Raw genomic sequence first — 494,871 nt, 5'->3', positions numbered from 1 at the left:
CAGTTTAAGTGTACGCTATATTTAGAATATTTTCGCTGCTGTACCTTAATGTCAGACAGTGATTTCCATTAGGGAAATGAAGCCGTCATAATGCTCTCTTCAAACCAGACTCCACTGAGAAAAACAGTGATTTAACATTGCTGCGTGCTTGCTCACGGGAGCTGCTGGTTTACCGCTGCCTCGATCAGTTAGTTTGTTGTACTTATTGTGTGACTTTGGCTTTGAAATGGTTAGTTTAGATACACTAAAGTTACACAATAACACAAACTGACTAACTGATCGAAGCAGCGGTGGACCAGCAGCTCCCGTGTTTTAGTGAGCTAAAATGACTGTTTTTCTCTATGGGGTCTGGTGGCTTTGACGAGAGCATAGATGGAGTACTGAGGCCGTTAATGGCTTCCCCATCAGAAGGGGTTGTCTGACAGAAAGGTAAAGTGGTTAAAACACTCAGTGTATCTTACACTTAAACGGATACTGATTTTTTTAAGGTGGCTATGATACGTTTTGTTTCTAACCCCTGTGTCGACTCCAGCCTTCTTCTCCAAACTGCTAGTGTGCCGACTGACATCTTCTGTATGTAATCCACTGAGTATGGATAAGTACTTGAAAAAATCCCAACTATCCTTTTAATTGCTTGGTATTTAATTTTAGTAGCTGCTGCCGTGTTAGCTCATGCCCACCAGGTAGACGTTGAAAAGAGGAGAGCAGCTCTGGTGATGGCAGCAACAGAAAGTTTGCGGATCCGGAGTGGAGTTGGAACAGTCTGGGATCGGACTCTAATGCAGGTATCGTTTGACTGAAAACGTTTCGATACCACTTGGTACTGGCTTATTTTGGTCGATACCTTAAAGGTATTGAGCACTTATACCCAGCCCTAATTCTAATAGAGCATTACAGACATTCACTTTCACTTTTGTACCATTAAATGACTCTGCTAGCTACCAGTTTACACCAGCTGTAAATGAAAACTGCTCCAGCGACGATCAGCAGTTGGGAGAGAAGATGCACTAAGAAAAACTCCTGCTCCAGTCTCTCTGTTTTACAAACACGTGGGTTTTGTAGATAGAATAGAGCAGAATCTTTTCTAAAAAAAAAAGCAAAATGTGTACTTAAAAAAACGTTGATGACGATCAGGTCTTCGCAAGCAGATCTCTTAAATCATTAATATCTAATCAAGAGATTAATATCAACAGGATAAAGATATGTGATCCTGCATCAAATGTGAATAATGAGTGTTAATCCAAGTTGCATTAGGGCTGATGTTTATTGCATGTGACACGAGAGGCTTTCCACTCCGTTTTCTGTGACTGATATATGATATCGTGCGCGTCCGCCTATCCGTTACAAGTCATGAAGTGCATTCGTTCATGCTGTGATGTTTTTTTTTTTTAACTTTAATTTTTCATGTTTGTGTTTGAGAGCAAACCAAGTATGAACAGTTAGGGGCCTTTTATTTACACTGCAGCCTTATTAGTCTGAATGTGAATACTGTAGGTATTGGAGGGTGTGTATGCTTTGTGTACATTGGGTTCAATCCACCAGCACAGATAGAAACTTCTGGTACACTTTGATAAGTGCTAAATATTCAAAGTTAGATTAAGTTTTAATGATCAGGCATTTAAAATCCGAGATCTTTTTAAAAGCCTGCGAGTCTGTTTATACATCCGAACTATTTGTACTTTTGAACTTGGATCAGAGGTAAATGTTTTCTACAAGACAATTACAAGTGACTGTGATTTATAATTTATAATCAAATTAAGACTTGGTAATGTTGCAAGGCACTTTTTGTGCTTTAGTAATTGCTTATTTTTTTGTTTTGTACCAGTTCTTTTTTAACGCTCTACACCACATTTTTATCTGCATGTTGTCTAACTACTGAGCCTTCTCTTGTTCGGAGCACTTTTATGAACTTTTGCTGATGTGGCCTTGTTCAGACACATTAAAATGAATCCTAACTTTGCTTTGAAAATACAGATGAGTGCTTATTGCCAGCTGTGTGGCAGAGAGGCCGCAAGGCTGTGATGATAGAGACTCCAGGTCCAGTAGGAGTAATAAGCACAAGATAATCAGTAGAAAAAGTAAGGATTCATTATAAAATTTCTGAACAATGCTGTTGTCATTTTCACGTTGTGCTCTTTCTGATTGGTGCTTTAAAGTCTCTGTCTAACGAAATTGTTGAAATATTGATGTCTGCTCAGGATGTATTGATACTATTATACGCTGTGGTACAATGTGAGTGTAATTTATAAAAGATTAAACTACACACGCTTTGATGACTTGTGTCTGTGTTGATTTTGTTACCTGCCAGATTTACAGTGATTCGGTTTCCTGTTTGATGATGATTATATCCGTTTATTGACTGTAGAATCTGTGAATCTATCAGTCCTTTGTTTCCTCCACACTGAGGGAAAGCCTTTCGATGAACTACAGCACATGTCCTGCCAGAGTTATTATAGTTTTGTTGTTTGTAGTTTCCTTGTGTTTGTATGCCTCCGCAAACCAGTCAAGTTGCAGTTACAGTTTACATGGATGTTTCGCACACACGTTTCCACCTGGCAGCACAGGATATATACAATCAGCACACTTTCAAGGTGGACACCCACGATTAGAGTCACCAATTAAGTATTTGAGCAAATGTGTCCCCTTCTGTTCCTGAGATATGATGTTAAATTAATGGTCAGACAAGTGTTTTTGCAGAATATTATGACATCACAGTGAAGCTGAACTTTGACCTTTCGGGTATAAAATGTCATCACTTCATCATTTTATCATATTAAACATTTGTATGAAATTTTGTCACAATTGGTGCATTGATTCTTGAGTTATAGCCACGAGGATACAGTGACCTTTGACCTTCGACCACCACATTGTAGTCATTTATTTTTGAGTCCAAATGGAGGTTTGTGTCAGATTTGAAGAAATTCCCTCAAGGTGTTCTTCAGATATTGCGTTCACGAGAATGAGACGGATGCAAGGTCACATAGACCTTAGTCTCTATATACTGACTCTACATTCAGTGAATGTAGAGTCTGCAAACCCCGGAGATCTTGCCTCCGGAAGAAGAGCGGAAGAGCCCTGGTTTCCGGTTGTAGGCTGTTTGTAGTCCGCATGATATTGACCAATCACGTTTGAGCCGGCTGCAGCTGTTGCCAGGTTAAAGGGTCCGTGTGGTGAACTAATGAGGCGGAACATAATTGGCGTCACTGCAAACTCTGAATCCATCGCAATGGTTCAGCATATTTACTTATATATAAACGGAAGTCGGAAACGGAAATCTGCCTCCTCTGCCCAAATCAAACTGGAATGCCAAAAAATCAGGGATCTGCCCCCAGAGGCTGTATCGCCGTCTGCCGGAAGTCAGACGCCGAATACAGCCGATGGGTTCCGAGAATGCATAGACCTTGACCTTTGACAATTAATCCTCCATTTATAGCCATAAACATGTTTTGTGAGGTCACAGAGACCTTGACCTTTGACTTTTGACCACCAAATTCTAATCAGTTCATTATTGGGTTCCAGTGGATATTTGTGCCAAATATGAAGAACTTCCCTCCAGATGTTCGTGAGATATCACAGTCACGAGAATGGGATGTAAGGATGTACAACCGGAAAACAAAATGGCTCCGGACCCAACTATATCTGGCATGGAGGCTTTTCTGTATAGCTCTCCCCGCCACATGGGGGCGCTGCTATGGCAAGCCGTTTTAACATTTAATCGCTAAGTTTGACTATCAGGAATTACCATTATAGATATCAACAACACCATTTTGATTAGTCGTTGAATGTCATTGTGACTAGTATGAATTTTAATTTAAGATATCTGTAACATAATTCTGACTAGTCTAAACTACAGTTACAGATATCTTTAATTAGATTTTGACTAGTCAAAACTCTAATTTAAGATATCTGGAATTCAGTTTTGACTAGTAAGATTCAAACTACTTTTGCCATTCATGTGTATGGGGTTTCTCCTATAGATATCTCCAATGTAGTTGCGGATGTCTGTAATTCTTATTGCGGATATCTGCAACTGAATTGGAGACCTCTCTAATTCCAGTTTGAGATTATCTACAATTTAATTTTGACAAAGTCAAGATATCTACAACTTCATTCTGACTATCTGAAGATATCTTGAAAGGACCATGTAGATATCTTCAATTGAATTAAAGATATCTTGAACTTGAATTATGACTAGTCAAAATTAAATTGTAGATATCTCAAACTGGAATTAGAGATATCTCCAATTCAGTTGCAGATATCCGCAACTGCATTGGAGATATCTATAATGAGAAACCCCATACACATGAATGGCAAAAGTAGTTTGAATCTTACTAGTCAAAACTGAATTACAGATATCTTAAATGTGAGTTTTGACTATTCAAAATCTAATTACAGATATCCTGAACAGGCAAAATTATGTTGCAGATATCAGTAATGAATATCCAGTCTAGCTATTAAATGTTAAAACGGCTTTCGCTGCTGCACTGAACAAACGCGACGTCATTGGACGTGACCGACGTGACGAACACTGCGCTCGTTCCGGTTGAACTGTGATTGCGCGTGCTCGCTAAAACTAAGTTATCCTCAGATAACGGGCTGAAAACGGTCTAATTTTGGGAGACGATACTGGATGTCAGCGGAGAAAACAACAACTACAGCAACACTACTGAGGAGGAAATATTTTGAGGACTACTCGGAGGAACGAAACAGCGACACAGCGGGAGAAATTAGCATCACAGTGACCGATATTCTGTGGTTCGTATTGATGCTAGCTAAGCTAATGCTGCTAAAGTGACAGCTGCCGTTGGAGAAGCAATCAGCGGACCTGTGTGCACCTGTGAGCCCCACCCCTCCATGTTGTGGCCCAAAGACAGAGCCAAGACTTTATTAAAGGTAAGACAGCTTGTTCTGTTACCACCTTGTAATGTTTGTTGTTGTTGTTTTTGCTTATTTAATTGAAAGCAACTGCAGCCGGAAGGACTTACAGGTGACGTTACTAGTTACTGTAAGTAATTGTAAAAACAAACAAACAAACAAACAGTAATTTATTGTGGATAGACAGTTGGCAATAATACAAAATTACAAATGCTAGTCCCCCTTTTTTGTAAACAGAGGAGGCGCAATGAATATTGTCTCTGCATTAAAAGATAAATAAATTATGTAAATATTGCTAATTAATTCAGGTATTTTTTCCAAAATTTTACCGAAATTTTTATCATGGGTGCTCAAAAAGAAAAAGTCATGGAAAAGTTTTGAAATTTTGTCTATGAAAATGTGTGGGAACCCTGCACATAGATCAAGTTTTGGGATTTTACTGTTATCAGTTATATCACTTATTAGCCTAATGCTACAGTTGTTTATAAAGTTTGCGGTTGTGAAGTTAGCTTGTATACTGTGCAGCTGTCTAATTTTTTTGTGTTTTATGTGTGACGTGTTTGCACCAGAATTTCTTCGTAAGTGATTTTTGTTGTCAAATGCATGAATTCTTTATGTGCTGCAAGTAGTGGTGCTATGTGTTGGCTTACAAACCTCTGTGATGTTAATCTGTGCTTGCTGGCAACCTCATATTCTCATCCCAAAACCTGGATATTGCAGAAATGAAGGGGATATAATATGTTGAGTGTTTCTGTGCACTGAGTTCGGTCTTTGCAAATCTGTAGTTATTTGTGAAAGCAGGTTAAGTAGACCTAACTGTTGAGATATTATTTTATTGTTATAAATCCAAAGGAGCTGTGACTACTGGTGTGTTCTCTGAAAGATTATGGATTCCTTTATCACTTTCTGTAGGGTTACATGTAGGGGTGTGCCATATCATCTTGTTCATAATACCAGTATAATTTTTGCTATCATATGAAAAATTCATATGGTGATACTTGCGATATTTTGACATATTGACGTCATAGTGTCACCCACGCCAACAGCAAGCATGGCTGAAAGCGAAATTATCACAGACTCCGTGGTGGATCCAAAAAGAGGAGCAGCTTCAGTAGTGTGGAATAAACTGTGGCGTCCTGAATGTTTTATTAACAGCCCTGGACTTCTCAGACTCTTTTAGTGACTTACCACACAGAGGGAACTCATTCAGCGGCTCCTCTGGCAGCAGCACAACATCTCTCCCTCTCCTCTCTCACTGTGCGCACAAGGGAGTTGGTGTTGTCAAGTGATTTTGTCACAAACCTTTGGTAATGTAAACCTATGTGATGCTCTCGGCTCAACAAAAAACTCCATATATGTGAATGTGTGATAGTTGTAGTATCATAACAGCCTGTCACAGGTTACAGCGTGATGATTAGAGGAGAGATGGCAAAGCATAAATGTCCAGGTGGAAAAAACCCCAACTCAGTCATTTAGGATTTTACTAAAAGAAGGAAATCACCTGTTGATTTATATATATATAGATCCTGGATATATAGAACTGTACAAAAGCAAAGAGAAGAACAATAAGCAAACAGTATAAAAACATAAGGCAATATAATAAGGACGCATCAAAGAGAAGCAGAATATAATAAAGAGACAGACTGAATGACTAATTTGACATCATTGAAATATTGGCTTTTAGCAAAACTGTGCAATTTTCCCTGTTAGATATCTTTATTCACCTAATCTCCTGATCTCTGAGTGACTGATTAAATACATGTGAGTGCAGTACACAGATTGTGATTTCTCCAAATAACTAGAGGCAGTCAAAAGATCCTGGAGCCGCCGCCGGTGATGACATTGAAAGTGTTGCTGAGTATTTAACTTCCCTCTCGACATTAGACACAACAGGTGCAGCTTTGATGTATCTTACATATTGCCATCACACTTCTGATTTATGCACAGGCTGAAGGACGGTCTGCACTGAGCTCCGTAATGACACGAGATGTTCACATTTACTGAGGCAATGTAGCTGATGTATGTTTTAAACACCTCCCTGTCATCACATCCATCAGTTGACTTTGAGTAAACTTGTATCGCTGGGTGAAGGTTGGGATCCCATCCTGAGCTGAGTTATGTGCGATAGCTGTGATTGATAAAGCTCCAGTGTGATTCATCAGTGCTTAATTAATTAGATCTCTATGTGATGACAGATGTGTGTGCAGGGCTAACATGAAGGTGAGCGTGACCGTCAGTAGTTCTCGCACACTGGAGGAGGAAATAGTAGTAGTAGTATCAAGTCTTGCTGCAGAAGTGTTGATTATGATTCAGGTTACTTAATTTACAGAAGAGGTAAGTTTCCTGGAAAGAACATGTTCATGTTGTTTACACCAAATTCTGACCTTACCATCTGAATGTGGCAGCAGAAATCCAGACTCATCAGACCAGGCAATGTTTTTCCAATCTTCTATTGTCCAGTTTTGGTGAGTCTGGGTGAACTGTAGCCTCATTTTTCTGTTGTTAGCTGACAGGAGTGGCACCTCGTGTGGTCTTCTGCTGCTGTAGCCCATCTGCTTCAAGGTTGGACGTGTTGTTGGTTCAGAGATGGTCTTCTGCAGACCTTGGTTGTAACCAGTGGTTATTTGAGTTGCTGTTGCCTTTCTGTCATCTTGAACCAGTCTAGCCATTCTCCTCTGACCTCTGGCACCTCGAGAACTGCTGCTCACTGGATATTTTCTCTTTTTGGGACCATCCTCTGTAAACCCTAGAGATGGTTGTGTGTGAAAATCCCAGCAGATCAGCAGTTTCTGAAATACTCAGACCAGCTTGTCTGGCACCAACAACCATGCCACGTTCAAAGTCCCTTAAAATCACCTTTCTTCCCCATTCTGATGCTCGGTTTGAGCTTCACCATGTCTACATGTCTAAGTGCATTGAGTTGCTGCCACCTGATTGGCTGATTAGCAATTTGCGTTAATGAGCAGTTGAACAGGTGTACCTAATAAAGTGAAGCTTAACCTTCAGTGCAATGGGTCTAAAATTTGCTTTCACTCACACACAGCTGCCCCTCTCACCCATCAACCTGATCAGGTCTGATCAAATCAACTGTTTAATTATCCACCCCACAACTCAAAACACCTCAAACGGGTGCTGACGGAAAGAGTTCAGCCTAAGATGCGTACATGGACCTGCAAAAATCTCTGAATTTAGAGATGTGACACAGACTAATACACAAGGACGCACAGGCCAAAAACAAAAAGTGAAGTCAGCAACTTTACCCCTAGTCAGCCACAGCCAAACAGAGATTCTAATTCTGTGTTAAACACTGTTATATAAGCTTATAATTGTTTTTAATTTGCATACATATGCAGATATCTGTTTATAGAAATTAACAAAAATTACTGGTGCATGGTAGAGAGTGTCTTGGCTCAGTTATCCTCTGGCTACACCTGGTCAGCCCAAAATATTGGTATTTAATAGCAGATGGGTTCTGAGATTATATGGGGATTGACTCACTTTTGGGGCCAGCCTCAAGTGGCCATTTTAGGAACGGCAGTTTTTGGCACTTCTGTGTTGGCTTCATTTTTCAGCCCTGGAGGTTGTCGCTTGCCACAAACTGCATACATCCTCCAAAATGATCTAAAACATCTTAAACAAAATCTGAACATCATCACTTTTTGTGACTTGACATCATAGTGGTCACAAATGTCAGCCTCTAGAAATGAGATAAATCAAACCCACCCTTTACTGGAAACAAGTCAGAAAGCAGCAGTTCAGTCTGAAAGCAGGCCACCTCAACTAAAAAAAACCTTGTAACTTTGTACCATGATCTTTTCCTGGGTAAAATATGGCTGTCATGAGCTCACCACCTGTTTTTCATCTTGGGGACCAGCTCTGAATACTTGGTGGTAAATCTGTCCTTTTTTTAGATTTAGAATAACGAGGAGCTGCGGCGCACAACAAGAGGCCTTGTTATCTGGCCAAAACAGGACGACATTACCTACTTATCCTCTGACAGTAAACTTGAAACCATTTGTCTCGGGGTCTTTAGACATTCTGGGCGCTGCAGAGCATCATGGCTGCCAGTCAGATTTGGGAGCTAGTCCAATCACGGTGCAAGACTTGGAGCAGCCATATGACATGCTAATGCAATGTTGCCAGCTGTCAGTTAGACTTCAGTCCTTTCTATTTATATACTGCCATTTAGTGGGTGATGTAAAGGCGCCCTGATTTCCTGCTGCAGAAGCCTATGTATCGGGTAGTATATTTTCACTGACGTCTGTGCTGGATATTTCCAGGATTTTAAAGTGGTTTTAAAAGAGGAAAGAAAACATTGGGCCATATTTAGGTGGTGCCTTTTATAGGTGGATGAATGCTGCGTGAAACAAATGATTTAGAGGAGGTTTTAGTCATGTTCCAGTTACAGTGACTCACATTTGCATAACAGCAGAGAAAGCTGAGCTGTCTGGTTTTAGCATGCAGTTAGCCACGGGCTTGTGTGAGAAAGGAGTAAGCATCTTGCTGATGTCATCTTTTTCACAATTAAACCTGTGCAGAGTGCTTTGCCAAGTTCAGATAATCAGCTGCAGTAACTTTGCCTTCATGTGTAAATTAAACATATCTAATACTTTCAGGCCTTGAAGGGGTAGATGAGTTTCAGGTATCTGGTTTGAAACAGAAAATGTATCTGCAGGAAATTCTGGGTTGTTATTGATGTTTAAGATAACAGTTTGGCTGATAGCAGATATTGATACTGATGTTTTTCTGTTGTGTATTTTGTTTTTGTTGTTTTTTATTACCCCTTTTGTGCCAGATAAAAAAAGAATAATTGCATTGTTTCAATGTCGTTCAGTCCTATATTATTCTATCTTTGAATGAGCATGAATACAAATGTATAAAACAACCTTTAAAATAACCTATTTTTACATGAGAAACATCTTAAGTTTTCCAATTAATTTACCTTCCCCAATGCTCATTTTTTTTAATAGAGCCTGAGCACATCATAATATAACTCAATGCAACCTCTGTTAGCTGTTAGTTTCGGCCACTGGCTGATAACAGCTAACAGCTCATGTTAATTAGCTCTGCTGTTGTCGATTTGAACAGGGATTTGTTGCCTCACCTGGTAGAGTGTGCGCCCCATATGAGTCCTTTGCAGCTGTCCAGGTTCAGTTTAGACCCTGCGTGTCATCCCCCCTCTATTTACCACTGTTCCTGTCAGTCTTCAGCTGTCCTATCAATAAAGGCAAGAAAACACCTAAAAATTATCTTTACAAAACAAAACAAAAAATTACATTACCAGGGACAAAATAGGGTGTGTCCTGAAGGTGTCCAGGGGAAGATTTATGTTCATCCGAAACACATTTTCCACTCTCCCTGGGACACTGTTAGGCTCAAACCCTGCTTTTTAGTAGTAGTTGAGTTGATTTCCACTTTTGCTGGTCCAGTCCGGTGGGCAAGCTTAAACCGGTTTAAATTAATGCAAACTGCTTGAACCAGCATATGTGGGTATGACATGTAATGTCAAATTTAAAAGTAGTCTAAATCAGCAACCTGTGCTGACGGTTTCACAGCGCTAATCCAGCTAATATAGCATTACTAATTAGCAAAATGACAATGAGATTAACATAACATTATGTTTATAGATAGACTAATGGCGCCACTAGCATCTAACACACCATGTGCAATTTACTGATTAGCCCAGCACCAGCGACAAACTGCTATGCTATGTTTTTACTTGAATTGTTTTTGTTTTTTGGGGTGATGAGGGGAGATAGTTTCTCAAGAAAACTAAAACAGCACTAATATGACAACATTTTGGATTTTAAGCTTACAAAGAGGAGTCCTCACTGGCTGCAAGCTAGGGATGCACCGAATATTCAGTAATTGAATATATTCGGCCGAATATTGCAAAAAAACACACATTCGGTATTCGGTGGAATAAGTGAAAAGCAAGGCCGAATAATAGCGGCGTGTTTTGATAACGCAATCAAACAGCGTGCGGTGACGGACAGAGTAAATGTCGGCAGTGTGGCGATATTTTACTCTGTCCGTCACCGCACTCGCATTTGCGACTAAAAATAGTTTTGTGCGGGCAAAATAAATCATTCAGCACGCTGTGTGAGTACAGATTTCAACCAGCAGCAGAAACGAAACGGCGAATCCTGCTGGTTGTGGGTTGAACGGGGGTCACAGACACAGACAGTAATGTATTCCTGTCAAATACGGCGGCGCATGATAACGGCTTACCGGCGACGGAGAAGTCTGGCTCCAGGTGAATAACTTGTTGTCATGACTGCCCAAAAGTACCTGAACAGCCGAGCCGTGGCGGCACACAGTGTGGCGTATCAGAGGAGAAACGAGCCGTTCACATTTCTCTCTTTTAGTCTTTCAGTGGCAGATAACGGTCCACAAACCTCGCCGCGCTTTAGGGACTGTTCTTTAGGGACTTGTCAGGGGAGGAGGGTGGCTGGTTGATTTTTATTTCATTTATTTATTTTATTTTGATCCCCCCATGTTCATCACTTATTGATGCTGTTTTTGAAGTATGAATAAGTCAATAAGCAATTTATTCCATTGAAATATCATTGATGTATTATAGAAAAGTGATTTATCTTTTTATAAATGACAAAAGGCACATCTGCCTCATTTTTGCTGTGGTATCGTGATACTACTCAGAACCGTGATACTTTCACTGGTATTGTACTGTGAGTCCCAATTTTGGTACCGTGACAACACTAATCTGGAGGGGGTCCATCTGCAAAAAGGAATGAAAAACTAAAAAACGGCACTTGGTATTCGGTACTCGGTATTTGGCCAAGTGTTTAATATTAGTCGGCTTTGGCTTCAGCCACAAATTTTCATTCCGGTGCATCCCTACTGCAAGCTATGATTTGAGCTTAACTTTAGTTGGACACTGTGTTTGTGTTTCACTATGAAAACCTAAATACAATGGCAGGTGACTGGAGTAAGATTGCCAGGGGAGCTAAAAGTTTTTGGTAAATAACCATCGCTATTAAAAAGCTATGTTACTTGTAATTTTCGGTAAATTTAACAATATAAAGCATGTGTTTTCTCTTTGAAAAAGTAACGTTACAAACGTAGGAAGGTAGCAAGTAAGCTACTCATCCATCTTTTAAATGGTAACATATCCAGTTTGATCTCGAGCACAAAGCTGATGGCTACATGGTTTGTTTACATTACATAACAGAAGTGCATATAATGGATTCAATGTGGACAGAGAGCTATGATGTCATGTAATACTATGTGATAGTCAGACTCATTTTCTGTTGGGACACAGCGTCATTATGTTTCACCCAGGAATGGTGGCTGGGTCAAGGGTGACACTTGGTAAAATTCGATATACTGGTCCGGTTTTGGTGTTTGGCTTAATATCAGACTGGTTTGAAATTTCAAATCAACCCACCCCTACTTTTTAGCCTGCGCAGAATTGATATGAAACATTGTTTGCCAACACTGATGAATGTCATCTTATTCACTGATAGGCTGATGGCAGTCAAGAAGGCATATATCAGTCTGTCCCATGTTTGGCCAGTGAATCGCTTCATTCCTATTTATCTGGCTTTGATGCTTAAAACAGTCTTACTCTTCGTCTGAGTACATGTTTGTCTAACAACATCTCTCTGGCTTTTTCAAAATGGAAAACAACTGAATTCCACGGCTTGTTTCTTGCCTCTTTGTGTGCGCCTCTGTCGCCACGTGCATTTACACACCCTGCAGTCTCCACGGGAATAGTGTGAACTTTTTAAAGTCTGGTTGAGGTGTGCGCTAACCTCATTAATTCTGCTCTCTCCTGCTTAATTAATCTTTGTCTGCTGCTGAAGTAATTACAGCTATCTGGCTGTCTGTGTGTCTACACACCACTGACACCACCTTCCCCTCTCGGTTGCAGCTGGGCCAGGGTTTCCCTCCCACAGTCTCTGGTGCCTGTCATACTGTAAGCACTAATTCACCGTGACATGACCGGGAGTAAAGGGAGGTGAGGCTTTGTCCTCTGAACTCCTGAACACTGTCGGCCCTCATTAAAGAAATATGAAAGAAATATTCTGCTGCTTCTCTTGTGAGTGGCAGCAAAATGCTTACAGTCCCCAAAAAGTACTTCACTGTGTCATCTTGGTTTCAGAGTTATTGAGATTTAATGAATTTTGTCCTCAGAGTGAAGGCAGAGGAAGGACGCTGTTTATTTAATAATGTGTAATTGTTTTAATGATGAAAGCACAGAAAGCAAAGTCATGGTAAAAGATGATACCAGGACATTGTTTTGGATATTCAGATGGCACCCTGGATAGCAGCATCTGCTCTAAAAAGCCATTTAAAATGCAAAGTTCAGAGGCCTACTTGCCTAATTAGCCTGATTTAACAGCAGTATCGGTTTAGGCGTGTAGGCTAATGCGAGGCTGATATTTAAACCTTTCTAGTTTCCCAGTGAGAGGTCTGCAGTCGCACGTGGACTCCCAGGAGATTTTAAAAAGGTTCTGTTTCAAAAGAACTAAGCTCCCCTCCGGCTTTCCGTCTGCTGTCTAAGACTTTCATTTTGTTTTCATTTTCTCTGCTCTCCCTCTCTCCTCTCATTAATTTTTCACTGCTTGCTATTTCTCAAGCTCGTGGCTCTGCGATGTGCAATTGTGCATGCAGATTTTCCAGCCAAACACACTGACACACACATGCAAAAAAACAAAAAACAAAAACGAGTAACAGTAAGCTCAAATGCAGTCACACGTCTGCTGTCAGAGGAGAGAGAGGTGTGAGCTGTCAGTTTGTGCTTGGTGGGTAGGAGTTATGTGCGACTCTGTGCGTGCGGTAGCCATTAAATCAATGTTTGTGGTGTAATATGGCTACAAATAACAATTATTTTAGAAACTGATTGATGTGTTGGTTATTTCCTCAATTAATTATGAGGCTGTGTTTACTTTCTGTTTTCTCATTGTCAAAAAATCCCAGGAAAAGACCAAAACAAACAATTTGTTGGTCTTCAAACACTGTACAGTTTTCCTGCCCACTCTGTGGTGCTCAAGCTCATTGGTTATTTTTAGGGTAAAGGTTTTCTGGATGATATGAAGTAGTAAAGAAGTACCAAAAAAATATTATTAGTGAAAGTAGAATTGCAACAAAATAAATGATATAGTTTTATAGTTTGCTTCAAATATTCAGTAAAAACTAAACAAAAATGATCTCTCATTTCGTTAGTTTGTGAACAACAACAGTAACTCTTTTCTGTATACAGTATTAATAGTTCAACAAAATTAAATCTACCACAAATTACACATTTAAACAGGTGCCAAATACAAAATGTCCCCTGGGATATACATATATATAAATCAGCAGGTGATTTCCTTCTTTTAGTAAAATCCTAAATGATTCAGTTGTTTTTTCCACCTGGACCTTTATGCTCTGACATTTCTCCTCTAATCATCACGCTGTAACCTGTGACAGGCTGTTATGATACCACAACTATCACACATTCACATATATGCAGTTTTTTGTTGAGCTGCAAGCGTCATGTAGGTTTACATTACCAAAGGTTTGTGACAAAATCCCTTGCCGACACCGACTCCCGTGTGTGCACAGCGAGAGAGGAGAGGGAGAGACGCTGTGCTGTTGCTGGAGGAGCCGCTGAATGTGTTCCATCTGAGCGCTAAGCCACTAAAAGAGTATGAGAAGTCCAGGTCTGTTCATAAAACATTCAGGACGCCACATTTTATACCACACGACTGAAGCTGCTCCTCTTTTTAAAACCACCAAGCAGTCGGTAATAATTTCGCGTTACTAAAATCAAAATGATAAACAAAAAAAATCGACTAATCATCGCAGTTCTGATAATAATATATAGGATTATTCATTTTTGGGCATGAACATTTTTTCTTAAATTCCTTCAATTTCATTGTGACCAGGATTTGTACTTACATAGCGGGAAATTTTACAGTTTAAAAATTTAAATATTATCAGTTGCCTGGTGGAAAACAAACATAATAAATTACATAAAATACTACATACATGTCTTAGGCATTTCTGTATTGCATTTTTTTAAAAAACTTATTGGCATGCAGACAAATCTAGGATAGGCTAATATGCGGCAATATATCTGCCCCGTTATATTTATAAAATGGCGTCTACAACCAACCTTTTCAGCCCTAACAGGTATATATCTTTATACATTTTGCCCACATAAGAATAAGAAGCACAATATATGAGCAAGTTTGGCTTGAGAGCAAGCTGAACGAACCAGGCACACTGCGAAAGGCCTTATCTCTCATGTGTATTAGTGTTTATGTGTGAGTGTGGTCTCTACCTGGTACCAGGCCTGGTGGTGCCGCCTGCCAACAATAGCAGCTACACTGATTACAGGGCTCTCTGTTGCCAGCACTCACACACAACTCAACAGACACACACACACACACACACACACACACACACACACACGTGTTGTCCGTCTGCTCTCTGACACCCCTCGAGTATTGGGTCGCCACATTATTATTCCCCTGTGTCTTTTGACCCTGTTTTGCTGTTACATCCTCACCCCATGTGGATGTATGTATGTGTGAGTATGTGTGTGTCTGTGTTTGTTCTCCTGACCTTGGCCAAACATTGGTTCCTTTTCCTGTCAGCTGTTGGCTCAGCTGCGCACCACCTTTATTGCTTTCCCTTGTGGAGCCAGAGGGCTGAGAGCCAGAAGTCGTTCCATGTTGGGCCGCTTCCCATTTCTCCTTAGCCACCTCACCTTCCCTCACCCGTCTGCCCAGATGGTTCGGGCTGATTGAGAACGCCATGGCTATGTCATACAGAGCAGGATGGAGAAATGTCAACAAACGTAGACTCTAGTTGTTGCTATGTAAACTAGTCAGGATGCGAGATGGAGGATTAAGGTGGAAATTGAAATGGAATGGGGCCCAGGGAGAGCAGATGCTGCGGTCACCTGTGTCTCACCTCGTCCAGTAGCTCGCCCAGTCAGACCAGCAGCACCCTCACTGAAACACCACAGGAAGAAGGGGGTAAATGAGGAGGGGGAGATGGCTTACCTCCTCTCGACCTGTCCAGCTGGAAGGCAGGAGTGAGAGATAGAGTTCACAGCAAACACAAAAGGCAGGCCAAATGTCCACTGTGGAAAAAAGGCTTGTTGACCCCTAGAATTACTAATTTTTGCTGTTGTGGAAGGAGGCAATTTATGTAAACTATAATTTAATTTGACCTTTTTAGGAATTTTATTGAGAATAATTATCTCAAAGTGAGGCAGAGTGGCAATTAAGGCAAGGCAAGGCAAGGCAAGGCAAGGCAAGGCAAGGCAAGGCAAGTTTATTTGTATAGCACAATTCAACACAAGGTAATTCAAAGTACTTTACAGAGACATTAAAAGCAACAAGACACAATTTAAAACAATAAAAACAGTCAATTAAAAAGGGAAGTAGAAATTGAGAATGATAGTGATAATAAAAAACAGTAACATAAAATAAATAAATAAATGGGAATGATAATGATAATAAAATACAGTAACATAAAATAAAAACAGGCTCAATACATTGCATCTAAGAGCAATAAGAAGTAGAATAATAAAAGGCATAAATCAGCAGTGTGTAGTTAAAAAGTACGGGCAGTAGAATACAGCAGGTAAGTATTTAATCTAAGAGTATGCTTCAGTAAACAATAGTGTTTTTAGCCCTGATTTAAAGGAGCTGACAGTTTGAGCAGACCTCAGATCTACAGGAAGTTTGTTCCACAGGTGAGGAGCATAATAACTGAATGCTGCCTCACCTTGCTTGGTTCTTGTTCTTGGAACACACAACAAACCAGTTCCAGATGACCTAAGGGGTCTGGATGCTTCGTAGGGAACCAGTAGATCAAGCATGTATTTTGGTCCGAGACCATTCAGGGCTTTGTGGGCCAGCAGTAAGATTTTAAAATCTATTCTTTGACTCACAGGAAGCCAGTGTAGCGATTTAATGACCGGTGTAATATGGTCCAGTTTCCTGGTGTTTGTAAGGACTCTGGCGGCAGCGTTCTGAATCAGCTGCAGCTGTCTGATTGATTTTTTGTTAAGGCCTGTAAATATGCCATTGCAATAATCCGACCTACTAAAAATGAATGCATGAATAAGTTTTTCCATGTCTTGTTTAGACAGAAAACCCTTAATTCTAGCTATGTTTTTCAGGTGGTAATATGCAGATGTAGTAATAAACTTTAAATGGCTGTTGAAGTTCAGGTCTGAGTCAATAATAACACCAAGATTTCTGGCTTGATTTGTAGCTGTCAATGACATAGAGCCAAGGTGAACGCTGATCTTTGCCCTTTCATTTTTAGGGCCAAAAATTAACACCTCTGTCTTTTCTGGATTTAGCTGGAGAAAATTCTGGCACATCCAGTCATTGATTTGATGAATACAGTTATTCAATGAGAGTAAGGGACTGTAGTCATGTGATGACACTGAGATATAGAGGTGTGTGTCATCGGCATACATATGATAGATGTTGTGATGTTCCATAATCTGGGCTAGGGGTAGCATATAGATGTTGAATAGAAGTGGTCCAAGAATGGACCCTTGAGGAACCCCACATGTGACTGTAGTTCGCTCAGATTCATGGTTACCAATTAATGCCAAAGGTCTAGATTTTTTCATTTCACATATAAAGATAATATAAAACAATAAGAAAAAGCTGGATTTTACAGGACTGAGAAGGCATGCATGTGATTATTTGTCCTGTCCTACTTTCATGCAGCACAAGCACGCTTTGTTTCTTTGGCTGTGTGCAAATCTGATGTTTTTACGAGCGTGTTAGATGCCAGTACGGGCTCTAAATTGTGAGTCTTGCAGGTGAAATATGACAATATTTTGATATTTAGCTGTTAAGATTTTGCAAGCAGAAATTGCTGCTGTTCTTTGACTAAACCATTAAAGGAACAGTGCACCCCCAAATCAAGATTTCATAATTTGTCTTACCTGTAGTGCTTTTTATCAAGCTAGATTGTTTTGGTGTAAGTTGCCAAGTGTTGGAGATCTCTGTCGTCTCTCGAAAATAATTAATCTAGATGGGAATTGGCTTGTGGTGCTCATAGTGCCAAAAAATACATTTGAAAAACTCAACATCAATGTCCCTTTCCAGAAATCATGACCTGGTTACTGAGCAGTTTCATGTAGAAACTGTTTTCTTTCTTTCAAAGTACATCCACCAACTGTATCACCTCGCAGAAGGAAGTGTGCATCTACTCATGGACAAGAGGCTCCTGACAGCACCAGATGTAAACATCAAAAGCGTCCTCCTTGGCGGAGCTGAAACGTTAGGTAGCTCAGTGGTGCTAGGTGAACTAGCAGTAGATGCACACGTCCTTCTGCGCAGTGATACAATTGGTGGATGTAGTTTGGTAGAAAGAAAATAATGCCTACATGAAAGAGAAGACAGAAGGATATGTGCATCTACTGCTAGCTCACCTGACAAAGCTGAGCTAGCTTATATTACAGCCTAGCTGGGGATGACGCCATAAATATTAGCTTTTTTCAACTGTAAATTATATCCCCAAAGGAAATATGTATTATCAAATAAGTTAAGTTTTCAGTCTATTCATCTAACTCCAGCAATTTTTTTACAGCAAAATGTATCTAGTGGACTCAAGGACGATTGATTATATTATTCTAGTAGGTTACCTAAAGTTTAATTGTATTTGTAATATTAATAATTTATGTAATAAAAACATGTGAGGACTAATATTGCCACACTATTGTTTTTTTCCCTACCCCTGCCGTTGGGTACTGGTATTGGTTCAAATATGAATACTACACCAATTACATTACATGCAACTACATTGCATTTTGTACTGGGCATGAGCAAGTGCCTCTTGTCCATGAGTAGATGCACACTTTCCTTCTGCGTGGTGACACGGTTAATGGGTGTAGTTCTGTAGAAAGAAAATAGTTCCCATATGAAACTGCTCACAACAAGGTCTGTTTAGTTTTTCATATGTATTTTTTTCAATTCATTTTGAGCACCACAAGCTGAGTGCCATGTAGTTCCATTATATTGGAGAGAAGGTAGACATCTCTATGGCTGATATCAACACTCAGCAACTCTCACCAAAACAATCTAGATTGATAAACAGCACTACAGGGGTCCGTTTCACAAAGCAGGTTCAATAAACACTGAGTCTAATCCTGAACTCTGAGTTGATCTACTCTGAGATAGGAAACTCTGAGTTTCCGGTTCCAGAACAGCTGATTTGAATCAGTTTAATCAACTTGGAGTAGTTTCACCTGGAGTTAAGCGTGTGCACCACGACTATAAAAAGCCAGCATCAATGGAGCCCCGATTCGACAAGTCACCATGGCAACGGGGACGAGGAGGGCTGCGTTTTTCACCCCACTAGAATTATAAATCTTAATGCGCTCATACGGCGAGTTTGCACACGTTTTCAAAAAGAAGTGCAACACCACTGCAGCTGCAAAAGAGAGGGCGACGGAGTGGGAGAATGCATAAGTTTAAATGTAGTCCTTTGCAATCACAATAATATTACAGAGGAAAACTGCTTGAATGGTAGCCTATTAATTTATTTCATTTAGGTGCAATCCCGCGGGGGAGAAGCGCACTTGGCAGCAGTTTAGGATGAAATATAAAAACATTGTTCAAACAGGTAACACCTCGGCATAATCTCATGGGGGTACCTCATTTTGATCATGTTTTACATTGTAAAGTAAATATTAAGTGGCTGTTTGACTGTGTAGTTGTTTTACCCCCAACATAATGCTGTTTTCACACACATAAATATCTTCTAATCTATATTATGTTCTGTTAAATAATTAAGCCTATTTAAACTAACACAGACTTCTACTCAGCCAACAGAAAGAAGGCAGATGCCCGTAAAACGAGCACACTTTTCTGACTGCCCTGCAAGTGCTCAGCATCTCCAACACTGTACAAAAAACTTCCATTTGCAAAGAAACGCAGCACAACACACAATATCTGCTGGGATGTGAGAGCATTGGTAATGTTGCAAATGTAAGGACGGATTAGGTTGTGTATGTAGATGATGGACTGTGACGTGAAACAGTACAGCTCAAAAAGATAATTGTGTGGAAATGCTTAAACATCTATGCGCGGTCTGATAACCATCTCCCGACAAATATTTAATTCTCTGCGCAGTAATGCTGAATCCACGGGATCGTTATCAAAAGGACACGCCACGTTAGTGAAAAAAGTCGCCACCTACTGTGCCTAATGGACTTCTAATGTACTGACTCTGATTTTTGTAATGATTTTTTTTTTTTTTTAAATGACAGACGGCAGAACTAGGCTACGCCAAAACTCGCCTGCTGACTGAATGAATGAGGAAATCAAGTGAGTGTGTGGCTCTGAACGAGGGCGGAGACAGAGAGAAACTCGAGGTTCATTGAGAAAAACCTGGTCCCGACCAGGTTAGGTTCATAGAGTCTGTTACTACGGTAACTGACCGAGAGCTTAAGTTACCTCGCTCTCTGAAACAGGCTAGAGTTACCCCTCTTTCTCTGGTTTGAGTTACCTCCCTTTTTGAAACGGAAAGCTCAGAGTTTTCCTCATTTCAGGGTTAACAGACTCTGAGTTTTCACTAAACCTGCTTTGTGAAACGGACCCCAGGTAAGAGGAAAAATATGTTCTTTTGATTTTGGGGTGAACTGTCTCTTAAATCAGTAATGAAAATAATTGTTGGCTGCAACCCTACCTGGGCAGATGGCATGAATATTATCTCTCGTAATTGTAGCTTGGTAAGTGTTTGTGAGGTTGTGTGTGTTAAAATACAGGAATAAAGGATGTATGCACATACATATTGCAAACAAGGGCAAATTCGCAAGAGCTGCACCATGTGTGTCTTATATTTTGCTGTTTAGTTTTGTGTTTTTAGTCCCATTAAAGCCTGCAGATTGCTGTGAGTGCTGAATGCAGTGTTATGAAAGCAGCAGTAAGTAGATGTTTATCCAGAGGAAAAGGTCCATTGTCTTGCTCAAGGGCACTTCAGCCAGCCTGTTGATGATGTGTTTGCATATACTGGCTATTTGCAGGGAAACGCTCATGCTTACAAAACAGTTTCTCGAAACCACTTGGCCACCCTGCAATTACACATTATACAACATGCTTTTGTGGCAGACAATCAAAGTGTCTTGCTTGACAACTCATTTGTCCCCTTTGTATCTCCGCTGCCTCTTCAATCACTTAGTCTCTGTCACTTATCCATGTATTCTGAGTGCAGATGTGCTCAAGAATTATGAGGCAGGAATCATCCAAACCTTCATAGCAGCAATTTTTAGGATGAAGCAAGGTGCAGCTCCTGACAGATACACACACACAAACACACACAAATGACTCCAGATGGAGCATTATGCTTTAATCTGGTTTTGTACCCGTGAACAAGATTCGTGACGGGAGGGAAAGTGCAGGCCACCTAAAGTTCAGCTGCAGTTTTAAAAGCCTCTTAAGGCTGAGTGGAGTGACGGTGAATTTTATCTTACCAGCATTATGACTGAAATATGCATATTGTGTACTGATCAGATTATAAGGTCCCAAGATGCAACCCCAGATGTTTGACAGCATGTGTGTCTTCTTAGGAGAGCTGGGCAAAACTGCACTTAAATATCAAATATGAGCTCTTTAACTTCTCCATCATATAGTTATTATGTAAAGAGCTTCTGTGGGATTGATGAAAACATTGAACAACTAAGAGCAGATGATTTATAAGTCTCCAAAAGCCACAGTTATTATCAGACGACTATCAAGTTTGAGGTCACACTGAAATACACAACAAATATGAGCAGCATCACTCCAGAATGTTAATGCATAAAAAAATGTTTTGTCAGAAATGAAACTGATTTAAAAGTGTCAGAATCTTAGGGCTGAAATTAATGGTTTTTATAACTGATTATTAGGCAAATTATTTCTCTATTGATTGTTTGGTTTATAAAAAATCTGAAAAAAAATCCAACAGTTTCACAAAGCCTGAGGTGATGTCTTCAAATTTCTTATTTTGTCCAACTGAACAGTCCAAAACTTAAAGATATTCAGACAGTTGAAAAATATATACAATAGAAAAAAACTGCAAACCCTCATAATTTTGACGCTGGAATTAGGGTTGTGTCTGAACTTTGTACCTTTAAGGGCACTAACTTAATTACGTGGGTACTACTGAGCATCAATTAATGTTATGTTCAATTGGTGCCAAATTTTGGTACCTGAGAGCACATCTGGGAGTAGGGCTGCAACGATTAGTCGACTAATTGATGACTAATGACTATTAAAATAATCGGTGACTATTTTAGTAGTTGACAAATTGGTTTGAGTCTTTTTTCATAGAAAAGTACCATAAAAGTACCCCAAAATACTCTTATTGCAGCTTCTTACGTTCAGATATTGGCAGCTTTACACACCATCCCATGACGGTGAACTAAAACCCTCTGGTGTGAGTACGAAACAAGACATTAGATGACATAGCTTTTGGTTTTGGGAGAGACAGGCCGACATTTTTCAACATTTTAACACATTTTTTTGATAAAATGATTAGTCGACTAATCGAAGAAATAATCGACAGATTAGTTGACAATGAAAATAATTGTTAGTTGCAGCCCTATCTGGGAGAGGGAGTTACTTTGAGTATAGAGAGAAAGAAAGAGCAAGACTTTGTCATCCCTGCAGCTTGTTCAGTTTACAGTGAGTCAGGGCAGTGGCAAGCCAAAAGCAGTCGCAGGTGTGGTTACACTTTTTAAAACTTGATGCAGACAATGCTTGCTGCAGTATTTGCGATTCAGAATGCAAAACTTTAGGTCAGGCATTTGTAACTTTATTGAGTACTTCATAAAGTTTTGAGAAAAGGTACCATTGGGTACTGGTATCGTTTAAAATGTGAATGGTACCCAACTAGGGATGTCAGTTTCAGGTAATAGTGCTTATGACTGGCCGACACCCATACGGTATATCAGTAACTTTAACAGTTTTGTGATATGTTTTGCCTTTAATATACTTTCTCTTGGCTCTGCTGATGGAAACGCAGTACCCACTGCCGACTCTCAGGTCTCCACTGGTTAGCTAACGATAGCCTTGGCCGCTCTGCAATGCCAACCGCCTTGGTCGGGTTGAAGCTAGCTAGCGGCGCTGCTCTTTTGGTGGTTACTGTTTGTAATGCTGTCCCTAATAAACATTGTACCCACCCTCTGGTCTCCCCCAAGGTTTCCACTTACTTTCCATTTTAAGTCACAGACCGCCTTTAGCATTGTTGTTAGCTCTGTTAGTGCAGTTAGCAGCGCCAGCACAGCTAGTGGTGCTAACATAGTTAAAAAAGTTTGCCTCCCTGTGGCAGGACAGCGTTGCTGCTGAAACATGTTGGCCACTCTTTGGTCTCCCTCCATTTAATCTTGGTGAGTGCGAAGCCTCCCTTTGAGTTGTGAAACCCCTTTAGCATTCTTAACTATTTTAGCATCACTAGCCTTGCGGTAACCTATAGACTGACTGGTCAAAAGTGGTTAACCGTTGACATCCCTACACTACTGTTTTGCATTTTTGCTAGAAGACTAATGATTAATTGATTATCAGGATACTTGCTTCATTTACTGATCGTTTTTATCTTTTACCTCTCCAAAATGTATTCATGTTGTTCAGCAGAACCTTGTTTATTTTATATTTCATATAAATAAACATCTTGTCCTGTGTCACACAGAGGCGTCTGTGACTGACTGGCACTTAACACAAATGAGTCAGTGCTGTAATCACAAGTAACAATCACTGTCTTGTGATGTCCTCTGAGTTTTCATTGTCACACCCCTGCCCCTGGATTGCTTCTTGTCAATCACATTGATGACTTGACACCAAAATATAACCTTCATTGACAAGTACTGCTCTGCGCCTATGCTCCATCATGTCAGCAAGACAATGGGAACAAACTTCTTTATTTGTGTGTCAGCATTAATTTGCAGTATGAGTGACAATAAATAAAGGACAAACAGATAGACATTACCTGCTGTAACCCTGAAACCTTAAAAACCAAACTTAAGCCCTATTCACACTGGACCAGTGTTAGCCGGGGACCTCGTGATTTAGAAACTACGCCTTCACGTCTGTTGATAATGCAGCACATTCGCACAGGATAAGCAAAGCATTTTATTCAACATTATACCCCGAATGTGATACGCACATCATTTGTAACTCCACTCTACACATCACAGAAGGACTACACAACATCACTGAACTTCTTTCTTCTTTTAAATCTAGGTTAAACAAACAGATTCAGCCACACGTTGTCACGTTATCCATCTCATCACCTCTCAGGATTTTGCTTCTGATGGATTTGAGCTTGCCTTTGTCTGTGAACAGGTCTCTATGCTGCATAGCGAGATGAGCCTGCTGTCAAATCCTTCATTTATATTGCCAAAACAGCCTTTATAATTTCCTACTGGGAAAAAGATGCAGAGAAAACAAAAAATGTAAATACGACCCCAATCTCTGAGATGCTGACTTCCACAGGTCTGATATTATTGAATGATCTCTGTGTTTTGCAAACGTGGTAGGTAATTTATTGTAGATTAAGATCACAGACGACCTTCGCAACCACTACAGATTACGAAAGGTTCCCAGGTAATACTAACCTAATGCAAATACGGCTTTAAGCCCTACGATTTTTGAGGAAAACCATCTGAAAAACAATAATTTTCAGCAATTTGACGACAGAATTGTTTATCATAATAAACTGTACTTATTAGGGTGTAATATGGTCCTGGATCTGTGATGTGCCTTTGAGGGTTAAAGAAGATGCAATTATCTGTCTGTAGAATCTCGTGTTGACACGGAGTTGGCCTGTAAATGATGGACTTTTCCTTTTGGAATAAAACCTCATGTCATGGGACATTTAATTCTAATTATTTTGAAAGCTAGGATCAGTGGAGCCAAGCTTCTGTCCATGGTGCCCTAAGAGACTCTTATTGGAGTGACTCCACTGACTGTAGGCACACTGGCAGCATTTGTAATGGTTTCTTATGGATGGAGAGAAACACGTTCTGGTTTCAACTCAAGTAAACTCTCAGCTTAGATGTTGAAGGTGAAACATTAAAGTCCATTAAAGCAAACTTTTCAAATGTTTTAATGGAGCTTGTTTTGTCTCTTGGTGGTGTTGTAGATCAGACTCTTGTTTGTTTGGTTTATAGCTTTGAGGGAGTTGCTGTTTGAGGTTGTTTTGTAGTGGGGCAGATGCACTCTCGTCTGTAATTTTATCACATATTGTGTGTCTCTCAGCTCCTCACAACACTGCACACCGTCTTGTTTTTATGTGTCAAGTGCTGGTGCTGCTTTTGTCTCCGTGTAAAGACGGCTATATTTATTGAGTGACCTTTCACGGGATTTATTGTGTTACATTTGAGTCAACATCAGTGAGTGGAAGTTATTTTTGAATCAAACTTTTGTGTACAATTACTCACACTGAAGGTTTATACTAGTGCTGATATGATACTTGAGTTTAAGTTTTTTTTTAAATGTCCTATTTTGAGACATTTAAACATTTGTTTTTCATACAAAACCCACTTGAACTTAATGAAAGAAGCCAAAGTTCCTCAATATTTTTTTTGTCTACACTACAGTTGCAACTACGCTCGATATCAGTACTCAAAAATGTTTAAACTGGTACAAGAGTTGAACTGAATTTTACTAACTCAAATCAAATCAAACCACATTCATTTCGATAACACTTAGTTTACCAAAGTGCTGTAAAGATTAAAGTGAATGGCACTCAAACAATAGTTAAGATTTAAATAGGCACAATAACAACAATAAATGGTAGTAGAAATGAAAAGCAGTATTATATGTACACAAATATAAAATAGAATAAAACTGTAAGGATCATTTACAAACTTTTATAACCACTAAAAGCAACCAACGGCAACTGAAAACATTTATGACTTCAGATTTCTCTTGAACGTGTCATTGGAGGGAGAACATTTGATTGAAAGCAGAAGGTTATTCAAAGCTTTGGAGCAGCTACCACAAAGGCACAATCTCCCTGATAGTTAGAGCAGTTAAAATACACAGTTCTGAGGATCTACCAGGTGTTGCACTTGACTCAGCAGCAGTTACAGAGTAGAACATAATGACACCGTGTCCTAACAGCAAGCAGGTGTCCGACCATCACGTTGCGTTCTGTAACACTGGAGCTCTCTGTCCACACTGAATACATTAAATATGGACTTCTAATGTGTCATGTAAACAAACGCGGTAGGCTGCCTTTCAGCCGTGCGCTCAGTCTGGCGACTTTTTTTTAAAAAAAAAAGGGTGAGTAGGCTACTTGCTATCCTCTTAAGTTTGTACTTTTTAAAGAGAAAACACACATTTTGTATTGTGATATTTACTGGAAATTACATATGATAAAGCCAACAGCAAGTAGCCTAGCTTGCTGTTAGCAGCAGTCATTTAGCTTACGAGAAACTTTGAGCTCCCTGGTGTTCTCCTTCCAGCTAGTGGTCACCTTATTTTGTTATTTGTAGTTATGTAAAGAGGTTTCGTGTCGATAGTTCCTCATTACAACTTCATCAATTTGCTGTACATTGTTCCTCACCGTGATTGCGAAGTAGTGTAGATTAAAACAGAGTATCTGGTAAAAGTTCAGCTCAAAACGGTGCAACGGCTGTATCTTTCATCAGTTGATAATCCAAAATGTTACCACAGTGGTGTAGTTTTATTTTTTGAGAGACTAACTCGGCCATGTCTCTTCTTGTGACCCTAAAAAAACACATAAACCTTTTAGTAAAATCTGATTTGATACACAGCCTGACAGTACTCCCACAGAATAGAACAAATTCACAACAACATTAAGTAAAAACATAGATCAAAAAAGGGAGAGACATCCATCAGAATGTATATTAGTCTGTCACAAATCCCTAATATATCCCTTTATATAATAAAATCAGTCTGCTGGTGCTTGAAGTTGTCTCTGTGACCTTTAAGTTTGCCCAAGCAGCAAACTGAGTCATTTTTAACATGGCTTTATAAGGAAGCCATTATTGTATTTACTTGTGCCAGCTCTCTTGCACCATTTAGCATTATACATTGGTTGTCCCAAACAATTAGTGCTGCCGCTGCTGAGCTGAAATGAAGGCAGACAGAACTGGAGCCGAGTGACTGGAGCAAACTGATGAGCTGTGTGGGCTTGTAGTCTGTTTAGCCTCTGGAAGCTTCTGTGTCTGTGGGTTCGTGCAGTTTATCTGCTTATCTTTCATGCGCTTCCTTTGAAAACATTTGCTCACTCATTTGTGGCGCTGCTAAAATCAGCAACACGCACACAGCAACTAGACTCCATGCTGGTTTTGACTTCGAGGATATAGATGGGATGGAAGTCAGCGAGGGTTTTTCAGTCTTGTTATGAGATGTAACCATTCATGACGACAGATGGCTTAATTTGGCTTAATGGCTCTGTTCTGAGGAGGTCCTCTCTGCCCATTCAAGCAAAGTTGCCTAAGAAGGAAGCTCATTAAATAGAGCGCCTTAATGTGTCAATGGGTTTGAATATACAGTAGGCACTGCTGTGGACAGCCTACTGTGTGGCCTGTCTGAGCTGTTGTACTGGTAAGTGGTGTAATCAGGGGCTCATTACCTTCTGCTAAACCTACAATCAAGCAAATCAGTGAATGCAAGCTTTGTATTTTTGGAGATAATAAGGGTATGATTTCATGCCATGTCTGGCTTTGAATTTATCTTGAAGAAACAGTGAAGCATTTTTGGGAAATAAGCTTATTTGTGTGATTGACGAGATGATCATTACCACTCTCTACCAGTTAACATATTTTATTTTGTTTGCTTTACCAAAACAGAAATGTAGAAATAACAGTTTGTGGTTTTTAAAGCAAGTCATGTATATTAACTATTTCTCAGTCTGACAGAAAACTGTTGCTATAAACCTCCCAATTGCCAGCTATTTAGGGCAGCATTCAACCCCCCTTTTACGCTATCTGCATGTTATCATTTTAAAAATCCCCTTTGTTATGGGAAACAACAGCAACCTCTGAGTTAACAACTTACAGGCTGCAAATGGCAAGTTTTGACAAAGATTTGGATCATGTAGTAAAGTATGCCTGCTTCGTTCTTCCAGTGAACGAACAAAACAACTTGTGAATGTACCTCAAAAAAGCCCAGACTCTGTCTCACAGGACTATCATGCCTGATGTTGATCTGTTTTCTGACAGTCGGAGATGATTTGCCACATCTTTTTACCTTAGCAACAGCATGCACCAGCGACATTGACTTGCCAGTGTCCTGATCTGTTCCACTTCTCACGATCTTCTGTGATATCGTCGTAATAATGTTCTGTAAGAACCACATGCAGCTATCAAATCGTCTGTGGCTTTAAATGGTCCAGTGAGCTCCACCAGAGATAAAATAAAGTCAGGCTTCACCTTGAGGGCACCAATTATAAAATTATGTTTGTCTTTTTTATCAGTAGAATTTGAATCACACAGTCGACAAACATCTGTTACTGTTTAATATGGCCTTTTCTTTTGCGAAGATTTAGCCATTTTAATGACAGTGCTCACTTCCCCATGTGCAACTTTTTCACCAAAACAAGTCCCTTACTGACTATTTTGTAAGGGCACCATCACTGCATAGTGGGCTTAAGCCTAGTTCACATTACATGATTTTCACCGCGACTTTAACGTCGCAGAGGATCTAGAGAGCCAACGTGGGTCGGAGGTTAGTCAGCAGATAGTCTGCCGTGACGAGTCCTCATGTGTGAACAAGCCTACGAGCAAGTCGCCCCCTCGTCTGCGACTGGGACTGGATATCTAGCATGCTAGAAAATTGAAGAAGTCTGACACGACTGACAAAGAGCATCAGCAAATGAGAGGCGGGATACGTCCCACGTCAGCACGCAGGAGGACGGAAGAAATGTGCGGACAAGCTGGCAGGGTTGCCAGGTCCTCTTATTAGCCGCGACTTTGGGCTTGTTTTTTGTAAAGTTGCTTACAAATATTGGTAAATATTGGTTTAAACTTTAAACAGGATCACGGGGAGCGCGTTGTGTTTGGACCCAGGCCCTGGAGGCAGATCTGATTCAACACTGGGAAGAATATCCATGCCTTTACGATGTGTCTCCAAGTTAAGAAACGTAGTACGGTGATGTCACCACGTTATCTGGGGCTCTTTCAGCAAGGGCTCGGTGGAGAAATCTTGTTGTGTGCACACAGGTATGAACACTCAAAAGATTACGATGGTCTCCGCTACGCATTTTACGGGGTGAAAATCGTGTAATGTGAACTAGCCTTTAGTGGCACCCAAGACGACTGTGATTGGTTTAAAGAAATACAAACAACCCAGGGCAATTTTTTCACCTAGCACAGACTGCCAGACTGTTCCTTGACTACCTGTCCACCCAGCAGTACTGTGAAACGACTCAAAACCACAGCTGGCTTTTGAAAACGTATCTGTTTGTGTACAAATTTAACAACTATATTAAGTCGTAAGCTTTAGAGTTGCTAGGTATGGTTTTGAACTTAGGAGGCAGCTTTTCTTCTCGTTTTCAGTCTTTATGCTAAGCTAAGCTAAGCTAAGCTAAGCTAATTTCCTCCAGGGTTAAGCTTTGTACTTAAAATGCTGACATGTTCTAAGTCTCGGCTGAAAAGTACACTTCAAAACTATTCCCTATTCAGGAAATTATTTGTGAAGTGGTGGTGACAGTGAAACTTGATTGGAGATGTTGTCATGGTACAGATTCTAACCTGGATAGTTGTTGCTGAATTAAAGTACTTAACCATTTATCATTTTGTTTTGATTTACTGACACCCTCAAGGTCGCTTCATGGTCTGACAGCACATTATGCTAATGTTTACCAACCTGGATGGTCTGTAATGCTCTATAGCAAGGGGCTGACAGAGACAGTTTATATTTTAGTAATCAGTTTGACATTTCTGTATTTTTCACTTTGTTTTTTCCAACACAGAACATTAATTTCAACTTTAGAATTACAACAATATTTAGCAAGTAGAACAAGACGTGCTTTCCAGCCACCAGATGGCGCTATTTTCGCCATCTTAATTGCTGCTGAGGCTGTCAGACCATAGACTTTATTTATTATCTTATCCACTTCACTTCAACCGATCACCACCAAAATGTTATCATCTGTTCCTTGTCCCATTATCCACCTTTCCTGAAAATTTCAGGAGGCTAGCTGCTTTTCTGTTGCAGCGCCACCTTGTGATTTTGGGTAAAAAAGATGAGTGGTTTCTTTATATAAACATCTTCCTTAGTGCAGCTTGATTTTCCCCTCGTCTTCCTCATCTTATGTTTTCTTAATTCATCATTGTGTGAAAGATGAGTTTGTGATCTCTGCTTTGCTGATTCTAGTGTGCTGGAAAGGTGACATAAGCAGCTTTATGTGACTGCTTGCCTTCACCGCTGTCATGTTGGTTTCACTGCTGGGAGACGGCTCTCTATGAGCCCGCAGCGTCGTCTCAGCTTTAGGTGTTCTGGGAGCAGACGTTAAACTCAGTTCAGATATGCCGGCCAGGACGTTAGCGAGAGCCCATCAGCTCTTATCGCAGTCATGCCAGTTGTAGTTTTTGTGTTCACCAGGGTAGATCAACACAGAGCTCTCCCACATGCTTTAACGTCACCCACCTTACATGAAACGCTTCTGCATTCAGCTGCTCAAAATGTAGCAAATTGTCGTTATGTAAAACACTTCCTCTGAGCCTTTTGCTGTGCTGTCAAATCTCATTTTGTTGTAGCACTTAACCTACATGCTTATCCTCTGCCCATTTGGCACTCTCAGCAGGCCCAAGCTAACAAACACAGATTTAAATTCTGTTTGATGCTGGCTTTCTATACAAATGTGCAAATTAAGTGAACACAAACTTGACGCACATCTGACGTGATGTTCTGTCTCCACCAACAACCTTGGTTCCAAATCTATTTTGACAAAATCTTCTTGGTTTGAATGCAGGCCAGGAGCGCCAGTTGTTGTTATGTAAACCCTTGAGTCATGTGGCATAATTTAATAGACTTCATTTTCATATAAGTCTATCAAAGTACACATAGTGGCCAGTTTATCATTTTAGGTACACCTGTACAATAGATCACAATTCAGTACTGTTCCGTCATAATTTTGCAACACGGTTTGTAATGTTCACTTTTTGTTCAACTGTATGTTTATTCCCGAGGTCACTGGTAAAGGTGATGGAACACCTCTCAGTTTGATGTGGTCCAGTACAACTCCATCACTGACTATGACCTCAATGCTGAAATACATCATTTAATTAACACCTATATAATAAAGTGACCACTGAGTGTATATCACTGTATAAATCAGTAATTATCAACCTTTTTTGGTCCCTTACCAGCCCATATGAGTTCAAATGTCTTCCCTGAATATTAATGTTAATTATTATTCTGTGTTATATTGTTAATATAATAATACAAACAGTGTATTTGCTGCATTCTGGTGATTTTTTTATGCACCAATTTATGATGGAAATGTATTCATGTAAAGGAAAACACAAAATTCAGGCAGCAGTTCACAATTCAAGATATAATGGAATAAAATTCAGTGAGGCCCTCAGACATTCTGTGCTGCTTTCAAATATTTATTCTCCTGTAGATCAGCTTTTCTCATTTAAAGCGACACTTACCTTTCTGGAAATTTTACGCTTTTCTTTGTTTAGGTTAAAATGCTATTAATAAGCTGATGGCACACTAAAATGTAAGTGAATTCCACCAGAGATAAAAACTCATAATTATACCATTCTCATATTGTTCTAAGAAAACGCCGACCAATCATTGCATTAGGACCGAATGCAATGATTGGCCTAGCGTCTTGTCTGTCTTCCCCACGTGGAGGCCTCCGACTGACTTAACCGCTCGCGTAACATACCCCCACCCCCCGACCAGGAAGAGTGAGTCTGTGAGACAACAAATGGGCTAGCAATAGGGACGCTTGTGGATATAAACTAGCAACAAGGATGTTTGTAGATATAAACTAGTAACAAGGACGCTTGTGGATATAAACTTTTCTCCATAACAATGGCAGACAAATGCAGACCACCACTTCCACCTCCAGCCGCTCCAACAGGGAAATCAGTTGGCAAAAGAAAGAATATAGCAGAAAAAACTAACACTAAGAGAGAACTCGATGCTGCAAGAGCCAAAACTCGGGTCAACATCGGCTCTGCTTTCGAGCGATGACTGATGCAGCTTCATCCTGAGCTAAATAGGGACGAAATGGTCGCAGACTTTCTGCTGGACAGATATTTTTAGTTTGCCTCTAATGTAACAAAGGCTATAACATTATATATGACAACACAGCATCCAGTTGCTAATGGCTAACGTTAGCCTACTGTAGCGTAGCCTCTGAAACATTAACATTATCTTCCTTGTGCGTTTCCACTTACTAGTTACGTTAATGCTACTATCTAACATTAGCACTGTAACCTTATTCTAAAACTCATCAGTCATCACTGACCCCGGTTGAGTTTTAAAACTCCGGGGTTGTGTTTGTAACGTTACACTCACTCTCCTCTTCCATGTATCTAACGTTACCATGCCAACGCCTATGTCTATCATAGACGGAATGGAGAGGGGGGGGGGGGTGGTAGGCCTTTGGAGGGAGGTGGAGTTGCAGGAGGAGGGGGATGGGACCTTGGAGGGAGGCGGGAATTGTGGATGTTCAGATTTTTTTATGCTGTGTCAAATGCAAGAAAGGTAAGAGTAGCTTTAATGTAATCTCTGCCGAGTCAACACACATGTAGGCATCATTAACTCTTCAGTCCTCATTTGTGTCTTTGTTTGGGGGAGGTAACCTCTTAAAATGTGCATGTGGCACCTGTTCGTGTCAATGACACATTAATATATTACAATTGATTCATAAACCTGGTCTTTAATAGCTCATATGTATTTCAGCAAGGTTTCTACTCATGGTTGAAACTTTCTTTAGATTCAAACATACCCCACATATCTGCGTTCTCTGAGACGGCAAGACTGAAGTCATAATATTTTGAGAAAAAACAGTCCTGTCCTGTAGTCTGCTGTGCATTACATTATTGCTTTGTACTTTAGTATACCCTTCAGACCATCTGACAGGCAGAGCCCTGTTTGGGGTTCTCTTTGGATGAGATGAAATTTAGGGAAGCTGTGCACTGCTCTTCATCAGAGGTGGAAAACCAAAACTAGATCTGACAAAGAGCAGGGAGAGTTGGATGTAGCCGCAATCTCTCAGCCGAGTCTGTCCCTCTCTCTGGCTCTGGCTATAAAGCAGTGTTTCCTGCAGTTTTAAATGCATACCGCTCAAAATCAGGATAGCTTTTCACTTTGATGCGCATTAAAAGAATTGACGCGCTGAAGCATGCCGTTCCTTAGTGAACAGTAAATACCTTTGTGCAAGAAATACAAAATAAAAAAAGCCCTGTTCAAAATAAGCTTCAGATGGTGGTGATAAAAATAAGTCTAATGATAAAACTGAAACTATGTATGTAGGACTAACACCTCAAAATATTCCTTTCAGCGCTCCCAGATGCTCTCTGGACACCCCCAGGGGGACGGTACTGCCCCGATGAGAAACACTAATAAACGAGAATATTTTGGAAAGTGCATTGTCTGCTCTCAAATGACTGTTACAAACGGTTTTATTTCTGTGATGTGTTTGGTTATTAGTACAGTATGTCGTCAAGCAATCAACAGTCTTCATGTTCTCTTCTTACCTGAGTTCAGTTCATCTCCTTGGAGCAAAATATATATTAAAGTGTTCATTGGACACACATCTTTGGACAAATGGAACATAATTTCATTGATTATTGATGCTGGACAAGGACGAGGATTCATTAAGGTATTTTCTTCTTGGTCTTCATGCGTTCATCGTACTGCAGTTTGTGGTGTTTTTTCTGGTGGTTAAACAAGTCAGTTGTTGTGTTGCCTGATGAGGTTGGCCAGAACATCCTCCAAGTCAGTGGGAGGGACATCACACTGTGCAGACACAAGTCTCATCGAACCTACATCCAAAGTACTTCCAAACAATGGATGATGATTTGTAAAGAGAGACTAGCATTTTACCCTGTGGTCCAGACATTTGATTTTTGTTTGGCCCCCCTGCTCTCTGTTGTATATTACTCTTCTACTCTACTCTGGACTGCAGGATGCTGCTGCTGCCCTTTGGAAGCTCTTGTTTTGATATGCAGTGGCGATTTCTATGAGCTTAGCACATATTTTAAATGTCAGTATCGCAGTCGATCATCTTACTATATAATGACGAAAACTCTGTCTGTGGGTGTGTCTATGTGTGTCTCTGTTCCACGTTTTTCTCCTTACTGACTTGGTCAATCCATGTGAAATTTGGCAAAGTGGTAGAGGGTCATGGGAGGATGCGAATGAAGCAATATTACATCAGTTTTGCCAAATGGGGTGCTATAGCAACCGATTGAAATTGCAATCTTTGAATGGGCATATCTCATGTCCCGTATGTCGTAGAGACATGAAACTTTGCACAGAGATGCCTCTCCTCATGAGGAAGAAATTTGTCTCAAGAACCCATAACTTCTGGTGATATAGATTTTCTGCCATTTTGAATTTTTTGAAAAACACTTAAAATCGATCTCTTCCTAGGAAGTTTGACCGATCTGCATGAAACTGGGTGAACATAATCTAGGGACCAATATCTAAAGTTCCCTCTTGGCAAAAGTTGGAAAACTTATTAAAACTGAGCTTCTATAAGGCAATGAATATTGCGGAGGGTGTGGCTCATCACATAAAGGTGTATAACATCTCAAGGGTTTCACCCATCACCACGCAACTTTGTAGACATATGAGCACACATAATCTGAGGGGACCTCTCCATTATTGACCCCATCAAACAAAATGGGGGCGCTACAGAGCTAATTTCTTATCTAGGCCAAACTGTCATATCGATTTTCACTAAACGTGGCAGATATGTAAAACAGAACGCCTCAAGGTGACTGGAGAAATTTAACTCTAATTGGCAACTGGGTGGCGCTATAACAACAGAAAAATGCTTAAAAATGGCTAAAATGCGACCGATCGCTGTGGCTCCCCCTGTGGCCCAGTGTTTTTTTCTTCTAATTTTTGGTATGACATCAGTCATGGTATGGTATGCTGTACATAATCACGGGAACTGTCAGTGTGTCATTCTGTCTGTCTCACGTTTTTCTACTCACTGACGTGGTCAATCTATGTGAAACTGCACACAGGCATTGAGGACTGGCATAGGTAGAAGGTGACAAAGCTACCAGTGGGTATGGACTAGTGTTTATTTAATTTTAGGAAGCCAAAATTTCGATCAAGATTAATATTCAAGTATTTTTGCAGCCCTAGCAGGAAACATGTTTCCCAGACTGATCCAGCCTCTCCTTCACTTCCCATTAAAGCACAAACAGCAACACTTTGAGGCTGTGTTTGTGATTGCTACTTTTGGAGAACAGTGCAGGTACAGGTTTGTTTTGTCCAAGTTGCTTCTTTGTACCTCGCAGAGATAAAGTCTGCCAGAGTCTTCTGTGAATGTGTGTTCTCCGGTGTATAAGAGAGAGAGAGTTTTATTATTTGGCCAACTCTTCTCACTGTGTCCAGCTTTATCAGGTTGCACATCGTGAGCCAAGCCCAGTTGGGTCTGTATCTGTGTGTGTGTGTGTGTGTGTGTGTGTGTGTGTATGTGTGTGTGTGCTCACCTTTTATAAAAGTCTTTTGCAGAGGCAGTTTATTCCTCTATCACCCACTTTCCAGCAAGTCAGTTCCATATTGGACAATTTCAGTGCGTTATGATAATGTGAGTACCGTGCTAGGATCTGCTGGGTGCAAAAAAAAGTGTTTTATGTTCTGCCATTCATTTACCAACTTCTGCAAATTGACTTCATGTAAAATAGCGTCTCAGTGTAGGTCCTTGCTCCATTTCTTGTCCTTGTTTGTGTGTTTGAGGCAAAAGTGCGGATTTGAGTGTGTGTGCAGGATAAACGGAGATGATCTGAATCTGAATGTGATCACAGACCTGCACTTTTGCCCCCAGTGGGTTCATTAGTTCTCTGGTTGAAGCTGTCCCTATTGAATGAGCGCCAGATAATATTGTGATTGTTACATGAGCAGTTTTTACACAGTCGTCTCATTTAGCTGGTAGCCGTGGGCAGCACACGCCATCTGGAACTTTGGCCCTCTCCCACAGTCTGACACAGACAGCGAAACAAAGCATGTACTCTTCCTGTCTTACACTTCACTGCAGACAGTAGAAATCTAAGAAATTAGTATCTGTTAACAAACCATCATCTGGCCAATTATTATTTGTCTTTTAACGGTGCATAAACTCTGCAGTGCTTCTCGTGTGTTCCCGTCAGCTATCATTATTCTCCCCTCATTGTCTGTCTTTGTGCTAATTTAAGTCCTTTGCCTCCACCTCTGCCAGCAGAAGAAATAAAATCAGGCTGTTGGAGCTTTGTGAAGCCTAAACACAGCGGCCACTGCACCACTCTCCACTGCTGGTCTAATCTTCCACAAATAATGTCTTGAATTACTCCCACTCTCATCCTGCAGTGGTCCGCTCTTCACAAACAATAAAATGTTTTGTCAGTTTTCAACAGAATGCACCACATTGCAGATTGGCAGTAAATCACCAGCAAAGCAATGTGCCGCAGCGGCGGCCCTTTTTTTCCTCCAGTCTCAGAAAACGGCCCAGCGGTCGCTTCTATTGGCTGCAGATTGTAGCTGTAGAATGTGGCCCTTTTCATTCAGTGGTTTATAGCTCATGACAAATGCTTGTTCAGCCTTTCAGAGGCTCACTGTAAATGTCAGTCCACTGTAGTTTAATAGACACTCAGCCATAGGCACCCATCCTTTCATCCACACATATTTGATCTTTTTTTTTTCTTTTTTTTTTTTTTTTTACAAGGCTTGGTAAAACATGGTGATGGTGTGTAAAAGAACAACCAGTGGTGTAAATCTTGCAGTAAACCAGGGTTATAGTGAAGGGTAAACTCTTTAACACTTAATATTTGTGGAACATACTGTAGTTTACTTATACTGTATTTCTGAGCCAGCATGAACATTAAGCATTTTTTCAAATAAAGTATTTAGTTTACTTATTGAAACTGAATCCCTCCAAATCCATTATCATAACTATTTAGGTTTGGCTTTTACATGTTGTCTGCAGGTCCTTAAAAAGTCTTAAAATGTCTTCAATTTAATTAAATATTGAGCCGCAAAAGTCATTAAATAGTCTTAAATTTAAATTTGTTAGGTCGCAATTGACAAACATTTTACCTAATTTCATTTATCCAGGTTTTAATTTCTTTTTGTCAAAATGAGTCAAGCTCCTCTGCATAGTGTCCACATTTCTGATGTTACAAATTACATAAAACCTACCACTAACCCTAATGCTGCCTTTTTACTTTATGCTTAATACACACTTACCTGCAATGCTTGAAATGGAAAAAAAAATCATTTGTCAAAAGATTAGTCTCAAATTTCTAAAAGAAATTGTTAAATGATCTTGAATAGGCCTTGAAAAGCATGAAATTTAAGTGTCTGATACCTGAATACAGCTTGTTTTAACACACTCTAAGATCTCAATGATATAGGCAAAAACACTTTAGATTTAACCTAATTTATATTCATGACCAAGTTGCACAGTACACCAGATTCAATTGCAGGGTATACCATTGTATGAAAATTGAAGGTTATCTTACCGTGTGTATTTGCTTATCTACAGTATTTCTTAAAAATGCAACCAGACAGAGAATCCTACCTGCATAACTTCTTTCTGCCTTGATTGCATGTTGGACCTTTTACACATACTTCTATTTTAAAAAATGGTTTAAAATTTCAGTTCCAATAAAGCGTTTGTTTAGCTACTACTTCTACAATCTACTGCCAGTGATGTTTCTCATTTTAACTAAGTTTAAATCAAAAGTAACTGATTTTAAATCAAAAAATGCATTTTTATAACAGTTATAACAGTCTAACAGTCCAAACCTCAAATATATGTTTGATATTCAATTAAAAGTGATGTAAAATTGAGAAAAGCAGTGAAGAGTCACAATTGAGAGGCAGGAACCAGCAAATGTTTGGTATTTGTGCTTGATAAATTACTTTAACAGTTACTTAAACATTAAAATGGGTATGCATTCTTTTTTGACTGATTGATTTATCAAATCAATCAAATCATTTTAAGCTCTAACTGAATGTTTTGCACATTGCTGTTGTGTCAAAAGAACAAGGAGGCATTAAAAGGATCAATAAGATATTTATTAGCATCAGTGCTTAGTAAATCTGGATATTTTGCCAACTGGGAACCCAGTCCTGCCTTTATGGCAAAGATCAGTGTATATCATATTATACATCATCATCAAACTGATGTAGGTTGCAGTAATATGCAGTTTAAGAGAAAGGTGATTGTATAAACATGCTGGTGCAGCTGGATTATTCAACCACCCTTGTTGACTTGAGATACACTTACCTTTGCCACTGGCTGCTGTAAATACTTTGAAAAAATTGTAGCAGTGTTGGGCTAATTTTTGCAAGCAGGCAAAACCCTGCCAGTCTCTTTGTGCCTGTTAAGTTGAATCCCTAAGCTTTACAGAAAATGTTCTCAAAGTATAGTATATCATTAAATGTTGAAGTAGATTATGCCACTAAATTCTTTTACAAAATGTCATACTATACTATGCCAATATTGTTTTTATAGAAAACATCATAGTACAGTATGCACAAAAATTAATTGAAAAATGTCATCGTACAGTATGCCAAAAAGTCCTTAAAAATGTATTAGTATAGTATGCCATGAAAATATCGTGTATAATATGCCATAGAAATCGTGCAATAGAAAAATGTCAAAAATGTCATAGCATAGCCTCTCATAAAAATGTTATAGTATAGTGTGCAATAACAAGATCATACAGTTAAGGTCAAAATTATTAGCCCCCCTTATGAAATCAAATAAAACCCTTATCCTTCCAATGACATGGGCCATAACCTTAAGTGTTTATAGTTTGTGTGTGTCCGCAAGAACAAAGACAACATCTGCATAAGGTCAAATGAACATTTTTATTGGTTTGCTGAACTGAAACAAGAAAAAAGCAAAAAATGCAATGGTCAAAATTATTAGCCCTCTGACAACTAATAGTCAATAGTGTAGCCTTTCTGATCTAAAACTGACAACAACCTCTTCTGGTAGTTTCTAACTAAGTTGGCACATGTCTCCTGAGGGATTTTAGCCCGTTCTTCCTTGGCAAATTGTTCAAGATCATGCAAATTGCTTGGTCTCCGAGCATGGACCCGAACCTTGAGCTCCCTCCACAGATTCTCGATAGGATTGAGATCAGGGCTCTGAGAGGGCCACTCCAGAACCTTGATTTTGGTGTCTTTCAAAAAGTTTTTGACTAACTTTGATGTATGCTTCGGGTCATTGTCTTGTTGGAAGACCCAGCGACGACCTAACCTTAGACTGGCTGCAGATGTCTTGATGTTAGCCTTCAAAATACCCAAATACTCCTCTTTTTTCATGGTCCCATGCACCCGAACAAGGTTTCCTGTCCCTGAAGCAGCAAAACAGCCCCACAGCATTATGTTGCCACCACCGTGCTTCACTGTGGGGACAGTATTTTTAGGGTTGAAGGCCTCGCCCTTCCTTCGCCAAACAAAAGCAGCATCCATATGCCCAAACAGCTCAAGTTTGGTTTCATCAGACCAAAGGACAGACTTCCAAAACTCACCCTTATGTTTCAGATTGTCTTGGGCAAAATTCAGTCTGGCTTTAATGTGCCGCTGTGAGAGCAATGGGGTTTTTCTTGCACGATGACCACGAAGTCCACCACGATGAAGAATCCTCACAACAGTCTTGCGTGAAACATCAAGTCCAGAGGAAGCCAGTTCAGCAACAATCATCTTTGCAGAGGTCTGGGGATTCTTGTTGACATCTCTGATTATTTTTCGCTGCAAAGTTTTGGAAATCTTGCGTTTTCTACCACGGCCAGGTTTATTTTTAACAGACTTTGTTTCTTTGTGCTTTGCAATGATGCAACGCACAGCTGTTCTAGAAACCATGAAACGCTTGGAAATGGCAGTATATCCTTCCCCCTGAAGATGAAGATCCACTATCTTCTGTCTGAGGTCCAGACTGATATCTTTGCTTTTTGGCATGATGATATTGCTTCTTACGAAGATTATAGAGCAACCCTGGAGTATCCCTTTCATTCAAGTGGTCAAGTGATACTAACTCTGCTTCTTGAAGTCACTTAAATAAGGTTCAGTGCTAATTGATTGCTCAGGTGTGTTTTCAAACCTAACTGACTGCTCAGGTGTGGTTTCAAACCCAGTTAATTTGTTTTGAAAGCACAAAATCACATGGGGGCTAATAATTTTGACCATTGCATTTTTTGCTTTTTTCTTGTTTCAGTTCAGCAAATCAATAAAAATGTTCATTTGACCTTATGCAGATGTTGTCTTTGTTCTTGCGGACACACACAAACTATAAACACTTAAGGTTATGGCCCATGTCATTGGAAGGATAAGGGTTTTATTTGATTTCATAAGGGGGGCTTATAATTTTGACCTTAACTGTCGTATACTATGTTAAAAAGCTCATAGTATGCAATAAAAATATGGTCTGTCATGAAAAAGTCATAGTGAAGTATGTCAAAAAAACATCATAGCCATAGCCCATAGCCCATAGCCATAAAAGATGGCATAGTAGGGGACTCGGTGGCCTAATACATAGAGTAGGGACCCCATGTACAAAGACTCAGTCCTTGCTGCCTCCAGCATGTGGGCCCTGGCTGCATGCTGGAGGCACTGATAAAAATGATTAATAATTAAAAGATCATAGTATATGTATGTTGAAAAGAAGTCATAGTATAGTATGTTGAAAGAAACTGATAAAAATGTCATACTTTGGTAAAAATAAAAACGACATTAGCCTACATATATATATATATATATATATATATATATATATATGTATATGTGTGTATTTTTTTATGTGTGTGTGTGTGTGTGTGTGTGCGTACATGTGTTTATGTTTGTATATATATATATATATATATATACACATATATATGTGTATGTATATATATATTCAACATACTATTGTACTATGACAATTTTAAGTTTTTATGACATACGATACTATGACATTTTTGTCAGTTATTTCGAAATACTATACTATGTCATTTTAATAGTTGTTTTGACATACTATACTATGACTTTTTTTGACATGCTATACCATGATGTTTTTATCAGTTTTTCAGATTTAATATACTCTGACTTTTTTTGACCTACTATACTATGACGTTTCTCAAGTTTTTCTACACAATATACTACGATGTTTTTATCAGTTTTTCTGACATTCTGTGACTTTTTTCGGCATACTGTACTATGACTTTTTTTTATTACTTTTTTAGACATACTATGACGTTTTTAAGAGTTTTTCGACATTCTATACTATGCCTTTTTCCAAATACTATACTATAACTTTTTTTCCAGTTTTTTGGACATGCTATTATACTTTGACGTTTTTATCACTTTTTTCAACATACCATACTATGACGATTTTAACAGTTTTTTGGAAACACTATGCTATGACGTTTTTATCAGTTTTTTCCACATACTACACTATGAAGTTTTTATCACTTTTTTCGACATACTATACTATGCCGTTTTTAGGCATACTATACTATGACGTTTTTAGGCATACTATACTATGCCGTTTTTAGGCATACTATACTATGACGTTTTTAACAGTTTTTCGACATTCTATACTATGCCTTTTTTCGACATACTATACTATGCCTTTTTTGTCATACTATACTATGTTTTTATCACTTTTTTCCACATACTATACTATGACGTTTTTATCGTTTTTTTTTGACATTCTATACTATGCCTTTTTCAACATACTATACTATGCCTTTTTTGACATACTATACTATGTTTTTATCACTTTTTTCCACATACTATACTGTGACTTTTTATCACTTTTTTCCACATACTATACCATGATGTTTTTATCACTTTTTTCGACATACTATACTATGCCGTTTTTAGGCATACTATACTATGACGTTTTTAGGCATACTATACTATGCCGTTTTTAGGCATACTATACTATGACGTTTTTAACAGTTTTTCGACATTCTATACTATGCCTTTTTTCGACATACTATACTATGCCTTTTTTGTCATACTATACTATGTTTTTATCACTTTTTTCCACATACTATACTATGACGTTTTTATCGTTTTTTTTTGACATTCTATACTATGCCTTTTTCAACATACTATACTATGCCTTTTTTGACATACTATACTATGTTTTTATCACTTTTTTCCACATACTATACTGTGACTTTTTATCACTTTTTTCCACATACTATACCATGATGTTTTTATCAGTTTTTTGACATACTATACTGTTACTTTTTTATCAGTTTTTTCCACATACTATACTATGACGATTTTCTCACTTTTTCGACATACTATACTATGACTTTTTTCGACATCCTAAACTATGATGTTTTTATCACTTTTTTTCGACATACTGTACTGACTTTTTCGACATACTATACTATGACATTTTTATCACTGTTTTTGACATACTATACTATGATTTTTTATCACTTTTTTAGACATGCTATACTATGACTTTTCGACATACTCTACTATGACATTTTTATCACTTTTTTCCACATCCTATACCATGCCTTTTTCGGCATACTATACTGTTTTTATCACTTTTTTCGACCTACTATACCATGTTTTTATCAGTTTTTTGGACATACTATACTATGATGATTTTAACAATTTTTTTTGACATTCTATACCATGCCTTTTTTCGACATACTATACCACGATGTTTTCATCAGTTTTTTTGACATACTATACTATAACTTTTTTCTTCAGTTTTTTCGACATACTATGCCATGATGTTTTTATCACTTTTTTTAGACAAACTGTACTGTAACATTTTCAACAGTTTTTTCGACATTCTATACTATGCCTTTTTTCGACATACTATGTCATGATGTTTTTATCACTTTTTTTTAGACATACTATACTATGACGTTTTTAACAGTTTTTCGACATTCTATACTATGCCTTTTTTCGACATACTATACTATGCCTTTTTTGTCATACTATACTATGTTTTTATCACTTTTTTCCACATACTATACTATGACGTTTTTATCGTTTTTTTTTGACATTCTATACTATGCCTTTTTCAACATACTATACTATGCCTTTTTTGACATACTATACTATGTTTTTATCACTTTTTTCCACATACTATACTGTGACTTTTTATCACTTTTTTCCACATACTATACCATGATGTTTTTATCACTTTTTTCGACATACTATACTATGCCGTTTTTAGGCATACTATACTATGACGTTTTTAGGCATACTATACTATGCCGTTTTTAGGCATACTATACTATGACGTTTTTAACAGTTTTTCGACATTCTATACTATGCCTTTTTTCGACATACTATACTATGCCTTTTTTGTCATACTATACTATGTTTTTATCACTTTTTTCCACATACTATACTATGACGTTTTTATCGTTTTTTTTTGACATTCTATACTATGCCTTTTTCAACATACTATACTATGCCTTTTTTGACATACTATACTATGTTTTTATCACTTTTTTCCACATACTATACTGTGACTTTTTATCACTTTTTTCCACATACTATACCATGATGTTTTTATCAGTTTTTTGACATACTATACTGTTACTTTTTTATCAGTTTTTTCCACATACTATACTATGACGATTTTCTCACTTTTTCGACATACTATACTATGACTTTTTTCGACATCCTAAACTATGATGTTTTTATCACTTTTTTTCGACATACTGTACTGACTTTTTCGACATACTATACTATGACATTTTTATCACTGTTTTTGACATACTATACTATGATTTTTTATCACTTTTTTAGACATGCTATACTATGACTTTTCGACATACTCTACTATGACATTTTTATCACTTTTTTCCACATCCTATACCATGCCTTTTTCGGCATACTATACTGTTTTTATCACTTTTTTCGACCTACTATACCATGTTTTTATCAGTTTTTTCGACATACTATACTATAACTTTTTTTTCCAGTTTTTTTGACATACTATACTATGACTTTTTTCGATATACTATACTATGACGTTTTTATCACTTTTTTCGACATACTATACTATGACGATTTTTACAGTTTTTTTTTGAGACACTATGCTATGATGTTTTTATCATTTTTTTCCCACATACTATACTATGATGTTTCTATTACTTTTTTCCACATACTATACTATGACGTTTTTATCACTTCTTTCGACATACTATACTGTGACTTTTTTCGACATATTATACTATGACGTTTTTAATCACTTTTTTCGACATACTATACTATGCCTTTTTTGACATACTACTGTATACTATGATGTTTTATTACTTTTTTTGACATACTATAGTATAACTTTTTTTTTCTTTTTTTCAACATTATACTATCACTTTTTTTGACATACTATACTATACTATGATGTTTTTATCACTTTTTTCGACATACTGTATTGTGACTTTTTTCGACATACTATATACTATGACGTTTTTATCACTTTTTTGGACATACTATACTATGATGATTTTAACAATTTTTTTTGACATTCTATACCATGCCTTTTTTCGACATACTATACCACGATGTTTTCATCAGTTTTTTTGACATACTATACTATAACTTTTTTCTTCAGTTTTTTCGACATACTATGCCATGATGTTTTTATCACTTTTTTTAGACAAACTGTACTGTAACATTTTCAACAGTTTTTTCGACATTCTATACTATGCCTTTTTTCGACATACTATGTCATGATGTTTTTATCACTTTTTTTTAGACATACTATACTATGACGTTTTTAACAGTTTTTTCGACATACTATACATATTTTTTATCAGTTTTTTCGACATACTATACTAAGATGTTTTTATCACTTTTTTCAACATACCATACTATGATGTTTTTATCACTTTTTTCGACATACTATACCATGATGTTTTTATCACTTTTTTCGACATACTATAACTTATTTTTTTTCCAGTTTTTTCGACATACTATACTATGATGTTTTTATCACTTTTTTTTGACATACTATACTATGATGTTTTTATCACTTTTTTCAACATACTATACTATGACGTTTTTATCACTTTTTTCAACAAACTATACTATGACGTTTTTATCACTTTTTTTGACATACTATACTATGATGTTTTTATCAGTTTTTTGGACATACTGTACTGTGACTTTTTTCGACATACTACACTATGACGATTTTAACATTTTTTTTTTTTTGACACATTATGCTATGATGTTTTTATCAGTTTTTTCCACATACTATACTGTGACGTTTTTATCATGTTGTTCGACATACTGTACCATGATGTTTTTATCAATTTTTTCAACATACTATACTATAACTTTTTTTTTCAATTTTTTCAACATACTATACTATTATGTTTTCATCATTCTTTTTCAACATACTGTACTATGACGATTTTAACAGTTTTTTTTTGACACACTATGCTATGACGTTTTTATCACTTTTTTCGACATACTATACTATGCCTTTTTCAACATACTATACTATGTTTTTATCACTTTTTTCGACATACTGTACTGTGACTTTTTAAAGTTTTTTCAACATTCTATGCTATGCCTTTTGTCGACATACTATACCATGTTGTTTTCATCAGTTTTTTTGACATTTTATAACTTTTTTCCCCATTTTTTTCAACATACTATTTTGATGTTTTTATCACTCTTTCTCGTCATACTACTGTACACTACGACTTTTTTCGACATACTATACTGTGACGTTTTTATCACTTTTTTCGACATACTATACATTTTTCGACATACTATACGATGATGTTTTTATCACTTTTTTCGACATACTATACTATGACGTTTTTGTCAGGTTTTTCGACATGCTATACTATGACGTTTTTATCACTTTTTTTGACATACTATACTATAACTTTTTTCTTCAGTTTTTTCGACATACTGTACTGTGATGTTTTTATCACTTTTTTTGACATACTGTACTATGACGTTTTTAACAGTTTTTTCGACATTCTATACTATGCTTTTTTTCGACATACTATGCCATGATGTTTTTATGAGTTTTTTTTAGACATACTATACTATGACGTTTTTAACAGTTTTTCGACATTATATACTATGCCTTTTTTCGACATACTATAGATGATGGTTTTTATCAGTTTTTTCGACATATTATACTATGGTGTTTTTTCACTTTTTTCAACATACCATACTATGACGATTTTAACGGGTTTTTTTTGACACACTATGCTATGACGTTTTTATCAGTTTTTTCCACACACTATCCTATGATATTTTTATCAGTTTTTTCGACATACTATACTATGACGTTTTTATCACTTTTTTCGACATACTATACTATGACTTTTTCGACATACTATACTATGACATATTATAGTATAAAAATAACAGTGTAGTATGTCGAAAAAACTTAAAAACGTCATAATATAGTTTTTCGAAAAAACTTAAAAACATCATAGTCTACTATGTCGGAAAAAACTGATTAAAAACGTCATAGTATACAACAATTACAGTGAAATGTAATGTTAATTCAGTTCGTCTAGTTTGTGCATTACAAAAATAGTGCAATCATAATTGTATGTGTATGATTAGGGGGCCTGTTTCCATGCTGAGGATCCCCGTCACGATGCTGTCAGTGGTGTAAGACTAGATATTCCTCAGTATTGGAGGGGATATCTGGATATCTCTGGAGTTACTTCAAGCACCTGAGGTGGAACAGTATGCAACACGCAAGTCAGGCCACCAGTGACATGGACACCATGGTACTTTAAGCTATCCACCTGCTACACTGTTGACATTAAGGTCCCTGCTTCTTCCCAGCTATCAGCTCCTGACTTGGCAATAAAATATGTTTTTTTTATGTCTCTTTTTCTTTTGTTTACGTGTTAATATCATCCCAACCAGATTACTGATGAAGGTAAACTTTTTTCTAGATGAGAGTGATAACAGGATGTGTAGCAGAAAGGTAACTCAGTTTGTCTGTCATAAAACAGTCATGGTAGAGTATGTCATAAAAATGTGATGAAAACAGTTATGTATAGTATGTCATAAAATGTGATAAAAACAGTCATAGTATAGTATGTCATAAAAATGTGATGAAAAAAGTTATGTACAGTACAGGCCAAAAGTTTGGACACACCTCATTCAATGCCTTTTCTTTATTTTCATGACTATTTACATTTTAGATTCTCACTGAAGGCATCAAAACTATGAATGAACACATGTGGAGTTATGTACTTAACAAAAAAAGGTGAAATAACTGAAAACATGTTTTATATTCTAGTTTCTTCAAAATAGCCACCCTTTGCTCTGATTACTGCTTTGCACACTCTTGGCATTCTCTCGATGAGCTTCAAGAGGTAGTCACCTGAAATGGTTTCCACTTCACAGGTGTGCCTTATCAGGGTTAATTAGTGGAATTTCTTGCTTTATCAATGGGGTTGGGACCATCAGTTGTGTTGTGCAGAAGTCAGGTTAATACACAGCCGACAGCCCTATTGGACAACTGTTAAAATTCATATTATGGCAAGAACCAATCAGCTAACTAAAGAAAAAAGAGTGGCCATCATTACAGGTCAGTCAGTCCGGAAAATTGCAAAAACTTTAAATGTGTCCCCAAGTGGAGTCGCAAAAACCATCAAGCGCTACAACGAAACTGGCACACATGAGGACCGACCCAGAAAAGGAAGACCAAGAGTCAACTCTGCTTCTGAGGATAAGTTCATCCGAGTCACCAGCCTCAGAAATGGCAAGTTAACAGCAGCTCAGATCAGAGACCAGATGAATGCCACACAGAGTTCTAGCAGCAGACCCATCTCTAGAACAACTGTTAAGAGGAGACTGCGTGAATCAGGGCTTCATGGTCAAATAGCTGCTAGGAAACCACTGCTAAGGAGAGGCAACAAGCAGAAGAGATTTGTTTGGGCCAAGAAACACAAGGAATGGACATTAGACCAGTGGAAATCTGTGCTTTGGTCTGATGAGTCCAAATTTGAGATCTTTGGTTCCAACCGCCGTGTCTTTGTGAGACGCAGAAAAGGTGAACGGATGGATTCCACATGCCTGGTTCCCACTGTGAAGCATGGAGGAGGAGGTGTGATGGTGTGGGGGTGTTTTGCTGGTGACACTGTTGGGGATTTATTCAAAATTGAAGGCACACTGAACCAGCATGGCTACCACAGCATCCTGCAGCGACATGCCATCCCATCCGGTTTGCGTTTAGTTGGACGATCATTTATTTTTCAACAGGACAATGACCCCAAACACACCTCCAGGCTGTGTAAGGGCTATTTGACCAAGAAGGAGAGTGATGGAGTGCTGCGGCAGATGACCTGGCCTCCACAGTCACCGGACCTGAACCCAATCGAGATGGTTTGGGGTGAGCTGGACCGCAGAGTGAAGGCAAAGGGGCCAACAAGTGCTAAACACCTCTGGGAACTCCTTCAAGACTGTTGGAAAACCATTTCAGGTGACTACCTCTTGAAGCTCATGGAGAGAATGCCAAGAGTGTGCAAAGCAGTAATCAGAGCAAAGGGTGGCTATTTTGAAGAAACTAAAATATAAAACATGTTTTCAGTTATTAGGGACCGAGCCTACAGGCAGAGGACTGCTCACAGAGCAGTCCTCGCCAAAGGCGAGGACCCTATTGTTTTTGCTCCGTTTATTATTATTCTTTCTCCCGCCGCCTCTTTGAACTGGAATTTGACCCCCTAAACATGCTCAAAAACTCACCAAAATTGGCACGCACATCAGAACCGGTGAAAAATTTTAGAAAATCATGAAATTAACCCCTAAAGTGCCAAAATGGGCTCTCTAGCGCCACCTAGGCACACAAAAATGGCCGCTACGGCCTGTAGGAACGTCGTAGAAACATGAAACCAAAAGTGGCGTGTTCGTCTCATGAAGACCTAAAAATCACGTGCTGACACCCCTGACCTAAATCCAACAGGAAGTGAGCTATTTGCCCTTTCAAAGTAAGATTTTGCCTTAAAACTGCCTTTCCTAAAAAATCTTTTTCTCATACACCGCTTATCCAATCGGCTTCAAACTTGCACACATGACAGATCAACTCGTTCTAATCAAAAGTTATTCATAACTTTTTCATTACTCGCTTAGTTTGGATTTTATGGGCTCCATAAGGTGAGATGTCAGAAAAACGTCCTGACGATCTTCGAAAGCTGTCCCATAGGAAATGAATGGCAGCAGGGGGGAGAAAGAGACCAATCTTAGGGCTTTTTCTAGCATTTACAGCGTCTCCATACTTTGTGCTACAGACTCCATTCCAACTCTCAAATGTTGCCACAGGTCTCATCTATTCACTCATGTTTTCATCTTTTTCATATCTTTTACCGTTTTTCATCTGTGCCTCTCAAAGTACCATGAGCAAAAGTGGAGAAATTCTCAGTTTACAATGGGTGTGTATTGCACGGAATGCTGTGAGCTAGAGTGGAGAGGGCTCTAAAAATCGTCTAAAACTTTTGTCTTTAACTCGCTGCCATGGCCACAATTTTCACTGTACAGACACAATTTATACCACAAAACGTAGAAAAATTTGTCCTGCTCACAGATATATTGACATGGAATCTCTCACACGTACACATTTTTGCTGAGTGGCTCCAAAGTGAAGGGAGCGCTGATTTTTTTCTCATTCACTCCCATGTAAACTCAGAGGAGAAATTTCTGGAAACAGCTGGGGTGCAACACATTTTAAACTCGCTCCCCTGACCACATTTTTGACTCGAGAAATATAAAACGCGACACGTGCGTTCACGAGACGTGGCTGTCTCTCAAAATCACTTTATTTTCTTGCTTGGACCAACGGTTTGGGTATGCGAAGCATTTGTTCGAGGAGTTAAATGCCTTTATAAACAGCCTTTGGTGATCTGCTCTCCTGACGTGTCTGTGTCTGCCACAGGTGCAGGCAAGTCATTAATTGCCATGACAACGGCTGCACACACAGACACAGCCACAGGGCTCTCTGGTCTGTGTGTCTCACAATCTTTAAAGGACAGATTACAGCAGCAGAAACTTCATTTCAAACAGCAAATACACATTATTAACCCCTAAAGTGCCAAAATGGGCTCTCTAGCGCCACATAGGTGCACTAAACTGGCCACTGCAGCCCGTCTGAATGTCGTATCAAGATCAAACCAAAACTGGTGTGTTTGACTTACAAATCACGCGTTGACACCCATGACCTAATTCCAACAGGAAGTGAGCTACTTGACCTTTCAAAGTAAGATTTCACCTCAAACGTGCTCTCAAAAAAACACATCTCCTCCTACATTGTTTATCGTATCGCCTTCAAACAGGGACACGTGCCAGCTCAACTGCTGCTAAACAGATCTTCTTTATAACTTTATCTCTCTCACCATTACTTTTTTTGATGATTGGACCAACGGTTTGGGAATGGGAAGAATTTGTTCGAGTAGTTAAATCTCCACTAAAACAGGTCTCCTGTGTGTTCTGTCTGTCTCTCTCTGCTCTTCTGCTAGGTGCACTTACTTAATTACCATGGCAACCGCTGTCACACACAAATTCACAGAAACGTGATGTCTGTGCGTGTCTACATCTTACATGCAGACATGACAGGGGCAGCATTTCCATTTTAACCCTTTAGGTGCCAGAGTTTATTGAGGAAAATATTCCATTTTCATTTCAACATTTCAAAAGGCTGTGGCTTGAAAGTGGTGAGAGATAAAGGCATACTGTAAATGAGAAAAATATTCATCATGACCCAAAGTTTGTCACTGGAGTAAATTCACTCATCTAATTTGTATATTGTGGTGTCATTAGGCGGCGACCATATTGGATTTCATAAAGCTCAGTAAAACAACATTTTGAACATATTTACATAGTAGATTTCTTTTGTTTTGTGCTGTTTTTGTCATCTCATCCTCAAAATAAAGGAAGAGGAATCTGATGGGAAGAAATTTGCTCATCTAATTTGCATATTGTGACATCACTTCTCCATACCTACAGCTACAGAAAGCATTCAAACATCAAAACGTTCAGCTCTGTAAGGATTTTCTGATGTTTGTGGCAATATGTTTGATATTTCTAAATAATTCACAGTGACAACATAAGCTGGGGGCCGAAACGGGCGCGAGTGCGAGGTCCCGCCAAACGCTGCTTGCAGCTTTAATTTCACCTTTTTTTGTTAAGTACATAACTCCACATGTGTTCATTCATAGTTTTGATGCCTTCAGTGAGAATCTACAATGTAAATAGTCATGAAAATAAAGAAAACGCATTGAATGAGAAGGTGTGTCCAAACTTTTGGCCTGTACTGTATAGTATGTTATAAAATGTGATAAAAACAGTATTACTATAGTATGTCATAAAAATGTGATAAAAACAGTATTAGTATAGTATGTCATAAAATGTGATAAAAACAGTCATAGTATGTCATAAAAATGTGAGAATTTTAAGTTAGTCATACATTGGACTTCCTTTATTTTTTTAATGCTTTGTCTAAAGGAGAACGAGAAAATCTTCAAGGAGGCACATTTGAGTGTCTCCAGTTTATTAGCTCAGTAGGATAAAAGACTGGTTTGAAGGTTAGAGGATCTGGGTTCAATTCTCAGGTGAACAGTCATTCTGTTTTGCAAGCTGATGTCTGAAGGAGAAAGTTAAAAGTTGTTAGGAACCCAGACAAAGAGTCTCTGGCCTGGTAGCTCAGGCTGTTAGAGGACTGGTTGGAGGTTGTGAGGTTGAATCTTTGATTCTAGTCCAGGGCAGGTGAATTTTAAAGTCCACTGTCCAGAGGAGAGAATGAAAGGCTCTGTGAAACACAGCAGAAGTATAAGATGGAATAGCTCAGGCTGTTAAAGAGCTGCTTGGGAATCAAGATTTCACAGGTTTGATCCTCATCCAGGGCAGGTGAATTTTAAAGTCCAACGCCCAAATGAAAAGGTTAAATGCGCCTGGAGGAAAGGTTGTATGTGTGGCATGATAGCTCAGTGGTTAAGGCTACTCGCATTAGTGTGGGAGATTGGGGTTCACATCCAGACTGGGTAACAGGAAAGGGAAATAGGAAGGGGAGAATAGGAAAGGTAGGGTAGGCAGGAATGTGGCAGAAAGGAAGTCCGTGTATAACTGATTTAAAATTATCACATTTTTATGACGAACAACACTGACTGATTTCACCACATTTTTGTGACTTACTATGACTTTTTTCATTACATTTTTATGACATACTATGAGTGTCTTTTATCACATTTTATGACATACTATGACTTTTTATGACATTTTATGACATAATATATTGTGACTGTTTTTATCACATTTTATGACATACTATAGTATGACTGTTTTAATCACATTTTTATGACATACTATGACTGTTTTTATCACATTTTATGACGTACTATACTGTGACTGTTTTTATTACATTTTTATGACATTTTAATGTTAAAAAAAGTCATAGTATAGTATGTCAGAAAAACTGATAAAAATGCCACAGTATAGTAAGTCGAAAAACGGATAAAAACTTCATTGTATACTATGTCGATAAAAGTGATAAAAATGTCATAGTATATAGTATGTCGAAAAAAGTCATAGTATAGTATGTCAGAAAAACTGATAAAAACGTCACAGTATAGTATGTCGAAAAAAGTCATAGCATAGTATGTTGAAAAAGTGAAAAAAACCACCATGGTATATTATGTGGAAAAAGATCATAGTATAGTATGTCGAACAAACCTGATAAAAACGTCATACTATAACATGTCGGAAAAACTGATAAAAAAACCCGTCACAGTATATTATGTCGAAAAACGTCATAGCATAGTATGTCAAAAAACCTAACAAAAATGTCAATGTACTATGTCAAAAAAAGTCATAAAAACGTCATGGTATAGTATGTTGAAAAAGATCATAGTATTGTATGTCGGAAAAAGTGAAAAAAACCCCCAAAAACATCATAGCAGAGTATGTCGAAAAAAGTGATAAAAATGTCATAGTATAGTATGTCGAAAAACCTGATAAAAACGTCATAGTATAGTATGTCGAAAAAAGTCATAGTAGAGTATGCCGAAAAAAGTCATAGTATAGTATGTCGAAAAAAGTGATAATAACATCATAGTATAGTATGTAGAAAAACCTGATAAAAATGTCATAGTATAGTATGCCGACAAAAGTGATAAAAACATCATAGTATATTATGTCGAAAGAAGTGATAAAAATATAGTATTGTATGTTGAAAAACCTGATAAAAATGTCATAGTATAGTATGTAGAAAAAAGTGATAAAAACGTCATAGTATAGTACGTCGAAAAAGTCATAGTATAGTATGTCGCAAAAAGTGATAAAAACATCATAGTTTTGTCTGTCAAAAAAGGTGATAAAAATGTCATAGTATAGTATGTAGAAAAAAGTGATAAAAACACCATAGTATAGTGTGTCGGAAAAAGTGATAAAAACATCATAGCATAGTATGTCGAAAAAACTGATAAAAATATCATAGCATATGTCGATAAAGGTCATAGTATAGTATTTGGAAAAAGTGATAAAAACGTCATAGTATATTATGTCTAAAAAAGTGATAAAAACATCATAGTATTGTACGTCGAAAAAAGTGATAAAAATGGCATATTATGGCATGTCGAAAAAAGTGATTAAAACGTCAGAATATGTCGAAAAAAGTCACAGTATAGTATGTCGAAAGAAGTGATAAAAACGTCATAGTATAGAATGTCAAAAAAAGTGATAAAAACATCATGGTAAAGTGTGTTGTAAAAGATCATAGTACACTATGTCGAAAAACCTGAAAAAACGTCATAGTATAGTATGTCGAAACAAGTGATAAAATTATCCTAGCATAGTATGTCAAAAAAAGTCATAGTATAGTATGTCGAGTAACCTGATAAAAATGTCATAGTATAGTATGTCGGAAAAACTGATAAAAACATCATAGTATATTATGTCGAAAAAATGTGATCAAAACGTCATAGTATAGTATGTTGAAAAAGATCATTGTATAGTATGTCGAAAAACCTGAAAAAACGTCATAGTATAGTATGTCGAAAAATGTAATAAAAATGTCATAATATAGTATGTAAAAAAAACTGATAAAAACGTCAGTATAGTATGTCGGAAAAACTGATTAAAACGTCAGAATATAGTATGTCGAAAAAAGTCATAGTATAGTATGTCGAAAAATGTAATAAAAATGTCATAGTATGTCAAAAAAACTGATAAAAACGTCAGTATAGTATGTCGGAAAAACTGATTAAAACGTCAGAATATAGTATGTCAAAAAAAGTCATAGTATAGTATGTCGACAAACTTGATTAAAATGTCATAGTATAGTATGTCAGAAAACCTGATAAAAACGTCATAGTATAGTATAGTATGTCGAAAAAGCTGATAAAAACGTCATAGTATAGTATGTCGAAAAAGGTGATAAAAATGTCCTAGCATAGTTTGTCGAAAAAAGTCATAGTATAGTATGTCAAAAAACTTGATTAAAACGTCATAGTATAGTATGTTGAAAAAAGTGATAAAACATCATAGTATGGTATGTCGAAAAAAGTGATCAAAATGTCATAGTATAGCATGTTGAAAAAGATCATCGTATCGTATGTCGGAAAACCTGAAAAAACGTCATAGGTTAGTATGTTGAAAAATGTGACAAAAATGTCATACTGTAGTATGTCGAAAAAACTGATTAAAACGTCATAGTGTAGTATGCCGAAAAAAGTCATAGTATAGTATGTCGAAAAAGCTGATTAAAACGTCATAGTGTAGTATGTCGAAAAAAGTCATAGTATAGTATGTCGACAAACCTGAAAAAACGTCATAGTATAGTATGTCGAATAATGTGATAAAAATGTCATATTATAGTATGTCGGAAAAAGTGGTTACAACGTCAGAATATAGTATGTCGAAAAAAGTCAGTATATAGTATGTCGAAAAAGCTGCTAAAAACGTCATGGTATAGTATGTCAAAAAAAGTCATAGTATAGTATGTCGACAAACTTGATTAAAATGTCATAGTATAGCATGTCGGAAAACCTGATAAAACGTCAAAGTATAGTATGTCGAAAAAAGTGATAAAAACGTCATAGTATAGTATGTCGGAAAAACTGATTAAAACGTCAGAATATAGTATGTCGAAAAAGTCATAGTATAGTATATCGAAAAAGCTGATAAAAACGTCATAGTATAGCATGTCAGAAAACCTAATAAAAACGTCATAGTATAGTATGTCGAAAAAAGTGATAAAAACGTCAAAGTATAGTATGTCGAAAAAAGTGATAAAAACGTCATAGTATAGTATGTCGAAAAAGGTGATAAAAACGTCATGGTATAGTATGTCAAAAAAAAGTGATAAAAACGTCTTAGTATAGTATGTCGAAAAAAGTAATAAAAACGTCATAGTATAGTATGTCGAAAAAAGTGATCAAGATGTTATAGTATGGTATGTCGGAAAAACTGATAAAAAGTCATAGTATGGAAGGAAATGTAGTATTATGTGTCATAAAAAATATCACGGTATTGTATGTGAAAAAAAGTCATAGTATAGTTGGTTTAAAAAAATGTAGTATGTCAAAAAATATCACGGTATAATATGTCATAAAAAATATCACAGTATAATATGTAATAACGCAGAACGTCATAGTATAATATGCCAAAAAAGTCAGAATAATTGTCACATTATATTTTGCCAAAAGAAAAGCCACTAAAAATGTTACTGTATAGTGTGTCATAAAATAAAATAATGAAATGCCATCATTTCATCATATCAAAATAAATTCATGGCATGTTTTCAAAAAATGTCATTGAATAGTATGTCATATAAAAACATCATAGTATAGAATGCTGCAGTAGCACAAGTCCATTCAGTCAATCAATTGCCGCTGTGATTGGTCACTGGCTGATTTTAAATTGTCATTGTATGGATGTGCTTTTCCAACATTACATCGGGAGAAAGTGTGAGGGGATCTGGTCACCATGGAAACTTAGCAACACTACAGTCTGGCTTGTCATTACCACGTGTATCAGTGTGTCAGTCGGGTTGTCTGGAGTCCAGTGGAGGTAGTTGATTGAGTTGTTGACCTGGCGCAGACCTCTCTATCAGAGTCGATGCACTCCTGAGCTGTGTAAATTGTGATTCCTGGCAGTGGTAAGTCAAAAACTGGACTCACCTTGTAGTGTTGAAGAGATTTACCATTCATCTGGTCATCACCGTAAATCCTTTCTTAGCAGCTCTTTGGCAGTCCTAATCACCTTTATTGATTTTAGACAAAGCAGCTACGAGTTCCAAGTGATCACCAGGTGACAGGGAGAAGCTACTTGAATATTAATTGTGGTTTCAGTTGTGGCTTAAGTATCAGAGACTCAGCTTTAGTGTCTAGAGGCCTGATACCATGAGCATTTTCACGGCAATATTACGCATCAGAATTAATTAATAACAGTGGCATGGTTTAAATGTGTACATTGTGAGGAGACAACATAGGTGTTTTTGAAGAGATGTAAGTAGTAAGCTTTAATACCTGAGCTGTTTGGTCCATTTGAATCAAACACTTAGGCATTTCATTGGATACTCCACTTAGCGTAGGCTGGTGTGAAAACTGTCAATCAACTGCCTGAAAAGATTAGTCTCAGTCCGCTTCCAGTCAGACTCTGGTGCGGTTTGTTTGCAGTGTAAAAAGTAAACCAATCACATGATTTTATGATTTGAAAACCTAGACTATTAATAAATCCATCTGCTGATCGTGAAGTCTATCTGTAATCTTCTAATTGATTTTTAGCCCTATATTTATTACAATGGTAACATACAGGGCACATTTTCCCTGATAAATAGGTCAGAAACTTTTGTATTTGACTTTATAAGGTCATTGAGTCCACTGAAAAGTGTGACACAGCAGTTCCAAAATAATAAGCCCCAAATCATTACAGTACAGGATGCCTCTCATCATGTCTCTACCCCTAACATCCAGTCAGTTTGCAGTCTAATAATACCAATATTTTCAGTGACACCAAAGAACATAAATATTATCATCGGAAGCATGAAAGTGCCTAAACTTTTGTCTGTCATCAGAATTTGATTTCCCCATGTGGGTTCAGATAAAGCGGGGATGACAGTCGTCAAAACTGTCCAAATAATGACTTACCTGTCTTACCTGTAACTTCATGTTGCACCAGGAACACAGAATCATTTTTACCCAACGTCCAGACCAAATGAACCAAACTTCAGGTGATAGCACGCTCAGGGTGCTTTCAGACCTAGAGTTGTCTTGCTTTGGTCTGAATCAGGTTATTAAGTTGTATAATTGCCTAGAGTTGGTTTGTGTTCTCTTGGCAGCATTTACAAGCTGACCAGATCAAATACCTTGTGTGAGAAAGCTGCTCTTGACTGGTCAGAATTTCCATGTGGGAAAAATCCAACTAGAAAATAGTGTTTTGATGCATTCGATGTGCTGAATGTGCATATTAAAGCAGTACCGGTGGAGGTGCACATTAATAACCCTCCAGGACTGTAACATGCTCATGTTTCCGACGTCAGCCAGGATATGTGCATGTGTTGACGTATTGCGGTAAGCGAGTTGTGTCATTTCCGGTGTTTCTGTGACAGTGTCTCTGACGTGTGTGGTTGTGCTGCTGCCGTGGTCCTGCCAGATGCCTCCTGCTGCTGCTGCCATCATTAGTCATTAGTCATACTTCTACTGTTATTATACACATATGACTATTGTCACACAAGTATACTGTCAGATATTAATACATACTTTCAACATATTGTACCACAGTAGCCAGAACTATAACTATAATATTATTACTTTCATTAATGTTGTAAGCTACTGTCATTACCTGCATCTCTCTCTCTCTCTCTCTCTCTCTCTGTCTCATTGTGTCATATGGATTACTGTTAATTTATTATGCTGATCTGTACGACATCTATTGCACGTCTGTCCGTCCTGGAAGAGGGATCCCTCCTCAGTTGCTCTTCCTGAGGTTTCTACCGTTTTTTTTTTCCCCGTTAAAGGGGTTTTTTTTGGGGAGTTTTTCCTTATCCGCTGTGAGGGTCTTAAGGACAGAGGGATGTCGTATGCTGTAAAGCCCTGTGAGGCAAATTGTGATTTGTGATATTGGGCTTTATAAATAAAATTGAATTGAATTGAATTGAATTGAAGTTTAACCCAAACAATGTGTCATGTGACTGTAGCTGGTTCAGATCGAGGTCTGAACATGTTCTCACCACAAACGAACCGCACCAGAGTTCGTTTGTAACTGGACCAGTCTGCTTGTTTTGGGGCACACCTGAGGGTGATTGGTGTGTTCATACCTGCCCAAACGAACTGCACTTAGAGGGCAAACAGACTTGAGTACGATTGAACCGAATCAAACAGGTCAGGTGTGAAAGCACCCCAAGTTTCACTAAGATTTTATGCTGAATAAAAGATGAGAACATTTTGGCTTGTTGACAGCCTGTATGATTGTTTAAGTTTTCTTGCCCCATTTGTACCGAAGTCGTCGTGTTCCCAGATTTCTGCAATTACAATTTCATCATAACCAAACCTACAAAAACAAGTAGTAATAAACTGTAAGATGGCAGTCATATTGTAGTGTAAAAGACATTTTATGTAGTGGTTGAGGACAAGATAAATAACTTATGACAACATGATCCAATAATGGTTTTACAAGTCATATTTTATTCCATGTGCTTTACAAGGATATAAATAATGGCCAAAATTACAAAAATCAGTGTGCTGGAAGCCCAAGCCTATGTACATAAGTTGGTCAGCAGTGATGTCACCAAATAACCCATTTCAGTTTTCACTCGAAATACAATCTTGACAATCTACCACTTCTTTTCATTTCCAACCTTTATTTTGGTACCTTGTTTCCAGTGCCACGTACTGTGAGTCCTTTATTCTTTTCTCTTTTACATTACATGTATGAACAATGAGTTGGCAAAATATCTATGTACATTTTATAATTGGATAATGTCTCATCCAAATAATACAGTAATACTGCGTTTAAAATAGTACATCTGCTAGATAAGAGTAGAGCCCCATGAGAAATGACGGAGGGTTGACCTGACAAGAGTTAGCTAGCCACCTGCAACATTCACTCTGTGTACAAGTATGATCATATAGTTTCAGATTTTTTAAAGGATGGCCATCATTCTCAAGCCCAAGGTTTTCATCTCATCATATCATAGAAAAATAATGTAACATTAAGACAACAGTAGACAAGAATTGCACAAGAATAATTATAATCATCATGGTAATATAATACTCTCATAATAAACATTAAAATGTCGGGCAATACGAATAGAATACTTTTTTTTTTTTTTTTAAACGCCAGATGCTGTTTTGTTCACATAGGTACATCGTCCGTTGTGGGACACACCTGTTGCATCTCCAGCTTTGCAGTTAGTCCAATCACATTTACACGCTTGTGCATATATCTCTGTATTATTTTCTGACTTAAAAGAAAATAAAAAGACCGAAAGAGCCAGCCAGACGTCCTCAAACCCATGCCCATTCCAACACTGACACATGCCCAATGGTGCCTTTAGCGAGCTCATTGTCTGTTACCAACAGATGCCCTGTAACCATACTCACAGTCTCTATGGAGATGCTGTGACTGCCCAAAAAGTTCACGTCACGCCTCCCAGTTGGGCGCATAAAAACCGATGCTGCTGTAGTTGCAGAAAGTTGAGGCTGCTTTCAAATAAGTGTACATTCAGAGCAGACCGTCGTCTGTCAAGATGCAGTCCTGTTAGTGTGTATAAGTGTCTGTCGTATGTTTACTGTGTCAAGCATCATGTGGATGAATGGTGTCAAAATTTGGTAGTCAACCTTAAACACTGTGGAGTAGCATCCATGTTTGTAGTCCTTTTGTAGTCCATTTTGCATTGTATGTGTGACAAGGTCCGTGTTTAGGGCTGGCTACATTCTTTGCATTCCACAGTAATAGACATGAGCGTCCGGCATTGCCCTGCAAATGAGATGACATCACTTATCGAGAGAGCCCTCACACCCCGCCTCTCCACCGGCCCCCCTGCTCAGCAAATCCAAAATGGCCACCATGCGTCTCACAAGCCACATGCTAAACCTTTTACATACAAGATTTGTTTTCCCCCAAATAAAATAAGGTTTATGGCCAAGGAAAAAAATCCATTTGGTTAAAATAATTCTGAACATATACACACACAAGTGCTGAAAAAAGGTGCTAGAAAAGCAAAAAAGAAAAACAAAAATCTACTTCTTCCTGTGTCACAGGTCAAGTTTCTAAAGAAATTCACAAGTTTGTTAATACTTTCAAAAAATAATCTGATATAAAGAATCAAAAAGTTGAAATACATTCTAGTAGCCTGCTGGATGAACCAGTTTGAGTCAAAGTTAGACTGTGCTACATCACCTCTCCTGTAAATCAGCGCTCCTCTTTGATTAAAAAATGTCTAAAAAGTCTGAACTCTCCTCCGGTTGTCATGTTTCGACAACAGCCCTCGTCATTGTCAGCTCCCACACTGAGCTCAACAGACAGCTAAAACACTGTCACAGCTCTTAGCAGTATTATGGTTACAAATCTCATTCAAGTTGTCAGGGGCAGTTGGACAGAGGGGCTGAAATGTAGAGAAAAGCGAGGGAAGGAGGCGGTCAGAGGAGGAAAAAAGGAGGAGAGAGACGAAGCCAAACGGTTGCACCTATCAACAGGAAGGAGAAAAAAAAAACAAGAAGCTGGAAGCAGAACAACCGACAGGTTGACCGCTGACTGACCGACAAACAGGAAGTGGAAAAACGGAGCTGACCATTCCCCCTACAGGTGGAGACAGAGAAGTGCACCACAGCCCTGGGTTCAAAGGTCATGCGCCAGCCCTGCAGGCAGGAGGATGGGGCAGAGACAAAAGAGAGAAGAAGAGACAAGGGAGAAAGAAGAGAGAGACAGCGCAGCGCCAAACGTCATCATGCAGTGGACAGGCTCGGCTAACGGGGGTGGGGCGGGATGTTTTGTTTTTTATTTTTCAGCCGGTGAGGTGACGCGGCGGCGTGCGTCGCTCGTGCCCAACTCCGGGGCGGGGCCCCAGTACAGGGCAACCTCTGAAAGGCACACACACACAGGAGTGGACAAGGCGGGTGTATGTTAGAAAATAGTGGTCTCGTACTTGGTGTTGACTCCTCTCTTGGCCTCCTGACCCGGCTCCACAATCCATGGCACGTTGGCGTGGCCCTTCTGGTCCATGGACGGCTGCTCCATCTGACACAGACAGAGACGGAAAAGGAAAGGAAGCAGAGAGAAGACAACAGAAGAGCCAGATTAGTTCTGATGCTCTGCGTATTCTCAGTTTTGACAATGCTACACATGATTGCACTGATGTTGTACTTCTTTAGGATGTAAACAATTCCTCATGACACAGTTTGAATGTAAACGGCTGCTTCTGTTGTAAATCGACATTTTGCACACCGTAGGGTAACTCTCTGATACAGTTTCATGCTAATGAAGTCAGTGAAAACAGAGTGAGACGGTAGGAGTGTGATGGATGTGCCGCTCACGGAGTAATGTAATGAAAAATAATAACTCAAATGTGAGAGGGAGATGAGACACAGATTACAGATGAGGAGGCAGAACGGAGATCATGGACAGAAACTCACTTTGGCATTTAAAAAGCACACAATATCTCTTAAATTTTCTGAATACAAGATCCTGAACGATTGCGATCACTGTGTGCTGTATTTGCAGCAGTGCACATCCTGTACATCCTCGTGGTGTTGCTTATCAAAGAGCTGTGGACTCTGTTGCTGCCACTGTGAAGCTATTGTGGCTTCAGTGCTGAGAAACAAACCAAACAATCTACATTGCTTTCAAAAATAACCCCGCGGCAACCAATCAAGCGGCTGGCTTCTGTTGCTGAGGGTGTTTTTCCTCCAATCTATTGGTTTATTTTCAGGTGATTTGGGGGGGAGGGGAGGCTCGACTGGGAGAGCTGCAGTTCTGACAGTACAAGACTAAATTTGTCCTTGCACACTGTCCAATTGCAATTACGGATGTGAACAAATTTATTGAATATATCTAAATATAATATTAATATTCTATAAATGTGCTTTAAACATCTACGTCTGGAGGATAATCTCAGAGTTCTGCGGTCCATTAACAGAGCCATGCCTCTCTTATCTTGTCTCAACACACTGCTACAGCAACAATACGCAAACTAACTATAATATTAATCCAGTTCTCTACCCTCTCCCTCACACACATACACACACACACACTCGGACAACCACAGCAAGGCCTTATAATCTTGTTAAGGGGTTACAGGATTAAGGAACAAACACACTTTCGATCTCACAGCAGCACCATCATGCTCAGTGAAGAACTCGTTCCGAGCATCACCAGGATTAGTCTCAAATTCATCAGCCACACATGAGGCCCCTGAATGGACTGTGCCTGCCTTCAAAATAACTTTTATATCAGCACCCTTTCTCTGGTCGGAACATGAGGAACTTGAAGTAATGCTGCAGGGACATCATCACAGTGTGTGTGATTCTGCTCTGCAAACCTTCAAAGGATAGCAACCTCCGAGCCGATGCAAAACACGGCGTATTGCAATGGGAGTCGATTGCACTTAGCACATTTCTTGGCACACTGTGTACGCTCTGCTACTGCAGTCTTCTTTTGATGACCCTTTAAAAATTCAAGTGTCCTGTGTGCGAGATGAAGATGTGGATGAGCGAGGAATCAGAGGGAAGAACACTCCAAGTGTAAAAGCTCATTGCAGGCATTCAATGGAGGTTTTAATGGAGTGAGTGTTTTAATAAACATTTAGCTAATTTTAAAGTGGTGCTTATTGCTTTAAATACTTCTTATTTACACATTTAGCATCTCGAACGTGCATGTTTAAGGAGGCAGTGTATCCCCATACAGGGGTTGAATTGATGCAGCGGGGCACATAAAAACTGACTGAGGCATTAAAGTGGATGTCTGCGTTCAGCTCTATATTAGCTGTAAAGAAATGAGATTGGTTGGTTTTGCAAGACTGGCTGAAGTGTCACATCTGTTTTTTATTTTAATGCTACTAACTGTTGATATGGAGATAGAGGTAGTAACTGAGGAATGAGACACACAAACACTCGCTGCAAACAGACCACACAAGGATGCAGAGTGAGTTGAATAAAAGCGACAGAATAAAATGGAAGCACTTACAGACGGCGCTTTCTCCTTGACTAAAAGAAAATCATGTGGAAATAAAGGATAAGAGAAGGAAAAGCGTGGAGGACCTGTGACTGAGCTTTGTGAGGAAGATGGAAGAGTCGAGGGGGAGGAAGAGGAGGGTGGAGAGGAGGCCGGTGAGGGGTGTAAATGTGGCCCAGTGACCAGCGGCTGACGGGGGGCATGATGACCTACAGGGGCAGAGGTCATACACAGGTCAAAGTCGGCCCGCTCTGCGACACCAATACCGAAAACAGCAAAGCAGCGAGGCAAAAACCACAGAGCAGCTGCATGGCAACAGGGAGAGGCAACAACACTCCAAAACCAAAGCAAAACCATGGCAACAACATGGCAGCAAAGTCATCACCCTGGCAACAGCGTGGGACAGCAGCATTACTGCAATACAACAAAACTAAAGCAAGAGTAGACCATGTTACGCCACATTTATATAGCAACTCCTGCTAGAGGACACTCCCAGCAAGACGAATATGACACGGCAACTGTACAAACATCACTCTGCAAAAACATCTTTATGTATGTTTCATGAAAAATTCTCCCAATGAGGTGACATAGCTTGTGTTGCTTTGCAGCTGCTGTTGAGTTTCTTTAAAAGAAGTGTAAATTCAAGACCAAGAAAATGAACCAGCCGCTTGAAAACAAGCCATTTTCACTTCACTGGGAGGCTTTTTCACTCCTTCACAGAAACATAGATTGTAAGACTCAATCATACAAGGTTAGAGTCATGTATTTCAATCCCGTTTTGAGGCTACACTCAGATTACAGCAACATGCCGACGCTGATCAAAGACAATAGTCATATCGGACATGGTCACACTCATAAGGGCGACTTAAGTGGATGCTGAGGGAGATTTAGGAACAGATATGCTCACGTAACACACACAAAAATGAAAATGGGAGGGTGTGGAGAAACAGATACTTGTGGGCAGAACAACAAAGCAACAGTATTTTAGAGCACAGGGGCTTGAGAGGTGCTGCAGGATGGAGATTATGGCTGGCAGGTGGCAGGAATATTAAGTGAATCCTGCAGTATCTTTGCCCTGCTGCACACCACAAGCCATTAACTACAACACACACACGGACACAGAGAGGAAAAAGGCAATTAATGGTTAATCTAACGGCTTACAGAGTCAGCAGATCGTGTGTACACATGCCATCGTCCATCATCTCTGTAGGCACAGGACCACCACACACACAGGAGTGCAAACACACAAATACTGCATCTTTTCTCCTTCTCTGTCTTCCCTCATCGTCTCCCATCTCGCCCTAACTTTAGACAGAACATTCCTCTGAAGCCACCGACTGCCCTCCATCACCATCTCCTCCATCCATGTCTAACAGTATGTAAATGGACTTAATTTTGGTGTATTAGCTCACTGATATAGCAGCCGCTGTAACTCTGCACCGAGCCCTTCAGACACATGTGCTGCTGTGCCAGCTGATCCATGTCGGTAGATGAGGAAAGTGTGTTAGCGTGACTATTTTAAAGCTCTGTCTGGGGTTAATGGGAGGTTGACAGGTTTACAGATAGACTTTGTGACGCTGTGGTTGGAGGAGGCATGAAGAAAGGCTACACACATTTGCACTTACACACACACACAGAAATTCATGACAGAATGTGAGACACAAGTATCTAATATCACAAAGCTAGGGCGGGTATCAAACTACTGTTAAAGGGAGCCTGGTAATGTGATAGAGCAGTGTTTTAGTGGGAAGGTCTTCGTTTTGTTTGTATTGTGGGCCAGGAGAAATGTTGATTTCATACTATTCAATCGATTGCAGTAAAATGCAAGGGAGTTTACCATTTTGCCACAAAGACAGTAGTTGGGTTTTCTTCCAAGTGTAGCACAAATTTTAACCTAATTTTCAGAGAAACTGCAAAAGAAAATGCGAATGTTTGACTGTATGGCTTTGTCCGAAATCACTCCCTACTCACTATATAGTAAGTTCGCCATTTTGTAGTGCTGTCTGAATGTAGAGTGGGAGTTATTATACCCTATATAGTGGCTCAAAGAATCCAACTATGCACTGTGAAAAGTAGCGTAAAACTGATGGTCACTCACCAAGCAATATATCCCATCATGCACTGCACCAGTGTAAAGGACAGACTATATGCGAACGATACCAAAACGGATGAGAGAGGAGAGAGCAACTTGTTGAACTTATAATGACACGTTGAAGTTTACCAGTTTTTCTTTGCCGTGTAATAAACTGTCAGTTTAATTTGTAGTCGTTAGTCCCCGAGACGATAAAAGTAAATCAGCAGTTGATCTTCTTCAGTGTTCAGCAGTTACTGTACTGAGTAGGGTTAATAATGCTAGCTAATGTTAGCAACCTGGGTCGCTACTAGTTCTGATTTGTGCCATGATTACGTAATGCATAACGTTACACATTAAATTCACAAGTTATTACATGACTGACTGGTAAAACAAACTTCAGCACAACAAGGTAAAGATGTACCAATACCACTTTTTCCTTCTCGATACTGATTCCGATCCCTGAACCTTAGGTATCTGCCGATACCGAGTACTGATCTGATACCAGCGTGTAAAATAAAAATGGATGGGATATGAATTGTAGTATGTCTCAACTCTGGTGTGAACTAGCAGCACCATTTATTTGGTGATTACCGCTATGCTCACCCTCCAGTATCCCCCCTGGTCACCCCAGTGAGTAAGTGGCATTTTTAATTATGTTGTTGCAGTTAGCAGTGTTAGCATGGCTAATGATGCTAACATGGTTACCCATGCTCAAAATGAACCTGCTTACTCACTGGGGTTACCCAGGGGAAACTGGAGAGTGGCCATCTTGTTCCTTTGGCAATGTCATCTCACCACCATGACAATGTTACAGGTGGTAATCTCTGAGTGAGCGGTACCGCTAGCTAGCTCCCACCCGACCAGGATGGTGCCTAGTGCAGAGTGGCTGGATAGTGCTTTAAAATGCAAGCTGAAGCTCACCAAGACAATGCAGTGGCAAACTAAAATGAAAGGCCTCTTGTATTTTCACGTCATTTTGTGTTTGTTTCCTGAGTGAGTTAGTTAGTTAGCTACCTACCAGTTAATGTGTGTCGGGCTATCAAAAGCAAAATCAACCGAAACTTAGAAATGCCCAATTTAAAAATGTTTGAGGAAAGAAATGTATTGAACATGTTTATTAGAGCTCAAAAATACACTATGGTGAGGAACATACTCAAGAGGAAACTCTAAAGTATTGAATACTGCCATCAAATCTTTGGTGAGACTCATAATCTCATTTATATATATATATATATATATATGTATATATACATGGAATATATTGGATATTACCATTCGTCTCCTTGAGGACAAAAACTTCAGCATTCAGGGAAGGCGGCAGATGCCTGTGAAATCATGAAAATTTCACTTAAGATGTGAGATTTTTCTTTTAAGGTTTGCTTAAGGAAGGCTGTGTATATGAATTATGGAGCACCATATGAAGTGCCAGGCCTTAAAAAGGGCTTGGGATGTGCCATTATCAAATTTTAAAGCTTACTGTGGCCTGATATATCACTGGGATTGGGTTTATTTTTGATAATCTTCCCTAAAATGCTATTAATGCTAACATGTATTTTAATGACTTCACACTCTAATCACCCTGGATTTAATGAAACAATCTGAACAGTGATGTGTGCACGTCAGCTTTACAGGACCATCAAACACACTGAAACACTAAAGCAGGTTGGATTTTAGATTCTCTGCGCCCACTGCAGTCTGAGTGTTGCTCAGACACGTACTCCATCAGAGACCCCTGCACTCTACAGCATTTCTGATGAGGATCTGATGGACTAAAATGTCAATAAATTCATTCTCCATGCAAGGCTGCAGTATGGCGGAGTCTCCACACGAGGATTCTTTATCTTTGTGCACACACACACTCACACACACAGAGTAAGAAGAGCCAAGCAAGCAAGCCTCCCCAGAGCCCTATGCAAACAGGCCTCATCAATCAGCCCAGTGTGTAAGAGACTGCAGGGACAGGAAGACTGAACGGACGCTTAACAGATCAAATATCCACCTACACCTCTGCCACAGTGTCCGCTGGGCCAAGATTATCACACACACACACACACACACACACAAAACACATCCCAGGATAATCCCAGTAAACCATACTGAGAGTTGAAAACAACATATTTGAGCGAGGATGAGAGACCGGAACGAATCAGAGCAGAGGGATGGACGTTATGGACAGATTCCAGTGTAAATGGGACAGATTTGATGAGATGCTGGTTAGAGTTGTTAAGAAGCAGAGTTGAAAGGTGTTATCAGAAGTGAAAATCCATCTTAAACACAAGTTCTTTATAAACAATCCAGCACTGTAGAGTAATTTTGGAAAGAGCATCTAGAACTTTACGTTTATTATCAAACAGCTATAAGATGTAGAGGATCATAAAGATGATAAAAATGCAAGGGTCAGCTCTTTGCTTTAAAATCTTCCGAATCTACATCATCAAAATGTTGCTGATGTGAATTTATGTTTAGGATGGATTTTTAAACAGAAGTGCGGCTGTGTGGCAGCGCTGCTTACCGTTTTACGGATGTTGACTCGAGGTTTGGGGACAGGTTTGCTGGGCTTGCTGTCAAAGCTCTCAGGCAGTGTGGACGATCCGTGGCCGCTCTTCCTGGCCTGCAGGGCCAGCTGGTAGGCCACCTCGAAGGCCTGGCCGAGTGTCAGAATGATCTCGTACGCCAGGTTCTGACAGGAGCATAAAGGAAAGGCGTCAGGATACAGAGTGATGTTACAGGCACTATAATTATTATGTGATATTGGGTTTTAAACACACAGACACTATGTCAGTACTGACCACATCAAAAGCAGTGAAGACGTGGCAGTAGTGGTGACTGGACTTGAGGTCTTTGGTGATGTAGGCAAATGTAGACAGATCCTCTGGATCCTGAGCCGCACACGAGATGTTACGAATCTCATGTTCTGCTATGATGTTCTGCAGAGCGAGAAAAGGGAGAGAAACATAAGATAAAGATAAAGCAGAGAGATAAAGAGGTGCAGAGAGAGACTGTTGATTATCTCCAGTGAGCCACTTCATGGAAAAACAAATCTGATTTATTATTCATCTCATTTCACACATCCAAAAACCATAATCACTGCAGCACAATTTGGGTTTGCGAGTTTTCTGGAGTCACTGGGTTGGAATTTGTCCTCTGGTAATGTCACTGGAGAACAGTCTTGTCTTTGTGTTGTGTTAATTTAAGTCCCAGTGCTGTGAATTATGGAACATCAAGGCACCAAAAGAAATGGTTTAGAGAGGGATAACACTGGTAAACCTTCTTCTAGTTATACTGAATGGTTGATCCTATAAAAAGATATCAATCTATTGACTGATTCTGTACGGCAAGGGAGAACCACACAAGTTTCTGCAGATAAGATAAGGACAGAGAGAGAACAGGAAAGATTTACTACTTTCACAAAATATCCCAGAGAGTTGAATCCAGGCAACGCCAATGATTTTCCTTTTTAGAGTGCCTTATCCCTTTAATTTATTTATTACCTTCATCAATATTTCTTCATCTGTGTCATTCTCTATTCGACCCAGTTACTAGTTACAGTAGGATCTGAGGACTTTGCAAACTGGTCAGCTGCTAAATATCAGGAACATTGTGAGGCAATGTCTTTGAGCAGGCTAAGTGACAATGCAAAGTGAGTTATGATTGCCTGATGGTTATGTCAGAGGCAATACCAGCACGTTTAATCTCATATCTGGATTCCGCACGCAACACAGCACCGAAACTGTCCTCCTCAAAGTCACAAACGACCTCCTCCTTTCCTCAGACTCCGGCCTACTCTCCATCCTCACCTGGCTACATTCCTATCTCACTGACAGAAAACAATTCATCTTCATCAACAACTGCTCCTCCTCAACTGCCCCCCGTCCCAAGGCGTCCCCCAGGGTTCGGTGCTTGGTCCTCTCCTCTTCATCCTCTACCTCCTCCCCCTTGGTCAAATCATCCGTCGTCATGGTCTCTCTAAAATTAAATCTTGGATGCAAGCAAACTTTCTTAAACTCAACTGTGATAAATCAGACATGATCCTAATTGGTCCAAATTCCCTCACCCAAACAGCCAAAGACTTCCACCTCACCATCGACAACTCCACTCTGTCCCCCTCCCCTCACTGCTGCAACCTTGGTATCATCTCTGACTAACTGAACTAATTAATCAAAGGAATAGTTTGGATTATTTGAAGTGGGGTCGTATGAGGTACTTATCCATAGTCAGCGTATTACCTAGAGTAGATGGCGGTTGGCATGTCCCCAGTTTGGAGAAGCAGGCAGGAGTACCGCTACAGAAGCTAATGAATGTACTGCTGTTAACGGTGGCAGCAGCAGAAGTATTTTAGCCACAATAGAGTATACGCTGTATTTAGAATATTTTCACCATTTTACCCTGCCGTCAGACAGCCCTTCCTGTCGAACTGAAGTTGTTATATCCATGTATGCTCCCTTCACTGCCACCAGACTCCACTGCTGGACTACTGCTGTTTCGATTAATCAGTTTCTTTGTTATTGTGTGACTTCATTGGATCCAAATGAACCCTTCAAAAACACTGAAGTCGCACAATAACACAAACAAACTAACCAAATGAAGTAGGTGTAGACCAGCAGTTCCCATGTTCTGCTAGCTAGAATTACTGTTTGTTTGTTTTTGTCAAAGGAGTCAGGTGGCTTTGAGGAGAGCGATATAACAGCTTCAGTGTCCTCTCTGAAAGGGCTGTCTGACAGCAGTGAAAATATTCTAAATATAGTGCCCATTGAAACTGGTATTGCTTCGACACTGATTGTGCATAAGGACCTCTTAATACCCCACTTCCAAAAATCTGACCTTTCCCTTCAAAGTGTTTTGGCAAAGACAGACACAGCACATACTTTAATTAAAAACAGAATAAATAACCCCTCTGATACGTGTCACCAGCAGCCACAGTGTCATCATTGTTGGCTGACTCTAATTCCTACATCTGTCTGTGTATATTTTTTATGTATTGTGGCCGATTTACTCGACTCTGTGCTGAGCAGTGCTGCTCATATCGACTGTCTGCAAATTACGCTCATCTTCTGCTGTGTGTGTACTTTTGTGCATAACAGAGGCTTAAATAAATACCTTTTTGCAAGCTTATAATTATCTTCAAATTGTTTCTCACTGTGCCACCTTTATTACCCACCTGAGGTGGATTAGATCCTATTGTCTTATATGCACGCACAGGAATCAGGACCTGATAGGAATAATTGACTCCTTAGTGTGAAATTATTAGCCGGGTCTGAAATGCTCTCAACTGCTTTGGCATAATATTAGCACAGAGGAAGAAACCCAGACTTATTACATGATAGGTTTCTCACAAGGTGCTTGAATACCTTGAAAAGCCCCCCCTTTTTTAACTAAATGCTTAAAAAGTCCCTGAAATTCAAATTAAAGTAGTGCAGTGCCAGCTGGTACTTAAGTTTCTCTTGCAGTTATCAGCAGAGCTATTACACTGGCACATCTCTGAAGAGAGGAAAAATAATCATGGCAAAAAGGCGGCTCTATAGTAAAGTCACGCCAACATAGGCTTATTGGTTTTGCCAGATTTCTAAGAGTGAGGTGAAGTGAAAACAAACTACGGTGTCAGTTGGGACATTGCCCGTTGCGTATGTCAGCTCATCATCATGCTCTCCAGATTGAATACAGCTCGGCCTAAACAGAGTATGGCAGTACTCCTTCACTGAAAACAAACACTGCTTGCATCATTTATTTATTCTCAATAAAAAATTGTTTGAAAATTAATTGCTATGAACAAGGTCCTTGAAAATGAAAAAAAAACAAAAAAACGTAGCAGGCATTTGGAATGCGCTTGAAAATCCTTGAATTTTCTTTTGTAATGTCTGTATGAACCCTGACATATACAGAACTCCTTTTTTTCTGTCTTTCTTAAGCTCTATTCACACATGACTCATATTACCTGAGGATCTCATGTGATTTAAAAACGACCTCCCCACATCTGTGTTCAGTGTGGCACATTGGCACACAATAAGCGAAGTCTGTGTTTAACTCGATGTACATTTAAAAATGTGGGTTAAACAAACGAAGCTAATTCTGCCACATATTGTCACGTTATCTATCTCATCAAATTTTGAGATTTAGCTCCTTTTTGTGTGCTTGCTTCTGAGAAAGGGTCTCCATGCTATGTCACACAATTAGCCTCCTGCACCTAAAATGCAGTCAAAACTTTCATGTGTAATTGCCAACACAGCCTCTGTTATTCTCGACTGGAAAGGAGGCAGAAATGAAGCGCAGAGAAAACGAAAAAACTAAATACGACCCCCAAACCACAGAGGCCGATTTGCCAAATTGCACGGGACTAATCATACGACCTCATTGTCTGGAGAAATATGGTAGGTAACTTGGGGTGGAATTTCTCCTTGAATAAATTACAAACATGGGAGATTTGCACAGGATAAAGATCACAGACGACCTCCACAATTGCTATAAAATACCAGAGATCCCCAGGAAAAACTAGTCCCATGAAAAAGGGGTTTAGTTAGACATGTTAACCCAATCTCCACTCAAATATCAGTCTGGATGTAAAGGAGGTGATGATGAACTGTGTGAAATTACTTTTTCATAACATTAAAACCTCAAAGGCTTTAAAAAAAAAAAAAAAGTTTTCAGGATTTAATTAACTAAGTAGTTAGTAATTGATTTTTCTATTCCGTACTGATTATTGCCTGTGTTTGTTTTGCCCTCGTTTACACCTTATTGATTTTTACACCATATAGTTGTAAATCAGTCGGGCTGCAGCAGAAGCAGACATCAGCTCTGCGGTGCTGCCCGTGACACCTCTGTGTCATTAATGCTTGCGTTCACAAGCCTGACCTTTCATGTGTTATTTAGGCGTCACAGGAAGTGAGCCTGGGAGGGTTACCTTATTTGTGGCGTCGATGAACTTGACTCCTTTGTAGGACACGGAGAGCACGATAGTCGGCACCTTCTTCATCTGTTCTGTCGACTTCTTGGAGTGTACAAAAAAAACAAAAGGGAGGGACAGAAAAAGTGGAGAGGTGACATTTGAGGCACTACATATGTAATAACCAACAAAGTGAGCAGGAATTAGTTGCAGTATTGAACTTGTAACACTCCACACACAGTCAAAAATTATAATTAGTTCCAGATTAATGAATTTTGGTTGGCAGAGATCTCCACTGAATCTAATAACCTTTTAGTTTTATGCAAGACTTAATCCCTGTCCTCAGGCCGACAAGCATGGGAGAAAAACAATGAAAATTTAAACAGAACTTGAATAAATTAAGAAAGCATGAGGTAGATGAGCCAATCAATCTATGATGACTTCGTCCTTTATTACCAAGGTTAATTCACATCCTCTCCAAAGGTCAAAGGTTGTCAGGCGCCTCATAAAAACACAACTGCTTCTGAATTACATTTCTAAACCCAATCGACGATAACGCTGCAAATCCAATAAGTCTAATAGCTTTGACGCCTCTCCTCCTTCTTTTTAATTACATATCGGCACTTTCAGATGTCTCAATTACCTATATTTAAACTCATTATGCAGTGAGGTGTGTGGAGCATCGTGTGATTTACAGCGATGTCTGCATCACCCTCCAAGCTGTCATTCTACCTGCCAAAACATTTTATAAATTCAAAGAAATCGACATGAGACGTGTCCCTTTGCTGCTTTCTCAGTATCACTGCTCGTCTTTAATCACTTGTCATCTTCTCCTCTCAGTATCCATATTTCTATCACACTACGTCCTTTATTTCTCCCCCTCGCCGCATCTCCTCGCTGCTATCCTTTCCGTATCTGTGCCTTTTCTTTGTTCCGTTCCTTTCCTCCCTGCTCGCAGCGTGTTGCTGCTGCGGTTCGGCCTTGTCAGGATCAGGTAGTGCTGAAAAGCTGACAAAGGCAGCGCTGCCTGGCATATCGCTGGCAGATACCCAGCTAGAGGCTGTGAAGTTGGTATTTCAACATCCACATCTACCTCCGCAGTGGAAAGATGGAGGGACAGATGAAAGGGGGGGATGATGGGAACACGGGCGAGTGGGTAAAGAAGGAAGGTACGGTAATAAAAGCCAGAACGATATGATGCGCGTCTCATTACACTTGATTACAACCTTGGTTTGCAGCGCAGGTGTGTCACACTGAGGAAGTAGAAGGAGGAAAGATGGCCTGTGATGTGGCAACACAAATATAGAGACAGAGGGAAAGAGGGAGGAGAGGAGAGGAACAGAAAGCTTTGCTCATGAATATTAAAATTTATCTTCACACTGCAGCAGCTCGGGATGAGATGGAGATATGAACTGAAGGCCGGAGGAGAGAGGGAGTCAGTGTTACAGTGAAATACAGACAGTGAGGGAGCAGGGAGAAAAGACATGGGTAACAGGAGGGAGAGATACAGGAGAGGAAGACAGAGAGAGGAACAGATATGGTGATTGGAGGTGAAAGGAGGGTCACGGGTGATCAAGCCACCCAGGCGAGGATATTAAAAATAAATCCCTCAATACACTTAATCCACTGTCATGATATTTTAAGTTTAAGTTCTAGAGTGAGTGCGAGGGCACTCAGACAATGAGACTGTTCCAGATTTAAAGGTCCAGGAAGGGTTTTTTTTTTTTTTTTTTTTTTTTTTTTGAGAAAACATTTACATAATAAAGCCACGTGCATTCATGCTTAAGTTTATGTAACTTGGGTCTTATTTTTCAAGCTCCTTTCAGACTAGCAGTGAAGCTATGTTCCTCGATCAACAGCAACATGTGTGGATAATGTTCAGTTTTAACACAGTATGGAAAAGTATGGAATAAAGACGAACAAAGACAAGACAGTATGGATAAATATTTGCTTTTAGACCACTGTTCTTATACTTAAGTGTGTTAGGCTGTGCTTTACCCTCATTTTGGCACAAGCGTCTTGTGTGGACTCCGTCCCTCTGAGCTCCTTCACCAGCATGGAGCCCAGGTACTGTGGAAAAGATACAGACATATGCTTAGTTAATACACACAGGGAGGACAGAAGTATGTCAGGGTCTGGTTACAGCTGCATGGAAAACTCTATAACCATATTAACCTCCTCATCTCTGTAAGACTCTCCGCTGCGTCTGTCTGTACGAACTCATGCTCATGTGCAGCTTGAACTTTATTTTGTAGTTTGTCTAATTCTAGTGCACATCCCAAAGTTTGTTAACAGCAGCAAAGTCTTGCATTTCAGAAGCTTGAACAGGACATTGTTTGGGTGTTTTTGTTTGCTGCAGTTTACTGATTCAGCTGTGATTTGTTTGTTAGTGGACTGAGATCAAACTGAAGCCGGGCCTACGCTCCCCTCACAGATGAAGATATAGCCCATCTACATTTAGCCCCTGCTTCATTCCTCGATTATGGTGAAATGGTCAGAGTCATGCTGGCAAATGATCAGCAAACAAAGCTGCAGCTTAATGCTTAATTAATTCAGTCAATCAGTCATTTTTATCATATGTGTGCAAGGCAGAGATTAAAATGCAACATCATTAACATTGTAGACAAGAACATAAACATTTATGTAGCACAACACCGTCCCTGAGCCTGCATACCTGGGATGTATGAGTGCAGGTTAAAATAGTGCAGTTTAAAATAGTAAAAACAATATTAATATTGTTGCTAAGGAGGACGCTATTGCCTCAACCAACATGGCTCACAGCAAAGTTACTTCTGTCAAATAGAAAACTAGAAGGTAACTGATTTTGAAACAGTTTTTTTGACAAAGCTAAATTGTTCTTATTGTCTTAATGAAATACATTGACACAAATTAACTATATTTATTATTATATTATGTAATTATGAGTTTTTAATATATTGTGTGTAGTGTTTGTGTCCTGTATTTTAAGGCTGTCTACAATTTTTATGTCATTTTGTTTTACTTGTTTTAATTTACAATACTTCTGTGACAAATAAACGCCACCATTATATTTTGATTAATTTATTTAGGCCATGTTTACATTCAGCTCTACTAAGGTGTGTGTTTATATAATTCATAGTACTTCTCTCTGACAAATTAACTTCATATTTCTTATAATTTGATTAGTTTATAGACGCTATGGAGTTGTACTAAAACAGAGTTGGATTAAATGAGAGACACAGTAGTGACTACATCCACCTTGAGAGGCTCCCAGAGGGACATTAACATCAGAGTCTGTCTGGACGCGACTCTGTGGTCAGACATTCTGCACACGTAGCATCTGATTTAATAAAGAAGCTACTAATGGTGACAGTGTTTTACAGGGACAATGTTTATGTCGACATTAGAGCACTTAATGGGTGTGACATCCACCACCTCGCGGTGCCCTTCCTGCTTCTGGAAGAGGCCTTATTCCTTAAAGTGGGACCCGAACAAGGCTTTTAGTGGATTAGAGGAGAAATATTTACAGCCTCACCTGTTTGACTCTGCACTTAATGACTCCAAAATCAAGGAGCAGCGTATTGAATATCCACCTCACAAGGTTTTTCTCAGTGATAAATTTCATTATGGAGGCAAAACAACCTTTTGGACAAATTGCTTTGTGTGATGAGTTACTTTTATTGTCGCACAGACTGTGACTCAGTCATATTTTCAGTTGGGGAGTCAGTCTGGTCCTTGGCGGATCAGAAGGAGGTCATCTGGGCATGTTTGTAATTTGTCTCGACTCAAGCTAACAATCTTAAATCGCTGTTATGGCAGGGGCGCTGGCAGTTATCCTAGAAAATGTATTATGGCTGCACACGGGACCAGCTGCTGTCCTGTCTACCATGTCTCCGTGGCAGTAATCGTTGGTGTACACAAACATGCAAGATTCATTAGTTACAAATTAAAATCAAAGATGTCTGTAACAACAAGACTAAGAGTCTGTAGCAATGCAAGAAGCTCTGTGAGGGTGTACACCATGCTGACATCAACACACTAAAGTATGAACAGTGACAATGCTATTATGCTCGTAGTGTAATGTTGATCACGTTCATCCAATGTATGAAATTAAGTTTTTGACTCACCGGCCAAGGGAGATGATGAATAAATCTGCACCCAAGCATATTTTTTTTCCAAAGACAAAATAATAAATTGCTTTTTTTGTGTCACGTTTCAGCACAGCGATGCAGTGTGTGTGTGTGTGTGTGTGTGTGTGTGTGTGTCTCTGGCTTTTATTGTGAAAGGTGAGAACAGAACTGAAGCTGTAATGCGCTGCTGTTGATGGTGTGGGAGGCTTTTAAGAGTTTGCCGTCTTTGTTCACACTGATCCTGTGTCATTATTTTATTACCTACATAATTATGGGTGTAACTCATAACCCTCGGCTATATATTACAGCTGATGACCCGTATGGTAAACAGTGCTGCAAAACTAGGAGTAATCAAAACGCTCAGTTTTGTGGCACGGCACAAGTAAAAACACATCTGTAGCTTGTATGCGTGTGAGGCTCTTTACAGCAATGGAGAGGCAGAGCAGCACGCCTGTAAATGACAACAAAATGCTGTAGAAACTTGGCAGTTTTTTTGGTACAAACATTTATCTGCAAGTGTGGTGGATAGTCTTCCTAGATTTACTTCCCAGATAGTGGAAAATCTACCCGCATTTAGCGCTAGTTACTGTTACTTTCGGACTGTTTTCATCATCTTAGTTTAGCATGTTAGCATGCTGATAATATGCTTACGACCACTAAATGCAAAGTGCAACCAAGACGGAGGGCAAAGTCATTCACTCTGACTCATCATTTTTTTGAGAAGCTGGCAACCAAATCTTGGCCTTTGATTGCCATAGTTGCAACCATTTTTTAACATATAAAAAAATAAGAGCAGCAAACAGCACAAACAAATGTGTACATTGATTTAACTGTTAAACAAAAACACATGAACTTGATATAGATAAGTAAGATATATAATAATGACTACAAAGAATTTTGTTTGGTTACTGTAATAAAGCTTTGAAACATTCTTTTATGTCACATTTTCATAATTAAACTGAGGTTTAACTTAACAGTGTCTTAATTACTCAAACTGTGAGGTGACTAAAATGGCGAACATATTTCCAGTTTTGGCAGCACTTCTAAGATTTAGCGTTGAACCCTAATAAATGAAGCTGCAATTCAAAACCATGAAACCCTCCCTGATATTTTGTATATTTGATGCATGTACAGAAGCTTTCAGATGAATATAAAGGGGCACACTGAGTCAATGCTGAGACAACATTGGCTGTTAATGATGTAGAGTGAGGTAATGATGTTAGATGTCTGCAGGGTTTTACTGGAAATGGATCTGTAATAACTTCAGATAATATTCTCAAGCTCTGGTTGTAAAGCTGACATAATAAAGTTTGGGTGCCGTCTGAGATGGTGCTCAAAGTGTTTATTTAGAGCCCGAGATGAAAATGTGAACTGTGCTGATGCATCCTTTATTCCATTCTTTTGGCTTTTTATCACCGTTCTTTCTCTATTAACACAAACACAATACACTCGTCTATTTCCTCTCTCCCTCTCATTACTGTCTTCTCCATCTAATTTATTCTTATTCACTCTCCGTCTCCCTCCAGCTTGCCAATATTCACACTGAGCGCTCTGCCTCCCCCTCTGTTGTAGCTCCCGCTCATTTATCTCACTTTCTGAGCTTTCTAGAGCCCGTTGTCCTGGGACGACGAGCGTTAGAGAAGTTGTCATAAACGGCTCCATGAAAGCACCTCCATATTTTCCCTCGGCGGCCCGCCCGTTGAGCGTTCCCCATCATCCGCCCAAAACACATTGCCTGTGTCGCTGTACGTCTTGTCAGAAGCCTAATGGTCCACGCTGTTTCTATCAATCTTCTGAGGTGAGAAAATGAAAAAGGGGCTGATTTCTGACTGAGGGAAGACGCGCTCTTGGGATACTTATCTCTTATTCACTGCCTCTATCGCATCTTCTCTTGCTTTCATTCATATTTGATTTCAGCATCTTATTTGATTTCTCATCTCCCCGTCCTATTTGTTCAAACTTGAATTTTCGATCTCTCTCCAACTATCTTTTTCCTCTCCTTTTCCCATCCAGTCATCCGGCTCACATCTCCTCCATGTCTTCAGCGCAGAGCCTCTGAACCTATCACAACCTGTATTTCCGAGATAACCAATTACATTCCTTCTCAATGTCCCAGAGAGCCAGTGACAACTCAAATTGCATTTCTGCACTGCTCCAAGTAAGTAATCATTCCAGTCTGGGTGCCGAGCATATAACCAATCAGAGGTGCAAGGCTGTATCCGTGGTAACCTGGATATATAACAACCTTTATGTAACTGGCAAAGGTCTAAATTTACCGAAGTACTGAGAATAACTGAGTGCAGTATTGACTGAAAGGTGAAGTAAGGGTCACTGATCTTTAATATTATTACTTTACTGTAGGTGTGTATTGATAGTGTGCAAGTAGAGCTGAAACAAGAGTCACTTAATCGATATGTCAATAAACAGAAAATCATGGCAACCATTTTAATAATTAACTTTTTTTCAACCATAGATGCCAAAAATTCACTGGTTCCTGCTTTTCAAATGTGAACGTTTGCTGGTTTTCTAACTCCACTATCAAGGTAAATTTAATCTCTTTTGGTTTCAGACTGTTAACTAAACAGAACATGTAATCCGAACACGTTAACTTGGGCTTTGGATTTGGGATGTCACCATTAATTGGTTAACCACAGAGAATATTTGACTGGTTCTGCATGTCAGTTTTCTTCAGTTTTTTGCACTGCCGCGTTAGCTAGCAGCACCGCTAATTCAGCGATTATTGCTTCTAGCACCACCCCGACCCACCAACAGTGTTGCTGTGGAAACACTGTGCCCACTCTCCTGGTTTACCCCAGGTTGCTTCAGTGAGTAAGCAACTTAATCTTAGGCCACTAACCCCCTTTAGCATTGAATACTGTTAGCTCTGTTAGTGCTGTTGGCAGTGTCAACGCGGCTGGTGGTGCTAACATAGTTAATGGTGTTAAAGGGGTTTGCAGCTCAAAATAAAGCTGCTCATTCACCGTGGCTACCTAGGAAAAGACTGGGGGGCTGCCACCATGTACTGCAGCAATGCCCTGCCGAATAAGCGACACCACTAGCTAACTCCCACCTGACCAAGTTGTGCACAGTGCAGACCGGACAAGGCCCACTTTAGCTAACCAGTGGAGTCCTGAGCGCTGTGTTTCCACATGTTAACGCAGTTGGCCAGCTGTCTGTCAGCAAAGCAAACAGAAAATAAAAGGCGAGACGTTTACAACACAAGGAATTAAAATTTCACTTTTCAAAATGGCTGGTGCCTTAAAATGTCGTACACGAGCTCACTGAGTCGTCATAGTTGACATAATCTTGTGTTTTTTGTTTTGTCTTAAAAAATGAACTGCTTAGTTGCCCGTTAATGAGTATCAGGCTATCGACAGCAAACTCAACTGAAACTAACATCCCTACTTTGGACTTTTTTCCATTGACTATTTTCTGATATTCTATAGACTAAACATTTTGTAATTAAAGATGACAGAAACTAGTAAATTCAAAATTTCCTAAATTCTTTTTATCTTGTACTGCTGTAACAGTGTGTAATGAAATTAAATATCATATTGTCAATGATTTATCTGATGCTAACAATATCCAAATAAAGTGTTGCATGCACAAACAAATGTGGTTGTTTTTGAATTCAGCACATGTTCAGTTACTGTGAAGATTTAGCTTACAGCATTTTGGAGCTATCTATATATATATATACTGCCCGCTTGTGGCTTTCCAAAAGGGAATATTATGATGGCATGAGACTGGTTCTTCAACTTCTATGATAGTGTAGAGCCGGCCAAATGTTCGTAAATGTCAGTGACATCTTAGGCACCAACATAGGTGTGGGCTTTCTCTTTCTGTAAATTATATTATTCAGGCTTTCGCCGACCCTGAGCTGAGCTCTGTCAGGTTTTCATTAAGACTTTGGGTACTTCGTTTTTTTGTGGGTGCAGATTCTTAATTTCTGTCTTTTTTATATGAAGTTGCATTATGTATTATTCTGTATTTCCTGTTATTTACTATATTTATTGTATTTTTGTACATAGCCTTTAGTCTGTTTTTATTGAGTGTGCTATGGACCTTACCCTACCTATTTGTCCTTCATAAAATTATTGTTATTATTATAGTTAACCAAATAATCCAGAAAAACTTCAGCAGATTAATCAGGAATTAAAATAATCATCTGCTAACTGTGAATACAAACAGACACAGGAATGGAGTGAAGGGGCAGGACTCACGTAGGCTTCGTAGTCACAGGACTGAAAGATGAGTTTCTCGGGGTGATGCTGCCAGTACTGCACTGGAGTGGACGAGGTGGCCTCGTTGGGCGGACGCAACGTGATCGGCTCGCACCACTCGCCTGCCTGAAACAACAACCAATAACATGTTAGGACACAAACTGGATCACACAAGATTACAAGATGGGGCAAGAAATGGAGGCTTGTGCAGTGTGTTCCATGTTGACATAACTCTGGCCTGATAAATGCGTGTAAGTTCATAATGGAACATCTTTCCTGACTGAACATGAACATGCCTTCAAAGGGACACGCTTCAGAGAGGAACATCCAAGAGGAAATTAAACTTGGATGAATTATGCTCTGCGTCTAAATGTTCTTTAGCTCAGTTTAAGACTCTCTGCTGCTGCTCGCCACTTTTTCACCCAGTGAGCTTTCACCTTTAAACAAAGGAAATACCTAAATCCTATCTGCATACTTCTCAAATGTCTGCGGATAACAATTAAGTTTATGGACTTTCATTCTTTGGTAAATGAAACCAGATGGTTTTCTTGTGTGAGGACATATGTACACATCCTGCGCCAAAGATTGTATGTTTATGTGTCTATCCATGTCTGATTGCTTGTGTGTGTAATCCCCGTCAGAATGGTGGTGGGGCCGTGTGGAGGTGAGATCTTGTAATCAGATGCAAAGATATTGGATAAACAGCCCGGGGATAAGCCTTTAGAAACAGGAATTTGCCAAATCTACAATAAACTCCACCAGCTTAACCATATTACATGTTTTTTCCCCACACTTTGGCCCAGCTAACAGATTCAGCTGGGAACATTTAGTCAGTAAAAGTTTCTAATGTGCGACCATGAGGACCACAAAATGTGTTGCACTTTTCCTTAGGTTTTGCTTTTTGAACACAAGGTGAGAGAAGAGCCAGAAACATCTGTGAGGTAACCAATCATAGAAATGTGGAGTCTGTCAGATAAAATAAATAATATGACAGAGTAGAGAGGTGAGGTCCCTTTCCTTCCAGTGGACCAAGATAGGACCTTATATCTGAAGAGAATAAAAAAGTACGGTAGTCAACAGCAAGAGAATACTTTTTTCATCCTGTTTGTATTGTGCCACAAATTACAAATGATGTCAATTTAAAAAAATATTTTTCTTGATGTGCAAAATAATTTTTTAAATTACAAATGATGTCAATTTAAAAAATTGTTTTGCACGTCAAGAAAGTTGCAGTTTGTATTTAAACTATTTAAGTATAATTGTGAAATGACATAATTAGAAAGTGCAATTAAGTTGCATAAATACCTTAATTAATTGTTGAAGCTATGATACCTGTGTATTTTGTACCAGGATCAACGATTAGTCAATTAATAGTTCCAAAGAAAATTAATCGCTAACTGTCAGGGTTCCCACACAATTATATGGACAAAATTACAAAAAATTTCCATGACTTTACAAGGACCTTTTTTTCCATGCGTTTTTCTAACATCAGATTCAAACCCAACTTCAGCTGGCATACATGAAGAGAGAGACATAACGCGAGGAGAAAATAAAGAAAGGTATGAGATGGTAAACAAAACATAGATGCTCATTACATTATGTTAACGACTACAGAAATTAAATATAAATATGATACATTCGGTGGAAGGTTATCCATGGAAGATTACTACAGCAATTTCATATACACAACATACGTCCATGATTTTTCCACAACTTTAAAATAATTTTTACAAGTTCCATGACTTTTCCAGGCCTAGAAAACATGATTGTGAAATTCCAGGTTTCCGTGACAGTGGAAATTGAATTCTTTTGATAATCGATTATTTGTCATTTTCAAGCAAAAATAACAAACATTTGCTCACCCTGCCTTTTAAAATGTGACCTTTTTTTTTGCCATTTATTTTTGATAGAAAATGAGAAGTCTTTGGGTTTTGGACTGTTGGTGTGAAGACGTCACTTTTGGCTCTGGTAAATTGTTATGACCATTTTTAACTATTTTTGGACATTTTATAGACTAAAGGATTAATAGATCAATCATGAAAATAATAGGCAGATTAATGGATAATGAAAATAATTGTTAGTTGCAGCTCTACACCTCTTACTCTCTTACTTGTTCTTTTGCTTGCCAGCTGATAAAAAGACCAGAAGTCACTCGATAAAACACATCAGTTAAGGTTAAGTTGCATTAGCGTGTGAAACAAAGTTAGCTTGTGTTGGTGACATATATTGTGTGAGTTCACTGAGTGGTTTCACACAAAACTAAGAGGTACTACAACAAACCTACAATAAATTGTGACTTTACTGACTTCAAAATGATGCTTTAAATTAACAAACATGTTAATCATAGAGTTGTTTCAATGCCAGTATTAGTATTGGAGGTGCCTCTGAAACTGCACCAGATGCTGGATCTGGTATTGGCAGGTATGCAAGTCTATATACCAACCTTAATAACCTTTAAAGTGGTTTCACACCCAGATAAAACTGCAGTTTTTCTGAAGTCTATTCTTCTTTGCTGCTCTAAAAGACAGATTAGATTTTGCTAAATAGTTACTTTAGCCATTAGCAAAATGTCAGCACCACTTTAGGGTTTAAATCATGAGCCAGACCATACAACGATAGTCATCATTTGGCACCATGCAGGGCTAGTAGCATACAGCTATTTATTTACTTATGTCTTACGTAATGGTATCTTATCTGTACTCGGTATCTCCTTATTAGAAATTATTATTATTAAATTATTAAAATTATAAAGTATTGGAATCATTATTGGGAAGGGGGAAAAAAATATGGGAACATTTTTAGTTAAGTCATGGCACAATTCAAACGGGATAATGAAAAAAAAATAACCTATTGATTTCTGGATGTTGACTTCCTCAAGGTCCCACGGGGGCACTGTAAAGGGAGGGAAGTCGCCTCTCTATAAAGACATTTCCTCTTCTCTAATAGTTATCCTTCTATCTGACAACGCTGACTCATCGGTGCCACCTCAGAGGGTTGTTTCTGGAAAGGGGGAAACACTGTGATGCACACACACTTGAGAGCTTCAGCAGGGTAACCATAACTGTGTCTGCATTGATATGCTCTGTGATTCACACGGAGACACAAAAAGACCCTAATCACACTGAATCAAAACACAGCTGCTGCCTCTGGTGTGTGCACACGTGTAAGTGTGTGTGTCACTGTGCTGCTGCTGATTGGAATTCATACAGTTGTAATTTTGCGTTTGGATGGGAATAAAAGTTGGCGTGTTTCTTCTAAAAAAAAAAAAAAAAGTATTTTGTTTATACAGGACTATTACATCTTTTTTGAGATAAACACTGATTTCGTAAAGCGGTAGATTACGCCTGATTGCATTTGTAAGCATGCCAAAATAACTGTTGCACCCCGCCCACTGGTTTGTGGTTTGCATATTTTATCATTTTACAGCACAAAGTTTCAGGCATAAATTTCATGTTTCCTTAATTGTACAATTTATATGAGCTCTAAACTGCAGAGACGGCAGCTGGTGTCAGATGGTCTGCCTGCTGCACATTATTAATGGTGTCTTTTCAACAAGCAAACAGGCAGATAAAACACTTTCGGCTCGCATCTTGTTGCTATTAGGGACCAGCATTTAATTACTGAGATACTTCACTTCTGATTAAGGTACATACAGCCATCCTGATTAGAAATGTGATGCTGCCTGAAAGCTATTAGCTTATTATTGCTTTGAATTTGTGAAATTACAGGATACAACTTTAAAATATCACTGACATCAGGTTTTAATGTATATATTTGTTATTATTTGTTCACAGCAAGAAGAAGACTCACAAGAACAGTATTAAATGACTCTCTAAATCTTTAAAATGCCTCAGTAATTTCCTAAAAGAGATGGTCACTGTAGTTTTAAGCAAATAATTCTAAATTGGTGGAAACAGTGCAATTCCTTGGGGACTATTTTCAGCTGCGGAGTGATACACATTTGGTGCTCCAGTGCAACAGTGTGGCTAATAGATGAGGGTCTTTTTGATGTGGTCAGTAAGAAAAATATAGAACATCACCAAACCCATTCTTTAAGCATTTAGGCGGCCAACATTGTCTCTGACTATGACCATTCATAATACTCTCCTCCCTCTCTCCCCCTCCCTGCCTCCATTCATCCCTTCATCCTGTCCTCCCTTCCTCACCATGCTGACTTGGGCCATCTGTCGCTCCAGCTTGGATCGCGGCACGTCGTCGAAGTAGTTGTCATTGCTGCGCTGCCTGCGCCGGGCGTCCGCCTGCATGATGAGGTGCTGCACGTCTAGAGATCCGCCCGGGACCCCCGCCGTGTACGCTGCCTGGCCGACCGACGGGCTGAGCTGGGGAGGAGTGTGGTTCCCGCCGGGCTCCTGGGACAGAATGGGTGGTGGTGGTGGTGGTGGTGGAATTGGAAGAGCGGAGAGAAGCAAGAGAAGGTTCATTCATCATTTCATAATGTGCTGTGTCACTGCTGCAAGTACAATAAGTAGGGCAATTGCATTCACTGTGCGCTGTCACATTTTATTTTTCAGTTACAGTGTTGCCATGCTGCTGAGTGTGAGTATCTAAAAGCGCTTTGTAAAATCAGGGACGGAGACACTCTCCTGCCACTGGAAGGTCTCAGCTGGACTATCGGAGTGGCCTTAAAGGGACAGTTCAGCTCAAAATCAAAAACATATTTTTCCTTTTACCTGTAGTGCTGTATATTTATCTAGATTGTTTTGGTGTGAGTTGCTGAGTGTTGGAGATATCAGCCATAGAGACGTCTGCCTTGACATTCACAGTCAGAGCCCCAAAAACATGCGTTTGAAAAACTAAACAACAATGTGTCTTACGAGAAATCACGACCCGGTTGCTCAAGATAATCCACAGACCTTGTTGTGAGCAGTTTCATGTAGGGACTATTTTTTTTTTCACCAAACTACACCTGCCAACTGAGTCACCGTGCAGAAGTGCATCTAGCTAACATTACAGCTCAGCCAAGGAGGACGCCATTAAAGTTTACGTCAGGAGGACATCCAGGAGTAGCTTCCTTCTGCAAGGTGATACTGTTGTCCGGTTTAGTTCAGTAGAAAGAAAATAGTTCCTACATGAAACTACTCACAACAAGGTCTTTAGATTATCTTGAGTAACCAGGTCATGATATCTGGAAAGAGACATTGCTGTTGAGTTTTTTAAATGTATATTTTAGCATTTTGATTACTTCAAGTGGAGTGAAATCTAGTTCCATTATACTGGAGAGAAGGCAGACATCTCTACAACTGTCCCTTTAAGCACTGAAGCCCTGCCTGGTCACTGTCTCTTTAAGTGGCTCGATTAAAAGTGGAAAATGATGTTCATGTTCGAGGCTTTCAGCACCGAGCAGAAACTAAAATTCCCAAAAGAATTCTAAACTTTTCTACACTTTACGGTGTAATGGTGTTACACAGTAGAAGGTCAGCCATTTCTCCTGAGAGGTTATTCACTCTCAGTTGATTACATATGAGAAGAGCCTCAATGGACGAGGCCTTTTTCTGGTGATTATACTAATGCTTTTTTTCCAAGCTGTGGAAGCTGAAGTGTGATTACTTTTCCTCTGAGTTTTCATCCTGAGCCGTGTTTTGTTCATTCACCCCATTTGTCCTAATGCAGCCAGCTGACAGCCAGTGTTCGTACTGTGTTACTGAGTAAACACAGCTCTCTGCTCACACACTGGAACATTTTATCCTGTATTGAGCCATAAACAGTGTAAACTTGATTTATTTTATTTTTTTCAATTACAAGCCAGTAGCACCTCTTTTCTTGAATAGAGGTAAATCGGGGCTGAAACCACTCGTCAATTAATCGCTCAAGAGAATTTAGAATAAATCAGAGATGCCAAACTTTTGCTTTTTCTTGCTTCTCAAATGTGGCTTTTGTCTTCTGTCTTTTTCTTGTAGTATTTTCTGACATTTTATTGACTGCTTTCATTTTTTTTTACCCCACTGACTTTTTGTTTTCACATTTTTCTGAGGCTCCGTAAATAACTGCAGTCCTCAGATGGACACGCTGCGACACAGTGGACAGTTTGGGCTGTGTAAAGGTACAGAGAGGAGCTGAATTGACCAGGCCGACACATTCAGCCTCCTCTCAAAGGGCCTCCCTTGGCTCAACAGCACAAAGAGCAAGAGACTATTATAAAGACATTAGAGCGTAGCCCCGATGGGAGAGGAAAAGCCAGTTCCTTGTGATTAGTATCCAGGACAAGCCGGCAGGGAGGAAACTGCAGCGGGTCGGCCATTTTGTGCCTGCCTGAGAGATTTGGGTAATCAGTTGGGTGGTAACAGCCGCAGTGGGGAGGCTGTAGCTTTCTCTGAGAAACACAATGCCATCTGGGAAGGGACTAGTGCTTTCTCTTCTCAGAAGTCTAGTGAATTCATAAAAATGTGAGTCCACATAGGTTTGGATACTGTTGAAGGTTTTTATGGTTCATATAACGTACTGTGTGCTCGCTGAGACTCACTCACCCTTAGGGAGATGGCCCGCGGAGGTTTCTGTGGGGTGTCTTCGTGTAGCCGGTCCCCCAATGAGGCGAGGATCCGTTTTCTGTGTCCGATAAGACTGATCTTCAATACCTGAATGAACACACAGATATTTTGACATAAGGTTATATGACGGCCCACATTAAATTAATCATTTATCACACGAAAATGCAGAACATTTACTTGTTTCAATTTCAGAAACAGTTTTGGCAAATCTTGAAACTGTAATGGACATCTCACTTCTTCTGACGTTTTTAGACATTGATTATTGATAAATCAAATCCTCAGTTGCGGCTCTACGCTTCGGCACAGACGGAGTTAAGGTTTCTAGATTTTGTGTTCTTTGCAAACACACAAGCAATGCTGGGTCAAAAGTCACTGCGCTGGCAAAAAAATGACGACTCTCCCTGATATTTGCATAATTTAAAACAGCTTTTAAACGGAGTGAGAGTTCAAAGACGTTCAGACTGGATAATAACAAGATTATATCAGCATCTGTGGGAAAAAAACCTGCTTAAGAGGTAACAGATTATCATCATCACGAGCCTCAAATGGAGGATAATACTGCTATTCAGAGAACAGTTTCACAGAAAGAAACACCAGCACTCAGGGAAGTGCTAATGAGTGCATAATGACACAAAATGCCCCTGAGCATGAGCATACATCATGTCATTATTATTATTACATAACCAAAATAGCTCGGACGGCTGTGTTCAAGCTGTTGGTTGTGCTGTTACATGAACAAGATCATACAGTGTATACCATGCCTACTAACCAACAGCAAGTATGAAGTATCCTGCAGGGTTTGACATGAACTGCAGCCTGTAACCACAAAGAGTTACTCTGCTATCGCCTTTAGGTGGCTACCTGGGGCCACTAAGTTTTATCAGGTCTCTCTAAGTTTGGAATAAGTCTGCTTGCATGCCGCATCTTGTGGTTCAACATTCTACCTAAACAGCAGACAGCACTTGTTGCCAGGTAGATGGGTAGACGATAGAAGGAAGTGGGTATGCTCTCTGTATATTTTAATGGCTGACTGATAGGTAAGTATACTGTAAATGACTACAAAAAGAGGTGCGTATATCCTCCACTACACCGCTGGGGCTACTGAAGTATGGGTTTACTAAGCCTACTCAAACTGCTTAAACCATCCTTACAAAAGAACCAGAAACACAAAGAGGAGGACTATGAAAAAAGAAACAGCAGACAACATTTAGGAGTGCATGAAAGTAGGTCTTTAAGCAGACAGAATATGACACATCTAAGGATGTAATGTATGTGGTGCCAGTTTCATTAACTTGCAAGCCTGTTTTTCATTGGAAATGATGCCTCTGGGAAAACTACATCACAATTCATGGGAAAATGCTGGGAGGGATTCTGTTAATGTCTTTTTTTTTTTTTTTTGAGGTGTCATAGTTAAGGAAGGCTTTTTTCCTGTAAGGTTTTTACATAAGGTTATATATGGGCCACCAAATGATGTTGTTGTTGCTTCACCAACAGATTTTGGTGCTTGGTGGCCTCTGTGACCAGTGCCCTAATATTAGTGTCTGTCATTGTCCTTTATGAGACTCATACACAGAGAAAAATGGAAAGACTGTTTAAATTAATTGGTTCTCCAGTAGTTTAATTCACTGCAGTTTTCTTTTCTTTCAGTGAAATTACTTAGAAATAACATCTAAAGCAGGAAAGTATCAGCATCAATTTGAAATGTAGACTTGGGACTTGGAGTTAGTCACAAAAATAAGGACTTGATGCCTGTCATTACTTGAGACTTCAAAGCAAAAACAAAAAGCAGTACTGAAGTTTTTGACCTGGTAAAATCCTGTAACATTTAAAATGACTAAGACAGTGCCAGTCAAACCACTTTAGTATTTAATTATTAGGCTTAAGGATTAAGAGGACTTGGTCTCAGCTGTCTTAAAAAAAAACCTTTTAACATAATTTCAAAAACAAAATGTCGTTCTTTTAATTATAAGAATATAAACCTGAATGGATTTATGGCCTGGGCACACCAGAACAGTGTGGTGACACAACTTTTAGTCTGTTTTAGTGTGCACTTTCTCATCTTAATCAATATCCCAACATAATCAGGACAGCAAAATACAGCTCCTACTGTACGTCTGTGTTTACACATCTCACATGATCTCTTTCCAGACAATCATGCTCAGTGTAGACTGTGGTGAAAGTGACTCACAAGCACGGCCGTTGTTTAAACGTTCTCCTGAAGAGATTTGCTGTGTTCCATTCAAGTTGTTTTTAATGCACCAGTAAGCGCAGTTATTTATTGTCTTAGTTTATGGCCATAACTGCTTTCATTCAGATTATGAACAGGCTTGTAGTTGTGCTGTCTTGTAATTTAATTTTGTCATAGAAGGCTATCACAAAAATTGTCAGACTGCTGGACTTAGGGACTCAGTCGCGCCTATTTGCTCTCGTGGTTATGACTCGCATAGCAGCATTGAATCAGAAAGTCAGACTGGACTTGGACTTGCCCAAAGTAAAGTTCTGGCAGAAGTTTGGCATTTTGCTTACTTGCTTCTTGCCTAATGTTAGATGTGGGATTGATACCACTCTGACGCCAGGCTTACCTTAGCGTAGCTTAGCATGAACACTTTCCAAAAGTTTGAAAATACACTACACACCACCTTTAAAACTCTAACTATTAACATGTTGTATCTCCTTTTTTTTTTTTTGGTATCTGTACGCAAACATACTTGTAAGAAACACAAGTTGAACTTCAGGGAGTGTCGGGCTAGCTGTGTCCCACTGCCACCACTCTTAATTTCACACAGGCATGACAGTGATATTCATCTGCTCATCTGAATCTCGTCAAAAATGCTAACAAGTGTCTCTGTCAAAATCTCAAACTATTACTTTAAAAGAGCTCTGGGATTAATGCACTACAAATAAAAGACCCCCAAATCCCCACACAGACCAAATCAGATTTTCAGGTTCTTTGTGAGGGCACCATCTGATAAAACATTGTTACTGATAACTGAGTTTTTGCACTGACAGCCATGAAATGTAAATTCCACATTATCAGATTGTGGCAAATTTGGAATAGTCTATTGATTTTCCCCAGGCGCTCATTACACAGACACAAACTGAGACAAAACACACATACACACACACTTGGACTCCAATGAAAGCCTTCATTCTTTCTCTGGTGACCAGGCGTCCACTGACTGTGCCAGTTACTGGGTTTTCTAAAGAGACGAGCTGGAACATGGCTGCTTTCTGCAGAGATGTTGTTTGCACTGTTTACACCTTGTGGCACCCGTACATACTTCAGTGTACAACAAACTGCTGCCTGGTTTTATGGGGCTGCCTCTGGAGGCCTTCCAATGGAGGTATGTGCGAGTGTTAGAGAATGTGTGCGTTCCTGAGTGTGTGTGCGTCTTCAGGGCAAAAGGTGGTAATTAGCCTCAATGTGAGGCCTTGCTGCGGGTCTAATGATTCTCCCAACAGTCTTGCTTTGAGTCAGCGCATCTCACACACACATGGATACACTCATACTTCATCATCTCCTGCACCAATTACTGCTCTACATCTGCCGGAGAAACATAAAAATAACAACGAGAACATCGGTGTAGGATGCACTTTGCCTCTTGCCTGCTTGTGTGCATCGACCCTAAACACACAAACACATCATAAATAAACCAATCCAACCATAATGAATAAGCAAATATGCAAACTGCATGCAAACAACTGATATATAATGTATCAAGCAAGCCCAAAAGTGCTAAACAGGTCCTCTTGCTGGTTTCTTTGCTTAGTAGGTTTAGTAAATTTCACTTTATGTCATACAGTAAATAAGGAAATAGGACAGTTTGAGTCGTGGGATGTTAAAAAAACACAGCAGCAGCCAAGGGGTTAAACTACATCCTACGCTGTTCTTTCCTGCATGGAAACAATGTATTTTAATTGTTAAAATTAGACGGATCAAAGGGAAACAGAAAGCAGAGCTGGGACTAGTGGGTAGTGGAACTAATTGGCATATTATGGCCGCCCCGTGCTCCCTCCACCAATTTTTATTCACTCATATTTCCCCTCCTATCCTCCCTCTCCTCTCTGGGTTTCACAGCTCGCTATCTCTCTCACATGCCGTCCTTTACAGACACACAATGTCAGTCAGACTACAGCGTCTCTGTCTCTTTGTACTGAAGATGATATTGACTTGCTGAATTTGGCGCATTAGGATCAGATGATGCTCACTAGGGTCATTATTGTGAACATGAGAACATGTTGTATTGGTCCAACAGTAAAAAGAAAAATGCACTTGATATGAGAGCATTCTTGAAAATAATGACACTAGAATGCAAACAGGTGGTGTTACTGCACATGTGCCTCATTCTCAGGCTTTTAGCGTTTAAACTGCTTTTTTTCCAGCACAGTTTTATTGATTTAATCGCTGTTTTAGCCACAAATATCAAAAACATGGCATGATATTAAGAGCTGAAATCATACGTCAGTCAATAAATTAGTCAATAGACAGAAAATGTATCTGCTTTTTGATATATAATCTATTAATTTTATTTCAAAATGCCAAATTTTTTGCAGTTTCAGCTTCTCAACTGTGATTATTTCCTGCTTTTCGGGGTCTTTTATGACAGTAAACTTTTTTTTTGTTTTTTTTACTATGGGTCAAAATAAGATATTTGATGACATTACCTTGGGCTTTATGAAGTTGTGACTATTTTCTTACACTTCATAAACCACATGATAAATGATTTGCTGAGAAAATAATCTACAGATGGATCTGTAATGAAATTCAGTTGCAGCAGTAATAAATATATGATGATACTGCTCCACTTGTTAAAAATAATGATTAAAAAATAATTAAAACTATATTGCAGACAGGTGACATTAGTCATTCTCAGGATTTTAGCTTTTAAATTTGTTGTTTCCAAGGCAGTATTATTTGTTTCAAGAGTTTGTAAAGCCACAGGTGTCAATATAAAATGAAATTTACAACTGAAATAATCTATTAGTTGCTAGGAAATTATTTTCCTATTGCCTACTCATGTTCAGAGGGACACATTTTCATAAAGTTAAGGGCCACGGGGCAGGACGTTTTCATGGGCTTTTACTGTCATTATGAATGTACACTTGACACAAACTGCCACAACATTTTCATCATTTAAGTGATTAAGCAAAGTACACAGGAGTGCTTTACTGGTTTGAAAGATTTATTGTGACAAAATGTCTGTTATTTGCCAACTTTTTTGTTTTTCGTTTGGTTTTAAATTTATTTGTGAACAGAAGTGATTGGGGGGCCAGTATTGGCTGCCATTTGACTAGGCCGGGTTTAAGCAATATTTAAGAAAAAATACTGCTTTTTTTTAACTGACTATCTTTTGGTTTTTGACTGTAGGTCTGACAAGATATTTCATAACATTGCCTTGGGCAAAGACAAAAGACGAATACATTTGCTGAGAAAATAATCTGCAGATGAATCAATAATGATGATAAGTTGCAGCTGTCAAAATGGGTAAAGGTAAATGATAGAACAGCTAGAACAGTCTGCTAAGTTCAGAGAGTTACATAACTTTACTGTAACACAGCCTTTAAAACTAGGAAAAAACAACGCCTACAATATCCAAAATCTAAGGCGATATCTAGTCTCATATCACGATATCATTTTAATATTGATTTATTACCCAGCCCTACTTTTGATTAAACTGTGAAGTATAAAATGACCTGGGCAATGGATTTTTTGCCTGATGTAGTAAAGGTTATGAAATATTCATAATCTTGCTCCTGTGTCTCTCCCCGTCTGTCTCCTGAGGGGCTATAGCGTGACACCTGTCCTCACGCTGCTGTTTCATCACATACGTATAAATACACACATGAACTCCAGTGTGTGTGTGTGTGTGTGTGTGTGTATCTGTGTGTTACACTCTGTCTTACGCAACAGCATCTACTTCAACTACAGTAGAAGCCTCAACCTCAGCCTGGAGTTCAACTGTCACCATGGCAACACAGAGCCACAGCAGCAGCAGTCACCCACACACACTCATCCAACAGAAAAATATATATATATATCTTCACATGCACGTGGATGTGTACTCACACACACACACACACACACACACAAACAGCTCCAACAGCTGTTTCAGAGCCCGGGGAAGAAGATTATATTGTTATCCCTGAATGGATGAGAATTTGAATGCAACCCGGCCATTATTGTTAAAACACAGACTCGCGCTCTCACTCTCTCTGTGATGCTTGACTGCAGTATCGCCCCATTTGCATTTAAATTATATTCATAGCAGCTGCATATACTGACAGGAGAAGTGTTGAGCTACCACAGCAGACACCTCTCTGCACCCCTGTCCTCTCCCTCCATCCATCACTATAACCACTCATTCATTTAAGCTCTATTCAGATCAACTCAGAGAGCTCCTACAGTTGACATGATCTCATGTTTCTCTCTCTTTACATTACAACAGTGGCTTCACTGAGTGGCTCCATGAGGGTTACTTAGCCTCTGCTCTTGATGTTATTATTGTGGTATGAAGTGATCTGGGGAGCTGTTTGCCTCCAGTGTCTGACTGGGCTGCTATGTTTGTGTCTTATGTGTGCGTCTGTGTGTGCTCATCAATGCACTAATCCTGTTAACAGTCCCGTTAGCCCACACTGAACGGGCTTGATTAACGGATTAGCCGCCACACATATGGGTAACGGAGCTGTGCTTTCTCACAGCCATCTCCTCTGCAGCCGGCTGTCACTTTACTACAAGAATTAAAATTAGAGATGCACCAACTGCAGTGTTCTTGTCTACTTTCCGTTTGCTACTTTAAGTCTGACCTGCGGATTCTGATTTTTGGTGATTCCGATTTTCTTTCTAAGAACTATAATGGACAGCATACTCTACTGGAAATACCACCATGCGGTTGTATGCCTCCGCGCACCAGTCAAGTTGCAGTTACAGTTTACATCCATGTCTGTGAAAACATGGATGCTTCACACATATCTTCCTCCCAGCAGCACACAAGGTCTATACAATCATCAATCACCAATTCAATTGTCACCAATTCAGTAATTGACCAAATGTCCTCCCTTCTGTTCCTGAGATATGACTTTAAGTAATGGTCAGACAATGGTTTTTGCAGAACATTATGTCACTGTGAAACTGACCTTTGACCTTTTGGACATAAAATATCATCACGCCATCATCTTATCCTGTAAGACATTTGTGTGAAATTTTGTCATACTTAGTGAATGAATTCTTAAGTTATGGCCAACATATTTTGTGAGATCATAGTGACCTTTAAAGTTTGACCACCAAATTCTAATAAGGTTAAGTTGAAGTGTGTGTTTGTGCCAAATTTGAAGATATTCCCTCAAGGTGTTGGTGAGATATCACGTTCATGAGAATGGGTTGGACGGACAGATAGACGGACAACCCAAAGATATAATGCCTCCGGTCACGGATATCGCTGGCAGGAAGGCATAAAAATATTTGGAACTTTTCTTTACAGCCACTGAAAAAATAAAAATGTGTATACGATATTAACATTGAATTGTTGTATTAAGCATCGAAAAATGTGGGTGAGAGGATTGTGGAAGCGTAATTAGATCAGGCTTGACTAACAGCTCCCTTTTGGCTGAAGTAATGTTATCACTTCATTCCTTTACGTCACTAGCATTTAAACGTTTTGCTGCCATGGACCAAACTACCAAATCTATCAAATAGACCCTACTTGATAAAAAAAAAAAAGCTGACTAGACTAACTAGCTAGCAAGTTATGGTAGGTTACCCAACTCTGTGTTTTTACGTAGCTGTACCTCTCAGAATGTGGCACTAATCATTTTGGCATTTTCCATTCACTCTACATGAAAAAAATTAGCATTAGCTTTTCTCTGTTAAACTTTTGATCTTACTATCAACTACCACGGGAGTTTGTTAATTTCCTTCACTTACTGCCTAACTAGCAGACCACATTGGACCACCTATATTTGTGTTTTTATTAAGATACCTCCCAGACTGAGAAGCTATATGTTTTAGCATCTTCCATCCACTTACATTAAAAGGGTTATATTTGCTAAGCTACACTTTTGAGCTACTTATCAACTCCGTGATTAAAATAAATTTGGGTAGTATACGCCAGTCTGCTAGTAAGCTTAACACATTGGCTTTGCAGCCATTTGCAGAAAGCATGGAAGTGAAATGCAACATTTGAGAATGAGTTTCAATTTCATTCATTCATTCATTTTCCATAACAGCTTATCTTGTTAGGGGTCCCAGGGGTGCTGAAGTGTTCACCGTGGACAGGCCGCCAGATTATCACAGGACTGACTCACAGAGACAGACAACCATTCACGCTCACATTCATACCTACGGACAATTAGGCATTAGTTGTGAACGTCGACCCAACTTTTGAAGTACAGCAAATTAACCTGCCCAATTAACTCTTTGGATTGTGGGAGGAAGCTGGAGTTCCCGGAGAAAACCCACAGGAAGAACATGCCAACTCCGCACAGAAGGGCCCCCCCACCCCAGGTTTGAACCAGGAACCCTCTTGCTTTGAGGCGACAATGCTAACCACTGCACCATAGTGCTGCACTGGGTTGCAGTGTCTCTGACAGTAGTTACTGTCTGTGCTGCTGTTTGTGACATGAGCCATCATTGGACTCATGGATGTAAATTTGATCCGCGCAGGATCAGCTATATCTGAGATTGACAGATCACTGGGCATGGCCAAACAAACTTAGAAACGTCTGATTCTTGAAGTGAAATTATAGTTTAATTCCTTGTAATTTAAATATTTGTGTATGCATGTAAACTGTTCCACCCTAAGTTATTTTAGCAACAAGTCATAAAAAGCAAAACATCTCCCAGTAGATCTGAGATTATTTCACTAATCCAGTCAGATTTCTTTTCTTTTTTTATTTTGTTGAATCATCCTCTTTTAAGGATACTAAATTTGTATAAACTTCCAAGAAAATCTTGAGAACGCCCTGACCTCTTTAAACATAGGAGGGACCACAGAACAACAACAACAGCTGTGACAAAAGGACATATTTTGCAAAGAAACCGGTGCAACAATAAGGGTTAAGTGGTGATTGGGGACATTAACAACGACCTCTCTCATTCAGGACACCAGAGACAAAAAGCCTTTTCTCTGTTTCCTACTGGAGGGGAGGCTGGAAGCTGGTCGGCTCACTGGAGCATGAAACCCAGCGAGGGAACCAACAGTCCAGTCACTGTCTGTGCTCAAGCTAGCACATAGTTTTAATGATGGAGAGGGAAGGGACTGAAAATGCTTTCATCAGTCTCTCTGCTCTTGTTTAATCTACATCGACTTGCCTAAATATCCCTTTCATTGCCCCGGTATCCCTTTTCACTCTCTGTCCATATTCTGATTCCCCTGACCTCAAATTACCTCTCATCATCTGCTCTCGTCTCTCCCACTTTCCCCTCTCGCTATATCCACATGACAGAAGGAGAGGCTAAAAGAGAAAAGACAGTCAGAGGGAATAAATATAGTGTGAGCGTGTCAGTGATTCGGCCTAATAACAGAAGAGGCTCTGCAGTCACACATTAAAGAGCCTCTTCTCTTCAGCCTTGGCAACTGCGTGTGATTGGTCCATCTTTGTTAGCTTTCGCTGTGTATATCTACCTTCTCCAGGCTCATGTCAATATTACCGATCACCTCTCCCCTGCAGACTAAGAGGGTGTGACCTCTGTGATATCAGTAGACCCCTGAAGCCCCTTAGGCGTCGTCTGCTAATGGAGCGGTTGGGGTTCGACCCTTTGAAAAATCCTCCATCGATTTTTCCAGATCAAAGAATTACTGGTGTAAGGTTACTTAAATTGGCGAGGTCAGAATACATTACAGGTCAATTGAATGGTAATATTGATCAGAAAATTGCCCATGTCTGCCTCAGTGCCATCACAGAGGTTGAATACAGGGTTGTGATGTCTACCATTGAGGACATCAAGGTTACGTCCTCTAGAGTATTTATGAGGATCTGGGTCTTAAAGGCTCATTCTGACATTTTTAGACTTCATTTTTCAAGAATGGACCATTTGTTGGCCAAAAATTACAATAAACTTCAACAACAAACGTTCATGGTTAGGTTTAGGAAAAAAGAACTGGGTTTGGCTTTATAATATTACGGGACATGAACACCACTCTCTCGGGTAAAAGTCGGTGTTTGTTGGATGCATCCACCACCCCTATGCCCGACCCAGTTGGACCTTCACCGCCTTAACTTCTTTCCTTGCCCCGCCGCTTTTCCTCTTGACGCCCCGTAAAAACCATAACAGCGACTGTGTATCATGCCAACGTTAAAGGACGCCTTTTTTCATTGGTTTCTGATAGGGGTGTAACGGTACACAAAAATCTCGGTTCGGTACGTACCTCGGTACACAAGTCACGGTTCGGTTTTTTTTGGTACAGTAATCAAAAAAATAGACAACTATTAAATATCTTTTACTTATTGGTAACCTTATTAAAACATACCACCACAGCAGTTAACTCTTTATACACAATTTTTGAATGAAACAAATATATATAAAATCCTGCTTTTTCACGCTGTTTTAATGAAAATAGAAATATAAAAGTGAAAAATAAAATCCTGCTGTTTTTTTTAACACATTTTTTGAATGAAAAATATAAATATACATTTCTGCTTTAACAGTTTTACTCAATTAAAATAGAAAGTATAGTGCAGCTGGTCAGCTTTAAAGCCTGCTCAGATTCAGTTTTACTAGGAACTTACTTCGCTTTCCCACTTTGTTAAAGTGCAGTAAACAAAACATGCTTATATCTAAAGTGCAGCTTAAACAATTTTACTCAACTCCAATGGCGTTGGTTATTTCTTTAGTGCGATGGTCAGGGAAACGCTCTTTCTTTTTAAACGACGATGATATCGTAGTTTGCACCAGATTGCTTTTTCTAGTCGTGCCGGTTAAAGTTCAAACTCGGGTGGTGTCGCTTTAGATGCGTTAGCATGTTAGACGTGTTTCCAAGTACATACCCGGCCGTTGTTCTGCAGTGTCGGCACACTGCTTTTGTCTTGTCAACTTGTTTATTTCCATCTTCGTATTTAACCCTGAAACCAAAGTGTTCCCGAACGGAGGACTTAAGGTTTGCGGGTGTGTCTTCAGGTTCGTCAGGCTCACTTACCATGTTGTCAAAATGCGAGAATGCGCTGCACAAAGTGAAAGCGGAGATTTACGGTCGGACTCGGTCCGTCACTCAATTATGTCTGTCGGGGAACTAGATATTTTAAATGGTTTGGCTCGCAAAAACGGAATTAAAATAAAACAAAATAAAATCCTGCGCCCAATAATTCGGTACAGGGTCGTGCCGAACCGAAAGTCGCGTACCGAACGGTTCAACACAAATACATGTACCGTTATGGCCCTAGTTTCTGAAACTGCAAGTCCCTGCCCAAGCGCTGGATTTCGGCAAATTCGGAGTGAGACGAGGCTCAAAGAATCCACAAATCAACATGTCAGTGCAACAGATTTTTGGGAAATACACTTATTAAATGAGAAGATTGATATCACCCTCATATCTGTACGGTAAATATCAGAGCTGACCCAAATGCTTCGAAGCCTTTGTCGTTGCCATGGTAACTGATATCCAAAGCAGTATCTGAATGCTTCATTTTTTGTTTTGTTTTTTTCACCAGTAAACCGGTGGAGAAAACTGAAAGGAGGTGGCAAGTGTCAGACACGGATGAGGTCAGTGTCCTCAGCAAAGTCATTGTGCCCTGGTCCAAGCAATTAAATTGGCTGTCTGACGAGGAGAAGGTATAATGAATTGCAGACAGTTATCCACAACTGGCAGCTGTAGTGAAGCGCTTGCTTTGCATCCAGTGATGAGGCTGTACCTGTCACGTCCCGAGTTATTAATAACCTTACTAAAAGCACTACGTCCTACCTAAGTCACGTCCCATTGAAGTTTTGAATAATCACAGGTAATTATCACTGAAGCTTCAAAGCTCAAAAAATGGTATTCGGGACAGCCCAAGTAAAAATGCAGCTGGACCCAGCGGCTGGTTAGCTTAGCTTAGCATAAACACTAAAACGGGGGAAACAGATTGCCTGGCTCTGTCGAAGGCAACGAAATCTGCCCACCACCTCTACAGCTCAATAATTAACACGTTGTGTCTTGTCTGTTCAATCCGAACAACAAGTGTAAAGATGACAATACATAGTTTTACAGGGTTTGTGTGCCAGACTGTTCCTTGGCTGGAAGCAGTTGCCAGGCAACCGGTGTAGACTCCAGGAAGTTGCTGCTCCGGAACTACTCCTTTAAATACTCAGAAAATTGTACTGAATTTGTCTGGTGGCTCGTCAAACGTCTTCAGTGGGTGGGTAAGTGCCAAGGGACTTTGGACTCAAACAGCCCTGTTGAGTCGTATAATTACTACAGTCATATGAAGTGGCTTTGTGGCTTTTTAAAATCAACATTAGCTGTGGTACTAAATCTATTAGCTGAGATGGGGTATAAAAGAAACAAGCCTACATACTGAAATAAATGGGGTTTGTTGTAGAAAAGCATTGATGTGATGTGGATAATGTGCACAACACACGCTGAGTGAGTGTGAAAGCAAAGATGTTTACAGCAACAATGCTCAGCTCATTTTTCACCCCCATTATTGACGTTTTTCTCACCCTGAATACTCCATCACAGCCAGCCACCTTCCTCCCGTTCCTCCTTCATCACTCCATCCAGCACTTAATGTGTGTGTTGTTTGGAGGTGGAGCTTTTTGGCTGGAATGATGAGTATCGATTTGCCTGGACTCTCAATAGACTACACACACGCAAACGCACACACAAGCTCACACACGATATATAATTCTCAGAAAGCAAGCAGCTGTGAGCAGTGTTGGGCTCATGACCGGTTTCAGCTTCATCTGTTTGCTCTGTTTAGAAGCACAGACGCTCCTACATACAGCCATACTGTGTATATATATATATATATATATATATATATATATATATATACACACACAGACGCAACATTGCGGGGGGGGGGGGGCATCGGAGGAAAACCAGAGACCACTGGTTGCCTAGCAACCAGAGAGTGGAGGGGAGTTGCAACTATGACTGTGATGTGTTGGAAATGATGTCCAACAGGGACCAATAGGAAAGCTTGATTCAGTGCTGACAGAGCAGGCAGCCAATGAGAACGGGCCCTTAATAAGCCCGCCTACACAGAGACAGATACATCTCCATTAATAGCAGGAGAACTGTAACTATGACTGGAAGCACAGGCTGCGTGTGTGTGTGTGTGTGTGTGTGCAAGTGTGTGTGTGTGCAAACATTGCCAAGTGCTGCAGGATCAAGGTTGAAACAAGATCTCTCAAAGCTTTTCTTCTGCACACACACACACACACACACACACACACACACGCACACACACTCTGCCACACACAGAGGAGCTTGTGAATTGAAGTGCCAGTGTGATGAAAGAGGAAATGGTGTATGATATTTTTCTAGGTTAATAAATACTTCAAAGCCCCAAGATGGAACCGATTTTCACACTGCAGAGGAGCACAAGCTCTCCTAAGGCACCGGGCTGTGTGTGAACATCCATGCATGTGTGTGTGTGTGTTTATGAGTACAATACTATCTGGGTGTGGGTGCTTCAAAGAGTTTATCCACCCTTGGTCTTTTCAAACTGTGAAGATGCAAGTGTGAGAATGCTAAAAAGGCAGAGAGTGGTGTCATGACATAGAAACAATGGTTAAAATTAAAATTAAGAAAATAAGAATTAAGGTTGCAATTCCTTGATTACAGAGGCTACATATCAGATTTTCTACTCCATGTATTGATGCTTAAATTAGGTTTATAGTCTTTTGTCGATCAAGTGTATACAGCTCTGTATGTGTGCCCCGTGCAGCTTATATGATGAGCAGGTCCACATGACATAACTCAGTTATGGTTGACATAGCAACAGAGCGAGAGCCCAGTGGAATGATGTTTATGTTGTTGTTTGGTAACATGCACTTCAGAGGTAAAACAGGGTTCACATGAAACAGCTGCTGGCGGTCAGAATCAGTGAGGTGTGTGGAACATACGATTTATGCACTATTTGGCGGAGGGTAAAAAAAATGCTGCACTAGATCAGGTTAATAGGATCCTTGGAGCAGCCATATGTGCATCTGTGAACTCTCTGCTGAGAGACAGCTCAGGACGGTACCATGCTGTGTAATGCACTTATGAGTCCTTGTGAGTGATGGGAAAACTTTAAGATGAGAAGAGAAATGGTGACATATTTGTGACGGTGCTGTTCCTGTTTGTTTCCAGCAGCCAATGCAAGTTAGGACTATACACACCAGGGGCGTAACGAATAAACAACATGACCAGAGCAGCGTTTCGCAGCCTGTCTGGGGTGAGTTGTATCGCCTGAGCTACTTGAAGCAAAATGCTATCTGCGAATTTGAGTTCCCTGTGGTTAACATTTATGCAGTGTATATGTCCAGGGCTTTTATTTTGAAAGGTAGAAACAAAATGAGTGGATCTAATATGCACTGCCTTTGTCAAGGTTGAAAGGAGTAATAAAGATTGCCATCTTGGATTGGACATTTTTTGTTTTATGATCCTCATTAGTATAGGATTGGTTAAAGGGGAACTAACGTTTTTTTCAACCTGGGCCCTATTTTCCGATCTACTTTTGTCTAAATGAGTGATAGGACTGTTCAATATGTGACATTTCTCCAGTACGAAGCTAGGGCTGACCTGCCTGCAGCTCGAGAGCGCACACTATATTAAATAATAGGGCACTCAGACAGCGTCAAACAATGTCAAAATACGTCCACTAAAAGTGCATTTTTTTTCACACAGATAGGCTCAGATTGTTAGTACAATTATCCGACAGCACAACGGAAAGGAGAAATGAACGTCTGTCTTTACCTTTAGCTGGAATCGGACATATTTGTTGTGGCAAGTCAAAACACTTCCTCTTCCCGCTCCATCTCTCGTCGTCCCTCTTCAATGAGTTCTGCGTCCGTGTACGTCTGTGTACTCCGTGTTCAAATAAATACAGGGTAAAAATTAAGCCATGACTACTCCAAATAAACGCATTTGTAAGCTCACTTCGGTGGTAACTTCCTGTAACAACTCAAGTCTCGCGAGACCAACTGCCATAACACACCATAGAGCGTATAGTAAAACACCAAAGAAGAAGAAGAAGAATCTCACGAGACGTGAGATTTCAGAGCCAGACTTTCACTCTCTGAGTGAGTGTTTTGACTTGCCACAACAAACGTCCAAATTTTTACCCGATTTTGACCAACTGGATCTGGATGAGCCATTTGAATTTGATGACCGCCCATATTTATTTGAACACGGAGTACACGGACGTACATGGACGTAGAACTCATTCAAACTGGAGAGCGGATGAGGAGAGAGAGAGAGAGAGCAGCAACAGGCAGAGGAACATGTCCAAATCCAGCTAAAGATAAACACAGATGTTTATTTCTCCTTTCCGTTATGTTGTCGGATAAGTATACTAACAATCCGAGCCTATCTGTGTGAAAAAAATGCACTTTTAGTGGACGTATTTTGACGTTGTTTGACGCTGTCTGAGTGTCCTATTATTTAATATAGCGCGTGCTCACGGGCTGCAGGCAGGTCAGCCCTAGCTTGGTACTGGAGAACTGTCAAATATTGAACATCCTATCACTCATTTAGACAAAAGTAGATTGGAAAATAGGGCCCAGGTTGGAAAAAACGTTAGTGCCCTTTAATGTCTCTATTCCCGCTGGAAAATCTCATTAATAATAAAATCGCATTTTGTGTCCAAGTGATTTGGAAATTAATTGGGGAACGATTTTCTCCAGATATTTACATTGGATATTGGTGACATATGTACACTTTTGACAGAAAGTACAGAATTGTGTTGCACCAGAGATTCGTAAATTCATAATAAATGTGTTTGTAAAGTCCGTCCTGAAGTTGTAGTGGCAACTGGCACTTGCACAACTGAAACTGAAGTGATGTATAAATTTGTTCTTATGAATCATCTGTAGTGCTGTCAAATCAAAAGCATCAACATAGTAAACAGACAGTCATCATAGTATCACAAGCTGTGGCAAAATTAGGAGGAGAAAAATATATTAAACTTAAAGGCAAATCCTTTGTAAATGTAGGTTTTGTATGGTTTAATATGTATTAGCATGAATTAAGAAATGTGTGTTTGTGAGTTAGTGGGGTTCATACAGTTTAGAGTGAGTTAAAATTGTCTGATGATGCAATTTAAGCTTAACATTATAAGCAAAACATGATGTGATTTCAGGTATAATGTGTGTATTGTGTGACACTTAAAATGAGAGTTGACATTGGTATTTAACAGCAAATTCATCAAATGTTTGTCCAACTATATTTCATAGTACCTCTCTTATATGCTTTAACCTGAACTGGTCATATATTATCTAGTTAATGTTAGTTTTGTCAGTTAGCCTCCAGAATGAGTCTAAATTACACCTGGCAACTGTTGGGTGTGAATATTTGGTATTGATTAATCACTACGTAAGAACCATTTTGAGTGGTGCAACCTACTCTAATTTAGGGATGCATAAATCTGCACTCAGTAAACATTAACATTATAATGAGTTTCAAGTTAGGAGCTCCTGGGCTGTACCAGATATGTCAAAAAATCTGAATCAAGCCACATCAGAGCAGCAGCGTAAATGTAGCCAAGTATGACAAGAAGCCAATACTGAGGTCAAAGCTGCTATAGATAGACCAAACCAAAAGCAACATGCCATGTCCTTCTTACTTTGAGGTTACACATAGACAATGCACACATACACACAGTTAGTTCAGCACTGGAAGCCTCGGCCACCTGATTTAACCTGCCACTGAGGACAAAAGCTTCAGGTAAAAAAGCCACCAGCTGATTTACGGCCTGTGTTCCTGTTTTGTGACCCGGTTCAGTCCCAAAATAAGATGTCAACGCTTTGAAAATAAACTCTTAAAAATGACTGAAGGGTGTGAAATAAAAGGGCTAACACTATGAATGACTCTGGACATAATAGACCACCTGTGTTTCTGAAAATACTGGCAGCATAACCAAATTGATATTTAGGATTTAAACCCTTAGCATCAACACGCTGGTTACTATATGTTAAAAGCCTTTGTCTGTGAAATGTCTGCCTGAGCCTCATCCATCATGCTGTGGTTTCTTTAGGCAGCCTACTGACTAATGCCGGTCACAGAAGGGGAATCTATTGCTGTGACTCTCCGCGGTGACGACTCGATGAACAGGAGGCAGGACTGTGATTGATCGACCAGCGTCTGAGGTAAAAAGCATCTGGCAGTTTTTCCAACTCAATCTTTCTGTCTGTCCGGGATTGTTCTTCAACAGCTGGGAGAAGACAAATACTTTTCTCTCTGTTGTCTTGCTGGGACCTGTCTCATTCTCTCCCTCTGTTTACCTCCCGCAAGGTGCTCGCTTACTTTCCTATAAAGTCTTGCACTGTTACCGTTCCCTCTTTTCCCGTCGTCATTATTGGAACACAAGTCCAAACAGGACAGAAATCACTGACTAATCATTTTCTCTGTTTGACTTTTGGTTTCCAGTAGATTATGGGCAACTTAAAAGGAAGGTTCGCCCAAAAATACATGTTCTCCTCTTACCTGTAGTGCTGTTTATCAATAAAGATCATCTTGGTGTGAGCTGCAGAGTATTGGAGGTGTCGGCTGTAGAGCTGTCTGCCTTCTCTCCAGTATAATAGAACTAGATGACACTGGGCTTGTAGTGCTCAAAGCACTTCTGTCTAACAAACTATCACCACGCAGAGGGAAGCGTGCATCTACTGCTGCCTCACATAGCACCATCAAGCTAGCAAATGTTTCAGTGGAGCCAAGAAAGACGGCATTGATGTTTATATCTCACGCTGTCACAAGCACGAGCCGCTTCCTTCCGCATGGTAACGCAGTTGGATGGTGTAGTTCATAAGAAAGAAATAGTTCCTACATATAACTGCTTACAACAAGGTCTATGGATTATCTTGAGTAAAGCTGGATGATTTGAGGCTATTTATGACCAGATTTTTGAGCTGCATGACTCATTTTAGAGTCGGAATAAATTTCAGCTTTGTCTGGCATCGTTTGCAGTGCATAGTATAGGGTGGAGCCAGGCTCAATCATGGCTCGATTGACTTCTCCCAATGGGCCTTTGGATATTCGGATGAATTTCTGACATGTAAGAAATTTTGGTTGTCCACTGTCAGGCTCTGGCGTAATTGAAGCACAGCCCTGAGTCGATTCCCCAAGGTCAATGCCCTTCTTCTCACTCAATCGTACAGTGTAACCAATACCCAGGCAGTATGTTGGTGCTGCTAACTTGTGTGAATGTGTGCGTGAGTAACAGAGAGAAAAAGACAAAGAAATAGAGGTAGACCATGAGAGCCAAAAGAAATGAAAACATTTTGAAGAAATTGACTTTCAAGCTCTTTGGGACAAACATCTACTTGCCCGTAAGCCTGAAGCTTTCAAACAAATCTTGATGGACAAACTGTTTTGTCGTGTATTTTACATGTACAGTGTGAGCACTCAGGTCGTGGCTTGAAAATTGGGACGCAGAGTTTGAGATCATAAATCGTGAGCTTTGGCTTTACATCGCAGATGATTTACTTGTACAGTGAGAGTCCGAATTAAACGACAACACCTAGTCAGGATTTCTGGAAAGAGGCATTTGTTTTTCAGATGTTTTTTTTTTTTTTAGCGCTTTTTTTAGAGCACCACAAGCAGAGTGCCATCTAGTTCAAGAGAAAACATCGCTATGGCTGGTATCTCCAACACTCAGTTACTCACATCAAAACAATCTAGACTGACACACAGCATTACAGGTGAGAGAAAGAATTTGTTTTTTGATTTGGGGGTGAACTGTCCCTTTATGACAAATTCAGGAGGCCTTTAATTGGAGTGGATTTAGAATAATTTGGTAATCACAGCTGCTTCTTTGAGTGATTTTAAAATGCAACATCACCTTAAACTGAAAGTAGCTCTACACAAAGAAATGTAGAGTAAAAATCTGAAAAAAGCCATCATGTGACAGCGGATAAACCTTCCTTACACTAATAAATGTTTACAGTTTCCCTGGCACATTGTGATTATCACTTAAATATGTACACAGTCAGCCTTTACGCCTGCACACACTCCTACAAACCAACAACATCCCTCTCTTGAACAACTATATCATTTCTTGGTGTCGTCCCAGATTCCACTTCTCTCGCCATCTTCTAAGAGTACGTTAGTGCATGCAAATGAGGATGGGACGCAAATTAGGGCAGCAATTGGATTTGAGTGGGTTTAACTGTAGTAGTAGTAATAGCTTTTTGCTCTTATTCTCTGCTCCACTTGACTCAATCTGGAACTACAGATAAGAAATGACATGTCCTGAGCTGACACCTGATTTGGGATTTTGCTCACCTGTAAGTAAGTCTTGTGATACGTACAAATACGACAGCTTGGTCCAATTTCTGGCAGGGACTGAGATAATGTTCAAGAAAACCAGAAATGCACCCAGTGCACAATATCAAGGGAAGTAATTACCATCTGAGTAACTCTCGTGCAACTCAGAAATTCTGTCAAAGATTTACAAGCGTAAAATCACAGAGAAGAGACATCACTTGCTGTCGTGTCATGATACTTGTGGAATAACAAGTTTTATTACAGCACAACGCTTCAGTGCTTCAACACTGAGCTCGTTCTCTCAGGTGACTCGAGGTCACACTCCTACACACTGGATGCACAGAAACATTTATCTCTAACTCCTGCACAGTCACACAGCCAGTAAATTAGCCTAGTCAGCAGTGTTGATTGAGCGCCATGGAAGTGCTTCGTATGTTGTAATCACCTCAGCCTCGTCGAGCATAGAGATGAGAGACGTATAAATAAAACAGCAAGCAAAGAACAAAAGGATCACCGGCCAGCTCATCATCCCTTCTTTCTCTTTTCTTTTTCGCCACAGATATCCCTCTGTTTCTTCATCACGTCTATCAGCAGGGGTACCTACCTCCCCACAAGACTGGACTTATTCCAAATGAAAGGTTGAGGAGTCGTCTTCAGTTTGCGCTCCTCTCTCCTCCTGTGTTTTCTTTTCCCACACTCTTCTCTTCTCTTGCTCTGTGCTGTTGCTTTCTCGCTGTCAAAGACAAGTGCGTCTTCCTTCTCTTCTTCTTTTTCCTCGTCTGTCTTCAGCTACGCTTTCCTGGCTTTACTCCTCGCCTCCTCACCACCAGCTTTTGTCTCCCGTTCTCTCACTCTCACTCTCTGCAGATTTCCAGCGCTCACCAACTCCTCCTCTTTCTTCAGCTTGCGGCAGCCAGACTACATCTCCTACATGTCTCTGCCTGAGCACTCGCTCTCTCTCTCTACACACAGTCCCTCTCCCTGCACTCGCTCTCTTTCTACCCAGTTCACATTCCCCCCTCCTCCTCCTCCTCCTCCTCCACCACCACCACCTCCACCTCCTCCTCCTCTCCATCTCGTCACTATGGAGACGCTGGGCCCGTACAGAGACAAGCTCGTGCTGGTTCACAAGTAGTGTGAATGTGTTTGTGTGCAGCATGAGTTGAGACAGTTCAACAACAACACTATGATCACAATATTACTTCAATGTAAAATTCCACTGACATAAACTGTTAGCTGAAGTATTTTTTCCCACCACACACTCATATTTCAACATTTAGAAAGAATACAACAGAGCAAGGTGAGCTGTTTCCCCATTTCCAGTCTTTGTGTTCAGCTAAGCTAACTAGCTGCTGTAGCTTTACATTTCCTTTATAGACATGTCAGTGGTATCAGACAAAAAAGTGAATAAGCATATTTCCAAAAATGTATACCAGTAACTACTCTTTTAAAGTCATCATTAATGATCCTTATTTTATTATGAAGTATGAGTCAGTTAGGTACAATACCCATCGACGTCAGCCACTGTTGCTATGGAGAAGAAGCCAGCCAGAAGCGCAAATCACATCAAAATACCTCAGTATAGTTGTTGAATTCATCCTAGATTAAACCAAAATCCAAAAGTGAACCAATTTCAACTGCTGAATGTTTCAAAAGGTCTCTACAAAATAAGACTGTAAGATTAAAGGGGACTTATTAATTTCTTATTTTCAGGTTCATACTTGTATTAAATGTTTCCACCAGAACACTAAACATGTATATTTACCTCATAGTGTCTGTGCTATTACACCTGTATTCACCCTCTGTCTGAAACACTGCCTTCAGCACCTGTGTCTCTCCAAAAACAGCCTAGCCTGCTCTGATTGGTCAGCGTTTTCAGGTCTCCCACATCTCAGCATCTCTTTAGCCGGGGAATGACTGTAACAGCACCTTCTACTGTGAAAAGTCACCAGTAAAAATCTCTAAACCAAAAGCGCACATGTTCCAGCAGGAATATAATCCAAAATTTGTCTCAAAAGTAGAAAACATTATTGAAAACAAAGTATTCAGAATGGTGTAAGCCTGGGGTTTTTGCTTTAATGTATGCTTACCGGGTCATTTTAAACTCTGACCACATCTAATATGAACATTCAACATTGTAACTATATATATTACAGAAACTAAGGAAATGGATAATAGGTCTTATTTGAGCTTGCTACATCCTCGCTGGGAATTGTCGTTTGACTTCTCTCCTCATATTTCTACGTACACAAGCTTGTGCCTTTGATATTTTATCAAAGAACCAGATACTGTCTCACACAGTTGCTCCACTTTTACATTATTAATTAAACCATGAGAGTTTTTTGTTATTGTAATCTTTTTGAGCATTGTGGTGTTTGATGCACATCCAAGTCACGGACGTGCTCTACCTGAAAGTCACCTAATATTGTGTTTGTAGAGAATGATCAGGACTTTTACTTCCACAACCCTTTCAGATGCCTAAAATAAGGGCTTCCTCTTTGCAACTCTGTGTTATTAGTCGAATGTGCAGGGTATCAGATTTTACTGTTGAACAACAGATGCAGACAAGTTTAGACATTTAGCAGGAAATGGCTCAGGGCAGAGAAACTCCCATTTATCTGATCCTGACTACTCTTTTCTTCCTTTAGGCCTCATGTTCTTCAGAACGACTTCATCACTGAGCAGGCTTGCGTAATACATGAATACGTGCAGGATGCTTTTGCCCTAACAACCAAATATCCATATCTGAGTAAGAAATTAAACCTGACTCACTTATGTGTGCTCTTGAAAAATCATCCGACTTTAGAGAACAACTGGGACTACAGCACTGCTTGTGTGTGCATAGTTGGTGCATTATATTAAACATGTGTTTATGTATGAGAGTATATAATCCCATGCGTGTCACTGCAAGTGTCACATAAATGAAATCCAACCCACAAAGCTCGACGTCATTCTGGCTATTTCTGTCTTTTACAAGAGTCTACTTATGTGATCCTGCAGGAGAAATACTAAAGATAGAGTATGACTCAGCCTCCTCTCTGAGGAACACTATTAAACAGTAATGCTACAGATTTCAATTAAGTAACTATGCCTTCAAGTGTAACTGTAAGAGGATTTAGAGATGCACTCAAATCTCTACTTCATCATCTCAATGTCCAGTTTGATCATGTCACAAGATCTTCATCATGGGTTTGCCCAGTTAGTTGAGCTGCAAACTTTATTGCTGTCCCTGGAAACAGCAGATGAAGATGATGCTGTGTGAGTGATGGCTCAAACACAAACACTAAATGGACTTGAGAGATGCTTGCTAATGAAATCCAGCAGAATTTATAAGGTGAGGGGGGAAACTGAGCTGGTGAAAGTCTGTGGAAGCATCTCAAACCCAACAGAATTCAGGGTTTTCCACACATTCATTTATTTAATGTTGGCCTGCCATGATATCACCATTTGCCACCACATATTGACTCATTTTTTTGAGTTGAACCATCCATTCTGAGCACAGCTGAAATACAATGACCATTTAGTTATTCACAGCACCACACTTTTGCAGTGAACAGCGTACTCTGGGCACAGACAGAGCAGCAGAACGACAGGCGCTTTAAAAGTGAAACTTAACTGTTCATTAATTCATAGAGAAATATGACGCTTCCTTTCTTAGAACAACAGCACTCTCATTTTAGTGTTCACTGTTTCCCAACGTAATTTGGATGAAATCGGATGCATTCCCATGGAAACTGCGCACCCCTTGGTCCAGGGCTGGGGCTAAAACTTTGCTTTCACTCGCCTCTGTAACAGCTGCTCCTTAAATCCATCGATCTGATCTAATCAGCTCTGATTGATTCGAACACAAACTGATGACAGATCAGTCCTCAACTTCACAACTCAATCTCAAGGTTCTTGGACCTGCACAATCCTCCAAATTTAGCTGAAATAAAGATGGACGCTGAGATTTGATTGATCATTCATCATTTTTGGATGAAATTTTAAGAAAGCTCATCTTTCATCCATCACTTTCACTTACTATAACATTACAGAGAAATGAAGGGGAATCAGTAACTCTCTTTAATTCAAACTTTATACTGTACTATTGAATTAAAACACAAAACATAATCAATCCATCCCCATCAGTAAATATGGATACTGAACAATTGTCTGAGGAGGGATTAATCCTCCACAGTTAACAAGCGAGGATGTTGATTGTGAAGCAGCAGACCAACGGCACTACTGAGCCACAGGTTCAGGGTGTGCTCGGGGGGTCACACACATTATCTCCCGATACCTCCCACACTATCTCCGGCGCGGTGAGCGCTACAACGGGAAGTGCAAATGCCAAATAAGGCTGCAGGAGAGCGATATTGGCAGGCAGGCAGGGACGGTGAAGTACACTGCAGTCCTGAGGCAAATCCACCCACACTAAAGCTAGTACTCACTCCTTTTTCACACATACTGCACGTGTACTGTGTCCTCGAACATTTGAACACATCTGAATGCATCAGACATGTAGGAAAACCTGCAGTGCAAGTATGTGTGACAGCTGCACACATGTACATGCCTTTTTGGTGTGAGAGCTCATGAATCTGCAATCGAGTAAACTAAGTGTGGATGCATGTGTGTGTATGTATGATATATAGGGTTTAATCCTGCAGTGTCTAACGAAGGCAGGAACCATCTGGTGATGGGATGTGAGACAATCTGTCCATTTGGAGAGGTGACAAAGAAGGTGATAAGCACAGGAACATGACACACACACACACACACACACACACACTCAAAGTATTTGGAATAGTGTCAGGAAAAGGCAATCCAGTACACACACACTCACATATTTCATTTATACCAAGAGCACATATCTCTAGTCTCTATGGTAACTAGTAGCCGTCATGGCAACGGCGTACAAGCGGTAGAAGAAAGGCTGAACTCTCATGACTGTCCTCAATTTATTTTGGGCCCCTCGTATGGTTACACACACGCACGTACGTACACACACACACACACACACACAAACACACACACAGGGTTAGTCATTTTGAGGTTTTCAGGACACATTCACAGTTTTGAGTGTGAATACCTCTTGAAATGACATGTTTGTAATAATAGTGGGGGAATGCTGGGACAAGTCAGGACCCATAGGTGAATCACACACACACATACACACACACACTCAACGTGAACACTCACTAACAGGCCTTCACATGCAAGAGACAGGTGTGAAGAAGCAAAGACGGGGTTGCGAGGTGATCGACAAGATAGAAAATACAGTGGAGTAACCAAGGACTTCACAATATTTCGGCTCTCTTACTGCTTTATACTTCCAGTTCACCACATTACAAAGAGAAGCGCTGCAGCTTTCATTCCACTACGCTTATCTGACAGCCGTAGTTATTTTAAGAATTAAAGTTTTACACATAAAACCACCTATATCAGCTTATTAAATATGATGCATCATTTTAACATAAGAGTATAAAGCAGTATTTATTTGCTCTACCTTAAGGAGTCACAAAATTAAAATGACACTCACATAATACACCATTAACAATAATATTTTAATAATTTTGTTAGTAGTACATTAGTACATTTTGTTGCTCCAACACTTTTACTGTTGAATGTAGGACTTGTACTTGTAACTGATTTGTCATATTGTTGCCTTTACTTAAAGCTGTAGTTAGTCATTTTTATAAAATAACTGTCACATTTTCTGAAACTGTCCCTCTTTACACACAGTAGTACACATTACATTTTCTCTGCTTTAAATTGCATTTGCAGGAATCATAGCTAAGGAGTCTCTTAAGCAGCAGTCAATCATGTCAGTCACGGATCTTGAGCTGTGGTCAAACTCTCGAACCAGGCAGCGCTGATCAAATATGAATCAAGATTCTGTCACTGCACTGCCTATTTATTACCTCAAATGTTTTCAGAAACACAGGATGGTTTACTGTTTACGTGTAAAATGAGAAGGTTGGTGAGGCTGATGGGCCATGCATGGTACTTCGGTCCAAACTTTCTCAAGTTTGTGACCTGGCTGCCATGTTGGAAATAGTGGACCAAAGTACCATGCATGGCCCACCAGCCTCACCAACTTTCTAATGTTACAGCTAAATAGTACACTAAAATATGTTTCTGAAAATGTTTTAGGTGAGAAATAGGCAATACAGTGACAGAATCTTTTGACCAGCGCTGACCAGTTTGACCGAACTTTACGAGTCATTATTGACATGACTGACAGCTATTTTAGAAACTCCTTGGCTCTGATTGGTTGTTTTCCTTTACATGTGGATATAATGAGTTTTAGCAAATATGACAAGTTATTTTTCATAAAAGTCACCAACTGCAGCTTTAAACAGACATAAGACAAAAAGGTTAGGCGCTACTGTCGCAGACCATTTTTTTCAAATCAATGAGTTGATCTACTTTACACTGTACTGTAGTAACTGTACTAACACTGTGCATTTATTCTTTGATTGATCACTATGATTCAAAACTTCATCTATATAATCATCACCTACTGCATAGTGTTTAAAGCTGTTTCATATATGCAAGTAACTGAAATATACACACACACATCTGGAGAAGCAGATCCCAAGATAAGGCATGGGACCCTTACATGGGGTCATAAGATTAATCTAGTGGGTTTTAAAATGATTATCCACCACGGAAATATAAACAAACCAAATTTTAATATACAAAATGATGTTTTCTTCTTGTGAAATACTGTAAATTCTCTCCTTCAGGCCTCCAAAAACTATTTAAATGAAGCAATCTGAGACGGGAAAACTCCCTCTTTGACTGAGCTTCTCACAACTTATAGACATACAAACCATCACAAAGTGCAGCAATGAAATGTTGCTTTACAATGAGGCATTAACCCAAACGTATCCACTGATACCACTGATATAGGGAGACAGATATGTGAGACACCAGAAAGACTGCACTTCCTTAAACACCTGATGTTCAATCAAATGCCTCATATCTACAGCACCATATACATGCAACCAAGGACATACAGATCTACACTAACACACAAACACACACAGACATTTGAAGGCACCTTCCTCTGTGATATCAGGGTCCACTCATCTAGAAAACATTAAGGGAATTGTTCCTTGAGGATGAGAGACTATCTGCACTCCACCGTCGTGAACGTGGATTTCCAAAACGAAATCCATTTCTAATTGCTGGGCCCTCTGAGGACTCACTTGAAACGAGAGCAATTTGCAGCCTTGACGCAGTTGTTTTGTACTTTCTTCGCCTCAAGACAAGGTGGTCTGGCTGAACTGAGAGGCAGCAGCACCACCAAGTGGATTTATACGCGATGTGTCTGCAGCTCACTGCACTGCAGGGAAATGAATATGTATATGACGGGGTCTATTCATCTTTCAGTGGATAAAAAAGCCCCCCTTAAACAAAAATTAAATACAAAACACTACAACACTTTTTGGCATTAGGAGCATTACTATCTGATTTATGTTTGTCTTTATATTAAGTGTATTTTTACCATCCTTGTTTCAAATTATTCCTTCAAGATGTATGCAGCATCTGTCTTTTGTGTTGCTTTTACACAACTTCCCCTCATGTTATTGTTTGGCTAGAGCTAAGTTACAATTTAACATTTCTGAGCTTTTACACACAAGATTCTAAACTTTAAAATACTAACTGATTAACTCAACTCCAAACTTATTTAGGACACAAGAATTCTTATAGAAATCTTGATTAAATATTTCCAAACTCCTGGTTTTCATAGACTTTTCTTCCAGTCAACAACTGATCAGATTGACCATCAGCCTGACAGTAGAGCTGGGCGATATGACCTCAAATTAATATCACGATTAATTGAACATTTTACCTCGATTACTATTAATGAACGACTATTTTGTTTTTGTTTTTTGCCCTCTTAGTTCACTGACAAGGTTTGTACTGTAAATATGCTTAGCGATTAAAGCTAGGATACATTTTTAAAGAAAGAGTGCACATCTTGTCTTTGTGATTTTGAAATAATTGAAGGAAAACACACAGATTAACTATTTTCTTTCATCTTTTTCATATTGTGTAGCCTTTGTAAATGCTTGTTAGTAAGTGCTGCTTTGTGGAGGCACTTGTTGATGGGCGCTTGTCAGTCTCTCTCCTCTTCTGAGCCATGCACTGTTAATTTTTCAGTAACGTGATTGTGCTCCAGTGTGCACAGTGCTTACATTTGATTTCTTTTTGTTTACGTTGTCTTCACGTAAGCTAAAATGTGTCCAAACGACGGACGTGACATTTCTCTTTTTTAGCTGCTCAGTAAACTCTGTGTTTGAGTTCTCCTCCACGTTGCTTCCAGGTCACAGACTGGACGAGGCGGAGTCACATGACTACACATGCAGCAATACGTTTTTAAGGGGACAGTGCATAAACACACACAGATTGGAAAGTAATAACAGAATAAAAAAATTGAAATTACAAACATTGGCAAGATTACGTCAGTGAGAGGTGCTGAATGTCAGTTCTGATTAACTCCCCAGCCCCACCTGACAGTATTCATAGTGTTCGATGTTCATATTGCACAATAAAATTTAACATCTGTACAGATCCAGCTCAGAGGCTCCCAAACACACCCCTCTCAGAGCCTGGGTTGAGGCCTGGAGCTTTATTAAGCGAAGATCATAACAGTGAAATATTCTTGAGAAAGCTGACAGATTTTCACCAGGAGACTTGCGATATTAAAAGCAGGCTGATAGAGACATAATATCACACCATTATTACATCCTCAAGTACCTGACATAGCCCTCTAAATTAGTTTGGGTTCAGGGGAAAATTAAGGGCACAGAGCAGCTTAAACAGCAGCTCCCTAAAGACAAAGATGTTAAAAAACTGCTTCCACATACAGTACTCAGTTTACAATCCTCTGACATGAAGGGATGAAAGAAAATACTTATCTGGACTCAGTAACCACCAAATATTTCATACTTTGCCTGATAAATTACTCGCTGTCAATCTTTGCTGTAAATATAGCTAGCACTATAGGTGGAAGAAAATTGGCTCTGCATATTCAGAGGACTGTGATTACTTTAATCTTAGCATAATGAAACAAAAAAAAAAAAAAAACTCCAATTATAAGCAGTGTGTGCACACTTACGGAGCTCATCAATATTTAATAGTAAATTCGGATTAATTATTAATATTAATTTAATAATTTAAAGATAGAAAGTCTAATTTAATGAGTTTTCATTTCTGGTCTTAAGACTTTTAATTCCCGCTCTAATATAAAATACAGTACATGGCTTCTTTTTTTTTTTCTTTCTTTTTTTTTTTTTTTTTACTTAAATGTCACAGTTGTATAAACTAACTGGATTCATGTGCACCTTATTCTCTTATGTGAAACTGAACAGGTGATGAGAATAACTCTGATTTATTACTGAGCTAAGTGAGATCTGGGATTATAAAAAATCTGATGGGGCAAAGAAACACATAGTAACGTAACTGATATTTGTATATCAATTACTCGCCCTGTGTTTTTCACTGAATTTGTAGAGAACATTTTGTTTTTCTTGCAGGCCTTTGGTGAACATAGAATCCAAAAGCGGAGAACATTCTCTGACTTAAGTCAGAGGGGTTGGTGTATGACAACAGCAAAACTCATGCAGAATAATCCAAGTCTCATTCATCCAGTCTTATGCTTAGCACTTCCCAAACAGACAGACCTTTCTAATGGGGAACTGAACTAAAAGTGAAACTTAACTATGCTCTCTACAAAACCAGACTCCATTAACAAAAACTGTAATTTTACCTCGCTAAACATGGGAGCTGCTGGTCTACTGCTGCCTTGATCAGTTGGTTAGCGTGTGGTATTGTGTGACTTTGGTGTTTTAAAGGGTTTGGTCAGATTCAGCAAAGTCACACAATAATGAAATAAACTACTGATGAAGGCAGCGAGGAGACCAGCAGCTCCTGTGTTCATTAATGTAAAATAACAGTTTTTGTCAATGGAGTCTGGCTTTGAAGAGAGCGTAGAAAACTTTTAACTTCAGATCCCTGTTGGAAAGGGCTTTCTGGGAAGAACTAATTATATGACTAGATAAATGAGACTTGGATTATACTGAATGAGCTGTGTGAGAGTTTCTGAATGAATGTTAAAGACCCACTATGGATTACAGTGTACAGTGTTCAGGTCAAAGAAAGTCACTCTGTGGACTGTGATGGATCTTTACAATAGAATAATTTTCATATTAATTTTCCCTTTCTGAGCAAGATTGGCTCATCTTACTTTGTTCTCAGATCTCAGCAGTGGCTTCAGTAAATAGGAGTTCGCATCTGAGTTTCTTAATTACAAGAGTTAAAATCAAACAAATAAGATGCGACTTCCTCTACCTACTGTAATTAATATCAAATATATTAACACTGTCAAAATTATATAAATAAGTGACAAATTTAAGAAAAAGAACAAAAGAACATAACAACAGTACAAAATGCAGATGCTTCTGTAAATGTGTACTGCGTGACTCTTAAGGATAGTTTCTTTTTCTCCAGGTCTATCTTGAAACAATATGTATCACATATGTACTGTATATGTGATGGAAAAAAAATACATATATATATATTGCTCTAACAGACATTTAAAAGTCCATTCTCACTGAGGATGCGAATATCTGCATGGATTATTCTCGGGGGAAAAATATAAAAGTTGATTTCATGGGTTCTTATGGAAGTTTGCACTCCGGGGCAGAACTTTTGTGCGGTGAAAAAAGTTTCTGCCCAGACTTTGACCCCTCGTGGAATTCGCTGGTCGAACTACACAGCTAGGCCAATGAAATTGTTTGTTTATAGTCGTGCAGACCCGGGAGAGTCCGAAATCTAGTCAGGCAGGACAGTATGGGAGAAAGGTTGATAAACCTCGTTTCACAGCACCCTGTCCTTTTTGATAAAAGACGGAATGATTTTATGGACAATGAATTAAAGGACAACGTCTGACAGTCCATTGTCCGGCTTGGTGGCTGTGGTGAGAGTGGTAAGTGCTAAAGAAAGTTGATGTTGACGCTTGTTAAATGTTAGCTTGCTAGCTCGCTGCTACTCTTGTCCATGTTCACCATACCACGCTTGTGTGTATGGTTTAAACGCGGAAAAGTGCTGCTGTAAATGTAATTTTAATTTTTTTTTTTTTTTTTTTTAATTGTTCTGTACGTTAGGACTCTTGTGTCTTGTTGAAAACTGGCCTCTGCTTTTACAATGTTCAGGAAGATAAAGATTAGACGTTAACCTAACTATTGAAAGTGATGGTCGAAACGAGAACTACCACCTTGCGGTTGTATGCCTCTGCACACCTTACAGTTGCATGTACACTTTACATCCATGTCTGTGAAAACGTGCAGCACAGAAGATCTATACAATCAGTACAGTTTCATGGTGGACACCCAAGATTAGAGTCACCAATTCAGCATATGCCCAAATGTCTCCCCCTCTGTTCCTGAGTTATGATGCTGAATAATGGTCAAAAGTGTTTCTGCAGAACGTTGTGATGTCACAGTGAAACTGACCTTTGACCTTTTGGATGTAAAATGTCATCACTTTGTCGTTTTGCCTTTCAGTCATTTGTGTGAAATTCTGTCATAATTAATGCACAAATTATTGAGTTATGGCCTAAAACATGTTTTGTGAGGTCACAGTGCCCTTGACCTTTAACCTTCAACCACCAAATTCTTGACAGTTCATTCTTGAGTGAATGGGGACATCTGTGCCAGATTTGAGCAAAGTCTCTCAAGGCCCTCTCAAGAATGAGACAGATGCAAGGTCACAGTGGCTTTGACCTTTGACCACCAAATTCTAATCAGCTTGTCATTAAATCCAAGTGGATGTTTGTGCCAAATTCATATAGTTTCCCTTGAGGTGTTCTTAATGGTGTCACCTTCAAGAGAATGGGAAGGACAGATGGACAACCCCCCCCCCCCCCCCCCCCCCCAAAAAAAAAAACCGCTTCCTGCCACAGCCATCGACGGGCGGAGGCATAAAAATAGTTTTGTATGTTAGGGTAATAAACGAATAAACGAAGTTGTAATAAACTGGGAGTGCTAATATCTTTTCTTCGGACCAGATGTAATAGGTCACCAAGACCAGGTGTAACTTAGATAAGCCAGTCTACTCTGATTACATAAAACCTGACACACACACATACATACAAACAAACACACACACTGCAGACAATGAGTCCTGCACCTGCTCTCTGTCTCACAGGCAAGACTAAAAGGTGTTTTTTCTAATCCCACGGCAGCAGGACTTCACATATGTGCCCAATCAAAAGGACACACACACACACACACACACACTCACACCTATAGCCACTCTTGTATCCCTCTATTACAATGGTCCAACAATGCTACATGCTCCCTCTGTCTCCCTGGACACCACAGCATCTGTAGCCCATAGCGATTATCTGGTGATTACATGAAAGCTGCGGCCAAATTCTATATATAAAAAAAAAACAAAAAAACTCATTGTCCTCTTTTCTCTCTCAATCCCCCCTCGGTTCTGTTACATCTATATGTCCTTCCCCACATCACTCTGTTTTCCACTCACACTACAGTATCTCTCTCCAAACACACATACACACACAGACCTCTCACTCAGGTACAGCGGTGACCTCTTCATCACCCCAGAGACTACTTCAGTGACAGTATACTGCTGCAGTGGCTCACAGTCAGGAGAACAGTGTGTACAGCAGACACACACATACACAAACTCTGTCACATGCAGTCTCACTTCAAATGAATCCATTACATGAACAAAAGTATGTAGACACCTGAACATCACACACATGTGGTTCACAGTCTGCGTCAGGGTTGGTAATTATCTGTCCACCTGCCTCTATGACTGATAGAATCCAAAATCTACCAGCCATTTAACAGATTAGCATTGTTTTTTTTAGACTGGTGAGTGAAGCAAATCCAACCACATGAATGTTTTACCAACATTTGGCTGGTGGCTGGTGCTAATTTCCCGTCCTGGTCTGCGCTTCAGTTCATCCCAAAGGTGTTGGATGGGGTTGAGGTAAAGGATCTGTGCAGGCCAGTCGTGGGTAACTTTATTTTATGGGTCCAATGCCTCCCTAATAATTTCGAAAGATGATTCCTGGACATGACCAGGAAATTTGTGTTGCGTTTACAAGCAATTGTTTTCCTCCTGTGATATTTTCTCTGGAATCAATGCTCCACTTAAACCAAACATAACATCAACCTGCCCAGTGGCTGCAGATACAAATGATCTTTTTGGCTAAATCTGGCACATTTGCATTGTGTTTTTATTCTGTTAAAAAAAAGAGATAAAGAGTTTCTCATGACTCCGAGCTACAATGATTTGTCAACTGATTATTTGATGGACAGAACATTAGTCAGCAACTATTCTGATATACAATTAAATGTGTAATTCATTGTTAAGGCAATAAAGCCCTGGAAATTTCACATATTTCACAAAACACCTTAAGTTAAGATTTTCCGTGAAGTCCTTGTTAAGGCTTTCTTAAAATAAAATCAGTTGCTCAAAACACGTCTTTTGCTTTAGGCTTTCTTAAACTATTTACTTAAGTATTTTAGATATTTTCCTTATCTTGGTCTTATACTTAAGGAATCCCTTAAAGTTAGTTAAACCATTGCACAAAAGACTTAAGGTATCGCAAGCTTGAGTGCAAGCAAACAAATGTTATCATGGAAACTGTAGTATGTTACAACTGTAAATGCAGTAAATGCCTTACTTAACGAGGAAACCTTCTAAGGGGTTCTGTGCAACACCCTTAAGTAAGTCCCTTAGCTTAAAAAAAATTAAGTCTGAAGTGTCATACTTGAGGAGAAAACTTGTGTGTTTTGTGCAGCTGGCTCCTGGTCCTTAAATGTGAGGATTTGCTGCTTTTCTTGGTCTTACATTTAAGTACATTTTATATTTTTGGGTTTGGAAATGTTGTTTGGACAAAACAAGACATAAAGTCCTGTCCAGGAAAATGTCCCACGAGTTTATAATTAAATGTTGGTTAATTTAATGAAACTATGAAATGTATCAGCTTTGAAATATAAGGACTTGTAAACTTGTCCACAGGGGCACAGTCATGTTGATTTGGGAACAGGCCTTCACTAAAATGTCACCACAAACTTGGATGCATCACTATGCCTAAAGGGGCCGAGCCCTTAAAACAATCTCAGTACTCAAAAGTATGTGGACATATACATTTGGCCTTATCGTGTACTTGTGCAGCCTCTAGTGGCGTCACTCTGCACTGCAGTGCAGCTTCACTTCATATAGACAGAATCCGCACATACACAATGTGTCAGTTCACATGCAAATGCAGGTCTAAACTGAGGGAATATGCAGTTTAAATATGCATCATATGCACATAATTTAGACTTCAGGGCTCTAGGTTTTACATAACACAAAGAAGATTGATGTATAGTTTGGCTGGTGTTTGATAAGTGATGTATTGAAACACAAAGGCATGTATTAACACTTTGTCCGTCTCACATATGCATCCAGAAACACATACCCATACACACACACACACACACACACACACACACACAGACATAAGCGCAGCATGTGGGCGGTATCCCCAGCGCTGTGAAACATCTTGCATCCCACATGCTTATATAACTCCCTCTCCACCTCCTCCAGCTGATCACTCATCACTTTATCACTTTATCCTCCGCTGGGAAGGAAAAACACCCCTTCTCTCTCCTCTCTTTCTCTCTCTCTCATTGAAATAAGCCAGGCGGGCGCCCTCTGCAATCGAGCATGATTTCGTTACACTCGGAGCATCAAAGGAGCACATCACTCCGATGAGATCAGGCTGCAGCAAATCCCGTCTCTACTGAAAATTTTATGTTGGTAAAAATTGAATCATAAACCTGCACTGCTTGTGACAACATAGGAGCTCAAATGTCAAACCTCATTATCATCTGCCATTACTGATATTTACAGAGGGAGAGGGTTCGATCAAGGGAAAGCAGCTGCAAACTATCTGCTCACTCTATTTTACTGCAAACGTTAAACCACACAAACTTCTACAGCAAGACAAAGAGCTGTGATGATGAAGTAAAATAGAGAATGAGCTGAAAATGCAGTAAGGTTATGATATAACAGCACCTCCTTCCTGTTTTCATTCTTAGCACGCATTGCACAGTAATGAGAAGAAATGCCTGATGGGCATTCTGCACTCTCAGTACGGCCGCTGTATCTTTCCCACAGAGGGAACTTTCACATCGACTTCAGCCTTGTTTCAGATAAAAAGCCAAAGGACACAGCCTGTGCGCCTGCTGATGTATGGGGCTCCACTCCGATTTATTGAGCAGGAGAGACAAATTTACTCTGTCACCAGGGTGAGAGATGAGGACTGAAACCAACAAGCATTCAGCTTCACAAAGCCGCAGCTGAAACTATATCCATTAGTACCCATCATTAAAGCTAAAAACGTGTTTTCCGCTGCTTAAAGGTGCCGTTAGCATTTATCTGTGAGGGAGATATTGACCTGACAAACACATTTATTAAAAAAAAACAAAAAAAAAAGAGATAATGCTGTGTGTCGAGACAAGAGGGATTACTCCATTAGTATCCAGATTGCATCATTTGATTGGAAAAAGAAGTTGCTCCATACAGCAAGCTGGTGAAAAATCTGTCATGACTGTGCAGTCTGCAGATAAACCTTGTTTTAAGAAGAGATTTATCTGTTAAAGGATAAAGCTGGTTATATTTTTCCTATTGTGAACAAATCTCATGAAAAGACCAAAACAATGTGTTATTCCATCTCTTAATACTCTTCTATTTTCCTATCCTGTCTGTGGCACGCAACCCTGAGCCTTTTGCTTCCTCATGAAGACATGAACATCTAGAGTGATTTAATGTTTTTACTTTCAGAAAGTTGGGGACTTGAGAGAGACGTATAAAAAAAAAGGGAGCAGCAGGGGCCAAGATCTCCAGCCTTTTATAGTGCCTATACGTGCTCTTTGAATGGTCCCATTTCTCGAGTTGGGAAGTTGAGTGTTGAGTGTGTTCAAAAGCTCAAAAAAATTAATGTGGAAACAACACAGATGCTGAAACGAAGAAGTGTTTTATTTTACTACTCAGAGTAAGCAACTATCTGTTACAACCTTATACCATATTACATGTGAGCAAAACATTTATATGCTATACTTGATTTATTAATAGGTTTGTTACTATTAAACCAACATTTACTTTCGTTGCTATGTTTCTGTGTAATATGTCGTTGACTTGGCAAGTCATTTACCAAAATGTTTGCTGACTTTCCGAGTTGATGTTCCGATTTGAGGGGATGTGAATTTTCCCAGATGGGAACTAATTTTTTCATTATTCTGACACCTTAGTCCCTGGTATGAGTCAAACTCAACAAAAAAGAAAAAAAAATATCCTGGTTTCCTACATTCCCCACATTGCAACCCAACAGCATATTTCATTAGAAGATCCCTGCCCTGGGGTCTCATTTATAAAACAATGCGTAGGATCCATACTAACAAATCTGTTTTTATATGTCACAACTTTTGCATGGAAGGAGTGTACGTCTCTTTCCGGCCCTGGTCCTTAAAACTCCAACCCCCTTGGGCATAACATTCAGTAATTGAGCAAGGTCCGACAGCTGATGAAGACTGTGAGATGTGGTTGAAAGCTCCAGACAAAGCTTGAATCATCATCAGGGGTGTTTTCTCAGACTTTAGGAACTGAAGTATACTGAACGTCATGTGTAAAACTTTGGTGGATTGCTCCTTTAAATACATGAAATTGTCTTATTTTGGGCTGCATGTTTGAAAGGTGCTATATAAATAAAGTTGAGTTGAGTAACAAATTAAGATAGGTTCATTTAAAATAATAAGGCTCGGTAATTTCCTCAACAGCCAGGCACTGGAGTTAGTACTTAGTAATTGTTGAGAACTATGTCCAGCTGTGGAGTGATACATATTTGGTGCACTGGTGTATTTACAGCACCAGGACAGTGTGTGTGGGATCAACTCAAAATAAACTACAGTGTTTAACAGTTTTTTGACAACTACTGAGTTTGTGAATCAGGGAAGATATTTCAGGATTTGGATACACAGACAATACTTTGGTCTTTTCATGGGACTGTATGTAGAAGTAGGAAGTGAAAATAAACTGTGTGACTTACATTGATGAGCTCGATCTCCCAGATCTTCTTGACCAGCTCCATGGAGGTGTAACCGTTGATGAGGAAAGACTTGGTGTAGTCGCCGAGCTCCAACGACTCCAGCCACTCTGCCACTGACGTGGGGTTGTTGCCATCATAACCGACGGGTCGCACCTTTGGTACAGACAGAGAAGGGATCTTTCATGTTCAGTGTTTTCAACTTTATATTACTTTTCTGCAGTTCATACAAGACTTTGAAACATGTCCTCGATTGCTGTGTGAATGTTGGATTGCCCATATGGTACACTACCTTTGACCTGGAGCTTTGTAGCACAGAACAGCTTGCACACTGTGTGCAAATGCTAATACATCACAGCCTACATACCTATTTCTTCTTATATAACCTGACAGCTGTTTGGAATTTATTTACACTGATTATTTTTCGTACTCTGTCTTGATTCTGCTGCAGCAGCCTAATTTCTGCATGAGGATCATTAAAGATTTATTCTATGTTAAAGACTTCCCCCAGTGCAGCTGCGTACAGGAGGAAGCAACAGATACTGAGATCTGAGTTTCTCAAGATAAAACATACTGGATTAAAATCGTGCACTTCTTGTATTTGCAGTGCAAACAAGTAAACACAAGTATACGTTTTGAGAAAGGGTAGAGTAGGACGCCAACAGCGGGGGGTTACTTCCTTTAGTCAGAGACTTTGTCAGTGTAGCACGTAATTCATAATTCATTCACTTTCATTTTGACAGTCAAAACAGCTTCAGAGAGTTTATGGTGCTTCAAACAAGTCCTCCACCTTAAGCTGAGCATGTGTTTGTGTATATGTGTGAGGGCAGGTGAAAGCTAAAGGTTTCTTTTTTTGGTTACAGTGTTAGGAGAAAGTTTAAGGGTAGTGAGAAGAGGAAAGTGCTGACTGGAGATCAAGGTTCTCTGGGTGTCTGTATGAAACCTGCTTATCTCTGAGCTCAGAATCGCTTTTCTTTCGGACTCCCTTTTCCTGCTCTCACTCTCTTTCCACAACTTTGATCTTACTTTCTTTTTCTCTCTCTTTCACACAGACAAAAGTATTTGACCTTGATAATATATAGCATCAAACGTTCCCTATAAGTCTGTCAGTAATTGCTGTCCTGTTTCAACAGGCATTGGTACATTTCTGAACAACTGTTGAACTTTTGCTCTGTAACAAATAAAAGATCAAAGTGTGTCTGCTTTTATCTGTCTGTGAATTTTACAGAGGCAGGATGATGTGGATTTAGTCTCAGCAAAGGGTGAGCAGTTTTCTTGCATCAATTAAAGGTCCAGTGTGTAGGATTTAGGGGGATATATTTGCAGAAATGGAATACATTATAATATGATGCCTGGACGAGAAAGCTGCTCTGGATTGGTCAAAATTTCCATGCAGGAAAAATCCAGGAAGTAAACAACACGTTGAAGAAGAGTACACTTGCAATATAAATGTGACACTTTCTAATGTCACAATGGAGGGACAACTACGCAGGTTGATTTTAGCGCTGCTCATCTTGGACTATATTGCTGTCATTGTTCATTTTAGTCAAACCATACAGTTTGAAAACGAGGCGCGGCTCCAACCAGAAAACAATGTTTTGATGCATTGGATGTGCTGAATGTGCATATTAAGGCAGTACAGGAGGAGGTGCACATTAATACTCCTCCAGGACTGTAACATGCTCATGTTTAACCCAAACAATGTGTCATGTGACTGCAGTTGGTTCAGGTTGAGGTCGGAACACGTTCGAACCGCACCAGAGTTCGTTTGTAATCGGACCAAGACCACCTCTTAAAGAAGGTCTCGGTCCAGTTGCTGCTTTCACATGTTGCAATTGCTGTGTTCACACCTGCCCAAATGAACAACACTTAGGGGGCAAACAAACTTGAATTCAATTGAACTGAACCAAACAGGGCAGGTGTGAAAGCGCCCAAAGAGACCTCTGCAGGTAATACAGCTCCTGGTAAAAACCTCCTGAACAATAAAAATTTAAAGGAAGTCTTACCAGGAGAAGTTTCAGCTGGTTGCAATCTGCAATCCTCACCACTAGATGGCACTAAATCCTTTGAATCCCACACACTGTTCCTTTAATCTGACGTAGTTTGTAAACTGTGACAGGTAACGTTATCTTGCTCACATTTGTTCACTGTGTGTTTCTACCAAAAATGTTTGCACTGGTCAGGGTGAAAAAAAAAACTAAACATTTCAAACAGGGTACATCATTGAAAAAACCTCTAGAACAGCTGGCTTAGTGCATCTTTTCCTGAACCCCCTAACTCCTTGGTGCCTTGTATTCTAAAGAACATGCATAAGGAAACCTAACCACCCACAGAGAGAGAGTTATATCACACAGAAACACAGATGGAGCAGGAGACTTGCTGAATATTATACTTAACAGACTGGCTGCAGCTACAAGTGAACATCAGCTCTTGTTTGGAAATGGAAGCTCAAAACAAGTACTTTATAATTGGATTTATTTATGTTAATTGCACATGACTGAAACACAGATTAGAAAGCTTAGGTTTAGTTAATGTCAGAGGTGCTCTTGCTGGAGTGTTTGATAAGCTGTAGTACTGACCCTGGGCAGCAGCCGTATGGCCTGCAGGAGGCGTTGTCTGTGGGCCGAGTTGAGGATCCCAATCTCCAGCAGGTCCTGATCTTCCACCACATTGCTGCCCTGCAGGGTAAAGGACAACAGCTCAGGTTAAGATCTATGCCACATGTTTCCACCCTGAGCAAACAATGTCAGAGAACACAGAAGTGTCCAGCATGGCTCCACACAGGAGGCATTTACAGACAGTTATCTGGTGAAGAAAAACACAATACAACAGCAGCACTTGGCATTAATGTCCACACTAATATAGAACACCAACAGGATCTGTTAGCGTTTGGCATTTCAAGGTTGAAGGTCTTTGCTTTTTATTTCTGTTCTGTTCTCCTGTAGTAAAGGTTTGTACTATCAGCAGCCCTTTTATTTACACCAGCTACTCTAAAAAGGACCAACGTGTTCGTAGGTTTTTTCTCCTTCACTACATTCATGACCATTTTTGAATGCAGTCTCACCAGTTAAGATGTGTGTCCTACTTTTCTCTGCGGCCATTGTTTTCCATTTATTTCCATACTGTGTGAAAATCAAGTCACAGACTCTTGAGGCTCGCTTGAGGTGTGTAATCAATCACGCTAAACATCCAGCATGCATTAAACTGATTTTTGAAGTTCAATTATCATTACATGGCAATCCTTTATATGCAAATTGATTTGGAAAGTATGCGCCGCATAACCTCCTGCAATAATGTAACTGATTAAAATGCATGATGAATTACACAAGACATGCAAATCCGAATAGTGTGGTGACAGTTTTCATTCTGTACAGATATTAATACAAACCATAGGCTGTGTGGAACACTGGGAGAACAATTATGGTTTGCAAAAGGTTATTTATGAGTGTGTTTGGTGTTGAACAAGTCACCACGGCTATTACATTTGAATTACTGTTACATCATAGTTGAGTCTTGTCTGATATTTGGATGATAGCAATAAAACTGCCCAGCTTTTACTGCAATTTGTTTTGACAGTTGGCTCCATTTGTCCTATCCAAAGGTTCTCCAGGTGAGTATTTGTTTACTGCTCGACTGCCAAAGGAGAGAATACATTCATCAAACTTGAAAAACTGTGAACAAATTATGAATAAAAAGACCCAGAGAAACCAGCACACTGCTATCTCATTCCCAACTCTTCTCAAAATTCCTTGTGGACATGAAAACCAGATGGTCGTACTCAGGTGGTCAAAGTGCCAGCATGTAGAATTAAAGAAGAAATGGGAGCTAGAAAAAGCAATATGTGAGAAAGCCTCCACTAAATCCACACAGGATTTTGTAGGAGTTTGTATAATGTAGTGCAATTACATTCACTAGTGCTTCTGAAAGTCTGGAGTTTAGCATACTGGCTGAACAGCATCGTTGACATCATATCATGGCAAAGTTGCCTGCTGGAAAGTGGTGTGCGTGGTTGCTTCTGTGTTCACACATTAACGTCACACTGGACAATCACCATCAGCTCCTCAATCGCAGATACAAAATGTGTCTCCTTTTTTCTTGTACCCAATGTAGTTTCAAGAATGTGTCTGAGTCAGAAAAAATAACTGTCTGAGCCGAGTCTGCCTCAGTTTCGTGCTGGCCCAATCACAACAGATGCGTCATTAATACACTGTGATTAATTAGACCAAGGTTCAGTCAACAGATTGCGGGCAGTGTCATTTCTCTCACTGGGCTCAATGTTTTTTGTCTATCTTGACGGTCTTGAACTTGAATGTATGCTGCTTCAAAGTTTTAAGTGAGTTCATTAAATGTTTCTTCATTATTGCCAATCGTTCCAGACCTCTGACCTTGGATAAAAATCAGTTGCGGACCTCTGAGCAATAGGTTTGAGAACGCCTGACACACTCAATACTACACTGGCATTAAGAGGATATTGGCACTATTGAAACTCTAACTACCAAACAGGCTTTAGCATAAAGTCTTGTTTGTTTATGTCAATCAATAAGGCATTAAAAACAGCAATCTGTGAGTAAAAATAACCTAAAGGACATGACTGGGGCCTTGTTCAGACTATCAGCCGAAATTTGTTTTTCTTGCATGCCCAGATTGTATCTGTATTGGTTTAATAATGTCTATAAAACGGCAAAAAAACACGTGGAATTTTGCATACTGGATCCAAACCACATTTGGAGGTGGTGCAGTTGGATTCCAGCTATGACTTCTGCTCTGAGCCCTCAAATCGGATTTCAAAGCATCTTCTGCATCACTTACAACCATAGACTATATAAAAATGATGGACGACATGACAACTCCTCAAAAATGAAGCCATACATCTCAACCGCCCCCTGACAGTTAGCTGCAGTACGGGTCATAAAACCTGCCCTCTCCATGTTAATGGATGGAACATGAGACAAACTTAAGAAGATGGTTTCTGTCATTTTGGGTAGTTCTTAAACATGACGCTGTACATTCAAGTGTTCGCTTTTCTGATTACTTTGGTTTTAAATAGTTATTTGATGCTATAAAAATGGAGATTGATGTCATGATTGACAGCTGTGTATACTAATTGGTGTGCTCCACCATCAGTGGTGCAGCTTGTGATTGGTCAGATGGATATTTGGGCGGGACCTCAATATCGTGGAGTTTGCTACTGCGCAGACTCTGGCTCCAAATGATGTCACCAGCGCAAGATGGCAGCGGACATAGTCAGGATATTTTAGCTCCATTTTTTTTTTTTAAAGTAGCGGTCATTGGAGACATGTCGTCCATTTTTATATACAGTCTATGCTTGCAATATGACGCACAATAACGACGTGAAATTCAGAGTGATCAAGGTGTTAAGCAGAATCCATGCTCCATGGATGCCAGTATCACTGTTGCTAAGTTTGTCTGGTGCAACAGCGGAGTTCTGCATCTTGATTTGACTGCTCGACTGTTTGGAGGGCAAAAAAATAGACCCCCATCTCTCATCCTTCCTTGTTTAAAAGCTATGTCACCAGAGTAGCTACGTAGTTAGTGATCCCTGCATGTTACCACAGAAAGGTTAGTGACGTCTGGACACACAGGACCAAGTTGATCACTTGCAAATAACTGGACAATCCGTCTTGAAGATCTGATTTGCGAAACAAATCTAATTTGCCTGCAGTTTGAACATAGCCTAAGAAAATACAGGAAAGCAGTGAAACATCAGTAGAAAAAGGAGTTTGATATTCTTATTTAAGACACACACAAACACACCCAGAAGCATGCATGGGTATCATACACAGTTTCACCTTTAATTAATCCAATGGGAAACACTAAGAGACCTATCAGTCAAGCCCCCTCCAGAGAGTTGGAACAAGAAGAGTCTTCATGCAGACAGATAATTGGAGGAAAGGTGCTTTGCAGGGAGGAAAGAGGCTGTGTGTGTGTGTGTGTGTGTGTGTGTGTGTGTGTGTGTGTGTGTGAAGACAGCTGCAGCATAGAGAGAGGCCAACTCAGCCGGAAATACCATCAGAAATATGGATTCTGACAGAAGTGAAAAGTAAAGCAAGGTAATCACCACAATGATGGTAAAGATATAGAGGGAGGAGAGGGACTGTGTGACCAGCCTGGAGGCAGTCTCAGGACCATCTTCACACACACACACACAGCACATACGCATTCTGGTGTGGGATTGAAGGATTACACCTGTCAGTCCCTCTGCATCTCCTTCCTGTCAAACTAATAACAGTGATAAACATCCATGAGACGAAGAATATAACGCAGGTAGATAGCAGACATCTGCTTTTTCCACCCTCTGCTTCTCTTCTGTCCAGAAGTGGACTCTGGGGACTACGGTGCCCTCGAAAAGGACATTTTGCTCCAATGCTGTGACATTTTAATTCTAGGTAGGAGTGAGATAGCTGTCGTCTCATTTTCTCTGCAGTATGTAGGAGAACATTCACCAGAAAAATCTTTGTTCAGGTGGCTTTACTTTTGAGACTCCAGACGTGCTAACCTAAGCTGCTGCATTATCATGCAATTATTTAACAGACATTTCTATTCTAATGAGAGGGCTTTGAACTGGCCCAGTCTATTAACTGGTCAAAACCTATCAAGTAACTCACATATTTAACATGAAAGACAAATGCTGGAATTAAAATTCTATTAACCAGAATTTTACAGTCTTGAATGAGTGGGTGGACGGTATGTGGCACTCAGATCTACCTGTCAAGGAGCCTTTGACCAACGTCTCTAAGCTGATCCTAAAGACTGTGGTTGTATACAAGGCTTCTCCCAGGTTTTAATGTGTGGCTCTCCACTTATTAAAAATATGTATAAAAAAGCTGGAAAACTTCACACAAAATGTAACACAAGGACAATTAGTAAAGTTTTCATGTGTAAATCTGTGCACATGGTGCTCAACCATGCAATGGTGTAGCAATATGTGCTCTTGGAATAATAAACTGAACTGTGTGAACACACAAGTTTGCCAGTTTCAGACTACTTGACTGATCGAAGCCTGGTGGCAGAAAAGAGCCAAGAAACAACAATGTGCCAAAAAAAGGCAAGAAAAAGAAGATGACTGCTCGCTCGCAAACATGGATGTAAGTTTAAAATACCGTAAAGTATCAGCTCTGCACATGATTCAGGAAGGAGTAAATAAAGTCTGTAATAATACATGCAATGCATTTTGGTAAGAAACACTAAATGTAAACTTACACAGTTTACCTTAAAGAGTAACTCCACACTAGATTTTGGAGGAATGAAAAACGGCTGCACAGGTCACTCTGGTGAAAAAGCATAGTGGGGCTGTACTGAATACCATTTTAGGGGCTTTGAAGCATCAGTGATAATTATCTGCAAACCTGTGTAGGTTTGACACAACGCAACAGGACTCATTATTCAACCACCCGCACCAGAGTCAACTTTAGTAGAACTTAACACTGCATGCGTGCATGTGTGTCAAAGAGGGTGATAGAGACAGGGAAGAGAAGGTGGAAGGTGGACTATTACAAGCAATGTTTCTGTAAGGTGTTAATAACTTGGAGCGCTGCATGTCAGGGCTCATAACTAGATGCAAAGTAAAAGCTTCACTACAATCTGAAGCCATGGATAACTGTCTGCAATTCATCTTACCTGTTCCTTTTCTTCGTCAGACTGCTAACATAATGCTTAAAGCGGGGGTTGATGACTGCACTTAGAACACTGACCTCATTTGTGTCTGACACCTGTGACGTCCTTTCAGTTTCCTCCACCATTTTAGTGGTGGAAAAAAAAAAAAAAAAGATAACAAAAATCAAAGCATTCGAATACTCATTTGGATGTCGATACCAATGGCAATGACTGAAACTTCAAAGCATTCGGTTCAGCCCTAAAATATGGACTGTATTAAAATAACGGACTGGTTTTTAGATTTCTGTTTTGAAGCCTCAAGTCTGGCTTTTTGGCCGTCACCATCTTGGATCTTTGGAGAGAGAAGTGACCATATTTAATCAGAGATCTGACTGAGAGGCCAAGGACACTATCAGCAGACAGTCTATCACTCAATGGAGCCATACTCTTAATTATGCGCAACTTTAAGCCTTAATAAAATGTAAACATTTTAACATGGGGGTCTATGGGGATTGACTCTGTTGTGGAGCCAGCCTAGTGGGCATTAGAGGAACTGCAGTTTATGGCACTGCTTCATTTTGGCCGAAAGACGTGTCTTGAACCTCTGACCACACCCAACATCACAGCTGGGAGTGGTCAGGTGTAGTCTAAAGGCTCATTTATGCTCAACGTTAAATACGGATCTGGATACGGATGGAGCCCTCAGTCCGTGCTCTGCGTTCATTTCGTCCGTATTTCTGCACGTTTCCATAAAGCTTACGGATACAGGCCAAACGGAGCAGTACCACCGGGAACCGTGGGGGCAGTGTTGCTGTCACTACCTGATACGTAGCTCTAGTGAGACACGAAGAAGAAATAACAATTCAATGTCTCCCATTGGCAGTACTAGAGAAAAGAATTCTCCATCCTCCAGTCGCGATGTATTTAATGGCCTCACCGACCACCACCTCCTACAATGCTGCCTCTGTTTTTGTCTTTTATGCAAGAGGTACATTATCAATATCTCCTCCACAGTCGCCATGTTTGTTTTTGAGTTTGTTGTTGTCATAAACTTTTGACGCTGGGCTGCCTCCTGGTGGATATATTGGTTAACATCCATGCCAAAGTAAAGGGCGCATGGAAGTATGTGGGCAGTGATGTAACATCGTTTAGAACAGACGTATACATTTTCGTACGGGAGCATAAATGGGCCTTAACTGTGACCACACCTAACTGTAATATAGCATGTTGCTATATTGTCCGGAAACATCCCAGATGGACTGGTTATGAAAAAAAGCATGTTTTCTACAGTTAACTTGGCAAGCCAGATAATTAGACTGGGTGCAGTTCTTCTTTAACAGTCTACAAATACAGTTTGTTAACCACTGCACAATACCTCTATGATTGTTAAAGCACAAATTACAACTCAAGAAATATGTGCCTCGCCTACACTTTATCCTCACATCCAACAGGACATTAGGACTTGTCATATGTGGCTAAACGACACTCAGCATTGCAACATGCTGGACACACGGCATATGGCATTGTCATCTCTGTTTTTCTGACACTGATTATTAATCAGTGATCCACGACATGGCAACATTTTTTTGTATATTCATGCTGTGATTGTGATTTTTATCGCCTGTAACTGTTATGTTTTATGTCTATGACTTTGTTTAAAGGAGACTCAAATAAAAATAAATTAATAATAAAATGAAAATTAGAGCATTTATTTAGTGGGTTGAAACATAAACTTAAAACTAACAACTTTTTTTCCTACAGATCAAAGGCCCATATTAAAAGCCTGCTTTCATTAATGCATCTTTATTCTGTTCTTCTCAATTATTTTTCACCTAAATGTATCAATCCATGTGCACACAGACTGCTAAACCAACCACATGGTCTATAAATTCATGCTGTTGAATGCCACATCACTCCCTTCTTTGTGTGTGTTTGTGTAACTTCCCCCGGCAGGTTCCCTAAACTTTACCTTGATGAATGAAAGTATAAAATGTCAACACACTTTGGACTAAGAAGGGCCCTTAAAGTGAGTAATGCTGCTGCAGGCTTATTAGTCTAACCCTGTCTCCAGGGCTCCACCGGTCCGTCCCTGCACTGAAACCTGAGGCGGCAGCACCTGATTGGGTTCATCCTGTGGCTAAACTTATTCCTTCCACATTCTCCTCACCGACCTGTACGCTGAGGCCTTGGATAGAAGAGTGCAGTTCATAGATCAGCTCCCAGGCTGATTAATAGAGCACAGAGCAAAGCCGGCATTGGAGTTACCATGCTACAACTTCACAGCAGAGTAATGACTCGCAGAGTCAGCGCAGGGAAGACTGGGGGGGGGGGACTCGAAGGCATGACTAATTGCTCCCTGTTGGGATCCTGATAGAAAGAGATAGAGTTCCTTAATGTTTGTTCTTCCTATCTCCAAACCTATCCTGCCCTGTTTCCTGTTCTGTCTTAACATTATGTTTGTCCCATATCTGTCATCTCCGTGTGCACCTGATGGATTAGGGGACGAATATCACATGGATACATCAATATTACTTGAGCAAAGATAAATGAGAGTGAAACAACAGAAACAATGACTTTCCAGGCTCAGCTTTTCCTCCTACAGCACACACTGTTTACTTTGTACTGTAAAAGTAAACACACTTATTCTGTCTTGCATATGTATGATAAATTCTGCAAATACTCTGTATGCACAGCCGGTACGAACACTATGAATCTATTTTGCTGGTGGCGAAAGGTGTTTAACATCCGCAATGTTGATAAAAATTGCCATGGCCTGTGGTTAGCTTGTTATGCTTCGACCACAGCACTTAAAAACATCGCCGCAGTGGGTCACAAACACTGTGAGCACAGGAATTAAAATTCATGCATAGCAGCAGGGGGTTGAGGCAAGACTAAAGATGGAGCAAAAATTGATATTCAGTGATGGTAGTGAAGGCCATTATCTGCACCAACAGGCTTAGAAGAGTACTACAAATCACGCTCGGCCTACTGTATCTCTTGCTCTTTGTCTGTGCTTCCTTTCATGCCAGTGATCATCCCTCGCCTCTCCTCTCTCTCATTTGTTTGCCATCCCCCCATTGCTCCGCTATCAAAGAAATTGTCCTCTTTCCTCATTATTTTGTTGCCTCTCCCTTACTTACTATTCACACCATCTTTTCTCACTTTTAGTCCATAATTCAAATTCGTTTTGGTTTCTCTACAAGCTGTTGCATTTATCTTTTTTTTTTTTTGCAGATGTGAAGCAGCAGTGACTTCAAAGGTTCCACCTTTGAACAAAATATGGATATTGTCAATATTTCTTTTCAAATATTTTGTTTCCTCCCTCTGTGGAATAGTTGGGCCAAATTAATTTCACAGCTGCTCTTATCAGCTGCTGTTTCCTTAATACACACTGCATGACATCATGCTTTATCTCTTCATTTCTGCTATCTGTCTACTACCGCGCCCCCATTCATCTTTGTACAAACCCAGCCCTACTCTACCTTTGTCTCCATCAACTGGCTTCTATCTTTCTTCTGATTCATTGTGCTGCCCGAAACCAAATAAAAAAGCATCCTGATAAAAGAGTTTTTACATTAAATTCTGTCAATATTGGTTTGTGTGCCTCCACAATCCACAAAGCATCAGTTTATGTGACTCTTACGAGAGTTTCTGTAGTATTTATCTCCCAAGTGAGCTTCAACAAACCGTGCTTAATCTTATCATTTCCACTATCGACCTCCTTCCCTCTCTTCCTTCCACTTCTATATTCTGGTCACACTTCTAAGCGTCTATGCTGGCATGCCACGTTCAATGAGGACTGCGTGTATGTTTGATGGTAATGATGTGTTATTAGGGACAGTGTGACTGCAGTCAGAGGACTAAGCAAGGTGAATGAGCTCTTTGCTACAGACTGGTCCCATAAAGATGCCTAAGATCCACCGCTAAGTGGCTCTGAACATGCATGCACTTGAGACACTGCTTTCAATCAAAAGCCAGCCTTGTTCTGATTGGATGCATTTGGATGAACATGTAATGCCAGACCTTGCAATGAAAACAGTTTAATAATCAAAATCCAGCTGAAATCACAATTAGTCACGCCTTCACTGTTTTGGTTCAGTCTCACTGCTTTCATCAGTGCTGCTTCCATTCCCATTCCCCGCAGGTCGCTGGTTCTCAGTGAAAAAGCTTTAATACCCCCACTGTATACAACCAGCATAGCATAAAACAACACATAAAAAAGAAAGAACAAAAAGTTAGGGACTACCTGGAGAAGAAAGTGGCGCACTGAGCAGCTAAAAGAACCACATATTTCACCTAAGAGTTGGTGGAGCCCAAAACAGAGCTAATATAAAGTCAACAGTGGGCTTCTAGGGAGGCACCGATCCAATACTGATATGGGATATCAGGATAGTACGGAGAGGAAAATGTTCGCATTATATTTTTCTGAAAATCATGAATACGTAACATTTGGATATTTCATACATATATCAACGTTTCTAAAGTGACGCCGTATTTAAGCTTACATTTGTTGCTGGGAGGTGAAGGGGATGGTGGATGGTGTGTCACCTAGGCAAGATGCCTTCAGAGCTGCCGACCACTGTTCAAAACACCCTTCACAGCATTTCCACATATGTTTGTGGCACTGAACCTGGGGGTTTTTCAACGAGACATCGCTGTGTTTTCCAGGAGCTTTTGTGCCACCAAACGTGGGTGTTTTAGGCCTAACGTGATCTTTTCCTAATGGTAACCAAGTGATTTTTATGCCTAAACCAAACTACACCTTCACCACAGCACTGCTGGGAAAACAAAGTTTCAATGTATTCGCTACCAACACTTATCAACTGATACCCAAAGCCCAGGTATCAGTATCAGGGCTTAAAAGCTGGATTTATGCTTTGCTGGAGCTTGACTCCAAAAGAGTGAAGATGAATTTTAATCTTTAAAGCTGCGATAATCAATAATTATATATGAGCAACGTGTCAAACTGAACTAGGGCTGAAACTAACAATTATTTTCACTGACGATAAATCTGTCTTTTCTTTTCTCAATTAATCGATTAGATGGTCTATAAAATGTCAGAAAATGTCGACAAATGTCAGTGTCAAATTTTTGCTTTTGTCCACACAACCTTAAGATATTCAATTTACTGTCACAGAGGACTAAAGAAACCAGAAAATATTCACATTTATGAAGCTGGAATCAGAGAATTTTGACTTTTTTTTCCTTGAAGAAATACTCAAACTGATAAGTCCATTATCAGCTTATCCAGGGATTAATTTAGGAATTGACAACTAATCGATTTATTGTTGCAGCTCTTGTAAAAGGCCACAATTGAGTTTTTTCATCCAACTACACTTACCCAACAAGTCCAGAGAACGTTTTAGCTCTTTAAGCTCATCGTTTTGTTTTTATGTTCCACAGTTTTACTGTTATTTCAGTCTCACCTTGTTCAAAATGGATTTCAACAATAAAGGGAAGCTGTTTTCAGCCCCCCCAAAAAAGGGGGTCTAATAAAGCCACCATACGCTATACGTCCAGCATCGAACACAAACAATGTTACTAACTAGCTGGTGAACATATTAGAGCTGTTAGCAGGTGGTGCTATGAGAGGTGATGATGAGACAGTGGAGTCTGCCCAGGCTGGAGTCATATACCACTGCCAAGATAATGCCATGATGTTGCCCCTCAACAAGCTGATGACCCAGAGGCAGAGGTGGACAGTTTTATGACAGAGCCTATTATAGTTTGGTGACGTTAGCCATGTGATGCTAACACTTAGCCCTGTCACTGAGTGTGTAAGGGGCGGGTGGACTCTAAACCTCGCTGGCATGGAGCAAGAGAGAGGGAGCAACTGTGGGGCAAGGAGGCGCTGAGCAAAACAATACACTCTCATCATGCTCAGCTGTATTCTTAATTAGCATCCCTACTTCAAATGAGTGATAATGCTGCTCTGTGTCTGCTTTATGTGTAAACAGACAAACAAGTTCGTCCTATTTCTTTAATTATTTTACTTTTAAGGAGACAGTATATGTTATTAATGTCTTCATAGCTTGCTGTGTTGTCTCAAAGAGGCCAAAAAATCTATCAGTGTAATAAAGTTAATTGTTTTTTATTGAAAGAGGTGAAAAATATGTGAAATGCTCCTTTAAGTCTCTGCTACAGCTGACTAGACCATCAGAGGTCTTGCCAGAAAACTGACATTAGCAGGCACTTTCCCCTGTTCAGCGAGCCAAAGTGCAAAGACAACAGACATTAGCAAAACAGCTAATGTGGGTTGTGGCTCTTTGTGCTGTGATGCAGATTCTGCATTTAGACTGTCGTTTCAGATGGTGCATAAGTAGACACACAATAAAATCTTTCTATTTGAGTCCACTTTCTTTGTTCCACTGCTACTGCTCCCACCCTCCCCCTCTCTCTCTCACATATACATGCATGTACAGTCATTCAGAATGGGCGTGATTTGTCTGATCCAGTGTCCTTCATATTAAATGCTGTCTCCATAACAACCATTCCACCCCTTTGCTATCTGTCCATCAATCCAGCAGCACTTGTCCTCTACTGGCTGGTTAAGGTGAACAGCCACACCCACTCTAATGACCCCCATTAGTGGTAAATGGTAATGGTAGATTGGAATGGTCCATGTTTATGTGTGTGTCGTACATTCCTGCAGTACATGATGCCTTCTCGCTGCCGTGCGCTGATACGGATCAGACTTGAGGTCAAATTCATTTGCAAACCAATAAATTCCACAGATGAACTTGAACTGGCCCTGAAATAAAACAGAAAGGTTTAATGCGCTGACTTGTTTCAGTTTGAATCTCCCGTTTAACTTGATTTCCCATATCGAGTGGCGCTGAAATGAATTTGACCCAGACCTCTCCTTGAAGAACCCACAGCCAACGATAAAACAGAGCGCTGCAAATACCAATATAATCCCTGTAGCCTGCGCTTCAACTGCATTAATATCAATTTGTGGTATCCACAGAGTTTTCCCAAGGTCAGAAAGCACTAACTGTCCTCCTGTTTAATCAGAAACTAAAAAAGAGGTGAAAATCTCCACTCAGCAACTGGGACATCAGCGCAACTTTAACACAGAGAGAAGCCCAGTCACAAAAGGGACTTTGAAGTCACCATGATGTTTGTAGGGCTGTTTCATCTCCAGCTCTTTTCAATATTAAATGTATCCAAAGGCATTTCAGAGGAGATGACTGAGCTATTGAGAAACATTTTAAGACAAGAGGGGTGAGACCAGGAGAGCAGAGAATCCCCAAGTCTCTCAGAAGCACTGCCAAAAACTGTTAGCGACTACAAAGTAGGTGCAAATGAGAGCATAATACGTTTGTGTGCTGATGTGACTGCATGTATGCGTGTGAATGTGAGAGGAAGGGGGTGTAAATGATGGGAAGGTTCACCTGGGGAATTTACTACGGAGAGATTACATTACATTTTAAAGTAAAAATAAATACTGCTTATGTTAGCAGCTGCCTGGACACTAACACAGCTGCTGCAGTGCAACTCATTCCTAAATATACAGCAAAAGAAAATAAAAAATGTACTTTTTCACGCAATATTGATAAGACAGTCATTATTTGGACAAAATTATCTCTAATACTCAATTTATATCAGATTTTTGTACAGACTGAATTCCTTCACTGACAGATGACAGTAAAAAGTACTTCTTTAAATTGTCAAGAGTTAAAAAAACAGCTTGTTTTCATTAGCAAGCAAATATCAATAGCTTTGATAAACCCTTTGCATGCTGCCTGCTCCGCACCAAAGTCGGTGACTAGCTTGTGAACAGAATGAAGCATGTTGCAACTTAAAAGGCAGCTATGTCCCATGGGCACGAGGCAGAGTGATTATTAGACTGACATTCACCAGGTGGTGAGGAACATGACTGCTAATGAGGTAGCTCCATGTCTGCTACATGTGGAAAGTGGCAGCCATTTGAGAACATGTTAGCCATAACAACTTAAAGTAATAATCTCCAAGATCTTTATTTAAATGTCTCTTAAGTCACTATCTATGACTGAATGAGGTAACACAGTGGTTACTGAGCCTCTGATGAAAGCCCTTTCACTTGCAGTACTACAAACTGGGTGTCTGTGGCGACATTCTCAGGAAAAATCACAAGACAAGCACAATTAGCGATGCATTTTGCATCACCCAGCAGAATTTGGCGGAGGTAGCTCAACTAACTGACTCATCAACTCGCTATGTGTGAAGCGGCATACTGTTTTTTTTCCAGTCTCTCCTAGCATTATGGCTGACATTACACAGGCAACATTATTGTGATCTCTTGGACATGAGATCCAAAAACGCAACTGCTTGACCCTTCATTAAGTCCCGCCCTCAAACACAGACTGGTCAATCGTAGCATAGCAGCAGCCACCTCCGACCAGGGTCCAACAACTTTGCAGCTGTGCTTTGTAGACTTCCGTACAATCATTTAAGATTTTCTTCATTTTCAGGCTGGCATTGTGGATTTCAAGTTAATCATGGCTTACCGTTGTGCCTGGGGGACATGTAATTATGATACTGGTTACCCGGAGAGGTTGGTAGGAGATACCAGTGAAGTGTAATACACCAAAAGTATGTTAGCATGTCTATGCTATGCTAGTTACTGAAGGTACACCGGCTGTATACACATGCTACTTTTGCTGTGTGTGGAAAAAAGACCTACCCTGCTTTATAGAAAGAGTGTTTCTCTCATAGTAATTTTTGCTCCTTAAAATAACTCTTCTGTGGATCACCCGGTGATGTGGTGGTTCACTTTTACGCTGCGATCTGTAGGCTGTAGCTTCTATCGTGGTCATATTCTTCAAACGCATACTGTAGACCCTTCTGTCTGCTTCTCTCTGGAAACCCTTTTTCGTTTTCCCAAAAATTAGTAAGGACAGTATGGGCTCTATTGTAACTTGTGGCCAGAAACACAGAGAAACACAGTGACCACGTGAGGGAGAAACACACGGAGAAAGAATAAGAGAGATTCAGTGATTTCCTCCTGTTGCCAGGGTAACCAAATGAAAGAGATGCAGGTCACACTGAGTGGAGGACCATAATGCACACACACACATAAAGACATATACAAATGCCTGCGTATGTTGTTAGCTGACCTCATGTCATAAAAGGACATGTAACTGATGACGTCAAAGATGTGTAACTGTAAAAAAAATAAAGAAGGAGCAGCCTTATCTTAAAGGAAACACATTCCTCTCTACTGGTTGGTAAAATATTAGTACTTTGCTTTTAAAACCCTTTAGATAAACTCTTTAAAAATTTCTCTTTGGCACTGAAAAGTTGCCATTTTCCCCAACAGCGACAATCTGCAACTCCAGATAAAGTCCTCCAGTCAGCATCCCTCTGCTACGTCTGCTTTCTCTGCCTGTGCTGCAGTTCCTCTCAAACTGACTTCATTGCTTCTCTTTACCTTCCTTCTTTGTGCTCAATACCTACTTCATCATTCAGTCACCCTCCCTCCCTTTGGCTATAACTAACACACACACACACACACACACACACACACACACACACACACACACACCTATGCCAACATCAACAGAGTTTCTGAATGTGAAATGACACGGTGAGTTTCTCCTGCTACGTCACTGTAGATGAAGGGACCATGAGATAAAACAAGAGGATCAGGTTGCATCCCGAGCCACAGGCTACAGGTGGTTGTGTTTCTTTGCACGTCCATGTAGGAGTAATGATACCATGACACAAGCACGGTCTCCGACATGCATCTTTAGTGTAGCATGTATGTCTGCAGCAGGATGCTGGCGTAGGATTTCTGCGCGTAGGAGGACCTCACATGGCATCAGTGGGGAGAGGCAGAGATGATGGGGAAGGAAGAATGAGAGAGAGGGTGATACAAAGAGGAGGAAATCCAGTAAACGAGAGGGATCAGAGTGAGGGAGAAAAAAACTAGTTACGGTAATCACTGCAAAGAAAATGATGAGTGATGATGAGCTACACCTAGGGGAGCAGAGGGAGCTTAGAGGGAGGTGGTACAAACAGAGAGAGGGGATTACATTTAAACACAAGTAGGAGCAAACACAGCCAAAGAAAAGACAAAAAATGAACAAGGAGGGAAGAGGAATGTGTGAACACATCCCATCTTAAACTCCCAGCATCAAGATCTCACCTGCTTCCCCTCCCCCCCCCCCAAAAACACTCACCATGAACTGGACGTTGTCAAATCCATTGGCCAGCAGGTGGTTCTCATACTGGACCAGGCCGATGGAGTCAAGCCACTGGCCCACAGACTGCAGCGGGCAGCGGGGACCTATGAGGGGGTGGAGGGGCAAACGCTTCAGTAAGGAGTAGCCGTCCACGCGGTAGCAGCGGCAATCTGGCTGAGACAGCTGGCACTGCCACATCATGTTATGGCGGGCAAAGTGGCTGTCGAAGGAGCCCGCCATGCTTTTGAGGAGTCTTTTGGCAAGGCAGCAGAAGGAGGAGAGCACAGGGGGAGGCAGGTAGAGGGAGGGAAAAGGTGAAGAAAGGAGGAGGAAAAGGAGGAAGGGGGAGCCTAGGCTAAAGGCATGGTGAGGATGGAGGGGGTCAGCATGCACAGGTGCAAGCGGGTAAAGGGTAGGTCCAGATGTTGCTCTCTCTGAATCCAGCCAGAGGGAGGACCAGCAGGGGGTGAAGCCTGAAGTTGTATCCAGAAAACAGCTACCGTCCTGGGGTTAAATCCTGCCAGAGATGGGTGTTGGATAAGACTGGAGGTATAGATCCTGCAAGCAAAAGCAACTGACTGTGTGTTTGTCGCGCACAGCACAGCAGCCGCTTTCTTTTTCAGCTGTTGCGCTTGCTTGGCTGCTCCCTTGAGCGTGTGTGTGTGCGTATGTGTGTGTATGTGAGTGTGTGTGTAAGAGAGAGAGAGAGGGAAAGAGCGAGAGCTGCCTGCGCTGTAGATTTCTCTTTATCAAGTACTCCCACTCTCATCTGTATGCTTCTGCAGCCTCCTCTCTCTCTCTCCTCTCTCCGAGCGCTGCTTTCCTCCCTCATTCCCTCTCTCTCTCCCTCTCTCTCCTTCCTCTGTCTACCTCCTGTCTCTATCTTCTCTCACGGCGTCGATCGTCACCCTGCTCTCTCTGCCGCTCTCCATATATCTGGCTCGCTCTGCTGATAATAGCCATCACAACAGCTCCAGCTTCTTTGTCTGCAAGAAGCTGAGCTCCCTCCCACTCACACACACACACACACACCATGCTGAGTGTATGTATGCATCCGCATCTATATGTGCGTGTTTGTCTGTGTGTGTGTGTGTGTGTGTGTGTGTGTGTGTGTGTGTGTGTGTGTGGGTGGGTGTGGGGGGGTTGCACTGTGGCTGGGTGTAGGTATGTGTGTGTTGTGGGGGGCTGGTTTGGCACAAGCAGGATTTCTCCCTGTGGTAACCATGGTTAGCAGCGGCTTTGCATTCATAGATGAAAAGAGAGAGGAAGAGAGGAGAGGGGATCAGGAGGTGGAGGATGGGGGAGTTAACACAGGGAGAGGGGGATGAACGCAGTAAATAGAGATGAGTAGCGGAGGATTCAAGGTATGCAGGTGAAAAAAACACTGGCAAAAAACAGGGATTTGAGGTGCACAGGAAAGTCCCAAATCAAAATCATCCGTGCACACACACTCATTAATTTTGTAGTTTTAACCATCATTCTTATTGGTTATAATAATAATTATAAGTAGAGCAGGGAGACAATTATCATTCATCATTTCTTTGTGGCTCCACCTCTCAGTTATTAGTCAATGACCTCAACAAGACCTGTTCGCAGGCTTCCTGACAACCAGTGAGCATAAATGATGTTCAACTACACTACCCGTTTCATCTCTTTAATGTCACTGCCATCCACATCCCACAGCCACCCATGTGTCAACTGTCCCTGGGGACAGAGGTGTTTACAAACCTATCTGGCTTGTGAACGCTTAAAATGAAGCAATTTCTATCAGCAACAATTGCATATGTCTATGGGTCAGTAACGACTTAACCAAAAAGTAAAATCAATTTTAAAATTCAGAGCTTCTTAAATGCATCCTCCTCCAACTCTCATCTCTCTGTCCATGAGACAACCACAGGCATATGCACCACTTCATACAGTCACCCAGTGTTTCCCATACACTGATTTATTTAATCTCCTTTGAGAGCTCTCTCTCTCTCTCTCTGTTCATCAGGCCAAAAATTAAACAAGATTTAGCAAGCTTAAATTAGCTACCCCACAGTCAGTCTTGCTGCTCTCCGCCACTGTGGACTGCTTCCCTGACAGGAGAGCTGGTGGCACCTCGGAGACAGACCCTGGCTGTCGTGCCTTGAATTCATTCAGCACAAACCCCTCAGCACCCAGAGTCATAGTGGGCTGGTGGGTGGCAACAGCAGCAGCAGCAGGAGCAGCAGCAGCAGCAGCAGCAGCAGCAGCAGGCTCACCTGTGTAATGGCAGCAACCGAAAGTTTGCTGATCCAGCAGGGAATCAGAGCTGTCTGGAACACCCAGAGCTGGGGTTTGAGCTGACTGGGGTCTGTCACTAGAGCTGCTGCCAGCTCTCCCTACAGGTGGTCTGTAGCGCCCGGGAGTGAGGCAGAGGACACTCTGCGATTTGAGGCTCTAGTTAATTTTGGCTACATAAATGTGAACTTGAAGCCACAGCCGTGAGCCTTTGGCCCCAGTTAGCAGAACATTTAATAAGTCGTCTTCCTTTATTGGGTTGCTTTGCAGTGTAGCCAATTGTTGCCAATGCTGGAATAGCAGCTTTATCTGCAGAATTCTCCACCATTGAATCAGGTTTTCACTGAAGGGACATGCACGCTCATCTACATTTTTTATAACAGCCAACACGAACACCATCTCTCTGAAATTACCTGTGATTGGTCACAGGCTGGATTTCCTAAAGCATAAAAACAGAGCCAAGAGGAGGTTCAGACTTCTATTTTTCTCAGGCCAGATAAAACTACAATATTGCCCAATGACGTCCAAATTAAACTGCCTACCTCAACTTTACATAAAATTTTATGTAGCGAATGCTTTTCTTCTGCAGTGTTCTACCCCAGGATTTACTGCGCGACCTCTGGGGGGGTCTCAAACTCCAGGTTGGGAACCACTGCCCTTGAGGGAACTCCAGTTTGGTGCTAACTACTCCCACTTTTGGCTATCATAATCTGATTGCTTCTGTTTCTTGCCCTGTCAGGATTCCTTGTAAAACACTGCAGTGTTTCAATATCTCAGCACTTACTTTGGTGAGCACACTGTTATCATAAGCAATAGTAATGACGGCCAAACTATTATAATAAGACCTGAGTTGTAATAAACCTGAATTTTCCACTGAGTCAGATTTACTCAAACATTCCCACAAACACGCTTGTGTGTACTTTACCTGAGGTGTCCTCCTTAATGTCCAGTCCGCTGCCTATTCCTGCCCCAATGGAGCTCATAATCTTGTCGATCTGAACAAATGGAAGAGAAAGAGATAGAACCAGAGTGAGAGAGATGTACAGCATGTTCAAGGGAAAGTCATTTCCCAGTAATAAGGCTAACCCCTATTTCTGGATTCAAGTGTCACATAACATGATCATTACGCCAGCCAGCTCGCTGAATGTCAGTCATCCCCCCTGTGAATTAAGAAAGCATGGAGGAGCAGAGGGAAGAAAGATGCGTTAGCAGGAATCTTAAAGACAGAGCACAGATGAAGAAAGAGTTAGACTGACTGGAGGGAGCTACAGTGGCTTCATTAGTGTCTGACTCCCAGCTGTCGACCGGACATCCCTGACCCTGGGCCTGCTGCTAACCACTGAACTATGCGACCCGCACATCCGTCCACCTGTCAGGATCGCTGGCTCACCACAGGTCAGAGAAAACTGGCCTTGTTGCGACTGGTCTGATACCAGTGTTTAAAGGGGCCAGACCTGACAGATGTAAACAGCGTTTACAAGCTGGCGGAGCATGACAGTGGCCTTATCTTAATAGCTGGATAAGCAGGTAGCAATTTCTGCATATGTCACTGCACACAAAGAAGTAATTCACACGTACTTAGTATATAGAATCTGGAGGCTAAACTGTCACTGAAGACAAGATGATATTTCAAAGCTGTGCTGCATCAAAAATGGATTAAATGACTATTTGTGAAGAGGTCATTTGTAGTACCAAACTCACAGAGAATAATCACTCAACTCTGCTTTATTATGGCTGCTTCAAGCAACAGCTACAGCTTATTCTAGTTGTTTTCTTCATCATTGTACAAAAAGAGTAATTCATGAGGTTTGGGAATACAGCAAACAATAACGTAAGATGATCAGAGGGCCATTTTTTTTTAACCATTTTATTTGGAGGTTAAACCAAAAGTGAACTCACTGGAAATGTTGTTAATAATCCCTCACTGCACAAGAAAAGTGTGTGCACACGTCTGGGAAGTCTGTCTGTAAATTGTAATGGTATACAGTATTCAGCCACAACATTAAAATCACTGACAGATGAAGTTGAAAACATTGATCATCTTGCTACAATGCAATGTTGTGCTGGCAAATCTTGGGTCCTGGCATTCATGTGGATGCCACTTGACACGCACCACCCACCCAAACACTGTTACAGATCATGACACCCCGTCATGGCAATGGCACTCTTCAGTGGCAGAGATTCCCCAGCAGGACAATACGCCAATGCGACATCACAAAGAACTGCTCAGGAATGCACTAAGGAACGTGGCAAAGAGCTCAAGGTCTCCAAATTCACCAAATTCCAATCCAATCGAGCATCTGTGGAATGCTCAGATGGGAGCCAAGCCCAATCCAAGGACTGGACGTGGCTCTGACCAGTTGAGGTATGTACACAGGACCTCTGTAGGGTCTCCTGTGGTGTCTGTTGCCAGGGCGTTGGCAGCAGATACTTTGAGTCCTGTGGGTTTTGAGGTGAGGTGCCGACAAGTGCCATGAACGCACCATTGGATCAAGATCTGGGGAATCTAGAGGCCAGGTTGATGCCTTGATGACTCTCTGTCACATTCCTCAGGCCCAAGGTTTCCCAACTGAACACTGCATTGTTATGAGATGATCAGTGGTATTCACTTCAACTGTCAGTGGCTTAAATATTGTGGCTGATTGGTGTATATGTAGTATGTATATACCAAACATTTATGTCAGTTTACAACAGACAGTTTAGGTAATAGTTTTAATGTGCATTTTCTCTTCCAGATAAGTTTGGCCAACCTGAAGGTTTGTTTATCAGACTGCTCATGTTCTTCAACCTTTTTCACTTTTTTTATAGCAACTTTAATAGTAAAGATTAACAACTTCAATCATAAGACCCAAGTTGTTATATACTGGAATTAGCCTGTAGCGCAGGACAGAGCAACATTTAATATCAAAAGAACCAAAAAACAAACATAAAATATCTGCCTGGGGCCGCAATACATATTTGAGCCTTGTAACAAAGGTAACATAGCCTTTTAAGTCATCATTGCTATAGGTCTAAATGAGCATTTAATACTATGTTTTATGACAAGCTGGCTACTCTGCAGTGGGCTATTTATGATTATTTGGCACTTTAACTTGGCAGCATTGGCAGGAAACCAGAACCAATCTGTCCACACACTATTATATTCTCCATTTTCCTCTGAGACTTTTCCTTTTTTGGATTTGGAATCCAATGCTAGCCTAGCTCGGGAGACTTAAGACTATCCACCACTATTAAGGCTTACAAAACAAACAAAACTCAGTTGGGACCTACAATAATAATAAATGTAAATAATTATCATTAGAGAGATCTCCGCCTTCTGATAGTCTGGGAACACTCCTTTCTAAAGTGTGTTTAACACACTGGAGAAAACGGCCGGCAACAAAGCAACGCCTCTTGCATTTTTGAAAAGGACACGCCCTCCCGGAAATGTGCACTCCCCCTTTTCTCGTCCGCAAGGACACAAACACAGAGAGCTTGAAAATGGATGCAGAGAGATTTAACTCCTTTTTATCAAATGTGTGCTCAGTCTACAAGACTGTGGAAATGGAGGACCTACAGCAACTTTGTTTAAAACTTTTAACACAGTCGGGCTATGTTTACGAGCACAAGAGTTCAGCGAGCCACCAAAGGACCGCCCTGCGGATTTACTATTGGTTCTGCAACGTAGGGAGTTTTTTTAAACTCTGAAATTGTATCCGCCCATCTAAACACAAAATCAGAGAAAGACATCAGTCTTTAGTTAAGCAAAGCGTCTAAAGACTGACTTGTGAGTCTATCAGCGGATCAACCATCGCTGTTTAAACACACTGTACCAACACTTTGCTCCAGGGTGTTAATTACCATCGAAATAACCACAAACAATCCAACATCAGCAGTTTTCAAGGTAAAGCCAGATTAAGGCACACATTTGTAACATACAGAAACGTCTTTATTTATGCCTGTAGCACTAATGAGAGCAGATATCTTCAGATCATTGACTGTAGTGGGACATCCCTCGTGACTCATCTCTTGCTAATAAAGCAACTCTGTCCTAAGCATGTGCTGCAAATGGAGCAACTTTGTTATTTTTTGCCTGTGATATCCCCATAAATCACTCCATAAATTTCCCTTAAGCCATCTTATCTCATCCTCCCTGTAGCATGCAATTAAACAGAAAAGGTCACCTTAATTGCAGAGAATTATGGGAAATTCCATATGGTAATTCATCACCATCAGCAAGTTGTGAGTTGTGTTGGGGAACTAATGAACATGTACATGCAAATGTGAACAGGCACGCACAAATGTACGTTCATTCACATGCATTAGCAAAATTTCAAAAATAGAAAGACTAATTAAGTCATTCTTATAATTAGAAAACACAGTGGCACACGATTTCTATTTTTCACGGTGTAAGCATGCAAAGACATCAGTTTACAAAAGTGTGCGTTGTCTGTGGTGTGAATGATGACCAGTGAGCAGAGGCTAATGTGTCTGTGACCCTGCGTGTTTATAAAGAGGCAAGATCCAACAGTGGCGTCTAGTCAATGTATCACATCTATGTCAGAGACCCTTTAATACCGAAGAAGCCCGAGGCACAAACACACTGAGACCAAGCACACGGCGCCCTCGACCGCTGCTCTCTATACGAGAAACTGCTTCCTCTCTTCTATCTGCTCTTCCCTGCAGCTTCAGTGCTGGCTACAGAGGAAAATCAATGTGGGAGCATGTTTAAATTAGCACCAGAGCTCGTTCTGCACTGTAGTAGCCGAGCGAGTTTCAAAGGGAGGAAAAACTGAAGAAGCTCCCTGCTGTAGGTGCAGAGGTTTCGACTGCCCCCTGCAGAGCTGCTTCAACTGGGAAAGCACCACATTTACTACAGTAAAAAGTACTGAATGATGAAAAGATGGTTGACCACTTTGCTCTCCATCTCAATCAATCCTATCTAATAAACAGCTTCACATGTCCGAAAACACTCCTCTTACCTCTTCCCACTCAGCAGTGAAGGAAGGCGTTCTCTCCAGTCTCCCCCCTGGGCTGGCACCCTCTCCTGGGCTGGGACTTCCAGGCCCCTGGCCACGAGATCCAGACCCCCACCCATGCTCCTCCTGGACAAGGCAAAAACCAACCATTTGTTTTCCAAGCATATCCCAACTACACTGAGATGCAAAGGTTGCCAAATATTTTAACCTCACAGCAAAACTATGGACAACTGATCACTAAAACTGTTGAGAGAGTAACCGAGTCCTTTCAGTGCTCATCAAAGTTTCATCTATAATGAGGCACTTTTCATCAAACAGAGTATGTATTTAGCTTATGATTTATTTACAATGAATTAAAGTAGAAGTCTCATGAAATGTGCCGCACAGCAGGGAGCGCAGTGGCCCAGATTAGTGAGTTATCTAATTGGTTGCACTGGTTTCTGCTCTGTGTCTGAAGTCACTGCATGATACAGCAAGATGCAAACTATCTTCACGGATAATTTATTCACCTGAATATTTACAATAAATACATTTGCTCTCATTGCTGACGGAGATCTTGGTGCCAACCTGAAACTTTTTTTATAACTTTTAATAAAAGAGATTTTTATGTCAGCCCTGCCCTCTTATATAAATGTCTCAGAAGAGTCAAACATCAGAAAAAAAATATTTTAGCTCGCCTTAATGATGCAACATAAATGCAGGGCTCTCTGTTATATATCATGCTCTCATTAACACTTTGATTGCATATAGAAGGTGTCATTTTACAAAACAATTCAAGTCTTACCTGTATGGGAGACACAGCTACCAGGTTGGAATCAGACTTGGACAGAGACTTGGACAGCTGCAGGTCCAACACACTACGGGGCATGGACCTCATCCTCCCCAGGGTGCAAGCCCTCTCTTCGTAGCCAGCACCTGATAAACTGCCCTTGGGCACACCTCCTGTCTGTGTCCCCCGTAACTCTGGAACTTCCCCGTTTTGACCAGATAAGCAGGACGGTGGGTGGCCCAGCGTAGACCAGCCACAAGGTGGATCCGCCTGCTCGTATATCGTGGGTCGGGCCTGGTCCTGGTTGACCCTTGTGTGGAAGATAGTCCGGTACACAACCTGTGGCTTCTTGGGGTCGTTGGCAGTCTTCTGAGGTGATGACTCGCTCCCTGTCCTGGAGAAGATTTGAGTGGGTCCTCCTCCAATCACGATGCTGAACTCCGGGGTCTGTAGCAGGCTGCTCTGGACGTCCGTAGAGGCATATTTTCGGGGTTTGGGGTTGTAAAGATGGTAAGGTGTATCGGGAGTTTCACAAGCCGGGGAAGAGCCATGAAGGAGGCCTGCAAACTCCTCTGGGACGTGGCTCTTCCTGCGCTCCTCCAACAGAGCGTTAGATGTGGAGGAAGAGCAGAGAGGAGGAGGAGGAGCTGGGTCACGCTGGTACAGTCCGTCGTCTGCATGGAGGATATACACACAAAAACATTGACTGATTAGGATTCAATCACAGAGACGACACACTAATAAATTTACCCTACGAGAAAAACAAGACAGAGGTCACACAAACATAGCACACAATAATATTCAAAAGTTTAGAGCAAAATGCTTCATACACAACAGAACGGAGGGAGAGGAAATCAATGTGGCCAAGAAATAAATAAATACTGCAAAACAACCAAAGCTGCATATAAGAAGATAAGAACGAGGTAATACATCTTCTGCTTCCCTGTTGTAAAGCTGTTTGTTCCTCCAAGGAAAAAAAGAAGAACTCCTGACTTGGATTTTACACCTCTGCTCCTTCACTGTCTGGGTGCAAAACTGTGTGTTTGGGTGTCTGAACTTGTGCATGTATGCATGAACTCATCTGGGCAGACGTTCTTACACCACTGACTGGTTTTATTTTTTTGGAGGGAATGCTTTCAGAGGCATGCTCACTGTCTGTGTGCAGTGGGGTGAAAGAGAAGCCGCTGAAAGCTTCTTTTGATTCTCTGTACGTAAGTGTTTGTGCGATTGTAGATGCACGTCTGCGTGTGTGTCCCTGTGTGTCTGCTTGATTACTCGCCTGTCAGTTTGCGTATGCTTATGTTCACATCTGCAAACTAGTTACACCTGAGGTCACACTGATTGTCCCGCATGTTTAAAAGATGTACTCCTCCTGATACAAGATGGAAAGTAAGAGGTGCATTATTTATTCTTATACGATTATTTATTACACTTTGCCAGAGCGGTGCCACCTTGCTCAAACTCATAAGGATAAATCTTCAACTTAATACAAGAGTGTAGCACAGGAATAACATTATGTTCCAGTGAGATTCAGGTTGTAACTCAGCTCCTTGGGGGAACAGCCCTGCTCTTATTTATTTACAGTTTCCATAATAAAGTTCCCAACACACTGACTGAAATTAAACGCCAAATTCATCAACTTAAAATGATTAGTAGAGGTGTAAACTAAGTATGAGAGGCAAAAAAATCAGGCCATTAAATGGTTGTTATCAGTGTGTGGAGGTGGGTGTGGTTTGTAGTCAGCTGCAGGGGAGAGGTGTGGATTTGCTGGCTTGCTCTGATTACATCTCTCTCTTTTTAATGCAGTAGTGTGCTGGCTCTCGAGAACTCTTGCCCAGAAGAAGGAGATGGTCACTGCCTGTGTTTTGGTTCATAACTGAATGGACTGAGACATGTGCTGTAGGAGCTGGGCAGCCACAGGCACATATTGAAGATGGATTTTGTTGTTGTTAACTGGGCAGTAGTTAATAAAGTACTACATATAAATGGAGTGCTGAATCTGTGAGTCTGTGCTGGGGGAACTCACAGAGGTAGCAAGACTGCTACACAGTGGTTATAAGCATCATAGATATGGGTTAGAAGGGGCCTGTCACACCTTTTATTAGGTTTAAAAGGCCAATATCAGGCCATGAAATGGCCATTTACAATTATGGTTAGGCTGTGACCTCTCATGGCCATACTTATTTCGATGGGAACAAAGGTTGAAGTTTGGTGATGTAGTATAAAGAGCAGGAAAGTCCATGTTGGGCGAGAGAGACGGGTGTTGGTGGTGGATGGATCAAACAAACACATAATTTTAACACAGGAGGGCGGGGTTCAAGTCACACAGGAGACTGGGATTTGTGTCTTGTCTGAAACCAAAGCTCACCGGGAAGAACCCTGATATCTTTTCCCAAACCTAACCATGAGGTTTTTGAGCTTGAACCTAACAAAGATGAAAGTGAAACCTAACAAAATGGTGATTGCTTCACAATGTTGAAATTGTTTATGACCATTCAATGGGCTGTTAAGTCTTAAACCTAACAGTAGGTGTGGCGCTGCCCTTTTAACCCTGGGGGAGTCAACTGCCTTAGGCTCTCCATGTAGGCGCATGGAAGGGCAGGGAGTTTTGCTTTCTCTGTATTTGGCTTTCCATGAAGGCGCATGAAAGGAGGAAAGGCAGAGAGGCCCCAGAACAGAGCCATACTGCCAAATATAACACCGCAAATGGAAATTAAGTTTTCTTCAACCTAAGTGTTCCTGACTGAACTAAAGATATTTCCCCTGTGAGCCAGTGGAGATAAAACACAGAGCTATAAGGAAAGTGGTGATAGACTGACCAAAGTGGAAACAAACACAACTTCCAATTAATGCTAATGTTGCTTCATGTGTGCTAACTGTTTGCTAACAAAGATCAATATCAGTACACTTGTTGCACTGCCCCCAAGTGGCCAAACGAAGAAGAAGAATAAAATAAATGAATGCAACTTTACCTAAAATCATGTATACTGTTCCCGGCAACCATTGTTTTCCTTTATTTCCACTGTATGTTCTCAATTGCCAGAATATTTTCTTTTTTTAATCAAAGTTAGATTATCATTGGATGGTGATGCAGTTTGTAAAAGATTGAAATGGAAAGTCTACACTACATTCATTACCTTGTACAACGTAACTTTGAGATAATTGATGTAGACTTGGTGTGACTTGAGCAACTTTCAAGAGTCCCTACTCAAGAGTTTTACACTGTTCAGAAATGAATGGAAACAAATTAACAGTGCAACAGCTAAAAAACAGATTCATACATTTTTAAAACTCAACAACACAGCACTAATTTAAAGCACAAACATAATGGTTAGCACCAATTTAAAGTGTGCTGCAGCTGTACCATTTGTGTATAATTGGCTAGAACAGGCAGAACGGCTGGTATGCTCTTTAATGTCACGAATGGTAACCCATCAGCAAATGAAAATGACATCACTCTGATCCGCATAAACACAAACACACCTCTGAAATCTGCAACAGGCTTCTCACGATCTGATTTTGTTTTCAAGTCATTTGCTGATTAACCTATAATACAAGATAATATTCTGCCTTGTCACATTGCATGCTATTAATAACTGAAAACTGTGTGTGTGTGCGTGTGTGTGTGTAGCCCAGATCTCCCTCTCTGCTCCCTGTCATTGTGTGTTAAGATTGTGTTCCAGGTCACGTAAACAATGATAAGAATCTCACACACACACACACACACACAAGACTATGCAGTCTCATAATCACATAGTCATTTGAATGAATACAAACAGTGCCTGTCCACAGTCACATAAATGGAGTCTTGTAAGCAAAGCTGTCACTTGAATAATTGTACGTACCCCACTGCTCCCCACACACACGCACACACACACACAGAATTTACAATCCTCATCTGACCACATAGTCCTGCTGCCTGCCACCTCCTCACCCCCAATCCCCCACTCCACCCCCCACCCACACACACACACACACACACACACACACACACACACACACACACACACACAGAGTCTCTGTTGTCAGCCAGTTTTAGCTAGCACTTCATGACTATCCTCGGCACATCCAGCCACATTTCCATATGAAACAATTACATAATGTGAGCTGAGACTGAAAAATGAGTCCGCGAAAAAGTCACTGGCTGCTGTTTCTGAGAAAACCACATGACAGTGACCGTCTGGAATCATTCAAGATGATTAAAACAAGTGATGCTCGAGCTCTTCTCATTGTGGGAGAATAAAAGTGGGGGAAAAGTGGAATGATATTAACATCAGTCCTCAAGTGGAGAGCAATTTTATATGATTTGGAATATGAATGTTCAATTTAACTGCACCTCCACTGTACTGGTCTCCTGTGTTATAAAGTACAAAACGCCCATTAACAGTCTTCAGGTAATGACTCATCCTCAAGCTCAGTATAGACCGAAATTGTCATTATTTCCAACACAAGCTGAAACTCTTTACTAATGACTAATCCTCCGCATTTTACAGGATAAACAGTAAGTGGCCCAAAGATCAGCATAAATGCACACTGAGTCTTCACTTTGTTTATCCTGCATTGTCTTTGTGGTGATCGGTACAGTTTGACCATCAATCAATAACACTGACCATTGACGTTATGTCATTGAATGAGTTATTACATTGACACTGGTAAGATAACGGCTGGTTGATTGTACAAATCTGAAAGACTTACTATAGACCAAATCACAATGCTTATTTACAATAAATCCCCTGTGTCTTGTATATAAAAATCAAACTGTGCTGAGTAAACGCTGCCTCAACTGTTCAGCTTTTAGCCCACTGAAAGAAGGCCAACCTACAAGAGCAATATCAGTTTAAGTATACGTTATATATAATGTATTGTCACCACTACCCAGCCGTCAGACTGCCCTTTCCAACTGGACCTTGAAGCTGTTTCCTCAAAAGCACCAGGCTGACAGAAACCGTAATTTTACTGGAAAATATTCCTACTACAGGGGAACTAATAGTAAGTAATGATGTGGGAACCAGCTGTGTAAGTTAACGTGACTTCTGTCTGACTGCTGAGCGTGACCACTTGCTTAGCGTTCGTGTCGATAGATTTTGTTTTCTCAAAAATGATAGCAAAACAACATCTAACAAAAGCACAGTAGAAATGTTGGATGGGTCAGACCACCGTGTTGAACTATTTATCATTAGACGTTACACTTACAGCAACAGAAATCTTGAAGTTTGCTGATTTCACGGGTCCATGTCATTGGTCCGACAGCCCATTGGACCGACAGCCCATTGGTCCAACGTCCCATTGTTCCGATATGATTATACTAGGCTATACTGTATTTGTGTACCATAGAAGATCAGCAAATGCGACAAAAGTAGGCTACTGGTCGAGATACAAGTGCCATAGAGAGAAGAGAGTGAAACACCATAACCTCCTGTTATTAACTCTGGGGTCGGGGTTGTGTGGGGAGCTCTCCGTGGTGCTGAATGGCTCCCGGCGGGCGTATTTCTGTCTTGACGGCGCGCCGCGGCTCTGGTTCAGCTGGGAAAGGCTTGAGGCGAAGCAGGCTCACGGCTTATGTGTTTGCAACTTTCTTTTGCATTTTAACCCATACCATAATGTTTTCCTGACCCTAACCAAGTGGTTTTTGTGCCTAAACCTGACCAGACCTTAACCACAGGGCATCGTGATGATTTCGGAACAACGGGACTTCGGAACAATGGGTTTAATATGGTCGGGACAATGGGATGTCGAACCAATGGGCTGTTGGACCAATGGGCAGTTCCCGATTTCACATATCTCCGCAATTGAAATAAATCGCCATTTGTCTACCTGGAAGTGACCGTTGTCACGACAAGACGTCACGGTGACTGGCTGCACAATCTTTAAATCTTTTTTGGGTAAGATTAATTATACAGGGAGCATTGGTAGGTGGGATTAAAACAGCCAGTTACAACATTTTCAGTGCACCATGAAGGCATCAATTAAACACAACATCATATTTTTCATTCACACCGTCTGTTCTCTATATGTGCTTCTCTTGGTCCTGCCACGCATTTCTTTTGCAATCCCTTATCGCTCTCTCTCTGTGTGCTTCTCCTCTTTTTTAAAGATGAGAACCTTTGGCAACAGGTGAGCCGGTTGATCGCTATGGCAACAGAGAGCCCCAGCACCGGCATCTCTCCTAGGTTTTTTTTTTTTTTTTTTTTGGGTGGCTGAGTGTCTTCGGCCTTCGGGAGAGCGAGGGAAGAGTGTACGGCTGATAAACACAGCAATCAAATCAGCAGGTGTGTGTGAGTGTGTTTGTCTAGACGGAAAAAATTACAGAGGCAGTGCTGATATATCTGCAAGCGCAAAAAGTAAAGGTTTGAGTAAAAGGGCAGGAGAGCTACATGCAAGATTCTTTTTTCCCGAAGAAAAAAATGTATTTCAGGTACAGATAGAGAAGAAAACCTATCAGATGAGCTGACGAGAATACTGACGAGCTGAGAATTTGTGGCTAATTACAGGAAGGGTACTACTTTGGTTCCACTCCGGCAGGAACTCTTATTTCTCTTTTCTCTTCCTGCGAACAATCAACTTCTTCTTTGTTTTGTTTTAACCAACCAGCAACCTCTGGGGCTGAAAAATAAAGCCAATGCTATGGTGCCAACAACTGCAGTTCCCATAATGGCCACTAGAGGCTTCAAAACAGGATTCAACAAACCAATGGGTGACCTCACAGAATCTACGTCTGTCTACAGTTTTAACCCTACTTACATACATTACTTATCCATTCCTGAGCCCACAGATCACTGACTGTCCTCTGTACAAGACTGTGGGTGTTTCTGCTAGAGTGTGTGAGTGTGTGTGCGTCTTACCTGGGCATCCAGAGCAGTATCTCAAACTAAGGAACACTCGTGCTGTATTTACTGTGCACATTAAAGGCAACTCATCACCCTGCTTCTGCTGAAGTGCAGCAAACATCTAAGAATCAGATGGTGAAACAGCAGCTGCATCGCTCCACACACCTGCATTTTTATTGCGAAACTGGCGCGCAAACACACACATAAATACACAAGTTGTGGCATGCAGCAGCTCAGCCCACAAACTGATTGGTATTTGGATAGCTGGTGTTCATCTCAAGACAAACAACTGCAGTAACATATATGTTTGTTTGTGCAACAACTGAAGACAAGTGTGTCTCAGTATTACTGACGTGTACAGAGGTAATTATTTAATAGTTAAGGATCAATCAGCATCTGCCTTTGTCACCACTATCACTACATGGCGCCCAATAAAGACTGATTTATAAATGTATATTATTGACTGACAGACTGATGCAATGGTGTGTGACATCATCACTTCCTCAAGTTTAAAGCTGTGAAAGGCTAAACCTTCAGCTGTGTACATCCTCCCACCACCCACCTATCAGTGGAGCACAGGCAGAGCAGAAGAGAGTGGGCGGGAGAGAAATAGATGTGAAATTGAGCTTTTATTCAATGTATTTAAACACTATATCTATTTATAGAAAAACATAATTTTAATTCATCTCTCTTGACGGGTCCAGTGGTTTAAGATGCGTACAGGTTTTGCGTCCCAATTCCAGATCTGTGATCTTTTGAGTGCTCTGTAGCTGGACACTGCAGTACTGTGACACAAAGCAGTGCTCAAAGGAAATGGATGAGCCAAACATGAAGCAGAAAAAAAAGGCTCTGAATGTAACTCTCAGAAAACCTTTGTTATTAATAACACTGTTGATCGTTATACAGATGCAGTCAGCACCCTGCTGCTTGCACTCCATAGGCACGAGTGAGCACCTGGGCATCAGCCAAAACAGTGATGTGACATGCAAGACTGAACAGAGAGAAAGGCATCATGTTGATAGAATGCTGGCAAATGAATTGAAATTGTATAGAGAGGTACATTACTATCTGCAATGAGCACCTATATTTCCTTTGGACCACTGGCACCATGATACCAACTAGCTTGCTGTTTGCAGTTTACCTTATCAAGTAATGTTACAAAGCTAACTGCAGATGTATGCACTGTAAAGTAGCTTTACAGTACAAAACCACAATATCACAATGTATTTCACATGTCAGTGTTTTCTCTGGGGTTTCTTTTCAGCAACAGGGCACTGAATTGGAATAATTTACTGTTTATGAGACCACAAACGAGACAAGAATTAGCTAGCTAATGCACCCCACAGACCCTCCACCTCAACCACCACTGCTAGGACAATACTTTGCAGGGAGGAGAGTGGATGGCAGCTTTGGAGACAGACTGGCAGGATTAGAAATGCTACCGCCCTAACTGAAGGTCCATCTCAAGCCTGCCATCGGGAGGGTGGTATGATCGGTATACATAGTGGGAACACAGCATGTGCGGACTCTGTGTTGTTGCCTAAACCTAACCAAACCTTAACCATTGCCTTGTCGCACCATAAAACACATTTATTTTTCCGCAGTGATTAGTAGCAGACAAATGATGATTAGATAAAGCTTGAATGAGCTACTATGGAATTGGGACAGAGCTCACGTAACCCTTTGTTGCAGCTCTCCTCTGTGTAGTCTAAGAAAGAAGACATCTTTTTAAAAACTTAAATTCATTACTCATTATAGTATCTAGGGCTGAGACGATTCCTAAAGTAACTCCAACAATTCAATTATGAAAAAATCAACTACAACTATACAGTGCGCTGGGTTTTGCATGGATGGGTGTTTCTGTTGCACAACGTGCTTGTTACTTTCGCTGTAGATAGCCTACACAGCTGTAACATAAAGCGCAGATTGCAAAACAATGGAGGAAGAGGGACAAGAAAAGAGCGAGAGGCACCCCAAAGAAAATGTGTGGGATCATTACGAGCAGAAAAGAAAACAGTTCAGAATTAGCATACCACAATAGCATGACCTCAATGCTACAACATCTAAGTAGAAAACGGTGTATGCATCGAGTTTGCCGAGTGGACCCGACACACAAGTTACGTTTAAACAATGTATATATATTATGGCTTTATAATGGCTGATACCAACAGAAATCAATGCAGTGGCTCATGTTACCTGGTGATGTATCGTGTATTACCCAAGTTTTGTTAGGGAATATAGCAACACACGGAAAATAAATTGCTGTAGTCAATTTGTTAAAGCCTGAGCTTCATTCATGTTATTATGTTAGTCACACACACACATTAATACATGCACACCTGGCCCTTACTCACTCATTCTCGCACTCAGTGACACATGCACACCCTCAATCACTCTCAGACACACACACACACACACACAGTAGAAAATGGAGCCTAAATGCTCAACTCAAGCACAGCAGGTATATTAATTTGGATTGAAGTCAGTAGGGTCAGCAGGTGTAAGGCACCCCTTGACCATAGTGAGTGAGTCTAAACTTTTAAAGCTAAAGTAATTTAATTAAAAACACAGTATTTCTTATGTGATTACACGATTAATCGACAGAATAATCAATAGATGACTCGATTACTAAAAGACTTGATAGCTGCAGCCCTGATAGTATCTAAACATTTTGGATACATACATTTGTGCTGTGTCCCACCTACACAATGTTCCAGCCATTATATAGTACACAGTATAGATGATAGTACACTGCAGTAAAGAAGAGGAAATCAGTGTGCTTTACCATTTTGTAACAACAGGGAGTGATGTCATAAACCTTTTTCACAGTAGATATTTTAACTTGTCATAGCGGGGAAAAACAGGTGTAACTAATAACATTAACAACATCTCTGTTCCATTTATGGACCCCAATAAGCCATGACAGTGAGGCTGCATGCACAATATCAAAGGCCTGGAATGAGTACACTTGAATGGATGCAGCATCATTAACATTAGTTACACCTGTGGTATATAAAGGTGTATACAGGCACAAACATCTATGCAACTAAGACTTTCAAATACCACTGCTCATAAAACGTCACAAAGATGTTTCCTAAGATTCCTACCTTCCTCTATGTTTGTTTTCTAAAATCTTCCTCCAGCTGTCTCGTCGTCATCTGCAGTTTGCTTTAATGCTTTGCAGCTGTGAGCAGCTCCTCCATTTCCTTTTTGCATTGTGAGACAAATAGTAGGAGTGCTTTCTCAGTGCAAATACTGACTACTCTGAGTATACTTGTCTATTTTCCACTGTGAAAACACTACCTAATTAAAAAAATGCTTATGATTAGTATGCTATATTGAGTTGCATAGATTAGGTCGTTAACCTGCTCATATCAGCCTGTGATATAACAGACTCCTTCAAAATAATTTCCCCCATTTCTCATGCAACCCATCACTTCACTTTAGCGAGATTTAATTGGTGGTGAATAAGGCATCTCAGTGATAAATGAGGCCCTTCATACAGTGTCAAAATCCCAAAAATGATGAAGTGAATGGAGGGCAAAAAAATGTGAACACAGTTTTCAGATGGTGGCTGAGGGGATGGGATCACACCAGCTGCTATGATGATCTGCAACTCAAAAGGACAGTTCACTTCAAAATCAAAACTCATTTTTTCCTCTTACCTGTAGAGCTCTTTATCAGTCTAGATTGTTTTGGTGTGAGTGTTGGAGATATCAGTCATGGAGATGTCTGCCTTCTATTGAATGTAATGGAACTAGATGGCACTCGGCTTGTGGTGCTCAAAATGCCCGAAAAATTATTTGAAAAACTCAACAGCAATGTCTCTTTGCAGAAATCATGACCCACTTACTCAAGATAATCAACAGACCTTGTTGTGAGTAGTTTCATGTATGAACTATTTTCTTCCTATCAAACTACAAACTTCGATCGTATCACGGCACGGAAGGAAGCAAGCATCTACTGAGCTAGCTGATGTTACAGCTGAGGAGGACGCCATTAATGTTGACATCTCGCGCCGTTACTAGCATAAGTCTCTAGTCCATGAATAGATCTATCCCAGCTGACATTGGGCGAGAGGCAGGGTTCACCCTGGACAGGTCACCAGACTATCATACGGCTGACACATAGAGACAGACAACCATTCATGCTCACATTGACACCTACGGACAATTTAGAGTCACCAATTAACCTGCATGTCTTTAGACTGTGGGAGGAAGCCGGAGTACCTGGAGAAAACCCACGCTGACACAGGGAGAACACGCAAACTCCGCACAGAGGAGCTTCCCGAACGAGGAACCCTCTTGCTGTGACGTGACAATGCTACCCACTGCTCCACAGTGCTGTCCACAGACATATAAACACCTGGCAAAGTGTTCATAAGCACTGTGATATTCCCCCTACAACAGGTGTATTCAGGACCACATGATGATACTCACTCACACACACACGCAAACTGAAACAATACCAGCCCTGCTGTCATGGCTGGTAAAGTTTTACTGAATATCCTTGATAAGGAAATAATTAATCCACTTTCCTCTCCCTTCCTTTCACACATGCTGCATGAACTCAAGACGTGTTTAATTGCTCGTTAATAAATGTTTGCTGCAGTGGTCAACACCACTGGTTTACTGCCTAGCGTTCAGGATGGACAGAAAGTAAACAGAGGGAGAGACACAGGGAAGAAGAGGAGGAAAAGGGAGAGGAGGCTGATCAGGTAAAAGCTGAAATACAGAGAGAGGTAGGGAGTGGGCGACAGAGCGAGGGAGAAAAAAGAGGGCCAGAGCAAATGAGTTATGAGAGGCAAACTGTAGCAATACAGCATAACTGAAAAGCTGAAGAAGGCTTGACGAATAGCAGCGAGGCTGAGGGAAAGTGAGGGGGCGGGCGGGGAGCACATAACAGTGAATGACAGGCAGCAAGAGAGAGACAGAAGCAAATGAGAGTTGGGGAAAGTGGCTGGAGAAATAAGAGAGTGGCAGAATGAGGGATTGGATGACAGAGGGGGGCAGGAGGTAGAGAAATGACAGAGTGGGGACACAGAGCCGGAGGTTATGTGTCAGGATGGGAGGTAAAAGAAACTGGGGAGATGATCTGTAGTGGTAAAGCCATTCACACAGTAACACAGCAGTTCACTACAAGAAATGTATCTAATAAGACCTTGTTCGTCATGTCATGAAATAATGCTGATTCCTATCAAAATAAACATGAAAGCCACAAAGACTTTGAAATGACATTGAATACACAAAAAACCTCTGCGAAAAAGATCTGACAAGTTGTCACACTGCATCTCTTTCCTGAGCAGATCTGGCCTTGACGTACTGATACATCATCTTTGGTTCAGTCAGGGACACCCATTGACCAGACCCAAGATGATTCACCCTGACACACAACAGCCACAGCGACACAAAGACAAAACATCATAGCGTCAATGTCAGTGTGTAGACAACCAACTCATATATCAGTCTCCTGATTCCTCCTTCCTTCACTCTCCCCTCTCCCCTGCCTCAGTCCTTCTGGGATTCACTTGTAAAATGGAGGAGCTGGTTAACTCTGGCATTACATTCACCCTACCTTGACTGCCACGCCATCTGCCTCCACCCCAACCAACCACATTCTTTGCACTGACTGCATCGATAATGAAAACTGTGAACAGCCAGCAAGGTCAGAAGTTTGTCGCATCAGCTTCCACAAACCTCCCGTCTTAGTGATATCTCTAACAAGCTATAAGCAGAGATTAAGGACCTTGATGGTATTTGAATTGAAGCCAAATGTTGAATCACCAGGATTCAAATCAACACCAAGAAAATCTGGCTAGCATCAGCTAGTGATTAATTAAACACATGATAAGATGTGCCAAAATCTCCCCCAGCTAAAGATGCCATGGTGAGTAACTTTTCCCACTGGTTAATGAACTCTCGACAACACTGCTGTTAAGAATTACACCAGACATTTTACAAAAAAGAAAATATTCGTCCACGATGCTCAATATCTGTAGAACGCTGTTCTGAGATTCTGCTGATGCAAACCAAACATTTCCTATAGCTGCAGCTTCACATTAAAAGCATTTAACTAGAAAAACACCACTTTATTATAAAATTTTCACAGGGAAAAGACTGTGTCTTTCAGTGAGATTAGCACTCTCACTATCATTCATCAGAAATGCATCTACAAAACAAGATGGTCTGTAATTGGACAAGAGGGCACAGCCATAGTGAGCTGGTTAATGGAGAACTGCAAACATAATCTTTCATAATGAGATTTTTGATCAATAATCATCAATAATGTGGATATAAAGACTAAGTTGGTTAAGACAAGCATTAAAACAAATAGAAAATCTGGCAAGTTGATAAATTTACATCACTTTACTGTAATGCAGCCTTAAAATGTGGGGGGAAAAAATGCAATTTATATCTCGATAGTGATATATCCTCATGTTGCCCAGCCCTATTGGGCAAAGGTGTAGATTTCAAGGGGGATGCAGGGGACATGTTCCCCTCAATATTTAGAAAATGTGCATTTGTCCCACTCAACTAAAACATCAAAGAAGCAGAGGACTTTTATTTTGGTAATATTTAAGACATTTATACCTTGAATTGATGCAGAAAATTGGCTCGCTTTAACACCAAATCCTTGGTAAACTCTCCTTACTCTCATAACTTGATAAGTGAAATCTGACTCCTGCTACTCTGCTGCTGAACAGAGACACTCTCAGTTTATAATTGTAGCGTCTATTGTTCCACTGAATATTGACAAAAAAGCAAAATGACAGTGGGGGTGGTGGGTAAGTAATGTCAGCGGTGTACGCCAGAACACAGTGTAACAGTGGTAACACCAACTACTGTGGCAAGCCGACCTCCAAACAAAGGTTAGGCTAAATAACTGTGTGTAATGCTGAAGAAGAACAATTAAAAGTCAGTGTTCAACTTCAGTTGCAAACTTTTAAGACCACAAACCAGGCTGGAAATCTTGGTTTAATCAGGGACCTAAATTTCAACATCCACATTATTATAATTACAACAATCACCCTTTTATCTCCTTAAGAATATATCAAGAATTAGAAGACTTATGTCTCAGCAGGATTCAGAAAAACTTTTCCATGCATGCATTATCTTCAGTAGACTTGATTACTGTAAGGCTGCATTTACAGGTCTCTCTAAAAAGTTGATCCCTCAGCTACAGCTGAATCAGAACACTGCTGCTTGGTGGATGACAGCATTTCACTTCTTAGATCTTTACACTGGCTTCCTGTGTGTCAAAAAATGTATTCTACTACTACATCTACTGATTTATAAAGCCCTGAATGGTTAACGGCCAAATAATTTCAGTTTTTATGCACCACATATCTGGAACAACTCTGTTCCAACTCTGTTTTTAAATCAAGGCTCACATCTTTTTTGTTTGCCACTGCATTTTACTGAGTTAGATTATTCATATCTCACACTGCACTGTAAATTCTAATCCAGTGATGATTTGTCTTGCTGTATTTGCTTATTTTTATCTTCTATTTTATGGTATTTTATACTTTTTAAAATCCTACTTGTGTCTTTCTGTATTGCCTGGTGTCCCTTGTATGTTTTATTAATGACCTTCTATGAAGCACTTTGAATTGCCTTGTTGCTGAAAGGTGCTTTACAGATAAACTTGCCTTGCCTTCATTGTTTCCCTCATTTTTGTGATAAATGACTGAATTGGACTCCAAGCCAGTGAATGCAGACAGACACACAAACACTATAAATACTACACACACTATCTCTCATACACTGGGATGTCTTTCTGTGTGTATGTGTGTGTGAGTGTGTGTTGGCAGGAGGGGCTGGGAGATGATCCAAACAACTGATAGCACCGTGTTCATCGCTCCGTCTCTTGTGGGGCCGCAATGACTTTTATTAAAAACTACAGAGTAATATCTGAGCTGTCAGTCATGGCAGAGATTTAACACTGAACCCTATTTCCTAAGCGCCACTGGCCTGGATAAATCATTATCAGCTCCCTGAGCCTTAGGCACTAAGCTAGCACTAGGTTAGGGCTAAGCTATGCTAACAAACCCACATCAAGATGGTACGGTAGGACTCTGATGAGCCGCTGCTTGGATTCATGATGACAGGAAATTATTTTAAGGCTGGATCGTTGATTTGAGAAAGTGTTAAGGCAACAGGAAATTCAATGAATTACATGTGAGAGCGGTAGAAGTGCTGCCTTCAAGTGCTGTTGGAAATGTCACAATCATTAGCTGAAGGCATGAAAGCACTCCTAAGTAGCCCTGGGGAAAGGGAGTTTCAAGTATACCAAAGATGTGATAGCCCTCATCAGTCCCAGAGATTATTCATAGCAAATGCTTCTGCATCTGCAAATAGCACTGAGTATTCTGGAAAAAGTGCAAGACATCTACTTAGTACCTTTAACTAATGCAAGACTTTTAGAGGCAGAGAAATGGTACTAATACAAAAACACATTTTTAGTCTGAGAGGAGGTTTAAGTGGACCTAATGGTCATATATAATGTTAGCATGTCACATGTTCATATTAAAAATAATTACATAAATGCATATAAAGCCCCGTTTCCACTGAGCAGTACGGTACAATTCAGTTTGGTGCACTCTTTTCTGTTTCCACTGTGAAAAGTTGTGGATGGTACCAATGGAACCGTTCCATACCGTCCCCATTTTTGGTCCCCCCTCTGTTGGGGTACCTAGCACACAGATCTGGTACTAAAAGGTGGAGCTGTGAACACTGCAGTCTGTTGATTGGTCAATAGAGGACGGTCACTCTGCTCAGGGCTGAGTTGTGGCTGGTTTGAGGCTCATGTAACCACTGTTTATACCGTGGAGAGTTTTATTAGTAAACTGTAACTATAAAATGAAAGGATGTTGTGCTGCCTCTCACAGCAGCTGGAGTCTGAGTAAAAAATAACTTCATTCACTGGGCTGACTGCCGGTGACTTTTAAGGTGGAACATTAACTTGTAATGTTACTCAATGTATGAGCTGATGACGTGAATCCATCAACACACCTTAAATTTCACTTCAACAACTTTGACCATCACTTCAGTTTTTATATGACATACACTTTTTGTAATGAGTGGATTCAAGCGTTTACATATATATTAATTTCGGCTGGGTTATGTGAACTGCAACAACTCCTCACTTGGAGAAAAAAACAAGGTTGCATGGCATCCAGCTACGGCAACTTTAAACCCATGAGCTTGCCTGAGAAGGACTAAATGCACCAATCCACTATTTCTAAATATCCCATGGAGAGAGACTCTCACTGCAGTCTGTTTTATTCTGTTCAGAAAATGTCTGCATGCAGCCTCGTTCTGTGGACAATAAACGAGGTGCAGACTGATAAAGGAGGAAATACAGTGAGTGCTGGACGGAGCAGAGTGACAACAACCCCGCCCACATTTAAGAGTACTGCTTGCAGTGGAAACACAAGGGTCTAGGTATCATGTCTGAAGGGTTACTTCTGGTTCCAAAGGCACCATACTGAAAGTGTTTGGTGGAAATGGGGCTTAACAGTAATCGCTACTACTAAAAGTAATCCTTCTACTTTTGAGAGAAGCTGATGTTAGCTCGGGACAAGTTCTTTGTATGGTTGTCTACTTACAATCAGACAGGACATTTTCAGAGGGGGAGACCTTTTTAGACAGAGGGTGAACACAGGTGTTCCAGCCCAGACAGTATGAGAAAAATAAATTGTTTTTTTAACATAACAGCCTGTAAAATGTTCAAGTACAAACCCAAAACACAAGTGTAAATCTGAAAAGGAGCATAGACGGTCCCTTTAGGAGCAACAAATATGAAAGTTAGGTTAACATCTGTTTAATTTAATGCTGAGTGAAAATTTTACCAGATTATCATGTTCCAAGATTAAACTGAGGAACAGATTTCCCTATCTTCATCTTCTTTTCAGCTTGTGACTGACTGTGCATGCTGAAAATTGCCATCAGGGTCTGTGACACCAGAGCTGGCGTTAGTTTAACAGATGCAAACAGGTCAGTGTTAACTCCCTTCCCCCCCCCCCCCCCCCCCCCGGAGGCGGAGAGAAAGAGAGATAGGACTCCCTGCTGAGAGCATTACTTCATGTCTGATAGCCTGCATGAATGTAAACCCAGCCTTTAGGTGAAGAGGGGCCAGTCTGTAGATATTGAATTCACTTTCATTCCTGATTTGAGTACGCAGAGAATATTGCCACGGCAACTGGCTCGTCTCCCGCAGTAACCCATTTTTCAAGTCTCCTGAAGTCGGGAGTGATGGCAGTCTCTCACTAGCTTCACTGAAATTCCATTTGTGTGTAAGAATACTGTATGTATGAGACAGAGGGGGACAGTCAGAGTTAAATGTGACATGAGGTTGCCACTGATTAACTGTGTGTGAGTGTGTGTGAGATGCATGTAGGTATGTGTTTGTAGCAGTAGTAGCAGCTCTGAATCAGCTCAAAGCAAAATGTCATGTGTGTGAGTTTCTGCATGTGTGCAAAAAAAGTGGCAACAGCACATCTAGTTCTGGTTGTGTTTACTCACAACGTATGAAATATTTATGAAATGCAACACATCAGACTTTGTCAGGGACGCTAGAGAGCTGCAATTTATCCTGTCCAATCAGGTCATATATTCCCCTCATCACTGCTGCTGAATGGGATCAACAGCAGGATGACTTTCTCTCTGCATCTGACTGTATTGTTACTTTCTGTTTTGTTGTTTTGAACTGAGTCTGTGCGTCCGTGTGAGCCTCCTTTGTGTTCAAAGCTTCCAACATGACTCACCATCACCTACAGCCATGCTCACGGCTCTGTGAGGCTGCACATAGGCACTACAGTTCTTTGAGGTAAAGGCTGCCATCAGCATGCTAACATGCTGATGTTTAAGTAATAACATGCAGGAATTTCCTAAAAAAAAAAAAAAAAACAATGTATAGACTCATACAGAAGTTATCATAACTTATAATCCACTAGAAGTGCGTGGTGATGGATTTATTTGCCTGTATTTTCTTATTTTCCTCTTATTTCGCTGTTTTCGGGATATTTATGGGCTACAACCTTTGGGTAGTGGTGTGTAGTCCCATTCCAATAACAGCATGAGGTCAGGATGTTATGACAGTCATGGGTCATGGTTTTCAAGCAGCAACTTCACACAACTTGTAATATGGCTGATAGCGAACATGAAACAGTAAAATAAATCAGATATCTAAAGTAAAAACAGGACACAGGAGAGAAACTAAATTTCAAAAACACATACATTTAGTTAGAAGCTACAAAAGTACTAAAAGCTGAACACAGAGACTTTATGAAACAGCTTTCTCTCTGGTCTCCTGCAGACAGAGGTGAGTAAGGTTGTCGGGGTTGGTGAGACGTCACCGCTACCCACTTGAGGGTGGGCGGCCTGGCTTTTGGACCTACTCCTAAGAAGGTCCATCTCCGGTGCGGCATGGCTTTACTTGGCAGAACAAAGAGTGACAATGGAGAAAGGGTATTATAGAAAGGAAGCAGCCCAGTACTGGACTATAAACAGCATGAAAATCACAGACACAGTGCCAAAAAAACCCCCACACAAATATTCATTCATATTCTGTAACCATTAATCCTGTTAGGGGTCGTAGGGGGGCTGGAGCCTATCCCAACTGACACTGGGCGAGAGATAGGGTGCACCACAGACAGGCCACCAGACTAGGGGACAGACAACCATCTACCATCATCTAACCATCCTACAGTAGTACCGTAGCTTCCAGTGTACGCCAAAGCAGAGTAGGGAGGAGGGGCAAAATTTAAATGTTGTGTTTATATGTTTTTAGCATGAAAGCATTTACTAATTAGCACCTCATATAAAGCACAGTTGAGGCTGATGAGGATGTGATTAGTTTTGCAGGTATGTGGCAATTCATCAAAGAATTAGACAAATTAATACAAACACACAGCACAGGGCAAAGCCTTGTGATCTTGACCTGTCTTGTTAGCATGACTGCCTGAGGTGGAAACTAAACAAGCGCACAGAATGAGTGATCAAAACTATCCTGCTCATTAATGAAACTGAGGTGTTAATTAGAGCTACATATCTGAGCGTGGTACAGTTCGGAAAGGATATTTTTACCATAACCCCCAATGTTCAATGGTGCATGACTATAAACCTGTTCTGTATCAGGGAAGTGTTGATGCAGCTCTGTTGTCATTCTGACATACACGAGATAGACTGAATATTAGAAACACCTGTTGAGATGATTCAACACCACTGACAATTTTTTTCCCTACTATTGAATCACTTCTCTGAGCAAAAACAGAATATTAGAGGCTTCACAAAGATTGGGTATGTTGCAAAGACAGAAACAAAACTAAACATGAACAAGAAAATTGCTAGATTTGTTTCTACCTCTCTCCCACTTCTGAAATTTAACTTAACAGCTTTCGCCCTTGATCGATCCTCTTTCACCCTCGAGTGAAAAAGTACAGAAAGAGCTATAATTTCATCACATTTGCCTTCTACCATACAACAGAGAGGGGCAAACATTGAGCACATTCAACCTGGTTAGAACAGCAGAGAAAACTCCGCTTGTTTTATGTAATGGGGGAGTAAGTCTACAGGCAGCGGCAATGCTTTTCTGCTTCATGTAAAAAACAGGTTTTAAAAAAGGAAAACTGAAAGATTCAGGCATGCTGCTTTCTGTTAAAATTGGAGTAGGCATCCTGCAGCTTTGGAGCAACATGCGGCTCTTGAGCTTCACTCCAGTGGCTTACTGTGGCTTTGACAAAAAATAATATAAAGATATTTTATAACATTTTAATTTTGATTTATTATTGCTGTGGGCCAAAGGTGATTCTTACATTTTCTAACTGTAAAAATGTGTAGCCTAGTCACCTTTAAAGCTTGAATGAAGACAAAAGTTTTAACCTTTTGTCATCTAGACTGTGGGTCACTTGTCAACAGGTTGGCACCCTTTCCTTTAAATTTTGCAAAAAGCAGTGGCCAACCTAGTTATGCATTCCAAATCCCAAAAAGAAAAAGATAATTTAATAGTGCATACACAGATTTGTTTGCATTCACTGCCAACACTGCAAAGTTAAAGTACATCAGCTGACTCAATGTAGTAATTATCGCAATGTGCACATCACAAAGCAGCAAGCTAGTTGGAAACACTTCCCTTAGTGTCTAGAAATATTCCCATCACTTTGATTTTGTCAGGAGGAAAGATGACAAGAACGCTATTTCTGAAGGCAGTCGGACTAAAACTCTTTCCACTGCAAAAACGTCCCCAAACCTCCGGTCTGAAACACCTCGGCTACTACGACCGACAGCACAACACTGTGAAGCTCCAGGAAATACACCCCACCAAAGGTGAACCCTCCTCAGCCGCAGATGCATGTTATTTTTTGTACTGGCTGAACAACCCAAACTGGATTTTAATCATGGACAGCTGCAGGCTACAAAGAAGTGATGAAGCTTGTGGCTGGATATGTGATGAATGAAATGTTGCTCCATGAGGGACTCGCCATCTTTGGGGCAGAGCCTTGGGAAAACACCGGTCACAGGCAACAGAAACCCCCAGGTAAATAGAAGCTATCTAGCTTTAGCTACACTAAATGTTGATTTTCTTGACATTCACACAGAGGCACACATCTCAATTTTCGGTATATACGCAAATATAAAGTTTGTGGGTTGTAACAGTAAGTATAATAATGAGCAGTGTAATGAATTATTGTCGGCGGGAAATAATAAGTAAAGTAATAAGATTGCTATTGAAAAGAGTAATGAGTAATTATATTTTTGGAGTAAAAGGCCCAACACTGTTTCCTTTATAATAAAGCTCAAATATGTTTTGCAGCTTTTTAATTTTGTCAAAAATGTCTCTTTTGGCATTAAAAGATTGCCAACTCCTGTCTTAAAAGGTACAGTACGCAGGAAATACTGATACTGTTTGTTAACAGCATAACCAGCGACACTACAAGCCAACCCCAGATTGGTGTTTGGCCTCACTTCCTTGTTTACGGCACTGTGTCTGCATTTTTTCTATTTTTCTCTTGCCTGCTGCTTGCAGGCTGGGACCTGGTCGTTACCTATTCACAAGGTCCCAACCTCCCTGTGTGCTGTAGCCGGGAGTGTCCTGAACACAGCAAAATCAGACGAAAATACAGGCAGAGAGCAGAGTCTTAACAGATAAATACACTGCCACTCACTTCTAGTGGGTCATAAGTGACGATTGAGAGGGATTATTTCTGTAGAGTCTATAGATTTTTTTTTTTTTTAATCTCACACAGCATACCTTTAAGCTATAATTATAATGAAATAAGTAAATGGACACTATCTGTGGCCACTAATAGGTTCATTTCATTAAGCTTTGGGCTACTGGACACATAAAGGAAACAGCTTCAAATGTGATTTTGTATAACAAAGATGAAAGGACAGACCTAAGGTGTCAACTGGATGGAAAGTCAAGAAAACCATGGGAGTGTGTGTGCATGTGCATGAGTGTCACATTAACGCTGCAAACAAAGGCACTGTTGATTTTGAGTATGACTTAATGATCAAGCGCAGCAGGCTGACAGACCCATTGTGCGCTTGTGCAGAAGAGTGTGCTTGCAGTTGTGAGTTGATGTCAAGGTACAAGTGGAGCGTGTGATATTTGAGAACAAAGGACTGAATCAAGCACAGGAGGTTTAATGAACTTAAGTCTTCCAAGTAAACACACAGCCAGTCCCACACTCACACACACACACACAGAGCGGCTGATCGCTTTGCCATTTACGGCTCATTAACTATCAGAGCTCATCGATCACTCAGCCCCTTTGTGGCCATTTGCATCATGGAGAGAGTATGAAGACATGTTTTCTTCAGGCAGCCTCTTTCACAACTGACAAAGACAATTTAATTTTCTTACGGTAATTTAAAAGCAAGAGTCTCATATGCTAGAAAATACATGGGAAATTTTATATATGTAGATCAAAAGGGTGTTTCATAAAGTGAGACTAAGAGTGTTAGTCAGAGAGAAAGAGGTTTTTCCTGCTTCAAATACTAAACGCTGCAGATAAAACTTGGCGCACCCTGCCTGATGTAGAGATTTGGAAAACATGCACTAGAATGATGTTTATCTGGGGAAGCAGCATGCAGCGGAGTCCAACATAAAATAAAGAGAGAAAATAATCTCTGGGTTTAATGTAGCGAACTTCATATTGCCCACAATTTACCTGTTGTATTTGCATTAATATGAGGTTGTGGCTTGCTTTTGATTTAGCCTGCGTGTGTCCTAGAGAAGTAGCAGCAAGCATGAGAAGAGACAATAGTTAGATAGCCTATTAAAACATCGGGCAGTGACGGAGTAAGATTCATTTGGAGTAGTGTTTCTGGTTACCTGACAAATCCAGCTCTGTAGCCCCTTTCCCACTGGACAAAAACCCACTAACACCCACTAAGGTATTTTTTTAATTCAGTGGGAAAGATTACATTCGGCATTCATTTCCAGGAGAAATGACTCTTCAGTAGTCGTGGATATGTTCAGCTACAGCTTTGATCGGCAGTGATGGAAGCATGGCACCCAGGAGAACATGCTAATTTTTGTCACTTTTCTGGCATGTCCGTCAGTAACTTCTGCAACTCTTAGTCATCTCACCCAAAAAATACTGCCCTCCTCCATCAGAATAGCGCTTGAACATTGGGCAAAATAAGTCTGCACCATGTTTTGTGAACAGATATTAAAGACTAACAAATTTTCACAGGCCTCCAAGCTGCTTTCTACTGATTACTAATCCTGTTCTCCAGCGTGTTTGTGACATTGAACATGACAAAAACAGAAAACAAAAAAGCATACTCGTCTACTGGCAGTGTGAACACAGCCTTTCCCCCATTGTTCTCCACCACCTCCTACCAGAAATATCTGGCTCTTTGGCTGCTAAATGTTCCACCATGTTCACCAGATAGTCGCAAACTTTGTCTGTCTGCCGTTCGGTGCTGAGCAAGTCATGTCCAGCTGGTTTATATGAGCTTTTTCACTGAAGCTGTTGCAGCTTCTAGAAGCAAAGGAAAAATTACAAACCAAAACATTCAAGTTTCAGTCTGTAAAACAAAAGCGAAAAGCCTCAAAGGGATGGGTTGGATCTGTTTCAGTGGGTTTTATGAGGCATTTACCCATATTTTTAAACATATTTTCGCCACCTAAAAAAGGGCCCACTGAAAAAAATGAGTATCAGTGTAAGTGTACACTATATGTAGACTATTTTCAGAGCGCTTTACATTTCCACAGCCCTTTTCGACAGGGAGGCAGTTAAAAGCTTCAGTTCCCCATCTATGCTCTCGTTTAAGCCACCAGACTTCATTAACAAAAACAGCAATTTTAACTTTCTGAACAAGGATTCAGTCTGTTAATTTGTTTATGTAATTGTGTGACTTTGGTTAATCTGAACTAATCCTTTAAAACACCAAAGTCGCACAATAACACAAAACACACTAACTAATTGAGCAGACCAGCAGCTTCTGTTTAAATTACTGTTTTTCTAAGTGGAGCCTGGCTTGGTGTCAGAACTTCACTGTCTGACAGCAATGTAAAGCTGTGGAAATATTCTAAATATAGCAAACACTTAAACTAATATTGATTTTTTTTATTTAAGTGACTAAAATATGTTTTGCTGCTGCCCCCGTTCACAGCGGTACATTGTTAGCATACATGGCGGTACTCCCACCTGCTTGTTCAAGCTGGAGGTGTGCCAACCTCCATCTACTGTAGGTAACACACTGACTATGGATACGTACCTCAAACAACCCCACAACACAACACTCATAAATATCCTTTTAAGAAGCCAAAACCTCTTCAGTATGGTGTTATCACTTTGGGTTAACACTACGAGCAAACTGCTGTCACATTACATGTAGTTAACTGACCCATTGCTTATATATTATTGCAGCTTTGAAAGCTATCATGTTCAACAGTCAGAAAACATGAGTACAAGTCCCATGTTGTATTCACCTGGTGTGTAGAAGCAGCAGTGAAGTGTTAAAGCAACTTAAAAGCCTCCATGTGAATATATACAGACCTGCAGGTTTGTGCCTGTTTGTTACTGACTTGTCGCAGGGGGCACTGCATAATTCATGGAGGACAACTGCATCTACAGTTGCACAGCTTTAGCATAACACTGCATTGCACTTGGCACTCTGCACCGAGGGCATTGAGGGAATATCTTCTCCAGCAATGTCCAACATTACGTAAACCGTAGTTCCGTAGCATCGACAGCAGCACCAGTGATGGATCAGGTTATAAATAGGCCTCCTTTTTATCCAACTGCCCACGCAGGTGGCTGACACCTGCATACTCTGCTGCAGGGCCGGAGTTTTACTGTGTAAACGTAAGGTTGGTGTTGAAGAGCAGTTCAGGATTTTTAGGAAAAAAATGCGAGGAATAAGAAAGAAAGAGATGAATGTTGAGAGGAAGGAAGGAAAGACCTTTTATGGTGTGCAGGCAAAAAAAAAGTGTTCCCTTCACTTTCTTGTCCTCATTTCTCTATCCAACCCCGTGAAATCTCACATTTCTTTTCTCCATTTTCCTGATTTTCGTTCATCATCACCCCCCCTCCTCCTCCTCCTCCCCCCCCTGCAACGTTAGACTCTCATTCTCTCTCCCTCACCCACTCTCTTTTTCACTGGCATCCTTTGAATTCTGTGACTCTTTGCCTTCTGTACCCACATACATATATACTCCCTCTTTCTCTCATTCTCTCTCTCTCTGTCTGTAAGCCACTTGTTACCATGGAAACCCCACAATGGGCCTTATAAAGCTAATAAGTAGAGAGAGCAGGAGGGATGAGCAGAGTAGCAGAAGAAGAAGGAGGAGGGGAAAAAATAGAGAGAAAAAATTAAATGGAAAAAATAAATGGGTGCCAATCTATTCCTGGTGTTGGAGCTTTAAGCGAGGAGAGCGAGGGAGAGACATAAAATAGACGTACACATATTATTACGAGTGCTTTATAATTTCTTGATGTAAATGTTTTTTTTTTTACCTGTTTTGACAGCACTGTTAGAGAAAATTATCTGACAGCAGAGACTCAAAGCGAACTCTAATCAAATCGACAGAGAGGAGGAGCGGGAGGAGAGGACAATCCTCCCTCCAGTGCTGCAAGTTGCAGTGTGTTTGCGTCAACAGTCATATGTTCCTCAAGCAAATGTTACGGGAACATTTCAAATGTTGCAAATAATATTATACAAGGAGAGTGTTTGGAGTCAATTTCAGCAAATCCAAAAAAAAAAAAAAAAAAAAAAAAAAAAAAAGAAAAAAAAAAAAAGAAAAAAGAAATGATTTTCAAGTTGTTACTGTCAGTTAATGCTAGTCACAGTTCATGCTTTCACACACGATGAAGACAAAAGTTTTGCAAAACTGATCAGACAGGAATTAAAAAACTAGTACTGAAATACAGATAAGTTTCTAGGCAGTTGGTGCTGCAGTAAATGTTAAATGTCATTGAGTTAAAGGGACAGTTCACCCCAAAGTCAAAAGTACTATTTTTCCTTTTACCTATAGTGCTATTTATCAATCTAGATTGTTTTGGTGTGAGTTGCAGAGTGTTGGAAATAGCAGCTGTAGATATGTCTGCCTTCTCTTTAATGTAAGGAAAGTAGATGGCACCAGGCTTGTGGTGCTCAAAGTGCCAGAAAAATACATTTCATAAACTTAACAGAGAGGAAGTATACATCTTCTCATAGTCAAGAGGGTCTTGCCTGTCAAGGGCTAGATGTACACATTTATGGCATCCTCTCTAGCTGAGCTGTCACGATACCTAGCTCAGTGGTACTAGAGCTAGCAGTAGAAGTGCGCTTCCTTCTGTTCAGTATGAAGAAAATAGTTCTTGAAGGCAGACATCTTTATGGCTGATATCTCCAACACTCGACAACTCACACCAAAGCAATCTAGACTGATAATAGCACAACAGATACAGAAACAAGCTAACTAACTGCAGAAAAGGAAAAGAAAAGGAAAATCCAAGTCTAAGACATATGCTGTATGTAAAGTGCTAGTGATAAAGGAACAATATAACCACAATGCAGCAACAATTGTCAGTTCAGCCTGTCTACTCCCCCTAAGATAGTCGCTCTGATGCCCTTTTTCTGTCGTTATTGTAAAATATTCTCCTTTTAATTAGAAAATTAGGGAGCATTTGCACTATTAGTCGGCTAGTCAATTGTACTTTGTTATCCTTGCTAGTTAGCACCAAAAACACAAATCAGTTAAACTTATTTTACAACATTATTATTTAATGTGACTGTGTTTACCCATAAAAAATAATCAGGTATGTTTCAAAAGGATTCATTTTCCCACAGAATATTGTTTTGATAATTGTTGACTTTATTTATTGGGCTGTTGTCATGTATTGTAGGATAATGGACAATGCACTGTGCAAAATGCCACACATTTGAGCAACATTAAAAACACTACATTAAAAATTGTGATTACCGATTTCATATGGCTCTTTTAATACAAGCAATATTTTTCAGACAGCGTTGAACTTCATAGATTCATTTGTTTGCTCAATTCTGAGTATTTTCTAAATGTTTTCTTACTTTTAGACTAGTTGACAAGGTCAGGTTTAAACTTCCGTTTAAACGTCAGGGAAATCAGCTGTTAGGAACATCCCTTAAAATTAGCGAGGAGTACCAAATGATAAGCTATACTAACCATTAACATCCCTAGTAATCACATCAGTCATGTCAAAAAAACAAATTGCTAGCATCAGTGTTGAAGCATGTTCCTGAAGTCATGAAATTCTCATGTATCCACAACATGTTGGGAGTAAAAAACAAGGGCTCTTCAGCACTGTGATCAACAACTGCTCCTTGGTCTGTGTCCTTAAATGACATTATTCAGACATCAGTGTCAGGCCCTAGGCTCATTATGTAGGTTCAAGAGGGAAATAACACACTCCTGTTACATAAATGCCAGGCTATGCTTCAGTGAGAATAGTAGATGAAGATGTCTCATTCAGTTTTACATCTATGTGTGTGAGTGTGTGAGCACGCACCTGTGGATTGATAATGAATGTGTATTTCGTTTGAGGCACTACACAGATCAAAGACTAGCTGGGTCTCTGAACTGCTCCTGGATGAAACGCACGCACGCACATGCGCACACACACACACACACACACACACACACACACACACACACAAAGCCTCCTGCCTGGTTGACTTCCCCTGCTCTGCCTCGTCTGTCGGTCAGTTTCAGTTGGACTGAAACCCAGGTGAGAGAAGGAAGTATTCACAACCACGTCAGCAGCTGACTATCGCTAAGGCCACCACTTTGCCATGACAACAAGGAATCTCGTCGCTATGGTAACTCATGAAGCAAGCAACTAGGATGTGACACAAAGGAAACGAAGGTCGGGAGTAAACCGGTGGTTCCCAAAGTGTGGTACTGGGATACCAATGGGTGCTTTAGGCACTTCTATGGTACAAAAATACACAATCAGTAGTAGTACTGGTTATGAATACTAAACATGTTTGCATTATTTATTATATATGATCCGTTTTTATTATGTAAACATAAATAAAAGTACTGAAATGTGAGTAGGAGCAGATTTAAGACGAACTGCCCTCATTGTGAGATTGAGATAAGAAAACACCTCATTCATTACATGGAATATTCCTTTTGGAGGAGAAACTTTTAAACTCAGCGGGGGATGTCATTAGTGAAAACTAACAGTGTTTCATCTGCTCTGACAGTAAAAGAGACTCCCGGTAGGGCTAATAGAGCATCTTTTGCCTATGTCTTGGAGCCTCGTTTTTAAGATATCCGGTAGAGTTCTCCCATGGAAGTGCATGTTTGCATCAAAATTTCCAAGTCAAACACACTCAAGATTGTTAGGAAAAGTTTTCACCTCAAAAAACCTTTGAAATGTCTATATCTACACTATTTTGTTCAATAGTAATAATAGCATATTTCTGCTGAAAAAAAAAGGAATTTTCAATGGAATCACTGCAACTACCTAACTGACCGTTAGCAAAGTAGCTAGCTCAAAGCACTATTGTGACTGACTGGCACTGGCATGTTCCTAGTTAACAGCTTGCAAGGAGGCACTACGTAACTTCTAGCACCATCTGTTTATATGGACTTTGCTTTACAAGCCCTCTCCTCAAATTGATACCAATCCCAACAGAGGACTTCATTCTATACCAGTAATGTGAATGAAGTGAAGTGTAATATAGTCATACTTTAAAATGTGTTGTGGCATCTTGGCACACTGAACTGCCAACTCTATCAAATACAGTGCACTTAACTTTACCACATTACAGCCTGTATGGGTTGTAGCTGTTGCTGAAGCAGTGTGAGCTCTACGCCTGGGATAAAGATTGTGCCTGGCTGCATACACAGTGATGGGGCTAACTGTTTGAATCACAGTGTGAACAAAACCTAATGGTTATTTACGGGTTTAAAAGGATAGTGCACCCAAAAATGAAAATTCAGCCATTATCTACTCACCCATATGCCAAGGGAGGCTCAGGTGAAGTTTTAGAGTCCTCACATCCCTGGAGGATGGAGCTAGCAACAAAACTCCACATAATGGAGGCTGGGCACCCCAGATTAAAATGTCCAAAAAAACACATAATTGAAACCACTTATTATCTCCATACTGCTCGTCCATAGTGATCCAAGTGTCCTAAAGTCCCGACATAAAAAGTTGTTTGGAAAAACGTCATTTGAACTCTGTTTTTAGCCTCATTGTAGCCTGTAGCTCTACCTGCCTCTGTGTTCACCGAGCTCACATGTGCACGCTGGGTGAGTAGATAATGGCTGAATTTTCATTTTTGGGTGCACTATCCCTTTAACGACAGAGTTGAGCAGTTTTGGTATCGGTGTGAGTTTGCTGGGACTGTTAAACAGCTCGGTGCTGTTGAAATGACCATTTGTTAGAGGAGAGTGGCTCTGGAGATGGCAGCAACAATTTTGCTCATTCAGTGGGGAGTCTGGACAGTTCAGGATCAGACCCTGAGCGCAAAAGGATTGAATGCAGGTACTGTTTGCCTGGAGAGGTTTCAGTACTACTTGATGCTGGATAATTTACCTTAAAGGTATCAAGTGCCAATACCCAGCAATATTAATTAACAAGGAATTCTCTTCATGGCCTGATTTTTTTCAACCAAGCAGAAACCTCAGTCGGTCTAGCATTAATAAGACATGTGTGCAGCCATACATATGGCAGACCCACAGGACTTCATCTAAAGGTCAAAACCGTGGGTTGAATTATTCTTAGTGCTTGCTAAAATACTGTAGCACTGTTGAAATCACAAAACATGTATGCTAAATTGACAAAAACCTAAAATTATTTCTGCAACTTAAGTTAAAAGATAGATTTTTGGTTAATTTCAGGATATTCTGAATCCTATCTTCAATTCCCCTTAGACAGAAATGTTCCAGCTTTCATGGTGAGCCCTCGACTCCTTCCACAGTCTGACTGAGTCCAGCGGCTCTCTCTAAGATCTGTTGTTAGCCTCTGAGGTGTTTGTCTCTTGGCTCAAGTATGACAGGAGGAGAAATATGATTTCAGTTTCCCGGGGCTCAGGGCAAGAGGGTTATGGTTTCATATGGTTTCCAGGCTGAAAGAGTTTAAACAACATGTGCACTGAGGCAACAAAGAAAGTGAATGACACAGGAGGCTTCAACACCAACAATAAAAAAATGAATAGCCTGAGCAGTGATATAACAGTCAACTAAGAAAGCTGATGAATTATTGCACCAAAAGGCCAATGGTATAGTATTATACAAACATTCAATATATTGACCTTCATAGTGAATGTGTGCACATGCCTTATTGATGCCATGGCTGAATGGGGCTGAAATAAGCCCACCAGTCACTTATTCACCATGCTAGCTATTATACATGATATATATGACATTCTACACAGCTTCCCTTTGTTGAATTGACTCATTTCCCTTCATTCCAAGTCTAACTACATTGCACTCTCTGCCCATAGACACTTCATTGAGAAAATGACCACTTTAAGCTGCACAATACGACATCATTCCAAAGATCCAGAATACACAGCATGTATCTCCTCCTCCTTTGAATGACAACGATCATGAAGTCTAAAGTTTGCTTGCTGTCTGTGCAGCAGACAAAGTCAAGAGCCCTGACATCAAGAGTTTTCATATTGTGATATTCCCCTTAAGGAGGTATTTGTGTTTCTGCTGATCCTCCTCCATGGGGAGATGAGAGGTCAGGGTAGAGTGTATTTCAGCGGAGCCGACGCTCACTCTGAGAGTGACGGCTTTTTAACAATAAACGCTCTCCCACCCTCCTGCCTGTTTTGAGAGTCCTACCTGCGAGCTGACAGTCGTCGTTGGAGCCTGCGGAGTCCTCCTGGTTGGGGCTGAGCGGCGGGCTGGCAGGGGGGCTGGTGCTGAAACTGGCGTAGCCCAGGGACGAGCTCACCTCACTGGGCTCACAGCTGTGGTTGACCGGCCTCTGGACGTCCAGGGATGAAGACAGAGAGGTGCGCTGCTTGGGCTAGAGAGAAGACAGGAAAAGACATGAAAAGTATTTGTTTTGGTTGCTTTGGAAGTGTTTCACAGGAACTGAATTCTGGCGTCCAATCTGAAATACACAAAATAAACAGTAACAATGTCTGCCAATTAAACACTTCCTGTGAGAAATGATGGTGCCATCACTTTCTACTATCAAAATGCTTCCTGCCATTCAAATTTAATATTGCTGATTTTATTCTTTTCTGATAAATGCTCATTATTCTCATGAATTCAGACTGTTTCATTCTGGCACCTGAACAAGTGTGTGATGTAATAGATGTCAACACAGTTTATATAATACAAAACTGGAATACAAGTATTAAAAAGAGAGCGAGGGACAGAAGGTAAACAGAAAGAGAGATATGGACAGACAGACAGAGGGAGTCATAATGATTGCTTTGCCTACAGCAAGTGAAAGAGTGAGACAGAGTGTGAGAGAAAGTGAGGCAGAGGACAACTGAAACTGTAGACTGGCATCTGGTAAACACATCTTACATAATGAGGCATTTGCAGCTCTCAACAACCTGCTGCTATGCTTCACAAACAGCTCAGGCAGTCAGTCAGAACCCAGCTTGTGTGTGTGTGTGTGTGTGTGTGTGTGTGTGTGTGTGTGTGTGTGTGTGCGTGTGTGTGCATGCAAGTCGGAGGATGTAGGCAAAGTGAATCAATGCAGCTGGAACCTTAAAGGCAAAATAACATCCTGAAATGTTGACAGACATGACAGGACAACCTTCATGAGACCTTCACTGTCTTGTATGTCACTCAAGGCACAAACCTGACCCTCAGAGGAGACAGAGAGCGGAGGGAGAGGTTGTGAAGGGAAATGAAAGCAGAGGAGAAGAGATCGCTCTTTTCCATGCACGGTGCACTCAAATTGGGCTTTGAAGAGTCTTCAGATCAACTGAACTAAACTGAGGTGAAAAACAAAAGCAAAACAGGAGTGGGGAAATTGGTTTAACAAGAAAATGGCACGAAAAATAGGAGAATTGGACGGGGAGAAATGAAAAACAAGAGGTTGAAAGGTGGAAAGACAATTAGTGAAAATGGATGCAGTGAAGAAGAAAGAAAAAGGAAGGAACAAAGAAGAGAAGAAATAAATGATAACAGGTAAGCCTTCTGTAAAAAAGAGATAGGGCAAGCAAGAATGAAGCTATTAAGGAAGGAATGAAGGTTGGGAGGGAGGACACAGGTTCAGAAGTGTAAAAAAATACTGAAAGACATGGTCACAATAATAAAGAAATGGAAGGTCAGAAAGGAAACAGAATTTAAGACGGAAGGAGCAATGAGGTGAGGAGGTTAGCATTACAAGGAAGAAAGGAATGATGGAAGTTATTCAGTCTGTTTTCTTACAGGATCGTACACAGCCTCACATTAAATTACTGTAAATGTGAAACCAGGATGCTGTGGAAGTAACCCAGCAGACATTAAGATATTGAATGACTGCTACTTGTACGTCCAATCAAGACATCCTGGTCATCAGCTGGATGTCCTTCCAAAGCGTCCCAGCAACATCGAAATATGACTTAAACAGCAACAAATAATAAGACACCGTTGCCTCACATGGGACACAAACTCCTGTCACCTGGGTGAAAGTCCTGTGCTTTATTAATTGATCCACCTCATATTCATCTCTATGTGGACCTTGTCACTCTTTACGTTGCCTGACTTTCTGTCAGAAAGCCCTGAAAGTAAACTTATTCCATGTGCAATAACAGACAGCTTGGATAAAGACTTTCGGCTCTAACAGACAAGACCTGCCTTGTCTGTTAGCACCTTGAGAAGTCATTTGACTTGAAAGTGTGCTATATAAATGTGATTTATTATTATTATAAGACAGGAATATAATTTACGTGTAGATATACATAATTAAACATGTTTTTATTTTTAGAAAATGGGCATTGAATAATACTAAAGTTAGTCTTTGTATGTAGTGTGGATGTTACAGTGTGGCCATCTGATCACAACCATTTTACAACCAAATTAATTGTAATAATATGATCAATATTTCCTGGCTTGTAGGAGAGGGTCTGACTGGACTATCGCTGGAAATGGAAATAACGTCACCATCTGACCATCCACCTCGTAACCGTGATGCAGTTTTTACCATATTTGGCCAGGGAAATGATGTCATCGTCCAACCAATGTTTGCTGGGAACTTTCATTGTTAAAAGATTAATGTAGCAAAGGAATAATTCATAATATTGAGAATATGCTTATTTGCTTTCTTGCTGAGAGTTACTCGACGCAACGTGCACGCAGTTGCTCCACAGTTGCTGTGTGCCTATCATAGTTCTGCATCCTGTTGGTCTATGTCGCTATGCAATTCCCCGCCAAAGCGCTTGGGGGCGCGGCGTTCTTTTATATACCTACCTAGACTCTGTGACATCTATGGTCGTTGCTTGTTCATTGTTTGTTTATCTTCCGGCTTTGCTCTAGTCACAGTGAAGATGGGGACCAAGAGAGAAAGACTGTTGCTGAAGCTCGAAATGATCCGACATTGAACAACAAATGCTCTTATTACATTATTACATCCATTTTTTAATCAAAACACAAATGATCACAATGAAGACTTTTGAAAATGGTGGTGTTGTGGTACTGCAGCAGGAAGTGAAACCTTGCGAAATGGCCGATATTATGTAGTTTGAAGGACCAATCATAGCTCTGCGTTGGGTCTGCGTTGCCTCGATGTGTGGTTACAATTTTTTGGAGGTCGCGTCTCTGCGTCCATCGCAGAGGGATGCAGAGACGTGACGTGCACCTCCAAAAAGCCCTCTGCGTCGTAAGTACGCAGAAGCATAAACCTTGCTTTAGATGGGAAGATTCAAACCACTTGCACAATAAATATGAAGCTTCATTTACCAGCCAGGTAACTTAGCTTAGCACTGAGACTGGAAGCAGGTGAAAACAGCTAACCTAGGTATATTTTGTTATAAACAACATGAAAAAAGAGTCAGCACATTGTAGCTCCCTTAAGTGCAATTAATTAGCACATCCACAGGTGATGTTTCAAGCTAATGCTCTTCTTCAGACTTGTGTGGACCTTTTTTCATGTTGTTTATTGCTATCTTTTACTGGTCCAGCAGCTGTCCTAAACGTGCACCTACTATGTTTTTTAGGCAAATTTTGTTAACCTGTGAACGCAGCAATACTAGCTATGTCTCCCTGTTTCAAGTCTCAAGCTAGGATCAGCGAACTAGGTGCTGCATATTCAGTGTACAGACACGAGAGTGTTATTAATCATCTCATCTCACTCACTGCAAGAAAGTGATTTAGGGCATTTTTTTAACATTTCCATTACAGGACAAAATGCTAACTCTATAGTTTCAGGGTATCTGTACATTTCTTTAAAGGTCACTCTGTTCAACTGTGTTTTTTCCATTGAATAAGTGGATGAACAAAGGTCACATCAGGACATTTCCACATGCAGTTTGGCATCAGTCAATCAAAGAGTGCTTCTGGGCTCACCATTTTCATTTGCCTTTAATGCAGATATCCAGTACATTAGAAGCACAGAGACTAAAAACCCAACCACAGCAGCTTCAACAGACCAGAATGCATCACAGACACATCACTGAGATTGACCTTTTTTGTTTTTCTGAGGAGAGTTAATCCGCAGGGAATCACACCATAGCAGCAGCGTCCTACAGAGACCAGGGGTGTTTAAAGGACCAATGCATCAACCAAAGAAGATCACAACAGCCCAGACAGGCATCAGGGAATAGGACGATGATGTATGAGCTCGACAGGGAGTCACCCTGACGGGGCAAGGGGGAGGGAACATAAGCCAAGCTTGCTGTCAAAAACTTGTATTTTCTTTTGAATGTCATGTTACAAAAAATACAGAGCTAGATAAATCATTATGTTTTATGACTTCTTTATAATCAAAAGAATTGATGACTTAAGGTAAAAAAACAAAGTCAAAAATACTGATGTTACCCACTTCACTCAAAGCACCCACATGGAAACAGAACCTGTGCTGTTTACTTTGCCACAGGCTTCACAACTAACAAAATCGACCCAAAAATAAATGAGATGAAACAGCAATCAACCCAGGATGATGGAAACTGCTGTAATGTGACTCTGTGGTGTATCAAAGTGGGAGGTTGAGGCTGTGCTTGTGTGTGTGTGTGTGTGTGTGTGTGTGTGTGTGTGTGTGTGTCTTCTTGTGCAAGCCGCCTAATGTTTAATGAGTTTAACGGCAACTTCAGCTTCTTCTATTCACCCTTTAAGCATCTCTTTATTTCAGCACTTATGCTGCCTCGTCTGTGTGTATGTGGCTTCTGTGTCTTTCCAACAACTAAAGGCATCTTCTCTCTGGACTCGTGCTAATTAAGAGCTCGCACATGTGCGCAAACACACCCAGGCACGCACACACTCTGACACATGCAACAAAACATATACACATACTGTAGCGCTGGCTGAGGCTTAGCGTTAACAATGCAAACGGGCAGCGGGCTAATGAACATGTCATGGCCGATTGGAAGGGGATTAATGAGCACAGACACACAGTTGCACACACGCACACACAGGCAGGTCTTCCACGCCTGACTAAACTATAGCAAAAGACATTTTCCCTGCTGTAACAGCATCCCTGGGGGAAAGTATGCTGTTTAACACCTCACTAATGTGTGTGAGTTTGAGCTTTGACGCTAATAAATGGCACACCCATTAGATAAAAAGTGCAATTCTTCACCTAAGACGAGGTGAGTTTGCTTGCACGCTTTGAAAAATACTAATTTCTGTGTGTGACTGAGGAATCATGTGCTGAACTATATATAACAGGATAATCATTTATCGTAAAATTATCATGATTAAAAAATCTGTAGGAGCAATGCTAAAAAAAAGATAACGTATGTTGATTGTACCAAAGACTGGAGGGTCATTTAGCACAAAATGTTGCCATTTCCATTAAATCTCTTTACCGGCTGAGTAATTTAGTAATTTAACATGAGCAGGGAATTGAAAGGTAATTATCGTAATGGTTTAATGTTTTCAGATGTTGCAGTAACAGAAGCTCAGATGATGCTTTGTATGGAGAGATGCACATGTCTTTTGAAGCCAGTGTTTCTACTTCTTTCCCATTCTCGCCCTTTTCTTCTCCGTCTTTACTTCAGAGAAGATGTAAACATAAACTCAGAGGGCAAAAAGCTGAGAAGAGCAGACGACACATCAACTGGCAGAGACGAGAAACAACAAGGGAATAGAAAATAAAAGAAGTAAACATCCAAACCCCTCTCTGTCTGCGCAAAAAAAACTTTTAACTGCAACTCTAAACGCTATTATTTTACTATTCAGCTCTTGATTCTGTATTCCCACTTTCCTCTGATGCATTCTGGCTTCTGTTGATCAAGCTTCTTCTTTCTTTATTATTCTCCTCAAGAAGCATTTTAGAAAGTTTCACTCAGGTGAGCCCCTCAGGTATTGACACACTTTAGACAATTTCAGTGACATTAACATATAAAGTGCCGCCCCAAAGGCTCAAACATGGTTCATTTGGCAGTGTGAGTGCCTTTCCAGACACACATGCGCTGTAGAGTTCCTCGGTGATCTCTTTACTTTCATCAGGAATGCTGCTCTTGACTAAAAAAATACTGGTTTAAAGAGCATCTTTTTGCCTTATTATTAACTGCTGGCAACATAACACTAAGTAAGTAAAAAATATATAATATTACTACAATCTTAACAGTCTCTCAGCTGGTCAGGATAATGCAGTACTTGAAGCACTCATGGGTAATATATTCAGTCAGTTTTATTGACTTGGCACAGTTTGATTTCTTTAAATAAGACTAGGTGTAAATCTAGAATATGGCTGGACCAATTTACTAAATTGCATCCAAATTGTTAGAGAGATGGTCAGTTGTGTCTACAATGTGAATTCCTGAATATTAAATGTTCATCTACAATTTTCTGTAGCGGTCCCAGTAATAGCTGTTCTGACAGTGTACTGCAGCAGCGTATCATGTAGCATGGTTAAGCTACGTTTGAGTCAAATAATTCAGGGCTGCTCTAAAGGCTCAGTGTGTTGGATTTAGGGGGATATATCTCCCCCTCCTGCGCTCACAGAGTAGACAATGAGTTGTTAGAGGCAGTGCGGATTAAATACGTATTTAGAAAGAATTTCAATTCAGGATTTGAGTTGGATTTTACGTTTTTATGAAACAATTATCACTCACTCCAAGCTCAAAATAAGGCTGCTGGATTTAATTTCAATGATAACGTGGATCAAAGGTGGACGTTACATTAAATTTGTGTGAGACATCAATAAAAATCTGACTCCACTTCTCCACCTCACCATCTGCGTCACCACTACCGCTAAAAACCTCCTGAACAATGAACCCTGAAGGAATCCTAACCAGGAGTTCACGCTTGGCACATGGGAGAAGTTCCAGCTGGTTGCAATCTGCAATCTTCACTGCTACATGCTACTAAATCTTAAACACTGCTCCTTTAATTTAATGAATTTAACAATATAATCATGCTATTTTTTAAGGCGCTGTTCTAGATTACTCATTGAAAAAAGGTAGGCAATGATTTATGTTACTTTATCAATCAGACAAGATCTCATTTTCAGCCCCATGACAGTTATGAACATGCCCACAGCCTCAAAACTGGTCTTACTGAAAACAAAGCGACACTACTTTCCTGCTTCAGCTTCCAGACCATGGTCTTTATTTAGTTTACTTGGGTTTTGGGGAGTTGCAGCATATATTCATAAACAAACTGAAACCTACACTGTTCTTTCAGTACCGCTTGACAATTTGAAGGTTAATTTCTACTTTGCTCCTGCCGCCCTGTGTTGTCGTCAAGAACACCTAAACCAAGATCAAGTCATGGCCAAGACCAGAGTGTATGGAGACTCCGTTTGCATTTAATGATATTCTCACAGTTGTGGTCTTCACTGGTCTTGAAGCAAATAAAATCCTGAGTCCTCTTTGTTTGAGACAGAGACAGGACCAAATAAAAACATGGTCAGGTCCGAGATGAGACTGAGACCTTTAAAAAGTGGGCTCGAGACCAAGACTACAACAATGCAATCACTAACACCTGCCTGCTCTGAGCACATTCAATGTCAGTCTTGCTCAACCACACACTACACACTGAGCTGCTCCTTTTAAAACCTATGGCTCAAACTGTGTCGACACCTTACAAATACAGGACTGCACAGCAACAGCAACCACAGATGTATTAACTCAGTGGATCAGACGATTGATCATGCAGGCAAAGACGTCACCAGCAAAATCACTATTCATTTTGAAAGAGTAATGGCCAGTAGGGAAAGATCAACAATCTACTGGTCACTGGCCTAACCTCATCACTCCAGCCATATTGTTTCCACACACTAGGGCTGTCAAAATTGCTCAAAAATGACGTTCGAATATTCGTTCTAAAAATAACTCATAGGTTCGAACCATTCAATTTTTTTTTTTTCCCATTATGTCCACAAGAGAGCAAACTAATACAAGGAAATATACTTCTGTATGTATTAATACAAGGAAACATAACTACTTGTAGGTATTTTTATTTCAACATGAATGTCTGTGAAAACATTTACATAACTACACATTAAAACAATTATCTATAACATTACGTGATAAACGACCGCGGACCTCTCGCTCGCCCCCCCTCTCTGACCCGTCAGGCCACACCGCCTGTGGAAGCACTGCGAATAGCCTCGAAGCGAAGCCACTTTCCTTTCGGCGCCCATGTTAACCGATTGTGTCATCCACACTGGCTGCGCCGCGCCGCGCCGCGCAGCTCTGTGGCCGCTCCCACCTCCCACTCGCAAAGAGGACAGCTGCGGATCTAGGTGTTTTTTTTTCTCCACAATCGAATATCAATTTTCACATTTGTCCATTTTTTTTTTCAAATTCGACTTTAAATTCGAATTTAGAATATTCGTTGACAGCCCTACCACACACAGAAGTAATCTTCCTACTATTGTATTTGTCTTACCTTCTATTATTCGCTCCAGTTTGGTTTATTTACTACTGTCCTTCACTTTTGTTCATCATCTAAAATTGGGAGCTCAGGAGGCTTTACTGGGGCTAGGAGTAATTCATAATTTCTATCAGTATTAAAGCAGTTTCCCCGATACATCTATAGTGGAATACAATTTTAAATGTGGTGCAGAGGGCAGTAAGAGCTGGCAGCCTTCTTGGCTCACAGCTAATGAGGTGAATGAAAGATGGTTCTTCATCAAAATGCTAGATACAAATCCTTTTAATACAGGTGGCAAATACCAGGATATAGCTCGGATGTGCAACTCCCACTGGAGAGCTTTTGGCATTAGCTTGAGTCAGTTCAATTAGCTGTGTGTGACCCACGTCTCTCCTCAGGGGCCACAGGCATCCTGCTGGCTGGGAAAGCAAACCTCTTTAACAACCCTCACACACTCTCACACACACGTAAAGGTCTCCTAGTTGTCCCAGCAACTTTCAGGTGGAGTGCTGTAAGCCACCAGCTACGATGAGAGGGATGAGCTGACCAAGGTACTTGAAAACAAATCAATCTTTTTTACCCTTCACCATACAGTCCTTCACTCTATTATCACTCTTTCTGCTACTTGCTGCTCTCCTTCCATCTCTAAACAGGTGCTATGATTGCTGCAATTGTTTATTGATTGTGTGTGCACACGTGTAGCTGTACATGTGTGGTCTTTGCAAAGGGGCTCAATGAGGAGCTGGCACTAGCGCAGTCGTTTTCACAGAACTGCACAGTGCAGACATGTTCTGTAATTACGCACAGATCCGAGCAAATTTGCCAAAAGATTAACTGACTGGAGCAACACTGTCAGTGAGGGATCACCAAGTGACTGTGTGTGTTCAGCACAAATACAACTGATTGATGAGTGTGAACAGATTAATGAGCTCTAACTGACAAAGTGATTAGTGATCTGTCTGCGTGTGCTGGTTAAATTAAAGAATTTGGATATTTTCTGTCAAGAAAGAAGGTTTAAATAACGGCTGAAATACATGGGGAACGGCGTGACACGTGTGCTGCAGCATCCATTCTAATCAACTGAAGCTGCTACACTCACCATGGAAGCCGCATTCACCCATATTTTTATGCAGCTGGTTGATTTTTTTTTTCCTTTGCACACTGCTAACCGGCCTTCAACAAGTAAAAAATACAGAGAACTATGAAAGAACGAGTTATCTGTTCAAAACCATTCAAATGAATACCTCATTGTTCCAAAGGCAATGCAAAGCAGCAGAGCAACGTTGTGTTTGTTTTTACATTTCACATTAATTAATTAGCTGTTGAAATATCCCATTCTGCCCCGCCTACATGATGCGTCACATCACCGTCTTGTGTATTTCAACTGTAAGTCGAAATCCTCAAATGGGAATATGGTGAAATGCTGATGAAATAATTGTTACCTGACAAACATCCATCACAAGTTCACAGAGCTCAACATCTTTCAACAGCCAAAAACACAAAGACATTCATTTTAAAATTATATAAAAAGTAGCTCAAATTTGAGAAGATGAAACCAGAGAATGTTCCCCTTTTTTAAATAAGTTAGTATTATGCACTTCCAGTTCCCTTGTCTTGAAGTCAACGTGCTTTATAAATGGATGTTTGTTTAGATGCTCAATTTAAGGTATGTGGTTAAAAAAAGCTTGAGAGTTTCATGTTTTGTTTTTCAAGATTAAAAAAAAGACAGTAAATACTCCACTAATGAATTTTGAAGCTTTTACGTGTCTAAATGGGACTACAGAGGGACAGTAAAAGTTGTTATGCTATACTTGGAAACAACTCTACTCACTAGTCCGCCTTTACGGCCTTGTTGTGTTGTGTCTTGTAAACAATTCTAACTAAAACTTTCTAACTTGCAGATTCGTCAAGTCACAGTATTTTCCAATTGTAGTTAAGTTGGAAGCTTATTGGTGGTGACTTTGAAGTGAAATGACCATGGTGGTTCATTTATAGCCTAACATTAGCTTTGTACTTCTGGCGACTGCATTTACACTTTAGAAATCCTGATGGTTACGTTAATTTGTGAAGACTATCTTGGTGAACAAGACAAGCAAGTGTCGTAAACTTTTGTTTGCCAGAGACCTTTCTGCAGTAAGTAAGCCACTTGGTTTTTTGTCAAGGGAACCAGGCTGGCCTACAAAAAAAATTACATACCTGCGGCACTGTATTTTGTCAGTCATCTAACGTATTAATCAACTATTTGTTTCATCATTACTTAATACGAAATACTGCAATTTCTATAGCTAAAATATTGGATAACTCCCCTGAAGTTAAGGATTCAAATCATCAATCAGAGACCCCTCAGTCAACTGAGATTTTATAGGGTAGTCAGAGTAGGGTTTTTTTTTTGTTAGTCAGTGTACATCGTGGGACGTTTCGGTCCCCAGATGGAGTTGCAAACTGGGCACTCCTCTCTGTTACAGGCAGCTGCGGACCCAAACCCATGGTGAGTTTCGGTGAGACGGAGGCAGCTTCCCGGAGGAAGAGAGGATCTGCCCAGTCAGGCTTTGAGATAACTTTGTCTTCTGCCCTCTGTTAACAAGTGTTGAATTTACAACTCATAGAAACTAAATATGATACAGTCTCTGGCTTTTGTTTGGTATTTGGCAAAAAAGTTGTTGCACATTTACAGTCCATCTTTAGCAAGCATTCACTCTGAGGGCTAACTTGGCTTGTTAGCTACATTACATTAACGTCGCTGTCACTCTGAACATCCCAAAGAAGCCTGTTCAAACTCTCAACCTCTATTTGGGAAAAAAAGGTACAAATAGTCAAATATTTGTATTGAACAGCCAAATCTGTTTCAACTGATATAACTGAGTCGGGTACAGCCCCTCTTACATGTTAGGAAACACCCCACTTGAGCGCTGAATGTAAGTTTAAGATTCATGTCTATTTTAGCCTGATTTGGTCCATCAATTCCCCAAAAATATATATAAAATGGGCATGTTTAGCTTGAAGATGTTTACCTTTTGCAATCATCTGGTTGTTTACTTGGTCACTAGCCATTTTGTGCTAGCACATAGCCTGCAGTTAGCCTGTGTGAGCTTGTAAGTTGGAAAACATGGTAATAATTAGCAGTGGGATTGGTAGTTCTAGTAATTCTATTAAATGTATGTACCACACTTTATTTAATAAGCTTTCAAAGTAGGACCAAATTTTCCATGAGCTCAGGTCTAGTTTTTCACTTTGGCTCTAATGAAGATGATAAAAACACTAGAGGGATTTTTTTTATGTTTGGTTTGCACTTGTTCCATTGATAATACACTTTGACAGTTTTGAACCTTTAACAGATTTCCAATAAGATGTGTCCCAGCAGTGCAGCTTCAAAAGTACATCTCTGAGCTGCTAGAGCCTGGCAGCCTATTTTGTGATTGTCTGGTTTGTTTACTATAATTATGCTGCCATCGCAAAATTACTCTACGCTGATGTTAAAATTACACGTATCACCTTTAAGTTCACCAGATCTTTGCTGGTCAAAACAAACTATCTCTACTTCAAGAAACAGAAAAATCAATACCTTTTTCTCCACAGAGGTGAGACTGATTGAAGACAATGCTCCTTGCTCAAGAGCACTTTGACCCCAGTCATTTAGGGAGTCGAGAGAATAAGTCATGCATTTTTCTCAAAAAGATCCTTCAATAAACTGGATGCGAGCCTGTCTCTTAAAGCTCTTACACACACTCCTACGTGACAGCTGTGTCCTATTCTCTACATTTACCGTTTAGTGCTTTGTGTGCGTGTGTCTGCATCCTCTCAACCTCTGTATGAGAGAAGTATCTACCATCTCTGTGCCACTGTAGAGCATCAGAAACCAGTTAGCCTGCCTTATCTGCGCTCCACTGGAGTATGTCTGAGTGTGTGCATGTGGCTGGAAAGCTATCTGCGTTACCAGATTGTCACTGTGTACATTCTTGTATGTGTTCATACATATGTAACAATGCGCCTCAAGCAAGGAGTCATATAAAAACACACTGCCTCTTATTTTTGTCCACATCCACAATGTGTTCTTACTTTTTTAGTGGCCACTGATTGCTGGGATTCACTAATGTTTTGGTAATTTTGCCTTTCTCTTAGGTAAAAGAACATTTTACAAAAAGTCAAGAGCAAAATACATCTTGTTTTCACAGTCCACAAACTGTCCAACACAAGGAGACAAGTTTTAAATTGAGGAGCATTTGAGGAGCGTTGTTATACGTAGGAGAAAGAATTACTATTGGTCCAGTATCCCAATTAAGACAATAAAACCCTTGATTGATATTACATGCGTTCAGTTTCTGAATGGCTCGCTTAAAGGGTTAGTGCACCCAAAAATGAAAATTCAGCCATTATCTACTCACCCTTATGCTGAGGAAGGCTCTGGTCAAGTTTTAGAGTCCTCACATCCCTTGGGGAGATCGGCGGGGGGAGAGGCTAGCACACCTAATGCAGGGGCGTCGTTTCAGCAAAAGCTAAGGTATGGCAATATGACATGACGTCACAGAGCTACTGATGATGGAGTTTCAAAAATATGAACTTATATAAAACTTCACTTTGGTCTTTGACCTGTCAGAAGTGCATACTATGCTATTGAAAACTGTTTCAAAGCTGTTGAAGCTGTTTCTCACATTCATAATACCTCATGTCCGCATGTAATGCACGACTTGGTGAGAGCAGTTAAAACATCGGACCTATTTCGGCACATATTTCAGCACCACGGACAGCGAGCGGACTTCACAGAAAATAAAGAAAATAAATTAATTACAAGCTCATTTCTAGAAGATAACCAAGGGATCCAGTGTATGAAACACAGTAAAACAAAGGCCAATTTGGTACAATACTGCATAGGCGAATTTATTGGAGTGTCTCCAGAGACCAAAAATACAAGCTTAACATGCCGACATGAAGAAAAAAACCCCACATACAATCAGACAGGCTTCAAGACATCATTTAGACAGGCTGTCTACAGCAGCAAAGCAAAATGCTTTTACAACACACAGATAATTCACATAACTCATAACTCGCTGAGGAGCGAAGTGGCGAACAATTTGATTCAATAACACTCGTATTCACTGATGAGCATATTATTGACCTATTTAAGTGCAATACAATGAAAACAACCCGCCAGTGCGCCTCGGACTATCTAACATATCACATCTGATCACTTGCAACAAATATGAAGGACACTTACAAGTAAGATGACTACAGAACCTCTCTCTTTTTTTTTCTCCCGATTCCAAGGTATGGCAGCTGCCATACCTCGCCATACCTAAATGACCCCTATGACCTAATGGCAGACGGTGCCCCAGACTAACGTCCAAGAACACAAAATTGAAACCACAAAATATCTCCAACATGCTCATCCGTAGTGATCCAAGTGTCCTGAAGGCCCGACATAAAAAGTTGTTTCGAAAAACGTCATATGAACTCTGTTTTTAGCCTCACTGTAGCCTGTAGCTCTGACTGCTTCTCTGTGCTCCGCGTTCACGTGTACGCGCTTGCGCGAGACCAGCGGAAGCATGAGCTTTGCTTACCCGTGTTTACATCACGTGACACGTGCACCGCAGGGGGAGACAACAGTAACCACAGTAGCTGAAAGATAATTTGCACTACAGTCTTTTAGCAAAGGACAGCCCAAAATGTCTGAAGACATTGAAATTGAGGAGGAACAGCATTTCTTTGTTGAGCCGTATTTGTTTGAGCCCGAGTATACGGATGCAGAACTCAGGCTACTGGACGAAGCAGCCGCCGCAGCTCATGAGCCTAACCCTCAGCCAGCCGCAGAATACCGGAGTCAAGCACTGGAAACCTGGTGGTGTAGTTGTTTCAAATGCAAAGCAATGCCAATGGATGAGGAAAGTCTTTGCTGCTCAGACTGGGAATTGGCGATGCCTGCACTTGAGAATCTGGACATCAGTACTGACGAGACTGCTACTCTTCAGAGATCACCGATCACCCTGAGCGCGCACACGTGAGCGCGGAGCACAGAGAAGCAGTCAGAGCTACAGGCTACAGTGAGGCTAAAACAGAGTTTATATGATGTTTTTTGAAACAACTTTTTATGTCGGGGCTTCAGGACACTTGGATCACTACGGATGAGCATGTTGAAGATATTTTGTGGTTTCAAATTTGTGTTCTTGGACGTTAGTCTGAGGCACCGTCTGCCATTAGGTGTGCTAGCCGCTCCCCCTGCCGATCTCCGCAAGGGATGTGAGGACTCTAAAACTTCACCAGAGCGTTCCTCAGCATGAGGGTGAGTAGATAATCGCTGAATTTTCGTTTTTGGGTGCACTATCCCTTTAATGCTCTTAGTGTGGCCATCCAGGTTTTACACAGAAAACATTTTTAGAAATCACACAGATCTATTTGACTGGCTGTGGAGACAGATGCCACCAGCAGTGCTTTTAGATTTGTGCAAGACTCTGGTGCCTCAACTTAGGCAAAACATTTTCATGTCAAACCTTTTTCTTCCTATTTCAATTACTGTGCTTTCCTCTGCTGACAGAGCATTGAAAGCACCACAAATGTTCTGCCACCGCTGGGTTTTTAATTTTCCTGTAACGCCAGTGCTGTCACTCTGGAAAATCATGTTTACTTTAAGTTTATTTGACAGTAAGTCGATGTTACTGCTGCAGAAGTGCTACCTCCTCTTACAGCCATTTTTTGGTGGCACCTCTCCAGATCTCCAGATCACCTCTCCAGGACGTGCACACAGCACAACACCTGCCCTTATGTAGTGTTTCTGGGGCATTACCAGAGGCAGGACCAAGGTGTTGTTTTACAAGTCATAACTGTCTCAAGTCTCTGGACTCAAGCAAGAAAGGCAAGTCCCAAGCCAAGACTGAGAAGTTCCCAAGTCCTTCAGGTGAAGTCAGGAGTCATTGGTGTTGAAATACAAGTCCAGTGGCAAGTCTATTTTCCTTTTATCGAGTCCTGTCATCAAATTTGTGACTTAAGTCCAAGTCATGTGACTCTAGTCCACACCTTTGGGCGTTTCCCATGCTAATAAACAACTGGCCATGCACCTCCAACTTATGATCAAGTGGGTTTCAACACCCCTGGATAAGAGCAAATTTGGATGGTGAAGACTGTTTGGTGCATCTGGAGTTGACTTCTCTTATTAATTGAAGAGAATGTTGCTGCATGAGGCCCGATGTGTCATGTGTTGCAGTCGATCTAAATGTGTGCAATGTGTATATATACACTATAGATACACATTCATATGGCGTGAAGTCACACTTGGAAAGCATTGACAAACAGAGAAGCTGTTCTATTACTGGATCTCTCTCACACACACGTGCACACACAGGACATTCACTGTAATGTATTCCTTTGCTTCTCATCCTAATGAATACATCTAGTGATACTATGATTGCTTGTAGTCAACAGTTAAACAATTTACTCCTGTTTTTTAAGGTTTGCTAAATAGTGCAGTGCAGAGCTACAACAACCCTGCAATAAATTCTAACTTTAGGGAGGATGTAGTTTATGGAGCAGATGAATCGTATTGTGTTATACTCAGATAGGTTTTTCTAATATTTATATCAGGGGGGATACATTCAATATTAGAAACACAATAAAATTCAACAGCATCATAAACTATCTCCTCCAAATGATAATAAAGTTGACTCTGCACCTCTCTAAAACTGTTTCAACAAAGACTAAACATTATAACCTTCATGAAAGTAGGATTCACTGTCGGACTGTTGTATTAGACTGCATTAGTTTTAGCTAGGTGTATTTAATTAACTGGCAGCTGAGTGATTTTGCGACCCATTTCAAAGATTTACATACAGTAAGAACAAATGAGTGCCATAGACAGACGGGAAAAGATAGAACGCATTAATAGACAACTGATTCATTATGGTTGTCTTTTCAAGGAATTTGTTGACGATAACAAAAATATTGACGATTGCCAGCCTTACCCTTTCACCATCATATGTCTTTCAATCATTCAGACCTCTGAAAGCAAGAGTTTAACCAAGGCTGAGTTCAGATGGGGAAAAACAACAACAACAAAAAAAAACACACACAAGGGGATTTTGCAATATAGAGGCCAAGTCCCTCCCCTTCCAGTGGACCATGGGACCTTATTTCAGTAAAAAATATGCACAGTACTGCGTTAGTGAAGGTAAAATGGAGTGTGAGATGGACAAGCGGCTTGAAGAGGCATCAGCAGTGACTAAAGTGTTGCATCAGGTGATGTTGGTAAAGGGGTGCTGAACGGCAAGGCAAAGCTCTCGATATATCAGTCAATCTACGTCCCAACCCTCATCTATGGCCATGAGCTTCTTCACTTGGAAAATTGTCTTTTTAAATTGACAAAAATAAAATGTGTAATTTATGGCACAATTCAAACGGAATCAAGAAATTATGTGACTCTTGCCGTTGACTATCATACATTCTTTTCTCCAAAATAATGGCCCATGGGGGACAATGGTAGGGGAGGGACTTTGGCTCTCTATGGTCTTTCTGAATTGAATACAGAGGCTGCTTCTTCTGGCACCATGCTAATGTGGATGTTAATGCAGCCTTAATCAATTCTCAAACTGTATTTAGAAGAAGAGTCGACCATCTGAGGGTAAAAGGTCTTGGCAGGTAAAGGTCTAAAATGCAAATCGGTCCTCATAATAACAGAAGTACAAGAGAGGCAATGTATAGATTTAAAGTGTGTGTCTAATGTTTTTCACTCTTTTGTCATTAACACACAGGTCCGAAAGACACACACATGCACAAACAGGACCTATACATGCACAAAGTGGAGAGATGTCAGAGTGAGGGGGCTGCCTTGGTCCGGCGCCCCGAGCAGTTAGGGGGTTCGGTGCTCAAGGGCACCTCGGCAGTGCCCAGGAGGTGAACTGGCACCTCTCCAGCTACTAATCCATGCTCCATATTTGGTCCGGACGGGGACTTGAACTCCGGTTCCCAACCCAAGTCTCTATGGACTGAGCTACTGCCGTATTATTCAATGTAGGACACTGAGGCTGCAGGTACAAAACTGATAACCCCATGATGCAGCATGCATCTCTGTCCTCTCTGCATACCCTCTTTCTGCTTCTTTTCATCCATTTGATTATTCCCTCATTCCTTCTGTGTTTCACATCCCATCTGCCCATGGGTGCGATCAAGAGCTTGCGGAGATCTAACATGTCCAGCTGACAGTCTGGACAAGAAGCAAACGATTAATAAATAAAAACAACACAAACGTTAAGCCCATGGATTTCAGTCAACATAGCCTGTGTGATCTCTTCACGCCTTTACGAAGTGATCACATGTTTTTTTATCAGCAACTGGCTTGTGGTCAATGCTGCAGCAGCATTAGCACCACGCAAGCTGAATAATTTCCTTTAAACCCGGATTTAAAGAGCAAAATTACTCAGAACACATTTTTTATTTACAGCAACAGCCTTGGGGAGCCTTGTCACAGAGGGAGGGAGGTTTACACACTGCAAAAAATGTGCAAAGTAGAAAATAACTGAGTTTGACTGAGTCTCACACCCGTCTGCAATTCTTATTTTGTTTATATTTAAAGAGAGTGACACCACATGGGCAAGTAAGTCTTGTCTATTGAAGAAAAACGTCTGGATCTGCAATACATAAGTGTAACATTACACTGTCAAATAATACATTTAAAGAAATGTAAGATTTAAGCTGCTTTCACACCGCCACATGGTAACTCCCTGCCTCCAGTCATTTCATTTCAACACAGCGGTAGGGGTTTGAAGTAGTCGCCGCCTACATGAACATGCACAGATTTTGCTCTGTTGCGCAGTTCCCTATGATCAATTTCTGGCGATAGCTGCCTGGCATTGGTTAGTGTCAATAGATGATAGAAAGGCAACAGTAACTCAAATAACCACTTCTTACAACCAAGGTCTGCAGAATACCATGTCTGAACCAACAACACGCTGAACCTTGAAGCAGCAGAAGACCACACCAGGTGCCAATCCTGTCAGCTAACAACAGGAAACTGAGGCTACAGTTCACACAGGCTCATCAAAACTGGACAATAGAAGATTGGAAAACATTGCCTGGTCTGATGAGTCTGGATTTCTGCTGCCACATTCAGATGGTAGGGTCAGAATTTGGTGTAAACAACATGAAAGCATGGATCCATCCTGCCTTGTATCAACAGTTCAGGCTGCTGGTGGTGGTGTAATGGTGTGGGGGATATTTTCTTGGCACACTTTGGGCCCCTTAGTACCAACTGAGCATGGTTTAAACCCCACAGCCTACCTGAGTATTGTTGCTGACCGTGTCCATCCCTTTATGACCACAGTGTACCCATCTTCTGATGGCTACTTCCAGCAGGATAATGCACCATGTCACAAAGCTCAAATCATCTCAAACTGGTTTCTTGAACATGACAATGAGTTCACTGTACTCCAATGGCCTCCACAGTCACCAGAGCTGTGTGATGTCATCATGTCAATATGGACCCAAATCTCTGAGGAATGTTTCCAGCACCTTGTTGAATCTATGTCACAAAGAATTAAGGCAGTTCTGAAAGCAAAAGGAGTCCAACCTGGTACTAGCAAGGTGTACCTAATAAAGCTAACTTGCACTTATGCCACTGACGTCCATTGGAGCATATGCCTGTCATCTCAGCCTTGGACCATAGCAGCAGGTATGGCTGTGTGGAAGCAGTTTCAGCCACAGTTTGATGGGAGAATTGATGAGGACTGCTTCATCTACTTACATCTACTATATAAAATAACTGGTAAAAAGAAAAGGCACACACTGTATATGTGATATAAAAATATAGAAAATTAGTTCAGTACAAAGTAGAGACACTGAGATCTATATTATACATTCTTCACTTTTACCTTTGTGATATGCAGTAGATGAAGATACGGCAACAACACTGAATAGTAATAATATAAATGACAGCATAAAACAGAGTAATTAAATCAACAATTGTGTGTGTACTGTAGTGTAGGCATTACTGTAGCTCTTGGAAATTTTAATATCAAGATCCCTAAAGAGACCTCCATCAGATGTATTATTCAGTTTTGTCCAAAGCAACCTCTTTGAGAAATTTCTATTTCTAGATATGATTTAATATAGTGTTATATAACTGTTTGTGAGATGGCAGTAAACCATCTGATCAAATCATCCTTACACTGTATCACAGCAGTGAAATTTAATTCATATATTTGCAGCAAACACCCTCTGTAAGCCCCACATTAATATTCTAAGAGTGAACACAGGGGGGACTATGCTGTGCCAGACTCTTCTATACATGCTGTAAAAGTCATGTGTGTTTCTGTGTGCCTGAGTACAGTGTGCTCTGATGAAATAGCCAGTGGGAGCACTAAAATGAAATGAAATGAATTCTACAGAATTAATTAGACACTATAAAAGTGAACTCTGGTGCTCCTTGATTATGTGTGCTTCAAGTCGAGCGGAGGCATGCTGAGCGCCGCATGTGATCCCTCTACACACATTAGTTAACATGCCAAAGATAGACCCATGATGAGGGGGGGTGACGGGAGAGAAGGTGAGGTCGGGAAACGAGGGAGGAAAAGAAGATGTTGAGGTGAGTAAAGGACGTTCAGACAGAGCGCTGTAGGCAGGGGCTGTGAGGAGCTGTCTATCTCGGCAAGCCATTTAGTCTCATTATGAGCCCATAATGCTACATTTCTGAGTAATAGCTTTAAAAGGGGAAAAATGTCTTCATCTTGAAGAAGAAGAGAACACTTGATTTGAGGAAATTCTTGAGGAAAAAAGCTATTGACTGATTGATTTACAAGATAATTATCTCACCCTACGTGCTTTATTCTCAGTAAAGCAAATATTTTATGATTCATCACTAGACTACACAGGCAGTTCAGGAGAATAATTTTGTCAGTCTTATGTCAGGCATCATCTGTAGGCCGAGAAAACAACTGACTTTAATTATCAAGGTGCAAAACGCTGGTGCTGAGCTCGTGTGTCTGATACTATCTTCCCTATGACAAGTGAAAGGACTAAATTAATCTAAGTCACTAATAAGCTTGATGTGTTGTTGCATTTGAATAACTGAGTGTTGGTTTGAAGTTATTCACTGACTGATCACTGACGCATTATCAATGTATGCAGTTGTTGCTGTAAAAGTCTGTTACTAAAGAAACAGAGCGTTACAACAAGCTTTAGAATAAAGGAAATGTTGATATAATGGTACTGATAGACATTAAAGGGGATCTATTTTGCTAATTTTCAGGTTCATACTTGTATTTAAGGCTTCTATGAGAACATGTTTATAATGTTTGAAAACTTTCTTCTCATACTGTTTGTGCTGGACCAGTCTGCTCTGATTGGTCATTGTTTTTGGGCCTTCTTTATCTTGGTACCCCTGCAACATAACTGCAGCTGGGAAATGACTGTGACAAAGAAAAGCAACACTTCCTACCATGAGAGATCACCAATAAAATCTTCTAAACCAAAATCTTAAGACACAGACATATTCCAGATGGAAACTTTTCTGAAATCAGGGAGAAATTAACACCACTGTAAACTAAGACTACATTTCCCGGCCTGAGGATTTTGCTGACAGGGATTACTTTTATATATGTTGACCTCATTAATTGAAACTTGAGCAACGTTAAATATAAACATCCGACACTGTCACACTATAAATATAAAATATTGGCAATTAAAAATTGACACACAAGCAATTTTATATTTGAAAACAGTTAATGTCTGTAGTAGTTAACGTGAACCTACTCATGGTCTCGTCCTTTCAGGAGCTGCAATTGTACTGAGACACTTCAGTGGAGACGAAGTGAGCACAAAAGGGAAAGTTATTAAAGCGGGAAAAGCTGTATTTAATGTGTCTTTGTTTGAACTGTCACAATGGCTACATGTCACCATCGTACCTTCTTCCTCATTCTTCTTAAAAATGTGTTGTCCACCTCGTTGCTGGTTTATTATCTTGTGCAAAAACAGACGTCATGTCGCAGCGTCATAGACCTGTTGATTGTTTGTATTTGTCAGCACCCTGGAATATACCAATGAAGCATATAAAACAACAACACAGAGGCTCTGTAGTCCCAACCATGCAGGCAGACATCGCTACTTTAACCTTCACAAAAGAAGCGCAAACAGATCCACTCCCTCCATTCTTACCTTTCACAATAAAAGCCCTAGAAATATACACTGCATCAGTGTTTACCCAAGGGAACCAAAATCCACTCGGAGCATTTCACTAAAAAGAAACTGAATTTAATAAGTGTGACGCCTCACAGGGTCATGTTGAATCCCTCATTTTTTCTGAAGAATGAGTGGTGCGAACCTTTTTGAACCTTTTATAGAACAAGTGTTGCGACTGTAGCAAATCTGAGTCACTGCCGGTATAGATTGTTCTGATGCGAAATATATTCTGGCATGTATTTCGCATTTTGTGTTGTTTATTCATCATCACACCCCTGGAGTGTAAAGGCCCATACACATTGATCGGGAGGTTGTTTGTGTTTACATCCACAGATAATACAGTTCCTTTCACAGTAAACCAACAAGCACAGTCAAGCTCTCAGAGCCAGGACGGGGGCTCATCTGGGTTTCTGAAACCAGGATATGTTGTTCAGGATGCTCAGATATTCTAAACTCCAATCGACTGTGAGAGTGACTAACAGACGGAGACAGATGAAATGAAACCGAGAGAAACAATCAGAGGGAGAAACAGACAGAGATGTTTACCATTGTGTGTGTGTGGGGGTGGGTGCAGGTGTTTCAGCTTCTTGTAGGTGGATACTGTGATGTTCAATAATGCATCAGGTGCCTCTGCAACACATTCATTAGTGTGTGTGTGTGTGTGTGTGTGTGTGTGTGCACTCACCTGTGGGCGGATGACTCTCTCTATGTTCTTCAGGGCCGTGTCGGGGGAGGGAGGGGAGCAGTCTGGAGTGGGGCCTGTTGAGCAGTTGCTATGGTTACCAGGCTCCCCCTCACTCACCGTTACATGGGACAAGTGACCTTGGAGAGAGGGAGGGACAGAGATTTGTTTTTTATTTTCCTCATTACAGTAATGTGTTTTGTGTTGCAATAACTGCCAGTATACACCAGACCCAGAGCATTCATGCTAATGTCAGGATCACACTGAACGCCACTTGCTTCTTTTAAGATGGTCACCATGTCCAATTTGGTGATCATAGTCCTACCATGACTTGACCAAGGGAGTAGGGCTAGGCGATATGGACATGAATTCATACCTCAGTATTTACAAGCTGACTAGTGGGGTTTCTGTGAAGTGCTGTTGGGGTTGATTCAAAACACACATTAAACACACATTAAACATGGCTTAGTAGAGACAATTTCAAACACAAGTACACAAATCGGCTTTACTATAACTCGCAGCATTCACAGACAAACACTTGTCTTTATCTGGACACATTTTCCCCACAAATACAACATGCTAATGTTTTTAGCACAAGCCTATGGCATTTTACTTTGAATATATTAGCCTAGCAGGTAGCAGACTTTTCCTCTACTCGTATACAGCCAGGGACAACAGCATCATGTCACAAAGGTAACGTTATAAAATTCGGCTTCATTACAGCTCACGAGGTTCACCGACAAAACGACTGTCATATACTAAACACATTTTCCAAACACATACAACATGCTAACGTTATTAGCACAAGCCTATGGCATTTTACATTGTACAAATTAGTCTAGCAACAAGCAGAGATTTCCTCTGCTCATATGAAGCCAGGATAAATCACACACAAGACTAAAAATGACATTTTTGTGCAGGCTTTATTGTGTCCACAATCAATTGTTTGTTATCTGTGAAATTAAAGTAAATAAAAGCTTTGTTTCCACTGAGGGAAATGGTTTCAGCTTGTGAGTGAATGAGTGGGGCGGAGTTGTGCAGAGAGTGTGAGAGAGGAGAGATGCACACTGATATACGCCATGTAATGCAACTTGACCCTATATCGATATAAATGGTGTTGTCTAAATTTATATCTTGCTTAAAAATCTATTAATATATCATACATAATTGTTTTACTGCCCACTCCCACAAGGGAGTACATAAGATGCCGGATCACTACCAGTTTCATTTCAGGTATCTCAAAACAAATGAAACAGTTGGAAATCTGTTTATGAGTTCCAAATGTACAAGAACTCGGAAGAGCTTTTGCAGCATAATCCCTGTTCTGAAGCTAGTGTGCTTTGTGCTACATCCTAATTATCTTTTTGAAACTTCTCCCAGTTGCTTCAGTTATGAAGACAGAAGATTTAGGATGACTGTAAAGCTGCGGCAGCCAACAAACTTTTATGTTATATTGGCAGAAAAATGACTCGTTAGTGCAATTTTGGGTAAAATGAGAAATGAAAAGGAGGGTTTAGTTCAACACCTAATGTGTCGCCCACCTAATGGTGCAATCAGAGAGAAGTGAGAGAGCAGGAGGAGAGAGCATTTTCTAAATTGACAAGCGTCTGCAGCAACCAGGAAAATATGACGGCTGCCCAGTGCAGTTTGATGGCTGTCTCGGTTTTGTGTGTACGGCTGAGTGCAGAACCGAGTGTCGGAACTAATTTCCCCAGCGTATGATCACTTAACAGAGGGTTGGAAAAAAAAAACAAGAAGGAGAGAAGAAGAAAGGAAGAGGAGAAGAAAGGAGAGGGAACTGCTGAAGTAGCCCGAGTTAAATTTCAGAGGGAGAAGGCATCTGTCTTAATCAACTGGAGGAGACACAAAACACAGAGCAACACACTTTTCTTAAAATACTGTTGTCAAAGTTGCTGACACATGCACACGCGTACACACACACACACACACACACACACACACACACACACACACACACACACACACACACACGCACACAGCAGTGGCTTTCTGTCAGCTGCCACCTGCCTACATGGGTCCTATCAGACAGCAGAATATCATCCAATTATGGTGAGACCCAGCCAGGACACACACACACACACACACACACACACACACACACACACACACACACAGGATGACATCACTATCAGTAACAGCGTAGTCACATATTTGCAGCTGAGAAATTGTTGCTTAAAGATGCAGTATATGAATGATTCATTATCACATTTTAAACCATAAACTGGAAATTAAAAACAGCATTTCTTGCTGTTTTAACTTTGAATGTAGTTGAAGGTGTGATTTTTCACAACTCCCACAAATCTTTGTCACCTATTCAAAAAGAACAAAGCCACACAGGAGAAAAAAAGTGGGGCTGCTGATGATGTTTTAGATGATGACACCAATAATGATCCTGTAATTAAATGAGATGGGAGCACCTTTACATCTCACTTGTCAGGATGATTAGGATGCTGAGGAGGAAGTGAATTTTAAAGGAGTTGCATATAATATTCAGATCATTAATACAGCAGCAAACACCTACTTGCAATGTAAAGATGTAGTGGAGTAATGGCATCCTCAGCAGACAATGAAATCACACCTCTATGTGTGCTGGAATTCGAGCTTCTCCATTCTTTGTGGTGGACGGTCTGGCTGCACGTTCATTTTAGTGCAGTGGTTCCCAACTGGTGGGTCACGGTCCAAAAGTGGGTCACGGGTCTATTCTGACTGGACTGCAAACTAGCTCGATGACATGGTCAAACGCAAGTTTGGCGCTGTATGTATTAAACTGTGTGAACCTTGAACAAGTGACTAAAGAGAAATCTGGATGCCGTGGCTGGACCAGTTGGGAACCACTGTGTTAGTGCATGTGAGTCCCTCTGTGTGTATCCCACTAGCTCATCATTACTGATCTGCACTGCACTCATACTTTGGTTACAGCTTATTAACAACAATGGTGGCGTCATGAAAACGTAACGCCCACCCTGTGGTCCCCCCACTTCATGCTGTTAGCTGCTAGCCACCTCCATGTTGAGAGTAGGGTTGCAGGGATATAGCAGTTTCAAGGTATACTGTGATACAACAGTTGACAGTTAGCATACTGTGTACATTTGCTTATCGATGATTTTTTTTTTAAAAATGCGACTGGACGGAGAATCTCCCATTTATTTTAATTATTTTCAAAAAGCAGACTTTTTACACAAACTTCATTTTGTCAATGTTTTTATTCATCTCATTATTTTAGTTTAAATAAATTATTTTGGTTTTCCATTTATACAGTAGCATAATTCCACTCAGTGATGGATGTGGACAAAGAGGTCGACATTTTTTCACTTTTTAAAATCACTTTTAGAAAAACAGGATAGTAGCAGGGCCATAGCTGGAGTCTTAGAAATAGAAATACTTTGGTCATCATGAAATAATCGATGCTTGTGGGAAAATAATGGGTCAAAAAATACACACATTTTCCACCGTAAACTATAAACTCACACCAGGTTACTACAACACTGTTCTCAACTGTTTATGAAATTTGTGATTATCTGCTCATTTGTTGTTGGGGGATCATTTTGTCTGATTTACTTCATGCCACTGACTTGTCAGCCAAGATTCAAATTGCTTTGCTCTCTGGACCACAGCATTTGGACACCTGTCTTTGAAGCATGTCTATGCAGTCAATGTTAGGTCTGATCTTAGCTGTTGTTATATTACATTTTAGCTTTTATTTGTTGTTTGCTTGCAGCTTTGAGGTGTGTCTTTGATAAGCATTTATTTAAGCACATGAGTATTTTAAAGGACTTCCAGGTAGCATTTTAGGTACAGTTCATTACAGACATTTTCTAGGAAATATGTTTGACCTAAGCCCTATTCAGACGGGACTACTATTACCTGGGGACCCCTAGTGATTTGTAATAATTGCAGAGATTGTCTATAATACTAATCACATGCAAATCTACCATGTCCATAATTTGTCAAGTAAAAATTCCATCACAAATCACCCACCATATTTCACCAGTCATCAAGGGCATGTGATAATTTAGTCCCCTATGAATTGACAAATCTGATTTGAGGCCGTATTTCATTTTTACAAGCTTTTTTATTTTTTCCTGCCTCTTTCCCAGTGAGGAATTATGTAGGCTGCATTGGTAATTTTGAAGTTTTGACAGCATTTTCAGTGCATATTCAGGAGGCTCATCTTGCTCACAGCATGGAGACCCATTTGGAGAAAGAACAAGTTCAAATCCATCAGAGGAGCGAAAAGTCAAAAGATGATTAAATGGATGGCAGCACGCAGTTGGGACATTTTTCACTTTCAACAGTCTAAGCAGTCACTATGTGGCAGCCTATTACTAGTATATACATTTTAATGTACTATTATTAATATATCAGTGGGGCCCTGACATCATATCTGTCGGATAATGTTAGTAAATTCGAGGAAAATACAGCCTTCACTTATTCCGTGTAAATGCTGGGCACGAAACACAAACTTTTGGGGGGTTAATTATGTGAATAAAACAAAAATAAATTGATGTAGAAAAACCCAGCAAGAAGAGTAGGTCCTCTTCGCAACAGAAAGTGGAGTGGAGTTTACTGGAGATTACTGGAATCATAACCTTGAGAAAACACTAGCAATACAAAACACTCAGATGAGAGAGAGAGAAAAGACCAAGGTTTGCCCAGTGTTATGCCTCATGATGCACATTTAAAGATGCAACAGCATAGAAGCAATCTTTAATTACCAAAAATGAGCCTCACAACTTCATTGAAACTTAATTAAATCCTCATATTTCCTTCAACAGGAGACCCTTTCTCTAACACAATAACTTCATCTGTTTAAATTCTTACAGCTCAATCATGAAGGTTGTGTAAATCACAATCAAAAGTGTCTGCTCCTTCTGCAGAATTTGCCACCATCTTCCATCATATGTTTATTTTGAATTTCGACAGTCTGGCTGCAGACGCAGAGACACACAATCACAAGCACATACACATACCAGTCCTTCAGGGAAAGTGACACAGCTTCACAGCGTGCTCTCACATCTATCAATGCGTGTCTTCATGTGTGCGTGCATGGATGTGCAGAGGTACTTGCTTAGGGTTGTGCAAGAGCACATAGCTGCAAACACACACACACAAATAGACACACATCATAAAGAGCTGCCTGGAGCTGAATCAGTGATTGGATGTGGGCGTAAATAGATAAAACAAAAACAGGAAAAATGACAGAAAGAGAGAAGAAAGGAAGGATGCAACAGAGAGATATATATAGGCAGAGATTGAGGTTTTGTCCTATTGAGTAAATAAGCCTGTCAACACTGAGGCTTTGATGATGGATGTGAAATGTGTGTGTGCGTGTTTGTGAGTGTGCTTCCTTCAGATCTGCCTTGAGCTCACTCCTGGGAAACACTCTAAGCCCTCCTTGCCAAAGGGGATGTGTGTTTGTGTATGAGTATGCATATAAAGGTGCGTATATACATGGCACATGCATGAGAACACAGATGCGATAACTGTAGGGTATTACACCCAAACAGTTTACAGCCATATGTTCAGGGTCATGTGTGTGTGTTGCGAGACATGGCCTGTGGGAAAATGTGAAACTTTGAAATGCCATAACGGGTGTCACAGGATTCAGATTTTCCCTGCGTGCCAAGCATACAGTACAGTACAGTGTGTGGTTCTGGTACAAAGTGCGATACAGAGCTTTACACAAATGTATCTCTGTGTACATTTGAGGCCAGCTCCACAGCTTGTTAATGCAGGCTTGCAGCAGTGTGTACAGTAAGAGTGTCTCTAAGTGGATGCTTGGTGCGAGCAAACGTTTGAATCGGCTGTCCTCTTCCCACCCGCCTAACAAGACAAAACTGTCAATTTCAGAAGTGTTCTTCAGGCTGTCAGTTCTGCCTCTATGCTGCTCTGACAAGTAGCATTTCATATGTATACTGAATCTAAGAGTGTGTGAGTGTGTGTGTGTGGATGTAGCTACCCTCACATGTTCCCTTCTATGTCAGAGTGAAAAATTACAGCTTAGCTCACAACACAATGCCTCAAATTTGATCCAATACTGAGCAACTGTAACAAAAAGGATACAACTATAACAGGGTTAGAGAGTTAAAGGAGCTATGTGTGATATCAAGAGCTTATCTATGATTCAGATTCTGGGGTAGGATTGTCTGCTCACTGGTCTCCATATAGAGGTGGCTAAGCTATCGGGTAACTAACCCGCTAACTTCATAAACAGTGCCAGCAATGGCAATAGTAACAGTGTTTACCTGGGGAGGAAACCAGAGGGTGGGCGTGTTACAACCTGGCTCTTAGGGCTGCAACAATGATGAGAGACAAGACGAGTGCACAAACAGTTTAAAGATTTTTTTACAAAATAATGATAAATAACCAAACAAATGTGACAGTCAAAGCCAAAAGAACAGCAACTGCCCCGTGAGGGAAGAGAGCAATTATGTAAGAGGGCGGTGAGCTTTTATATCATGAAGCATATCAGGCCCAGGTGCAGCAGCGGATACCCGACCCGAGCCCAACGGAACCCATGGGAACCTGATGGGTGTGGCCAGGCTCGAGTTTGGTTTGGGTTCGGACAACTTGACATGCTGCTGTGTTGTGCTATGGCCTGCTCAATGCTGGAATTTGTTATTTACGTGACAAAGCTTGAACGCAACACAGGCTCCACTCCAACTGAGTGTGTGTGTGCTGCCCTGCTGTGCCAGTGGCGTGTTTGACTGTGCGTAACAGCAGCCTTTTGATGGTCATTTACACACTGTCCTTGTGTGAGCATGGTAGACAGACCAGCTGTAACCATGATAACAATGACTATGTTTGGTAACATAGCGTTGGGTCGGGTTCCGACCAAAAAATCAGAAAGTCTGTCAGGTTCAGGCTGGGCTTGGTTATAACTGTTTCAGACTCGGGTCAGGTTCGGCCAAAAAATGCGTCCTGAGCCGCACACTACCCAGGTGTGGCTCATGAGGTAAACGATAACCCTCTGGCAGGAAAACAGGCACACCTAATGGTACGAACATGTATGCAGCCGGACCATGTACCACAAAAATAAACAGTGAAGCTCGGATTACAATACACACAGAGGGAGCATGACTTTACACAGCTTAGGAAGCTATTATATTACATATAGTAGTTTTCGGCTATATTAATGTCCTGAATGTCACATATGGAACCTTTAAAAATCATCAGCAGGTTAACATCTAAGTGTTCATATGTTTTAGGTGCTGGCTAGAGTTAACTGACATAAGATAAGCTTTGCTAATGTGAGTAAAAGCAGCAGAAATACAACAACTGATAATAGCTTAAACAAAAATATAATATATACATTATGAGGACCTACTAAACACAAAATGAAGCATAAAAGATCTTAATGAAATTAACTAAACGCTGCCATAACTAGAAACTATTGATAGTATCGTTGAGAGACAAAGACACAGTTCTGGTTTTGTCTTTTCATGGGATTCATAGACAGTAAGAAAAGGCAGAGAAAAGCAGCAGGCTTATCTTTTAAAAAAAACATATTTTAAACTTAAATCCTACATTAAAAAAAAAAAATCATTCCGATGTTCCAAAAATTGATTTCTCCTGGCTGTCACAGAGAAAGATGCTCTATTGCCTCTATTGCCTCTCTTTCAACAAGTCAATGGGCCTCGACCCTTTTAATGGCAAAGCCCTGGAGATACTACTCGCTGCCATTACCCACTCTAAGCCTAAGTGGGATAAATGGAGCGAGATGCAGCTACATCACAGCTTCATCCAGCAGGGAGAACTGAGGGTGGAAGTTAACATGGAAGGAAGAATGAGACACAAAAGACTTGATGCAGAAACGTTACAGGTAGCAGCATTGAGGTGTGCATACCAGTGACTGGCTAATCTGAACTCATTCATAGATGAACCACAGCTGTGATAAAGCCGAATTACTGCTGCCTTCTTCTCTAACATAATCTCGGTGGTAGCTAATGAAACAAACAGAGGGCCGAATTCACAAAAGGATTGCGTGGCTTTTGCGGCCGCTAAACCGGTAAAAATGGAGCAAACAGATACCGTCTAATTCACAAAGCACGCGCAGAGGGTGAAATGCTCCACTAACTGCGCTGCCAAGCAGATTGCGTCTCGGTGCTCCGGTGTTATTTGCACGTATTTAAATGAGGTAATATGCATATATTTGGCAGAAAAATTGCCCATTTCTATGCAAATGAGCCTCATTGATAAACAACGTCTAATTCACTAACACCAGCGCTAATAGCCACACGCAGTTTGAGTGAAGTAAATAACGTCTTTAGAAAGCTGGTGCAAACTGGGCGCTCCTCTGTGGAAGCCTCTCGCCCAGACTTTCCAGTGATCGTGGCAGCAGTGATTGTCTGTTAAATCAGTCTGTAAATAATATTTTGACATTATTATTACAATCATTATTACTTTAATGGCATCCAAAGATACTGATGCGTTGAACAGGTGACAGTCTGCGGTCGTTCTCAAAACGCACTTCTGTCACGCACTTCAAAAGCAACTTTCAATAATTTATTTTACGAAACAGGGGAAACAAACACGGTTCCATAATTCATATTAAAATCAAAAGATAACAAAAAAACAGCTACAAGTGAGAGGGAATAGTGATAAAGTGGTCAAACTGGGTCAAATCCACAGCCTCAACCCATCCGACACTGTTAGACTGACTCGCCAGCAGACATCACTCACGTTAAGACGGAGCAAACTGCGGGTGCAAATGAAGTGCAATTCAAGGTGCTATCAGCGGCCGCAGTTCATTCTTTGTGAATTCGGCCCAGAGTCTTTAAGCATTTGATATCTAATAATACCACCCTGATTCGACTGTGTGCAAGTGCTGAAGTTAGTAGACTGAATATAAAAGACAAAATAGTCCCTATTGGAGCTCTGGACAGGAAGAGACGTATGTTCAAAAAATGTACATGAAGGGGTTAAATTAAGCAGCAATATTGGCTCTGTAAAACTCCCTACAAATTTCTTCACACTGCCAAAATGTTATCAGAAAAAAAGTCTAGTAAATATCTATGAAGTAAAAAAACAGTTGCCATCCTGCTGCCATAAATTGGAAATTCAATTTCTCTACCTGTGTGTTGACCTATTTTGTCAAGAAAGTTCACTGAGATATGCGGCACAATACTTTTAAAGTACTGTGGCGAGCCCACACGTGCACGAACACACATAGACACACACAGGTTTGTAGTTTCGTGTTGTACACGTCAGCAGTGGCTTGTTTACCTCTTGCAGACAAGTGTGCGTTTATCTCGGGAGGAGTCAGTCGATAGCAGAAAAGAGGCACTTTTGCTCTAACCGCTTGGCAATGCTCTGAGCTTTCTGTCTGCTCCATACGTGACTGGAGGCTCCTCACCGCACCGCCGCCTGCCTCCCTATCTACAGGATCACATTTCTCCTGCAATGCTTTTGTGTTGCTGCAATCTGGCTGTCACGCCGCGGTCCTGTGGTGCAAACCTACTGTGGTAGAACTGATGATAACAGCTGATCTAATGTTTTCCAACACGCACTTCAGATTCACAGATGCGGAGTTATTTGTAAGGAATGATTTTGCTTCCAACTTAAAACAATCTGGAGTGTCCAGATCAAAGCTGCAGTCTCTAAATAAATCTCTAAATACTGAGCAGTGGAAAGAAAACTTAAGCCGTTATTGAGGAGAGCTTTCAGCTGAAATAGAGAAACATTCATGGAGCAACGATTAATACTTGCGTCAGTACAACAGGTATGTATTTTAGAGCTTGTCATATAACGTACAGTTGATTCATACTGTGCCCGAGTATGACTGCCTCCGCTCTCCACTCCCCTGATGCTCAGCTTTCACATCAGTGGTGCTCTGTGCCTGCTTGCATCATCATCTCCCTGACATTTTTTTGTCATGCTACAATGTAAAGAAGGGTGCTGCAGAAGGACACTGCTGCCCCAGGGAGCGTCATCAGCAGGGACCAGCACAGCAGCGAGGTGAACCTCTGCTCCTAGCCGGAGGAAGAGTCGCTGCTGTGGGGCTGCCTCCCACGGGACTTCAGACTGCAGGTCAAAGGTGACAGCAAGCCAGATCAGGCTCTGTCTGGGTCCGACCACACCGCAGTCTGATATAGAGCCATCAGTATTAAACTGAGACTGTTTCATAACCAGTTCAAAAGTCCTTGTTGTGGCATTAAATAACAGTCCACTTCTGTGGTTTGGTACAGTTGTTTTTCAAGCCTGATGTGTATCATATACACATGAACCATACTCGAGATGACCTTTTGAGGCGGACCCAGGCAAGGTATGCTGATCTATACCGGGGGCCGCTTGAAAAGGTGGTGAACAGTGTCAACACTTATCAAATAAACTGGACTTTGGGGTCTAATGCACTCAGATCTGGGTCCCTGATGTGGCATTGTTTTCCTAAAACGTTAGCATGCAGACTTATGTCACAATCTGCACACATGTGCAGTACAATAAATGAAATACATATGGTGCATGCACACAAAATATATGTGCAGCCAAGAGATGCAGCAGAAATGGATTCCCTCATTCGTAACAAATGAAATTCCCTCAGAAAGGAATTCATCCAATGCACTAAGTATAATCCTGAGTTAATGTACGAAATGACTGCCTTAGGACTCATTGAGCAGCAGTACAAGTCTGTACTCATCGTGCGCCGCATAACAAAGAAGAGGATTCCATTTATTCACTGTCAGAAATGACAGTTGTCATGTCAGAGGACACATGGTGCGATGGAATATTGTGCATAACATTCCAATGTCATCTTTTATGAATACAACATCGTTAAAACTGGGACGGTGCTTCTAACAGGTTGTGGAAGATCTCAGGACAACAGCTGAAGGAAGACAAAAGGAAAAGAATGATGAAGGTAAAATAGAAGCAGGTCGAGGGAAAGAGAGATATCCAAGAAGCTGAGACATGAAAAAGCAGGAAGTTGTTTGGGGTGGTAGTTTCAGTGACAACAGGTCCCTGGTGTTTCTGTAGCGGTTGGGCTGAGTGACAGCCACCAGATGGATTTTGATAAAGCTGCCCTGATTATCTCAGGCTTCGAAGAGCGATGTAGTGTCTCCGTCTCCTCTACTGTGAGACTGCAGCAGCCCACAGCTGCAGACAACTAGCCAGCAGCACAGGACAGGTGGATATCAGGCAGGGCTTACACTGCAAAAAATATCCATCTCTGCAAATCCTTCAGTCCCACAATTTTCTTTGAAGACAAATTCTGCTGAGGTGAGTTTAATATGCAGCTCACTTGTTTCGAGAAACTTCTCGAAAAAGCTTTATGGCCTCTTTTTTCAGACTGTGTGGTATGGTGGTCTGAGGTCATGAGAGAACAGCAACAGCATGCAGAACGCCAGTTAGGGACTGAAAACATGGTAAAAATCAGTGTTCATTTTGTTGATGAAAACTATGACGAACATTTTTCGTCAACAACCTTTTTCCCATGATGAAATCGAGACAATGACGACCTAAAAATAGATCTTGATAATAAAACAAGGATGAAATCTATGTTTCATTTTGGTTGACAAGACGTGACAAAAATGTTAGCGGTGGACTATCGGACACCGAGAATGGCCGTGCTTCCAATCATCTTCAAATGCCCCATGAGCAACAGGCTGGCAAACTCTGGCAAAGTCTGGGCCAGGATGAAGAGCAGCGTCAACCATTGGTGCGAACTGTGAGCTGTAATTCAGCAGTAAAAAAAGCAGCCTTGTGTGTTTGACTGTGGACGGTAGAAGTGCTGAATGGATTTGTGGAGTTCATTAGTTGCAACGGTGGCTGTTAGCAGCTCTGCTTGTTAGCCGCTGAATGGCAGCAGAGCAAGCAGCCATTGGCCGCTGGTCTTCACACCTGATCTCTGCAGGACTCCACCAAGTCTGGACTGTCTCAGGAAGGTTTTTGTGTTGATTGCTGTTTGACAGGCAGGTAGGAGGCTCGATTATCTGTGAGTGTAGACGTGCTGTACGTTAACAGTCTAAACTCAGCAGAGGTTTTTCTGACCGATGAAAGTTTAGTTTTAATCACCAACTCTGTGAGACATAAATTTAAACCTCCAGATTAACACATCGCAGATGTTATTTTTCTGCTTAACAGTGAAATTGATAAGTCAGAGTTTATAATAAACCTGAGTACAAATCCTAGTTGTCTCAGTTTATTTCTGGTGTCACAGACTCTGAGACCATAAATAGAGATGTTGAGCTTTTCAAATGATGATCAGTAAGTGTGTGCTTGTAAATCATCCCTTAAACCTGTCAAAACTGATAGAGAAATGTGTTTGCAAGTGTGTAGAAATTGTAGCTGTAGAAAAAAAATGTGGAAATGAAATGTTTATACAACCTGTCACCTTGATTCCAATTTCTCATACATGAAGCAGCCTAACTGGATTAGTTTAAAGTTTAAAATGTCATGAATTTTTGTCGACTAAAACATTTAAATTTTCATAGATTAAAACTATGAATGACTAAAATGTGACTAAAACTACTAAGCGTCTTCGTCTCAAGGCTAAGACTGAATCTAAAAATGGACACTGGTGAAAATAATACTTGTGGGCTGTATGCACCAGTCATGCCGCTACTGATCTCATGAATCTCATTTCAGTTTAAGATAACTTCATTAGATATCTTTTACGACAACTAATTTTGCTTTACTTCTTAGATTCATTAGCCTGCAGACAAACTCCTGACAGAAAAACACTGGTTTGTCTTTCTTTGTCTGTCTTTGATCCTGTTGTCTCGTCTCATGATAATCAGCTGATCCCCTGCTGGAAACATTTGGGGCTGGATATAAAAGCCAAGAGGGTACAAAGGACCTAAGAAATGTTATTAATACAAGATTATTTTGTCAATAGTTTTAACACAAAACACTCCAGGGTGTCTACAGGTGTTAAACATTGAAATTTAATGCATTTTAAGACCATTTTAAGATATTTTTTAGCCAAATTTAAGACTGATTATCAGAAAAATAGTCTTTTTTAAGCCTTGCAGATAACTAGAAAAGTGAAATAAAATGTGGTCCCGTGTAGAGGAAGGTTTTCTGTAGGAACATGGTTAATACAGTGAGTTATGGTTCAGTGGTAGGTTTAAAGGTTTGTAACATTAGAAAAGTGGATTTCACATGTTAAGAGTTTGACTCATTTTGGAAAAAGAAAATTAAATTAAAAGATAAATGAAATGAGATAAAATGTTTGTGGCAATTAAGACCTCAAAAATTCAAATGGAAGACAATTTAATGAATTGGATTTAGGACACTTGAAGACTTTTAAAGACCTGCAGACACCCGCTGTTACACTTAAAAAAATCAAAGTAGTGTGGTAGTGGGGGAAAACAAGAGCTGCATCATTACGCCATAAAAGTCATTAATGTCCTGATTTAATTAAGTCCGTTTCATTAAGTAAGTAAATCAGGATCAGCACATCCATTGCAGTGGTGTGAACCAATGGAAGGAGATTACTAAAAAATCTCATACAAGATTTCTTTAGGTTTTTATAATATAACATATTAAACCATCACATGATTCATGCTGCATTTATGTCTTGACATTTTCCATTAATACTGTACTGTTTTCATTCACTTTGCCTATTTGGTTGACATACTTTGCACAAAGTTATTATGCTGTCATCTATGATTGTTTTTTAGAGTCTGTATCGACTGGAAATGTTCTTGGCACATTGGGGTTGTCATGTGCATGATGTGTGACCTTATTTTGCGTCGTCTTATTATGAATATATATTTAGATCTCTGTTATATTTCTTGATACATTCTTATTTCATCCTCTATCTGTCCCCCAACTACAGTACTGCATATTGTTGCTGCAACATCCCAAGATTCATTCAAGTTTAATCTCAACCTAGCAGCAAGAAAATGGCATCTGATCATAAAACATGAGGTTGAAAAAGTTGATTTGTGTATCTGCCAAGAGGAAGATTTTTAAGAGTAAATCACAGACCAGTTGACTCACTGAGAAAGATTATTTTTTGCAGTGTAATGCACCAAGTCTCTCGTCCCTTCTCTCTTTCCTCTCATCTCAATCCCTCCTTCCCCATGTTCCTTCATCATCATATGCTTCCTCTCAGAGGCAGATAAAGAGAGACTGACTCACTCCCATGTCCAATTAGCCCGACATGTGACTGGACTCAAAGCTGGGAATCCAGGATTTTCGCTCCTGCTGCGTCACAGATTTACATTCATGTAGATGGCTTAGCCTGAGACGACCCTCCAACTTTGTCGAGTGAATGTTTAATCTGCCCCCTTCTCATCTCAGAGTCTTTCTCACCTCTCCTTGAGGTCTGTCTCTCTGCAACAAGACAGCATCTGCAGCATGTGAGACATTTTGCATGGAATGTATGGTGTTCTCCTTCACCTCTTCAGTCTTCTGACTTTTAATTTTTGTTTTCTGACTCTTTTGCTCTCCCACATCACATGTTTATGTCTCTTTCACTCTCATCTCCATCTCTGTCTCTCTTTCTCTGTCTCATTTGGCCAGGTAACAGCACTCAGAGAGCTCAGAACAAACACAACACCCACACTGCTCACTTACGTCAGTGGAGCAATTTTCTACCAAAAGACACTTTGACATAAAGCAGCTAACCTCCCAGTTCACACACACACACACACACACAAAACACACTCTCGACAGTGTATATGGACAGTTCAACTCTCCTCCATCCTGCAGCCAATCACAGCTGAGATCTCACAGCCACGCGTGGGACAAGACACATGTGCGCACACAAAACAAGCCTCTACAGCAGCCTCTCTCCGCTCCTGTCGGAGGGGGGGTGGCGGTTGGTTTGGGAAGGAGGGGGGTTGTCACTAGCAAGGCAGTTCCCATGGCAACATACAGGTGACTCACCAGCCGGTGAAGCAGTTGCCGTGACAACCTGCAGTGTGTAGCATCGCTATGGGAGCAGCTGACTGAAAGGGAAGAACACGTTGTGGGTGTTTGTTGTCGTGGGTGTCGAAGTAAAACGCCGCAGACCGAACAACTGACAGGACACAGAAGACAGAATCGCCTGAAAGGTCCGAGGCTGACGGATCAACTCGCGCTGAATGCTTAACTGGAAACAGCTTTGAGGACAGTGTGGGTAACAGTGGAAGGGTGAACTGAATAAAGTGTTGATGAGTTACTTCAGCTGTAAAATCTTGTTTGGACTGAATTTATATTTCAGGGTATAAGATATTTAGTATTTCATCTGGTTCTCTGCAGCTTAACTTTGAATACATTCAAGCCACTGTCAAACTACAGAAGGTGCTTTGTATTTATAGTGAAATATTATTCAACCAGCACTCGCAGGTAATTATCAGCCTCCCCTGAGCTCTTCAGAGCATTTTAGCATCTTTCAGCTGATTGCTTTGGTCAGGGTTCATACAGACATTACAAAATGAAATTCAAGGGCTTTCAAGTACTTTTTCAAGCACCATTTTTTCATTTTTAATGACTTCACAAAGCAACTAATTATTTTTGAAATATATTTTTTTAGTAAATTTAAATAATTGACAATCAACATCTCAGTGTTTCAGTAAAGGGCCACTTATTACGCTCTTTTTAGGCATAACTGTACAAAATCCTAAACAAAACATTTGAATGACAGAAGAGCTACAGTGCTGATACTACCAGTGATGGGATGTAACAATGTGTATTTACTTAAGTGCTCTATCTAAATACAAGTTTGCCGTACTTTACTTGAGTATTTCCATATTATGCTACTTTATACTCCACTATATACTGGAAGCAAATAGTGTACTTTTTACTCCAAAAGTGATAATATATCAACACAGAACAGGAGTAGAGGGACACACCCCGTCACACTTGCCTTATGTCAGACAGAGTTGTCAACTCATTACAAATAGAAGTATCTTACATATTTTAAAGACAGGAAAAATCATCTTTAAAATACAACCACCTGTAGCGCAAGGAAACAATACCAGCTGGCACTAACGTTTCAATTTCAGTTTTCGGTGCATCTATCTACCTACCTAAAATCCAAAATGCCAAATCTAAGGCCTCAAACCAATGGGTGATGTCACGGTGGCTACGTCCATCATTTTTATACAGTCTATGGTTTTAAGAGTCTGCCTAAAAAGACTCCTCAACTGCTGACATTTAGGTTGGAAATTGTGACATCTTGTGTGGCAACTTATCAGACTTCACACAGCTATCTCTGGAGCCACAAAGGACAACTTTTCCATGTTCACAGTAGTGCTCCCAAAGACACGTAAACAGACTTTGATGTGTAAAATCAGTAACGTTCCCTTTTTAAGACGTTGTTCATAAGGTGATAAGGTGTCTGTCCGGAGGCGACTTAAAATATGGACTGACAAACAAGGACACAGATAAACAGCAGGTATTTTGAAGTGGAATTAATGCTGGAGTACGGACAGCAAAGTGGGACAGGTATAACACCTGATCTGTGCATGTAATATTAAAATCACCCGACCTCCCCTAAAGAAGAAATTCATCCCATCCAAACAGTGATAGAGGCATAAACTCAACAATGTATACCAAACAACGCTGCTCTCACTCTCACCCACATTTTCCACACCTGTTTGTTGCTATGAAACTCGCGTTAACGTTGAATCAACACTACACTTGGCATTCAGGTGGCTCAAGTCTTCCACTAAAGTTGTGATCATCACAACAGCGGGATGTTCATATGGATTCTTGCTTGTGACTACAGTAAACACGATCATGCTGGAAGGCGCCATATGTTCCGCTGTCAGATTATTTTAAGAAAACCTATTAAAAAGGACCAAAAACGAAGTGTGGACAAAGAAATATCATAAAAGACGGTCCAGTTAACAGATAGTGAAAGCACTGGCAGCAGTGATCATGGCCCAGACACTAACAGGTTCAATCTGTTAGTGTCTGGTTTAAAAACAAATTGTTGGTTGTTGACTGTTTTTGCAGTTTTGGGTTTTGGTCAGTTTTGCATAATCACCATTTATAAGCTGCATCTTGTGAGTCTAAGAGCAGCAAGCCACAGAGGAATGCAGCAGTAACCTTGCTGGGGGAGGTTTGAAAGGACTAATACGGAATTCAATATATTTCTTACTCCAGATCTTTTATGCGAAAAATTCTTACATAATGTATTTTTAAATGTCCCCCAAAATGTTTCCAGCTTTGATGCATGCAATCATATTGTAAGAAAAAAAACATAATTCTACTACAAATTGATAAAATATTTCGATGGAGTAAGACAGAGACATTAACTGAGAAATAAACTACTATCTAAATTACATGAGGTAGTGATGTGCCGGTCGACCCACAGCCTGCGGGATTGGGCAGTTTGTGTAAGGTTGTCAGACAAAAATCATGTTTTGGGCAGGCAGGTCATAAAGTGACAGAGCAGCATTCTGTGTAATGTATGATAACTTATAAAAACAGTGTGCAAAATGCCAACTTCCTCTCTTCTCTCTATCTCTCTCACACAACAAGCAACTTCATCACCAGCACTGCTGCATTCAGGTTTTCAGTTATTCACCTCCTGACCAGGAAAATCTGTTGAAGTCCAGACATATTTATTCGTAACTCTCAGGTTATAACATCAGGTAAAAATACTTCCCTCTGCAAATATGCAGGCCTCACACTGTGTTCTAAAAGCAAGCAAGCGTCACTCTGTCCTCACTGAATCCGTTAAATATGTATTTCTGTAATGTCATGTAAACAAACCACATAGGTTATCAGCTGTTTGCTCAAGATCATAGGCTTAAGATGTAACCACTTAAAAGATGGGTAAGGACTTGCTGTGTTTCTGTCATCTGAATGTTTTAAAAGAGAAAACGAACATTTTATATTGTGATATTTACTGGAAATAACAGACAATATAGCCAACAGCAAGTAGGTTGTTATGAGTGATGGTCATTACCAGAAACTCTCAGCTTCAGTTTGAGGGTTTACGGTTCAAGATCAGGTCACTAATTAATGCATATGTTTACGGGTCGGACGGGGCTGGTTGGTTCTCATAATGGGCCAGGCTGGTGCAGGTTTTTAAAAACCCTGCCTCTTGGATCACACCTTCACCCCTCAGTGAAGGTGGAATTCTCAGCTGATTGTCACATGAAACTGATGTGACATCATCTTCAACATGACACCTGCATAATCCCTTCAGTGGCAATCGAACAGAGGAACATCTGCACTTCATCAGTTGTACTGTGTAGTTTACAGCAGTGCTTTCCAACTGGAGGGTCGTTGGTCCATTCTGAATGGACCACAAGTGACTCACAAACATATCAAGTTTGTAAAAAAACACACTTTATTTTTAAGTTTAGTGAATTTCCGGCACAGAGCTTTTATTTTAAAGTGCCGTTTCCTGCTGAAGAATGAGTGAATAATGGACAGTTGCTTGACAGAGACAGAAAACTAGCTGGACGTCATGGCCAAACGCAAGTATGCTGCTGAATATTTTGAACTGTGTGGACCTTGAACTAATGACTACGGACAAATCTGGATCATGTGGCTTGACCAGTTGGGAACCACTGGTTTAAGGCATAGTTTTGTGGGCTCCTATTTCTAAGAATCTGGGTCAAGTGGATAACAAAGTTGTGGTTGCTACTGACAGCAGCTTGGCTTTGAGAAAATGCCAGGTTTATTCAGAATGTCCCTTGTTGCAAGTGACAATTTACTCTGACTTATCAGTGGTCTGCAGTGTCTCCACTTCACCTTCTAGTATTGGCTCAGCACAAGTGGAACCTTGACCAAGGTGGTACCAAAAAAAGCACCAGGTACTATCCACAACTTTTGCTAATGGAAATCCTAAAAAGAGCGAGTCGAGTTAAGTAGAGCTGTGAGGTGGAAATGCAGTATTTCTCTACCATGAGAAAGAATGAACTTTATAAATCCCCTGAACACCCACACAGGTGTTTTCAGTTATTGATTAGGCTTTGTCTCAGGACTGTGTGGCCGTGTATAGCTTAGTTGCACCTGTTAGGCCGAGACAAATTACACTTCATTCTCATTGGTAGATGGAGTTTCGTGACCTCCAAAGCTTCCACCCACCTTCAACCTGAGCAGAGGTCTAATCAGCCAGAAAAAAATGAAAACAACTGTGTGGGTGTTCAGAGGCTTTTAGAACGGATGCGGATGGCATCATGGGTGCTTTTTTGAAACTGAAACTGCATGTGACAAACACTGACTGCAACATAAAAGTAAAGTTTTTGGTGATGCCCTACCATTGCGTGGACAGGCGTTGAGCTGGTGGTTGATATCGAGTGAGCAGGGCTTGCGTGTGACAGCTGTGGTCACAGACTCGTAAGGGTTGTCCTCGTCCTCTGGCAGAAAAACATCCAGAGACGGAGAAGCGACAATTTCTGCTGAACGCTTTGAATCCTGGAAAAGGGGCAGAGAGAAACAGAGAAAGACAAATGTAAGGGCAATTTGTTAAACATACCACATTATCCAGTAACAGAGTGACTCCAGCAGGAACTACCAGCAGTGCTACACTCATTGAGCTAAACACAAACAGACCACTAATTACATTATTAATTATGCACTGCAGCCACACTGGCCTATTATCCCTTCAAACAGACCCGTACATGATGTATTATGCTGATAAATAGTGTTTGGAAGGCAAAGCAAAGAGCCCTCTCAGTGAGTTCAGATGCACAGAGAGAGTCATTTGGATTTTATGAGCTGTATAAGAGAGGTAGAAAGTGCAGCAATACAAAAGCTCAGCAAAGGAAAAACAGAAAAGAGATGTTTGATATGGATTTTCAAATGTGTGGTAAACAGAGTCTTTTCAGGGCCAAAGATGTCCATCTCTTTGTTCACCTTTGCCTGAGGTGCATCATGAGAAACAAAAAGAAAACAACCAAACACATCAGCTCAGTAATCTCTCAGTTCAGCTCAAGGCTAGCGTTAAAGTCCAACCACATTCACACAGTTGGATTATCATGAAAGATTCAGGCCGAAGTTCAAAGCAAACACTGAAAATAAAAGGTTGTAAAAAGTTTCAACCTTTCTTTCTTCTTTTCATTTCTGGTGAGTTTAAACTAGAGTCTCTCAAAGGTCCCTTCAGGACTTTTGGGTTTTGTTCTGTGTGATAAGTGTGATCAACGAGGTTTTGCTGAAGCTAAAAGAAAAAAAAGCGCTGTCTTAAGTTCTCAACATTCATCTGCCTTAAAACTGTTGAGACTGGCAAAGATTAAAGATAAGTCACAGGCAATCATATGTTCAATTGTGTGGGAAAAAAATCAGTCTATGACTTAAAGATTTAAAGGGTTTATGTGACAAATGTGCTGGTAAAAATCTACACTGCAAAGTCCAATAATATTTTTCAGGACTAGATAATCGAGAACCTTAAAATATGTGATTCAATGGCTTTTTTTCCAATCCATTAACTCCCTGACTGGTGAAAGAGGTGGCTGTGGTTAGTATCTATCCTTTGCCACGGCAATACCTTCAGGGTCTCATCACATGGTGCGAATGAATTTAGAAAAAGAGCAACAACAGCTGATAAACCCATCAAAACAACATCTATTTTGTCTTAGCTGCTGGATAAGCAATACCAGAATGTGAAAAAGAGACACAACATGAGCAGAACAAAGGTTTCTATTTTTTTATGTAAAATCATTTTGTGATACAGCTCTCACTGAAAACATGTTCTGCTGTAAATCTTAACAGAGACTAGAATTACCACCTCGTGGTTGTATGCAGCCATAAACCAGTCACGTTGTAGTTACAGTTTACATCCATGTCTGTGAAAAAGTGGACGCTTCACACACATCTTCTCTCCAGCAGCACAGAAGATATATACAATCACCCCCGTTTCAAGGTGGACACCCAAGATTAGTGTCACCAATTCAGTATCCTACCAAATGTTGACAAGACTAAAGAGTTGTTCCGAATGCTTCGAAGTCTTTAGATCTGAAGACAGAGCCAGTTTCACTCGATGGCCAACGTGTTCAAGCTGTGGAAAATTTTAAATACCTTTTAAATACCAAGTGAGCTTCGCTGGAAATACTGAGTATGTTTTCAAGAAATGCTCAAAGCGACTTTATCTTCTTAGGAAACTCGGTGGAGTTGCTGTTAGGCAGCAGACTTTAGAATCAGTGAACAAAACTATGCTTCAGAGTGTTTAAACGTTTCACCTTCCTGTCAGATAGCGTCATCTTAACTGTACATCCAAGAATAAACTCTCGTGGATTGTGACACTGGCAAGTAAAATAGCTGGCAAGCCGCAAATGCCCTTGACCCAACTCTCTACAGAAGGGACGAGGAAGAAAGCAAGGAGTATCTTGGCAGATGGCTCCCATCTTCTCTTCAGCCAGTTTGAGCTCTTGAGCTCAAAGGTGCTATAGAGTCCCTCTAGCAACTAAAAATATATTTAAGAAGTCCTTCATCCCAACTGCCCTCAATATTCTCAACTCAACAAAGTGACTTATGAGTTTTAAACCACAGACAGACAACAAGCTGATCTAATGTGTTTGAGTGTTTTTTGTCAGTGACTTTATGTGCTTATCTTAGTGACTATTTGTCTGCTTTTTACAATGTTGTCTTTAATGTTTGGTGAGCCGAAGACAATGGTGGACAATAAAGATATATTCTATTCTATTCTAAATGTCTCTTTCTCTTTCCTGAGTCCAGTGACCTTGACATTTGACCGCCAAATTCTAATTAGTTCTTTTTTAATCCAAGTGGACATTTGAGCCATATTTAAAGAAATTCTTTCAAAGCTTGGGATACTGCATTCACGAGAATGGGATGGATGGATGTACAGATGTGGACAGTTGGACAGATGGACTTACACCTGAAAACATAATGCCTCCGGCCGCTTCTGTCACCAGCGAGGAGGCATAAAAAGCGCTAATCATCATTCCTGATAGTATGTTATTAAAGTATTGACAGGACTGATGTCCTTGCTTTACTTTTCTTGGCTAATGCTGTTTGTGAGGCTTACTGTCAGTCCCTCTGAATAGAGTATCTGCTAAATGCCTAAATTTTAATTTGCATACTGCTTTAAATACATCAATGGTTTTTACCAAAAGGGATTTTGAAAGAAACTCTTCAGTTGGAGACTATTAATTCAGAATAACATGTAAGGAAATGTTTCTTTGGGACCTTTATATAAAAGTGTTCTCTTCGGGTATTTGAGGAGAATTTCGGATTGCATTTTGTTGCAGCATTGGTGAGAAGGTTGAACCCCAAAGGGCTTCCGACAGAGAGCTGAGGACCAAAAGGTCCCTTATCTCTGAGGCAGATGTGTACCCAGAAAGAAATGAAAAACAAGAGTGAGCGATGTGAAGCAGGGGAAAAGGTCACAGGGAGGGAGCGTCATTTTAGCCAATCAGACAAAACATTTCTTTCCAGTGATGCAGCCTCTGGATGTCTGCCTTTTCCCCATAACGCAATACTCTATCATCATTTCTGAATTGTCACTTGGCAATTCTGGCAACTTTTTTTTTTTTTTCTTTCTCCTACTTGTCTGCATTGGTCTTCATAGCTTAGCGCCACAAAAGGGTGTAAGCTTCTTATGAAGATTGATGCACTGTTAATCTTGCAGTCAAGTATTTTATACCCACCCTTCCTGGAGACTAGCCTAACAGCCTTTATTGGAAAAAACTTCCTAATATGAGCCAGAGAGGGCCGTGATACACCAAAGTGTGTCAAGGGGAAAGTAAGGAAACAAGCAAGGGGGAGGGGGCAGGTGCTTAAGTCCTGAGTTATATAGCGACAGTGCATGCGGAGAAGAAGGAGGAAAAACAAACAAACAAATAAACAAACAAACAAACAAAAAAAAAACACATACATCTCTCAACCCTCTGACTCCCTCTGTTCCCTCTTTGCCCTCTGCCTCTGTTCTTTATTCAACAGCCATTACTCTCCCTGTCATCGTGTGCTACTACATTACCCAGACTGCACCAGGCCATCAATCACACACTGAGTACACTCAAAATGGATTAATCATTCTGGCTGACAGAGCAATCAGTCCCTTGATGATTCCTCTCACTCACACACCCTGCACTCAATCTGAGACTTTTTTCTCACTGCACTTTATTAAAAGGCCCACAAACTAACCCCCCTCCCTTCTCTATCTCCATCAGCACTCAATTAGACTGCCATTACCAGCTAATGGAGGCCCAGTCAGTCTTTTATGCCTTCGCTCTGCAGGTGGCCTAGCCTCAGCTGATACTGATTTGACGTGACAACCTGGTTAGCTGCAGATTTTACCCACAGAGCTGAAGGAAAGGCTGAGAACACTCTGATGGAGCCAAAAAGAGCTGCTGCTCCGACATAAAACCTCTACTCCAAATTATTAACTCAACTGACAGCTCAGATTAAAGATGCAATTAATCATCTTCATATTCATCATGAGAGTCTAGCCAAATTGTGATTTCAAATGCAAGAGGTGGATTTCTAATCAGCTTTATAGCGTACAGGTAAGCATGAGCATGACACAAGATGTCAGAAATGGACGCATCACTGTTTTCAACCCGAGAGCCTAAAAATAATATATATATATACATTGACCAGCTATAACATTAAAACCACTGAGCTGCTGGGAAACATTTGGCCCTGGCATTTGTGTGGATACAGCTTGATGCTCACCATCCATCTCAACGCCGTTGCAGACCAAGTAGCCCTCCTCATGGCAATGGCACATGGCCCTCCCAGCAGAACAATGTACTATGCCACACCGCAAAAACTTTTCAGGAATGGTCCAAGGAACGTGACAAAGAGCTCAAGGTGTCGACCTGGCTTTCAACTTCCCCAGATCCCAAGCTGATCCAGCGTTTGTGGGATGTGCCGGTACCCCTGATTGACAGTGGAGCCTCCTTGCATCAGACTTGCCTCTGACCTGTTGAGGTATGAACCCAGGACCTCTGGGGGATGTCCTGAGGTGCCTGGCACTGGGGCATTGGCAGGCGATACTTTGACTCCAATAGGTTGTGAGGTAGGGTACCAGTGCGGTCCACAGATGCTCAATCAGATTGGACTATGGGGAATGTGGTTGCCACATCAGTGCCTTGAGTTCTTGGTCACGTTCCCCGGGTCAGGTGCATTGTCTTGCTAGGGGGACCAGTGCGATTGAGAAGTGTCGATGCCACGAGGGGAGGTGCTTGATCTGCCAAGAAAAAAGGTTTCCCAGCAAAACATTGCACTGTAACAATATGATCAATGTCATTTCTTCACCTGCCAGTGGTTTTAATGTTCTGGGCTGATCAGTGTATACTTTTTATTAAGATATATTCAGTAACACCATTTTGCACCTTGGCTCATCCAATATTTACTCCACAATAGTGATAGAAAACATAATCTGTGTGGCATTCAAGTCCAATTCAGACCAAAGATTTGCGATGAGATGCAACCTTTTGAGAATGTCGCAGAAAAAAAATTCAGCATTGTGAACTGGCCAGTCTCAGCTCGACTCAAGCTGAGAGTCGTTGCTATGAAGACCACCTTCTCAGCTAGTCGCATGTAACAAGTAGTTGAAAGTTCCAGCACATCTTGTTGCAAATCTTTGGTCTGAACTGGGCTGAAGATTCATACAAAACACATCTGTTGTTGCCAAGTAGTTGCATTTAATCATAGTTTTGAGGAGACAGGGTTGCAATGACAGCAACAACTATACTCAGCAGCATCCTCGTATTCAGAATAAGTCCATCCAAAGTCCGACTAAAACTGAAACCATCACAGAGTGGGCTCAGAAATCCAAGTCTTTTTTTTTTTTTAATACAATTCAAGCTCAGCTCTCACTGCAGCACCTGTCCTCTCACTGCACCATCAGCCTTTCAACACACACACACACATACTGCATCACTACGACAGTTAAAATATATATTTTTTTAAATCAAAAATATGGGTAAGGTAGGAGAGAAACCTGATTACTGACTGCTGCATGTAAGCACAGATTTACTGTAAATATGTCATCCCATTTCCCGCATAACCTCACTACTATGAGTAATCTAGTCCATTGTGAGGATGTACGCGTACAAGACAGTGTGTCACCAGAGGGAAATGCAACAGATTGCTCTGTGGCACGAAGCTGGACGAGGGTGCAGTTCTTCCAAACAAATCGAGATAATGTTTTCAAGTTGCTGGAAGTGAAAGCTGATTCAAAATGAAACAGAGACAAGTCAAACCATTGTCTTTGCAACAGGAAGTGACAGGGTTAATAGGGAATGTACAGTCCTGATGCGAAAACATAACACCAGCTCTAATAGTTCTAATGAAAAAGAGCAGTGAGACCACCAAATATCTCAACCGTGGTCTCATTTGTTTACAGTAATTACCAAGATGTCAGCATGAATTAACAATGAAATACGGATGTTTTGAAATGCCACAGGTGGCGTGGCATCATTAATAGATGTGCTGAAAAAAGCACATGAGAAAAGCTCCCAGACAGAGTGCGCTCAGGAAAGAGATTCCTTTGTGGTGTCTACAGGGAGACATAAAATTAAAAGGAGTAAGGGGGAAGAGATAAAAAGCAGGATGTGATTGAGAAATTTGCCTGAAATTATCTTTAAAAGGACGGAGATATGAGGAATCACACAGAACGTGTACTGTTAATTAATTTGTCAGTCTACCACCTAGTCTTCCCTACCGTTCTTCGCTACTCCTACCTCTTATCTCTCTATTTTTCCTCTACATCATCTCTCATTAAATTCTAAGTCTCCAACAGAAAGAGAAGGAGCGAGGCCGAACCTGACAGGGGTAACTAACCCATCGCCCAGCGTGAAGACAGGTAGAGAAAAGAGAAGGCAGAAGGAACACAGGTAGATCAAAGGACGCCAGGATCCAACTCAACACTTATTTGGGCGTGTGTGTCAGTGAGTCCCAAAGAGACGAGCACAAGATAGAGCGGGAAGAGGGAAATGAGTTTGTGCTGAGGAAGGGAAGCAGAGGAAGTGGGAGTGCAGTGAATTTGGAGCAGGGATTTCCTCACACACAAATAGCAAAGACACACAGAAACGCAAGTCAAGTGCAGGCAACATGTTGGATTTCTCACACAGAACAGCAAGAAAGAAATGGCAAAATGTCAAATTAAGCTGCATCGAAGGGAGCAAAGAGCTTAAGGTTTGAGCTATTCCCTCGCCGGCAGAAAACTACTTTGCACTCTGTCTTGAAGAGGACTCTCACTGGAAGGAAATCCCTCCTGCTCAAGTCCACAGTGAAGCCCGGGAGCAACTTAAAAATCTGGAGTTGAAATGAATCCGGCAGTGTGACAGCAGGTTTAGCTACCTGATATTTTGATGTATCTCACCTCTTCTTCCCGCTCAGCCGTGGAGGGGTCAGACGGATTTAAAAAGTGGGAGAAAAGGCTTCGTGCAGTTCGATGTGAGCAGTCCCTCCAACAAACAAACACACCCGGTCTTCATTCATTTCCCTCCCTCCCTCTCTATCTTTCGGGGCAGAGATAGGACACAGAAAAACTTGTGTCTGAGCTGAACAGGAAGAGAGCAGACAAACAGAGGCCTCCTTTGGCCACTAATTAGCAGGTCGTATGCAGCTCCCGTCCAACTGCAGAGGCCAGATTAAACGTTTGAGTGTATGTGTGTGTGATGGTGCCTGCACATGTGACCAAAAAATTGTATGTATCGGTGTGTGATTATATCTGTGTAATCTGCAGTGTGGTGTATGTTTGCTTGCAGCAGATGCAGATACGTGTGTGATCATATGAGAGATTATATGCGTACTTTGTGTATGTTTCTCTGTGTAAGCATAAATGCTTGTATTATATACCATGTTGGTGTGTGTGTGTGTGTGTGTGTGTGTAGGGTTGATAACCCAAATAGGAAACGTGCTGTCACTTTGGTCACGTCCAAGGAACTTCTATCGCCCAGTCTTAAATCCTGTGACTCTGTCTTCCTCTCTGTCTCTGTTTAACCCTTTACTGTAGCAGTCAGGACCAAACCCATTGGCTCACACACTGTACACAGAGTTCATTGGCCATCAGATATGAATAGAGGCCATAATTTGCTGGCATTTCCTCATGGAGGCTATTTGATTAGAGAGAAAAGGGAGGGGTGGACACCAGAGAGGACAATGAACCCTCTGAGGGCTCAATGAGGGGAGAGAGATGTAGAGTGTTGGAGTCATAAGAGGGCAGTGCTGGGGAGGCATACTGACCAAAACACAGAGATGGAAAATGAAGAAAGATTGCAGCATTTACCAAAAGAAAGAAGGCACAAGACAGCTCAACTCATGGTGATAACCAAGCAACGATATGCTTTCTTTCTGAGAGTGAGATGAGCAGATTAACAATAATCTCATGACTGTGTTTATTAGCCTACAGAGCTTGTTTTGATGAGCAAAACAAGAAAGCACACTTGCCTGCCTGCCCGTTTTTCTTTGGAGACTGCTGTTTTTTATGGCCTTTCCCCGGTATCCTCCCGGGGACACAATTCTCCCACATTTCTCCAAATTAATGACAAAATTTCACACCCTTTAGTTGTCACACCTGGTTCTTGCACTGTACAGCATGTATAAGTCCTACGCCTCTCAAAGTTTACCGTCCCCTGCTTCTACTCAGGCCTCAGAGCTGCTGTTGACTGAAGTGTACCAGGGGCCCTGTGGTGGCAAAAAGGCCTAGCAATACTTGACCCATATGGTCAAGTTAGAAGCAAAACATGTTAACTAAAATTGAGCAACCCTGAATGGTCTCACTCTGGGGAGAAGTCTCAGCACAGAGTGACCTGGCAAACACTGTGATGGAGAAACATTGTGATGGGGAAATAGATGTCATTGGTAGAACAAAGTGTGGTCGAACACCAAGTATAAAGATAAAGGTAAGTGCAAGTTCTGGAAATTTAAATGTATTTCACATAAAAAGCCTAATTCAGTGTGCTTATTATTTTTTCATTTTCATTCTTTAAAGGGAAATTTCGGTTTATTTCAACCTGTCTCCTATCGTCCTAAATTTGTTTCAAGTGACTAGTGACATAAAAATAATAGTTAGCATGTTAGCCGTTAGCCTAGATACAGCCGGGGCGCATAGTAGCGTCAGACCTGTTAAATGTAAGTGAACGGGCAACCTTCAAGTGCAAAGTTAGTCCACTAAACAAGCTTTTTTTCCACAAAGACCACCTCATATCGTTAGGATAAATGTCAGAGAACATATAGAAAACGACATGTAAACATGTTGTCTTACCTTACCAGTGTGGCGCCATGTTTGTTTACCATTTAGCTCTGCTTTCCAAAGCGCGGCCGATTTATATCTCGCGAGCTCTAGATAAAGCCCAGCTGGATACTAACGTTACTCCAGGTGGAGGTGTCTCGTCCTCGGTCACGTCCAGACCTTGAAAATAAGGCTGCAAACGGTCCCATTCCTTGCAACAGAGGCATTGCTCTTCTGTGGGCACTGGGGCATAGCATTCACAGGTACACCACCAATCTCCAGAGCTACGCAGCCTTGCAGCAGCCATTCCTCCTCTCTCGTCCTCTACCTGTTGCGCCTCTATCTCTCTCCTCCTTCGTTCTTCAATTTCACTAAGTTTCCTCCTCCACAAAGTCAAAGTCTGGCAAAAAGTCAACCATTATTCTATAAATCTTTCATAAAATAAATGAATGAACTTTTCAGGCTACTGTCCGGTTCTGCCTTCCAGCTGTTGCTGCTTGTTCTCGCGAGATTTCAGGCACGGTATGAGATCGCTGCTTGTTCTCACGATATTTCGGCCGCGCTTTGGAAAGCAGAGCTAAATGGTAAACAAACATGACACCACACCGGTAAGGTAAGACAACACGTTTACATGTTGTTTTCTGTATGTTCTCTGACATTTATCCTAACGATATGAGGCGGTCTTTGTGGAAAAAAAGCTTGTTTAGTGGACTAACTTTGCACTTGAAGGTTGCCGGTTGCCCCCACTTATGTTTTAACAAGTCTGACGCTACTATGCGCCCCGGCTGTATCTAGGCTAACATGCTAACTATTATTTTTATGTCACTAGTCATTTGAAACAAATTTAGGACGACAGGAGACAGGTTGAAATAAACCAAAATTTCCCTTTAAGTCAGCAACAAACTTGGTTTCAAAATCCTCAAGGCTGGCAAGTAGGAAAGAAGTTCTTTTAAATCAGTTTACTTTCAACTAAAGTGCACTTCAAAAATCAGATCCTTCTTGATTTCTGCAATCCTCTCTCCACAGGTATTTTCCCTCCATCAAATTCAACTGGTCCACAATACTGCTAGGATTATAAAAGGTTCAAGAAAACAAGATCATATAACTACAATTCTGGCCTCTCTGCACTGGCTCTCTGTTCATTTTGGCATTGATTTTTAAATGTTATTGTTGACCTTCAAAGCCCCTAATTATACTGAAGATTTACTAACCCCTTATGATCAGCTCATAGTGGCCTTCTGGTCGTTCCCTGAGCACGACTGGTGACTAATGATGCCTTACATTCGCACTGGGAAGTCCAAATTTTCAAGTAGCAGGTCGGTAATTTCAACTGGTACTTCTCCGAAGTGGTATTTCCAACTCAGAAATTCAGAGGAACCTCACCAACACCGACCTCAAAATCCAATATGGCTTCCCAACACATCAACAGTAGTGAAAGCTGTTGTAATGCACTGTTAATTAGCACTTCTGTCTTAATTGACATACTGCCACGGTGTTTGTACATGCTAAATACAGCACAATGCATTGTTATCAACTGGTATTGCTAACAAGGGCTAACCTGGCTAGAACTGGTATTGCTAACATCATCTTGGTTTTCCGTCTTGTTATGATGGAACGTGGTCAACTCAGGTGTAAACTCAAGCCAAGCCCTGACCTCCGATTTTTGAGGTTAATGGAACGCAGTATAAGCTCTGAGTAACTTTCCTGCTGAGATTAGGTTTGCCAAATGTATCAGGACTTTTAAATTGCTTCTTTAAACGTTGTTCATCTCTGTATCAATTTTATTTTATTTCATTTTTCCCTATTGCATTTTAGCATCAATATTTTATTGTATTTTGTATTGTTGTTAATAACTTTGTAACATTGTCAAGTAAAGTGCTTAACAAATAAAGTTTTATTCTTATTATTAACATGAAGATTAGAGGAACCAGCGAGCCTGGCTCCACTCAAAGCCAAACAGGATTTAGGGTCCACAGCCACGCTAGAGGCTCAGTGTGTAAGTACTTAGACACAGTGGTGCTTTGAGGTAAATGATAACATATCTCCAATTACAATGCTAACATGCTGATGTTAAGCAGGTCACATGTTACCATGTTTCGGTTTTTGTTTAGTGTTAGCGGGCTAATTAGAACTAAAGAGTTGGAAAAGATGACAGGAAAGAGCAGTTATCGATTTTCATGAGAAGTGAGAGAGATGCAGTGAAGAGTGGAACAGAAAGAGAGCGGTGCAGGTTGGTCAGAGCAGCGAGCAGGGATTGCCTTGCAGAATTGGATTTCCCTCCATGGCTGGCTAATCCCATAGAAATCAGCTAGCTGAGCCACCCAGGGGACACCGACAGTCACTCCTCAGAAAATAACACCCTTCACATTCCCCATGATGGCTGCTGTATTGAGCAAAGCTCAAACTGTGGCTTCCCCTGGCTCCACGCTTAATCCCACAGACACGGCTACCAGCCAGAGTGAGAGGCCGCTGACAGAGAGCCACCGCTGTGTGACTTAACTTTCACTGTGTTCAACTGCAAGCCTGACAATTTTGGAGGAAGTTTCAGGTACAAATGTGCTGCAGAGATGCATTGGTTGCAAAACTGTTTGACATCCTACATACAGCAGTTAAGATTTAAAGGAATACTCACCCCTAAATGACCAGCCATGTATCAGTTACTCATCCTGTGTTACATTGACATTGTGAGGAAAATGGTTTTCTTGCAGACCTCTAGTGAACAGAGAATCTAATAAATGGAAAATTCTTGATGACTGAGGCTTTAACAACAGACGAACCATATCAAATTATCCATTTACAAACTCTGATACAACTTGTGCAGTATAATATTAGCCTCATTTATCAAGTCATATACTCAGTATTTTCCAAACAGACAGCTCTTTCTGTTGGGGAGCTGAACTAAAAGTGAAAACTTACACATGCTCTCTTCAAAGCCAGACTCCATAGACAAAATCGGTGATTTTACCTTGCTGAATATGGGAGCTGCTGGTCTACAGCTGCCTCTATTAGTCTGTTTGTCGATTATTGTGAGACGTTATGTTTCAGAGGGTTAGTTCATCTAATTATCATCTGAGTGAATGGTAGCCTTACTCGAAAACTCCATAAAGGGCTTCCAGGTCGTGTCGAAAGATTTACCAGTGTCTCCAAGGGAAAATCTAATCTTGTCAAGTTTGAGGTGGTTTAGGAGCTCCTTAAGCTTGCTATTGTGTGAGGGTGGAAGAGTGTGCTTCCACTTAAACAAGATGAGGTGCGTAGCTGATAGAGTTGTAAAAGCCAAAGCACGCCGTTTTATCGATGGGAAGTTCAGTGCTGTAGCCGGTGGGTCTCCAAACAGGGCCGTAAGAGGATCAGGGTTAAGGTTCACTCCAAAGCTGTCCCCAAGCGGGGCACATGCACATGTTCGTATGTACATGCAAGATCAGGTGGAGTGTTACGTTTTAGAAAAATGTCACAGACATCTTTATCTGCTGTCTGGAGAAGTGCAGTCAAAAACTGACACTACCGACAGTAGTCACCAAATGTATTCAAGTAGTAACTCATTTCTGTGATTGTTTTTAAGGATTTTTCACTCGTCTTTCCATCAATATAATTTGTACTAAAGCTCACTCACCAAAAAACACCCAGGTTTTCCTGAACAGACCAGATGGGTTTAAAATGACTTTCACTTGGATTCATGTCATGCATTAAAGCATTCATCTGTTTCTCTGTGTAAGCTGCAGATCAGCCAGAATACCTACAGTGATTAAACAACCCTGGGACTACAGAGCGTTTGCACCACAGATTTTTGTAATATAGATTCTTTTTTAATTTAACTTCTTTCCATAAAACAGAATAAAAACGATAAAACAGTGAAATGAGGGAGCACTCAGAGACTCACTTGTTTTGCTGAATGAGTTTTCCTTGCTCCTTGTGTACCAGGCAGTACATTTAGCTGCGGCTCAGAGTGCTAAAAATGACTTCCTATTTATTACTTTTATGGGCACTCTGCTTTTTATATCTCTATCGTGATACAGGGAATTGTTTTAGAGGATGCTTATTGCTCCCGTCAGATTCACAGCATCCTGTGAACACACACACACACACACACACACACACACACCTTGCTGATGTGCAGCAGAGCATGACAAGTGTTCTGCCCTTGTTTTTGATGGGCTTTGTTTTGGGGGTAGTGAAATATAGTGTACTGTGTGTCAGGGCTCCCAAAAGCACTTTGTTTTTTACAGGAGGTGTTGTATGTTCCATATGTGCAATTTTAATCACTACAAGTCCACAAAATATATATGTGACATCGATGCAAAAAACCATATAGACCATATCTTCCCTTAGAAAATCATCTAGTTCAAATGGTTTTCAGGTAGTTAAGCACTGAGGACACAATGAATCCTATAGATGTTCAGTTCAGCCAGAGGGAGAAATAAGACTGAGAGTGATCAAAGAAATAAAAATGACAAGTATGGTGAAGGAGTAAAGGTCAGAACAAAGACAGCGAAGTGGAACTTTACACCTCAAATGATCTGTCACAAAGCCATTCTCCTTGAGAAATCCACTAAGCACCACTTAGCTGCCACACAACATAAGTCTTAGAGAAAAGAAAAAAAAAAGTCTGTGGCATTAAACTGCAGCTCAGAAACCCAACTCGTGATTCATGGAACTTCCTGTGACTTTCAAAATGTCTTCATTTATACCTGCTGAGATCTCCACATATGGTCTCGAAGAAATAGGTTGACATTTAGAGAAAACCACTTAACTGCTTTTTTTTTTGCTATGTATTACATGGAAAAATCAACAGCACTCTTAGATCTGTCTGTTAAATATGAAGCCACAGCCAAGAGACAGACAGCAGAAAGACTTAGTATAGAGACTGTTAAAACTGTTTTATCTTGTTTGCATTAAACAAATGTGATTATTGGCAACGTGATCTCATCCCTGCTCTTTGTATTTTGACACTTGAGCAGAAGCTCCTGGCATCATTATGGCGGCCTTTTGTGTTCTATTTTGACACAGGGGTCAGCTGTTAGGTTTAGGCATTCAAACTATTCAATTAGGTTTAGGGAAAAGATCATGGTTGACATTAGTCACTACAGTCGACTCGCATGACTAAACTCACGTGACTAACCACTCATGTAACTACTGATAAATACTAATTACTTACGTGACTATCAAGCAACTAGTGAGTTGACTTAAGACTAAATTAGATGACTTAAGACTCACTTGACTAACAACTGATGTGACAAAAGTATGGAGCTACATTTGTTTCTTTGTTATTCAATCAAACAGAGTAGGTTTTGCAATTTAAAAAAAAAGAGTTGAGAGCACAAGTATTGCAAGTAAAAAATGATTGATTAAAAAATGCAAATCCTAAAATTTTGTTTGCGAGTCATTTTTTTTGTTCGCAAGTCAAAAAGTTTTGCAAGTAAAAAGTTGAACCTGGTGGGCGGGGCCTAAACTGAAAACTGTAAGACACGTCTCTATTGGCCAGTCTCAATCGGAATGACAGCTTGCAAAGCATTTTTGTTCCTTCTTCTCTGGGTTGGCAGATTGCAAACAATTTAAAGGTGCATACCGCCACCTACTCTACAAGAGTGTGCAACATCATGTCATTTAGCCTGTTTCTTAAATTCTACTCATCAGTCTAGTATACTTGCAAAGCAACATGGGAGTTCTGTAGTTAATGGGGAATTCAGCGCGGGAGCTGTGGTGAAAATCAATTCTAAAAACGAGGTTTTCGGGCTCCCGTTTCCAAAAAAAAAAATCATCCACACGAGCGGTGTGATAAAAAAATATGATACACATTCCAAAGCAGTAGGTGGCGATGTAACTTCTAACGGAAAGGCCATTTTAACCAATCAGAAGTGAGAGTCAATACCAGAATAGGGAAGTGCTGAAAATAAAAACAACCCGATCCACAAACGTAGCACGACCTAATTCAACAGCAGAGGCGCCTGAACAACAAACTACACTACCACGAAAGCAGCGATGGGCCTGCCAACAGAGGTTCTGGATCCGGCGGGGTCGGGCCACTGTTGGCAGGCCCGTCGCTGCTTTCATGGTAGTGTAGTTGGGGTAGCTAGCTACTGAAGACCAGCAAAATCACCAACTGTTTTCATTTATTCTTTCAGGTGGGTAAATGTCACCTAAGCACCTTCAGATTTGATCAGTAGTGTACTCTTAATAGATAATTTGTTTATATAGTTTGTATTGTGCTTCTTGATATTGTTTGAGGGAACTGTAACGTAAGGTAACTGCATACGAGTGGATGCAACCGACACTAATGCTAGCGGAGTTAGCAAAAACTTCACCCTGGACTCCGGTTTCAAAGAAACGCAGTTTCGGGGGCCCAAAAGTGTGGCTGCATGTGGCCAAACAGCCAAATCGCATAGAATAATACACAGTTTCTTAAGTACACGAGTCCGTGTGGACTAGGCCTAATAATAGCAAGAATGTTTTATTTGAACTGGTGCATGTAGACTGCTTTTGTTGAGCCAGGGCAGAACTATTCTACGCCGTTCGGTCAGTACCGTCGATGCCCTGGGGTGTAGCAATAATGCCGACTGTCGAGCGTTTCCAGTGGGAGAGAGGGAATCGTGGGTGTAGCCCGCTCTGTATGGACCCAGGTCAAACCCACCAACAGAAACTCTTCTCTCATCCATCAGCATAGGCCCCGCCCATTAATTGCAGTTGAACTTGCAAGCAAAACTTTAACTCGCAAGCAAAGAGGACTGATCTGCAAGCAAAAGTTTTTAACTCGCAAGCAAAGAGGACTGATTTACAAGCAAAATGATCATATGTTTTTACTTACAAACTTGATTTTTGATTGCAGTTCAAGAAATATGCTCTCAAAACAGTTTTATATGATTGCAACAAAAAGACACAAAAATACCTCCATACAAAATAACTTAACTAGGGATGCATGATAGTATCGGCACGTCATCTGTTGTAGTCGATACTGGCTTTAAAATGAAATATCAGAATCGGCCAACATGCATTTTCTTAATTTGCACAATAAATTAATATTACATACATTTTAAAGTGTTGTATTTCATGTCTCCATCTGCTGGTGGGTTATCAAGGTAAGAGCATGCATATATAATACGATGTTAATTCCATTTCAGAAGAGACTTGATCACTTAAATTAAGTAGGAAAAAAAAGCGGATATATAAAGATATTGGTGAACGGTCAATTGAGTTGTTACATATCGGCATATCGGATATCAGCAAAACGTCCAATATCATGCATCCCTAAACTCAACACTGGCTTTTAGTTTCACACAGGACACAAACACTGGTCTCCTGCGTCAGGGTCCTGTGTTTGTTGGACCCATTCACCTCAACCCCTGCACATTCTTAGAACACTGTCTTGTTTTTGTTCTACATCCATTGCTCCAACCATCTCATAATGATCTGGATGGGTTTGCATTGGACTTGGTTGAAAGCCTGGCGCATCTCATACAGACACTAAAGGGAACTCTGTGCATCCATATCTGACGCTGAGAGCCACTGACCAAGCAGTTTTGATACCCTGAGGGTGAGACCGGGCTGGAAACGGGGAGCGTCAGAGGTACAGGGAGGCAGATTTTTAGTCATCCCTGCAGGATGGCAATATAAAAGACCATGCTGGTCGGCCAGCCGGCTCACTACTTTGATCCAGACTGAAATATCTCAAATCTCAGCTGTACTTTGTAGTCAGTGTTAATTAACAAATGTTAGCATGCTGGCTGCAGCTTTGTGTTTACCATGCAAGCATGGTACATGAATATATTTCCTCAGAAATAGACATTTCCGGGAGCAGAAGCACACCATCCTGGGAATCCTTGGAAAAACTTAAGGTTATGACATCAGCTACAGTCAAAACAAACTGCTCATGTTTCTTGAAACACTAAATGCAAAAAAGGGAAATTGCATAAACCTAGTTATTTCCAACCTGACCGCTTTAGTGTATTATTGGATGTATTAATAATTACTAAGGCAAAAGAATGCCATTTAGAAAGAACATAACAAACTCTAAATACAGCTTGAACTTTGCTATAGCTCCACGGAAGATGAAAATATTGCCAGCAAGCTGTCTGCTGAGAACAGCCTAGAGAAGTGATAATTGACAATTTTTCACTGTATAAACAAAATTTGTTAAAGAAAGGTATTTGGCATTTTCAAAGTCATTTTAGTGAGCAGAGGTGGATTCCGTGTTCTGTTCTTCAGTGTTTAATCTTGTGAAGTATTTGCATTAGCCTATTTTAGATGGTAGAGCCTACAATAAATGAATTCGGTGGGCCAAAAGGAAGTTACCATTGTGCTGCTGAGTTTTGTATCCCTGATGACTTTGAGGATTGTGTCCACGCAGGAGGATGTAAAGGACTTTTGTAGAATTTGTGCCTACTTCTGTTGTGTCACGTATATTCTGTACATATCAGTTTATTTGGTTTACGCTTAGAGCTTAACATGTTTTCCTTATTTTACTGTTTTATACATCTCTAGGAAAATGGGACATTGTTTGGATGTGTAAATAACTCTAACCAGCAGTGAGCATTCACAAATCTCTTGACTACTTATTAGATTAAACTTTATTGATCCCTGTATGGTACCACTAAATAAACCCTGCCATTGCCTTAGTATTTCTCAATAAAACTGTTAGTTGTGAAAAAAATCACTCAAACTGACCAACACCTACAGCAATGAGCCTTTTCCAAACTGTCTTTGTATTTGTGTTGCCAGGAGCTGAAACACTAACATTATTAGCTCTGAATATTTACACATTATCTGGGGCAACAATACATTGCTTTATGTAAAATATTAACTCAACATTTAAATCAAGACACAAGAAAGATGTTACACACAGACACCAGCACGTGCACATTAATTGTCTTTAAATATTAACTAAGTAAATCACTCATTTTGTTTGTCCGGGTTCATTTATAAATAAATACACAGAGAGCAGAACTCTCCCTGCCACCTGTCAGTGTGAAAAGCATTAATCCCTGGGATGTCAGCTTACTTTGGACATACACTGACACAATGCACCACTCTTTGGCTTTTGTAAAGCATTTTCAGGGTGAATGCCTTGCTCAAAGACACCTCAACACCAGTGGCATGGTTGTTGTGTTGTATCATAAAGTATTGCTAGTACTGTGGGGTGCACTTTTTCCTGTTGGTGGCCTTTCTTTCTTGAAGCTCCTAAGCCTCTCTCTCCAATCTTTTCTCCCTTTTCCTGTTTACCTCAAGGACAACAAGATATCTGAACTCCAGCGGGATGTCAGACTTCACACACACGCACACAGAAACACAAAGGGAACATCTCCAAGTACTCAAGGGCAGCATATCTGTGTGTTTGTGCCAGTCTATTTCAGTAAAACGTATTTGACAGCAGCTATAGGTATATGTGTTGAAGGTTAGGTTGACAGGAAGACAGCAGAGTCTGCAGGGCATAAAGCCATTAAGAAGAACTAAGTGTAAGCATGGAGCTGCATCACGTCCCACAGAGAGAAGCAGAAAAAGACGAAATACAGCAAGGAGGAAAAAAGAGTAGGATAAAGAATTAGACTCTTTGAATTTCAGTGGGTTTTTTTTTACATTTTAATTTGTGTTTTTAGCCAATAAAATGAATAATTAAGTTAATAATAAATTAAAATCCCCAGAACAAAGACAGAAACATCCTTAAATAACAATAAAATAAATTGAAAACACACATTTTACTCCAATAATATGTCCCTCACCACACACACACATTTTGACTGTAGACTGTACAACAATAATGGACACAGCCACCGTGACGTCACCTGTTGGTTTATACACTTTTAATCTAAATGTGTTGTTGGCTGACACAGTTTTTGTGTTATTACCAAGCACACACATATTGTGTTGTTTTCTTCAAGTAATGTGCTGTTTAAACTAAATGATTGGTCAAACACTGACGAATCACATCACTACTTCACCATCTCTTCTTGAATGCCTAATGGAAAACTCCTCTCATAAAAGTGACTGGTAACTGCGACCACACAATGTCAACACAGCAGGAAACCAAAAGTAAATGCTTTGTATTTTATTTGATGTTAGCTACGATTAAAAGGTAATGACACTAGATCTGTATTTGGAAATCTCGGTTTGTAAACATGCTGTCACTTTACCATGGCTATTAGTGCAGGCTGAACAGGGACCAGTGAGCGTAACGTTAACTTGCACTGACAACCTTTGGTTTATAGCTAGCTGGCTGATGTCACTTTCAAAGGCTAATAAAGCTATTTCGCCAGACAATGACGCTGGCTTAGCTTTCATAGCCACCATGACATCACCCATTGGAGTGTGGACTCCCGCTTTGAGGCCTCAAGTTTGGCATTTTGGCCTTGGATTTTCGGAGCCAGAAGTGACCACACCTGAACAAGAGGGTGGAACTGGAGAGGAGCGTGGGGTGGATCTGATCATTTAGCTGAGGTGACACTTAGCAGACAGCCTATCATTCAATGCAGCCATGCCTTTAATTATGTGTAACTTTAAGCCTTAATAATATTTAAACGGATGAGTTATATAATAATACCAGACTGTAAACATGTTTATTTCTGCTGTAAAGTTGGGAATTTTAACATGGGGGTGTATGGGGACTGACTCTGCTTTAAAGCCAGCCTCAAGAGAGGAACTGCTGTTTTTGGCACTCCCACGTTGGCTTCATTTTTCAGCCCCGGAAGTTGCAGCTTGATTTTAACTAATCAACAAGACATCAATCAGGGGGAAACAGCTACTAAAACTGTTTCTTTAAAAAATATCATGGCGTTATTTATGCAGCCTAACTTTCCACAATATTAAACTATTCAAATTAGACATCAGAAAAGATCCCAAACCGTTTACATAAAATTGAAAACCTGGCCCACTCTCCTACAGAGCACATTCAGCCCTTCATTTACAGGCTCATAAAGCTCTCCACATAATCTCTGCCCTTTCAGAAACACCTGCCTTTGACATTTCTTAACATCTCCAAGAGTCCTCATGGGGTCTCTGATCTTAACCTCTGCGCCTCCCCCTAAACTCCTTCAAACTCCCCAGGCTGAGAATATTTAAGGTCAGCAGCCACCCACTCAAGAGAGAGGGGAACATTGGAGAAAGAAATCTAATGGGGAGGTCTGAGTGTGGAGACAGAGAAATAAAATAAAATAAAGAAACAGAACATGATGAGAAGACGAGTGAAACTCGGAGACACAGTCGGTAAACGCTGACGTGTGCGAGTGTGTGCGCAGCACTCTGACGCTCCTGTGCTGACGGTGACTGAGATTTGTCAATGGTGGACATCCCACGCCTGATATCCTATGAATTTCTGTGTTGCCTGGCAACCCTGCCAGCCTCTCTCTATCTGAATATCTTTCTTGCATTTATTCATTATCTTTCTCCTTTTTTCTTTCTTCTTTAGCTCTCAAGGTTTCCACAAGCGAGGTCTGAACTTTTTTGTTAAAGTCGCAGAGGAAACCTCCTCCACACATACTTTGGCGTCAGTCGCCATTAGCAGGGAGATGGTGGGAGGAAACCTGTGGCTGGCAATGAAAATTCACAACAAGGGAAGCGCCCTTATGCAGGGACGTATGCCTGCATACATACACACGTACACACAAACAAACATGTGACAGACTGTAATGACGTGTTATATCCATTAGCTTGGAAAAGAGTGCACTCTCTCTCTCTTTTTCTGGCTAATATGGTGCAAATTACAGTCTCTGACAAGTGTACTGAGTGTATATACACACACACACACACACACACACACACACACAGCGAAACACTAATAATCACATTCATTTAATTTGTGCATGCACCTACTTAGCATGTGCACACTTAAGCAGACATGAACAATACAAATACAGAAACACACACTCAGTTGTCAGTCTGTTAGGCACACATACAGTAGCTAGAACTAATGTAGGCTCATACAACATTTCGGCAATAATTATTACTGTCATGAGATTTATACTGCTCAATTTTTGTTTAAAGTGTTTTAATAGAGGTGTCATTTCAGATTAATTTTGAAAGATGTAGTCTGTGGTGTTGTTATGGTTTAATGCATTATATGCAAACCAAGAAAAGCCCCAAAAACTCAAACTTAACATGAAATATTCTTGACTCAATAAGCAACATTAGGAAAAACAACATCTTTAATTACAATTTATACTCAAAACCTCAACAAGCTAAAACTGCTTCATTAAGACTGTGAGTGTATGTTTTTACTGTGGCTTCTCCTTGACAATCAAGTCCAAATCCACAACTGTCTGTGATTTAGATTCTTCTAATGCCTCACTCAGACTGGTCCACAAACATATGACATTTTTGCAATACTTTTCACCAATCAGAGCCTCAGCCATGGCAAACCAGTGAGAGGAGCAAACAAACCAAAATGTCTCATGTTAAATAACTGAAATTCTTCTAATTGTTTTGCAGATATGTATATAGGATGCCATCACTTGCAGCTGAATAAAAAAAACATAGTTTGGGGGCCTTTATAGTTGAGTAGGCAGTTTTATTTTGGCATCATTGGGCAAAATACCATTATAAACTTTGTAACACATTGTAAGTCAATTGGTCTGAGAGAGCACTAGACTACTTGACCTCTGTTTGGCTCTGTTTTCAGGCTTTAGAGAATCTAGCCCATGACGGGAGACTTTGGCCAATCACAGTTCATTTCAGAGAGAAAGTGCTCCCAGTGGCTGTATTACAAATGCAGATGCATGTGCACATCCTTTCAGTGAAAGCCTGATTCAACGGCACTAAGTCCTGCAGAGAAAGTTCCTATTCCAGCAGTGACAACAACTGCCTGCAGTTCAAAGCAACCCAAACAAGGAAGACTGACTTATCAAAAAGAGATTCTAATAGAGAGTCTGACAATAAATGCAATAAATCACCTGTCAATATTGGCAAAGCATTTCAGAGCAAAGAAAATGTTGCCAACAGTTTAGCCTTCTGTTAACCGGTGCGAAAGGTTCATGGCTGTGGCATCAAGTTCACATTTATATAGCTAACGTTGGTTTGAGCCTCAAATCACAGTGTGTCCTCCATCTCAGTCCCCGCCACTCCAGACCACCTCATTGGAAGGACAGCAGGCAGCAGCTCCAGAGAAAAATCCCAAGTCAGCGGCAGCAGCAACCTGAATCCAGCCAGCACAAACTCCAGCTGCGGGGGACCGGACAGCCCCGACTCCATGCTGGATCAGCAAACTTTCTGTTGCTGCTGTTACACAGGTCAGACTGGGCACTGCTGCTGGCCACCAGCCCACTGTGCTGGCTGAATTCGAGTCAGTACAGCCACCAACTGAAGCTACAGGGAGCGAAGAAAAAAGACTGTGGAATGGCTAATCTAATTCTTTTGTCATTTGTGGTCTGATAAACAGAGAGAAAGAAAGGGTGCAAATGTGCTGTGTGCAACTCTGCAATGAAATAAGACTAAATAAATCAATGTGTGAGAAACACTGGGTTACTGTATGAAGCTTATCCATATACCCATTTTCATCTGATGGGAAGGACTTAGACTGAGAGGGAAGAGCTGCAAGAGGAGGGTGATTTTATAATTCTGCTACTTTTTTTTGCCTTTTCCAGATTTCTGCCACCCCCAGCTTTAAATAGATTCCTTACACATTAAACTTAAGTTCAGTTAGCTAAGGTTTTTAGTGCAGGGATCGTTCCTGTATGACTTGTCAGACAGCTCTCTGACTGACAGTCTCGAGTGACAGCTGGACGACCAGAAAACTTTCGCGCTCAGACAATCAATACAAAGGTTAACACACTTTGGCTGAAATATAAAGTGAGAGATAGATGAGTCAGAGAGAGAGAGGGAGAGACTAACATGGGATAGAGAGGGATGATAGAAAACAAGCTAAAAGAGAATTAGGTTGACAGATCTCATGTGGGCTGATAAGACGAGAGGAAGAGATGGAAAGACTGCAGCATGAGAATGTTTCACTTTGTCCATTCATCCTCAGAGGGGACGCACGGGCTTCTCTCTTTATGTTAACTCTGTTTATTCATAATTACACAGGGCAAATTAGCACGGTGCTAACTTAATTATGTGATAACAACTCTCTCACTCTGTTCCTTCCTTCTTCTTTTTCTATAACCCCCTCCACCAACACACACACACAAACCCGCCCACACAAATTCAAAATGAAGCCATGCCAAATTCAGACACACATTTGCACACACACACACACACACACAGTAAAGCTGATGCCACCAAATATGCTCCGTACACCCTCATGCTCACATTTAAACTGACATGCGAAGAGGAGGGTTTTTTTTTCTACTCACCAACACATTAATGCACACACACACACACACTTATCCAGGTGCAAACCTCTCCAGGCAGTGTGCCAGTCATGCAGGCAGGCTGCCAGTATACAAGACAGAGGGTCTGTTGTGTTGTAAATGTCAGATGTCCTGCTGTTTGAGCCAGCACGCATCTCTCCGCTAAACAATCTCTTCTGCACATACTTAACCACACTTATATACACAGCACGAACGGCTTAGGGGGGAAGGAAGGAAGGAAGAACAGAAGGAAGGAAGGAAGAAGAGATGGAGCAGGAATACAAGGAAGTGGAGGAGAATTAAACTTGCTTTTCTAGATTTTTTGGTTAAAAGGTACAACAGGACATTTCACACAGAGGTAACAAGTAGGAGATTACTAATCATTTTATACTTCAATTTCTAAAATTGATGCACCAAACTATGTATATCAGTGGATATACTTGGTTATAAAAGGTATGAGAGATGCATACCATCTCAATTTGGTGAACTAATCTTTCTCTGCATGGAGTTATAATTACAAATCGCCAATTTTCCACCAGCTTTCTATCAAAGCAATGTGGGTAGTATGTATAAATAAACTGTGGTAAACGTCCCCCCGTCTAGCCAGTGTCTAGACATCCCCTTTTCAAATGGACAAGTTCGCATTATGTCACCCACCAGCCAGAGTGTGTATTGGTCTAGTTTGGCACAGTGTATTCTGGTAGTTTTCTCCTTTTTCCTCCTCTTCCCCTTTTCTCTGGTCATTCAGCACCACTTTCAAAAGTGTTTGCATCCTTTTACTGCATAGACATCCGAGTAGGCTGATAAACATAGAATTTGGCTGACTTTAAACTTGTCTCTTTCCATCTTGTCATGACTTTGCAGCCAATTCAAGGCTGTAAAATCATACAGTTGTCCTCAATGGCCATCGAGACTAGGGCCCACTTTCAGACCCTCTGGCTGACTACATATGCAATGTACGTGCTTTAAGTGCACCTATCATGTCATCTCAACTCGTATTATATAACCGACCTTCACCTCGTTCCGTGTCTATGAATATTTCCAGTGCACAGTAAGTTCTATTTAAGGACTTTCACCTTCCTGTAGAGCTCATACAGTCTCAATATGTACTGATTTGCACTGCTGTTGTACAGTATTTTACTGGGCACCATCATTGTACAGAGACTATTCAGTATAGAGTATATATTTTTGTTTTTATCTTTTATTGTGTCTGAGTGCACCTCAATCACAGAATCAAGTGCAAGTGTGTTCTCCTGTGATCAAGTGCTTCACAGGAGAACACAGTAAGACAAAGCAGTAGAAAATTAAAATATTCAAAATAAAAATATCCAAATGATAATAACAAACAAACATATGATTAAAATCAAGGAAATAAACACATAGAAGTGTGTGATGAATCCATTATACTTGATTTATCCAGGCTAGTTCCACATGGGATATACAAAATCACTGTATCGCAAACTCTCCTCATCACAGACACTAGAAGAAAAGAAGACTCAGAAACATGACACGTCACACACTACCATCCATCCTGTTCTCTCCTGGGTGACGGTGTGTGAGCAGGAAAGGTGTGTGTTTTTGTACCCGCAGGACTTAAGATCACGACCATTTAGTCACATTTTGCAACAGTGGTGCACCAGTGCGATTTGCAAATATTATGAATAAATGAAACAGAGGACTGTTTGTCTTCACCTCACAGTGAATAAACCCTCACGTTTAACGACACCACTGTACCAATTAAACTTTTCGCTTACTGCTAACGTCTAACATTGGTGAACGCCAAGAAGTCAACAACTAGCTTCTATCATACAATCCATTTTACGTACGGATTGGGCTCGAGACGATCTATGGGGAGTCGATCTCACTGAAGAGCAACAGCGATGTCTTGGATCTGGCTATGTTCATCCTTCAGCGGCTGCTCTGGAACCCCAACATCGCTACTGAAAGTTCCTCACCTTTATAAAGATGTAAAGGTGAGGCATCTAACATTGTAAGTGTTGACTGAAAGATGGAAGTTCACAACAAAAAAGGCTGACATTTTAGGCCCGAGACAAGCTGCGTGCTTCAGAATACAAGTCCCAGTGGGTGTGCTTACATTTCATTATAATTACAGTACCTAATTTTACTTTATTATGACAGTTCTTTTGTTAAATTTGTTGTAACAGTGCTTTGGTATTTTCATAGGAGAAGGAGAAGTCAAAATATCAGGCTAAATATTGTGTATTGTTATGTAGCCTAAAAATACTGCAATGTTATTTAAAGGCCATACTGTCCAGCCTTCAGAACACATGCACAATGTATAAACACTACAATGCAAGCAGGGAGATCAGTACACCTGCTGTGCACAAAGTGTTTAACAGGCCTACATTTCTAATTTCCAACTATTTCCTGGGTTAATTGTCCGTACCTAACACCAATATTTCATTTGGGCAGGGAGGGTAAATATATGAAGTCTACATCAGTGGGGATAGATGACTCACACTGCTGCCTCACTTGTGATTTAGGCTCAGAAAATGGGTAGACCTGAAGCATAAATCCTTTCAAGTGCAACCTACAACACCTAAATATGTTTGAAAGGTGTATATACTATACTTCATCTTATTTTTCTCAGTGCCATTATGAATTGTTGATATCAGACATCAGATGCCAAATATCAACTCTCCATGTAGCGTGTACATAAAACTCTTTCACCCGAGTTTTCTGACAGAAAAATCAATGCTGGTTTGGGCCCTCTATGAAATACGATATGAATCAAACGCTTAAAGTCACATTCATATTCTACTGTGTATTTCTTTGCTGCTGCAATATTCACATTTGCCCGACAGGCATGATTATCCATTTATGGGATCTCGCTGTATCAGATATTTCAGTTGAATGTTACTTATTCGAAGTTCATGAACCAAGTCCCTCTCATAAAAAGGTAAAAGCTTCAAAACTGGTGAGATGAGGAGATTTTTTTGGGGGGGAAAATTCTGATAACTAGAGAAAAGGTGAAGATGAAAGACAGAACAAGCATATGAGCAAAAAAGAGACAGCTACTGAACATCCAAAGCTGCCAGGAGAGCCAGTCTCTCTAGTGACGGCTCATTCGCTGCGTTCCCAAGGTAACCAGTAAAAGTATTCACCCAGAACAATGGGATATCACTAGCCTGTAATTTCACTGTAGTGAAGCGGTGTGTGTGTGTCTGTGTATGTGCACATGCTGTGTTATTTCACACCATGTGACAAGCTTAGAAATGTTGATTATTAAGTGACCATGTTGTTTAAGTGTGTGTGTGTGTGTGTGTGTGTGTGTGTGTGTGTGTGTGTTTGTGTGTGTGTGTGTGTGTGTGGGGGGGGGGGGGGGGGGGTACACCCTGGACAGGTCACCAGACTATCACAGGGCTGACACATAGAGACAGACAATTTAAAGTCACTAATTAACCTGCATGAAAACCCACACTGACATGGGGAGAACATGCAAACTCCACATAGAGTGGCTCCCCCACCGTGGGTTCAAACCAGGAACCCTCTTGCCGCCGCTGCCCAGTTACTGTAGGCTTATTCAGGCTTTGTGTGTGGGTACCTGTGACAGGCTGGAAAAGCCGAGGTTGTGGCAGCCATTGCAGGGCGTCAGGGCCTCCCAGAATCCAGTGGGGCCGCAACTCTTTTCTGCCTCATCCTCTTCCAGGGCCATGGCGAGAGGTGGGGTCGGCCGCTGTCAGCACAAATAACAAAAAGAAAACAAAAAACTTTTCAGTAACCAATCATGAGGAAGTCAAAGGTCAGAAGATTTGTGTACCCTGACGAGATTAATCTGCGATTGCATTATCTACGCGCAAAGAACTGGTGAATGAAAAGAGATGATTTATTTAGACAGTGTGAAAAGAGGTTTACAAGGACAGAAGGCAAAGTGAAATTGCTTATTAAGCTACAAAACAATTTTTATTGGGTGCGTTTCTTCACCTGTACAATCTAATGTTAGAAATCTTGTCATATTTGATCAGTCTATGTACTTTGATCAACATATCAAATCGTTGGCCCATACAAGCTTCTTTCATTTAAGAAAACTTGCCAAAAAATTGTGCACGCTTTTATATTATCCAGGCGATACTACTGCAATTCTCTTTTAACCTGCTGGAAAGCTGCTGACCAGTTACAGCAGGTCGACTCACAGCACACACATCCTTACATCGACTTCCCATCAAATTCAGGACTCATTCTTTTAAGGTCAAGCACCTGTGTACATCTCTGACCTGATCCATCCTTATATCACCAAAGGGCCACTGCCTTCCTGAACAGGGGTTACAGGTTGTACCTCGCGCTCACCTTTGAGGTGACGGCTCTGACACTGTGGAACGCTCTTCCTGTAGAACTCTGTTGATGCCTTTAAAAAGCAGAAGACTCACATATTCAAACTGGCCTTTGTCTCACATTGTTCTGGCTAGTGTTGGTAATAAGTGTTTTTCGAGGTTTGCTGTTGCTTATGTTTAATTGTTTGTTTCTTTTAACGGTTTTTACTCATTTTTTAGTCCTATTCTAAATCAATGTATTTCTGTTGAGCACTTTGCCCTTGCTCTGTGAAAGGTGCTATACTATATTGACTTTACTTACTTAATTACAGACCCACAGAGATTTATCACTCAACTCTGCCTATACAGTCTTTAAGTTTACCGTTGTGGTTTTCCATCTGGCAGCTTTTCTGCTCTATTGTGTCGGTGTTGTGTTTACAGTTGCCCCAAAGTGACCCTAAAGTCAAGATGCAGATGGAGCACATTCATAAAATCATGTTAATAGAGCCAGAACAAACAATGAACACAATCTTTAAGTCACTTCAATCAGCATTTATTTGTCACATGGAATAATTCAAGGTATAACCCCAGTGTAATGTGATCCCATCAGCTCCTTTAACTTGTGTACTGTGATTTAGTCCTTTTTCCCCATCTTTTTACACTGTTGGCTGCTGTAATATTTGGATTCCGATTATGTAATGATTTAACTGTCCACATATTCCAAACTCAACAACATGGTCGCTCCTCCCGAACATGGGCAGCACTGCATTTCAGTCACCTCTAAATAGCATATAGCAGCGATTCCACAGCAGGACCAGGAGAGCACCTCACAATCCCACCATCACCAGTCCGTATTCACAATAAAACACATGCCTTCTTTCATTCTCTCACCAGAGTCCTCTGCTGTGTTGGATTGGCACATAGAAAAAGAGTCACCTGGTTGAATGCTGCTGTCCAAGAGTTTCGGAGGATTAGAGGACATTACAGTTCCTGACATCCTGTTGGAAACTGATGTAGCACGGCGGTCGTCTAGCTTATTTCTGTTGCCTGTGCAATGACTAGCAGGATGCTAGCTCAACTGGTGCTCATTCTTCTCCATCTTTTCTCGATCACAAGTGCTATACCATAGGCAACTGGACTTGCTTGAGTTTCTTGAAGACGTTTTTTCTCTCATCCAAGAGGCTTCTTCAGTTCTTCAGGATTTAAACTCCATGTTGGTGTGAACCCTTACAGAGTCATTAAGGTCACATATAAGTCGTTGACCCACCTGGCCATCTTGTGTGTCCTTAGGGTTAGAGGAGTCCAGGTGAGAATGGGATGTTAAGTCGTCTGGCAAGGGATCCCAAGACTGCATTGGTGTCATAAGCCATCTCCTCTGTTTAACGATGGACGTTCCAGTTTGACGTAGATGGCTTCTGTCACTCATCTTTCAAACCATCTGTCTTCTTTGGCCAAGACGTGAACATCGCAAGGAGTGTCCCTTCTCATTTAGATGTAAGTGGACAGCTGAGTCTTGACCTGAGGAGCTGGCTCTCCTGTGCTGTGCCATGCGCTTGTGGAGTGGTTGATTTGATTCATCAATGTACAAATCTGCATTCCTGGCTGCACTGACCTGCATACACTACATTACTCTGCTTATGCCTGGGTGTTTCATCCTTGGGTGGACGAGTTTCTGTCTCAGTGTGTTTGAAGTGCACAGGGATGTGGTGTTTGTTGAGGATCCTCCTGAGTTTCTCAGATACCTTACTGCGACGTAAGGAATGAAGATGTTGTTTTGTTTTCGTGTCTCTTCCTCTCTGCAACTCAAGCAAGTCCAGTTCCCCTCGATATAACTCTTATGGTTACCATGACCTGGGTGACTGCTAATCTTCACCGACATCTTTTCTGGATGTTTACTGATGAAGACCTTGACCTGGCTAGCTAGCAGAAGTAGCAGGAGGAGAGTTTAAAGACTGGTGAGTTGATTTCCACATCCCAATGTGTAACTTGCAGCCACACGCCACCATCGTCCAAAGCAAACCACAAAAAGCAACACTGAGTCTTTCAAAATAGACATAAGAGCATAAATTAACGCAAATTTAGCAGAGCTGACAGAGAGGCAACTTGAAACGTCTGTGCCTTCATTTGATTTCATATTGAAGTTTAGGGTATTATTATTTTTCTAAGAGCAAGGTTGGATGAGATAACACATCCTTAATACAAATCAAGAGTTTCAAGGTTTCCACTGAAATCAGGTTTCATTTTCCTTCTCTTGTTGAGATGCTGATGCTCATTTTAGAATAATCTTGAAACAAGTGGCACACCATTTTGCATTGCGGCTCTGCGTGCCACAATGAGTTAACCAGAGAGCAGAAAGGTGCAGGAACAGCAGAACAACTTTATCACTCACACATGCTCACTGTGTCCTTTCCTGGGGCTCTTTGGCTCCCAGGAGGCAGGTGTGTAGATGAGCACTGTGGCATGAGGTGTCAGAGGGCAGATGCTGCCCACCTGATATCTCAGTGAACCATATGATGCAGCAGAGGACGCAGGTCACACTAGATTACATAGACAGATACCACTGCAGTGTCTGATCTGTAGCTTTTAAAAGGGGAGGCAGAGGGAGAGAGCTGAGGGAAAGATCTAATGACGAGAGAAAAATCATCCTTACAAAGACAGGAGGGCAAAGAAATCAAGTGAAAGAGGGAGAGGATTAAGAGACACACTTGGGGGGGGGGGGCATGTTCAAGATATGATGAAGTGCTGGCAGAAAAATCTTAAATAAGAAGAAAATTGTAAGAAAAATCAAGAGGAGATACAGAGGGAGGAAAACGACAGATGGGAAGAGCAACAGAGCAGCAGTCAGACTGAAGATGGAGGCAGAAAATGAGGCAGAAACCAAAAGGTCACAAATCGCTCCAGATTGCAAAGGGACCTCTGCAACACTGGAATATTGATTGATGTAAAATGGACTGCAGTCCTCACATACACACACTGCACCATATGCATAAACAATACACAGATACATCCTTTCAGTACCGTAAGAATCAGATATCAACCAGTGTTCGATAGAAAGGACACCATTAATTATTCATTACTGAGGACAGCATAACTGATCAATTTTACATTAGTAATCTATGTGAGCCTTCATGGTGTGGGGAATGTTTTTCTACTTAACTACATAAGGATGTGTTTTTTTATGTCTGCGACTACATTTTGGGAGCCTGTCAGATTAATCCTGTGACCTGAACTGACTCTACTGTATTGCAAAACATTTAAGGCTCATACTTGGAAAAAAAGCACATTTTAAAAAGTTACTCAATTTCACCCAGATTTTTGCATGCACAAAACTTATCTGAAATGTCACAGAAAAGAAATGTGAATTAGACACATTTCTATCAACTGGTTTGCACAGTTTGGTCAGAAGTTGACTGTTAAGGCTACTCTTTACGCATGGCTGTAATCCACTTGTAAACAGAGTAGAAGAAGTAGGGGTTGCAAATATGGATGCGTGTGATTAGTCGTTTAAACGATGAAACGTCCGCCCCCTCTGTAGTTGGCACCAGAAATAGTCGGTTAACCATGTACAAGGCTGCTTAACTGTCATGCAGCCGCCTGCCACTAGTGGGTGCTGCAGAGCCGTCAGACTGCAGTCCCCCTCCCAGCAGGAATGCCTGAGTAGATTGGAGTTTTAAAACAGCACGGTGGTAAACTGGAGAGATGTCCTCTCACAAAACCAGCGTGGTTTGGCTGTACTTTGACATAGAAAATGAAAACAAGGTAGCATGTAGGCTGTGTCAGGAAAAACTGGCATATAATCACTCGACTGGAGCAATGCGCAACCACATTCAGCTCAAGCATTTGGATGTTAACCCGCACAGTCATATTGAATGGCGCATTGTGCTTCACAATTCAGCCGCAATTGATCTTTTTTTTTTAGATGTTATATTAGTTAGTTAGTTAGTTATTTTGTTAACTTTAAGTGAATGTTGTCAGATAATGTGTAGGGTTTACATTCATACTGCACATAGCAAAATGCCTCTCATTTCAGCTGACATTTAATTATAATTTAGATGTTGTTTTAACTGAATTTCTATCATTTCTGTTGGATAATCTGCAAGGTTCAATGTGCCCCACATTTCAGAGGCAGATTATTTATTTCAGATCTTATTTTAGGGGTTAGCTTTTGACTGAGTTGCCGTCATGTTCACATTCATACCGCACGGCGCAAAGTGTCTCGTACTTCAGTGGCATTTAAAATCTGACATGGCTGTTGAAGATTGTGATTAAAGGCTTCAAAGGGCTCTTAAAGCCCCTAGAAGGAACTTTCATTTTGAGTTGATTTTGGCGACCCTGTGGACAAAAGCGGTAGTGTTTTGCCGGAATGAAGCCTACTTTTCCCATGAGCTCTAGCGCGTATTGTCGTAAAGACGCTTACCTGGCTCGCGCATGTGTTTGTTTTGGGGATGAATGAAACAACAAGACGGGAAAACTTTGCCCCTGCTCCTATCGGGGATCCCAGCTCACCTCTGCCATGCCCCAGCTCCACCTCTCCGGCGGAAGCGCCACCACCGCCGGGGTACACGCAGCGGTCGGCTGGTAAGGCTGAAGGCCTGTTTGGCGAGCACTTCCACGGCTTCTTGCACTGAGTATGGAGTGGTGCCTCGCCTCTTTATTTCTTGGCACTCGCTGGACCCTGTCGACGCCTGGCTGGTACCTGTCGTCGGCCCAGATGAGGTGTTCCAGTCCCGCGCCTGCTCTCATCGTCCTCGCTGGCGTGGGGTGAATCTGCGCAACCCGCGGCCTCTGTCTGTGGCTCCCCGGACAGCTAATGCCGTGGACCCGTCAGCTCCTGCCAGGATTGGGCTGGTAAATGCTAGATCGCTAGCGAACAAAACGTTTATCCTGAAGGATTTCTTGACTTCCTGAGGATTGGATTTTCTCTGTGTGACTGAGACGTGGCTGACTGTTGGTGAGTCCAGTGCTTTCACAGAACTTTTACCCGATGATTGCTGCTATTTTAACTCCCCGCAGACGTCGGGTCGAGGAGGAGGAATAGCGACTATTTATAAGAGTCACTATAAATGTAAGCAGCTAGGTAAGATGACGTGTGCCGTCTGAGTGCCGTAAATCGTTTCGTCCTGGAAGCGACCTGGGGCAGACCTGGAGACAGTTTCCTAAAGGTAGGGATATACACTATATAGAAATAGCTTATCTTCACACCGATGGTCTCATTTGCTGTTGTAGGTCACGCACAGACATTAGCAGAAACGAGAGACTTTTGCATATCCATTTAAAAGTTCCTTGTAGCGGCTTTAATGCACACAATATTTTTGGGACAATGTTTCAAATATTTAACAATAAATGGTGCTAAATTTCAACTGTTTTCTGAGTGTTTTACTTTTTTTAGACTAGTCGACTAGTCTTAATTAAAATTTCTGTTTAGTCGACAGCAACATCCTTAGTAAATAGCAGTAAGCCAGGGGGCAGGCACACCTCATTTTTAAAGGGATTTGGAAATGACACTCTGATTGGTTAAAGTCATGTTACACCTAAAACACATCTATAATTCATCAAGGAACTACTCTTTACCCTTTACACCAAGATTATGAGCCATTTAACTTGCAGAAGTGGAGTTGGAAATACCCTAAGTGCACTTGCACCATACACTTCAGACCATGCTCTATGAATCTTTTAAACATGGCCCTTCATGTCGAATGTTTATAGCCAATCAACAGAAAATTAATCAAAAAGCAAAAATGCCGAGTGCATGCTGGTTCCAGCTTCTTGAATATGAGAATTTGTTGCATTTCGCCATCTTACATCATTGTATGAGGAATGTTGATTGGACATAAAAAAAAAGAACATTATTCATTTCCTGACATTTTTCTAATCAACTGAATAGACTAAATATTAAACATAATCTTTTATGATACAGTATAAATATCAGCAGAAAATATTACCAGTGTCAAACAGTGGAGTTTTCTTTCAGGGACACATACTAGTTTAACCACAATAAACACACACATACTCTAAGTACTCATTTAAACACAGGACACGTACACACACAAACGTGCATTTCCATTACAGCTTGGCTTACACACAGAAAACCAAGGTAATGTGAGAAGCCTGCACTGCTTTCTTCCTTTGTGTGTGTGTGTGTGTGTGTGTGTGTGTGTGTGTGTGTGCTGTCTTAGGTTTTTGCATGTTTTATTCATGTGTAACCGACACAACGAATCACATACTAATGGCTCCGGCCACACGTACAGACAGTAGCCTGGGGGCACATAAACACACCTACACACTGCGAATGTCAGTAATGGAATACAAATTGGTACTTATTGAGAGAGAGAGAGAGAGAGAGAGAGAGAGAGAGAGAGAGAGAGAGAGAGAAGATGGATTGAGATAATTACAGCCTAAGTGAGCGAAGATGTGTGTGTTGAACATACATGAATGCGTGCATGAGCCTCGGCAGGTTCAGACGCCTGCTGCACTGTACATAAACATACCTCGGCTTGCTTTCATATTGAGCCTCTTACAGAAATGAAAAAGATGATGAGCTATTGATCAGCGTGAAAATATTCCTTCACTGGGGTGTGTGTAAGGTGTGTCTCTGAGTGTGTGTTAGTGTGTGAGCGAGGAGAGAAATAGGAAGAAAAATGGACACATCGTAATGAGCAAGCCAGAAGCACAGACACACACAACTGCATTTCTTTGGATGCTTCTCTGTGTGTGTTTGTGAGTGTGTGTGTGTATGTGTGTGTGTGTTTGTGAGTGGTCTAAAGGCTCAGGTGGGGGGTCAGTGTGATAGATGACCTCTGTGTCCTGTGGTACATCTGACTTCCTGGACACTGGAATTGAAAAAGCTCAGATCCTCTTTGTCACGCTGTGCTGGCTGTTAGAAATAAACTGCAGCTGTGATTCTGCGCTCAGCTAATACTGAGAAAAGTCAGCTATTTCATCCCCGAACTGGAATTCAAACCAATACAGTCTAATCAGTTTTCCTGTATGTGTGTGTTTGTGTGTGTGTGGAGAGAGAGAGTAAACAACTGGAGTTGATATTACCAGCAATATTTTTGTATAAAATAAGCCTAATGAGAAGATGCAAGGTCAAGACAAGCACTGTCTGCGGGCTGTCAGCGGATGTTTGAGCACAAATAGTGATTACAATTTTAAACTAATTCAGGCAAACAACAAACAGAAGCTGTTGGGTTTCAGTAACAACAAGTGAATACTCAATTGGACGAGCCGGCTCAGTGGCATCAGTCTGTGTGATACTGCCCTCTGTTGTCAACATAGACCAAGTACAAGCCTTCATTTTAGCACAGCCTTCAGGTGGCCTGGGTGGTTTTTCTGTCTGCATATGCATTGCATTGATAACAAACCAAAACATTTAGATGTTCTTATGCACTGCTGTGAAAATGCCTTGCCTTAAATTGCAATTTAATACAGAATGATTAATGTAATAATTTGATGTAATACCATATCTACACTGAAGTACAAGTGTTCGCACCATCTCTCTTTATAACTCATTTTATAAAAAGGCAAAAAAAATAATAGGATCAGTCAAAACATTGTAATTATTTCTGGGACAAAAAAGTACCACCTAGTTTTAGCTATGGCTGCAACTCATTAAATGATCACTTTAATTGAAAATGTACCTGTTAAATGTCAGAAAATGGTGAAATGTTACCTGAAATTCAAACTTGCCAATACCCTAATTTCCCTGGCAGTTGCTTTTTTAATTGCCCTCTTGGTTTTCACAATTGACCAGTATTTCGCCCGATTTACAACAAAGTTTTACACCTTTTTTTCCTTTAAGTCATCACAAACTATCGTATAAAAGCCCTACGACTATAATAGTTTCTACTTGGGCCTGCATGAGTCAGGCGCAGCTGCCAGTGACACCTTGTGTCTGTGCTCACCACATCAGGCATGCGTGACGGGAACACTCTAGCTGGGGTTTGATGGGTGCCTTGGGGGTCAGCAGGGACCTGACATGTCCTGTGCAGGAGCAGGGAACCCAGCCCTCTGCAAGAGACTATGAGCCTCCCGTTCCACTTCCCTAACGCATCCAGGACCCAGGGGTATGTGGGCCAGAGAAGACAGCTGGCTGTGGGTCCCTGGCGCAGGACAAGCCTACAAGCCTGGCCTCCCCGTCCTCGTCCTGGTGCTGAACTATCAGGGGCATGAACCGAAAGCTAAACCATAACTCAACCATATTTTTCCCTACTTGATGTCTCAAGGCTGGCAAGTAAGCAGAGGTGACCTCTTCATATTGCTTATTTTGTCTGACCACAGCAGTCCAAAGCCCAAAAATATTCAGCTTACAATGACATAACACAAAGAAAAACGTCAAGTCCTTACTTTTGAGAGGCTGAAACTAGTAATCCCTGTAACATTTAATTGATAAACAGTCAACTTGGCTTATTACTTCAGCACAATTGAAGTTGTGATGTACAGCTGCTGTGGATAAGCAGGTAGACTTGATCATGCACTGATTGTACTGTCGGTGGTTTGGGCTCTGGCATTTGAAAGTGTCCTTGAGCAAGTTGCTGAATCCTGATCGCTCCCAATAGGCCAGTACCATGCTTAGTAGCTCACTGCCATCAGTGTATGAATGTGTCAATGAAGTGTAAAGTGCCCTGGATAGTAGAACAGTTGATTTATTCTAAAGATTTTATTACTCAATGAAAATAACAATTAACATACCAAAAAAAAATCCAAAACGTGTCTCATTTATATTTAAATGTTTCATTCAATCATCTCTTCTTAAAAACAATAGCAACCCTTTCCCTGAACTAGGGACCCATTGTTTTTACTTATGTACTTCTCTTAAAACTAAAAGGTTTTGACAGTGATTTATTTCAACACTGGAGTAATACGCAGTTAAGATAATCACTGGCTAATGTATTTTTCCATCAGCAGGTCAAAGAAAATAATGGAAGCAATTTAAAGACTGTACCAACAGTCTGTAATATTATTTTAAGCCATTTTGTCATTCGTGCATGGCCATTAAAGTAAACAGAAAATATTGAATGGCCAAATAACAATATTAGATACTGCATGGTGTTAATGTTACAGTAGTAATGGTGCAGAAATTACTTTTAATATGGGGGAGAAGAAACATTTAGAAAATCAATCATAAGTTATCATTTAATAGAAATATGTTGCGCGTGTTGATAATTTTAATATATCATGCTTTGGTGGGGACAAAAAGGACAGTGCTGTCTTGCTGCCATCTTGAATGCATAGCAGTTGTAGTCCATTTCAGATTTCCAAAGCTTTCAGAGCACCACACTGTCTAAAATACTCCCACACTTTGGATAATGGTGGTTATGGTGAGGTTTTGTAGCTGCAGCTTGTTCTATGCTTTGACTAAGCTCAACCCCCTTCTTCAATGTGATGAGCGATGCAAGTTTTGCAAATCGGCCATATTTCTGTAATTGGTGGTGTCAATTACAACAATGAGTCACCCAAGACCTATTGGATAAAAGCGCCATATAAATGCAGCCCAATTATCATTAGTACAAACTACCTCTGTGCCACTAAATTATAACAGCTGTGACAAGTTGTGATTTCTTAACTCAGAAGTGTGAACATACAAGAAGCCCTTAAAGACAGGACCAGGGATAAATAACACACCGAACTCCTTCAAATGCACTGATCATCTGTCAGAAAAGAGCGCCTTACCTTGACACGGGTCAGGGTGCCATTGGGTCGATCCGGGCGCTCCTCGTCAGAGAGCCGCCCGCTACCAAAGCTGTCCATGGAGTGGGAGGAGATGGTGTGGCAGAGCTCCTCAAAGGAGTAGTCCCTGTCCCGGCACTTCTTGATCTCGTGGAGCAGTTTGGACAGCTCACTTGTCACAGCATCATCTGGGGAGAGGAGGAAGACGAGACAGAGCAGGGGTGGAGGAAGTAAGAAATACATCCAAAGTTCCCTAAAGTGTCAGAATAAAGCAAGTCCCTATCACTGTGGGTACAAGAGTGGTAAAGGAAAATAAAATGTATAACTGAGTAAAGACTACGCCTATCCCTCTGAGACGACAAGGTACTGTAAGATTTGATTCTTTAATTTTCATACCACCAAAGCAGACTGCACTGTAGAGAAATATGTAGAAGATATTGATTTCCACAGTCTTGTTATTTTCACTAGACAGAACTAACTGTTTCTAAAACAGGCAGGAGAGCAGATCAGCAGGAATTCAACTTGTTGCAATGTTACGTTCATAACACAGGGGGCAGCGCTGGACAGGGAAAGTGTACGGCTGTTTAGAGCTGTAGTTACTGTCATTCTCCACTAACAGAGCTGCTCTCCATGGCTGGATTTATATTTTATTATTTGCCCATATTGCAGAAATAAATTACACTTCAAATCCACTTTGGAGATATATTTTTTCACAACAAAAAAGTTACACAAATGCACAAAAGTCAAGTTGAAATATGCTCAGGATGCTCTTCCTCTTGGCTGCACAGTTGGTTTACAGTGTATTTCTTTTACTTATGTCAATACATTTTTATGTTAAGGCATATTTTAAAGCACATCCTGAACCTCATGAAAAATGCATTTTTTTCCCAGTCTGAGTTATTATACATCTTCTACTCTATTTTCTAAAACTCTCTTATATTGGATTGAAACATTTCTGGTGTGGTTCTTATTGTGTATGTGTGAGTTTACTCACTCTTGTGTCTGAGGGAGGGGGAGGCAGAGGGCGAGGGGACAGAGGTTCGAGGTGCGGGGACGGGACACTTGCGAACAGGCTCCTCCACGATACTCCTCCTCTCTGAGTCATCCATCATATATTCTACAGAGACGTAGAGACAAGGGGGGAGAAGATGCAGGTTCAGACAATGAAAGACAAAAATAGGGGAATGTTTTGGGGGAACAGGAAAAAAGAGGAGGAAGAGACACCGGCTGGAAGAGGAGTTTGGAGAAGAATGTGATGGTTGGGTGAGGGTGGGGGAGGGAAAAGCATTTCAGAGGCATTTTACTGGATCGATATAATAGCACAGCCATCAGCATGGTAAACAGCTTGTGCTGCATTCAATTCGTACTTTTCCCCGCACTGCAAATTCACTTCACAGCTTCTGCTAATAGAGCACTCTGCTGTTCATAAAAGCAGAAGAGAAGAATTATGTGGGGAAAGCAAAAAAAGGGGGGGGTAAAGGAGGGATGAGGGATGAGGAGAGAAAGCAGGTTCAGGTGTGGGGGCGGACAGTACGTTGAGCAGTGGATAATAAACTTGCTTAAGTGAGGCATTAGCAGCCGAAAACACACACACACGCTTGCACTGAGAAATCATGTGGCAGATTCCCTGCAGAGCACTAATGAGGAATCCTATTAATGTCAGGAAAAGTGTATTGTGTGTTTCTCCTACTAAAAATCTTGGCATTCAGCTCAATAATTATGATACACAACCACACATTTGCATACAATTACACTGAGTATGGGAAGGTATATCAGAGGGTGTCAGAGGGAAGGGATTACAATGCTTTGACAGTTGTATTCCCCTGTACTCATACTTCAATAGACTGTCATAAACAGCACAAGACGCACAGCCTGGTGTTGCAGCTGAACTACTGCACTGCTCTGTGAGTACATAACCAGTCGCTGCTGGGCAGTAAAAAGTGAACTGTTAATGAATCCAAACAGTAGGAGTAATGAGATCTCCTCATAACGAGGTGCCTGTGGCAACCAGAAAGCCCCTCAGCTGGTACAATTGAGTAAATGACATATCTTTTGCTCTTTGTGTGTGCGTGTGTCCTTCTCCATCTCCTCTCCAACAGGAAATGGCATGCAGCTGATCTTTTCACCAAGTCACAGCTGTGCCCTCTTTCTCTCTCTCCTTCTTCCTCGCTCTCACACACACATCCAGCCTCCTATTTATGCTGAAGTCCAAATCTCTCACTTTCCAGCGCTGGTTTACTGAGATTAAATTCTGATGGTCGCTTTTCCTCGCTAATATCTACCATCACATAGATTTCTGACATTTAAAAAGCGACAAGTGGTCTATTCATGTCTAGGAAAGTGTTTCCATCACTGATCCTAGACATCTTACAGTCTTTCAGTGTCAAAAGCGCTGTGTTCACTTCATATTTGCGGAAAAAAAAATCACAAAAAAAGCACAGTATTTTATTTTCACTGCTCAGGGTTTCAGCAGCAGAATTCAAAGCATGCTCAAATGAAAAATACATTAAACCTGTTCAACACCACTGACCCACCAGTGGTCATCCTGTGAAGCCAAGCTTTGTTCGAACACACCAAACCTTACTTTAAATTCCAGTGAAGACCCAAAGTTTCCAAGGATATTAAATGTGTCAAGTTTAACATTGGGGAAATGTGTAACAAATAGCAAAGCATCTAGAATGTTTGCAGAACATGTTGTTGATTTTTTTGGGGCACTTGTGGGCAAAAGAACAAGCTTTAGATTTGTTGTGGTTAATGAGCTTTTCTTTCTGACGAAGTGTTTCCCCTACCATTAAATTAGCAGGGTGCCCCGCCCCCCCAGCGACACCCCCCACCCCTCCTTGAAGGTCAAGTTAATTTTATTTAATTTTATTTTCTATGTGGTGCCAGATCACAATAGAAGTCATTTAAGGTTACCTTTCCTATAGAACAGGTCTATATCTTGACCTTTTATTAAACACACTAAATATCCTTATGTTATTTATCTTATTCAAACAACGGCATGTCATTTTTGTCTCTACATGGTTGCACGTTTACAATTCTCTTCTGCTCTCTGTATCGCTCACGGTGGGGTTTTGCCCCGATTCGCACACGGGATCCAAACCCTGCCCAACTTGACGCAATTTGTTACCTGACATAGTTACTGTTATGGACAGTGTCTAAATGACCATCAAAAGACAGCTTTAACGCACTATCGTGTTTCCAGAATTTGTAGAACTTGTAGAAAAGACTGTTTGCCTGATGAAGGTTTAGTCACTGAAACGTTGCAGCAGCATTAAAATCCTTATTTTTCCAAGTCAGATAGTGTGCCGGAGTCTTCTCTACAAGTTTTATTCTTCTCGTCCCTCTCCTACGAACCTGTTTGAGACTAGATATGCGAAGTATTCCTTCTTTTTAAGTAGACATGGTACCAAAGTATTGGTTATCATGACATCCCTAACAGTCAGTTGCTAATTTTGTCTGATGTTCGGTGCTGGACAAGTGGCATACAGGTATTAAGAGTAATAAAACTGAATCAAAACAGTTGAGTTGCGGGCTGTAAAACCAAAACAATGAGCTGAAATTGATTTAATTTGTATGTGGTCTTTGACCGTAACAGTATACATATGAAATGGGAAACTGGAGTCCTCAATTACAACTAAAATACTCAGTCTGTTGCATCACTGTGATTTCCCTGGTTTAATGTCAGCTTTACGTCTGTTATTTTCTAGCCGTGGCCAATTTGCAACATTCCTGGGAGTTGGTCTGTGTTTCCCTTTCTATATTTGCCTCCGAGTTATGACCAACTCGCTGTTAATTTAGGCTCTGACATATTCTCCTCATCCCTCTATCCCTCCAGTTTCTGTCTGCCTTTATCTCACCCTCTTTAAATCATGTGTAACTGTGTGGCTTACATTCACCCAGAGATTACATGACGACAGATAGTGAAGGCCTCCGAGCCACAGATTACAGCGTTCACACTGAGCCTCATCATCACCTCAAGACAACACTGTCTTTAAAAGTCGCAATCTGGAGAATCTCTGGGTCTCTGGGGACTGTGGAGTAAACTCACACTAACAATCACTGGTCACACACAAAACACATACTGCAGTAAACATGGCAGCAAAAAAGGGACTTTTAATGGCAGGTCAGGGACCAATGTGAGGAAGACTGAAGGAAGAAAGTGAAAACACTGAGAATTAAATGTACTTTTCTTGTGCTGAAATAGGCTGACCAGGTGCATCTGTAATGTGCTGCTATGAATTTATGACTTTATTGGTTAGATCCAGTTTAATTATGCAGCAGACATTTAAGACGCATGATGGAAAATGTCTGACTGATTACATTTGGGATAATACAAGGAATAATAAGACTCCACCTTGGGCTCTGAGAAATTACAGTGGCTATCTCTGGCTGTATTTACATTTTAAAAACCAAAGGATTAATCGATTTAATTGAGAAAATAATCTGCAGATTAATCGAGGGGAAAATAATTGTTAGCTGCAGCTCAGTTTAAAAGCACAATCATCTTTTTCCTTCCCTGTGGTATTTTTCCAGTAAAGGAGATTTTGGCAGGCATGAGCATGCTAATTCACAAAGCATCCTTGAATATTTATTTAAACACTTTGGAAGAGTCCTCCTTCTCTACAGCTCTTCCTCCAACCTGTTTTCACAGGAAAAACTTTGTTTCTTTGTGACTTAAATGCTCCAGTCTGCTCCTGGCAACAAGCCTGAGCTCGCCAAATATAACCACACTCAGATTGCAGCCAATGTAAATGAAAACACTCAGTCCTCAAGTTAATAGACTGTGTATTTGGATGTAAATAGCGTTGTACACTAATCATAGATTGAAAGATCTAGTGTCACGGAGGTGAAATTCAATGTGGTGATGATGATGGCCCTGATAATAAAAGTGAGATATATAAAATCTGTGTCCTTCTAAGGCATAGTGAGGACCTGCTGTTCTGTACAAAGTGTGCCAGGACACATCTTACAACTGTCACTGATACATAACTGTGTTTCACACTTCACTTACATCTATTATAACTGCTCATATTGTAAGTAGCTGTGATTTTGAAAGCAGCATATACTGTGCATCGTGGGTCTGAACAAATTCAATGTACAGTAGGTGTCAAAAATGCTTCCAACCCATACATCCACATAGGCTGTATGTTCCTAACCTCCAATACGACACACAGGAGTGCTTCCTAAATGAGTGCATTTACCAAAGAAGACTGAATAGCTTGCACATGATCATTATATCACAGTTTTAAATATGTGGTTACCTTTGTGTAACAGTTGCTGTTGCGCCTAAACTACATGGTTAATGTTAGGAAACAAAACGCTTTCTTTAAGTTTAGAAAAAGAGATCATGGTTTGGCTTAAAATAAATACGTTTGTTACAAGGGTTGCAGGAATACATCCATTTCACACTATACTTCAGTACGACAACTACGACGTTTATGATCACGTCTACATTTGCTTGTCTACAGTGACGAGGGAAAAAATGCAACCAGATAGAAGATTTCCATTTTGCCTCTCCTGTCCTTCGCAACTGCCTGCCAGACTTTTTACACATACGTCTGTGAAAAAAACAGTTTCAAGTTTTGAAGATAATAAAGCATTTGTTCAACCAAAAAACACCCTTCTGTTTTCATTCCTTTTGTAACTGATAATAATACTAATATTAATAACTGTGTTATACTGTGATATTTCACGAGATGGTTATCGTACCGTAAAAATATTGTTGCAACCCTATTTGTTGCTAACAAAACATAATGTAACGTATCTCATGTGATACATGTCACATACATCATGTGACCTACCACGACATACGTTACATTGTTGGTTTTACATGAGACATGAACACTGGTCTTCTGGGTCAAAGTCCTGTGCTTTTTTGACCCTCTCACCCTAAGTGGACTTCGTCGCTTTTTAAACTACGTCACCAGACCTCCCTTGATTCCATCATAATTACTACAGCTACTAGAGGTGACCCCCTAACAATGATCGTGAATATGTGTCATAACACGTATGTACAAACAAACTCTGTGGTCGTATTTTGGAGGAGGACAGTCTCCAAAAAAGCCCTATCAATCCATTTAAATGAAATACCTCAACAAAACAATCATCCCTAATCACCACCAATAACACAACGCAGGAGAACTGGGAAGGTCACTGTACTGAGGGAACATCAAGGACAAAATTTACAGGCTTGAGTTGTGTAACTGTGCACTCTCACACTGTAGCAACTGAACATGTACAGTACCGCAGCTCCCATTGTGTCTCCAATAGAAGATACACTTCCTGGAAAACAAGTTTTCAAATTGGAACACATCCTCTCATAACAACGGTCACATACTCCACACACCAAGAACATCTCAAAATTTGGACTGCCCTTGCACATTTCTACAACTTGTATGCTCTGTGTGTCAACACACCTGCAGTGCAATGTTAACATACGGCCAATCCAGTCAGCAGAAACACTTGGTGTGCCTGTTAGCTTAATCTCTATATGAAAAAAAAACAAAAAAACAACTGAATACTATATATTTAATCTTCATTTTGTTGTTCTACATTTACTCTACAGTACAAATTCTATTTTTTGCGCTTGAAATGACCCAATTTTTGAAGTGAAATTCACCTAAATCTAGTGTGTGTGTGTGTGTGTGTGTGTGTGTGTGTGTGTGTGTGTCTTACCTTGAATAAGAGCAGTGATCTGCTGGGATTTCGGTGCAGGATGTTCTCTCAGGATCTCCAGAGCTGTTCTCCCCTGGCTGTCTCTCAGACTGGTGTCGATTTCTGAGACACAACACACACAGAAAAATACAAGCACAAGTGTTAATACACACCGACAGCAGGGCAGAGGCCAAACCTCAACAGCCGTGACACTGAGAACATGATAAACCTACTCATACTTGCTCAAACCCCAGACACAAAAATACAATGCACTCACATACAGTTTGCACATGTGACTGAGACCTGAGATCTGCTGACACACCACTCAGTCACAAAACTCCAGTCAGCAAAAGATGAATGAGCTGCAGTCACCCGAGGATGGATGTGGGATTTTATTAATTCATGAAGACTCTTTACAAGCAGTAAACACGCTTTTCATCAAATTTTAGACCAGTGTTTCTCTTGCAAACATGCACCTTTTACCCTGCTGCATCACAGTCCCAGACAATGACACATATATGAATCCACAAAAAAACAAACACACACCAACCCGTGGCTTACACACACACTCAGTCATGCACACACAAACTCAATAGTGTGCAGGGAAAATAAATCTTTCTTCTACTTCAGGTTGTGATTTACCTGACTGCTAGCCTGTTTAATCTCTTCCTGTGCTCACAGATCCAATTTGACATGAAAAATAAATGTCATTCCCGCCACTCTGCTGAGCTCCATAAAAGAAAAATGAATAAAACTGAGAGGAAGCACATTCAGACCTGATGTAATTTGCCAGTTTTCTCTCATTCCTATCATACTTCCTTTATACACGTTTTACTGGTCCTCTGTTGCTTTTAACTTAATAGGACTTTCATGTTTCACCTCTTGTGTTTTGCGCATTTATTATAAATTCAAAAACAGAAAAATTTGAATTAATAATGAGCTTTGATGCTTAATGCTGTAAGATGTAAGATAAGACAATCTATCACTCTCATGTCAGTATGGTAAATTGAGGCTTTTACCGATTGCTGGTTAGCTTATCTTAGCAAAGACTGGAAAACAGAGGGAAACACCTGGCTCCATTCACAGGCTCATTTATGCTCAACGTTACTGGTAAATATCGGACACAGACATACCTTCTGTCCACACTCAGCGTTCATGTTGTCCATATTTGTTTTCTGAAAGCTATGACCTCTTAACTGGATGCAATGTGAACAAGCGAGTAAGCGAACATCAGTGTTTCCCAATGAAGATGTCATAACTTGCTATATTTTCAGAGCAACCGCAAGTCATTCCTCAGCCTCGCTCAGGGCTCCATAGGCTACTTGAATGATGATGTCACTCAAAGAGGACAGTTAAGAGTTCACTTGCTCGCTTTATGTTATGAAGAGGTGTAACAGGTACGGACAAAACAGAGCAGTACCACCAGAAATCGTAGGGGCAGTGTGGCCAATAGTTAGAGCGAGACACGACCACAGGACAGGACAAAGACATTTTAAAAATGGGGAACATTTTATATTAAAGGTTTTAAGAGTTATTAAGAAATTTTAAACATGTCCCGATGTATTTAATGGCCTCAAAGTCCACTGGAGTCTACAACGCTACCTCTGACTTTCCCTCTTTCTTAAAGGTCCAGTGTGTAGGATTTAGGGGCATCTATTGGCAGAAATGATTAATAAAGTTCACTATTCGTTTTCATTATTTTATAATAGGTTTCGTTGCCTTAGAATGAGCTGTTTATATCCACATATGGAGCTGGTCCTCTTCCACAAAGTCCGCCATGTTGTTCTACAGTAGCCCAGAACAGACAAACTAGATAAAGCTATTCGCCTTTTCGTTTCCGACACATGGAGGTTTATGGGCAGTGACAGTCTGAAGTGGATGCATCTATTTTTGTTTGTAAACAGAGTATAAATGAGCCTTTCAGCCTCCGAAGCTCACTAATTAATAACTGACCAATTAAGTTATATCTCCTGCGTGATGTGGCTGAAAGCTCCAGAAAAGGGTTTAATCCAAGACTGCTTTGAAAAAACATTGTTTCCAAGACTGGCAAAGAACTCTGATGCATAATAAATAAATTAGTTAAAAAATGAGTGCAAATTTTCATCAGTAAATCCAAAACATGACTATGATATCTTTGATGCACTGACTGTGTATTTTAACATCCTCAGCTGTTTCCCTGCATAACTGACAATGAAAGGCCCATCCTGCACCCCCCACCCCACACCCACACATATATGCATACATACAATTTTTCAAGGGTTGTGTAAGATTTAAGTTCAGCAATCAGGCCAACGCAGCCCTGCGTTGATCCAGGATGTTAATAAAATCGAGGCCAAAAGAACATGGCCAGGAAGTTCTGCAGGAAAAAGGAAGTGCTAAAGGAAAAGTGGGTGGAGGGTGGCGGTGGAATCAAAGGACAACGGTCTTCTTTCTAAATTTGCTCTGGATACAAGGAGTTTACATGTGCGTTTTGGTCTCTGCTTATCACCGTGACCCCTTTGTCAAGTTGAGCGACATCATCAAAACAAGACACCACATATCATTTCCTGTTTAAGTTTCAGCACCTCCTCCTGACATGACAGAAAAAATGGCCCAAACAATAACAGAGCCGACAGTCCAGGCTTTTAAAACAGAGACAGAATGCAGCAGACAGATGCCTTGAGTTCACCTGAGGGCAAAATTTAACCCACAATCTGGGGGTAAAAACATGTGGAGCATCTAGCCTCAGGTTACAGTAAAAAGGAACAACAAGGGAAAACCACACACACACTGTTTTTGTTTTTCCAGGATATATTTATAGACCCACCTGAGTCAAGCAGGAGGCGAACTACATCCATCTTCCCATAGAGAGCTGCCTCGTGGAGGGCACTGCCATTCTCGGTCTGAGAAAAAGACAGAGTGTGTGTGTTAATATTCCATCACTTTAACAATTGAACACAGACACAAAAATAGACATCAAAAACAGAAGTGGACTGACAAGCACAAAAGCCATTACACAAAAAAACAGGATTAAAAGGAGCAGGAAAAACACTATTTTTATTTTATACGTCTCTTTCTCTTTGGCGGTTAAATGAAAGAGATTCAGCAAGATTTTAAAAAGTCACATTCGCTCGCCTGCAAACAGCGTGAGGCCACACCAATTTCAAACCATTACACAAGCAGCAGGAGCCTGTGTGGAAACGTCCCAATTTCCCTCACCATACGCTGGCCCGTATCAGCCTCCAGTGCTTCTAATGGGGATATTACAGATATGATGCAACACATGGAAACTAGCAAGGGGAGGACGCTGCCTCATCTTGGATCAGCAGTGATGAGAGAGACAATTACTCTGACAAGCCCACTTTTATCAGAGCCACACTCGGGAGCCACAGTAAAAAAAAACAAAACGAACAGATGTTTATAATCAGCCTGCGTGGAAGCAATTAGAAGAAAATTTTAAAGCTACTAGGTAAGTTTTTACATGACCATGATGTATTTTGAATTATCTCAATGTCATAATATTTGTTTGTAGAAAAATGAATCAGTCAGTAGTGATAGTCTACCCTCATTTAAACTAGGGCTGGGTATCACTTAAAAAATTTTAAAAAACACTTCTACGAGTACCCTAAAGTGTTGCCAATACCAGTAGAGCATTTAATTTGATACTTTTTTATTTTGTTCAACATTCGATAACACCATACCGTAAAATGCCACCACTCCTCCCCATCAAAATGGCTTTTATATGAATACATCTTGAAAATGTTCAAATTATTTTTGGTGGCATATCTGTATGCTGAACCGCTAACTCAATCAAATACACCATGCTTGACTTCACCACACTGCACAGACTGTACAGGTTGAACCTTCTGAGGTAGTGGGCAAATCACACATTAGATTAAATCAAAGAACGCTTGCTGTGAGTGGTTGCAAAGCCCTGGAGTTAGTCATTTTGATTTTTCAAGATCTGGGTACAATAAGGATCAAATGCAGTTATTGTTTGACTGGAGATGTTTAAATATTGCTTGGTATCAGTGTCAGAAATTAGCAAGGGCCACGGGCCATTTGGCCCGCAATTTATCCAAGAATGCCCCCAAAAGCCATGTTCTGGGGGCCAAAATTGCCCCCAGGTTTTCGAAACAACTATATGTATTTATATTTTTAACAGTATTACAATCTGACATTAAAGCATAATTTTATTTTCATTAAATTAATTTACTGTCACGTCTACAACTCATTTTCCAGACATAATCAACGAGATTGCACTGATTACGTGAGAGTAATCTGACAGAGAAGGGGAGGGGGCTTTGCTGTACCATAAGTATAAATTAACCATTTCTTGGGTGATCTGTGTCTACACAATGACAAATTGATGAAAAATTAAGGTAGAATGAATGTTGAATTTTAAATTAACTTACTTCCAGGATTGCATCTAAGGAATTTATAGTAATTTGGCCTTTTTAACAGTAAAAGTAACTGTAGTGTGGTGAAACATTAGTACTGCTATCAGTAGATTAATGGTTAAATCATCACATTTAACCTGGTTGAATTATAGGAAATCTGAGTGATATTAACTTTATGTAACCCATTATTTATTTCATTTATAGTGGTTTCTACTGAAGAGTGAAGACACTATCTTAGTTGGTTTTGCTTTTCATGTGCTTATTGTTAGAACATAATTACAATTTTTTGATGGCCCCCAAACATTTTGAAAATGCCCCCATTTTTTAGACCATGGAGGCCAAAATTGCCCCCAAAATATTTTGTTAATTTCATACCCTGCTTGGTATACAGGCTGGGTATTTGAACGTCATACCTTGGAGGTATTGACAGAAATAACCCAGTATGAAGTGGCATCAAAACATCTTCAGTCAAATAATAACTGCATTTGAGTGCCAGGGGTCTGACCCTGTACCAATCTACTGCCTGGCTGAATCAGCGAACTTTCTGTGGCTCAAGAACCACTCTCCGCACGCAGGGACAGAAAGTTCAACATGTGCCTGGTTAGCACAAGCTAACACAGCAGCGAAACACTGAAAACGTTAACAGTCCCAACAAACTTAGACCGACACCAAAACAGCTCAACTCTGTTGTCAGACTCGTTAATAACTATTTGGGAAACACTAGTTGTGCAAAGCTAAAAGTTAACCCTGTTACTGTGTGAGTGTGGTAGGGTGGACTCACAACTGTCCCCAGTAGAGAACTCACACTCCCGCAGCAGTAGCAGCTACAACCCATACAGTCTGTGGTGTGGCAAAGTTGAACGATGTATATTATAAAAGTTCAAAAGTATGACTATACTACACGCCACTCAATTCACATTATGGGTATCAGATGAAGTACTCTGTTGGTATCTGTATCATTTTAAGGATGCTGGTGTTGTAATATTTTAAATGATACCCAGCCCTACTTGGCACTGGGTTATTTATAATACCTTAAAAGGTAATGAGTGCTGATACCAAGCCCTACTTCATACCATATAAATTGGGTGGAAACAATATTAGAAACACATCTGAGTACAATGCCATACATTTCAACAGCACCACATGCAGCTGTGCTAGGAAAACTTGACTGTTTTTTCCATTACAACATGGTGATCACATGTGGGGGTCTTCTAGCCTCTAATGTAATCAGAGCAACACATCTCTCCTCAGTGCTGGTATAAACAGTATTCAGCATGGAGACCGTTGCTCCTCGTTGTACTTTTTCTGTTAGTGTTGTTATACTGATGCATCATGCAGATAGTAACAATAACAGAGAGTATGCTGCTGTAGTTGTTGTGACCTCTCTATTTCTCATTGCTTGTATTGAGGTTGTTCTTTGCCTGAACCAAGGAGCTTCTGCATTGCATGATTTTGTACTTACTGTCTTTTAAAGCAGAGGTGCCATTACTCTGCTTAGCATCGCCAGCTTTATCCTTTACTTGCCTAAAGGCTATTTTTATGCTTAAAAAAAGCTCTTATTAAGTTTTAATTGTTTTTTTTAGACAAGACAATAACCACTGAGATTTCCAATACATGATCAGTTTATTCAAATAATGCTTGCTGGCTGTGAGAGATCAGCCAGTTAGCATTACACTTCAAAAGTAAATGTTGACAGTGTTTTTGTACTTACTCACACTGTTTGTAAAAAATGTTAACAATGAATGTTAATGAAGATGAAAGTAGCCTAAGCAAATGCTCTACAGAGCTTGGTGTGAATGTTTGGTAACAGGCAAATTGGTGAGCTACAGTTAGCTGTATAAGGGCTATAACAGTGGCATATATCAATTCCCCTTGAAACACTGGATTTCAATGGCAAAGAAATCAGAATTCCACACACAACACAGACAAAGAAATAGCTTCCCAAGGTCAGGTGGTTTGCTCAATCTGTCCAATTAGCAGTCGTGTCTTGAGGTTTTGCTTTTGGTGACTAAAAGCTCAGCCATCTACACAAAGAGACAAAGTAATCACAATCACCTCATGACAACATGGCTCCGTTGAGAGGGGTTGCAGCCCTACTACCTGGCAAGACCACAGCAGCACGGCTACCCCGTGATCAGGAAACTAATGTCATCATGATGAGGTGAGGTGTTGCTAAAGCAGACCAACCTGGGCCAATGGAAAAACCCTATATGTGAGGTACACACATTGTAATGGCAAGAGTGATACAACATAAGATTTCCTGTGCTTTCAAGGCCAAAGGTCACGACTAGGAAATACAGTTCAGTGGGTCATCAATCATACTAAATTTCATGCTTGCCCCTTTGGGTGTCAGCATGTCTGTAACACTTCTGCTTCTCATGCAGCTTTGTGGGACATCATGTTTCTATATGTCTCAATAACATCTTGCTTGAAGCTGTAACACACATCAGGGACACTACAGACTTGAACTTGAACCACACACTCATGCGTGCATGCAGCTATGATAGAATTCACGCCCTCACACACACACACGCAGCAACATACAAATGCTGAATCTGTCGCATCCTTCACGGTTGGCTTCCTGACAACGCAGATGAAAACCTGGACTAAACCAAACTCCAAGCCTTAATGAAGATAAATTATCTGGATGACAGCCAGGTCTGCTGATACACGGCCGGGAAATTCAGCTCAACGTGACACTGCACCAGATCAACGTGCTCGTCCTCTGCAGGGAATACTAAACTTACTGTTCTGCTTCTTCTGCAACAAAAAGTGTCATGGGATAATACGCCAGATGCAGCCACTCCTATGTCCTCACAAGATCAAGGGTCAATCGTCCAGTTCTCTTAGGGGGAGAATATTGTAGGTGTAAATCCAAAGTGAAAACAGATGACGGGTCACATTTGCAGCTTCATTGGCTGCATCAAACTGTGGACGTTTAGCCCGAGGAGCCAATCTTTTACCCACATGCTAGAGAAAGGAGGTGGGAGCGCAGGAAATGATCCACCCCCCTTTTCCTCACACACACACACACCACTTGCCCTCCTAACCTTCCCCCCCTCTGTGGTCATCTCTATACCACTTCCCGTCCCGTTTCCCATGGCGATCACACAGTGATGTCACGAGGAAACAGGGCAGGCGATTCTCGCTCTCTAAGAGTTTCCGGGTATTGAAAGGCAGATGACTTTCTGTTTCAGGGCAGCTGGCAGAAATGTAGTAGTCTCTGTTGATGTTGGGATGAATGTAAATGCTCATGTCCACTTAAAGAAGGCTGCCTAGTGTGTCTGTGTGAGAGTGTGTGTTTTTGCTAAACTTTTGCACTGTGTTGTTGGCCACCTGCCCGACCCAGCAGCAGGTTCCTCTATAGGGATTTCCCCTCATTATTATGGAAACATTCAGAGAAGGGAAGAGAGACGGAGGAAGACACGGAGTGAAGGGAGAGAGTGTGACTGCGCTGCTTCTATAAATTATTCATTCACACTCAGACAGACCTTTATGGCTTGACTCCAATTACTGACCTGGACTATCGTTCTCTCTCTCTCTCTCACACACACACGTGCGCACACACACACACACACACACACACACACATTAAGTGCTTTCCACTCGTGACAATTTACAGGGTGTCCATCTGTGAGTCGCCCACAGCATCCACTCTGTGCGGTCAACAATATAGCTTTCACACTGCGGCCTTGCAGACAATACAAAGAGGACGAGTGAGTAAAGAGTTTATTCAAATGGACATTAATATGAGTTTTATTCTCATGGCAGTTTGTGGTGTAGTTACCAGTCTGCTCGATGGAGCTTCTCAATATATCCATCATCAATAGAAGCCAAGAGCCAAAATAGTTTGTTTCCGCATAACAAGTGTCACACTGTCATTAACCATCATGACATGGCTTCATAGGTTTTGTTTTACTGACTACTAGTAAAACTACTTGAACGAGCATGGTTCATGTGTACTCTTGTACGGTACCCATCAGGCGTCAGCACCAACCGTACCAAAACATGAAAGTAAACTGCTATTTAACGTGACAGCAAGGAGTTTTTAAGTAGTTATTAAACAGTCTCAATGTCATACTGATGCCTCTGTATCAGACAGCAGCGCAGCCCACCATAGACATCTGGCTTTTCTGCCACCTGCAACTTGCAGTCGGAGCTCCGGTTGGAGGCGGAGAGCTCTGCACCCGACAGCAGTGGCTCCTCCTCCATCCAGGAGCAGAGCTTTGCCTCGCTGCTCTACCAGTCCCTGCTGACGACATTTCCCGGGGCAGCAGTGTCTGACTGCAACACCCTTTTCTAACTTACAGCACAACTAAAATGTCACATAGATGATGACAAGTGTATACAGGTACGGAACAACATTGCTAATGTGGAAGCTGAGCGAAGGTGGAGTGGAGGAGGGAGCAATCAAAGTCAGGCACTGTAGGAATCAATTGTACCTTATATTAAAACAGCCATAGTTTCTATCAGAATAATCCAGTTACCACTGTTATTAAGCTACTTGAGTAATTTATTGTGTTATGTGTGTACACGTGGCCCGAACAAATGGACATACATGATACTAACATTACATTGCAAACAACAAATTGTCTCTTCTAACCGCCAAAAAAAAAGTTGCTCTTCCTGAACACAACTTTTTTTCTAATCATACAAACAGAACAATTCATCAGTGACGATGAAAGACATTTTACCAAAGGGTGAACTCACAAATCATCGTGTGATGCAAGAGGACATGTAATCTCACCTATACCTCATCATAAACAAATCCTCGACAGTGAAATCATTAAACCTGCCTTTTTCTATACTGTAGCTCACTGGTTGCCAACCTGGAGGTACCAACCCCTATTAGAAGTCGCCAAAGCTTTACAGGGGGGTCGCAAGGCCTTCTTGACTTTAAGGGGTACAAGAAAACTTCTTAAAAGAAATATAAAGTAGGCCTATATCTCAGTATTTCATTCATCTCACTAAATGAAATTGTTATTTTTTTTAAGTTCACATTACTCTTGAAGATATAAACTTAAGAAAAAAAACTCACAGGCTCAAAGAATAAGGGAACTTTGAAGACCGGAACACAAATTATATTGACAGAGCCTTCACTCTCCCATAAATAACCTTGTCCTGCATTAGCAAAGTACGCAGTTAAAGCAACCAAAGAGCCAACAGAGCAATGGTCAAGCGTCAGGGAGAAGAAAACACTAAATTTGTAAAAATAAGAATTTTTAAAAAAGTAGAAGCCTATTAGGGAAGTATGATTGTTAAAGACATAAAAATACGTACATAATACAGACAGAGAATCATATAAAGTTCCTAAAACCTACCTCTAATGCAGTATTCACAGGAAACAATCACTTAAAACTTCATCCAAGTAGCTCATTTTACACAAACTTCCTGCAGTTACTGCTTTCACTATCTGGGTTAATTGTACAGTTTATCAGTTGCTCTGTACTGTTAATATTATGCATTGAATATAATATGAAATATCCATAAAATATGTCACTTATCAGGGGTCGTCAGTTTACTCAATGATGACAAGGGGTCACTTAAGGAAAGAGGTTGGGAACCACTGCTTTGGCTAACGGTGATATAGCTGAACATTAACTGCGCTTTAAGAGATCTTTAACTTATATATTTGAGCTTCTCAAACCCAGGATAAGGGTTTATTCTAGGTTACTGAAACCACAGCATGATGTGTACACATGCAACGCGTAACTGAGATACTCCACCAACTCCATTGGCATTAAATATTAAAATTTTAGTTATATTAAATGAGAGTCCCAACAGAAATGCCTGATCTCCAAGTAGTGCTGAGCTGCTGCGTCATCTCACTCCAATTGACCGGTGAGTTTAACCCACCAGGAGGACAATTTCGCTCGCCATCTGTGCAAAATAATTAGGTAATGTGCATAAGGCCTTATTGTGTCTGTCCTAAAAAGGTGGGGGAGAAAAAGGGGAAAAGGTGGTGCTATTTCTACACATTATCTTCAGCCCCAAAAGAGATGGAGTAGAACAAGAGTCAAGAGTAAATTACAGAGATCTGAGGAATCAAAGGTTTGCAATGCTCGTGATCACTAGATAGAGAGACACAACAAGAAAGAAAGAGGGAAAGAAAGAGAGAGATTTGCAGCAGTGTGTAGAGTGGAGAGCACAAGGCAAATCAAAGGCGTGTAGTGTTCATCTTCACTAGACACATGGAGCCCGAGGCCAAATCCCTGCAGAGAAACACAGCCCTCCTCTTCAGATCATGCACACGCGCACACGCACACACACAGCAACGAGGACAGAAGGCAGAGAAGATGGGTGCAATGCCGCTGAGTCATGCATCTCCTCACTGTGAGAGCACCAGAATGACTCGCATATCCAACAGGTCAAGCTGTTTCTGTCTTTCCAGTGAGGACATATACACAAACACACACGTCCATAACAACCGAATTCTCCACACTGCAGCTGAAACATGTTTGTGACAGATCTGGACACATTCTAAAGGGCAGGGGCACAATGTGACAGACTATCCTCCTAAACAGATTTGTTTTCTTGCAGTGATTGCACAGATCCCCCTCAGCTTTTAACTGAGCAGCGGGAAGCCATTTTACATGCTTCACATACAGTATGTAAACTGTACTTACACAGCCAGGGAAAGAGAGAACACAGCATCTGTTACACCATATGTCTTTGTAGCAAATGAACATCGAGTCAGATCAGATTTTGACAACAGTGGAAGTCAACTACAGTAACAACTTCACATTCAGGTCGTTCAAAACTTTCAGGGTGAGAAGAGAGTTTTCTTTGCAGGTTTATTCACATGTTTGTTGAGCAAACTGCGATATTGATTGCTCCCCGCTGCTGTGGCTCCCCAGCATCTGAACTGCCTTGTTTCTTGATTCAGACTCAACAGCATCTCAAGGCTTTGAGTCTGACGGAGGCATGAAACCTTTGAAGCTGGTTTTCTTTCAATCGTTCTTCATCACATAACAACAACCACTGACTGGAGCGAAGAATCCCAGTGTGAAACACGATCCCCCTACAGTAATTCACATAGATTCAAGTACATATGTGGCTTCATAGGACATACATACATGTACACTGCAGATGTAGCAAGGTTTGTGATGGTTACTGTACTTAAAGTAGGGCTGGGCGATATAGAGAAAATTAAATATCACAAGATTTGTGACCTAAAACGTCAATATCAATATTGCAACAATACTGTAAGGTTTAAAACTGGTGCTTTAACACAATATTTGCTCAATTAGGTTATTAATATATAAAAATTACATCACTTTACTGTAATGCAGCCTTTCAAACCGGGAAAGATGACACTTAAGATACTAAAATATCAATACTCTAAGACGATATCTTGTCTCGTATCATAATATTGATATAATAAATACTTTGCCTACCCCTAATTGAAAGGCTGAGGATTAAATGATTAACAAACTTAAAGGAGCTCTGTGCAAAATTCAGAGCATATGACTTCTCTGGACACGCCTCTCAACATGGAGGTGGCAAAGCCAGAGACTGGCAGCTAACGGTACTAACTCCACAAAAAGCGCTAAACAACAGCAACAGTGCTGACAGAGCTGACAGTGTTAACCAGTGGTGTTCTCGATAGTAGCAGTATGAGTGGTGTGCAAAGCAGCGGTGATGAGGTAGTCAGTGGGAGACACATATGCACTGACAGGAACGCACCACCGGACCAGCTCACACAACAAACTACAGAGAAGCTTGGATCACAACATGCACAGAGGGAGCCTGACTTTAATCTCTGCTCAGGATGCCATTACTCCACTAAATCTTCACATAGCAAATTGTGGTATGCTGCTATAGTAACGCTCTGAATGTCATATACCGAACCTTGAAGCCTAGTGCAGATGACACAACAATCGCCACGATTTGTGAGTCCCTATCAATGTGCTAAGATCTGAGACCTTGGGTCTGCACAGGATGAGCAATGTCCAGATGCTTCTTAAACTTATAATTACCTGTCACATACACAATGTCCCTTTTTCAAACACAATTTTAATGAGGCCAAGAACAAGACACACTTGAAGTCACAGAGAAGAGTGAGACAGGAGATGACAGTATTCGATTAAAACTCAAACTTTCACTAAATATCGCCATCAACAGCTCCATATTTGTCCACCAAAAATAGTCCCCTAACCAGAACACCCTGTCTAAGATCAGCTGTGTTGTTTGTGCACCCTGGCACCAACATACCAACAGTCTGGGGGAAAACAGATGTCTTGTAGTTTGAAAAGTGCAGTGATTCTGATCTGCTCAACTCAAATAGTCTTTAGAGACTTATAAATACAGCACAGGGCTGTTTTTCTACACTTAAGAATCAAGAGAAGTGAGCAAAGTCAAATAGTTTGTCAGAGAAAACTGTCTCAAGAGAAACAAAACAGTGTTGAAGAAAGCAGCAAAGCGTGGCTGTATTTGACAGGGCCTCACAAAAACAAATGGCCCAGAAAGGGTCGGGACAAAGCTGCATTTGAATCGTCCAGAGAACTCAGCATACACAATAAGACAAAATGTAAATGAACCAGGAGAAGAGAGGTCCAAACAGCATGACAGGAAGTGTGCACTGTGCGGTAATGAAGCATCTTGGACTGTAAGTAACTCTGTTTTCTTGATTTTAGATGTAGTGTGTGTAAAGAGGAGAAGGGAGAGATGACAGTGACTTTCAGGACCTCTCAGGAACACCCTGTCGTCCTCCTCCTCCTTCTCCTCCTGCTCTCTCAATCTTTTCTCCCAATCAATTATTCATTCCTCTCCACCACCACACCATGGGAGGCATGCACCGCACAGACATGCTCTCTGAAGACACACGCACTTTCAAAAGGAGAATCTGCCAAGCATTTACGCCTGTGGTGGATTATATACACAAAAAAAACAAAGCTGTGCCCTCTTTGATTAAAAACACAAAAAAACAGCAGCTTCTAAAATATTCACATAAAGCAGAGATGAGAGGAGCAAGGAGATTCAGAGTCTCAGAGATTTTGAAAGATTTACTCAGACAAAAGGAAAGAGGAGTCACCTTCTCCTCTCACAGCAGCATCAGATAATAAAATGTCAGAGTCAAGTCCCACTCTGTTATTCGACTCAGTTTGAGAACTTACACCTGCCGACCAAAAAGGTTTAGAGTTCACCTCTAGACACATTTTAAAATAGGTGAAAATGCTCTGCTGTGATTTATGTTTGTTCAACAGGGTTCTCATCGTAAAAAGTGAAAAAATAAACTCTGACTAGAGGCTGAAAGCAAATGTATTCTTCTTGTCTCATGAAGAAATTTTACAGTTGGCCTCCTCCTGCCTACTAGCGCTGTTTGTGCGAGGTTGGCGTATGAAAGAGCAGCACGCATCAAGATGGCTAGCGTCAGCATTTGAGAAAGCGTCAGAGAGATTCAGCCATACATGTTTGAGCCTCGGTTTGACACAGACTTAGATGAGGTGTCTGTTATGCACCAAAATCAGCGACTAGCAAGTGTATCAGAATGTTAAATGTAGTTAACATCTTTTATTTGTTTTCTGTTGTTTGTTAGCTTGTTAGCTTGTTAGCTTGTTACTGACAGTGGCTGACACAGCGTTAGTGGTTGTGAAACATACAATAATATCTGCTACAACAGGGTTTTCGGAGGAAAGTGGAAGGAAGCTCCAGGGTCCAGTCTGTCAAAACTTTCACTATGCTAATGCTAACTCTGTTCTCTGTACTGATAAGTCCGCTCTGTGCTGAAGGTGTCAGCTCCCTTTGGTGGTATTTTTATATTGTACAGCAACTGGTTTTCATAATAGTGACGTACCTAATCTATCTTGCCCGAGGTACACTGAATCTCATATTTTAGGAAGTGTACAGACTTCACTCCCCTCAGTACAGCAATGTGAAAACACCTCTCTGGTTACAACACACAGATAAAAGTCAGTGTAGTCAAGGTCAGACATTTTAGGGGACATAAAAACAAGAAAAACACATTAAGTGGAGGAAATCTTTAACTCTACTTTGCTTTGTTTTAGTTAACTCACTCCGCTTCATCACTCTTTGTCCCCTCTCTAAATTCTGAGGTTTTTTCCTCTGTCCTTGAACGCAGTGCAGGCAGAATTCTTTATGAATTATTTCCCTCTGCAGTAGTTTGTGGAATTTGAGTCACAGGTTGGTCAAATCAGTCGATCTGATCAGTGGTGATCTGACCAGATCAGAGCGATGGTTGAGAACAGCAGCTGCTGCAGAAGCCAGTGAATGCAGAATTTTAGACCCTGCACAATGAGCGCTTAAGTTCAACTTTCACAGCCCCTGGCATTCTGCTGCTCCATCTGTGCCCGGAGTGTGGTGCAATGAATAACTGAATGGTGTATATATTCCAGCAGCGCAACTAATTGACGGTTCAACCCCAAAAATAAAAAGTCAGCAGATGTTGTTAACAATGGCGTGCCACCACAAATAAATGAATGTGTGGGAAACCCTGGTAGATATTCCAAAAAATATTTCTCCTTAAAAGACAATATTACAAACTATTCCTGGAAATTCTGCACATATTTTCACAGTGCAACATAAACAATGGTATTTCCAAATCATGTATCTGTACAATTCACTGCAAAATGTCTACTGACAATTCACAAATCTCACTGTGAGCAGTCAGCCTGAGAACTACTTCCTGCTTAAGAACACCTTCCAGCTGTTCAATTTAAAATGAAACAGAAAACATCAGGTTCTGTGGATTAGCTTAGGTAATGTCGTTCCTGTTGTAAACAGACATAACTACGAGTTTTCCAAATCCAATTTTGTCAAAAGGAACATGGTTTGCTCTAAGCCAAAAACAGAAATGAAAAAGCAATATTCTTGTTATTTTATGATCATTTTTCTCCATAAGGCTGGTGTAATCTGTGCTGGAAATCCATTCAATCCTTGTACGCTGACAGAGGACACTAACAGCTAAAAGCTATTAATTTTTTTCTTACCACACAGTTGACATCCATGCCGGCCTCGAGCAGCGTCTGGACAGTACTGTGGTGTCCGTTGCGTGCAGCCAGGTGAAGCGGAGTGTGTCGGCGAGTGTGGCTGGTCATAAGGTTGGGGTGAGCGCTCACCAACATGCGCACCACCTGTGCAAGACAACACAGCCACATTTCAGGGACAAACAAGAAAAGTTCGAGGAAACTGGGCCATTAGTCACTTTTTTTGAAGAAGAAGAACAATTACAGAAAACTTTTTCAAAGAAACAGTAAATGTTTCACTGTCAGCATCTGAGAATCCAAGAGAAACAATGTTATGCAATCATACTCTCAGAAATAAATTAAAACAGACACAGAAATACTGCACCAATGTCATCATGACAGAAGCTTTGCCAGTCCACAAGGCAATTAAATTTTCTCTCAGCATAGTAAATAAAAATTAAGTGGAGCTCATTTGAGAGAAACATACTTAAAACATATTGATCACTGATGTCATGAGTACAGAGCTTAAAGCATTGTGTCTGTTAAAGTCTTTACAAAACCGAAAAACTCAAAGCTGGCCTTGCACTGAACAACTTTTCAAGCAGTTTCACTGTCACAAATTTCCAATGTTGCAATACAATCCTAAAAATCTTATCTCAGTTGGAGCGCACTACTGTGACCTCAGTCATTTGGTGTAAGGTGTTCATAAGGGGAGGAGGAGGGACTCCAGGTAGGAGCAAGAACGTGAACAAGTCTCGGTTATCTTGTACTGTGGAAAAGAAGAAGAATCTGGTGGAGCTGTGAAGTGAACAAGAGTTACTGTTTAAGTTGGCATGTATCCGATCCACCAATGAGAAGTTATCTTAGTGAGAAAATTACATTTTTTTAAATGGTTCACCTCTCATTCCTACACTCTTTGTCCACTAAAATAACAGAGCTAATGGTAAAATAGTAAAATCTAACTGCCAAGGCCAGTAGTAGTAAAGTAATGACACTAGGGCAAGGTTTACTTATTTCTTTTTAATAACAATTTAATGATAAATGATATAACATGCATTGACTAGTCAGTGTTTACATAAAAATCCGATGAATTAAAGCCAGGCACCAGTGGTGTTCAGTCTTCTGGCAGTCTGGAGCCAGTGCAACAGAGCCAGGCAACTGCCAGCTGTGCTAGAGAGTGTGTGTCGATGTTTTGTAGGCCTTCACAAAACATAATATTTTCTCATAGGCTATTACAAGTGATCAATATGTGTTTTCAAATACTCAGACCACAGTCTGACTTCTCCACCTCAGCCAGATTTACTATACCGCACTGCAAGTCCATGCTGACACAAACTTGCATACACAAGTTGAAACCTGACATGAGATTTGATCGTAGGCTCCGCTCACGTCCACATTAATAAATGCTTTGTTGTACATTATTTTCATAAATGAGGGCCACTGTTTTTAGATCTGAGCGGGTGTCAGACTTTAGTCCTTTACAGTCTTCAAAGTATTCTAGTGTATGGTAGGCATTACTAACAAAGTACTAACCTAGTGTTAAAACCAAACATTAAAAAGTAGCTGGATAGTTTTCCATCAACTCACAGAGTCAGCCTTGATTACCTATTTGGCCAAGTTAACAATAGTTGTCACTTTAGTTACCAAAATTGACGGTGATTGGCTAAAACTGCACTGGGGCAGTTTGCAGCCGAGTGTGGAGCGATCACGATGAGAGTCAGCACCTCCAAATCTGAGGCCATTGTTCTCTGCAGGAAACCGGTGGATTGCCCCCTCCGGGTTGGGAAAGAGTTACAGCCTTAAGCGAGGGAGTTCAAGTATCTCAGGGTCTTGTTCACGAGTGAGGGTAGAATGGAGCGTGAGATGGATCAACGATTTGGTGCAGCTTCTGCAGTGATGCAGGCGAAATGAGTTTCCTCCGTAAGGTGGCTCAGCCTTAGAGATAGAGTAAGGAGCTCAGACATCTGGCAGGATGTAGAGCCGCTGCTCCTTTGCATCGAAAGCGGTCAGTTGAGGTGGTTCTGGCATCTGATCAGGATGCCTCCTGGGCGTTTCGTTTTCTGCACATCCCACTGGTAGGAGGCCCCGGGGAAGGCCCAGAACATGCTGGAGGGATTACATATCTCATCTGGCCTGGGAACACCTTGGGTCCCCCCAGGAGGAGCTGGGAAGTGTTGCTGGGGAGAGGGACGTCTGGGGTGCTCTGCCCGGTTTGCTGCCCCCACGACCCGGCCCCAGATAAGCCGATGAAAACGGAATGGAATGGCTAAAAATGAGAAGCCTGCCTTTCATCACTTCTGCATGAAACCAATGCGTTTTGTTTAAAACTGACAAATGGTAAGCTGCAATATGATAGGCTATAATGAAAAGCTTGACAAGCAAAGCAAGTGTATTTAATGAGGTCAGGGGTCAAGTGAAGTTTGAAAAATTAGTATTCAGTGTATTTTTCAACTGATCATTAAAGGAAATAAACTGTAGGTCTGTTTAATTCTTTGTTTTGTAGTGCAAGTCCTCATAATAAAAGACCTGTCAATCATCTCGAGCGCAGCAGGAGGCTGTGAGTTGTGGTAGTGAAGATACCCTTTGTTTGATCATGGATGGTGCCTTTAATAACGCAGCTCAACAGCGCGCGGTTCTCTCGAAAGCTTCCCCCTTTAATGTGTGTCTTCGTGTGTGTACGCTGCATGTGTGTATACACTAAACTTTTGCCCTGTGTTAGTTACATGCTGCAGCAGCAGCTTCCACCACAGGGATTTCCCTTCATTATTATGCAGAGAGGGAGAGCGGGAGAGAAATACCGCTGCCTTTATAAATTATTCATTCACACTCAGACAAACCTGTATGGCTTGACTGCAATTACTCACTACCTTAGCAGAGAGAATGTGTGATTGCATTTGAACACTGGCGAGCACTTGTGGCATACGCCTCTCACTGTGAAAGTGTGCTTGTGTGTGTGTTTTTGTCACATCTTTGACAAAAGAGTAAAGTCGCAGTTCTAAAAATGACTACCTGCCTGCCTGTCTGGCACAGTAGGTGTTTGAGGAAGTTCTTTTCATCTTATATTCACCATATTTAAAATTTTTAACACTGACTCCCAGTTTAGAACAGCTAAATCTCATGCACGGTGGTCCTTGTCGCTGCTACCAGCCACTGTTGTCCTGGGGAGGGTACAGATTGAATCACCAGCTGCTTCCTCTCACATGCCAGGACACATAACGCTTGCAGGGTTCACACATGCCTCCACAAAGATCCCACCCTTTCAACCAGTGTATTACAACAACAAATATATGATCCCTCAGCAGCTTCCCACCCTGTCGACACAGGCAGTTTTGTTTGATTTGATTGTTACCTAATTTTCTCCCCATTGTGCCACTTGAACTGACTTTAACGTTAATAAATTTTGTAAGAATTGCAATTAAATTTTCATTGCAAATTAAAAGCCATTAGGGGTACGCTGTCCTTGTTGCGACCGTGTGACGCTTGTATGACATTCTCATTAATTTCAAAGGCTTGAATCATTCTGAAGTGCTCTCTCAATCCTCTATATTGAGACCTGAGTTTCTCCCCTCTGGACACACGAAAAGGTCAAGTCTAACAGGGTCAGATATCACTTTCTTTCTTGCTATCAAACCGTGTAATCATCATGCGGCTAGGAATGAGTACCATTCACATTTTAACTGATACCGGTGCCTGGAATTCAGTACCAGTACCCAACGATAGTATCTTAGCGCCATTCTGGATGACAAGCTGACCTTTGAGCTTCAGGTGGACGCTGTGTGCAAAAAAGCTCATCAGTGCATGTATTCCTACCACAAGCTTCAGTGTTTTAATGTTGCCAACATTTTCATAAAGATGTTTTATTTCTTGTTTTATTGAATTAGTTCTCATCTTTTTCTTGTATCTGTTGCTACAGGGCACTTAACTTGAAGCACAGAAAGTTGCTAAGAAATGTAAAGGTTTGCGACAAAATTGCAGACACAACCTCACGATCTGACTGATGTGTACGTGATCAGAGCGCTAAAGAAGGTCCAGTAAGTCCTGGTTGACTCCCATCACCCTTTTATTCTATGAGTTCAGGTTGCTTCCGACTGGTCGCTGATATAAAACACCAGCTGGCAGAACAAAGGCAAAAAATAACTGGCTTCTTAAATAATCTGACGACCCTTTCATATTTTGTTGTTTATGTTTTAACCAACTCAGTGTAATGTCTTTTTTTTGTATTTGGTATGTTTTTCTATTTGTTTATGTGTATGATACTGCTGACTGCACAACTAATTGCCCCTCTGGGATAATAACAACATCCTGAATCCTGAAAAACAAGTCCAAACTTCCAGTTTACGAGCTAAAGTGAAGGGAGAGTCTGTGGAATTACACATCAGAGCAAGGTGCACTGCTGTCTGGCTCTGTCTAAAGACAGCACGCTCTGCTCCACCTGGGTTGCAAAATGTCGATACGCATGTTTTCGTATTTTTCAGTGCCTTTTAATTGGGCATCAACCTCAGGTTTACGTGCGTACTGTCAGTAAAAAATAGTCTTTTAACAAACACTTCAAGTTGCAGTTATCCTCACGTGACACACGTAACTGATTTATTCTTACTGACCTGAAGGCGTCCATACAGCGCTGCCAGGTCCAGAGGTGTCTCCTGTTGGCTGTTTCTCATGGTGGGGTCAGTCAGCTCCTGAAGCAGCACTGACACCACCTCAGAGTGTCCGTACTGGGCTGCACAGTGAAGCGCTGTTTCCTTCTCATGGTTCTGTGGAAGAACGAAAGGAAACAAGGATTGACAGAGGGAACGAGTGAAGGGGTCGGGAGTGGTTGTAGGAATTATGGGAATGGAGAAGAGTGGGCAGGGGGCGATGAAGTGAGGAGAGCAAGAGAAGAGAGTCGATGACAGAAGAAGGATGGAGGGATGCAGTGAGGCAGCGGAGAAGGTCAAAAGTAAAGAAGAAAGACAAGTGATGAAGCAATGAGGAAATTAGAGGTGCAGGTGGTAAAGGATGGGGAAAAAGTTGGTGGTGATTAATAGCATGGAAAATAAGAAGGTGGTGAGTCAGAGGGAGGATAAAATGAAGGTGAGAGATATAAGGGAGGAAGAGAAGGAGAAGGGGGAAAGCAGTTAGTTTTATATACACTGACACAAGGTGAAATTCAAGATGGAGAGCTACATTCTGTGCAGATGTTCCTGCACACATATGAAGCACATGTCAGGTTTGTGAGAGCTGTCAGGGGAAATCTATAGCTTCCTGTCTGTAACAATAGAAGCGCTGGTGGAAAGCTTCTGTCTCTGCGCTCACCAACTAAGCCTGTCAGCTTCCATTCAACTGGCCAATCAACTTATTCAGAAAAAAACTCTCAGTTAACTAGGACTGTGCACTACATTTCAATCATTAATTCATATCTTATAAAGTGTAGACCAGGGGTGTCAAACATACAACTGGCCAGCCAAAGAGTCCAATCTGGCCCAGTGAATGACTCTGCACACCTAATATTGATGCACTTGTGACGGCTAAGAGGTGCCAGGTTCCAGGAGCAATTTAAACAGTGAGTAGACAAAATGCTGCCTCTGAGGCTTTTCCACCCTGACCAGACCAGAATTCAGCTTTCTGAAATAACAATCAATACCCACTGTGGTTATATTTAAAGATGTTGAACATTTTGAAAAATATTGTCAACTCAGCTTCGGTACAAAAGAACTTGTATCAGATTTCTATCTTAAAACAATATGGGTGGGACCACGTTGCTAAGGCACTGACAAAACTTCAGACTGTAAATGGTTTATAAGACGGAGGGACGCTTTTTCAAAAGACTCTTATGAGAAATTTAAATTATGAACAAAATGCACATGTAATTAAAGTGAGTAGAAGCCTGACTGAAAGTGGAAAAACAGACATATTGTTGAATTTGCACCTATTTTTCTTAGGATATCGTGGGCTAAATGGCAAATGGATGAATGTTTTCAGAACATACTTCTTTCAAAAAAAAAAAAAAGGAAACATTTGAAGGAGTTTGTTATTGGTTTTACTGGTCCAGCTCCCACTTAAGTCAAATTGGGCTGTATGTGACTCATGAACTAAAATGAGTTTGACATCACGTCTCTCAAACTTTTTCTTTATTGATTTCTTTAAGTCTGTTTAAACAGCTGATTAAACTCCATGTAGGCAATTATATGGACATTTCAGGTTGTTTATTAATGTACAGTATTTGTCAGCAATTAAAACTTCTCCTATGAAGATATCTTTGATATTATCACAACTGTGTTTCATTACATTATCATTCATTCTCAGTTTACACACCAGTCTAAACAATCTCATTTATCAAAGTTACCCAGACCTAAATTATGATATAGAGGCAGGCACCTTGGCCTGAAATGTCTCAGAGAGAAGCACGTTAGTTTGAAAGGTCATACTTGAGAGGCTTTCATGTTTAGAGCAACTCTGGCCATTTTCTGGTTCTCCAGGGGCCCATCTAAGGACAAGAACATTGTTGGTGGTCCCTGGAGTCTTACAGCTGTGGGTAAAAACAGCCTAATAATGACTGGAAAACTGGGCGGAGGGACACCCATGAAGGAGAAAGAGCCATGATGGATAACCATAAGAGACAGAGGAAGACAGAGATAGCACAAGTGGGCCCTGCAGGGATTAAATCTGTGCGTGTTCCTATAGACTTGAAAATAGATAATCTGACAGCCGTACATACACACATGGTGGAAGCAGGCACATAAGCATTCAGGCTTCTGTGGATATTATCAACAGGGAGGGAGAGGAAAGTTACAAAAGGACATGCGTGTATAGCTGTATCTGGTGCATGTGTAAATTCAATACATACATTTTGAGTAAGTGGCTGAAATTCAACACGAGATGATGTAACATTGAGAGCAGAGGGGAAGGAGAAGGAGGACAAAAAAAGGAAGGGAACACAGTAAGAGACGAGAAGGAAAGGAGGTAGAGGAAGTACTGGATTTATTTAGAAAGAGGGAGAGTAGGAATCTGTCCAACAAACTCTTAATGTCAACAATTCAAGGACATCCATCTCTTCCAGTTTTACTTCCCTTAAGGAGAGTTACAGAGTACATTATAGAATAATTTTATTATACATCCATAGCTTCTGGTCCCAGTTTATAGTGTACAATGCAACATTTGAACAATTATTTTGTGTTTTGTGATAAAATGTTTCATCACCATTAACTCCCATCTGACCAACATGCCCTCTAAAGCCAAATTTATGAAAAATATAATTCAACTGTTGGCAGTATGGAAAGTTTGGAGATGTAATACAAAAAAAACAAACAAAGAGCAATGCCACAGTAGTAGTTGCAGTTTACAGTGTGTTCAAAGTGTTTGAAGCAAACTTTGAGGGTACTTTTTGAGTATGTTGCAGGGGCACATTCAAGTTAGCAGGGGTGGCCACCAATTCAAAGGTGTGGTGTGACTAACCTATTTGTTTAGCCATCGATATAGATTTGCTTTTGGGCCCACTGATAGTTATTTCAACGACTTGAACAACGAATAAACCAATCAAAGAATAGTTGGCAAGATTACGAATCCTTAAAGATAAGTTCCTCTTTTTGTGTTGATTAAACCCCTAAAAACTTTTCTTTGTTCATCAAAATCACATATTAACTTTTTTTTTCATGGAAAAATCACTTTATACCTTAAAATAGCTTAGATGCATGTCTACACCTTTGCCTCATTTAATATGGTTGAACCTATGATTAGCAAATTAGTCTAGGCCCACAGCAGCTCACCTGCAGCTCAAGCGTACCTGCTCACCTTTGACTCTGCTCATCCCAATCTACAAGGTTAGAAACTTAATAGTGATAGATAACATGAGCCCACTACTTGACTGCATAATCAGACAACTAATAATGTGTTGCTAATGTTACATCAACCTTGTTCCCTTTGCCAGCTCTGACAATTTGGAGTCAAAGTGAAACATGGCTGGCAAAATACTGACACTGGCATGACTTCTCCTATGATGCCTGTCGTTTTGCTGTGGTGTTATGCTAATGATATGGAAAGGACCACCCCTCACGTTGAAGGGATTGGTTCTAGGGCTGGGCGATAAAACAATCTCGAAATGGGATCGCAATAAACTGTATGTCGATAACTATAGTCATTTTTACTCGATATGGATAGACCTAGGCAGATCTAAACAGCTGTCAGTCAATCTGCAGTGTTGGTGATTCGTGTCATTGTACATGCCCATTTTTCACTGCAAAACCTGTGCTGAGGTAAGTGAACCAAGGTGAGGAGGAATTAAAAGTAGCATGGACCTGTCAAAAAGAGGGGGAAATGAGTGGAAGTGAGGAAAACTAGCAGTGAAGATGAAGAAGTTGAAGATCCTCAAAAATAGACGAAACTGTGGGTTAAAAGGTTACACAACATCAATAATATGGAAGGGGTTTGGCCACTTGAAAGGTGACGACGTACAGACAAAGACGGTCTGCAAAATATGTTGTGGGTTGGCGCAAACCAGGACGGGAAACACAACAAATCTTTTCCATCACCTGAAAAGGTGGCATCCCAGCGACTACACTGAGAGCATGACAATCTGGGCCAAAACTCCAGTAAGTCCACCAACAAGCATTCAACCAACTAGCTGTGGGCAGCACTAGTGGGGCTGCACCAAAACAGCAATCAATAGTGTCCTCTTTTGCCGCCATGACCTCGTATGAGAAGCGACTGAGAAAGACGGGTTCAAGAAATTCAGACTGCAGGTACAACTCCCAGGCGGGCAATATTTTTCTCAAACTGCTCTGCCCAGCTTTAGCCCGGCAAGTGCTGTGTGAAGCTGGAAAATCATTTGGTTTCTTCAGGTGTCAGACATTATCAAGATACTTCTCAATCTTGCAGCATTACGATATCGCCCAGCCTTAATTGGTTCTTTAGGTATGTGACGCATGATACCCTGACTATCTGACTCCGTCTTTTTGAGACTGTCATTAGTAAACTGCAGTTCCAGGACAGAGATGCTCAGCCCTGACAGTGACAGCTTATTTTGCTCATGATATGTCAGGTAGCATAAAAACACCGCATGGACATGTTAACAAGACTAAAAACTTGATTTTCCTCGGAGGGATTATTAATCAACTTATTTCTTCAACTGTCATGAAAACGTCAGTTACTACAAACAGCCGCAACTGAAAAGACATCAATGGGACAGATTTGTCACTCGCTACTTATCAAAATGAGCCTTGCTATCAACAAAAGGCTAACATGAACACAACAGGCTGAATGAATGACATGAATTAAAATGGAAATTAAGTACAATCATCAAGTCGCTCTTGAAACACTAGCTCGCCTTTTCATGTGATCACAGTTTACAATATTCTGTTTCATGCCTGGAATTACAGACATGCTATTGTTGAGTGACTCATTTGTAAAAACCCTTGATATTTCCTCCTTCTCTTTCCGTTCCTTATCAAATTCCCTCACATTTCCTCTTGCTCAAACTTCCATGATAAAACTCCAAAACACCATGACCACACTGCTCAGATCTCATCTCATGCCTTTCCTTACTCTCTTTCTCCCCAGAGAACCTCAGCCCTCCTCCCCTCTCCCTCTCCATCCTCTCCCTCCTTTCATGTACCCCTCCGAGCAGTGAGTGAGAGATGAGGAGATACTGCATGTGTGACTAACAGAGAGAAAGAGCTCCTATATGAAGACAGACACACACACACACACACACGTGATCAAGCAGCAAAAAACACCACAAATGTGCCTGAGAGCTTTCCCTCCTCCTCAGCCAATCAAATCCATCTGTTTCCCCCCTGGATCACACACCCCTTCATTGATGGCACAGTGGAAGCTTCAAGAGCGGGTCTGATTGCAGGTCCACTGTACTGTAAGCACAATAATCACACACTCATGCACACTGTAATTCGCATTCATCACAGTTTACTGGTGTAATTGTTGGTTGCATTATGTTTAATAAACTCCATTTGCTCTGTTCCTGTGTGGATATTCTACTATATTACTATTTTCCACTGGAGTGACTCAGTTGCACCAGGGGATCATTTAAGTTTCATCTTATCTAATCTGTTATATATACATCCTTCATCACAGTGGAATACACTCCTGCCAAGTCCCAAACCACCACAAATGCAGCACGATCAGTCATCATTTGTCGCCGACAGTATTTAGTGTAGAATAGCAATGCAGCGTCTGGAGGATAGCTCATTCATCTCTTAAAGGTTAAATGCAACAGCACCTGGGAAACAAAGTTTAAGGCCCAATGGGTAATTTATTTTGACCATGTTACAACTACAGGTATATTTGTAAGCAAAGTATCCTGATAAATGAAAATAAGGTGGAGGTGATGAACAGTATGACATGATGTGGTGGCATTTTCAGCCACAGAGTCCATTATTTCTGAAGACACCTCAGTCTGTATTATTATACTTGTACCCTCTGTAACCTTCACACTTACTGAAGAAGACAATTACAGACACAACTAAGGGCCTGTGTCCACATAGCAATTGGCAGAAAAACAGTGGCAGGGCACTGGAGAGCACTTCATCCCAGCACTTTTTTAAAATGACACCCTGCACGCAGGTTTTGTTTCTATGACAACAGAGTCTTGACATTAACATTAGCCAGGTAGCAAGCCTAATTCTTCATTAAAAAATGGTTGAATACACAGTAATCTGATCATTACGCTGTAACCTGTGACAGGCTTTTATGATACCACAACTATCACACATTCACATATAAGTAGTTTTTTGTCGAGCCGCGAGCATCACATAGGTTTACAACAAAACGACACCAACTCCCATGTGCGCACATCAAGAAAGGAGAGGGAGAGACGCTGTGCTATTGCCAGAGGAGCCGCTGAATGAGTTCCCTCTGAGCGTTAAGTCACGGAAAGACACCACAGTTTATTCCACACTACTGAAGCTGCTCCTCTTTTTAGAACCACCACAGAGTCTGTAATAATTTCGCTTTCAGCCATGCTTGGTGTCACCGTGGATAACAGTATGATGTCAATGTCAACAAGTTGAAATATTGCGGGTATCACAATATGAATTTTTCACTTGATATTAAAAATTATATCAGTATTATTGTGAATGAGATGATATGGCAGACCCTGATACACAGTTAACAAGTTTACAGCCTGTACAGTAATAAAAGCACAACACTCACTGGCAACATCAAGTGTCCAGCGACCCACAAATGGGATTTTCTGTCTTTGTTGTGACAGTAGACAGTAGCCTAGTCTCGCTCACCAGAACTTTCCTAAGAAAGGTCTGGTGAGTCTGGCTGGGCCAACTCACTTTAAGATTGGAGGAAAAAACGCCCCAGCTGCTTGTATTTCTTTCAACCAATCACAATCATTCTCGGTGGTGCCACAGCAACGGTGCGCTTGCAAAAATATTGCCGGTGGGAAACAGGTTTTGGTGTAACATGCCCACAAAAATATTGCCTACAGGACGCGAACCATGGCAGAAAAAGGGCTGCATCCCCACAAGATCAAACACCGCAAAAGTTAGTAAAGGACGTGCTGAAAACGATTGATAACTGCTACACAACCGGAGGTGGTAGGGCGGGACTTCAGCGGGTGGCTCGTTCCACCCAATGAGAGGCTGATCTATGCAGCGAACTTCCGCCCACTCAGACTAACAGTAGCCTAGCTAAGAAGCAACAGTGACATCAACCATGGTTTTATGAAAATTCAAAGATTTTCAACTGGAAGTGCTTGGTGAGGTCGCATAAAAAAGGTGGAGCCCCCTGAAAAAAGATGCTAGGTGCTAGTTTTTCTTTAGTCTGCTGCATACGCTCTCTCCTTAAAGGGATAGTGCACCCAAAAATGAAAATTCAGCCATTATCTACTCACCCTCATGCCGACGGAGGCCCTGGTGAAGTTTTAGAGTCCTCACATCCCTTGCAGAGATCGGCGGGGGGAGCGGCCAGCACACCTAATGGCAGACAGTGCCCCAGACTAACGTCCAAGAACACAAAATTAAATCCACAAAGTATCTCCATACTGCTGATCCGTAGTGATCCAAGTGTGCTGCAGCTCCGACATAAAAAGTTGTTTTAAAAAACGTCATATGAACTCTGTTTTTAGCCTCACTGTAGCCTGTAGCTCTGACTGCTTCTCTGTGCTCCGCGTTCACGTATGTGCGCCTGCGCGAGACCAGCAAAAGCATGAGCTTTGCTCACCCGTGTTTACATCACGTGACACGTGCACCGCAGGGAGAGACAACATTAACCACAGAGCTAAAGATAATTTGCACTACGGTCTTTTAGCAAAGGACAGCCCAACATGTCCGAAGACTTTGAAACTGAGGAGGAACAGCATTTCTTTGTTGAGTCATATTTGTTTGAGCCCAAGTATACGGATGCGGAACTCAGGCTACTGGATGAAGCAGCCGCCGCAGCTCATGAGCCTAACCCTCACCCAGCCGCAGAATACCGGAGTCAAGCACTGGAAACCTGGTGGTGTAGTTGTTTCAAATGCAAGGCAATGCCAACGGATGAGGAAAGTCTTCACCAGAGCGTTCCTCAGCATGAGGGTGAGTAGATAATGGCTGAATTTTCATTTTTGGGTGCACTATCCCTTTAATGGGAACAAAAAAAACCTGTAATTTTACACAGGCACTAACATAAGCATGGTCAATTATACACGCTGATTGAGAGCAGTGGTTAAACCTCTGACCCAAACCATTTATACGCTTTAAACGGACAGCCGCCAGCCAGTCACAAGTGAGTAGTTTGCATTGCAATGGTTATTGAAGACTTTGAAAAACAGATGAAGATTAAGCATTTTGTTACGTGGGTGCCAATTTACTCCGATCCCATTTAATCATGGGTAAAAAATCTCAAACGTAGCAGAGAGTATCAGGTAAGAAAAATTATCCTGTTGTTTGCGTTCAAACGTAATTCAAAGTATTTTACTTTGCTGTTTGATAAGGTTACAGGGTGCACTTCATCCTAAACACTACCTCACTCAACTATGTGCTCCTGCATGTTTGGATTGAAACCACAGTCAAATTAACAGATTTGAATAATTTATTGTGGCCTGAGGAGGTAAAATTATCCTGTAATTTAGAAGAAAAAAAAAGGAAGGATTAGAGAAAACAGCAAAGTCTCAAACTAGAATTACAGCCTTGTGGTTGTATGCCTCCGCCTATCAGTCAAGTCGCAGTTTACATCCATGTCTGTCCAGACTCATATGTAGCCATGACCATAGAAAATGCTTCATATACGGATGTTGATGCAAAGAAGCTACACATTCTAATACATGGATGTTTTATCTAACAGCACAGAATATCTACACAATCAGAAAGGGGGGCACCCAAGATTATTGTCACCAATTCAGAGTTATGGCGCTGAATAATGGCCAGAAAAGTGTCTTTGCAGAACATTATGGTGTCACGGTTCAGTTGACCTTTAACTTTTCAGAGATAAAATGTCACTACTCCATCATTTTATCCCATTAGACATTTGTGTGAAATTTTGTAAGTCTATGAATTTGAGTTAAGGCCAAAGACGAGTTTTGTGAGGTCACAGTAAACCTTGTCCTTCCAGTCAAAGTGAAGGTTCTTGGCGTTCATAAGAATGGGACAGTCAGACTGTAAACATAATGCCTCTGGCCAAGGCTAGTATTAAAAAGGACCTTCTCAGGAGTAATAGCAGTTTTATTTCTTGTGTTTTAAATTTTGGTTGTTTATTATAAGGGAAATTGTGGGGTATAATTGTTTGGGATACAAGACTGTTTTGTCAACTATTTCGAAGGTCATCAATGAAGCTTTTGGTGCTCAGAAAAATTGAAATTTGAACATCCAGGCAAATCTCTCTGCTGATAAAGATAATGTGATACAATCAAAAGCTCCAGAACAGCTAATGAGAGGGCCTTATGGTGCGATTGTTTCGTCAACATTTGGTTATTAACATTTGAATCACGGATTACGCCTCGAGGATGATAATGACTACATTTTCAGATCCAACAGCAAAACAAACATGCAGAGGTAATGAAGCAAACTAATCACACGCACACACACAAATGCTCAACACGGATATGATAACCACTGGGACGCAGATTGCAGCCATTGTTGGTGCTGCCACTGACCCGCTCTGTCTCTGCAGCCTTTAAGGGACAATAAAGCTTTGTCAGTCCAATCCGCTGTGCCTCACGCACGCAGCTTCAGATAGGGAAAACGCAATTCCCAGACAGAAAGGAGAATGACAAAGAGATGAACAGAGACGCAGAGTGACAGGACTGGGAGATAGAGAAAAGGAGGAGGGCAGAGAGAGAGCGGGAGAAGTGGAGAAAATCTCTCCACCTTCTCGGAGCAGGCTATATATTTCCATTACACTCGCTCTGACAGCTTTCCGATATCATCTAGCACTTGGTGTATTGTTGCTGATTGGGCCCTGAGCAATAGCCATCTAATAATGACACATCAACAGGCATGGCGGCACATTATTGACATGCTCATACAAAGGGATGTCAGCGCTTTTCTTTCAGCTGCAAATGTGCAGATACACAATGAATGGTTTAAATATAAGAGGTATATGTAATGAAAAAGTATCTGCTTGTCCTTCTAAACAAGAAATCTGCATGTTTTATTAGTGTTCAAGGAGGGATTTGTTAGCTTTTATTACATTACATCATTTCTATCAATGCAGCATCCTCTGCATTATCCTTCTTAACTGAAGGACATACACACAATCTGCTTGCACACCATTACAGTACATTCACCTGCACATACACACACACTCATTTCCCATGGTAAACACTATCAGAGTTATCTAAGTTCATCTGCATGGGACCAAACAAACAGCTACATCCATGCAAATAAGCGAGCCTTATCAGACAGGCTGGGGCAGAAATAAAACCAGAGCAAATGAAGCGCAGAGGTATTTGTTTGAACACACGCCGTGTTAAAGCTGATGGCCTGATATGCAGGATGAGCCTCTTCTATGTTACAGCGTCTCATAATCCCAGCAGCTCAGCGCGCTGCCTGGGGAGACCTGGGTAAATAAATAGAGAATGAAAAGCACAAGAGACACAAGGTGAAACTGTTTTTCTCCTTCTCGCTCTTGTCTTCTCTTATTAATATGGATATTTCTCTCTATATGTACACAGCATATTTTCTGTCAAAACAAAAAACAAATATTCACATCAAATCTGCTTTTTACTCTAGCTTTTATTCGCTGTTTCATATCAGTCTCCTCAAAATCAAACTAAAATTAAAATTCATTTTTGCTGAGAAGCAGGTATTTATATGTACTGGCTGTTTACTGTGGAGTTGTTTGGTCAAAAAATTTTAATTACCAGAAAGAAGACAGTAGTGACAGTGTTGGCAGTGCTGATGACTCAGCAGATGTTGACCACAACAAAATGTTAGCAAGCTAGGCCTCCATTTTCTGAGTGGAATACAGACTTAATCATACAATGGTGACGATGCAAAATTTTTTGGCTGATTCCTGTTTCTGATATTTACGAACTCTGAATGTGTGGAAAGGTGGGTCTCAGTCCGCTTCCAAACAGACTCTGGTGCGGTTTGTTTGTGGTGTGAAAGAAAACGAATCCACCACAGGATTGTATGACAGCAGATATGTGATTTTAGCATCATTTCAATCTGTTCACAATCTCATAATTGCTCCTGATTAAGGCCATGTATAACCCGTAACCTATTTATGCTAATGCATACATGTAACCATGGTAACACATATCAACATCAGTGAGGTAAAACTATCGTCCCTGCCATCACTGTATCCGACTCTACGTGCTTTATCCGTTCATCAAGTCCATTCTGAATGTGTGACAGTGATCCCATAGTATTAAGCCCCAAATTATTACTGTACAAGATGCATTCTTTTCATCCTGTCTCTATGTTAGTCATTTCTCATAACATGTAATGGATTTGCAGTCTAATAATAGCCTACTAACAATGCTTACAATCATCCATCCATCCAAACATTTTCATCCGCTTATCCGGGGCCGGGTTGCAAGGGCAGCAGGCCAAGCAAAGCACCCCAGACGTCCCTCTCCCCAGCAACACTTTCCAGCTCCTCCTGGGGGACCCCGAGGCATTCCCAGGCCAGATGAGATATGTAATCCCTCCAGTGTGTTCTGGGTCTGCCCCGGGGCCACCTACCAGTGGGACGTGCCCGAAACACCTCCAGCAGGAGGAGCCCAAGAGGCATCCTGATCAGATGCCCGAACCACCTCAACTGACCCCTTTCAACGCAAAGGAGCAGCGGCTCTACTCCGAGCTCCCTCCAGATGTCCGAGCTCCTCGCCCTATCTCTAAGGCTGAGCTCAGCCACCCTACTGAAGAAACTCATTTCTGCCGTTTCTATCTGCAATCTCATTCTACTACTACCCAGAGCTCATGACCACAGGTGAGGGTTGGGACGTAGATGGACCAGTAAATTGAAAGCTTCATGTTCCGGCTCAGCTCACTCTTCACCATGACTGACTGGCACAGCACCCACATCACTGCAGAAGCCGCCGATCCATCTCACGCTCCATTCTACCCTCACTCGTGAACAAGACCCTGAGATACTTGGATAGCCTTGCTTGAGGCAGTAACTCTCTCCCAACCCAGAGGCCTCAGATTTGGAGCAATTTGATTTTCCAACATGGGTCCTGATGATGCAGGATGACAAACGCCAAAACTGTCCAATCCACAAGTCACCTTTCAGTTGTTAGAACTTCATGTTTACTCCTCTTGGTTAATGTGCAAAAATTCAGTGTGAACATGAACCAAACCAGAACTAAAATGCAACAATGGAACATTTTTCCCCTCTGGTGTGGACCAAATGAACCGAACTACAGGTGTGAAGGCACCCTAAAATAACTTGTCTCCCCAACTGCACCTGGTTAGTAGAAGCTCTCTCAGTCTCCCTCAAACAAATCTCAAAATAAAAAATAAAAAGTGCTTCAGGTTACTGGACGGAGCCTTTGTAAAATTAAAACCCAACTAATAATGAATTGCAGTTTATCCAATGCCAAGGTGTGTGTACAGCAGGCTATGTATTAACTGCCATTACTGCCACGCATTGTTCACGGTGCAAGACGAAATGAGACCTTGTGCTGCTGGCAGAGGGGCCATTAATCTGAGCAGCATGCATGGGGATGTATTACACCCATTTCCCTGATGGTCTGAACAGGTCAGTAAAATTGCTGCTAGACACTTTTTAGAAATACAGTTGCTAAGAAAGTCTGCTACTGTGCCGCTGTGCACATAACATGAACCACTGCGCGACGGATTCTTGTTAATTTGACTGGCCTAGCATCAGCTATACCTGAGACTGACCAACTGGTCACGGGTCATACTGTAGCAAGTCAAGCTGAACACTGTCCTATTCTGGTCACCAGTTTATCGATTGATGCATCTCTATACAATGGTCCTCCAAAACATTGAATGAACATCTTGTATCAACATACATAGGCTCCACTCCACTGAGTGGGACAGCGTGGACACTGACAGCTCATCTCCCAGCAATGGCAGTTCACATGTCAATCAACCATTGCCATAGGAACAATTCCATATAGAAGAAATCAGTCTGAATTTAGCTGCAGTAATGTAAATTTTCTCTTCAAGCTTTCTAAAATTGTACTAATAAAACTACAATTTTTTCAGCCTAAAAGAATGGGAAAACTATATTTTTCAAAATGGTGTGTGAATGAAATCTTTCAGCACATCATATAAGATTATATTGTATAGTATAAAAGGTGGAAAGAGAAGGAGCAGCGAGCCTCCTGCTTCTCCATTTAGCCTCGAGCCACGAGGAGGAGATGGAGAAGAGAAAAAAGAAGTGCAGTTATTAAGAGAGTGAACATGGAAAGTGAATGAAGTCCCCGAGGCCAAGAGGAGTGAATGCAAAATAGAGCTGAGAAGATAAGAGAAGAGGGAGATGATGACGCAGGAAGAAATAACTGTGAGGGGGGAGAGGGGAAAGAACAAAGCAGCTATCCACATTTCACAGCCAATTGATCCATTGCTCACACTCCTAATAAAGACATTCAAAAAACCTACACCGGAGATTTTTCTGTTGGTTTACAGGTTGGTGGAAGGCAATAAAATTTTGATTCCTAAAAACAGAGAATTACTAAATTATTCATCAAATACTTGGCTGTATTTAATTGTGTGGACATAATTCATGATAACTTCCCAATTCTGCTATGATGGCTGCCAATATGCTCCGTTGATGCCAATTGTGTGATTTTTTTTTTAAATGATGGCAAGTTTCAATTTGTATTTTTATAAGTTATACATTTCTGGAAGGCACTATTATCTAGGGCAGCAGCTCTCTGTTATTATCATTGATTAACAGAATTATTGTTTCGTCTATAAAAAGTCAGAAAATAGTGAAAAATGCATATCATGTTTTCTTCAGCCCAAGGCGGAAACTTCAAATGTCTTCTTTGTTTGACAAACATACAACTATCTGTACAAATGCCCTTGGCCGGCTGATGAGCACACAGAGACAGGCATCATTAGCACGAGCTTCAAGCAGCAGCAGTTCAGCAGTGATAATTAACACCTTTTTCCTTTTCCCTTTTGATTGATGTGTGTGAATGATTAAGATGAGAATCTGCCCATGTTTCACTAACTAAAGAGCAAGTTTAATTTCAGTTAACATGCCTATTTCATGTATCTTCCAGTTTGCCTTTGCTAATAAAGTGCTGCATCACTCGTTTAGGTTATGTTCATTAGCTCTCTTAACAACCTCTCAGAGTACCATGTGTAATCTTGAATGGAGAGTTGTTTATTTAACTTGTTTAAAAGAGGGAGTCTGGATGTAACGGTTAAATAAACTGTGAATATATATTTTGTAAAAATTGAGTTTAAAGATATTTTTCCTTTCACACTGTCCGTATTGTAAACTTCCTGCATTCGGAGATTTAAGTATCATCTCAAACACAATTCTCTGGCTGGCATTATCCACTCCATAGTTGTCCAACCCAAACCAGTGTATCCCTGAAGCCTATCCATCCTCACACTACCCACAATATTTACTTCACACTGACATAAGACAAAGAAAAGCAACAAACCATTGTCAGAATAAACAAATAAATAGCACTGTACATTTCTGCAAACCATGGATTTATGTTTCTTTACATTTCAACAGCACTGTGGTTCAAATGTTACGAGGTTGTGTCCCAAATCCCACTTGGTTATGATTAGGAAAAGATCATTTTTTGGCCTGAAATACCTGCTTTTGGAGGCACAATCACCAGTGAAACACAATGATTTCTCAGTAAAAAAAAAAACAACCACTTTTTGTGGCACTATCCCTGATTGAAAACCAGCCAAGGGTCACTAGAAAACACCCAAAAAAGTAGCTGTTAACACAGCAATGACTTGCTAAAACACAGCCGGATTTGTTGTTTGTTGGTCTCTGACAGTGGTCTGCAGCTCAGCAGGTGTCTTACCTAGGTGACACACTATCCACCATCCCCTCTATCTCCAGATGACAAAGTCAGCTCATATGTAATCACAACTATGTCACTTTAAAAATGTCGATATGCTACGTATGAAATGCACAAATGTGACATATCTGTGGTTTGCAGAAACTTACAATGCCAACATTTTCTTCTCCTGACTAGCCTGAAAAAAGCATGTTTGATAAATTACTTAAACAGGTGGACAACTAATCGATTAATCATTTCAGCTCTACTAATGATACATTTTAAGATTTTACAACATGTTTTACTGATTAGAGTATTAAAACGATAACCTCCAGGCATAGTTACAATTGCATAAGGGACTTAATGGATTTGCATTTGTATGCAGAAGTCAAAGATGCATTCAAAGATCAAACTTAATTTCAGACATAAAACATGATATTTGATCTACTGCATCTTCACAAATTCACCATTTTGGAGTGACAGTCTTGGACTAAATCCACCAAACACAACACAACTAATTTGATCTTTATTCATCATATTTGAAAAACATCATAAAAGCATATTTATCCTTGACCAGTCTTGTGAAAACCAACACATAAAATCTGAATGTGAAATTTATGGATAAAAAAGACCCAAAGAATTCAAGTAAGGAAATTCAAAGAAATAAGCTCCTATCAAACTGCTTGTTGTCGCACATCAGACTGAGGAGTGTTCAGAGAAGCAGCAGGTTTTGCCTAATGATTACAGAGAGAGAGTCTGAATGACCTGGGTTTATATTGGGTCTCATTGCTGCAGAGCCCTTGAGCAAGACACAAAATTCCCAACAGCTCCAGGGTTGCAGCTTTGTAGTTGACATTTGAACTCTGATCTCCCTGCAGGGTTAGTGACTTAAAGAGGAACCATATTTACATTTCATGTCAAAATACCAAAGAGGGAAACGCTGCAAATGTTTTCCCATGTCTTTACACAACACCTTGATTAACACGCTCACGCACAATCTGCTCTCAGCTTGCGAGAATCACTCAGGGCTGTAGTTTGTTTTGATTCACAGCAAGATGAATCAGTTTTCTTTTACTGAACTTTAATTAGGAAGCCCAATGCCGACGGAGCGTCAGGCTGCAGAAAACATATGACATAACATTTCTTTAAACAGATTACTCATAAGAAAACATCCTATGGCTCAGTGTGACTGTGTGTTTTGGCAGCAGTGGGCATGGTGGTACGCAATGTTTGAGCAAGCGCTTTCCCAGGGCGGTTTCCCGTAGTAGAATGTGTTCTCACAGAGGCCGTGCTCACATGTTGACCATCAAGAAACATATGGTTTCATTTTCAAGTGTGGTAGCAACATGTGTGCACCATTGGGCATGGAATTACCAAGACTGTAAGATGACTACACACACAGGCACAAACACAGAGACACATTCGTGGAAGCACACAGCAGGCGAGTGACCTCGTGATCTTTTACCTTTGTCTTAGTTCACACAACCTCTGGGCTCCCAGACGGCCTTGCTGCACCTGGAGAAAGGCCTGCAGGAAGCATTTCATGCATGCATGTGTCCACACATGCGCACGCAACATTTGAAGCACAGATGGTGCAACATCCCTCTAATCTCTTTTATTATCTCTCTTAATTTTATGCTGCTGATCTCCTGTCTCCTCCTTTGGGAGAACAAAGGGGGGTCAGAAGAGAGAGGAGGATAAGAGGGGAGTGAAAGGAATAGTATAACCCTCCATCCCTCTGTTTATGGAAAAGAAAACATTCTTGGGGTATATCTGCAGCACAGGGGACATACTTGACCTAGTCAGTCATCCACACACACAATCATCACAGAATAACCCTTAAACTGACTAGTCTAGAGGCCCCGTGCTGAGGAAGCCCTGAGGTTGCGCGCTGGTTCCCACACACACACACACACACACACACACACACACACACACACACACACACACACCACATCTGCTTTACGTCCCTCAACTGTCCCTCACACTGCCACGGTCAGGCACAAGCAAAATAATCTTTACAATCCAGCTTTGCTCTGGGCAAGCGCTTTGGGTAAAATGTGTCATCATTACCTCAATAATTTTTCAACACCACATGCCTCAATGTTACAATTTCCATTTTATACATTCGATAGTATCCAAAAAAAGGAAAGCACCACAGCTATCAAAAACACACACCTACAGAGAATACAAACATCAACCCAAGGATGTGCAGATAAAACAGGTAGGAAAGTCAACTGGTCATCAACCTGTGGCTGTTACAGCTTTCTCTCCAGCAACATGTGACTGGAGGCAGAGGCACAAGCAGGCAGCGCTATGCGAGAGGATGTCAGAACAGCCAGCGAGTGTCCTGTCACTGTTACTCAAGAGGCAAGCTTAGCCATGTGTGGCTAACCAACACTGCATGCAGACTGGTATAATAGAGAAAGAAAAAATAATCCTATTTTGTTCGCCTAGGACGTTTCAATTCAAACTGAAATCTGCTTGGGTTGGTAATTCATCACTTTAAACATTTTGTCGTCTTTATTTTGTAGCGTTACGTACTATGCAGCTGCAGAAATATGGAACATGAGGCTGTTTAAGAGCATTCAGTCAGTTGTCAAACAAGTTCCTGTTTTAAAGCAGGTGAAAACCACTTTAACATGATTCCTTTCATGGCATCTACAGTTTGTTTTCTGCCCTTACAGTGATTTGCTTCCAACCTACAAAACCAATCAGCCTCTGTTTCAATTAACAATGTGTCCTCTTCCTTTGCACCCCTCTCCTGTGGGGCTCTGTTATTAAATGGACAGTCAAATGAAAAAAAAAAAAAAATGTTCATGTTGTCTTTGATTCTGGTTTAAAATTTGACAAACAAATCATCTCAGTCGTCAGCACTAGCGTTTACCATTTTAGATCGCTTGCAAAATTAAATCCATTCCTGCCCGTTAAAGATTTATATATTTAGAGCCTACGCTTTTACTTCCTCTCGCATCGACTATTGTAATTCCCTCTATGTAGGAACCAGTCAGTCAGCCCTGTCTCTACTGCAGCTTGTTCAAAATGCAGCAGCAAGACTCCTCACTGGTACCAGTAAGAGAGACCATATCTCCCCTGTACTGGCCTCTCTTAGTTGATAGTCTTTTATTCGTTCTATAAAGCACTGCATGGACTCGCTCCTGGTTACATCTCTGAACTGCTCATCCTCTATTCCACCTCCCGACCCCTCAGATCTGGTGACCAATCGCTGCTCTCCATTCCACACACCCAGTTAAAATCTCAATTCCAATTCCTAAATATTGGAGCATCGTTGAATGCACCACCAAAAGAGTCTCTCAACATGGTCCTCGTGTGCTGAGTGGTGCACAAAGGACACTTACTAGATGAGACAGGTGGAGCTGCTGACCACCAGTTCAAATGATGCTGTGCTACTCACACACTTGCTCGTCAGGTTTTGAAATGCTGATGTTGTCCCATGAAGTCCAAATGAAAAAACTGTAGAAAATCAAAGGGTTCAAATGGTGTTTAGAAACATCATTACTCTCTGCCCTCATTAAGTACCTCTTAGCTTGGTCCGGGGTATTAATAATGCCTTTTAAAAAGGTTATCCCTGTTGCACTTTGACAGAGGACTTCTTTTTCGAATCTAGACAGACCCTCAGTTTACTGTTTTAGGGATATGGAATGAAAAGGTTTAACACACTGGGGGAAGGCTCCGCAGCTCCCATTTCTCACCTCATTTTCAGTTCAATACTGGTGACAAGCGCTTTGGGACTCTCACATCCTTTAACCTCTTCCACTCTGCTAATACACCAGTGTCTTTGGCCGACACTACTGTCTTTCAGAGGCTGGGTTTTAAAGATATTGATGACCTGATGTGACCTCTAGGATAATCAGTGCCTTATGACATTTTACAGCCACAAACAAGACCTCACAAATTCAGAGGATGAATGGCTTTCATAGGTACACTGACAATTAGGGCTGTCAAAATTGCTCAGAAATGACGTTCGAATATTCCTTCTAAAAATAACTCATAGGTTCGAACCATTTGAATATTTTTTTTTTCCACATTATGTCCACAAGAGTGCAAACTAATACAAGGAAACATACTTGTATATGTATTAATACAAGGAAACGTAACTACTTGTAGGTATTTTTATTTCAACATAAACGTCTTTGAAAACATTTACATACCTACACATTAAAACACATAAAACAATTATCTATAACATTACGTTATAAACGACCGCGGACCTCTCATTGCCCCCCCTCTCTGACCCGTGGCCACACCGCCCGCGGAAGCGCTGCGAATAGCCTCGAAGCACCGGACCGTGACCGGCTCGTGCCCTGCAGCGATCGTTTCAGCGTCTGGTCTATTTTCTGCGCGAGCCGCAAGCGAATGTGTCAAGTCAGGTGACGGAGACAACAGCTGGGAGCAGAACCGCTTGTCGACCAGGCTGGAGAAACACGCGTCTGGTGCCAACGCCCACTCGCAAAGAGGACAGCTGCGGTGGTGTTTTTTTTCTCTCTCCACAATCGAATATCAATTTTCACATTCGAAGGTCCTTTTTTTTTTCAAATTCGAATTTAAATTCGAATTTAGAATATTCGTTGACAGCCCTACTGACAATAATGGGGTTTCTCAGCAGTTTCCAGAACAGAAGTCCTCACAATCCGATCACCAAAAAATGCAATTCTTGCTGAAATCTTTGACACCAAACCACAGCATGGATTTTTCTGTGGTGTTCCTAAAGGTCTTGGTGTCTTACTTTGGTATTTTAGAGGGACTTTTGACCATTTTTATCAATTCTTGAGTTGTCAAAAATGTGGAAATTTAGCACCAAATCTGTGTAACAAATGGTATCTACTCTAAAAACTGCTGCAACAACTTCGAAGAAATAATTGAGCATGGGAGTGGCCATCATATACTTCCACCATAATGTTCTAAGCCACTATGCACTCTAAACTTTTAAAGTTTGAATAGGTGCCTAAGCCAAACACAGTGCTTATTATATATTTATGACTATAGCTGAAACTTAAATTAATCTTCAGGTTCCCAGCTTTCAGATGATATATCTATGAGGCATATACTCAATGTTTCCCACAGGATTTTGGAAAACTATGGGGGGGAGAGACATCTCTCCCCCCAACCCCAATCAAATGAGCCCCTCTCCTCACCCTTAAATGTGCCGCACGAAGGCGTAATGAGAGTTTACTCAATTCGCCATTGCAGAAGAGAGCAGCAGCGTCAGACGGCCAAACTTCTCCCAGGAGGAAACGGATGTTTTGGTCCAGGAGGTCTGCTCGCAGTGTCCGAATATATGGAACTGCGAGCAGACCTCCACGGGCTGATGATACAAAGGTAGCCTGGGAGGAGGTCACCACAATTGTAAATCAATGATGCATTTCTCCCGTGCGCGTGCGTTCTCTCTCTTTCTCTCTCGCAGTCTCACTCTGTTTCTTTTCTTTTGACTTTTCTAAGATGACAGGTGCTGAATATATACTCCCTATCTGATGCTGTGGCTGTTTGTGGTTCGCTGAGAGGGGTGTGAACTCATTAGTTTGCAGCTGTTTAATCAAATCAGGTTGGGTTTCCATTACGCGTGCCAAACGGTGCCAATCCCCTTTGATCTGACATCAGATGTGACGGGACAGTCAATATAGAGATACATTTATGTGCTGATTGCAGATAGTTGCATTGAATAGTGGTTTTGTGGCTATTTATTGCATCGTTAATGTGCCTGATATTCTGGAAACCTGCCTGTGAGGTTTTGGTGACGTGTGCACACTGTCCGCCAGTCAGCCAAACTTCGGCTTACACCGGCTGCGCTCCCCCTGCGCTGACAGTAGACCTGGTTTCAGATGGAAAGCTTTTAGCGCACCTTCGGCGAAGCCTTTTGGCACGAAACTGTCACTGCGCCAAGCTGGATCTGTCGACACCTCCCCCTGCTGCGCCACCACACCTATCTCAGCGCACCTCGGTCTGCCAAACTACCAAACTGAGCGCCCCTCGGGTTGCGCTGCTCGAAACTAGCTCTGCGCGGGGTTCGCCACCCTGCGCTGCGCCGGGAAACTAGAGCCCTTTGACTTATTTCCACGCTGCCGACAGTGGGACTTATATTCATTGTGCCGACAGTGGCTTGGAAAACCGCCCATAACCGTGTCACACGGGGAAGAGGGAAGAGGGAAGAGGGAAGGCGGCTGGAGTTTCTCCAAGATTTGCGGTTAGATTATCATATATTTTTATTGACAAAAAAATAGGCTGCTTCGGCTGATTTTTTTTTTATGCGCACATGTGCCCCTAAATATTTTTTACAGTTCGCACACATGTATTTTAGTCGAGTGAAACGCTCGCACTGTCGAGCGCTGGATCTGACAGCCTGAGCACATCGGCACAAAATGCTACGGCGTTCGAGATATTATTTATATCATGAGAAGCCAATACTTTCGGCAGCCTAAATCTTTTATTTAGAAACTATGGCGGGTCAAATTAAACTATGGCGGGCCGCCATAGTTTCATTAATTAATGGGAAACTATGATATACTGCTGACCTGCTATCTTCCCTGTCCCCCCTACAAAACACAAAAATGGGTCTCTCGGGGGGCATCGGGTCATTCTTCACACATCTTATGGTTGAGGCTACTTTCACACAGTTATTCAAAAAAATTTACAACATTCACCTAATTCACCAACAGTGTGTACACACAAATCTGTGCTTAAACCATGCAAATGTTTTAATAGAAATCCGAGTGTCATCAAAATTTTCTTACCTGAATTTTTTCATAGTCTGCAAACAAATTAAGAAGTGTCTAGACGTTATGTACGCACCAATGACAAATGCCCAGCTGTGTTAGAAAATATTAACACACACCTTTTAACTAAATGCTAACATGTTAAAACCGCATTCATTTTAAAAAAAAGGCTTTCATTGACAATATCTAAAACTGTTAATTTACTAATGCATGGGTGAAATGTATTTAATGACTATAAAACTGACACTCTTTCATGCTCATCAATTATTAAATAAAAAAATCAACCACAAAACTGGAGAATCCCAGTTTCAATCTTATAGAAATTGCTCATGTGTTCATTTGTAGCCAACAGCTTAATAGGTACTCTATAAATAGGCATGGAGGGAAAATAAAAGATGATTTGCCGCCAAGCAGGTGTGAAGATGCCGTGTCTAACCTCGCTGGAAGACATCAGGAGAGAGCGCATCAGTGATCGACATGTTACAGATGCCACTGGTGTGTCAGGACCTGAATATGTGTGCACAAACAACTTTCACCGTTTCCTTATCTAGAGAAATGGGGGCGTGTCAGTATGCTGATTGCAGCTAATGTGTACAAGCCTGTCAATCTAGAATGATTCTGGTTCACTAACATAAACATGGTGGTAGGTACAAAATCAACCAGTGCGTACGTGTCATGAATCCAATAGTGAAGTTGCGTGCGCATTTATTTTATGCACATAGTAAGAAGGTTTCTATGCACAGGTTAGTAAACAAGCTCCATTTTAAAGTGTTATCCTTAGGTACAGACCTAAAGTGAAGCTTCAGTTCATGAGTCAATCTCAGTGGGAGAAAGAGAGATCACAACAAACACCGCCTCAGTCCTCAAAACAAGCTTTTGGCCCTGAAAGCAGAGTGCAAGCCTCAAGTAAACAAGCAATCTTTCAACATCCATCACTGTCTCACTGTCTCTCACGCTGACAAACACACACATAAACATGCACACACAGTATGTTATAATCATCTCCTCCAGTCAGACTGCCTCCACCTCTCTCATACACACACACGCGCTCTCACAATAAACAAAAACAGCTGTGAATGGGAACTACTGGGACCAATTAGGCATTAAACAGTGGGCTGGAACTGGTTTACCGCCAACTAATAACATCCACTAACCTCGAATAATCCTCTATTGGCTGCAGCGTAGAACTGGCCCACCTACACACTTCCCCTACTTCTCTTTCCATCAGTTTCTCTTAAGACCTTTAACACTCATTACAGCTCCCTCCTGCATCCTTGTCCACACTCTTGCGTCGCTATTTGTCACCTCATGCACAAAGGTAAGCACAAATGTTGTGTTTTTCTCGCTCATGTAAGAGCCGATATTAAGACAAACAGTGCGGCCCTCTGGAGTCACCCGATAAAACTAAGCTGCACACACAGACACACACTCAACCTCTGACACAAGTAATGGTGTGCGTGGGCAGAGTAATATCGTTGAGAATGGGGTAATGTGCAGCCAATGGCTTGCTGCTGTAAGTCTCGATGATGGGTGTGAGCGTGTGTGCGACTCAGTATATCAAGCTGACTAATGTATGCAGGCCCTGCTCTCTACCGCAGAGAGGACAGACAGTGGGAAAATATGGAGCTTAGGCGCCGTAAACACACGAATGCACTATAAATCTTACGCTCAGATTTATGCCTGTAACCTGAAAACAACTGTACCCTCAAACTGACAATGCAGAACTATATCACACAGGGTAATAAACTAAACAGGTACTGTAATTTAAAATTGGTGCTCAACCAATATTTTGCAAAACTCAGGCACAGGGGAGGATTTTCAAATCTTACCTGATTTTTAAAAAAAGAGGGAGAAAAACCCTGTTTAAAGGTTAACTATGCAGGAATTGTCAGCTGTTGTTTGTAAACAGTATCGCCAGTGACAGTGAAAGGTAGCCACAGCTTTGTCTGCTTGGCTTTTCACCATGCACCATAAGTGCATTTTTTTTTAACTGTGTCCACAATTTTCAACACTACCTTTTTATAAAGCCCAAATACAGAGGGGGCAGTATCTGTGCAGATAAATACACCATCACACACAACGACAGGAGACCACACACGTGGCGTTTATACTAAACAATTTCATAGGAGCGATTCCAGGGATTGAGGATCTCACAGAAACTTGAAAACTTGATTTTAGCAAAAAAACAAACATGGAGGCAGACTGTCATCGTCAGCTAGGTACACCTGTGTGTGCTATATTTTGCACCAGAACACAAAAATCTACTGCTGCCATAAAGCCATAAGCTTGTCCTCCTTTTCCACTGTCAACCTCGTCTCACATAGTCAGACTGTGTCAGCGCTAGAGTAAGGTCTGGCAGCACCAATTTTCATTCTGGTATAAGGGAAAAATCGCTCTGGGTTGTTTGTATTTCTGTAAACCAATCACAGTCATCTTGGGTGGCGTTAAGCCCAGGCTGCAGCTACAGTGCCCTCACAAAACATTAGCATGCAGATAGCAAGACGGGAAGAGGATGCCAGCTGAACTGGCTGGCTAATGGCATTCTTATGCACACAGTCTACATCCTAGAACTCAGACTACTGTCAATCTGGCTCAGGAGACAAATGTCCTATTTGTGTTTTTGGCAGCCATGTTTATATTTTGCACAAGTACGCAACATCTAGTTGGTGACACCTTCTGGTCAGCTTGCTGTAATTGGCTGATCACTGTTCAATATCAACTATGTTTGATGTCAAATATGTTCAATATCTAGGATTCAAAATCAGGAAGACTTTGTTCCAGGTAGTAACATTTAGATTATTTAGGTTTGTCAACCCCTCACGCTACAGGATCAGCTGAGCAGATAATCTGTTCAGACCAGCGTCAAACCAGTCACACCCTCGCAATTGTCAGGAGAGGCAAATCAGACCCAAAATCTGCTCAATTATCCTCCAGAATGGGGCTAGCATTGGGCAAAAATAGACACTGCACCCTTAAGAATGTAAAACCACTGGAGTCTTTGAGTGTTGCTGTGTCTGTGTGCAAAAGTGTGACAGACAGCCGAGGCTTTCTAATGTGAGCTCTGTAGCTTAGCATTTTCAACCGGTGTTTATTATACAGAAGAGATGAAACTGATGATAACAGGGCTGATAAAACCAGCCATTTCCTGCTTGTTGATAAACAAGGCTGAAATTGAGATGTATGATACAGAGACAGATACAAGAAAAGCTCATCAGTGTAATTAGATGATTTTACGAGTGAGCTTCCTTTCCCCTTTCATTTCACAGATGCACATGAATACAAGCTAACTTTTAATTCTAACCAGAGGGTTCTGTGAGATCTGAATAGCTACATGTCATAATAATATTACACCGTCATTCTTTTTACACTTAAAACTTATTTACTGCCAGGACAAGCTTAATTAATGAATGCATACTGTACACAGTATAACGTAAATATGCATAGATACCTATGTAATTTTCATGGGACCACTGTTACTCAATAGTCTGTGGTGCAGTCACAGCTTTTGTCTCTGCATATGTTGGCAGAAGTTGACACGCATCCTCTTTGCTGAGCTTTTATGTGCACACCACAACAAATACTGACACAACAGCATTAGTCAATCTTTAACTTCCTTTGACTGTAAAGTTGTGCATTATAGCTGGCAAGTCTCTCCTCCTACACATTAACATCATTGGGGTTTGCTAAAAGCTACTGTAGAAAATCATTACATAAAATTGAATGAGAAAACACAAACACACTAAGAGACTAGTCTTGCATAGCCACAACTATCTAGGGGGCAAACAATGTACTGGTTTGTCTGTATTTCTTTAAACCAATCACAGTCGTCTTGGGCAGCAGGATGCACTAACCGTACCCTTGTAAAATAAAGTCTAGAGGGGAATTGTGCTGGTTGAAATGGTAAAATACAGATAGCGGTAGGTGGAGAGAATGCAGGCCTAACTAGCAGCTTATACCCACAGTCTACATCTGGTGAGTCAAGACTACCAAGAGACTGACAATACTTCACCAAAATAACTGGAATGTTTTGCACAGTGTATCACACTCTGAAAAAGTCTGTTGAGTCTGCTCCATAAACAACATACAAGAGCGCACACACATTAAAACATGTGACTGTGCACTGAAGTCAGCATCTATGACAGGATCATCTCAATCAGCATCTTCCACCCTGTGTGAGTCCACGCTGCCCTCTCAGCAGTCCGCTCAGCAGCCCACTCAGCTCTACAAATCATTGACTGGGGTAAAAAAAAAAAAGAAAAGAAAATTACCCGTGTTCAATTGCTGACAAACCTCTTCATTTCAGGGGCAAGGGACGCCATTTATCACGGCAAACAATTAGGCTCTAACAACTCTCAGGGGGAAACGATTTGGCTAATGGTGACAGAAGAAAATGTGCTTATTATGCAGAGTAAATAACGCTCCAATAACCTGGGGGGTCCATTACTGCACCGCCATCAGGAGTAGGAATATTAAAAAAGACATCCAAGCCATCAACATTTCAGCCAACACTTCCTGCGTGCCTCATGCTCGTCTTAAAATGACAGCGCATCAACGAGCCGTTACATCATCAATATGCTGCGAGCAGAGATAGACAGAAAAAGAGTGAGGGAGGAGGAGAAGGTCATTTTTGCTGATGAGGAATGACAGTAGTGGCAGGCTGAATGCTCCCAGAGCTGAAACATTCACCCGGCTGTCAGAGAGAGATCACTGGGAACAGTAAAGGATTGGCTCTGTTGGACAGGAACCATAACGAGACGACCTGTGGCAGCACTGGTTTAAATGGCCCAAGAAATACAACGGAGGAACTCAACTTTAATTTAAGACCTTTCTTGTTCTGGAACAGTTACAGCACACAGGGCTTCAATTGACCATTTATCACTTCTTTTTCTATAAGGTAGAAACGCCCAACTAATAATGGCTTCTCTGAGCTACGGAAACCCAGGCATGAAGTTTTAATGATGCTCTTCTGAGTCCAGTGAATTCACCTGCCTCTTCCAGAGACATGTCAGAGGTCAGAGCCAGAGGCATTTGTAGATGATACAGAATACTACTACCCTGAAAAGACCCTAATAAAGGGAGAACACCAACACTGGCAGCAGCAAGATGTACAAGCAAGCAATATGGCTTAATAATAAAGCCCTACTAACAAATAAAGTCATAGAAATAAATTTGTTTATATGCTTCAAAGACTAATTTTAAAGTCCTGTTTATAGCTCCTACACAGACAATAAAACATTGAGTAGTCAACTGGACTGTGAGTAGACAAAAAAAAATTATGTTCAGTTTAATAACCATGATTCAGAATCAATATTTGTGGGATTATGGTCTTATGTTAGACTGAAAATTCATAGAATTCATAAGAAGTTTTGCTTAGTTCACATTAAACATGAAGGTTTTTAAGAGGATGCTAATGGGATTATGATGTTTACCTGTTGGTTGACGCGGCAGTGCGAGGGTCCATGGTGGATGAGAATGCGGACGATGTCCACGTCTCCCCTCCAGGCAGCCAGGTGCAGAGGGAAGCAGCCCTTGCTGTCGGCCACATTTGTGGATGCCTCAAACTGGAGCAGCTTTAGCACCACTTCCCTGCGAGAGACAGATAATATACAGGTCAATATATCAACAGATGGAAAGATGGAGGGATGGCGAGAGCAGAGGGAGCAGAGGCAGAGCAGGCTAAGACCGCTAAGGCCGCTAAGACCTGAAATCCATAATATGGAATATCGTCACAGTTCCCTTGAGAAAACCAAATTAAACATAGTTTAACCTTGCCGCACATTTGATGCATTTTTCATTTTGGAACATACAGTGCAATCCAACCCTACAACATACTGCACAATTAATTATTTTGCTGAATATTTCATCCAAGAAGGATCTAAGCCCTATTAAAATTAATGCACATGATGAAAATGCCATGTGCTCATATTCTGCAACCTTAGTTGTGCTTCCTCTCATAGTCAGTGCTATTCCCTACAGAATGACTTTGTTTTTCCTGGCATCTAACAGAATAAATGTTTACCTTGCTGTAGGCTTTAAAGTGACTTCTCTTACATGCACACAAAGTTTCCACATGTGACAGTATGACAATATTCTGAATTCGATACGAGTCATGTAAACAGCATTCTCTGTTTGGATTTTCTTTTTTCCAAGTATAGCATGTTTCGAGTAAGACATGGGATATACAGATATTATTCAGTTTTTAAGAGCATTTTTTGGACACATACATACAGCTCACTTGGAATATGCAGATCAACTGGGGTTTTTAACCGCAGTTTGAAACACACAGCCTCTTGCCTGTTTATGGTCAGCTCTGTGCGATGTCATGAATGCACTGTACACAAACAAACTGCTTTTGTACGGTCGAACATGTTCACCACCAGTGGAAAAAAACTTTGAAAATATTTTGATGCAAAGCAGCAAAATGGCAAAAGCGAAAATTATTCTGCTTTTCCATATTTTGACATAATAAACATGTTAGGGCACGTTAATCGGAGTAAGCAGGGCTGCATGAAAACAGGAATATTAGCCTAAAAAATATTCATTTTAATTAGCCATGTAAACAGCTTAGTTAGTTGGAATATCCTCCTCTATGGGCTAAAGGCAAAAAACAAAATATTTTATGTATGTGAACCTAGTCAGAGATTCTGGGTGTGGACACTTTCAAGCTTCACCTGTGTCTTCTCACCAACTATCTGCAGCATCAGCATCACATGCTGGAGCCAGAATGAGCCTTAATAATCAACACAGGATCTTCTCCTGCACCATGCATTATTTAAGTCATCATCTTTGCCTGATATGTGCAATAAAATTAAGACTCTGGTGATAAAGCTTTGCATAATTTATCACCAACACCATCTCTATTTGAACCTCTTCTCATTTCAATCAAATCCTTACTTTCAATTTTAACTGTAACTCCCTCAAGAGCAGAGGTGATACAGAAGCTGCTGTATTTTTTTTGCCTCCATAGGAGCATGCAGCAATATGATAAGATGTGCAACAAGTTAGTAACGACTTCAATCACTAAATTTAATTATAGGTAATGGAGGGATTTACTCTGTTATTATAAGTGAATCAGCAGTATACCAACCAGCACAGGAGGCAGTGACTGCACAGTGTTCAATTGGAAATAATCAACAATTTAGACAAGACAATTACTTCCATGTTTCCCTCTAATAAAGTATTATACAAATAGAGTGACAAATCACTGTGCCTGGGTTTGTGCTGGAAACCCATTTAGCTGCTGCTCAGCAGTAATGTCAGCGATACTGTTTCATATTCGAAAATCTCCAGCTGAAGTTGTCACCTCTCTCTGAAGAGAAAAGGTGAAGTGCTTCATTTGCATTTGAAATGTCAGGGGGGAGAAACAGAGCAGAGAAGGGCAAAACCTCTCCCAGGAGCAGAGGTGAAAGCAGCCCTGAGATGCTTAATGAACTGCTTTGTTAATTAATAATTTAGCATATTTTCATACAATTCACTCAGGTTTAAGTGGCAGCTATACAGCAAAATCACACTGAGAGGATCTTGGGGTCAAATAAAGAATATTCAACTTCTTGCCGATTGGATTGAGCCTGCGTGCATCAAAATGGCTTCTCAAAAGGCAATTCAAACCCCAATCTGAATAACAAACATCTGAATATAGCACTATCTATATCTTAATTGCCAGTTCTCTTTTTACTTTCCCACATTCACGTTAAATCATTCTTCCGGAGCTTTTTGTTGGCGGCCTAATTTTCACTGTGAGGCTGCAGTTTTCTCTCCCTCCCTCCACTCCTCTCCAGTTGATCTGAAGGAGGAAATCCACATAATTGCCCCCAAAACACAGTACTAATCCTTCAGTTCCGCCAAACTGGGATTGTGGTCAGGCTTGCAGCTAATCCACACTGTGTAACGGATTTCTCAGCAGGCTCAGGTGAAGAAAGGAAGCTGCATGGCAGTTCTTGGCAGATGCAGACGCGAAAAGCAGTCACACTGTTAAACTTTTGTACTTTGGGCTATTGTTGACATCTTACTGAGAGGACAGGTGTGTCATGACCCTGGGACAATGCCAGACTGTTTTGATGTGATGATGTGAAATCATTTTAAGGCTGAGCAACCGTGTCAAACCCAAAACACTCAGCTCCCTTCACTCCAGCAGAAAAAAAAAATTTGGAAGAATCCAACAGTTACAAGGATATTTTACCAGAAAACTCAGTGAAGAGTGCAACAATAGCAACACTCTGTAGTTTGAAAATGCAGTGCAGACCTGTAGCAGAGCTGAGATTATGTGGCTTCTCATGAAGGTTAGCAGGGCTCAGTATTTAACCTAGCTCGACGCTCAGGATAGTTTACTTGGGTAAACAGTAATGACTGTCGACGTCGTCATTGCCATAATGTTATATATCCAATAAGTTACTGCGGGCTCTAAAAACAATTTCTTATAGTATTACTAGCTCCACAACATTGTTAAAACAAAAAAACACAAACTGACGTTAGCTGCCACGTTTCCCTATTTAGTGTAACTGGACAGCAGCAGGTGTCACTGACTGTTACCATGGAAACATCGGTCTTGATTCTGAGTTAGCTTGGGGGTAGTTTGGCTAACTCTTTAAACAAGTGTTTTTACTTTTAGTAAATAGTCTAACTTGAATAAAACTAATGTAATGGCAAAAGTAAGCCTGGACCAACTTTACCGACCGCTCTAAAATCTCTTTGTGAAACCGGAATCTCCTCTGCTTGTCGGAGCGTTATGACTAACGTTAGCTAAAGTTAGCTAACACTAGCTAATATTATGCTAGCTCTCCGCACTGCAACTGTGACGTTTTAGTGCACCCTCACCGCTACCACAGCGTCGTGTTCCGCCACAGGAGGCAGCTGTTAGCAGCGAAAAAAGGCTTTTACAACTTACAACCCACTACACTACTTCTCAGCACCAAACGACAGACAAAATTAACGGCTAATGTTAGCTACGATGTCAGCTACTAACGTTACTGTAACATTACACTACCTTCCCAGCACCAAACGGCAGACAGACAAAGTTAACGGCTAACGTTAGCTGGTGAATACAGTTGGTTATTTAACACTTATAGAGACCGATATTTCCCCCAGGAGACCAAAACCAGAGCTTAAAAGACAGCCGAGTAACGGGACTGACACTTATCATATGTCCAGAAACAAGACTCCCAATTGAAAGCCAAGGTTGCTCCTTAAAAGCTGAATGTGTAAATTAGCAGCTGTTTGCTGTCGCGTTATATTTTTACAGGTTAATGCCATCTCTAAAAACTTACGTTTCTTACAGTATTATTAGCTTCACAATATTCTAAGAAAACTATAAATTGCCACATAATTCACACTGATTAGCATAATTGCATAGACTTTATTTCAGCAACTGTTTGGCAGATTTGGACACTATTGGAGGAGTATTATGGGTTACTGAGGATGCTGAATCAATTTCTGACATTTTGATTTAGTTTAAGTGTTTTGTAATTTTGTTCCCAATAAAGAACAAAGCACAACACTACATGGCCTTACAGGAATAACTAGAACTAAGGAAAAACTATTTAAACCTGTTACACCACTGTTCACCCAACAGGAAAAATAGGAAAATAATCAAAATCTAAAATGTGTTCCTCCTGACTACACTATTTATTTTACATACAAGGCATTTGAGCAGACCAAAATATGAGCACTGAGAGAAATGTGTCAATTTAACTGTTAGTGGGCTGACTTAAATTAAAACATTAATTAAACAACATTAATTTCAATAACTGTGTAAGTAATTTATCAAACAAAAATATCAATAATGTGATGGTTCCAGCTAATAGACACCCCCGGCACTTGGAAGTACATATAAATGTATACACACACCTCCTCCAACTCTATTAAACTGTACAGCACTTAAATAAATAAATTTGAATTTCTATTAAGTGAAAGACAATAATGTGCAGTCTTACCTGTGTCCATTAAGTGCAGCATGATGCAAAGGTGTGTATCCCGTGCTGTCCGTGCAGTTCACATTCAGGCCCTTCCACATGCTGGAGACAAAACAGAGACACATCAGAATTAGTTTGAGATACATACACTCCACTTGCTCATCACAGCCACTTTAATGCCTCTTGTTAGTTAATGTGCTGCTTGATACTCTGTCTGTGTTGTTTTTGGGACATTGTTACGTATGTTTTGAATTGCTTCTTAGTCACAGAACACCTGCACCTGTCAGTTGTCAGTTTTAGACCCAGGAAATGACAAACCACACTCAGCCAATTAGGATTCACTTTCCGAATGGAATGTATCAACTGGAGGGGGACTGTAATGTCTTTTTGAGAAAATGCAGTGTATGCAGAGCTCTTTGGACTGTTTATTGATATGTGTGCAGTGTTAAATTACTATATTTATCTACAGAGAAACAGATGAATACCTGCTGTGAGCTAACTGATTTATTAATTGTGGCATTTCCCGTAGTAGTAGGAGCCGCAGCTTGTATAATAAGGGGTTTTGAGCTCTTTCATGAAGATTAAGGAACCATGGATTGCTTTCTCCTGAGAGAATTCTTTTCTTGTTAATTTGTTTTTACATTTTTCTGTTTAGCAAGTATCGGGTTTTGTTTCTTCAGTTGCGTCTTCACACAGAAAGAGTTTTACATTTATGTGTTTGGGTCCCAAGGCGAGAAGTGCAATTTATAATTTGGGGCTCCAGCCAGAGGAGTTTAAGTCCTTTTTCATCATATTGGCAAATAAAGAAAGTGAGTGAGGTCGACTGTCGTACTCGCAAAAGGCTGAGACTGCAAATAAAACCACACAACACAGAATCTCATGAGGATAGCCAGCTACGCGTATATACTCACACATAGGAACAGACCTACACACATACACACACTATTACACAAATAGAGCCCAGGGTTTTCCCAGGGCTATAATTATATGACCTCTCTTTTTCACATGAACTCCTCCAAGCGCGTCAGAGAGAAGTACTAATTAGTTGAATTCCAGTCTGAGCAGCTCTGGGTTGAAAAGCAGAATCAAGTAACTTGTAGAAGCAACTGTATTGCTTTGCATTTGAAAATAAAGACAACACAATACAGCAGCTTCTGACACAGAGAGCAGAGTCCTAACTATGGACCTGACTCTTAAGTATCAATTACTGAAACACAACACAAAGTAGGGCTGGAGTATTACACCTCAAATATAGATTTTTTCAAATAGGTTCATTGCATTTTTCTGCTTAATTATTATGGTTATGTCTATTTTAGGCAGCTGCAGTGTACTCATGTATTTAATCTAATCACAATCTCATCTTTCCATAAAATTGAAGCAAAGGTATCCTGAAAAATGAAGGTTTAAATATCAATAATTCCTTCAATTATTAATCATATTGTACGGTCCTTTTACCTTGTGGCCTGAACTTTGACTTCTATTATCCCATTCATTGACTGATTCTGTGTCTTAAGGTCAGGTTTCCTATTAGAGAGACTGGAGCTGAAGCTGCTGGCAAACAGTTAAACATGGTGGAGGCAGCAGAACATTCTTTGAGTTTGACAGACATCAACACAATGGCCAAGGTCAGTGGTGTTATGCAGTGGCCCCGTGAGCTGAACACACAGCTGAATGTGAATTAAAAGTGGTATTAAGGACTGTCTGCACACACACACATGCACACACACAAAACGAAGTGTACACCAATCAATAGAAGGAGAGGGCTGTTGTAGCTAAGGAAGCAGAACATTTTACTTTGCTGCATTCAGTGCTGAACTAAATCACAACTAAAAAAAAAAAACACAGCCAGGTGCCCTTCAGTGAAATGTACTGAAAGCTGAATTTCTACTCTATGAAAAGCAACAATGCCCCATGTACACAGACTAAACAAGAGAAATACATCTGAAAAAAGGACATAAATACAAGCACCTTCATGCTGCGTTCAATGGAATCAGGCTGAAGGCAGACTGGACGTGCACAATGATATATTGCTACAGTGATGTTGTATAGTTTACAAGGAAAGGAATAAAATAAATTAAATTATTACATGCTTATTATTTAAAGGGAAATTTCGGTTTATTTCAACCTGTCTCCTATCGTCCTAAATTTGTTTCAAGTGACTAGTGACATAAAAATAATAGTTAGCATGTTAGCCGTTAGCCTAGATACAGCCGGGGCACATAGTAGCGTCAGAGCTGTTAAAACGTAATTGAACGGGCAACCTTCAAGTGCAAAGTTAGTCCACTAAACAAGCTTTTTTTCCACAAAGACCGCCTCATATCGTTAGGATAAATGTCATAACATATAGAAAATGACATGTAAACGTGTTGTCTTACCTTACCGGTGTGGTGCCATGTTTGTTTACCATTTAGCTCTGCTTTCCAAAGCACGGCCGAAATATTGCGCGAACAAGCAGTGTTATTGCTAGTCTCATACCATGCCTGAAATCTTGCGAGCTCTAGATAAAGCCCAGCTGGATACTACTCCAGGTGGAGGTGTCTCGTCCTCGGTCACATCCAGACCTTGAAAATAAGGCTGCAACCGGTCCCATTCCTTGCAACAGAGGCATTCCTCTTCTGTGGGCACTGGGGCATAGCATTCACAGGTACACCACCAATCTCCAGAGCTACGCAGCCTTGCAGCAGCCATTCCTCCTCTCTTGTCCTCTACCTGTTGCGCCTCTCTCTCTCTCTCCTCCTCAAATAAATAAGGGCGGCCATCAAACTCTGCAAAATCAAATTCCTCCTCCACAAAGTCGAAGTCTGGCAAAAAGTCAGCCATTATTCTATAAATCTTTCATAAAATAAATGAATGAACTTTTCAGGCTACTGTCCAGTTCTGCCTTCCAGCTGTTGCTGCTTGTTCTCACGAGATTTCAGGCACGGTATGAGATCGCTGCTTGTTCTCGCGATATTTCGGCCGCGCATTGGAAAGCAGAGCTAAATGGTAAACAAACATGGCACCACACCGGTAAGGTAAGACAACACGTTTACATGTTGTTTTCTATATGTTCTCTGACATTTATCCTAACGATATGAGGCGGTCTTTGTGGAAAAAAGCTTGTTTAGTGGACTAACTTTGCACTTGAAGGATGCCCTTTCTCTTACATTTTAATAGGTCTGACGCTACTATGCGCCCCAGCTGTATCTAGGCTAATGGCTAACATGCTAACTATTATTTTTATGTCACTAGTCACTTGAAACAAATTTAGGACGATAGGAGACAGGTTGAAATAAACCGAAATTTCCCTTTAATGTCATTTTTCTAGTAATGTCCATAAATTGCCCGTTTGTTGCCCTTATGTGAAGCAGCTACAAAACATGGCAAAAGGTTAAAATATTTTAAATTTGAACAGCAAGGCTACCGCTACCTTTTTTTTACTGTCCTTCTCTCGTCCACTAAAATGATCTGGTATGCCATTTGCCGTCTACCAACTTTGTGATTCCACATGAACGCGGCACAATACAGTGCATGTACATGGCCTGTCATGATAACTACTTTTGTTGGACGATGTATTGTCCCAGAAATAATTGCAATAAAGCATATTATTGTAATTTTGGGATAGGTGCAGCCAAAAATTATTCATTTTGAGACTTAGTATAAAATTTGGCCGCCAAAATCAAAACTAATTATTGCCTCTTGCGACTAATAGACAATATTAGCAAAGTTCCAGGAATACCACAGCTACTTCCATTATCCAGCAGGTGAGCTGCAGTCGGCTCCTGGGGATGGACGGTCTGTGGCCAGGCAGTTTGCTGGTGATTTTACAGAGTGGATTATGAAGTGGTTGGAGGGTACAACTACAAACGGACAGACTTTCTGGTCCGTTGCAAGGGGTTGGCAGGGTGACGATTAGTAGGACTGTGTCTCTTCCACTCCAAAAGTGCAATTGCAGGCTACACGTAAGCTACACAATGTTGCCTCTAGGTGTTGTTTTATTATCTGTGTGTTATTTCACGCAAATAGTGGCAGCGGGGAGGGTAAAAAAAGAAGAATCGCTTTATAACAGTCAGGAAAGCCTGCTGGTTATTCTGGCATCGTGTTGGCACACAACAGGCAATATCAAGGTTAGAAAAATGATTGAGGTCATGTCCACATATCGTACGATAAGTCGCTAACATAATCATTGTTATAGACCTACGTGTGCATACACATACGACATGTAACACACACAGAGGTCAGAGGGCAGGTACCCACAGACAAAGAGACACAGCACAAGCTTGTTTCTGTTGGATCAGCTGATGTCTACACACTGCGAGTGTGTGTGTGTTTGTGTGTTTATATCGATCATGCTGCTCTGCTGACCCCGTTCAGCGCTGACCTATAGAACCAGCAGGATGGGTTGTTAAAAAGAGCAAACCGCCAGAGGGTGAAGGGAGACAACAGGCTGCAGGAAGCCAAAATGTGATGGAGGCGGAATAGAGACAACAAGGAGGGAAATAAATAGCTGTTTCAATATCCACTATAAATATGGAAAGTGTTAATCAATAAACTTCTGTGCCATACATAAAAACTAAGAAAAACACTTTGTCTGCTTGCTGATCAGGGTAATTAAGAAATACAAACAGCAGAAAGTGCTAAACGATTGAGATCCAAGGTGCACAAGTATACAACACAACTTTAGCTCAAACAAACAACAAATATCTGCTTGTTTCAAATTATTAGCACTCATTTATAGTACATTCTTCACAAAAAGTAAATGCCACTAAGTTACAGAGAATTATCTCATTAATGACAGAATTTGTTACTTGTTTTAAGGAATTGCTCCTCATTTTAAAATATGCACATCCTTTCTTTCTTGCAAGGATATTAATGAGGTGCAATTAGCTTAGCTTAGCATAAAGACTGAAAATGGGGGGAAAAGTTAGCCTGGCTCTTTCCCAACCCACTGACACCTCTAAAGCTCACTGTTTGGTGGGTGTAGTTTTGAAATACGTCCACTTGTTTTCAGTCTTTATGGTAAAATAAGCTGATCATCTGCTGTGCTAGTTTCATACACAGGCATGAGTGTGGTATCATCTAACTCAGTGGTTCCCAACTGGGGAGTCGTGGTCCCAAAGTGGGTCACAGGTTCATTCTGAATGAACTGCAAGTGGCTTGCGAATGTGTCATGTTAGTAAAAAACACACTTTATTTGGAAGTTCAGAAAAAATCTGGTGCTGTTTTTTGCTGTAGAGTGAGTTAAATAATGGACAGTTAACACAGCTCAAACTAGCTCAATGACATGGCCAAACATAAGTGTGACACTGAATATATTAAACAGTGTGGACCATGAAGTAATGACTAAGAAGAAATCTGGACCCCCTGGCTGGACCAGTGGGGAACCACCAATCTAGCTTACAAAGAAGACAGTGAATTATTCTCTTAAATACATATTTTTCTGCCTATGTTACCAACTGTGGTCAAAGATGTACTGTGGTTCTAGCCTTATCTGCTAGCAGCTCCCACTTGTTTAGCTGACAGTGCTAATGCCATTAGAGGTATAATTCATCAATTGATCAATTGGTTGCAGGCATGGGAATCACCAGAGAGCCCAGGATACGATGTTACCACAGTACTTGAGTCACAATACAATATTATTGTGATTTTAAATGTTTTGAGATATGCTGAGTATTGCCATAATGTACATCGTGATATATTGCAATTTCTTACGCTCTTTTCACTGCAAATTATGTCCCTAAAGGAAAACGCTGGCCACATCTGTTTTAACTAATAACATACATTTTCTGTCTGACCATCATTTCAATCATTTTTACTAAAGCAAAATGTTCCTAGAGATTTCAAAAGGCAATTAATTCTATTATTCTAATGGGCTAGCAGAATCAGAAATATTTTATTGCCAATTAAATTTGCACTTACAAGGAATTTAATTTGGCAACGACTGGTGCATAACGTTTAAACACAGTGCAAAAATATAAACACATAATATAACATTGTTTTCAAGATTAATAATTTATATTCTAAAAAAAACGATACCTGGTGTCCGTGTTTTGAAACAAGATTGCCACACAAAATATCACAATACTATGCTGTATTGATTTATTCCTAATTACTAAATCAATTGCTAGATAATGTGGTAACTGATTAATCAGTAATTTTTTAAGAAAAAGAGTCAAATTCTCTAATTCCTGCTTCTTAAATGTGAATACTTTCTGGTTTCTTTACTCCTCTATGACAGTGAATTCAATATCGTTGAGTTATGAACATGACAAGGCATTGCAGGATGTTGGACAGGCTTTAGGAAACACCAACATTTTTACCATTTTCAGACATTATTAGACCAAATAACTAATCGATTGATTGAAAAAATAATAGAGAGATTTATTGATAATGAATAGAATTATAAGTTGCTGTCCTAAATGCCATACAACAAGAACAAAAAAGAACAGTGAAACAATACAGATTACAACTGTGGCGTTTTTAAGACCTTATAGTTTCAGTCACTTTAATCACCAATATCTAGCCCACCACCCAGAGATCTTATTGAATTAACATTTTCTAAACTCATTTGTGACATGGCGTCAATGTGTTACGCTTGGCCATACAAAATCAGATTTTTTGTCAGTTAGTGGAGGTGTACCTCAAGGGTCTGTTTTGGGTCCATTGCTTTTTACTGTCTATATTAATGATACTATTCCTTCTTTAATTGGCTGTCATGCCCATTTTTATGCAGATGACACAATTTTATATTGTACTGCGGATTCTGTTCAGACCGCTATCAATAACTTGCAAACTGCTTTTAATTCTTTTCAAGAATCTCTAATCAAACATAAACTACTTCTTAATGCAAATAAAACAAAATGTGTTGTTTACCCAAGCCAAAAATATTGATTTCAATAGTGTGCATTTATACACCAAAACTGGCTCAGAAATCGAGAGAGTCACAGAGTACAAATATCTTGGCATCTGGCTAGATGAGGATTTCTCATTCAAATTTCATATTAATGAACTTATTTTAAAGTTGCAAAAAAAAAATTGGCTTTCTGTACAGAAACAAATCTTGTTTCCCAGTGCTCTCAAGAAAAGTAATAATTGAAGCAGTGTTTATGTCTGTTATGGATTATGGTGATATTATCTATAGACATGCTGCTGCCTCAACTTTGAAGCGTCTGGAATCGGTCTATCATTCAGCCCTTAGATTTATTACTGGTGATAAATATGATACTCACCACTGTGTTGAAAAAGTTGGTTGGCCCTGTCTTGAGGAAAGTCACAAGAGGCACTGGCTTTTATATATTTTTAAGGCCTTTCTAGGCAAATTACCACCGTATATTGCAAATTTGTTGGAGTGGAACTCAGGCACTTACATGACCCGTTCAGCTGAATTGCTGCTACTCAAAGTTCCTCAAGTCTGTATAAGTATTGGTAAGACTGCATTTTGTTATGATGCCCCTAGCTCTTGGAACGCACTACAACACATCCTGAAATTAGACACACTCCCTTCACTCACAGAGTTTAGGACCTTAATCATAGATAACTGTGTTTCTAATTGTAATTGTTTCAGATGACTGTCTTTCTTGTTAAATGTATATTGTTGTGTGTAATCACTGTCAATATTTTAATGGCTTGTCAACTCGACGGCATTGAAAATGAGGGTAACCTCAATGTCTCTCGAGAATAAATAAAGGTTATATATTATATATACACATCACTTTTTACTAATAATACACATTACCACTTTAAAATAAGCATTAAACGGCCATTGCAGGTAAGCCATTGAGCTTAATCAAAATGTTGTATTCCCACTCCATGTTTCTAATTCAATACCTCATTAATCACATAAAAAGACTTAAATGGAAACACAGCTAATGTTCCACTAACTCCCCTGAGCTGTTTTCTATATCTGATAGCTGTTCACTGAACAAACCCAACCTTGAACACACACACACACACACACACACACACACACACACTTACCCACACACATATGCGCCGGTGCTGTTACCTTCAAACCAATCTGTACAGCAATTCATTAAAAACTTGCTGTATAAAGAGCCTTTCATGTGAGCAGTGCTCTGCACAGCCCCTAACACAATCCACCTCTCCCACACGCCCCCAAACGCACCGTACTAATGCACAAATACAGCAGTCATAACGGGAGTCTCATAACCTTCATAAAAAAACCTGCACAAACAAATATACGTGGCTACTTTGTGAGGGTATGTGTAAGCCTTGTTTGCAGTGTGCGTGAGCCTCGCTGTGTGCTGAACAAGGTGTTGTGCTTTTCTTTCACTGTTTCATATGTGCTTGGAGTGACACCAACAGTGGGTGTCACTACTGGTGGGTGCTTTAACACTTAGCAAGCATTTTGTGGGTGGTTACTTTCAAGGGTAGGAATCCTATAACAAGGATTTAGCAAGATTTCAACAATAGATGTGGAAAGGACTGAAAGCTCCACCAACACTGAATCAAGAAGTCTCTATATACAGACTCTACATTCAGTGAATGTAGAGTCTGTAGGCAAACCCTTGAGATCTTGCCTCTGGAAGAAGAGCGGAAGAGCCCTGGTTTCCGGTAGTGTTTGTAGTCTGCGTGATATTGACCAATCACGTTTGAGCCGGCTGCAGTTATTGCCAGGTTAAACGGTCCGTGCAGTGAACTAACGAGGCTGAACATAATTGGCATCACTGCAAACTCTGAATCCATCGCAATGGTGCAGCATGTTTACTTATATATAAACGGAAGTCGGAAACAGAAATTTAAAATACCCTGACATTCTTACCCCAATCCTAACCAGTGTTACTCCTCTTACCTAAACCAAACCAATCTAACCAACAAAGGCAACCGCCAGTCAAATGGAGAGTAGGACAGGTCAAGGTTTTGCTATCCTGGGAATCGCAAATTTGCATCCTGCACAAACCCACCATTTTTAAATAGCCAAGCTTCCACCAACAGTGACCAGAACATCTTGATTCACTAGACCCAGATTTTTTCTCTATACGGCAGAAAAGGATCTAGTGAGAGGTGGACAAAGTAACGCACACTATGTCATCGCTATGACAATCAGCTAAGAATCCTGCCTGCATTGAAAGGAACTATCTGCAGTGGAAAGCTAAATTAAGAAAAGCACCTAGTACCGAAAATGAGTTGAGCTGAGTAAAGTAGAGGCGAACCATGCAGTGGAAATGAGTCAGTAGTGACAGACAGAGAGTCATGACCAAGCTCTGCATCTCCAACAGCGCCTTTAACCTGCAATCTGTCTAATGGCCAGCAGAGGTCGACTCCACTGGTTGCAAAAAGAAGTCTTTGTAAAATAGCCCTGCTTCTCACTTGATTTATTACCTCAGTAAATGTTTTCCCAATGAGTTTATGATCTTCGGCAATGGTTTCAAGTCTTCGTCAATACAACATGATGTTCATTTTATAAATGATGCTCCCATTTACAGTAAAACAGATGATAGAGCAAGTTATGCTTTAGGGCCTAAGTCACCATGGCGATGTCTGAGTTATATCCACCCCTCACTCCTCCACAGCTCCACCCTCTTGTCAAATATGGTCACTACTGGCACGGCGGATGGCAGTAGTCAAAATGCTAAATTCAAGGCTTTAAAATGGTAGTGCACAAATCAAATGGTGATGTAATGGAAGCTAGGTTTTTATTTTTTTTTTTTTTTTCAAATAGTCCATGGTCTCAGCCCTTTCTACAGCAGCATAGGAAGCCATATTTACAAAAAGAAAAGCCGCTATTTTGCACAGGAGTTTGTGAAGACCAAAACCATTGCTCCATCTTTCTCAACTTGACTTGTGTACCCAACTAATTAATTTACTAAATTTTAACTCCTGCTTTAAATGTTAAAGTGTGATATAATTACATTTTTCTTGTTATTTATCATGCTAGGTATTTTTCTTTTCTACAACTGTTTATATTCCCACAGTAGCCCTTAATATTACATTTACAGGCTATTCACCACTGCACAGTGCAACAGTCTATGACAAGTACATTTATTAAGTCCACTGCCAAAAGCTACAGAAACACAGTGACTGTGCCGTTTAGAAAAATAAATAGCACACACTGGATAACAACCAACTTGATCTTATTGAATCACCTCCTAACGAGACCCATTTTCTTATCACAGCTGTTCATTTCTGCTCTGCCATGTTCCACCTCTAAATTCCCGAACTCGGTTCGGCGCCATATCGCTTCTTCATTGTTTTCTGTGCTTTCAGTGACAGCATAAAGCCAGCCAGCAGAGTTTAAATAGAATTAGTGGGCAACTTGAGATTAGATAATGGAGGAGAGGTGCTGCTGCAGGAATGCAGACTCTTGGTGGATTAGTCGAATATGCAGACGACGTCCTTCCTAATTAACCTCAGGAGCTGCAGCTAAGAAAAGCTCTGGATACAAGAGCTGTCTCTGTGTATGTGTATGTGTGTGTACAACTACTGCGACCATACCTCACATTTACATTAAAGTTTAATGCCCTGTTTTTTGTTCTCTGCCTCTCTCTCGGCATCATGCAACAATAATCAAGCGTTATTTTGCTTCAGAGATATCTGACTTAGTCTCAAACATTTAGTATCTGTCCTCTTCTGTTTCTGACTGCCTCTCTTCTTTACTGTGGATTCTTTTTTTATTATTATAAAGCACTAAAAGGTAAAGGGGTCAAACGTCATGAAAGGCCTCTCAGCAGGCAGAGCGATGCTGCCCTCTGTTTGAACCCTTCTTCAGTTACAACACGGCAGTTTCTCTTCGCCTTTACATCACTTTACAACCACACAGCACACTGAAGGCTGCACTGACATGATATTATACTGGGAAAAGCAAAAAAGAACAACCTGTTTCAATTGTGGCTAACAACATAAGTCTTTATAAGGTAAAAGTGAAGAGAACTTTGAAGTATGCAGCATCAGCTTTTAAAACACACATTCACACACAAAAAAACTAACCACCTTAAAGGAACAGTGTGTAAGAGTTAGGGAGGTTTAGTGGCGGGTAGCTGTGAGGATTGCAAATTGCAAACAGCTGAACTTCTCCTGGTTGGAATTCCTTCAGTGTTCATTGTTCAGGAGGTTTTTACCAGGAGATAAATTATCTGCAGAGGTCTCCTCTCCAGAAACATGGACCTGGTGATTTAAACTGGTAAAAACACTGAATAAAGCATGTGTTTTGTGGTGCTATCTTCGCAGGGAGGGTGCTAACTATGGTAGCCGATGCAAAAATGCTAAAGGCCCTATCTAGAGCCAATTTTTGGTTTGTCCATTCTGGACTTGTAGCAACTACTATCAATAAAAAAAAGCAGCTAAAAACGCTGAGTTTTAACTATGACTTGTTCGAAGAAATACATGCCGAAATCCAAAGATGCCTTTATAGTGGTTTATTAAACAAACAACCGAGATGAAATGAAATATTACATGATGTGATTACGTGATTGCAATTACGGTCAACAGAACAGTGAGCCAAAACTCACCATCTTTGTCTAAAAAGGCCGCCACACCACTGAATGAACAGGTAAAATAATGTTACACCACACCCACACCTGTACCAATTACTACCCAAAGTGAAAGTGGCCAAAAGAACATGTGCAGCTTGAACAAATAATAAACAGTGAGGATTAATTACACATTCTGGCTCCTACAGGGCTACTGTGGAAACATGGCGGCACAACATGGCGGTCTCTGTAAACAAGGACCCGCTCCCTATGTGGATATAAATGTCTCATTCTAAGGTAATGAAAACACAATGATTATTATTTTCAGGTGATTAAACACTAAACAAAACATACTATGTTATATTCCATTTCTGCCTATATATCCCCCTAAATCCTTGAACCAACTTAAAGTAAAGAATTTGTGTTTATGTAAAAGTTTTATTTCGTAACACTGCATGTCAGTTGGGGATATGGTCTCTCCAAAACCACAGACAGGAAATTGGTTTGAGTTTTCAAAGAAGATAAACAAGATAAAGTTAAAACTAATGCTTGACAAAAAGAGGAGCGGAGTTTCGTAACAACGTTCTTTGTATCCCATTTGCAAAAACATCACCCCAAGCAATTTAAAAATGTTGTTGCTCATCAAACAAAAGCTAAAATTACTCCCCAGCTCTTAAGAAGGGCCATTTATTATCAGCAGTTTTAAAAGAGGACCTGTAATGCCTTTCAAGTAACAAAAAATAAAAAAAAATCTCATTTTGGATGCAAACTTCTCATTCGGCGTTTCAGAATGAAAGCCTTCATTTGCTGGTTCTCACCATGGATATTAAAGCTGGCATCACATTGCAGCAAGGTTCAAGCTACATCAAAGCGCAGCATTGTCTTCAAAGGAAAAGGAACGAAGGAACTCGGGGAAACCTTTGTAGTCCTGGATTCTCTTTGGAGGAAACTTTTTTTTTTTCATGGGGAGCAAAGTTAAGTTGAATCCAACCGCCTGTTCAAATGTACGTCTCCTATAATGAAATGGAAATGAAAGGCTGTTCCACAGAAACTGACAACCCAACAACAGCAATGACTTCACAAGACATCAAAAAGGGAACCAATATGAGCTGAGGTGTGCCCTCTATCAGAGCAGATAACGCCAGACAGGAAGTGGACTCGCTTCATATCCTGTTTTGAGCAAGAAGCAGAAGAGATACCTACTGATTAAGAGCAGTGTTGCAAGAGCACATCAACTGATATGACCTGTAGGATGACGAAAACACACACACACACACACACACGCATATATTTTCTCTAGAGCTGGCCTTTGATGTTTAATAAACCATGACTCTAACAGAGACAGTCCATCCACCATGATGCTTCAGGGCATGAATATTCTGCGTCATACTCTAATAATGTCTCAAGCAGGTGTGCAGGTATGGATATGCTTTATGTGATTGTGTGTGTGCGTGCGTGATTGTGTGTGTGCCTCACAGGTGAGATCCACTTTACTACAGAGAGAGCATTATAGTGCAAGGTGTATGTAAACTCTCAAAAGACCAATTACATTTTTGCAGAAGGAAATGAAAACCAACATCTCCCTCCCTCTCTTTACAATCTGCCTTTTACTTTTTCCCCTCTTTCTTTCTCAACTTCTATTTTGCGTCTGTGGTACAACCATATTATCTGCAAACACACCTGCATACATTTGTGCATTAGCAGCTTAGTGCACAGAAACGCCCTTCAAATACAGAGAAGGAGAGAGAGTAAAGGGAAGTCAGCTACTTCAAAGAAGAATGCAAAAAACAACTGAGTCTGCATACTCATGTACTGTACTGTATGTACTGTATGACAAACCAGCCACTTAAAAGGATGCTTATGCTATAAATATGCCTGAGGCACACACACAGCCATCTCCCTATATGCACACAGTGTTATGGTCTGACTTCTACAGTTTTTTTAGGCCGATTCTCATTTTGATATTTGATAAAAAAATCACATTCAATGTTGATATAAACATATATTTGGCAAGATCACTCAAATTTAGTCATGAAAGGGGACCTGTTATGCTCATTTCCAGAACATATTTACCTGTTGTAATGATTCAGAAACACAATATTTCTCGCATACGGTCTATGTTGGAACACCTGTATTCACCCTCTGGCTAAGACGCTCTGTGTTTCTTTGAGCCCTCCTCTGGAAAAAGCCCAGTCTACTCTGATTGGTCAGTGTATCTGGGTCTTCCTCATCTCAGCATTGTCACTGCACCCAGCAAATGACTGTAATGGAGAATAGCAGCACTTTCTACCATGAAAAATCCCCAATAAAGCTTCAAAACCCAACTGAACAAGTCCCAGGAGGAATTTTATCTGAAATCTGAGAGAAATAAAACACAAAAACCACAACCAAGATTACATGTTTCCCTGATGTTAGCATGTAGCTACATGTAGCAGTGTACTTGCAGCTAAGGGGAAAGAGTCAGGGTTTCCCACACAATCATTTATTTGTGGCAGGCTGCCACAATTAAAACATCTGCTGTCACGTTTTGGAGCTGATGCGTTTATTAGGTGCACCATTAGAAAATATATATCATTTGGTTTGCTTCACAGATGGAGGACACAGACAGAGCAGCAGAATGCCAGACACAGTGAAATTGAAACTTAACCTCAAGTGCCCTGGGACTGAAGTTTGGTTTCTCTCACAAACAGCTGCTCTTCTTGTCCATCAATGTGATCTGATCAGCTGTGATGAGAAGCTCCTAGCTGCAATGGGCAATTTGGAGTTGTTTATTGAGAGCCACCCTGAGCTGCACATTGCAGTGAGGGGTACCTGGCTCTGAATGGATCTACTGATCAGTCATCCACCCCATGACTCAAAACTCCACAAACTGCTGCCTGCACTACATTCACAGACCCACAGAAACCTCCAAATTTAGAGCTGGAACACAGACTGATACAAGAACACACAGGCAAGAGAATAAACAAACAAACAAAAAATGGAATGTTAGCCTCCCCGATCATCATCTACCGCCACACACAGACTGTAATTCTGTGGGAAACACTGACTGTATGCAGGACTTTCTCCCATTAAAAATTATCAATAAAAGCTTCTAGTCACACCCAGGAATACGACGGAACCAAGATGGCATGTTTCCAGGACATTAGCATGAAGCTACATGTAGCAGTGTCGGCTACATCAGTGGTTCCCAACTGGTGGGTCACATTTTTTTGTGTTTGTACAAGTTTGCACATTTTTCAGTGCCATTTCCTGCTGTAGAGTGAGTAACTAACAGACAGCTACTTCACAGAGATAGCAAACTAGCTCAACGACATGGCCAAACCAAAGTATGATGCTGAATATATTAAAATGTGTGGACCTTGAACTAATGACTAAGGAGAAATCTGGACCCTGTGGCTGGACCCGTTGGGAACCACTGGGCTACATGATGCAGACTCTTGCAGTAGCATGCCTAGCGCAGACGAGGAAATCCATCATGATCTGAAGTCAGCTTGTCTCGACAAGTTGGAAACAGGAACTACATTTAACTACAGTATATTTACCTCATTATTTCAAACTTTGGCCACATTTAATACGAACATCCGACATTATAACAGTATATATGTGACAGCAGGGTTTTGACCACAAGTACATCTGCAGTATGATGTAATAAGTCAATACGGGCTCATAATATCAAGCCTGTCAATATTTCCATCATGCTCTATTATGATCAGACACATTATACAGCCTGAGGATTTCCACAGGTCACGGTGTGACCTCTAACACATCAGCAGTCTCATTTTCACTTCATATTCCCAAGACATCATGGGAAAAAATCCCATTCACACCTGCACAACTCAACTGGCAATCTTGCACTGCTTCTACAGAGAGAGGTGTTTCCCCCTCTCTCCATCTTACTTCCTCACAGATGTGTCACTTTGTACTGCTTCATTTCTACACCAATTACAGTGACAAGTATATCCAGAGTGCAGTATGGCTGATATATCAGGTCTCATTGAGCTGTTATAACTGCATTTGAGTATTTACAGAAGACATGAATATTTGAAATGATCAATGTCAATACTTATTTTTTGATTTTAATAAGATAAATTAGAATATGAGGCTTCAAATCTGCAGGATGAAGTGCCAAGCTATTCTGTCTGTGATCTTGCCCTCCTCATCAGCTTCTGGCAAATCCCTAATTTGCTGAACTCATTCTTGTAAAATTGGCTCATATGTTTTTGCATATTTAGCAAAATAACAGCTCTCCTCTACAAACCTCCTCGTTAGCAATTTTGTTCATTTGAATACGCCATGGTATCCCCCCAGCATGGGACTCCATCCAACTTGCAAATCAGGTCTATTGCTGCCAGAAAAACATAAACAGCAGAAAAAAATAAATAAATAAACAGAGCCTCCTTTATTTGGATGTCTCCCTTAAGTGGACATTCATTCCAGTTTACAACCCCGAAAATACAGTCTCAGGGAAACGTGTGTTGTCAGTGGACCTGCGAAGAAAACGAAACACAGACTCATATGCAGAATATGCAGAGTGGCCACTCACTGTTTAAATGCATAACGATAAATATGCAGATTGTATGTGAATGAATATGCAGCGAGGCCAGTCAGTCCGTGACAAATGCCCTCAGAGGAACAAACATCAACTGACACGTTCAGCGGGTCAACAGGCCACCACTCCCATCACAGGAAGTAATTTATCTTTGGGTCAAACTGACCTCTGGCACACAACTGAACATGGAGGCTTGCTGTCGGGGGCAGTGGGTCAGACACACACACACACACACACACACACACACACACACACACACACACACACATAGTGACTGACCCCACTCTTTTACCCACGCTCACCAATAATTAAAACAAGACACAAAAAATCAATAACTGCACAACTCCCCGTCGGGATTTCAGTGACTCTATTGATGAAGTTTGAACATTGATCAATTGGTTGTCCTGAGGGTTGGTTACTTGGCTGGAGAGAGAGAGAGAGACTCAGGATCTACACAAGGGGCTACAAATCAGATAATGTAATCTGGTGTAAATTAGTGCAGTCACAATACTGGAATTTCTAACTCAATACAGTACCTTGAAAAATACCATATTCAATCCCATTTTTGATACCACAGGGAAAAATTGACATTACCCCATGACATTTAAACTTTTTTTATTAAAAGATAAATATAACAGGGCACACAGTAGCTCCCCTGGTAGAGCAGGTGCCCCATGTACTGAAACTGCGTCCTTGCAGCAGAAGCCCAGGTTCGATTCCAGCCCACAGCCCTTTGCTGCATTTCATCCCCTCTCTCCTCCTTTCAAACTTAATCTGTCCTATCAAATAAAGGCTAAAAAGCCAAAAAACAGAAAACTATAATGAACATGAACAATCAGAGAGAGCAAGAAAGTGCAGCTAATACCAGTGTTTAAAAAGTTTCAAATATTTTGAATCGATATGTATCGACAAATCAATACTTTTGCAACACTAGTGTAAATTGTTGTTGTTTTCTATAGGTCTGAATATCAGTTTTTGGGCATCAATGCTTCAGAGAGAAATATCTGCGTTTAACTGAAGCAGGGTGAGGGTGAAAAAAGTCGATGCACCTAAAATAATGTGATAATTAGCCTCTTTGTTAGCATGCAGGTCGTAGTAACATTAGCCCAAATAGCTAGAAAAAATACTATAGCAATGATCGAAGCTTCGAAGCATTCAGGTCTGCCCTAATGTTTCATGCATTTTAGGGTCATTGTTGGATCTGTATCCAGGTGAGAGCAGTCTGTAGCAGTTGTTCTCAACCATTTCCATGTCAAGGACCACTAAACTGAAACACATTGGACATCATGGATCAACATTTGATAAGATTTGGTTTCTGAGACCTCCATCTGAAAAAAATTTGGCTTGTTAGATATGATTGAGAACATAATTATTTAGTTTCACTTCCAACTTGTCAAACACTAAAGTTGGGTCAGTGGTCCTCAGCATCAAGCAACACACCAAGGTACCCTAACAGCAGTATGACATGCACCAGACGGTGGCAATTTTTGATGCTTTAGCAAACTACTGTAGTGTAAATAGCAAAGTCTGCATAAGGCGGATGGGAGAGGAGGTGAATGGCCAAACACACTGGACTTTCACCAGGAGACTGCCGTTTGTGTCCCATGTGAAACCAGAAGTCAGTTGAGTTACTTTAATAACAACGTAGTGTGCTAGTATGTGTAGCATACTATGGTAGTGGCATATGTAATGTGACATACATCCGGTGATATTATATTCTGTTAGTAACAAACTAAACCTTACCACATACTTTTGTTGCTTAAACCAAAGAAAGTAAACTGTCAGCAATTTCCCTCGCGATACATAAAGTTGTTTCTTATCTTTTATTGACATATTTTAAACCTAAGAACAAAGTTTTTCACCTATGTTTGAAAAGAGACTATGCATTTAACAAGCAGAAACTGTACATTTCCTGTGAAAATGGACGTTTATTATGAAAAAAGACAACGTGTGTAATGAGCATAAATTGATAGACTGCCCCTGAACGTCTAAAACAGACAAGAGGGGTAGCTGGCACATCACATTTTGACATTTAGGACAACTGACCAAACATTGGTATTTGGCGAGTTGATTATGATCACCGTGGAGGAATTAAAACCTGAGAAAAGTCATTCATATGACTCTTACTAACATTGAGCTTACGTCTATAGTGAATTAAATAGTGAAAAAAAAAAACTATTCCCCATTTTATCCCTCCACACGCTGTAGAGAAAAAGACTAATGCCTGCATTTGTCTTGGACTCATTTATTACTGCACAGCCTCACTGGGGAACAGTGAGCACACTCATACACACACGTCACTGTGGTATTTACTGCCTCACTACACACTCTGACATTAAATACAACAGAGACGCCATTAAACAATAATATGAAATGAGTCTTTAAATATGTTTCACCTGAGAAAACCAAAGCATAATGATACAATTAACATGCAGAGCTTGAACGTCCACTAGCTCTGTGGAATACACTGTATAGAGACCCAAGTGCCCCTGACCTTTGACCTCTGTCATGAGCTGACAAGTCACTTCATCAGGATGAAAGAGTGTATGCTGGGTCGAAGGAAGGAAGAGACATGAGAGGCAGCAAAGGAAGGAGGTGGAGAGCAAAAACGTCCAGTGCAACATAATTCTTATCATGCAGCGCGTCAAAAAACAGAGAAAAACAAAGCTTTGAAAAAAGAGACAGCTCGAGGCTTCGACAGACAGATGATACCACCAACTACAGACAGCTGAATACACTTTCCACTTAAGCAGACACGGCTTCATCAGAACAGTCCGTCTATTTCCAAGTCTTAAACAATCTGGCAGTTGGACTCTCGGCCCACCTCCTTAAATAGAGATGGAAACATCCCTCCTCTGTCCTGAGCTGACTCTTCATACTCCGCACATCTGAACACAGAGTCCACATCAAACTGGCAGCTTCTTCTCTAAGGTTCGTAGTGATTTTATACGAAAAACACCTCTGTGACCTCTCCAAAATTAGATTTTTTTTAACTGGAGTTTGGCTGGACCACTATAAATGTACAGAGACCTCGAGTCCCCCAGGCATAATTTCAAACCTTTTGCCAAAGTTGACTTTTGATTAAACACTGTAAAAGGAGTCCTGATTTAAGCACCCTCATGTGAATAAAAGCTGGAATTCATTTTTCCACTTGAACAAAAACTGTCTTGGGAAGGGTTTTCTTTATTTCCAAAGTTAGTTACCTTTGCTAAATATATACTTAATCACTTTACCAATATGACTGCATTTCCCAGGACACAAGCAGGGCATATACGTGCAATGAAAAACATACACATAAATAAGGGCTATTAGCCAGACGAACAAAATTATCCGATATTAGCTTCTTGCAGAGGTATCCTATACTCTGTAAGCCAGCTGAGAAACAACAAGGAATTGCAGTTCAGAAATACCAAAGATATATTGTGTACATCCCTATTGTTTAACACAATATAGAGCAGCAACACAGGCCTGGAGTAATTAACATGTACAATGAAAAAAGATAAAGACAGTAAAAGGAAGACGTATGAAGGTCTCTCTAAATGACAAAGCAATACAAGCTGGTGGAAACAACAAGAGAGACAGAAAGACAGAGAGACAGCGATAGAGGCAGACAACATTTCCCCCGCTCTCCTTCATCAAACTGAGGGAAGCGGAGGTGAAGAAATGGCCGCCACCTGCTCCAGTGCTGCCGCTATTGATTTTCACTGCAGCCTTTCCCATCAGTCACAATCTGGAGAGCTACAAACAATCTGTAAGTGCGTGTATGAACTCTATGCGTGTCTTCCTAAGGCAATTCTCCCCACAGTAAGTAAGTGACAGAAAGCCTTAGATCTCCACTTTACAACAGCCAGCCACAAATCCATCTGGCCGAGCATTGATTTAGCCCAGATCTGAAGCATTAGAGATGGGAAACGTCAGCTCTGGATCTCTATCTAAATGGGATAACTAATCTATAGAGTGGACTGAAGCAATCGAAGCATTTATACCGTAGATCTAGTGAGGAGAACTCCGGTGAAGTTCTTATGTTCTTACTTTGACCTTGGTGACTGGAAGTAAAACATCCTGCTGTAGGGTTATTTGCGTGGGCGTAGGGAAGACAAGCCGGTTAACAGATGTGCCATTCAACAGAGAACGAATTTGATGCAAACTCTGAGATGCAAACAAAGTCAGTAGGATTTGCCATCTGGGTACCATTACTGTCTGTACAAAATTCCATGATAATCCTTCCAATATTTGTGGAGATAATTCAGCCTGAACCAAAGTGGTGGACAGAAGATATTTTCCAGGTACTTCCTCAGACCTGTCCCAGTACCGATACGACTCCAGGTCCACATTTCATTAAGTGGATCAAGTGGATTTGCGATCTACACTAATCACGAGAGAAACGCATAGGTGTTGATGATTAGGCTGACTTAGGATCGGATTACAAGAGTGAAAGTAAGATGAGAAAAAAACTTTTAGCAGCAGCGCCAGCAAGCTGAAAGCAGAGTGGAGGAAAAATGGATTATGAGCCTGACAATATTCACAACTTGGATTACTTTCATGAAAAACCCTTTCAACTCCTTAAATCAGTGGATCCTTACAGACTGACGAAATATAAATACTAGAGGACTGGATACATATTTGGACTGGGTGTTGTATAATGCCCTTGTGAAGCACTTTGTGACGTAGGTCTGGAAAAAAGCACTATATAAATAAATTTTACTGTCTTACTTAAAAAGGTAGAAACCGGGAGTAGAAAGTCACCCTTTGTTTTTGTCTCTCTTAAAAGACTTAAATTGATAGTTAATTGGATTTAATATGTTTTGTTGTTGACCCAGTACATCGCTTATGTCCGTTGGTGGTGTTCCTGCCCCTTCTCCAAACTGGGGATGCACCGACCACCATCTACTGTATGTAATACACTGATTTTAGATAAGTAGTGTACCTCACGCAACCCCACTGCAAAAGATCTGAACTGTTCTTTTAAATATCTAAATTATATGTAGTCTACCCCCCAAAAAATTCAATTAAATTAAATTAGATATCTGAAATATTATCATACTGTATACACAATAAGATGAGTAAGAACAGTGTGTTGTATTTTATTTTAATTGTATTTATCCCATATTTAACCAGTAAGTCCCACTGAGATCAACGATCTCTAGACCTGGCCAAGACAGCAGCACACAAAAAAGTCAAACAACCACACAATAAAAAACAAAAAAGATAAACATGTAGAAATATAAGAACACCAACGCACAATGACAGGAACCAACCGATTCATTCATCCTTGTACTTATGAGAGCTTTAAGATCAATTTATGTGTCTGACATCAAAGACGTTTTTTGCAGTAGGATGCGTTTTAGCAGCAGTTTTAGTTACCGGGGACCTGGCATTCTCTTGTCTTGGACATGTTCAGGATCGAAGTACATACAGTACAGGCCAAAAGTTTGGACACACCTTCTCATTCAATGCGTTTTCTTTATTTTCATGACTATTTACATTGTAGATTCTCACTGAAGGCATCAAAACTATGAATGAACACATGTGAAGTTATGTACTTAACAAAAAAAGGTGAAATAACTGAAAACATGTTTTATATTCTAGTTTCTTCAAAATAGCCACCCTTTGCTCTGATTACTGCTTTGCACACTCTTGGCATTCTCTCCATGAGCTTCAAGAGGTAGTCACCTGAAATGGTTTTCCAACAGTCTTGAAGGAGTTCCCAGAGGTGTTTAGCACTTGTTGGCCCCTTTGCCTTCACTCTGCGGTCCAGCTCACCCCAAACCATCTCGATTGGGTTCAGGTCCGGTGACTGTGGAGGCCAGGTCATCTGCCGCAGCACTCCATCACTCTCCTTCTTGGTCAAATAGCCCTTACACAGCCTGGAGGTGTGTTTGGGGTCATTGTCCTGTTGAAAAATAAATGATCCTCCAACTAAACGCAAACCGGATGGGATGGCATGTCACTGCAGGATGCTGTGGTAGCCATGCTGGTTCAGTGTGCCTTCAATTTTGAATAAATCCCCAACAGTGTCACCAGCAAAACACCCCCACACCATCACACCTCCTCCTCCATGCTTCACAGTGGGAACCAGGCATGTGGAATCCATCCATTCACCTTTTCTGCGTCTCACAAAGACATGGCGGTTGGAACCAAAGATCTCAAATTTGGACTCATCAGACCAAAGCACAGATTTCCACTGGTCTAATGTCCATTCCTTGTGTTTCTTGGCCCAAACAAATCTCTTCTGCTTGTTGCCTCTCCTTAGCAGTGGTTTCCTAGCAGCTATTTGACCATGAAGGCCTGATTGGCGCAGTCTCCTCTTAACAGTTGTTCTAGAGATGGGTCTGCTGCTAGAACTCTGTGTGGCATTCATCTGGTCTCTGATCTGAGCTGCTGTTAACTTGCCATTTCTGAGGCTGGTGACTCGGATGAACTTATCCTCAGAAGCAGAGGTGACTCTTGGTCTTCCTTTCCTGGGTCGGTCCTCATGTGTGCCAGTTTCGTTGTAGCGCTTGATGGTTTTTGCGACTCCACTTGGGGACACATTTAAAGTTTTTGCAATTTTCCGGACTGACTGACCTTCATTTCTTAAAGTAATGATGGCCACTCGTTTTTCTTTAGTTAGCTGATTGGTTCTTGCCATAATATGAATTTTAACAGTTGTCCAATAGGGCTGTCGGCTGTGTATTAACCTGACTTCTGCACAACACAACTGATGGTCCCAACCCCATTGATAAAGCAAGAAATTCCACTAATTAACCCTGATAAGGTACACCTGTGAAGTGGAAACCATTTCAGGTGACTACCTCTTGAAGCTCATCGAGAGAATGCCAAGAGTGTGCAAAGCAGTAATCAGAGCAAAGGGTGGCTATTTTGAAGAAACTAGAATATAAAACATGTTTTCAGTTATTTCACCCTTTTTTGTTAAGTACATAACTCCACATGTGTTCATTCATAGTTTTGATGCCTTCAGTGAGAATCTACAATGTAAATAGTCATGAAAATAAAGAAAACGCATTGAATGAGAAGGTGTGTCCAAACTTTTGGCCTGTACTGTACATGTTCAAAAAGTACACGGTCCAAGCAACTCTCAAAACAAATTTCCCAGGTCCATTAGGGTTCAGTTCTGTCATTTTGGACCTGTGAAGACCTCCTGACACCCTGGTGCTCTGTGAGTGTGAGAACAAATGCCCAGAATATCCTGACAATCCTGCTTTGACCCCGGCACGGCTGGTGTGCATGACCTCTAGATTCAGCTACATTGCGCTTGGCATTCAACTGCATGCAAGCCCTCACTAAATTCATGGTATCTACAACTCAAACTGGACGTCCTTGATTGTATTTCATTGTCTCACTGGCTTTGAAACAAAGGCAGTTTTAGTTCCTAACGCCCACTTAATCAAGAGGTAAACACAATCCCAATTCCTGACATACAGCAGGGAGCTTCAAGAGCCACTGAACAGCATTGTGGGAGCAACAAATGCATTTATTGTCCTTTGCTGTTTTCAGATTTCCCTGGGCAGTCCCAGGGTTTGAACCAGCGACCCTCAGAACAAGCCTGCTTTTTCATTTTCACTTCCCCTGCCAAAACCTCACTCTGAATATACAAACTACAGAAATGATTGTGAAATGTGTGAGGCCTGATGCCCTGCATCTATAATCTGTATCAAATGCTCCGCTCATGATAATTCAGTTCTAGGTCTGAGGTCAATTCAACTTGGCAAATGCATTTTACGCCAAGCTTATTTTCTTCAAAATACAGAACATGGAGTGCACTGATTCTGCAAGTCAATTCAGGCTAAATATCATCTGGCAACTCATCAGGTTAGTTACAGCCACGCCAAGTCTATCTTCATTATCCACTCTGCCACGAGGAAATTAGCCATGCAGCCGCAATGGAAATCATGATAAAACGATACCAGTGGAAGAGTCATTATGATGACAAGCAGGGAAGGTGGTGAAAGTAAAGTGTTTAATTCAGCATGGTTCTCAGAGGTGCACTGGAGAAACAAAGAAAACAGCTCGGCTTAGTTGCAAACCAAACATTTACGTTGCTGCTTAGTGTCCGTGTTAAACTTACAAACATTTTCAAACTGTGTCCGTGGTGATTAAAACTCTGCTATGTGACAGAGCATCAGTCCTGTGATGGTGGTGGGTTTGCATGTGTATGTGTGTGCTGTATCAGGGCGGTAGCAGAGATCCATGGCTATATATGGTCTGCAAGAAAGTTTTGGTTTATCCAGAGACCTCTTCATGTTTTCATCTCTCTCGCTGAGTTATACAAATTCTAAACAACAAGCGACCGCCTACACTGAGCTCACATGAGACTTAAAAATCAGTAATGTCAGTAAGGAATATCTATTGTGAATCTTTTCCTTAGAATCACAGCACTGAAGCAGATTACAAAAAGATGGAAAAACCCAACACTTCCAGGTTTAATTAGCTGGAAAATTACAATTTAGTACAATTTATGGAGAAACTGAGTCATCACATACAAAACATTGAGGATATGTTGGTAAAAAAGTGGCTTTCTTTAATACATTTAGCATTATATTTTTTTTAATAATAAATGTCAGCCTAGTTGCAAGAAGAAAATGTTGGCAATGTACATTTCTGTAAACCACAAATATGTTACATTTGTACATTTCAGATGTATCATATCAACATTTTAAAGTAACTTTAACATAGAGGTTGAATTTGTCATCAAGAGGTGGAGGGGACAGTGAATGGCATGTCATCTGGGCCAGATGCAGGTTTTGGTTTGGCAAGTAATTGCTGCGTTTCCAGCAGCTTTTTAAGCAAGAAAAGCAGTTGTTTTAAAAAGAGACATTGCTGCTTTCCTGCTGAGACAATAGCATGAAAAACAGCTTTTTTTTTACAGCGACATTGCTGCTTTTCCTGCTGGGATAGTGGCATGAAAAACAGCTGTATTTACAAAGAAATCCCTGCTTTTCCTGCTGGGATAGTGGCATGAAAAACAGCTGTATTTACAAAGAAATCCCTGCTTTTCCTGCTGGGATGGTGGCATGAAAAGCAGCTGTATTCACAGAGACATTGCTGCTTTTCTTGCTGTGGCATTAGAAGCGGCTGTTTTTTTACAGAGACATCACTGCTTTCCTGCTGGGATACTGGCATGAAAAACGGCTGTATTTACAGAGACATTGCTGCTTTTCCTGCTGCGATAGTGGCAATTATTAATTACTGTCCAGACTGTAATCTCTCTATACTAGAGTAAATTATGATTTTGTCTTCAGAAAAAATATTGAAATGATAACCCTTATCCATACCAAGTACTCAAATGTTCAAACATTTTTTAAGAATAATATTTTGAAAAACAGATAGGAGCTAGAGACAAAAGTATCATCTGTAATTTTGATTCAAGATCACCTGCATAGATTCAAACCTGTGAAAAACCTGTAAAGGAACAGGCAAAGAAACGACCACATCTGCCTACAGTGTGCTTCACCATGGCAACAAACCTGCCATGCAACTGTCCTGGGATCAATCAACAGCAACTGCTACCGTGAGCCAAGCATGTTTGATACTTGGCCTGTTCGTGGTTTTCATCACATTTCATATATTTTTATGATAAGGAATGGAGGAACGCAGTGTGCTCGTGTACTGAACAGCTGTGTCTCCTCATGGCATGCTAGTCTTCCCCCCTTTTTTCCCCCTCTGAGAGTGTATTAGGCCTGTCAGCAGGACTGCCGCATCCCATTTACACTGCTCAGACCGCAGGATCACACATCTGCTGCTGCAGGAACACGCAGGTAAACACGACTCAAACAGACACTGAAATGCACACCAGCCGTGCCGGGGTCAAAGCAGGATTGTCAGGATATTCTGGGCATTTGTTCTCACACTCACAGAGCACCAGGGTGTCAGGAGATAATTATTCCAGGAAAATTGAGATAATTACATACCACGTCCGTGTGTCACTCGTGAAAAACATGCTCCAAATTTGGTGATTTTGAATATTCAGATAAACTGCAAGATAAAACGTTACTTTATGGGCTGAAAAAAAATCTCATACATCTTATTTTACCATTAAAAAGCCATCAGACTATCTGAAAAATGCACTGTCACAAAGCTTAAAACAGGGCTGTTTATCTTAGCTAATGAAAAGTCACATTGACACATCGTTTTCTAACAACATGTTAAAAAAAATACATTTAAGGGAAACTTAAGAAAGTATATTAGTATTAAAATGACAATGCTCAGACCTTGATAATGAAAAATTATTGTCAAATTCTTTATAGGTCTACATGTTGTTGTTGTTGTTGATGATGTCATTGTTGATGTGGTGGTGGCGGTGAAAAAAAGCTAACGTATGCAAGCAGTTAGTGTATACTGACAGTGTAAGTCTGTGGTATAATAACTGGGCAGCTGCTCAGATATCACTGGGCACTGATCCCACTGTTGTGATGTAAGTTTGTGAAAACCATTTGAAGTGTTGGGCCCGTTTGCCAAGATGGATATTTTTTTCACTTGCTCTCAAAGAAACATGAAAAATAATCCCTGTTTTGCTGGAAATGGTCGAGACCAAAGAGCTTAGAGGGGGCATTACACGAGCCTTCAAACTGTGGCTTTTTATCAACCTCTACCAGCAGGTGAGACATTGCAACAGAAGTTTGTGTATCAGCTCAAAGCATCCTTTAATGGACTGAAATATCAATTTTAACAGTAGAGAAGAGTTACGCTATGTTCACACCACATGTGACAACACAACAGCCTGACCAGCTACATTATTACTGAGCTGTTGCACAAGCGCTTGTTAATATAGTTATATTGGCACCAGCTTGTGTGTGCGTGCTACTTGACACAATGCACCTTTACTGAACGTCATCTACAGTTTATGTTGGGTCAAAAAAATATCTTTGTTTTCAATCAGTGTCTGAGCTTGCCTGGGTTCAGACTCCACTGGGTTTGACTGTCTGAGCACTTATCTGAAAGTACAAACAGAGACACAGGAGAAAAACTAAACTCCAAACCACAGAGATTTAGTTTGAAGCTACAAAAGCACTGAGAGCTGAACACACAGAGACTTAAAAAACATCTTTCTCTCTGGTCTCCTGCACAGACAGGAGTGTTGCAACACACGCTTGTTTGGGGGGAAGAAGGGGGACGAGTCTTCTCAATATCACCCAACATTGCAATTTGTTTCTTTGCTCAGCTTCACTCTTTAATCTCCATGTTGTCATGCCATGTTACATTCAGGTAGATATGTGGATCTCTAGTGGATCTCTAGGTCAGGGAAAATTGAATCCCCCTCCCTCTCAGAAATTGGTCAGAGTAGAAGCAATGTCAGACTGAAGATGGAAATGCAGTATAACCAGTTGACAATTCTGTCTATCAGGTAATGTCTGAGCACCACAAATCACGTAAAGCTACCAGCACTAGCTTACTCAGCTAAATACAGCTAGAAACAAATACGTATGATTGGTTGGTGATTCACTGCGTAATTGGAGCGCTTAAAAAAGTTGAGGCCGATTCAACTTTGATTTATAGCTCGTCATACCCATCCGCAGTGATAAGTGACATTTGTAGCTTCATGTCATCAGCTTCCACTGAAAATGACTTGTAGCCTGTTGATTTGTCATTTGTAATGTGAGGCATAGACTGTATAGAGATGGACGACATGACAGCTCCCCAAAAGTGAAGCCAAAACATCTTGATCGTCCCCTGGTGGCTGGCTGCAGTACAGGTCATAAATCCTGCCTCGCCCATGTTAGCGAATGGGACACGGGCCGATATAAAACATCAAAATACATGTTACATAAATTATTCCTAAAGATGGTTTCTGTCATTTTAGCTAGTTCTTATCATGCTGATGTATGTACAAGTGTTCCATTTTCAGATAATTTAATTATAACTAGTAATTTGAAGTAAAAAAAAAAAAAAAAAAGTGGATTGAGGTCGTGATTGACAGCTGCATGTGCCAATCCGTATGCTCCCTATCTATGGTGGTGCTGTAGGCGGGAACTTGATACCAGCGGAGATCACTATAGAGACAGAGCACAATGCGTCATAATCTGAAAGCCACGCCCCCAAAGGGGAAATGAGGCCCGCTTTCCCCACACACTTTCCCCCTCCGTTTCCAGCCTGTTGAGTTTTCCCTAGGTCCAAATGCCGAAAAGTTGCTGTGTGGTGGGCTGCACGGCCAATAAAAAAACAGAGCTTAGCTTTAATCAGCTGCCGAACAGAAAAACGGAACCTTGTAGAAGACAAAAGCGGATACAGGCAATAAAACGTGAGGCTTCAACAGGGAAGAAATTGTGGGATCTGACACTCTGTATGCCCATGTGTGCAGCAAACACTTTGTCAGACCCTCCAAAAGTATTTTTTAGAGTAACAGTTAACTGTATTTATGTAGGCCTATGTTAAGTTAAAGCACTGAAAGTATGAATGCAACTTCTGTTATAATTGTGCCCAGCGCTCCACGATTCAAGCGCTCCATTCCAGTGGTCCACTTTCGCACTTCTATCAATCTACCAGTATGTAGAGACATGTCTCAAAACAACAACGTGTGCCGGTAGTAGGAGCAGGCTGATGGCTGAGCATGCCGAAATGCTCATCTTCTTAAAAAAAAGAATCTCCACATCATGTTTTTTTGCAATATTAAGCTTATCAATATACCGATGCCTCTCTGGTAGGCATAGCGTGCTTAAATAATCCTTTGCCATCTTATTATTAGCTAATTATTTGCTAGCTATAGCTAATAATTTTAGCTAGCTAGCAAGCAATTCAGTTGTGGAGACTTGAAGGCACGGCTGTGGAGGCAGAATGACAGCAAATGAGCAAAGAAGCGGCGGGGTAAGTGGGCCTCGTTTTCCCTTTGGGGGCGTGTCTTTCAGATTATGATGCCTTGCGCTCTGTCTCTATTGTGCAGACTCTGGCTCCAAATTATGTCACCAATGCAAGATGGCAGTAGTCATATGCACGATATTTTGGCTTTGTTATAGTACAGTGGGGTAAGTGAAGACACGTCATCCATCTTTATATACAGTCTATGGTTTTGCACACAGCATAAGTGAGCCAGTATGAGCATTCATGTCACAAAAATGTCAACAGAAAAGATCATATGTCAGTACAAAACAAATACTAGCCAAACTACTAGTCTGATAGCTTGAGAGTTAGCCTTTATGTTTCAGTCACTGACTTTTATAGCTCTAAAGAAATAGTAAAGCAATCTGGGACATTTATTTCCTATCTTGCTGAGAGTTAAATGAGCAGATTACCTCAGTACCACACACTCTATAAATGTGAAGACAAGCATCCAACTAGCTTAGCTTAACAAACAGACTGGAAACTGCAGGAAACAGCTAGCCTGGCCCTGTCCAAAGGTGACTAACTACGACTACAGCTCACTAACATGTTATGTATTGTTTGATAAATACCAGAGAAAAAAGATCAAGTGTAAAAACGACAAGTTGTGGTCTTACGGGGGTTATATACCTCTAGACAGGGCTACGCTAGCTGTTTCCTCCTACTTTCAGTCTTACTGCTAAGCTACAGTACTCGTCTCATGGCTTCAGCTTCATATATAATGGATAGATCTGAGTGTTGTATCTTGTGGTATCGATCTTCTCATCTAACTCTTGGCAAGACAGGGAATAAATATCCCCAAATGTTGTACTGTTGCTATTTGAAAAATTGCTTTAGGGCAGCAGCCTATATGTTTTCTTTGTTCTACGGTACAGTAAAAACATTATGCATCTTAACAAGAACCAGCTCTGACTGTTTAGCTTTCACTGCTGCAGAGAATTTAGTTTGAGGGCCACTAATCTGTTTTTGTACATTTTTTTTCTTCCCCCGAGCACAAAGACAAGGCTATTGAATTCAAGTATTGCAGATATGCTCTGCAGCTGATGCCACAATAATGAGGTGAAATGAAACTTGGATGCACCCCGAGGGAAAACTGGATCAATAACGGATACAAGTGTCAGTGCACAGCTACATCTATAGGTCAGCGGGTCATTGACATGTTGTCTGTGTTCACATACACCAGGCAGGGTTTAGTATCATTTTAGAAGCACAAGTGTTGTCTCTCAAGGAACAGTTTGACATTTTGGGAAATCTTTGTTTTCTAGAGAGTTAGATGAGACGATTGGCACCAGTCTCACATCTGTAAGTACTCTATCAAGCTTGCTTAGCTTAGCATAAAGACTGGACAAGCTGTTTCCCTATGTTTTCAGGTTTTATTCTAAGATAAGCTAACAATCTCCTGGCTACAGCTTCATAAGCATAATTCCCAGAATGTCCAAAAACTTATTTTACATGCTTTGGGTACTAAGAGCGCTAAGCTAAGTTAACACACAAAGAAATTTAGTGGCACGGTGAAAAATTATAAGCGACCCAAGTTTAACTGAAAGTTCCTCTTTTACAATGAAGTATGCAATATTAATCTTAATTTCCAGCTGTCCCTCCAGCCCTCTCAAGGCTTGTGACACAATGCCTGATGTTCTTTCCTGTTTCAACACGTATAGATCTTTGCGCCGGATATGCCACTGTGAGAAAAATGCGGGTTTCCTGACAGAAAAGACAAATTGCCACCCCGTTTCTGCCCTCTACAGCATTTGCAGAACATGATGTTGCTTTCGAGCTCTCGTCGTAGAGACAGTCTGAGCCAAGATAGTAATGCAGACAGATGTTTTGTTGCAGGCCGACATGGAAGTTAGTGTCACCCTGGTTCCCTTGACAAAAAGTCAATGGGATATTTCAATTGGATTTTGGATTATTACGATAAGTAAGGTCTGTGGCAAACAAAAGGTTATGATACTTAGACATTCCGATTTCCATTTTAGAAGCATAAATAAAATTCCCAGAAGTAAAAAGCTAAAGTTAGGCTAAAAAGGAACACCACCATTCATGACTTGGTGTCAGCAACACAACGAAGCTGTAAGGCCGTCTTCGGTGTAATGATGTTTAGTAGTTTTATATAGCCACTTGTAAGCAATCGCCTTTTTAAAGACACATAAAACCTTCAGAATTTACAACTGGTGTATTTACTGACATAATTTATGTCATAGAACAAAACCTAAAAATATCTTACCCTTGTGTCAATCACAGACCTTATTTCAGGCATCAAGCCAACAACCCAATGACAAAAAAACCCCACTGACTTCAAGACAAGGGAAGTGAAAGTGCTAAAATGCTAACTCATTTTCATGTTTTAAGACTTATTCCAGCATCACTCTAATCACACTGTATTTGTATGTTCTCCCTCTGCTAGCTCCAGTGCAGGGGGAAGTGAACGCAGGGGTCATGGTAGCTTCACTAACATCGGTTTCAGCCTCCCTGTCATTACTAGCCGCCATGCTAGCGTTAACGTTAGCAGCCTCAGTTATGTGAAGTGTAATCTCTCAAGACAGGTTCTGCAATTTACATTGTAGAATCTGTCGGCAGCCCTGTGTGAAAGACAACTACGGGGGGGGGGGGGGGGGGGGCGGGCTTTGAGTTTGAACAATGCTGCACTTTAGCCAATCACAATGGAGGGTGCGTGGCCGAGATGTGCAGGTGTCCCCAGGAAATGTGTACCTACAGAAACAGCAAGCTCTGCGTCCATAGCAAGCACTCCACCCAAACCGCCGTCTCGTCAACGTGAAAAAAAAAGAAAAAAAAAAAAATTTCCAGCAGATGTCTTAGTTACAACATAATTGAGCTAACTGGACTAGTTTCATGTCGTATCCAAAAACGGGAGGCTTTAACAGATGACGTCCCGATGTTAGCTTTGCTAACTGTCCCTGTTAGCTGCAGCCACTGATGCTTTCTAGACATCGTGATTTCCCATAACTGAATAAATACCACACATTGCAACACAAAACTGCTTTGCTAGCTCAATCATGTTGTAACTAAGATATCTGCTGGAAAAAATATTTTATTCACGGACCGCTTATTGAATTATTACCTTATTTTTATACAGTCTATGGTTATTACAGACACCGCTAACGGCTAACGTTAACAGCTAACGGTTAGCCCAGCTAATCTACGATGTTATTATTGTTATTTACAAAACGTGCACACAGAAATAGTAACGTTTGTTCAGTCATTGTGTTTATAGACTTTACAAACATCAGATTAGTCTACACGGTGATATGGATATCAAAAATATGAAAAATGTGATATACAGCTAAACTCTGCTGGTTTTCTACCCGAAGTATTTGTAAACAACACGGCGATTCCCTGGGGGCACCGCCGGAAGTGAAGGGCGTGATCGATCGCCGAGGCCCCTGCACTTCTGTTAGTCGAAAAACTCCGGGCTGTGCCTCCAGAGGTAAAGGAAGAAAAAAACTTTTTTTTTTTTTTTTTTTTTTACCAATGGATTTCCAGATTGTGTGAAGTGTGATTCCCTTTTTTTCCTCATTTCATTTTTGCTTGAAATAGAAATGAATGGGCTTGATATCCTATACCTTTTACTCTCGCTTGACACTGGCTGCATCATCACAAAGCCCTACTGTGATTGGAGCACTGCTGAGTTGTGGAACAAGTGGGACGAGGCTAGGGACTAGTTGTGAGCTTGTAATCTGTACTTGCACATGCACACTGTTTTCGTAAATTATTTTTCCTGTTCACAAGTAAAATGCCAGTTAAATACTTGCACCATAGAGCCCTGGTACTGTGAAGACAAAGAAGAAGTGGCTAACGCTCAAGCAATGCTTTGACAAACCGCAGCTATCCCTCAAACCAAAAAATAAACACAAAACAGCTGCGTATGTTTCTTGACTTTAGACACACAATACATAGATTCACTTTCTGTGTCTGCAAATTTGACGAATCATTTGTTTCTGTTCATGTCATTTTTAAGAAGTGAAATTCCACAGAGAAGGCATATATTTTGGTTTTAGTTGAAACGAAGGCTCCCCCGAGGCCACCGCCACCACATTTTCTGTCTCTGGCGACTTCACTGATTGCAACAGCTCATTACTTGAACCTTATTTCCATGTAAATACCTTTGTGTCCTGCGGATACTCAATGCATCTCTTTACTATCTGTCTGACTTTCCTGCCCTCTCCATCTGTTGCTCTCTAACTTTAAACAAAATTATACATTCCCTTTCACAAGTTTTTTTTTTTCATCTTAGCTGCTATTCTTCCTTTACTTGCCAATCACACACACACACACGGATGTGCACTGCCAGCTTATATTCACACACAGCTGCATGCAATTACCCGCCACAAGAAGGTATTTAAAACATGAGACTCTCTGGTCTGTGCCATTTATCAGATCTATCAAAATAGCTCTTCCGTGAATGTCTATAAACCTGCCAAGTGTGTGTGTGTGTGTGTGTGTGTGTACGAGTGTATACAGTGAGTGGCATCTCGCTTACGATGCACCAGAGGGTTGAGAGCTGTCTCAGTTTAGCAAAAAAAACATGTTTCCTCTCTTGTCTACATCAATCTCACTCCTCTACTCGCCTGTCCTGGTTTTTCTAGGATTTTGGCATCTTGTCACACCTACAACTGCAAATGTGTAGGATGCACTCGTTTCATATTATTCAAATGAACACACAAACATCTCCTTTTCACACTATATTTGTCTGTAAGTACACCAACATAAGTGGAGTAAATGCACTTCTTAGATTATCATTAGCTGGTTATTCAAAACACGAGAGGCCAAATCAAACATAATGACTATTTTTTCAGGTGCCTAGTTAAGCCAGGTATTTATCAGTCGAGTCACTAGGGGAAAATGTTGGTGTTGTGCGTCTCTGAAAACAACAGACAATGTTTCTGATTCTTAACACTTCTGAAGTGACGTTAACATAGAAGCTAAATTTGTCATCAAGAGGTGGAGGGGACAGTGGATAGCGTGTCACCTAGGCCAGAAGCTGGCCAAGTTGCGGACCACTGTTAACGACTGACAAACAACAATACCGGTTTTGTTTTGGTGAGTCATTGATGTGTTTCCAGTAGCTTTTTAGGCATGAAAAGCAGTCGTTTTTTTACCATGACATCACTTCTTTCCTGCTGGAATAGTGGCACGAAAAACAGCTGTAATGAATGAATGAACAAATGAAAGAATACATGTCACATCAACATTTCCAAAGAGCCGTAGTTGTGATTACATGCTTATGTAAAATACATTAAATGTATATGTAATCACAGCTGTACATGTATCAAGAAGTGGTGGGGGATGGTGACCAGTGTGACGCCTATACAAGATGGCTGCCAAGCTGTAGACCACTGTGCAAGACCAACAAATAACAAAACCTGTTGTTATTAAGCGATACAACGCGGCACTTTCGGTGATGACTGTGCCACCAAACCTGGCCATTTTTTATCAACATATTGCGGCATTTCCAGCAGCAATTGTGCCACCAAACCTGGGTGTTATTTTAGCATTACACTGCAGCGTTTTGAGGGCGATTGTGCCACCAAACCTAGGTGTTATTTTAGCATTACACTGCAGCATTTCCAGGGTGACTGTGCCACCAAACCTAGGTGTTATTTTAGCATTACACTGCAGCATTTCCAGGGTGACTGTGCCATCAAACCTAGGTGTTTTTTAGCATTACACTGCAGCATTTCCAGGGTGACTGTGCCACCAAACCTAGGTGTTATTTTAGCATTACACTGCAGCATTTCCAGGGTGACTGTACCACCAAACCTAGGTGTTTTTTTTAGCATTACACTGCAGCATTTCCAGGGTGACTGTGCCACCAAACCTAGGTGTTATTTTAGCATTACACTGCAGCATTTCCAGGGTGACTGTGCCACCAAACCTAGGTGTTTTTTTAGCATTACACTGCAGCATTTCCAGGGTGACTGTGCCACCAAACCTAGGTGTTTTTTTTTTTAGCATTACACTGCAGCATTTCCAGGGTGACTGTGCCACCAAACCTAGGTGTTTTTTTAGCATTACACTGCAGCATTTCCAGGGTGACTGTGCCACCAAACCTAGGTGGTTTTTTTTTTAGCATTACACTGCAGCATTTCCAGGGTGACTGTGCCACCAAACCTAGGTGTTTTTTTAGCATTACACTGCAGCATTTTGAGGGTGATTGTGCCACCAAACCTAGGTGTTATTTTAGCATCACACTGCAGCATTTTGAGGGTGACTGTGCCACCAAACCTAGGTGTTTTTTTAGCATTACACTGCAGCATTTCCAGGGTGACTGTGCCACCAAACCTAGGTGTTTTTCAGCATTGCACTGCAGCATTTCCAGGGTGACTGTGCCACCAAACCTAGGTGTTATTTTAGCATTACACTGCAGCATTTCCAGGGTGACTGTGCCATCAAACCTAGGTGTTTTTTTAGCATTACACTGCAACATTTCCAGGGTGACTGTGCCACCAAACCTAGGTGTTATTTTAGCATTACACTGCAGCATTTCCAGGGTGACTGTGCCACCAAACCTAGGTGTTTTTTTAGCATTACACTGCAGCATTTCCAGGGTGACTGTGCCACCAAACCTAGGTGTTTTTTTTTTTAGCATTACACTGCAGCATTTCCAGGGTGACTGTGCCACCAAACCTAGGTGTTTTTTTAGCATTACACTGCAGCATTTCCAGGGTGACTGTGCCACCAAACCTAGGTGTTTTTTTTTTAGCATTACACTGCAGCATTTCCAGGGTGACTGTGCCACCAAACCTAGGTGTTTTTTTAGCATTACACTGCAGCATTTCCAGGGTGATTGTGCCACCAAACCTAGGTGTTATTTTAGCATTACACTGCAGCATTTTGAGGGTGACTGTGCCACCAAACCTAGGTGTTTTTTTAGCATTACACTGCAGCATTTCCAGGGTGACTGTGCCACCAAACCTAGGTGTTTTTTAGCATTGCACTGCAGCATTTCCAGGGTGACTGTGCCACCAAACCTAGGTGTTATTTTAGCATTACACTGCAGCATTTCCAGGGTGACTGTGCCATCAAACCTAGGTGTTTTTTTAGCATTACACTGCAACATTTCCAGGGTGACTGTGCCACCAAACCTAGGTGTTTCTTTAGCATTACACTGCAGCATTTCCAGGGTGACTGTGCCACCAAACCTAGGTGTTATTTTAGCATTACACTGCAGCATTTCCAGGGTGACTGTGCCACCAAACCTAGGTGTTTTTTTAGCATTACACTGCAGCATTTCCAGGGTGACTGTGCCACCAAACCTAGGTGTTTTTTTTTTTAGCATTACACTGCAGCATTTCCAGGGTGACTGTGCCACCAAACCTAGGTGTTTTTTTAGCATTACACTGCAGCATTTCCAGGGTGACTGTGCCACCAAACCTAGGTGTTTTTTTTAGCATTACACTGCAGCATTTCCAGGGTGACTGTGCCACCAAACCTAGGTGTTTTTTTTTTTAGCATTACACTGCAGCATTTCCAGGGTGACTGTGCCACCAAACCTAGGTGTTTTTTTAGCATTACACTGCAGCATTTCCAGGGTGACTGTGCCACCAAACCTAGGTGTTTTTTTAGCATTGCACTGCAGCATTTCCAGGGTGACTGTGCCACCAAACCTAGGTGTTTTTTAGCATTACACTGCAGCATTTCCAGGGTGACTGTGCCACCAAACCTAGGTGTTTTTTAGCATTACACTGCAGCATTTCCAGGGTGACTGTGCCACCAAACCTAGGTGTTTTTTTAGCATTACACTGCAGCATTTTGAGGGTGACTGTGCCACCAAACCTAGGTGTTTTTTTAGCATTGCACTGCAGCATTTCCAGGGTGACTGTGCCACCAAACCTAGGTGTTTTTTAGCATTACACTGCAGCATTTCCAGGGTGACTGTGCCACCAAACCTAGGTGTTTTTTAGCATTACACTGCAGCATTTCCAGGGTGACTGTGCCACCAAACCTAGGTGTTTTTTTAGCATTACACTGCAGCATTTCCAGGGTGACTGTGCCACCAAACCTAGGTGTTTTTTTAGCATTACACTGCAGCATTTCCAGGGTGACTGTGCCACCAAACCTAGGTGTTTCTTTAGCATTACACTGCAGCATTTTGAGGGTGATTGTGCCACCAAACCTAGGTGTTATTTTAGCATTACACTGCAGCATTTCCAGGGTGACTGTGCCACCAAACCTAGGTGTTTTTTTTAGCATTACACTGCAGCATTTCCAGGGTGACTGTGCCACCAAACCTAGGTGTTTTTTAGCATTGCACTGCAGCATTTCCAGGGTGACTGTGCCACCAAACCTAGGTGTTTTTTTAGCATTACACTGCAGCATTTCCAGGGTGACTGTGCCATCAAACCTAGGTGTTTTTTTAGCATTACACTGCAGCATTTCCAGGGTGACTGTGCCACCAAACCTAGGTGTTTCTTTAGCATTACACTGCAGCATTTTGAGGGTGACTGTGCCACCAAACCTAGGTGTTATTTTAGCATTACACTGCAGCATTTCCAGGGTGACTGTGCCACCAAACCTAGGTGTTTTTTTAGCATTACACTGCAGCATTTCCAGGGTGACTGTGCCACCAAACCTAGGTGTTATTTTAGCATTACACTGCAGCATTTTGAGGGTGATTGTGCCACCAAACCTAGGTGTTATTTTAGCATTACACTGCAGCATTTCCAGGGTGACTGTGCCACCAAACCTAGGTGTTTTTTTAGCATTACACTGCAGCATTTCCAGGGTGACTGTGCCACCAAATCTGTCCATTTCTAATGACACATTGTGGCGTTTCCAGCTGCAACTGTGCCAGCAAACCTTGACATTTTTTAGGGAATGCATTGCAGCAATTCCAGCAGCAATGGTGCTGCTAAACCTGCATGTTTTTTAGGAACACATTACAGCATTTCCTGCAGCAATTGTGTGGGTAAAACACGATGTGTCCTAACCATGACCAAGTGGTTTTTGTGCCTGAACATAACTACATGTTAACCACAGTGATTTTGAAATGTGAAATTTCAACATATCCGCTCCAGGGTTATGAACACATTTACAGTACATATCAGTGATTTGCAGAAGCACACAAAGCCAACATTTACTCTGGCAATTGAGCTCTTCTTATTACAATTCTTTAAAAACAGTAAAAAAAAAAATCCTGGTAATAATGATTCAATCAGCGCACAGGTTGAGGTAAACTGCTTCAATATCAGAGCTCCCAACACAGGATTGGAAATGGCGAAGCTTATTCAATCTGGAAGGTTATTGCATAAGAGGCAATTAATTTACTCCAATTACACCTACAGTGAATAAACATCCAGGGCATTTCAGGACTGCAGCTTTTATCCTCTGTAGCTCAGAGGCTGTTTGTAGCGCGTTATCCAAACAAATCATTTAAAAAGCAGGTTGTTGCTGCTGCATCATATGACATACATGATGATGTATAAGATACGGGGATAAGATAAGACAAAGCTATTTAATCTGAGGAAAATTGCTGCGCAGCAGTTGCAATGCAAAGTGGGAAGAGTGCAAATATAATGAGTGCAAATGTAAAAGTCTAAAAGACAAAAGCTCTCGACTCTGTCCTTGAAAGCACACACACGGGCACACACCCACTGATAACAGAAAATACATCTGTGAATCTCCACTGCACCTCAGGCCATTCGATAGTTTGGAGCCAGGTACAGTATCTCTGGCTCTTAGAGCCATCATAGAATTTTTATCTGTTGCTGTGCCAGTAGGTTCACCACCTGAGATCCTTACTTGAAATCTTACAAGCTGTTCCTACTACTAAAGGTGATATTTCCTTTGGCTTTAGGGTCGTAACACTTGAGAATAACCTACCTGGAGATATCAGGCGGGCAGAAACACTGTCTTCTTTTAAGTCACTTTGGAGAAACTCTTGTTCTGTGACTGACTTAAATGTGAGTTTTGTGCCTCTTTTATTGCCTTCACCCCAGGAGTTCAGTCCAGTGTTGGACTGTTTTATCTTCACACTGACTTATTAAAAGTAAACCCAGAGAACATGACGTTTTGTGGACTGACAGGTGAACTCAAGTGGAGGAATCTAATTTGAGACAATGGCAGCAAAGTTTTTCTCACTCTTTAATAAGAAACTGCTGAATTACTTACATAATAACTGTATGTAGATCAATGATACAGCTCAGATAGCTTGCCATTTTGCATAATAGTAGATGGATTTCACAGTTGTTTTGCATTTGATTTCATGCTAAAATCAGATATCTACTGCCTCAAAATCGTTAGTTAGTTAGTTAGTTAGTTAGTTAGTTAGCACGCTGTTAGTCTGCTTTTCTTTCACACTACAAATGAATCACATCATACAGTCCGATTGGAATCATTGGAGTCTCTGTCTAGTTGTTTCGTCCACACCAGAATTCATTCAACTGCTCTTTTTGTAGATAATTTTCATTACTTATTTGTATTTACTAGATGCTATCCAATGAAGACATACAGGAAATATGAGGAGAGAGATACAATCAAGGGATCACAAGTAACAAGGCCACAAACTGGATTAAAACTGGTAACTAGGGCTGAAACGATTGCTCAACAAACTGGAGAAACTCCTTTACTAAAAGTCTTCCTTTAATCCATAGAACTATGTACAGTGCATTGTGTTTTGCACAAGTGATTATTTATGTCACACAGTGCAGACACTGTGGACGGATGACGAGATTCAATGGCGTGGAAATGCAAAATGAAGGAAGAGAGGGAAAAGGGAAGAAAATGGGGACGGTACAGAACGGTTCCATTGGTACCATCCACAACTTTTCACAGTGGAAACAGAAAAAAGCGTACCGAACTGAACTGTACCGTACTGCTCAGTGGAAACAGGGCTAAAATTAACGTTAGTATTTAATGTTCATAAATATGCTAGTTGGGATGAAGGCCGCCAGGTGCAGTAGGGTTAACGTTGGTCGAATACAGTTTAGGAACAGCCGCTAACTAGAGGTCCGTCTCCAGAGCTGGCGTCCACTCTCCTCTGGGCAAAGTAGTCTCAGAGCTGTGGGGACTGAGGCATGCTATTATTACATCTCTCCCTCTCACACAGACACACATACACACACACTGGAGACCTGTCTAAATTACTAAAATAATCAATAGCCACAGCCTTACAGGTGCCATGTGGTCATGCTGCACACATTAGCAACACTAAGCCTCCTGGATGCAACACTCTTAGTATACCAGAGTAAAGCATCAAGATGCAATACCTTTATCTAATTTCCCGCATTTAAATAACTTCATCCTGTCCTTTATCACTTTAATTCTATATTCTGTACACATTTAATGTAAGTAACACTGTATTACTACTGTTAGTATTAATACTGTGACACATGTGATTACACTATACTTACTGCTTTAAAAAGCTTCTTTCGACCTTGTTCATAAATGAGAAATTATGGGAATGGTGCTGGGTAAGTAAAGGAGACGAGGCTTTTTTAGAACCTGAATAGTTTAGGTACAATGAATCAGGAGCCACAGGTGTGCTGTGGGACTGAATAACTCTAATATGCAGTTTTCTCCAGACTTATTTCATAGAGCTGTACTTTGCAACACACCTGCAGATGCACAAGACTGACACAGTGAGTACAGAGGAAACAAATGGCTCTGCCCTGATTCACACAGAGCTACTAGTAATCCCTCAGTCGCTCTGTCAGGCACAATGGTGGAGCAGACCGCGGTGTAATTTAGACTGTGCGGGGTCGTTTAAAGTAAAAAAACAAGGACACAGCCCAGTCATAATGATCACTTCTCAGTCTCACACTAACACGCACGCGGCAATGAACACACACGTAAACACTCACAAACACACACTTACACAGCCCGACTGCTCCGTCATTACAAATCCCCTCAGTAACAGGGAGGCAGATGCCTCTGAAAGAAGGTGCAGACAAACAAGAGCCAATTACAGACCAACATATAAATCTACAGACAGCCACATCGAGGCAGCCATGCAGAGCACACACACACCGTGAGCACGCTGTGTTATTATATATGCAAACAGCCCTGCAGTTTTTACACATACTATAAATACATGGCCAGGCAAGACCATAAAGGCTGCTGTAGAGGCAGGGAAATGTGTCCTGATCATCCAGGGATTGTAAACAACAGATTCCACCACCTAAATGGGTCATTTCACCGGTTATTAAGAACACAACAGGACTGTGTGCTTACAGCAAGGTACATAAAAACCCAGGCATGACTTACAAGGTCTTACAACACACACACAAAAACTCACATTATGCACTGAGACCGCGTGTGTCTGTACAAGGAGCAGACGGTTATGTAAGAAAGAAGTGGAGACAAAGAGCGAAAGCAAGAAGGGTCATATTACTCCATGAATTAAGCCATTATCAGTCCCCATGCTTCAGTAAATCCTGGTAAGAGGAGAGGTGTACGAGGCCTAAAAGGTATTTATGAAGCACTCTGAATCAAAGAGAGATGGCCGGGACTGTGTTTAATGTGCTCTCATGGTTAAGAGACTTTTAAACGCTCTCAAGGAGATCGCAGAGCGCCCACAAACACGAGTCCAAACAGCAGAATCGACCATCTGTGCAGACAAAACCCCAAGAAACTTTTCACTCAAGTTTCAGGAATTCAAAGGCAAATTTTGGCCCATTTGCATCTCTCACTCTACTTCTTTCTGTCTCACATGTGCAAACACAGACATCGTGGGAAATGCCCACTCGGCCCCGGCTGGAGGAGAGTAGACAGACGGTGGGCAGCGTGGGAAACTCCACACGCTGCTACTCATCTGATATGACGTGCTCTCACAGTCACTGCAGTGATACAAGCTCAGTAACAAGCTGTATGACACTGCACTCTGAAGTGAATAATTCTCAGCATTCAGGAACTGAATGGCTTGAGCCTGCATGTCACTTCCTCTTCTGATAATTTTCCTTTTTTTAAACTGACATTTCAGACTTTCTCCCCCATGCTTGAGCTTACTGGTGGCTCATTTGTTAATCACTACAAAACTTGCCTGCCACCTGTTTGATGTGTGCACTTTTTATGGCTTTAAATGTGAAAAATGAAACATGGCTAAAAGTATCTCTCTTCACCTTAAGAAGTATGCTAAGGATGTTAAGTTTTATTTATTTATTTATTTTAACTGAATACAATGTAAAGTTGCATGTTAGCATGAGGACAAGCAGATTGCAAATGGTGGCAGCATCAGGTTTATAAATGATCTTGCAACTTGACAACCCTGCAACCACAGGTCAGTCGGGAACACTTTCGTGAAAGAAAACTTTATTTCCATTTGCAGTATTATATTTGGCAGTATGGCTCTGCTCTGGGGCCTCTCTGCCTTTCCGAGGACCTATGCGGAAAGCCTCTTCCACACGCCTACATGGAAAGCATAAGGCGGAGAGAGCACTCCTCTCTGCCCTTCCTCGTGCAAACGTGAAAAGTCTGAGGCAGAGAGAGCAAACCTCCCTGCCCTTCCATGTGCCTACATGGAAAGGCTTAGGCAGGGAAAGCAGCAGCAAAGACCCCCAGGAACAAAACAGAGTAGCATCAATGACAAATAGAAATGACATTGATAAGTCAGACACAGCATGAAAAGGAGAAGCTGGGGTGGAGGTGGGTTGCAAAGCGGCTTGCAGAGGAAGCAGCAACAGTAGGCAGGCCAGAGCAGTTTAAATAGGGCGCCCTGAATGAGATTCACCAATTGGTTGCATAGAAAGGAATCATGTGATCTATCAGCTGACTCCCTTCACTCAATCAGCTGATTGGGCTGTTTGAGATCAGCTGATGTAGCCGGGATGTGAGCTGAGCTTGACATCGTTTCCTGTCTGAATTAACGCTATACTCAATATAAGTCCCATTTGCAACTTATTACTTATCAAGAACCTTGAACGTAATGTGTGGTTAGGTTTAGTCGCAAAAAAACATGGCAATGTTTAGGAAAAGATCATGTTTGACTTAAAATGTCCTTTTTGGGGGGCACCCAGAAGCTCACCTGAAAGAGAGGGCGCCCCATGTACTAAGGCTATGTCCAGCAGCAGCAGGCTCGATTTCACCTCATGGCCTTTTGCTGCATGTCGTCTTTTCCCCTCTCCCTCTAAAGCTGTCCTGTCAAAATAAAAACTAAAAGCCAAAAAATAACCTTAAAAATACCTGTCTTTGGGAGCACAATCCCTCAAAGAAAAAGCAGCAATGTCAATGAAAACAACCGCTCTTTGTGGTATCATCCCTGCTCGAAAAACAGCGATGGTTGGCGTCAAAGCAACCATGTTTGGTAACTAAAAGCTGCTGGACACACAGCATTGACCTGCTAAATTACAACCAGTTTTGTTGTTTGTTTGTCTAAGCAATGGTCTGCAGCTTGGCGGGCAACTCACCGAGGTGTCACGGCATCCACCATCCCCTCCACCTCCAGTAAACAAAGTCAACTCATATACTTTGTCGCTTTAGATTTGTATGAAACACACAAATGTAACATATTTGTGGTTTGCAGAAATGTACAATGCCAATATTTTCTTCTGTCAAAGGAGCTATACTTAAAGATAAATATCACAAGTACGTGTTAGGCGTTAAATGGAGCAAGACGCAATGATCTCATGTTGCAAACTGCCACTTACATGTTGCAAATCTGATAATACCAAGATATGATTGATTATAGCCTGACAGATGCTTCACTCATGTTGTAAAACTGCTGTTTTGAAAAGCTTCTTGTAATTATGTCTGTTTTGAATTCAAGGTCATTTGCATTTGTAAAACACCGACAGTAAATATTGAAATATGCTGTTGTTTTGTATACCTTGTATCCACGGTGTAAGCACACAACAAACAACCTCTTACACCACCCTGATGAAGGCAAGGTAGACAAAAAGTTGTTTCATGTTTCATATTTATTTCTATTTAATAATGCATTAGTGCGTCTGTGCTCCTCAGACTCAAATCACATTACAATTAAAGATCTGTAATAAAGTACTAGATCTAAATAACAGTGAAAATATTTGAGCAGAAGCATCGCAGATCAAAATGAAAGCATCGTTGGGAAAGGTTAATAAAAATTAAGTGTAGAATAGCAGATGTGCTATGAATCAAATGGGAATATATGATCCTTACAGTCTTTTTGTGGGCACAGATCTTTAGATATTGAATAACACACAGTAAATCATCAGTCTGCACTAAGAGACTCAGAGACTCAGTCGGCTCTGATTCGTTTCGCCTCACAGCGCTGCACTGAAACCTTCGTCCTGTCATGTGGTTGTGTTTATGCCTGTAGGAATGCTGCAAATCACATAAACAGGCTAATTTTAGCCTGAATATGCCGACAGACAAAGGTCCATTTGAGTCACCCCCTTTCCCTCCCTCTGACCTGGCTTTCCCCTCCGTCACCCCCCGCGTCACGACACGCTCTCCTCCAGATCTTGAAGTTTATGGGTATCCACAGAGAGTCTCCCAAAAGTGCAAGAACTACTTTTCAAACCGGCTGTCTTTCACTTCCTTTCTATATTGCGTCTAAAATACTGAGGTGCAAAGTTCATTCTTGACCTCAGAAAGAGCAGTTAGCAAAACATCCTCACCACAAGGTCCATTAAGTAGCTGCTCTTTCGATCATATCACATTATCATCATCAGCAGTTGTCACAGAACTGTAGATCTTAAAATGTAAAATGTTCCACTGTCAGGACTTCTGTAGGGACTTCTCGTCCATGTTGGCTTAGGCTTAGGTTTCTACTTTATTCTTGACTTTGGAAACAGCAGTTGAGGAAACAGTATTAGCGACCACAAGGTCAATTTAGGTTGATCACTGTTTGTTATGTTAAAGTTTACTATAGTTTACTATGTGCAGATTTACACATCACAAATTAAAAAAGATCACATCACACAAACTGCTGTCTTCAACCTTTATTAGAAGTGTGTTTTGCTTGCTGAGGGCATAAGGATGATCCAAAGCTCCTGAACAGCTACTAAAAGACCTTGTGGGATTTTTATTTGTCAATGTCTTTAATTATACAGTGTATTATTCATTGTTTTAATTTTAATCATGGTCATTAAGTGATCAGCTGTTGCAATATTCTCAATATACTGTATGCTTCAAAAACAGTCATAAATTCTGTATCTCAAAAACAGTTTTTTCTACAAAGTAATTTCTACTCATATCTCTGCTTTATTCTCTGCGGCTGCAATTTCCCCACAGGAATCATTAAAGTTCCCCACCAGACACATTTCAAAGTATGCGAAAATAGTTTAGCAGTGTTTTCCCACATGAAAAGTAAAAAATAAAACACTGAAAAGGGGCTTGAAGCTCTACTCAGCAGCAGATCTACTCTTTCTCTTTCATTGAGAAATTCTGTATCTGAGCCTGGCCACCACCTCTGCTTGTGCTCGGTTTCGCTTTCTGCCTTTAGCGCTGCTAGCATGAGGTTGACCGGAGAAAGAGTAGTGGGCGTTAAGATGGCTAATGTTAGCGAAGACACATTGGAGAGACTCAGCCATTAATGTTTGAGTCTCAGACAGACCCAGATTCAGATGAAGAGTTGTGTTGTGAGCCAAAATTGGCGACTATCAGACGTATCAGAATGCTAAGTGCAGTTAGCATCTTTTATTTGTTTGTGTTCTTTGTTAGCATGTAGGCTAACACAGTGGCCAACACCGCGTTAGTGGTTGTGAAACATGCAATAATATCTGCTACAATAGGGTTTTAATAGGAAGGAAGGAACTGCATGCTCCACGATGTTTGCTGCCAAAACTTTAACTATGCTAGTGCTAACTCTGCTCTTAGCACTGGCAAGTCCACTCTGCGCTTGAGGTTTCAGGTTTCTGTACTGGTGTTGAACTCTGTTCCCATACTGACATGTTTTTCCCATAGTAGACAATGTGTGGTTTTTGTATTAGTGACATCCCCACCCTAGCTTGCATCGCATACATTTGAAACTCAGATTTTAGAGAAGTGCACAGACATCGCCCCCTTCAGAAGTGGAGTGTGAAAACAACGTCTAGTAATCATCTTTAAAGAGATACAAGTCCGTAAAGACAAGGTCAGACAGGGGACATACACAGAAGAAAAACACATCTTTCAGTGGAGGGGGACTACTGCTACTCTGTAGAAGTGAGTTTTGTTAAAATGCTTTTACAAAACAACTCTGTGTCCCTAACTGATCCAAACTCAGATTTCTTTCAGCATTCTTGCCACAAAGATAAGCTGGTCCGCTGCAGCAGCAGTTTGAGCTGAGCTGGAGATTAAAATGCACAAACGGTACATTTGAGAGTCGAAGCACATAGGTCGTCTGTGGTGAGTCATTGCGATTCTCCTCGTCAAGCAGTGTAACTGCAGCTGTGTGTCTGTTTGTATCCTCTTGGCATGGGGATTTCCCCCCATCTTTCTCTATGATCCATCCTCTCTCTCAACCCTCAGCTCATCACTTCCCCTCTCATTTAACTCCCACCATCATCCTCTCTCTCTGGGTTTGCTGTACCACCCTGTAGGCTCACTCAGACGCTCATCCATTCACTCTCTTCTTCTTCACTGCCCTTCCTAATTAACGATAGAGGAGAAGAGACACTGAGGGAGATTTCCAGGGGAGACATCCCTGCTTGGCTCAAAGACAGAGGCTGCACACACACACACACACACACACACACACACACACACACACACAGAGCACACAAATGTCTCAAACACACACACACACACACACACACACACACACAGCACAGCACACAAACATGTCACGCACACACACAGGGAAGGCTCATGAAAAATGCATGCACACATGGATAGCACTGTACTGTACCTTACTGAGTACATACTGTACGACCTACTTCATATGCAGCACAGCAAACCGAGAAGAAAAAAGGCTCATCTTAACAGTGGACTGGGGTTTATTCTAACAGGAAACACTTGAGGTGATGTATGATTCTCCGGGGTTTCTTGCATAGCTCAAGTCAACAGATCCATAATCGTGATTGATGTGGGACAGCTAGGCCAAATACACCTAAACAACAAACATAATCAATCACAGTCTCGTCCACTCTCACACCTTCTCAGTCAAACGCTGTGACGGTAAGTAATAGGTCTGACGAGCCTGCAAAGTGGCCGACCTGGGTTTACTGTCTCGGTTCAGTAACTTGGGTCACTGTCAGGTTAACAGCTCCGGTCAGTTTTAACAGATTTTCCAGCCCAGTATGTTAGGAATCAAGGTCATATTGGAAATTTTTGACAAGAAGTGTCATTTATGTAGCAGGGTAGAAAGTAAGGGTGTGAAGGTCGACTCGTGGATGGGTGTGGAGTACACTGGACTTTCATGTGGGAGCCTGGAATTTGCATCCAGTTATAGACCTGCAATTAATGCTTGCCTATTTATTAGCGTTGGGCAATATGAGGGTATTCATCATGTTGCAGTAGAGATGTGTCCACCGGTGGAGATTTAGCAATACTGTTTCTACCACGGGGGCTATTCAGGGCAAGCTAAGTAGCAAATCAGGGTTGGATTCTTGCGTGATCAGATGAGATTCTCGCATGATTGTCACATGATCTCTTGTTAATCCATTTGCCTCCAAGGTAACTTGAATCGGGCAAAGATGGAGGAGGAGCGTGAAGCTGTAAATACTGAAACCTGTAACACCTGACATTGTTCTCAGGAACGTTAAAGCTTCCTTTTTGAAAGGATTTTGGTCACTGTTGTTAGGATACTGTTTTTTAATTTTCTATGAATCTGTTGATTATTTTTACGATAAATCAATTAGTCGTTTGGGCTGTAAAATGTAAGAACATATTGTTGAAAATGTTCATCAGTCTTTCCAAAAGCCCACGTTTACTGTCATGAAGGAGTAAATAAACCAGAAAACATTCACGTTTAAGAGGTTGGAATCAGAGAATTTCTCTAAAAAAAACCCACGAAAACTGATTAATTGAACAGTTGGCAACTAACAACTAGGTGAAGGTCAGTCTCTGCCGGGCTACCAGGAGGCACGGTTTCCATTTCTTTGCTAAGGTTAGGTAGTGTTGCATATGCCCGAGCTATGCGTGAGCAGTGCGTGACAGCTACCTCACTGAACTGCTCCAGCTCACATGCGTGCAGTGTTCACACAGACAGTGTTGCTGCTGCAGAGCTGCCTGTTGCTGTATTGACTGTATTTCCACAATTAAAAGTCGGTACTCCACTCATTTATGAAGCCATGCAAACCACTGCATTGTCAGCAACACCGCCAGGACAATATTTCACCATGAAAAGCCTCGTGTTAGCAAGTAGAGGGATTCTGTCAACAGACAAGTTGTCCGAGGGCTTTTATTTTGAAACAGGAACAGGAAAGCTTGAGTTAAAAAAAATATAAAAAAGTATTTTTGTTCATGTCTGTGACAGATATAGCAATTTAAACTGTACTGAAAAGTAATATAACATTAATACGATTATCAAAAGAACATTTTCACAGTCTATTTTAGATGCTTTAGAGCTGAGTAGCAACCTATGGGCCTGAGCAGCACTGCTCACATGGGCAGTGAGGCTACTTTAATCTGTTAACATGGAAGTGGAAATAAAAAACAAGAGGTTCCACACACACCACTCACGCAGGCAGTGTGGCCCAGGCATATATTATTAGCGCTGTGGCAGAGCTGAAGAGAGGCAAGACACTCGGAACACATAGAACATCACATCTATTGGAGAAACATGGGGAAAGTCTCAGTCAACTTTCATTACAACCTGTTCACCCAGTGGCAATGAAACTATAATAACTAATAATAACTAGTAATACTGGTAAAAAGTTAAATACAGTACCTTTAACCATAATCACAATCTTTCCCTAACCTTAATGTGTGTTTACGCTGCCAAATCTTGAAGGAATAATTTAGGAAAGTATGCTTGCCAAGTGTAAGATGAGAAGATTGGTGCCACTCTCACAGAGAAGTATCAATCTTCTCATCAAGAAAGCACCAAATTGTCTAACTGTTCCTTTAACCATACCTAAACATAATCTAAGTGTTTGGGGTTTTTGTTTCCTAACCCCAACCTTAGCTTAGCATAGTTTATTTGCCATAATCGCAACCTTTCCCTAAACTTAACCATACCATAGTTGCCACTGCAGATAGTGGAGAGAGCAAGAACATAATATGGGGTTCAAAGGATAGAGGAGGAGGACGCATATCACAACGGTTAACAGTAAACAAAATCCACTAAGCCAAAAGACAACCGAGAACAGCTTCCTAGAATAAAAATTGAACGGACAAATGATAACGATTATGCTCCAAATTAGCCAGTTTATTAAGAGTATATAGAAAAATTAAACTCTGCAATGACAGTATATCTGCACCGCAAATGGTATCTTTATAATTCAATTTTTGCATTATTGATTTTTCTAATCCACTCTCCAACTGTTTCCCTCCTGGCTGTGTGTGTTTGAGAGACAGCGAATCAGCTCATAATGATCTAATTCAACAGCATCTTAAATCTCAATTACAGTAAATAGCACAGGCGGCAAGCCAAAAACTTTGAAGCATTTACACTGGCAGGCCACTAGATCAAGCGATGAGTCAGCGTGTAATTGTTTTTCAGAACTGGCGAGACTCCGCAGCACAGCAGCTCTCCAGTACCGATGACATGAACATGAGCGTGTTGGGATTTGAGACGCATGCTGAGTCAAAACTTGTAGACGCTGTGTAAACAGCTCTGACCTGAGTGCATTAACAGCTCAGTATAATTTAACCCTGACCTAGACAAACCCACATCAGTGTGTCATGTCGAAGGAAGGTCCGTGTGGTACTGAGAGCATTCTCGATATCATATGATACACTTACATCTGCTGCACATGGCCCTGTTGGCTAAACCTCCACAGCACGTGTTGGATTCCTCTTGACTTACGGTAATAAAGTAAGATGGGATGGAAATGTGTTATGTGCCGCACTGAAAAAATCTGAGCGGGTGCAGAGAAGTCTCAGGGAATATCTTTGTGTGTTAGAGAAAGAGAAAGGGTTTGCATGGCTCAGCTTTACAGCTTCAGGCTACCTACTGTATCCAGTGGACACACACACCGTACATAAAGACACACACGAATACACAAAACTGCTGTGTCATCGTCCCAAGCAGGCAGGCTTATGTAATTCAACACCTGGATGCAGTAAAAAACACCCAGTTATCTAATTTCACGTCATTTTAACTTCTTTCTGCTGTTATTCTCAGTAACTATGTTTATGTGAAAGTCTTTCTCTTTCTGCTTTAGCTGGTAAATACTTAGAAAAGAAAAAAATTATATGAAATACAAGAGTCATGACCTTTCAGTCTGGCACTCATTTGACTCAGTGAGCTTTAACGCCACATTTTAAAGCGCTATCCATTTGGAGTTGGGGAAATTTTTAATGTTTTTTGATTTAAATGTTTTGCCTTTTATCTTATTTTCCATTTGCTTTGCTGACAGACAGCCGGCTGGCTGCGTTAAAATGCAGTAACATAATGCCTATCCCGCGGCCTCCAAAGTTTAGCTAGCCTTGGCTGCTTTCCACTGTGCAAAACCTGTGGCTGGGGGGAGCTAGCTAGAGACGCCTCTCATTTGCAGTTACACTACTAATACCGTCCCGCCACCTGGAAACATAGTGGCCACTCTCCACTCTCCCGCAAGGAAGCCCAAGTGAGTAAGTGGCTTCATTTTGAGCTGCAAAACCCTTCAGCATTAACTATGTTAGCAACACTAGCCAAGCTGACATTGCTAATGGCTCTAACTGTGTTAACAAAGCCAACAGTTAACAATGCTAACTGTTGACATCCCTAGTGTCAAAGCAAAAGCTATGTTGTTGCCTCAGCCGTACTCAGATTCAGCTTTGTGCTGAATGCTAACATTAGCACAATAACTTGATTACAGTCCCAATTTAGTCCTGTTACAGTCCAATCATGCTAATTTGAGCATGTCCAGCTGCTACATTAGCATTTAAGGATAAGCCTGATATTAAATATTTTAATGTGTCAACAAATCCCATGAAAGGACCAAAATCAACAATGAATCTATCCCACCAACAGGTTTTGTCTGTGTAGCCAAAGCCTGATATATGTGATTCCTCTGTGACCTAGAGCTACACTGTTGTGCAGCAACTGTTAAACACACATCAGTGAGCCACAGTGTTGTACTGGGCATTACCATGAACACACACACTGTAGTTTATTTTGAGCCAGTCCCACAAACATATGTCCCGCTGCTGGAAATACAAACTAGGACGACAAATGTGTATTATTGCACAGCTGAAAATAGTCCCCGACAAATGCACTTGTAACTCGTGTTGGAGTAACGTTTGCCAAAAACTACAGTGCCCAGCTGTTTTAGGAAATTCTTTAGCTTTTTAAAAATATGAAACAATAAATTCATGACCTGCTTTTATTAGAATAATGTCTGCAGTAGGAACAAATGGGTATGGAGCGGAGAGCCACAGATATGGTAAGGAAATCATAAAGTAGAGAGAAGGACTAATGCATTGTTTGTTTTGTCTTTTGATGGGATTTGTTCACACGGATAAAAATATACAGTATCACCACCAGCTTTATCCTTTAATCTTACAGTTCATTTGAGGCTAATGGGAATTTTGACCTCATAGCAGCACTAAATAAGAAAGTCCAGGGATCACCAGAGTCATTAGTTTTCATTCTCTGGGGACCATGATGGTCTTTACCAAATTTTCCAACAACACATTCAGTAGTTCTCGAAATATTTCACTATGAATTCAAAGTATCCCACCAACCGATCGACACTGCCTGCCCCTAGAAATTGAGCAAAACACGCCACACATGCAGCAACAAACACAAAAAGCATGGGTGTTCTTTTCTATATTGGGCTTCTGAATCAGCAGCAAAACATCCTCGGGACAGCAACACACACACACACAGCCCTCTCCCTGTGTCGCTCTATCCCTCTGACCCCTCAGTTTCACCCCCAGTGGTTGTCCGGGAGACACAGAGCAGACAGAACAGCCTGTCTAGTTTGCCTGGTTTAGATCGGGCCAGGAAATCGCAGCTGACGCCAAAGACCTTTCCATTAAAAAGAACGAGAAAGCACACAAAACAAGACACACATACAGATGCACACACACACACAGGATCACAAAGGTATGAATGCATGCTCATTCACAGGCGTCCTCTCTCAAACACTCAGACGACCTGGAATATGTGACTCAGCAAGACCCACAGGGACGCTAAGCGGCAAAGATGGTATCGCTTACAAATTTTACACACTGCAAAAAGTGTCTGTTCTAAATGGTTCAATGCAACATGAAGCCTTTTTCTCAAAGGACAGGTTTTGATTTCTTCAGATCTATTTTAACACAGTACAGTTATTGGAGCAATTCCTACACTATAACATTTTTTATCTTATCTTATTTAATCAGGCAGTCTCACTGAGATTAAGATCTCTTTTCAAGAGAGACCTGAGAGCTAAAATCATTGCCAAGAACACAATCGAAAGTTCATCTTGAGGGGAACATAAATGTCTGTACCTAATGTCATGTCAATCCAGCAACAGTTGTTGAGAAATATCTGATATTCCAGCATGTGTACGGCCCCTAATTTCCAGGGCTGGTACCTGCTGTTATTCCACAGGCTAGTTAATAACACGTCGGGCAGGAAATCCAAAGTGTGGGATCATTTTGAGAAGGTGAAGGACGAACCCAAGGTGATATGTAAACTCATCTTCATTGGTCGACTACAAACATGACGTATCATCTGAAACATGGAAGTAGCTACATGCCCATTAGCCCACAGCATCATTAACAGGCGGCTCGCTCAGTGTGTGACGTGCACTTGTAGATAAAATATAGGCCTGTATTAATGAAGGTTCATTAGTACGGTTTTGTATTTCTCTGTAATGTAGCACAGTGTTAACAATGTTACTGATACTATTCTTTCTCACACCTTCAACTCAAACCATTGTGTTGCCCCGCCCCAAAATATATCATTTAATGATTAAATTAATATCGTAATAATGCGGGTGAATCATCGACTAATGGCCCTAAATGATTACTACTGGTCAAAAATGGACATTTTTTGCAGTGTGTCACTATGATTTTAGCCTTAGTGGTCTCCAGTGAGTGTGCATAAAAAAAACGTAGGTGTCTCTGATTACTGACCTCCCTCAAAATGTGCATGTGTTTTAGAAAAGAGACAGCAAAAGACTGGTGTTGGGCTGTGATGCTACGTTGTCAAAGTGGTGGCTCGTGCTGCACTTTTTCTCTCCCTCTTCCTCCTCTTCTCCTGTCATCCTTTTTGTCTTTTCTTTCCTCCACTCGTCTGTTCAGCCTTCCATGAGCATCCTGCATGCTAACTAACTCGGCATCTCCGGGCAGCAACCAAGCGTTCATTGAGCAGGCAAACATTTACCGATCCAGCGATCATCAGGCCGGGGGAACACGGTTTGTAATTTAATTGAGGTTGTGTGGCTGGTGCAGCAAGTGTGTGTGTGTGTGTGTGTGTGTGTGTGTGTGTGTGTTGCAGAGGCCCCTCGGCGTTCTGCTGCCCTCCCTTGCTTCTTGTTGACAGGGGTAGCTATTATCGCAACCAGGCAGATGTGTGAGGGCCACGGATGACAAAGTGACAGGGAGCGAGAAGGCGGGAGAGACGGGGAGTAACGCGGCACAGAGAAACACGCTGGGATGTTACTACCAAACATAACAAATTCCTAAGATCTTTATGAGTCAGTCAGCTCAGAGTGACTTGAGTGTATACATGGTGACGCTGCACGCACATGAAACCAACATCCTAATTATTTTATACACAGCTTAGAGTCGCTCCCTGTGGAGTTTGTCTATGAGTTGGGCGCCTGTCTTGTTTATCTTGCGCTATTTGAGACTGGCAGTGAGTAAACATGTAAATTGTAAACAATGCTGTATATGAAATACTTAAAACAACAAGGAAATGCATTCAACACATCTGTTAGATCTCAAGGACATACTGTATACTCAATTTTGGAGGGTAACACTAAACATATATGTAACTTTTGTTTGCTTAAAAACTTCACATGGCACTTGTAAGCAATTTTAACATCAAATTAAAGGTGACCTATTATGCTTACCCTTATTTTCTGTCATATGTGTAATGTTACAGTGTTGGATGTTCATATCGTCATATCAAATGTGGCCAAAGTTTAATATAAAGAGGTAAACATATGTATATAAAAAAAAAACATAGGCTTTTAGACCATTCTCTATTTCTACAGTACATGTCATAGTCCTAAATGTTGGTTGAACTTTATTTTTCATTAGTAGACAGCATGCAACACACCACGCTGCATGCTGGCTTCCAGATGATAGCAGCAGTTCACATTTTCTGCTTTGCAGCATAAAATTGGACTTTGATGAGCGCTGCTGCAGATGATCTCATGTTGGGAGTGAATGTCTGCTAACAGCAACCACTAGTCGAGAGGAGGAGAATGGCAAACCAAAGAACAAAGCGCTCCCTCCACCGTTATCACCAGTGTAAAAAACAATCCGTCACAATACTGCCTCCCTTCCTGACTTTTGTATCCTTTTAAAAAATCTCTCTTTGTTTCCCCGTCGCTGCTCTTTCATGCAAGCGGCTCTTTTGTGCAATTAGTCAAATATAAATCCATTCAAGGCGCTATTCATTTTATCTGCAGCGAATATTGCAGCATTGCCTGTTCAAGTCGTCCGCAAGGTAAAATATTGCTGGTGTGAATACTGAAATTACAGTTGTAATCAATTCTTTTGTCAGTGAAATTAACGAGAGTGTTGAGTTGCCGGCCAGCAGAGTGATTATTCACGCTCAGCGTTACAGTAATGGTTTAAAAAAAGGAGAGAGGGCAGGAGGTTATGTGAAGGAAAGCTCCGTGTACCATCAGCACACCTTCCTGTACAGTCTTTTTGATGCATTACAGTGCCAGGCAGGCCGGTGCTGCACCACGCAGTTACCCTGATGATTCATAGGCAACAAGGGATGCTGCCAGAGAGGACTCCTCCATAACCAATCAATAAAATCCTGAGCTAAGCAGTGACTTGACTCCCACATGGCCATTGCCACAGTAGGAGGAGAGAGGGAGAGCCCTTTGGATTGTGGGAGAACTCTGAAGGATTGGAGGCTTTCGGTTTTGCTGTATCACAGTGGTTTTTATACCTTTTGACTACAGAGCTACACCTAAACCTTAGCTTTGAGGAGCACAATCAGGTTGGATAAAAAAGCCTTTTTACTGATGTCTCACTGCAAATCTTCCCTTCAACCTTTAATTTTGACCTCAAATGTCACCCTGTGTTTCCCAAATCAATTACTGGGTGTTTGTTCTGAATGCTAACCTGAACTATGGGTGCAGGTACCAATAAAAACTCTCTCTGGAGTTCAAGCTTATTTTAAAGCTCCGCCAGATTTTCCTCCTGCTCTCCCGGAGTGCTAGAACAAACACGCGAGAAAGGTCTGACTAATATAAGACCTCAGTCTCATTAAATACAGCCTCTTAGAAAGGGAGATCAAATGAATTGATGCTTAGAGGACTAAAAGTCATAAGGAATCGTGGCGCAGGTTCTGTTTGATAAACACAACTCCCAAAGAAAATGCCGCGCAGTCTAATTTAAAAGCTCCTTCGTTTATGAATTAAAAGCAGTTTGATCATCTACCAGCAATTAAGAGAAAACTGTGACCTTGGAATGAGATGCCACTTGACATTTTAATTAAAATCAATGTTAATCATACATGATAGCTCTACAAATAAGGGTTTAAATATGAGTAGCCTCAAAGCCTTGCTCACAAACTTTACATTTGCTTCTTTTCTATGGTTGAAATGATTACTCCAGTGGTTCCAAACTTTTTTGGCCTGTAAGACTCAAATGAAGCAAAACCTACTTTCAACACCCAGTAACACATTCTGGCCTTACTGAGGATATTATTAGTAGAAAGTTCAGCCAAAGAGATTCTGAGATTGTTTCATTTCAGTGATTTTATGGACCCAAGGAAGTGGAAGTGAGCAAAATTTAAAAGATAAAAAGGTAATTCTGTGTAAGAGAAATGTGTGTCTTTCTGTCTTATCCCCAGGTTGGGAGCGACTGGTTTAGCAGATTGACAAACAATCAGTCAGCCACTACTTTTGATAATCGATTCATCATTTTTCAAGCAAAATGCGAAACATTTGATGGCTTAAACTTCTCGAATCTGTCATTCTTTGTCTTACATGACAGTGAAAAGAAAAGCAATTTGAATATGTCACATTTCACAGACAGACCAATTAAAGCTGGCAAAGGCAAGATGTTTTGTGACATCACTGGGCAAAAATCCCATGATAAATTTTGAGCACATTGTAATTCAAGTGTTCTGAGAGGAAACTACATTTCTGCACTTCCTCTTGGCTTTTATGTTCAGGCTTTAGAAATCTATCCCATGCCGGGAGACTTTGGCCAGTGATAGGGCATTTCCGCGAGAGGGTGTTCCTACTGGCTGTTCTACTTGTGCAGATGTGTGTGCACATCCCTTTAGTGAAAGGCTGATTCAATGGCGGAGAATCATGCAGAGAAAGTTTCTATTCCAGCATTGGCAACAACTGCCAACACTGCAAAAAATCAGAGAAGACAGACTTTTCAACAAGAAGAGTCTTATAGTAAACAAAATAAGTCACGTAATTATTGATGGAGCGTTTCTGAGATGGAGAGAAAATGCTGCTAATAGCTTAGCCTTCTGCTAACTGGAGCCAAAGGTTCGGGGCTATGGCTAATTCAAGCTCATCTTTAGCCCTGTTTCCACCAAGCACTTTTAGTATGGTACCTTTGAAACCAAAAGTAATCCTTCAGACATGGTACCTAGACCTTAGCATTTCCACTGCAAACATTACCTTTAAGGTGCGGACACACCAAACCACCATCAAAGAACTAGCGGCGACGAAAGCCAACTGTTGCGTCGTCTACATCACCTCTAGTCGCCCTATGTCAGTTGCATGTGAACACACTACACGGACTACATCCGACGGCCAAGTGGCACGTACGTTCTGCGCCTGCGTGAGAGAGAGCAGAGTGACAGAGTGGTACATCCTGACAGCCGAGGTGTTACCTATCTGTGCAGCCGAGCACCGCAGCACCTCCATGGACTATTACATTCAGATGGTCCCGGTGTTTCCCCCGCAGGCTCCACTTCACTCAGCTTCACTCAGCTGCCCGATAAACCCGCTGTTTCTTCCCACTTTAACCTGAATAACAAACCAGGGCTCGGTGCTCCAGTTGGATCCAAACGGAGAGCCGGGGATAGCTCAGATACTAGCAGAGGCTAACTGGCTGTGCATCCCTCCAGTCATGCTGCGGCTAGTCACTCCCAGCTAGCTCCGGCTCTCCATTTGGATTCAAACGCACTCATGCACTGAGTAACATTACAAGTTTACGTTCCACCCTAAAAGTCATCAGCAGTCGGCCCAGTGAATTAAGTTATTTTTTCTCCGACTCCAGCTGCCGCAAGAGGCAGCAAAACATCCTTTCATTTTATAGTTACAGTTTACTAATAAAACTCTCCACAGTATGAACAGTGGTTACATGAGCCTCAAAACCAGCCACAACTCAGCCCTGAGCAGAGTGACCATCCTCTACTGACCAATCAACAGACTGCAGTGTTCACAGCTCCACCTTTTAGTACCAGATCTGTATGCTAGGTACCACAACAGAGGGTCAGAGGGACCAAAAATGGGGACGGTACAGAACGGTTCCATTGGTACCATCCACAACGGGGATTTTATGTAGTATGCTATCGTCAGCTCGCTCGAGCCTCAAGTCACAGTGTGTCATCTCACAGGGCTTTACAGTCCCACAAGCTTGCAATGAAAAAAGGAAAGTTATTCTTATAGGACTGCTGCTATATAACGACATCAGAGCACAATCAGGATTGGGATTGATCGAAATGAATGACTAGTACTTGCACAGGTCACTGTATGAAGCACGTGCATATTCAGGTGCTTGTCGGGTGGAAGGGACTAAGGACAGACAGAGGAGAGCTGCAGGTAGAGGGTCTATTTTCAATTTCTGGCAGGGATTTGTTGCCTTTTCACAAAAAAACACCTACCCTAGCTTTAATCCAAAAAGTAAACTTGAATGGGAGTTGGCAGCCCTAATCCTCGCATGCTTTAAGCAGTCACAAAGGCAGTATGTATGGATATCTGCAGCCTCAGAGACATGACACGCACATACTACATATTCAATATAATCTTTATATGGGGATCGGTGCCAACTACCATGCTTCATGTCTTAAAGCTCCCATGCTAAAACATAACTGCTGAGACAGAAACACCTCCTGGGCATTCACACACACACATACACACACAGTTAAATATGCTAACTCATAGCCTCGGGGAGGGAGAGCAAGCAGAGCCAAACGACTGCCTGCCTGCTGTCGTGACATCACAGTCTGAGGAACTGCGTCAACAAATTAGATGCTCATTAGGAAGGTCGTGACCTCTGAGCAGCCATTGTACTCTGCTAAGATGGGAGGGGCGTTCAAGTGCATCGATCAGGGCAGGCCAAAGAGCTCTAAAACATGCACCTACAGATGTACAGACATCTGTATGTCACAAAGTCTTGCATCAGGTATCACAAAAACAACTTATCTATAAAATAAATACAGATTATTAACAATAAAAGCAAGGTGAAGCTTAAGCCCAACAGAGGAAAGTAAAGCCAATTCATACAAATCATCACGTAAGAGTCTTTAAAACTGAACTGTTGAAAGACATTTAAAATCTGACACTGCAGCGAGACCTGACCGCCTCAGGTAAGCCGTTCCAAAGTCTATAAAAATTATTAATAATGCCAAATTAGCTCTCAAATGTCCTCAGAAAGGTTTTGGAGGACATTCCTCTTTTGTTTTTTCTACAGCTTGCATGCTACAAATGCCATTTAAAGTTCAGTAATATGTCCCAGTAATATAATATCTAGACTATGGTGCATTCTGAGGTCATATAACTAAGTCTAATGTACTTTCAGTATTCATAGGAGTGATTAATATGAATAAAATCTATATTCTAATACAATATATCAGCATATGACTCATAGAACATAACATATAAATTATCACCTCTGCTTGTCAGTCTGTTTTCTTGCATCGCCATTCCCTGTCACACAGTGCTGTGAGTGTAACAACTGCATTCAACAGTTTTGTGAATTATCATTATTATGAATCATAAGCAGCCACTTTCCCAATTAAAACAAGTGAATTATGCAACCATAGCACATAGCAGTCAGCGGTGCATGCTGTAATCAGAAAAGAATGACTCATGGGTCACATATATATGGAAGAATTACTAAATCTCTTAGTCCTTGTAAAATTTTTGGGTTGGTGTTACAGGTAGAAATACAAATTTACAGGAGGCTAGTGCTACATGGCCTATATGGAAAATACTCTAAAGTAAAAGGCCATGACATGCATGCAAATCACATACTAGGGCGGTTTCTTTTTACTCAAAATTCAAACTGCTGTTCAAAAGCAGAAAAAAAATTAATCGTAAAACCACAACACACCTTGTATCATTTCGGCGAGAGATGTTTCTAAAATCCATTGACTGTCTGATCCATTGCATGTCTTGTTGTCCTATCTTGGCTTGTTGTTCTTGACGCTACCGCAAAAAGTAGAAAACTAGTGACACCAAACTATCTGAGAAGAGACTTTAAAAAAAAAAAAACATTAGAATTTGGCACCATAAATGGACCAAGTGTAGATAGGTCAGGCTGTTTGCTGACTAAAATTGCCACTGCTTTATGCTGTTGTTAGCTTAAATGAGACAGCAGGAGCACCATGACTTTAAGGTACAATGTGTAAGATAGAACCAGAATTTCTGTGTAAAACATTTAGAAAATAAACTAAGATTATCAACTTAATGTAAAGAAGTAATAGTTTTGACATTACGCCAAAGACATCTTTTGTGTTGCACATATAGTTACTGAAATTAGCAGCTAGCCAGCTAGCCTCACCCCATACTGTCATGTAATACCACTTCTAAGAGACGGCAGTGAGTCACTGTAACGTCCAGTCTGTCCTCAATCCAACATGAGAGGACAAGGATACAGAGCTACAGCTACCAGTTAGCGACACGGTCAGCACATCAGGCAGCAAAGAAATAACTGAAACACGCTAAAAAGAAGCAAAATGAGAGTAAACCCTGGCACAGCTTTCCACCGCTGAACACAGATCTTGTTAATTTCTTTTAAACTGGTAGGTAACATCTAACATTGGCTAAGCAAAATGTATCTTTAGTACTGGAACACGTTTCAATTGGTGTCGGTATATAGTTTTGATGTGGTCTTAAAGGCAAACATTAAGATTATAAGATAGCAACGTTATTTTGACTGGCTCTCAGAGTTTCAGCAGATTGGTCGAATTTTGCGTAGTCTTGCCCTGCTGTTAATAAGTATTTGGCTTTTTTGAAACTGATAACCATATTAAAGCAATTTATTTTGCATTTTCCTGAGAATTAAAAGTACCTAACATAAAATGCTGTTGCAGTATAAGGAAATTAGGAAATAAGCTCTCTGAAACTCCAGTTTTTCTGGGGAAAGAACCAGAGACCCGCCACTTTGGCTTTGAAATCCTCACTTTTTTTGAGGTCTAAAGATTGGCAAGGATGCTGAGGACTATAAATATAAATTGTACGGAGACAGTAGTAGTGCAGAGAAATGCTCCCCCATTTCTATTATGTAATGCACCTGACACACCAAGCCAACGGTCAGCTGTCAGTCAATGTAGGGCCATTGGTGAGTGTCATGCCGTCCTAGTTGGTGCGGTGGGTCCTGCAATGTTTGGCCCTCGTCAGCCTTTTTTTTAGGCGATTCAGCCTGAATAGGTGTTGGTGACGACGGAGCCTGTTGGTGAATGAAGTCACTCTGACTGGCAGTTTAGCTCACGGAAACGAAAGTGAGGAAAGTAAACAAACAACTAGAGTCAAGAGAGAGTGAGATCAAAACAAACTTGTTATTTTGCTTCAGCCATTGAGCTCTTTAGCAGAAGCATTTCATGATGGTTTGTGTTATTGTTCTACATTGGATTGTGTTGTAAATGTGCTAACTTGCTAACTAGCATCATGACAGTCTTCCAGTTTCTGTTTATTGAATGACAACAACAGACAACAACCATCTGCTGGTATAGAGAGTTATTTCCTCTCACGCAGGTGCAAAACGGACATGCTGCTTGGCCGTCAGCTGTTGTCTTTGCAATGTGTTCATGTGCAGCTTTTTGGCCGAGACACAGGCGACATAAGGCAACGCAGCGTTCGGCTTTCCTTACCACTAGTTCTTTGATGTCAGTTTGGTGTGGCTGGGCCTTAAAGGAGGAAGAACACTTTTAATTTGATAATTTATTACAGATTGGCTACGTGGGTTGCAAATGAATGGTGTTAGTTGACTTGAACTGTGACCAGCAGCATGTGAGGTACTATGACATCTTCATTATATATTTAATGCTTTTAATCATGCCACTGATGCACAGTTTATGGTATACAAAAGGGACACATGGTCAACAGTATCAACGTACCAAACAGGCCTGTCTGTGACACGTGAGCAGCCCTGCAGTGAGTCTTTGGTCAGGGGCAGGCAGGGTGACGCCCGCTGGGACCTGCCGGTGCCCAGTCGTGCCCCAGCCAGTGTCCTCCATGACAGTAACAGACGGTCAGACACTCCCCTCATCCAGCTAACACACCTCAGGAAGCAGAGCACGGAGATCTAGGCTGACTGCTCGTGCTGAGCCGGGTTGGCAGATGACGGTTGCCACGTGCGTAGTTGCGGGTGTGTGTTTCTAAAATGCGTGTGTGTCCGAGCTGGGTGCAGAGGCACGGCATCATACCAAGAGGAGCATGGGGAGATGAGATGGAGAGAAGGAATGACAGATCATTTGTGAAAGCTCCATTCATTTGTGAAAATGGCCTGCATGCCAGTCACTATCAGGATGTCTGCGACGGCTGTCTGAGCAGCCTGGGAAACAGCAATCTGAGGTTCAGATTTTAGTTTAGAAATGAGAGACAGAAAAAGAGCAACTGAGGGAGCATCGCCATAATGATTCTGCCATCTCTCCATTCATCTATCAGCTACGCCACATCTCTCTCTCCCTCTACACTTTGTGTTCCTTCCCCTCCATATATGAATATCAGCTGTTTCTGCAGCACAAATGTATTCTCCCCCCTAACAAGTCATTTCATATCATGCTGAGGCTTAAACTCCCAGTGGGGCTGAGATAAGTTCAACTGGTTCCATTTCATTTCAACTTATTTCAAGAATTTGCCTGTAAGAATGGTTATTTTGTGATACGCAGGGAGCTTATTCTGCTGAATATCAAGATGCCGACTGTGTTTCTTGAACATTTTTAAGAACAAGTCGAGCTAAATGTGGAAACAATCAGGTCAGACTCACCATGTTAGTTCAGTAGGGGTTTGTTCTGAGAAAAACAAAGAGTACGAGGCTGCTAATGATACAACATTACTAAAAGTCCCCCTCTAGACATGTTTTAAAGGATCGGTATGAGACATTCAGAGGATAAATATAGCAGCAAAACAATATTTGCTATGTAAAGATACAGTGGAGTTATGGCGTCCTGAGCAGCAAATGAAGTCTACCCCCTCTCTGAATTTCGCACAGACACCCTTCAAAGTGCAAAAATACAAGGGATGCACAAATTAATCTGCTGCACATCTGTATCAGCCGATACTCCCCTTGTTGACTGAGATCGACCAAGTAAATGAGATGTCATTCACCAATGGCAGGGGCCAATGTTTTTCCAATTGTGTCACATCAATTTTGCACAGGCTAAAAGCACGTCTCAGGACTTACAACGTCCTGTCGTCCCGGGGACAATGAAAAACATGTTTGGGATGAACAGAGATCTTCCTTGGGGCGCTAACGGGACGAGAGGACGCAGTAAACTCACTACCAACATGCCTGCCATGTGACACATTCAACTGTTTCTTCTGATAATGTTACTTAATGAACAAAAATCCATGTTGAAATCTGCAGGAGGAGAGCTAGTTAACGTTAGCTGTTGGCAGAACTAACTGCTGACAGCTATTGTTTTTTTAAACATCTGTATTGGTATCGGCTCAGAATTTCACAATCGGTGCAGCCCTAAAAAATACTAATATTTTGTGTAACATGGTTTTCCTCTCATAATAGTTGAAGGGGCCGTGTCTGCCAGTGTATTTTTTATGATTTGCAAAGGGAGTGCAGAGAGTTAAAAAACTGTTCAGCTCAGGGTAAAAACACTATGATTGTCACTGTCACTTCAACTGTTCAGTCACAGTAGAGGCAGGACAAATATTGCAAAGACAAACTGTCACATCTTACATGTACAAATGCTGAACAACAGTGGAGGATAAATCTGTCAATACATGCTACTATACAATATGGCCCTGTCCAAATACCCGCGCTCGCGCCTTTGTGCCCCTTATCTGCGTGCTCCCGCTAAGGGGCACAAGTGCGTAGGGTGTCCAAATTGTCTTCTGTTGTTATCAATGGGTGCAAACCTGCGCCGTTAATGCACCCCTTCCGAAAGTGCGCATGAGACCTCACTTCGCTGAAGGATTTTAACCAGAATCCTCCGTAGTGTCATGATGCCGTAACACTGCACAGCTGGCCGGTACAACTCACCATCTTCTAACGGTGACGTGTCCGCGAGCCGTTAACTCCGACTGACAACATCCATTAGAGGAACATAACGTCAAACAACATGCTGTGTGGACTTAATAATACATGACAGGGCGTTAATAATGAAATAATATACAGTTTACAGTTGACTGGAGGTTTGTATGACAGTCCACATCACTTTACAGTTTTGATTGTGTCTTCAATTACTATTATTTTATTACCGTATGTCTTTATAGTTTATTTTATATCACAACTTACCACAATTTAACCAGCAAAAAACGTTTTAATAGTAATAACGGTAATCTAGGCTACGTTAACGGTAGAGTAAAAAAAGACGTTACAGCTAATATACACATTATTAACAGGTAAATTCAAGAGTAAAATTTAATTTAATTTACTTGTTGGTTGAGCATCAGCATCATTACTTGGATCTGATGTAGATGCCGCCTTCTCCTGCGGCTCCTAATCCTCCTCATCATTCGCTGATTGTATCATTTGCAGCAGCAGTGCTGCGAACAACGTTATTTCCTCTAACGCCATGTTTCGTCTCCTAGGAGACGGACCAGCTGGACCCAAACTAGGAAGTGACGTGTACACAACTGTCCCAATTCTCATACGTTATAAATAGCGTCGGTCCCTTGAGCACTTACGCCCCTAACTGCACTTTCGGCAAGTGCACTTCAGGGAAGACCTCAGGGCGCAAGTGCGGGTATTTGGATAGGGCCTATATGTTTGCTTCCATGCATCCACACAGACTGGCGGATCCATGCTTAAGCATTCCCCTCATCCAAAGCTAGTACTCTATCTTGTGCCAACATGTTTTTTTCGACAGATATTCTGAATCATAGCAACCAGACGCAACCAAAGCATCTCAACTGAAAAACGCTGTGCCTCCAAAGCACTTTCAAAAGCTCCCAGCTGGGCATGTCCTGAGGAGCACGTGGCATTTTCAGCTAAGAAAAAAGGCTTTGGTGGAAGCACGACTGGGAAGCTACAGAATGATTAAATAAAAATAATAATCAAATAATAATGGAGCTGCCCTTTAATATAGGGATTTGAATATTCATTGCTGTTTTTCCATAGTTTGATGTGTTTGAAAAAATGCAGTGTAAAGAAAAGAAACCACTGCAACAATACACACACGCTCTCAAGACAAGAAAAGCAATTCTGAAAAACACACAAAGAGAGCAGCGCGTGTGAAAATGATCCACACGCAAAAACATACAGACATTCTCAGAGAAAAACACCTCGTAAGAAATCAGGAAACTTTGATTCTTTCGTGTGAGAGGAGAAAAGACCCAAACTGGTGTGGGAGAGAATAAAAGGATGGGGAGAAAGAGAGCTTTACTCCGAAGCCAAATCTCTGGATGCTGAAAACATCCAAAAAGAGTGTGAATGGGTGGGTGTGTGTGTGTGTGTGTGTGTGTGTGTGTGTGTGTTCTCTCTGGCTTTCCCATAGCTATTTACAGCCCAGTCAGACACTGGGGACTGTCTGGAGTTCACACACAGAGCACTGGAGAGAAAAACACACACACAAACATAACCGTAAGCGATACACACTCTCAGAAACATCTCCTCTTCAGGCATCCAAACAAAGACACAAACACACACAGCCTCATTCATGTAAAAATATCATCTCTCTGGTTAGATCACTCAGCAGTGTATCAACAGGAGTTGAGCCTTTTGTTCTGGTGAATTATCACAGCCAAAGTCATCCAGGCAAATAATTCTGTTTTAAAATTAGGATTCAAATGAAGCAGTTATTTAAAGTGTTTAAATTAGCAGCTCAGGTACTCAGGTTTCAGGTGCAGCTGGAATTTCACCCCAAAAAACGGTGTCCCAATTGCATGTAATTATTAAACTCTAACTGGGGTTTGCAGTGTGTTCATACTGGCGAAAATGACAACATGAAGCTATGCTGATTCAGACAATGCCAGCTGTTTCACAATGTAAAGCACATCAAAGTAAAAATGTGGACAGCTGTCGCAATGTCTCAAGAAGCAAAATATTAATATTAATATGTTCAACACTTGTGATGTTTGAACGTGACTGTTCTGCTCCAAAGTCACAGTCTGACTGGCATCTGTCAGCCGCTTCCATCATTCCCAGTTAGTACAAAGTACAGAGCGACAGTGCGCTGTCGACAGTGCTACATGATGCTTAAGTACACAGTACACTTCTGCATGTGACATGGAGAGTATATAAAGCTTTAAGACTTAAGACAAAAACAAGATTGGAAAAAAATAAGTGAGATTAATCTGAAATTGATCGTATTAAACATTCCAATATCCTGCAGTAGTTGACAAATAATTTCCAATCCAATCGACGCAGAAGCAGATTCTCATCTGCCTTCATGATTACTTTAACACGTGACAGTGAGATTTGGGATAATTCCAATAAATCCCACGGAAAAAAAACACACATGCAGACGGCAGACAAATTAAAGGACAAGTCCCAAAAATGAGAGCAGTAACACAAATGCAAATGCCTTCAGTTTGGGTCTGGGTAAATACTCTGCATTTAATTTATTGCTTTGTAATCAGATGAAACACATAATTTAATAAATATGTGAAACTGTTAAGTATTATTTCAGCTCAGAAATATGGAGAGAACACCCAGCTAGCAAGAGATGTGTTGGCCTACAGTGCAGGCAGCCGTCATGGTGACACTGACTTCACGGTTCATCATCGGCAGGCCGCTTATCTTCAGCAGTGGAATTGATTTAATGATGAGGCTTGTGGAGTTTGCTTTGCTTACTGTTCTGAAGTTGAAGTTTATTGCTGCAGCAGAAAAAAAATAATGAAGCTGGATTGAAGGATGAAAAGACCTTAAACATTTTAACTGTATAATAAATTGAAGAGTTTATATTTCTTAGATAAGAGGCCATATTTAAACAATCTATAGCGCATGGTGCAATCTATCTAGGGCGTGTCTAACTCGAATTTTGCTGGTTAAATGGCATAAAATCTGGGCCCAAAGTAAGGCCCAAGGGGCGAAGGGGTTGGACTCAGCCCCTTAATTCATAATAAATGGATTTCTGCTGAGAGTAATGCAGTTAGAGCAGTGATGTCACTGCAGCAAATACTGTGAGACATTTAGGCAGCAAATTAAAAACTGTAGTTATAAACTTGACAAAGGAAACAGAGCGAAACTTTTAGCCTCTGAAATAATCAATCAGGTAACACTGCTCTTTATGTGTAAATCCACACATCTCTATTAACGTCATGGAGTCAATGTCTACAGGATGATCTTAGCAGGCTAGGTTTTTGTTGGTCAATGGTGCAATCGCTTTTTCCCGCCTAAAAATAGCTATACAACAACAATGCGCTCGACTCAGATCTACAAGAACATTTGCTACGTACACAACGTGGACACTGGCCGTGAAAATGACAACTGTGTCAGACTGACACGAGCAATGGCTGTTGTGATTTAGTGTCTGCCATGCCACTTTGCACCAGAAGTATGATAGGGCCTTATAACCCTAATTTGAATGGTATTACAATCACTAGGTTGTACAAAGTCTCCTGGCCATATTTCATTGAAAAGCACCATGACCTGCAGCTGAGATACTACAACCTACAACCCAGAGAAGCCCTTAAAATGGCCTTCACAGTCACCAGACCCTAACCTAACTGAGCGCCGATGAAAGATTTCGAACCAACGTACTCTCTGCCACCATCATCAAAACACCAAATGAGGTAACATAAAAAGTAAGAGCGGTGCTCATCCCTCCAGTAGAGTTACAGAAACTTGTGCAATTAATATCAAAGAGCACTGAAGCTGTTCAGGCATATGGTGGCTCACATTACTTTTTCTCTTTAATTTGTCATCCATCTGTACGTGCAAACACAACATTAATGTATATTTCACGCTGTTGACACTGCTGAATCTTAAATCATAATATCTGCAACCTAAAATACTGAGTTTGTTTAACTGTAAGATCCCACTGTGCTCTAAACTCGACTGCAGTATGATTTGTTTATTATTACAGAGGTGGATGACAGACAGACAGCTCGATGAAGGGATGGAGAGCAGTACGATAACATTTTGAAACAGATGAAAGGGCCGACAGATCTTTGCCTCTCTGTCTCTCAGGTTCTTTAGATGCTCAACAGACTGAAATATCACTGACATTCACCCTGATACATTTGAACTGATGCGGGCGCATTAAGGCTGCTTCAAGTTAAGTGTGTAAACACTGCAGAGTGCAAATGTGGGTGTGCGCAGATAGATGTGTGTGTCCAGAGCAGGGAGACACTATCAAAGAGCACCGAGGTCAAGTGTGTGTTTGAGAAAGAGCCTTTTAAAGAGTTTATGAAAGTCTAAAAGCAGTCGGCCCAGGGGACAGATGGAGCGAGAGACAAGCAGGAAAAGAGAGAGGACAGTGACTCAGCTGTAAAGATGGGACAATAGAGGAATGGGCAGAAACGAGCCAAAAGAAAGGACACGAATTAATCCAAATCATAAATTAACACATATCCATGCCAAAACTGTGTTAACCACAGCTGTTAAACATGCAATTTTTACCAATTATTAAATATTATTTTATTCCCTGAAACAACTGGGCCGAGACCTTCTTTAAGAGGTGGTCTCAGTCCAGTAACAAATGAACTCTGGTGCGGTTTGAACGTGTTCCGACCTCGATCCAAACCAACTGCAGTCACATGACACATTGTTTGGGTTAAACATGAGCATGTTACAGTCCTGGAGGATTATTAATGTGCACCTCCTCCTGTACTGCCTTAATATGCACATTCAGCACATCCAATGCATCAAAACATTGTTTTCTAGTTGGAGCCGCGCCTCGTTTTCAAACTGTATGGTTTGACTAAAATGAACAATGACAGCAATATAGTCCACGATGAGCAGCGCTAAAATCAACCGGCGTAGTTGTCCCTCCATTGTGACATTAGAAAGTGTCACATTTACCTTGCAAGTGTACTCTTCTTCACCGTTTTGTTTACTTCCTGGATTTCCCAATCCAGAGCAGCTTTCTCGCACAAGGCATTTGATCTGGTCTGTTTGTAAATGCTGCCGTGAGAACATGAACCAACTCTAGGCAATTATGCACTTTAGTAACAAAACTTAGTCCCTGATTCAGACCAAAGCAAGACAACTCTAGGTCTGAAAGCACCCTAATATGGAATTAGCCTTCTTAGACAACTCTTGAATACTTATAGCCAATGGAATAATGTATAGATAGGACATAAACGCCCTTGTTGCTGGAAGACCCGAAGACACTTACACTGGTAAGAGTATAACCACATTGTAGGCTAAACGTAGATAACGTGTTAAATAAAGTCTCTTTAGCTAATAAACTGCTTTTATGGTTGGAGGAAGTCTGCTCAAGATAAAGTGGCAATACTAAGCCTTATTTTTAAATTAGCATATCCTGTTGTGGGACATATGCTAACCTGCCTCCGAAACATGTTTATTCCAAAACCAGTATTCAATTGATATCTCATCTTTTCTTTTCTGATGGCTTACTTTGTTTCTCCCTTCATCTTCATCCTCCATTTGTTATTAGACTGAGTTTTGCATATGTAAATGACAAACACTGGGCACTGTTTGTTCCAGATGTTGTGTGAGTGCTGAGATGCTTTCAAATAAAATTAGCGTAGCATGTCACTTGTTTAATTTGGTGGCATATGTCACATCTGTGACAGCAATGATGATGAGATGACATGTTGTCACACACATTTATGCCAATCCAAAATGATATATGATTATAAATAGGCTCAATTAACAACTATATCCGAAATCTTTAACAGGTTGCAGTTCACCATCTCACATTTGTGATTTTTGTTCTACATAGGAAATACATTTTTATTTAACCTCTATTTAACCAGGAAGTCTCATCCAGATTGAAATTCTCTTTCACAAGACACATGGCCAAGGTAGCAGCCAATCAAAACACATTTAAAATGCAACAAATACAACATGTAATGCAAAAATCCACAATAAAACAGCAACTATTCAAACATAGCAGCCTCTCAAGAAAAACAAGCACATGTCTCTGTCACCACATTCTTTATGATTCTTTATAAATACCTTGTTAGCACGGGTACATAGCTCACTGTCAAAGCTGGGCACTTTTTGTGTTCAAGTGCAACCTTTTGGCCAGGATACAGGTAACATGAGGCAACGCAACAGTCTGCCTTTGTCGCCACTTGTTCTTTGATGTTGGTTTGGTGTGTCTGGACCTTTATGGTGCCAGCTTTGCTACTGTCGGTGACTGTTGCCACAACTACAAATAGTCTAATGCTGTGACAGTTAATCGATGGATTATAAACACAGACAGCAACATTTCTGATTGATATTTGACACAAAAGGAGAAACTCTTTCCCTCGTTGAGAGGCTGTAAACTGCGATACAAACTGTCAAGGACACAAAACCCCTGAATGCAGAAGGCCAACATGACAATGCAGGTTAGATAATGTGACTGCCTGCCGGTCACAGTGACTCTCTCTCACACACACACGCACGCACAAAGAGACGGGGGCATATTGACGAAATGTCAGTCTCTGTTGTCTGACACATTTCAACAGGCCATCTTCTGTAGTTAATCAGACCACATACACACACTCTGAGCCAGAAACAACACAATATATCAAAGAATCTATACCGTTTTCAACACTTGGATTTTCTGTCATGTCAATAAAGCTCCCTTGAATTGGAATTTAAATTTACTACGGCAAAGGAGAGACAGAAATAGACAGAGAGCGAGAGACAGACGCAGGATGGAAGAGCTGCAGAAGAGGCCTAGTATAAAATCCATAGCCTGCCTGTTATCAGGACGATAATTGGTTTTCCCCTCTACGCCCCTCCACCCCTCTCGCATCCTTCCTCTTCCTCCTCCTCCTCCTCCTCATCCCTCTCATCTCTCTCCTCTACCTCTCTTTCATTTTCTACACACACACAATTTAATACACACATTTACAGACACAGCCATGCAGGTAACACAAAGCACAGCAAGAACTCGCTGTAAATACATCATTTTCCGGATTCAGTGTGTCGCATTTTGCATTTTTGCACCAAACAATGACACCGTGGAGAATGCTTAGTGTCAACAAATGCCCCTTGCTGTTACACCAGACGCACAAACATGTACACCATCACAAAGGCGTTGCACATGCACACAGTCAGACACACGCATACGTGATTAGCGTGAAGCATGTAATCAGTGAATGGCCTGATTAGCGGGTTACACTACAGTGCAAGACAAAGAGATTCATTTACTCATCCACTTCAAAAAAAAAAGAGAGAGAAAAACGGGGGGTGTGGGGGTGGAGACACAGGGGAGAAGCTATAAAAATCATTTTGGCTGTGTGGAGATGCCAGAAAGACAGACAGGGAGCAGACAGACACACAAACACATGCTGCCAGATACGGACAAAGAAGCGAGGAAGAAGAATGCAGGGACCAACAATAAAGTGATACAAGCGGGCAGACAGGCAAAGAAGAAAGAGACAAGAAGAAAGAGAGACACTGGAGGACATGAGGAAAGACAGGCGGGCGTAGACAGAAAGCCACACACACATAATCACACACACACAAAGGGTTCGTGCGTAGGTTGAAGTCTGCAGGGGGGCTCTGCTGTATTCACTAGTTCAAGATTCAGGAGTGCTTACTCAGCAGAGCTCCAGTGTCTCCCTGTTATACTGAGAGTGAGTCAGAAACAGAGAAGGAGGGACAAGGGGGGAGGGAAATAAAGTCCTTATGAGGGATTTGCATTGATGATTGTTTTGTACTCGCCAAGATAAATGGTCAATAAAAGAGACAAATATCTGCTGAGAACATAAAAAACTTCCTATCTGGTCATACACTGCTAATTTGCTTTGACTAATACATTTTTTGTGCATTGGTGGCCTAGTTCACATTCATGGGCGACATTAATTCCAATCCAGGAAGTATAGCAGCCGCATACTTAACAGGAGTCATTAATTGTGAGCAAGCGGCAACCATAAAAAAGAATGGGAATAATCTATATGGTTGCTACCTGCAGAGCTGAAAAAATGAAGCCAACGCAGAAGTGCCAAATGTTACTCATCATGAAAACAACTTTATAAGGTGATTCAATTGCTCCTAAATTGGCGACGGCCATATTAACAACACCTGTAACAACCTGTAACAACCTGTTACTTGCTTGAGTCCTCCACTCCCTCTTAATATTCATTCATTCATTCATCTTCTAACCGCCTCATCCTCTTGAGGGTCACGTCCTACGGACAATTTAGAGTTATCAATTAACCATGTCTTTGGACTGAGGGAGGAAGCCGGAGTGCCCGGAGAGAACCCACGCTGACATGGGGAGAACATGCAAACTCCGCACAGAAGGGCTCCCACACCCGGGATCGAACCGGCAACCCTCTTGCTGTGAGGCGACAGTGCTAACCACCACACCACCGTGCCGCCCTCTTAATATGTGAAACTTTATACCGGCAGTTGTTTAAAGTTACCTGTGTTAATGCAACTAGCATGCAAACATAACCATATTAACGCCAAGTGCAGTTCCTCTAATGGCCACTTGAGGCTGGCTCTAAAAGTGAGTCAATCCCCATAGACCCCCAATGTTAAAATGCCCAACTTTACAGCAGAAGTAAACATGTTTACAGCCTGGTACAAAGATGGTTTTGGTCTCTATGGCTAATTTCCCCATTTATAACAACTGAATTTTTATATTACTCACCTATCTAAATTTTACTAAGGCTTAATGTTATTCATAATTAAGGGTGTGATAGGCTTTGAGTAACAGGTAGGTGCCGTCCATTGACAAGTCGCTACCACACCAATAACATAACCATGATGTTATCCCATATTCACAGAATACAGGTGTAGGCGCTCTCACTCCGAAGTCGTCAAATCGCTCAAGTTGCCCAACGCTTGGGCAGTGACTTGTGGCATCAGACACTGACGAAAAAAGCCATCCTTTAACGTTTGCGTGATAGGCACCAAGGGAAAACGCGGCGGGACAAGGACAAAAGTTATGGCGGCGAAAGTCTGAGTAGGGCGGGTGGGTCCAACAAACTTTTACCCAGGAGAGCGGTATTTGCATTCCGTAAGATTCTAAAGCCAAACCTTGTTCGTTTTTTCCCAAACCTAACCACGTGCTATTGTTGCCTAAACCCAAGCACATGCATTGGTTGTTGGAGGAATAAGAAATGTCAATTCGTGGGGTTGTACCGACGTGGTGCGTTTATTTTGAAAGAGACTGTACAGTGCCCTCCAAAAGTATTGGAACAGTGAGGCCAATTCCTTTATTTTTGTTGTAGACTGAAAATATTTGGGTTTGACATCAAAAGATGAATATGGGACAAGAGATCAACATTTCAGCTTTTATTTCCAGGTATTTACATCTGGATCTGATACACAACTTAGAAGATAGCACCTTTTGTTTGAACCCACCCATTTTTCATGAGAGCAAAAGTATTGGAACATTGGAACACCTCATGACAGGTGTGTTTTGTTGCCCAGGTGTCTCCCAATTACATTGATTATTCAAACAATAAATAGCACTGAATGTCTGAGCTCAGTTTCAGATTGGGTACGATAGGTTTTGCCTGTGCAGACTGCATTTAGAGGTGGAACCAACATGAAAACCAGAGAGCTGTCTATGGGTGGAAAAGAAGCAATTGTGAATCTGAGAGAAGATGGACAATCAATCAGAGCCATTGCACAAACATTGGCCATAGCCAGTACAACCATTTGGAATGTCCTGAAGAAGAAAGAAACCACTGGTGTACTAAGCAACAGACGTCGAACAGGTAGACCAAGGAAAACATCAGCAGTTGATGACAGAAACATTGTGAGAGCTGTAAAGAAAGACCCTAAAACAACTGTTAGTGTCATCAGCAACAACCTCCAGAGGGCAGGAGTAAAGGTATCACAATCTACTGTTCGCAGAAGACTTCATGAACAAAAGTACAGAGGCTACACCAGAAGATGCAAACCACTCATTAGCAAGAAGAATAGGAAGGCCAGGCTGGAATTTGCCAAAAGGTACAGAGATGAGCCTCAAAAATTCTGGGAAAAAGTTTTATGGACTGATGAGACAAAGATTAACTTTTTCCAAAGTGATGGAAAGGCAAAAGTTTGGAGAAAGAAAGGATCTGCTCATGATCCCAAACATACAAGCTCATCTGTGAAACACGGTGGAGGTAATGTCATGGCTTGGGCTTGCATGGCTTCTTCTGGGACGGGCTCTTTCATCTTCACTGATGATGTAACACATGATGGCAGCAGCAAAATGAACTCAGAAGTCTACAGAAACATTTTGTCTGCTAATTTAAAGAAAGATGCAACCAAACTGATTGGGAGATCCTTCATCATGCAGCAAGATAACAACCCAAAACACACTGCCAAAACAACAAAGGAGTTCATCAGGGGCAAGAAGTGGAAGGTTTTAGACTGGCCAAGTCAGTCTCCAGACTTAAACCCAATAGAGCATGCATTTTACCTGCTGAAGAGGAGACTGAAGGGAGTAACCCCCCAAAACAAACAACAACTGAAAGAGGCTGTGGTGAAAGCCTGGAAAAGCATCACAAAAGAAGAATGCAAAAGTTCGGTGATGTCAATGGGTCACAGGCTTGATGCAGTTATTGAAAGCAAAGGATCTGCAACTAAATATTAAGTCTCATTCACTTTAATCTATTTTAAGTTTATATGTTCCAATACTTTTGCTCACCTAAAAATTTTGTGTTCCATTACAAATAATGCTATCTTCTAAGTTGTGTATCAGATCCAGATGTAAATACCTGGAAATAAAAGCTGAAATGTTGATCTCTTGTCTCATATTCATCTTTTGATGTCAAATCCAAATGTTTTCAGTCTACAACAAAAGTAAACGAATTGGACTCACTGTTCCAATACTTTTGGAGGGCACTGTATGTAAACTGTAAATTTCCTGTGAAAATGAAGTGTATAATGAAAGAAGACAATGCATGTAACAGGCAGAACTTGACACGGTGTCCCAGAATATCAAACCAATGCACCCAGGGTACCTTTCACGTTGTATCTGGACACGAAAAATCCACGACCAAACGTCATATGTGACGAGGTCGGAGTGAGAATGTGTTGCTATATCCGTGCGTTTTCAGTTCATGTATTTTGGCTGTCTTGGTCAGTGTTTGGTTGTGCTAAAGACATTTTAAGGAGCTCAACAAGGTGCCGGATGGCTCACCAGCCATTTTCTAATTCACAATGAAAATAAACTGATTCACACTGGGATTTTTTTTTTTTACTTGAACATAAAGTAGGTACCTTAATCATGCCTGAATTGCCAGGAGAAGATATTGGAGTGAAGACCAATGAAATACACTGACAGTGAACATTTTACAGGTGTGTTCAGCAGGAACATTTTGTGCTGCAGATACTTTATTTCAAACCAAACACAATCCAGGTGTCATTACATTTCCCATACAACCTATTTCTTATGAAAATGATTATATGTAGGTATTATTTTTAGAGGACGGGCTGAAATAAAACCATAAATATGCAACTGTTGTATATAAAAGGATGGTCAAAATGGTAGGGTTATGGTGAAAAAAACTAAAGTTAAAATTTACATGTCTTGTTCCATTTGTTCCCTTCTACTTAATATCCTTAAAATGATTTTTAGTTCTACATAATAGATGAGGAACCTTTTTCAAATGTGACAAATGCAGGGAAGAGGGTAGAAAACTGACAAAATGAGGAAGAAGGGGTTTAGAGAAAAGGTTGTGTTGAGGTTAGATTTGTAATTTGCGGACCTGTCCCTCGGGGGTTGCCAGGTGTGTGAATGTGCATCCTATACAGCCTGAAGCCACAGACACACAACACTTTCATATCCACCTTCAGACCTTGCTATCATTCCTCCTCCTCCTCCTCCTCCTCCTCCTCCTCCCCTAACACACAAACACATTAAAGTCTTTTTACAAACATGCTTCCTGCCTGGTCTTTCATTTTTTTGTTTGTTTGTTTGTTTGTTTTTTCAGCAGGAGGGTATCCACCACCACTCACTATTTGGAAGACACTTTATTTCAGTTTGGAACAAAAAGGGAGAAAAAAGAGAAAAACAAAAAGTGAAATGTAAAAGAATTTTCCTTCTCCCACCATGTCATCTCTTCCCTGTGTTCTTCCCATCTCTCCAATCTAAATGAAGGTCCCAAATAACGCACCACAGACGGGTCTAATCATGACTTCGAAAGCTTTTTTGGATACTGATTTGCCTTCCATCAGTCAAAAGAATCTCACACTTAACCATCATGCATAAAACAATCTGCAGGATAATTCATACCCGGCTGCTTTCTGAGCCTCGCTGCTTGTCGGGGATAAGTGAATTCTGAATTTGGGAGTAGGGGAAAGTAAAACGAGTGCTCGGTGAATGATATATTCTCAATTTTTCATTCAGGAGTTTGGGGGCAGATGAATATTTGATATCTTTTTTAAAAAGACTCATTCATCACATAGTTGGCGTTGGTCAGGGGAAAACGAAGGAGGAAGTTATGGCGAGACATAGTTATGGAAAGCGTCCAGTTATTGAGGCTCATTATCAAGAAGATAAAGTGCTGGTGGTGGTGGAGTTACAATCATATGGGAGAGGAGGGGGGTAAATCGAGGGGCTGGATGAGGCTCCATCTGCAAGCAGAGTTTAAGGCAGAGATATTGAGCTTTAAAGTATTTTCAATCCAGAAACTAATATAACTTTTTGAACTTGCAGGTCAACCTCTTCAATAAACTCTACTTGAACCCATCTGTAAAAAAAAAAAAAAAAAAATGAAGGTAAAGCCGTGTTATAGGAATAAGTTTTGATCTTAACTTTTGCTTGAACCCCAGGCTACATGTACATTTGGGAATGTCCACCTTTTTTACAAATTAAAGGGCCAGTCCGTAGAATTTAGGGGGATGTACAGGCAGAGACAGTATGATATTTATAACTATGTTTTTATCAGTTTTTAATCACATGAAAACAAGAATCATGTTTTGTTTTTTTTTACCTTTGAATGAGCTGTTTATATCTACACAGAAAGCAGGTCCTCTACCACAGAGTCCGCCATGTTGTTTTACAGTAGCCAAACCAAACAGCGGCTCTAGACAGGACCATTTGCCTTATCAGAACAGCCACACGCTTAGCACATGAAAGAAGTTTCAGTTTGCGCAATCTGCAACCTTGCCTCTAGATGTAACTTCATCCTACACACTGGATCTTTAATAAAACTTGCTAGCGAATGTTAGCATGCTAACATCTCAAACTGAGAGCACATGTCGAATATTATACCCGCTTAACAACAGCATGTTAGCACTGTCATTGCGAGCAAGTTAGCATGCTGATTTTAGCATTTAGCTCAAGCACCACCATGTCTAAGAACAGCCTCACAGAGCTGCTAGCATGGCTGTAAATTATTATTTATTTAAAGGGGTTCTATTGTGCTCATTTTCAGGTTCGTAATTGTATTCTGGGTTTCTAGTAGAACATGTTTAAATGTCTTAATGTTTAAAAAACACTGTTCTTCTCATATTGTTTGTGCTGGAACACCTGTATTCACCCTCTGTCCAAGACGCTCCATTCTAGTGCCTGCAATATGAATGTGACACTCGGATGAAAACACCCGTTCTGACGGCAATGTTTGGATACTTCAGTGCACCTGTAGTTTTCCACCACAAGAGTGGATCCTGTTCGGCTAGTAGTGGTGTCTCATTCTGGTGACGTTTCATCTCTTCTTCAAAAAGGGTAGGCAGGGAGGTAGCAGGTGCACCACTCTCCCTGTATGTCTCCCTGAACAGGTCACACATTGCGGACAGCACAGTGGGTGGTGTTGGCACAGCGGGCTCCTCAGTCCATGCCTCTCCCTCCATCTCTCGCCCGAATTCCACTGGATGCGGGTCCGTTGCGGAACGGCTGCGCTAGTTATCCGCCGCGTGCACAGACGCAACCAACACGCATCTGGTGGAATTTGGGGGTCTGCGGCCCTCTCTGGCCCAGCTTGTGCGCGAGCCATTTCTGCCCGAACGGGATTCGCCGTGATATACAACGTTATTAATAGTATTAATGAATTATTAATGATATTTGAATTATCAAATTTAGGTTCGAACTTATAAAAAATATATATATTCGAATATATTTCGAACTTCGAATTTTTTTTGACAGCCCTAACATGTAGCAGTGTACTTGCTACATGTAGCAAGTACAGTTTTCCATGAAAAATCACCTATAAAAGCTGCTGAACATAGACGGACATGTTCCAGCAGGAATATGAATTTGGAAGAAATTAAGAACATCTGCAACTTGGATTACATGTTTCCTTGACGTTAACATAAAGCTACATGTAGCAGTGTATGTAAAGTTAACACTTGGAGTAGCGTGCCCTGAGCAGTTGAGTATTCAGAGCCGTCTAAAGCCTGAGGTTTTTGCTCACAGGGATTACTTTTACATAAGTTTACCTCATCATTTGAAACTTCGGCAATGTTTTATAGTAACATCGAAACTGCAACATTATGTATGTGCGGGGTGTTGGTGGCTTAGTGGATAGAGCAGGCGCCCCATGTACAAGGCTGTTGCCACAGTGGTCCGGGTTCAACTCCAGCCTGTGGCCCTTTGCTGCATGTCATTCCCTCTCTCTCTCCCACTTTCACACTTGACTTTCCTATCAATTAAAGGCAAAACTGCCCAACAAAATATCTTTAAAAAAAAAAACAAAAAACATTATGTACGTGACAGAAAATAATAAAAAGTATAAATGGTCACCTTGAAACACATCTCTGTGAGGTTTCTTGGCAAAAAAGGAGTTTTGTGCAAAAATAAAAACACTTGAGTGGTTCTGGCTCAGGCTCACTAAATCATACATGTATGAGTCGTGTTTGCTACGTGTGGGCGGACATGGACTGTCTGAATACATTACATCCATACAGCCTCATGATGCTGCAGCTACGAGCCTGCAGCACCTATTATCATACACCAAGAGTGCATTGCTTCTGTGTGCACATGAGACAGAAAGCGTGAGAGAAAAAGACAACAAGAGGCAATCTGTTGGCATCAGCAAAGCCTGCTGGGAAATGTGTATCCCGTTAGAGGCTGTCAGCTCAAGGTAATTTACTTCCTGGTCGCTCTGCACGCGCTCCTTCGATGTCAGCACTGAGGGAGAAGACAAGTGGGGAATCAATCACAGAAGGAATTAAAGAGGCCATCACAGTCTGTCTAGGTATCTCACACACACACACACACACACACACACACACACACACACACTGTAAACTTCAGCTCTATCACTTATACAGGTAAAGGCCATTGTTATACAGTCTTGGTGACAAATTACATAAGGCACCCCTAAGCAGCCATATGTCAGGACAGCACAGACACGTAGTCTGAATTTGTGTTTAATATTCATATGGAGTCTCTTTGTGACAGGTCAGGGAGGTGTTCAGTCACACACTAATCTGAGGTGATTAGCTGAGTGTGCATGTGAGTGACAAAGAGGCCGAGGGAGTGCCGCATAATTGGGAAAACTCCACATTTGCACAGACTATAGATGAAAGTGTTTCTGCAGCTTTTTCATCAATGAATGTGCTAAACTGCAGCGCAATATGGTTGAAATTGCTCCCTCTTTACAGTCTCTGTCTCACTCCGCCTCTCCCATTTCCCATGTCATTTCATATGTATATTTCATGTGTATGTCTTAGTGTGTCTTTCTATGCGTGCAGCGGATGTGCATTCATGATGCTCAATCATGTCCCTTTTAATGTTTCCATACACATCTGTCACAGCACTGGCTGGTTCAGAGGCGATACTGCATCGGTTGTGGAGAAAGGAGAGATGATGAATGTACTACACAGACAAAAGTATGTGGACACCCAAAAATGAACAACTCATTTCAAAAATAGAGACATTAATCTGCTGCTATAACAACCTCAATTCTTCCCTGAGGGCTTTCAACAAGATTTAGGAACCTGGCTGCAGGAATTTGCTCCATTTCAGCCAAAAGAGCATCAGAGGCTTAACTGTGAGGAGCCAAGCTCAAACCATGAAAAACAGCCCAAGACCACAAGTACACCGAAGTAAAAGGGAAGTGTCAACATACCTCTAGCTATACTGTGTGTGTATAAGAGACTGGTGCAAGTATAGGTTACAAAATGTATCTACAGGCTCTTCTTGACCGCACAACTTTTCCAGGAACCTGGTTCCAGTTTTCTGTTTCTGGCTCGTAGTCCCTGCTCACAAGGACTTTCAAATGGACCAGAAACTATCTGGAGATCTAGAGTTCTAAATGTCACTACATGTCTACAGTACATTCATATAGACAGAACAGAGTACATATAGACTTTACTGATAGCCTGAGATCTTAAGATTTAGTCTTGTTGTCTGTCCCTAGTGCACAGACTGTGCTGGGAGAGAAAACTTTGTGCTCTGCTCCTCTCACTTGGAATAACCTTTAAAAGGATTGGAAACAAATAGACTTGATCTCTCTGCCTGATTTTAAAGCTCTTGTGAGTATAAGGGTGAATGAATCGGTCAGGACTTGCTATCGCGCAGAGGTATTTCAATATTTGACATGTCAATGTATATATTTAATGTTTCTTATTGTGGTTATTGTTGTCTGTAACTTCTTATGTTTCTGTCTTTGGTAGGCCTCCCTTGAAAAATACATTGTTGATCTTAACAGGATCATCCATTTTCATCCGCAGGCCAAGCAAAGCACCCCAGACGTCCCTCTCCCGAGTAATGCTTTCCAGCTCTTCCTGGGGAACCCCAAGGCATTCCCAGGCAAGATGAGATATGTAATCCCTCCCTCCACTGACCCCCGTTGACGCAAAGGAGTTACGACTCTACTCGGAGTTCCTCACCCTATCTCTAAGGCTGAGCCCAGCCGCCCCATGGAGGAAACTCGTTTGGGCTGCTTGTACCCACAATTGCATTCTCTCGGTCACTACCTAGAGCTCATGACCATAGGTGAGGGATGGGACATTGATGGACCAGTAAATCGAAAGCTTTGCCTTCTGGCTCAGCTCCCTCTTCACCACAATGGTCCTGCGTAGTGCTAGCATCACTGCAGAAGCAGCACCAAACCGCCGATCCATCTCGCGCTCTATTCTACTTTCACTAATAATCAAGACCCTGAGATACATGAGCTTCCTCGCTTGAGGCAGTAACACTCTCCCAACCAGGAGGGGGCAATCCACCGGTTTCGCCTCAGATTTGGAGGTGCTGACCCTCATCCACCTGCTTCACACTGGGCTGCAAACCGCCCCAGTGGTTAACAGGACTAACCTGGTTACACTGGTTTTCACTATAACTGATATTTAGACTTGGGATAGGAACTACTTTACACATTGTGTAAATAAGGGATACTGTACAGTCAGTCGGTCATTGTTGCAAAATAAAAACTGTCAGGATGATGCAGAAATCACCTTGTAGGGATTTATTTCACAATAAAAACCTGCTCTCTGTGCATTATACTGCTCATTACACAGCTACTTACTAAAGAAATCAATAATTGGACAGAATGTATAGATTTCAAAATTATTATATTGCCTCTGCTTAGCATCTGCAACCAGAACTGCATCCATAATGGTCTGTTATTCAAAGCAACAGCCTGCTATTCAGAAATAACAGACCACAGAATGCCATAATTGACCCATCAGAATCAAGTGTTAACAAAGCTGTGTAATAAACAATGTTGCTGACTACTCAACTAATCTCAAAAAAGAACAAGATGAAGAAAAGATTATCTTTAAAGAAACCCCAACTGTAACCATTTGTTTTGTGGCTGAAATGAAAACTAAAGCTGAAAAATAATCAGAAAACACTTGGTACAGATTGCTGCTTCTTTGAAGATAGTCCTCTAGCCTTTCTAGCATTTTGGTTCCCAATTTCCACCTCTGAATGCCTCGTTTCCAACATCAATTTAACCAGCACACAGTTTCCAAAAGAAAATTACAAATAACACCATTTTGACTCTGTCTTGTCATCTTGTCATGTACCAATATTGGGTCTCAGAAAAGATGCTGTTTTTTTTGTTGTTGTTCTTTATCATCTTAATTTGCCTGATTTTCTCCAGATGCTGTGAAAATGCCAGAGGACTTGGCTAGCTCCTGATTTTACCTCCCTTGGGCACTGAAGTTGCTGGGACTTTTTGGTTGAGAACAAACATATACAAGTACAGCAGGTCAAAGTTGAACCAGAAAACGGCTCTGTAAAATATATTCACAAACAGATTTGAAGGATAGGATAGGGAGGAGGATACGGATAAGGATAGGAGCTCTTCCCGATATTCAGAGAATTAATGTAGCAGTAAACCACTAAGTTCTATGTAAAGATATAGTGAAGTAATGGCGCTCTGAGCATAGAAAAAAAGTTGCACTACCTCTGTGTGTGTTGTAATCTGAGCTTCTCTGTTCTTTGTTGTGGTAGACAGTCTGGCCGCACAAGCATGTTAGTGTATGTATGTCCCTGCACTGCCTAGGTAATCGGCACCACTGCACTCATACAGCTCTCATCGCTGCTATCTGGATGGTTCACAAAATTGTAAAGACCACCCTCCGGTTCCCCCCAGGTAAACACTGTTAGCTCTGTCAGGACTGTTGTGGTTGTTACCACTGTTAGCACCGTTAGCTTCTGGCTGCTGGGTCAGCCACCTCCATGTAGAGGACTGTGTGCAGACAACCTCTGAATCATAGGCTATGTTTAGACTTCAGGCAAATCAGGACTGTCCTCACTGTCAGGAGACTTTTCAAGTGTCCAGATTGGATTTTTGTGTCCAGACATCACCAACTTTCTGCATGGGTTGCTGTGGTAACAACATGGTGTTAGTAAGTAGCTATGCTGGTTTACGCTGCGGTTTTCCAAAGCAGAAGCATGAGAAATAGAGGCTTCCAACAATGAGTGTTTTCAACATGGAAGATAGATATATAATCACAGACGATATTTAGTGTAAGATTTTTTCATTATGGATATAAATATTTATACTCTTTTAAATAAGTTTAATTTATTTACCTATTTTAAACAACCATGAAATTACTTTTAATCTCACTTTTCTACATTTGGAAATTCTCTTTTATTACTTCCACTTTTTAACAAAAAGCAATTCGATTCAAATCAAATCAGTAAATTATTACCAATCACATTCCATACAGCAAACAAACTCATAATTGGATCATGTCAACTTGACCTTTACCCCACTGAACTACAGATTCTGATATCAAGCTAATCAAATTTAATCCATCAACAGAACTTAACTATCTTCAGCCACCATACAAAACTCAGACATAACCACAAACACATGAAATGCGCGGCTAAATAAGGTGAATAAACATTTTTAACCTGATGAGATGCCATCACACAAATCCAAAAATAACCTGCACCACAATGAATGAATGAATGAATGAATGAATGAATCAATCAATCAATCAATCAATCAATCAATCAAACTATTAATGGATTGCTCACTTTCCCTAATAACCATCACATCTCACAAATGTATATTTTACTTGCAGATCAAATTAATTATCATCAATCCAAAACATATACCAGTAGCATCGCTGCAGTCATCTAAGCACTGATGCATCAAACATTCGCCTGGCTTGTCTCTCCCTGCAGGCCACACTTTGCAGACAAAGGAGCACACCTGCCCAGCTGATCCTCCCAATCAAAGCTAGCCTCTCTCCCTCTCTCCCTGTCTCTCTACCTGCATGCCAGGGGCCTGAGTTGCCACACCTATTCAAATCCATTTCCCCCACACTGTCCTCTTGTGCTACTAAATCTAGTCTAAACACAACAAGGGCATCAAAAGAAAGACAAGTCCGTTAACTCATGACTTAACATTAGCTTTTCGGCGAAAACAGAAGTCTCTGTTGAATGCATAGTAACGTTGCATTGTATACAACATCGCCAACCCCTGAGTTAACTTCTATAGTGTCCAGTATGTCTGATTTTTATTATCAGTCCTGTTCAGCACTTGGTGGTGAGACAGATTCATGCATACAAATCAAAGAAAGAAATATTCAAATCCAGTTCAAGCAGTTTGAGCCATATCGCTAAAACTGCGACGCATCCTTTAAAATCTAATTGGGATTGCACCTCACATTGCCTCTAAATATGGTCAGGATTTGCAAAAATCATATTTCGTGTGTGTTTTGCTGTCCAGACTCTAAAATCAATATGGATACAATGTGAATGTGCCAAAAGAGGATTTGGGCTTGCAGTCTGAACAAGGCCGTAAATACACTCTGAATATTGAATATGGCTCTTTTAAATGTTTGGGACGGACTTTAATTTTTACTTCCAGAAAAGTGATTTAGATAATACAGCTGAACTGTTTACAACTTTGCTTGTGTTGCTTAACCTACGTAACTCTGTTACAGCCAGTTGGTCCTCATGTATAAAGCCATTAAGCCAGTTATTAAAATTTTACCATAACCAATAAAAAGGAAAGAGGGCCAACGCTTTGACAAATTAGTCCTAGTTTGAAAAAACATCTGATTAATAGATTAATTTCGAGTGCATGGGAGTGTACTATCACCATTATTAATAGCAGTAGCAGTTGTAGTAGTGGCCCCTGTGAGTTTTATGGCCCAAATGACAGCAAGAAGAATTTGGCAACAAGTCTAGGTGGGAGCTTTTGGCATGAAAAAGGCCAAGCTCAGAGCTACTGAATATGGGCACAGAACACAGGCTTGTCAGTTTCATTTAAAAAGATATCAGGATTAGACTTCAAAAGCCCATATGAGTCTAACCCCTCGAAACACACACTCACACTTACATGCATAACTTCCCCCCAATGCCTTCCAGCGTAGCCCTTGCCCTCACCGCATAATGACATTAGCATTTCTAGCCCTCTTCTCTCCACATCTTATCTACTTCAAAAGCAGCGCTTCATTAACTACTGCCATCTATCAGAGAGCGGGGAGCCGCCAGGAATGTGTGTGCGTGGCTGTGTGTGGCTGTGTGTGTGTCTCCACAACACTTGCAGTGTTATGTGGGGTCACAGACTTGTAGATTAGTGTGACAGACTGGACGTCACACCTCTCCCTCCGTCCTCCAGCAGCATGTTGCCTCTGTGTCTCCTCCACTCAGTATCAACATGTTTGCCTCCTGAGGACCAAACGCGACATGACCAGAACAGGAAGTGTGCGAAATCTACTTATGTTGAAGCTAACAAAGGGGGAAAGTCATGGGAGAATTGAATTAACAAGAAATTCCCAGCAACACCCTCCCGGTAACGGATTTAGCAAATTACCAGCATGAATTAGGTGTTTCATTACATATTTATGCAACAAGTCACGACAGCAGTGATCGACGCAGCAGCTAGGCTTACAACCTTACAAATTGTTCTAAAACTACTGTGTGCATAAATTATAAATGTCTTATCAGTCTAAAATAAAAGACATTTCTTCGTCTGCATGAAATGCTTTCTTACTGACATAGAAATGTCATTACAGCAGTTTATTTACTGTTGTAATATGTAATTCTTACTTAACTGATCTGTTTACGAGGCCCAACGTTTTTCAGCTAATCAAATTCATGTACACATCCCTGGGAAGTGTGTTAGATCCTGTAAGGTTTGAGTTTATGATTACAAATATGAGAGAGATTATCTGTGTAGAGGTTGGGAGGTCAAAAACAAACAATAAAGCTACCTAAATCCACTTTGCTCAGCTTTTAAAATGCAAATTAGATACATGTACATCCTCCTTTATGGGTTATGTAAAAAATTCCAAGGGGAAATTAAGCCAAACGACCCAAGCAGCCAAAAATGATGTGTGCAATCTTGCACATCTTGTTGCCACAGTTATGCCAGACTTATAATTAAAAATGTGCCAAAACTCCGAGGGTCCTCTCTGGCCCAAAGTCAGCCCAAAGTTAAATTTCTCAAATCCACACTGCCTGCTCTGGCAGCCATACTTTACATTGGCCAACTTGTTCTGTTTTGGAGGAAGTGCACTATTTTAGCTTCTCACACAGAGTCAGACAAACTCAATAAAGCATTTGTCTCTCAGCCTAATTACTGGATGTCTACAGCATCTATAGAGCAGTGTCTCTACACTGCATTAGTACACTCTAAAGGTTAATGTAGACAGGAAGTAGGGTGAACTTTTGTCTTGCTTATTCATGTGAATTTGGCTTGCTGACCTGTTTAGGCATTGGTTTTGGCCACAAACAGCCAGAGTTTCCCGCACAGTTATTTATTTGCAGCAGTCCGCTACAATATCAGCATTAGCCATGACATATTGATTTTCTATTTTTGGACACGTGCCTCTCTCTCTGGACTGGTCCCTTATGTATACATGCGTATATATACTGTTCGTTCATTTAGAGCACTACTACTGCAACTGCTGCACAACAGTTTTCCTCACAATTAATCAAGTTTGTGTGCAAAGGCGTAGGTTTCATTTCGACATGGTGTGGAGACACAAAAAGGGGTTTGGGGGTCCTGTGTCAGAAAATTTAGATGATCAAACATTTAATTTATTGCATTCTGGTGAAATTTACTACATCAGTTTGTAGTATAAATGTCTTGAGTTTTGCCAGAAGAAAATACTTCAGCTATTTTCATGTTTTTATTGGGGGGGACAAAAGCACGTTCTAAATATCGAGGGGGTCGTGTCCCCTGCGTCCCTCCAAAGTCTACGTCTGTCTGTGTGTGATTGTGAGACAGCTTAGTATGACAGACCTCAAAACTTTCCTCCAGTCTCTCTTGTTTTTCGTTATGTTTCCATACAGTCATTAATTTGAATCAGAAAGTGCCAAGTTTATGTAGAAACAAGTGGCACAGGTGAGTTCATCATGATGTACATTTTGCTAGTAATTGACTTATTTATAAGTTAAATGCACTTTTTAGAACATTTGTAGAGAGAAAAAAATAAGCTACTACAACTATTAAAGGTCCAGTGTGTAAGATTTAGGTGGATATATTATCAAAAATGGAAGTTAATATAATAAGTATGTTTTCTTTAGTGTATAATCACCTGAAAATAAGAATTACGATGTTTTCATTACCAGCCACCCTTGCTCTCCTACATGCTTGGCACCCGGGAGAGGCTACAGGCCACTAAATCCTACACACTAGACCTTTAATCTGACAGTGTTGTTGAGGGCATTTGAGCAGAGCTGCTACTTTATCACTTGGACACCAAGTTAGTAAAGCTAAGCTCCACTAATGTGACTATTCAGTATACCATGCAATACAAACTGCACAGAAAGAGATAAAAAGGCATTCAGCAGTGAGTACATGTGCCTAACAAACAATCTTTTGAAGGTTTTTTTGGTCTATATTTGTGACTGGCTACATCAGTCACCACCTGGAGGTCGTGGCTTAGTCAGATTTTTATTCACCCCTACATCACTCCCCTTCCTGGGACATCACCGATGTTATACTCCTCTTCTGACAGAGGACACGACCTGGCCAATACTAATAAATCTCAGGTTGCAGTTACAGGGGGAAGCAGTTCTCAGAGGAGCTGTGGATTCTCCGAATTCCCCATTTGCCACCGTCAACCAACACGTGCCGAGAAGCATGATGGGTAAGAGATGCTCCCACATGGTGATAACAGATGTAGTGCGCCGTGAGATGTGAGTGAGAGGAAAAATAAAAGTGGAGGGAGAGTGGAGCAGGGTTTTTTTTTGATAAGGTGGAAGAAGGTAGGGAGCAGAGGGAGGAGGAAACGATAAAGAGCGACAGTAGGGAGGCTGGCTCATCTGTCTCTGGAGAGGAGTGGAGGGAGGAGAGAGAGATTGTGGAGTGAAGTGAGTGATGGAGAGAAAGCCAGAGAGATATACTGAAAGAGAATCCAGGGCACCAGATGGAGGGAGTGAAAGAAGTAGAGACTGGAGACTCAGACAAAAAACAAAGATTTAGATTGAGGGTGGAACAAAGAGAGACAGAGGCTTAGAGTGTAAGTGTGTGTGTGTGTGTGTGTGTGTGTGTGTGTGTTGGCGAGGATGGAGGTTTCAGTTTCTTGGCAGGGTGCTGCAACAGAGCTTGGCCCGCACCCTAATGGAGATGTAAGAAGCCTCTGAGTTTGATCACACACACACTCTCTCACACACACACACACAGACACATATATATGCACTTACATACACACTTTCACACCTTCCTTCCTTCTCGATCACTATGGCTCCAGACAAACTCAATGCACTTGACGCCACTGTTGAGCCCAGAGTGAAGCAACGGATTCACTGAATGGCTCCTGCTGCACATCATGATGCATCTGCACAGAAAAATGATGGGAACTCAAAATTTACGACTTTCTGCTGCAAATGGAGCGCACCATTCGTTGTTTGTCATACATCTTTCTCCCTCTCCTCCATTTCTACACTGTCATCTGTCAAATAAGGTAAAATACAAATAAAAAATCATGGCACAAACACTCAGACTCTGGATTAACCTTTGGGGAATTTTTTATTGCAAAATCAAAGTCTTATCTGAGCTTCCTCCACAGTTTCTCATCTTTTTAATAGCAGAAGTGATACAAGAAGACTGTTTATTGCAAACTACAATGAAAACTTTCTTTTTGCAGCAGAAAAGGGCACAACTTTTGAATGCGTGGGCTGGCAAATGAAATCCGTGTGAAAACCCTCTCTGAACCACTTTTGTTCTTTAAAAAATGTTTCCAGTGAAAGTTTGTGAAATCAAAACAAATTAGGACTCAATTAAATTTTAAATAAATGTCAATCACGACAGAGCTGCTTCTCACAACTATTTTCTCGTCAGTCAGTTAATCATTTTGTAAAGAAAATGTCAGGGAATTATAAAAAAAAAAAAAATGCCTGTTATATCTTTTATATCTTTTCAGACACCAAGACAACATGATCCAATTAGGGCTGAAAAGATTCCTCCAGAGGCTCCAGCAACTTGATCATTAAATCTCTTTGTTTAATCCATATAACTGTATACTGTGCACTGTGTTTCACAGAAATGATACCGTGACACAACATGCTTACGCTATGGACACGTGACGTGATTTGATAGAGGGGATTGCAAAAGGAGGAAGAGAGAGAAAATAGCAACAGGAGAAGAGCAGATTGGGATCAAAGTTTGGGATCATGCTAAAATAAAATTAAAACTCTTCAGTGTGTCTGTAACACCAAACTAGCCTACCACTGTAGCACAACATCAACTGCTTCAGCATCTCAGTAGTAAGCATCCAGTCCACAGAGCGGCACAAGGTAATGTTAGCATTAGCATTTAATGTAAATCCGTATGACTGACTGAGTATGACTGATCAGTCTTTTTTCAGCATTGGCAGTTTAAAAGCAAAATCGGGGAGTGCAGCAAAATGCCGCCTACCTACTTTTGTTTATACGGAATGCATCTTTTTCGGGGCAATGGGGGGCGTGAGCAAGTAACAAAACGTGTAGCTCAGTGTGTGACGTAAACAGTGACATGGGAGGGAAGCCCCGGCTGGTCAGGCCTTCGGCGATTCTCTCATAAGTCGGCCCGTTCTTCACTGTTCCTGTCATTTGACGGTTAATGGCCTCTTCGTTTACGAGGGCAAGGAGGGCACACAATTCCTTGTCTCCCCAGTTGCTCATCTTTACAGTGTCTGTCAGGTTTGTGTTTCCCTCTTGCTACTAGCTGCTCGCTAATTCCTGCTATCAGCTGTTTCCTGTTCATCCACCGCCAGTGGGTCGCACGTGCGGCGTCATCAACAGCTCCTCCCGCAAGTCTTCAACAGCCCCTCCAGTTGCGGAAGGCCGCCTCGGTCTGTTTACACTAAAAGGGTTCCGCCAATATGACTACCCTACGAGGCGGAAAATTGGGCACCTCGCCAATCCGGCTCTGTGTGTCTAAACACTCGCAGCTTGCTGGCAAAACGGCCCAACATTCGCAGAAAATCTGGCAGTGTAAAAGGGGCTTATGTGTCAGCCCTGTGATAGTCTGGTGGCCTGTCCAGGGTGTAACCCGCATCTCACTAAGTCACCTGGGATAGGCTCCAGCCCCCTGGACCACCAATAAACGTTTACAGAAAATGAATGAATGAATGTATACATATTACTAAAGCTGTAAGGTCGTGAAATAATTGTTGTTGTCTAATGGCTCAGATTAAACTAAAACATGAACAAATACATACAGAGAATGAATGCCATACAAATGTTACATTTTCAGAAAATAATTCTTCTTCGCTGCTCTAAAACAGTAGTTGCCGGTGGCTGTAAAGTGCAAGAGGAAACTGCCCTTTATTCAGGTATAAAACTACTTTTATTAAGGTTTATTAGTAAATTGTCGCATTGGCTCAAGAATAGACTTGCATACTCATAATACCCAATCCAGAATTTCTGGCAATATTGGGGGCAATTCCGATACTGTTACTGGTATCGAAACAATAATACCTGTAGCCGTAGATGCAGTTGCTTGTTTTGTCTAACAAACTGTCAAAAACTCAAAGATATTCAGTTTACTGTCATATGCGAAACAAAAGCACCAAATCATCAGATTTGAGAGACGTGAACAAGAGAATTTATATTAGTTGTTTGATGCCGATAAATCTTATGTCTTTCCTTCAGCTCTATATCACATTATATATGTACTGCCCCACTCCTCTTGACTTATACATAAAGGAAACTAAAAGAAATAATTAAAAGGAACAATCTGTCACAGTAAAGCCCATATACATTGTGACACACAGATGCTTAAGGTTGTGTGTGTGTGTGTGTGTTTGTGTGTGTGTGTCCTCTTAATCCAATCCTTAATATGACTTGCATTCTCCACAGTTAACCTCTGACCCAGTTTTGGCGACCCGCACCACATGTGGATTCCCCCATGAGCTCTCACCCTAACTGCTCCCCAAACTAACACACACACAGCCATGGTTATGCAAGGACAGTGGTTATGTCACACGGTTGGACTCACAAAAATACGCACACACAAAGATGCAGCCTGCCAGACTTGGTTTTTGGTCGTCTGATTTGCCGTTTCCGGAGCTCAAGTGTTGTGGCCGTGAAAGAACGTGAGAAAAATAAACAGAGTTTTGCGGGTTTCTTTCACACTGTTCATCCTCGTCAGCCAACACTGAAACCAGTCACTCCACTAAACACACACACACACACACACACACACACACACACAGCCCCATGCTGTGAGCTACAAAGATAGTCTCAAACACAAGCAGGGAAAGACATCAAGAAATAAACGTTGGGGAGACCGCCTGTGAGGATGCCAATTAAAACAGAGAGTCCATACACAAGTGTGTGTTTGGGTGTGTGTCTCTCTTGTGGGAGTCACTTCACTTAAAGGTTGTTAGTTTGCCAAGGAGGAGGCAGGTAAACACACCTAACCCCCCCCCCCCCCCCCCCCCACATACACACACACACACACACACACACACACACACACAAAGAAGATGGGCTTTCCCCAGAACATTATTGAGCGAGTGAGGAGGGATCAGCCTCCATCTGCTGTATCATGAGTCATTCTCTCTGAGTGTATCAGCTTTCAATCACTCCACCATAGTCAGTATGTTGTCACACACTGCACATGCATCTATCCTCATTTCCTCTAAAAGACACAGTGTGACAAGCACATGAAGACAGACTGTCATCATCAGTTCCTCTTCACTGTTAATAATGGTCTGTATGTAAAGCAGCTTAAAGGGAAACTGAACTTTCCCACATGGCTGTACTATGAAAAGTTGCATTAATATGAGCATGTAACATGTGTATCAATAGACTCTTATCTTTACTTTCATATTGGTCATTTTCAAACATATAGAAAGTCCAACCATATTTTTAATCTTCTCAGACACACCTTTATATCCACATTTGTTACAAAAGTTATAGTACAATAGTATTGCTTTGTGTGGCAGGAGATATTTTATGATGTACTGCTGTTCCCTTAATCTGTCCTAGCGTCTCCTGTTTGGTTTGTGATTTCTACATCTCCCAAAATACCCTATCTTAAGGCAGCATGCCTAAATTTATTGCGAGTTTCTATTTTTTTTCTTTACATAAACAGACAGAAAACACAAAAATCAAATGTCTGGAGCAGAAGGCGAAGAGCGAGTCTTTCAGATTTTGAGTGCATGTCTGTGCCAACAAAACAAACTTGTTCAACCACCTGAAAGAACACCACAAACTGCAGCATGATGAATGCATGAAGGCCAAATGTTGTCTCACTGAATCCTCGTTCCTGTAAATGGCAAATGGATCTGCATTTGTATAGCGCCTTTCTAGTCATCCGACCACTCAAAGCGCTTTTTACACTAAGAGTCACATTCACCCATTCACACACATTCATACACTGGTCGCCGAGACTACCATGCAGGGTGCCACCTGCTACCTGCTTTAAAGGGACAGTTCGGGTTTTTGGACATGAAGTTGTGTGAAACGCTGACCATCTGCAGCTCTGATGTGACGGTGTTACTACTCTCAACGAGCCTCCTGCTCTGAGAAATGGCCGCAGCTTAGAAAAAGTAGTTCTGAAGATATACGGGGGACACGTAACCAAAAGGTTTTAAGCTACAAAAAAGTATGCATGTGTTTTGTTAGACTATTTCAATAATTTTAAAACATCCCCGCATTATGTCAGACCTTGCTATCAATTGGGACTATTTTCTGGCCAGTATCACTCCGCCGTGCAGGCCCGCAAGACAGCACGCCAACAGAAATCAGTCAGACAGTTCATCACCATGCCATGCAGGTGCGCAGGATAGCAACGGCTAACGAAAACTTCATCGGCTGTTTCCAAGAGAGAACCAGTAGGCTATTATTAGTGAGGAAGAAGATGTACTAGCCCTATACTACAGCGGGAACACCGGCTCAGGCTCACGACACACCCTCGTCAGCTGCTGGAGGTAAAACAGAGGAATACCAAAATGGTGCAAACTTGTGATTTTCCCAGCTGTGGGAATAAAAATATCGCCGGCTCCCAATTCCATCAGTTTCCTGTTACAGATGTAACCCGTAGACAACTTTGGCTAACCCACCACCAGAACAAAGCAGAGACTGGTCGTAATCACATATGAATTCACATTTCTATGTGATTGATTACTCATGTCATGGATTTAGCAGTTCGCCTAATATAATAAACTAAATGCCGACGGTAAAACGAGGCCTCGTATAATGTACTCTACACAACACAACAGTTCAATCAAACATTTTGTTTTACAGACAATCAGCTACAGACATCGTTATATAGACTGGTATTAGGTAATATATCTCTCTTTGGGCACAGCAGTGCGGAAATTGCGTTTTCTCTGTCCGTCGGAATCTGTGGGCAGCAGAAGTGAGCTTGACATACACGCAGTTGCTTCACCCTCGTCGGCTTGGTAGCGAGGTTCATCCCAATTGACACAAGCCAAAGTTGCCTACGGGTTACATCTGTAACAGGAAACTGATCGAATTGGGAGCCGGCGATGTTTTTATTCCCACAGCTGTTCGCACCATTTTGGTATTCCTCTGTTTACCTCCAGCAGCTGACAAGGGTGTCGTGAGCCTGAGCCGCTGTTCCCGCTGTAGTATAGAGCTAGTACATCTTCTTCCTCACTAATAATAGCCTACTGGTTCTCTGTTGGAAACAGCCGATGAAGTTTTCGTTAGCCGTTGCTATCCTGCGCACCTGCACGGCATGGTGATGAACTGTCTAATTGAGCCACAGCCGCCCTGTCTAGACATTCATGCTTAACACAGTGTGCAATGTAAACATCAATGGCGACCTCCTCGGCTGAGCTGTAACGTTAGCTAGCTCAGTGGTGCTAGTGAGCTAGCAGTAGATGCACGCTTCCTCCGGCACGTTGATATGGTTGGACAGTGTTGTTTAGTTTAAAGAAAATAGTTCCTACATGAAACTGCTCACAAGAAGGTCTGTAAATTATATCAAGTAACCAGCTCATGATTTCTGGAAAGAGACATTGCTGTCGAGGTTTTTTAAACGGATTTTTCAACTAGTTCCTTTACATTGGAAAGAAGGCAGACATCTCCACGACCGATATCTCCAACACTCAGCAACTCACACCAAAACAATCTAGATACATAAATAGCACTACAGGTAAGAGGAAAAATATATGTATTTTTGATTTTGGGGTCCCTTAAAGAAGGCTAAAGGGAAATTATGGGCATGTTAATAAAATCCTGACATCATAGCTGAAAAAATGCTACACAGTACAGATCATAGGAGACGCATTTGTTAAAATTAGGATCCACCGCATTGGTTTCAGTATGACAGATTCATGTGAAACAGTTTCTTCCTCAAGTCATTACAAAATTCAGTGCTTTTTATATTACATTCATTCAGTCAAAGGGAATCATATAAGACAGAAGTATATAGATTTTAAATTTGGGAAAAGAGGGCACTGGTATTGGATGGGTACTCTGTATATGATAACATTGTGCATAGTGTTAGTTCATCTTAGATGATGGCTGTCGTCATATAAACTCTCCAGGGAGAAGCCTTTCCCCTCTTTTAAACACAGTCATTGCTACTGGATGCATCCCAGTGTGATACTGACTAATAGCTGGATGCGTATGTCAGAGCATTTAAAGGAAAGTGTGTCTTTCCAGCAAAGAGACCTGCAAACACACAGTCACCATGTACATCACTGGTCATCTACAAAGGAACATGACCCATTAAACAGCAATGAGATCATCCAGTATTGATTTTCTACTGTGCACCACACCACAGAACAGCAGCATTACAGTCCCAGGATCGTCTTCCCTGCATCCCGTACTTATGTATGTGTATGTGTATACAGTATGTGTGTGTGTTCATGTCCCACTTGGCGATTTAGTGCGATTCTTTCAGCGAAAAGACGAACCTCATGACTTAGGAATGCTATGAATGGCTCAGAGGCCTTAAGATGGGAAACTATGCATTGATTCCCGGAGATCGTTCCCATAACATTAGCCTGCACACACTCCTCCACTGTGACCTCTCTATTGACTCACTCATCTGCTTAAGTACAAATAGCTCTCTATTAGGAGGTGCGTCACACAACTGGTCACTCACAGACACACATAAACACACACACACACACACACACACACACACACACACACACACAGATGTACAGATGTGTGTGTGGCCCACCCACTGTTTTACAGACATCTCCTCATGGGCTGCTGTCTCGACCCAATAGAAGCCAAATGTGTGTAACACAGAAGAAATAACTCGCCAACAATATCATAACGTCAAAACCTACTAATGCATTTCCACCTATAATGCATCCATCTGACCTCAGCATTCATGTTTTGTTCTGTTCTTGATCCCAAAAAAAGCTGCACTTGAACTTGATCTAAAAGCTGCTTTTCTTCCAACAGTTTTCCTTGAACGTGTCATTCTTTAATCTCCTCAATGAGCTTCAAATTAATTGAGTGTTTTGTAAATAATCACTGACCTTCAATAAATTCAATTAAACCTAATTTGCAAAGCAAACACACTGTGCAACAATGTTTACAGTTTGGTAATGTGGGAGACGAGATGCATACAGTAACAAATTGGGTGTATTTTTTCAGTTAAGTCCCTTCTATCAACACAGATTCATGGCGTGAAGGACAAACACACATCATCAGACGAACTTTTCATCAGTGAAAGTCCAGACTACATACTAATCCTAATCAAATATTGAGTGTGGATATAGTGTGTTCACAAAGGAAAACTGACACAATAAAGTGCTGAAAACTATGTACAATTAAAACACTTATTTTTTTTTACTTTGCTCTTGGTAACAACTGAATCATCTCTATGGTAACTGAGCAAAGTGCATCCCCTGATAAAGGCCATGATGTGGCTGAAAGCTCAGCAACATTTCCAGTAAGTGGACCTTGTGATCTTTTGCTGTCTCTGAGATTACTAATGCACCGTAAAGCTCCAGAAAGTACAGATAATCAAAATAAATTACAATAGACAAGGCTAAAAGTCAATGCTTTGGACTACAATGCTAACATCAGCATGCTAACAAGTTCACAATTACAGTGCTAACAGGCAACTGTTTAGCAGGTATTGTTTACCATGCATATTATCTTAGTTTGGGGGAAAAAAATCTGTATTTCGTTCATATGGGCTTCATTTGCTTCAGCGAGCTCTGCCACTTTCTCAGCCCATGCTCTGAGTGAACACACGAGTTTTCTACTTGATATTATAACCTGTGTGCACCGTAACATGCAGAACAAAACTATGATCTAGTTTTATTTCTAAAGCTTAGGAAAATGAAGCAAACTAGACACAATAATATACACATACAATATAAGATCAGTTAATTTAATGCATGTCAAGTATGAGGGCACTCCCACCACTTCTACCAATGAGCTGACTCCCAGTTAACCAAATCAGACTTTGCCACAATCTCCTTCAGCCATTCATGTTGCTTCTGCCAAACTTTAAATTTGTTCTCCTCTCTGCTCCTGTCAGCTGTCATTTTAGACGGACTCGTCACGCCCTCCTCAGTCCCATTCACCTCCAATCACTTTGTCCAGAGCCCAGGACGAGCTCACCTAATCTATCTTCTAATCTTCACGAGAACAAGATGGCAGCGCGCATAGATGCAGCGACCTGGAGCTCTCCCTGCTTGAGCAGAATTAGAACTATCTACTATGTCTTTACCACCTTCCCGCAATAGATCACGATTGGGTCCAAAACTAAAGACTTTTCAGATTTCTCATACTTAAGATCATGTAAATAAATAAATATTATTTTAATTTTCCAGTATAACATTATGATGCAGTCAGGTGAAAGTCATTTGAAAGTCTGCAGAAAAGTCTGGTCGCTGTTGTAGTCATGCTTGCAGAACCAAGAGCACTTTCGTAAAGCAAAAAAATCTCCATTTAGTCGGGAGGTCCCTGTAGGTTTAATCTTGGAGTTAAGGCAACGATAATGATTTTGCCAGCTTATCCATAAAGTGACAAGACAACCCAATGCAAGCCGATAGGACAACACAGCAGGCACATGACACTCTGTGAGTGCTAACATGCTAACATTTGATAATTAGTGAAAACACAGTAAAGCTGAAGCTGATGGTATCATCATAGCTTTGCAGGTATTTGGTCATTAACCAAAGCAGTGGACAAATTTTAACTGATGATGGCGCTAAAGAGAAAGTCAAGGAATCACCAAAGTTATTACAATTCATCCTGAGAGGAGATATGAATGCCTGTGCGTCATTTTATGGCAATCCATCCAACACTATTATATATTATATATTTCACTCCCAACTGCAGTTTGGGATTGCTTTTACATGTAGGAAGCCTACTTCTCTTTTTATAAAACATTACGTGGGAACCAACAAAAAAGCACCAGCATGCAAGAGGTTTAAATAATCCCTTCCCACCTAAACAAATTATTATCTAAGAGAGGAAATAATTTGCAGAAAAAGAAGAACAGAAACCAACGGACACAACTATACAACAGTAAACACAGTGTAAACCACAGGGGCCATGAGCAGTGGTGACCCGCAGAAACAATACACTATTATGCTCTTGACCACTTGTTGCAGGCAGTGGTGAACATAGAAAACAAAGGTCTGCAGAAACGTTCATTAGCTGCTGACTGTAATGTCAGAAAACAGCCGTTTCTGGCTCTGTGCTCTTGCAAGTTTGCGTATCTGCTCAAAACACTGTCGCTTCCTCTGTTTTGAGGGGGAAGCTTCAGATCAGAAACTGCGCACTGAGCCAAATGTTTAAATTGAGCTGTCTTTAAGTTCACTTCTTGTTCTCTGAGGCCCCGCAGGAGTCCACAGTTTATGAACCCCTGGCTTAGTGCACAAGTGGTTGGCATCCTCCCTGCCAGTGTGCGACCTTAGCCCATTCATGAGACGCTCTGCTCAGGGCCCCAAGGCGGTACTCCTCCCGGACGCCCCCGCCTTTCATCACCTAATCACCTGGCTCAGCCTCGGCCTCACTAGAGAGAGGGAGAGGCTGCAGGGGCGGGAGGAGGGGACAATAATAACCTCAGCTGTTGTTCTCGTGGCCAGATTGAAGCCTTTGTGGTTCGAGTTCAGAGAGGAAAGGAGGCAGGCAAATTCCTGGGAAGATTTCTAATGTTTACCATAAATGGCACCATGCAGTCACATCACTAGATACTAAAAAATAATGTGGAAATTAACATGGAATTTTTCACAGAACACCTATTCATAGGTTGGGGGTTCGAGGTGCTGAGGTGAAAGCAAACACTTTGGCACCTGTTCCAGAAACAAACAGCAATCCCACACTTCCCTCATATCCCTATTCTTGGAGGCGATGATGCAAGTGTTTAAAATTTTTTTTAGAAAAGCACCACCCAATTGGAGGCAAATCCACATCACCTTTTCAGGAAATCCATGTTTGTTTATTGTTTGTCTCCTGGCACATGAACGCAGAGCTGTTTCGCAGCCAATTTGGACATCCTGCGTGCCAGGCCTTCCCAGCATCATGAGAACAGACACAGTGCTGTGCAAACACCACAGCAACGTCCCCATAGGATCAATTAACCAACGCTATTAGAGGAGAATACCTTAAACGCCAGCACAGTCACTAAAAATACATAAAGACAGAAAGGTGTGGTGTTTTTCGTGACTGTCTGCACATAAAAGTCCACAGAACATAAGCATGAAGCCACTTAAGGACAAACTGGAGTCGTTACAAATGCATACATCATCTAAGCATCACACTCTGTCATTACCGTGCTCAAGAAATCAACATTTTGACAGCTGTCACAGTGTGAAGCTGAAGGTACTGTCTGTTCTTTTTGTGCTCAGCCATCAGTGGTCCCCCCAACACTCAAACCAGCAGCAGCACCAAGAGAGGACAGAGGTATGACTAACCTTTAACACACTCTGTCGGAGATACAGTATGTGCCTTATGTGTGTTTAGCTTGCAGCCTGCAGCAATTCTATCTGCCTAACAGCGCACTTTGCTTCACACAACTCTCTTGACTTTGCATCACAAGACCTTTCTTTTCCTCTCCTGTGCCATGCAGCACAAAGCTCTCAAAATACCCTATTTTTAATCTCAGGGACATATGGAAAACAATGTGCTGCTGATACAGAACTAAATTTTTTGCACACTATACTGCAGCTGGGAGGATTGGCTCATTTCTAGTGCATTGACCTATGATGAAGCTCAATTATGCCTAATTTTGCAGCATGGGAACCCCCCCAGGAATCCCCTGCAGCACCCCCGGGCTCCCCGGACACTTTAGCGGTCATAAGAAGGAGATGAGAGCGGCTTCTTACCTCAGTAGGTTGGGCAGAGGGATGGAGCCGGAGCCTGACCCCAGAATCCCCTTCTTCCCACTCAACAATTTCTCCACCAGGGCGACATTCCCGGTCCGGGCGGCTTCCAGCAGCTCCTGCTCCTTCCCCATCCCGGACACAAGTTTGCAACGACGGGGTGATGAAAATCCAACAAATCTCCCATATATCCCCCTCCTGCCTCCTCCCCTCCGACCCCTTCCTTCACTGTCTGGAGTGGGAAAGCATCTGAAAGGATTCCTCTCACTGCATGCTGCTGCAGCTGCACGGTGGAATAGGTGTTATTGATGCTGCAGAGCAGGTTTGACGTGCACTGCTCCCCCCGGTGTCTTGTAACCTCAGTCCATTCACACGCACGGCTCCGTAATCTCCTTTTGTGTTAGTCCGCTGACGTGCACGACTCCCCGGTGTAACCTCAGTGCAAACAAGCGCAGCGGGGGGAACCGGGGGCTCCGAAGCGAATCCCTTAAGTGTGAAGTAAAAGAGTGAGCCTGGTTTACAAGAAGAAAACTCCGCCTCTGTCCGAGCAGAGACTCCTGTCTGCTCTGAGGCTCCAGGTGATCACAGGCGGGAGGTGAAACCCTGTCCGCCACCACAAGAAGCTCTCCAGTCCCGCTGTACTCTCCACCTCTCTTCCCCGAACCTACCGCACTGGCCGGTGCCTCTCCGTGTTGCCTGAGACACAGGTATCAAGTTAGCAGCGATACAACTCTACACTTCCGGTTACATATTTCAAAATAAAACATTCACTGCCGATGTGTTACAAGTTGTTGCTTAACTTTTTTCATGCCAGGGAGTCAGAACACTAACAAAAACCTTATATCAGCTCATGAAATGTTATATAAGGTACACAGGTTCAGTGTTTTAGCCACTTTTTTATTTTATTATAGGCTACATTATAATATATATAATCATATCATATATTCTTATTTTATCTATAGTATAAAATTGACTTATTATATTATTTTATTGAGTTATTAAAGTGTAAAATTTACTTAATATATTGTTCATTATCAAAAATTAAAAAGGAAAGTTTATGACTGGAAAATTTTGATTTATAAATATGACTTTTGCAAGTATTAAAATCAAATTGATGATACATACTGATTTACTTTGGTAGAGGGGTAAGTAAAAAAGTATAAAGTACATTCTTAGAAAAAAGATAAAATTCTAAATCAGTGTACTGGGAAATGAAAGAACAGATGTCTTGCAAAAACATAAAAAATAAATAAAAAATACAGAAGTGGAGACAAGACCAAAATAGATGCCATATATCTCCTGTAATCAGTTGACAAAATGAGCAGCCTGCAATAATGTCCTTTTTATATCTTTGAAGAAATGCCTTGTTGGAATAAAAACTGTGAATCATCTTAAAAGTCACTTCCTTCGCCTTATTTGTATAAAAGATTTTTAGAAGGTAGAGGTGGGAATCACCACAGGATCCACGATACAATATTATCGTGATACTTAAGTCCCGATACAATTTTATTGGGATTTTAAATGTGTTGCAATTAAATAAATTAAGTCCCCAAAGGAAAACTTTTTTAATAATAATTTATATGATAAAAAATATATACTTGGCTCTGTGTGAGTATATTACCACATGAAAATATTACGATACTACGCTGTATCGATTGTTTCCTCCACTCCTATTAGAAGGTAGGCACCAGATTTTCTTCCAGGTCAGGTCTGAGGTGAAGTTATTCCAGTAGGAAACCACATTTGGAACCGACACTTTCTTTTTGAAATAAAGAACATATATCAGAATTATTATTTTATTTTTTAGAGGACAAACAGGTCTGACCAACATCAGTGACAACAGGATCCAGAAGTAGTAAAGACAATTCAGATACTACAGGGTTTTTAAGAAGCAATATGACACCAGAGGAAATCGTATCAAAGACTAAAACATATTCCTTTGGTGATATAAGAATACCATACCACTGAAATTTAGAGACTAGTTAATCAGATGGGTTCTATAAATAAACCAATTTTCCAAGAATAATGATTTATGTTTATACAATATGTCTCCATTGTTCCAGATATATGTGAAGGGAAAAATTATGTTTATATATTAAAAACCAGAGAAGGAGCATTCCTTTGTAAAAATTATTGTAGCTACAAAGTAAAAGAAATTTAAGGCCTCCAAGTTTTAAGAACAAATAATTGGGGATAAAATTCCTAATTGAAGTTGTTACTTCAAACAACCATGGCCAACCTACATTGGACATGGAAAAGTAAAATATGTCCAAGAAACAACTTTAGGCTAATGGCTACTAACAATATCACATATTTATGTGTCTGTTTTATTGCATTTTGCGTCTTATATATCTCATTTTAATGTCTTTTCTGACTTATTCCTTTTATGTTGTTGTGTGCCTTTAAATAATAAACTGTCAGCAATTCAATAAGCTAATTAGCAAGCTAGCTAGTTAACTAGCCACCTAGCAAAAACACATTTCCGTTGTTCTCCTTGTATGAGAGGTAAAAAGATAGGCAACTTACATAATGCATAACCGACAAAAAAAAGAATTCTACTGTTTAATTTATTTTTTAAAAAAATATATTTTTGGGTACTCTTTTAGTTACGTTCCAAGCTAACGAGCTAGCTAAGTTAGCTAGCGAGGGTAAGGTGACGGTGCCTTACCTGTGTTGGATGAGTAGAATGAGGGCGCCATCTTGAGATCCGTTATCTACAGTGTATCATCTAATCATCAAGTCCAAACCACTACTTGACATTAGTTTCCAGCATCCGGGTATGTGAGCAAACGTAACGCATGTCTGTAATGCAGCTGTGGGCAGCTTTGATCATATGGATCTAGGTGTGAGTAGTTTGGTTGTTCCGCCACTATAGCAGGTGGTGTGAGGTCAGCTTCACGTTCTCCTTTGCTAGCTCAAGTGAGGTAAGTAAAAAAAAAAAAAAAAAAAACGCTAACAAAAAATAACGTCAAATATGTGATAATTATGTTTAGAAATCTTAAATACACATTTTGGCTCCAACAATAACAATAGCGTAATAGTTTATCAAATTTACAATCATCCATTATTTTTATTTATTATTATTATTATTTATTTGTTATCATTAAATTTTTCACATGCATGTTTTTCATTTGTTTGACCACCACTGCATTGTTTTTGTACGTGAACAAAGTTAATGTTGGTATAATTATTTTTACTTTTTTAAAAAATATATTTATTTTTTACCACTGCCCCTTGGTAACGTAACAATAGTTTGTTGTTTTCTGCTGGCTATATTGTCTCTTTTTTCTTTTCTTTTTTGTGCAATATTCAGTATTTATATGTAACAATACCTGCCCCCAGATTTCCTGTGTATTGATCTGATTTAAGACAAATTAATTTACCAAAATATGAAAAATCATTTGACACAAGAAGACCACCCGCTTCAAGGCCCTGGGGAATTTCTCCCATTTATTAATAACACTAATTAAATGCATTTGTGAAGATCCTCTAATGCTATTATGTGGCAAATGTAAGCACAGGTTTTAGGTATTTGTCATCACATATCTAAGCAAGAGCCCTGGTCCTGGATGCCACTTGTGCACATCTTGACTTTTATTTTGAAAGCCGCCCAACCGTCTTCCGCTGACTTCCACACTTACAGTACAGTCTGGGCGTGGATGATGGTGATGCCACAACACCAACAGGAGGCGATGCCTTTGTTAGTCTCTTTAAAAAGTCACACTCAAACCCACCAGCGGCGCTTATTGTTCTCACACTCAAACTATCAACTTATTCTATCAAACCTGCACATGCGCAGTTCCCCTCTACTCTAGAGGTGTGTTCACTGCTGCAGCTGAATGAATTTGGAAACAGGTGAGATCCTAAAATAGCCTCGCTCTCATGTCAGAGCAGGGTTTGTATGAATGAGAATAAAGGCAGAAGGCAGATTTTTTTTAACGCGCTGTGATCTGTCCACTGACAGCCTGGGAAGCAGACACACCCCCTCCTCTATCTGCAGCCGGTGCATGCTGGGACTCGCCTGATGGCTGCACTCTGCTGCTTAATTGGAATTTAAAGAGAAGTGTTGCCTTCAAGTGCTCCACCTACAGCTGCTATGTCCAACTCCTGTGCTCGTAAAAACGTGTTACTGAGTCAAGTGATGTTTAAGCTGCAGAGAGGGATTATTCTCATTAGTGATTAATTAGCTGATTTCCTTTGATTAATTAATCGTTTAGTTTAGGAAATATGAAGTGAATAAAAATATCAGTAGTTAAAATGCATAGTCTCCCTAACCAATAATGTTCTTGTTTAATTTAAAAAAATATATGAAACAAAGAAAAGCTGCAAATAACTACATTTTGCAAGCTTTTTTTGTTTGAAAAATAAATGAAACAATTGAACATCAAACTATCAAAACTGCTGCTGATTAATTTTCTATTGATGGCTTAATCCATTCATCAAGGTATTGTTTCAGCAGAAGTTATTTTAACGAGAATTAGTGAGCTTTTCTTTGCTGCAGTGGCATTTAAAGTGGTAGTTCGGATCTTTTGACGTGGGGTTGTATGAGATACTTATCTATAGTAGATGTCTGTCGGCACACCCCCAGTTTGGAGAAGCAGACAGGGGTACCGCGACAGAAGCTAAGCAATGTACTGCTGTGAACAGGGGCGGCAGCAAAACAAATTTCGGCCACCTAAAAAAAACATCCTATCCAAAAAAAGTTGTTTAAAGCCCCATTTCCACCAAACACTGTCAGTGTAGTACCTTTGAAACCAAAAGTACCCCTTCAGATATGGTACCTATTCACCTCTCCATCTATGCTCTCATCAAAGCCACCAGACTCCATTGAAAAAAACAGTAATTGCAGGAGTTGCTGGGCTACCTGTCTGCTTCTCCAAAGTGGGGACATGCCAACTGCCATCAACTATAGGTCATACACTGACTAAGTGTAAGTGCCTCATACAATCCCACTTCAAAAGATCCAAACCATTCCTGCATTTAACTGATAGGGTGCTTGTACAAAAACTTGTACATAGCTTCGTAACATGTACAATTTAATAGCTTAATTTCATTTAATTTCAAAGATCAAACATAGAAATGTTGGCACAAACAGTCAAACTCAGCTGCGTATTTAATTTTCACTGGTTTAATAAAAAGAGTGAAGTAGAAAATCCTCACATTTGAGAAGCTGGAGCTTGTTAAAGCCGCTGCATAAACAGAGTTGCCTGATTAGACCTCTTCTTGTGGCTGAAACCGAAGCAGCCAAATGGAATTCAGCCATCATTAATTTTATTGCAGGATCACTATATTTGCACGAGGCTCCGGCAGAGAAATAAAACAGAAAGCGGAGAGTGAAACAGTGAACACTGAGCCAACACACAACCTGATGATGATGCCTCTCTCTTTCATCTGGTTTCCCACAATCCAGCTGTGCATGGTGCTGGCACACACACACACACACACACATACATGAACATCATCTAAATAAATGTACTTTGCCTACATAAACGTTCCTGCACTGTGGCATAGCCATCATCACAGAAACATTAAGCTACAGTATGTAAACAGCCATCCATGTAAATAGCAGCAGAGCAGAACTTTCCCTCCCTCACACACACACACACACACACACACACACACACACACACACACACACTCAAACAGTTAATGCCCTTCTATGACTCACTGCAGTTCTCCAGCCGTAAAATGTCATGACCATTTATGTGCACAAAGTCCAAACACTCTCCTGCAGCCGTTCAGTGCGGCTCATTTGAGGCTCCACTTATATTTAAAGAGTTTCTCTTCCTCCGCTCGTCGCAGCACAAACTTCAGCATTGTTTTTAATTGATTTTACAAAATGCTGCATAAAACAAACTCAAGCTATAAGCTTCAAACGAGACACAACAATCTGTACTGACTGTCAGCTAATGAGTTTTTGCTTGAGCTTTTGCATCGTTTCTATACTTTTTCTTCAGACTTTTTCTGCCTCTCACCAGGCAACGCAGACTTAAATGCCCCCCCCAAAAAAGGAACATCTTGTGCAACAGTGTTTATAAATGTGTTCTTTCTGTTTAAGGTGTTAAGACAGCTCTATATGCATCCATCTGGCTACAGAGAGCAGATGTGACGCCTTTCACTTAAACAGTACATGAAAATCTGTGTTGACTCAAAATCTTGCCATGTGGGATTTCCTCATGGGACCATTTCAGAGCGCCTGTTTATTGCTGACTGGGTCATCTTACGTATTTATTTTTTTTCACGGCATGTTTTGTGGTAATGTGTACTCAGGGACTTTGAAATGATATTCTAGGGAAACTCGGCTGATTTTTACACATCAAAGACTGTTTACAGATCTTCAGGAGTCGTACAGCACATGAGAAAAATGTGTGTAAAGCTCTGGGTGGCTCCAAAGAGAGCTGCATGAAATCATGGTTTTATTAAGGCAACTATCTGAACGTCGCAGCAGAAATCGGGACTCGTCAGACCAGGCAACGTTTTTCCAATCTTCTATTGTCCAGTTTTGGTGAGCCTGTGTGAATTGTAGCCTCAGTTTCCTGTTGTTAGCTGACAGGAGTGGCACCTGGTGTGGTCTTCTGCTGCTGTAGCCCATCTGCTTCAAGGTTGGACGTGTTGTTGGTTCAGAGATGGTCTTCTGCAGACCTTGGTTGTAACCAGTGGTTATTTGAGTCACTGTTGCCTTTCTATCATCTTGAACCAGTCTGGCCATTCTCCTCTGTAAACCCTAGAGATGGCTGTGTGTGAAAATCCCAGCAGATCAGCAGTTTCTGACAGACCAGCCTGTCTGGCACCAACAACCATGCCACGTTCAAAGTCACTTAAATCACCTTTCTTCCCCATTCTGATGCTCAGTTTGAACTTCAGCAGGTCGTCTTGACCATGTCTTCACGCCTAAATGCATTGAGTTGCTGCCACGTGATTGACTGATGTGAATATAGCTTGTGTTCAGGTCTAGGCTGTGCCCTTATCCCGTGAGACTTTTTAAAGTTTATACATTACATAAAACTTTAAAAATAACTTCATTTAGTTTTCTTCACAGAAGAGGGTGAAATTTTGAGATATGGCCCACTTTTTAAATTTTTTTCTTCTTCCTTAAAGTCAAGAAGGCCTCCAACCTACCATGAAGCTTTAGCAATCCCTAGTGGGGGTCGTGACTTCAGGTTGGGAACCAGTGATCTGTACATTCAGCACAGTTTCAAGGTGGACAACCTAGATTAGTGTCATCATTTCAGTATCTCAGTTATGGTGTTGAATAATGGTCAGAAAAGTGTTTTTTACATAACATTATGATGTCACAGTGATTTTGACCTTTGACCTTTTGGATATATTATGTAAACGCTTAATTTTTTTTACTCTATTGGACATTTGTGTGAAATCTCGTCATAATTTATGTATGAATTCATTAGTTTTGGCCAAATACATGTTTTCTAAGGTCACAGTGACCTTTGACCACCAAAATCCAGGTGGACGTTTGTGCCAAATTTGAGAAAATTCCCTCAAGGCTTTCCTGAAATATTGCATTCATGAGAATAGGATGGATGGACAGACAGCCTGAAAACATGTCTCCAGGTGCAGCTGTTGACCGAGGCGAAGGGATAAAGAGAAAAGTGTTTGCAAATTAATGCAAATCAAAAACATACAAAAGTGAAACCTTTTAAATTGGATACCTTTTTTATTTTCATCAGTATTTCAGCAGCTTTGACAGACAAAATACAACTTATTACTTTTGTGTCTTTCTCTTTCCTAAATGGGGTTTCAGAGGGTGGAGTTTCCCAGAGAGTGAGGGGGAGGAGGGCTGTGATGAACGGAGGAAAAACAAGATGTAAAAGAAACATTTTCCTCTCACATACAATCGTGTTAAAACCTCTGACGCTCTTAAGTCTTGACACCACATTTGTGCAGAGAACTGGTTTGCGTTTCATGTCTTTTACAGGAACCAGACCTTTCTTTTAAAGATATAAAACTGAAATGAACTGGGCAGAGCTAAAGTACAGGTTATGACAATTGCATATTTAGACTGATGGATGTACCGAATCTACTGTTAACGTGTGAGAGCAAAGTTTGGAGACCTCAAACTGTCCTTTTATAGTCTTTTGTGCTGTGCCAAAGCATGTGCTGTTAGAAGTCAGTCGTTTTTAACATCTGCTCAGGGATTCCCCTGAAGTCGTCATACAGGCGTGAAGCATGGAGCAGCAGCAGATATGGTTGACGCTTATCCAGGAAAAAATTACACATGGCAGATTAGAAATTTACATAAAGACACACATATATATGAAGTCAGGCAGCTTCAATGTGCCTTAATTTTCCTATTCCTCACACACAAATTCTGCATTTCTCTTTCTGCTTGTCGGCTCAACTCTTGCTCTCTCACAGTTCTGGTTGTATTTACATCAGTTTTTAAAAGTGCTGCACATGTGAAGTCGCTATTTACACATAGAAAAATAGGAGGGGGGAGGATACAGACATTAATGTGGGTCATTTTGCTGACAAAGCTGTGGAACTGAGATATAAATTTATCTTCTACTTGTAATGAAACGCTTGTTCTGGCTGAGACAAACACACACACACACACACACACACACACACACACACACACACACACACACACACGAAACACTGCATATATCCATTCAAAATTCTGAAGAAAATAGTCGTGTGTTCACATTCTTATACAATATACACTGTACACACTCAGAGGATGAGTGAGAGTGTGATCTGTCTCATCCCCTCTGATTATGAAAGCACTAAAGTTTAATTTCTGTGCAGTGCAAAATAAGTCGGGTTTTTTTTTTAAGAAGACATTCCTCTGAAGATTCGACATTCAGCGCTCCTTCATACACACAGGACTGAATGAAGCTCATCTAAGGTTAGCTGTGATTCTTTTCGGTATTCACTTGCACAACAGGAATAGTGTGGGAAGGGTTTTCTGTAGGCACAACCACGGATATAGATCCTTATCCTCTTTCTTCCACACACACAAACACACACACAAACACAAATTTAGTCCCATTAAATGTCATTTCTCCCTTCTCTAAGTCTCCACGGTCCAAAGTGGAGAACGTAAAACAGACGACAAGCGTGTAAAAACATGTATTTTTGAGTCTTCGCACAGACTCTGCATTGCTTTATGAGGGAATTATTTTGAAGTCTAAAGTCACATGGTGGCTCACTCAACAGATAAGCGTGTAAAGGGAGCCGTTTTAGTCAAGATATCCCTCTTTTTCTTTGCTTGTTGATGTTGCCTTTGATTATTTCACTGACCCATCCTGACCAACTGGGTGTGGAGAGAGAGTCAGGTCTAGCTGGTGTTGACTTTGAGGCTCTTCATGCGGTGCAGCAGCGAGTCCTTCTCCATCTGAGCTTCAGCCAGCGCCATCTTGGCTCGTGACAGCTCCACTTTTAAACATTCGTTTTCCTCCATCAGCATCTGTAGACAAAAAATAAAGACGGGCGACAGGGAGGTGTCAGTGTGTCTGCAAATTTTGGTGGCTTAAAAAAAAAAAAAAAATCCTCTATGAACCAGTCAAGTTGCAGTTACAGTTTACACTCACATCTGTCCAGACTCATGTAACCATGACAGTAGACAATCCTTCAAATATGGACGTTGCTGCAAAGAAGCTACAAATTCTAAGACATGAATTCTTCACACACATCTTCAACCCGGCAGCTAAGAAGATCTATATCAGTGGTTCCCAACTGGTCCAGCCATGGGGTCCAGATTTCTCCTTAGTGATTAATTCAAGGTCCACACAGTTTAATACATTCAGTGTCATACTTGAGTTTGGCCATGTCGTTAAGCTACTTTGCTGTCTCTGTTAAGTAGCTGTCTGTTAGTCACTCACCCTACAGCCGGAAACGGCACTTCAAAATGAAAGCTCTGTGCTGAAAATTCACTGTACTTTAATATCAAGTGTGTTTTTTTGCAAACTTTATACGTTTGCAAGTCACTTGTGGTCCATTCAGAATGTACCCACGACCCACTTTCGGACCAAGAACCACCAGTTGGAAACCACTATTCTATAAAATAAACACAGTTTCAAGGTGGACACCCAAGATTAGAGCCACCAGTTCAGTATCTGACCAAATGTCTTCCCTTCTGTTCCTGAGATATGACGTTGAGCAATGGCCAGAAAAATGTTGTTGCACAACATAATGATGTCTCACTGAAGTTGACCTTTGACCTTTTGGATATCAAACATCATCACTTCATCATTTTATCCTGTTAGACATTTGAGAGGAGTTCTATCATAATTAGCATATGAATTCTTGAGCTATGGCTTAAAACATGTATGGTGAGGTCACAATGACCATGACCTTTTACCTCCAAATTCTAAGCAGTTCATCCTTGAGTCCAAGTAGAGGTTTGTGCCAAATTTGAAGAAATTCCCTCAAAGTGTTCTTGAGATATAACACTCACGAGAATGAGACAGACGAAGGTCACAGTGACTTTTGACCACCAAAAATCTAATCAGTTCATCCTTACGTCCAAGTGGACGTTTGTGCTGAACCTGAGTAAATTCCCTTGAGGTATCATGTTCACAAGAATGAGACTGCTTGTGACAAATGTGAGGTCATAGTGATCTTGATTTTTTAACCTTTGACCACCGATATCTAATCAGTTCATTCTTGAGTCCAAGCGGACGTTAGTGCCAAGTTTGAAGAATTTCCCGCACGGTCCAAGACTGATTTGGACGTATGTACAAAGGTACGTATGGATATACAAATGCACAGACAGACAACCCAAAAACATAATGCCTCAGGTGACAGCTGTCACCAGCGCGTACTAAAAAGAAAATTAAACTAAAACTAGGCATGCTAAAACAATTACAACTGTATTTAATGAAAACGGTTTAGTACAAGGTTCACTTTCTGAACACTTTTAGGAGCTGTTATGGAGAGCCGCAAACTCCACCCACAGATGGAAGCTATGAGATGTGATGAAAGCTCACGTAAAATTTCCAGTTATTGGACTTTTTTTTTTTGTCAAACTGTATTTCTCAAGGTCAATGATAAACCTTCAAGTTCCATAACATCATTTTTTAAATAATTATTATAGAACTAGACTTACCGCCTCTGCCAACCAGTCAAGTTGCAGTTTATATCCATGTCTGTCTGATATTGTGTTCACAAGAATGGGATAGACAGACAGACAACCTGGAAACATGATGCCTCCTTGCTGCCACGTGTCTACTTTATGAGATGCCACTGAGCCTTAGTCCAAAACTCTGGCTGTTTTAGAAACATCTTAAAAACTACAGCACTGGTAGTTCATTTAAACATTTAGAACAGTCTGTGTCTTTTGTGGCATATGTTGTGTCCTGCACGTACGAAACATTTCGCCAGTACTACCTGTCTCGCCAATGACAGATTAAAAAAGGCTCAATGGCTGAGCATGAAAGGAAATGACAACCTGTTTTGCTGCTTAGAGATGACTTAAACAGAATTATGTAACTGTTCACTTTCAATCCTCCCTTTGAAAATGTAATGCTTGTATTCTGTATAAATTAATAAATATCACTCCCACTGTAAATAAAATGCAAGCCAAGCAGGGAACTGGAATAGCTTGGCAAAACCAAAATTTGGCACTACATCTTTTTATATCATCCTCCATAACAATCAGCCAGAATGAAATGTCTTTCTTGCTCAGCGGGTTTTATGTCTGTAAGGGAGGAAGACAAAAAGAGGAGTAAAAAATATGTGTGGCTTTATGTGACTTGCTGAAATCTTCACCTTGAAGATTGTCTGAAGGTGTTGTGGGTGCCACTTCGTGCTTGTATACTAGTACTCTCATAAACCCCCACAGTGCGCTTCCATTGTTTGTCTCACCTTTTCTCTGCTCGATGGAGGAGGGCTGGTGGGCGGGGCTTGGGTCTGTGTTGCCTTTGGTACGCCACAGAGGCCGCCAACAACCTCAGCAACCGGCGTCAGAGCGCTGTCAATTAACCCACCCTCTTTCCTGGGGTTGGTCTCTGCTGAGGTGTCCACTGTGAGGAGGAGCAGAGAAAACAGAGGGGAATTTGGAGGTGTGGATGTACCGAGTGTGGACTTAAAAGCATTTAAAAGGACATGTTATATAACGACAGTGAATCAGCGCTGAAGTGGAGGTGGAAATATCTGGCAGATGAGAATGTGTGCGCGTTTCTCACCTCCTATAGAGAAGGCGCCGTCGTCTCTTCTGTGTATGACGAGGCTGTCCACATGCAGGGTGATCGGCGAGGGCTCTGAGTCGGAGGGATTGTCACGGGGACCATCGTCCTGCAGCAGAGACACCACATTTAGTGTGGTAAGTTTTAATGTGTGTGTGTGGAGGAGGAGGGAGCTGAGAGAGAAACTATACACATCCAGGTTTCCACATCAGCTCTACAGCAAATCTGCTCACCTGTGAAGTAACTCGAAGAGAAGGCAGAGGGGCCTTTCTGTGTCATTAAACATTCAGCTCAAATCCAAATTCCAATTAGGCCTGGGTTCAAAATATTTGACTTGGTTACAGATGCTGCTGCACTGTACGGTGCTGAGTTATGGGGGCTATTACTGCAACACGATTAGAAAAACAGGACTAATATCCTGCTGAAATCTTGAAGGTGTGCAGCAGTTCTGCAACAGCAACCTCAGAGTAAAACAAAGGCTTCCAAACTCTGAATACAAAAAGGGATTTTTACCTTTAAGTTGATGTGTGTGTCCCTGATACTGATCTCCATGGGCAGCACCTGCGGCGCAGAGTCATCCTCCAGGAAGAGAGCCAGGTTACGCAGCGTGGACATCAAGAAGCTGGCCTGGTATCCGTGGACACGCAGCTGCAGGAAGCCGTTGCGCTCAGCCAATGGGGAGTGAGCAGCGGCACAGGGCCCGCTCTCCAGGCGAGCACGCACCTCTGGACTGTGGAGGCACCCGACAGATGCAGAGTTGATCTCACCACTGGCTGCGAGGAAGGAGACACAGGCTGTGGTTAGCATTAGCTTTGACGTCATGCATGTGGACTGCACGTGGAGATGATTCAGCTGAAATACACGTACACCTGACATTAAAATACACCCAGTATTAAGTTTAATTTCTCTTTTTCTTTTGTTCGCTTTGAATCTGCAAGTGTGCATCTCCTCCTTCCTGTTCCTGCTGTTTGGTATTTAAAAAGGGAAACTTCAGTAATTTTGAAACCTCAGTCCTTATCTTGGCCAGTCTGCTGATGTTAGTCGACAAAAACCTGTTCAAAAAAAGAGCTTGGATGAGGTCAAATTTATTTCATCTTTGTTTTTTTTAAAGAGATATCTGTATCATCAGGACACGCTGAGTGCATTTACAGCTTTATTTTATGTCATTTTGCTCACGTTAAAAAAGGGTGCATGTTAAAGCCAGGTTTAAACAAGGGTGAAGGAAGAGGTAGGATGAAGGAAGCAGGATATCAAAAAGAGGAGTGGGAGAGAAAGTTGGAAACAGAGAAGTGAGCTGGAGAAAAAAAAGAGAAGCAGGAAGGAATTAAGAAAAAGGTGGGCTGAAGGAGAGTCTAGATTTTGTACTATCCCACGGGCTCCTCGCTGCAGTGATGTTTAATTATTTCTGAGGACTGGGGATTAGAAGGTTCGGTGGAAACTCCCACCTAAGCATTGAGGATTCAAAGTGAAGTTTCAACCACTGAATCATTTTTACTTCCTTTTCATGAATTAGACGCTCTGCAGTACCAAACAAAACTCTAAGATGTTGAAAACTGTGGAGGATATGATGGCGCGTATATTAAGAATGACCTGAATTTGAACTCTTAGTACCACAAAATGCATTGATGGATTACGAGACAATGGGCCCCTGGGCACAGACGTATGAAAGGCCCCACCCCTCCTACACAGGAGCAAGACACCCAGACTGACAGAGACTCAAAACTGTGTCACTTCTAGTCGTTTTGTGTTTCTTTGTGGTCATTCTAAATGTCTTGTATTAATTAAGTGTACCTTTGTTGTTATTTTGCTTGTGCTTTTCTTGCATCTTTATGTGATAGATTTGCATCCCTTTGTAGTCATTTTGTGTCTCCCTGTAGTTGTTTTATGTCACATTGCAGTTTTACATCTGTGTGGGTGTTTTATGTCTCTTTGTGGTTGCTTATGTCTCTTTGTGGTTGTTTACGTCTCTTTGTGGTTGTTTTATGTTTCTTTGCATTTTTTTATGCTTCTTTGTGGTTGTTTATGTCTCTTTGTGGTTGTTTTATGTCTCTTTGTGGTTGTTTTATGTTTCTTTGCATTTTTTATGCTTCTTTGTGGTTGTTTATGTCTCTTTGTGGTTGTTTTATGTTTCTTTGTGGCTGTTTATGTCTCTTTGTGGTTGTTTTATATCTCTTTGTGGTTGTTTTATGTCTCCTTGTGGCTGTTTTGTGTCTCTTTGTGGTTGTTTTATGTCTCTTTGTGGTTGTTTTGTGTCTCTTTGTGGTTGTTTTACATCTCCTTGTGGCTGTTTTATGTCTCTTTGTGGTTGTTTTACATTTCTTTGTGGTTGTTTTATGTCTCTTTGTGGCTGTTTTGTGTCTCTTTGTGGTTGTTTTACATCTCCTTGTGGCTGTTTTATGTCTCTTTGTGGTTGTTTTACATTTCTTTGTGTTTTTTATGCTTCTTTGTGGTTGTTTTATGTCTCTTTGTGGCTGTTTTATGTCTCTTTGTGGGTGTTTTTTTGTTTCTTTGTGGGTGTTTTATGTCTCTTTGTGGGTGTTTTACATCTCCTTGTGGTTGTTTTATGTCTCTTTGTGGGTGTTTTTTGTTTCTTTGTGGTTGTTTATGTCTCTTTGTGGTTGTTTTATGTTTCTTTGTGGTTGTTTTATATCTCCTTATGGGTGTTTTATGTCTCTTTATGGTTGTTTATGTCTCTTTGTGGTTGTTTTTTGTTTCTTTGTGGTTGTTTTACATCTCCTTGTGGGTGTTTTATGTCTCTTTATGGTTGTTTATGTCTCTTTGTGGTTGTTTTTTGTTTCTTTGTGGTTGTTTTACATCTCCTTGTGGTTGTTTTATGTCTCTTTGTGGGTGTTTTTTGTTTCTTTGTGGTTGTTTTACATCTCCTTGTGGTTGTTTTATGTCTCTTTGTGGGTGTTTTTTGTTTCTTTGTGGTTGTTTTACATCTCCTTGTGGTTGTTTTATGTCTCTTTGTGGTTGTTTTACATCTCTTTGTTCTTGTTTTGCATCTCTTTGTGGTTGTTTATTGTCTACTGTGGCCATTTTCTGTCTCTTTGTCGTTGTCTCACATCTCGTCATGGTTGCTTTATATCTCTTGGTGGTTGTTTCACACCTCTCTGTGGTCATTTTGCAACTTTATGTTGTTGTTTTATGCGTCTTTGTGATTGTTCAGTATGTCTTTGTGGTCATTTCTCTTTCTAAAAAAAAAAACTGTCAACACTTCAAACATAATTCTCTGGCCCAAGCCCCCCCTGAGCCTGTGCCCTGTAGGCTCATTAATCCATCCATGACAAAATGTGATGATACAATTCCTGTTTATTGAAGAAAAAGAAGAAGTAAAGGAGGTGAATAAGTGAGGACAAAGAGAAAGAAGACAAACTGGTGAAAGCTGGGGTTTAAGAGGTATTAAACCCAAGGGGGAGGGTAATTAAAACCCTCCTTTCACACAAACATTACACAGAAAATGAGCTTGCAAGCACACAATTACAGGCATTTTTTTAACAGGCGAAACACTCAGCAAGGCATGAAAATGGCCACTTAAAGAAAGAAATCTTTTCATTATGTCTGTGAGAAGTGCATCACATCCCCTTCATATGCTCTCTGAAGGAAAGTCAGCAGAGGGTTAATACCATACAGCAACTTCATACACACATACACAATGCTGTCAGCTTTTCTCAGATAAAATGACATATTCTCTCTCAATCCTGGGCGGCTATAGGGTCGAGGCAGACGGAGGTAGAAAAAAAAGATGGGAGTGGGTGAGGAGAAAGAGAGGGAGGGAGCCAGCAGCCAGGGACTGAGTGACTGTGATAAGACAGGGGAGAGAAGAGGAAAGATGGCCTAGAGAGGGTGGGAGATGAAGGGAAGAAAAGGTGGAGAGGGGTGGATTAAATGACAGAGGATTAGTAGGAAGATGGAGTAGGAGCTGGAGGGAAGAGTGAGGAGGAAAGGAGGAGGAGGGATTGCTCTTGTGAGATAGGAGGAGGAGGAGGAGCAGGAGAGGTAGCGAGGGGTAAAGCCAGCGTTTCTCTCATTGCCTGAATCACTGGACTGAAACTGCAAAGTCTGCTGCAGTGGAGAGATGAGGAAGGTGGGGGAGAAAGGAAGGAGGGGGAGATGGAGAGAGAGGACGAATTAGACAAAGCAGTGAATGGGAAGATCAGGGGTTAACACCGGCTGCACAAATGGTTGCAGTTAATTTGAATCTGGCTCACACACTCTCTCTCACACACACACACACACACTTAAGGTTGTGGGCCTAATGTGGCAAATAATGGGTCCACTCACTCCATTACTGTCAAATTTAACCTCTCTTAAGTGCCACACACACGCACACACACACTGGAGGAAAGAGATCTCAATGTCACATAAACACCCCCTGCTGCTGAAAAATGAGCAGTCAAACACACACTTCATGCGATCACTTGCATTGCAACACGCTGGATCTATGTGCATCTGCAGTGCATGCCCTCGAGTCTGGAAATGAGATTTGACAGAAGACAAACTGGAAGGAAACACACACACACGCACGCAATCTGCACACACACACACACACACAGGTGGAAACAGACACGCCGAGGCAAGCATGCATGTTAAAGTTACAGATGGTGAATTAACACACAGCAGTTACCTTGGCTGCTTTGAGCAGGTATTGGTACTGAACACACCATACCTGTGGGGAGTTATGGGAAGGTAAATAAAAGGAGGGGGTGACTGTGTTAGTGTGCAAATGTGTGTGTGTGTGTGTGTGTGTGTGTGTGTATGTGTGTGTGTGTACACTGAAAACAGTGGTTTATTAAGAGATTCAGATAAGAGCTGCAATTAACGAATATTTTCCATTACAGATTAATCTACTGATTATTTTCTCAATTATTCCAATCGTCATTCAATCTAGTAAACATTAGAAAACAGTAAAAAAAATGTTTTTAACAATATCCTAGAGCCAAATATGGCATCAACATATGGCTTGCTTTGTCCAACCAAACAGGTCATGTAAACGTGCAATATGCAGTTCCTCTGACAACAGAGACTTCCCGCACATGCACAATACGGTTCCAGTCACTAGGCATGCGCGAGAAAGTCGACCATCACAACAACAAAGGCGGACTCCCGAGCTCTGTTTGTGCTGCTCACCCTGTTGAATTTATCAACGCTTCTCCAGCAAAGTGTAGATTTAGTGTAGCAACTCCACTTTGTTGTCAGCCCAGACAAATGTTTGTGCAGTTGCCATTTTGTTTGTTTATACATCACCGCACTGTAGAGGGAAGCACACGCACGAAGGTATGTGTTACAAAGTCACACCACCAACTACTGGCCTGGCATGTATACTACAGCAGTTTTTGCTCATTTCTGCGGATCTGTGTGCATGGCGATTGTTATCAAAATGAAAACGAGAAATGATTCTGTTTTCAGCGGATCGTTTTCGTGTAAACACGGCCTTACTTGGAACCATCAAAAGTTTGGTATTTTTCATTAAAACAGGACTTTAGGGGCAGTGTGTCGGCATCTAGTGGTGGGGACTGCAGACTGCAACCAGATGAATCTTGTCCGGTGTGCCAAGCGTGAACTCTCTCTGAATTCCTTCACTGTTCATTGTTCCGGAAATTTTTACAGGGAGCCAAAAAAGATAGACCAGGTGATTTAAACCAGTAAAAACTCTGAAAAAAGTAGTTCCATGTTAAAAAAAAATCAGTGTTTTTCTGATGCTGGTTGTTATGGAAGGGCTGCTAACTACAGTGGCTGATGCGTAAATGTGAATGGTCCCATCTAGCCAGTGTTTGGTTTGTCCAAACTGTCAACTCCGTGGAGGAGGACCAGCTCCCTATGTAGGTATAAACGGCTCATACTAAGGTAAAGAAAACACAACCATTCTTATTTTCAGGTGATTTATGCCAATATATCCCCTTAACTCCGACACACTGAACCGTTAAGCAATTGGTGTCTGTTGCTGTCCATGTTTCTTGTGTTAAAATGTGAACAAGCTAACACGCAAGGACAGGAGGGGTCAGTTACGGAGTATCCTGGTGGTTCAAAGCCAACAACACAACTTCAAGTCTGTTCTGGGACCTTTATCACATATCCTTCCTCTCTCTGTCCTCGTGTTTCCTCTCACTCTCTACTGTCAAATAAAGCAAAACACCATAAAACAAATCATTTGAAAAAAATCTGGCTTTAGTCTTGATCTACAAACACAGTGCAGCCATTCCCCTGTTGTTCCTTCCTTAAATCTTGACAAATGTCCCTTCACTTTACATCTTCAGCCAACAGTTTGAACCTAAGAGACAGGCTGCAGCCTACTTCAACAGAAGTCTATTTTAGTGGATTGGTTTTATGTAATCCACCAGCTCACAATTTTAAATAGGAGCAGCTTGTTCTCACTCCAGTGCGGATTTACGGTTTGCAAAATGATACTCGATGATGTCTTACTGTCGAATCAATCTTGATATCAGTACTGTAAACAAATGAGACCATGACAGAAAGGTTTGTCACCCCTGAATGCCAGAGGTAGTGGTATTATTGCTGGCGCTTTATCAAAATTAAGACACATTTCCATAAACTGCTCAGCCTCCAGTCATCACCATCTTCTTTAGACAAGGTTTTCCTGTTTTGCTCCGTGTAAGGGGATAAACATTTCGCGCCTTTAATTTAACTTACAGCCTAATATTTCGGTCTTCTTTTGATCGTGTTTGTTAATTATGATAAGATTATTTCAGATTAGTGTGATGTTACATACTACACATAGCACCTGTGATATTTACTACACCTTCAAATATGAGTCCAAATCATGCAAAAAAGCCTGTCGTAACTGTACTGTATCATATTAGAGCTCAGATCAAAAGCACCATATTTCAGCACAATAGACCAAGTACGCAGACTTGTTCTCACCCAGGCTGCGGTTGCTGAGGTACTGTCTCAGGCTGACGTTGCCCAGCTGGCTGGGTGTGACCCGGCCCACCTCCAGAGCCACAGCCACGCTCTCGCCCACCACCTCCATGCCTACACACACCGACTGCACCTTCAGCACCAGCACCGACACCTGGAGGGAAGGAAACAAACAAAAACAATCATCATCATCATCATGTGTGCGCAATCTGGGTAGTTCTTGGCAGGGTTTCTAAACTTTAAACATTTCAAAATCCTCCACATATTTTCCTATACGTATGTGTCTGTATCTTACTATATCTTTGGTGGGATCGTCGATGCTCTGGGAGGTAGCACTGACGGTGTCGGGGGACGCGCCTCCCTCCTGCTCCTGACCAGTCACTGCCTCGGTGGCGCTCTCGGTGGCACTCTGCTCGCTGATGGCGTCCTTGAAGCCTGAGATGGACACGTCATCTGTAGCACACGTGAAGATATACATATTACTTACACAGGAGAGACACACATTTGACTTTATGCATTGTCTTAGGCTTTACTGATACATCACGAGACAGAAGAAGGTTCCCCTGATTCACTGCACATTACTGACATATCAGAGCAATGCTGCCACCTTCTGGTCAACACAGTTACCAACCAGTATACACAGTAATCATATATTTTAAAAAACTTATTATTATCTATACAAGGAGAGTCAGAGGCTACAGAGATGTGACACTGGTGCTGAAAAATATCCCTAAGTTACCATTAATGATTGAAGCAGATAGATTTCCCTGAAGAGAAACACTTTGTTCATTATGTGATTTAGAAATTGAAGAGCAAGTTATATTTAACAGCTCATTATACGACGATTTTAGTAAAACGTCTTTCATTTCTGAAGAGCTCCTCCAGCTGGATTTTATTTTTAGAGATTGGCAGAGACGACAAAACTGAAAGTCTTTATCATTAATTATTCCTATACAAATGCTGTTTAAAAAAATTGCTTACATTAATCAAGTAGTCCGCTTACAGTGTTTATTCTGTCTGTTTTAAACATGACAGTATATGGAAAGAATGTTTTTTGAAACTTCACTCCACTGGCTAAGCGAGGCTAACGCTTTATGCACATTTAAATCATAACAGGGAAAACAAAGTCATATTTCCTTAATTAAAAACTAGTGTTCTTGAAGCTTATCATTGCTGGTCATTGCTGCTAGTACTGCATACTGCATGCAACTGTACATTCTTTTTAACAGCAGCTGCAGTACCTACTAAAAGTAAAAAGAAAAAGTATGCGATTCAGAATGCACCCATGATCACTACGAGAGGTTTCCTTTATGTTCCTGTCTGACAAATGTTCCGACACTGCATTGAGTATAATTTGGTGTCCAAAAGTCCACATTGGCTGGACAATAAACAACCTCACTTAAAGCAGGGTTCCCACACATTTTCATGGATAAAATTTCCCACAATAACATTTCCCTGATCATTCATAATCTATAACACGAACATTTCTCCATTTCAAAAATGCAGTACAGTTTAAAAGTAGTAGTAGAACTTTGGGATTCATGATCAATACATTTTAAAATTTCACGACATTATATGACATTAATTTTTCTCTCTGCAGATAAATGCACAGCCAAACACCTCTACCGGGTCATAGGTGATGATTGAGAGGGATGACTTTTGAGTCTATATGTTGCTTTATAGGAAAATCCTGCATAGTATACTTCAGGTAACTCTTCTTTGGATAAATAAAAGTCTATTTGCTGTACATTTGTGTGTAAGAATGCATGACTTATTTGCCCCACCTCTCTCCAGCAGACTGTACGTGTCTCCGTCCTCCATCAGGTAGCTGTCTATGGAGATGTTGTCCAGCGACTGCAGAGACGGGCTCTTCTTCATGTTCTTATAGGACACTGAGAAACTGGACTGGGAGCGGTCCCGCATCAAACGACCACTACAACACACACACACAGGGCACAGAGTGTGTGAGAGACGGATCATTTCAATCATATCTTTTTGTACAGTGATAAAATTGGGCGACACTGTCCATGCATGCTATTGATTCTGAGTGACTGATTTATGACTGGCTGTCAGTGACATTGATTGTTACGTTTAAAGAGGCCAGACAGAGGAGAAACAGCAGGTCCAGTGCTTTTATTTCATCATGTTCGATTTGTTCTTGTGCCGACACTGAGCAGAGGCCGCTGTGCTCTCAGAGAGCTGACGGGGCTTACTCGACCAATCATGAATTAAATATGTCTTGATTCCTTTGTGTGGTGTTGTTTAAGGTCATGTAGTGTGCTATCTTCCCGAGCGCAAGAAACGATCTACAGGAAAATCACAACAGATAAAATCAAAGTGGCTCTCAAAAGACCGAGAACACAAGGCAGACAAAAAAAAAAGTCATCACAAACAAGGAGCTTCGTCTTTCATCTCTACCACCACCAGTCGACAGGTAGACAAAAAACACAGGACTCGTTTAACACGTAACACACAAGACGACTCGAGGACCAGCGTGTCATGCACACATGCAAATGCATGCCCACAGGGGGTTCACATACACACGTTTGCACTGATTGGCAATCACCCAGGGATCACAAACACAGACACACTCTCACACTCTCTCTCACACACACACAAACACACGCACACACACACACACACACACACACACACACACAGAGTTCATAAACACACACTCATTAATACAGCTAGTCACAGATCCAGTGCCTTACATGTTGGACATGGAATAAAGGGAGGTGGATCTGCTGGAGTTTGAGGAGCTGAGGAGATCAGAAACCACAGACAAACTTCCTTTCCTTTGTAGAGAGAAAACACACACACACACACACACCTCACATGGGTCAAAGCAATGCTCAAGAGGCAGAAAAGGAAGTAAAGAAATGACAAAGTGATAAATATGAAGACGGTAGATGAGACAACACACACAGGAAGAAGACATCAGCCTGAGGCCGACCAAAACTCATAATGTCAGAGACATGTGTAAAGTCAGAACATTCATACTGGAAAACACTCATGAGGGAGTTCGACACACAGCTCTTGTGTTCAGGAACAGACAGATTAAATTAGAGAGAGAAAGACTCAGCCATTAGATTAATCATCCATAGTGAGGCACAGGGGAGAAATATTCCCATTCAGTTATAAAAAAAAAAAACTGTGACAAATGTTTACTAGGAGGATATGTCATCTTTAAAGAGCTGCAACTTATTGTTTAATCTGTTAATTATGGTTTAAATAAAATATTTGTTTAGTCTAGAAAATTTTAGAAAAAGCAAAGGCTGAAACAGTCAATAGGAAATTAAACATAGATTAAATTTACAATCATTTAAACAAAGGAAAACTGCAAATCATTGCATTAGTGATGATGAATTCAGTAAATACTTTTCATTAAAATAGTTGTGGACTGATTTTCTGCCAAGGGACTAATTGATTTATTGTTTTAAAGTAGAAAACTAACCATCTGAAAGGTGCTGACAGCAAAAAATATATATATATATTTGAGAGTGATAACACATGTTTATGCAAATATAACTTAAATGCCTATGGGTGCTTTCAGACCTAGAGTTGGCTTGCTTTGGTCCAAATCAATGACTAATAAAGTTGGTTCGTGTTCACACGGCAGCATTTACAAGCGGACCAGATCAAATGCCTTGTGTGAGAAAGCTGCTCTTGATTGGTCAGAATTTCCATGTGGGAAAAATCCAGGAAGTAAACAAAACGCTGAAGAAGAGTACACTTGCAAGATAAATGTGACACTTTCTAATGTCACAATCGAGGGACAACTACGCAGGTTGATTTTAGCGCTGCTCATCGTGGACTATATTGCTGTCATTGTTCATTTTAGTCAAACCATACAGTTTGAAAACGAGGCGCGGCTCCAACTAGAAAAAAATTCGTAATGTGACTGCAGTTGGTTCAGCTCGAGGTTGGAACACGTTCTCACCACAAACGAACCGCACCAGAGTTCGTTTGTAACCAGACTGAGACCACCTCTTCAAGAAGGTCTCAGTCTGGTTGTTTTGGTGCGCACCCAAGGGCGATTGCTGTGTTCACACCTGCCCAAACGAACCGCACTGAGGGGGCAAACAAACTTGAGTCCGATCAAACCAAATCAAACAGGGCAGGTGTGAAAGCACCCTAAATCTCTTGTTGGGCTTCTGTATAACCGTGTGATATTAATTCAGTACAGTCCTGTCGACACTGATATAAATTAACATCCTTTTTGTGTGATAAGCTGAATACCTGGATATTGACTGAGGCATCTTGGCGGTTGCAGCCTTGTCTTTGTCGCTCCAGTCAGACAGGGGGTCACCCATCTGGGTCTGAGAGTCTTGTCCAGCTCCCACATCTTCCCCTCCAGCCAACCCATCCACTAACACCTCGCCTCCTTCATCTGAACTCCGTCTCCCAGAGTTCTTAGCTGAAGTCCTCTCATCCAGTGAGGCTTTGTGATTTGAGTCAGGACGTGGAGTTGGAGTAGAGTTGGGGACGAGAGGGGCGGGACCGTGTGAGGCTCCGCCCTCCGAGCCTTCACCACATAACAGCTGGTCTACAGTGCACGCCCCTTTGGCTGCTCCTCCTTCAGACCCAGATCCAGCTCCTTCACTCCCCTTCTCCACCCCCTCTCCTGCATCGCTCCCGGGCTCCAGAGTTCCTCGGCTCTCTGAGGGGGAGAGCTCGGACCCCAGGGGAGATCTTGAGCCCTCAGGCTGGGGGACGGGCTTCAGGAGCAGGGACACCTCTGCGCTTTTCAGAAGGAGGCCCAGGCAAAGAGTGAAGGGCTGGTGGTCTGCGGAGTGCTGAGAGGGATCTTTGCGATCTTTCTTGGAGCCCATCTCCTCCAGATCCTGCTGTAGTGTCTGCTGCAGGGCTTTGATGCTGCGCTGAAGATGCATGAGGAACACAAACTGCCGGTGGCTCACCTGGACACACACAAACCAAAGTGGTTATTAAACATGTGGTGATGAATTGCTGAATCTGGTCTGAAGTCAGAATGACGCAGTGTTTTCTTGCCATTTAGAGGGTGCTGAGGCAGTGTGTCGTTTAAAAAATGCATGATACCAGTATCCTTAAAGTAATACCGACACAGATAGAGAACTTCCTTGGATACCTATGATGTGAACGGACTGGTGTGTAATACAGCCATACTTTCAAATGTTTTAGTGGCATCTCGGCATGTCGAACTGCCAGCTCCATTACATACACTGCACTCGACTTCACCACACCACAGACTATATGGGTTGTAGCTGCTGCTGCGGATGTGTGAGCTCTGCGGTGGGGACAGTTGTGGATGTCTATGAATGAGGCTAACTGTTAGCATCACATGACAAATGTTACGCAACGGTTGTTAACAGGTATAACGACAGTCAAGCAGTTTCTTTGTCGGTGTGAGTTTGTTGGGCCCGCTGAATAGCTCAGCGTTGGATGTTAGCTACTGCTGCTGCTGTGTTAGCTCATGCTAACCAGGCAGACGTTAAACTGACCGTTCAGAGAGTCTGCTGATATATTAGAGAGCCAGGACAGTCCAGGATTGATCCCAGAGCAAAAACGATTGAATGCAGGTATCGTTTGACTGGAGACGTGTCAGTACTACTTAGTACTGGGTTAGTCTTAAATGGCGCATTATTCAAACAGTAAGCACATACATAATAGACTCCTCGTTAAGAGAGATGCTGTGTGCATTAACGCACGAGAAGCAGCAGAATTTTATCCCTTTGCTCCTTGTGCCTTATTTAGTGTCAAGATTTTAGGCGCCATTTAACTGGCAAAAGTGGATCTAGACATGCCCTACATCCACCTGCCCCATGCACTTTAGACCAGTGGTTCCCAACTGGTCCAGCCACGGGGTCCAATTTTCTCCTTAGTCATTAGTTCAAGGTCCACACAGATTAATACATTCAGCATCATACTTGTGTCTGGCCATGCAGCTGAGCTAGTTGCTGTCTCTGTCAGGTAGCTTTCCGTTAGTCACTCACTCTACAACAGAAAATGGCACTTCAAAATAAAAGCTCTGTGACAAAAATTCACTGTACTTAAATACAAATTGTGCTTTTTACAAACTAGACATGTTTGCGAGTCACTTGGGGGCCATTCAGTATGGACCAGAGACCCACTTTTGGACTGTGACCTACCATTCGGGAACCACTACTTAAGACCAGATATTATAATTTCCAAAATCTAAGACGATATCTGGTCTCATGTCCTAAATATCAATATTCATATACTGCCCAGCCCAGTTTCATACAACAATATAAAACAAGTAAAAGATGCAAATCATCAACTTTAATAGGGTGGAACCACATTAATCCATCTCCATGTTCTGATATATATTCACCAGATAAAGATTAAAGTACTCCGTTTAAGTTTCTCTCAACATAATGTGCAGTATTAAAACTGTAAGAATGAAAAACTTACCTGAGCACTTAAATGCTTCTGCACTTGCACCAGTACATGCACATCTGCATCTTTACTAGATGATGACAAAGACGAGGAGGAGGAAGGCAGACTGTCCAATGAGAGGGGTTTATGGAGTCCGTTACTGGGAGGCAGTGTTGCATTGTGTGCTGACGTCGATACGCCATCAGCACTGTAAAACTCCTTTAATAACCGTTTCCTCTGCAGACGTGCGACAGCCTCTCCAGATGTGCTCCTGGACAAACCTGATCCAGCACTGCTTCTAAGCTTCTCCTGGTGCAGGACAATCTTTGCGGGCTGACATGTCCACACAGTGAGAGGGAACGAGTCCACAAAGGGCTGTGGCCGCCCCTTGCCTCCACGGGTGCCTTCATAGTCCACCCAGAACTGTGCAAAGTGTAATGCCCAAAAGTCTGTGGCGGCCGGCATCTTGAGGGCGTCCATGCCCAACGTCGGCACCACCAGGCCCTTGTAGATGTCGTGGAGCTTGGTGTCTTGTTCGTGAGCGTGGCGCTGGAAGACGGGATGGAGGAGGGGTAATGAGGAGGAGGAGCGAGGGAACGAGGAGAAACGGGGGGAGAAGAAGGGTTCCTCCTCAAAGGCCTGCAGCACGGCTTCGAGGTGGGAGCGGGTGCAGTTAGCTGGGTGTCTAGTGTTCGTGGCAACCATTTCGGAGGTCTGCACTGAGATGGAGCGAGGCAGATCAGCGGGACAGGAGGCGTCCCGATCCGTGGGAATCACCAGCTAATGGGAAGGACAAAGACATAAACTTAGTACAAGTACCACACTTTAAAGGGACAATTCACCCAAAAAAAAAAAAAAAAGACAAATGTATGTGTCCACCTTACCTTGAGCATGAGGCCGTCGACCTTGATGTCAACATGCTCTTCGGGTTTCTGCGAGTCGCTGAGCTTGTAGATCTCCATGAACTGCTCCAGACTCTGCCTGAGGTCGAGGGCGAAAAGGTTGATCCACACCAGGCTGCGAGGATCCAGAACCAGCTGCAGGGCGTTCAGCTGGGCGTACAGGTTAGGACATGGGACTAGAAGATTGGGAGGAAGCAGGGAAGGTAAGGTGTTACAGTGGTTACTTCTTTTTTATATCTGGTATTTATTCAATCTCTCTGTCAAACTCTGTGCCGCCTAATTTGAAACAATGTTCGAGACGTCATGGCTGAGATGACAAAGAGTCACAAATTATCAATGGTCTTGACAGAGTCATTTGTCCCGCAAATAAATGATGATTGTAACCTTTCCCACTAAAGACAAAAGCCAGATGTTGGTGGGTTTTTTGTCTAGTGGGCTGCACAGAACGAGGAGGAATGACACATCAGAGAAATCACAAAGAGAGGAGACATGACAAAGAACAATTTCTACTTTCTTGCCAAAAACAGAAAAACCTCTGTGTTCGTTTAATGTTTCCTAGTAGGGTGAGTTTGTGAGAAATCCATAACATGAATTAATTGGGTGATTCCTCATTCAGAACACTGGGCGTAATTCAGAAAATCAATGCCTTCTCAGCCGCACAGCACTCATTGACTTCCCCACAGCTGAACAAATGGGCTGAAGGAGAGAAAAAAAATAAGTCGTAGCCAGAACAGAACGCCTGGTGTATAAAAACAGCTCATGACCTACTAATAAAGATTAATGTTTCTAAAATGAGATGCTAAAACAGAAATCTTACTAGGGTAGTCTTTTCCGTCGGGGAAGTAGTACTCTGTAAACTCGACATGAATAGCTGGCATCTCTGGGGGAAGGTACAAAGACTTCTTATTGCAGGAGATCATGGTCTTGGGGCTGGAGCGACGCTGGTCTGCTGTTGACACCTGCAGTACATAAAAAAGACAGAGAATATTACTCAGTTAGCAGTGAAGATGAGTGATTCTATACATGGAGACTTGTGAGCCAGAGTGTGTGTGTCCAGTGACCTGGTAGATGCTGAAGTCAGCCATCCTGAGAACAACAGAGCTGGACATGAGCTGCGTCTTGGGGCTTTGAGGGGGAGGAGGACTGAAGGAAGCGCTGGAAGAGGTGTTAATCTTACCTGGAGAGGACAAAAGACAGACGGAAGGACAGAGAGGAGAGGGGGAAAGATGTAAACAGAGTGACGAAGAGGAAGACAAACAGAGCAACCACTCAGTTCTCCAATGAGAAACCCTTGAGCCTTTTAAAAAGGTGTGTATCACCGCACCCAGCTGTGCGCACACACACCGTGGTACCTGGCTCTAGGCACCAGCAGCACTGGGCCGTGGGCTGTGTGTGTGGGCTCCACTCTAGGAGTCCTCCATCTGCCTCCCTAAGCCCTACTCCTCCTCCTGTTCTCTCCTGACTTCCTAGAGGCCCATACACATCGTCCCTAAGGGACACTAGAGGACAGAAAACCCACAGGGATGATGTGCTGTGTGTGTGTGGCAGGAGATACAATAAAAATGCACACCCTGAACAAGATGATCACACTTAACAGCATTTAACATGTGTCTAAGTGTGTGTGTTTACCGTGTGGTGGGGAGCTGTGTGGAGGGGGTGGGCCTTGCTGGTCTCGGACTGCGCCCTTTAGCATCTCCACATTGGACTTGAACTCATCGAGCAGATTTCGTGCCCAGCCCTCTCTGGTCTTGGTGGCCTCGCTGTAGTGCATCCAGTGGACACAACTGTCACCTGGAGAGTTCAGAGAGGAAAATTGGTACAGGAAGTTGTACGACCATCATTTGTTTGACGGGAACATCATGCAATACTTCTCCATTTCCATCTGTCTTCTAATTTCCATGTACATAAATGTTTTTTGTTTATTTATTATAACTATTTTTTAGCCGTGACCAGCAGCTCTATGCAGTAAGCCACTCTGTTGGTTGGTTAGCTGGCCAGTCTACAAAAACTTCCCCACCCTTTGGCAGCCACACTTTTTGCCCTAGAAGGCTGAAATTTGGCATGGAGGTCAAGTGTGTGTGAAGAGGTATTAGCATTCAAAAAGGTGCTTTTCAAAACAGAGTTACAAAGTGCTTTACTTGTCAATAATTAGAACAGACAAGACATGAAAACAACTCTAAAAGAAATGATAAAACACTTTAGTGTATAAAGATGGAGGAAATAAAAGACAGTTGAAATGAACTACTTGAACAAGTAAAATCAGGAAAGGCTCTCCGATAAAAGTATGTTTTAAGAAGGGACTTAAAAGACATCACTGACACTAACATCTATTCTAAAATGTACTGGGAGCCAGCGTGAAGAGGCTACAACTTCTAAACAGATTTACGAAACATGACGAAACACACACGGACAGACAGACAGACACAGACATACACACACACCATTTTGCAACAAACCCTTTAAGTAGTCATGAACCGGTTGTTGTAGGGAGGCCTCATTACACTAGTGACATGTGTCTCTGAGGTTTTGTGTGTATGTGTGTGTGAATGCATGCACATAGGTGGTTGCAGCTATTGCGAATTTGCGCTTTCATAATTATCCACTGACGCAATTGCTTTAAAACCCCACAGAAAGGCAAGGTTTCACTACAGTGTTTGTACATTGCCTTGGTCTATCTATCTAGCCCCCCCCCCCCCCCCCCCCCCGCCAAAAAAAAAAAACATGGAACAAAATAAAGAAAACTGGCACAAGTACCAGGTGTTGAAGATGAAGGGACACCCAAATAGGCACTATTTTAACAATATGGGGGAAAAAGCAAAAACAAAGGAATAAAGGGAGACAGAAGCCGAGAACAGACGACACCAGAGATGAAAATAGGACCACGCTCATTAAAATAGGAAGTGGGGGAGTTATGAGATGCCAAACAAGCTGCTGCTCTAAATCTGTTTGATGGGACACAACAGCAATAAAACTTGCAGATGGACTGCGGTGGTTTTATAGTGAGGATGCGGGAAGAATCACAAAGTAGTGAATATGTAAAGGTGTCTTCATGGTAAAGTAGGATTGGTGTCACTGCAGGATTCATACCTGCTCTGTGGAAAGGGTAGTAGTCCAGAGTGATGGAGCTGAAGGAGAGCTGCATGGCTCCACCCGTTACCCTCTTATTGATCACTGCACAGAGGAAAGAAAGCAAATAGTCAGTTTTTTAACTAGTCTCTAAAGAAAATTAGTTAAGATAAAGACAACTGTGTGCTTTTGAGGTATAACATTGTTTACATCTGTTCATATGCTACCTTTGTCCTTAGCGTGGATGTCATCACAGATGTGCAGGTCCAGGTGTGTGATCTGGAGGTGGTGGGACGTCTCACATACGTCGTAGGCGCTGAACAGCTTGGCCATGGTTGCACTCTGGTCAGCTGCTGTGGACGCCTGCTGGGTGCGCACCTGTTGAGCCGAGGGCGGCGCTGACGACACCTGTTGAACACAGATGCACACACACTTGTTGATGTTTGAGATGGTGGTGTTTGTGTTTTTAAGTTTGTTGCTGGGTTAATGTTAATTTGTTTGTTAGTTTTCATGTTAATTTTTCGCCCATTGGTTTAATCCACAGCTGAATCATGCAATACTCTCATCTTCCAGCAGATGGCGCATTAGCCCAATCTATAGACACCACACTGACTGCTGTACATGTGGTGCTACCTGGATAGGTGTGAATTCGTGTGGGCGATTAATGTATGTACATTTTGTAAGTGTTTGCATCAACGAAGCAAAAACTAGGACAGACTGAGAGGCGTCAACTGAGAGAGACAAAGATGGTGTAGGCAAACAGATGCCATATGGCATCAGGGGGAGAGACACACAGAGGGGCAGACATGATTTCCATGGACACAAGGACAAACTATCAGACCATGACATGGCTTATCCACAGAGGGTGGAATTAGGACATGGACCGGGAGAGGGAAAGGGAGAGGGAGGGGGAATGTTGGAAAAAGTGAAAAGGGAAAGAGAGACAGAGGGAGAAAAATTGACATGATGTGAAATTTGTCCTCTAGATGTGGAGTCACTCGTGTGTGCACCTGGTCCTCTGTGGCCATGCTCTTCCTCTGCTGGGCAGACTTCTCCATGGCCTCGCTGAGAGACTTGGCATACTGCACCATGGCTTTGAGCTGGGAGTCGGTCAGCACCCAGAGCAGGTCGTCCAGGATCAGAATCAGCTTGGAGGCCACCACGTTGCAGTCCTTAATCTGCATCAGGTAGAGCCAGTGGTATAAACATGCATTATGCAGGTGGAGGTAGCCTGAGAGCTGCCATTACAGTAACCTAACACTCAAAGGGGAATTCACTTATTGTGTGCAGGGTATTATTTGTTTATAACCGGTTGGCATGAACCAAATATCCTGGAACTGCTTTTTCCTGGCTCTAAATAGTTCCAATTCAACACTTGAGCACACATCCTTCATCAGGTCAATTACAAACAGAAAATCCCTTCTTACAATATAAACTAAAGCTGCACTGACAGCATATCTGTGCCTTGTGATGAATGCTTTATTCAGCAGTTCTGTAAAAGCCTGAAGAAACAAATGGGGTTAATTACTTCCACAGAGCTCACACAAGAAGTCTTTGTGTGCTTTATGCTGCATTATATTACATCTCTACATCTCCAAAACAGACATTAGTAGTATTTTTTGTTTAAATGCACACTAGTGGTTTGATTAATTGCTGCTGTTGGCCCTGCAGCCTGTGAGACCACACAGAGGGATTATTGTTCACAGCAGAAAAGAGGATGTCGCTTACTGCAGTCTGGGTTTTCCTCAAGCCTGCACCATCAAATTTCATAACCTGAATGAATCTGAAAGCAATGTGTGAGGACAGCTTTGGAGCTTACAGTAATTTCAAGACTTGAAAGGGGATTTCAGGAGGCTAAAATATCAAGTATAATCTGCATAAAACAAGAATGGGAAAGGGGAGACTAACAGTTGCATTCCAGAGAAAGAATTTCAATGAAAGACATCAAGCTCAACCTCATGGAGAGTGTTTGACAGGAAGAGTGTGAATGGATATTTTATTACACCTGCTCATCAGAAGTATCATCACTCTGCTCTTCCAGCTGCTGGAGGAACTGTGGCTCCCAGGAAAGACAACCACTACCACTTGTTTTGGGCCGGTTACTTTTTGGCGTAAGATTTACACAGAATTAGTGACGATACTTGGGATTGGAATTACCTTAAATTTACTTTTACATCTACAAATAATAACACAAAACACTTATTTGGAATATAAGTGTAGCTGCTGGAAAAAGAAATAACAATTAGTATGTTTTCTTAAGTGTATAATCCCCTGAAACTAACAATTGGTGTGTTTTTGTTACCTTAGAATGAGCCGCTTATATCTACATAGGGAGCAGGTCCTCATTTACAGAGACTGCCATGTTTCTACAGTAGCCCAGAATGGACAAACCAAATCCTGACTCTCGATAGGGCCACCTGCATTTTCATGTCAGCCATCGTAGTAAGCAGGCCCTCTGCGAAGAGCTGAATAGCAACAGAAAACCTTTTATTTTTTAGCGTAAAACTGCTTTATTTGGCGTGTTTTTTACTGGTTTGTATCACCAGGTCTATTTGTTTTGGAGACGAAGAGACCTCTGCAGATAATTCGGCTCCCAATGAAAACCCTCTGAACGATGAACACTGAAGGAATCCTAAGAGAAGTTTTAGCTGGTTGCAATCTGCAATCCTCACCACTAGATGTCACTAAATCCTACACACTGCTCCTTTAAGCCAGACTCCCGTTTGTAAAGAGTTGGGGCCTCATTTATAAAAGAGTGCTTAGGATTCATACTAAAAGTTGACGTGCGCCCAAAACCTGAAAATGGTGTGCGCCAAAACATAATCTGATTTATAAAAGTGGTCTGATCTAAAGGTAGACCTAATATTTCTACTCCTTTACCAACATGTAGTTAATGTGTTGATTTTAAATTTGAGGATGTTTGACATTGACGTGCGACATAAAGAATCACATTTATTAAAGGTGAAGGCAAAAAGGAGTATGTGCCAGTGCCATCTTGCGCAATTACGCACGAGGGTCACCGCAGTATTTATATGTTTGTGGCAATTAGTCTGATCAGACACCCGGCCTGAATTACAGCATGAACCAGTGGTATCCCTGTCCCAAAATACAATGTGTAATTTGAAATACAATTCAAAGATGAAAGTGTAATAGGTGAAGACGTTTCTTCATGCCGGTTTTGTCATGACACACACCTGTCTGAGTAGGGCTGATGAAATGAGTGTAACGGTTGTGCTTACTGGCTGTATTTCGAGACATGATAAATGCACCGGAAATATTTAGCTAAATAAATAAATATATTCCTTGCAGTCGCGCTGTCCTCTCCCCCTCCTGCGCTCACAGAGTGGACAATGAGACATTAGACGCAGTGCAGATTAAATACATATTTATAAAGAATTTCAATTCAGGATTTGAGTTGGATTTTACAATGTTTTTATGAAACAATTATCACTCACTCCAAGCGCAAAATAAGGCTGCTGGATTTAATTTCAATGATAACGTGGATCTAAGGTGGATATAGCGTGACATTAAATTTGTGTGAGACATCAATAAAAATCTGACTCCACTTCTCCACCTCGCCGTCTGCGTCGCCACTTCCCAGTGTCTCCAAAATGTGCGCACGCATGACTCAGAGTTTGCTTACAGCTGCGCACATTCTCCCGCCAAGTTTATTTTTATAAATCACAACCTTTGCGTGGGAAGTGGCGTACGCCACTTTCAAGCCCCGTTTTGTGCGTAAGCAAGCTTTATAAATGAGGCCCCTGGTATCCCCCCCTGGTAGTGGAAAGAATTACCTTCTCAATAAGGCTGCAGAAAATTAAATTTGAGGAAATTTGGAAGAAGTGAGACATGTATATTCCCCAGAAACACCTTTTTTTTTTGTTTAAATTTTTTCTATAATTATATTGTAAAAAGCTGAAAAGATGCATCTCTCTGTAAAAGTACCAAACCAAAGCTGACTGTGTGAACTGCTGCTGTTAAGTGATACCAAATAAAGTGACAAAAATAAAGGTTGTGTGTGTGTGTGTGTGCGTGTGTGTGTGTTATGGCTGACCCGTCTCTTGAGAGTGACTCTGATCTTGGACTGGTTGGTGATGAGGCGAATAGGGGCGCTCAGCATCTCATGCTCGGCGCTCTGGATAGCGTCAGCCTCGATTCGGATCATCTGCCAGCTGATCTCCTTGAAAGTCAGGATCTGAACCAAGCAGGGATGGCAGAGCGATAAATAAAAACCTGGCCAAACCTTCCGGGTGTGAAACATCTTAGAAGAATAAAAAGAATAGAGAAGCACAGACCTCTCCCCTCTGGGGGTCCTGGATGCGGGTGAATCGCAGGTCACTGATGCTCCAGCTGGTGTTGACGCTGTAAACCTGCAGCTGGGAGAGCTCAAAGGAGGCGTTAAAGGCCTTGGCACTGATCCTGATGACGATGGAGTTGATGGACAGCGACATGCCTTCTACCACCTTCTCAGCAAAGCCGTATTCACTACATCGGGTGACAGACAGGTGGACAACGATGGAGAGACAGATAGGTTAACAAGGTGATAGGCAGTGCCTAGCAACTGGTCTGTACTGGGAGCAGACTTGGAACATAATTACAAGTTCAAATACTTAAGAAATGACACTGAACCTAAAGTACAAGGACACCATGGTTGGTGGAGTCAGTGGTTTTCACGTTTTTTGTCATGTCCACATATGCAGAATGAAACAAAGAATCATGCAGAACATAAACCTTACGTTTCAGATTCACACAGACGAAAGACACAACCACAGTGCTCACCTCTGTCCTGATGCTGTTGCTATGGGAGACGGGCCATTGGGGGGGCGGGGCTCATCACAGGTACTCATCTCCATTACCACTTTATCCAGGGTCTGCAAGCAAGTCACAGGCTTAACTTTACCACCGACAGCCAAGGTCTTCATTAAAAAAAACTGAACTAAAAGTGAAACTTGTCGATGCTCTCTTCAAAGCTAGACTCCTTTGACAGAAATGGTCTACCGCTGCATTGTTCAGTTAGATTGGGACTTTGGTGGATCTGAACTAACCCTTCAAAACACCAAAGACACACAATGACACCAACTAACAGATCAAGGCAGCTGTAGACCAGCAGCTTGTTGCTGTCTGCTTAGCCCTTTATCACTGCGGTTATGGAAGCCGCCTACATATTGTTCACTTACACACAAGTAGCAGCCTGTGTAGCAGGAAACAACACCTTGAAACTCCATGAATTATGCCGTTGCCATTTTCAGACTAATAAAACTCTTGACACGACCAGCCTTTTATCTCTGTTCGTATCACCTTCAGACAGTAGCCACTCTCCCTTTTCACACTGTTGTATAATATTTCCTTGCTATTGTTGGTGGTGTGATAACATTGTGTTCTACAGCACAGTGACTAATGGCAGATTCAGCTAAGTGCTAATGTGCTGCCTTTTCATACAATGCCTTTGCCGTGGCTGTGATTTTCGTGCTAAATAGATGATAAACAGTGTTGTGATAGTTCTGTGTTGCCTTGGTATGTTGTAAGATCTCAACCCTCGACTGCACACATTTTGATGGTACATGCTGAAAATTATTCAACATCATCCATTTTTCTGTCAAAATGTGTTAAAAGAAGTAAAATTCAATAGGAATAAAAAATACTATTGCATTTACAGCTAGCTTTCATGCACCCAGTTTCATGCAGATCGGTCAAACTTCCTAGGAAGAGATCGATTTTAAGTGTTTTTCAAAAATTCAAAATGGCGGAAAATCTATATAAGCGGAAGTTATGGGTTCTTGAGGCAAATTTCTTCCTCATGAGGAGAGGCATCTCTGTGCAAAGTTTCATGTCTCTACGACATACGGGGCAGGAGATATGCCCATTCAAAGTTTGCAATTCCAATCAGTTGCTATAGCGCCCCCCTTTGGCCAATTGATGTAATATTGCTTCATTCGCATCCTCCCATGACCCTCTACCACTGTGCCAAATTTCACATGGATTGACCAAGTCAGTGAGGAGAAAAACGTGGAACACCCACACCCACAGACAGACAGAGTTTTCATAATTATATAGTAAGATTACATTCAAACACACTGTTAGCAAAGTCTCCTTCAAGAAGTACCCCTTATCGCACAACATTGCCCCAAGGCAACGAAAAGAAAAACTTAATTTCTGAACATGCAAAATAAAAAAAATACTTGTCTAAACTAGTAAATCCTGACAAAAACCTTATCTACAACTTCATACACACACATACACACGTCAGAAAATGATGTTCCGCCTTCAAATCATGCTTGAAAGTGACTCCCACATCTTATTGGACTGAAATTTGATACTTTTTAAAACACTCTGATTGGTTGGCATCATTTAAGTTCACATGTACTGGGCATGGGGCTTAAAAAAAAAAGTTACTGTTGCCCAAGGGCAACGCTGTGCTGTGGAGGGTTAAGTTACACATTAATAAAAACAGCGGGCCAAACGTTGCGAAACACCATGGACTGGAAGTATATATATGTGAGGCTTGAGGAAACACAGAATATCCAGGTTGTGGAGACGACTGTTGAAAAATGGAGCATATGTTCCTGCTGTTGTCGTTGGTTTCCAGCAGCCTGTGCATTGGGAGCAACAGTCACCTGGGGACTGGGACCAGCATGGCAGTCTGCCAACCTGACACCTGCACCATGCTCAGCGAGGTGGCAGCCATGAGGGAGAAGCTGGCAGCCATGACACACACACAGAGCACGCTCGAGCAGAACCTCAGCGCCATGATGCAGAAAATGTCCACCGTTGGAGCCGAACTGCAGTCCTACAAAAGCCAGGTCGAGGAGCTCCAGAGGGCAAACCAAGATCAGGCCGAGCAGCTGAAGGCACTGGCAGCAGTTACATTTGCAAACACGTCGAGGGTGGCTTTCTCCGCTGCTTTGGGAGACTCAGTTGGTCCGTTTCAAGAGAACATGCCACTAAAATATCAAAAAATCATCTCCAACATCGGCAGTGGCTACAACCCTGCCACTGGTATCTTCACCGCCAGGGTCAGAGGGGTGTACTACTTCAGGTACACCATGTACAACAACAATGCCGGTGAGCCCAACTCGGTGTTGGCCCTCATGATGAACAGCCAGCCAATGGTGTTTACCTGGGACACTACAGGGAGCGATAACAACGACAGTGCATCCAATGCGGTAGTGCTGCAGCTTGATGCCGGAGACAGCGTGTATGTAAGGCTCTGGGCAAAAAGACAGGTCTATGACGACGGCGGTAACTACAACACCTTCAGCGGATTCCTGCTCTTCACCATGTGATGAACCAAAGCGTGCCTGTGTCGTTTCAACATGTGGGGGGACACTGGAGGTTTGGGGTATAGGTGAACTAGGAGGGCAAGTGGTTAATCTGTCCTCTTACACTGTAAAACAGAAGGATTTTTGCTAATTTCTTGTGATTATTTGTAAGACTCGCTGACAAAATATGACAGCAAATGTAGAAACAAACCCTTATCAAGACTTTTGCATTGTTGTAGTGAGTAAAACTTACCAAAGAGATCGGGTGGGTCTTTAACTTTGTCCATGGTATCTGTAAATGAAAACAGAACAGTGACTTAGCTTTTCAGCCTCACAGTACTAAAATGTTCTCTGTCAGTGTTTTCCTATTCTATATGTGACGTTTTTGGATTAATATTACTGCTACAATAATGTCCATGTTGCTTTTTACTGCTGGAGAAGTTGATTTTAACCCCTTCACATGCTGTTGGGTAGTTTAATCGACAGGAATAAATCATATTCTAAAAGATCATCATGTTTGTAGCATTGCTGTCGTGTAAAATCGGAGTGTTGTAGTACTAATGATCGGCCTCAAGACTACTTTCTGAAGGTATCATCTCAGACTCAACCACATTTTTATTTGGCCTCGCCTTGGTCTCAGATAAAGAGGACTCAGGATTGTATTTTAGGATCTGTCAGGACCACAACTGTGCAAAACGGAGCGTTGAATAAAGATGATTTCAGCTACTTAGTGTTTGTTTGCTGATATAAAACATAAAATTCCCCTCTGCAATGCTTTATTTCTCATGGTACATTTACTTAGACACACACACACACACACACACACACGTATATGTATATGGCATTAAAAGAGGTGAATCAGGAGGAATCTGTGTTTGTTTTATGTGGGTGTTTTATGGGAATGTTTTATTTCATTTTGAGGTAGGCATATGGTTTTTATGTTCCACATTTTATCCAAAGTGTGTCACGCAGTGTGGGACTCGCACTGGTGCGGTCTCAAATCCTCAAAGTCCCCGTCTTGTCTTGGTGTGGATACAATCTGCTCTTGGTCATGACTCTATTTAGATGGTCTTGACTACAACACAATGGAAACCACACCCTGTTTCAACTTTGTGACGATGCATTTTACAGCTGATCCAAGAGGGTTTTTAAATTGTTTATTCAGCTTAAGAAGAAGGACTTTCTCAACACTTACAGGAACATTTCATCCTCAAGTTTATACTACACACTCAACATCAACACATCTGTAGATGCATGGTTCAAAACTAATCTGAAAAGGAACTGAAGGTGTCAGACAAATGCAAAAGCAAATTCCCTGTGAGATGGAGTGGAGCAGAAGTATTATGTGACATAAAGGGGAAATATTCTAGTACAAGTACCTCTAGCTAATCATTGGCATGTATTCTGGGAGTGTCTGCTGATTAGGCCATTCTGGGCAGACCTTCATAAAGCATTAAAAAGCATACTTAACACTGATCTGCCCTTGTAATTTTCCACATTATTTTTTAGGATGTATATTTCACCACTGTATAGCAAACATGTGGCCTTTCAGTCCTCCCAAAATGCTAAATTACATCACAATTCAATGGGATGTACAAATTAAATACCACAGAATTAAATCAAGTCAAAACAGCAGGAAAGGTAGCTCAGACATGAAGGAAGGAAAAAAAAAGAAATCAATGAGTCTAGACTGACTGGCAGCTCGTTCCATTCAGCTCCAGAGCCCCATTAATCCTCCACATGCGGCCTCTTGATTCAAGTCCGTGTCAAATTATATAGCAAAAAAAAAAAAAAAGATTAAATGCTCGTGTTCACTTGCAGTTCTCTCCACGGAGCGGCTCCTTCTTTGAGACGTCATAAATCAAGAATCAAGGATTTGCGTCTCTAATTGGATTAGAGACACATTTTCTCCGACTCGGTCGTAGAAATTCTGAGAGGTGCCAGCAGGGGGTGTTAGCTCAGGCCTGTCTCTTTGAGTCATCAGAGCAGAAACATGAATTGCAGTTTGTACTAGTGTACATATTTGTGAGTCTTCAATAAAGCAACTTTTATTTCCTTTTAATTAGTGTGTGACAGGCTTTTAAAATGAAAGCTCGTCTGTAACAGGAAGACACGAAGAAGAGAAGCGGATCTAATGAGTGAGGAAGTGAGATATACATCTGTATTTTTTTTCTGAGTAAACACAACAATGCACCGAGCCAGGCAGCTCCACTGTTCACTGAGAAATCTGATGCTCAACACACACACACTGTGAATGATGTGGGTGTTATAGTTGCAACACTTGCATTAGTACTACACACAGTGACACAGCAAACACAGTGCAGTATACCAGAGGCTACATCTTTCAAGCCAGCAGACCATTTAAGCAAAAGACAGCAAAGAAAGGGTAGTGACCAAACAAAATGGAAATTCAAACATGAAATGTGTGCTAAGAAAGAGAAGGGAAGAATGGAGAGAAGTAATTAGCTGGAGGTGGAAATGCGGAGGTGGAAAGTGGACCTTGGACTGAATAAAAGTCCAGTCATGATGGAAATGACTGCAAGTGGCTCCATTCACTGTTTCCAGGGTGTGTCAGAGTATGCTGTTATACATGGCACTTGGCTGACCATCATGACCACATCGGGGGCATCAGACAGCTCAAGCACAGTGTGTGTGTGTGTGTGTAGTGTGAAGACTCACTGGACGTGTACAAGATAGGTGTTAATAGGTCTCTACGCTGTGTCTTAATTAAAGCATCAGGCTGTCTGCGTATATACAGAGAATTATTAAGCAGTTTTTAAGCTTCTATTAATTTAGGCCTGAAAAGAAAATGTGTAAATCAGTTTTGTACATTACTTAAGACAATTTAGTGTAATAAATCATATGTTTGAACTTTGGTTTTAACAACACCCTGTGAGCAATAAAGCTTTAAAGGTCCAGAGTGTATTTTAAAGGGAATATAATATTCATACTATGTTTTCATTATTTTATAATCATCTGACATGAAGAACTGTTGTGTTTTTGTTACCTTGGAATGAGCCTTTTATATCTACATACAAAGCGGGTCCTCTTCCACAGAGTCCGCAATGTCATTTCTACGGTAGCCCACAGCAGACAAGCCAAACATTGGCTCTAGATAGGGACATTCACATTTCCGTGTTGGCCACCGTAGTTCTCCTGCATGCTTGGCAAACAGCAGAAGTTTCAGTTTCCACTTAGTGCCACTAAATCCTACACACTGGACCTTCACAGCAAAAGTTCAGCATTTTGGGAAACACACTTACCTGCTTTAGAGCAGAGAGTTAGATAAGAAGGTTGATACCTCATATGAAGGTGCAGCATGTAGCCATTTAGCTTAGCTTAGCATAAAAACTGGAAACAGGCAAGGCTATTCAAAGAGGCTGCTACTGGTGCCAGATCAATCATCCACCTTGTTTTACCATAGCACGCCAGCTATTGAGCCTTTCGGCAAGTGCAGATCAGAATGCACTTGCGCATGTGTTGTACCCCAATGTTATAATGCAATATGACGCCGTGACTTCTCCTCTTTTTAACCTCCTTAGCCTGGCTTTGTCTGAAAATAATCCCCCTACCAGCACCTCCAACGTTAACAAATTAACACGCCATATCTTGTTTGTTTAATCCGTCAAACAACTGAAGAGTAAAAACAACTATTCGCCGTTTTACAAAGGGTTACGTGCCAGACTACTTCTTGGCTCTGAGCAGAGTTGCCAGGCAACTGGGGAAGGAAGTGACTGTGAGTGGCCAAGAAATAGTCAGGCACATAGCTACCTGTAAAAATATGTGTTGTTTCTAGCTCTCAATTCCATTTTCAAAATATGGACCCCTCATGAAGCACAGGTTGCTTTACTGGGAGTTTACTGGGAACTGGAAACAGAAATCACTTACATATCCTTTGGATTCTCCCAGTGACAGCCATTAAGGGAATCACTAACTGGTTAAAACCCAACATTGCAGTCATGGGTAGAGCACTACATGGAGTACTACATTGCTTGAGGCCCTGCTGTCAGTCATGATATGAAGATATGTTTCCTCCTGTTTCCAGTCTTTATGCTAAGCTAAGCTATCCAGCTGCTGGCTATAGCTTTCTATTTAATGTACAGACATGAGAGTGATATGCATACTCTCATCTATCTGCCAAAGAGTAAATAAAAAGCATACTTCCCTAACTGTCCAACTATTCCTTTAAAATCTAACAAGACAGTGTCCCTCACCCTGATGGCGGCTTTGTTGCACTCCACACGGTTGATGGCCAGCCAGGTGGGCAGGTCCAGCAGGCTCTGCAGAACCTCCTCATCCAGCTCCAGGTTGGTCAGCTGGCCCTCCCCCTTCAGCGTGCTCAGGTTGATCTTGTCTGGCGACAAGTTCTTAGCAAACCTACGAGACACAGATGAGAAGAAGTGCAGCTTTGAGTTTGAGCCTGGGAATATTTATAGAAACAAGTTCTTGGCAAAGCGACGGGCCGGCCAAACAAACCCCAACTGTGATGGGCACAGAGGGGTGCCTGTCCAATGCGACATACACACAGCATCGTTTTTCAAAATGCGTGGTTTTAAAAATAGTTTGTCATGGATATCAGGCAATAACCATTAATTTTAGAGGGAATTATACTTAAGAAAAAAACACCACAACTTTATAATAGCACAGTCAAAAATGAGCCTATAATTTAGAGTTATACATTGCTGTTGAAGTCATCTATGAGACAATTAACCCAGATACAAGTATGGAAATGAATACTCTATAAAGGCTGTTTTTCACTCAATTCAAACTTTGTTGTTAACTGTAATTGTTTGCTTTGTTTGCATAGTTACCACTTAATCTGATTATGACGGAGGAAGAGAGACTTAAGGTATAGTGTGTTTGAGTTTTAATATTGAATAAAAACCCCTCCCAAATGTACAAGGATTAAGACAGAAAGAAAGAGAGCAGACAGGATCGTACAGTGGTGATGTAAAGACCTTACTCTGACACTATATTATACATCGGCGCTCGGGATAATTGCAGTTTGTGAGATCCATGTTGGATGGTGTTCACAGCAAGGACAAAGTGTACTCAAGCCTCACACTGCATTGGATGATAAGGTGCCAACAATCACCTTTCATTAAAAGGTATGAGCCAACATTGATATTTATAACCTCAGTGTCTTGCTCAGTAAAGCACTGTGTGTATATATATCGTCTCTGTATGCTGTAGTGATTCTGTGAGTTCAGTCTATTTGCTCTTTAGTTAAGTAAACAGCTCTGAACACACAAACTTAGTGTCCATGACCTGAGTGTTTTCTGCCTTTGCTCACAGTTTGATTATTGGTTAATAGTTAGCAGAGGGGCCAGATACTAAATGGATATTGACCTGTGCATTTCCACGGACCAGTCTGGGATAGTATTGATTTCACATTCTCTGTCTGTCAAGAGCAACACGCGCCTTCACCCTGTGGCATGCAGAGGTGCACAATACTGTCTGTCCATCTGAGGGCTGACCTGAATGCTTCAAAGCTTCGATCATTGCCATGGTAATCAACGTCCAAATGAGTATTCGAATGCTCCAATAGATAGATAGATAGATAGATAGATAGATCTTCCTATTTGAGAAGCTGGAACCATGAAATGTTTTTTGCATTAAAAATGACTTACACGATTAAAAATTAAGTGGCCAATTACTTTTTTAATCAGTCAACTTGTCATTTCAGCTGCACTTGTTTATTTTCGTTTGGTTTGTGCACAAAAATCTTAATTTATGAAGTAAGTCAAATAATTTTAGTGGAGTAAAAAGTACAGTATGTCCGTCTGAATTGTAGTAGACTAGTTGTAGGAAGTGACAAGATTAAAATACTCAAGCAAAGTAAAAGTACCTCATATTTGTGCTTTATTACAAATATAAATATATTGTCATAACATTAATCATTATGCATCAACATCGATTGTAATAAGCTGGGACAGATTGACCACACACGACAGGCTAACTGATTAAAAAAAAAAAAAAAATCAAGTATCTTGAATAGGTTCAAATTTGTAAACATGACCCCCAGAAAGTTGAAGGAAACTGGCTTCTAACAAACCTGCAATGAGCTAACCTGAAAACTGTTATTAACAGTTTGCCATCTTGCAAAGTTTTCTTTTTTTCTAGCTATTATGGAAAAAATTATTGCGACCTGCATGCTCACAAAGTGGCTAACCTTCACATTATTTTAGGTGCGTCGACCAAAAACTGGAGCTTCAAAGCTTTGATTCTTTGTGGATATGTCTCACTGAAGCTTTGATGCCCAAAAACTAATATTTGGTACAGCCCTAGTACACCCTCCTGGTTTTAGTCTGTATCACGGGTTCTCAAGTACGGGTTGCAAAGGCCTCATGGGGGGTTGTTAGTCCTTCTTGACTTTAAGGGGTGTTGCAATAATATCAAAAAATATATAGTAGGGCTATATCTCACTATTTCAATAAACATAATACAGCAGAGAATCGTATAAAAAGTCATCTCTGATGTAATATTCACAGGATATAATCTATTATTTATATCATTTACAAATCTGTTATTGCGGTCACGATTAGGGTTAATTATACAATTTATCAGTTGTTCTGCACTGTTACTGTTCTGAGTTAAATTTAATATGAAACATCATATGTCACTTAGTTAGGGGTTGTCATTTTATTTAATGAGAGAAAAGGGGTACGTTAAGGAAAAAGGTTGGGAACCACTGCCACTGGTGGCAGTGGTGTTAACACATACTTTTAAACACACACATATGCAGTACGCTATAGGCTTAATCTTGTTACCTTGCTAATCTCTCACACACTTACAGTATCATGCGTCTATCTATAAACAGGGCCGGATAAAAGCTCCGAGTTTCACAACCAACACACATTACTGACAGAGTGACCTGATTATCACGGCCAAGACAGCAGACTCAAGATTTAGTATTTTAGCGTCCTACTAACATAGATACGTATACGCTGTGAGGAATGTGTGCAACTGTGCTCAGATCATAACAGCAATGGGTATCAGTTCAATGGTGTTCATTATGTCTTTAATTTCTGATGACTTTAGTTGTTTTTTTATCTCAGACATGTGTTAGACATGTGCCACCTGCTGTACGTCCGCCGCCTATCTAGGATGCTGAGGTAGGGTCTGGAAGAATGCTCCAGCTCTCATCTATCTGAGGATATTCCACAATATTTGTTTCATGAAACACTTTTTTTCCAAACTATCGAAACAAGCCGAATGTCTCAAACATATCAGTGTTTAGTTTTGTCCTGGCAGAAGAAACCATGCAAGAACTTTGCCAAAATAATATCATCAAAGTTACTATTTACATCATGAATATAGAATAAGTAAACAAGACAAAAACAGCCCTGAGGTTAAACACCAAGCTCCCAAAACATTACATTACTACAGACAATCTTAAAATGGGATTACTCTAGCCACGACAAAGCAACCAGCAACTCTGAACTACTATCGTCCAAAGGCGCAAAGTAGCCCCCTTTTTCTGGCTCCCTTGCTCAGACCACACCCATCTTAAAACAGTCAAACAACAATTGGATATCAAATAGGGAAGCACACGTACAACTTCCTGATACCGAAACCCGAGGGCTACTGTACCTGTTGAAACACTGTACCTATCTGATACCAGTGCTTTAAGTTCCCTAATTTCAAATCTGTACACCCTACTATGTGGAATTTAATGGAATATTTTCTATATGTATGGTACCTCAAGACCAGGGATTGCTGTGGCTTTAAAGTTGAGTAGGCAGTTTAATTTTGGCGTCACTGGGCAAAAATCCCATAATAAACTTTGAGTATTTTGTAATACAAGTTATTTAAGGGAAAACTAACTAGCCAGTGACAGAAGACTTTGGCCAATCATGGGTAATTTCAGAGAGAGGTTGCTCCTATTGGCTGTTTTTCAAATAAAGCTAAGCGTACATATCTCTTCTGTAAAAGTCGGATTCAATGGCTGAGAATCCTGCAGACAAAGTTGCTATTGCAATATTGGCAACAACTGCCTACACTGCAAAGCAACCCAAACAAGGAGGACGACTTATCAAAAGGAGAGTCTAATTTTAGAGTCCAACAATAAACGTAATAAAACCTTTGTCAATATAAGTGACGTGTTTCAGAAAAGGAGAGAAAATGTTGCTAATATTTGAGCTTTCTGCTAACCAGAGCTTAAGGTTCACGGCTGTGGCTTCAAGTTCACATTTATGTAGCCAATGGTAGACAGAGCCTCAAATCTAAGTGTGACCTCCCCCTCACTCCCTGCTGCTATGAACCACCTACCCAGGGGGAGAGCAGGCTGCAGCTTCAGAAACAGACCCCAGTCAGCTGCCATAGCAACCCAGATCCCACAGGTACACACCCCAGCTCCAGGAGACCCTGACTCCCCTGCAGGATCTACAAACTTTCTGCTGCTGCCTTTACACAGGTTAGACCAGGCACTGCTGCTGGACACTACAGCAGCTACAACTGCCAACCAAAGGTCTGTCTCCCAAGCTACTTCCTGTTCTCCTTCTAAGGAAGCAGGCGACAGGGGTGGGGAGAGATGGAGGGACTGTAGGGTGGCTAAATTGTATCAAGATTTATGGTCTGATAAACAAAGAGAGAGCACGGCGAGGAGGGGCTGAGCAAATGAGCTGCATGCAGGTCTGCAATGAAATAATATTGAATAAATGAATGTATGGGAAACACTAGGTTACTGTATGAAGTGTATATGCATATGCCTGTGGTCATCTGGTGGGAGGGGCTTACGATAGAGAGGCAAGAGCTGCAGGAAGAGGGTGTATTTTCAAATTCCGCCTTTTTCTCTTCTGCCCTTTTCCAGATTTCTGCCTACCCAAGCTCTGCAGCCCACCGTGACTGAGTTACGCTGTTTATATGACTGATAGTGAAAACACTGCATTTCATAATGTCGTCGATAAACTGTAATTAATGTGGATATTTATGTGGATTGATTATGCCATGACCTGAGCACCAGTGAAGCTCAGATTGTTCCCCACTATCAATCCTGAAATAAACCCTGGTGCAGCACCATTTGCATTGTTAGTCATTAGACTAACATTACCATTTGCATTACCATTAGACTAACAACAACCATTTGCATTGTTAGTCATTAGACGTGGTGATGTATGATTACGGAGCCACTCAGTAACTGGATATTTTCAGAGACAAAAGGTTTTTGTTCTGATAGTCTGATAGTCTTCACTGATGGAAGACGGAGCAAGGTGCACAGAGACTCTCAGTATCTGCAGTGTGCAAGAAACTGCCCCATGAGCTATGCTTTATGATTCAGCTACCCACGATTTTAAATGATCTCAGTCCGTCAAACTCCAGCTTCTTTCCACTCAACACCTTCTCCTCGCAGTGTTAGATTCGTCTCTAATTCAACATGTAACCTGTAAATTATTCAGCGGCAGCAGCAGACATAAACAGAGACTCAGCACAGTGGAACAGGGAACAAGACAAAAAAAAAAAAAAAACACTCTCACAAACAAAACACAGATAATATTATGTGCACACGCTCTCACGTGGGCATACGCACACTCAGAAAGACAGAAACACAGTCTGTCTCTGAGAGGTGGGTGTTGTTGCTGGAGTATCTCAGTCTTGTGAGCAGTGAAATATTCATTCCTGCTGCTGATCAAGTATCAACCAGCTAGCCAGCTATCTTCACTCGCTCCTTATCTGGCTTCTCGGCCTCCCCTGGGCCACCTCTCGCTTCCTCTCCCCTTCTTCCTAAGTCATAAATAAACCAACACTGTAATAATATGTTGTTGATCCGCTGTCTAATATCAACGCCACTAATAAGCTAATTCACACAGACAGATCCCACTCGTTACTGAGAACCACAGCGAGAGGCAGAGGGTATTAAGTTCACACGCAGTCATCTTTCCTTTTCATCTCCTCCCCTCTTGCTGTCAACCATTATTCCAGTCAGCAGGGCCGAGCTCACCGGACCAAAACCAGGCCCATAAAGAGATTAGGACTAACTACAGGCTGGAGAGGGGGGCTGTCTGCCTGTCAGATGCAAAATTAACCACTCAACAGTAAAAATCCATGCCCACATTCCTCCCTGTGAAGTTTGTTTTAACCCATTACTCATGTGCTGTCCTTTTTGTCAAGAGATTTTTTGGAGTGGGGTTGTATGAGGTACTTATCGATAGTCAGATTAGCATGACACCAGTTTAGAAAAGCAAACAGGAACACAGACACAGAAGCTAAGAAATGTACTGCTATGGAAGGGCAGCAGCAAAATGTATGTCAGCCACCTAAAAACATTAATATTAGTTTAACTGTGTGCTGTATTTAAAATCTTTTCACTGCTTTACCTAGCTGTGTTACCTTGGATGAGTAACCATGCTCAAGGACCAATCTGGGGGGATTTTAGGAATCATTTTGCATTGTCTAGAAGCCTGGAAGTGTCATTTTTGTTTTGTCTTCTGGCTTTAATGTTTGTTTATTCAAATTTCATTTTGTTATTTTGACTGTTTTTTGGCAGACTGGGACTGGTGCTGTACCCTCTCTTATATGGATCTCTATTACCCTGTTTGTATTGTATTTTATTTTTGTTTGTCAAGATTGAATGTCTCATTTGATGTGTAGAACTGCCATGTACCAACTTAACCAAAATCAACACAAATTTGAATCATTTCTCATCATAAAGAAAAGAAAGTAGTTGATGGTTCTGTGATGTTAAATTACTATTTTTTCCTCAATGAATTCTGGCTTTAAAGAGAGAAATGTAACAGCTTCAGTTTCCTGTTGGATATCGCTGTCAGACAGGATGGTTAAGTGGTGAAAATATTCTGTCTTTGCCCACAGCATTACATTGCTTAGCTTCTGTGGCAGTTCTTCTGTCTGCTTCTTCAAACTAGTGGCATGCCGACTGACATCTACTGTAAGTAACATTCACTGACTATGGATAAATACCTCATGCAACCGTGCTTCAAAAGATCCAGATTAATCATGATGAAATAAACATCATTACGTAAAATAATACTAAGCAAAAACTTTGTGTGTAAATCAACTTAAAGATGTCTGTAACAGTTTGCTGATCTTAGAACATTTCCCCTTAACCACAAATACACAGAGTGCAGACTTCAGTCCGCCACTCTTCAAATGCTGATGGCTGTGAATCCTGCAAATGGAAACTTTTTCCTGCCCTGATGCTGCATTCGTGGCGCAGCCTGATGACATCAGTGCCAACAAGCTAGCAGCCTGAGGGAAGACGGCCAGAGTGACTCAAACAGACGACCGGCTTGTTTTAGCAACCGAGACTGTGGCAACGTAAAGACAGAAATAAAGACAAAGAGACAGACAGACAGGGTGACACAGAAACTTAAGTTAAAAAGAAAGAAACAGAGGAGACGTCGTCAGGGTGCTCCTCTCGGATTTAGGAGTGTGGTTTTCAGGAGAAGAGAGGGATCTGGGATGTTACCACATTCTTTCGTGCCAGTTCAAGCAGCAGACTTGGCTTGAGAACAAAAATGGAGAATGTGACATTTAATTTGGCCTCTAAATCCTTCACTTGCTCATTCAGTGACAAGAGTAGAGTGTAATGAGTATCAAGGCACTTTATTATCAGTTAGAGACCAGCTGAGAAAACCAAAACAGCCACTGAAGCACTCATGATAACTGTGGTAAATGTGACCAACTAAGACAATTTAAGTGTTACTAAAGACCTCCGCTTATTTGTCTTACATGATGGTGGTCACCTGACTTCGTTTTAAAACAAGCCCCGTTAATGTTCTATATAAGATCATCAAATTTAATCCAATAAAGTAGATTTCCATATATATTTTAATCGATTGTTAGAAATAAATGTTTTTTATTCCTTTACTGCACTCCTGTTAGAGGAGAGCAGCACTGCAGTGTCTGCCGGCTGACTGCCCACAGTGTCTGCCGGCTGACTGCCCACAGTGTGGGTGTGTTGGGAAATCAAATGGAAACCTTAAAAACCCCAACCTAAAAACAACAACCACCTACATGTGTTAACCTTTTCTTAATTACCGATTGGCATTGTCAACCAGCTTTGCCCAATATTCACATTAAATAATATCATGTTTTGCTTTGAGCTGCAACGATTAGTCAATTAATCGATTACTTGGTCGACAGAAAACTAATTTGCAACTATTTTGATGATCGGACAATGTAATTTTCATAATTTTTAAAGCAAAAAAGCCAAAGGTGGATATCATGAACCTTTTACAACTTTCTGCTAGACCCAACTGTCCTGCTTATGTAGCTTATTTTGTATTTCATAAGAGCATGTAACAAAGTCCAGATGTCTTTACTGGCAGCTCTTTCTGGTCTTTTATTGATGTAGCTATAAAATAAGTGATTTGATCAAGGGTTACTAAATGCTAAGGCTGCTGGTTTGGTTTCAGAAGTGCAACGAAGCCAGAAGAATTTCAATTAGAAAAGATAAATGCTTTTTTTTAGCATTTATACATTTATCTAAGTGCAACAAGTTACATATTACAATGAATTTGGTTATGATGTTTTCATAATAAAGGCACTTTAACAAAAAAAATCATGTAGGTCACTGCATTATTAACACACTAAATTATATACTGATAATAACAGATATTGTGATTGCAATATTAGTTGAATTTCAGTGGGTATGGTCACTGAAAAAAAAAAATCAAAAATGATGATGATGATGTGATTTTACTGGGGTCTGTGACAAACAAGCTGATTTGTAGGCCAGGGCAGCTCTGCAGTAGCTCCTACGATTTGAATATTGCACTTGGCCATATTGTAATTTTAATAATATTTTTATTAATTGTGCAGCTCTACTAATATTCAGGCGGCTGTGGCTCAGAGGTAGAGTGGGTCGTCAGCAGTTCCCGTCCACATATCGAAGTATCCTTGGGTAAGATACTGAACCCCAAATTGTTCCTGATGGCTGTTCCATCCATGTGTGTGTGTGTGAATGGTTACTGAGTAGCAGGTGGCACCATGTATGGTAACTTTGGCCACCAGTGTGTGAATGGGTGAATGTGACATGTAGTGTAAAAACGCTTTGAATGGTCGGAAGACTCGAAAGGCGATATACAAGTGCAGTCCATTTACCATTAAAAAGATCTCTAGTTTCACCATTAGAGCCTTGACGTCCTGATAAATAACGTTATATTTGCATCTTACAAAGACAAAACTTGTGTTCCTACAGAGAGCACTGTCCTTTACTGCCTCGTCTTTGATTAATGTTCAATTCCTCCATGTTTTAAGAGAATATTAGCTGTAAATAAAGATATAAATTCAATTTTAATCCAAAACACCGGAATACGTGGTAGCAGTCTTCCTCTTGGGTTGTATATTGCTCAAACAACCTACAGCAACAAGGCACTGTAGGACAACCTGGCTCATCTTGCACAAAAAAGTCTGCAGCTCATTCTCTGTTGCTCGTAAAACATCTTACTGCTGCAAGCGAAAGACAGTAACTAAAGGTGACTTTGATGAGCTTATAAAAATTCTAATCAACTCATCTCTTCTCTCAGCTGAACACTGAGAAGACACTGTTAAGGTGATTTTAGTGAGTAAATACACCGAAACTAGAAAAGTAGGATTTTGAAAAAAGTTTTCCCTGACAGTATTCTAAGAACTTAACGATTTCGATTTGATTTGATTTGCCAGTTATCATGTAATGGAGTCCCCAAAGTCCCAAGACTGAGCCATAATACTTTTTATATTGTGTATACATGACGTTGGGAGCTGCATACTGTGCAGAATTTTCCTAAAAAACAATGTCTAGACTCATACAGAAGTAATCCCTGTAAATCATCACTTATGACTATGGGTTGGGGGAAAAAAATAAATATTTTTCAATATATTGCCTTGATACACAGTCGCCGATTTTTTAAATTATGTAAATTATTAATATTGCAATCAAGTTAAACTCTTGGGTGTCTACTAAACAATAAAGTTTGTTGCTTTTTGACTCCATTAGATAGGCCACATGTTGCTGCAATAAAACTGAGAGAGGAGAGATGAACAGACTGAAAACTTTATGTTATTAGATGAAAACAGATGTTGACAAAGTTTGTCCTTAATTCGCAGGTGAAAAACAGTAATAAATCGCAATATATATCGCAATACTCAGCACAATCGCAATGATATTGTATCAAGATCCAAGCATCGCGATAATATTGCATCAGGTGGCCTCCGGTGATTCCTACCGCTACTAATGACCCACTAAAAGTGTGGGGTGATGTATTTTTCTGTGGAGACTCTGCCCTCTTCCTGTATTTTTTTACTTTGCTCTTATTTGGTTGTGTTCGGGGCATTTATGGGCGTGTACCGCCACAGCACTCAGGGGAGGCTGCAGCCAAAGGTAGCGACTAGGTGCCAGCACACATCCAAAAGGCAATGCACCAAAAAATAAAGCAAGGCAAAATGCCAAACAAGGGTGAATTTGGGGTTGGCTTTTACTTTCACTTTCGCTAGTGTGCATGTTTACAAACAGTAACCGGCAATCCTGCATAGCATAACTTCAGCTCTCAAGCTGATGATCCATATCTTCTGCGCACAAGATAGAAAAAATATCATAGTCAGTGCAGCAACAAATCACTTTTTAAAGTTGTAAAGTTGTGATAAAACAAAGCCACATGCTTATACTAATGAAAAAGCTGTATGTGTTACATACCTCAGTTAAAATAAAGCTGCTTTCTTACACAATATACTGCTGGCAATGATAAGAGCATATATCATGCTGTGAAAAGGCACAAACATGTTGATGTCTCAGCTTTCCTGCTGTATGATTCTGCCCTGTGCTGATACTGACAGAACAGTTATTAAAAAGATTGTGTCATCTCACAGTTATCATCAAGAGGGATTACTTCGTAACCTACATGGCAGCACCAGTGCAAAAACACACATATCTACATCTGTACACAAACTCCTACAAAACACCTCCACACACAACCTGTCGAAGTGAAGCAAGTTTATATTGGCAGCTCAGGCCCAAGAGTCCTGGAATATTCATGACCCTGTGGAGACGACGCAAAGCTCAGCGTGAAGGAGAAAATGATCCAAGACACCGGTTACATGGCAGCAGAGGATGCCAAGGTCTGTAAGGACCCTGGTCAAATGTCACACCTACAGAAAGGCACACAAGTACCTCACAACTACGCAGACTGATGAGACACGCACAGCTCGGCACTCAGTCGTGACTCATGCCATAATAGCCTTCCCACCAGCAGTGAGCGATAACACTGGGAATAGTAGAGTTCATCACTATGGTGCATCATCGCAGAGCTGCTGCAGGATGGAAGAGACATACAAAGGCTCGTGATGACAAACAGGAGTAGAAATTATCTCCTCTCTCACACCGCAATGGGTGCTAAATCTCAGAACAGATATGTGCACGTATTGATTGCACATTCCTAAAACTTGTGTTCAACCTCAGCTGACTCAGGGTTGAAAATAGTTCCCCCTTAACTAACCCGTTTCCTCTTTACTGATTGAAAATTTAATGGATGAAATTCCTGCGGGATCAGTCAGAGGTCCTAAGATTATTCCGAAAACCAAATGCATCATCTTTATTACATGTGATAAAATGCGTAAAGCACCACAGGCAGCATAAAAACTGAGTAGTGGATTTGAATGATACAGAAAAAGGAAGAGGAGAGGTGAGCGAGGCTGTGCCTGAACCATCGTGTCAACTCGCCTATAACGCCCTGACTTAACCCCAAAAATGGACCTTGAATACCAGCCTGACTATAATCCTAATCTCCCAGGTCGTGCACTCTTTCCATTAGAAGGTGGTGATAATCTTTTCATTCTCAGGTGCTCATTCTGTGTACGTTTCTCCATCAACAGTTTCGTCTTATGCACATCAAGCTTATCTCCCTCCACCACTCAAGACTTTTACATTCCCCTGTGACTGAGGATGTTGATTATGCCAAAAATACATATTTATCCTCTTACCTGTAGTGCTGTTTATCAATCTAGATTGTTCTGGTGTGAGTTGCTGAGTGCTGGAAATATCGGCCGTAGAGATGTCTGCCTTCACTCCAATATGATGGAACTAGATGACACTCAGCTCGTGGTGCTCAGAGTGCCAAAAAAATGCATTTGAAATACTCAACCGTAATGTCTCCTTCCAGAAACCATGTCCCGGTAAATCAAGATAATCCACAGACCTTGTTGTGAGCAGTTTCATGTAGGAACTATTTTCTATCTTCCTAACTAAAACCACCAACCATATCACCGCGCAGAAGGATGTGTGCATCTACTGCTAGCTCACCTGGCACCACTAAGCTAGCTAACGTTACAGCTCAGCCAAGGAGGATGCCATTAATATTTCGCGCTGTTACAAGCACGAACCTCTCGTCCATGAGTAGATGCACGCTTCCTTCTGTGGGGTGATACAGTTGGCAGGTGTAGTTCGTACTCGTACTCGTCGTCCTCCGCTTATCCGGGTCCGGGTGGGGGGAGGTCCTTCCTCAGGTGGAGGAGTTTAAGTATCTCGGGATCTTGTTCATGAGTGAGGGTAGGATGGAGCAGGAGATTGACAGGCGGATTGGGGTGGCGTCAGCAGTGATACAGGCGCTTAACCGGTCCGTTGTGGTGAAGAGGGAACTTAGCCAGAAAGCGAAGCTCTCAATTTACCGGTCGATCTACGTTCCAACCCTCACCTATGGTCACGAGCTCTGGATAGTGACCGAAAGAATGAGATCGCGAGTACAAGCGGCTGAAATGAGTTTCCTCCGCAGGGTGGCTGGGCTCAGCCTTAGGGATAGGGTGAGGAGCTCAGACATCCGAGAGGGACTCGGAGTAGAGCTGCTGCTCCTCCACATCGAGAGGAGCCAGTTGAGGTGGTTCGGGCATCTGGTAAGGATGCCTTCTGGACGCCTCCCTTGGGAGGTGTTTCGGGCATGTCCAACCGGGAGGAGACCTCGGGGCCGCCCCAGAACACGCTGGAGGGACTACATCACCTGGCTGGCCTGGGAACGCCTCGGGGTTCCCGCGGAAGAGCTGACGGAAGTGGCTGGGGAGAGGACTGTCTGGGCTTCTTTGCTGAGGCTGCTGCCCCCGCGACCCGGAGGTGTAGTTCGGTAGAGAGAAAATAGTTCCTACGTTAAACTTCTCACAACAAGGTCTGTGGATTATCTTGAGTAAATGCCATCTCGTTACATTTTATTCAAGAAAAGGACATCTCTAACGCTCGGCAACTCTCACCAAAATAATCTAGACTGATAGGAAGCACTACAGGTAAGAGGAAAAATATGTATTTATGATAGTTCGGTGAACTGTCCCTTTGAATAGTGGGTAGACAGGGATCATTTTAAAGCAAAAATACATTTTAAGGATGCAAACCTGATAAATAAGGTAACATTTTTGGGGCTCCGTCAAAACAAAAATAACTTCTTGCGACATTTTAGATGGCTTTTAGGAAGGACTGATGTTTCCATCTCGCTATCAACATATTTAGCGCTGAAATAGATGTGTCATTAACCAATAACTTGATCAACTATTTAGAAAATCTATCAATTGATTTAAGTCATTCTTAATATTGTATCCAGCTTCAATAATGTGAATTGCTGCTTTTCTCTGCTTTAAATCTTTTTAATTTGGATATCTTTGGATTGTGAGCCGTTTTTCTGATAAACAAGACGTCTGAACATGTCACCTTGAGCTTTGGGAAAATGCCCTTTACCATTTTCAGACATTTAAATCGACTAGGGCAGAGCAATATATCAATATTATATCGATATCATGATATGAGACTAGATATCGTCTTACATTTTGGTTATCATAGTAATATAAGTGCTGTATTTTCCTAGGCTTAGAGGCTGCATCAAACCTACCACACTGTTACAGTTTTTCTATTGTTTGCATTTGCCTCAGTGATGATTTTCACAGTACTGATTATGTATTATTTAAAATTGACAAAGTCAGTGTACCACATTTTTAGCAGCTAATGAGCAGGAGGAGAGGAAGGGTAGAGGAAAAACGTAGAAACGAAGAAAGTAAGACAATCCAAGTCTCCCTCCATCTACAGCACTCCATCTGGTAATGCATTATTTTTGCCAAGACCAGTCATCGCTAGAAAGTTCGAGTCTCATTCTTGAGTCTCATTCTTCAACTTGAACACCTGCAATTAAGCTCTGGTGTCAAAATATCGACCAGCTGAGCCTGACCCATCAAGCTCTCTGTGAAAGGAAGGGAAACTATCTCTATGGGGGAGAAAAGAGAATAAAGAGTAACTGTTTTTAGCCATTTCTCTGTCCATTTATGTGTGTGTATCTGTATGTGTAACAGGAGCTCTGTCTCAGTCTGGATGTGAGCCAGTGTCTTGTCAATAATCTGAACCTGTCTGTGATGCAGACAAACACACACCTTGTCACCTCATCACTCCCAGGGGGCTATAGTTCGACCTTCTTCATAAATAACCTTGCACATCAGGCAAACAAATGCACACCAACAACTCAGCCACGTCACTTAATATTAACTCATTCTTGCACATGAAAAGTCACAAACAATGCTGCGTCTAACAGCTCACATTGTACAAAAAGGCCCCCTCACCTAGTCTAATATGTTGTGCATGCCTCAGTGCACATGTGTTGGCCGGAGGAGGAACAGCCATTGCTTCTGACTCAATGAGCTGTAAAGATGATGGTGCTGCCTCACTCTAACAGGCTCGTCCTGGTCACAGACAGTATTGGACAGACCTGTGTCCTCTACAACCATTAAGCATGGAGGCTGAACTGACAGTGTTGACACCCACAACATAACCTGTAGCTGTGTAAGCACACCTACAGTGTGTATGAATAATCTAGCCAGCATGGCGAACTATTCCTGGCCCGCGCTGACGAGGCAGCATCTCCGCACACAAATTCTTTCACCCATCCTCGAGCTAAATCATCCAAGCATACATCACACTGATAGTCTAGTTACAGCCACATAGTGAGGTAGGTAAGGTGATGCAGATCTGGCTTTCTGACACCAGCACTTCTATCATGACATCACTACACCGGACAGCGCAGGATTGGCCAGCTGTCAGACAGGTCAGCTTCCACTCCGTGCCGGACCAATCAGGCCAGGGCAAAGAAGATCAGATGACAAGCCCAAAGACAGATGACATCACTAAGTCTTCTAGCCATTTCCTGTCAGCGTTGATGCTAATGCTGCTGAGGGCATGCACAGTCATGTGCACACACACTTATGCACACACAGAGCACAAGCATACACAACTTGGGAGTACTAGGACGATGAAGGGCACGCCACTCACTGGCCGTGTGTTGCAGACAAATGGCATTGTGCAAGAAGATGAAGGACAAATCAATCCTAAGCACCATTAAGGTATTAACCAGTAACTAATTAATAACACCGGTGTCGTCACAAAGACTTTCCTCACCGAGCAGGAAGATCTTTTTTTTCTCAAGAACACAAGCAGGTCGACCTGCATACTGATGAGCTTCTCAAAGACTTAGTCAGCTGTGAGCTGCAGTATAAATGTGACAGCTGTCATTTCTTATACTCCATGTTAGCCCCGTCCACCTTTGAGTTTAAGGCACTGCCATTACTATTCAATACATGCTACTGTTTGATGGTGCTCTGGTATAGGTCAGTGGCAGGTTAGCACCAGGGAGGAAAACAGCGCTGCGTGTTACAAGCTCTCCCCCTGGAACAAAACAAGGAAGTAGTCCATTGAAAGTCCCTTGAGGGACAGTGGAAAACAATAAATAATGCATGTGAAGCGGGTAGAGCTGAATGCTGCCCATAACGGTGAGACATTAAAATAAATGGGGCCTTACACAGCAAGTGTAAACAGATCCTGAACCAATATTAGGTTCATTTATCTCAAGCTACATAACAGGGTGATTACCGGTGCCACTGAATGCTGTCAAATATGTTTGATGAGGGTCAGAGTGTAGTAAATGTCCCTCTCTGAATGATTGTGTGTGTTGAGGATGTGTGATGTCTGATCAGGAGGCACAGTGGTGAAAAGACAAGATAAGCAGGGTTTAACCCCGTGTAAACAACCCTACACCTCTACAGCCACAATTATCTAAATATTTAAGTCAAATTAGAGTCAAGTCATGGCATAATTATGTGATGTATGTTGCTGGCAGTGTGTTCATAAACTACCAATAACCTGAATGATTATTAGCCTTGAGGGGAAGGCTGAGATTGTTGGTTTTAACAATCTGACTCAACCACTAGACTGGTTCAACCAGCTAAAGCAAGTGCTGAGGGATTAGCCCTTTACTACCCAACCTCCACTGTTAGCATGTTAGCAGCTAGTAGCCACGTCCCGGGTCAGTGAGGGTTACGTCAACTGAATACGCAGCTGACAGTCTGACAGACAACAAGGATGTGAGGTATCTTAGTAAACCACAAAAGGAAACGTTTCAGTCAATGTTCAGAGGAGAGATAACCGTTTTTGTAACGTTATAACTGACATGATGGTGATAGCTAGCTAACGTCTGCCTGACAGCTGAATCCCCTCCGTCGTCCTTTCCTCTCCACTCCCTGCCCGCTAACACCCTTCAGGACTGACCTGGAGAGATGCTTCAGGATCTGCTTCTTGATGAGCCCAGCCATGGCGGCGCAAATCCCGATATCAGAGCCGCCGCCGGGTGTCTGAGCTAGGTGGCTAGCCTAACCGCTAGCTTCTCCCACTTCGAGGTATAAACACACACACGGCTCAAATTCTCATCCCCGTGTCGGTCTTCATTTTAACGGGGTTCCCGCTTCATTTCTCTGAGAAAAGAGGGACTTAGGGCGGAGAGTCGGCATCTCAGGCGTCCGAGTGAAAGCCGGGGCTCGTGGACAAGGCATATCACGTTAGGCCATGTCATGCAGATACACTGATAAAGCTTCAAAACGGTCCAGATCTCTGCAATATCATACACTGAACACCTGGACAGCGCGTCCGCCGAGCGGCGTCTGTTGTCACGGCGTCTAGGCGGGGCGTCATGACGCGTTCAGGGTCTGCTCGGAAACACCTCAAATCAGAGATGTAGGCAGGGTGAATCAGAATCAGCTGGGTGTGTTCACATACAGGGGATTTGAGTCCGTTTTTTTCTATATGGAAGCAAATAAGATACAAATGTGAATTTTAACAACCACTGCATTTTGGATTTTAAACACATTGACACTGAAACGCTGAAATATGTTAGTATGAAAACCATGTATCTAAATTAATCTGTTCTGAATTCACCTCTTTGAAATAAAAAATATGAAATATTTATATAGATAGATAGATAATAATGAGGCCACAAAAGAAAAACAAAAAGACAAACACAAAGAAAACAAACAAAAAAAGCAATGTTACTCATGTTCAAACTGGTGGGAATAAATAAATAGCCTATAAATATATGTGTACATGTATGTATAAAGGGTTGGCCTATAGACAGGGTCACCCAGGTGTTTGAAATTTATTGACTTGAATTTTTAGATCTGAATTTGACCAATCAAATACTTAAGTCCCTTATTTGTTTCCACAGTTTTTGTTACTCTCAATGTACTTGCACAGAAACAAACATAACAGCTAAAACAAGGACAACTAAGCTGAACAAAGTAAACATTTGACTACAGTAAATATATGAAGTATATATATATAGGCCTACAAATATTTTAAACAACATCATAGTTAAATTTGTATACAGTAAGGTTATAGTGCAGTGGTGCAGAGTACAAGTGATAGAATAAATACAGAATTATTTTTTTGCTTAAAATCCATTACATAGTTGGATTTGTCAGTATATACAGCAACCTTCAGTCAAACATTATGACCTTAACAAATCTACTTGATTTGACTATTTAGATAGAGAGTTCTATGTTTAAGTCAATTTGAATTGAAAGTACTTGGAGGTTTTTTCTACTCGTGAAATGACTAATAATGAAATATATGCCACCAATATAATTTCCTTTTTTTTGTGCAAATTTTTATATTAACTAAAAAAATTTTTTTTTACTCCGGAACTGTGAAAATTAGAGCCTTATGTGACTAATTTGATTATTTATTTTGTATATCTTATGTGCTATTCTGTTTTTCAAATGTTTTATTATTTGTGTAATCCCTCGAGCAAAAAAACCCTCTATTTTTGGAGTAGTACACCTGTTTGAATTTTTTTATTTGTTTGTATTCATTGTCCATACAGCTCTATGACTGCAGGTTTACCTGTGTTGTGTCTGCTCTCACCATTAAACGCTCTTTTAGTGACATCTAGTGTTTAAACAGAGGATGTGACCGTGCATTACACACAATACAAGAATAAGCTTAAAAACAGAGATAGCTAGATTTTTTTTTTTTTTGATAAACATTTAAGAAAAATTGCACATAAAGACATATATTTTTATTTATTATGGACTACTATAACTATGCAAATGGTGATATAAAAATGAGGTCATTATAAATGACCTGAGTATCATACAAACACACACAAAAGAAAATTTAACAGTGGTGTTTTTGTTTGTTTGCTTGTTTTATTGATTTACTGTGGAAGAAAATGACTATTAAAAGAACATAGTGTTCATTTTCTTGCAATTTCAGGCCCACAAAAATTATGCACGTTTATAACACAGTGAAACTGACTTTTAACTTCTGTGTCAGTGAGCATAAAAGGTGTGTCTGTACTTTATATTTCTGATGAGTCTCTCTGTGTGTAGAGATGTAACCATAGGAGTTACCATCGCCCTGCAGACTGCAGCTGCCACGTATGAAAGGAGGAGTAAACCAGAAGGAGCAGCCCCTCCCTGCACAGCTCTGCCTCAGTGAGCTGGTTGCAGGAAGTTTGCGTCAGTTAACAGTGTTTCAGAGTTGTAACAGTATGTATGAGCGTATGTGATAATAAAACAAGTGTAATACACGGTTTCATGTCAGTAGCACACAGATTGATGGACTTCAGAGAGTTTTGCACTGTTGGTGCAACATTTTGTGCGAAGGTGGTGCATGTTTTGTCCTTCGGTGGCTCGTAGGGACATTTTCTCACCTTTAAGTTGCTTAAAAAGTTAAATTAAGTTATGCGTATTTTGATAGTGATCTTGTGGATGATTTTGAACAGTCCGCAGGAGTTGTCTGAAGCATCTTTTAGGGAAGAGTGTTGCACCAGAGAGATGCTTCTGCAGAAACTTCACTCTTGTTTTTAGCGTAAAATGAAAAAAAAGGCTTTGGCACATGTAGTTTTTGGTGTAAAAACAGAGCATCACCAAAGTGATAGAGTAAGACAAATCATTCATTGTGTCCTGGTGTTTAATGTCATTAAGCTGGACCCATACAGAGCCCAGAGTTGAACATGGGACAACCCCCATCCGCATACCTCAACGCGAAAAAGCCCCGTGGAAAGACACGACGCGCTCACTGATACGCTGCTGGTCCAGCCAGTGGGCCTGGACTGGAAACCCTCTCCATCCACGACTGCAAACCCCAGCAGCTCTCACACCAGACACACACACACTTATCTCAGCGAGCTCCCACTGACCATGACTGCGAAAAACCGACACAAGAGCAACTCCAGCGAAAAGAGCGCCGCATCCAGCCAGGAGGATGCGTCGAAGAAAAGCCAGAAGAGCACCAGTAACGGGGTGAGTGGCCCCGCACCTCAGGGGCCACGATCAGGGAGCTGCCTCGGGCTCGTCGCCACCGCCGTATTTTACATCGCGTTAATAGGCGCCGCTGGGTTTGGGGCTTTTCATTTACAGCAAGTTGTGGAGGAAATTCGGGAGACGAGCTCCAGGCATGAGGAGAGCGCACGGCAGAGCGCAGAGCTGAGCGTGAAAATGGAGAGTGTCGTTCAACAGGTAGGTGGAAAATCATATGAATCAATGGGGAGTCGCATCAAAATGAGTGTGGGTGACATTCCCAAACTTTTTCATGACTCACAGTGTAATACAAACTATACACACAGTCAATGCATATCATTGTTTTTGTTAGACATTACATAACCTTGCATACAGTTGTTGTACTGGATGTACTGATGGGGGTTGGGTAGGTTTGGTGATGCATTAAGTGACCTTTCATTCAGCAAACCTTCAATAACTCCAAATAAAAGTTTATAACCTTACAATAAACAAGTATTTCTGCACTATTTTATGTTTTAAATGTTTAGTTTTGTGTGGGAATGACAGATAAAAGCCGTTGCTGGTTGTTAAACTGCACCAGTAAGATAAGGATGAGCTCACTTTAGGGAAAAGGGCACACTCCCTTTGTTTTACAGAACAGAAATATGCAGCTCCACCTTGGCAATAAAGGTGCTGGGAGCATCAGTGAGTCCACACTGATTGAAAATACTTCCACACACTTACATCTATGAAGTGCTTCTCTTTATTCTGAGCTCTCAGTCTATCAGACTCTAACTAATCTAGTAACCAATCCTAATCAAATCACTGGCAATATGCACAATATTGGTGGTATAAGCTTCCCATCTTGGGAATTGTAGTCTTTTAAGTACTGAATGGAGTAGTGTGAAGCATAAAAATGGAAGCCATACTTGTTATAAAATACAAAAAGAGGTGAGATGTTTGTTTTTCGTATAGATTTGGGGATGTCTCTTCAGGGTATGGTGCAATTATAAGGTGTTTCCCGGTTAGTTTTTCTGTATTCACTGTGTTCCAACACCTTTTTTCTCACTTTGGATTTAAGCTTCTATTGTATGCTTCAGTACTTACAGCAAAAACTACAATTCCCATCTGTGTTCAGGTGTGTTGCATAATGCCAATAAGAAGAATGGGATCGGTTACTTTATGTCCGTTGTTGAGTCATGTATGCCCTGAGTAAAGTGAAACACTACATACATTAAAGTGTGCTGAAGTCTTTCCTGTCATAAAGTACATAAATACTAATGTCTGATTATCAGTCTCCTTTTGCATGAATAAAAAAAGTCATTGTTCAGTGTCACTGCGTGCAAACTTAAGTATCCCCTGAGTCCGCTCTTGTTTTATTCATTCTCTCCTCACTTCCTGGATATAACTGTGTATAAATAACCAGTTTGATCTGTACTCAGGATGTGCTGCTGCTGGCGTTTTACACATATTTACCCCTACTTATGTTCCTATTGTGATGACACAACTGTACCTATACAAATATACTGGTGAAACATGTTTGTTGAGTTCGTCTACTTTGGGTGGGAGCTCCTTTGTACCCAAAAATACACGTAATAGTGACACAGAGGAGTGATAATTGCATTGTAAATATTTGCCAAGGTTCACACACCACAACCATAATAAAAGTGTATCATTTATTTTTTCCACACCAGAAAAGTACATTACTCTTTTCAAACACAGAAAAAGCTAGTAAGTGGACCTTTAGTAAAGACACTGTACAAGAAATGTTTTACCTTAGTTTTAGTTTCATCCTAATGTATTATTGTCCTTCCTGTTCTTTTGATTAAGTTATTAACTGTTTAACATTGTTTAATAGGCCACGTTTGTAAATGTTTTAGATACTCATGCAGGGAAACAGTCCTTGAGGTGCTCAAGGGATTATGGCACCGAGATTGATCAGATTTATATTGTTAATTATCCTGTCCAGAGCTTCAGATAAAATTCAACACCCTTGTTGTGAAGCTCTGTCTCCACGCAGTGAATAAAACTCATCTGAACCAGCTACACTTTTTTACTTCAACAATACCTTTGCCACCCTGTTCCTACGGTCAGAAATTGACTTCTGTGCTCATGGAATTTGTCCATACACTTTCAAATATCACATTTATTGACTATGCAACAAAATATATCTTAACTCTCTGTAACCTGGAGCGACATCACTGTTCTTGTGCTGCTTTCAGACGCCTTTTTCGAGTATGTGAGCAAAGTGGTGCGATGTCTTTCAAAAACATGGGACAAAAAGGCGACAAGCAACTTTATAAGAAACTATCCATAAATTGCAACAAAAAAAATAGATTTAGAAAAAAGCTAGACAAAAAAACTGTATTTCTAATTATTATTATAAGTAGAAGTAGTAGTATTTTTTTTAAATGATGTAACAGAATTTCTCATTATTAATATACATTTTTATAATTATTTTTACTAATTTTCTGTTTTTATTTCCTCTTTTTTGCTAATTTCTTCTTTCTTTCTTCTACTTTCATCGCTCACTGCCTTCTTCCCATGTTTTTTAAAAGAAATCAAGCCAATTTTGTGAGGTTCCAAAGGGTTAACATGCAAACTATACCCTTTAGCATATTCAGTAGGTGTAATATTTTAAAGTTTAAAGGCAAATAGGAAAAGGACAGTGGAAGTTCATGCTTGACCTTAGGAATAGTAGTTATAGTAGTCATATGAAATATTGTTGAGTTGAGGTCCACTTGCAAGCATTTTTCCTGAGCCTTCAACCACATCGCATGGTCTTCATCAGTACTGAGCCCACACCGTTACAACTGGGACAATTCGATTCACTGATGAAGACCATGAAATACTAGTAAAAGCTCTGGAAAAGCTCAGAAGCTTGGTGGGGATCTATAATTTTCAGTTAGAGCAGCCCCAGATTATTATGGCATGGACTGATCTTTTAATTCATTTTTTAATTGCTTGTAAAATAGTGCATGTAGCTGCCGTTATTTGGAAAAAGATCTGGCTCCGCCCCTGGAGTGCATTATAATGTATTAGTGTTAAATATGGATGTCATAACATGGATGACGTTGCACACTAATGCTGTATGTTTTCCTGTCTTGTTGCACAGGTGGAGTCTCTGAGGAGTGTCGTGGACGGGCTGGAGTCATCACTGGGCATCACACGGGTGGAGCTGGAGGGCGCCATCAGCAGGATGAAGAGGGGCGAGGTGGAAACGAGGAGGGTGGAGGAAGCCCTTCAGAAGCTCCAGAACGATCTACTCAGGGACCTTTCAGAGGGCATTAATGAGGTGAAGGAGGCCCGAGAGAGGGACTTCTCCTCTCTGGAGAAGACTGTGGAGGAGCGTCTGGCTGAGGTCAGTCAGTCCATCAAAGCCAGCGTGGCGGAGTTCACTGAAGCTCAGGGTGAAGCTCAGAGCCAGCTGGCTGATCTCAAGTCCCGCCTGGGTGACATGGAGGACCCTGCGCGCATCAAAGAGGAGCTCTCCGCCATTGTCAATGCTGTGGCTGAAATCAAAACATCCAAACAGGCTGCTGATGCCTCAGCTGATTCATTCAGGGAGCAGGTAGGTGCTGTGAGGTCAGAGCTCCAGACGCGAAACCAGGAAGTTGCCTCACTGTCACAGGAAGTTGAAACAATGAGGTCAGTAGTGCAAGAGAATGTCGGGAGTCTGAGGCAGGCGCTGTCTGCAGCAGAGGCTGATGTCCAGGTCCTCAAGGACAAAAGCATGACACTGGAGAGCAGCGTGGAGCAGACCACTGATGCTGTCCGTGACGTAGAGAAGCAGGTGAATGCAGCAGCCGCCCAGGCCCTGAAAAAATCAGACGAGCTGGAAGCCAGAGTTAAAACCACGGAGGAGAGCGGAGATTCACTGTCAGCATCAGTATCAGACATCACCTCCAAAGTGGAGTCACTATTCACCAAATATGACACCCATGAAAGCACCCTGTCTGCGCAGGGTCAGGCGGTGGAGAAAGTCAAAACCGGCTTGGAGCAGGAGATGGAGGCACTGAAGAGCAGTTTTGGGGAGCTCCAGTCCAACATGGCCGCTCTGAGTGGCAGCCAGACCAAGCTGTTGTCGAAGGACTCCAGCCTGGATCAGCAGGTGGTGGACTTGGAGAAGAGGCTCGTCACTCTGGAGGAAAGCAGCAGCAACATGAAGCCAGAGCAGATACAGAGCATAAAAAGCATGGTAGCTGAGCTGGAGAGCAAAGCAGCTAAGCTAGAAGGCCACGACCAGGCTATAGCTGCTCTGCAGAAAGCTGTGAGGAGGTTAGAACGGATAGAGGAGGGCCTCATATTTGGTTGATGTCATGATGTTGCACATTTTAGTAGAAAAGTAGCCGACGTGAGGCGTTAGATCAGGAGAGATGGGGCAGGGCTGTACTGCTGATCTGTGAATTAAAATCCACACTCATTCTGCACTGTAGTTCTTTTTTCTAATATTTGTTTTGTTCAGTTTTCTGTGCCAAGGTTGTTTGTTAAAACCAACAAATGCAATAATGAGCTCTTTTGAGCATTTATTTGTTTACTCAGTACGTTTGTTTTTTACAAGAATAAAAACTCTTGTTGACCTAAAGCTGTGACGGATTATTTCATGGTGTGACTTTGATTTGTTGCTTTGCTTTAGCTGCTTTTATTGTATGGGTGGGAATGAAAATGTACACACATTCATAGGCGTGATTTACCCCAGGGTGGCTAAAATCCCATTAAACCCCAAACAGAAATTCCATCTCCATTTCATAATTCGAATACACCAAATAATTCAGAATTTATTGAGTAAATCTCATATAAAGCTCATTTCATTAAGCAGCACCACATTATTTACAATCAGTGACAAGACATGTAAAACTCAGTCTTTGTAGAGAGATGAGTTCTTACAAATACACACAGCAGTGACAGATAACCTGTAATTTCCCTCTTTTGATGTTTACTTTTGAGTCTCTTCCAGATGTTCTGCAGGAATGCAATTACTTGTTGAACACCTGAGGCTGTAGTTGTGTTTTGCTGGAAGGCGTTTGGATGCTAATGAAACCTTGAAGAAATGGAGAAGGGCCGGCAGATGCAAAGAACTGCTCTTATTACATAGTTTTGGTTAAAAAAAAAAAAAAAAAAAGTCAAATCTTGAAATATCGTAATGGGGTAAAAGTGAAAACGTCTAAATCTGTCTAAATCTGTGTTACTGAGCACTTCTCCTTTGCCGAGATAATCCATCCCACCTCACAGGTGTGGCATATCAAGATGCTGATTAGACAGCATGATTATTGCACAGGTGTGCTTTAGGCTGGCCACAATAAAAGGCCACTCTGAAATGTGCAGTTTTGCTTTATTGAGGGGGTCTGGGGGGGGTCAGAAAACCAGTCAGTATCTGGTGTGACCACCATTTGCCTCACGCAATGCAACACACCTCCTTCGCATAGAGTTGATCAGGTTGTTGATTGTGGCCTGTGGAATGTTGGTCCACTCCTCTTCAATGGCTGTGCGAAGTTGCTGGATATTGGCAGGAACTGGAACACGCTGTCGTATACGCCAATTCAGAGCATCCCAAACATGCTCAATGGGTGACATGTCTGGTGAGTATGCTGGCCATGCAAGAACTGGGATGTTTTCAGCTTCAAGGAATTGTGTACAGATCCTTGCAACATGGGGCCGTGCATTATCATGCTGCAACATGAGGTGATGGTCGTGGATGAATGGCACAACAATGGGCCTCAGGATCTCGTCACGGTATCTCTGTACATTCAAAATGCCATCAATAAAATGCACCTGTGTTCGTTGTCCATAACATACAGTACAGGCCAAAAGTTTGGACACACCTTCTCATTCAATGCGTTTTCTTTATTTTCATGACTATTTACATTGTAGATTCTCACTGAAGGCATCAAAACTATGAATGAACACATGTGGAGTTATGTACTTAACAAAAAAAGGTGAAATAACTGAAAACATGTTTTATATTCTACTTTCTTCAAAATAGCCACCCTTTGCTCTGATTACTGCTTTGCACACTCTTGGCATTCTCTCCATGAGCTTCAAGAGGTAGTCACCTGAAATGGTTTCCACTTCACAGGTGTGCCTTATCAGGGTTAATTAGTGGAATTTCTTGCTTTATCAATGGGGTTGGGACCATCAGTTGTGTTGTGCAGAAGTCAGGTTAATACACAGCCGACAGCCCTATTGGACAACTGTTAAAATTCATATTATGGCAAGAACCAATCAGCTAACTAAAGAAAAACAAGTGGCCATCATTACTTTAAGAAATGAAGGTCAGTCAGTCTGGAAAATTGCAAAAACTTTAAATGTGTCCCCAAGTGGAGTCGCAAAAACCATCAAGCGCTACAACGAAACTGGCACACATGAGGACCGACCCAGGAAAGGAAGACCAAGAGTCACCTCTGCTTCTGAGGATAAGTTCATCCGAGTCACCAGCCTCAGAAATCGCAAGTTAACAGCAGCTCAGATCAGAGACCAGATGAATGCCACACAGAGTTCTAGCAACAGACCCATCTCTAGAACAACTGTTAAGAGGAGACTGCGCGAATCAGGCCTTCATGGTCAAATAGCTGCTAGGAAACCACTGCTAAGGAGAGGCAACAAGCAGAAGAGATTTGTTTGGGCCAAGAAACACAAGGAATGGACATTAGACCAGTGGAAATCTGTGCTTTGGTCTGATGAGTCCAAATTTGAGATCTTTGGTTCCAACCGCCGTGTCTTTGTGAGATGCAGAAAAGGTGAACGGATGGATTCCACATGCCTGGTTCCCACTGTGAAGCATGGAGGTGGAGGTGTGATGGTGTGGGGGTGTTTTGCTGGTGACACTGTTGGGGATTTATTCAAAATTGAAGGCACACTGAACCAGCATGGCTACCACAGCATCCTGCAGCGACATGCCATCCCATCCGGTTTGCGTTTAGTTGGAGGATCATTTATTTTTCAACAGGACAATGACCCCAAACACACCTCCAGGCTGTGTAAGGGCTATTTGACCAAGAAGGAGAGTGATGGAGTGCTGCGGCAGATGACCTGGCCTCCACAGTCACCGGACCTGAACCCAATCGAGATGGTTTGAGGTGAGCTGGACCGCAGAGTGAAGGCAAAGGGGCCAACAAGTGCTTAACACCTCTGGGAACTCCTTCAAGACTGTTGGAAAACCATTTCAGGTGACTACCTCTTGAAGCTCATGGAGAGAATGCCAAGAGTGTGCAAAGCAGTAATCAGAGCAAAGGGTGGCTATTTTGAAGAAAGTAGAATATAAAACATGTTTTCAGTTATTTCACCTTTTTTTGTTAAGTACATAACTCCACATGTGTTCATTCATAGTTTTGATGCTTTCAGTGAGAATCTACAATGTAAATAGTCATGAAAATAAAGAAAACGCATTGAATGAGAAGGTGTGTCCAAACTTTTGGCCTGTACTGTACGCCTGCCCATACCATAACCCCTCCGCCACCATGGGCCACTCGAGCCACAACGTTGACATCAGCAAACCACTCACCCACACGACGCCACACACGCTGTCTGCCATCTGCCCTGAACAGTGAAAACCTGGATTCATCCGTGAAGAGAACACCTCTCCAACGTGCCAGACGCCATTGAATGTAAGCATTTGCCCACTCAAGTTGGTTACGACGACGAACTGCAGTCAGGTTGAGACCCAGATGAGGACGACAAGCATGCAGATGAGCTTCCCTGAAACGGTTTCTGACAGTTTGTGCAGAAATTCTTTGGTTATGCAAACCGATTGTTGTAGCAGCTGTCCGGGTGGCTGGTCTCAGACGATCTTGGAGGTGAACATGCTGGATGTGGAGGTCCTGGGCTGGTGTGGTTACACGTGGTCTGCGGTCGTGAGGCCGGTTGGATGTACTGCCAAATTGTCTGAAACGCCTTGGAGACGGCTCATGGTAGAGAAATGAACATTCAATTCACGGGCAACAGCTCTGGTGGACATTCCTGCAGTCAGCATGCCAATTGCACGCTCCCTCAAAACTTGCGACATCTTTGGCATTGTGCTGTGTGATAAAACTGAACATTTTAGAGTGGCCTTTTATTGTGGCCAGCCTAAGGCACACCTGTGCAATAATCATACTGTCTAATCAGCATCTTGATATGCCACACCTGTGAGGTGGGATGGATTATCTCGGCAAAGGAGAAGTGCTCACTAACACAGATTTAGACAAATTTGTGAACAGTATTTGAGGGGAAATGGTCTTTTGTGTATGTAGAAAAAGTTTTAGATCTTTGAGTTCAGCCCATGAAAAATGGGAGCAAAAACAAAAGTGTTGCGTTTATATTTTTGTTCAGTGTAATAAAAAGCAAAAAGCTGCTTTAAATGTACCCAAACGTTGATATTTAAGGAAGGAAAAAAAAAAGTCTTGAGGTGATGCTAGAAAAACCATGTGGCGTTGGAAGTTAGACGTCCAACTGTTCATCACTCGACTTAATAAAAAAATTTCTCGTGACCTGGCTGCACGACTTTCCTCACAGACAAAGCCCAATTTGAAGGTTTTTTAATGAGGCTGCTGATAGCTGATGTTTTGTGTCTTGAACTCTATGCTGAAGCTGATGTAAGCAGCTGGTTAGCCTAGCATAAAGACTAGAAACCAGGGAAAACAGCTAGCCGTGCTCTGTGCAAAGGTAACAAAAACTGGTGAAGAATCACATCTAAAGCTCACCAATTAATATGTTATATCTAATTTGTTTGAAGAAAGACAACACACACTCTCAAAAAAGAAGAAAAAAGTCTGGCGGTGCTCGGCCACAGAACAACAATATAAACAAGAAAAAGCCAGCAACACTCGGTGTCCTTCGTTACCAACTTTTAATACCTTACTAATCTCTCAAGACAGATTCAAGAATTTTTTTTTTTTTTTACTGATGGATTTCCAGATTGATACCTCACTGGTACAGGCGATCAAACACAGACCGGTTTCGACGAGTGTCTTCCTCAGTGTGTGAAAAGACAGAAAAGCAGGGTGAGACATGCAGAAATAACCTCCATTCACAATCACACAGCTGCATGGCATTAGGCAATCACCAGAGCACCAAGCAGAATCCTGGTAATCATAGAAAAACATCTCATAGAAGAGAAAAAAGTACAAAACATGTATCAGTAGGTATTAAATAGACCAATATCAAGAAAACACATCTATAATATGAAGTGCCTAAGAGTAATAAATGCTTACTGAGTACACCCAAATAAATAAATAAATATATACAAAATACTACTTAGCAGCAAATGGTACAGTAAAAAATATATAAAGTGCCACAGGTCAAAGCAGTAGATCATAATAAAAGGAGCTAAAGTCACTCAGCACAGTAAAAGGACATAAAGTGCTGATATCACAGTAACCCCTCCTATATATAACAAGGCATACATTCTAGTACGGCACACAAATATGGCAGAATAAGGCATAGAATAGATCAAATGTAAATATGTCTTAATACATCTTAAACCCTATCAGGCATATTGACAGGGCAAACGGTATATGAAAAACAGGGATAAACAACACTACAATTTATTTATTTATTTATTTATTTTTACAAAAAACAGCTCAAGAGAAGTTCCTCATTCATACCCCTCGGGTGTTCAGTTTGCAACGTGTGGATCCAGAAGGCTTCACGTTGTAGCAGCCTTCTCTCTCTATCCCCCCCTCTCTTCATAGGTCTCACTTACTCAATGCCCTGAAATCTTAAGGAGCACACATCGTGGCCAGCAGTGTTAAAGTGTCTTGCCACAGATGATTTCTCATCTCCTTTTCCTGATGCTGTTCTTGTGTTCTGAGACACGAATCTTCAGTTCTCTCTTAGTCTTGCCAACATAGTATACCCCACATGGGCATTTTAGAAGAAAAAAGAGCCTCTAGTTTTTGCACACAAACGTGCTCCAAATTTAAGAGACCAACTAGTCAGAGCAGATTATTTTGTACGTCCTCAGCACTTTTTATCCTCTGTACCTCAGGGTAATCATCCATGTCGAAGTTGTGTTCACTGTGATGCCATGATTAAAGGTGACAGTTTCTCTCATCCCCATTCAGGATGTAAATACCCCATTAAGAGTAGGATCTCATGTAAAACCAAATTTGTTGTCTATCTTCTAAAATGCCCATGTGCGGTATGCTATGGTGGCAAGACTAAGAGAGAACTGAAGAATCGTGTCTCAGAACACAAGAGCAGCATCAGGAATAGAGATGAGAAATCATCTGTGGCAAGACACTTTAACACTGCTGGCCACGATGTGTGCTCCTTAAGATTTCAGGGCACTGAGGAAGTGAGACCTATGAAGACAGGGGGGGATAGAGAGAGAAGGCTGCTACAATGTGAAGCCTTCTGGATCCACACGTTGCAAACTGAACACCTGAGGGGTATGAATGAGGAACTTCTCTTGAGCTGTTTTTTGTAAAAAAAAAAAAAAAAAATTGTAGTGTTGTTTATCACTGTTTTTCATATACCGTTTGCCCTGTCAATATGCCTGATAGGGTTTATGATGTATTAAGACATATTTACATTTGATCTATTCTATGCCTTATTCTGCCATGTTTGTGTGCCGTACTAGAATGTATGCCTTGTTATATATAGGAGGGGTTACCGTGATATCAGCACTTTATGTCCTTTTACTGTGCTGAATGACTTTAGCTCCTTTTATTATGATGTTATACTGTTTTGACCTGTGGCACTTTATATATTTTTTACTGTACCATTTGCTGCTAAGTAGTATTTTGTGTGTATATATATATATATATATATATATTTTTTTTTTTTTTTTTTTTTTTTTGATGTACTCAGTAAATATTTATTACTCTTAGGCACTTCATATTATAGGTGTGTTTTCTTGATATTGGTCTATTTAATACCTACTGATACATGTTTTGTACTTTTTTTCTCTTCTATGAGATGTTTTTCTATGATTACCAGGATTCTGCTTGGTGCTCTGGTGATTGCCTAATGCCATGCAGCTGTGTGATTGTAAATGGAGGTTATTTCTGCATGTCTCACCCTGCTTTTCTGTCTTTTCACACACTGAGGAAGACACTTGTCGAAACCGCTCTGTGTGTTTGATCGCCTGAACCAGTGAGGTATTAAAAGTTGGTAACGAAGGACACATGAGTGTTGCTGGCTTTTACTTGTTCAATATCTAATTTGTTTCCATTAAAAAATTCTAACTGTAAAAACAACAGTTCTCTGATTATGTACCAGACTATTTCCTGACAGAACAATGACTTTAATAGCTGTGAATGAGTGACATCACAAGCTGTTTCCCCCTTTCTGTAGTCTGCTAGCTGTAGCTTCATATTTACTAAGTTTTCCAAAATGTTAACTATTCCCTTAAGCCAGTATTTTGTGCCCATACTGAAAGCCTTCAAAAATGACCATACCAATGTCAAAATATTACATTTGTCCACACTTCCTGCACATTTCTACAACCTCTGAAAAACAAAATATATGGAAAACTCTTTGGGAGCCCAAGAAAATAAAGTAATTGCACAAGTCTGCACAGTGGCAGAACAATACCAAACCAGTCAAATCTCAACCTGTAAAAGATGGGGTGGGCAGTTTAACTTTGGCTTTATTGGTCAAAAATCCCATAATAAACTTGGAGCATATTGTAATTCAAGTGGTCTGAGAGAAAACCAGACTTCTGCACCTCCTCTTGGCTCTGTTTTCATGCTTTTAAAAAATTCAGCCCATGACGGGAGACTTTGGCTAATCATAGGTGATTTCAAAGAGAGGAAGTTCCTACTAGCTGTTCTACAAGCGTAAATGAACATACACTTTCTTTGGTGAAAGCCTGAATCAATGGAGAGGAATCCTACAGAGAAAGTTGGTATTCCAGCATTGGCAACAACTGCCCACACTGCAAAGCCACCCCAAGAAAGGAAGACAGACTTATCAAAATAGAGTCTGACAATAAACAAAAGTGTCAATATCTAAGTGTTACAGAGATGGAGAGAAAATGTTGCTCATAGTTTAACCTGCTAACTGGAGCTAAAGGCTCACACGTCATGTCCATGTAGCTAACATTAGCCTCAAATCACAGTGTGTCTTCCGGATGCTGCAGACCATCTTGCCGGAAGGAGAGCTGGGCAGTCTCTTCGGAGGAAAACCCGCAGTCAATGGCCGCAGTACCCCAGACTTTTTGTTGGCTTACCTAACTTTCTGTTGCTACCATTACACAGGTTAGACCCCGCGCTGCTGCTGGCCACCAGCTCACTGTGTCACCCAGTGCTGGGAGGGTTTGGGCTGGCCAAATTCGGTATGCTACAGCCGCAGACTGAGTGTCCGTCTCCTAAGCTGCTGCCTGCTCTCTGCCCGCTTTGTGCTTTGGATAAAAGTTAAGTAAACAAGGTGTTATATTTAATGTACAAGTAAAAGGTTTATTTCAAACAGTAGTGTGACAGGTGACCACATGTAATTGCTGAGAAAACAAAAGGCGAAAATGTTGATCTTGAGGTTGTTGAGGTGTGTAGCTCATGTGGGCTGGGGCATCTCTCCAATGTCAGATAAATCAGTCATTTCACTAACCTGTTTACTTGTTACACTTAAATCTCCCTCTACTGCAGTGAGGTTAGCCAGAGTCTGTCTTAGCTCAGCGACCTCCTGCTCTCTCTTCATAAGATCCTCTGCCAGTCTTCCTATCCGCAGAGTCAGATCTGACAGCTGAGGCTCAAACGCCCTGAAGTCTCTTTTAATGGCAGCAACCTTCGGTTTGAGGTCGCTGGCAAACGTCACTGTTCTTATCAGACGAGCTCTGCCGCTCTCCAGCTCCCTCAAGCGCTCAGAGATCTGTGTGTCAGCGGTGGTGAGTTCAGGAATGCGCCTGCGAAGCTGCTCTATGGCCTGAGTGTTGCGTTCGGACGCAGAGCGCAGGTTTGAGACTCGGTCAATGCTGTTGGCCAGCACATCCCCGATGCGTTTGACCATGCTGCGCTCCACCTGAGCGGTCTTGTCTTCCAGCTCTGCTACCTGAGTGAGCAGAGACTCCAGCTCAGACTGTAGACCGTCCATCCTGCGCACATCTGTCCTCACTGACGCTACCTACAGGCCGAATATAGAAGAACAAAGGCTCAGAAATCCTGTTTCAAATGGCATTAAAAAAAAAAGTGTTTTTTCTCAGGGTTGTTTGGATTTTGGACTGTTGAAAGGACAAAAAAAGAAATTTAAAGACGTCATCTTACACTCCAAGAAATTGTGACAGGCATTTTTCACCATTTTATAGACAAAATGATTAATTGATTCAGTCATTCATGGGAATAATCACTGGCTGCAGCCCAATTTTTTGTGCCAGTGGTTGAATTTTGTTCCCTGCATCTGGTATCACAGCTGGCACTGGAACAGGACAACACCTACAGATTTTCTCCTAGTGACTCGCCAATAAAATCATTGTATATCGTCAACAGAATCTCACACACCTTGTTGACAAAGTCCTTTGCGATGGCTGAGGTGCGCTCTTCGATCTGTCCCACGGCGTCTCTCAGTGAGGTCAGGCTGGTCTGAAGCTGAGCTCGTTTTTCATTCAGCCCAAAGGCCCACTCCTTCAGGCGGCTCACTTCCTGCTCCAAACCCTCCAGCTGAGGCTGCAGAGCCCCCCGCTGACCCCCGAGACCCTCCAGCATCAGCTGGACGCTCTCACACTGAAACAGGACATACAGCACATGGATCGATACATACAACAGCTATATGCTTGTGTGTTAAGATGCTTGTGTGTTCAGGAGGTGTTGGTTAATCACATTTCCCTCTATAGAAAACACACGAGGGAAACTGGTGCCTCTATACACAAGAGGATCAAATAGGAGCAAAAAACAAATCTGCACAAATGCAACATTTTCAATAAAAACTGTGATTTTATTTACTACATTCAGTGATGAAATGACTGCCATGCTTCCAACAGGTGAAACCAAAAGATGAAAATGTAACAGTCATCATTAATATTAAGATTTCTTCCACATCTACAGAAGTTATTCCTGTACCAAATGTAAGATAACACTGACAGAGATGACGTTTGGGGCTGTGTCTAATGATTATTTTCATTATTTTCTTGATACATCAATGACTAATTTTGTCTAAAGAAAATGCAATGGATTTTGATGAAATGTCCATCATATTTTCCTGTTGCTTGTTTTTCCACAAATAGTCAAAAACCTAAAAATATTCAGTTACCTGCTGAAACTATTTCAAAATTCAGAAGCTAGCACTGGATAATGTAATGATAATGACTGATTAATCAACTAATCATTTCAGTTCTAATGTAGTTACATATATTGTTATATAACTGTATCAGAGTAATGGGGCATGTCACTCCACAATAAACAAATATTACAATAAATATTCTTGATTGTACTTGTGTAATACAGTGCATGTGTACCAGAGTTTATGTATTGATAGTCACCAATTTTCTGATATTAAAGTTGTTGTTGGTAAATTTCTTTGTAAATATTTGCTAAAACTGTCACTGTATCCTGACAGAAGTACATTAGACAGATAATCTGTGAAAAAATGATGTTCCTCTTCATTCTGGCATTTGCTAGAATCTATCGCAGCTCAGCTAAAACAACCAATCAGAGAAGAGAAGTCTCCAAGGCCTCGATCACACAGAAAGAGTTTTGCAAGTTGCAAAATGCGAGGCGCGCAAAAGAGGGTGGATCACGGGGAGTACCACCAGTTGGTGGTGATGGCTGTTTCTAAGCATATTTTAGGATGACTCAGGGGGCAGTTTGATAACCTGCTGTCTATCGACGGGCCGTATAGCTCTGGGTATCCAGCAACTGCTACCACCTGTTTCTCCTCCATTGTTTACCAACTGTAAACTTGTTGTTGTGACCTCCACAGAAGGAGTGACTGACATGATTGACAGCTGTGTTAGAGACTCCTCAGTTCTGACTGGTTGTTGCTGACCATGCTGCTGATTCTAGCGAGTTAGAGGCAGTAGGAGGGGAGAAGACCATGATTTATTTCACACTGTCTCTGTACTATACTGTACATACTGTTCAGAATCTAGTGACAGTGTCGGCAAGGGACAAGTTACCAGCTGTAGCTCTAAAATGAGGTGCACATTTTGAGAAACATAACCGAACTATGACAGCCTTTTACAGCAATAGTCTGACAGGGCCACTTCTTTTCCCTCGTTGACTCAAAACAATGACATCATTCAGTGAGGTCATCGAGTGGAGTTTGAGTTGTCTCATCTATGTCGTCTTTTTCCCACTCCTCATCCTCCTCCATCTCATCGTATTTCCATTCCTCTTCCTCCACAGCATCAGAGTCCTTTTGGCTGTCGACAGTGTCTCCCCTCAGCACCATGGTGAGTTCACGGACTGCCTCTTTAACCACGGACAACTCATTCTTCATCTTCAGGATGCTGTTTTGAGCCTGCAGGGTGTCCAGCTCCTGCCTGATCTCAAGGATTTCACTGAGTGCTTTCAGCATGCTGTCTTCAGTCCCAAACACCTGCAGCGTCACCTCTTCCAGACGTTTCTCTGCCCCGTTCAGATCACCCGCCAGCTTCAGGATGGAGCGCACCGCCTCCTCCACCTGGGGCAGGTGCTCTTCACACTCAAGCGCTCGGGGAATGTGCTCCTGGAGCTGAGAGCTGAGCTCCGCCTCTCTTTTGCTCAGGGTGCTGACCTGCTGCTCCAGGGCTTGGATCTGCTTGGTGTTCCAGTCCAGATGATCCTGCGCCCGCTTGGTATCGTCTTCCTCTGTGCGCTCCATAGCTCGGGCGTTCCTCTTTGTGCTGGCCTCGAGCTCCTCCAGCTTCTCCGTCAGCGCCCGGGCTCTCTGCTCGGCCTCGTTAACCCGCTCTGTGGCTGTGGCGTGAGCTTCCCGTGACTCAGCCTTCAGGGCAGACAGGTCGGAGTTGATGGCAGCTAGACGCTCCTGCCACGTCTCCGTCACGTTGAGGAAGTGGCCGTTAACAGCCTGCAGGTCACGGGAGGCGGAGTTCTCACCAGCTTGCATCCCCATCACGGCAGTGTGGAGGGTGGAGATCTCCTGCTGGAGTCGCGTTGCCAAGGAGACGGTGGAGAGCGCCTCCTGTAGGTCGTCCTCAGAGGCGGCAAGCTGCAGCCGCAACACAAAACAGGAGGGCTGTTTCTGTGGGAGCTCTATGGTCCTCAGTATTCATATATAACTGATACAGCAGGAAACCAAATGCATGCATTCAAAAAGGAACTGTGTACGATGTAAGTGAACTGTAAAGGTGTTAAAGGAGCACATAGATGTGGACTCTAGAGATGTGAGGCTCACCCAAAAGTAGTTTTTCTAACATTTTTAAACAAAACACAAATGTAAGGCAGTAGTTCCCCATCCCTTTGACTTGTGACTCATTACAGTTACTCAAAGTCTGCCTCTGACTCCATGTACTCTGTTCCACATGAATCAGGGATGTCAACGGTTCACCATTATTTGTTAACCAACGAGAAGATTTTTGAGCGGTTACACATGTCGGTCTATAGGCAAAATTTGCTATTCTTCATTTTACTGCACTGTGCACCAGCTGGATTTGGTGTGACCTAGCTAGCTGAGCTAATTCTGTAATTACTGCTAGTAACACTGTCTCGAACCAACAGGGTTGCTGTGGAGACATTGTGCCCACCCTAGTCTTCTCTCTAGGTTGCTTCAATGAGTAAGTGGCTCAATTTTGAGCCACAAACCCCCTTTGGCGTTTGCAGCTGAAAATGAAGCCCATTTCCAACCAAATATAATATGCTAACATTATTAGCACAAGTCTATGGCATTTTACATTGTATAAATTAGCCTAGCTGAGATTTCCTCTGCTCATATGAAGCCAGGATAAATCACACACAAGACATAAAATGCTATTTTGTGGAGGCTTTATTGTCTTCACAATTTATTGTTTCTTATCTGTGAAATTAAAGTAAATAAAAGCTTTGTTTCCACTGAGGGAAATGGTTTCAGCTTACAGAAATAAACAGGAGGTGGGGGGTGGCTACCATGTTTCCCTAACAACGGTCGCATATATAAAATTGTATTCTTATGTTTCCACACAAACTTACAGGATCATTTCACCTGAATTTCACAAAAGAAAAACATATTTTATCGAGTAGTGGTATTTAGCTACGACAATAATTTATTTATTGTGCCGAATTTATTTTTCTAATTCCACATAAATATTTCTTTAAAATCCAAAGAATATTATGTCACCTGTTAGTGCAGGGGATATTTCTTCAGTCAAAATGCATATATGCCATTGTACATTATATTTAATGCTGTGAGCACCACAGATTTAATTCCATTCCTTCCAATGTACTGGGGGTGAAGGTAGATCTCAAAACCTGGACACACAAAACCAAAACCTGTCTACATGGGGTTCAGTTTGTTGTGTGTAATTTGGGTGAAATTACCCTTTAAAGCGCCATCCCTTCCAAGCAGCACAGAACATGTTCCCCTATAAATCAAACGCACCTTTTTGGAAACCTTCAGGACTTCTTCCTCCATGTCGAACAGGCTTGAAGTCTTTACGTGTAAAGATCTGTACTTCTCCTCAATTTCAGTAAACCTCTCGTTCTGTTGCAGCACCATCCTGAAACCCAGAAGGACATAAAACTGTAGCAGAGATAAAACCTATTGATAACATTAGTGTATTGGAGTTTGTTTTTTTTTTACTTACCAACTGAGAGCCCCGCAAGCTACAAGCGACAATAAGCACATTAAGCCTCTAATATCCAAACCAGAGGACGTTTTATTCGTTCCTGTGTTGTTTCCACCGTCTGTCTTCACCTTTTGCGTTTCATCTTTGACATTTGAAGCCGACGTTTCGGACCCTTCATCACTTTGTTTCTGTGACTTCTTCCTCTGTTTTAACTCAGCAGGCATCTTAGCTAACTGGCTACTGTTGGCAACTTTTACTTTGAAGGAATTTAACAGGCTCTAACAAAAAAAAATATAGTCTAACTAGCTATTTGTTACGTGGAAAAGTGAAATAAAACACTTCATTCGCCGATGAGTTCATAATGTCGGATGCTACAGTAACGTAAAAAGTACATTTAATGTGTAACCGTTAAAACAAGCTTTCTGCCTCAGCCGTCTCCTTGGAAAAATGCCGCCTTCATATGCTCATTTTAAGCTCGTATGTACAAACACTAACATGATTTTTCAGTAAAAAACACAAATCTATAACAAATACAACACACAAATTAACATTTTATCTTTTATCTCGAGCCACACAATAAGTTTAAAGCAAAACTGTAATTTTTAATCGCGTTTTTCCAATCTGTTTTAATCGTTAAACTGAGCTCTAATCTTAACGCTCAAAATTCCGATCGCACAGGAAGGACAGTAAACGCCTCAGCCAGCCACGTAGGCGGCTGCCAGCATTTGTCCCGATTTGTCCTCAAAGTGGCCATGATGGATTAATGACGTTTTTGGATTAGTTAATCAATTAATCGATTATTCGGTTGACAAAAAATAATCAGCAACAATTCTGATAATTGATTAATCTCCTACGTAATATATTAAAATAGTAATAATTATAATAAATAACAAAATAATAATCTATATTTATTATTAATACTTTTATTATTATTATTACATAGTTGTTTTTAACTTTTTTTTTACTAATTTTCTTGTTTTTATTTTCTCTTTTTTTTATTTTAATTTTTTGAGTCATTTCTTCTTTCGTCACTCATTGCTCACTCTTCTCCTATGTTTAAAAAAAAGCCAATCTGCTCAAGTTTTTTAAAGGGTTAATATGCAAACTATACCCTTTAGCATATTTAGTAGGTGTATTATTTTTAAGTTTAAAGGCAAATACCAAAATTGAGAGGACAGTGGAAGTTCATTCTTGACTGTATGAATATTAGTCATAGTAGCTATATGAAGTATTGTTGACTCCTGGTCCACTTCCCAGCATTTATCCTGAGCTTTAAACCACATTGCATGGTCTTCATCAGTAAAAGGATGCGCCTCAGCCGACTGAGCCCACTCCGTTACAACTGGGACAAATCGATTCACTGATGAAGTAGTCTCGCCACCACACAATCAGAGATCTCCGCCTTCTGATTTAGTTAAGCAAAGCGTCTAAAGGCTGACTTGTGAGTCTACTGATGAAGACCATGGAATGGTTTCTTTGTATGGCTATTATCAAAAACCTGTGCTACAGAGTTTTACACATAAAAACACACCAACACACCAGTGTGAGGTCATTAAAACTTGAGTAATGTGTTCTCTTTTATTGATTTTTGTTATAAAAATGCTTCTCCAAAGTAAATATCTGCTGGTTTTCACTGTTTAATATAATAGTCAATTTAATATTATTGGGTTTTAGAATGTTGGTAGGACAACTGGTATGATGGACATGTTTTTTGCTGATTTCTAATAACCTGAACAATTAATTAATCACACATGAATTTCTGTGCAGTGCAGGGCGTAAAATAACCAGGCAAAAGAGCTTCGGCACAAGCCATTTATTTGGCATGTTTTCAAAAATGTTACTTACATTTTGAGTGTCAAAATATGTCAAAACTTGATTATCAGTAGCTTTCTATAAATGGTAATTTAAAGCCCTATACAACGTTGTATGTAGCAGTAATATACAGTTTTTATTGAACAATTCTGTTATTCCATTATTATTAAACGGGTCCCAACAGCAGGATGCTCTCTTGTATTCAGGATGTGTCAGCGGGTCCTATTAACCACATGGGCCATGCATATTTAACAAGCTACTATTATTTTATGTAACATTTAACAATATTCAACAGCAGAAGACACAATCTTACAAAGATCAACAAAATTTAACAAAGACGCAACGTCAACTTAGAGGCAAATGTTCATTTGCAATACAGTACATTCAAGCAAAAGCTGCCACATGCAATTTCTAGCAAGTGATGTGCAAAAAGGTAACCAGATGACTCCACGAATTTTGCAATATGAGGGCGTGCTAATCAGAGATCTTTGGACTAAGGCATAGAGTGATGGAGTAAACAAATATTTGGTCATTGAAGGATCTTTTAGTGTTTTTTATTTTACAACTCAAGTCAAACTCCTGAGAAGCATAAACAGTACAGACACTGCTCAGTAATATAATCATCCAGTTCCCCATCAGGTCTTTAAAAACTCTAGTCCCTTTACTCTGCACAGCATCATGGGAAACCTAACCTTAATGCTAAATAACAAGCAGTAGTTATTCCACACCTGAGCCATTAACAGATATCAAGCTGCTTTCCTATTGCTTTTAAATGTCAAATTCAACACTACAGTGCCACATGTACTGGCTCAGAATTAAAGATACGACCTGGACCCCGGCAGTATGTTACAGCAAACAAAAAATGAAGGCTTTAAAGGGACTGTTAACATTTTAAGAGGACATGTGTGCTATACACTGGGACCTGAAAGCTACAAAGAGGTCCCAATGCATCAGATAATTCCAACCTTCAAGAGTCTTAAGTGTGTGCCTTTAAATTCAATACCAAAGGGGGGCAGCGTAGAAAGTCACCGCAGACGTGTAAACACCAATGCCAACAAAAAGACCTTACAAATTAAAACCAAAACATGATCAAAAGGCACCCCTCAAAATTCACCTCATCTACAGGTTACAATGTTGACCATATTATCGATTACATCTTAAAGTGTCTAAGCTACAAGACTGAGCAAAAAAAAAGAAACAAAGTGCTGCTGACCTTCACCAAGCTGGGTCAATATAATGCTAATAAGTAGATTATTTTACACCTTCAACCCTATTTTCTCATGTTTTTGGTTCTGAGTGACCAATGGAGACAACAATTTCTTAAAAGTGGTCCAGTATTGAATGAGAACGCTAAAGCGGGTAGCAGCTGTCTGTAATGCCATCACTCAGGGCATTTGTACACCGTTGATTCATATTCAC

General features: G+C 41.1%; 5 protein-coding genes across 14 annotated transcripts; 2 read left to right on the top strand and 3 right to left on the bottom strand.

Moving 5' to 3' along the window:
- Positions 1-58,616: 58,616 nt before the first annotated feature.
- On the bottom strand, positions 58,617-414,578 carry anks1b (ankyrin repeat and sterile alpha motif domain containing 1B). 6 transcript variants are annotated; one of them, XM_078165475.1, is made up of 29 exons: positions 413,904-414,578; positions 315,510-315,590; positions 311,010-311,166; positions 284,082-284,234; positions 279,505-279,648; positions 266,983-267,058; positions 264,198-264,299; positions 258,514-258,636; positions 257,523-257,707; positions 247,145-247,276; positions 220,431-220,587; positions 201,265-201,401; positions 179,286-179,472; positions 149,194-149,852; positions 148,413-148,535; positions 144,377-144,446; positions 141,187-141,293; positions 125,989-126,087; positions 123,413-123,565; positions 86,891-86,998; positions 84,572-84,775; positions 80,406-80,531; positions 74,072-74,143; positions 72,092-72,178; positions 67,986-68,123; positions 67,709-67,876; positions 63,209-63,331; positions 61,099-61,190; positions 58,620-59,930 (listed from the first exon to the last, which is right to left on the bottom strand). In XM_078165475.1, exons 1-29 carry the CDS (start codon positions 414,032-414,034, stop codon positions 59,882-59,884), a joined length of 4,143 nt encoding a protein of 1,380 aa, XP_078021601.1. In that variant the 5' UTR covers positions 414,035-414,578; the 3' UTR covers positions 58,620-59,881. The 6 variants fall into 6 exon arrangements, with proteins under 6 accessions (XP_033471170.1, XP_033471171.1, XP_078021599.1 ...); XM_033615279.2 differs by lacking the exon at positions 63,209-63,331 and having other exon boundaries at positions 58,617-59,930; XM_033615280.2 differs by lacking the exon at positions 63,209-63,331 and having other exon boundaries at positions 58,617-59,930; positions 72,092-72,175.
- A 6,974-nt stretch (positions 414,579-421,552) lies between these two features.
- bltp3b (bridge-like lipid transfer protein family member 3B) lies at positions 421,553-471,393 on the bottom strand. 4 transcript variants are annotated; one of them, XM_033614525.2, is made up of 24 exons: positions 471,025-471,393; positions 454,745-454,907; positions 450,784-450,822; positions 448,051-448,142; positions 447,567-447,756; positions 447,326-447,466; positions 444,282-444,449; positions 443,499-443,679; positions 443,293-443,376; positions 441,835-441,996; positions 441,267-441,382; positions 441,023-441,164; positions 440,188-440,381; positions 439,340-440,083; positions 437,168-437,847; positions 435,640-435,723; positions 434,710-434,858; positions 433,221-433,378; positions 432,929-433,079; positions 430,674-430,715; positions 426,560-426,819; positions 426,047-426,155; positions 425,727-425,884; positions 421,553-423,327 (listed from the first exon to the last, which is right to left on the bottom strand). In XM_033614525.2, the coding sequence occupies exons 1-24, from the start codon at positions 471,066-471,068 to the stop codon at positions 423,199-423,201; spliced, it is 4,380 nt and encodes a 1,459-aa protein (XP_033470416.1). In that variant the 5' UTR covers positions 471,069-471,393; the 3' UTR covers positions 421,553-423,198. The 4 variants fall into 4 exon arrangements, with proteins under 4 accessions (XP_033470416.1, XP_033470417.1, XP_033470418.1 ...); XM_033614526.2 differs by lacking the exon at positions 430,674-430,715; XM_033614527.2 differs by lacking the exon at positions 435,640-435,723.
- LOC117249129 (C1q-related factor-like) lies at positions 449,695-451,256 on the top strand. The gene has a single exon (XM_033614529.2). The coding sequence runs from the start codon at positions 449,820-449,822 to the stop codon at positions 450,552-450,554; it is 735 nt and encodes a 244-aa protein (XP_033470420.1). The 5' UTR covers positions 449,695-449,819; the 3' UTR covers positions 450,555-451,256.
- A 2,420-nt stretch (positions 471,394-473,813) lies between the features above and the next one.
- On the top strand, positions 473,814-478,614 carry ckap4 (cytoskeleton associated protein 4). The gene is made up of 2 exons (XM_033614358.2): positions 473,814-474,269; positions 477,145-478,614. The coding sequence occupies exons 1-2, from the start codon at positions 473,952-473,954 to the stop codon at positions 478,342-478,344; spliced, it is 1,518 nt and encodes a 505-aa protein (XP_033470249.2). The 5' UTR covers positions 473,814-473,951; the 3' UTR covers positions 478,345-478,614.
- A 7,766-nt stretch (positions 478,615-486,380) lies between these two features.
- Positions 486,381-492,000, bottom strand: ikbip (IKBKB interacting protein). 2 transcript variants are annotated; one of them, XM_033614212.2, is made up of 4 exons: positions 491,659-492,000; positions 491,454-491,571; positions 487,442-487,663; positions 486,381-487,067 (listed from the first exon to the last, which is right to left on the bottom strand). In XM_033614212.2, exons 1-4 carry the CDS (start codon positions 491,862-491,864, stop codon positions 486,501-486,503), a joined length of 1,113 nt encoding a protein of 370 aa, XP_033470103.2. In that variant the 5' UTR covers positions 491,865-492,000; the 3' UTR covers positions 486,381-486,500. The 2 variants fall into 2 exon arrangements, with proteins under 2 accessions (XP_033470103.2, XP_033470102.2); XM_033614211.2 differs by lacking the exons at positions 486,381-487,067; positions 487,442-487,663 and adding an exon at positions 489,033-490,088.
- Positions 492,001-494,871: the final 2,871 nt, after the last annotated feature.

Source organism: Epinephelus lanceolatus, chromosome 23 (genome assembly GCF_041903045.1).
Source record: "Epinephelus lanceolatus isolate andai-2023 chromosome 23, ASM4190304v1, whole genome shotgun sequence".
NCBI lineage: Eukaryota > Metazoa > Chordata > Actinopteri > Perciformes > Serranidae > Epinephelus > Epinephelus lanceolatus.
This window is presented reverse-complemented; position numbering and strand designations above follow the sequence as displayed.

Excerpts from the sequence above, each read along its gene's own strand:
- anks1b (XM_078165475.1), bottom strand. The coding sequence starts at position 414,034 with ATGGGGAAGGAGCAGGAGCTGCTGGAAGCCGCCCGGACCGGGAATGTC. Across the intron at positions 201,402-220,430 it reads CAACGCCTGTCCACGCAATG|GTCACTTGTCCCATGTAACG; the intron begins GTAGGGCATCAC and ends CCTCTCTCCAAG. Across the intron at positions 63,332-67,708 it reads GAGTCAACATCCGTAAAACG|GTCATCATGCCCCCCGTCAG; the intron begins GTAAGCAGCGCT and ends CTGCCCCTGTAG.
- bltp3b (XM_033614525.2), bottom strand. The coding sequence starts at position 471,068 with ATGGCTGGGCTCATCAAGAAGCAGATCCTGAAGCATCTCTCCAG. Across the intron at positions 433,379-434,709 it reads GTACAGTCTGCTGGAGAGAG|ATGACGTGTCCATCTCAGGC; the intron begins GTGGGGCAAATA and ends CGTGTGCTACAG. Across the intron at positions 425,885-426,046 it reads CGGCGCCTTCTCTATAGGAG|TGGACACCTCAGCAGAGACC; the intron begins GTGAGAAACGCG and ends TCCTCCTCACAG.
- ckap4 (XM_033614358.2), top strand. The coding sequence starts at position 473,952 with ATGACTGCGAAAAACCGACACAAGAGCAACTCCAGCGAAAAGAGCGCC. Across the intron at positions 474,270-477,144 it reads TGGAGAGTGTCGTTCAACAG|GTGGAGTCTCTGAGGAGTGT; the intron begins GTAGGTGGAAAA and ends CTTGTTGCACAG.
- ikbip (XM_033614211.2), bottom strand. The coding sequence starts at position 491,864 with ATGCCTGCTGAGTTAAAACAGAGGAAGAAGTCACAGAAACAAAGTGAT. Across the intron at positions 491,572-491,658 it reads GCTTGCGGGGCTCTCAGTTG|GATGGTGCTGCAACAGAACG; the intron begins GTAAGTAAAAAA and ends TCTGGGTTTCAG. Across the intron at positions 490,089-491,453 it reads TCCTGAAGGTTTCCAAAAAG|CTTGCCGCCTCTGAGGACGA; the intron begins GTGCGTTTGATT and ends TTGCGGCTGCAG.
- LOC117249129 (XM_033614529.2), top strand. The coding sequence starts at position 449,820 with ATGGAGCATATGTTCCTGCTGTTGTCGTTGGTTTCCAGCAGCCTGTGC.